This window comes from Platalea leucorodia (assembly GCF_965183815.1).
Source record: "Platalea leucorodia genome assembly, chromosome: Z".
Lineage (NCBI taxonomy): Eukaryota > Metazoa > Chordata > Aves > Pelecaniformes > Threskiornithidae > Platalea > Platalea leucorodia.
This window is the reverse complement of record NC_138858.1, coordinates 14,500,629-15,077,344: the sequence shown is the minus strand read 5'-3', so window position 1 is coordinate 15,077,344 and position 576,716 is coordinate 14,500,629. Positions and strand designations below refer to the sequence as shown.

General features: G+C 38.8%; 5 protein-coding genes and 2 long non-coding RNA genes across 20 annotated transcripts; 5 read left to right on the top strand and 2 right to left on the bottom strand.

The window, feature by feature from the left end:
• Window positions 1-112,360: 112,360 nt before the first annotated feature.
• On the top strand, window positions 112,361-129,193 carry GDNF (glial cell derived neurotrophic factor; the record flags this gene model as incomplete). Of its 2 annotated transcripts, none has more annotated exons than XM_082335577.1 (2): window positions 112,361-112,433; window positions 128,709-129,193. In XM_082335577.1, 2 exons carry the CDS (start codon window positions 112,361-112,363, stop codon window positions 129,191-129,193), a joined length of 558 nt encoding a protein of 185 aa, XP_082191703.1. The 2 variants fall into 2 exon arrangements, with proteins under 2 accessions (XP_082191703.1, XP_082191702.1); XM_082335576.1 differs by having other exon boundaries at window positions 112,361-112,532.
• Window positions 129,194-154,495: 25,302 nt separating this feature from the next.
• WDR70 (WD repeat domain 70) lies at window positions 154,496-293,934 on the bottom strand. Its single transcript, XM_082336772.1, has 18 exons — window positions 293,859-293,934; window positions 293,705-293,767; window positions 293,403-293,486; window positions 291,630-291,744; window positions 287,290-287,491; window positions 255,451-255,510; window positions 250,012-250,145; window positions 244,722-244,875; window positions 242,852-242,928; window positions 214,111-214,285; window positions 192,913-193,012; window positions 187,303-187,387; window positions 186,079-186,217; window positions 169,499-169,599; window positions 167,930-168,009; window positions 164,047-164,163; window positions 163,497-163,659; window positions 154,496-155,481 (listed from the first exon to the last, which is right to left on the bottom strand). Exons 1-18 carry the CDS (start codon window positions 293,878-293,880, stop codon window positions 155,397-155,399), a joined length of 1,956 nt encoding a protein of 651 aa, XP_082192898.1. The 5' UTR covers window positions 293,881-293,934; the 3' UTR covers window positions 154,496-155,396.
• Window positions 293,935-294,048: 114 nt separating this feature from the next.
• On the top strand, window positions 294,049-335,441 carry NUP155 (nucleoporin 155). Of its 8 annotated transcripts, none has more exons than XM_082337221.1 (36): window positions 294,049-294,755; window positions 295,757-295,918; window positions 299,605-299,764; window positions 300,714-300,851; window positions 301,192-301,288; window positions 302,471-302,541; window positions 303,119-303,211; window positions 304,036-304,202; window positions 304,652-304,757; window positions 305,087-305,160; window positions 305,477-305,568; window positions 305,701-305,798; window positions 305,893-306,045; window positions 307,861-307,961; window positions 309,425-309,595; window positions 310,957-311,067; window positions 311,977-312,071; window positions 313,634-313,722; window positions 316,244-316,394; window positions 317,266-317,332; window positions 318,250-318,368; window positions 318,575-318,678; window positions 320,538-320,671; window positions 325,574-325,765; window positions 326,429-326,567; window positions 327,226-327,361; window positions 327,790-327,943; window positions 328,216-328,320; window positions 328,440-328,594; window positions 329,098-329,227; window positions 329,496-329,609; window positions 330,067-330,187; window positions 331,186-331,296; window positions 332,607-332,743; window positions 333,498-333,598; window positions 334,871-335,441. In XM_082337221.1, exons 2-36 carry the CDS (start codon window positions 295,868-295,870, stop codon window positions 335,007-335,009), a joined length of 4,176 nt encoding a protein of 1,391 aa, XP_082193347.1. In that variant the 5' UTR covers window positions 294,049-294,755; window positions 295,757-295,867; the 3' UTR covers window positions 335,010-335,441. The 8 variants fall into 8 exon arrangements, with proteins under 8 accessions (XP_082193347.1, XP_082193350.1, XP_082193353.1 ...); XM_082337227.1 differs by lacking the exons at window positions 294,049-294,755; window positions 295,757-295,918; window positions 299,605-299,764 and adding exons at window positions 296,995-297,228; window positions 314,915-314,977; window positions 316,079-316,141; XM_082337224.1 differs by lacking the exon at window positions 299,605-299,764.
• Window positions 335,442-341,686: 6,245 nt separating this feature from the next.
• CPLANE1 (ciliogenesis and planar polarity effector complex subunit 1) lies at window positions 341,687-404,500 on the top strand. Its single transcript, XM_082336494.1, has 53 exons — window positions 341,687-342,396; window positions 342,537-342,677; window positions 343,544-343,679; window positions 343,849-343,968; window positions 344,846-345,072; window positions 345,439-345,545; window positions 347,224-347,380; window positions 348,182-348,285; window positions 348,441-348,623; window positions 350,106-350,355; window positions 351,414-351,566; window positions 352,479-353,239; window positions 355,941-356,125; window positions 357,714-357,794; window positions 359,238-359,402; window positions 360,153-360,326; window positions 363,330-363,558; window positions 363,796-363,929; window positions 366,593-366,810; window positions 367,120-367,284; window positions 368,440-368,578; window positions 368,972-369,081; window positions 370,321-370,482; window positions 370,644-370,752; window positions 371,112-371,418; window positions 371,907-372,840; window positions 374,077-374,240; window positions 375,296-375,432; window positions 376,083-376,165; window positions 377,435-377,517; window positions 379,057-379,125; window positions 380,690-380,882; window positions 381,488-381,733; window positions 381,927-382,676; window positions 383,548-383,714; window positions 385,004-385,133; window positions 386,109-386,163; window positions 387,279-387,383; window positions 387,876-387,959; window positions 389,062-389,174; window positions 389,436-389,634; window positions 389,917-390,161; window positions 391,853-391,946; window positions 392,923-393,084; window positions 394,527-394,557; window positions 395,980-396,111; window positions 397,940-398,105; window positions 399,799-399,860; window positions 400,293-400,457; window positions 401,479-401,591; window positions 401,933-402,016; window positions 403,420-403,589; window positions 404,000-404,500. Exons 2-53 carry the CDS (start codon window positions 342,597-342,599, stop codon window positions 404,138-404,140), a joined length of 9,534 nt encoding a protein of 3,177 aa, XP_082192620.1. The 5' UTR covers window positions 341,687-342,396; window positions 342,537-342,596; the 3' UTR covers window positions 404,141-404,500.
• Window positions 404,501-406,361: 1,861 nt separating this feature from the next.
• LOC309602440 lies at window positions 406,362-409,536 on the top strand. Its single transcript, XR_014230662.1, has 3 exons — window positions 406,362-406,461; window positions 409,056-409,131; window positions 409,461-409,536. It is a non-coding gene; the product is annotated as an uncharacterized lncRNA (long non-coding RNA).
• A 143-nt stretch (window positions 409,537-409,679) lies between these two features.
• Window positions 409,680-412,918, top strand: LOC309602439. Its single transcript, XR_014230661.1, has 5 exons — window positions 409,680-409,949; window positions 410,552-410,656; window positions 411,454-411,589; window positions 411,716-411,927; window positions 412,788-412,918. It is a non-coding gene; the product is annotated as an uncharacterized lncRNA (long non-coding RNA).
• Window positions 412,919-416,782: 3,864 nt separating this feature from the next.
• NIPBL (NIPBL cohesin loading factor) lies at window positions 416,783-575,628 on the bottom strand. 6 transcript variants are annotated; one of them, XM_082337165.1, is made up of 47 exons: window positions 574,974-575,628; window positions 521,551-521,694; window positions 518,627-518,792; window positions 517,322-517,452; window positions 510,565-510,664; window positions 508,875-509,026; window positions 507,673-507,833; window positions 503,355-503,448; window positions 493,201-493,833; window positions 478,719-480,290; window positions 464,841-465,023; window positions 460,743-460,940; window positions 460,493-460,564; window positions 460,318-460,407; window positions 458,995-459,098; window positions 457,328-457,414; window positions 454,905-455,136; window positions 454,031-454,182; window positions 453,149-453,229; window positions 451,980-452,080; window positions 450,008-450,146; window positions 449,711-449,793; window positions 448,541-448,673; window positions 447,158-447,301; window positions 442,287-442,376; window positions 441,834-442,048; window positions 441,631-441,733; window positions 440,607-440,705; window positions 440,359-440,505; window positions 439,026-439,160; window positions 437,420-437,518; window positions 436,159-436,212; window positions 434,728-434,836; window positions 434,005-434,141; window positions 432,312-432,452; window positions 431,901-431,994; window positions 431,637-431,791; window positions 431,276-431,366; window positions 427,779-427,952; window positions 427,030-427,220; window positions 426,071-426,178; window positions 424,546-424,746; window positions 423,974-424,120; window positions 422,269-422,564; window positions 421,778-421,952; window positions 420,968-421,153; window positions 416,789-420,403 (listed from the first exon to the last, which is right to left on the bottom strand). In XM_082337165.1, the coding sequence occupies exons 2-47, from the start codon at window positions 521,612-521,614 to the stop codon at window positions 420,038-420,040; spliced, it is 8,385 nt and encodes a 2,794-aa protein (XP_082193291.1). In that variant the 5' UTR covers window positions 521,615-521,694; window positions 574,974-575,628; the 3' UTR covers window positions 416,789-420,037. The 6 variants fall into 6 exon arrangements, with proteins under 6 accessions (XP_082193294.1, XP_082193293.1, XP_082193291.1 ...); XM_082337166.1 differs by having other exon boundaries at window positions 420,261-420,403; window positions 420,927-421,153; XM_082337167.1 differs by lacking the exon at window positions 493,201-493,833 and having other exon boundaries at window positions 416,787-420,403.
• Window positions 575,629-576,716: the final 1,088 nt, after the last annotated feature.

Here is a 576,716-nt window from a genome sequence, read left to right as displayed (position 1 = left end):
CAAAACTAACTACGGGAGTTTAGCCAGAACAGCAGTTGTAGTTAACTCCCTGAACAATTTCTGTAGGAATAGTGAATTCTGTGCTACCTGAAGTTTTTCACCAAGGTCCTTCAGACAGGTACACCTGAGTTGAAACAGAAGTTGCATGCCTAAGACAAAAAGGGATTGGTTAAATTCTGTGACTTGTGCTAAACAGGTGTTCTCATATGGTCATCATGAATTTATTAATGATCAGGGATCCATAATGTGCTATGATTTTTTAAGACACAAACAGTTCAGGAAAACCGCTAGAGGCTGGCTTCATCTCTCCTAACCTTGTCCTCTGAATAGGTTCATCTAACTCCAGAACAAATCCCATCTATTTCATTGCCTTCTGAATTTTTCAGGGACATATGAGACCTCACAAGACACAAAATTAAAATGAACTCAGAAAGAATCACATAGGATTTTCACCAGGGTAGCAAGAAAATAAGGCACGGATTCTCCCATCACTAGGGAACATCTCCTTCCTGGGCTGGCCCCATGAACGATGGGTACGTGCAGAGTTTTGGGGAACAGGAGTCAGAAGTTACATCACAGTCTTGCACAGTGGGAGAATAAAATACTAGAGCTTTATTCTTCCAGAACAGTTACATGTGACCGTTGAAATGTCAGCTACTTTTCTAACTCTAAACTATCTATGACATTTAAGTTAAAATAAAGTGTACTGACATCTATATCACGAAGTCACGATTAAACTTTAATGAGAGGCTTAAAATTTACCAGCAGAATGTATTTTTTGAATGGGTCACCCACATCAAAGATGACATATTCCATCACAGAGATAATATTTTAAAAATAACTTCCTAGATTCGCATCCTTCCAACAAATGATTCAGGAAGGCAGGAAAATTATACAGCGTTCAGTCTTGACAAGGGCAGAGCATTCTTCATTCTTGTGCTAATACTGCTGTTTGAAGAACAGATTAAATTGTGGAGGAGGACTGAGAAACAGAGGCCAGTCAGAAGAAAGAGAAAGCTTACCCTGAGTGAGGACACCTTTTAGATGTGCCAAAATTAACTGACTAATTAAGACAGTAATTCAAATTAGAACCAGCTGGTAGTTTAACATTCCTCAGACCCTTATTCAGCAAAATTGTTTAGTATTTGCCTGGTTTTAGTGCCACCAAAGTCAATTAACAATCAAAGAGCAGTTCAGAAAGTTTGAAACCTGAGAATCATTTCCCCTGTTTTTTTGGAGACTGCTAAATTAAAGATTTCTGGGGTTTTGGCCTGGTGTTAGCTAGCTGGGTCCCGCGCAAAGGTTTTGCACAATGAAACCAAACCACCACTACATCTTGTATAGCCTGTGTATAAACACAGCAGTGCAACACATGCGGAAAGGTTTTGCCTCTGTGAGTCATCCTGCTCGCATCTTGTTTCCAATGGTGACCAGAGCCACTGTTCGAGTGCAAGAAATCCATTCTACAGAGACTCAATCACAGGAAAAGCTTCTTCCTTATCCATTTAAGGACTGGCACTTCATTCACATCTGAAACATTATTTCCCTTTTAAAATTTCTATATAATCTCAACTAATACAGTTGTTTCAGATCATGAAGTTTATTTTGCTTCTATGACAACCTGAGGAAGTGACTTCCAGTGATTAACTACACATCCTGGACCAGGATCTTAAACTTCTGGCTTTGCCCGAACTGGCCACATCAGCATCAGTTCAGGACTCTTTTTTCACATCAGTAAATGTGGGCTTCAGACTTCATGGAGAAGGATTTGTGGTGATTTTCTGACATTGCTAACTTGCCAGAAATTTAGACACATCCTCATGTTATCTCAAGCATTTCGGGCATATCCTAAGGAACGTAGCCATTTGTGTACTGGAAAAGTTTTATTGCTGCTGTTAGGGGGAGGTATCTTGTATTTGCCACAAAGTTGGCTTTTCTGATACATTCACAAAACTGCTGTATGCAGCTCCACTGCTGTATTCCAAATAAAGGTTTATTGATGAATCTTTTTGACATGTACATGCTGCCATCATCTCAGAGTGTGAAATAATGGATGTAGCTTGCAGAATATTGTGTTATATATTCAGGAAATAAATCACACCCCAATTTCCTTAATGTGTATTTCATACTGAGGAATATGTATCTTATCTCTTCTTGTACAAACATAGGCAAGATCTGCAAATATTCTTAGCAAAAGGGGAAAAATGTTTGGGGGAGGTAAAATTCCATCTTGGCTTCCTGAAAATGTTTGTATGAATTGTCTGAGCAATGATCTGCAACCCAGCAAACACCTTGCTTTTCCATAAGATTAAGCTCCTCAGGAGCATATTCTATTCTGAGAGCAGGGAGCAAGAAAGAAAATAACCTTGCAGTATCCTTTAAGCCTTATCCAAACAAGAGTCAGGATTTTTTTACAGTGACTAATGACTGTAGGTGCCTTGTGACTCCATAAAGAGGTCTGATTTCCAGGGCTTAAGGTGTTGCTTGAAAATAGCAGCCTTGTTGGTACCTCATGTTAACCAGTCTAATACAGAGGCACTCAAACTCACTAGGGTTTTCCCTTACATCAACTTCTAGTGCAACCTACTGGTGATACTGTGTGGCAACTAACCTACAACCTTCAGAGACTCCTCCATGTTTCATTGCCTGCCCAAGACCAAAATATCTGTCCTGGTTGTTTGAATTAAAATTGCTGAAACCCGATCTGTCAGATAGGGAAATTTTGGAGACTCTCAAGACTGTGAGCTTCTCTACTTCCAAACCTCAACTGAGAAGAGGAGAAAATGAAGTGCTTTGCCCCTTTAGATGTCAAAGATAACCTCCAAGCTGTAAAACAATCAACTTGTGTGTTATAGAGACCTCAAGCAGACAGATTAAAGCAAAAACAACTAAGGTGCTAATTTCAGCAATTGATCTCCAGGCCAGTGTTCACTTCAAAGGATACTCGTGATCATTTTAGTGTTAACATTTCCAAACAACTAGTATAAAAAGAAATATCCTGTACTGGGTCAAATGACATTTTAAAGGAGTGTAATTCATTCTGACTGATATACCAGGGAACATATGTTAAAAATAAAGCTCTGTGCAGCATATGAAATGTTACAATTAAAATAATGGAAGCACACCCTCTAGGGTAAAAATGAATCTGCCTTTACCAATGATAGAAAACAGCAGTGCAGCATTTGGAACCAGAAAACTGATGTTTCTCCACCGCATTTTGAAAGGCACCCCCAGACCACCTTCAAGAGGGGATGCCTTGCCCACAAAGATTTCTCTCCCCAGTGTGCTCGTCCCCTTGTGCCTTGGAGTTTTGTTCAAAACACTAAGGCTGTAGGTGACTTAGGACAGCACTGAGTATGGGTGGTTTTACTGCAGATTTTTCCAGATTGCTTGAAAGAGCTAGGAGGACAGGGGATGGGAGACACTCAGTGTTGCAACTGGAAACATTTACAGCATGAAACTTCATGTATGTTGGCCAACATAGCATGAAATCTTGCTTCCTCTCTAACTGTAGCATTAGGATACCACATGCTGCAACTGAAACAAAGGGAAACACAACCATGTCTCCAGTCAACCAGAGTCTGCGTGTCCTGAGCAACGTTGTAGCTTTAAACATAGCAATTAGGTGTGAATTAGCCACTCATATTCTGACTATCCATATAGTTTATTTTCCTTGTGACAGATGTGTACCTGGCAGGACAGAGGAAGGAGCCTGGGAACACAGCAAGAACATTATCCACTGATAGGTCAGCTCTTGTCCGCCACTTTTACCCAGTCTACTTTTCTGCAGCTGAGCTTTTCATGATAGAGAGTCTGTGGGGTCAGACCAGAGGGCAGAGACTGGGCTGGATTCCTGTCAAACCCCACTAATAAGGGCACATTCACACTGGCCTGAGAGGAAGGCAGACATCAGACTCACTGACTATTCACCACTCAAACCTCTTGCCTTGAACCAGGTCATGTTTTCAGGCACCCCAGCAAGTTCTCACATCCCAGGGAACCAAAAGCCTGCCAAGCCTGCAAAGAGTATCTAAGCTCTCTGCTCAACTGCTATGTTAATTGTAAGGTGCTCACGCACAGTGGCAAACCACAGGCTCACTGGCAAGACAGCTCAGCTGTCTAAGTTATGTTCCAGCTGTCCATTGCTGATTCCCAGCTAAGACAAAATAACTGCCGTGTGAGCACTCAGTCCATTTCAGAAGAAAGCGGAACAGTTTCAAATCAACAGGCAACCAAAGTGACCCTGTTCTGCTCAGCCATGAATCAAAGCACTCACACGAGCCACTGTGTCTCAGCTGAGAAGGGTTAACCAAAAAGCTGGAAGATCCCAGACGAAAGTTTTAGTCACCGCAGTATTCCCTGCCTTGGGATGGAGGTGTAGGAATCAAACCTCTCCTGCTTCCACGCATTTTACATTGACTGCTACTACGTAAAAATGGCCTGTGCTCAGGCTACGCCTGGACCTGAGTGGACTCACTCACAGCTTATTTCATGTTAACTCCAGAGGGGCAACGCCTGATGATGAGATATGTGGCCCCAAGCCATCAGTCAGGCACAAAGATAACCACGGACAGAAGCGTTAAGCAAACACATGAACAACTGTGCAGTAGTCAGGACATCATTAAGGAGACAGGAAACACTGTGGACAAATGTCACTAACTGGCTTCCTTTGGCATCGCACATACAACGGCCGTGTCTCTCTGGTTCGTTTGTTCTCTGGCCTGGGCAACGCACACAGAGCGAACAGGCTTTTCCTGATTGACAATGCAAATTCTACACAACAGGCCCACCATGTAAAATTACTGCTGTCTTTATCTTTTTAAGATTGGTTAGCCAGAACTTTTTTATCTTGGTAGCCCCCAAAAACATTTTGTAACACAGCAGCATCCAGTCTGAGCTTTCCTTTCTGCCTTAGCATGCGCTTGCTCTGCCCAACGCTCTATACCAGGATTTCTGAATGTTCCTTTTAAAGGCTGCTCAGGCAGATAAATCAGCGTTGGACTTCTGGACAAGAGATTTTTTAATTCTTGGAAATGTGTTAAATTGTATCCAGGGTTCATTATATATCATACAGGACATTGCTGACTGACATCATCTGCTGACTGACAGCTCCAAGCTAGCTGGTCAGTTCAAGCTGTAATGGGCTCCAGTCCCAGGGCGGGTGGAAGAGACTGCGAAACTAAGAAACTAACGTTCTTCTTTTTGCTGAATGTCCTACCTATTAGGCTTTCCTCTGCCTGGCCACACCCTCACTGTTTTAACAGCACAGAATTAAACCTGGCTATATTAAAAACGTTCAGTTAAAAGTTACAAATGAACATATCTAAACTCAAGGTCCTTGTCCTCCTCTTCTCCACTCTCATCTTCTATCTCATCCCTTCTCTTCTCCCTTCCTCCTTCCCCTCCCACTCAGCATTTTTGCAGTTTATATCATACTCAACTCCGGCATTTCAGCAATGCACTTGGAAGTTGCTCCTAGAGGCTAAACTTTATTCTCCCATATGAGTTTTTTTGTTCCACTCTTGAACAGGCATTTCTTGGAAGGGCAAGTACTCACAGAACTATAGCACACAGCAATCATGCTACATGTCCAGATGGTATGTAAATATTAATATTCACACAGCACTGAAGATTACAAGATAATTAGAGGCTATATAGCCATGTAAGTCCGTTTATAATGAGTATGACAGATATAGGACCAAATTTTGTCATTCTTCCAAGCCTGACTCTTTGGAATCTCTGTTTTTTCCTTTGTTTATGAGGAATTAATCATTTGGAGCCTGATACAAAAAGCTCTAAAGTCAATGCATGCCTTCCATTGACTGCAGCGGATTTTGGTGGAGATCTCCGATTACGTAAACTCCCTTGAGTCCTTGGCAGGTCAGATCTCCAGCACATTACAGGCCTCCCGCTACTCCATCCCTCAGCAGCAGCATCAGAGTGAGTTATCAGAAACCTGCCACATGGATACACCCTTCGGAACAGATGAGAGAGTCAGGCAAATACTTCCATTTGGACAGAGGACATGCATGCCCTCGAGCACACTTGGTCACGTACTGACAGAGTGTCATTAGGCTTCTATGTCTAAGGGTCTGCTGCCTGGCTCTGCTACCACCCAGGAGCACCAGGCCAGCTCCTGCCAGTCAGTGACTCTCACATGGACACCAGAGGAGCAGAGGGGCTGTGGGGCTGTGCCACAGGCAACTCCCTACAAAAGGAGCATGGAGCAGGAGCTGTTAAGAGTGAAACATGAGTGCGCTCAATCCTCGGCAGGCACAGCATCAGGAAAGACTGCTTCCAGCTCCCCTCTCTCCTTCCAAGCCATCATGTTTGATGAGACTTTGCTTTTCTGGTGGTAACATCTGTTTCTCTTTCTGGCTTGCACACAGTTATGGAGCTAGTCCATTAGCCATCTGAATACAGCCCTCAGTGAATTTGGACCCTGTTGTTCTATGGGAGCTGTTTACAGGCACTCTCTGCTTTTTACAGATTCATTCCTTTGACTGTTTTTCTGCCAGCTGTGGATGGGTAGCAAACATTGTGAGGAAGAGATGCCAGTGGACAGGTTTCCTCTCAAGTGTTGTAAGAGCCCTTCACAGAACTAAACCATCAACAGACTATCCCCCTTGCTGAAAAATTGATGTGTTTTAAACTAGAAGAAAACTGACTGGTGAATAGCAAACGACAAATAATTAATACTGGCCTTTTTTGTCCTTAGCAAACTGTGGAAAGTCAGTCCTTAATGAATTACGTTCACAGAGAGGCATTCCAGAGAAGTTCACAGATAGATAATGAGCAACGACATCACTCTGTTCAAACAATGAGACCTAAAATAACATGTTATGGCATTCTCCCTAAACACAAAGAACCCACTTAGAATACCGTTTTATTGTATTTTCTGCACACATGTTCAGTAAAACACAGAAGAGTGTGAGACGTTTATGAGTCTTTTGAAGTGAAAGTGTTTCTCAGGTAGATACATGTGTTTTAGGTGTTTATTAATACAGTATGTTCTGAAGCTGTCTCCATCCTATATTGCTGGAAGACTGTACTGAAACAGGTCTTATTTAAAGCCAATATTTCACCATCAGGTTATTCCACGGTACACACAAGAAAGCAATTCATAAGGTAATATCTAAATAGTCCACATTTCACAACAATTCAGTTATCTATTGTTTCTTCCTCTGCCTATATACACTCAGTGCCCTGGGGGCTGAGGCTTCACAATACAACAGCCTACCTTGCCCCAGCAGCTTGTTCCCCACACCCTGTGCTGCTCCTCCCTGCTCATTTGTGTGCCCACCAGAACAAGCTGGCTCATGTTTTGGGCAAAATTTCTTCAGCAAATAATGCTTGAGCTGCAAATAGTTTGTAAAGTAATTGGAATTATGTTTGTAAATACATAATTTAAAAGCTTATATTGTAGTGCTAGGATATGGATAGTGAAGGCTTTCTCCTGCCCACTTAGACAACTTTGTACGTATCCATTGTAGGATGAATTCCACAACATTACCATTGACTGCAATTTAATATGTGCTTTTTGCAGTCGTTTTAAAAAGGCAAGCCAACATATCATTCATTCACATGAGTTTTCACAAATAGCAGTCTCCCATTGATCCCTGAAACTAAATACACAAAGCAGGCTGAACGGAATTTTGGCTTTGATGTTGAATGAACACAAACAAAATGGTTTGCTGTTACTGAGTTCTACTACTACATTTTTATTTACATGTAAATGGTTGTTATTCAATTTCATAATTACTGACTGTTCAAAGCTAAGGAAAGAAGTGATCTGAATTACCTCTGTGCTCCCACCAATGCCTTTTGCCTGCATCATGCAATCAGTAAGGGACAGGAGGTGGCCATGGCCTGCAAGCTCTCTGCTGCTCTCGCAGCAGTATGTGGAGCTGCAGAAACGCAGGTAACCAGACCTCTGGAGAAGCACAAGTTGGACTTCACATTTCTAAATTCAACACTATAGTGAATTTCCTCTGGAATGTCTATAGTTGCATGTTCCTCTGAACAGCAGTATGTCTACGTTAAAAAAGATCTCTATTCTTGGTCCAAAAATTAGGGTCCATCCATGGAAATGGATGCTCTGCATTCTCCCAAAAACTGTGCTGCAATAGATACCTAATGGGTCACAGCATGTTACCAGGTCATTTTTACAAACCTCTATAAATGAGTAACTGAAGCCAGTCAATGCCAACAGCTATAGAACAAACTCTTACTTCAACTGAGAGAGATTTTATGTTCAAAGCTCACTGTAGAGTGCAAGAGGGTTACAGCCTTGCATTTGGAAAAGGAGCCATATCTTTCCACCATATAAGGGCTCCCAAATGAGGCACAAGGACACATGGCAAAGAATACGGGAATGAGATCTTGGCAGAGGTATCAACGGACATTTTCACCAACTGCATACTGAAAACCAGGAAAAAATACAGTACCTGCAGAATATACATTAAAGGAATGAGCCAACCAAGCTGTTTCTTTATCTTGATTTCTTACATTTATTCATATTTATTAGGCATATTCAACTAACAGGAAAACTACTAAATTTGACCATAGATATGGACAGTGGATAGAGAAATGTCATAAATACTCCTTTTGATGATTTTCGTAATATTCAGTGCAGCTGCCTGATGGCGCCAGACAGGATGATCCAATGCCTTACCCCAAGGAGGCTGCAGCAAGTATTGCCAGCATGCCTGCATGAGTGTTCTCCAAGAGCATGAAGTTCTCTGTCCCTCCATGTCCAAGATTGTCACAGAATCACTTGGTGACACCCCAGTACAAAGGGAGAACTTTCTAATCATGTCAGCTCTCAACCCCATGCAACACGTTTTCTATAGCATTGTTTCTGTATCTTACTCAGCCTTGGACTTTCAGATGTTCATACATAAATTAATTGCAAATTAATTATCTTCAAATGGAGCCTATCATTTTTTAAAGACCTAGCCATAGACCTTGCTCGACAGAAAAAAGATTGATTTTTAATCTGAGTAAAAGTGAATGTTAGAGCATCTTTTGAGGGTTAGATTTGGCATGGTTAAGCATCTCATAACCTTTGTTTCTCCTGTCGGCTTGATTATCTCTGTGCCTAGTCTCAGTCACGAGCTAGATACCATCACCACTGATCCTGTTTATGGGTTTAGAGCAAGTACCTTTATTACTATACAAGTTGGCAGGAAATGCAAAGGCATGGTGGGTGGAAACTGTGAGCCACAGAAATATACACACTGCCAGCTCTGCCACCAAAGCAAAGCACTGAGGCCACAGCTGCCATCTGAGCAGTGTCAAACCCATGGAGGACAGCATAAAGCTGGCTCCCCTGAGGCTGAGGGGAAGACTGAGACTGAAAGGAAGTATTCACGAGAGAGCTGCTACAGAGCTGATCCCTTCACCCAGGACAGAGCTGGCCCTGAAGAGCGCTCCCTGAGCTGCAAATACAAAAGGCAGCAAAAACCCTGACAAGGGTTTTGGGGCATTGACAAGTCAGCTGAAACCCAAAAGATCCTGCTAGATATGAGTTTGCTGTGATTAGATTAAGTGTTCTCTTTCTGTAATTTCTTTGCCTACCTCTTTTATAAACATTTGTAACTGTGTTGCCTATATTGGATGCTGTAAATACTTCTTCTGGCACTCTTCCCAAAACTCTCCTTTAATTTAAACCAGGCTAAGGTAGCTGGGTAAGATCAAAGTGTTTTTCATCAAAACTATAGTGAATTAAAAAAACCCGAGCACTAAGAAACCATATCAAGTATCCAGCTCCCCAACATGATACTTCAAGAGAGCCAAAGGGTAAAAGACCTGCCCTTACAGAAGCTACATAGGCTAACTCAAGACCTGGCACTACAGGGAAGGAGAAGCAATCCTGTGACCATAGCCTTCTCTGGCATACAGTGAGATGGTGGGAAGCAGTCCTGAGCACAAGGAGCCTCCAGGCAATACAGGAGATTTTTCTAAGGGAAAAGCATTTTTATTTTCCATGCTTGCACATGGCAGACAGCATTAGACAGCCTCACAGACCTGGCAAGTTTTCTAACACTTTCAGAAGCCACACACACCTCTCTACTTGCAAAACCAACCCTGGAAAATCTAAGGGCAGCTGGAGAAAACCTGGAAAGGTTTTGAGTGTGCAAAACCTGCGGTTTCACAGCTCGGCCACAAAATCAAGCCACCGTTGTATCAGAGTAGCAAGATACCTGTTTCAGTCCCACGTTTTTTCTGTTAAGGTTTTCAAATAGAGATTTCAAGTTAAAAAAAAAAATAGCTGTTTGAAAAGTTGTGTTTAATCTGTCTGTTGGATTCATGTGGTCAGTTACTATCCTAGGGGACTTTCAGTACCAAAGGCAGCAAAATCCTTTGACCAGAGAGTTAGGTTTTGGTGTGTGTTTAAGCCAGCATGCTCCATCTAGAGTTGGATTCCCAAGACACTATCACAATGCAAAGTCCGTTGTTACTTGCAACCTTCATTTCGCCTTAAGAACCAGTGGAGAATCAGGCTTTGTGCTAGGCGCCACACCAAGAGAACAGCAGACTGGCCCCACAGAAGGAGCTTATGGTCCAAATAGAGACCTAGTGGTGGGAAACACACAAGCCCTTGGACAGCATAACATACACAAAACAGTAGTTCCTTGGCATTGGAGGAGGGGATTGGCCAGAAGGTTTAGCTGATGAAAAGGAGAAAGCTGCCGTAAAAAGAGATGGGCAAAGGGATAAGAGTGGAGTGACACTGAGCTAAAGAAGCTGAACAAAAGGGAATGGGAGGGTGGATGCAAACAGGCAATCAGCATGGGTAGCTGGAGTCCAGGCAAAACTCCCGAGAGTCCTCTGAATGCCAGAAGTCCCAGGCTGGGGCTGGCTGCAGCCTCTGGCCAGCTCCTCTGCAGGTCTCCCCGTGGGCTGTGCAGGGGAGCAGGGAGGATAAGGCATCTGGACAGGGTCCTCCCCTGCACACTTCTGGGTTCAGAAGGTTGCTGGCAAGCTCCATCTCTCTCCTTCCCCTCCGTGCAGCAGGCCCGGTTTTGGCTGCCTTCACAGCTGCAGCTGTTCCTACCAGCTGGAATCAACCGTCCTGGCCCTGCTCCAGCTGAAAAGCAATTACATTCTTGCAAGTGGATATTGCAACTTCCTGTCCTAAACAATCATGTACTGTTCATCCGCACTATTAACCAGCTGCTGCCTTCTACCCAGAGATGGCTGCAGGCACAGGGTGGGGCCCTGGAAGAAAGGTGGTGGTGTATCAAGTTAAGATCATTCCTGTGTAGGTTCGCCTGCAGTTTAGGAAGGTCAGGCCCGCGTGCCTGCAGATAGCCTTCAGCGCTCCAGCGCCGTAAGGGTGATGAAAAATAGCATCATCTGGGCTAGACACTGCAGCGGGAGAGTGCTTTTTCTTGGCGCAAATCTTCCAGGCAAAATCTTCCTGTATGCCTAAACTTCATAAAATAAAGCATCTCCAAGAGCTGATGCAAGAACTCCCTTGCCTTTGCTAAGCATTTAAAACCAGAGCCTGGCCCATAACACCTGGAAAAGACTTTTGTAAAACATCTTAGTGCAAAAGGTGCTGAAGGCATCCAAATGATTAAGTGGGATTACTGGTCCCAAGCTAACATATATAGTTTCCTGCAGTTAGTCTTCTAAAAATGTTCCCCTCAATCTCTAGCTTCTACCTTGTGTGTACGTGAGAAAATAAGCAGATACCTATGCGCCAGAGAAGAACCAGCATCTGCCCAAGCACAGCTCAAGGGATATTGTTCCCTTCTAACTCTGCTATGTGAATAGTGTGGATCTGAAGTCATCATAAGACTTTGTATTTCTGCAACTTTTTCTACATCCAAGTTCTTCAGAAGCATTGATTAGTTAAGTTATCCACCCCTATGAAGAAGGTGCACACACATTAATTAATATGAGTGCAGCACAGAGAAATGCAAAGTACCTTGAAAGACAGAGTAAACACATGGGGAAGCTGGGAACCAGGCTCCCAAGTAAGAGGCCATGACCTTGCTGTAAAAGGTCAGGAGGATTTTGCGGGTAGCAATTCCCACTCAGAGAGGCACTATCTCTTGTAACAAACAGTAGATCCACATGAACTAGTCAGGACAGTTAAACCACGCATTTCATCTAAGAGTAATTGACTACACATTTGGGGAGGGAGGGCTTTTAAATATTGCTGATACTTATCTCCTTAGTTCTTAGTGCCTAGACCACGCTGTCTATAATTACTGGCCTGGCGATGTACCTGTGAATTACTTCTACCCCCATGTCAATGAGACAACGCAGCAAAGGACGTCACCCAGAGCTGCACTGAAAATCTGCATGGGAGTCCTACTGCAGGCTTGTCACGGCTTGAGGAAACACCCCATCATCTTGCCTTCATTCTTGTATCAGGCTCTGCTTGCAAAATACAGCTGAGCACTAGGACATTTCACAGTAACAAAAAGCATGTTTTGTCTTGGTGGAAATACCAAATATTCCATTAACAGAACTGCCCATTAACATGACCAAAAAAGCCTGGTAGATATTTTCTGAAGAAATTGCAGTAACACCATTTCCCATGCACTTTAATAGCACAATATCAAGTGATGTACTGACAAAAGAAGCATTTTGCAAAAAAAAATTTTTTTTTAAACTGCAAGTCACATGATCTTTCCACCTAGTCTTTTAGATTTGTGATAGGCTCTGTCTTGGCCGACAGCCAGTCGGTCCTAAATATAGTGTAAAACCAAATATTTAAGTGTAAGTCTGAGCAGACAGATTTTTTTTTTTAACACATTCCCTTCAAGTGCTACAAATTCTGCTGCAGATGCAGCTATAGATAGATATTTCTCCTCCAAAGGAAGTATTATATCCCCTGGATTCCCAAGGTGATGCTACAGGAGAGCAAATACTAAAGTACTATTATGTATGGGTCTGAGTGCCATAATTTATAAAAATGTCTCAAAGTGTTGTACAGTACAGAAAAGCACACAGATAAATCATAGAAACATATACATTAGGTACAGTATATTTTCAGCATGTGCTGTCTGCCAGCTTATAACATATACACCTGCATAGGGGAGTGCTAGAAAGCAGTACATTCCACATGATTTATTAGCTATGGTATCACAAAACTGTCTGTATCTGCATGTATCACTTGAATACTCTGCTTTGCACAACCGTACTCCATTACAGTTATCTCGCCTGTATGACACTACCTGGGCAAAAGCAGAATGAGAATGAAACAGGGCCACTGAAAAGAAACTATACACCAAGGTGTTTTACTGAGTTTCCACAGATCCTCTCACAACACCCAGATCTCACCTGGGATTCTGATTTTCTTCTCTTTTTTGTCTCATGTAACTGCTGTCTCCAGTTTCTCCCTCTGCTAGCTTTGTGCTGGACAATCTCCAGCCTGTTTCACGCATGAGAACACCTCACTTGCCCCTTCATTAAGTAATTTTTGTCCTTCCTGCAGCTCTGCTAATACGCTCTGAAAAAAGCCATCTTGCCCCAGGAGACAAACTTACTGCACAAAAAGGAAACAATTCCTTGCACTAGTGAGGGAAAGAGTGGATCTCCAAAAGATTGCACTAACCCAGGTCCAGTAGATCTCTGGTCCTAAGTCAGAGCTGAGGAAATACTGTCATGTAAAGACTACTAATAATGGACCCAATAAAATTCAGCATCAACTCCATGCCCATCACTGAAACTCGCTTTGGTTTTTTTTTCCTCTTTTAATTAGAAAGCTTTGGGCTTTTTTAAACTTTAAGTACTGGCAAAATTAAAGCAAACCAAAGAGAATGTCCTTCACTTCCTCCTATCACTGGCTTCACACTCTTACATCACTTCCAACACTTGACAACATCACCTGTACCCTGATTACCAATCTCCTTCCAATCCTCCTCCCAACCTCCTTTCTCACATAAATCATCCTGGTCTCATTTCCATCACTTGAATAACGTTTCCGGTCTTCATCACACGTTCAACTTTTTTTTTGCCTTAATTAAAGTTTTCTCAGAGCTTGGAGTGTCGACCTATTCTACAATATGAATAAATGACAATTTAAATTTGAAGTAACCACTTCAGTAACAAAAAAATAAATATTTAGTGTGGACACATACTGTTGAACAGGGAATTCCAGAGAACTAACCCTCTTAGTTTTGCAAGTCCTATTAATCAAAGAAAAAGAATTATTATGTTATCACAAAAATTAAGACAATTGCCATAGTCATGAAAGGAATTCCTCCCTTTCTTCCTGTCACCTGCATCTTCCCTGTACCTTGTGCTCCATAGCAATGGTCATACAGACTGAAAAGCTCTTGATTTGTTTTTGCACTTGCACATCTATTGCACTAGTTTCATTGGATGCCACATGTATTACTCTCTTGGGAATTTAGACTGTCTTTATTAATTGCCCATTAGTAACAACAGATTACGTTAACAGTTGAAAGAAAACAAACAGACAATTCCCATTAGTTTTTAAAGCTTCTCTTTGAGTGTCATGTTTAAGTAGTTCCTCGGGGAGTGCTCTTCAAAGTCTGGCCCATTTTGTTGATAAGAGTCTGCTACACCATACCAAGCATCCAACTGAGCAGAAAAGGATTTAATGGGACCGTGAACATGCCTAATTCAGGCAGAGGCTCCCTTCCTGTCTGCTATTGCAGCACATTTTATTTTCTCCCCACAAAATCTGATAAGCAACAAAGAAGGTTCAGGACATGACATTTTTCAGGGTTATGCAGCTCTGTTAAATCTATTAAACAGCAGCTAGGATGCCCACCTCACCATAAATCAGTAAATACTATACAATGGGAAAGAGATTTTTATAGCCAATGCTTTTACTTTGCGCTGTGAGTTTACAGATTTTCAGCTTCGGGGAGGAGAGGTTTTGCTCCAAAGTAATTATTTTTCTGCCATTTTATGTGCCAAATATAAATGCTGGATGCTCCATTCCTATCCAAGCCACTGTCATGTACATTTTCTCTATCGCTGCAGCTGAAAAACAGGAATGCTTTTAATCCACTACCACTTACGGAGTGATGCTGAGTGAGTATGACCGGTTGACCCAATATCTTTGTTCAGATGCAGGATAATGAAGCCCCACTGTACACTCCTTTCCCCAGCAAAGCCAGCTCACTGCATTTCTTGACAGCTTTGTTCTCAGAGCTGAGACGTTCCTTTTTACCATTTCTAACCCTTCTAGATTTACCTATAAGATGTCATATGGCCACATGGTTTGCACACATACTGTAACTTTTCTCTCTTCACCTGCCAGATTTAGCATGGGAGAGGCTGATGTTCTCTGTGTGGCCCATGCATTCCAAGATTAACACGTGGCCAGATGGAGGCTTTATAGGATAACATCCCTGAATAGATCAGGGAACCTTCCACAGAACCACAGAATAATTCAGGCTGGAAGGGACCTCTGGAGGTCACCTAGTCCACCCGTCTGCTCCAAGCTGGGCCAACTTCAAATGTAGATCAGATTTCTCAGGGCGTTCCAATCTCAAAATGGGCTGGTCTCTGACAGTATGCAATACTGACACTTCCTAGAACAATAACCATATATAGCAACTTTCCAGTAAATCAGCTACGGAACAAGTAGGTTTAATTCCAGCCACTAGACTTTCACTGTTAGGTACTTCCATGACAGAGGTTACTTCCCTGTGCATGCATCTTCCCCTCCTACCTACAGAAGAGGGGCAACCAGCTCGATTGGATAGTAGTTACAGACAGTCAAAGGCTAAAAATTTTGGTGCCTTAAAGTTATAGAATAGTCACACATTACTATCCCACCTGCAACATGCCCAAGTCACCTTCAGTCTGTCCCACCCCAGACTGGGATTGGGACATCCAATTAGCCTTTCCTCTCTGCAGCCAAATAACCATATGTATCAATGTGTAATACAACATTAACTAAATAAACCCATGACATTTTCTGTTGCAGCTCTTTTGCACATATCAAAACAAAGCAAAAGCCTATTAGAAAGCAAATATGTTTTACAATGTCTGTAGCATTTGAGGCCTCAGGTACAGCTAAGTGCCTTGTTGATACAGCTGTGATTCCCTTGGGATGAGCCACTCTGGGGGCTGGCAGTAGTATGTCTTCAACAAAACCTAGAAGGTTTCCACAACCATGCAGCATTTCCAGTCGCCTTCTTATAAAAGACAATTCAAACAGCTCCCAAGCTAAGCAGCTCTTAGATTAGATAAGAAACAAACAGGAAAAATGCAGAAAAAAAAATAAAATCATCACAGAGGTAGGAGAGCGTGATATATTTAGAAAAGAGGTTCAAAGGAAAATCTTTTTCTCATAAAGTCATGCTGTCTTTTGGCGAATGGGTTGGGGTTTTTTCTATTATTGTTGTTGGACAGCAGAGTAGGTGATTTTGCATTGTCCAACCAGGAGGGAAAATGCAAAATCAAAGTTGATTTGATTTTCAGGTTTCCAGCACTGCAGGTTATAAAGATTTGTCCTGTAGTTCCAAACAGCAGATTTCACTAGGGAAAAAAACAAAACAAAACAAAACAAAAAAATCACGTAAAGAAATGTAGATATTTCTATCTCCAGTCTTCATAAAAAGCTTGGAAGATATTTTTGTGTGTGTGAAAATAAACCTGGAAGAAACTTAAGTCAGGGTGATGACTTGAAAGAAGAGAAATGCCAGATCAGGTACCACTTACATTATTAATGGAGAAATTAGGATTTGTTCCCTTTAAATCCTCCTACTAGCATTACTTTTGTTAGTTTCGCAGTACAAGGGGGTTTAGACAAAGTAGCACACAGTGTTCACTAAATCCATCCATAAAACGGAGACCAGAGACACTTGCATCCTAATTCCACTTTTATTATTCTTAATAAAATGGAGTATTAGAAAGCCATATAGGATCAGTGATGCTAACAAATACATCTTCCAGCTGTTTTAGGCATAATGACTGTATGACTAATGCACAGGTAAAGCAGTTAGAAAACTGAAAGCAGTTTAATTATATGCAGACTAGCGATGGACAATACCATGCCAACCTGTTACTTATACCAAAAAAGGCATCAAAACACCACTGAGCCTCTGGGAGGAGCAAGGCAGGAGTCTGTCCATACCCCCTCTCCCCCATGAGACCAAGATCATTTAGGGACACTACACAGTGACAGGACCTGCAGCATAAGCAGGTCTGATATTCTCCCTTGATCTCAAGGACATGCGATCACCTCAAGAAAACTTTTCCATTGCCAGGATACTCTGACCTCATAGATCTCCCCTTGCATAGCAGTTTTGCACTACAGCTTTGCTGGGCAAAGGGAGGATCTTCCTCTAGAGCGGAAGCTGGCAAGTGGGCAGGCAGGGAGGGCAGCTCAGGTGAGGCAGGGGACAGGAATGGCAGAGGATAGCACAAAGCTGGGCCATGCCAGACTACACAGGGCATCCCAAAGCAGGAGTCGAAGAGGCATCCAGGATAGTATCAGCAGCTTGTCAGTTTGATATCATTGATTGCGCATGTTATTTGGATCGCAGTACTCCAGTGGTATTGGTAGATCAGCCACTACAAAGAAACTCTCCAAGCAGCATGGAGAATTTAGACACACAGCTCCCATGAACTTCAATGAGAATGATGCATCTGTCTCCTGCGGTAGCTTTGAAGCTCTCGGCCAAAAGTATTCTTAGCCCTACTGTCATGCATGTCCCCAAAGAGACAAAAAAAGAAGGTGCGAGCATGTGAGACCGAGAGCGGACATGGTTGAGGAAGTGAGAGACCAAGAAGAGCCTGATCTGGGAACCCTGCAGAGACGGATCATGTCGCCCAGGCTTTATGTTATCAACACTTATTTGGAGGTAAAGGACAGGCTTTTTTCGCTTAGCAGATCAAGGGAGCCAGTCTGGCGCACTGGGCTGCTGACACTGAGCTGCTTTCAGTGGCATTCCCAGATCATTAAAGTCAGCTCAGGTATCTCTACCTGACCCTGCAGACACAGAAAATAGAAGAAGCAGGGCAGACAAAATGGTACAACAAAGATACAAAGGGAAGAAAGCTTTGCAAAAACTGAATTTGCAAATATTCCAAATCAAGTCTCTTCTCCATTTATGAACTGTTTGTATTTCCCCAGCAAGTGCTTGGGTGTGCAAAGGGAGAAAACCAGGTCCTAGACAGATGAAAATAAGCCCTCTGAATCAGTACAGCTCAGTATCAATGTATCCCCTTGCTTCCCATTGGTACACAAAGGTTTTTGCTCCGACTTGCTGCACAAGATTGAATTTCCTTCCCCAACTGCACCCGCATTCTTTACTTGTGTGTGGTCTCTTGCCTCACCACACCACCAATCAATATCCTCTCCTGCTTCTAGTTCAGAAGGTCTAGAAAGCAGTGGCTAGAGCACATTAATAATAAGCAGTGTGCCTCAGACTCCCCTGGAGCCTTGAATTACTTATTCTGTGGGTTAGAAAAGATCTGCATGGAAAAATGTGCCCTGCAAAGACTTGTTGGAACAATTGTGTGTGCCTGACTTTCCATCCTTGCAGAGCAAAACCAAGCAGTCAGAGCTCCCTGAGCTGAATAGGTGATACACAGGGAGCAGTACCTGCACTTTGGAACAACACCCTGTGCCTCATAAAGGCACTTCATAGAGAGGAGACAAGAATTACAGTATTTTAGATGCAGTTTATACAGACCCTAGAAATAAAAAGATGTCCGAAAGTTTGGCAAAAAGTCAAGGTCAGTAATCTTATATGCCGAGTAATTAATTAACTAACATTTTTTTGTTCTTATCTTCATTGTATCTCCAAGGGCAGAATGCCAGTCCATAGCCTCCACAGCCTGAACTCAACTGAGCATAGATGTTGCTATTGTATATCCTTTACCTGCTGCGGCACCCCTTGGAGCTTGACAGTTTGAAATTACATTTTCATGTTGGAGCTGTATTTTCACAAATCCTGGAAGATAAATAACTTTTGGAATAACAGAGGAGATATTAGATTGCCAACTAGAGTTGATATTCGCTTTCATTATTTGTTCCTATAAATAGGTATGATCTTTTTTCTGGAACATATTCTCATGTAGAGCAATACCTTTTCCTCAGATGGCATCAAGAGGCACAAAGCAAGCTTAAAATTCTCCCTACTCCACCTCCCTTCAAAGCTGCACTCACAATAGACAGGGCAGATGCAAAGACATGTAATCATGCTGCTAGATAGGAGCCCCAACAAATCTGAACTTTGCAAGTGTAAAATTGGAACCACAAAATATCCCTTCCGCTTGAGAAACCATTCCTACCTATTAGGTGTCCCTACTGTTTTACTGCCGTTCTGTTCTTTTCCAAAGTAAAGTGTAGGGTTACTAGATCCACAAAGGCTGCATGCACAGAATGGGGGGATTTCCACAGCCCCCCTCGTGCCCAAGAGACTGTCAACTTTAACAATTCTGTTAACGACAGTGGTGACGTATTGGTAACAAATTAAACTAAATTACTACTCAGGATTTCTTTTTGATGACATTTCACTCTTTAGATTTCTACCATAGCTCACTTTCAAGATAGCAGTACAAACTTTTGTTGCATATGTTTTCTTCAGCGTCACAAACCTCAAACATTCAAAAATCACAAGTTAGGTCCTAATATCACAGTTGGTGTCAATGAACTTCAGGTCCTTCTTAATTTTGAGCCATTTCCAAGACAGTCTCCCTAGTCACATGCAACAGAAACTTGCTTTTAAAACAGGCACATTTCAATTCTTCTGCAAGCCTGACTACGAAAACTTTGGTTTTATGAAAAACATATGATGCCCAGAACTAAACCTGAGGTGAATGAGCTGATAGTAACCCTCTACAAACAAAAACAGGTTTTAATAGCACAATAGACTCTGAAATAAAGGCAAGGAAAAATGAGAAGTAAATCCGGTTTGACAGGATTCTTTAGATTATACATTCTTTAGAGCAGAGACTGTGTCTTGATTTGTACAATATTTGGCAGGTCTCAGTCAGGACCATGAGGTACTACCAGAATTTACACACATTCAAATGGAGACCAAAGATGGTTGAATACAAGATTTCTGCCACTGAACTGCAAAAATCCAAACACCCATTTATGCATCAGGATTAAGGAAAGCAGACATGGAAATGAAATACTTTCCAGTCATTTGATTCAAACTGAAATGTGGTTAAATCGTTAATTTCATTAAAATATACTTAGCATAAAAAAAACTACAGGAAATACTCAGCGTGGCAGCCAGCACTGCAAAATAGAACAGAACATTTCCAGCACTATTGTAAAGGAATTGTGTGGGTGTCAGAGTATTTTCTTTTCAGGGAAAAAAAAAAAAAAAAAAAAAGAGATTCGGGTGTATAAAAATCAGAGCTTACCTAACACGCAACAGTCCTGCAATTTTTCACACCAGATCTGCACCTTTCTTTGGAAGTTGCCATCAATACAGCAGTTCCTAGATGGATCAGCTCCTGTCAGTGCACACTTCTGAAGTATCACATGTGTTTAAATAATGCCTAGCAATTTCATGGTCTCTAAAATTTAATGAACCGAACTTTGATTAATTCAGACTATTGTAAAATTTACTGCTTGTATCATCCCTGGGACACACAAAGCCAGCTGGATATTGTCACTTTTTGCTCTGTGTCCTCCAGAAGCAGGCACAACCCACCAGCTCGTGGGAAGGTTGCAAGAGCAGGATTTGCTACCACATATTTGAGGGGGACTGCACCAAAGCAACTCTCTGCTGTGCCTGTAACATCTCTTGGGATCATTCCACCAAAAAAACCCAAAACCAAACTGATTTAAATTCCTCAGTGGTTTAGAGCACCGGTCCTACTGGAGGGGAGGAAATGGTAGATAGGTTTTCCATCTCACAGAAGCCACAGTCACTGCCACTGCAGTAAACCTGGGTCAGGCAGTGGCACCCTGTGCATGAATTAAAAGGACTGGTGCCTTCCCTCCCAGACTGCCATTTGTTTAAACAGACGGAAACTGAGCTCAGGAAACAACAGGTCATCTTCAAATGGCAGCTGCCATTCCCTGGGCATGACACCTGTACAAGAGCCTTGGCACAGTCAAAACTACCGTGTCCCACCATGGTTTGGCCTCACAGGTGTTGCATTTCAGTTTTCAGAACAACAGACAGGCAAGGTAGGGCTGCGAGCCAGCTTGGTCTGATTTTTATAATTATTTTCTCCAACAGCTCAGCTCACTCACAGGTGTGACTAGATGTATACACATTTATGAAACTATGAAGATCACTTATTAGCCTTCAGGCATACATTGCCATTTTCAGAATAACCTCTGGAATGCACTACACAGACAGCCACAGTCACTGCCTCTGCGAGCTCCTTTAGCCAATGCAGGTACTCAGACATCTTTGCAAACGAAGCTAACAGTATCATTTTGATATCAGCAGATAACCATGGATTAGCTAAACTTGACAACCTGGGGTAATTTCTTCACATGCTTAAGCTTTTATTCACCCAAATGAGCTTGAAAATACCTCCTAAAACTAAGACAGTGCAAGTTATGAACTATACTGTAAAATATGAAAACAGCCTGCTCCTCTGAACCATCCTGGCCTAGAAATAGGAAAGAATTTGTTGATAGGATGCATCTCTTGAAGAGGAACATGCATCTTCCTTTGAAAGACTTCCATTGCTCCATCAGTTGTGCTTTATTCTTAAAATCTGTCTCAAGGGAAAATAAAATTTTATTTCAGGGATTTCAAGGTTGCCTGGCTGCCAGACCTGCTTAAATCATCTACACTGGCTGAGAAAAGCTCTAAATGTCCTGAGCAGTGAGCAGCCCTGTAAAAGCTGGAGCCAAGGACGGTCACACTACTCTGTGTTTGCAGTATTTAACCACTAGCATCTTTCTTTTGCAATCTGGAGCAGTGACCTCAGCTTGGCTGCAGGGCAGAGATACACCCAGGCTAGCATGCACATGCACAGAAGTTAAGCTGTAGCAGGACAGGTCTCAGTAAGGACTGTCCAAAACCCACAGTATATCTACACATGACTTTTGCTGATAGCTCAGGAACAGCCACACAAGCCAACAGACTTCTGGAGGCAGCATACACAAGTCTTACAAATTCTGCTTTGCTTGGAAAACAGCTGTACTCACAGCCTCAGTGAATACAAGCATAAGGTATGGGCAATAATGCCAAGTCCAAGTTTTATACTTAGGAGAGGCTTTTTAGTGGTGCTCTTGCCCTCCCGGCCACCTACAAGTAAGTACAAGGCCCAAAGCATCTCTATGACCTGGGCATCCTTGGTAGCTGTGACACATTAGCGAGATGCCACTGTTACACTCAAGTGAGCATGCTAGCTGCAGAAGACACGTATTTTAGACAGCCATGGAGACACTGATGGTAAGTGGGCATGAAAGGAGGGATTTTAACTGGCAGAAGCAGGGAAGAGGCTACCTTTTAGTCATGGTATCTGTACTGACAGGTTAAGGGTTCCTCAAAAAACCTGCCAGTATTTACTGTATGCACTCATGCTGAAGGACAACTATTTAAACAACTGCCTGAGAGTGCTTTTAAGAAATCAGCCAGAACTAATGTCAGTGAAAGGAGAACAATCATTAAAACATTCTCAAAGCTTTCTAATATGTCCTGAAATAGCGTTCTTGCATATAGGAATGCTAGGAGATTAAGATCCAATATCTCATGATCTACTGTGTCTAGGAACAAGTACTTTAATACTATTGGAAATGTGCCCTCGTGGATTTTTGACTGCATATTGTTTCCATCTCTAGTTGTAATGAGTGTCAAAGTCCCCTCTACTAACCCATTATTGTTTGCCATACATGGGTATGGTTTTGGCTTAGTAGGTCACATTTTGAGGAAAAACAGATTATTGGTTTGGGTTTGTGGTTTTTTGTTTCAAGATGACACATTTTAAAAGCAATTTATACAACTGGCATATTAGCACACAGCAAGCTGCTTCAAAAGTGCAATTTATCACAGGGCTCTCCAGCTCATGGGTGTGACTTACTCAGCTTTCCTAAAATGTGATAGCATGTGGCAAAAATGGTTTTGCCACTCATTTGGCCACCAACACAACTCACATGTAAGTCTACTGTTTATGATTAATGGCATCACCCCAATGCATGCCAGTAAGAATTCGTAGCATAACAGCCCATCACAGGTTCTGTTTACGACACGGTTTATCCTTTTTCCCTAAGTTCTCCCATTAAAGCACATGAGTTAGTATAAAAATGTCAGTATGTCTGCCACAATTTATTCCCAAACACTGGTTATTTTGAGAGACAAATCAGCAAACACCTAACTGCTAGATTATGCGAGTCTATTTGTCTTTGTGAAAAAAGTAATTGAGACAGCTTTTTAAATCTAGCTCACTCCACCCAAACTTTCTTTTGGATATGCAGCTAGGACTTTCTTCAGTAATGTCTCTGGATATGCTTTACCACATTCAGCCACACAGCCCATGCAACCACTTCACGACTGTAGTGACCAAAATAACACATCTCGGATATTAGCAACATGAGGACAGATGGTTTTCAACATCAGTGTGTCCATTAAGGACCACAAGACTGCAGAGATCACTAACAATGACTTAGACCATATTTTATCATTGTTTTGGTCACATCATCTCTTAAAACTCAACAATGATCTTCACCCAAACAGATGCACAAACCCAAACCCCAGCTGTGAAAATCTTCCAAGATACCATTTCAGTTCCAAACTTTTCTACTGGTTGCTAACATCAAGAAAAGCTAATCCAAACTCAAGATCCAAATGACCATCTTCTCTGATTGCACCCAGGTTTAACTAAAGCCACACAGTTTTAGTTTTACCTAACTCAAAGGGGAAAGTGCCATTAATTAGTCATCATAGCTACTTCCTTCAATTACATGCAGGCTCCCCTTCCCCTGTGTAGACAGCTGATCCCACAGCTTTGCAGTTTCTTTATCCAACTGGGAGGTGTATACACACCTAAGGACAAATGGTGCTAAACCAAGAGGGGCTGGAACACAACCTTTTGTAAGGAACAGGAAATACTTGGATGCCCGTCATCTTCAGTCACTGTAGCCATCCTGCAGCCACAGATGCAATCAATCACCTGGCTGGAGGTTTCAGGGCAGTCTGCTAATAGTTTCCATATGATCTTCTCTGCTGGCTTTGAGAGATCAACATGGGCAAAAGAAAGCCTGGATTTTGTTCTTGTCACTTTTTCTCAAACTACCCTGTGATGAATGTTATCAATGTCATTCAGGCCTTCTCTTACAATTTTTGGTGCTTAAACAGAGATAGATAGCAAAAACATCTCCCACATCTTCCACATTAACTAGAAGACGGGAGCCATGTCCATTTACCCCTAGCATAGCCATTTGGAAAACAACCTGCAAGCCAACTGTAAATCAGCAGAATAGTTAACATTGGCCCACAGCCCATTCCCTGCTCTTTCCCTTCCCAAAGTACCTATGGTACTTTCCCAGCTGCAAATGCTCAGTTTTGTAGGAATCGCTTAAAGGTGTCCCAATCATAAGTCTGTCCCCACAGTTATGGATACTTGATTGCCTTTCTGATGGCCTTGCTACAGTGGACAAATATCTCCAACAAGTTAATGCGACAGACAGCTGGGGGAATTAGCTTTGTCATTTGCCACACCTAAATTTGACAGAAATCTTAAAGATCGATACATGCACATAGTTTTCAGCGCAACTCCGAGCTAGCGGGGTTAGGTAGCATTACCTCTTATTGTGTTGGATCAGACAACTCAGAAAGCTGGAAAGGGTACCAAGTCACAAATAGCCAATATGCACATCATTTGCTACAAATTATCAAATGATCTAATTTCCCTATCTGTATGTACTCTGCCAAGAGCAATAAACATATTGACAATTTAGACCTCCTGCCACATGGATACAGAGTCACACAGAGTATGTCAGCTGTGGCTACGGCAAGGGGAGACTGCTTGCCACAGGGGAGCTGTAGCCAACTGGCCAAACTCTGAGAACGGCAGTACATTGAAGTGCTGAGAAAGGTGGGCTAACAGAGAAGGGCATATATGGCTAAGCCAGCAAACGGGTCGAGGCATCCTGACAAGAAGGAAGAGCCAGAAAGACATGGTATACTGACTGTTTAATGGGGTATGTGAGATTTTTTATGAGCAATCTATGCTTTTAACCTGATTGTTTTCAGGGAGCCCCAAAGCAATTTCTGAGAACCATTCTAATGTATGTTTATATGAATCAGGTGGAGAGGTGCCCACAGGACCAAAAGCACTTCCTTTCGGTTGCTGCTAGCATTGCCAACCAGTCTGGGACTTTCAAGACGAGGAGGGAAAAGAGGGGAAAAAGAACAGCAACTTGCAAACCATGTATTGCACAAATCCACAGCTTTACTAAGAGTACATTTCAAAGAAGAGGTAAGAATATGACTTTGTACCCGCAAGTACATCACCTAACTACACATCATGCCAAAAACCATTAAAACAGTGGGAATGTTGGCTACTGAAAACATTGGACATTCATCTGTGTTGAAGCAGTCTTGTGCTGCCCAGTTAGTGAATGTCAGAAGGATGGAAAATCAATTTTTATTGTATCCCTAAAACGAAAGCAAAACTGTGCAATTAACTTATATGCCTATTGACCACATAATGAAAAGTGCAATTAGATATATTGCTTCTAAATCCTACCATAGTCAATGGGAGCACGTGGAGTCACTGGAAGCATGTGGGTATATTTGAGTGTACGCTCTAGCTGGAAAACAGCACAGAAGAGGTAATCAAGTTAGTATTAAATGTAGTTACACCAGTTCAGTTAGACCACACAAATAATTTCTAGAACACAAATAACAACTCCCCAAGTGAATGAGATCATTAAAGCCAATATACTTTTTAAATTTATTTGCTGAAAGCATTGGACTGAAAGCTTTACTTAGAAATGAAAAATCTAGCAAACTGCAAACAAAATGTAATATAGGAAGGAAATAAAAATAAATTCAGAACAGCAAGCATGACTGCCACAGATAAGAAACAAGAAAATCTAGAAACTACTCCCCACTAACTAAAAATTTACAGCACGGCAAAAGGCAAGTGACCACCCTCAGACTATTTTTGCTTAGCAGAATACCCAAAAGCCTCTTCTGAAAACAATTATCTTTTTCAAAATTAATCACATCCATTTGAGTGTGTGTTGACTTCATAAGTGTACCTATACGCACCCACTGGTATCTATGATTTTTTTCTTGTATTTTTACAGTAGGGTTTGGAAGCTGTGTGTAAGAACAGGCTCCTCTTTTGCTGAATACAACAGTTATGTGAGTAGTCTGACGGGTATGTATTTTCACACTCAGGAGCACTTTTGTGCCAGAAAAGTAACTTCCAGAATTTGATGCACAGGAATGAACATACAAAGATAAATATTCAAAAGAAAAGAAATGAAAAAGCTAATCTTCTCAGACCCACTTTCTTTCAACTGCACAACATAGCATTCTTTATATTCACTTTTCCTTTTTAACTGTGTTCATTAATACATCTCTGCTTACATTACATACATACCATTATACACACAGGAAGTGCAAAGGTATACAGCTTTTTACTATCCAGAGTTCTGTGTATTTAAATGCATGCAGTTAACATTTCCTTAAAGGCAGTCAAAAGTAATTCATAACAATCACTTGACAGGACAGTAACAGAGGGTAAGGTAATTAGTGTGGAAACCATCACGACTCTGCAGAACCAGCCAGCTTTACTTCTACCAGCTATAGGAGCATCATCATACTAATAAAGAATCAAGGCCATCTTAGATCTCAAATTTCAGAAGAATTAAAGCTGAATAAAAATCTTGCCAGTGCCATATCTCCTGTTAACAGTCCTCATTACTTCTGTACTGCAAAATGAATGAGGCAAAGATTTATGCAGGTACAATACCACTACAGTGTAACCCCCCCGGAAGACATTAGGTCATTAGCTTTACTAGGCAGAAGCTGTCACAAGAGAGAAATACGGACTAAAACACTGATGTGTCTGCCCCATCTGGTCCTGTTTTTATTGTATATACAAATTACATTTATAGGGCAGACTAGTAGCTGGTGGTAAGGTTTAACAGGGGAAAAAAGGCCTTTTCCCTAAGGAATAATATTTACAACAAGAAATTTAAATAAGCAAACATAATTCAAACAGAAACACGGTGGATTCCCCTGTCTGGAAAGCAGGCTGAGCCCAGTACCTTCCTAATGGGGCATTTTCTTCTTAGAGGCAGAACATGGCCTGTCTCAAACACACCTGGAAGGGGACCTGGGCACAGCAGATAATTAACCCCAGGCTTCCTCCTAAGACACTTAGTCAGGGCTGAACACCAAAAAGGTGCCAGTGGTCTAGTAGAAGGGTGGGATCTTTCTGTCCCACCTCTCAAGGCTCTCCTCATCATACAGCAAGTGTGGGAAATGTTGACTATCTGGTGTCGTTCCCCTCCTGCTTCCCCAGGAAAGCAGCGCTGCATCTTGTGCAGGCTCCAAAGGCAGCAAAAATCTCCCGATTCAGTTGGCCATGCCAGAGGAGCCCTTCCCAGTGCCTTGGAGGCTGCCAGAACCAGATGGAAGTGGGAAAGCTAGCAGGGAGAAACAGGCAAAGCCAAGCCCTGCGAAGCACAAGCAAAGCAAAAAAAGAAACCTCGGAAGTCCTCAAAGCCTCAGTTTAAGGTTCAGTCTCTCCCCAGAGGGAATGAAGAAGGAGGAGGCCAGGAGATGCTCCTCCTGCACCCCAACGGCACCTGTGAGGAGATGCAGCCAGCAAGTCCGAGCCTATTCCCCAGCTCCCCTCAGTCTTTCTTGCACCCCAGGAGATGCTTTTCCTTTTGCAAGGGGGGAAGAACAACAGCGCTCTTCTTTTCACTTGCATGCATTAGCCCCTATGAGACAATCAAGGCAGGATTTTCATTTCTGCACAGTTCTGTCCGCTATGTAGAGAAACAACAGGCACGCAGCACAAACCACCTCCTTTCACCCCCCCACCCAGCAGGGCACTCATACACTGTAGTTCCTATGAGCCCGGGCATATCTCACTAGCAGATAATCAGCATGCAATTCATGATCTAAAATATGAGCATTTTGTTACAAAAATAGGGGGAATTCTGCAAAGGATATTTTCACCACATTTCATACTATTCGTTGTGATTCTGAACATTTGGGCCCCTGATTTTGTGTTTCAGAGGAGTTTTTTATTAAATTAGCATTTGAATAAATGAAAGTCATAAGAACGGATACTATGTCCAAATTTCAGCCCAGGACATGTAAATGCAGAGAGTTGAAATTAAAATATATGTCCTCTGCAAAGAACTATCACTTTGAGATCTACAAAGTAACAGGAAAGAGATTTTGATGTAATTTATGCATAAGTAGATGCAACATAAATCCAGCAAAATTTAAAAATCTTCTCCAAAACAAAGATAAGCATTTCACTTTGTCCTGAGCACAGGGATCTTGACTCAAGAGGGAGCTAGGTAGCTGGTTTTATAAGCAGAGCATTTCAATATTCTTACCCATTTTCATTTGAAAATTAAGGAATTAATTAAACCTGCTTACGTTCACAATTGATCTTGTTGACAAGACAACAGCTAAGAGTTTTATTCCCTAGGGCAAAGCTGATGACTGCATACTGATAGTGACTTTCATTGAGAGATTTCAACTGAATACTTAAATTCAGTTGAACTGCCTTTTCCTGTAAATTGCAGAAAAGTATTCAAAAAATTCTGTTTTCATCTTCTCTTTTCAGATGAGAACTCAAAGGATACTCAACTCTTTTCCCAACTACAGAAAGCGAAAGGACAAGTCATGTCACTCAGGTATTCTTTGTTTCCATTAGAAAAGTGTGATAGAATGTGATATATTTTTTCATTGTAAACATGAATTTTTAACGGACCAAAGGTAACTACTGTGACCTGATAGTTTGCTGCATAGCTGAGTCCACTGTGTCTTTTTACACAGTTTGCTAAGCTGGTGCTTTTACTAGCTAGAAAATTCCAACATATGCATTAAAAAAAAGCTCAGAATGAACCTAAAGAAGCTTCAGCAGGAGACAGGCGTTATCGCAAAGGCTGACAGAGCCAGCAAGCTGCAGCAATGACAAAATTATGAGAAGCCAGATCAAGTAAGGAATGAGTTTTCAGAGAAAGGTATTTTTATGGAATCTCCTACAGAGTTTCACTATAACTCTTCTTTTAGGGGTTGGAGTTTGTTATTAGCACTGCCAAGGAACTGGAAAACTCCTACTATAACAAAAATATCCAGAATCATAGAAAAAATGTAAAATACCAAAAATACTTACTGTGGAAAAGAGTCTGAGGAAAAAAATGAATGTGTTTGTGTTTCTGTGCTGGCTGGCAGGGATGAACCTGCCAGCTCCATTTCCTGGTGTAAACAGCTAGTCAACTGAGCCCAGCTCTCCAAGTAGGCAGATGGGGAGCCATCTATTTATTATTTCTCCAATACGAAATTCAACTTTTTAAAAACAATTTTCAACTTTCAGTTAGGACTTCTTGCAAAATTATGATGATGTTTCTCATGAGTAATCCCATTCCAGTCAAACTTGTGTTTGTGCCTTCTGGTACTCTTGAAAGTGCTGTGGGGCAGGGTCCAAAATCAGGCAAGGTGAGGGATTCGCTCTTGACTGGGGCTACCTGTGCGAGAGCCTGCGTGTCTGTAGTAACACACAAACCCTCCGATGGCATTGGGACTGCCCCAAACATTTTGACAGAAGAGTCACCCCACAGGATGACCCCATAGCTTCTGCCTATCTATATTCTCCAGTGCTAAGACTCTCCCCACAGTCAAGAAGGGAATGCAGCACACTCGCCCCTCCAGCCTGCCCAGTGTTTGTTGCTGTGCCATGACTATTTATCTCTCCAATGTATTTCATAATAGATGGAAGGAAAAACAAAGCCTATTCACAAAGTATGGCTTGCCCTTACCTGTGTTATGTAAAGCAAAGAAGAACATCTGCAGCAGGTTGCCTGGAGGACGGTGCCTCCCCCTTCTCCCTGGCTAATCAGCACAAGGGTTGGGACGAGGAAGGAGGGAGGGAGAAGCCTCTTGGCCATCTGGCCCTACCCTTTTGGCAGTTGCGTTTCTCCTTTTGTCACTGAACTGTAAAATGGGAAACAGTCACACAAGATTTGTTCCTTTCAAAAATAACGAGGGAGCTGGAACTGATCTATTTACGTAAGTTTTACAGTGAAGGCTTTGCTCTCTGAAGTGACAAGGAATGCTAGTATGAACCAGACAAATTAGTGAAACTTCATGTCTGGACTGAGTCTACAAAACCAAACACATGAGCCCAAGTCTTATCACCCCCACCCCTAAATTCAAAGCATGTGACACAAAACTACTACACCAAAGTCTACAGAAGTTATGTTTAGTTAATTGCATTAGTTTATTTACATAGACTCATTTAAAGCAGCAGAGTCTTAGCTAGCAAAAATGGGCATTGCTCCATTTCTAAATAACGCTTATACCAAAGCATGTAAAGAAAGTATCGTTTAACTAAGTCAAGGGTTAAACTTTACTACCATACTAGAAAGACATCCAAGTTCATTCTGCTGTAAATTAATCCTGCAGCTCAGTCTGCCTGTTAACAGGCAGTATTACTGTAACTCTGAGAAAAGTTCTTAAATAACCGTGTTTGCCATGACTGCATAGAACTATACCTTTTAAGATCAGTGTCTTCCTGCATCTCAGCAAATACTGATCAGGCATTTGCCAGCTTAGAGCAATATGTCAAAAATTCAGCTAGTTAGCATCAAAACTGTGAACCTCTTGGCAGCAATAAAAGCTAGAAAAGAAATAAAAGATATTTAAATTAAATTAAATTTATATATATTATAATTTATATATTTTATATATTATACTTAAATTAAATTAAATATTGCTAGAAAGCAATAAAACCTCGAAAGCTCAAATGAACGCAAGTGCACTTTAAAGTGTCATATAAAAAGCAGGAAGAAAATAATTAACAACAGAGATTCCTGCATTATATCCCCTTGTTTGATGCCTGATGACAAGCCACGTGCACTGCTAAATTCTAAATTACAAAAAACGCTACATATGTGATCCGAGCAGGGGAGAGCAAGAGGGGCCTGCCCTGAGAGGCTCCAGGTGAGCAACTGCTGCCTGTGACCCCAGGCATGATTAGAAAACCTTGGGCACTGGAGCTTGGGAGCCAGCCTAGATGGGAGGGGGAGAGGATGGGAAAAGCAGCCCTGAAGCGCTAACACAACCCACTCACCAGGGCTCTCAGTATCATAATTCTCTTGTTGGTTCTAGTGGGAGGGAGGAGGTAAAAAAGCTGGAGAATATGTCCGTCTTCCACATCAGTGGGGAAACAGGCTGCACAGGGGAGCCAAGGAGCAACCACCCTGCTCGCTCAGGAGAAACACAGCAAAAGGGCAGCAGAGGACAAGCCACTGGGAGAAGACGCTATGCCATGTGCTAGTTGGCCTCGCAAGGTCCTTTATACAGCAGCTACAGAACCGCTAACAGATTCTGCTGTGGTTAAGGTTGGTTTTGATCTCTGATTAATACCTCTGGGTTTCTCAGTGGGGACTTAGTTATTCAGCCATCCAAATTCAACCAAATTGAAACTTGGCAAAATAAGTTCCCCTTTTGGCATTCAAACATTCAAAATACTTTTTTCCTCGCTGTTCTTGAATTATGAGTGGAAAAATACACTTGTGCATTCACCAAGCTAAGCAGAAGCATACCAGGACTCCAAAGTCCATTTTTTTAAACCATGAAGTAATCATTTAATTTTGTTTAAAAGTAGCCAGTTATTAAAGCTGGAAAAAGGAGGTCAGTTAGAACTATGCATCAGAACTATCTGCTGGTTTTAGAGAAATACACAGTCATAAACATCATGGCATAATCACATTTGAGGTTGATATTGCCGATAACCAGTAGACGGCCTGGTCTCAGCTGAAGTTAGGCACATGTCCTGCAACCATTCAGGCACAGCCCTAGACATCAAGGTTCTTAAAAGTTTGTAAACATATTATATTTTTTTCATATTTACCTTTAGGCTTTGAGTTAATTTGAAACTGGCTTAAATTAAAACTTAACAAATGTGAAATGTCTAATTTAAAATGTCACAGGGGACCCAACCCACACAAAAGAAGGAAGGATATTATGTGTCTGTATTGTCTGAACTTTACAGAAGAGAGAAGAAACATCTTCCCACATTGCAGCCTTAGAGATATGATATGCAAATCCCTCCATGGAAGGAACAGGAAGAATTGCATTGCCTTCAGAAAAAAGAACCCTACAACTTAGTGAACAAAACATTTACAGCAAACATTTCCATTGTAATCTTGCTTATTTTGAGCAAGCCAGGCAATACTACTTCAATACCTACCTCTGCACCTGCAGAAGCTGATGCTCACACAAGCAGATGGGTGCAGCTTCCTCTACTCTCCCTCCCTGAAACAATTAAGCAGCTTCCAACACAAGGAGCACAAGCAGAAAAGCTCCCTACATTTAAGACTGAGCTAAGGGAGCTTAGGAGGGAGCCCACATAAGGCAGCACCTGCAGTCTTAGACAGCCCCACAGGTCCTTTCCAGCTTTCTTTTCCTACAACAGGCCCTCCAAACACCTACCTGGATACTCTGGCTTGAGGAGAGTGGTAACAGCTGCTTGGCATAAGACCCACAGAGCAAACACAAATTACGTCCTCAGCTTCCTACATGGACTGAAAAATCAGCAGCCTGCCACCAAAGCCGACTAGAGCACCACCTCCTCAGCAGCCACATCCCAATTAATCAGCCCATAGGTTTGATATCAGCCCCCAAATTTATAACCTCCTCCCTGAGCTCTGACTGGTTCCAATTTCTTCAGCTGATCTGCTCAGCTGTCAGATGGCAACTGCAAGGGACCCACTGCCTGTCCCCAGCACACCCGTCAATCCACTCATCACTGGGCGTTTGCTGGACCTTTCAGCTAAGCTGTCCTGCCCTGCAGAAATACAGGATTCAGATTCTGCTCCTGTTCTCCAGTGGCTTAAAAAATTATCCACTGCTGCAAAAGAGACAAATGCGTCCTCAGGACATATTCTAAGGCAGGTTGTTTGGAGACAGCTGCCAAAGAAGAGACAACGTGAAGGAGGCTGAGAACAAGGATCTTTTTCATGCTGCTGGTTCACAGCATTACATGTAATGGGACTGCCAAGTTATTGACTATACTTTTAAATAACCATCAGGCATCTAAGGTACTAAGTGCCTGGGATCTCCAATGGCAACTGGGCTTTTGGTTATGTTTATATTACTGATTGTCCAACACATTTGACATCCATAGGCAACATTCAGGCTTTAGGTGACCTTCGGGGCAATCTAAAAGACAGGGAAAAATAAGCCTATGCTACACCTTAGCACATGTGTACTTACGACCTTACCACCCGGTATCCTTGAAGCATGTTTTAACCTGAACAGACAAGACCCAAAGCCCAGGAGCAGGGCTCGCAAGAATGGGGGAAAAAAATGGAAATTACTGGAAATTGGGTGGCTTGGACCAAGTTGCTGAGAGCCAGAAGGCCTAAAATCAGCTGAGTACACAAACTGGGATTGGAAGCCAGCTGGGGAAACATTTGAACCCAGTACTGTTACTCAGTAGGCAATTCAAAATATACTATTTAAAATTCTTGTCTGCTCTAGCAAAACCCTTTCACTTGAATATCTATAGAAAAAAAGCTAAAGAGGCAGAAAATCATAACTGATCCCCACCAATTTTTAAATCAGAGCTCATATTTGCAGACACTATGTTCAATACTTTCGAAATTCTAGCTAGGAAATCAAACATGAGGCTATGGGGGAAGGGGATTATATGTTTTTAAAACACTCCTCATATATGCTTGAGGTGATTTATGTAAATGCTGTGTGCTGAAGTCCACATATTTACTTAGAACTATGCACCTTCCAGAAGAGCATAATTAAGTAATAGAAATTTAATTCAGGTAGATTTTTCAGTTTCCTGTAGCAACCCCTGAACAAGAATGCTTGTCTGTAGACAACAAATTGAATTAGGATGTTTACTGGAAGCAGTAGATGACCTGACGCATTAAGCCAGTTGACATTTTATTGTAATCTCTGACTGAAGGGGCTATTCATCAAATTTCACTTTCATTTCAGGTTTCTCTTACTTAATCCTCTGTGGTATACTACATTTTCTTCCTATAGGAAGGTTAAGCTACTAGGATTTCTTTGTATGAAACACAGACTGCTGGCATTGGCCATCATTTAATTTTAACATGGTCTCCTCAGCCAAACCTTGATTTAAGATGCATTTTTCTCACATAGAAACACTGGATTCTGTATGTGAGAGTCACCTAACTAAAACTGCATTTGTGAGCAGCACTCTCCAGTGGGACTGCCAAGATTTGGTCTCTTCTTCGTTACCTTCTCTATCAATATTCCTTGACATAATTAACTAGCATCTTAATCTGGCAAGTACTCTATGCTACTGAACTCCAACATGTTTTGATTTGATATAGTGTAATAGACATTTGTCATACTTCGTTCCTAGCACATTACATATAAACAGCAATTCACTTGAACTACGTCTGTAAAATAGGGCTAAATAATAGGATACAGATTGCCTTTAGACGTCATGTTGATCTACAATATATTATTTTTGATTTATATAACTCCATAATGAGTTTGGAGCTTTCTCTGCCAGACCTGTGACCACATGGTCAGTATGACTGTATCACCCAGATACCTGTAAAACACATATAGAGAAATAAAGACATGTGATTGGGTTGGCACAGTACCAGCCTGGTACAGTATTTCTTCTTTCTCTGTTGCTGCTCTTAGAAATTGTACTGCATGACAAAAATCAGAACCCTTATTGAAAAGGCAGAACATTAAAAACTTTCAGAAAATAAATTTATTGTATTCTCCCTTTATCCTATTTGTAGGGATAGCGGAATAGAGCAGTGTGATTTACTCTTTTTTTTTTTTTTTTTTTAAACTGGCGGCGTCAGTCTTCGTAAAGCAAATCTGTATCTGTCCATTATTTGCTGCTTTTCTTTTTCTTCTTTTTTTTACTGTAGTCTCTGTCTCTCTTCAAAGCAATAAAAAGTGAGTTAACCTTGTGACAACATTTCTTGGAATGTCATGGATTGTTCTTGTGAATTTGACATGTCATTTGACTTCAGGGACTGGACCCCTTGTACTGGTTGAAGGACATATGAAAAAAAAAAAAAAACAACTAAGGAATCTGTGTTATGATTTTATCCTAGTCAGTGTTCTGATAGTAATGAACATAGTGGAGTTTTATCAGTGAATTAAAACTGCTTCCTACATTAGGGATCAGCATATTTGACACATCCTATGCCTACCACTTTGGACACTTACATTGTTTCCTTCTTTCTCCTTGGCTATAAAAAAAAGAAGCCTAAACTATGAGTTTTCTTACAGATTAATTCCTTAGGCCACTTATTTTGTCTTTCCCTCTGCTATCCTGACTGCCACAAATGCAGTTCCTCCCTGGGAGAGTGCCTTTGGAGGCCCGAGTGCGTTGTGCTCTCACGATACCCTGTAGGGAGCAGGGGCCCCACTGACTCAGACGCCCATAAGTGGTATCTTGGAGGAGGCCCAACATGAGCAAAACTAAGGCCTCTGACATACTTCTCTGCTTGTTCAAAGAACAGTTGTGAGTGCTGTCAAAGGTTATTCAAGGATATTCACATCTCTGGATTGGCCAGACTACCATGTTTTAAATAAATTGATCCTACATCCATCCAATAGTTTTGTTTCAATACTTTGAAAGGATATTATGTCTCAGGAAACTAACAGATTTCTGTGCACCCTCACCATACACCCTGCCTACCTAAAATCTTTGCAAAGTTCTGACCATTCTGCATGGGCTTTGACACGAAATTTTAGTGAGCTGCTCTTAAAAACACCATTGAGAGACGTGACAGAGAAATACAAAGGGCTCTGTCTTGCAGATCCCTGATGATCCCTCCAGCAAAACATTTAAGCAAATACTTAAAGTCCATTTATGAATTTTCCAAAACCAATTGGTTTATTCACATGCCTGGGATTAAGTAAGTGCTTAAAAACAGCAGGATCAGGTGTTCGGGGCTTGGGTTTCTGATGTTTTTTTGCAAAGTAAAGCTCAAAGTGGGCACTTTTCTCCCATCACTCTGCATTGTTTTCATACTAGAAATGTGAAAACTTCTGGGTTTGCATTTCTAATTGTTGCACAAATTTGGCATGAACTGCACTCAGACACTCTGATACAATTGTTATTCATTATTCTAGGAATCCTAAATGCTGATGTAATGTAGGAATGTACAGGTTGCTTCAGGGGAGGGGATAGGAGAGGGGGAAGAGGGCTTAACCTAGCAATATTTAAAACCAAGGCTGACTTCCAGTTCTATAGGGAATTTATAGGATGTCTTGGCTAAACGCAGATGTGTATGTACATATGTGTTCACACATACATTCACACACAGTCAAGCACGCTACAGGACCTACATGAATAGGATTGAACTTGGATAAAAGTCATCCCCTAATCGATAAGCAACTGGTCACTCAGGCAGGAGGGTCAAAGGCACTGGCTGTGGTCCACGCCACATGGCTGTGTTCAGTCGGCTGTGGAAACTGAATAGATTAACCATGCTAGTCAAAAGGCTTATCAGGTCAAGGCAGATTAACCTTTTGTAAATCCTAAAAGTAGAGGACAGCATTTCCAGTTCAGTTCCTGGGGAGTGTATTATAGCTGTCGTGTCAGCTCTGTTCCTTAAACAGCAATCTCCCCTCTGCTCCCAGGTAGTCTTTGCTGAACTGATTGCATCTTATGAAATTACCTTTGAGAGCTGGACTTGAACTTACACCTCAGTTATAGCTGGCAACCAAATCTTAGTACCAAAGCTGTGTCTGGACAAATAGTCTCTGTATTTATCTAGCTCCTTGGACAGGTTTAAAGTTGAGGCAGGTGTGTCAAACACCTCAGTGTAACCAGTGCTGATGTAAACTGGAAGAGCTGGATTAGCAAGAGAACATTTTCATAACTGTTTTCGTGTAACCAGAGTTAAATATATTCTCATTCTGAAAAGGCACAAATTAGATCCCAATATTATGTTCTCAAAATACTTTAAAAGATTACAGCAATTTCTTTCAGCTTTCACAAAAATTCCATTTTAAAATATCTGCAGTTTGTACTTTATAGATATACAAGAAACTTCTCCCAGATGCTGTCAAATACTATGGCTTCTAAACAGTCAATGAAAACATTAATATTTGTATTCATCTCTGCTCTTTGTAATGCTTTCCTTCCTTGGAGATACTTGGAACCACCTCCCATACAATCCAGAAGCCAGATTTACAAGCGCAGCTACAAAAGGTGTACCTGCAAAACAACTGGTCTTCACTGAACTCTGTGGCAATTCATTTTTTACCAGCCTGGAGTGAGAAAGACAGCTCTGATTAGATACAGAGATACAGGTTTGTTCTGGAAGCCAAGGAGCCTTTATATTCAACACCTTTTGGACTTTACACAGTACATGCTGTACAAACAAGTAGTGAGTTCAGTGCAGAGGAAAATAATAATACTAACAGACTTCTGGAAATGTTTTGTTGAATGCTGTATAAATTAAGGCTTTTAGTGTGAGGCCAAAAAGAGATGCCAATGGAAGATTGAGAAGGAACAGCCACAAGTCAGAAGTGACAGAAGGAATGAATTTACTACTTATACAAGAAGAACTAACCAAAGAACAAGATCAGACCTGTTAAGGTAACCCAAAATAAAAAACCAAGGCTAAAGGCTTGACCAAGCATGCCTATAAACAGTTTGATAAATTAAGTACATGCACTTGCCGTATTTTATAGAAGGAACCTTACATTAGAGATTAGATAACAAAAGGTGATATCTTCCTATTTGATGTTCACACTTAGCTTCCCACCTGGAGATGCAACAGACCTTCCCTTCCCATCAATTTCATATTTAAAGCCCCCCGGTAGGATTTTGCTTAATTTTTAGCATCATAACGCATCCAGGAATTTCAATATTAAGACTACTTTTTCTGTTTATTTTAAGCAATTGTATTCCTTAGATATTTATTTCCTACAATATTTGCATTATGTCCATTAGAATCATTCACAGAAATCAGTAATTTCAGTAAAGGTCTGATAAAACCAGTTCCTTGAAATACTTTGTTTTTCTGAAATGAGTCCCTTGAATTCTTCCGTTGCCAGCTCATGTCTGAGGGTCTACAACCTCTGCTTCCCATTGCCGCTGCCTTCTCTGGCATATGGCACACCAGCTTGTGATGTGGTCACAGCTGCCCAGCATCTGCCTGTAGACTGGGGTGACCGTGCTACTGACCAAGAGAGCTGGAGGGAGATCGGGGCCATAACTTGACTGTTCACAAACTTGCAGTCCGACTTTAGCCAACCCACAGCTCTTCTGTGCCTGAATATCAATAATGCCACCTGGTAAATGAAAACAAACCTCAAAAAAAAAAAAAAGCTCCTTTTCAGAACTTCTTTAAGGAGTTCAGTTACAGAGGTGATGTACAACAGAGAAATGCATTTTTGCCTCCTATCCTAAAGAAGTCAAGAGGATCAAGCATCTCTGAGGATTTTGCCAGCTGTAAGTTATGGTTAATATCTTAATATTGTGTGTTTTGGAGCTACTAGAGTTAGTAGATTAAGAGTTAGATGCCTCTTTATCAGATCTATCGTAGTCATACAGGCATCTCATCTAGGTAGCTAGACAGGTACATCCAGAAGAAAATTATCTCCTTCTAAGATAAGTGTCTGATACTGACTATAGAGGGAGCCTAACTACTACCTAAGCCTGGATGCCTCACTTCTGTGTAGTCAAGTTAGGTGAGGAGATGAAACCCACTCATAGTACCAAAACACAGTTAAATGCACAGCTTGAATTGGAGGGCTTGAAAATAGAGGATAGGTCATATATAGAGAGGTCATGATGATTTTCAGCAAAATAAAATGACACAGATTAAGGGGAATGTAAGAATTTGCAGACAATGCTGCTTTAGCTGGAGTAGTGTCCAAGCAATCTGCCATACAGCTGTTGTGAATGGTCCTGAAGCCAGTAATAACCCAAAGCAAACTGAAAACTGTAGATCAAGACACACCCTGGTATTCAGGCAGAGAAAGGCTTACACATCATGAAACTCTTCCTTTTAATAAAAGGACTGGGGACATGTTCATGGCAGGTGATGGGAATCAGTGGGATTCAGCTATTAAAGTATCTCTGAATGCAGGAGCTTATGTGAGTGAGAGGATCTGGATTTTTAGCCTGATACCAAACTTCATAAACAGACTTTCTAAACCTGTAGTGAATGATGCATTTCTGATTTATGATCATCCCACAAATGATTAGGATTAGGAATTCATATAGGTTGTGCTGCAGATAAAGGTCCTGGATTATAACTTGCCAAAACATAGTTTGGGGTCTGGGTGATCTCTTCCTGACCCAAAAGAGAGATCAAACAAAATTCTCATTTGCATCATAGCAAGTATTTTACAGCAGAAGACACGCTGTCTGAGGATTCCTGGGGCAGCTCAGACAATACAGGTAAACCAGACTAAAAGGAGAGGCAAGGGATGCGTAACATTTCCGAGAGATGGATATTCTGTGTCAAATAGCTGCATCCCAACCGCTGCATCACTGCTGATCACCGGCAGCCTGTTACCATGTCCAACTGTACTGCCGCAGGGTTATGCTCCTGAGGAACTCAGCCCTACACACAAGGTCTGTGTCTGGCTGGCAATGAACTCAGCTCAGAACGGTTTGTGGTGCGAAATGGTTTTAGTCTGTCATCTTCTCTTAAAGTCAGTAAGAGAGCAGCCAATTTCTCAATAATGGGCAGAAGGGTTAAGACAAAAGAGAATTAGGTCCCCAGCCACTTGAAATTTCCAGCTTCAACGTCCCCCAGAGATCATCTATGAACCATTACCATCTTGCTGCACTGAATGTATCACACAGAGCTACCCACATTTGTGCAGCACAGCCTGCAAACCCCATGGCTGCAGCAAAGATTATTTTCTAATGTAAATAAAACAATATTCTAGGACTCCCTCCAGGGCCATTAAGCTTTCCTCTGCTCAGTTAGTTTTGGCTTTGGACAATTACAATAAAAATATATGATAACTGTGGTTCTTCCACTTTCTCAAGCATGTGAGAATTCTGGGGAATACAAATGAAAAAGGGAGAAAAAATTATTTTAAATTCTTCATAGATATATTTACATATATATGACATTTAAAGTAACTTTTAACATATTTTATATTGCATATTGGTCAGTTCGTCTATCTATCTACATATATATATTAACAAAATTCACAACAAAACAAAGATCCAGCCACTTGAAAGCTTCCTCACCGCTACATCCCAGGTATTCATAAGTCCCCTGCATGCCTGTTCCAGGCCTGAGACAACATCTCCACCAGAACTTCCTCTGACGTGCCATGGCTGGTCCAGTGGGCTACATCTGTAAGAGCAATTATATGCTTCACTCCCTAAGCTGAGACCAGCCAGCATGAAATGGCATGAGTCTGTGCTGTTAAACCCACATTGCCACCAAACTGCCCATGTTAGCCTACTCTTGTACTAACTCCCAAGCCACTCACACAGTTTGGAAGAGTTAACACAGGTAAAAGTCATGCCTGGGGCCACTCTAACAATTTCACAATATAGAAGATCAGGGTCCAGTGCCCTGTAGTAGTTTAATCTGCTACACAGACAATAGCCAGAAGATCTCCCAGGAAAGTCAGCTCTACACCACTGTCATTCTGCTAATTGAATTTCTGCAGCAAAATTAGCTCTCCAGTGCCATTACTCCGATTTGATTGTCATAATGATATCAAACTGTGAATTTCTGTACCCCTGCCACTGGTGCAGTCCCTGGCCTGAGGTCTCTTGTGCAGCCCCACTGACTTAGCGCTGTGGTTTCAGCCCAGGCGAAGTGCATACCCAAAGCAAAGTAGGACCCCCTGGACTCCAACCCTGTTCACAAAAGTAAGGCTTCTGATTTCTGTAATGGAGACTTCTGCCCTCTCCTTGTCGCCCAGGCTAAACCAGAACCCACCACCAACACACCCCCGTTCAGGTACACATCCCAAGGCCTATCTTGTACAGTTCCTTTTTCCCTTCCAGCAGTCAGATGCAGTGAGTCTCTAGCCACAGTTTTATAGTCAGAACATGGACAAATTCCAGCTGAAGCAAAAAAACCCAAGTGTGATGAACTACGAATAAGAAACAGTCCAGGTCCCATAAATGATGCTGGCAGGTGCTGGCCTTGCTTCTGTCCCACTACAAGGGAGGCCAGAAGTTCTATTCTTCGAAGCCCTCCAGTTCTTACACAACCAGTTAGAATTCCTCTGCAAGCAGAAAGGTTGCTAGAGGGATGCAGGCAGCCAAACCTGAGAGTCTTCCACTGGCTGGCCTTTCTTTGGAGAGGCATGACACTGGAAAGTGGGATCTGAACAACATCTGAGCTAACACAGATCATGGCCCACATGTGTAGCCATGTAACCAGAGCCTGATGCAGCTACCTAACCATGCACAAGAGATGCACAGCCTGGCTCAGCTACAGGGGACCTGAGAATGGGCTCTTCGTCCTGGAGTGACAGCAGTGCACCCTGATCCAACCTCATCCAGGTGAGTGAGGAAGCCGCTACTGCAAAGAAGTGCCGTAGCTCTTGCAAGGAGGTGCACACGTAAATGGTTGTCCCCATTAGCACTGGGCAATGTAATGTGCTGCCATGCACCAGGGGAAGCATCCATGGTGGCACCTATCCTTTATAGAAAACACTTCGGAGATCTGTGGTAACAGGTCCCAGATACCAGACTGTGAGCACTACAACGCAAAATTGTGCTGCCTGTTAGCAATGAGCAATAGTATTTGAATCTGTTTTCACAAGCAAACCAGAGATGCAATCAGCTGCAGGCTCTGGAGGACTGGAAGTAAGCAAAAGTTTCCCAAACACAGTCCATGAATAAAAAAGACCCCAGAAGGCAGGAGCAATCGATTCACCACAACGAAATGCATCCCAGGAACATTAACTTCCTGAGAAAATTAAATACTGTGGATTTTTTTGGCACATACTAGAAAGCTAAATATATTCCTTTAACTGCAAACAGTTATTAAACACAGTAGATTATACAAATAGATAAAAAAAACCATTTCATAACTAGGTATACCTTTGCTTTTAAAAATGTTCCAGTAAAATGAAAGAGACTTCCTTGCCAGTGCAATGGGGTTTTAAGGCACCTGCAATGCCTTTAACCACTTCAGCACCCTGACAGTACTGTGCCATGTGAACAGGAAAGGCACCCTTCCCTGCTCAGGTTGTTTAAGTGCAATTTATTTCTGTACAATGCTGAACTGTGTAGTTTCACAAAAGCACAAATGCAACACTAGCGCTGCAGAGGCAGCACTTACTACACTAAACTACATTTGACTACTGACAAAAATCCTCTTGAAATCAGAATCAAGCCCATCAACATCAACAGGAAGGATAATGCAGCTGGAGCCATTTCCATGTATTTGAAAGAGAACTAATTATAGAAATATAAAACACCAGGATCAGACCTTATATTTACTAATAATGATTGATTCACTCCTGACATATATTCTCCAAACCAGGTCTCAACCTGAGTGGGAAAAATCCTAGAGATACTATGTCAAGCCATACTCAAGCTCCACACTTCCCAGGGTATCTCTGATTTTCTGCCATTAATTGAAATCTTCTTCAGGAACTAATGCTTCCTTTTGTTGTAATCACTTGCATTACAACCAAGGCTGGTGACATCCTACTGCACCGAAGTCTCAGCACCGGTAAACTCAAGGGTTAGCAGCGTGTAATGCTTTTACTCCAATTAGCTAACTGTACCTTTGTGGATTCATCCTCCAAATGCTGCATGCATTTACCTGCTTGATTGTGCTCTCCAGACCAAAGTATGGTTGTCCCAAACCAGAGATCTAAGTTGTGACCCAAACAAGATAGAAGTACCAAGGTAGAAGTCCTAGCACTGAAGCCACTGGTGAGTGAAAGCCCCTGAATATTGCACTTTTATGGCATTTGATCCAACTTTAGTACATAGTATACAACCTCTTCAAACCTCTGGCACTCTTCAACCCTTCCGGCAAAAAGCAACAATGATGGCAATGATGGAACCTTTAGCAATCAAAAAAGAAGACTAGTATGTGGAGGGCTACAAATCACATTCACACTCTGGGACGATACATAAGGATGGAACCCAAAATGCTGTGTATTCATGTCACTCCATAGGTTTTGATGGCAGGCAGGGCTTTCCCCATCTTCTGTTCCCTATTTCACTTTTGGCAATGAGCAATAATTCTACTGCCAAAACAGTTCTCATCTCATATCTCATCTCTCATCTCATACTGTTTTGAGAAAAAAGGAGCAGCATAGTTGACAGCAGTTTTTCTCCAATTCAGTTGTTCTGCTTTTGTTTCTGAAGAGCCAGGAAAGATGGTGATTTGGGCTGGTGAGATCCCTTTCCTTCCCATGGAGATACTGACATTGATTTTAGCACGTTAGTGATTTATTCCTGAGGGTATGAACCAATGAGAAGTGCAGCTTCTGAGTATCTTGAAAAAAAACAAGAAAACCCCTACTCTTAACACACCATTCTGATCACAGAAATTCAGTCCATTGTATCCTTTCACGTGCTTTAGAAAGAAAAACTGTAAAAACTTACAAGACACCATGAGTCTGAGGAAGAGACAATGCATTAGTTGTCATAGGAAACCCACAGTGCCTCCCCTTTGTTGTTTCACCAGTTTAAATCATTTTATGGCTCTCTTCCATTCTAATATTGTTCTTTTGGAAGTTCATTCTATTCCTAATTCCATCTTCAAATGCAGCTGGCTAATGCTGTGTGGATGTTCAGCTGTCTCCTCTGGGAGGGACCCCTCTCTCTCTAACCAAGACATGCGCAAGTTTGACAGGAGGCATGAAACAAGGGATCTACTTTGTTACCATGATGGATATGTGATGTCTTTTGCAACCAGGACAACAAAGATGCAATTAGAGTATTAAATGTGGATGCTCGCATTTCAACCCATAAATAAATGAAAACAAATCACAGGAGAGAATGTGTCTTGATTTAAGAAATGGGACTCTACAAGAAAAAAAAACATTACCTGAGACTTCTACCGAGTTTCAAGATACCGTGTTGCACTGGGCATACCTGATGAATAAGGCTAATGCGCTACAAGGCACAGAGGTTTCTAAGGCACCTCGTGAATAGAAAGCTACATTCAGCTCATTGCTATCATGCAACAGAAGGGAACAATGAAGAAAGAAAACAAACAAAAAAGAAATGGTTATGTGTATTTGGACCTTTTAAATATTTGCATTTCAGTAATAGATAATTTTTAGAGCATCATGTTGAAAAATAGTATTTCAAAACAAGGGACATTTTCAAATTGAGATTCTCAGTCTTCTGTTATAATCACTGCCTAAGTCTATCTGACCAGATTTTTAAGTTACAGAAACAAAATTCCATTCAAAATTAAAAGACTAAAAATTCATGTAACTAGGATGATGCTTACAGCCACTGCTCTGCTGCTCTGCTTTTTCGCTAGTTCCTTTCCCCATCCCAGGTTTTTAGGCAGTAAGCTGTCTGTGTTTGCCACTTGCTCTGCTTAATCAGAGCATAGCACAATCTGAGTTAACAATAAACAATGGAGTTTGCTTCTCAACATTTCAGACTGTATTTGACCTATATTTCACCAGGCTGTGCTTTGCATCAGAAAATGCCTTGTGAAAGTGGACAGACATAACACCAAGTTACGCTGTACTGAACAGTATTAGAAAATGACCTTTTAATGCAGGTAGAAAGATAAGAGTCATTGCCGCTCTCTTCAAATACCAAAAAATGGTGGAAGTCTAAACCGAAACTCAATCTATCTTTTGAAATGCTTTGTGTTTGATCCTATCTACAAATTGAAATAAATTGGGATACATAGAATCAGGTTCTTGGCTTCTGTTAATCTACTACAGTCTGCTTGCGTGGGGAAGAGAGAGACAGTAAGTGGTAACAAGGTCAGTTGGATTTTACAATTTAGCCTCATGCTTCACTTGCATCCATTTCCAGAAATGTCTACATCCTTCTGGCTGTCTTAAATGCCTTCCAAATCCCTGTTGCTCTTCATGTCTGCTTAAATACCAAGATGCAGCTGCAATCAGTGAGATGGAAGACCAAAAGTAAATACAATCATGCTTCAAGATTAGAATCAAAAATCAAAATGATGTAAAGCTAATTACGGCTTGACCTCTATAGCACAGAGTTATGACCTTTTGATGGTAGACTTTGAAACTCATCACATGTGAATTTTCTCCACTGAAAAAATTACATACTATACACAAACCATTAAATTATGTGACAATGATGCAAAATAATATAATAGACACTTTTTTCCCCCAAGAGTGGAACGGACTGAAGATCTTAAAAATGTATTTAGTCAACACAGCTAATAGATGGTCAAACTAATGGTGTACATGGTGTTGGTGTAGCAGATGGAACTGTCGGACAGAAAGTGTTTCATTGACAGAGTAAACTGATAAGCCTGTTTTTATTTAAGAAAAAAATCAGTCAAATTGTGTCTAGTATGATTCACAACAGCCACAAAATACTTTGGATTTGCTTTCAGTTCCATCAGAAAACAGCTGAATATATTGCTGGACGAATTTGTGCTGTTGAAAGTCCTGAAAAACCATCTTGTTCTCAAATATCTAGATATTAGCTGTCTATTGTAAAGAGCACATAGAATCAAACTACTGCAGCATTGCAGGCTGAGGTAGAGAAGTGCATGCTCCTGAGAACAGAAACAACTTATTCATCTGAAAAGGACACTGAATGAGACAGCAACTGTTTAATAGCAGCAGATCCAGCCACGGAAGAATTTCCTCTGCACAGAAAGCAAAGAAGCAAAGTACCACAGCCTTCACATCAGCTCCCCAGCCTTGGTATGGAGACAGCAACAAAGCTCAATTACTTCTACATGCAGCTCTCTTAATTCTCATGGTTAAGGTTCCCCAAGGAGGCCTTCCAAGGACTGCCTTCTTACTAACACTCAGAAAGGTTCACTTTCACCCTCATTCCTAATTCTATAATTGCAAATGTGTGGAGAACTGCTAAATTACAAGGCTGGATGTTGTAACAGCCTTCTGTAGCAAAGTTATGTTCGAAATAGGATCCATGCTCATCAAGAAGATGAGATAAAAAAACATAACACTTATAATACTTCAGTGTTTTGCACATTCAAAGCACTGTATAAAAAAAAACATGGGATCATTCACTCAGTCTAATTGATGCTGCTGTGTTTGTACAGACTCTTTCAATAGAGAAAGTAGAAAACTTCATGATTCAAATCATGATTCAGGACATATACATAGAAGTTGCACAAACCTGAACAGAAAACAGTGAAATTAATTCTCCATTGAACGCATGTGGTAGGACATGCATATTTTCAAGCTGGCTTAATAAAAACAAACAAAAAATAAAACAAAAAAAACCCAACCCAAACCAAACCAAAACAACAAAAAACCACAGAAACTTGAGGAAGTTTCTGCTGTCAGATTCTATGTTATAATTTGGCTGCCTGTTCTGGCAGAAGAGAAAGCTTCAAATGGGATCTTTGCACTGTGGCAGTGAGTCTACGGTCTGCCTTTGTTTCGGACAGGGTGAGGATGTCAGCCCTGTCCTAAAATAATCTCCAAGACAAACAAACCATCAAAACAGAAACAAACAAACAAACCCTGCCCAGACTGTGCGCACATGGAATTCATATCCAGGATAGTGTATTAAAATCAAACCAGTGGAATGCCAACAAAGTCACTGAAATTAATGTGAAAACCAGTGCTGGTGACAGCAGCCAGACCAAAGCTGACCGACCGCAGTTCTCTGCACCAACTGCAATGACAGCGCAGGATTTCCTTCCAGCCCATGGTAACGCAGCTGATGATAACGAAGATGATTTCTCTTTAAAGAATGAAAACCTCCAGAAGTTCATGAGGCAAATATAAATTAGAAGAACAGCTATAATATGGCAGAAGACCTCTCCCCTCCCTTTAGCACCCTTTCTCAGTGACATTTTACTGCATGGATCCATGGGACATTCAGGATCATGCTCAAAGGACACTGAGGAAGCAGTACGCAGGAAAGCCAGCATGGATGTTTGAGACCTGCTTTGTACATGCTACAGACCCTACTGTATGTGAAAGAGGATCATGCCAAGCTCAGGGTCTCTAGGTTACTTGATATAGCCTCCTTTCCCTGAAAGCTCCTGCCAGTCTCACACTTTAAATCATCTTCCTACAAACATCCATCATTGACATGCCTCCTCTGTAAAAAGCCCAGGACTGTAGCTGACCCAGGAACAGGACTCTGGGCAGTGGATGGATTTCCACTTTCCAGTCCTCTGTCACTGCTTCTCCCCTCACCTTGTAACAAACAGAATTACCCAATGGAAAAACCCTCCTACCATCAGAGCAACTCACTGTAAGGGAACAGGAACTTTTGCTCCCACTGCTGATGCAGGAGATATCCCAGACAGCCTCAACCAGGACACAAGTCTGCCCTTGGAAAACAGAGCCAAGCCCTAAGCCCATAAAAGTAAGTGTACTGTGCTTTACGGTCGCTTTCAGTGGAGGTCAAGGCTTCAATTTTTACTCTAAAATAATCTGTTATCCTCTACAAATACAGATGCAGCACCAGGATTTTATCTTCAGACAATAACAGTCACTTCTTTTTTCTTGCTGTGTCCCACTCTACAAGTCTGCCATTTCAAGTATCTCTCCCATTTCCCCTATTCTTTTTCCTCCTGTGGTTTCAAGGCTCTTATTTTAGGAAATAGGAAGCTTCATATGCCACCTCTGCATTAGACAATACACTATATATTATTAACTATTGCACAATTTTTACATATATAAAATTGAGCAATATATCTGGAACCCTTCAAGAAGGTATTTTAGTAAATGCCTATTTCTGAGCACTTAAGTAGTAATGCAGTGTGATCACTCACACACTTCATTGTCCTGCTGGACAAATTTCAGTTTTATTGTTGTCCTAATTCTATTTAAAAATAAACAAAAATGTTATCTTTGATCCTAAAAAATACCATTCATCAAAAAGATCACATTTCAATGTGTGCCAGAGTCTGAAATCCAGATCAATCACCATGATGTTAACCACTAACATTTCAATGCAGTTGTCTTTATCTTACTTCAGTTGATAAGCATATGTAAGTTTAATAGCAATGCCTAAATGATGATGCCATTAGAAATATACTCATATGATATTAAGCATTCATGGTTATTAAACAGAGAGATAGATGGGGTCCACCAGTGTATTCAGACTACGGTGGAACTAGACTACCTCTCAGAAAGAGGGCCAACTCTTTGAATTCCTCATGATTTTCCTATGCCTTCCAAGCAATTGATCCCAGCCCAATGCAATCACTCTAAACAATGAGAGGATCAAATTATTAATGCTTGTCTGTATTTGTGATGAGGAAAGTGGTGTGTATGCATAACACTTTATGTATATTCCCATGCGTGCTATCAAACAATAGCAGACTTGATGGATAGCAAGCTGATATGTCAGCTGCATTTGTGTGCAAACCACAACCCAGGGATTATACTATTATTGCTGGGTGCATTTTCAGAGGATGCTTAAGCACAAGGGTGTCTTACGAATAGCAGGAATGAAAACAACTGCAAATTCTAAGCAGCATATACACACATAGAGGCTGGGCAGATCTACTTCAGTGTTACAGCCTAACTGTATTTGTCTATTAATTTAAAAGAAAAAACTGTTAGCTGATGATAGGTTCAGTTCAGAAAGAAACCTTATTTAAAAAAAAATTAATCTTAATGGCTGCAGAACCACATTTAATGCAATAGATTTGTAGAAGATAATCCCATGAGTTCAAATGATGAAAGTAAAATACAGAAAAACAAGATGCATGCAATACCCAATACACTAAGCCTCTGTATTGGTGTATGCACTGAAGTAGTTTACAAATTATGATTGTTGCTGTAAGACTTTTTCAGATCAATGCTCTTTACTTTGCATTTCTTTGACTACAAATGCACAAAATCAAAGTTAAAGTTTTGTCTTCTTAAGGACTGGATGGGGAAGGACATTGTACCAAACCATATTGCTATGAAATTACAGCAGAGCAAAATGAATCCTAGTTGAGGAGGTTGTTGTAGGAACAAGCACCATACAAATCATATCATAAATCCATGATGCAATTAGTTGAAGATGCAATTACCTAAAGACCTGCAATATGATACCAAAGTACATATTAAAAAAAAATGTAGCATTTGGAAAGAGTTTTTTTTTTTTTTAAAGTGACAACCTTTGGGCTGTACAAATGTGTTATCTGAGTGGCAAAATTAAATAATGGATTATAAGGACATTTTCTGTAAGTAATATAAAATAGCTTCTAAATCCCAGAATTTTAAAAGCAATTTTATAACCCAAAATGGAAAAGAAAACTTATTTCCAATGACCAGTTCTACCACGAGGATTTTGTTAGCTAATTCTTCAGGAATATTTATTCTGTGTATGTGTTTCTCTCCCTCTCCAGAGATACACATGATGTACAGTAAGAGTTTCCTGAATTTGTCAGAGGTAATAGTCAGGAGCCCAGGAGTCTATGCAAAATGGAGCAACTTGCCCAACCCCAGGAGCATTTTTGACTGTAATTAATTTACAATGCTTCATTTTTGTTCAGGTGACATGGAAGAAATACACAAATAGTATAGCAGCTCTTTGGCCTTCCGGGAGTGCAGCCAACAAAGCAAACAGATAACTGATATTTGTTACTCTTGCTTGCTTTTGGAGAATTTTTTAACCCTTATCTTTTCTGCGAAAGAACTCCTTAAAATCATCTTCACATGCAGAATCAGAACACATCTACAGTCCTGTGAACAGTCCCTCACACTCCCAGCTTGCTCCATAACCAGCTGCAAACCAGATGCCATGTGACTGCATTGGTGTAATGCCGAGTCTGGGCTATAAATCCTGCCTTCCCGAGAGCAGACATGCAGCTGTCTGCACCATGCATGAGCGTCCTTGATGTCTCAGGACTAGCTCATCAGTAAGCCAAGGACACTGAGGGATCCAGTGAGCGTCAGCACAGCCAGGCTTGCCAGGGAAGGGTAGGGTTAACATCTTGCAAGCAGCGCAGTGACACTGGGTACCTCCAACTGCAGACATTCCCTGGACACAGATGCCCAAGTGCACAGCCTGACCACTCCTGCTAGCCCCAGGATGAGACGCAGTGTATACACCACATGAGGTGGCAGAGGAGAGACTGCTGCTTTGCTAGCACCTCCGAGCTCTCTTTGAGCACAGGACCTGGCACTTCAGCCTCCTGCTTATTCTAGGCCTCCTTGTATACCACGGCTGGGTCGTGTCTGGGCTTACAGTTCTTTGTATCCTTTAAACAAAGAAGTTTATTTAAGTTACAAAGCCCAGACCTTCTATAATTATCCTTAAGAGTGCCAGTTCTGTATACATTAAGTCCAGAAATATTAATGGCATCACAGGCTGAACTTGAGTGTGTTTGAACACTTAGTTAATTGGAACACTTGGTCCCTCTCTGCTCTGGATCTCACAGATATGTGAGACTCACCACAGCCACATCATCTTGTTGTTCACTCCCATTATGACTTGTCCTCCAATTCCACAGGCTTAACTTCAATGGTTAAGCTTATTTCTTTAATGTTAACCTTCACACTCACTATAGTTATTTTCTGTTACTGATCAGAGAGAGAACTGACACAACTGGCTCCCTGCCTTCCTTTGGCCCATACTTGGTATGTCTCATAGCCCTGTCCCTTTCCACCAGCAAGCACTAGTGCTATTACAGAAAATCCAGAATGCTTCCAGCTTTGATAAGGCTGTAATATTAATCTGTGTGTTCTACTAGAAATGCATCTAAACATTTCATTGCCTTGTTAGCAGACATCACATAATCTCATTTATATCAGAATAGTATAAAACGTTATCAGCCTGGCTAATCTAAGACGCAGTACTTCTGCTGCGTAATGTTATGTCTAGTAAATGTACAGCTGCCTTATACCGAAGCTTACAGTTATTTAGTTTTTGAGAGCTGTTTTAGACTGACAATAATGAGTTTAGAAAGATGCTTTCAACTGTTCCCCAAAGGCATTTGACCTGCCAAGATCAAATAAAATTCTGTCGTAATATAGGCACAATAGATTAAACATGGGGTTTAGGTTTAAATCTTTTTCCAGCAGTGACATTCTAATCTGCAAGCCAGAAAGCTATATGAAGACCATACACTGAAATATTCCCAATAGCAAATCAAAGCAAAATGTGCAAAAAGCTCACTGAAGCCTATTGTGATCTCACGGTCCTGAAACAAGTATTTCCCTCAGAAGCCAAATCACTAAGCAATGGTGGCACGGTTATTCTGTTTTTCAGTTACAGCTGTGCTTCATTGCCTGTATAATTGTAGAACATAAAAAGGAAGGAAGCAGGGGAGGCATTAAAGTCACTGAATGTTTTTGATGGAGTCTTTTTCTGTCCCAAGCGTGGGAGGTGAGAAAACATCAGAACTTTGGGTGCAGTAAGGGCAGCTAATGACACTCAACTGGATGTGAAACGTCTTTTATGGGGAGGATGGAAATATGGCCAGGGCAAACTGTTTTATGGACAGATGGACAAAAATTTCTTGGAAAAAATCCATGGCAGCAGGGTCGTGCTTTAAAAATAGTGCTAGTGGGGTTCAATTTTCATTTTAGCTTCAGCTCCTTCTCCATCCAGAGTTTGCCACTGCAGCAAAATCACTGGGAATACTGACATCAGTGCACAAGAAGGTGAGAGGAGATTTTCTGTACTTTTTCAAAGCCTGCTGAGGTGACTGGGAGTTTTCTCCTGGATTCCTGAAACTTCTGTAAGTCTGCCATGAGAAGAGAGTGCTTTTCCACAGAAGTACATCATACTTCTGCTGTATCATAGACATCGATTTGTTGGACAGCACATGAATACCTCCATTTCTCTGTCAGCAGCATCACTAAGGGCTTCAAAGTTTCTCTGAGAGGTTCCTTTCTCCTATCTTTGTATGAAGGACATTGAATTTGTTAGCATGGGTGCATTTACTCCTGCCGTTTGTATTTCTACACATCCCCCTGTTATCACAAGTTCAGTAGTTTGTGGTTATTATTATTGATTCAAGTGGTTTATAACACTAATCAAGTAGGCGCCTGAATAACATAGCTCATAAAATAGTGCTTTATTTTTTGCATAGGGGAATGTTATTTATGTGGCCATGACATCTGTATGAACATGACCCTATCCATCGGTCTCCCAGGTCTCCCCTAATAGTACCTCAATCCATTTACCAATTTCAGCTGAATTTAACAGAAGGATCAGCACCTGCCATTAAGAGAGAGAGAGATTTGCTACTACTGCCTCTGCTGATGGGAAGACAAGGTGCTCTCATCCCTCATCCACTTAGTCCTACTGAGCAGGGCAGGCCGGGCAGGTAACCAGCCCACGAGCCCCCAGGCAGCGCACAAGGTCCCTGACCCGTCACTGCACACGCTGCCAGCTGCCAGGCCAGCAGGACTGAGGTAGGAGAGGGTGCTGAGGACATTGGGTTGTGATGGGGGACCTGAGGGGTTGTGGGGTCCAAAGAAGTGAAAGGCCAGACTTGTGGGTATTTAAGGAAGAGAGTGGGGAACTGAGCAGAACTGAGGGCTCACCAGTAATGCTGTACAAAAGCACACTGGGAGAGAGACAGCTGGGGCAGGGGCAGAGAGAGGGAACCAGGGGTCTTGCAGGAGGGCCTGCATTATACGGACAACAGATCAGGAATCCATAGGAATCCTTAATTCCTCTGTTCAGGGAACAACTTGTTATGAACACTCCTGATAGGGTATTTGGTGTAAAGCTGCTTACATTGGCACCACACCAAAACTGTGGTTTTGCTGGTATTCTCTGAATCCAAGGGTAGGCTGACCTTCTATTTCCCATCTTTTCCTTTGTATAAATTCAGATGTACCAACACTCCAGTTTATGGGAAAAAGCTGGTCTTCTCAGTAAAACCAGAAATTCTAGCATAAAGGTTAGAAATGGCTTCAAAACAAACCCCTTCTAATAGTTTCTGAGAAATCCTGCTTCTTTTCAGCTAGTGCTACCCTCTTTCCATTTTTCTGGACACAGAAACTGATTTTTTTTTTTTTAATTAAAGAAACATTGAGGATTTTATCTCAGTTTTTATATAGATTTTTTTTTTTTAAGTTATGATTTTGTAAGCCAAGTTCAAAGTTTTTATTTTAAAATGGTTCTTCTTGTCAATACTGGGAAGCAGCTGGGGGGGAGAGCTTCTGTTCTCAGCTCTGCCAATGATTCCTCATGGGACCTAGCCATTTAAATTTCATGCTTTCTCAGTTTAACCCATCTGTAAAATGAATGCAATAAGCAACTTCATGAAGTTGTTGGGAGGCCTCTTTAATGCCTGACAAGTATTTTGATGTCATCCCACGGTTGCTTGCATAAGCAGAGTATGGTTATTGTAAGTGCTTTTTAATTCCTATTGCCCTTTCTCAGTGCAGTCTTGTTTCTGTGTCCTTTTGCTGCAGCCTTGTCACAAAACTCTCTAATTTCATCCTGTGGAATCTGTTGAATTTGTGCTAGATAGGGACCAGAAATAGGTTTGTCTTTTAAAGCACAGATATCATATTATGTGTTTTCTAGGGATGTATCTCTTTCTCAATTAACTTTTTTCTGGCATCTTACCAGGTTTTAGTACTGTAAAATTTAAAGAATCTGGAATCCACATTGTATGTGTATACAAGGTTCATTTAATTAAATGGAAAATATGCTGCATTGACTATTTTTCTTTTAAAAACTAATGCTTCTCCACTTCAAGTTTTAAAAACTACATGAAAACCAGTCTTTAGGTAGATTGAAAACAGGTTCATGTTCCATGCAGAGTATTTCAGAGATTATATCCTCAAACATTTTCCTGTGCAACTTCAACTCTGCATTAGCTACTGCAGTTGACCCATCTTTATTAAATTAAATTTGAAATAAAACCCAGACCATACAGTATAAGTTAGCTGAACATAGTGTAATTCTGCATCCTGATACCAAGAATAAAAGTCATTTTCCTGACATATTCAACACAAAAGCTATCCCTGGCTAATCCTAAGTCTGGGACAACCGGAGAAATCCAAGAAAATATGAAGTTAATGCTGACATTTTCTCCTCGGTACTTTTCAATACATCATTCTCCTAGGAAATTATTCTTTGATTTCAACGAAAAGCAGATTTCCAGGTGTCTGGGTGAACTGAGACCTAAAACATGCAGTGAAAACAACTCCTTCGTTCTTTCCATGCAAGTCGGACTACAGGTTACATCCGTGAGTCTTATCAGAAGGACAGAGTCTTCGCCTGTTCAGAGCACATCTGATATGGATTAGATTAGAGGACTGTGATTTAAGGTATTAATAAAGTGGTGGGAAACACAGGCCCTTTCCTCCAGATCTGGGAGTTCTAATCCCTTTGGGAGCAAGTCATACAATATACTCTATGTTACAGTATTTCCTATTAGATCCTTGCACGATATGCTGCCTCTAATGAATCCTATCTTCAGTCTCAAAAGTTAATACAGTACTAAGGTAATAACTTAATATGTCTTGCACAGTCATCCTAGATAAGACACTATACAACTGATTTTATTTGTTCTGCATGGTTGAATATTGAGACAAATGGAGCAAGAACAAGGCAGACCAATACTGAAAATGCCCTTTAGTATCCTTTAGGTACCATCTCCTTCAGTATCAAGACATCAGCGTCTATCTTCAAACTGCCCAGATTATCAGACAGCGTTGCTTGTCAACATTTCTAACATCTCTGGGCTTTCCCCAATAGTACATCTCACACACACTGTAAGTACCAGCCAAATAACCCATTTTTCCTACCTCAGTTCACTGCATGTTCCACATGTTCTACCAAAACTTTGATAACAATAGGGCTTAGGTTAACTAGTGTACTAGGACCATAGTTACCAACTCTTTCTTGGTTTTCATCCTGTATTTAAATTTCAAGTTTCTTTGGTGCAGAGAGGTTTTTTCTGCTTCTGCAGCATGTAACAAGATAAGGTCCTACTGCTTGAAGCTTAATAACACCAAATCCTATGCTGACACCCTCAAAGAAATTGCTCAGAAACATCAGGACACGCTACAATACAACACATTCATGTTCACACTTGAAGGACTTAGAGACGGGTACCTCCATGCAAAATTTAAGTCTTCAGTGCTCTGCTTACCTCTATAAGTACCTTCCTTTTGCTCAAGCAGAGAGCTATGTTGCTGCAACTATACTGTTTCAGGGCACAAGCCATATCAACTACCATATCAGAGTGCGGGAGAGATGCATGTCTGTACTGGCCTATGTATGCTTAACCCTAAATTTTTCACCAGAACTTCCCCTAGGTAAATCCATTTCTGCTGCTGGTCATACACATAGCTGCAGAGATCATGACTGTACTGTGCAGCTCAGTTCCTGCATCATATTTAAGCCACGATTTAAGATTTCACACATGAGGTGCTCTCTGCATTTTAAGGAAGGAACGGTACTGTAAGCACACTTCACCACTCACAAAATGGCAGACTTGATGCCAGAACCACCTTCTTATTTTTATTTAGAAGCCTGAAGCTGTGGGGTAGACCTCAGTGCTCTATAACTAAAGTACTGGAATGTAAATGAACCAAATTCAAGGGCATGTAAGGTACAAATTGGAGCAGAGATCTGAAGACAACTTCCAAGAAAATGCTTTAACCACCAGGCTATTGAGCATTTGAAGGAATGCTGTCTCTCCTGTTGAAGCTGTTGTGATACTGAAGCAAATGAGAACTGTGTGAATAACTGATTCGAGATGGTTCGCTGAACTGAAAGACCACCAGACTAAAGCTAGATAATTACCTATTTTTGCATAGATAATTAAATATTCACTGAAGCAGGAGCTTGAACATAACCCTCCTTTATTTCAGACAGATCTCTGCTGACTGAGCTGTTTGCCAGAAGTGCAAAAGCACCACACGCTCCTTCCCCTCCTCCTATTCCAGCTGCACTTTATGTGAGAAAGGCCTGACCACCCACCTGCTTGCAGGACAGGATTCATGGCTGCGAATGCCAAGAACAGATAGAGGCACCTTCCTTCGGAGTTAGCTGTCTAAGCCTCTTTGAGGGACAGTAGGATGAAAGGCTTCTCAGCGTCTCTGATCAGCTGCTTGCTTAGTGTCCAGGGTTAACGTTCCTGTCCTTTCCTCACACACTGGGCAGATATCCCTAGCTGCCTACGTCGGGACTGTCAATTCTGCCATTCAGAACAACGGCTAAAAGATGGGCGCCACAACACGAACCCAACAAGTTTAACGTTGCCCTCAGAGGCTCCCCAGCAGAGCAAATTTCTGAACCCATTTTATTTGGGTTATAAGGATTGCAGCATATGAATGAGAAAACTTTGGCTACTTCCAGACACATTTGAGATTTACCCTGAACAAAGCTAAATTTGTAAGATTGAATAATAGTAACATGTGGCTCCAATGCTCCATTTTGGCTAAGCATTTTTAAATAACAATACTTTATTGCCAAATGGACACTGAGATTACAGAATTACTATCCACTCATAACATTAGTTTGCAACATTTGCATTTAAACCACCCCTGGCTAATTACATTCCTATTGGGGGAAAAAAAAAGAAATAAAAAACAGACTAACAAATCAAGATAGCCTGTTCTTTAACAGTCGTCTTTTTCCTATGTCAGCCAAATTCTCTGACCTATGTCATGGACCTGTTATAGAGCTTACAAACTTAATTAAAACCAAAAGGACTTGTGTGATATCAAAATGAAAATCAGGCTGAAGATAAATAATGCCCACATTGCTGTTGTTTTTAATTAAAAAAATATAACTAATTATCCAGAATTAATTGTAACAGGTGTTCCAAACAGAAAATGTGTTTACTATTGATTGATGCATTTTTGCCCTGAACCATGAAAAATGCATATTTATAATGTAATATGACATTTGCTATCCATCATTTTTATTGCACATTGTTTCACACACACTCAGCAGACCAGGCGCTGTACAAGCCATGGTCGCTGCCTCTACACCCACTTTTAAAGATCAGTTGGGGAGAATGAGGCTACTGCAGGGTCTCTGAGCCACCGACTTCCATCCACACACAGACCCACGGTCAGTCTACGGACTGCCTGCAAGCTGCCCATCTGAGGGCACCTAGCACACAGCTCACCCACAAGATCTGGCATTTTCCAGAGGACACTTCCAATTACACCTCTGCCTTACAGAGCTCGCTTTCACTTGCTCTCCGTCTGGTCTTGAAAATGGCTGCAGCTACCCTACAAAAACTAACCTAGAACAGCTTAGAGAAAGATAATCTTGGTCATGAAAACGTGATGGCATGATGCTTGCTTCTACAAGGACAAATGGCACACAGACCTCTACACACAGCTAGTGCCACGTTTCTGCAGAAGGGATCCAACACAGATGTACACAAGAGCCCATTTGCCTTCACCAGTGCAGCAGCAGGGCCTGGGACCATGACAATTTTGTGCTGGTGAGCAGATCAGAGTGAATAACTGATTTAGGAGAGCTGGGTAAAGCAAAAACGCATCACCCTGAGACAAAACCTTCTACTTTCATGCAGCAAAACAAGCAAAAATGTCTTCCACGTCATGCATTTCGTTTCCAAGGGGAGGGAAAGCTAACCTTAGGGGGGTTTCAGTAGCAGTAAATCCATGCACATTACTGAAGAGAACACAGCTGACTGCTGAAATTTTTTTCCTCAAAGACATCAGGCTGCAGCATTTCAATGCCTTCCTAAAATACTACTTTTTCTATAGGAAATAAATTGCTGAATTCTAGATAAATTTATGAATAATTTCTGGGCAACTGAAATATATTAATTTGACAAACAAATACCAGTGATGGTGGACATATCCCATGCACTAAACCAGAGGAACCTAAAGGTGTTGAGAACCTCCCAAAAGGCATTTGGTTCCGTACAGACTCAGGCCATTACAGTGGCAGCCTGAACCTTATGTCCTTGTGGATGAACTGTGTTCCAGTGCACCCAAAGAGATCAGTGATGAAAAGATCCAGTTCCCTGTCCAGTATACGTGGCAAATACCCATGTGGCCTACTGCAAAAATCAAATGAAGGATTGTTTGGGCATTAAGAATCATGACTACAGTTTCCAAAGTTATTATAACCAAGTTAACCAACACATGTATGTTTTTATCACTACATGCTAAAATGGTGTGATCATATTACTGTGATATTTAATGTTGTTGTTTTTTTAAAGGGTACAAAAACTCTAATTTTCTAGAAAAATACTGTTTTCAAATATGAAGAGATACAAAATGAGACCTTATCCCTTATTCATGAGAGACAGATGTTATTTTTGGCTGCACAGTTTAATGAATAGCATTTTATGCTCTTTTTAACCTTGCACCAGAAATAACATACTTCTAGTATTCATGAACTTCAAGCCATTATCAGTAAAAGCTTCTATTAACATCCAGAACTCTTCTCAGTTCTCACTGCAAAAGCTTTAAGCTGTCAGCTACAGTCCCTATTACGGAAGGATTTTTTTTTTTCACTCATCAAAAGATATAATCCTTAGCAGTCAGCTAGCTGAGGTTGAAAACACTGCAATACTTTCCTCTTGTCTTCTTTATGGTAGTGAATTTACACATTTGATGCCTTGCTGTATTTCTGTATTTCTGTTTTGTTTTCTGGCCTTCTAAAAAAAAAAACACTGCACCCTTTTAAAAATGCTATTTTCTGCTTATTTCTCTGCTTATTTTCATTTATTTGAAGAAATGCCTGCCAGTAAGCAAGAGCTGAAACTAATTACCATCACTACGAAATCTCCAAGCTGAACTGCGATGCTGACAAAAATGCAACCAGAAAATGAATAAAATGTTTCTTAGGAAGCAGAGATCAGTTTCGCCAGCCAGTGACTACAACGAAAAATAAAGCCCTGCATACAAACAGTTATTATTAGCATTTCATTTTTGTATGGGTAACTTTCTTCATAGAGTAAAGGTTATGGCTCATTCACACTGCTTGATTTAAGCCAGCTACAACAGATTTTATGATGCCTACATGGCAACTGTGTCAGTGTATGCAACAGGATTTTTCCCACTGCTTCTAATACGATGGCTTGAAATAAATGAGGCTGTTCGAAGAAAGATCCTTAAAATCTAAAGTCTTGGGCATCTGTCTCAGCTTCATATATGAGAATACAGCAGGATATCTCCCAAACCGGTAAGCACAAAACCATCCTGAGGTGATGGTTCCTGGGCCTGAAGTACAGATGAACAAAGCTCAGGAGTTAGGGCATGGAGAAGGTAAGATACCTTTATGGCCTACCACAAACTCAAGCTGTATAAACAGCTTCCCTTTGAAAGTAGGTGTAAAAGTGTCCAAATTACCACCTATGTCCTCATGGCCTCAAGAAGCCATTCTAGCAATTGCAGATCTCCAATACTTCTTTCAGCTACAGCAACCTGCTGCTCTAGCTTTACATAGGAACTCACCAACCAGAGTGCTGAAGTCAAAAGCTGATCCAAAAACTACTTAGGAAATATCAAGCTGATGAGAGACAACAAGGAACAAGAGCAACACAAGATTAAACCAAAACAACAGACTTATAAGCAGACCATGCCCTGTATTGCACAACTGGGCTGAGGAAAAACAGAGCAGCACTTCCATGGCAGCAAGGAAAGACAAATTTCTGGCACTCCAATTCACCTCATGATTAGCCTGGCTACAGCACCAGTCAGCAAGTCATAAAGCAAAGTGGATGTGATCAGAGCAGACGGCGTGTCATTACCGTTCCCACAGAAGCTGACACTCTCTGTTGAGATAAAAAAGTGCCCAAAACCACGCTTCTTCCCAGGGCAAACAGAGCTTCTAGCTGTGTGGAGCACACCCAGTGACACGAGCCATCTGCAAAGACCCACAGCAGTCCACGCGTGACAAATTCTGGGAACGGTAAAGAGAGCCTCAGTTTACACAGGCAGCACAAGTGCTGGACGAGCGACATTTCTCCTGGGCACCTTACTGTTCTTTCCTTTAATTTTTTTCTGAACAAAAAACCAGCCACGACTTAAGCCAAAAGTTCTTCCAGCTCTGTATCTTGTCTCTGATGGTAGCCTGACAATCTAGCAAAATAAATGATAGCAGTAATACCAGTAATTATTTGCACTTGCCATACTGTCAGCAGGAAAAGGAAGTCAAATGTGATGTCTGTCTTACCCTTAGGCAGTCCATATACTTAGCATAATTGACTGGCAAAAGAACATATCCCTGAACGCATAAGTGAAACCCAGCAAGAGAAAGTAATGTGTTACTAGCAGTAACAAACAGAGCTCACTGGTTAAAGATGTAGTAAAGTGACTTTAATGCAGCTGAACAGAAGACCATTTACAGTGTTTAGACTACACCAGTGCTGGCATTGCCAAATACTCTGAGCAGGCCAAAAAAACACTCAAAACATTTGGGTAAATTTAAATATGTCTGCACATGCACATGAATGACTGTGAATGTTTTATTATAATTCCTTCCTTTCCTTTTTAATATTTCATACATAGTATAATTCACCCTCCTGACCACTGACCTGGAAATTTAAATAATAAAATGCCTCAAAATGCTTTGAAGTTGTAGATGTCAATGAAAAGTGCCCATAAAATGCCTTCCACTTTTATTATTGTTTGTACTCTTTTATCTCAAAAAACATCAAATTGCCTTTTTCAGATGTCTTGAGACTTCCTTGTGTTTCCTGCACTCAGCTGCTGATGGCCAAGTTTTATCTGAAAAAAATCTTTTACAGTTCCATTAAAATTAGATAAAAGTCAGAAATATAGGGCTAGGGTATGCCGATACAGAAAGTTTTTAATCTTGTAAAAGGGAAAACCAACACATTTCTATGGGACAACGCTGCCAAGAAAAAGCAAGATACTGAACAGAGAACAGCAGTATTGTTCCTTCACAGTGCTGATTTGCATCAGACGAGCATTTGTCCCCCAGGTTTTGGTTTTTTTTTTCCCTATTAAATATTTTCCTTTTATCCAAGTGTTCAGAATGTTTGAGGGAAAAATGCAAGGTGTAGGAGCCAAAACACCGTCTGGAGAGCTGGCAGTTCCTTAAACCATTTCATCACGTCTCCACTTGGGAGACTTGGGATAAAATTCTTCCCTGGTTGACTGAGCTGATGCAAGGATTAATCTATCAGTATTTTAAGTACTTTCAAAAGGACAAGTTCCATACAGATTACAGTCATGCAGAAATCCAGTTCCTGGGCCTGTAGCTTTTATTCCTTGGGTTATATTATGTAAATAGTCTAATAGAGGTGCTTGGCAACCTTAGATGACTGCGTATCAGCAACACCTGCAGTGTGATGGCAATACCTTGTTATAAATGACCAGGAGCCCTATTTCACTGAGACCAGGCTGTAACAGATGGGAGAACAGCTTCAGGACAGACAGATTCTGCACCTAGTTAAGCACTTAATTCTCGGTCATTTCAGCAAAACGGGGATTATGTCTACACGGTGCAACAGAGAACGAGGTAGAGAGCTCCAAGTGAGAACCAAACATGCTAGCATGTACCCACAGAATGGGGCAACGCCATGCAGAAACCGTATCTTGGACCCTCAAACCAGACACCTCCTCAGCACGGCACGAGCCTGGTACTAATTAGACCAGCTGTGAGGCTCATAGCTAAAAGGCACTACATCAGGGCAGCCACGTTGCTTCTGATTGCGAAGTTTTCTTAGTCACTGGATAGTTCTTTCACTGCCTGAGGCACTCAAAAGCTTCTACAAATGCTTCCCAACATCTCTAAGCAGATTCACATACTCAGGTTTTAACCCAGAAGTAGTTCCAGGGCCTCCACTAATGCCATTCCTTGAACTTAAGTCAGTCAAATAGCCAAGTGTTTTGCTGATGCAAAACAGCTGGGGCTATGCCTGAGGCAGGAAGGAGAGGTAAGGATGGAAGATGCCAGACAAAAAGGGGAAAGCCAAGTCAGTTTTAGGATCTGACAGGAATTGGGGACTGTGTAACTCAGCCACCTGCATCTTTGGAGAAATATTTTTTTAGCCCCAAAGCTCTCCTTGATGGATGGACAGCTATTCTAGCTGGAAATGCATCCTGCAACAGCAGTTTCATACCCTCCCTTGGCAGCTGTCTTTTTTGTTCCACTCCTCTAACAAACCCTCCCTGCTCAAGTTATGTTTTCATTCCTGCTCCGTCCATAACTACTTCTACCATCCTCCTGGATTAACATGAACAATGATGCTGCTTCTCCTTCTAAGACTGTTTTGATGTGAGACAGTCAGGTCCCATGTTCCCATCAGTCATCTCTGCATTACGTATTCTCACTTCTTTCCACATAGGTCTTCGTTTCCAAAACATCTATCACATTAGCTGCTCTCCTCTGATCTCTCTCCAGCTCGTCTGGGTCTTTTTTAAAACATGTGGCCCAGAACGGAACACAGTACTACAAATCATCTGTTGACTACAGCAAGCTAAGAACACTTGCCTCACATATAATACCCTTGGTAGTTCAATGAAATACAATAGTAGCTATTTTTCTCATTAGTGCTGCACTGTTTACCAACTCATACTCAAATCACCATTGATAATAATCCCCAGATACTTCTCCATGGGTTAAACGCATGTCCCAAAAGATTTCCCACATTCTACATTTATTCTTTCTTATGTGAAACATCCTATATTTGCATTTGAAACTTCACTTGATTGACTTCAGCCTTTTTCTACAGTTATCACCCATTGAGTATTTTTAAGCCCTATTCTCCAAAGCATTTATGACTCTTCTCACACTACTTTTACAAAAAGTTAATAATGAAGGTTTTGAGAAACACTGAATCCCCCTCAAGTACAGGCTTCTCATACATCAGCATGTCCTGGCAATGAATAAATAGCAATTACTCATATTTGTTTACACTAACCTTAGTCAGAAAAGACTAGAGTCTCACTATGGCAGCTACACCTCCACCACATTCCTGAGCTTTTCAGAGCAAAACTTCACACAAGCAAAAAAACAGTATGGGCACTGCATTTCTTTCCTTCATTAAGATAACCACCAAACACATAATTTAGCTTGCCATGAGTCATTCATAACAAACCCACATTACCTTCTCTTCATTGTCTTATTTTCCTCTGTTAAGATTTCCCTCTGGTCTCTGTGACTATAGTATTTAAGGACATCAGTGGGTGAGAAATAACATCTATGAGATTTCTTTCTTCTGTCCAAGCCAACAAGAAGTGGGTTAATTAACCCGAAGCAGTCTTCCATCTTTTGATCTCTTTCAGTACCTAAGCTAGCATGTGTAAAGTTACCTCCATATCTGTACACTGCAGTCCAGCCTGAGATAAACGCAGAGAAGCTCTTGTTATCCCTAAGTACAGATGCAGAACACAGAATAAAGCAGATTTCTTGCAATCACTGATGGGTAACTGAGCATCCCATAACAGTAGGGGGAAAAAACAAATCCTCCTTTCCACACCAAATATCCTATGTGGGGAAAAATAAGACTACAATTAAACACACCTCCAGCTCCTCTCTCCTCCCATTATGACCACCACCAAGTTAAAAGCCTCCACAAAATGAGAAACTTTTGGAAAGCATTTACAGTGTTTCATTCTGTATCTGCCAGCAGAGGGGTCCAGCAGAAGGCAGACTTCAGAGAGCAGCAGCTTCTCAAGCACTTGTTGTGTTCATCAATTTTCATTTATTTCTGGAGAGAAGGCTATGAAACCGTACTTAAGAAATGGGAACAATTCTGCATGCCACATAAAAATAAAAGATATCAGAGATGTCCGCTTAAACACAGTGTAGAGATAAGACCAACCTATAGAAGAGTTTGTGGGTGATGTAAACCTAAAGAACAAATTTCTCATGTAGACAAATGAAGAGGAAAAAGGATAACAAGCTGGATCCATAAGACAAACCAGATTGTCACTAGGATCAAAGCAAAAAACACGAGTAGACAGATTATTGAAATCTTTGACAAACAACCCTTAACAAAGCAGTTGTGATTTGCAACGTGAATGAAACCATCCACTCTGGAATGAGGTGGACATGGCTATTGCACAGTAAACATGATGGACAATTAAAGACACTACAGCTGAACAGACTCTGCACATCAAATTAGATGGGTATGCTTGGGTTTCGCCATGATAGAAAAAAAGGTCATGGAATATCCCAAGTTGGAAGGGATCCATAAGGATCATCGAGTCCAACTCCCTGCTCCTTGCAGGACTACCTAAAACTAAACCACGTGACAAAGACCATCGGCCAGAGGGTAGTTGTGCAGCCTGGCTGCATGTGGAAAGCCTGGCTTTTAGTCTATGAAGGCCTGGATTAACTGCTGAATTGTGCTTCTGCAAAGTCCAGTAGAAAAGGGGAGCTCACCAGGGTTTCATAAGAAGCTTCAGTTCAAGTAAGAGAGCTGGTAGGATGTATCAACTCACTGACAGGCAGCCACCGATGATGTTTCTCCATCAGCTTCTTGCCATACTGGAGCCACCGGCAAGGACAACTGAAAAAGATGTGAACCTGGCTCTATACGTCCATTATGAACTGCTTATTTTTTTCAAAGGTGGACGCTCAGAGATTCAGCATTTTTCTGGTCTAGGATGTCCTCTGTGAACTATCCAGGTTATGAATATTACAGCTCTAACACTGATCAAGAGACGTGTTGGAAAGGTCTTCTCTTTCTCCGCTGTACTGCACTTTAACCCACTAGGCAAGCAGGCAAGGGTCTGTGGTAGATAAATTGACATTAATATAATGTATATTAATATATATTAATGTAACATAATAGATCTGTTCCTCATTTATTTGTAAGGAGCAAACCTCTCTGCCACCGAGAAGTGAACGACCACCAGAATTCCTCAGAAACGAAGATGGTAAGTTCAATCAAATGCCAGTTCCTGGTTCAAAGGCAAGGGCAAACAACCCCAAGAAACCACAATGTCAGTGTCCAAAGGAGCCTGAGCTGACCCTGCTGGCTGGCTCACACTGCGTGGGCGGCACAGCCCGAGCTGGAGGAAGGGCCGGGATGCCCCAAAATATAGACCGGGGTGAGGAGGGCACGTCGCTGTCCTCAGCGCCGGACAGGGAAGGCGGGAACAGGCCCCAGCGGCCAGGCTAATGCAGCTTCCCTTTCTGAGGAGAACTGGCCTCCCAGTTAGTGCTACACCAACAAGCAACACAGCCTCACCAAGGTTTATGGTTTTCCAGACCAGACAGGCATATGGCCACTAAAGATTAGGCAATATGCTGCTAACATATTCAGAGAAAGCAAGCACCAAGACTCTTGTTTTGTCCAAGATGATGCCAGACAAGCAGAACATCGGCCATTAGAAACAAGAGAGCCTCAGGATACAAAATAACTCCGACAAATTAACTCCTTGTTTTTGAAAACCAGCAGTGCGGGTAGTGCAGGCACCAGCTCCTGGCATACATGCAAACTTCAATCAGATCCCATAAGAACCTAACTAAGGCTGTTACTGGACACTTTATAAATGTCAGTAAGAGTGAGGAAGACTGAATTAATCCAGTATAATGGTCTGACAATGCCATCCAAGGGCTGCATCAAGATTAAGTTCACTGAAAAAAAAACATGAAAGTGGGACCAGAAATCAGTAAACCCAAAAGGAAGTACTGGAAGTAATCAATACTCAGCTGATGAATGAAATTAGGGACTATTCAAACCATACCTCTTTAGAAACCTCCCAAAAGAAGCGTCTTTGGGATTAAAAAGTAATTGAAACTATGCCAGAACACATAACTTCCTTAAACATGCTTTGAACAGCAGGAAGAAGGACCGCTGGGCATTACAGCTTCCATCAGTGACAGAAGAACCCCAAACCCCACCTCAGATGTGATTCTTTCCTGTTGCCACCTCTCCCCTGCCTACCCCTCTCTTGCCTACCATCTGCTTCACGTCTTGCTTCCTTTGCTGTGTCTCCTTTTTTAGCCATTTGCCTCAGAAAAGCCCAGTTTAGATAGACCACAGCGTGTCTTACAAAGCACTGGTGTGATCCAATGTCTTCAGAGGAAGCTAAAAGCAGTGTTCAGTGGATAGGCTGATGCTAGTAAGTTTGCCAAGTTTTGTAGTGACTGTAGCTTTGTTTCTCTGAGAGTCAGAAACTCAGAGTCTGTGTTTGCTATTTCTACTGCTCTTTTCTGCATCTTTGGTCTGCTGATCTTGCTTTGCTTTCAGAAACACAATCAGATTTTAATGACAGCAACATCATCAGGTCCAGGAACAGAACGCAACTCATGTCTTCTTTTTCCCCAAATGGCAAAGTATTAAGTGTTGCATCTGAAAGACTATTGAACAGGAGCTTTCCTTAGACAAATTAAACGCTCCATAGTTTAAGGGGAAAAGAATCTCATTGAAGCAAAGCTTTCTTTTACTTTCCAAATGATCTAGCTGTCTCCTTTTTCTCTTTTATCTTTTAAAGTTAAAAAAATTTTGACAGGCTCTAAGCAAATCTCTGTACTCAAAGCCTTCAGAACACTATACATATGCCAGGGCAATCACTTGGGCATCTCCAGGTCCACTGGCTCCCTCAGAACTAACACAGCATGGAACACTGCAATGACTAATTGAACGAGTTATTAACAAGTTAATTTCTTAGTTTGGTCTTAAGTATTTGCAATAGCCTTGTACTAATGCACTTACTCAGGTGTGCGCTCTATACTAAGGGATAGTATCCTCAGGCCTAGGCTTCATGGACTTTAGGCATCTCTGCCCTCAGCAATGAAATACAGAACAGCTGGAACAGCCATTGATCCACGCTGGCATGCTCTGCAGGGAAGTGTAGCACCGGTTACGCTAGCTCAGTCCAGCCACCCCAGGATGATGCTGCTCCTGAGCTAACCAGCCCCGACTCTCAGCAGCACCACACTGACATGCCAGAGCTGGTTCACATCAACCCACTGCTGTATCTCAGCAATTATGGTCCGTCTGCTTCTGTCCCAGGGTTGGCTCTTGGGTGTCTCCGCAGTATCTGCAGACCTCTGCAGGGCAGCATGGACAAGACGTATGAAGCTCTGGCATATACCTGGTATTACCCAGAGCCAGCTGAAGCCATTCTGAGAAAAAAATCTTATCCTTCGCAAACACCAAGAGAGGAGAAAACATGGGCGTTTACTGGCTGGATCATCATGATTTCTACAAATAAGGCTCAGTTCTGCTATGCCTCTTCTGTGAAGAAGGTGGAATTTTTTTGTAATCAGAGAATGATTCTCCGAGGCTATTCTCATTTTATGTTACCCTTTAGTTCTGATTCTGTATTCTTTCATGGTGGTTTTACCCCCTGTAACAAAGGACACTGCTCAGAGAGGTAGAGTACAGAATCCTTACCTCCTTTTTATTATAAAATTGTATTTCAAAGCATTCATCGACTTCTGGCTATTAGAACAACAGAAATTTTCATTTTTACTGCCCTGCCATCTTCTTTTGCCAGTATCATTACAAAAATAAAGTCAAAAGGCTTTGTTTCTACAAACTCCAAAACCATCTGGAATTAGGCCTCAGAATTAGTATCTCAAAACTACAGCAGATTTCAAAGCCCCGGCTTTCAGTGCTCTGAAATACAAGTGACTTTTTGCTGTCACGTATACTGGCTCCATCTTAAATCTCTGCACTTTCTGGTGACCCGGGCTGAAAGTTAATATACAAAACCATCTTTGTAAATGAATGTATTTCTTTATTACATATATCCTCTACAGAAATAAGGTATAAATGTTGGAGCCAAGTTATCTCCTGAATTTCCCTCCAAAATATCTCATCTACTGCCATGGATCAGTAGTCCAGAGGTTGTTACTGACGGTTTTATGTTTGTTTCTAGAGACTGGAATGGATACAGATCCTAATCAAAACCTCACTGAAGTTAATGAGGTTCTTTCCTTTTCTGCAGTATTTCTGGAGCAGTGTCATTACTGAGGCTTTTAGGCTAAGATTTCATCTTTACACAATAGGCCAACATCAAATCTGCTGCAAACGAGTATAATTCTCATGATTTTATGTTGGCAAGAAAGATTTAAAGCATTCCTTAACATCACAGTAACCACTGAATGTGTGATGCTAGGGTGTCAGCAAACATCTTTGTTGGTCAGGCTGAGTTTCCACAAACTTGTGAGATCCACGTTTTCGGAACTTGTAAATCCTACATCTTTTAAAAATAAAAAAAAAAAAATTCAAGGGAAACTACAGTTCAAGAAAAAACATCAGCAAAAGAGTTTATGCAACTGTTTCTATGATACACTTCAATCTACTGAAGCAAGGTTTAGCAACTTTAGGAAATAAATCTAAATGGCAACTCAATAAATACATTGTGTTATGAGTCGTATCATAAGCTCTAAACTATTAGAGGTTTTGTTTTTGAATGGAAAGCATTCCACTGATGCTTTACACATGAATAAGTAAGAGCATCTCTAAATAAATAATCCTCCAGATGTTACATAAAAAGTAACTGGTCTAACATGGGAGATGGATGAGTAAGTCAAGATTTCAGACGCTGCATGGAACATGACAGAGACAAGTATCCACGCTGTGCAACCTAAAAAAATAGTTACCTGATTAGTGATGCATTTTAAATAAAAAATTCAGTAAGAGTCACAGGAATTTCTGTAACATCCTTCAAAATGGCCGAAAACAAAACCACCCTTCTATTCTCTATTTCCTATCATCTATGTTACAACTGTTGGACTCACTGTTGTAGCAGAGACAAAAAGACCGACAGGAAAGATATATATACTAATTTTGGACAACAGAATTATTTCAAGTTTTAGTCACGAGTCCTTATGTGGTTACTTTGTTGGTAATGCTGACAGTGAGGAGAGCAGAAAGATGACACCACCTTCACTTCTTGACCATCTTTGTTTTATGCTGTATATTTATACCATGGCATTCATTCAGAGCTTCTGCTGGCTGCCTGAAGTGGTCAGGAAAGAACTGCTTTCCCCTTTATTATAAAATTTGACATCTGTATTCTTTTCCCTTCATTCTTCCAAATATTGGAGATCAGTCACATAAAAAAAATAATACAGACCAAGGCATTTGAATATGTTAGTGGTACTGATGTTATTCTCTTACCAGATCTAAATTTGGTATAGGGTGTGTGCTTTGTGGTCTCTGATAGATTGAGGCACATGGAGTAACAGTTCTTCTGGACTAACCACCTCAGTTGTGGTTCCCCACCCCTGCTGAAGACAGGACTCAATGACGCAACCAGTCTCTTTCGTCCATCCTGCATTCATATGCCCCTGTGTCTGAGGGTAATGAAAGACTATATTATATGCTAACTTCATTATGGTCAAACAATGTTGTTCAAGTAAACAAAATCTTTAATTTCACAATTGTACCGAACAGGGGTGGGACAGCACTGAAATGAAACTCCCAAGGACATATCCCTCAGAGCTATCGCTCCCTATGTAAAGAGCCTGTGAAGGGAGAGCATGTGAGGCTGAGCCAGTTCACTCTGTGAAGCACCTTCACTGTCTGTCCTTCACGGAGAGGCCCAGCCTCTGGAGAGAGCAAGAGTTGAGAGAACTTCAGAAGCAACCAGAGTAAGCCAGCACCGAGTCAAGCCAACAAGCTTCTGTTCAAGGTGCACAAGCTCCTCCCAGGCTTTTTCCTAATGCCTTTTTGCAGTTTTGTCAATGACTAAGGAAAACACATGGCTCCCTCTGTCAGTCCCCAACTTATTCATCAGCCTGAAGTCTGCTACAGCGCAGCATACAGGGAAGGAAAGGGGAATTATCAGAGGAGAGCAAAACCAAGGAAGATACTACTACTTTCTTCTATATTTGTTTCTTAAATGTCTTTGTTTGGAAAAGTAAAGACACAGAAGATATAAGGCAGTGAAAAAACAATCTTCACCCCATCTCCTACTTCTCCTTCTTAAAGGTTAATTACTTACTGGATGGAAAGGAATCTCTAACTTGGATTAAAAAAATGGCTTAAAGTCAGAGTACAAGGAGTGACACAGAAAAACATTACCAGTGGATACCCCATGAATTTTAACATTTACAGAGGCATAAATGGCTGCATGGGTTATTCTGAAAATGTGCTCGGAGGTCGTAACAGTGCAAGGACCAAAGAAGAGCACCACCAAGGTGGCAACACTGGAATGTGAAACAAGGTCCTTCTGGTCCACCAAGCCTGAGAAAGACTAGCAAGGCTTATAAGGAAGCTAGCAACCAAAGAAGAGAGTGCCAGCTGAAAACCAATGGTGGTAAATGCTATATAATGCAAAACGGGGGCAAGAGTTAAATGTCGTGAAAATAGTATCAAAAAAAGCCTAGTGGCTATGGTGCAAAGCAGAACCTGATGGTGCAAAACCCATTCTGAATAATTAGGCCTAGTAAATAAGCAGAGTTTGTTAGATTTATAAAAATCCAATGCTGGTGCAGCTATACAGCATCTTAGAAACCACAGTAGTCTGAGCACCCATTGCATTGCCCAGTGCAGCTATAACCTGAAAATCATTGTGCTAAGCTTCACAAATAGCATTCACCCTACTGAAGAAAATATTAGGAGGCATAAAAAGAGGGGTTGAAAATAATACCAAGTATATTCTAATGCTGTTACATTTTGGTTTGACATGTTCCCACCTGGAGTACCGTCTCACAGACTACCTCTTTGGCTCAGAAGGACACCCAAGCCTTTTATAGCCCTGGACTGCAGGTAACGAGACTCTGGTGACCTGGCTAACAAAACAAGTCAGACAGTTCATTGCCCTCAAGTGTGATGCATCCTCACATACTCCTCCCTTGTTTGGGGTCGGAAGGTCTCAGACTGAAACTCCTTTGCTATCCATTTACATCACATCTACAAGCCTTAAAATTGTTTCTAGAAAAAGTTGATCCCAGTACTGTTTCAAAACATTTTAATAAAATAGTGCTTTACACTAAGCTAAACCTGTGACTCCTTTTAGTTGTTTTATAACGTATTGCCCCGAAAAATACATGGTGCAAACTGACAGCATTTCTCAGTTTGGAAGTAGAGATGACAATAGCAGCACTTACATTTGACAAGTCAAATACCTCAGTCAGGAATTCTGTGTGTTCCTTGTTGCAACAGCAGTGAAGATCCTGTCTAGCAAGTGCTCTTGGGAACTCCAGTTCCCTCTTTCATCTCTGGACCCCCAAAAGCCTAGGAAAGAGGGTGTCCAGCCCAAGAGCACCAGCTGAACTGCCTGATCCAACCTGGGCAGCCGACTTTGCATTGAGCATGATGCGCTCAAGCAGGACATACCCTTATCAGCACCACAAGTGAGCAGGGCACAAATGGGGTAGGAGGAAAGAGGCCTGCAAGTGTCCCAAGCTGTCCATCCCTAGGACTACCCTACCGCTTCTGATGTGCTGTAGCCCAGATTAGCCCATGCCTGATCCCAAAGGGAGCCAGCTGTGCCTCGCACAGAGCCCTGCACGTAGCTGCATACCAGTACCACATCTCAGAGGCAAGCGCATGGCATCAGTGGGTTGGTTCGCATGGTTCAGCGCACTGAGGATAAGGGGAGGGTCTGCACAGGACTGTCCGCCCTCTGTGCACGCCTTCTGCGTTCAACCGAGGATACTCTGGTGCAGGCTGTGTGTACCCCGGTACCTCGGTGCAGCTCCTGCCTGCTGGCTCTGGGCAGCACAGGCACACCGACGGCAGCAGGACAACGAGGCAGCCAGCCAGCCCACCCGCCCAGCACGGAGCCGCCATTTTGGCGGTTACCAGGCAACACCGGGGTCCCAGGCCCAACATGGCGCTTGCTGCCAAACTCCACCGTGATTGGCTACAGCCACTGGGCGGGCGGGCAGGCGGTTGCTAAGCGACGTCGGGTCACCTAGCAACCGAGGCCGAGGCCGGGCCTGCGCCGGGCAGGCTGTAGGCGCCGGGGGGCGGCCCCAGGAGGGGTCTCAGGCGGTGTCCCCACACCTGACCTAGCGTCAGGCCCTGGTGAGGGACCAGGGGATTCCCGCGTGGTACACGGTCAGTGGGACATTTTTTTAACACCTCGAAGTGTGTTAAAAAGCCACGACATGACTGCGTGCCTTCCTAATGGGAACAGGACCTCGTCATCATCCTTCAGATGCATGTGGGTTGTCTGCAGCAAAACCCGGCTCTTCTCCTCCCAGCAATGGGGTGTGAATTTTGTTTCTATTGACTCTCAACCTTGGAAAAGGCCTCAGGCAACACTCTCCCTTCAGTTCAGTCAGCTCGGGATGGGCCTTACAGAAAACCCAGCATTAAAAGCTCCAGTGGCAGGTAGAAAACAACGCTGTGTCAAGTGCAGAAATTAGAGGCAATTTGACTGACTCTCATTTCTACAGTTGTTTCCACGTGTAGGTGGATGAGTGGAAAGCCACGCGGTGATGTGAAGTCTTTGCTGTTCTTTCCGCCCTATTAAAGTCACATTCTGTCAGCCCAATCCCTCAGCTCTCAGGAGAAAGTCTCATTAATTTCATTTTCAGAATATAGAGGACTAGATAATCACAACACGAAACTCATTAGCAAAGTTTAAAAAAGGAATTAATTTAAGCAGCATTTACTTCTCCGCTCTGCAAAACAGTTCTTAGTCGATTCGGAATTAGGAGCAAATGAAGAAAACATTTCCAGCCGGGAAGAGGAGGCTGCAGCATGCCGTTAAATTTGCCAGTGGCGTTCCAAAGCAGAGCCTCTCAGTCGATGCATACAGCTTGCTGAGGGCTTATCGTTGGAATCCCCACGCGTGCCTGCACAAAAGAATTGCCACAGACCTACATATATAACTATTTTAAAACATGTGCGGGAGGGGTGGGTGGTGGGGGGTGTAGGTTTTTCCATTTCCTACGATGTCTAATTGAAGGTGCGATCCTCAAGGTCAAATTCTTGCAGGTAGATTCAATAAGAGAGTTAACCCCCCCACAGATTAAGCACTGAATACCTGGCCGCTAGCATCTGGCTCCTTCTGTGAAATTCAAAACCCAGAGCTGGGTGCTAAGCCTTCCCCATTGAGCACACGCAGAGTTAGACCTCTCAGAAGGGCCATCCAAGAAAGCATATGTAGAGCGAGAGCCACTTGGAGCTGGAAATGCTAATTGCAGGAGCGTGGCCGAATTCTTGTCCCCTCTCCAGAGCCGCGGCATCCGCCCGTGTCAGAGCTCCAAATAGAGGCTGACCCCGCTCCCTCCCACCGGCAGGCAGCCCTCGACAGGCTTCTGTTTTCTTTCTAAAACCCAGCCAGGATGCTCGAGTGGTGTCGGCATTCGCGCATACATCATGCCCTGATGCCAGTAGCACCCGCCCGGGAGAGGCACCCGGGCTCCTCTGCCAGCTGGTGGACCGTCTCCTGCCTCCCAGCAGAGCTGCCTCACTGCAGACATCTTAGATGATGTGAATTGGATTTCCATAGCTTCCCCTGGAAATCCTAACCTTAATGATGACTCTAGCAGCAGGTCTCAGCACTTCGAGTGTGTGCAGTGGAAACGGATGGAGTTTTAGCGCTTCACAAGACCTGACTTCCTATGGCCACCCATCCCCTGCTATCATCCTAGACCACTATGAGCTTTCATTTGCCTCTTTCAGACGTCAGATATACCATCATTGCAAAGATCTTTCTACCTGTAACTCAGCTTTCACCCACCAGCAACCAAATGCACTCTCTCTGGATTTTGTCCTGTTGTATAAAAGGATAATATTTATTGATGATTTGGGACAATCCACCCAAACACACAGTGGCCTTTTTCAGTTGTCTCTTGCTAATTTTACCGTTTTCTCTTTTGGCTACAACACATGCACCTGTACAGTAACTGCTATTGCTTTTACATGGGAAACAGGATTTACAACACAGAACAGGGTTAAGTTAAAGCTAACCTGTCATAAGCTCTGAGTTAAAAAGAAACACACATTTAGCAGTGATGTTTGACATTAAACACATGCCCTTAAAACATATAACTTCTTGTGAAAAATACTTCGTTTAGCAATGAAATTAATTTTGGTCAATATTGTCCCTGAACCTGGAATAAATAATAAAAAGACATGGTGATCTTTTTGAAAAATGTGGATTTCATGTCTATCAGATATTAGTCGTAAAATACTGCTCTGAAATGTAACTCTAACATGTATCTATGGTGACATCATATTTCTGGTTTTTCCCTTTGCTTTGAGCACCTGCACCCGAATTCCCTATTGTAAAATCAGTTAAAGTTGGTGTAATATAACAGACAATTATATTTAGGCTCAGAAGGAAAATACCAAGGTTCAGATTACACAGCAGAAAATAAGAACTTCCATTAGACCTGAATGATTCAAAATAAAAGTTATCTTTTAAAATCCTAAGCCATGGAACTGGATTACTGAGAGACCTTTTTTGCATCTGAAAATACTACTATAAATTTGTAAGTGTTGCCTCACTGGAAAAAAATTCTGGAAAATTAATTATGATTTACACCATGCAGCATTGCTATAAACGAGTAATTCAAGAAGCTCCACAGAAACCTCAAATGCGTAATTCCAAAATAAGTTGCATGGAAATGGAATTTAGCAAAATATGTTCCCTAACATGTAGCAGGGGAGAGCAGGGCACACATCTCCCAACTCCACACTGGTTGCAAGTCAGGACTCTTACTTCCCAGAGGGGAACTGCAACCTCTGGCTATTTTAGGAAAAGAAAAAAAAAAAAAAAAAAAAAAAAGAAAACCAGTGGCAGAATGTGAAGGATTATGTCCTTGTTCAATTTGCAATACGAAGCCTAAATAGCAAATGTTGACAAATTCATGAAAACTTGGGTGCATACTAGAAAAACAGGCTGTTAGACAGCTGGGGCACGGATACAAGAAGCTTTTAGGCAGACCTGCCATCTAGAGAGTGCTCCCTGCCACTGACATGTGGCACTGTGGTTGGGGAAAGAGATGAGGAGACAAAGGTTTTGTATTTTTCCATAAAGTGGCACAAATGTGAAAGTATGTCTTTCCAAAGCAGTTGGGCAAATGAAATGGTTACAACTAAAGACCTCAGCATCTACTCTGGGGTAGAAGAACGACATTTGTCATTGTTCAACCACTATGCCATTATGAAAAAATTTCTAAGTTCCCCTTTTTAAAGCAGCTTCCTGCTAAAGTCATATCAGTTTAATGCTTTCCACTATTCATATCTGCTAGGCTTTCCTTATCTGGAGGCCCCCTCTGACTTAAATGGAATGAAAGAAGAAAGCCAAGATATGCACAGGATGTCTCTATCTGAAAAAGCAGGAGCAGGTAGATAACTTTTATCACACATACAGGCACTGAGCCAAATTTTCAGTGCGTGTAAACAAGCCTTACTTCACTGAAGCTGGTGGAGTCTTGCCAGCAGAAAACTCACTAAGACCCTATCGTTCACTTTACCGCAGTACCAAGCTGATATCCTAGGATAAAACCTGAATTCCTCCAGACAAAAAAAAAAAAAAAAAAAAAAAAGGTATTGGATGAATAAGTGTCTGAAAGAAAATCAGAACCCTGAAACTGTAAGCTCTCACAGTTACCTTGATATAATCCATTTAATAAATATTGTCTTTACCCCTAGAAGTTTTAGACAAGGTAACAGGTGATGTTCTCTGTGCACATGACTGTTATCAAAGCTGCAATACTTCTCTTACACTGGGTGAAACTAAACAACTGATTCTTCAAAAGTAGGGATGAATTTCTTGGGATGGCATGGCTAATTTATTTCTAGTAAGCTAAAATCACTCTTATACAGTTGTGGCTCACTTCAGATACATGAGGACTGATCTTGTGTCAAAGTACTTTGACACTGCATCTTATTTCCAGAAAATGTAGGCACTTGCGTGACTCAAACTTAGATATTGTATGTCAAATATTTATACATGTTGGCAAGATTACTAACTAGCAAATAGGTAAATATAAATATGCCCATAATATAAAGGAAAAACCTGTTGCATTACCATGAGCATACAAAGCTTAGAAACAAGGGGAAGAACCCATGCCAAAGTTTTGTATCTAAAACATATGAGTACCATCATTTCAAACATTTGGGACCTAAGTCCAGCAGGTCATGAACCTCAGTAAGAAATTTCTAGGTGGGAACTGATGTTATGCATTATTTAATAGTTCACTGGGAATCAGAGTGGGAAAAAATATATTTCTGGTTATATTGTTACTAATTTTTTTCTGAAATCACAGGAGCTTCCATTAAAAGAAAAGCTGTGTTGACAGAACAATGAAAACAGCACAAGAAATTAAATGTGCAGTGTCTCAGTCTGAATGGACTTGCAAAAATTGCAGCAGCTAAAATGAAATATATTTTATATTACTGTAAGGTGGGTTGTCCAGGGCCTAGCACCTCATCACCTAAGGTAACACTTAGTATAAATTGTTGCCACTATTGCAATTGTAATAACTTTACTTAGAGCAAAATTGTGTGGTAAAATACAAATCAATTCACAATGTGCTTATACTATTTTTTTTTTATCTGCCATAATACTATCCGAGGAGCATTCATTAGCATCCCTTTCATCTATCTGATATCTGCGTGTTGAAGATGCATAAATAGATGCCTGATGGTCTAGCTTACCAAGTCTCCCAATAACCTCCATTCTGGCATAGGGAAGTTTATATGAGCGAACACCTCATGTGCCTTTAGGTTTTGAACGCTTCTCCCCATAGACATGGTTGGTTGAGTCAGATTTCCAATGCATAGAAGAAGAGCTGGAGTGTGCAAGTTTGAGAAATTTGTCCTGTTTTCTAGTCCTCTTACAATAGATTATTGCTATTATTTTCTGATCAGCATGCAAGGTTAACACCCCATGATAATTTGTAGAAACATAGCCATTAAAATTTATGCTTCCCCAGTCTCTCCCATGCAAAATAATGATCAGGCTCAGGAATAAAGCACTGAACCTTTCTCACTCTCTCTCCAATTCAGTTTATACAAGATTTTTTTCTATTAACATTTTTCACAGGACAAATACTTCTCTACTGAGTAAGGATTTATATTGTGGTTTCCTAGAATAATCTTCAAGAAGGAAAAGGTATTTCCTCCCTCACAAATCCCCTCACTCCACGCACACACAACAGCGTGCTCTGAATAGGATGAAGAAAAATTAGTGAGGATATGATTACTTTACTAGAGAAAGCCTACTCTCCTCCCGCACCAACAAGATATTATAGGTCAAGTCAAGTAAGGTCAAGTGAGTTCTTGTCATGTCCAGGATCCCTGATTTATTCTGTCAGCTGTTCACTGTCATGCAGCACGATGGGGTGAGTGTCAATACTGAGATAGTGCAAAGTGAGTGGACACGTTGATTTAAACTAGGGTGGCTCATGTTCACTTGAAACACACGCTGAGCCCTGCTGGGTGATTATGGATGTCATGGGGAGTGTGGGATGAACAGTACATTAGCACACATAATTTATGTACAGGGCTTTCTTTGCCTGTAAGAATGTAGCCCCTGTGATGGGGAAGTCCTGTGGGTTCCCCTGAGCTCTGTTATCCCCCAACAGACAAGGAGATACAAAGGAAGCAAATGCAGACGAGCTGGTGCAGTGAAACCCACTCTCTTAACAAACCTACCCAAGGCCAGACAGCAAAACAGAAATACAGCTAGGACCTGAAGCCACGAGTTCCTGTTTGGCAGCTCCCTGCCAGCTCGGTGGGGTACATTACTTCCTAGCTCGTGTGAAAATACATTTCCAAGGGCTGCAGTTCAGCATTGCCATTGAAAAGGCAAAGTATGTATGCAGATTTGTAGTGGTGGTGTTATGCAAGCAAGTGATGGCATCAACCCTGGAACTTTTTTTCTTTACTTTTATTGGTAGATTTTTATTTTTGGCAGTCCTTTTATTAGGGATTAGGCGTATTTGTTTATGCTGATCTTTTTCACTCCATTTTTATAAATACACATTTTCTGTGGGCAGAATGCAAAGCCGACAGTTGCTGAAAGGGATCTGATGACTATCAGAACATCCTGCACTTTTTTTAAAGCACTATTTTTTCGTAGCCTCAGATTTTACAGGCATGGTTTTCAACAGCTCGGGTGTCAAGGGCCTTACTTCAAGTGGTAGCCGCAGTCATTCATCAGATACGGAGTAGGAGTTACTACAGTTATATGCAATTGTATCACTGTCCAAAATTTCAGTTTGTTATAGTAAGTGTATATGGGAACTAGACAGTTATGTACACGTGCATTTTTGTGCATTAGCTTATGCAAAACCAGAATTTAATACAGAATTCTTTAATAAGTCTGGTCACATGATGGTGGAAAATACCTGGAGACTAGATTACCTAGAAGTCAGGTTACCAAGAAGCCTTATATATTGTGGGCAAAACCATGGCTCAGGTGAATTCATTGGCAAAACTTCCACTCACACCAGCACACACAACATTTCTCACTGTGAATATGTTATGAAGCAGGGTTTAAAAAAAGAGTGGAATGAAACAATCAACTTCTAGCTGCAATACACATTTGTCTACATGATACTGATCTGGGCCTGTCCAAAGCCTATTATGTTTCCACTTCCCACAGAGCATGGTGGCTTTTGCACAAAACCCTTCAATGCCTAAGTCTGCATTTCTACACAGCCTTCCGTGGGAGCTGCAGCAGAGCGCAAGGCTGGGCTGACACTTTGATAAACGCATCAAACAAGCGTCTGCTCTGTGGAGTAAAGGGAAGGGAGAAGATGTCAAAATAACAGGAAACAGTGCTAAAAATTACTTTTCTTTACAGACTTTGATACTACTGGAGCCAAAAGAGCTGAATACTGTCAGGTAAAGCAGATGGGACTCCACGGCTGTGCTGTGTCTCTGAAGCCCTGCAAGTGTTTCCACTGGTTTCTCTTCACAGAACTCAATTTGATTTTGAATTTCACGTTCAGGAAAGAATTTCCAGTTTCCATTTCTATTCAGTTCCTGAAATATCCCACAATTCTTTTCTTTCAGATATCAAAACCATTAGATAACACCATTGCAACTTGGAACTTTGCCCAAGGCGGACCAAAAAGGCTGAGTCTTTGTGCCAAGTACCAGTGCTGCCAGGGCACAAAAGGTCATTGCTGTTCTAATTTTTAGCTTCGATAGAGAAAATATTTGATGATCAATATTTAGTGGCCTTCTTCATGGAAGTCGCTGTTTCCAGACCTGCTTTTATTGGTTAGGGCTCCAAACAGCAAAATACTCAGGCACACACGTAACTTCAAGCAACTGAGTAATCCCAGTGCTTTGGGCTGCACTGCTGAAGTGAGTAGGAGTCTTGCCATCGAATTTTATAGGAGCATTATCGGACCGTAAGTGCTTTGCTGGTTCAAGGCCAATATTTTCTCAGACTTTAGAGGAAGCCAGACTGGACCTGATCTCTACACAGCCTCTCCTAGAAAGACCAAAATAAAAACAAATGATACTAAGCAACAGGAGTGCACATAGCGTAGAGAAAAGGATCGTTGAACACAAGACAAGCGGAAGAAGCATTAGTCATTGAAATACCAGTATAGGAGGGAATGGCAGCAGGTTGTTTTCTTCACAATATCCTTCATGCTGAGTTTTACAGACAGACAATTTGTCCATCTAGCAAACAAGCATCTGTCTGACTGAAATCCAGACGGACAAATAAGCCTGCTGCAGAGCCAGGGCTGCAGCCTTTCTCTAGCAGAAGGGGCTTATGGTGCACTGGTTAGAGAATGGACTGTGTGAAATACTGTGTGCACTTATCATCCATTTCACACACCTGTAGCAGCAGTGAGCAGGATCAGCCCCAGCTACAGGCAGAGTGGACAACTAACTGTGGCAACGTCGAGCAGCAGCAGAACGAGCATGGCCCTTTTGCTCCTTTGGTCTGTACCTGCAGCCGGGGCAAAGGGAGAGGCAAGAACAGGAGGGGCAGCTGCTGCTGAATGCTGGGCCTCTCCCCTCGCACCAGGCACCCGCATGTCACTCACACAGCAACCCAAGCTGCAGTCCAGAAACATCCACCTTTGCCCCTGGTGGGAACAACCTTTCTGGAGCAGCAACAGCCAAGTCCTGAGCCAGCCATGCCCTAACACCTCCACAACAGCATTTCAGGGAAGTCATTGGGTCCTTATTACAGCACTATTTGGCTTAATATAGCTCTGTTCATACTGTGCTTGGTGCTATGGTACTCCCCTCACATTAAGAAACTCTCCCCATGTTAGGAATTATGTAGACACCCATTTTGTCCAATCCATGTATCATCTGTATGCACTTAAAGCTTGATATATTCTCTGGATGACCTACTGTAAGTTTTAATGCAGCATATACCACACGGAGACATAACCATGGCCAGTGATCAACATACCTCCTCTAAACCAGCTGAATCCTGCAAGAACAGTCTCTCTCATGTCCAGGACTGCTGACTGATATATCTTAAATTAGGAATAAAGCAACTTTTTTTCATTTTTTTCTAGTAAGTGTTGTTCCCCCCCCCCCCCCCCCCCCCCGTTGTGGCTGCTTATGACAATGCCTCTTCAGGTAAAAAACAGCAGGTATATACTTTGGGTCTGATTCTGTTAAGAGTAATCCAGTCACATGTGTTGCCGCTCTCACTGAAGTCAGTATGATTATTTTTCTGGGTAAGATCTATTCTTCTAAAACCGCAAAACCCAGACCCTTGGCTTTCTGCTATATTTCCTTCAGTGGGATAGCTCATGCTGGGAGAACATTTATCTGCTCCTCTCATTCCATTCAACCACACAATTAGCCAACTCTTCTAGGCATGTGTATCTTTCTATGAAACACAAACCAACTACCAAATGCTCTGTTGTTTCAAGCCAATTAAAATCAATGCTCTACAGAGCACACGAACAACTCAGCTCCATGAAAGGCACATACCTTGAATTGCTAACCAGCTCTGGATAGACCAGAGAATGCATTTTAAATGACAATGTCACATGCAGCTTGTGAGTGAGTAAGAAGCTATGCCACTATGATGTCTCTGGAAATAAGCGCTACTGTTTTCCCTAGGCACTTCATGACCTTGTGTGTTGATCTCAGTCCATTTTCCAGGACTGTAAATAAGAGCACTTGGAAAAGCTTTTCTGTTCACACATTTGTAGTTACAAGGGAGACATCCTGAATGGAAGCATGGCATCCATCAGGCAAGCACAGCAGGTGGCACAGGACAGACTGCATTAAGCAGATCCTACAAGTGGGACTTCTACAGCATTTCATTATGGCAACAACTGAATATATATTTATCAAACAACATTAAATAAAAAAAAAGTTGTTCCCAGGCACGGTAGTAAGCTGGCAAGTTTCCAGTCAGCAGTTTTACTGTTGGCAACACTTGCTGGGGTCACCAAACTGCTGGGAATCTGCAATTACTTTTATCATATTATCTAGAAGCACTTCACTGACCCAGTCAGGAACTTTGTTTGGGTACCTATATACTCCAAGCTGAACTGCTTCATTGATAGTGTTGTAAACATGTTATAAAAGTTACTTTTCCCCCTTTTTCAGTTTCACAAGTGGTGATGTTCTCTGCTTTCTCTGTTAGTTTCTATTTTTACTGTTCTGTTCAGGGCTATCCATGCTGAATGACGAAGAAGCAAATAAGATTACAAAGTGCCTTTTATCAAGTACAGATTTTTTTTTCATATTGTCCATGCTAGTGTGATAGAAAAAAGGCTGCCAGCATAGTGTCTGAGTGCTGATCTGAACTAGCTCTAATCCTAAAGGCAGAAAAGAAGCCTCAGGAAACCACAGCCACTCTTATTACTTTCACATAAGGAAAAGAAAACCCTGACATGGAAAATGACATCTGCAGGATAACATATGTGCTAAATATGCTGCCAAAATGAGGAAGCACTGAGTCCTCGACATGTATACCTATCAAAAACACTAATGCAATTATAGTGAGTGCATCACTATTTTTAAAGAAAAACCTCCATCATGCCCACTATTTCCTGGAATGACCTTTAGTAATTTCAGACACATAGAAAAGAAGAAAAAAAATAGAAGCAGAAATAAGTAAATGGCAGACAGTGTGATTGTTGGCAGAGTTTCTGCTGCTTCCTTCCTGTAATCTTTATAGATTACATCACCTGAACATTGTTCTCTATATGATCAGCTAAAACTCCATATCTGCACTTGCAAGGCCAGACACTGCCTACCCCAGCTTGCCTTGCAGCTCCCACCCAATTTTGAAAGGCCAAATGAAACACAGGAGATGGGCCCTTTCTAGTGGCCCCATTTCAAACTGCCATAATGTATTGCTAAATTTTCAAACAAGTACCTTCTTTTTTTCACCTTGTTGGTCCTTGCACTTGGGAGCAGCTCCCTGCAAGCAATCACAAAGCTGCCTCACTGTCCTCCTTCAGATTCCTCCTTAAAATTTACTTTTGTGGTGATGTCCACCAAGAGCTGACAATGGCAAAGAGCTGAAACTGTGTCTTAGCTCCCTCTTCGCTGTCCAGCTGCAGCCTGATTTTCTCTCCTGTACTTTTACGCTAAGCCCCTTTAAGATATGAGGACTTACCCTGATGGTCTTCCTTTCACAATATCCATTCCCCTTCATGCAATAATGAAGAGTTTAATTAAAACACATTATAGCTTGTCAGTGGCTTCTACAATCTCAGAAACCTCCCTGAGTACAAGAGCCTCTCCAAGCTCCACATTAGGCAGGAGACTTCTCATACAGGGATGAGGGGAATAAGACCAAAAACCCACAGCTTTTGGATATGCTAAATAGAGTACCAAAAAGTGGAGGTACTAAATCCCCAGAGCTTCATATAACAAGAAGTTAATTGGATTTAATACTAGACTACTGTTCCTTCTCATTAAAAAGGTAAGAAAAAATCAGTGGTTTCACCAGGAATTACTCACCCCCTGAAGTTGAAGAAGAGAACCTTTGCAAGGAAGAGAATGAGAAATTGCAAAGATAAGCCAGAGAAAAGTCTAAAAATAATGCAAAGGGAGTGGTAAAGAACGAGTGTTCAAGAGGATCCTTACACACTGCAAAACTAAGGATTTCTTTCTTGTAAACAACTTCCTCTTTAATAAAGTCCTTACTGGCTAGAAACAGATTCCAGCCCTGCAGTACAGAATGGAAAGATGATGGAGAATTACAAGACAGAAAAATTACACTGAAGAAAATGCAGAATTTCAAGTTGGAGTCTAAATAGAAGTGGTTTTCCTCTGAATTTCCAGTCTGATATGTTTAAATTTTTATCAGTCTGTGGCATTACTAACACTTCAGATATGTGGCATTTTATCCCATCCTCAGTAACAGGGCAGGAAGGAGGAGATTGCCAGTAACAACACCAAAGAAAGGACATGTCTTTTCTCAAATCATCCAGTGTTTGGAGTTTCTGTAGGACCTCCAGCCAAAGTCACTTGTGATACTGAGGGCTTGTCCATCAATGCCATTAGGTTTCTCCATTCTCTTTTGGAAAGAGAGACTGATAGTCATTTTTAATCCCCACCAAAGACATGTTTTCCTATACAGTCTTTTGAGCTGCCAAACCCTGAGCCAGACCTTTCTATAGCAACAAAGCACAGTAGGAGTCATCCCTTCTGGAAGCTTGGAAAGGCAGGAAGAGAGATATGCCAGTGTCTCTCTATTTATACCTTTAAAGCCTATGAGGAGACTGGCGGGGCATGAGGACCATGGCCAGCTAGGAATTCCTTGCAGAGCTAGTATTGCTAGCTACTCTGAACCTAGATTTCTGTGTCTAAGCTAACTGCTGCTCAGTGGAAATTACAATTACAACTCATGTGCTTTGCCAATATTTTGAGACAAATAAATTAAGATATAGTGGAAGCTAAGGGATCATGTGCTTTGTTGATAAATACAGACCACATGGTATTTTCAATGACTTAGGCCACACAAAATAACCCAATAATTGCGATACTTAAAAAAATCCAAATGTTCCATGCTGAAACTACCGGAAACCCATGGAAGAGGTTACCAAGACTGCCCACAGATATGGGCAACTAGAGGAGGGCCAGCTGCATGCAATAAAGGCACATATTTTATACTACCAAAATCAGTTTGCTATACAAGGAAAAAAATATTTATTTGATCAAGATCTGCATCACATCTGATAAATATTTCTTGGTACACCAAGTTTTTCCCAAATGAGTCAAACACTTACGTGCAATGTTAATAAGGCACATAAATACCAAAAAAAAAAGATTTGTTTCTGGAAGCCAGAAGGGGAAGGAACCAAAAAAAAAAAAAAAAAAGAAAAAAAAGGCAGTCTTTTCTAAAGAGAAGAGTAACCTGTTTAAAGCATGGCTGAACATACAAGTCAGTGAAAATACATTTCATGATGAGGCAAATCTGCTTGCATTTTATTGAGAAGACAAAATTGGCTTCCATACCTTCCAAATTAGGAATGTCTGTTAGGTAGATCACTAGAAACACTGAAAAGTGGTTTTAACTCTATTTTTAGAGTACTTCTTAGTTGTTCCCATGGAAAAAAATGTCCTTTCAGTACAGATTCTGAGAAACTTTCAGCAGATTATTTAATTTCTGTTTCTCTTCTGAGCGAAGTTCTTCCCCCCCCCCCCCCCAGCTTCTTTCTTTTCTGCTTGTTTTTTCTCTTTTTTTAACTGAAAGGGCCAAATCCTTCTCTGGTGTAACACTAGTCAGTAAGTATACATCAGGAATTAAATTGCTCTGTTCAGCCCTTATCAGATAAAACTGTGCAGCTTTGACTGCAGCAATGCCCTCATTGATTGATTTCAATGGTTTCAACTGTTGCACAAGCCCAGAGAATTTCCCTCACTTTAATTGCCTGACTTTACACTATCAGCTGATACAGGATTGCCTGGTCTTTTCCTGCCTTCTTTGGTGTTAACATCCCTCCATTTTTCAGGCTCACAGAAGCTGAGGTTGTTTTTTACTTGCAGTTTGGCAGCATTCTTCCAGATTCAGCTGTATGTTCCTTATTGGTGCAACTTGATAATGCAGCCCAGAGTATTCAAATCTAATTTTGCACTGCCCTGGTTCTGGGAGCTTGACTCAAAGGGCTGCCCAAGAGCTTTGCAGCACCTTGGAACCACTCTATCTCCACACCTCAAAGCAGCCCCAGGTCTGTACCCATGCCCTCGTTCTAGTCTGCCCTCTGCAAAGAGGAAAGGCGGTGAAAGGCTAGTCAAAGCTGGTTTTATGTCTTTGTATTGAGAAACTTCAGAGGACTTTGAATCAAACCCTCAGCTGAAAAATATTTCTGATCATTCATTACCAACTTACATTCTTCCTTCATGTGCTCATTTTTTAGACATTCTCTGGCAAAGACTCGATATCTCTGATCTGTTGATTCATAAAGTTCATTTTAGCATTCATATTTCAAACCTGGTTCAGGTCTGCAGAGATTTATCCAGGAACAAGACAGCACTTTTTCTAAAGGGGACCTAGAAAAGCTGCAATGGATGACTGGCTTGTCTCAGCCCCATGAACAGCCGTTATGAATAATAACACAGGAGGGAAACTGCTCTTGAAGTTTGGTCCTAATCATCCAACTGTTCCATTATCTGCCTTTAACAAGTCCAGAACTAGTTGCTGCAAATGCAAGGCAAATAACCCAGCAGTAGACAGATGGAGGCATGATCTACTCCTTATGAGAGGTCTCATTCCAGTCAATAATTGTTAGCAGAAATAATAAATAAGATGCTATTTATTACACGATGCAGCATTTTGTCAACCTACAGCTTTTTTATTTTCTTTTTTCTGCTTCTTCTTAATTAGTACCTGGCCTTTACCATCTGCTGAAGAGAGATACGATAGCAAACACCAGATTATCTTCACCAGTATCTGATACAGCTAACTGTGTCATGTCAGAATTGCCTAAAATGTTTTTCTCTGAAGGAAATGATAAATCACAGCCTTCATTTTTCAGTACATGTTCCAAGGCAATGGTTTCCAAACTGTTTTGGACCTTGCCCCACTGTCAACTCTCAGCATTACTTACACACTATCAGTCACCATTACTGTCAAACATTTTTGCTGAACTCCTAGGAAAGCCTGGCTGTGTGTGCCAGCTGTATGCCATGCCCTCACAGGCCACCATTTGGGACACTCTCCTGCTAAGAAGCAGGTTTATATGCACAGGCCACAGAACAGTCAGAACCAAGTCTCCCCTCACCACATAAGAGGGAGATCTGAGACACAAGGAAATGCCTGTCTTCCTGTAAGTCCCGTATGAAGGCCAGGGATAAGTGACAGCCCAGTGTTCAGATGAGCTCAGTGATCCTCTTTTTCTCTGCATGCTGAAAGATTAATGACAAAATGCTTTCGTTTCTGCAGAGCACGATACAAAATATCGGAAAGCATCTGGTAGAAGGAGTCCACCAAGACAGCAATACAAGGGTTGAGGTGCGTGGAAGACCTATGAAGGGTACATGTTTGTATTACCTTCATCACATCTCCCTGCGTGCATGCAGAGCCCCTGAAGGTGCTGGTTTCTCCCGGACACCCTGCCACCTTCATGAAGCATTGTCCCCACCGCAGCACTGGCCCTAACTAGCTCTGTGAGGCTGCCTCCCACTCCTGCACCCTTTCCCTTGCAGGGCTGCTCTTTCCCCACACACGGCAGTGCCAGCAGCTCCAAGCTGCTGAACAGCAAGGCTTCTGATTCACTCAATTCAGTGACCATGAGGCTCCTGGTCCTCTTCAAACACCTGGGCCAGACCCTGCTGTTGCTGAAGTATGGGGTTTTGCGTTTGAATTCTGTGAAAGCAAAACTGGAGCCTGCTGCCTGCTCGAGGGACTCAAACCCTCCTGACCGGGCTGGTGGAAAGAGGGAGGGTTTGCGATATGTGCCTGCTTCATTGCCGAAACCTCAAATTTTGATGCTTCCAAGCTTTCCCCAACAAGTCATCCTCCAAACTTGAAAATTATGCAAATACCCAAAGAGAGCAGATGAAGGAAGTTTCTTTCTAGCTGACTGGCTGAGGATTTTAACTTTCTGGCCTACAGTCAGGAGAGCATCTACCAGTTCATGTGAAGCTGTAAGTGTGTCATCAGGATACCACATGCTTTGATAATTACTCTAGTGGGTATTAAAGTTAATCCTGTGCTGTATAGATCACTTACAAAACACAATAACTGAACCAGAAATCCTTATGTGAGACAGTCATAAAATCAGCGGCTGAAAGTGCCAGCACGTCTCTGACATGTCCGGCGTAAACTGGAACCCCAAATTCCTGCCTAGTGCAGCCGGTCAGGAATCCAACTGTCCTGTGATTATGAAATCTGAGGCATGGCAGAGCAGCTTATGTCAGATCTACTGCGTATCCATGAGTCTTAAACCAAGACTTGTGAATATAACCCATGCCCTTCCTGGCTTCTGAGAAGGGTCACGAGCAACTGGTGAAATTTCAGACTGAAATAGCCAATGCATCATTCATAGGACCCAGCTCTTCTTCCTTTAAAGACCAGATGCCCATCCCAGATGCACTGGTCCTACCCAGCTATATTCCCAGCATGAAATCTCCGGTTCTGCAGAAAGCCTGGAGAAAAAACATTCTAGGCTTTCTCAACCTTAGCTCAAGGCAGGACACAGAGCTAAAGTCACCTTTACAAGCATGATGGAGAGGGAAAGATATCCATCCTCTTCACCCGACTGCTCTTCTTTGCTACCTCCCTGCAGCAGCTGACACGTTTTCACAATAAGTTTTTGTGATACTTTGACTGTACAAGTGGTGAAAGTCCTGAGAACTATGCTAAGATAGTTTCAGCCTTTCCCAATAGGAGAAATTCAGTGAGCTAAATAATAACAGCAAACAGCATGTCCTCATAACACCTCCCTTGGATCAGTATTTTCTCTTTTTTTCCTATATCTTTGTATCATACTGCATTGAATGATAAATTCGATACAGAAGCTGGACTCTTAACACTGAATAACAGTCAGCACCAAGTATCACAGCTGTCTAGTGCTTGGACAATACTGGCTTGGAAGTGAAGAATGGTTATAACCCAGTAACAACACTTGAAGGTAGTTTTATCCATCCTGTATCATTTGCAGGCATAAAATTATTATCTTTGCCTGAAGATTTCCAAGTAGCTGCTTCCACTGAGATGGATTCACTGTGTGCTCCAAAAGCAGGATTTGTGAATAATCCTTTCTGTATACCTGGTTAGGCACAAGAACCTTCCCATACTTTCAAATGGGAACTTCAGCTTTTAAGAGACAAACAGTCCAAACACCAAAGCAGCACAAGATGCTAGAAGTATATCATACCTATCCATGCTATAAATTGGCTCAAATCAATGCCAAAGTCTTGTTATCTTCGAAGCATTCTTTTTGCCTAAGTCCAGGATATATAAAAGGCTATGAGCTAAGGGCAAGTAGGAAGAATTTCCTCAAAGACCAGGGTTAAAACCCTGGGTACCTCAACACTCACTACTCTACACATAAGGCTCTTTCTCTGGTCTTGTCCTCCCCTTACTCAAACATGCAGAAATATCCACAGTTTAAAAAAAAAAAAAACACCTTGCTAAAATAAGATATTTTACACAAATCATTTATCATCAAGCAAAGAATATAGAAAACATAACAGTACATAAGAGTTCAGACACATTATGAGATTCATTGGGTATCACAAGATGGAACAGACTTCACCTTACAATAAGCTGTCCTAGAGCTGCAGGAGGCAAAGACCAAGCCCAGACAGTGGAGAAGGTGAGGAGATGGAGAGGACACAGCTGGACTGTCAGTAGCTGGGGTATCTGAAGGAAGCAGTGGCCTTTGGGAGCAGACAGAGGAGGTGCATCATCCCCCTGGTGCAGCCTGCCTTGAAGCAGGTAAAGCTAACCTTCTGACAAGCACCAGTGCTCATGTAGGAGCTAGTAAGAAATTACACTTGTAATTTCCATCCTGGATTATATACAATGGCTCCTCGTGTACATCCAGCCTTACCTAGCAAGGAAGAGAGATGTCTTTCCAGAAGAGATCCACACAATATGCTCCCAAGGAGGTAGATGTCTGTTCTTAATATCAGAAAAGGGATGCAATTCCCAATTTAATATATGGCTTTAAGAATTTAGAGGGTTTGGGTTTTTTTTCCTTCTATTTCATATGCAAAAAGGGGTTAGAACAGGGTTACAATTTTCTATCAACCTTTGTTTTTGCCTAGCAGTCTTTTTAACCGTGTACCCTACCAGCGTTATTTCCACTAGCCTTAATTATTTTAATCAGGCTTATTATCCTATTCATTAGACTTGAAGTAGAGATAATTCTCAGTGAGGTCTGAGTTACAGTGCCACTAAAACTAATAGCTATTAATATTATTAATCTAAATGAGCCCTAAAACCCAGTCAAACTGAGGTTAAAACCACAGCAAATAGACAAATTAGCAGGAACATTGAAATTAAATGGCCATTTTTGTTAGATTGTCAAACTGAAATGGCAGGGAATAAATCTTCATAAATCCTTAAACAGGAAGTTAAAAGAGGTAGTTATTTAGGTAGTTACAAATCATACGAGCAAATTTTTGCCTGCAGCAGTAAAATCAAATTTCAGCTGGGTGTATATTTTAGTGCTGGAACCAAATTATTGTTTATGTCTAGATCACAATCTCAAGGCCAGCAAAGGCTTCCTCCCTACATTTGTGTTGTATGAAGGCTAATCTGTTTCCTTCTACCTCCCCACAGAAATTATAGACTTCAGTAGGGCAATCTTTGAGGGAAATGTCTAGCAGCTTGCTCTCCCAGATGTATGTGTATATGTATAGAGATATATATACACACATATGTGTGTGTGCATATATATATATCTATATATATCTATCTGACAGCTTAGTTTCTCTGGAACCCTTCACAAAATGGGACAAGAAGATTTCAGTCTGAGATTTAGCTATAGAAATTTAAGAGATTAACGTTGGTCCCTGGGTAAGGTTTTGCAGGAATTCATAGGCACAGGGCAGCATCAAGCCAATTAGCTTTATCAACCTTCCCAAGACAATTTGCAGTCCCGAAAGATCAGGCCTTCACCCCACTCTTTGGCCCTCAGCTGGCCTCCCCACTGGAGGCTCCAGGCAGCGTGAAGCATGCCTTGGATTTGGACAAGAAGCGTACAATCCAGGCAGTTTCGTATATGCTGCTGAGCCAGAAGTTTCCTTAAAATAGTACCTGTGATTACAATAAATATAATCATAGCAATAGAAAGGAACATGTGAGGCCATTTCTGAGCCCTCCTCCCTGGAACAGGCGATCAGACCATACCTTTGGTATTACCAACATCTGGTAGATTTTCTAAAAAGCCATAAATAGCCAAAAAGACCTCTGAAGGTGAGCAGACCACACAGGTACAGCAGCAAGAATGGATCAGAACAAATCTGGGTCTTTGCAGCCTGGCACTGCCCACCTGGGCCCTCTACCTCCCTAGCACAGGGCAACTGGGAATGGACAATTGTTCCCATTCCCTGCTCCCAGGCTTCTCAGGAGGGTTTAAAATATAAGTTCGCATTCTCAGCATTTTACTGTTCTCTTGCATGGAAGGGGTCTGGAAAAGTAGCTGTATAATCATCGGGAGTCATTGTCTGTGAAGGTGTACGAAATATCATCATATCCAACCTCACATTTCATTCTTTTGCTTACTTCCTAACCTGTCTGTAAAACATGTCCCAAAAAAAAGTTAATACCCAGGAAGGAAAATGAGAAAGAATCCGTGGAGTTTTCAGTGATACCTTGATGAAGTTGTACAGAATCATAGAATGGTTTGGGTTGGAAGGGACCTTTGAAGATCATCTAGTCCAACCATGCTGCCGTGGGCAGGGAGACCTTGCACTAGACCAGGTTGCTCAAAGTCCCATCCAGTCTGACCTTGAATACTCCAGTGATGAGGCATCTACAGCCTCTCTGGGCAACCTGTTCCACTGTCTCACGACCCTCATCATAAAAAAAAATCTTCCTTATATCTAACCTAAATCTCCCCTCTTTCAGTTTAAGACTGTCGGCCCCTGTCCTGTCACTACAGGCCCTGGTAAGAAGTCTCTATCTTTCTTATAAGCACCCTGTGTTGGCTGAAGAGCCACTCAGCCACTACAGTTTTGCCCCTGCCTATACAGCCCTTAGATTATATTGAGGAAATTATTATTCCCCACCTAGCCACAACTCGTATCCTGCATAGATAGGACTACGTGTGTCCTGTCCCACACATGCACCACCCCAAAAGCCATCCAAGGCGTGATTCATATCCTTTCCCAGAGGCTCCTTTAAAAATTCCTGGCCATGCTTGCTATGGGAAGCCTGTTTGTCTTCAGGCCATGAAAAAAGTTCTGCTACCCTGTGTGTTTTTAAATGGTATCCCTGCCTGACTTTCAGAAACAATAGCAATTGTAGAAGAGGTTTTAAGGCTAAATGACATTCATTTCATTAGGGCTGCTTCATAGGAAAAATAGTTTGGCAAAAATAAGCACCAAGTGGAAAACAGATGCTAAAATCAGTTGGTCAGTTCCTCAACCATATATGGCTCCATGAAAAGGTACGCACAGCCATTATGGTCAGCCGCTTGCCTTGTAACACTGGGTTTCTGTATCAATCCCATGTAGCCAGCTGCACCAGGATTTTCTATCACTTGTCAAATCAGAGAGTAAATTTATCATTCTCAACGCAAAACAGAAAGTATCCTGAATTACTCACATGACAAATCCACCGGGGACTGAGACCTCTTTCTCCAGCTTGTTGAAAAGTTGCAAGTTGTGAAGATTCAAGGAGCTTTACTCATTTAAAATGAACCACTCTCCACACACACATTTCAACAGGCCATTATGATTTTTAGGGGGATTTTTGAGTAGGCCTAGAATTTCATTACTATCTATGCAGATTATTTCAGAAAAGTGAAACCACTCTTAAAAGGTAGTACAGCCTGCTAGCGTCCCTCTTCTCCAACTCTTGCTCCCTTCAGCTGTTCTGCGTAGAGGGAAGTGATTCAGAAAAGAATCATTTTCTGTGGTAACTGGTGCTGGAAAAGCATCAATGAAATTACTACCACATCAACCAGAACTCACTCACAACCTCCCCAAAGCAGACGCAGGCAGAGGCAAAGCATTCCCCTCTGGAGGAGTTCCTGGTATAGGACTTCACAGAAGGGCTGTAGTATTGATCCCCCAGTGTGAAACCATCTACTCTGGCCAGCTTTAGTTTTACCCTCTTTGTCTTTTGAAGGAGAAGGGGAAGCACCCAGCTGACCTGTCAGTAAGCCAGAGAGAGGTGCCTGCTTACCCAAGCAGGAAGGACTCTTTCATGAAGCCACGTAGCACGTACCTTCTTAGAAACACTGTTTTACTTACATCCTTCTGCATAAATTAAATAAAATGCTATGCAAATACTTCCTACACTACCACATGTATAACCAAAATATAACTTACTATTTGAAGATATGATTTTAGGCCTTGTACTCAGCATATATTAGAACATAGTTCTGTATATTTATATCATTTTCTTGATTCACAGATGAGTGACAAACTTCAGAAATGTTATTTTTAGTGAAAAGAGAAGCAGACAATTTCATATTGATCTGTAGAATACAACAAGACTTCCTGGACTTTTTCAAGAATTATCAAAGAATTACATTTGCCACATGCCCATAGTTAAGAGTTTAGGGGCAGAATTGCAGTTACCACTGGCTGCGGAGTGACTGAGGTGACTGCGCTGTTTATGCCAGCAGAAGATCTTGCGTTTCTTTACAGTCAGATATAAGGAAGGAATGGATGTAGACCCTGGCGGATCTTTGTAGACATCCAGCCCTAAGAAATTACACAAAGGTCAGCAGCAGCTAGGGAAGACGAGTTAATAAAATCTCCAGTAGTGCCATACTTGCAAACATAGGGTGCCCAGACTAGGGACACCACGAGAGAAGGACTTACTCAGCTCACACAGGTCTTGTCTATATCTTTGCTTCCCAAGCTATACTTGGCTGTGGTCTTAAGGAACTCGTTTATGTCACTGTAGATTTCATGGAGTTGTCTTTTGTCTCCCAGCTCAGTTCTTTCATTAGCTTTGTTCATTATCTACTATCTGTCTCTTCTCCTTTTTCTTCCTGATCTGACTAATGTTTTCTAGTTATTACTAGAAAACTTCATTCCATGATGGGAATTTGCACAATTGTCCAAATTATTTGCTTAGGGAATTCCAGTAGCCCAAAATAAAAGAATCAGACTCTGATATTGGCTAAACTTATGTAAGTCTGGAATAACTCCACTGATTTGAGGAGAATTTGCCCGGATTTACATTGGTATGAGTAAGATAAAAATCTGGCCCAGAGTTTTATTTCTTCACTCCCTTTAGACTTCACCAATCACACAACCCTGGATGCTAATAGTTTGACTAAAACTGGAGACAGGCTTTTTCACAAAGGCTGGCACTCCATGGTCTTTTCCAGCTATGGAACATCAGCTGTCTGTCCCGGGACAGACTGTTGACTGAAGCAATTTAAACCTCCAGCCTAAATTCCAATTAGTAATTTAAAGCTTCTACTAAAGCGTTGTCAGAATATTTTAACAAATTCTAAATGCGTAAGAAACTTCAAAATCAGCAAAATACTACTTGTTTGGGCTCCAATTCTCATTTGTAAACTAACACAGTGATACCCTGGCTGTAAATTATTGCAGTATCTTCCCCTTTGAGGACCATTTACACACTCTGGAGGGATATAAAATGGCTTTACTGTAAATAAGAATTGAGCACTTTGTGTTTAGCATTTCTTTTGCTGTTTATTGTCAGTAGTTCTCTGCAGTGCAGTGATTTCATCTTGTGGATAAGATGCAGATGGTTGCTGATTGGCTTCTGCTATTGAGACTTTTGTCCTCTGTTGACTCTGCCTGTCTCAGGTCATGCTACTCTGGCAGTGGCACTGGGGGTATCCACCATCAGCCTTGCATCGTGGTTCATTGTAACACACAATTTCCCCCAAGGCAGCAGCAATTTTCTTGCAGCGATGACCACAGACATCAAGCACTTTCGTGTTACAGATAACTATCCATAGCAGACTCAGTAACACTGCACAATCGAATGCCACTGAAGCCAGCGGGAGCACCATCGGGCTTTAGGTCAGCGGAGTTTGGGTAGCAGCTCATTCATCTCACTTGCATTATGTAAGGCATCGTGGCTGTGCATTACTAGTATACTGGATGATAGTCCCTGTAAGAAAATTATTTTTCTCCCTGGTGATTTATTCAAAGCACATTGAAATCAGTGGAAAACCAGTGACACCCTGCAATTTTTACTGTAGCTGACTGGCACAGCCATCTTCAGAGTTTAAATCAAGAAACTTACTGTAGCTGAAAGTATCTAAACCCAGATCCATCAACAGGGTAATATCATTTTTAGCTTGCTGCCTGAGGGCACATAACTGACATTTTGTATATATAAAGTATTGGCGTTCCTCATATGCCAAAGTTTAAACCACAGAAAGAATCTTCTGGCAGATTATAACAGAAGCTCCCCAGAGGCAGCTGAAACAGTCTATTATCTGTGCGTGCCTGTGTTGACTAAAAGTTACACATAGGCTGCACTCCACCATCCAGCAAGAGAAGGCACAATGCTGGCCTTATCCCTGCAGGGCTTCGGAGCAGGAGCTCCCACCAGCATCGGGGCCGCTTTCCCACATGCAGCAAGGGGAGAGCTGCCCTCTGCAAAACCCAGCAGGAGCTGCATGGGGAGCACCCCATATCCCTCACCACAGCTCTGGAGGGTCACCACACGGCTCCAGCCACTTGATAAAAGGAACTAGGAGTGTACAGAGATGGGAGGATACCATGCTGGGTCACCTAGGAAATTCCTTTAAAGTGTTAGGGACTAGCAAAGGGTGGAAAGTCTGTGAAGCAGCTTGCACAGAAAATACCAAGAAGTCTGGTCCTAACCTCTTACACTGGATTTTTTTTCACTCCAAGACAGCCTAAGGCCTAGGAGGAGGGGAATTTTTCATTTATACTGGTTTCTTACGGCTGCTTGAATGAGCTCTCTTCAGTCTTTAATGTTTGTCTCTCAAATCCTTACTTTACTTGTAAAGCTAGGATGCAAATAATGAAAGCTACCAGAGAGAGCAGTGTTTATCTTTGTGTTGGTTTTTATAGAAAGAGCTTGAACATGTGTTTGCAATAGTAAGTTTTGTGATTTTAATTATGAGAAGGCTGGTCAATGTAGTGGGGCATTTTGGCTCTTCCATTTAGAATCTCAGGAGATGAAAAGGAGCAGAAATTATCTGTTTAACTAAGCCTTTCTCCGCAAGTTAACATGGCAACATTTTAGAACAAATGGATTTGTGTTATTGAGACAAGAGTTTATATTAAGTTTTTTCTGTACAACTTAGTAAGTCATACCAAAGCCCTCACTACTGTTCTTGTGACATAAAAAAAAAGCAGCCTTAAATTCAGGGTAATTGTAATTTAGATCCATTGTAAGTTTTATTTGTATTTTCAGTCAGGCTTATTGTCAAGGAAGGTTTGCCACCACGTAACTCACTCTTCTGTCCCTGGCTCACAATCACAATCAGCCACTGCAGGTAAAGCAGTTAAGCATGTGCAAAGCTAAGCCATATTCAATGGGCCAAAAATAACACTTATTTATGGCTGTGTTTTGCTCCATTTCTGTAGTATTTACCAGATTCATGCTTCTTTGTAGAGATCTTGTTTCCAATTTTTTGAGAAATTGGCATGGAGAAATTCCTACCTCACCTACTAGATTTCCATATTCTGGTCAAACACTGCAGGAGAGTGAGATAACTTTTCCTATAGGTATATATACTTAAATGCAATAATATACCTAGTCAAGACAGCCAGCATTTTTCCTATTGTTCAAAGCTACGATTCTGTTTTCTGCCTGTTCCAGTATTACATAGCTGCTGCCCTTCCTCCGCAAACATTAAGTTCATCTTGAGGGTAGGCTCAAGTGGTTGACCTATAACAAAGTAAACACATGTAGCTCAATCACATGAGCTCAACGCATGCTTGTGTGAGGTTGCTTGACAGTCTGGGGTCTGTGAAAGCAAATGTGTATCTGCAGCAGTGCAGGCTGCTCCAGAGGGGAATAGTTTACACGAAGGCAAAGCAGAGTTTAGATTAATATCCTCTGGTACGGAGATGCTGCAACCTTGGCCAAGATCACTCACCTCGCAGAGCTTTATTTCACAGCCTCCAGGGTGGTGAAAACCACACTGTCTGCTCACTGGAGCACTCCCCCTGCCCGTCACCAGTCTGCCCTGACACCTCCCTCTTTAGGAACTCTCCTGGCCTGTTTTCTGCTCTAGCCAGGCTCTCAGCAGCACCAAGGTTGGGCGCTTCAGAGAAGGAAGAGAGAGAAGTTCGAGTGGCTGATCAGAGCATCACCCCCCTTCTCCCATAGTGATGGAGAGGACATTTCCCAGGGTCCAGCAGGGAGCATTCAAATGTAGTTTTACCTTTCCCTCCAAATACATTGACTCGGGAGCAAAACCACTCACAAATATCAGAAACTGCAGTAGAAAGGATCCATGAGCCCCAGTAGCATTTTGTAACTAGTGTTTTTAACTTGTGAAAGTGAAAAACTGTCTTTCCTCCCGACCATGGGAATAGTTTGAAAAGACAAAATTCAAATTGCACCTGCATTTAATTAAGAGACAAATTTTCAGGCACCAACTCCCTGTGTCATGGGGAGCAAACCAAGCACACAAGTCACTGTGCACAGGCGGCATGGTGTCCAAGCTCCCCAACCTTTGGCTGCAGATAAGGATTTACTCCAAGATAGTTACAAATGAAGGTGAAAATTCCTCACTGCAAAACTAACTCGAGATTTCTGTAGGGCAGAAATGCCATACCTGGTCAAGTCAGGCTAAAACTTTGGTCCCAGCAATTCAACATCTGCATATACTAAGTGATGACTGGACCTTTGGTAAACTTGGAAGAGGAAAAGGTTAGTCATTTATATGAAAAAATTATTCTCTGCATGCAGAAAACAGCTCTTTTCAGCATCTAGAGTCATTAATACATGTCATTTCTTGTCTGCAGAAGGGTTCTTTCTAGTATATGGAGTTGATCAAAATGCAGATGTGAACACTGCTCATATCTGAACAGAGCTTTTTACTTTTCATTTCTCCTTCTCTTCTGCTCATTTTCGCCCGAACGTAAAATGATTAATTACCATATTATGATTGCTGGTAGTGTAATATATCAAACCCACCAGAAGTTAAGATTTCTGCTCATAAAAGAATCTTAGCTAATGCATTTTTATAACAGAGTTTTTCTGGCAGAAAAACTTGGTGTGAACCAATGGTTAACCACCACAGCCAATATCAAGAACTCCAGCTTCTCCAGCACTCTTTCCAGGGCCAGCATTCAAGGTCTGACCAGTAACTCCTGAAAGCCAATGGGTTCTCTCTTAAAACACACCAAAAAAAATATTTTTATGCTAAATACATACAAGTAGACAACATCCTACCAGCAGATAGATTGTCTAGTTCATCTTCTTCCTCTGTCTTCATACAGTGCCTAGTATAAGAGACGCCTGGCCCATGATGAGATCTCCTGTGCACATCCTGCATAGACAACAGAGGTGATCCTCCCATGTAGTGGGGCATGGCAAGCCTCTCTCATGCCCTTCAGGTGGTGTTTATTCCCGCTGTCAACATCAGCAGTGGTGTGCTGACAGTGTTACTAAAACTGTTTTGATCTTGTTGCAGAATGAATAAACAAACTCACTGGATTGGGACCAGCCCTACACATCTCCTCTTAACAAAATCCATCCTGCATCTCCCATGGCATTAGCCAGGCTCCCATGAGCAATCCTGTGTATTTTTGGGGGTGGGGGACACACGCATGTGAGTGTGTGTGTTATTCTGGCACTTAAATACAGAACATCCAAAAATTCATATTGTCACTGGAAATGTAACTGTTGAATTTCTAATAGTTTGGACTCAGTTGAGAGCTAAAGGTCAGTTTGCATCAGGTTTTGTATTTAATGAGTAAAACTTAAGTGCTCAAAAATATGTCTCATCCGAATGAATGTACTTAGTCCAGTAGGTTTATTTCAGACTAGTGATGCTTTGAAGGTCTATAAGCACAATAGTTACTGGCCTATAATCAAGAAAACCGAAATCCAAGTGCTATCCTGAGAGGTTTTCAGGATTTTATCACCCACACAAAAGAAGCCAAACAGTCTTTTAGAGGAATTGCCCTTGAAAATAGAAAAGCTATTTTAATCAAGCTGCTGGACTGCTTTATCTTGTCACCTGTGTCCAGCAATGGAACACTTTTTTCCTTTAATAGACATGTTTCTTAAACCATACTGATCATAAGTGACCTTTGGTTTTTAAGCAGAACGCAACAGAACAGTTTAGTCCTGCTCCTCTTCAGGTCAGTGGGAAACCTGCCACCCCTTCCAGCACAGGGCGCCTCAGCCCACGGCACGCACGGGGCTCTACCCTGCAAAGCCATTTCACCCCCCACCAAAGTTCATGGACGAGGGGGGCTTTCAGCCCCTCTGAGGATCATGGCTAAGAGATGCTTTCCAAATGATCCACAACAGAATAGCTCAGCATGCAGTGGCCAGCTGACAGATGAGAGCACTGTGGGAAAGAAGCTTTCAGTTTTGATTTAAAGAGTGAAAGGGCAGCAGTATCTCTGGCATCTTTGGGCAGGGACTTTCATGGATGAAGTAGCAGCTGCCCAGTCTGCATAAATTTATGAACTGGTGAGACAAGCAGGCTGCTATCTGCTGGCCCTTTGGAGGGTGAAAGGTGTGACCAGATTGCACAGTGAGAGAAAGAGCTCGGGTTCAAACCCTGAAGGGCTTCATAGAGTCAGTGGAAAGCAAATTACGTCAAAGGAAATACTGAAACTGAATGTAAGAAAAGAAGTAGGATAGTATTCACTAGTGGCTGGTGGAGCCCTGGAAGCATGTGCAAAACAAATTATGGCAATTTTTTGTGTGCAGGAAACCAGCACAAGAGGCATCACAGTTAAAAGTGGCTAGAAACAAACAGTTTATTGTCAGAGAAAGGCGCACTGGCAAAATAAACAGTTTTTCGTTAACCAGTGTTAGTCTCAGGAAAATCCCCATTAAAAAGACTAAATATACTTTTTGTCATCAGCTGTGAGAACTCTTTTATTTTGTTTGAATTTTATTTTACTTGCTTTGATATTTATGTTTTATCATGATGCTTTTGCACACAAACTACTACTTAAATCTCCTAATGCAATAGCTAGGAGATCCAACGCTTACTTCACTTTCAAAAATTATCAGATACTGAATATAAAGACATGTAATCAAAGAAATTACTATTATATTGTAAGGAAGGAGCTTCAGCCAGCTCAATTTATTACAACATATCCTGATGAGACAAATCCATATTTAAGTATTTCAAATGGGAGAGCTGCACATCCAAGAGACAGAACACTGATATTTCTAAAAAGGTTAAAGTCAGAGTTCATCCCAGGAAAAAACAATAACTCAAACATTAAATCTTCCTCCTGCAACCGTGCTTCTCTGATAAAGGTCCTTAAGAAACAGCACCGATCAGACAGAACAGGAGGAAAAGGAGTGCAGATCCCCAGGCAATTGCTGGAGATGTAACCAAGGGTAAGTTTCTAGATTATCTAGTCCCTGATACAGCATAGAGAAAGAATAAGAATTTTAAAACAAAGCAACAACACAAAGGCTTATGAATAACATTAATACATTGAAACACAAAATTTTCCTTGGTGAAGCACGTACAGATCTGAGAGCAAAAGCCAAGAAGTTGACACGATAGCCTCAGGAGTGACCCCAAAGGAGACACTGAAAGCCATCAGGGGGAATAAAGGTGAGCAAGGACCATCAGCCAAGAAACTGCAAGCCTCTAGGGATCCCCACAAGCAGGGCAGCAAACAAACCACCTTCCCAACACATGGGAAGCCCTAGACCACAGGGAAATAAATAGAACCCTCACAGCAAACAGCAGCCAGCTCCTTTGAACACTGTCCCAGGCTCCTCAGGCTGTCAGTCTAAAATCAGCCCTTAAGAGACACTCCACAGCTCAGAGGCTTCATTACAGAGTTATTCCCCATGCAGAAGTTTGGGGTTAGGTCTCTTCCCAAGTAAAACACCAGGAATACAGCTGCTTACCATGTTTTACAGTAGGATTTAATATTATCATTAATGACCACAGATGACAGTAAAAATTTGCCTATTAACCAACTTTTCAGCTAATTTCCAAAAACTAATCAGCCATTTTAGACAGATCATTACCTTTGCAGTCATTCTCTCTTCACAGATTGGCAGTGACACAGAAACTCTTGCATGGATTATATTGAAGTTTGCTAAAATTGCTTGTGCCAAGTTAACTCCAAGTCTTTCAGGAAAACTGATATAGCTGTGATGAAGCCAAGGGGGCAGGCTACTCCCATGTGTTTCCCATTTCCTAGTCAGCATAAGCTGCTGCAGCAAATACACAGAGAGCAGACAGAGAAATTATGCAGAGCTTGTTTCAGCTTTGATGGTTGTACAGCCAGTTATTGGGACTGCAGCTGTTGAAAGCTGAAGGCACTTCACTTCCCATTGCCTGTCAGACAAGCGCTGACATCCCGGGGAATCTTACCTGTGAGATTGCACGCTCATAACACCGCTTTTAGCATTTGTCTTCTAAGGTATCATCAGCTTAGGAAGAACTCATTAAACTTGGTGATTCTTAAATGTTTCCTGCTGTGCTCAGTGCCTATGCCCTTGCATTTTCCCATGCACCTGTGCTGCATTTCCCCTGGTGCCAGGGAACGCGCCAAGATCCATGTTTCTCCTTAGGCTACATCTTCTTCTGTCAGAAGCTGCCTGCAAACTTTCTGCCAAGAAAACCTGGCCAAATCAAGGCCAGAAGCAGCACAACTAAGCCTCCTCTGGCCATTGTGCTCTGGGGAATTATGGAGGAAGAAATATCTCTATATTGGATATGTGTGTGCAGTGTATGCACACAGCAAGGGCTGGACAAGAGGAGCACTCACCCCAGGGCACAGGTCAGGGAGAGTGGAGGGGAAAAATTAGGCCAGAAATATCTCAGAAATTAGGAGGGCAAGCCATCCCAGCAGGGCACTGCAGGTCAAGTGTGTGTGTTTCCATACAGGTGCAAGTGTTTATATCAGCCAGCCCAGGACACAGAACAAATGCTCTGTGTGAAAAATACACCTCTGAGTGCTCCTGACAATACATATCCAAGCATTGGAAAACAGGTCCTCTCTCCCCTGCTCCCATCTTATAAACCTGTTCTCATCCAAGCTTGCTTTGCGGAGTTACCTGTTTCATGAGACTGGTCATCTCTGGTTTCCTCTAACACCAATGAAGAGACACAGAGCTGTTGCTCATCCCTTAGGTGGGCTTAATTGCCCTCTGGAGAGGCTGTACCCTCCACAAGCTACTGAAAAAGCCTGTGGCAAATTGGCTTCTCACTTTGGCACTCAAGCTGCCTGCCAAAAGTTAGGTGGAGGGGGCTAACCCACAGTAACTCTCTCTCTCCCTCTCTCTCAACCTTTCTGTGGGCTTTTCCCAAAACAAGGCAATGTCAAAGGGGCAGAAGATGGTCCAAGAGAACCAATGTCAAGGGTCTGTGTGTGTCTACTCTACTTCCATTCCCATGGTCCCTCCCTCCTCCAAAAAAAAGACAGAAAAAAACTCATTAAAAGCTCTAGCCACCTTGGTACAAAGTGGGGAATGCGATAAAGACTGTTGGAATTCCCATAAAGAGAACAGAGATGAAATGACATGTTTGGAGGATTCAGTACCAAACAGTTGTGTTGATTTGGGACTTCTTTGTTTTGTTTTTGGGGGAGGGGTTCAGGGGGTTTGTAGGGCTTTTTTGTTTGGTTTTTGGGGTTGTTTTTTTGTTGTTTTCGGTTCTATTTTTTAAATGATTGCTTCGCTCCCATGATCCGAGGAGCGGGTGTCCCCAGCCACACACCTGCTGGCTGCCAGCACCCAGGCACAAGCCCTTCCTGGCCCTGATGACAGCACCATCAAAGAATAAAGCCTGGGTGGCAGAGGAAGAGATAGCAGGTTTTAGGCACAGAAGAGAACCTATAAATGGCGGGGTGAGAAGCAATGCAAAGGTCACTAATAGCAGGCGGGAGGTGCTGCAAGCAGCACCTGGAGAGAGTGAAGTGGGGAAGGTTGCAGTATGGAAAGGCGAGAGCTGCTGTGGCCATCCGGACACAGTCAGACAAGCGTGAAGGAGCACTGAAGGAGCCAAACGTCACTGAAATTTTGCCTGAAACCAGGGCCAGAATTGGGCTTGTGTCCTGGGCTGTCAGAAAGTGAAGGCTACTTGATTTCAGGAACAGATAGTTTGATATCTTGGGAACGCCTCTAAATTAAGGAATCTGTTGATGTTTTGGCGTAACCTGACTACATGTTAAAAGCTACTTTGATTAAAGCCTCCCTGGATTTCTCCTAATGCATTCTACTGTTCTGAAATCTGTGCCCCTTCCTATAGCAAAGGACTTCTTTTTTTCCTGAACAGATAAAGGAAGTATCTTGCAATATAGATTCATCCCCCTCTAAAAATGCAAGTTTGGCTTTAAACACGCCAAGCAAAAAAATAATTGATCCCTTGAACCAACAACGTGTAACAGCTCCCACTGTGATATCACATGTTCTTCCTGAGGAGACCTGCCAGTTTTTCCCTGGCTCCTTTCTAAATGTCCCAGAAGAAAAGAGCAAAGCGAAACATAATGAAGGAAGGCTGTGGGGAAACTCCCCTTTTACCCATTTCCAGAAAAGTGAATTCCTTGGGATCTTGGCTAATAATAATATAATCTTAACTCCTGCACAAGAGTGAATTTCTCCTTACAAAAATAAAGAATGCCTTCTTGTTTCCATTTTTCATTTCCATTCCCCCAAGAAAACCAGAAGTTCTCAAAAACCTGATACAGTGGTTCAGAGAGTACAGGTAAGACATTTTATGGAAAGAGTGATGTTGGGAAAGGATCTGAAAAAAGAGGGAGTGGCATTGAGGGGGTGACTTAACCCAAGGCAACAATAATTCTCCATAGGAAACAGCTTTTGCACAAGCCTGTTGGAACTATCCCTCATCCAGCAGCACCACACTGACTCTGGAAGTGACCGGTCCTTCAGGAAATCGTCACAATGAAACTAATAGAAATATTGGTGGAGTAAGAACAGCAGCCACAGTTCCCAATATTGATTTTTTACTGATTTTCATGGACCTAACACAGCACATACTTGGAAATATTTGTAGCAAATATACCAACAGTTACCCATGAAGCCTTGTAGCATCCTACCATCCCAAGATATACAATGTGATTTTGTTCCTTTTTTTTTATTTTTTTTTTTTTTAAGAAGCTGTGTTGCAAATTATAACATTTCTGACATGTCTTTCTGGTCTAAAAATGACTGATCATATCTTTCCTGTGAATCTGGGATTCTTTCACACCTTCCCTCACTTACCCACCTCTACATTCCTATATGGCTGCACTCGATTTCCGTTTGCTGATTAATATGGTCTATTTTTTTCCACTTTGCCTGCACAAAAGCAGTGTAAATATAACTCCATGCTGAGACATTTAAAGATCCAGGAACCAATTCAGCAAGAAGCTTGCATGTGTCTAAGTATGCTAATCATCCCTGGCTCAAAGTCAATGTTTCACTGCTTTGCTGAATTGAGATGCTAAAGGAAGTTCCTCTGAAGATTACGTTTAAGATCACATACATCATTGCACTTCAGAGTCTTACTAACTATGGAGAGCTCAGAGATGTAGGCAAGAGCGTGGTACGGTACCCCACGCCTTTCCTTGCTAAAGGAGACAGAGGTCTATGCACGATCCACACAAAGACTTCACAAAAAATCAAAGCAAAAGTGACTGGCTCCTACTGAGTGACTTTAAAAGGAGCCTGGTATAAATAAAATGTGTCAATTTGCATTTTTGTCCCAGATTACAGCCTCAAGTTTTCAGAACTTTTTTCCCTAACTGCTGAAGAAGATTTTCAGATGGGTAAGTTCACAGCTCTGTTAATCATTGTTATACCTATTTTGTATGCGAGTTATTTCCTTTGAATTTGTAACAAGTCATAACTCTTCTGCTCTGTGAAAGTATGAATGCCTCTTTCTGAGCACAGAAACCAAATAAATGTTTCTAGTTTCAGTAACAGTGAAGTTCCCCCAATATAATTGAGCATTACAAGCCGATGGTCAGCACACATTATAACTGTTCTATGTAAAAAAAATTTTAGACAAACACTGCCATAATTCCACATTCACAAGGAGAGAAAAAGTATCATTTAATTGTCTCTACATGATGAAGCACACATAAGGAAGGAGCAGAAGATTTATAGCCCAGTTGGTCTCATAGCCAATCCCAATTACGATGTGTCTCTGCTCACCCTAACTGTAACATCTGCCTACCCAGCCAGGCTAGCGATAACCACTGCTATCTGACATTCCAGTGGTTTACAAGCACAACACAGTTACAGCTGCAAGTCTGCCATAAGCAAACAGCTGAAGAACCTATCACAGTCATTCACACTGCTGAGAAGCTTCTTCCTATCCTTAGTAGCAGGCTAAGAGGGATGTTCATCTGAAAGAACCAAGCTTCTGCTACGTATCCTGTAAAATTTGATGGTTTGGTTTGGTTTTTTGTTACCAACTTGGCCTGGCAGAAGTTAAGTTTAACAAGCTAATGAATACTTCTGAATAACCTTCCGTAAGTCTTATGCTGACATCTGACAGCAGAATACAAATTCAGAAATATGGAAAAAACCCTTGGGAGAGAGAATCCAAATGGAAAAGCTCACTGCTTTTGCAAAATGTTGCTGCTTGTTCCAGTTGTCCCTCTGCATGGCTTGCTCCTCTTGGCTGCTTTTGGCACAGATTAGTGACCTTCAACCCTGACAAATATGTTGCCCTCATGCTTTTATGATCTCCTAATCTCTCAGAAGGTGACACATTCTGAGATTAGAGTAAATACACCAGGATCCTAGTGGCAGCATAATACAGATGCAGCTGTGATGAATGCCAATTAAAACAGTAGCAGCATGTGACAGCTGTTTACAATTACTTTTAATTAGCAAGTTTTAAACACTGTTATCAGGCTTCTCTTTGAAGTACGCAACTAGAATAGGTGCTGAGTTCATGATTATTTAGTCCTTTGAGTAGCTTTCTTCGAGAGAACTATTGTATGAAAGGCTTTAGCAGAAAAGCTTTGCATGATCTGCTAGTTATTTCCCTGAAAAATGCCTCCTAGAGGATAAAGGAACTTCAGCTATGGGGGGAATCTGGGCACAGGACACTGCCCAGATGAACTGTTAAACACAATTTGCCTACAGCATTCCCCATCACATGTTAAACTTTACGTATAAATACACAAGTTAAACAATACAAGCAGGTATCTACAATAAAGTTCCACAAATATCTGCCCCAAGAGAAGAAAAGTTAATGTAGCTTTTAAGCCTCATTTGCCACGTTCCAGACCAATTTTAGAAACAGGGTATCTTCTCTCCTTTTCGCACCCCAGCAAGAGAAGAGCCCCAGCTTAGGACTTGTTTCGATTGTGCAGGGAGGTCTGCCTGAAGCATGTGGAGACATGCTGGCTGCACCTATCCCGGGAAAATAAACAGTGCCAGGGATGCTGCCAGGCCCAGCCATCGATACTATCGCACTGGGAGAACGGTTGCTGGCGTGCTGGGGCCCATGCTGTCCCAGGCAGTCCCATCCCCACACAGGTGCAGGAGTCCGCGGGGACCAGGAGCCACCCCGCAAGGCTACATGCGTGCAGCCACCCTCTCTGGGAGGGACCAGGAAGGATGTGGTCAAACGGCTGCAGTTGGCCCCCAGGCTAAAGAACAGACCTTGGCACTGGCTCACAATAATTCTAATAAACAGCAATTAGGGCCAGCTTTAACCAGATTGCTTGAGCAATGCAGGTAGTCTGGGCTCCAGCACAGGCTGAGAACCTGAGCAAATCCTCGTGGGCCCCAGCAGACCTGCACTGCTCAGGGGTATATCCACGCTGCCACATTTTCAGTCTGGTTCTTATATAAATTAAGGTCTCACCCCTTGCCCACCAGTTAAGGCACCATAATACACATACCACGGGATGCAGGAACAGCAGATCCAGCGTTGGATACCAGTGCAGAGCCGAATGGCCACCCATGTCCCCGAAACACATGAATTCATACAAACCTTCATCATCTTAAATCAAACAAAGGGAATGAATGCTCAAAAATGAGTTTCATGCAATGGCCCAATCCTGCAGGGACCTCCTGCAGGTCCAGGGATGACCAAGGGCATTCGACATCATGCAGGATGCCGGTGCATTTCCCTGGTACTCAGATGACTTGCAAGGAAACTCACTTCAACAACAGTGCAATCTCCTCTGTTACTAATACCAAAGAAACAGCCGCTTATTGCCTGAGCAGTCATACTGTGATTAGGAAATCATGTTTCGTATTTCAAAGGTAACTTAGAAATTACAATATGGAGCGCTTGACATCTTAAGAGATCTATACATCATGTTGACACATATAAACAAAAAATGAGACCATACTGCATAATGTCAAGCAGCTTTTTAGCTTGTTTTAAAATAGGCAACCTTTACAATGTAAAGACACACTTTATTTAGGTCTGAATGGGTCATTTTTCTCTTTCTGTTTTTTTTCCTGACAGCAGAAGTTCTTTTTTTTCTTCAGCAAAAAAAGTTCTATCTCAAGCAGCTCCTAAACACTTGTGCTTAAAACTTTATGATCTCTACAGAAAAATATAATCAATTCTTAAGTTTTTGTAGCTTTTGCTAGCTTTTAATAGAACTATGGAAATTTTCCAGCAGCTACTTAAGTTTCCACGAAGCAAGAGTGTGCAGGGCTCTCAGCAACCCTCCTTACCAAGAGACTCACAACAGCAGTGCAGAGAGAGGCAGGTATATTATTTTTGTGATTAAGAACTAGCAGGTTTACTCTCCATTTATTTCAACCACCCTATTAGTGCAGCTAAGACATCTGCATAACATTTCCTTTTGCTATGGTTCACGTGAGCTAAATAATGCATATGTTAAAAACCAGGCTTTCAGTGGCTTTTAATAGCAAGGAAAAATAAACTCCTGCAGTATTACAGATACCCAATCTCTGTCTTGGCTTCATTACCTGGTGTAACTTAAAGAAAATCAGTGGCTTTGCACTGGCAAAACCCATGTAAAGGAATAACGTATTGAGCTCATTTTATCCAATATGTGCAGTAAAGGTTTAGCTAATGGTCTTTTAGTTAAAATACTAGGAGTCCATCTCACTGCATGTTAACAGGGTAACCAAGACATTCGTTTCAACCTGTCTCAGTCCCTGACCTCTAATAGAGGCATCACGTTGTACCCATTCCTCTAACCGTTCTGCCTGCTCTGTTCAGGCTGTGAGCCAGGAATGGCTTTTTGGGCATATAGCACTTGGTGGATACAGCACCTAGTGCATACGGCACTTGCACCCATCTCACAACTACGCGTGAATAACATCGTGGCAGAGGTAGCACAATCTGAACGGTACTGCTGAGCCAAACCAACCACTGCTTCTTGTAATGTCTTCTCCTGTCCCCTTCTGGCATGCACAAATATATAAACAGATGCATTTATCAGATGCCTGTGTCTTTTTTGAACAGATACCATATACCCTGTTTCTTCTTAACAGATTGTTCTGTCACTGTTCCAACCATTTGTTGTTGTTTTCTCTAAAGAGGCTGCACTTCAGGAACTTTTATTCCAGGTGCCTATCACTGAATTGTCTGTACTGAAAAAAAGCTAAGATGACTTTTAAGTGACTACTGATGTATAATAGTTTCAAGTTTATAACAGGAGATAACTTTTGCGAAGTATTTTACTCTGCTGTTCTTATGAGAAATCTCTTTTGTGCAAATCAGTCTTTCCCCAAATGGCACAGTTACGAAAATAAATACCCTGAAATTTAAAAAAAAAAAAAATCTAATAAAGTAATTCATTCAGACATTATTTCTGAGTTGGAAATCTGTTGCTCCTGTAGAGAGGGGTACACGTTCCCGAGGAAGGCTGCCCCCTTCATCCCAAGTGCCCCATTTAGTGGAAGATAGTTGTGAAACTTCCCCTCAGCAGGCAGGTGACTGCGGCGATGGAAAAGCCATGCTGCCCAGTGGGCTTCGCAAGGAGGTTTGTGTTCATCTTTTCATCTTGTCATCTGATGGAAATTTAGAAGATGCCTCCTGCAGAAATATTTCTCCTGGCAGCCCGTCCAGATGACATTAGCAGACCCCTCCAAATTTCCAATAAACACATCTTAAAAACCTTCACTAGTCTGACTGCGGAGGCCACAGGGATTGCACCTCCCTCCCATTACACCCAGTGAGGTGACCACGACCCCCTCTACAGACCTACAGCCCCTGGCCCGAGATCTTCTCCAGAAGTGGGCGCTTGGAGGATTCTGCACGTTTCACACTGATGAAGAAGAGCAAAGAAGTGTTGTTGGCGTGCACGTGCTTCGCTCTGGAGCTCGCGCCTGAGGTCCTCATCCTACTTCCTAGCCAAGGGGTGCAGAGAGGGTGCAAAAGGTGCAGCAAGGGCTGCGCAGAGAGCCCAGCACAGGCAGCAGAGGCTGGTCCCACCTGCATCCTCTCACTGTGGGGCCTGGGCTGGCTGGGATGTACACAGGGAATGGGGCAGAGGGGAGGAGAAGAAGAAGGAGAAGGGGAAGGGGAAGGGCAAGGGAGAGGGGGAGAGGGGGAGAGAAAAAGAGAAGTAGAGGGAAAGGGAAAAGAAAAGGGGAAGGGAGAGGGAGAGAGAAAGGGGAAGGGGTATACGGCAGACGAGGTGGCCCAGGAGAGGCAGAGCCGGGGAGGGTCAGCCCACGGTGCCGCTGGCGGTGGCGGTGCCCGGGCGGGACGGGGCCCGGCGCGGCCCCCCCTCCCCTCCCCGCCCTGCCGGGCCCCCGCAGCAGCCGCGGCCACCCCCGCCGCAGCGGGCAGCCGCCCCGCGGGGGGGCCGGGACCGGGCAGCGGTCACCGGCGGGGCTGCCCGCGGGCCGCTCGCCTTCCCCGGGAGAGAGGGACGAGCCGGTGCGCACACGTGTGAACGCACAACCGTAACCACACACACCCGGAGCGGGGGGAGCATGGACACGAACCCGCAGCCAGGTTACAGCTTTCGGGGCAGCTCTGCCGCCGGCCCGGCCGGGCCGTGGGTCCCTCCGGCCCCGCAGCTCCGCTGCCCGGTGCTGCACCGGCGCGGCGCGCTGCGGCAACGCGCGGCTCTCCTGGGGGCTTCGCTGCTCCATCCCATACCCCAGCGCCTCCCCTCCCCCCCCGAAAAAAATCCCAAAGCAAAAGATGTATTTTAAAAAAAGCCTCAGCGCAGAGCGGACGGAGCGGTCTGCTGGCCGCCGCACAAGCCCTGCGCGCTCCCCCGCCGCCCGCCCGGGCTGCGCCGCGTTAATTTCATAGCACCGGCGACATGAGGACCTCATACCTCCGGACAACTGGGTGAGTCATAAATACACGGCGCAGGGCTGAAAGCCGAGACTGTTTACAGCGACTTTACAGCGGCCTCCGGCGAGTCAAACCGCCGCCCGCCGCGCAGGGGCCGGGCGGCGCGGAGGGGCCCCGCAGCGCGGGCGGCTGCCGGCGGGGGACTCGCACCGCCGGCACCTGCGGCCGTCGAGGGGCGAGGAGGGGGCGGCCTCCCCGCCGCCGTCCGTCGGTCCGCCCGCCCGCCCGCCCGTCAGTCCGTCCGTCCGCGGCGGCGGGCGGCCGGCGGCGGGAGCGCGGAGGAGCGGCGCTGGGGAGGGACGCGGTGTTGGGTTACCCCGGCCCGGCCCGGCCCGGCCCCGCCGCCGCCGCCGCGGGGGCCCGCGGGTGCCGCGGGGCTGCGCCGCCGGCCGCGCAGCCCACGGTATGTCGGGCCGGTGACTTCAGCCGGGAGATATTTGGAGGCTCCGCGGGGTCCGGTGCGGGGGGCCAGCGTGTGTTTGGGTCTGAAAGCGAATCAGCGGAGGGCGCGTCACTGCCAAAGGGCCCTATAAATCCATCTGCGGCGCCGAGTCGCCCTGGCAAAGCCCCCGCGTCCGCGCGTCCGGCTCCGCGCTCCCCTCCGCCCGCGGCCGCGGCGCCCCCCGCGCCTCCCCGGCCCCGCGCCCCCGCCCGCCGGCCCCGCCGCCCCCCGCGCAGCCGGGCGCGCCCAGGCCCAGCCGGGGCAGCCGGAGCGGGCGCTCCCCGCCACCGGCCCGGCCTCCCGCCGCTCCCGCCACGCTCCCCGCTTGGATCTAAGCTTTCGCCGCGACGGGACCCCCGATCTGGAGGAGGAAGCCTCGCTGCTGCTGCTGCTGCTGCTACCGGCTCTACAAATCCCAGCGCCGGCCTCTGATTCTCCCAGCAGGCTGAGGGGGGTGGTTTGATTTTTTTTCAGATTTTTATTTTTCGCTCCCTTCCTCAGCTGGGGAGGTCTTTTTTCGTGGTTTTTTTTTTTTTTTTCCTTCCCGCCGTTGCGTGCGTGTCCGAGCGGTGCGCGGCTCCCCGCGGTGCTGGACCAGCTGGCGTTACAGGAGCCCTGATGTCTTCATCTGACTCCCCGCAGTTGTTGATGGAGTGTCTTTCTCAGATTTCCAGGCAGGGTCCCAAGAGCAGCACCCAGAGCCAGCTCCCGCTGCCAGGCGGCGCTCCCCGCGGCTCGGGCCGCTCCCGCCGCTGCTGAGCGCGGCTCCGGTGCCGGAGCGGGCAGAGACCCCCGCGGCGCCGCTCCTGCCGCGGCCACAGCACCTGCGGCGGTGGGGGAGGCAGCCGGGGCGTCTGCCGGCGGCTCCCCTCTGCCTCCATCCAGACTTGCGACCTTGCCCCCCTCCTCCATACGTCTTCCCCCCCGCGCAAAAGAGGGTCCCGGCGGTCGGACCCCAACCTGGCCCACATGCATCGCCCGTCTGGCCGCTCGGCTCCCCGGCGTTAATGTCCATCTCGGGTCCGACGAGACCAGCTCAGAGGTGAGGGCGAGGCGGGGGCCGCGGCGGGGCGGGGGGGCCGGGGCGGGCACCCTCCCCGGGGGGCACAGGGCCGCCCCGCAGCCCCCCGGGCCCGGCGAGGTGCGAAGGCAGCGGCCGGCGGGGACAGCGCCCAGCGGGGGCCGGCGGGATCCGGGCGGCAGCCGCGCCCCGAGCCCCTCCGCGGGAGCCGGGGCCGCGCCCCCCGGGCCGGACACTGCCCTGTGCCGCCGGCCGGGCCGGGCCGAACCGGGCTGGGGGCAGCTGCCATCCCCGGGCATCGGCTGCGAGCGGTGGCTGACTGCGAGCGGGGAGCAAGGAGGAGAGGAGAAAAAGGAAAAGGGAAGGGAAAGGGACAAGAGAAGGGAAAGGGACAAGAGAAGGGAGAGGAGAGGAGAGGAGAGGAGAGGAGAGGAGAGGAGAGGAGAGGAGAGGCGACGGGAAAAGGAAGAGGAACAGGAAAAGAAAGAAAAGTAGAGGAGGAGAGGGAAACGAGGAGACGGAAACGAAGAGAAGGAGACGGAAACAAGACAGAGGGAAACGAGAAGGAAAGGCAAGGGAAAAGGAGAGGAAAATGAAAAGGAGTTGGAAGGAAAGAGGAAAGGGAAAAGAGAAAAGGGAAGGGAAAAGGAAATATCGAAACAAGGGGATAGGGAAATGGGAAGAGAAGGGGAAAGGGGAAAGGAAGGGAAAAAGGAAGAAGATAGGGAAAGTAAAGGTGACAAGTGAAAAGAGAAAAGGAGAGAAAAATGAAAGGGAAAAGAGGGAAAGAGGACTGGGAAGGGGGCAAGAAAGGGGAAAGGGGAAAAAAAAGAGGAAAAGGAAAAGGAATGAGAAAAAGAGAAAGGGAAAAGGAAAGGAGAGGGGAAGGAGAAGAGAGGGAAGGGGAAAGGAAGGTTTGCCTCTAGCACAAGTCTGCGCAGCCCCGTGCTCCAGATCAGCCCAGTCCACCCCGGCCCAGCCCGGGGACAGGTGCCCTGGCACTGCCCAGGTGCTGGAGGAGGACAAGCACAAGGTGACCTGCCCGCCAGCACAGGGGCACGGTCACACCTCCACGTCCCTGGGCGCAGTCTCCTGGGACCTGCCTGCCCACATCTCCCAAAGCAGCGTCTTTGAGTGTAGAGGGGCTGGAGGCCATCCTGCGCCTCCCTCTCCCACACCTCTCACTGGGGAGAGCTCACCGCCCTTGCTCTGGGAGGTGATAGGGGCGCGAGGCTCAGCTGGGCACAGGTTGTTTCCCCCTGCTCTGTCCCCATGCCTGGCCAGGGCGGACCTGGCTGATCTGGGGTGCGAGGCTGCCCAGCTTTGTCTCAGGGTTGGCAGGGATAGGGCAGGACCAGGGGAGCGCAGCAGCTGGGGACTAACCCTGCCTCTCCTCTCTGCCAGGGGCCCGTGTTGGAAGGAGATCTAAGATGAAGTTATGGGATGTTGTGGCTGTCTGCGTGGTGCTGCTCAACACGGTCTCCACCTCACCCCTGCCCACCGGTAAGACGCCTCCCAAGGGGCCCCCTTCAGTGGTAGAGGGGCCTGAAGACGATCTCTCCCCCATCAGCCTGCTGCCTCCCTATGCTGTGCACAGTGACTGTAAGAAACATTCCCCTTTGTAGCCACTGCTGTCTGTCTTGCTAAACCCGCTCCCTTTACCCAGGCATCAGGGTGAGGAAGGGACCCCCCTCCGTATTTTCTGCCCCAACTTCTCCCCCCAGGCAGGGTCACTGGCTCTGGTCTGGCTCCAGCAACTCCAAACCAAGTCATCCTCCAAAGTTTGGGGTTGGCAATTGCAGTGGCAATGCCCCCCCTTCCCTCCCACCTCCAGCCCTACCTTCCTGGTGGTCGTAAGATCCCTTTGGTTGAAAAACGCGGAGAAATGGGAAAGTTAGTTGTATGCAGAGAAGCCGGGAGGAGGATCATACACCTCACAGTGCAGGCACTGAAACTCCTTCCCCCCAGCTTCAGCCTCCTCTCCCTTCTCAGACCTGCCAATGCAATTATTCACTGTCTGTAGTGGGCGCAAGTCCTGATGGAGATCAGGCTCCATGGTGGGAGGCACTGTACACATCCTGGAGTGCTGCTGAGTTTCATTAAATCCTCCTTGGATCCTGATCCCGAAATTAGTGTGTCCTCATGGAAATTTACAGAAGAGTAGCGGTGGCAGGGTTAGGAGCTTGATGCAGAGCAATCCACATGAACCGGCTCACAGTAAAACAGCTTACAATCCAAATGACAGATAATAATAATGCCTCGCTAATAATAGGTCTCCTACAATAGCAGATACAGGATTTTCACAGTGGTATGCGAGTGTTACGCTAACTCTGGTGGCTTTTTAAAGTGAGAGTTAATATGACTCAGTAAGAAGTGGCGAAATACTCACATGAATTGTGGAGATGTTTGCTTAGCAAAGACACAGATGCAGCTTGGAGGTTGCTCCCCTTGCCCTTGCTCAGCATTCTCTGTTTAGCTTGTTGCAGGGTGCAGACAGTATCCAGTAATTTGGATTCATTTTTATCTCCTTATCTGGAGGCATGTCCTTTCCCTTCGCCCGCCACAGCTCCAGCCACGGGCAGCCCTGCTCTGGTTTCTCCAGGAGCAGCCAGGCTAATGCAGCGTGGAGGCACCGAGTGGGGAAACGTGTGCCATGACTCCGCTTTCATCCCCTGCCCAGCACCCATCTCCCCTTCTGCACACACATCTATGTCCTTCCCCATTTAGTCTTCTCTCTTTCCTCTTCTTGCTTGTGTTTTCCCCCTGCTGGAATCTTGCCTAGGCTGCCTCCTCCATGCGTCCCAGCTGGGGCTCCTGCCTCTCACAGACTGGCAGTCCCTGACATCCTTTCAGCCCCTCCATGCAGGGAGGTCGGCCAAAAGTGCTTCCTCCCGGGGCTCCAGCCTGCCAGGGCTGCGGGGCAGTCACAAGCAGCGGTCTTCTTCTCCACAGCAAGCTGCGTGGTGGGATAGGTACTGTCCTACAAAAGGCAGTGGTCAGCTTTTCAGGCCACTGTGCTGGTCCCCTCTGCACAGGCTTGCAGCAGTGCCAGCAGCAAGAAGAGCTCTAAGGGGAAAGCAGCCCCAGTCAGTTTGAAGCCCTGGCAGAAGCTGCAGGGTGGGAGAGCATTAATGCTCCGTCTTTCCAGGGTGATAGTATTTGTACGATGCCTGCTTTTATCTTGAAACTTACTTCTGGGAGTACGTTTCCTGGTGAGCTGGTTTCTCCGCGGCAGCTTGAGGGGACAGGTGGCAGTAGCGGTCTTGTCTATTCCTAGTGTCCAAAACTTCTCATTGTTGCCACTGTTTTTCCTGTGGATTAGGTAACCAAGAAGTGGCAAGAAAGACAACCTGTGTTTTTTCTGAGCTATGGTAGTATCAATAGACAGCCTCTTCCAGATATCTCTGTTTCCAGGGTACAGACATAGGCTTTGCCAAGCAGAGCTGGGTCGCAGGTTATTGCCCAGGACAGTAATTTGGGAAAGGGCTGATCGTTTGATCTCTATCTCTTAACCCTGCAGATCACAAATAGGCAGGCCTGGCTGCAAGGCAAAAGTAAGCAGTGCTGTTCTTCACAACAGAAATTGGGGAAAACGCAGGGATTTCCTGTGGTCTTTGCACGGCAGCGGTTTACACAGCACCCGTGCCTGAAAGTCAGAAACTCTTCTCCGCTACGTTGCCAAGTTGGATGAGTCAGGGGAGACCTGCAGAAAGGTGGCTGTAAGAGAGCAGTGAAATGATCCAGTTTTTGATCCAGTTTTACAACCTTTTTAGTTGATTTAAAAGTGTGTGGTGTCTGGAGAGCAGTCTGCAAAAATGGAGCCCACGAGCCTGATCCTGTCAGGGCACATCGCTGCCTTCCCACCGCAGCAGCACTTTGTTCGAGTCACCACCATCAGTGTCTTTGATATACTTGTTTCTCTCTGCTTACCAGTTGGTGGCATGCACCCTTCAACACATGCAAGACAAATAACAATGTACACAAGAGGAGTCATGTCTACACCACGTAGACTTGCCCCTCCTCTTCGAGGTTTCTCTTACAAGCAGAGTACAATGTGCCACGAGCACGTAGGTGTGCTTGCAGCTCCCCAGCTCGTCTGCTGGTGGACCTGGCGTCTATTAATATCTCTGTAGATACTGTTGGTCAGCTGCTTTGCTAAGTGCTTTTGCAGGAGGCAGCTCTCAAAGCGGTGGGAGCGCCGTCATCACCCACGTTGGCTCATCTGTGTAGGGCAGTGTGCAGGCGCTGAGCAGGATCGGGTGCTGTGTGCGTTCAAAGAGGGGTGCACGGCTCTCCCGTGAAGCGATCCCTGTGCAGGCTGAGTGGGGAGTAGCAGTTGCACTCCAAGGTGTGCATTGCTCTTACTCCAGAGAGGTCGGGTCTCCCATATCCCACTTGCAGCAGGGGTTAGTAGGGTTGTGAGACCAAGTCGTGCTTCCAAGGGCAGGCCAGACACTTCGCTGGAGGACAGATCTGTTTTCCCAGGCCCTTGACACCTTTTTGTGTTCTCGTTTGATGGGATTGCTTTCTCTGCAAAGTGCTCTGAGGTCACCTGATGTTACCCCATCCCTTTCAGACTGGCTTGAAACCTTCCTTTGTTCCAGCCTACAGGCAATGTCCTAACCTCCTGGGCTGATCAGGTGTAATGTGCTGACCTTTGCTGTTCAGGGCAGTAATTAGAGATGGCAGAGGGTGTTGGCAATTGCAGTCTTCTGCATTTTTCAGTGGACTGGAGGCTGGAGTGAGAGTAGCCTCCATAAATGCAGTGCATTTGAGATGAATCCAGTGTTTGTAGGTGTTTTAGGCATCAGTGTTCATGGGATAGCTTATTTCACACAAAGAAGAGTAGCGGTGGAGTTTGCAAGGTTAGAAAACCATTTCTTTGTTTCCCTCGTGCTAGAGTCTACTGGGGGAAGGACTCAGCTTAAACAGCAACTACGAACAGAACAAATATAAACCAAACTGTTATAAACTAAATACTAAGTCATTGGCTTCAGAAGCATGACAGCACAGAGGGAGCCAAACACTTGGTTTGACTCACATGCAGTTTCCAGTGAACATATTTTGTAACTGCTTGCTGCTGTATGGCCATAATCAACATGTATGTGAGGACTGGAGCAGCCTAAGATTCGGGCTATGATATATAGTCTCTTGATCAAGTGAGCATCTTTAGTAAGAACTAGTGGTAAGCATGTAGAATTAAATGAATAATCTCACCATGGGGTTTTCCCTCCCAGTAGGAGGAAAAGGTGGGGTTTTTGCATTATAATGTCTGAGTTACTCTACGGCCACTGGATGGTCATTTGCTGTTGGAGCTCCTTTGGTATGTTAGTTAGGTTATAACACACCATGGTATGTGTGCATTATACCTCTGTTAAAAATTCTTCATACCCCTGCTAAGGGGTATTTAACGTTAAGTTACTGCATTTAGCTGCAACATTATCAACTAATATGGAAAGTATGTAGAATAAACAGTGATGTTGTGGGACTCTTCAAGGGAAAACCAGTATTAAATTATACTTTAACTGAATGCATTTCCTTCCCTACAATATTTATTAGGCACATTCAGTGTTACAAACCAGAACTCTCATGTTTCTGTCCAGGCTTTCCTGCTCAACACACTTACGGTGTGGCATATGTGCTTTAGTCTAAGACACCCAGAAGCTACAGAAGTAACCTGCCCATGCACAGTAAATCCAGTGCATCGGAGAGGTATCTGCCACACCGAGCAGGTGCCACACTGCATCATTTGATCTGTGTGTATCCAGTACAGCCGGTGCATCCACCCAGTGTCAGACCGAGTGTGCCTGTGTCCCTGGGCCAGCATATATATAGTAAAGTTTGTTTGCATGGGCACGCCCAGGTTATCTAGGCATTTAGAAATCTCAAGAATTCAAGTTTGCCTGTTCAGGAGCGAAATTCTAGGAGAAGAAAGAACAGGACACATCTGGTTAAATCCAGGTGCATGTGGCCCTGGAAGCTGATTTCTCCACAGTCTCAGATATAAATACTGAATATACTGCTGTGAAGAGTATTCTGGGACTTAAGTAGGAAAGGACTGAAATGCAAGAGAATATGGTTTTATTCTCATTGTAAGAATTATCCTTTGTTTAAAGTTTTATGTCTTTGGTGCTTTTCAATTTAGGGACCTCAAAAATTTCCCAGTGGAAGTGTGGATCCTTCTAGATGTTTTGCAGGTGTGGGTTGCTAAATAACATACCTGAGCATGCTTTTCTTGGTCACCTTTCATAGGCTTCGTCAATATATTTTAGAAATCCTTGTGTTCGGGGTCTGCAGATGACAAGCTGCAAAACCCTTCTTGAAAGGCTGAAGAATTCAGCTGTGTAGTGACTATTGATGAATTGATGGAGGAGGCATTGTCTGTCCAGTAGAAGAGGATGCTCAGATTGATAGGTTGTAATGTCTTTGCAAATTATGCTGTTCCTGATTAGGACTGCATAAAGTAGGTTTAAAATGTTTAAAGTTACAGGCTGAGAGAAGCCATTGGGGTCATCGAGCCCCATCCCTCACAACTGCAGATGATCAGACCTCTAGTGCAAATATCCAGTCTTTGTCCCCAACGCACACTGTCAAGCAACTGCAACTTAAAACTTCTAGTACATAGGCCAAACCTCACATAGCTACACTTGTTGTGGATTCTCATACTCCTGAGGTAATAAGTTAATGACAAGTAATAAATGAGGAATACTATGTATTGCAGCATAACCATGTTCAGGATCATCAGACATCTAAACAGGCCACTGCCACATTAGTGCTGGTAGAGTGGTTGACACTGCAGAATGGTCATTTTTGACAAAACCAGCTGTAGTTTCTGGTCAAGTAATATTTGGTAGGGAGAACCAAAGGAAAGATTTCTATGATTCTTGGAAATCCAGTCATGATTACAAAGAGAAGAAAGAAAATAGAATCAAAAAGGTTTATTTGAGACAGGTACAAATAAAGCATTAAGACACAAAATATACACTAGAGTATGTCTGTTTTTAAGATCAAGGACAGAAAATTAGTTATGTGAGGCATTTCTAATATCAGCATTCTTTTAAAGGAATACAGCCACATTGTATGACTTAGCGGGTATTTAGGCTGTATGTATTGGTACAGCACTTAAACTGAAACCTGCAGGTAGTTTCTTTGAAGTCAGTGGGACTTGTACAAATGCTGTAATGATTATTGAACAGGAATAGTCTTCAAAAGAAGCAAACACTGAAGTCAGAATATGTTGGGGCCAGGCAGTGGTACAGCAGTATGCCAAAACTTCTCACGTGGCCACGTTTTTAGAGGCAAGCTGGTTGTATCCCGTTTAACTAACAAGCTACATACCAACATCTGGACTACCTCTGCTCCCATCCCAAGCGTGTAAGATTTCTTTGGCAAAACCAGCTATTACTCATGAAATTTCTGACAGGGAGGTGTGGATCCAGCATAGCAGCTGGGAAGGACCTTGCTCTTCTGAGCACACACCACCGCCGTCTGGCAGGCCATCGTCCACACATCCCAGCATGAGACCTTCTGCAGCAGAACACGTAGCACCTGCCCTAGAGCCAGGGACTGATTATTACAATAACCTTTTCCAAACTGCAAAATTAAAACGTTTTGTATCGTTCCTATTGTAAACACATTGGAATGCAGGTAGTGAAATGCAACAGTGGAAGAACACGTATTATTTATAGGTCAGATCAAAATCTGATAGCACCAGAGATTGCCACAGGAGGGGAATCAGCCACGGTTTTGCCTGGACAGCTCTGCTTTACTGCCTCAGGGAAGAGGCTGGGATTGGGTTCCTTCCTGCCGTTTTGCTGCCTGTGCATGTTCCTTGGGAACACCCCTAAAAACCCACAGGTTACATGCAGTGTAAGAGCACAGGCAGCCTGGGAACAGTTGCTGTTATTTATTTAGGAATGCTGTTCCCATTCAGTGAGCTGCGCTCAAGTGGGGCTGTGTGAGTGATGTGGGGTCGTACTGATGTAATGCAAGGGCTGGGCTGGATCACTTCTGCACCAGGGATGCTAAAGAGAATTCCTTTTTATTATCGACAGTATTTCCTCTATTAAAGTCTCAGTGCCATGCCTGTTAGGTGGCTGCATACATTCTTGCTAATAGAGGTTGCAGGTTTTGGGTCCCACTCATATGTACTCATTTGAGGCTCTCACAGGGTTGGGACAGAAACAAATATTAAGTGTAAACCCAGGTTTTACTGGGAAGCTGGATATTTACACAGCATGGTACGGATTTGGAGGGTTACAAGGCCTTACAAAGGAGACAACAGGCAGGTATATGCCTTGCCCAGGTTTGGCTCCTGCTCCATCACTGGCTTCAAGCAGGGCACTGCCACTTTTTCTTTTTTCCCCTTTTATACTCTTTATGCCATAACTTCTTCAGATGCAGAGACTGCTTCATGGGTGCTCGAGTACCCACACAGCCTCGTACAATAAGGCCCTAATGCAGATGGGTTCCTGGCAGCTGCTGAAGGAGCTGTCCCAAATCTCAAGAGCAACCACTGAAAAGCTCTCTGCTCCTCAGTGCCTCAGAGATGCTTTTTCAAAGCTCTGAATCAGAGGCAAGACAACATCCCCTCGCTGCTCCTTTGCTGCGACTGCCAGATGAGACACCCCTTTGCCCACCCCAGAGAGGCCAGAGGAGGGGCCCAGCCCCACGTGTCAGCCCAGAGTCGGGCAGGATCTTGTGAACAACCCCACCTGGACCGGATGAAGAACAAGAAACTGTTGTGCACAGGTCAGGTCTCAAGGCAGCTTCCTTTACTTCACCTGGTTCATCTGACCTTGCTGTCCCCCCCTGCTCTCAGGGAATTCCCCCAGCTGGCGGCAATTACGATGGTCCTGTTGTTCCTTCCCTTTTTTCTCCTGGTGGGAACCAGCGTTTCATACCTGCAAGAAACCAGGCAAAGGATGCAAGGAGAAGCACTGCCGAGCATGGCAGTGTGAAAATACAAAGTACTCTGCAGATTTGCCATTGTGACCACCACGTGGGAAGCAGCAGGGCTAGCTAGTGAGCTACAAACACAAAACTTGGCTGCTCCATTAGGAACAAGCACACCAGGTAGGTTAACCCTGTGCCTTTTTCCAGTGCTGCCTTATCGTACCTGGCTGGTGTGAGTGCCCCTGGAGTCATCCTCCAGGTTACTTAGCACTTTACCTTGATGAGAGACAAGTGACACCGGTGAGAAGCTCCATTTCTAAGGGCTCTCTGAGTTGGAGGGGAGGATGCAGCATGTCCTGGGAGCTGGCAAGGGAGGGAGGGAGGGAGTGAACCAGAACTGTATTAAACATTTAAAGTTTGACCCCAGTGTGTTTGATGCTCTGTTTCCTAATGGATGCAACTGACTGGTTTCCATTTCACTCTTAGCCCCATGCAAGGCATGAAAGCAAAGTCATGCCTCAGAGAGGTGATATTTTACTTGTTTAAATCCTGAAAACCTTTCAGCATAACTATTTTTAACACCTGCCTTTGCTTTGATGCCTGCATGATAGACTTTGCTTTTCATGAAAAATATTTCATTTTCAATAAAATAAATGGTTTATCCCCACCACAGTTGATGCTTTTTTACTTTGCAAAGCAAAATGATCATCACATTAGTAATTTTAACCTCGCTAAAGTCACACTTCCACAAACAGGTTACTCCGAGGGTCTCCTAAAGTACGTCTTTGTGGTGTGAGATGGAGGGATTCTGTGTTTGGGCAGGACATGTCCACTATAAGTACCTGAAAACACTGTTGCAAAGCAAGCTAAATACAAAAATAATTAGTGAATAAATGGTATACCAGAGTAATCTTCACAAGCAATAAAAAACTGAGGATGATTTGTTGCAGCCACTGTTAGAGGCACATTAATTGTCTGTTTCCCACTAGCAAATGGTCTAGAAGAAACATTTTTGTGAGTATAATTTTGGAGGAAACTTAAAAAATAACCAGGAAAGCAAGGAAATTAAAATATTTTAGTTATGAATACTAAATTAAAGTATACCAGATTAAAGTACCAGGACTGTTTTTGAAAAAGGGACATTCGATCCTAAAACAGATCTGGATCTGAATTTTCTAAATAACGCTTACCATTATAATGAGCTGGATTACCCCCTTGAACTTTGAAATCAAACTTCAAACTAGAGTCTGAATGCTGCTGTTTGAACTTCTGTAACTGAAAGACAGCTGTGCTTAAGTGAAATATCCTGGTAATTTTATTAAATGTTTGGCCTGACATTTTGATGTAGTAGCTATACACTGCCACAAATGCATGCATAAAAGCTACAATGTAAAACAAAAATCTAATTTTATCATTTTTAGTATACCTTATGTGACTTCCATTACATCACTTTAACTCAGTGTATGCAAAGTGCCAAATGATGCTGCAGTGATGTCATTACGTTTTCCTGAGATCAGTATGGAAAACTATTCTATAAAGTACAAACAAGTTTTTAAGTTTCAAATAACTTAAAACATCAAGTTTTATGAGATTAAAAAAAAAAAGGAATACCCACTTACATAAATTGTTATTCCACAATTAATAGTATTTAAGCTTTTCTTACAAACAGTAATAGACAGTATGGTGAGAAGAGACGGTAATTAGCCTTCTAAATCCATAACGAGGCACCAAAATGAGTAACTGGATTTTTTTCTGAAAAGCTGAAGATCCATCTGTTCCCACTGAAATCAGTTAGTGGTCAGGTACAAACTGAGGGTTTCTTGCTCTACCATGCTGGGTTACTGACACTGCAGGGGAATATTTGGCTTTAAAATAAATCTGTTGCTAGTGAAATCAAAGGAGTAGTTTTACAAAATGTAATCGTGAACATACTTGAACAGACAGAAATAAATTGTCCATTTTTCCTCAATGGAGACTGTTTTCTTGAGAATGTGATGTGTTTGGTTTGGATATTCATTTAGAGCTATTTTTTGTAGAAGTCTGTCTGAACACTGTATAATTTATTCTTCTAAAAAGTGCAGGCATCAGACCCTGGTCCTGCTGGCACGCGGTGTCTCTAATTAATTGGAAATGCAAAGGCAGGCTCTGGGGGGTTTGCAGTGGGAAGATGCCCAGAGGAAGGCACGTTTCCCTGCGTGCCCAAACCAGAGCTCCGGGGTGGCTTTCTGCAGAGGCCAGCGGGGAGCACCACGGGTGTTTGGCTGCAGGATCCCGTACCCGTATGCACTGCCAGCTCTTGCAGTGCCCAGGGGACAGGGCCTGTGCTTGGGGACAGGCAGGTCACAGCTTCAGGTTCCAGAGAGCAGCAGTGTGGTGAGAATTTCAGTTTGCATTCAAGAGGGAAATTCCTAACCTGAGAGGCTGGGTCAAAACTATAATCTGAGTGTGCCCTAAAGGTTCAGAAAGCAAGCAAACAGCTTGCAGACAGCAAGCAGAAGATGCAAATATTCTTGGGTTTTTTTAATTAGTATTCTAAATGAGTCTCATTTCTTCTTTTTTTGTTTGAGGCCTGGAGTTCTGGACATTTGGTGTTCACCAACTCTGCCCCCAGCCTGGTCCCTCTTCTAGATTCCCATGTGCACCAGTCCTGTGATGTTTCATTCTTTCCTTCTTTGCTTTTTTATTCATTTTCTGGTCATGTAAGAAACTCATGGCAGATCAAGAGCCCTGGTTCAGCTGGACATGGGAGACAGAGAAGGTGCCCAGAGGCAGACTGGCACATGGGCTGCCGTCCATACCCCCACTCTTGATGCTCCAGCGCTAGAAAGCAGACTCATGCTTTGATTGCCACCAGAGGAAAAGTCTCTGCCTATTCCTGCCTGGGTGATCAGGTCCTTGGTACAGCACTGAAAGAGGGAGTGTGGAAGGGAGCTGCAGGAGAGCAAGATGAGCAGGAGCAGGACAGACATGCTGGCCACAGCTCCCGCAGGCACTGCTGCCTGCCCCACGCTCCTGCTGGCCTGGTGCTAGGCAGAGGCGATGCAAAAATGCATGCAACATGCCCATGCGCAGACTGCCTTCAAGCAATTTCCCCAGGGAGTTGGACGGTCAGGAAACAGCTTTCAGAAACATGACATAAAACCCAAACGAAACCTCATGGCTTTGCGCCAGTCTTGTGAGTGTTCATGGCACCATAGTCAAAGTGGTGGGGCTCAGGCCATCACACTGCCCCAGTGGCATCTGTGAGCCTTTTTCCCATGCCGTGAACAAGCTACACAGAGGCCCCATGTTCCCTGAGGGCGGATTTTACATTTCCAGGACATATGGTCCTTTCTCTCAAGAAACACCTGCTTTGAGGTGCATCACATGTGTGAGCCAACCTTCCCTAACCTATATTGAGCGCATGCCGTGTGGGCTATCACATCCTGTCCTATCCTGTCCTGTCCCATCCCGTGCCGTCCCATGTCATCCTGTCCTATCCTAGGTGGCTTTGGATTTTTAAATTCTAATTCCTTCACACCCTGGAGCCTGGGGCCAGGGACTGCTGCTCAGAGATCTTTACTGCTTTTATTGCCGTAGTGTCTGAGCATTTTCTGCTGGGATTTTGTACAGTGTGACAGGCATCTGTCATGTGTTTGTTCTCTCAGCTTTTCCACCAGAAGGCAAGTGTTGTCAGTAAAGTAGTTTGTTTTGAAAAAATATGTGTGTATATAATTAGATGTATTTGTATGTGTAAATACAACGCATATATACACACATGCAAACTGTATATGTTACAGGAAGGGATAATAATATGTGCTTCTTCCAGGGGCATGAAATCCCCATGGAAAGCTCTGTCTGCTGCACAGTCAAGTCATCGCAGTCCATGCAGTATTAGAGAAGCAAAGCTGCCAGGCTGTTCATCTTTGTTCTGAGGCTATAAACATTTTCTAAACAGTGTTGGAGACAGAGAGGTAACTAGGTACCCCTCAATGGAGTGGCTTTATTCAGGATACAAACCAGCACTTGATGCCGAGGCAGCCCCTGTGAGTCCGGTGGTGTTCCCTGGCCACGCAGCTCAGCTCAGCAACCCCTTCGCCCCCAGCAGCACTTACCACAGTGCAGAGACCAAACAAGTGCTCGACATGTGGTGGCTGTGGTGCAGAGAGGTCTCAGCATCCCTGGAGCACATCTACCAAGTGCCCATCAGGATGGGGTGGTCCTGCTGTCAGTCTTCTCCACCTTCCCTTCTGTCCATTAGCCTTTTACGGTCTTTAGTCCTTGGTCAGTGGTGATTGCTTATTCATGTATGATGTCTGGAGGTAGCTTCCTTAGCACTTACCTCTAGTGCCTTGTTTCAACCTGTCACGCCTGGTGTTAATACTTTCCACTTGGTTGCACAGGGTCCTACTTCAGCATTTTTTTACAGCATTTTGTTTTGGGCTCTCAGGCTTTGCACCCATACTCATTGGACAGGTGAATATCCCTACTGAGTCATGACTGGCACCTTGGCACGGGCTGATAATTCAGCTCTCATGTCACTCCTGGCTGTCAAGGTTTCCTTCAAACCCCTGCGAGCTACTCCTAGTGACTGTTCATAGTCACGCTGATTATGCTTCGTTAAGCAGCAGAAAATTAGCACCAAGCCACATCCGATTAGTATGAGTCCATTACTTGGGTCCATGATTCAGTGGTTGCTGGATCCAGCTGCGCTTGACACAGTACTGACAGCACAGGTGCACGCCACCGAGTGCATGTTGAAACTTGGCTTTGTGGGATTGTATAATAATTCAGAGTTGTAGCAGCTAGAGGCTGGCTGATTGCTGGGCTTGGAGGCGCTCCTCAAACAGTGCTAAATTATGGAAGCAAGCTTGGGGTACATTGGCAGTCCAGTTGGAAGCTGCCAAAAAGAGCATCATTGCATTGATCGTGACTAGTTTGGGGTTCCACAGGCAGAGGGTGTTGTTGCTTACAGCAACTTGCACTGAGTAGCCAAGTAATGCAGCTGCCATTGTGTTAATGTGGTGTACCCACATAGCCCCTTAACAGCATGTGTATATAATGTAGGTGGGCAGACACTGACACGGGTCAGTAGGTCCAGCACATTTTCTCGAAGGGACCTCTGTGCCCACTCTTCCCCCCAGTTCTCTAATATCACCCACATGCCTTGTGTCTCCGCCAGTGATGTCATCTCCAAATACTGGGCGTCAGTGCAGGAGTCCTCTCGCAAGATTTGGATATCTGCTTGGGATATTTTCCAGTCCTCTGGGCTGAAGGGGAAGCCCACCCTGGAGACAGAAAATTGGCATTCATCTTACTCATAGTGCTGGCATCCCTCCCAGTGAGTCTCCCTAGTGGCCTGATGTTGCAATAGAGGATGAGCTGAGCAGGGATCCCTGGCTCCATTAGACGTACTGGCCACGCAGACCTCATCCCAGGTTACAGCTTGGAGTGCTTCTTGCATGGTTTGTGTCAGTGCCCCAGTGAGACAGTGGGAGCAGTCATGCTGCCAATTACCCCATTTCCTGGTTGCAGCAAGTCCATGTGTGTAGGTAGGGCTTCTCTAGTTGGGTACACTGTTGGCTTGATTACTTGATCTACTTTTTGCCCTACTGCTTCCACCTTCTGCAAAGTTGACACCCCATGCCTGCGTTAGCAGCGTTGCACAGGGCTCTTCTATGGTGTGTTTCCTCCACCTTAAATATCATAGGCCATCTGCAGCACGGAAGGCTCTCAGCAACATTAGCTCCCTTGGTGCAGTTGGGATAGTGATCACGCATGAACCAGGATAGATGTCAGCGTGGACTCTGAGCAGGGACAGTCCACAACATGGGCCTTTCCTCCTCTGTATCTGCCCTTCAGGGCATACTTGGATTGGCTTGGGCAGGACAGTGCTTGAACCCTGTAACTGTCTGATTAATATTTAACCGAAGTAGACTCCTGCATATAGTACTGTCACAGGGGTAGGTGATATTTTTGCACCTGAATTGCAAACAGTTTGAAAATGATGTGCCTAGTTGGGTTGTTATCTCTTCAGGTAATCCACAGTTTTGTTTCTCCCTTCTTAGGTGGGGGACAGTGACTCCCCTCGCTGCACTGGCAGCGTACCAGGCTTGGGATAAGTATGAGGCTGAAGGTTGCAGACAAGAATCTCCGCGTATAGGTTGGGTTTCCCTGTAACAATCTCCCATCCCCTTCCTCATGGTTGACCATTGCATGAATTTTGTTAAACCCTAGTGTGCTTCCCTGAGGGTTGTATTTCACTCTCCATAGCCAACGTCTCATTGCGTCATACTGTTGCTACAAGGGTTGGGCCAGGAGTATGTGACAGAGGTGTGGGCTGGGGTAGTCACAGTAGTACGAGAGGGGTAATTTGAAGGTGAGAGTGGAGAATGTCACAGCTAGAGCCATCTCCTCAGGGCCACATCCTTCCCTTATTGGGTTGTAAGCTAAGAAACCTAGTTTCTGTGCAAGAAGCCTAGAAACCACCCAGTCTCACAGCAACAAGTGCCTCCTGCCAAACTCCTCTCCATCTGTATCTGTGCCAAGGTCAAGCTTGTACTTCAGCGATGGGAGCTATGCCAGCTCCATGTGGGTCATCTTGCTTGAGTGAGGCTAGCAAGGTGTCTACCCCTTCTTGCTTTCAAGGAACGTATCCCACCTGTGGTGGTGCATCCCACCCCCAGCTTCCTCTTGACCACCTTACGACCGCAGGGACCCCTGCCAAGGCTTGGCCTCTGAGCAATGAGTCTGGCGACCAGGCACTCCTTGGTCGTACCAGGCACTCTTGCATGGTTGAGCTGGGGAACAAGAATGCCTTGATCCCATCTGACATAATCAGTTACCCCTTGACAGCTTGTCACAGGAATGTGGGGCTTAGTGCAGGGTCCTGCCTTGTTCAGGTCCCATGTAGCTGTATAGATAGCAGCCGTCCCTCCTTCATGTCTTTTGACAGTCACTGGTCTGCGCGATTGTTGCCTTTAGCATGGATATCTGTAAACGAAAGCATAATTCACTTTTCCTAGTCCCAAACTCCACAGTTTATAGGATCCTGCTTCCCATGTGCTACCCTCATTAAGTGAAGGCACAAGACTGCCTACCTTCATTACCCTTTTACCAGTCTGTACTATTTTGCTGGAGCCATCCATGAAAAACTGTATACTTCAGATCCATCACTGTTTTGTCATGGAAGGGGGCCTCTAGGATGTGGCTGCTTCAGGGAGGGGTCCATGTTCCTCCTTATGTGCAGATGCAGTGCGTTTCAGCAGGTTTTTGGACTAACAGAGTTAAGATCCTGCTGCCCCCATCTCCTCTGTATTTGATTCTTCTATTGAGGATATGAAGGTGCACCTTCACTAGGCAATGGGAGGCAGCCTCATGTCTTCCTCTCTCTGTTAAGAGTCCATGCCACCTCATGTGAGCTGGGTACATGTGCTGCCTGATCTCCCATCAGGGCTCCTGTCTGTTACAGCGCTCATTAGGGAAATGTGGTGCTGAGCCTTTGCCTAAGGAGCTGTTCCTATCTCAGCACCTGACGGGGTGAGAGCCTTCATGGCTCAGTGGAGGTACCAACCCCTGACCAGGTGCACTGCGTTGGGTATCGCCTTTCCCAGTGTTTGCAGTTCCTGGTGTATTCGTAGGGGTCCTTCTGGAGATGGAGCTCCCGTACGTGCAGGGCCGGGTGCGTGACGCTGGTCTGTTATGTGGGTGGGCACTTAGGAGTTAAGTACAGAAAGAAGCATCCTCTTAGGTCTTACTGCAAAGGAAGTGAGTCCTCAAGTCTTGATTTTTGGCACAATGAATGAGGAAAAAAAAAATCTCAATACTGCAATGTAGTTTATGTGTTTAAGAGGCAATCATTAATAATACAATATAAGGGCACCTACACACGGGCTCCTGACAGCCTGACCCTCCGTTAAATCACTGTATTCATGAAAGCAGATCACATTGAGGGATATAGTCCATGGGAAGTTTAAAGATTTCAAAATGCAATTTTTTTCCAAATCACGCTGAAAAGCTGAAACCTGAGAATATTTCAGAACACGTTCAATTTCACCCTCCTTGAAGAGGTTCATTCTGCTAGTATCAAAACATTTCATTGACTTCAACATTTAATTTACTTGAATAATTTATCACTGGTAGAGTGTATATCAAGTGAAAAATGAAAGAGGCATTTTAACTTCATAAAAAGAAAATGCATTAATAACATTTCCCTTGAAAATTAACATGATACTTCTATTCTGACCTACTTCTACTCAGCCTAATCAGCATCGTTTGATAGAAAATACTTCCATGAGAAATTTTTCAAAAGCTCTGATAATAATTATCCCCTAGAAGCAGTAAACAAACAGGCATTCAGCCAGGAATAATAGCTCAGCCTGGTACCCCAGGAAATTCCTTTCTATGTCCTGCCCAAAAAACTTATTGATAGGTGGCTTTGGCAATACTAACTGCTGCTGGTGTGAAAAGACAACAATTAACAATTATTATCACAAAATTGTTTTAAAGAAACCTCGTCCTTTTGCTGCTTTGCTAGGAAGAGCCTGTATAACCTCTCTACAGTAGCTTCATCCACCCATTAACTAATACTCGTATCATGACGTGCTTTTCCTTCCCTTGATTTTGACAGGGATTATTCAATATTGAAATATGTGCTGGAGTGCTACCGAGCATCAGCAGACACGTACAGAGATACACACCTGTCTCGTTTATTTTTCCCCAAATGAGTTTCCATGATGATGTAAACCATTCCAAATTCTCCCTGATTTCTGAGGGTCCTGGGTGTGTGCTCTGAAGTGATGGGCAGAGCAGCTTGCATGTGTCTAATGTCTTTGAGCTACAAATGGACAAACAACTTAATGACAACTGACATGTGACAAAGCCTTTTCTGTCTTTCCCAAACAGCTAATATGCCAGAGGATTATCCAGATCAGTTTGATGAGGTAGTGGACTTTATTCAAGCCACCATTAAAAGACTGAGGAGGTCACCGGATAAACAGACTCCAATTTTTTCTAGGCGGGAGAGAAACCGGCAAAACGCAGCCACAAACATAGAGAATTCCAGCAAAAAGGGAAGGAGGAATCAAAAGGGCAAAAATCGAGGATGTGTCTTAACAGAAATACATTTAAACGTGACTGACTTGGATTTGGGATACGAAACCAAAGAAGAGCTAATTTTCCGGTATTGCAGTGGATCTTGTGATGCAGCCGAGACCACCTATGACAAAATTTTAAAAAACTTAACGAGAAAGAAAAAACTGGTCACTGACAAAGTGAGGCAAGCTTGTTGCAGACCCACAGCCTTTGATGATGACCTGTCCTTCTTGGACGATAACCTGGTTTACCACATACTGAAAAAACATTCCGCAAAAAGGTGTGGATGTGTCTGACGGCTGCACGCCAGAGGCGGCGCCGGTTTTGCATTCCTGCTATGATGCAAAGAGAGGGGCCAAGGTTCCCAGGGAAGCGTCTGCTCAGAGCGGAGAAAAGAGGACCAAGAACGCAGAACAAGGGGTCGTGAGAGCCTGGGTGGGGGGGGATGGGGGGGGGGTGGGGGGTGTGCACGAGGCAGAGTAGGAGGATGGAGGCTTTTGACGTCCTATGGGAAAGTAAATAAAAGCTCAGGTGGAGGTGCCGATGGCTGGATGGCGTGCGTGCTCCCTTTCCCGTTTGACACAGTCCACCGTCAGTGAGACTCAGATCCATGAGGAACGTGCTTAAAAACACAACCCTGCCATAGCACACTGTGTTGTAGTTATATCATCCATGCCAGGAAGCTTAGCTGAGAAGTAGCTTAGGAGTACCTTACTCATCCCCCGTGCCCTCAGCTTTACTGAAAGACACATTGTGCTACTGCTCATTGAAGGGCAGTTCCTAAACACTTAGGACAACTTCTAAGCTATAATGAGATTAACCTCATAAGTAAGATGATATCAGGCAAATATCAGAATTCCCAGGCTCAAGTTCTCTAGAGCCAGTATTGATACAAAGCAAAACAGTTCCACTTACTGGTTAAGTTTGGTTATTTCCGTCTCATGTTTCCTCAAAATGAGTGTAGGATTTCATTCTTCTGCTACCTACGAAAACAAGTTGAGTTTTTAAGCACTTCTTCCTAGTATAGTAAGAGAAATGGCAAGCCCGGCCTACACAAAATGTGTTTCTTTTGGTTTACAAAGGACTAACATCATTTGCGTAACTACATTTCTATTTGGTCATTGTGAGTGAGCAGAGACTACTTGATGCAATGCATCCGTTCAGAGACATAAATATACAGAAGATATTTATTGAGATTAAGTTATTGTTATTTATTACAGTTCAGTAATGAGTCTCCTTTCCTTATTTATTAAAGTTTCTTTTCAAAGGTGCCAAAGTAGAAGGTGCTTGGAAGATACAGAGAGACAATGAGGTTGGGAACAACGGTCCATGCTTTTGATTGAAAGTGTTAACTTGAATGCAAAAAATCACTTACTTTACCTTTTTTTCTTTTAAACAAAATCCTGATTATGTTCACAAAATGTAGTGCTGAAGCCTGCAGCCCTTCCTCCTGTTCATAAATACTTTTGAAAATTACTGCAGTCATATATGTGCGGGAGCAGCAATAGCTCTGCACGAGTGAGGGTCGCAGGACTTGGCTTGACATTAGCAATTTGTTAGAAAAACTAATTCTAGTTGTATTTTAAGTGTAGCCACATTTTTTAATCACACTTTTTGCCAACTGACCTCATATTACTATTGACAAATGGAAAATAATCACATTTAGCCTTATAATTTCTTGTTATATTTATTTAAGCTTTTCCTTCCATATTTCCATATAGAAGAGGTTAAATCCCTCTTACTAGTTAGCCCTGGATTTAATATAGCCTGCAGGTAAACAATTGTGTTAAATAATCAAAGTGTTTTGTATAATTTGCTGAAACGTTACAGGATCGTACCCACACAGAGTTTCCTTAGGACGAGGGAGGTTGTACAGCAAAGGCATTCATACCTGACCGCTAATGCAAGCTCTCGTTCTGGAGACTTTTTTCCCAAAGGAGCAGTAGTGCAGGTCACTAGACATACCTGACAACCAGTGAAGCATCGACTCCCACAAAAACAACAGGAAGAAAAAAAATCCCTACTGAAAACCAAAAAATGATGGTCTGACCTTTTATTTCATGCACGCAATGGCTCTCCATACTCATTGTGCCCTGGGCCCCTCGGCGTGCCACTGAAGAAGGGTCTAGAGGTCAAAAAATTCCAGAACAGACATAGAAAGATGTACCAGGTGTATGAAATGCAATCCAGCCCCGACCTCCGCTGCTTTCCTGGGCGGAGGGCAGCCCCAGAGCCCACCCACAGGGTCTGTTCTCGCACTGCCATGGGGATACCTTACCCTCCATGCTGGGCAGGGGTGATACAGCTGATACCACCACCAGCATTGGCATGATTTGGGTAGTAAAAGCCTGCTAAGCTGAGGGCAAGCTGCACTGCTGGGCAGTTGACGAGGCACAGCACTCCGGGGTGTGCTTTCATTTTCCCCAGTTGCTGAAAATGTGCCCCAAAGCATTTTCTGTGCAGCTTGAAGAGGCTGCAACCAAAGCAAATCACTATGATGTTCAAAATACAAAAGGGTAAAGTTTGTGATTTTTTTTTTTTAATTTTTTTAGACCTTAGTGAAGACAGGAGTGTGCTTCTCTGGAGTTTTTTACTTCACCTGCGATTTATGTCTGTCATTTGTGTTAATCAACCAAAGTTCTCTACAGACTTTATTTTTGTACAATATTCATTTTATAACTTTTTACAAAATAAAACTCATTTCTATTGTTACCTGGTTGTTGCTTGTGCTTCTTCCCCATTGTACCACTTCCAAGTTACAGTCTTGCCCGGTTCCCAGCCTGCATGGGGCAATGCTGAGGAGCCAGCAAGTCGTCTACGCAGTGGAGCTTTCCTCTCCTATCTCACCAGCAACTTTAATGTGGATGAGAGATGTCTGTAGCTTCTTAGCAGAACATAACATTAACGGGCCACTGCAACAGATGACTTGAAAATGCATGGTAAGCAGCGACACAGTAATCAACCCAGTGGCAGGCTTGAAGCCTGGTGTTAACCAAGCTGTCCCTTGCCCATGCAGGGCTGCAGTGGCTTCGTGGTGGCCTTGGCTACGCATGGCCACAATTCCTGCACTTAGAGGAGATGTGCATTTTGCTTTGCTAACCCAGGCGTTACATCAGTTGGACCAAATTCCATCCACTTTGGCAGTCCTTTTCCTTTCATCTTTAAATAGGAAAATACAACTTGAGGAATTTTCTTTTCCACCACCATCATGGAAAAGATGAGGGCAGGTTTTGTGACTGTGTCCAGCAACATTTTCTCAACTGTTTTGTGTTAAGTTCTGCAGTTCCCATCACAGAGCTGATAAGCGCGTGCAGACTTACAGGCTTTGACGCCGGGCTCGATACTGCTTGAAACTGCAACAGAGAGGAAGAGGGAGCATCTGAGCAGTGAGCCAGAGAGCAGGAGATCAAACACTCTTTCTTTTAATGTACAGCATATGGATGCCTTGGTTTCATTTGTGCCAAGTGAGGCCGTGCACGCAGCTCCAGCCCAGCCACTGGAACACAAAGCAAAGCTCGCAAGCACTGCTTTTGAAGCACACGGTATTGAAGGCATTCCTCCTCACATGCCACCGTCTCCATTCCTTGCAGCAGAAGCCCATCCACAATGCACAAAGGCTGCTGATTGCAGTCTGGTTGAATATGGCACACATTAAGTGTTTGGCACAAAAATGACCTGCAGCTTCACATTCAGTAGAGATCATGCACTTTCCCAAGAGCTGGAGGGATCATCTATGTAAAACACATCTGTGAGGTGCTCTGAAGATAAATCTCTGATATTATAGCCCAAATCTTCTGTCTCCCCTTACATGGATGGGGGAGCACAAGGCCAACACTGAAGTCTTGCTTGGCCTTATCAAAGGCTTTGAGTGAGCCACGTAATAGCTGACAGGATCAGGTTTGCTTGCATGGAGCGGTTCACCCTTCTTCCCCAACCATCCTGGTGAGGATATTAGAGAGAGCAGATGGGGTTTTGCCATTGCAGTCCCAGGCTCACCACTGCTGGGCTGGCATCTTCAGCCTCATTTTCTGGTTAAAGTAAGGCTTGCAGTATTTCCCTGGCATCCTGCACGCGTTTGAAGCCTTCAGCTGGCAGGTTGTGTAAGAGATTCCAAAACGGGCTTAAACTTTCATTTGTCACTAAGTAGTGCCAGTGCTGGGACAGACATTATGTCGCTGCTTGAGTAGCAGGGACAGCACTACCCTGAGTCCCTTCTGAAAGGAGAAGACATGTCCCAAGTTAGATAAATTATTTACAAGGGAGAGGATGGATCAAACCCCATAATTATTTACATGTACTCAATACTAAAACCAGGAGGATGTTAAGTTTTAGTACTCAACATCTTGATAAGGATTTTTTTTTTTTAATTTTACATTAGGTTTTGTTACATCAGTGTGCTGTCAGACAAGAAGGGCTGATTAGAGACTTGGGACAAATTATGACCGTCTAAGGAAAAAGCAGGTATTTTGCAGGAGTGCATATTTAGTGATGCAACTTGGAAACCTTGCCCTCAGAGCATGCCCTCCAGCAGAAGGGATTGCAGCTGTGTACATCCCACAGCAGGGTATCAAGAGAGGAATTGTAATAATACCAGGTCCTTCTACAAGCCCTCCATGTGCTCCATCCCACACCTGTCTGGTGGTGCTGGTCTCAGTGCAGAGAGGATGAAGAAGGAGGCAAAACTGCTTGATTTTGGGTTGTTTCACCTCTGCCCGCAAAAGGGGAAAAAGGCCAAAGGCAGCCAGTGCCTCAGTCTGGAACAACACAGGAGGAAACCAGCAGCAGCCTCGCTCCTTGCAATCTGGATGGCTAACCAAAAATACAGAGGAAAATATCAGGATGAAGAAAACAAATGGAGCTGACACATTGTATAAATAGGTCTTCAAATGTCATGCATGGCTGGAACAAAGATGTTGTGTTCCAAAGCAAGAGACAGCTTGAAATGGCTCAGTAATACACATTGAGAAGTTTGCTTATTTGGAACAGAGCTCTTCTAATGAAAAGGTTAATTGTGTTGAAATGGAAAAGAAAAAAGGCGAAGCAGAAGCCAGGCCTGCACTCCTCACCCTAGCAAAGTTTCCCACTGGCTTGAACTGACGATTTTCTATAGCAAACATCACAGGACTGAACTACTAACATTAGAATAAATTATACAGTAGGTATATTCACGGGTCAATAAAAATAGCTAAACAAACCATATATTCTAGCAGTATTAATCCCAGTGGCTTTCGGTCAAGCTGCAGCAGCAGCCAGTGAGAGAAACATGGTGCTCAGCTCAGCTTGATGCCGGGAAGTTTCCTTCAGCAGGCACTGAGTGCCAGTACTCGAGGTCAGCACTGAGACGTCTTCACTCGCTGTTGGCTTTTGCACTTCAATACTGCAGCATTTTGTTCACTTTTCCCCAAAAGGGCCACTCACAAGTGTGGAAACCTTTCTGCTTTGCAGCTGAAGAAATGGCAAAGAACACAATGGGCTTTCGAAGGCTGCTGTAATTACGCACAGGGCAGAACTTTTGTGGGCCACTTCTCTAGCTTCTTGACAGCAATCCCAGCCCTGAGCCACAGGAGCAGGTTTCCTCCTGCTGCTCCAAACCTTTGGTTTCCTGTCTGCCAGCATATTGGATGAGGAGCGCTCCCTTCTTTGTCAGCCCAGGGAAGACACAAACACCAGTCCCTGGCCCAGAGCTGCACACCTTATCCCCAAGTGGTCCGAGAAGGTCTAAAGCCACCGATGTTCTCACCAGAGCTGCTCCATTGACTGTTGTGGAGTTACTCCAGTTTCACAGGAATGTAAATTAGTATATCAAAGCTGTTGATTTTCAACAAGTTTCAGGTTTCTCTTACTTATTTCATGTGTCCTGGGACTTCCAGAGCTTCAAGACATTTGTGCTGGTTTTGGCTGGAATAGACTTAATTTTCTTCACAGCAGCTAGTATGCAGCTATGTTTAGGATTTATGCTGGAAACAGTGTTGATAACACAGGGATGTTTTAGTTTCTGCTGAGCAGTGCTTACACAGAGTCTTTTTTACACAGAAAGGCCTTTTCTGCTTCTCACCCCACCCCACCAGCGAGTAGGCTGGGGGTGCACAAGAAGCTGGGAGGGGACACAGCTGGGACAGCTGACCCCAGCTGACCACAAGGCCATTCCACACCATGTGACGTCATGCTCAGCATATAAAGTTGGGGGAAGAAGAAGGAAGTGGGGGGATGTTCAGAGTGATGGCGTCTTGTCTTCCCAAGGAACAATTACACATGATGGAGCCCTGCTTTCCTGGAGATGGCTGAATGCCTGCCTGCCGATGGGAAGCAGTGAATGAATCCCTTGTTTCGCTTTGCTTGTGCACGCGGCTTTTGCTTTACCTATTAAACTGTCTTTGTCTCAACCCACGAGTTTTCTCACTTTTACTCTTCCGATTGTCTCCCCCATCCCAGCAGGGGGGAATGAACAAGTGGCAGTGTGGGGCTTAGTTGCCAGCTGGGCTTTAACCACAACAACATTTCACTCTGCTCTTACCATGTTCACCTTTATTTTCTCCCTCTCCATTGGTGCTCTCCCACAGCTTTCTCTTCCTTGACTGTCTCATCACTCCCACATTAATCTCTGGCATCCCAGATGCTGTAAACATGTCCAAATATTCCCTTATTTCAGGTTAAAATCATTCCCGTCCGAGATACAAACAGGGGTCAACAGGCACTCCTTGTTAGCATTTGGTATTATTTTTAACAGCACTTTTAATCTGGAGATTAAAAATTTCCTTAAAAAAACCTAACAGCTTAGAGATCAACTTTGGCTAACTCTGAATTTCAAGAGATACAAGACTTCCTGCAGGACTAGGCAGGTCCTCTGGGAGTGAGAATGGCTGCACAGCCAGGGCAAGGATAAAAATCTCCCAATACCCCGTCTCTGGTAGTGGCCCTCAGCTGGGAAAGGAAAGACTAAAATAAAAAAGCAAATTGGGAGTGATATTTTCCCTGGAAACCTCACCCCAACTCCAACAATTTGCACTTCAGGAACTTTCTGAGCCATATGTTCTATCGGTGTCCAACAGCCCTTGGCAGGTTTGTCTCCCTGGGAAAGCACCCAATATCCTCCTCTGTGAATTTATTCTTTTGGGCTCTCCTGCACTCTGGGGCAATTTAATTCTGTGCGATGTGAGCAAGCTCTTCTCCGCTGGCACTAAACTCCCATTTCATCAATTGCTCACTCATTCCTGTGTCCTGATGAGTTGCCAGTCCTCCTCCACCTTCATAGTCCACGTGCGTCTGCCCAGTCTGAGGACCCCTCATATCTCTCACCATCCATGTCTTCTCTCTCTCTTCTAATTGGACCACGTTCCTCCTGAGGGGAAGATGTTCCCATCCGGATGCTGGATGGGGGCAAACCCCAGATTTCCACAGAGGTACATTGATATTTTCTGTTCTGTTTTCTATTCTATTTCTAATAATTCCTTTCAGGTGCTGGATGGGGAATTCATCAGAGACGTGACTTCAGAGGCAACAAGTTGCATCCCTTTGGAATCCCCTTCATTTAACATTGAATTTTTTGCCAAATATCAGGTCTGAACCGAACTAACTCTAATGGTTTTGGTCTACACAAGATATCATGTGGCAGCCAAAATAAGATTTTGTTTTACTGATGTGAAACCATTGTGTGCAGTTGCTGTGGAGCCAGAAGGCATTGCCCCAGGGATGGGCCACTGTGCAGTACCAACAGATATCGACCTCCCAGAGATGTCAATGTATGGCGATCCCAAGTCTCCAGGTTTGAGGCAGCCATCTGACTTAGGAAAAAATATTGTTTCTCGTTGCTCACAGGAAGTTAATTAAAGGGATCTTGTCTTCTGGGAACTACCCAGAGGGCTGCCTTAAATCAAAAGGATCATAGACAATGAATTGGCCCTTCCTGAAAACCGTAATTATTGGAGGAAGGGATATGACAGTAGTCCAAAGACAAGCAATGGTGACCAAGTGCTGCTGGAAACAAGGGGTCCAGGGAGAACCTGAAATGTGGCACAGGCTACCCCCACCCCAAGCTGTGATGATCAGTGGAAAAGCGTTTGTCAGGTCAGGAAACAGGTGGGTAAATGCAAAAATGTATCCAGAAGAGGAAGTTTCTGTGGCTCTCACATGGACCAGGTGCCTACCATGATGATGGAATGAAGCCGACCTAAGGGGCAGATGTCTGGGAGGAGCTGAAGAAAGTCCTGCAGCAGTTTTTTCTGGTGTTTATCTAGGAGGTCAAATTCTGGTAACAGCAAATCTTTTCTCATCAAGGATATCTGGTTTCATTTCAGCTAGAAGTGGGAATCTCATTTAAAAATGCAGAGCAAGTCAATGATAACGAGGGATTTTTGCAAGGCGTACAGAAACCTCCCTTTCTGATTCTGACAGCTGGTGGAACAAAATTCGGAATAGTTAAAAAAGGTTCTCCAAAACCTTGGAATTTATTCCATTAAACTGTTACGAAAGGCTTGGTAACACCTTAGGCTGATTTCTTAGTGTCAGTACTGTGTGACTATTATAGCACAATGCAAGTTAAGTCTCAGTAGTAGACTCCGGTTTATATTTGACTGTGACTGAGTCTGTATATTATGAGCTAATATGAACCAATGAAGCACCTCTGTGTCGTCATATCTCTTTGGCTAGCTGCTCTGGGGAGATGGTTTTAAATCCCTCTAAATCTTTGTCTATTCTTTTAGAATAGATGTGATATTGGCCATATTTAGTGTATAGAAATCTCTCATAGATTTTTCCTACATGACATTGGTGACATGACATTTCCCTGTATGACATGCTTTTTTGCACAAGGTGAAATAATGCACAGCCTAAAATTGTTTCCCCATCCTCACCGTCTGAAGGATAACGGGAAAACAGGAGGGCCCAGAATCAGAGGCCACAGCAACGCTATTGTATTTAGGACAAAGAAGTTCATTAAAAGTTTCATGTATTGGTTTAATTTACCCCTCTCATGATAAACCATAAATCTCCTCTATCTTCTTCGACACTAACTACAGACTCAGAAGCGTACTTTAAAATTACACTGTGTGAAGATTTTTGAGCAAATATGGTAAAGCCTCTCTTAAAGGTAATCCCTCTGAGCCCGCATGGTCTCAGTCATGTTTATTCACCTCTTCCAGTGTTATAACTCAATAAATACTGCTATGGCTTAGCTAGGACAGCCACTAAATGTATAGTTTTATGGCTGAGTCTGCTCTCTGGTGCTCATTTAATCATGTGTTTTATTGTCAGCTCTTCTCAAACTGTCAAGCGTTGTTTCTTATGAGAGAGAGACCTGCTTTCTGTAACACATCCGCCCTAGTCACACTCATCATTTGGTACTATTGCCTTTCTTTTCTCTAGCCTGTTCATGACATTTATGGCTGTTTTTTTCCCCAGAAATAGCACATTTTTAAAACAGGGCCTCTTTTTCACTTTTTAGTGCTTTGGCTCAGTATTTTCTTACATGCTAGAAATGGCCCAGCTGATGTCTTGATTTTTATATCCATCCCCATCCAAGAGCCGTAAGCAACAGTGAAAACTCACTGTGTACTGATTTTGCCATTCTTCAAGAGGCCCCATGGAAAATCCCTTTCCTGCCCTGCTCAGTAGCACAAATGCAGAAGCTGCATGTGTCATGGTCCATGGCACCGGGCTGCTGCTCTCCACGCCCGGCCTCTGCCACCCTCCCTGAGCACAGAGACTGTGACCATGGGCAACAAGGCCGATGCAGTGGAGAAATACAGACATTCTCCCACATTCCCATGCAACAGAAGTCTACTACCAGTGGCATGACACTGCAGACTGGTGGTATGTAACTGTGTAGTGGCCTCCGTCGTGCACAGGATCTACCAACGCTGTGCGGCTGTCTGTGTCCATGTGAAGTCTCAGAACAGACTAGACCAGACTATTTCAGTTGGAAGGGACATACAGCCATCATCTGATCCAACTGCCTGACCAGTTCAGGGCTGACCAAGTTACAGCAAGTCCTCTGAGCCTCGTCCAAGGAATAGCACACAAGGATCAAGGGAGAGAAATGCCGCTTCAGCAGTTACCAGCCTCATTTAGACCTACAAGGATTCACACAGACAACTGTTTAGCAAGAGGAACCAAGCAAATAATCTGCTTCTTGGACTTTTATGCATTTCCACGTACAAATATTTTAAGAAGAACAGTAAAGATTGACTGTTTTTCCTATGCTTTTTCAAACTAACTCAGCAGTTTGTTTCTCCATCAGAAGTCAGCTCAGCAAAGCGGAAACCTTTTGTGATAACTCATCCATTCAGCCAACGCTTCCTATGGCAAGCAATAAAGGGAGCTCAGCTTACCTCTCCCGTGGGTCTCACACAGCGCGCCAGGCTATACGGCAAAGCTGAAACAAAGCACTCTGGCATTGCAGATATGAAATATCCCACCAGGTTTTGAAAGAAATCCTTAGCTACCCCCTCCTGGCACTTCACTTCCAATACTGGTCTGCAAGTAGGTAGCGTCCATCCTGACAAGTCCTGTGATCAGCCAGCTGATGGGATGTTAATCAGGGCATACATATTTACACCTTCTGGGAGATGGCAAAACAAAAAACAAAGCAGAAAAAAGCTACTCCTTTCTAATAGCTAACCACTATGGAACCATCCTGCTGAAGACAACAGAAGATAGCAACAACTTTCACATCATCAGTTTAAGAGGAGCAAAATCACTTGCAAAGAGAGTCCTAATACTGCGTTAAGTCACGCAGTTTTAATCTCATCACCCATGTGCTTTCTAGGTGTTCCCCAAAAGCCTAACTCTTGCTCTAGGCTGCCTGTGCTGCTGAGACTTGCCGAAACTGCTCAGCAAATGGGATGGATGACAGTGCAGTGAGAAACCAGAAAGGTGCTTGGAGTTGGGAGGCTGGGCTGTAATACCACTATTTCAATCCAGCTGAAGAAAACCCTCTTTTTGAAATCTTACAGAGAGCAATAAATGTGTGTTTCCTGACCTCAGCAGGGGTCTGGCTGAGAGGAGCCCATTTCAGTTGCCGAAGCTGTGCACATCAGCTTTGCAGATTTGCCAGCTCCCTCTGCAAGATGGCCTGCAACATGTGTACACATGGTATCTGGCAACAATAATTCAGAGAAAATGAAAAAGGCTTCTCATTCATTGCAAACAAATGGGTACAGTGCAATCCCAGGCAAACTTTCCCAAAGCAGGCAGCTTTCTGGATTAAAAAAGAAGGGAGTGAAAAGAGTGTGGGGGCCCAGAGGACAGGCGGGAAACGCGTGGGAACGGTTACTTCAAAGAAGGGAGTAGATATCTAGCAAAGAGCAAGTTTCCAAATGCAGCCTTTGCTTTCTGCTCTGGAATAGCAGAGCTCTGCTTGTGGCCAGCTGCACTGCCAGGGCTGCAAACTGTGGCCACCATCAACACCCTGCTCCCAGAGTGGGCTCTCATTACTCATCATCAAGTTATCCGCAAAAACAATTACTTCTGGCATTTTAAAGCCCTGTGACTCTGCAGGTCTGGGCACCTTCTGAGAAATAAACAGGCTTTCATTTACTTTCAGGTTTCTTCCTTGTAGAAGCTTTGTCTGCCAGGGCCTGTGATACCAGCACTTGAGGCCACTGGAAGACAAAACTCATGGAGAAACTTTAGAGGGCAGCCGCAAAGCTTGTTTAAACAGGGATGTTCCAGATGAAGACACCAGAGCCATGACAGCGAGTAATTGCTGACGTGGCTCAGAGTTGCTTAGCCACACAAAATTTGAGGAAACCAACCTGTCTGTCTCTGGATCTGCTCCTTTACTTGATGGTCCTCCTCAGTCTTCTCAGATATAAAACTGGCAACTATTCAGAAACAGGCTCAGCAACTATGTGGAGAAATGTATGGCATATATACGACTGCCAAGTGGGAAAAAGCTACAGCATGTAACATAGGTGAGCAAATAAACCACTTCTATGAAAAATATGATAGGACATTCAATTTGGATTTGGATTGTCTCTGGTGTGAAAGCCAAGGCATATTACTACTTGCGGATAAAATTTAATTCTCACTTTATCTTTGGCACGCATGTATTTATTTATACATGTCTACAGTGTATACAGTACAGAGTTCATAAATTGTCTTAGCAATAGAACCTCAATGTGAGCATTACCAATTTCATAGTCAACAATCAAAATTCTAAAATCAATAGCTCATCTGATCTCTCCAAACCAATTGCAAATGGATAGATTCATTGTAGCATTTCTATTATCATTGGTGTAAAAACTATAAAAGTGCTTTCCTGAAGTTTTGCAGGCAAAAACAGCTGGCAGCAACATCACCTGGAAGTCACAATGGGAGACCTTTGGTTGGGAGTTGTTTTGCTTTCCCTTGTAAAAGCTCTGTTGTGTTTACTTCACTAAAGTTTAACTTGGCTATGATTTCATGACTCCTGAATCCATGCTCCCCCCTGGCTAAGCCATAGAATAGCTGAAGACTCAATAAAGATGAGTGACATCATTAACCCAATACAGTAGCTATTCAGATGTACACTGTGGTCTCCTTACATAATCACCTAATTTTAGCTACTGAGTGAGCCACATACAGTACCACAGTGTATTATGCGCTCTGAGTAACTGTCTAACATCCAGATGCTTTTTCCAAGGTTATTTTATTTTCCTGGTTTAAAATTATTTCTTTATGCAAATCTCAAGGTGTTATTTCCCCCTAAGCAAACCCTCCCTTCAAAACATGTCCAAGGCTTCTGTTACTCCTGATTACCTTGGCACATCGTTAGCTGGTCATCGCAGTTGTATGGGTGCTCATGACACTAATATATGGCACAGGACCTCAGGATTTTATGATGACTGTCAATGAGAACAGCCCTAAGAAAACAGTAAGGTGATACAAGCCTTAATTCAAGCACCAGCCACATACATGCTCATGTAAAGGCACCTGGTTTGCTAAAAGTAGCTGTTTCTTGTAGTTTTACACAATATCTATGAAAATACTTTTTAAACCAGAAATACTTTTGGGCAAGGACTTCTTTTTGCTACGTGTTACAACAGCATCATCTGCAAGCCCTATTCCCTGCAATCAATTAACAGCAGACACATGCATATTTGATGCCATTTATAGCTACAATCTCCACATACAAATTAAATGTGGTAGCTTAGATGTGCCAGCGGTAGTGTTGGAAATCCCTCAGATGGATGTTCCACTTTTGGAAAAGAAGTAAGAAAGCGGGGCTTTCATTGCAGGAATCCCATGTGCAATTTGCACCTGGATGCTGTGCATGCCTTCCAGTAAATTGAGTATTATGCATACTGCACGTACAGGCTCCACAGATAGCACCACATACAAAACCAATCCGATGATCCTATTTGATCCAATTTACCTTTCTTCAGCTTTTTGTTTGATATTTTTCCATAACTATGCTCTAACAATGAGAATCGTAGCTTTAAAAAACTCCCTATTTTTCATCTAAATTACTTAACATGCTAAATCTCAGAAGTTCTAATTGGTAATTGCTCAGAAGTTCTTGTGCCTGTAGAAACTTATTGAAAAGAGGTTGACTGATTTCTTTGCAATTACAGGAAAGAAAAGATACAAGGCTGTCTACAGTGCTTGTACCAAGGCACTTTATTATGGAGCATGCAGATCACATGTAAAAGCTGACTCATATGTTATGATCCCCAAAATCACAGTTCTGCTAATCCCCCCATCCCCGTACTGGACATTTGACTTTCTCTCTCAGCACACTCTCCCTCACTGCTGCCCAGAGCTGTTCTCCAGCCGGGAGAGCTGGCAGCCGGTCCCCATCCCTTGTGTAATCAACTAGCTCACCTCGGAGATATGCTCACATTGTGCTGGCACAGACGCACTTCTTCCACTTTGCAGCGCTACGATCTGCAGACAGAACTCTGGCCCAGCTTTCTGTCTAGTTAAAACAAAACTAGTGTCTTTGTGACAATTTCTGGAAAAACAAACATGCTAAAACCCAAGGCAACATCCTCTGCTGGCTTAAGTAATGGCAGCTCCTTAGCACTCATTTCCATTAGCAGAGGTGCTGGCTCTTGAACTCCAGTTCGCTCTGCGCTACTGGTACAATATTTTTGATTGTGGTGTTAGTAGGAGTCAAACAAATCATGTTAATGTTGGGAGCTGAATGTTTGTGCTGCAGAGGGCAACGAGCTGTGCAGCTGTCCCCCCAAGCATCTACTCTACGTCTAATGATACCATGGTAATTAACAATAAAAGTTCTCCATGTGGTAAAAACTGACTGTAAAATTCCGTGTAAAAAAATCACATTTATTTAATCAACAGATGAAAATTAAACCAAAGCCCAGCCACGCAGAATGCTGACTGAAGCAAATGGGAATGCTGATCGTGCCTTGGGACAAGGAAGAGAGTCTAGCTGTCTCACTAGGGTCCTGTCTGTTTGTCTAGGCATTTATAAACAGCGTAAGCAAAATAGCAAGGTTTGATTCTGCCCAGGACTGCCGGATTGCAGCCCCTGCATTCATTCCTGCAGGCAGAGGGCTCTACATTTGACATTCCGATCATTTTTAATTAAAAAAACTCTGGCTCCCAAGCAGTGCAGCGTGACTCAGTAATAAACATCATCAACGCTGAGCCTGGGCTGCGGAGAGCCAGCGCAGCGCCCTTGCTTCCCAAGGGAAGTGAAACGTTCCTCGGCCCTGCGCAGAGAGCGGCGCGCCAGGAGGAGCGAGTCGCGGAGCAGAGCGAAGGCAGACAAGCCAAAAGCAGAATTAAGCGACTTGTCAGTTGGGCTATATTTCCAAAGGAGCCATTTCAACCTGAATTGCTAGTGTGATATGCCCACAACCTGAAGGATGCAGTTACACAGCGTTGTTTGTAACTCAGTTACAGGCACAAACCCGCAAATTCAGATTATAACCACAAGATAAGTGTATTTCCCTGGTTTGAAAAGATGTCTTACAGACTTCCTCGCAGCAGAGAGATGCTGGTAAAGAGAACCAAAGGGACACTGAAATAGCTGAACTATATTCCTAGATCTGCCACTAATCTGACTTTGATTAACTCTCCTCATCTTGTATTTCTGTTTCGTCAGTCCTGCACTAATAGTTGTTTTTCCGATTTAGATTCTTAGAGCAGATGATACTATCTCTGATCATAAGTTTGAGAAGCATCTAACAGAATAAAAGCCTGAACTTGAACAAGGATTCTTGTAGCACAGCAAAAAGGAAAGGTGGGAAGCAGGGATACTCTCTAGAATTTGATTAAGTTACTTTCCACACACACTCTCCCAAAGAAAAAGAAAAACATTTAACAACTTCATTACAGAACTGTTCAAGGTCTGTTGTACACCACAGTAGGACAGTATGCCGGACAGTAAAATAAGTGGTTAAAAGAAATAGAAGGAATATATACCACTGTGATACTTATCTCATTTCCAGAACTAAAGCTTACTTTCTATTTTTTTAGTGTAAACATGAGTTAAAAGCTAGTAAAAATTAACAAAAGAATCCTACAAATGGACATTTTATAGAGCCTCAACAAAAAATATTATCACCTTGTGAACAGCAAAATCTTTCACTGCATTTGGGAATGTGACTGCTGTCGTCTTCATTGAAACCTGTAATCTTTCTTGCATTACAGGATGATTTTACAATGTTTTTGGAAAACATTATGGAACCTTTGAAAGTTGACTCATTAACTTTTTTATGACCATGGGCTGTGATGCATGGGTGTGCATCATCTTCATCCCTCACCTTCATCCTACAACTGGCCTGGGGTGCCCACCTGCCAGCCCCAACACACCCAGAAAGGTTTCGTAAAAAAGTGTCAGTGCAATAGGGTCCCACAAGCCTCAACTTCAGAGCTGAGAACAACTAAAAATGGGTGCCTCAGCACTGGGGAAAATCTCACCAAGAAGATAATTTTCAGCACCATGTCAGTCTAACTCTCTCCTCTTTTTTAAAATATATTTTTCTTTTTCCATTTTGTGGCTCTCTGGGCTACAACAGTGCATTGTTCCACTCTGCAAATGGTTAATATCAGTGTTTTGCCTAAGCGTACCTGAACTGGGGTGAGAGAAACTCATATCTCTCAGATTAAAATACTGCAGCTTCTTCCACTTGTTCCTTCATTGACTATGCCTCTCATTGATTACATGGCCAGCTTCAGTTTCTCTGGTACTCTACATTTCAACCAGGATACTGCCTTAAGGCAAATATCCCCCAAGATAACTGCTCATCCACACAGATAATGCACCACTTGAGATACACAGCATGTTATTTCTTGGGAATAATTCCCTGCATAGCATGTCCCCATCAATGAAAGAAACAATATATGTGCACATATATGTGTATACAAAGGGTTGTCATACTAGAGACAAAGCTGATCTCAGTTACTTTAGCATGTGACCTGTTAATCTGCAAGAAAATTATAGTTTGAATCATCAGGTTTGTCATATATTTTTTGTCAGTGTAATACAGAACACTCCTTTCAGAATAATTTTCTAGGCAATCCTTAGCATTCAAGGATAATCTGCCTTGTGGCGGTCACCAGTATCCGTGTCCCTGCAGGAGCAGGAAGAGCCTCCTGTGAATCAGGAGCCTGCTGTGCTGGCATTGTCCAAACACCAAATTCTACAAGGATCATGGATCTGGAGGTTAAGCATGGGCTGTTTAGTAAATTAACAAACCAGGATGTATTTTCCACCTTATTACATACGGATAATTTATAATGGGCTGGCAAGTCCAATATCAGGCTTATTTTTTCATTATCCTATTTCCTTGACATGTATTTCCTTGAAATCTCTATATACTGTTTACGTGCAGGGGGAGATCAAACTCCAAAATGTTTAAAGGTTGTTTTTACAAGGGAAAAATGTCTGTCCCAACAATTCAACATTCACGAGAAACTCTAAAACAGCACCTGAAGTACATCCATATGGATAACAGCATGACTGGGAAGAGATCAGCAGAATTGCTTTCTAAAATGTGAAAATTTCCAAACTAGAGAGATAAAAAGTCTCCTATCTTCCTGCAACTTCCCATGAAAATGCTAGGATTTTAAGGATGCAAAGAGCTGCAATGACAAGCAGGAGAGAGAACGCAGATTTTTAAAGCTGATGGGAGACAAGAGTTTGCCTCTCAGAGAGCCAGCTAAATTTGCAAGACTGCAAATAGAAAGTGGCACTTTTAACTTGTAGCACACGTGGTATCAGCATCTGGTGCTCGCAAAAGGAGACCCCTCTAAGCTGTATTTACCAAGCCGATTTTCAGATGACAGCCATCCCAACCACGTTTATACTCCTCAGTGGCTGCAAGACAGAGCGTGCTGCATTCCCAGTCCGGGTGTCACTCAAGCTGCTCTGTCAGGAGCAATCCTTTTGGCAAAAGCTCCATGTGCATTTTTTGTCTGTCTTGTCAGAGGAAACACAGAAACACAAATTGCCATCCACCAACTCTGGTGTAGCTGAGAGTCATCCCGCCACAGAGGAAAAAAATCTGCATTTTGAATTATTGTTTTCCAGATGTATTATCTTGCATTTGTCAGGGTGACTCCTTGTTATTTCCTGCTTCTCTTTTTTCCATGGTGTTTGCAGTATGCGTCTGCATCATCTGTTAATTTCATTAACATCCTGTTTAATGATCTTGAAGGGGGTAGTTTAAAATGATGTTACATAAAACCGGACATAAACTCCCTATTCCTGCAGCATCCCAGCGATCACCTCCCACTCATCTCTGTGCCCTATTATTTATCATGACCTGTTTCCTCATCTTCTGCAAGAGCTCATGCCGTGTTTGCATGCCATGCCATTTGCAAGTGAAAATTCCTGAGTCACTGGGCCTTAGTTTCTTAGTCTGGGATTGCTTCTGGTTTTCCTTTGACTGCTACTTTGTGCCTTTAAGGACTGAATTACATTCCCCTGAATTGTTACACAGTTTTGCCCTAATTCTGTGATGCACTAGTAAGCTATGGGGACATGGCTATAGACACTTTATTGTTACCAATTATAGTGGTATTACTGCAAACAAACTGGAAACTTCATATTCTCCAAAAAATATTATAATAAATGTATGCTTTTACTATTAACTCAGTCACTTATTTAAAATATATATCAAGACACACTGAAATTATTCTATGAATAATCAAGAAGATCTTACTGGAAAATGCCATAAAAACTTAGAACCATTGTTGATAACACTGCTTGCAAAGGCTATTTTGAAGATGCTGACCTCTCTATTTGGAATATTCCTGATGTTTGCCTCTGCTGAGACAGGTAATTTTAAATGAAGAGCCAATTGCAAACTATACACCAACTTCATCACAGAGTGGCCCCCTTGCTGATGCCACAAGTCAGTGTTAGAAAATCTGAAGTTTGTTTGCTAAGAGATGTCTTTTATTAGAATCACATGCAGACTCCTAAGTTTCAGAGTCCTTTGCTTGCATAACCAGTGCAAACAGGTTTCACTGCACTAGAGAGATGCCACCAAGTGACAAGGGAAGTGAATAATGCAGAAAAACAATAATCCCCAACTGGCATAGAACGGCTGCACTACAACTTGGGCAGTTTATGTGCGATGAAGTAGCATGCCTATATACAATGTCAAAAAAATAAATACTGCTACTGGAGAAAAAGTCTGCATAACAATACAGATAAATTGTTACACACACAATCCATAGCAGGTACCCCTCCCCACCCATCTGCCACCCCTCTGGGTCCTAAGCTGATGGCTCTAGTCTGAGGGCCAATGGGGGAGACAGGTGTTGGTGTTGTGACAAGTTGTTAGCATCCCTAGCTCTCTGCCAGGAGATTGCTGTTGATGGCGGGGTGGAGGGGTTCTTCCTCCTCACACTAGAATCTGCATGGGATTATTTTTATACATTTTGCAAGACGTAGTAACCCTTTGCTCTTTCTTTGCTGCTCTGCAGTTCCATGTTTTGGTCAGATTTACTATATATGGCCTGCTTTGCATTTGCCAGATACTTGATTTTTTTCTGTTTTGCTATCCGTAAAAGCAGCTTATCCAGCTCCCAAAACTGTGTTCTCTGAATGACCAGTAATTACCACCGGTGAGTTCCTATTAGCCCCGGGGCTGCTGGTATAGTCCTGTGTCCACACTTTCAAAGCCTCTGCTGTCACCCCATGCCTGTATTCCTCTACGCTGCATTTCAATTCTAGGGTCATCAACAGTTCATTCAACACAGAACAACCACATGGAATTACTACTTACCATGTATGGTTACGAAGCCATTAACGGTAACATTAGTTTCCCCATCATAGTACAAAGCTAAGCAAAACCTTAAAAAAATTGAAGCAGCAGTCACCTGGTTGTTAGACAGCAGCTAAAGAATCTCAGACAAAGCTGCAGGCAGCCCAAGACAGGTCCACACCCAGGCAAGTCCTGAGGCCTCTTAGCTTAATACAAAACCTTGGCCTGTTACTAGCAAAGGCAACTCCGTATGTCCTGGTTTCAGCTGGGATAGAGTTAATTTTCTTCTTGGTAGCCGGTATGGGGCTGTGTTTTGGGTTTAGGATGAGAACAATGTCGATGATGATACACTGATGCTTTGGTTCTTGCTAAGTAGTGCTAAGCTGTCTCTAAATAGGTGCTAAGTGGCGCTCACACTGGTCAAGGACTTCTCAGCTTCCCCTGCTCTGCCGGGGGCACAAGAAGCTGGGAGGGGGCACAGCCAGGGGGAGTGCTGGCCCAGACTGGCCCAAGGGCTATTCCATACCATATGAAGTCATGCTCAGTATATAAGCTGGGGGAAGAAGGAGGAAGGGGGGGGACATTGGGCATGATGGCGTTTGTCTTCCCAAGTAACCGTTACGCGTGATGGAGCCCTGCTTTCCTGGGGATGGCTGAACACCTGCCTGCCGATGGGAAGTAGTGAATGAATTCCTTGTTTTGTTTTGTTTGTGTGCACGGTTTTTGCTTTGCCTATTTAACTGTTCTAATTTATTTTACTTCAATTATTAAACTGTTCTTATCTCAACCCACGAGTTTTCTAGCTTTTACCCTTCCGATTCTCTCCCCCATCCCACTGGGGGGGAGTGAGCGAGCGGCTGCGTGGTGCTTAGTTGCTGGCTGGGGTTAAACCACGACACCGTATTAAAGGCATCCTAGGCTACACAACAGATCCACAGAATCAGGCTAAGTAACACAGGACAGGGATGGACCAGAAACACAGGTTTCACAGTCAGGTGCATACTCGGCAGAAATCAAGGAGAAACAGCAAGAGACAACTTCCAGTCTGGGAACAACAGTGCCTCTGAGGATTCGACAGAGATACTGGGTGGTCCATGGTATGTAAGGAACAGAAGTACAGACAGTGCCTGAAGACAGGGACTACCAGAGAAAACCTCTAACAAGCTCCAAGTTTGAGCATTGTGGAAACCTGGACACTAAGTGTCACCTAACACCTGCAAGCTAAGTGTCATGTACACTCCCATGTTCTTAAATCAGCTGCAATGCAGTCCCAGTGATCTTGATAAGCGTTAGTAATGGGCTACAAAAATGCCTAAAGATGATGATTTTCAGTAAAATGTTCCTGAGGCCACTGGAAGAGCAGATGGTGAACAGGCAAGCTGTGGAACAAGAAATGTTGCTGCCTCCATCATGCTTGGAGTTTCAATGTGTGGGCAACACAATCACCACAAGCAAGGCAACCACAGATCCTCATTGCAGTATCACGGCTCTTGGCAGGTGTGAATGTAGTAATTCACTCCTAGCGCAGATCAGACCAGATGCACACCTATAGGTGTGTGGCTACCCCTACTGCTAACTCACAGATTACACAAGATTACAGCAGGTAACATTTTTTATTACAGAAGGAGAATTAAAGTGAGTGATCTAACTGGGACAGGCTGGAAACATGTTTGTAATGTGGAGTACTGAAACGCCGAACACAAGGAGTTCTTGAGGTCTCCCACATCTAACACTGTTAATGTCAGAAGGATTCCTGCTGGACACAAATGGACAGAGCCATGAAAAAAATCCTGAAACCGAAGACATGAAGGGAATCCAGCAATTTCTTGGAAAGCCAACTGTTTTTCCAAAAAATTCTGAGTACATTAACTAGAAGCTTATGAACCCATAAGAAAATTAACACTGTATGAAACATTACCCTCCCATACATACGGGAAACCTTATGGATTTGCCACTAACCACTAACTTCAATAGCGGTTTAGCTGAATGAACAAAGAACACATTTGTTACATCCGCTGACAACTAGAAGCTGTAAAAAGTTGCAGGCGCTTTGGGGCCAAGAGAAAATTCAAAATAGTCTGAGTAAAATGGTGATACATTTTGAGAAAATGCAATGAAATTCAGTACAAAGGACAAAATCCAATACTTAAAAATAACACATAACCCCTAGACAGTGAAGTGGCTGGGCAGCAGCTTTGCAGTGGAGGTTCTGGAGTTTAAGGGGGATTTGGACCCAAACACGAATCTGTAATGCCAAACTGCAGAGAAAAAAGTGACTGTAACAAGACATGCAGTTTTCCTGTTTAGTCGGTAGTGCTAAAAAAGCAGCTTCATTTGAAACATCGAATACATTGTGGGCAGTACACTTCAAGAAATTGTGGACAACCAGAACAAGGCAGAGAAAAGCAAATAAATGATGATATGCCAGAAAATATAAACCATAAAGGAAAACTAAAAGAATAAGAGGAGACAGGAGAAGACAATAAAATTCAAACATAATAAAAAGCTGCTGCAAAGGGGAACATCATAAACTGATTTCCATGGCTGCTGGGAACAGGATAGGAAATAGTGAGCTTAAATTGTTGCAAGAATGTTTTTCTTAGAGATTATGAAAAATTTTCTACTGCTAAGAAGAATGAAGCATTGGAACAGATTGTTTAGGGAGATTGTGCAGTGTCTACCATGGGGGCTTTTAAAGAGTTGATCCAATAAACATGCCAGAATTGGCTCAGGTACAGCTGTAGCTTGAGTCAAGGATGGACTACATAACTTCTCAAGGACCCATCTAGTCCAGTTTACCTACTGCAGGTATTCCTCTGTTGCATCTACTATTTCATGATACAACAAGGAAAAAGGCCAGAGCCCACAGGAATACTTCTTTGAAAGAGTACGAAAAATCGTAAGTACTAGCCCTGACATACAACAGCCCTGCATGCTAGCTAAGGTTAAAAAAAAAAAAACAAAAAAAAAAAAAACCAAAAAAAGACTTATCGGCTATGTTTTCTCAATCACCCTTCTTTTGAGTCATCTCTCAGAGAACAAGATGAACATGCTGTCTGATCACCAGCCGTTAAAAAAAAAAATCATAAACTGTTTCCAAGGCACTCAAGCAACACACAGGTTATGGAGATTCCAATAGGCTGATCTGAGTATAAGACACTGCTGCCAAGTGTGAGACTGTCAGCGTGCTCCAGTACCTTTGCATGTAGGATGGGAAGCTTTGACAACCAAAGCAAATTTCAACCAGGATGATATGCTACAGACAGAGAAATACCTTGTGTTTCAGAGCTATCCAGACTGCATGAAGCAATTAGATGCTGGAGTCCGGGAGGATGGATGGAGTGCATATTACATGCAAAATTATCTTTAAATGGGATTAGCCAAAAATCCTAGCAGATTTTAAAATTGGTGTTATAAGATGTGTCTATGCTTCAACGCCAGGAAAGCATCAGGACATCTCTGTTGGCCAGCTATCCAACTCTTCATTTACATGTATGCATGAAACAGTGCAACAGATGAGAAGAGCTCAGGGATCAACAACAGGGGACTGAACCTCATGAAATTCTAGCCTACCCATGGTAAAAAGTCAGAACGAGCCTGCTGATTTTTAATGAGGGTAACTGTAGGGCTTTCAGTAAGTTCCCATTGTTGAGAGGCAGGCCAGGAGGACATACAGGCATTTAACATGACGAGATAGAAGAGGGATTTCGCAATACTATTGTTACTAACAGGCCACATCAAAATTCAAATGATTCAGTATTAAAGGAGGATGTGAGCAACAGATGTCTCAAGCGGGACACCCCCAAGGGCATCAGAGGTCAAAGAAACTAATGGATAAAGATCTAACCAAGAGGATTGCACTTTGGCTCTGCAATGCCACTCACTGGAAAACACTCCTCAGGGTCCAGCAGATACCGATAGGATAAAGATTCATGGTTTCTCTTCCCATAGTATGTATTTTTCTATAGCCCAACAGAGAAAAGGCAGGCGTGACAAAAACTATCAAACTAGGCATGTAATTATAAGCAAGGAGCCAATGACTGGAAGCTTCTGGGCACAAATTCACAGTTCTTGCTATCAATCACAAAAACCAGAGGCAAAAGTATCATCTTCAGTAAATTACAGGTCATAGGAATTAGACCAGAGAGGAACTTAAACAATCATAAAGTAGTTGCAAACAGCCAGAGGAAAAGTGCCAGGACTCAAAGACAGCCTTAGCAATCTTCTCACCTGTTGCAGAAGACTTAAAAAATAAGATAGGACAAAGGAATAAGGAGGATAGGACAAGACAAAGGACTACAGAGTCAAATTAAGACCTCTATACCAGTGGCAGCAACACAAAGAAGGAATGGGAAATGGGGCTGACCACTAGCTGGTGGGATGCAAAGATCTGGCAGGAAAAGCCTTGGTCCTATGGACAGGCACATACTACTTAACAGCTGGTCTTAAGTAGTCATTAGTACAAAGGACAAAAGATCATAAATTGCTATAAAGAAACATCTAGAAGCTGCACAGAACATGGAGAGAAAAATCCAGAGATTTGGAGAAAGCACCATGAAAGCCATTCTGCATGCCAAAATGCTAGTGATGATTGTGGCACCTCTGTAAGCAAGTCTTCTAAGAAAGCAAGAAAACAAAAAAAGCCTACCTTGTTTCAGAAAACAGAAACAAAAGCCCATCTGGACTCTGGCCACATTAACACTAAATATGGACACATGGAGGGCCCAGATTACAACTTGGCAATAAAACCTAGGTCCTTCATGAACTTTAAGAGAAAATTAGTTTAATAAAAAATTAATACAAATATAGTTTCTAATATTCCAGTTTGCATGTAGAGTTCCATCTTTCATACCAAATATTTAATCATGTTAATATTTTTAATGTTAAGATTTTTCCTTGGACAATTCAAAGCATTGAGTCAGAGTCTGCTGTCACAAGTATGGTCAAGCAGACTGTTCATATCTCCTTCCTGACTGGATTAACTCTTACCATTGAGCTGTTCAAGATTAAAAACTGCTTTTAAAAATGCGTTAAGATTTGCCTTGTTGGTGAGCGTGCCTGAAAATCCAGTGTAAAGACTATGGCAAACAAACCAAGCCAAGAGTTAAAGTATAAGAACAATTTAAATTAGTTTTTAATCTTTCTAATACATATCTGCACAGGCACGGTTTTAAATTCTAGACTGCTAAAACAGTCATTCAAGACAATTAATCACTCTAAGTAGCAATGATGAACTCTTACAGAAATTCTAACAGAACTTTTGCAGGGTTCACTTACAGAACTCATTCTTCTAAGAACTAGGAAACAAGATCTAGCTGTATGAATAAATAACATAAATGGAGAAGCTCCCCTCAAGCTCAGAGAACAGCTGCAACATTTTTCCTCATCTGCCTTTCCCTGCAGCTCTGCTCCCTAAGCCACACTGCCTCAGTGAGCAACTAACAATAGAAATGATAAACTGTTAGTATTCAGCCTAAAACCAAGGACATATTAATCCTTTAAAAATCTTATTCAAGATTTTACAGAAATTTATTTGAAAATACTTTATTTTGTAGTGCACTATTTGGATGAAAAAAAAAGACAAAAAATAGCCTTAAATGAAACAATGCCATTTAATGTTTATTTGCTGAGGGGGACATTGCATAGGTCTTTAGCAGGTCTTGTCTGCAAGTCCTGCTCTTCATCTGCTACTTCTTTTTCTCCTCCATTTACTGTCCACCTAGGTATTAAGTCCTTCCTTCTACATATTACAGCTGCAATTGTAAATTAAGCATTAATTTTCTATTCTACGTAAGTATGTACTAAAATATTTTTACAAGGGACAAAGACAAGTTGTGGATTATTTAGTGACGTTCTACTCTTACCAAAAGATTACACTGAGTGAAAGCAGTGGAAATACTTTGTCATGGGAATGTTATGCCAATGCTCACTACACCTTTTGAAGTCAGGCTGACTTTTTCCTGAAGTATAAAAATGATAATTGAAAAAGAAAGATAAGCTTGGAAGGAAGTCTTACAATGAAACAGTGATGCAGAAAAATGCTTAAAAAAACCCCTAAGCTCTGCTGACTATCAGGACCACATGCTTGAGGTTAGGAAGGTAATTAAGCGCTTTGCTAAATATAGTCTTAAAATATGCCTTCAGAATGTATTTGTAATTAAGAAAGCTTGATTGTTTATGATGTCTATTACTCTCTACTCCTAGTGGAAATGCAGAGTGCTTGCTATATTGTATATTATTATAATCACAATACTTAGCATATTGTGTATTATTATAATCACAATATAAATGCCTAAAACTAACCTAGGTTCCTTTCTCCTTCTCTAAAGGACATTGGTTTTAAATTTGTCCTTCACTTTATGCCATTCAGAATTGCAATTTTCTGTTAAACAATGAAAACTTCCAATATTTAAGAAACCACTTTATAAAGGATAGTATCAGTCTTCAGACAGTGTAAGGTAGGATATACATAATTCAGGCATACAACAAAGTCAATAGATACAAAGACCTGGTAATAATATACAGCTCTGCCCTGTCGCAACACTTATCAATACAAACTAATAGGGATAGGAAGCCTGAACAAAATTCTGCATCAACTAGGCAATAAACACATTATTTTTATTAAACGAAAATATATAATTGTCCATTTCAATTTCACACTGTTGAAAAATAAAAGCTGTATAAAATACTACTGTGAGACGCTACACATACTTATAAGGAACATGATTCAAGTAAGGATAGACACTAGAAAATTCATTTTCTGAAATTCACACAAAAGCATGAGCTAAGTTGGAACTTGTGTGAACAAATAAATGAACTAAACTGGATTATTTCACATTAATTAATCTAAATAAAAGTGTAAACTTTGTTACACTTGTAATGAAGGGGGTAATTTGTTAGATCTTAAATAGAAAAAATAAAAATAAATGGAAAAATAAAAAGGAGTCTGAGAAATTATTGTTTTATTTATATACTTAAAATCATTGAAAACTGTCATGACACAGCATTGTAAAGTTGGCAGTAATTAAAAAAAAACATTTGGCGATATAATGAATTCACTAGAGTTCTATTTATAAAGAAATATTTTTCACTTAAATCACAAAGCTAAATAACTGACAGAGAGGAGTTCTTTGCACAATATAATTCATTCCTTATTACAAAATTCAGATGTGGGATTACAATCCAGTGTAATACAACAATCCCTTTTTACACTGCAGCAAGTTTTATGAACTGAAGTAATTTTTGCTTTCAAATTTTGATCCACTAGCCAAAATAAAGAAATAAATGCTGCACGTTTTTTTCAAATGCTCTAAAATAATTCTTTAAATCAGATTTTTCAGATTTTACGTTTTTTCCACTCTGGCTTGTCCGTTTCATCATCTTCTGGTTCCACTTCTGCAAAAACTGTTTTTGGCTGTGTTCTAGAAAACATTAAAAAGATTAAAATAATGGTCAGGCTACAATTCTTTACCAGAAACTATATCAGACCTGCACTAGACACAATGACATCTTTTCTAAACTTCAAAAAAGAGCATCCTGGACTTGCCATTTTTTCATTTTCAACATAAACCTATCAACTAACCTTCTAAGAACTGAAGAAACTTGCAGCTCTCAGGCAAAGAACAAACATAACAAACACACACTTTTGCACGTATTATTTCCTTATCAGCTCACAATCATTATCTGTGTATTCCATGAATAAAATTAAGATAGAAGAGAGGAACAAATCAATTTAATACAATGCTAGAAAAATGGAGCCACGAGTCTTCTCATTCCATGACTGTAAAAAAAGAAACCTCCATTTTGATACATTACAGTACGACAGCAGCCAGTAAGTGAAAACAGATCAGCTAAGCCAGGTTTCTGGCTTAGCCTATGCATGAAAAAAACCAGCTTCTACTCCAGAGACTTTATCCAGCACTACCGTAACATAAAAAACCTAGTGTTCTTCATATGAGAACACAGTGTATCCTACAGTCAAGCCTGATGGTATCTATTCCTCCACTGTTTACTTGTATTTTAAATAACACTTAAACTTTATAAAAATAATTATTGATTACTTTTTAAATGAACACAGTATCAAGTAGCATTTCAATAAACTGTTTGGACATTCAGTTCCCCTGTTTTACACTTTAATCACTGCATGGTCTCCTTTTCCAACCTAATTCTCAGCACAATCCTGTGGAGCTGAAACTACTAGTTTTCTGATGATGGCTATGCTCAACTTCTCATTACAACAGACACGACATAGTATAAAATGCAGCCAAGGCAGTCATCATCTTATTAATGTATTAACAAATGTTTTTACAGCAGTTTAAGGATGTGAAGCACCATTACTATAACAACTGTTGTTTGGCAGACTCTACAAAATGCATGAACCTTAACAAAATTGTGTCTGCCTTACTTAACACAATAGGCATAATTCAATGTTGCCATTGGCTTTGAAAAGTAATAGCAAGCCATCAGCTATTAAAGAGCAGGATTCTCTGCTTGTTAAATATGTGGCACAAAATAGATTTAAAGTCACCAAAACTAGTCAAAGACAACTCCCTTTATACAGGATCTTTCTATCGGCCTGCCTTCTCCCTCCGTCCTCCAAACTTGCCACGGAGGTAAGGACTATACCAAGATGTTCCAGAGATGGCCCTACTGGAGGGCTCTATTGGCACATGGTCCCTGGGTGCAGGCTGTATGCCTCATTACACCTAAGCAGACCTTGTAGCCAGATGAGGACCTACACTACTGGAAGTTAAGACTAGTCATTCTGTTCTCCATGGAAAGCAGAACTAAGATTAAAAAAAAAATTTCCGATTTAAAAAGTTCATTAGAAAATAGTTACATAAACTCTACTTAACCAATCACTGAAGGAGGATTTAAAAAGAAAAAAAAAAGAATCAACATTCAATCCAAAACAGAAACCAGGGATGAAGGCTTTACTGGCCAAAATATTGGATTTTGTGAGCTGCTGAAGAGATGGAACGTATGGAATCACCTTCTCTTTTTTCCAAAACATATTGATGGAAGTTTATTTAGCCTTTTTTAACAATGTACCTTCCTTTAATCACAACAGACAAATGGTATCTAAATACCATACAGGATCACATTAGGTCAGTATTGAGGTGCTCGTTAGTAAAGCGCAACCAATCAAGGGTAAACCTATCATTTCTGACCACAAAACCTGCCACTGTCATAATATTGGTTAGAAACTTCGAACCAGGAAGAATTATTTAATTTGTGAAACAGGCAGTGGAACCTACATATTTTCCAGGATAGGAGGGGCACAGAGAAAAGTTATAGACTTCGGCTAACATAAGTATGTTACTGAGTCCAGTAAAGCTGGCAGTGGGGTGGGGAGAGAAAAACAAAAAAAAGAAACTGTAGCACAGTCCAGCAGTAACCAGCTAAAGCAAAAACATACAGAGGAAATCAAGTCTGCTTGCTATCTCAATTTTTAAAATTAGCATGAAATGGCTGTAGCCTCAGCTCAGCTGAAATGTAAACTGTTCCACCTCCACAAGCTACACAGCAGTAACTGGGGCACCTAGGGTGATTCATATGCCTGACCATTTTAAAGACACAAGCATAGAAAACACTGCTTTTGTTATAGCATTATCAGCAGTGATCATTTAGTTTAAACAAAAATTGTTCTGCTTAGTAACTGCACTAGAGATTGCTAGTGTAGTAGGAGTTTGCTGCATGATTAATATTTATACAAAAATTATCAAAATAGGTTTACTACTTCAAAATATTTTTATTTCTGAGGGCTAAATACTACATGTGGAAAGCTGTGTTCTTTTTCCCCATCAACTTTCTCAATTTTATTTATCCTTGACTTTGGGGGTTGATTTCAGTTTGTTAGGGATCTGCCAAGCATGGGAGACTGCCATGGAGGGCAAAGGGGCCCGGGAGAGCTGGTTGACCTTTGGGGGCAACCTCCTCAAAACACATTCCATCCCATGGGCAGAAGGTGAAGTCTGGCAGAAGCCTAGTATGGATGTGCAGGGATCTCCTGACTGAGATAAACCCCAAGCCCCCAAAGGGAAGAACAGAGACAGAGGAAGCAGGGATAGCCTTAGCCAAGAGGAACAGAGGCATTACATGAACAAGTAGGAACAGAGTCAGGAAAGCCAAAGCTCAGCTGGAGTTGAAACTGAAAATAAAATGTGGAAGACAACACTATGGGCTTCTACAGCTACACTGACAGCAGCAGGAATGCTAAGGAAAATGTGCTCTATCGGGCAGGTCACCCACTAACATAGGATATGGAAAAGATCAAGATAATCAGTGCTTTTTTTTGGCTCAATTTTCCGTGAGGTCTGATCTCAGGTCTCTGAAGACCCCTACACTACCAACAGAGTCTTTGGGAGGGAGTGAGACATTACCAACAGAAGAGGAAGATAGAGATAGGGAATACGTAGCTCATTGGACATACGCAGATCCATGAGATGAGATGGGATGGATCCAAAGGTACTGATGAAGCTGGCCAGTGTCATTGCAAGGGCACTCTATCATCTTTGAGATGTCATGGTGATTGGAGGAGGTTCTCAACGACTAGAAAAGGCAGACATCATCATCTTTATGAAGAGCAAAAGGAGGATTTGGGGAACTACAAGATGGCGTACCTAACCTCAGTCCCTGGGAAGGCTATGGAACAAATCCTCATGGAAGGCATTTCCAGGCACATGAAGGACAAGACAGTGATAGGGACCAGCCAGCACGGACCGAGCAAGAGCATACTATGCCTGCCAACCAGACTGCTGGAACAGACTGCCCAGAGAGGTGCTGTGGAATCTCCATCCTTGCGGATATTCAACCTTGGCTGGGCAAGTCCCTGAACAACCTGAATCTAATTGGACCCGAGCAACCTGATCGAAGTGAACATGGTTTAAGCAGGAGGTTGGACTAGATGACCTCCAGAGGTCTCTTCCTGCCTAAACTATTTCTATGATCCTGTGTTTCCACATGACTGTCAGCTGAAACCAGTATCTCATAACACTGACAAAGGCATTCCTATTGTGGGTTACGCTAACAGCCTGCAAACAAAAATGTGAAAAAAAACCCTAACATGACTTATTCATACTGCGTGCTTCTCTTTATTTCAATGTTTTTCAGCATATTCAGATATGCAGACCCCTAAAAAATTTCCGGGGGCCATGCAGACTGCTTTAGAGTCACCATAATCCCTCTGGTTATAGGTTGTTTTTCTTAGTTACCTATCAGGGATCCAATAAAAGTAACTCATTGACATCTGCGGTTCATAGACTAGCAGCTAAAAAAATACTGCTCCAGCTAAACCAGCTGGAGATGACAATTGCATATCACAGCATGTGACTCATGTTGCAGTAACTTTTGAAATTTGTGTTTATATTGCACTGAAACAAAGAAAAAAGACTTTCAAGCATGCCTGGAAACCAGAATAATGTCATAAAGCCTACTTCCAGACTGAAAAGTGAAGGTTTTTAGCATTAGGCCCCTTTGTATTCCTTACCCCACGAACTAGCCTGACTCTTCTCTGAATCTCAGGGGCTTCCCTCTCAAACTTAATTTCCAAAGAAGATTTAGCTTACATACACAACCATGTGCCAACAAAATCACTGCTACAAAACTCTCTGTTCAGTCCTGCTTCTTCAACTAAAGACACTTGAGCCACTATATGACTAACACTTCACACACTGAGAAAAAGTTCAGTGAACACAGCACAGCTACAGGCTGTTGCTTCAGGTCATTCCCTTTTGCCTGTGACAAGCAGTAGTGACAGAGACAGCAAAACAGGGGCAGCATCACTGAACTGAAAGGTATTTTCTAAGAACTCTGGTCTATCTTGGTGGGGAGGGAAATTTCACTCTCACCTTCCCTATGGTACAGAATAGAGCTACATCTGGGCCTGATTAGGCCCTCAGCTACAATGCTTAGTAATTCCTGCTGATCCTTCAGAGGGACATCTGAAGTCACTATAGTATCTCTGTACAGCTGTGTTAAAACAAACAGCTCACAAAGAATGTAATTTTCAAACATTTACAACTGATGCCTCAAGTTCCTTTCCTGTAGTTCTTCACTTGAAATCTTCAATCTGTCCTTCCTTTTCTTTCAGTCCACTGGAATGGCTCTTGCCAAGGTCTCTAACAAGCTTCTTCCTGAAAAATCTCACGATCTTTTCTTTATCCTCATCCATTATGACTTTTCTGCTGTGTTGATCACATCTTTTTGGACACTTTATTCACATTGGGCTTCTGTGACATGTCATCTCCTGATTCACCATGTACTTCTTATCATCCCCAGTATCCTTTTTAGCAGCATCTGTTTTTTCACCCATCCTTTTGCCTCTTACATATTTCCCCCTCCTTTTCCGGCTCAAATTTTAGGAGAAACAAAAAGGTCAGGCCAGTGATAACAAGCTTGAAAAAAATTATTTCAAGTGAAAAATATTGCAAATTACTATTTGGCTTCAAGAATAAATTAGACACCTTTACCTCCAACAAAAAGGATATATTTTTACATACAATATATAAGCTAACAGCAAAAATCATGTTGCAGGTATTTCTTATAAGAACTACTGAAGTGAAAATACAATTAAAAAAACATGAAATCAGTTATCTGATTTAGAATGACCTAATCAGTATGAATCAGGACCAGTCAAACTCTAACACAGTCATCACGATCAGAGTTACGAAACTCTGATCAACCAGAAAAAGAGCATTTCTTAGTCTTCTCAGTCTAAAATTATTTAATAACCATCACTGAAGAAAATTAAGTAACTATAGTTTCCTTAGACATTGTCTTAAGAAGGAGAATGAAAAACTGTAAGTGAATAACCACCTGTTAAAAAACACAAAAACAAAAGCCTTGTCAAACAAGAGATATATCAAGTGGATAGTTTTATACCATATTTAAGTGAAAATTTACTACAAGAAATGTGGAAAAAAACTGGTGGCAGAGAAATAAAGTAGTAAAAATAATAAACACTACTTAAAAAAACCAAAACATACTGGATGTATATTTTTTAGGTCTCAAGACAGTATTTAATTTTAAGTATGTATCAGAATATCACCCTTCCTAACTCTACAGTATATCTTATGCTATAGCTAAAGCAGCCGGTTTCACTAGGTTTGTATACTGCTTGTTATTACGAACTCCTGATTTTAACAGTGCCACCAGGGACACTCTTGCAATTCAGTATTATGTGATAATTACTTCTAATTTGCGTATTTTATTAAATAAGCATCTGTAAGAACATCTGTAAGATGCTTTATACACAGGGTAAACATATATACCCTGTAAAGTCAGATATAGGATATAATTAACACAGCTTTCTACATTATCTGTGTGTGCAGGCAAGCAGCTAACGGAATCTCTGACTGCCATTGGTCTGCAACTGTTAATACAGACCTCCATTTCTGAAAATTAAGAACATAACACAATTATAAAGCAAGTTTTCGCATTTCAGTGTCTTAGCTAACAGTAATAATAACAATAATAACTCCTTGCATAGGGTACATCTTAAAGTCAAGCTTTTGAAGCAAGGATAACAGCAGTTTCACTGGCATGAGATTTATCAGCTGACAAAACCATCAAGGCAGCACGCTGTTGGCTGCAGCCCAGTTCCCCCACATACATATCACCGTCTGGTGTGTAAGTTAATAGCAGTCTGGACTTGCACCCTCCCCACTTCTCAGCCAGCTCTCTTCTTCCCCTGCAGCTACATCTTTAACAAGAAACTGTAATGAGATCTGCCCACCTGACACAGTAAGCCTTCTGTAATACAGCTATGTTTTAAAACTTTCATGTCTACTACATTGCAGGTGTCAGGGATGAAACTTAATATACAATCAATGAAGTTACTGAGCCAAAAATATACTGAGGTATCTATCCACCTGATGGAATGTGCGATTGTGTTTACTTTTGAGTATGGATAGTTGCATATCTCAAATAAAACCAGGTGCCTACACATTCAAAGTAAGCTTCATCTCTTACAAATATGAACTCGCAAACAATTAAAAACCAGTATTTAGCATATTCATTACAACAACTGTTACAGAATCAGGCTTTCAAATATTCCTTCTTTTGTACCAAGGGTGATACTGTATAATGCATTGGTTTGATGTACAACATCAAATGCCATACTTATTAATTACCAGTATACCGTACTTATTAATTACCCAGTCAAAGCCAGGCTGGGTCACTGACGTTCTCAAGCTGCTTTGGAACAGCTATTCAATTATCTTTGTGAACATGTCGGTCAAGTCAGAAAACAAGTGTCGGTACTAGAAACAGCTATGATTCTTAATATATTTTGAGTTTCTGGAAAGAGGTGGTGATTGTTTCACTAAAGAGATAAATACTGATAAAGAAAGTACAGTCAGTAAAGCACTAGCGAACATACAGCCTAGGACATAAAACACTGGGCTGCAAAAAAGAAAAAAATAGTTTGTTATCAGCAGGTTGTTCTGTGCAGACTATTTCATCTCTTCAAAACCTTTTCCTTATGCATTTTGAAAATACTACTTGTTACAAGACAGATTATTTTCTGTAACAAAAACGTCAATGATAATAACAAAATGTGAAAATTTTAGTAATTTTTAAAGTGGTAGTTTCTGTTCATTATTATGAAATGCATTTATTTAATATTTATTTTAGTACTATTGTGAATATATTTAATGGTTTTAATTGTATTTATTTTTAGAAAAAAAAATCTTTGGTAGAAAGCATTCTAGAAGCATATTGTACAATTTTCATTGTAACACATACACACAAATACCACACTCACACATACAATTTAAACTGAGTGAGTTACCATCTGTGGGATCACCGAGATTTTACTACCATAATCTTGATGAGGCTCTTTAATTTATGTAGCAACAACTGAACACTTATTTCTTTACGTTGAATTTTTGGTAGGAGATTTTATCAGTGCAATTTTTAATCTTACTGTACCTTTTACACCACGCAGGTACTCAGGTCCTTATGTAGGAAAAATTCAAATTAAAACTTACGACATTTGAGAAATCATCTAAAATATGCTGTCATAACGCCAAGTAAATATTTTGAAGGTTTGACCTAAGAATCATTAAGAACTAGAGGGCATATTGGAAAACTCATCATCCCAGTCTGTCAATGGGACAGTACCTTATTAAAAGGTATACTGCAATTTCAGACATTGATTTGGAGAAGATTCTAAATTCTAATCAACTTAGAAAGCTTTAAAATAATTTTCTAGCACTGACAGGTACAACTGAAAAATGGAAATGTCAAATTTCAACAATTTAAGCTTCTGGAAACTCGTGTCTTCATAAAAGAGTATGGCATATTCTTAGTTTACATATTCATGGCAGCAATCCAGAAAAGGCAAAGTACACCATTAAAAATGTGTATCTTCTATTTTCACCAAACTCCCACTGGCCTCCAGAAATATTACTTGTATTTTTACTTGTTTCCTTACTTAGCATATGCCGGAGCAACCCAGTATGGATTCTCCTCCGCCTCCTTTGCATGACGTAAAATAGCCTCTCGAGGGTTGCTATCATCTGTCTTATCCAGTGCAATATTCTTGACTATATATGATGACAAGGTACCTCCGTGAGTTCCAACACGCCCACCTCGACCTGTAGCAAAAAAAAAAAAAAGAAAGAGTGTTCTAGAGAAACATATTTAAGAAATAAACAGAGAAATGTTGTATTGTGTCTGTAACAGTGATCTGATACAAAGAAGTTATTTAATACTATAGAAAGAGTCTAATTTACAGCTGGATTCACCTAAGTGTTTTATTGATTATATAACTTAAAGTTAGTCATTGTGATTATTAATTTATTCCAGGCAAGCACTCCAATCAGAGCCCAATGTCTTACAGTGCTGGACATGGTACAGCACCCATACATATATAGTGGAGTTGCCACCCAAAAAAGTTTGAATGTAAATCCAAACGAGTGTAGAACCCAAGCATGATGGTCCCTTTGGCATATGACAGTCTGAAATGATTATGCCTAGATTACCTGGTCCGGCTACCGGAGGTTCAGGTTTGTGAGACTTCATGGGGTCCAACCTATCCTTCTCCAGCTGCTTCCTTGTGCTTCGCTGTCGTGGTTCACGGAACATCGGAAGCGCATGGGCTGAAGGGTCACAGTTTGGAGAAAAAGAAATGTTAGAAATTCTATTTTATTTTTATGATTTTAATTACAAAAACAAAGATCGGGATTCTTCCTTGCAATGGAAAAGGTGGCAGAAGCAGCCTCACAGTTCTTCTGTATCCAAGCAGTGGTTTACTGAGGTGTATTTTAGAGGGCTTCTTTCTGCTGAATTTTTCAAAGATGAAAGTAGCCAGATTTCCAGGGTTCCTTCAGGCAGAAGCCTTTCATCAGAAATACTGTTTACACAGTTTATGCATATTTAATTTATTTTTCTGTCATTCAGTTCTCAACATTAGTATTGTGACCAACCAGTTGCTCTTTTCTGAACTTTCCATGTTTCTACAGCTTTCTAATACTCTAAGAGTATGACAAAACCCTAGATGCATTCTTGGATCTGAAACAGAGAGGGGCGGAATCCCCTCAATGAGCCAAAATCTAATGTTTCTGCATAGGAAGTCACAATCATGTTCTTTCTTAAATCATGAGATTAATCAAGGTTGGAAGAATACCTGTAACTGAGACAATCTGGCTAAATTATCAGCATTTAAAACTTCTGTTTCCTCATAAACCTGCTAGAGTATCTTCAGTCACAGTAATGGTTTTGGTCCACTCGGACAAGAGACCCATTTGTCAGCAACAGAGAAACACCATGTTAAGGGACACGGTTTTCTTAGGGTGAGGTTTAGCTCTCACATTCAGGTGTGCTAATTCCTGCTGTTCCCCAAAATGTGGGAAATTGTGTTGGGGTCAAAAGACCCAACAAAGACAAAAAACAATGAAACAAACCTTAAATTTAGGGTTATTGGGTCTATATTGGATAAAAAACAGAAAGAAGCATTTAGGGACCTATCAGTTTGATTTTTCAGCTTATTTCTGGAAGCCTGCTCGATTTATTAGACTGGGCAAAGTCACAGCCAGGTGACACAGCAGTACATCTTTGGAAATAAATGTTTAGGCTTTATTTTTGCAGATTTCATGAAGTATGAAATGCCTGGTACAATTTGCTGGCAAGCACTAAGCTTGATCGGTTTACATAGAGCATCTGATGCACATCAACGCATCAGATGTCAATGCACAGATCCAAGCTTTTGCCATTTGTGGAGTCAAGATTGCCCAAGGGAAACCCAAACTGTGTTCTAAAAGTGTTCCTGTGTTTTAAAAGTAACACCTAATCCCTCAGAACATCATTCCTGCATTTTAAATAGCCATTACAGGCAATCCTGAGATTAAAGAGCAGGTAGAAGTCCGAAGGAAAAAAAAAAGGGGAGGGGGAAAAGGAAGGGGGGGGGGGGGGGGGGGGGGGAAGAGAAGTAGAAGGAAAAAGGGGTCGGTTCACTTTGCAAAAGAGCTTCTGAGATCTTCAGCTCTTTCCAGTTCTACCTGTAAGCTTAAAAGACAGACATCTAACCTCTGAAAAGTTTCCAAAATATGCAACAAACTTAAAAATTTGCAAAGCAAATCCTTACAACATTTTTCTGTATTGCTTTCTACTGAAGTATCCTTATTTAGTTTCAAAATCATAGAATCATAGAATCATCAAGGTTGGAAAAGATCCTTAAGATCATCGAGTCCAACCATTAACCTATCACTGCCAAGTCCACCCCTAAACCATGTCCTCAAGCACCACGTCTACCCGTCTCTTAAATACCTCCAGGGATGGAGACTCAACCACTGCCCTGGGCAGCCTCGTCCAGTGCCTGACTACCCTTTTGGTGAAGAAATTTTTCCTAATATCCAACATAAACTTCCCCTGGCGCAGCTTGAGGCCATTTCCTCTCGTCCTGTTGCTTGTTACTTGGGAGAGGAGACCGACCCCCACCTCACTACAACCTCGCATCAGGTAGTTGTAGAGAGCAAGAAGGTCTCCCCTCAGCCTCCTCTTCTCCAGGCTAAACAACCCCAGCTCCCTCAGCCGCTCCTCGTAAGACTTGTGCTCCAGACCCTTCACCAGCTTCGTTGCCCTTCTCTGGACACGGTCCAGCACCTCGATGTCCTTCTTGTAGGGAGGGGCCCAAAACTGAAGAAACAGTTAAAGAGCTAAAACTCAGTGATAAAATTCCAAAACTTTGCATAATTGGGACCTAAATCTTTGAATGACATTCGTAAATGCCATCAAATACACAAGTTCCACTGGATTTTAAGCAGAAAGTTTTTTAAAAATCACAAAAGCTCTTTACAGTATAAACACTAACAACAGCGCACACAAAGTATTTAGATAGTAGACCACGTGCTGATATAGTCAAGGCTGTGGTAAGAATGGATTGAGAAGAGCTCCCAAAGGAGATAAATATACCTGATCTTTGCCAGCTGCTACTTTAGCCACTGCCACCCAAAAACTGGAGCCAGGCATTTGCAGCAGTGAGGTAAGTAGGAGACAGCTGTGGCTGGAAAGTACCTGAGATGGGAACCCAGAACCAAAGTGCTTTGATATGGGCCTGGTTACCAAGACTGCCCAGGCTTTCTCATTCTAAACTTTCTTTTTGTTTATTATGCTGCCAAACAATTACTTTGCTCTACAGAAATGGTTTTAGCTATTTCTAAGACCAAGACTACTGGAAAACAGAGCTGAATCCAAACACGGTGGAAGTGGAAGAGGATGAAGCGAAGCAGGACAGCACAACTGTGTGACTGTTCTCATTTCACATGAGGAAACACTACACAGGGCAATGCTAACGGGTAGGGCGAAAATCTCTCAGTTGATCCCCTCATGTGACAGATGCACTTGACCCCTTGACCAGACTGGCAGTGGTTTGGTGCAGGCTCCGAAAGAGATAAAACCCTGAGCTATAGCTGGGCCATGAACTCCCATAGTTTCAATCTGTTCTCTGAAAACCCACAAAGGAGCAGAGCAATCCATTATCAAGGAACAAAAAGTCGTGGATACAAGGAGTCTCCTGCATACTTTTTCTATCATATGTAATTTGACTATAAGCCAACCACTTTATCCTATACATACAGAATCATAGAATCATTTAGGTTGGAAAAGACGTTTAAGATCATCAAGTCCAACCATTTTTGGAGCTCTCCCTGCTAGGCAGCACGGCGGTGATCTCCCCTTGAGCTAGGACACGTCTCAAGGTTGCTCCACGAGGCAGAGACACCTTTTACTAATGAGAGATCTTGTAAAATCTGCCCTTGGGAAAAGGCAGATCGCTAAGCACTTTATAGTAACAATGATAACTATTTCTTATGCATCGGTGAGCCTTAATATGAACATAAGGTCTTATACAAGTATAACCCTGAGGCTAAAGGGAGATTTAACCTATTTAAAACTCAATATAACTCTGGTTCTAAATTTTGAAAAATCACTTGGAATTTATTCAAGGCCTATCTCTAATGTCTCTGATTTTGCCACTGGTACTGTTAATGTCCCCAAGTGGCAAAACACTTCCTAAACCAATCTACACTCACCAATTTAGTTATGCAAAAGATTTAAGAAAGGTCCAAAATTTTAGGGGGGTTTTTGTTTTTTTAAGGTAGTTGCCCTTTCAGGCTTTCAGGTGCATCAGAATCTAGAAACCAACCATTATTAACAACTTTACAGAGTATACAGAATATATACCTTTCTGGTTGTGCAAGGCTACAAGAAATTCGTATGAAACACTAACATCTCACACCAATTACCAATACTTAATGAAAGACTGCAACTTTTTAGAGGGGAAAATACAAAGCTAAACTATCTGCAAATAATTTCAAACCTGAGAAAGAGATAAGGATGCTGCTATAAAGATATGTTTAAATTCCTTACGTGTTATAATGTAATCCTGTGTAAGAGTCTCTGCTTGTCTCTCTTTTCGTTTTGTTTTGACCACGCATAATTTTGCTCCCCTAGGAGGAAACACACAGCAGTTCAGCTGGTCTGTTTATATCAAACAGAAATAATTTTTTATTCAAGACATAGTCTCAACAAAATTATATAGCACTTTAAGTACTCATGAATGTGTGTATCTCTGCTTGTTGATGCACATGTGAAGGAGGACAGAGATATTAGTGTTTCTGTTACAGAGCAGTTTATATGACATGCGGAAATAAGGGTGGAAGATTCATTTCACACTTCATTTGTCCACAGTGCTTGTAGCATGCACATTGAAAGTGCTCCTCTCCAAACATGTGCAATGATTTGTTCCCAGTACTCTTCCTAAGCAGCAGAGGTGGCAGCTATCTAACCAGAGGTGTCTGTAACACTGCAGCAGTAGGGATGGCATAAGCCTGTCTGCAGCAAGACTGATTTAAACTGGTGGTATTTTCCTCCTCACGATTAAGTACCAGGCAACAAACTGGGCACAAAACTGAGCTAGAGCTCTTCTGATCTGTGCCTAGGAGACTCAGGCTGCCTTTGGAGAGGGGTCCAAACAATGATGACCAACTCTCTTGTTCTCTAAATCGACAAAGACCAGAAAAATAAAACTTATTTCTGATAATCTTGTAAACCAGAGTTTATCTTCACATCCAAGTGTCCAGGTCACAGTAAGTACCCAAAAACTGTGAACTGTAACACATTATGTTTTTGGATGCCAGTGAAACAAAAGATGAGCATATATGGTGGAAGAACATCTTATTCATATTGCTCAGTATAGATGAAGTGTACACTTCCCCCCTGCTGACAGGAAGGAAGCATGCCCCAGTTCTCCAGCCAATCCAGATGGTAAAAGCAAATTAATTGCAAAAGAAGTATTTATAGACTAGTTAAGTCCTCTTCTTTTCATTCCAGGCTGACAAGTCACCTTCTGATGAAACACTACCACCTTTCCATTAGATGTACCAGCAAAATCCACACGTGATAGGTGGGGGTGGCGGAGAAGACTAGCAGAAAGACAGGAATGTGCTTCCTTGCTTTGCTCTCTCTCAAACTGGGTCTTCCAGTATTACTCCATAGACACTGAAGTTTAAGCTAATGCTTCTCAATAAGATTTTTACTTCAGAAAAAAAAGACATCAAAAATATAACTAAATACAATAAATATCCTTTCAATAACACCACAACAGCACAACAGCATCAGCAACCTCCAAGAGATCAGATGAAAGGTTAGTCATTCTTACTGTAGATTTCATGCAATTAAAAATGAAAGTGTTTGTAAATTCAGGTAGAACAGCCAGCATACAGCACCATGAAAAGCACAGAGGACAATGCGCCACTTTTCAGAAACAAACTGGTTTTGTTATTTTTTTCTTTCTACTGTAACTAAATAAGTAAAACTCTGCAAAACAAATGTTGCTAAACCAGTTTTTCTCATTTCTTAGTATAATCATAGAACCACAGAATAACGCTACATTTGAGAAAAAAATAATCTTCTTAATCATTAATCATGATTACATACCTCTGGCTTTTGACAGGATCATAGTACACTTTGGCCAAGCCATTTCCTGTACCAACCATGATCTGGTTCAGCTTGGGATGCCAAAGGCAACGCACAACACTCTGAAATAAAGCAACATATTGACAGTTAGTTGGTCATTCAGCTAGAGCTTAGAATTAATATTCATACTGTCAAATAGTGGATCAAAGTCACACTGTAGCAGGAACAAGCTTAAGCACATGAATGAATATGTGAATATGTGAGTGAATAAAAGTTCCTCTCCAGAGCAAAATAAAATGTAAAAGGAGTGACACACATGGATGTAGGCAGACAAGGAGGTACAAATTGGTGGCAGTGTGATAACTGGTGGTTTCCACAGGCTAACTGCTCCAAGGTCTTTGTGGGCAAAATGGAAATGGAAAGTTAAAGGGGGATTTGAAGAAGAACAATGAAGTGCTTCAGATATAGCAATGCAGGCCTTCATGACTTTTGCATTTTTATTTTTAATTCTTAATTCTTCCACCCTCTTCTTTACTTTATCTTTTTTTCCCTTCTTCTCAGACAGTGCTGACCTTTCACTGGCTGACTGCAGAAACGGAGGAGTAGCTGATTTTCACTCTTGGTTCTTTCTTCCTCACAACATCCAGCAGAACTTGGTATTTGAACGCAATGTCTCACAGCTCTATCACCCTTCTGGTCAGTAGAGAAACTCATTTTCAGACATTAAAAGTATTGTTCTTTTATATACACAGCGTGGTTTTCCGTGTGACTTTGAATCTCCATGTGATTACTGTATTCGGGCTGATTCAGCAGGCCAGCACAGAAACTCTCTAAGACTCGAGCTTCTGACTCCAGAGAGCCAAAGAAGTGGGCACAATCTGCCACGAAGGACAACACATCTTAACAGAAACACAGAACCTGTAAGTGTATCTGACTAACCGGGGGGGAAAAAGTCTCTACTTTTGAGAGACAGTAACTCTTTAAAGGGATACTGCCCAAGACTGAAGACAGTGTTTGTGTTACCTATGTAATAAATGTATCCAGAGTTAGCAGGATGCATCATCCTGTTAGTATTTCACTGAACAAGGCTCTTTTTTCTAGCCCTTTTTTCTCCCCAAGCTTACTACTTCTCCTTTCTCAAAAACCAGGAATAGACTCTTCTCAAAATGAATTAATAATTCAATAGTCAACCACTATCCTCCTTCTATCATTATATCTATATATACTTTTTTTTAAACACGTAATACAGCACATGAAATTCACAAAATGGGAACCACTAATATCTTCACAAGAGAAATGCAGCAAAGCTAAGATATAATTAGGGGTGTGATATAGCCCTATAACTTGGGAGATGAGAACCATCTAATCTGGAAGAGAATGGTTATGTATCAGCTCTAGTGACTCCTGAATCATTTCCCATTCCATGTTCCATACTATTTCTGGTTTGGTCCAGATCCCATTTTTTTGAAAGTTATGAGGTACATAACATAAAAAATACTGAAAAAAATTCTGAAGCCCATTCAGCCATCATGAATCAGAACTTCATTTTACTACAAGATGATGGATGACTCTCTTCTGAGCTGTTTTTCTGCTTTGAGTTCTTATTTAAGAAGAAAAATTGAGTGAGACGAGTTTACATGAATCAACTGACCGTTCTTCACAAGGTTCCTCTGTAAAACATCCCCTGTCTACATAGATGTACATACAAAGTTATACCTTCCCATTTACTTACAGGTACAAATAAACTTTGCTTGGTTATTACGAGACAACTAAAAGGACAAGAATCTTTTTATAGGTAACTCTGAAGTACAAAGTAGAATTCTGATAATGATCCCTGCCACAAGCGACCAAAATAACCAATACAGGGCTGCTCATAAGTTGTTTGATTTCAATAAGAGATTCTTACATAACTGTTACATAATGCTCGAAATGCTACGGTAACTCTAAAACACACAACGCTAATAAGAAGTACTGAAGGTCAAAGGTGGGTGGCCTTTTCTTTTATTAATATTTATTGCATGTGTTTAGCCAGCCTTTTTAAACTTTGTAGTTAATGTGGTTCTCCACTTTCTACTGTCAAGTAAATGTATTTTATAGCATGGTACTGGATACCAGCCAACAAAAACAAAGCCTGAGACAGTGTGGCTCAGCACTGATGGGGATTGCTAAGTTTGTAACTTGTCAAACATGCACAGCACACTTAAAACCACCATGGCACGTGCTCCAGAGCAGGCAAAAGAAACTGCCGTTAAATGCAGCCCTATAAATCTTCTGAAACCGTAAAACGTCTCCAGAATATAATTTGTTAAAAACTAAACAAATACAAGCTCTGAACATGCAAGTAATTTTATTAATCCACTGGCATATAAGCCTACTTTATAAGAAATAAGAAAAACCACTCATGCAGATTTTTAGATTATTTTAGAAATGGGCAATAGACCAAAATACTGAATTCCTGAACTAAATCCTAATATTTTTTCCCAATCATATAATCCTAAAGAAGTAAAAATTCTAAACAACTATACAACAAAGGGATCATTGTAGACTAGGTCTTAACATTGGAAGTGAGGGGGAAAGGGGAATCTTTTTCATAGAAAAATAATTAATTCTTATAGAGCATTTATCCTTCAATGCCTCTAACTTTCCTACTGTTTACACTTAGAATAACTCAGGTAGATGTCTTTATCACTGGAAATGCTAAACATCAAATTCCAGCTCAAAGAAGGTCCTGTCTCCCAGCTCTCCAGGCAAATAAGTGTGTTAACAGCAGGAAAAGAAGTGTTTTCCTGGCTTGACCTACCTATGCACATAGGTAGATAACTACCTACTGATTCTGAATTTTACACAACTACAGAATGGCTGTGATTGGAAGAGAGCTCTGGAGATCATCTAATTCAACCCCCCTGCTCCAAGCATGGTAAACTACTACAGGTAGCTCAGGACATTGTCCAGTTTGGCAACATGTTTCAATGTATGACCACCCCCACCATAAAAAAAACCACAACCAAACCCCAAACCATTTTCTTATGTTTAAGTGGAATTTCTTGTAATTAGTCGTGTGCCTACTGCCTCTTGTCCTGTCACTGGGCACCACTGAGCTTTGCTTTATCTGCTTCACCCTCCTGTCCCCCTTCAAGTATTTATACATAAGATCCCCCAATAGCCTCCTCTTCTCCAGGCTGAGTGATCCTAGCTCTCTCAGCCTTTCCTTCTGTGCCAGAGACTCCAAGCCTTTAATCACCTTTGCAGTCCTTCACTGGACTCACTCTAATATGTTCATCTCTGTCTTGTACTGGGAGCTCAGAACTGGACCCAGCACTACAGATGTGTCTCACCGGGGCTGTGTAGAGGGGAATAACGGCCTCCCTCAACCTGCTGGCAACGCTCTTTTGCCTGATGCAAATGCCCATGGGCTTCTTGCTGCCACTTTCTGTTTCTCTCAGATGGAAAGGGGATTTGCCATTTCACAATCACTTTTTAAGAATAACTTATTTCATTTTAAGGTTGTGCGCTGCAATGGAACCCAACACAAACAAGGTGGTACTTCAGTTTTAATTGCCCCTGAGACAGGAGCTCAGGCTGGAAGCAATAACCTCAGCAGTGAAGAGCAAACTGCAAGCTCTTACTCTAGTTACCAAGGTGGTTTCATGCTTGGTAAGAGAAGTAAAAGAGCAAGGAATTAAACTGCCTAACATTGCTTTATGGAAAACTAGCACAAAAGACTTGACTAACCATAAGTACCAGTTGTAAGGAAATCCTGCGAATGACAGCTTCAAGACTCAGAAAATACAAACACCAGAACAACAACAAAAACCTTTGGTTAACTAATTCTAGATTCAAATACTCGGCACAGAAAGAGTTAACCTGTTTCTTATAACATTTAAAGCTGAAACAAGGTAAATCTAGGTAGATTCTGAAATCCAAAAAATTCCAGGTCATATCTCAGCTTTGCAAACAGAAAATAATGTCTCCTTATAACAAATAAAAATGATAAAATTCAGAATGTATCATCACATAAACATGTTCAACATTTGAAAAAAAGATTTCTGTAATGGTTGGATATTTTGGACAGTATATCTTTGGAGCATGAAGTCCTGGGAGCCTGTCATAAAAATCCTGAAAATAATTTTATCCATGGAATTGATGTGGCCAGCTTCGTGACCATAAGATCAGAAAATACAGCACTTACAAAAGACAATTACTGGTAATGATTTAAAAGCTGTTTAGTACTTTTGCTGTTGCAAAACCATTAAATTCTTCAAATGAAATCAATCTCAAAAGTCTTTGGCAATGTCTATTGCATATACAAACACAGTAGTCTGCATTGGGAAATACTGGGAAAAGATTGTGAAAATATTTTTGTGAAGTCAGGCAGGGAAAATATTAAAAATGTTAACAGAAAGTGGAAACAGTCCAAATTTACTTTCTTCATTGTCCCTGTGAAAGGGGTTAGAACAGATTCAGTGGGTGTTATTGATCATAGGCCTTTGTAACTATTTTCAGGTAACAGATTGTCTTGTAATGCTGACTTAAAGTCAATTAAAAAATTATCTACACAATTTTAAAGACATCTTTTTTTGCAATCTGGATGAAAATGTTTATCTGCTTAAAAACTGTCTAATAAAATAAGAATATTACTGATTGTTCTTGAAGCTAGCCATACATTTTTCTAAAGCTGCCATACTATTCTTTTAAATAGAAAATACAAATTACCTGAACAATACAGAGTTTTTACTTTATTTTTTAAACTAAGCACTATAGTCACTTCAGACTCTCAGTTCTTTTAAAATAAACTCCAGTTCTAGAAAATTTTACCTATAATAACTTAAAAGCTTAATAATATGTGGTAATCTTAAACCATAAAACTCAAATACGTAGAAAGGTGGCAGGCAAAAGCGATGATATCACTATTCCCTCGTGTGCTATTCCACCTGCATTTCTTCTGAGACATATGCGGTCGCAGCTCATGTGCAATTCTGATGTGGCTCATAAATAGTCTCACCCCTAACAGTATGTCCTCACCTGTTTCCTTCCCTTTGTATCATACAAGCAGAGCTGTTGCTGCAGGTAAACAGTAAACTACACCAAATAATTTTTCTTTTAGGTTATTCTCCATCTGGGTTAGTTCACTAGGCAATTGGTACTATGCACGTGACAGTGCTTTGATGGGATTTAACAGCAGTGCCTCTAAATGAGGAACTGAAGCCTGAAACATAATTTTCTGTAACACAGAATGGGACACTTATTCTGGCCTAGAAATATACCCCTGTGTTTAACAGGCAAAGTGAAGAACAACTGAAGCAGATTTCTCAGCAAGCAAAAGCTAATTACCTCAACTGAAACTGTCCAGAGCACTTGGGTAACACCCCGACAGGAGTAAACAATGCAGAGAGGGCATTTTACAAGGTCAGCAAGAAAAGATTAAAATGATTTGTGGCATAGGAATGGAAAATTTACCCCCAAGATGAAACCATGAAGCTGGTAAGGTCATAAAACTGCAGACTGATGTCAAGGATTGAAAGAATTCTCCTGGATCTTTGCTTATAAAGATGGTTCAAGACTGCAGCAGCGAAGACAAAATTCAGTTCCCTGGCCTATGCTTCAGGTAATAACATTCAGTTTTACAGCATGGATAGAGTGGATCCAGGATGGCAAGAGCAGTCTCGGGCAGTCAGTACAGGTTGGAGGCAGGAAGGCGAGGAAAGGTTAATAAATTCTGCAAAGAAGGACTAGGAAGGGTTAGAAATGTTTCACATTGGGAAGAGGGACTGGCAGAGATTATGGGGGTTGTTAGAAGCTTCGGAGGGGATGCACTATGGAAAACGTAGACAAAGCATATTAAGAAAAAAACCTGAGCAAGCGTTCCTAGTTCCTACATATTATGGAGTATGTATAGCCTTCACATAAAATGTTGATACTTACACCTAAAATATTTTTCTGCCACATTCCAGAGCCTGAGCAGTCACTTAATCTCACTAATACCCTTTGAATCTACCAAAATGTAAGGTTGCCCGTTACGTAACAAAATAAGGAGAATGTATATAAAGAATGGCTCTTGAAAGTATTATTCACTTCTATCCTCTTTCACTCTGTTGCAAGAGAGCTAGGGAAAATTAAGGCTTCCCTCTATCACTGTCTTCTTGTATTCCTATAATAACATTTTACGTGTCCGTGAGCTGAAGTTGTACAGAAGATTGATTTCTTCTTCTTTTGCATTTCAGTTGAAACTTTGACTGATATACAACAAAATGTAACTACATTAATATGCATATAAACCCCAAGATAATAGCCAATCTTTTGTTGTTAGCAAAATTTTATTAAACAGACACGTATGTGTGTATGCATATACCGATCTAATGGAATATGGAGGTCGTAATTTGCTGCAAGACTGGTATGATATCAAGTTTCACCATTTTCCAAAAAATTCCATGGACTTTCATATTTTTGACATAAATAGGAATCACCATATGCTTCTGCAGCACTTAGGACAATGGGGCTATATTCTTTCATTGCTACTGCAAAATGAAAAGTAAATTAGAGGGGCCATATTTTACAATGATGTTTTAATTTCTTTTCCCTCCTTCAGGAGGTCTTGCTGCTTCTCAATCAGGCATTGTTTTCTTTGGAAACAACTCCTTCTCCCTAAAGACAGTTAAGTTTTAAGGTTAAATACCATGCATTTTTCTTCGAAAATGTGCATTTCATGTGAAGTGTATTTTCAGCTTTTTCAAGTTCATTAGTAAAGCTCCTCCTGCTACGCAGGGAAGAGGAAAGAAAAACATGCTTCCCTATCAGTTATGAAAAATGTTTAAACTAAAGAACAGACAAACAAATCTGGTAAATGGAGAAGATTCATCTATCTACTTCCACACCTACAGAAAACTACCCTGAGAGGGTGGAAATCTCTACTGAATGATGCTGACATACAGCTGGTATTTGTACTATCTCTGTGGTGACTGTTCAGCCAACATCCCACTTTTACACTGGAAAAACCAAAAGTGATTTCCTTGCAAGTTACCATTGGAAAAAAATACTGCTAATTCCAGATAAATACTGAACATGGAAAAGGAACATGCTAATTCTAGGCTTTCGCACATCTCTAACTGTTGAAGCAAGAATTCATACGGTTTTGATGCTTCCTTCATGTGATGCTTCCACTGATTTAAAAAAAAAAAAAGTTTGTTAAAATTTAGATAAAGTTCTGTAATCCTAAGGTGAAGTTCCTGATGTTTTGACAGTTATGTTTGGAAATCAGGTGCAAGTAAGAGAGTGCAGACTTGACTCTCACCTAGCACAATCGCTTCATAAAGTGGCAGGCTTTTCTCCTGTAAATTGCCTACAGTCATAAATCCTTAAATCAACAGAAATGAATGCAAAAGTAACCCATTGTCTCCTACTTTGCTATTGGCAAGGTCAGAGCACAAGAGATGAAACGTCCCAGTGCTTTAGCAGGAGAGAATAAACACCAAAGGAGGGAAGTGAAGATCTTAGGTGGGACTTACCTCACCAAACTAAAGATGTCTACACCTCTAATCTTTAGAGGTCTACTCTTTAAATGCCTATAAACTTTCACCTCCCTTTATAGTTAATGGCAAGAAATAAGCATTTTACAGTGGCCTTCATCTAACCTATTTTAGATATCTATTTCGGGATAAAATAAAATCACAGTCTGGATGTGTTTATTTTTCTCTGTTGATTAGAAAAGGAGCCTAGGGTGACTGGATCAGCTGTAGACATCTATATTTGGTCAGGTGAATCCCTGCAGCCTACAATGGCCAAAATAACTACATAAGAAAAACAGAAAACTAATGAGGATCTATATTACAGTATGTTGTGTTTCTTATGTAAAACTCTCCAGTTCAAGGATAAAGGATCCTGGAAGCCAAATTAAATACTTCTAGTGCAGAAAGAATACAGCAGATACAAACTCCTAAAACTGTCTAACAAATCTTTAGAATCTTAGCTTGAAAGATCAGGTCTAGCTCTGGAGATACTTAAAAACTGAATGCGGATAAAACAGAAACAAACACAGCCTATGTTCACTCTTATTGCTTACCCTTTTCCTAACCTACAATCTAATAAATAATTCCTTCAGAATCTCTTCTGAAGCTATACAATAAAAAAGCCACAGCAAGAGCTGCTGCTCTAAGAAAATATTTTCAGTTAAGAAAAGAAAAACTTAAACAAACCTTCCTTCTTTCCTACGTGCAAGCTTTGCTTCAGTGGCCATGACGGTATGTGATGGGTTCTGTTTGAACAGCGCTGCTTGGATTTGCTGCTCTTGGCTGTCCAGACAGCCAGATAAGCGGCATGTCAGCAGGGAAGATAGTGAACGTGTAAAATGACATTCTGTCCATGGTGGTGGACTCTGTAAGGACAGGCCACCACAGCAGCGGCCAAATGGGGCTTTTCTGACTGAACTGAATATTTATCTTAATAACATTGCTGAAAACATTGAAACATTGCTGAAAAAAAAAGTCTGTCAAAATCAATGCAAATATGCATGCTACTAGTTTATTTAGCACATCTATTCTGTCTTTTGTCCTGTAAAACCCCTGCGTATTCATGGTGAAGAATTGCTTGTGCAATGCAATATCTTTTAAAAATGCAGGACCTTAAAACATAATTAAGCAATACTACTTAGGAAACCCAACTGCTTATTAGTATTTTTTTTTTAAGAAACAGTGATTACTTTTCAAATTAACATTACCCGTTACCTAAGCCTATAGTTATATTATATTATCTTTATATTTGAGAGGGGTAAGCAACTTCAAGCTTGTGCTGGAGTGAGGGATCAAATCTCTGCATTCCTTTCAGCTTAATCTTCTATAGTTCTGGAACTTGCACAACAGTAGGTCCATCTGACTTTAGTGACACGTCTTCCCAGAAGAGAAGGGAAATGTAAAAAATTATTTCAGAAAAAAATGTACTTGTTTCAAAGGATTTCTATGTCTTTAAATAAAACATTAAAATAATTGGATGCTAACATCTAAAGAGAGCTTCCCACTACCACAAAAATCTTTCAACGATTGTTCCACATCCTTGTTTGGCTACCACCGCTTTTAAACAACTTCTGTACTTAGGAAAGATACTAAAGTAGTGGCTTTCAAGCTTTTCCATTTTGTAATGAAGGTGTGGAACCATTTAGAAACTTCAGATACTTAGACTGCTGTACAGGGGATACAAATCTAGACTTCGTACAAATCTTCATGGACAGGTTTGGAGTGGCTCACAGTTTTCATGGACTGAAAACTTCTCTGCAACTGCTTATGAAATGCACCCCAGCAAGAGTGCATACACTTCTTGATAAAAGAGAGGAAAATGCCTCAGCATATACTAAAAATCTCATGACGCTGGGCTGCAGGAAAGGCCCATAAGCATTCTAATTTATAGGCAGCAGAGTGACTCCTGCCTGTTGTGAAGATCTCAAAGCTTCAAAAGGAAACACTTATTTCCTCCCTCTCATGCCCTTATAACTCTACAAAGTTTGGAAACAGGCCTAAAAGAGTTTTAAGCAAATGTACCAGCAAATTTCTCCCCAAATGTACAAAGAGATATTTTCTCTCCAATTCTGTGCAACTGGAATTTAAAGGAAAAATTAAAAAAAACACTGAACATGAATCTCAATATTCTAATCTGAAGCTAATGGCAATCTTACCTCCAGAAATGCCATTATTTCTACAAAATAATCAAGGATCATTAATAATGAGGGTTGACATGCAGAATGGAAAGTAAAATCAACCAATAAAGCTAGCACAGTAAGGAAAGGCTTTTATATAGATAGGTCTTTCCTTCTCCTACAGGCACCTTGATTTCTCTTCAGAAGATCTGCATGAAACATCAGCTACATTAACTGTCTGCTCCCCTCCAAGAACAACAGAAGTTCTGCCTTCAGAATAATAGAAAGATAATGCTGCTCAGAGACAACATTAATTCCCACTGCACTCTTTTCACCGGTGTCTTAGAGCACACTGGTGACCCAAAAGCCAAATACTTGGCTTGCCATGCTGCTGTATCTGGGAAAGGCTGGTGTGCCTCCTGGATGCACCCACCAACCAGAGGAGAGGAAAAAACGTAGACTAACTCTTACAAAACTGCTGTATTTTTAATTAAAAAAAATATTAAATAACAGATTTAGAACTATGTCGTTTCCAAATGTCTGCAACGCTGAACAACAAATGCTACCAGTTTGCTTCCACCTTGTTTCTTCTTTTGAGCAAAAAGATGGTTAACACTCACATGTTGATACTGTGCATGCCCTGATCCAAAAAAAGGCTGCTCACACAATAAAAATATACTAATATTATATTCAAAATCTACTTTAAACCCCAATTGCAAAAATCTTCAGGTTTGAGATTCCCCTAGAGCTCTTCCAAGGAAAAGAGCCAACTACAATAAATAAGCTGGGAGGTTAGAGAATATCTAGAATGGAGTGACCTGCTATCACTAGATTTAAAATACTCATGAGAATACAGTAGTAGAGGAAACAATAGTAATGTTTTTCCCTTTTGAAACATGACTTAGAAAATGTGTGGAAACTTTCAATAGAAAAGGGACCAGAAACAGATAAAATTTACAATTTTCTGTGTAGAAATCAGAAATATCCTAAAAACATTTTCAGAGGCCAACAATTTAAAGGAGGATCTCTATATAGAACATATGGATAGCAATGCTGTATCACTTACCTTTCAAGGTGCAGCTATAAAATATATTCTTAGAAGTTAATTGAGCCACTGAACACCACTTTCCTTTTTTGATGAATAAAAAAAACCAACTTAATCAAGGTGGCAAACTGTTTTCCTTGTAATTGCAAGGTAGGGCATTTTCAAGCGTCTGCTCTTTTAAAATTACAGCCACACTTTCATCACCGCATATTGCAAAACTAAAGCAGATGATCTTCACATACACCCCCCACTCCTCATTACAGGGAGGAAACCTGCAGAGTTTTTTTCTTTTGCATACCTCAAACCTCTAGTGACAGCTCCCCTAAAACAAAGTACACGCTGCTGTAGGATACACAAAGCTAAGGACCACATTGTCTTTACATCTATGAAAGCACAGAATAAAAATTGACAAGTTACCTCACTATAAAAGAAAACACATTCCTGTGATTCACCTTCTATACTACATTTTTTTAATTACTTTAATCAGCACAAACATTTACTGGACCTTAAATATTGTATTTACTTCCTTATTGTGGAAAATGTGGATTTTCCTTTCAAATAAAATAAATTACTTTAAAACAAACCCAGAAGCAGCATGATGATCTCTTCCAGAAGTTAACAGAATTTATTTTTCTTAAGTTCAAAAGCTTTAAATCTTAGTGAAATGGGCCACAGTGGAAAAGCCCTTTAATATATTACTGCACCTTATAAATAGTAAATGATATTGCTTGAGGTCAAGGAAAGAAATACTGCAATCCTATATCAACTGTGCATAAAGGAAGCTGGAAGTTTCATATTCCTTATTCCTTCTTCCCTTTTCACTCTCTAATCTAAAAAGAAGCTTTATTTATAGCTTGTCCCAGAATACCTTCCTGAAATATCCCTTAAAGGTATTTTCAGAAGTATTTAATAATTTAACTTCTGCTTATATTTGAGAAACTAAGAAAATATTGAAGAATCCTCCTAACAGAAACAAGTTTCTCAAAACAAGCATAAATCTATGTTTTTGGATTGTTGCTTATCTACAAAAAGGTGCGGGATATTTTAAAAACTTCTCATTTCATTTTCACATCTCATTTTGTAATGTACACAATCTCATAATCTTGGCTCATTTTTAAATTAAATTAGTATTTACCTTTGCATTTAAAAATAAGAATTTCTGTAATTGTACAACTTTTTTCTTTTTCAGTGCCCACTCTTGCTTGGCAGTCATGGTGTCTACTACTTCTCCTCTCTATATGGGGAAAATGACTGCTCTACTGCTGCCAAAATCAATCTTGTCTGTAATAAGGATAACTACTGGGTGATCTGCTTGAACTAGCCAAAGGAATGATAGACATGTGAGAGGGATTCAAGTGGCTATCCACAGCTCTTTTAAATTAAACTGACACTGGGGAAAATGTTGTGTACCCAACTCTGCTTCCCATACACTAAGCATTTATAACTGGTTCCCATGAAGATCGCATACATGCACAACCAAACCAAGAATTAGGAAAAAACCCTCCCTGACTTGCATCTGACAGTGAAAGGTCCCTTCCATTCCAGAAAGAGAGTGCGGTTACAGACATCCCAAAAGATGAGAGCTCATCCTAGAGCAGCTACAAGTCTTCCTTCCTCTCATACTACCTGAGGAAAGGAAAGGGAAATGGCCTCTGAGTTTCTGTGCATACGCTTTGTACCCCTCTTCGGGCAGTTATATTTCCTGACATCTCTTTAAGGCTCCTCATCCATCTACATGGAGTGAAGAAACACTCCGCATGCAATTATAAATCTTTCACATAAAATAAGCCTCAAATGCTCAAGTTGACAAAGTCTAATATAAATATTTTCTTGTGGATATTTGAGGTGAGAGCAAAAGAACCGTTCAGAGATAATACCGTCAAGATAGAAGAAACAGAGGCAGAAAGACTATGAAAAAGCTGCATGTGCATAACAGGATTTTTTAAAGTTCAGTTCTTGTTAAAAAGAGAGGACTTATGTACAGTTTAGCATACATAACTATGATCACAGTACAAAGCCCTCATAATTTCCAATCACACATGTACACACTGAGCCAGAGTAAGGCTGAAGTACTTTATGAGAAAGTAGGAGAGGCAGGAGCTCCCACCTCTGAGTTTTGATCGAATCTGCAGTAAGTAAATGACCCTGCCAGTAACCTGCAACACAGGTAATTTCACTTCTTGATAAACTCATGGAAGAAAAATCCACTGAGTGCTATTAACTGTAAAATTCCTATGTCTGCATCAAGATATCTCTAAGTCACAGATCGCTGGAGGCAGAACAGGATAGTCAGAGAAGCATCATTGTGTATTTGCCCTGTTCACACCTCCTCCTGCTGGCACACTGCTACTGGCCAGAGACGGAGCCCGTGGTCTGCACCACTTCTGACATTTATTTAGTTTTTCTTCAAAAAGTATTGCTATTTATCCAAGAAGCTCGAGTTCTACAGAAGTCCCAATTCCTACATGGTGGGATGGCATTCAACAGTGGACACAACAATACAGTCACTAGTTTAGCCAGAGATTGTGACAAAAAAAAATAAAAAAAAAGGACGACCAATACCTGAATTGAAAAGCAAACTAATATTCTGTAGCCAGCTACAACAGCAGAGACTAATCAGACTGTTAGTCCATTAGTAAAACCACAAGGTTTCACTCCAGCAGCTCTGAAACAGTAATGGGTTTTCCCATGAAAACTTGAAAGAAAAAGGTGAAAAAGGGTTTGTGTGGTATGATGGAAAGGAATGCCAGACACAGCTTTGGTCAAACATTCCCATTAAATATTTTCCCATTACCCACTAGGTTCATTCACAGGCCAATTACACTGGCTATTTACCAAGGAGGTTTAAGATAATGTTTACTGCTCTTTAGTGTTTTGCAATTTTCTAAGCTTACCAGATTTTCCTTTAAAAAATCCTTGTGAAATTAAAGAAGTAACACATTAATGGTTTATGTTGTCTCTTCACAGTAGATTTTCTGTTATTCTGATTATATACACTAAACTGGTATACAACTGCCCTCAAAAAGTCTTATTATTTTCACTTTGTACTTGAAATAAATGACTGATGATGCCCTTTTTCTTTAGCAATTTGGACTAAATCCAACTGAAATCACTGAAATTATTTTCATGAGGAATGAGAGACGATCAAGCTCTGCACAGATATTGGTATATTTGTGCTTTTACTACACATGTTGGCATAGTGTAACTTCATCTATGCAATGATTAAAAAAAAACCAAATAGAAACACTGAAATTACATATTTAAGCACTAGATCACATACAAAAGGTAAACAAGTATGATATTTAGTTACAGAAGACAAACTGAAGTCTTAGACAACATTATATTTCTCTTTCATTACACTAACTGCTGAAAAAATGCTTTGATAAACTAAAAGATATTAATCTACCAATTTATAGGCCAATGATCTTTCCACCAAACAGCATGTACTGCTTACAAAATATAAAAGCCAGCTTCTTGAAAATTCATTTGTTTTTAGCATGCCTTTATGCATTTATATTTCATCAAACACTGCAATTTGAGAAGAACAATAAAAGAACGCTAATGAGAAAGCTGAAAGATACAAACAATAGAAAGATTTTGAAAAAATATACTGCTTTTATTTTATAACACCACTTATAGTAATTTTTCTTCTAGATTCTTAACTGTGTTTTTCTTAGATGTGCTGCATTGAAGCTGGAAGCTAGACAGACTAATTGTAAAGGTATTATTAGTACTGACTCACTGAAAATTGTGTCATAAGATCAGCATTTCTAAGGCTTAATTCTTTACCTATTACTTCCATTATTTTCATTTGATAAATTATATTCAAAGCAGGAGAATGACAGTCTTAAATTTTATAACTACAAATGAAGAAAAACAGCAGCACTAAAACTCTATAGACAAAAGCAATTTACTACAGTCTTAAAAAGTACCATATAAATATCACTACCTATATAAATTTATAGTATAAAATTATGAACCTGCTGAAATTTGTACACATAACTAAAATTTTACTACGTGAGTGGCCCCAGTGAAGTCACTTACTGACCCCTAATTTTGTTGTTCCACCAGTTTCCTACTGTTGGTTCTCAGCTCCATGTCTCTTTTGCATTTTGAAGCAGAAGAACAGAAATTTACCTCTCAATTCTGAGAGAAACTGATAGCAAACCAATCTTTGCTGGAGTCTCCTGTAGCATCATCTACCTCGGCAGGTAAACAGACCCTCTATTTCAGAGAATTAAAGATCTGTTTTACTGGGAGACAAAGTTAACAAATGAAAATGATATGTCCTTTGAATGCAAAACAGGTAGGCTGGTGAGCAGTAATTCTCACCATTTAATTTCTTTTGGAGATACAGGATCCACCATTGACAAGCTTCTAATTTTTGCAGTCTTAAAGCTCAAGTGAAGTTTCTATACACTGTCACTGACTTCACCACCAGTAAATGGAGATGCCATCATGACCACATCCAGACACTTAGCTCTAAGGAGTCCAAATTCGCTGTGAATGGAATTGCTAAGCTATTTTGTTTCCTGTGCCCAAGGCCAGAAGAGCTCCTACAACAATCTACCTTGTGCACTTATCTTATGTAGTTGTTTTCCTTTTCTCTGTCATGCAGTTTCAGAGGGGATACTGAGGCATTCATGTTTTGTCTCAGAAAAAGGTTATAAATACTTGGTTATAACATTTGTATCAAAAAATAAAAATCCACTAGAAATCCTTATGAGTTAAGTTGAGGTTTGGTATGTTCCATAGGAGAAAAATTTTAAATCCAATTTGTGCTATCTTTGGAGAAATTCTTAGTACTAAATAAAACTTCCAATGTCATAAAAACTGTATTTAGAATACACGTTTAAAATAAAAACAGAGCATTTTTTTCCCCTCCAGAAAAAACACATGCTTTCTGCTTTGACATGAATTCTGCATTTTTAATTTGCAAGACTGCTGGCACAGAAATGATGGATATAACAAATTCATCCATAAGCAGATTTTGCTTTAGGATGAATTAGAAGAGAAAATGGGATTTGAAAAGAAAATACAAATGTAAATTCTGTATAAATGATCTCCAGCACAAGGGGTATTGGTCCACCGTGCCAGGAAAGACTGCTGGGCTGGGTTAAGAAAAGTGCAGAAGGAGAAAACAATACCCTGAAACAAAGCAACAAAGTTGCTATCTGACAGACTGCAACAACTAATAGGACTTAAGCCTATATTGCCATACTTAGGCAAAGGCAATTCTGTTTGAATTTCTCCCACGCCTGTTTGTTATAAACTATAAGCTTACTTGTGCACACCACAAGAGTGAAAGGACCTTGTTTCAACTATGTTATTGTTTTTTCCTTCTGTACAAGGGAATAGGTAGGCAGTTCAAGCCATACACAGACTCTTCTGTATTACAGATTCACAATTTTACATTTTTATATTACTGGTAAGAATGGTATTTTTGATGGAGGGATTCCTAATGATGCCTTCCCTTTGCCACGAAATTTTTGCATTTACACAAGCAAGAGTCCATTGAAATACATTCTATAGTAACCACAAGTCTAGTGTCAGGGACAAGTAAGAGTTTCGTGACAATATGGCATTTCATCATGATAACTGGTGGACTAAACAGCATAAATATGTAAGAATTTTAGGATTCATGCCTCACGTCAGAGATCTAGAAGAGTTCACGGAAATCCTTGAGAAACACAATGGTAACACCAAAGCAGCAATTTCCTAGTGCTTAAACACCTTGTCCCAAGATTTTCTTTTATTTTGTTTTAACTGAAAGGAGAGTAGTACCTATTCAGGCCACTCTACCTGTATCTACTAAATATGGAGCAGAAAAATTACAGTAGTGTTAGTAGGTCATCACCTGTATAAGGGTAAAAAAACATTTGAGTATGATTTCATTTATGTTTTGAACAGTTGACAAAAGAAAACTAAAATACATACCGCATCTGTAACTTCTATCTCATACAACTTCTGGAATGTCTCCCGATAAAAGAAAAAAAGCTTCCCACTGCCACCACCTTTCTTAACAGAGGTGCCTGTGACAAGTATTTTATCATCAGGGCTGAAACAGCAATCTGTCCTGTTGAAGAAAACAAATCATCATACTGGGCAAATCAGTAAATAATATATAGGGAACTTATATATAAATTGCACTCCTTAAAAATAATCCTTTCTATTTGTTAATCCTTTCAAGGCAAAGCTTTAAAAAAATCTTTTGTCAGCTGTCATCTATTACTATAGTTATCAGACAGTTCACATGTACAATTACAGCTGTGCACAGAATGTGCAAAACTGGCAGATACAATAAAAACCGTCCTCCCAACGAAATTCTCCTCTGCTCAAAAGTCTTGTAAACTTTTCAACATGAGAAGCAAACAAAAAAAGTATTTTCAAATCTGGTTATCATCATTAAGTAAAAAAATAAATCAGTCATGAAATCTGTTTTTACTGATGATACATTCTTCAATGATGCAAGGCAGGGTGTTTATACAGTGGTCAAAAATGTTTGTCTGTTTACTTTTCCTCTATGCTACAAATTGCAATCAAGTTGAGCTGTTCATGACCTGCCTTCCTAAGATCTTATTTCAAAGTATAAATTGTCCTTACAGTTGGAAATAGCTGTGCTACAGCTATAGAAATGCAGGTAATACCAATAAAATATTAAATACAATACCTAGCACTATGCAGTACTATATAGTATTTTAGTACCAAAGAACAGAGTCATCAGCACTGCTAACATCATAACCTGAATTCATACCATGCACCTTCATGTTACGTCTACTTTTCAATTCAGCTCTGTTTTTATTAATCAGAGACCAAATAAGAATGAGAATTACTTACATATCTCATTACACAAACATAAGGCAATGAACTGGCCTTCTCCTGAAAAGCTGCTAATCTAATTAGGCATAAGACATATGAGACTGAAAAATCACATAAAACAAGCAAAGCTAGCTATGAAATATCAAAAAAGATACGAGATCTTTTAAAGCAATGTGAAGTCCTAAAATAGCCAAGAATCCTCATTGCACAGTTCTCCCTGTGCAGGCCTTTCTGCACAGTTCTGGATCTAGTGAGAACTGAGGAGGAGAACTCCAGTTGACCCCCTCCCGTTCAGCACAACTACTGCTATTTCTACTAGCTGGAATAAATTACAGCACTTACATTGGAAAGAAGCTGGGCAGGTTTTCTGCTGAATTAAGAGGCTTTTTAAATTGTCTAATATCCCATATCTTCAAAGTATCATCTCCTATGAAACAAAAGGGACGAAAGTTAGCAATAAAGAATGTGTCAAGAATTTAGACATGTGCAGAAAATTCCATCCTCTAATTCAGACACAAAAAGAACAGAATGGTATGGTAGAAGCATTCAAAATGGGGATGGTTTAGAAGTTTTTTGTCCCTAAGTGACTATGAAAGTGCACGGATAAGAAGTTCCACCTGCTGCACTCCAGTAGATCAGAAACTTCTCCTCAATGGCTCAACTCCATCATGGCAATCCCTCCTACCAAGAAGCATTATCTACAGTGGAGCGGAATTCCCCAAATACTAACTTATTCTGTGTTTGCGAGTGTTGGTGCATTGCTACTAGGAGTAAATTTAACTTTTAAGATACCAAAAGAAATTAAAATATTACCATGGATGGTCTAGATCAAAAAACGAGCAAGTTTTATGTGTCTGGTCTCTACCTGCCCTGAAAAAATTATCAGAAAGAATGGAAGGCACATGAAGTGTTCCCCCTTCTTTAGCAGGCAAACAGCAAGAAACTGCAATCTCAGTACAGACAACAGGCCCTGGAGTCAGAAATCCTTGGGGAAGGGGGAGAAGGGAAGCAAGTGAACCCATACTTGCTGTAACGAAACCTTTTCAGACCCCGCCACACCACTTTTGGCCATAAAAAGCTAAAATTGAGGTTACAGCAAGACATTTATAGCAATTCTCATCTGTGTTTGATAAACATGGTGTGACTGTAGGCCAGTAAAAGTCAGGCTGTTTATTCCTTTTTGAAAAGTTATGACATATTAACAAAGTGAGAACAGAGGAAAGAAAGAGATTAGTTAGTTATTCTCGGAGAGATCTACATCTCTGCTGATCATCGCTCTGGGATACATATTTCCAGCATGAGATGAGCTACAGAATTTGAGCTTTGAAGCACCTCACTTGGGCACCTAGACATCTCCTTGGATTTGACATCAGTGCCTCAGTGCTTTCAAGGGTGAAGAGAAGGACTTTCAAACAACAATTCTCTTTAAAATATCCAGAGATTAATTTTAGACAAAAAGTTACAAAATCTTCCAGACCTAGGAGGAAAAGGAGGCAAGTGACTGGTAATCCACAGACCTGCTTCCTTCCAAAGCACAAACCTTGCAGGGAAGTACTTTTGTTGTCTAAAACTATTTTGTGGATTCACAGCCCCGGATCAAGAGCTTAAAGGAGGCCTTGGAAATAAAACTTAAAAAAAAAAAAAAAAAAAAAAGTAACATGGTGTAACAAAAGAAATCAAGGCCAGCAGTACCCTTTACAGGGAAAGCAGTAATGTGTGGCCTCGTACATCATGTATGTTTATATTAAAGACTAGGATAACTCCTTACTACAAAATATTTTTAAGAAGTGGACAACTTAAATAAATGATGTCTAGAGCAGAGTATATTTCTGTTCATTGGGAAGCTAAAAAATGACAAGAAAGAAAAATGTTGAGTCCCTATTTTGGGATTATCTGTTTTGTTATTGTGTCCCAGTAGACTCCATCCCAAGCACTTCAAAGCATTCGGTCTTGTAATATGAACCCTCCTTTTTTCCTCCCACCTCCGACAAAAAAACCACTTATCAGCGAGATGTTATATCTAAGGCACCAGCACTTTACAAATGTATGCAAAGGATACCATTTGGCCACTCTGCAGATCTCCTGGATAGGGACAGATCTAAGGTTAGCAGCCAAGGCTGTTCTGTTCCCAGTGGAATGAGCCTTGACATGGTCTTCAAGCTGCAGTTCTGCCAGGCTGATTTTTTTTCTTTTCAGGAGATACTGACCAGGAAGGCAAGTACATGGATGCAAATGGGCCCAAAAGAAGCAAAAGTGTTGCCAGAAACTCAAAAAGCCTAAAGCCAGCAACACCCTCCAAGAAGCTCCTATTTTAAGGAGTCCTGTGCTGAAAGCAAAGCTCACGGAAAGAAATTCACACAGATCATTGGGGAAAGCAAAGAAACATAGGACATGAGAATTTAAAAAAAGAAAAGGCAGCATAGGAAAGGCATAGCATAACAAGGCTTACTGTGAGGGAGTACCAAAATGCATTATGTTTATAAACTTTGAGCCTTTCTGTGAAGGCTTATACTATATATGTGAGGAGAGGCACCTTACAGAACAAGGTATATGCTTGTGCATTCTGCACTGGTTCTGCAAGAGGAACTGCAACAGCTACAGAACGACCTTCGGAGGCACCACAGGTCGGGACCGCACTCATGCCAAGCCAAAGGCCTTGGGAGGGAAGTCACAAATGGGGGATTCTGCACTTACACTTGGAACAGCTCTCACCATCACCTGCATCCATACCAGCCTGGCCAAATATTTAAGTGCATCAGCCGCTCTAAACATATGGAAGTGAAGGATACTGGAAGACTTTGATAAAGCCATTTCAGCTCCAGGTATTACAAATAGTTGACTATGCCTATTAAAGCTAATGAACACATTTTTGGCATTGTTTGAAATAAACATCAGCGTTCAGCTCCTGAGAAATATTACTTGATGTAAAACCATTTGATTTTTAAAAAGCTAATGTTTGTATTTACCATAAAGAGCAATATATTATTACTCTACACAAAATACAGGCACTATACATGCTGCTGCATAATCCTCGAGTATACAGGAAACTGTACTCAAGGTGCTTCTACTTTTTAAACCAACTTCAAAATTAAACATTTTATTTTTCCTCAAGAATATTGTGAAAAGAGAAACACAGCTAAAACTAAAAACAAATCAAAACCACCAAACCAACACATCAAAAGGAAGTACAAAAAAATAATTTTTGAGCTCAAAAGAAAGCATGTATCTGCATAGGCTATCTGACAGGCTTAGATGTGAATATTTTTTTCTTGGATTTAACTATGGTGAACTTATTTTCCTATATAAGTTTACTGATTAAGATGGCACTGGGTCTGCACACTGTTCATACCACAGAAAATAAATGAACCAAAACTTAAAATGAACCAAAATGAAATCAAACTAATAGCTATCATGAGATTCAGGGAATTAATGAAGTCATTGCTTCATATTATGACAAAAACGAACTCCATAAATTCTGCACATACCAGGAGTGAAAAAAGTTTTTTTAAATTTTTATAATAGGACCCCAAGTCCCATCCTAATGCTTACCTCTTCACTGCTAAACAAAGAAAACGTTCCCCAAATACTATCTTCACTGTATTTAGAAAAAATTATTTTCATGGTTACAAGTGTGCAAAAATATCACTTTCTTAAGTTTCTGTCAAGTTACTACCTAATACCCAACAAGAGTAAGACTGGGAACTCTCATAAGCAGCTCCTTAGCTTTTAATTTTCCCTTGTGCTTGCAGCTGAGCCCTGCATCATCTCTCTCGTATCCAACACTGAATCTACATCAGATGCAGGAAAGTCAATCAGGCTTTCAGCGAAAGTCCCCATTCCCCAAACAACTATCCTCTCTTTGATCCTCAGCATTTGGCAGATGTGTTGATCTATGAATGCTGGATCCACATCTGCTTTTGTTGGTACAGATCCAAAGAAATACTCATATTAAAGCACTAGCCAAACAAGTCAAAATAAGGTATGAATCCTCCTTATTCTCTAGCATAGTGCACACAGAGCTTTTTTTTAAAATACACTAGACAAAGGTAGCACTTTTATCCACACCGAGGGGCCAAATTTCCATACAGTCTTACATTCTGCAAACAATCAATCAACATTTTATATAGCTTAGAACAGAGCGTGGTAGATAAAACATAAGTAAGTGAAAGTCTGTTTAACACGACACAAAATCTGGAGACAGATGAAGAAGAGCAGGCAACCAGAAGTGCCACATGCAATAAAAATAAGCAAAGGTCATTTTTGTGATCTACATTCATAAATGTGAAACATAAAAGAATTTACATAAATGGAGGTTTCAAGACAGCACTAGTGAATATTCCTCATGTAAGTATAAACCTTGTTTGCTGTTAATATTTAAAAGCACGCTGAGGTTTCTCTTTAAATCTTATGAAGTATGTCTGTGTGCATTTTTCGGGGGCAGCACCACTGGCAGACAGATGCAGCATTTCACTTAGCCCAGAACAGAAAGACAGATGGTTCACCTACTTTCCAAGGAGGAGAAGGTTTTCCCATAGTAAGTGTCTGGTTCGGGAAGGACCAGCAAGGTTGAGAGTTTTTATATCAACCACTTCAAACTCATTCGTGATGAGTACAGTGGCAGTAGAACTCTGGATCCAGGAGCCTCAACAGCAATTAAGAAACAATCCAAGTACCATTAGCATGCCCTAGTAAGCGTAGGGCTGTCAAGGACAAGACTACCATCATCTTACTCTGAAAGATGTGATCTGGGGAACATAATGTTTGGAATCTTAGAAACATGGCAAGACATGCAAAGAAGTCAGAGAGGCAGCATCCAATAGCAGCTGCATATCACTGTAAAAGCCACCAATGCCACTCTACTCATCAGGGACAGGGACAGGGGAGGATGCAAAGCAACTGCAAGCTACAGCCCTTGGCTTGGAAGCACATCCCCTGCTTCAAAGCTTTTGCTGTCTATGAATACCTCTATCCTGGTATTTCATATATGTAATCTCATTCTGTCTACATACCAAACCGACCAGATGTCGTGTACATATGTTAGGCATAATGTTAGCCGACATTAACATAGACTGCCTCTCCCTAGGCCTGTTTCTTTGGCCTTGAGGCCATGCTAATGCATACACATAGCTTCTGGTTACAGCTGGTTTCCATCCAGACAGCTCAGATTGTATGCTCGCACCGGCCTGGAAAACACTGGGTAGACAAATCTCTGTATGAAAAGCTGTCTTAGGCAGACACTATCCTATCCAATACACCTAATATTGGAGTGAATGAGTCTTCAAATATATCTTTGCCTTCTTAAGACTTGTTCTGTTACCTAAGATTTTTTAATAAAAGTTTTATCTGAAGTTTAAAAAACAAGTGTTTTTTTCCTGTCCTGTAGACATCTCAATTTTTTTTGCCATTCAAATACATCTTGGCCACTCACTTCCTGTCATCACCTCTTGATGTTTGTAATATAAATTAGATAAAAATTCCAGTTAGAACAGAAAAGGACATTGCATAAGAAAGCTGCATGAGGAATTAGTAACTCCAGAACAGAAATACTGAGAGGCAACAATCTTCCCAGAAAGAACTAAGTAACAAAACTGGTCTTGTTTTATTTTTAATTAAGCTAATAATTTCCTTTTGTTGTATTATTAATGCTAGACAAGAAGACAGATTGGGAACTGTGTAATATAATCAGCAAAGGTCTCTTAAAATATTCCTCAACTGCTGTAAAATGCACTTTCAGGAACACAGTATTGCATGGTGCATCAAAATAAAAGACGTAAATTGTGAAACACTTCAGGTTTAAATCACTAGCATCTGATTTCACTATCTTACCTCCATCCTAAACAATTACATTTACTGATTATATGATTTAAATGGTTTGTTTACTGAATCATTTCACTTAGTAAAGTTAAAATTGTCTTACATTCAACACATCAAAGGTTTCTTTCAATCACCTACCTCCCCGGCTGGCAAGGACAGTACCATCATAGGAAAACGTTAGGCATGAAGTGTCGGTGCCTGGAGCATGGGCTTGCCTGCAGTGGAACTTTGTGTGTACCTGTTTGTCAAACAAATAAAACATTAGAAAATTTGCTTATTTCAAGATGGGACAAACATCTCTTTATAGCATTTTGTGTATTCTGCTGCTATTCCTAATTTTAAACAGAAACTCCTGCATTTTTAGCAGGTACGAAAGCTAAATATTTCTACTGCTTTTAAAAAATGTCATATATGTTTCAGAATAGGCTTTCATAATAAGAGCTTGAATGCAAAATTTGACTTTTTCATAGGTTTAATTATACAGTCCACATTTACATAGCATCAGCGCTCTTGGAAAACTCCCACTAGCAGGCACGGTAGTTACACCTCGTTAAGATAAAAAACACATTTTAAGACAGTTCTCAACACTCCCCTAAGCAGGCATATAGTTACAAAAAATATCAAAATACAATATATATTCTTTGGAAAGGACTCAAAAGAAGGATTGGAAGAATTAACTTTTGACAAATTTAATCCCTGACAAAATTCATGGCTTATATAATAGAACAAAGCTCAGATATTCTGAGGTTTGTGTTCCATTTTGCTGCAATAAAATTCAAGTTTGGGAATGATGTATGTTTATTTTTAATTATTTTGCCGATAATCTTAGAGAAAGGTAGAAATTACCTTCAAATTAATGTTTTGTTCTGTATAGAGCTGGCTTCTTATTTATTAAGTCACTAAAAATGCTATTAAAAAGGGAGGAACATCAAATTAAATTTTAGCACTTCTGTAAAATGAAGCTTTCCTACTTCCCAACCAAAAACAAAGGTCTCAGCTAAGATAACATGATGCCTTTTATACACAGGAAGGGAAAATGGAAGAAAGGGGAAAAGACAGAAACAGAGACGGAGGAATTTGAGACAGGCTGACTCCTTTTTTAACACCTAGGAAATTACGCTTCTCATCTGCCCTCTTTTCCTAACACAAAACTAATTCATAGAGTTGTAAAATAAAGCATTCAAGAATTAAAGGTTGCCTGTGCAACCGTATTGCAGCTTCCCATCTGTAAGATGGGGATTAAAACATGTCCTTCCTCATACAGAGGGGAAGAAGACAAATTAGTGACCTTAAATTCCTTTATTTACCATAGTGATGAGTAAGCCAGAAAAATATGCACAGAAGCATATCCTTTCAGAGGAGGGTTTGAACAGCATGCAGTAAGTCAGATCTAGAATCACAGCCTGAACAGTAAGAGGAGAAAATACTGAGCAGCTGCTTAGTGATTACTATCCCATCTAGACATTAGGAGAGACAGTTCTACAGAATAAAAAAGGAAGATGTGATCACAAAATGCAAACACATGGACTGAATTAAACTTGCACAGGAATCCTCAGTTACTGTGTCTCCTACTTTTTGACTATGCACCTTACTAAGACTCTTTTTATGGGCTATTTTGTTTAGAAAAGACCCAAGCTAGTAAAGTAATTAACATTGTTTACCCTTTCAAATATTTGTTCTAAATTTGGCCCAAAAGCTAGAGAATCTTTATGTGATGACATTAATAATGATTGCAAGCTTATTTTGGTGTGCAGATTTAGTCAAGTTTTGAGAGGAGTCACATAAGTCATTCCCTCCACAAACGACTCTTCAACAAAGGAGAACTTCAAACACCAAGTGAATGCTTCTTACAGCATTTGTAGATAGAATGTAATAGCCTACATTTAGCCACAGTACTTGTTTTGAAATTACTATCATTTCTAGCCAATTGTGCATGTGCCGGAGAAACTCTATGAACAGATTGCAGCTTACAACTGTATGTCTTTGGTGGAGGTGTTTATAAATACTAAGAAACGTATTTTATGCATCCAATTATATAAAATTTTCCAAGTATGTGGTAACATATAAACTGTGAACTGGCTATCAGAAAATAAATTTTCTATAATATTTGTTAAACATTAGCAAGTAATTAACATGATGTATTTTCTGCCTAAGAAATACCATGGACACTTTCAAAAACATCATAAATGGTTAATAATCACACCTAAAAAAATGTCAGAAAGATTACAATGTGGTATTTAGCTATTTCAAATAAATTGCAAAAACTTCATTAGGGCTCCACAACACTTGTCTACTCAACACTCCCACCCTTCCCCAGCCATATCACACTGACATACACATATTAAAATAACAGTTCTTTCATTTTGCTGCCCAACTTAATGCAAGGGTGGGGGTATTTCTTTCATTTCATCCTCAATCTATCTGAAATTCCTTCCTTTTCTTTTGTTTTGGATACAAATTAAAGAAAATGACTTGGGGTCCAACCAATGCTGTTTATTTTTTACTAGTAAAAAACCCGAACATCTATATATATATGTAGATAGATAGACAGACAGACAGATAGATGGTAAATCACATAATGTTTCAGGAGTTTTGCTATTTTTCTATGGTCAAAGATACTGATTTTTTATTTAGCATGAATTTATGAATCCATTAATCAAACCTAAACTGTATCTTCAGGAATTAAACAGTTCACCTTAAATATGTCGCCCACTATGGAGCCTTCTCAATGAAGTACCTATACTTCAACCAGTTCTTACCCTTCTTCAACTGTCCCATAGAAAAAGGAAAATGGCAACATACAGATATCCAAGACTTAGACATTATTTGCCCCTTAATCACAAAAATGAAAACAACAGAACAAATTTAGCCCAACTCTATCCAGCTTCGATGCCTTAGGATTTCATGTAAAATGAGACTTGTCTGAAAGAGACAGTAAGATTGCATCAGCAATTCTGTTTGTCTTTAAAAATAAATTTGCTCAGTTTACCAGTAAAAAGATTGTTTTCCTAACTTTGAGCTCTGCAAGCTTGCCCTCCATATATTATTCTGCAAAGGAATATAACCCTGAATTGTAATACTAAATCAAATATTCTAAAATGATTGAAGGTTGCTCTAAAAATGATAGAAGGTTAAACAAGAAGTTTTTACATATACTGGCAAATGCTTGTTGCAGTTTTCAAAGAAAATAATGTGTTTGGCCTCTGGCCTCTTAACATTTTTAACAGATGTCTAATCTTGCTAACAAATCATTAGCAAAAAATTATTATCAGAATGTTTCTTGCTGGAAAGACATGAAACAACAGAACTTATATACACAATTCTAAACTTTGATTCAGGAAGGGAAGGAGAGAGCATTGAAACACTAGATAAAGATGTAGTGATAATTAGGGCAAAGTGTATCTATATTTCTCCCTCATTACCCCTCTCTTTTTGTTGCAGATGTGCCTGCTATTATGGAGTACTAGTCATGTGCCATACAAAATCTGACAAGTTCATCAGTCCTTAAAATTTTTTTAAAGGTTTAGTTACTGCAGCAAATTCTGCAGTAACACACTCTATCTTCTGCAACTTGTTTGAAGACTTTCTAGCAAATAACTCCAGCAATGTAAGCACTTTCCTTCTAGCTTTGTATTAGCACATATATTTTTGTTAAGCAAGTACAGCTGACTGGACTTGTCGGCAACATGAAATGACAGGCAGAAAACATGAAGCACATGTGAGAAAGGACGCAGTTTCATGTATCAAAAAAAACTAGGATAACAGATAAATGTCAGGGTTTGCAATATCGCCACAGTCCTCATAGAGAGGTTGAGAACCAGAAGATAAAAGGAAGCCAGAGAACGGATTGGGAAGAAGGAAATATTTTAAAAAGAAAAGAGAGAGAGAGAGAGAGAGAAAGTCCGTGACTGGAGTGTCAGTAATGAATATCCTTTGTACAAAAATCTGGGTGAACTGAAGAGGAGCAATATGGGAAGTGAAGACGACAGTGGCCACATGAAGTGTTTATCACAAATGAATGACCTACAACAAGGCTGCATGATTAGAGTTCTGCATCACACAACGGCTCTCCTTCTCCACAATCCTGAATAAAACATGTTCTAGGAAAAGCAGAAGATAGACCTAGTCAGTTTGTTCACCTCAGAAATCCAAGCCACGTCCACTAGAAAAACAATATGCTTAACTAATGAAATTTTTGAACTTTCCACATTGTTCCTAGGATACAGTATTTCACAGTAAGCTGACACTTTCCCAAGATTATAATGCTTCCCCGCCCACCTTTTTTCTTTTAACGAAACAACAAATGTTCCAGCCAAGACATTCTTCTTCCTTCTTGTTCCTAACATCTTCAAGATTTTTTTAAAACCAGAGACAATAAATTAAGGAAGGCCTTGGGGAAAGTGAGATCTACAAAGATTGCTATATCTTTCCCTGTATTATAGACATGTAACAAAATTTTACTCATTTATTATGTGAACACAGTCAACCATGCAACCACAATCGTGTATACTGCAAAAGGAACTCTATCCAACACTGAGTGTGCCACTAGCAACGTGCAATCTACTCCAGTTTGCTCTAGCACAAGAAAGGTGTATTCTGAACAGCAAATCTCATCTCTAGAGATGCTTCCCATGCTGGCTTACCAGTTGTTCGCCCTCTTTCACATCAAGGAATGCTTCCAACACTCCTTGAAAGAGCTGGAAATCGGCATTTACTCTGGTTTCAAATGTGAGGCAGAAGGGCAGGACTAGGTGGGCGGGGATGCCAGACAGGCAAGACCTAAACGGGTGATTTCACCTGACTAAGATACTTTCAGCAAAATAAATTAGCTGACACTGACAATATTCAACTGCAAAAGTGATAATTTTAGTAAACATAAAAGCCTTCCAAGATAACATATTATCATAGGCCAGTCTCAAGGTGACAAAGGCATGAGCTATAAAGCTGCAAGAAAAAACCAAACAAACCAACCAGAAACATTAATTTTAGTCACAACTGAGCAAAGCTGTCCAGGTCTTTGTTGAAAGCGATCCCATCAGAGACAGCCAGCAATCTCAGAGCTGTGATCACAGCTGACAAGACAGACAGGTTCCCAGGACATGTTACACTCTCCAAATGGCTATTTCCCCATCCCCCCTTCAGTCATCTCTACTGAAGGAAGCATATTTGCTTTGCTTTCAGTTATAATCCAGAAAAGAAATGTAACTGTACTTTCTGGGTTTAGTATATCACTTACAAATTATCAGGTCTACACATGCCAGCTGTATTCAGGAATTTCTCAATTTTTTCCCCGAGTAGGCAGTTGCAGACTATATCAGATGCTCTCCTTAAGTCTCTGTAAACATGATCCCTGGGCTTTCAATTTAAGTGACAGCTCTTCAATACCACTTCCCGTGGTGTAGAAATGGATGCTGTTTCAGTAATGACCATACTGATGCAAAACAAGATTAACTTGTGAAATTTGAGGTTTTAGTGTTTACATGATTACACTGTTACATGATTTGCTCTTCTCCACAATTTTCTAACTCAGTGATATCTACATGTATCATTAGCAGACCTGAAACACTCCTTCCTTTCTCTCAATCCTAATTAACCAATTATGAATACAGTAACCTAACTTTATTTGCCATAACCAGGACATCTGACTGGCAATGGTATTTCACTGTCCTGTGTGTCCATTATATTCTCATCTGTTGCATCTAAGGCCTTTTTCTGGGTGGAGGGATGATATTCTAGGGGAGGCAAATCTTTGGGATTTCTTTCTCCCTCACTCTCAGCAATGGTTGCAATAATCTTTCACGTGTATTTGACAGAGAAGTTTTCTCAGTTATTTGCAATTACTGAACAGATAAGAGACTTGGCTTTTTTTTTTTTTTTTTAAATATTCTGCAGTTTTTCCTGAGAAACTGTATTGCAATGAAAAACCTACATAACAAAAAAAAAAAAACAACCAAACAAAAAAATCCAGCTCTGTAACTATTTTTAAAGTTTATAAAATCTTCAATCCCTTGCAATGAATCATGCATTATCTATGGAACTATGAACGAAAATAAGAACACAAGTGTGAAATACTTAGTTGGAAAATGTTGGGCTGTTATGGAGAACAGCATTCTTAGAAGAGAAGCCACACAGCAGTGTAGCCTCAAGGTGAAAAATGATTTAGCATTTTGTTAATTGCAATTGATACAAAAAGTTGATTTCTATTTAAAAAAAAAATCTCTAACATTTACACAGGAGGCGATGAGGCAAGGCACCCGATACATTTCACTATATGTGGTTTTAGACAAAACAAGGAAGCAAGCAGGCTGGCTTGCCTTAGAGATATCTCTGAACCACTGCAGAGTGATGAGAAAGTCCCTCCTATCTGCCCATGCTTCCTTCACCACTTAGATCATTCAATTTCTAAGAATACTGCTGACCACAGAAACAATTCCTTCTTGTTTAAGTTAATTCATCAAGAAAGATTTTAGGAAACCATTTTAGAAAGATGGCTTCTTAACACCATTGCTAAATATTTGCCTAATGGTTTGAAAATGAAATCCCAGCTGAATGTTTGGCTGCACTGTCAAACTTTGCATTTGAGAAAATAATCTATCTTGGCCACAAAACCGATAAATATTACTAATAAAAATAGCTTTTGGAAACTATTCATTTGGCTTCCTTTGGGGATTTTTTACACTGCATGAGAAAAACGTACAAGGATGTAAAAGAAGCACTGCTTTGTATCTTTTCATAACTCATGTAACCCATCCCATGCTATCCTAGCAAATTTACGATTTTCTTCCTTTTTACTATCATAAATATGGCTTCTGTAAACCAAAAAAAAAACCAACCCTCCTTTTTCCTCTTTCAAAAATAAATTAATCACTCTTAGACTTGCCCAGCTGTTGAAGGTTCCTTTGCCTTCCAGAAAAGAATGAAATCTGATCAATGTTATTTGTAAAAAATTCATTAAAAATTTCATTAAGGTATACTAGAATAACACTGAAAGTCCACAGATTGCTTCAAACTCACCTATGCCCACACTGGCCATTCCATATCAATTAAAAGTAGCCTTTTGCTTATTGGCAATAAACAAGTAAAAATATAAACAGAAAAAATACAAAGAAGCTACAAAGATGTCTTTAAAAAGCAACTACCACAAAGTTATTCCCACCATAATTCAACATAATTTTGCATATTCTTTCAGTCTTCAGTGCTCCCAAAACTTAAGATCCATTTTAGTGATCTTATAGGGGTACAGTGTGAATAGAATGAAAGATAGCTGAAAGCATACAGGAATTCACATAAGACTAATATTTCTGGTTCAGTAACACTTGAGCCAAAAAAGGTATAGTTTGCAGTGAGTTATCAAAGGTGGCTGTATAATAAATTTACTTACTTGTTGAAAAAAAGTAGCTAAAACATGTATATTCCAACAAGATGGGTGTATTTCTCTAAGAAATGAACAGTCACTTTCACTAAACTTCTTGTAACATACAGTGTGCTATTATTTCTTCTACATTATTTGATTTTTCCAATAAAAAGGTACTGCAAACCTTTATGTTGTATTTTCTCTGCTTATTAATTAAAATAGCAGAAAATTTTTAAAACATGGATTTGGTTTTATTTATTTGGGTGGAAAGGCAAAGAAGGAAGAATGCCCCAGTTAAAAAGGTAAGTGGTATTTTGCTACATGAAGTATTTCTGTGATAAAATAAGCATTCTTAACTCAGAGCCTCAGTGGTTTCTACATAATGTTGCATAAAGTGGCTGAGATTATTAGCTCAATATACTTACCACTGGATTTTCAAGGACCATACATATTTAAAATTGTTTTTAAAAGCCTCTAGAAAACAAAAAATGTCATCATCATTTAGCAGAGTAAGTTGCTGAGAGAAGTTGCTTTTGTGAAATTAAAGGGAACTCTTTTTTCATCTGTTACAGGCCAGATGGGCACTTGTGGATGGTGGGAAATACATATATTTTTAATAATCAAAGATATGTTGCTATTGATCCACAAGATGCAGAGCTGCTAAATGCCCTCAATTTCAGTTACCTTTAACTCAGAATTTTACCTGATGAATTCAGCAACTTCAGGATTAGGCCCCAGAGCTATGTATGAGTAAAATGTAAAAGTAAGAAGCTGGTTGGGAGAAAAAAAAAAAGAAAAAAAAAAAGTAACTCAAGCAGATCTTATTTTCTTTTCAAGTAATATTCCTATCTCAGTTTCATGATTACTTCTTTGACATTGCTTTTTTCCCCTCACAATAATTTTATATAATTGACTAGCTAAATAAGCAAACAAATAAAAAACCCTACACATTTGTAAGCAAAAAACTGGCAAAGTGGGAGAAATATTCAAAAATTGTTTTCTGCAAGTAGTTTATACTAACTGAACAGTGTTCCACAGGAAAAAGAAATAAATTCCTACTTAGTGTCAGAATCTGTAAACCCGAAGTTACACATAACAAATTTACTGGTTTTACCAGTAAAATATTACAGTGTTAATCACTGTTTCCATGTGTACAATATATAGTCGTTGAAAGCTCTTTTGACAAAATGTGGTTTTGTTCAAATACAACAAATTACAACTGAATAGTGCATTTGAATTCATCTGGCATTTAGGTCAGAAACAACATACTGTCTTAAATAACTCTGTCAGTTCAGATTTTGTGGTAGCATCAACTTCAACCCAAAAAAAACCTTAAAATCTTTCACGATTAAAGATACTTTGCAAAATAAGTTAAATTTAAAACCCAGATTTCATGCTTCTGCAAGATGAGGCTCTGGTATACTTGGATTTGATTTCTGACACTCAATATTGAAATAACTTGAAAATGAATGTTTCCATTTTAAAACACACTGTATATTTATCCCTCTACACTGCACAACACCCTGTCATATCAAGTTTCCAAGCTATCCTACAGAGTAGCGGTCCAGTACCTAAGCATTAGGTAGAGCAAAAAAAACTTGTAATATGCTTTAGGAAAACATGGCTTGCTGTTCTACAGTGAGATTCCTGAATATATTTCAAACACAGATCGCTTTTAAAATTAGTTTTCTTTTTTAATAGATATTAAAACCAGATTACTGTTTAAATATCAGAGGATAGAACTCCTTTGTTTGGAATTAATGCCCTTAAATCAATTAATTCCTTCTGTTTCATTTCATATAAACAATAATCTGATTCTTAAAGCTATGGTAATATAAAAATGTCCTAATCAACATCTAAGATTCCATCAAACAGGCTGCAGTACCTCCATACCAATTTGTCTCTGAGGAGTACAGAAGCGTCACAGAATTTTTTGTTCTGCAATTAGCCTTCTCCTCTACTGTTAACATTGCTTGAAAGCCCTCTTTTCTCTTCTTTTCTTATTTCCAGTTTTTATGATACTCTGTAGTACTTCTCCTCACTACAATGCTCTTTCACCACCAGAATCCCTAAAATTCTTCTCTGTTCAACAACAAGATTCTTTCCATTTTCTCATCCTAGCCTTCCAGTTTCAGTTCAGCACAGTATTTCACACTCATGCCTGGCAACTTCATATTTCTTCTCCATCAGCAGGGACATCTTCAGAGCACAGGGAGATACATGAATTGCTGTTTGTGAAAGTCATGTCTCAGAAAACTCACTTGCATCATCCACTTTTTACCAAATATCTCCGTGTTTCTTTCTCTACATTGCTCGTTTTCACACTTAGGCCTTTTCATCCAATACTGCCTTCTCCTCCATACTCATTCCTTGTCAATCCCACTTAAATTCCTTCCTGAGTCTCAACAGATTTATCCGTGACACATCCAATAATGCTACCCCATCCTTATTCTCATCAGCCTTGGAAAAAAGTGCCTATTTTCTATTCCCCTTCTTCATTGTTTCATGAGGTCCAGTATCTCCTGTACACCTTCTACATGTTGGCTCCCTTCTTCACTATTCACTACGGTGTGTGATTCTCTCTCTCTCTCTCAGTTTCACTGGCTATTCAACCATTACTCAATTCCCTTGGTCACTGAACTTCTCACTCTACAATGTATTTTTAAAAACCTTCTTCACAACCATGACTACCAATATTTTCATGTCATTAAACTACCTTCCAAGACAAGGAACATCATTCTCTGTCTGCTGAACATCGTAGTTCATCTTGACATCATTTTGTGAATGTTTAACTGGCAACGTAAATTCAACATGATGAAAGCTGTTCCTGATTTTCTTACCTGGATACCATGTCTCCTCAATGTCCCTTGAAGATCTAACCTCTTTTAACCATTCATTGTAAGAAAAATGTTGTTATATGCATCACAATGTGTCATCTCCTTTCTGTCACATATTGGAAAACACACTGTAATAAATCCAATCAATAACCCATTGCCAGTGTTACTAGTTTGACATCTTTTCCCTCTTTTGTTTCCTGGATAATGGGTCTTTACTTTTAGGGTCCACTGTCGCCTCATTTTATCTTCTTTAACAGCTGTATTTTACCAATGACTTAAATACATATTCTTGCAATAACGACAATTACAGATCATTCACTTAATCCTCAATCCTGTGTTTTTCTCAGATAAAGAAAAATAAAGTCAAAACCAACAAAACCACCTCTTCCTTTTCCATAACACATATGGACATACAGTAAACTATCATTTAAAAATGGTAAAAAAAAGGAGACAAGTAGCAATTGAGTTTGCACACTGCCTGGCTTTTGTTTGTCAGTATAAACCTCTTACCAGCTTGACACCAAAGGATTAATTTTGTGACATAACCACATTTGTTTCGGAAGGAGAACAATCAAAACTGAAGTTTGTTTTATACAGGCAGACACATAGCAGCACACATTAGCACAGCCCTGCCTTGCTCTCCCACCTCAATGCAATCGCCAAGAGACAACAGTGACCTGTCTGGAGTATACAAAACATTCCTATACCCCTGTCAACTCCTACCCAGTTTGGCACCACACCTTCACACATCAAATATCAAAATCAACCAGGCATTTGCACATTTGTGACGACTGACAAGCCAATGGCTGGCAATGCAATGTTTTCTGCTGACTAAAACAGGTGTCCCTACTGAAAAAGTCACTCAGGCTCTTGAAGGTCGTATTGAATATGAGCCAGTCCTCCCTGTTACAAGGGCAGGAACACGTGACCTGTACAAGCTGTGCTTTTGTAAGCCCTGGTGAAACAGCCTCTATAAAGGCCACAGCAGTATATTTTGGTGACCTCAACAGGATGAAGTTTGCTTACAGGTCTCAGGCTCAATCTGCTTTCCAAACTAGACCACAGACCTGCATACCGGTGAGGACAATGAAACAGGCTAGGGAGCTAGGACACAGTGCCATTTATACGCTCTTACCAGGGTATGTGCTGATCACAGCAGCTACATTCACCAGGAGCTCTTAGTGTCCGTAAAAAACATGGACCATGATTATGCAATGAATGGGATTTTTTCAGAATATTTCACTCTTTGCATGTGAACTAGCACAGTACTTTTTAATTTGGCCATCCTATCCCAACCTTGATAAAATGCACTACATGGAAAATTAAGTATCGGTTAAGTTTTGGCACTGATTGCAGGTGACTGCTTTGAGCATAGAACAGTAACAAGCCAAATCTGTAAGTGACCCATATACATAGCAAAAAGTGAAACAGCAATCATAGAGGTGTTTTTTTAAAACCGTACAAATTGCTTAATCTGAATGAAAATTACATACATTGAATTATCTAAGAGTACCTTGTTTAAATTAGTAGAGCTTAGAATGATTATACATATGCAGGAATTCTACTAAACTAGAATTTCATTCTAAGTTTGTGGGCATACTTAGAGACACAGAGACACACTGTATATGTATTTATGCATAATGTGTGAAATATATAGGTAGTCATATCCAACTCCAAATCTAGTTCCATATCTCATGAGAAATTTAGAACTCGGTTCAAGGAAGGCAGCTGTTCCACGGATGTATCTGATTTCAGTCTGTGTAGTATCACTACAGTCATACTTTAAATAAAACACAGCTGGACAATGCTCCACCTATTTCACCACCCTCTCTGCTAACTGTTTAGCATTAACATCTGTTGAAAACAAACTTTAGGAAATAGGGAGATCATTTAAAAAAAAAAACCTTTATTTTAAAATATTTTGCACTGAAAGAAGTTTTACTTATTCATAAAGAAAGCCTCACATATATTCAATTAGGTTTTAATTATGAGATTTATACCTAGAGTTGAAACACTGAAGGCCGTCTTACAAAAAATATAATATTATTACAAATACTTTTCATTTCATATGATTGGTTTAGTTCTGTACCTGCTGCCAAGAGATGGTGTAGTTATGCAGTTTATCTTCTCACTGATAATCATGGGCGCAAAAATAACTTCTTTGGTTTATAATCTTATTATGAATTTGCTACAAATGCCATGCAAAATTTTTTAATTAAAGTTAACTAGACTTATGAGATGTTCTTTAGAAACTGAGGGCAGTTTGTAGTGTATTATGGCCATTTAAGCATATTTAAAACTGTATCCTCACAGAAGTGCAACTTTCAATGGATGCAGCCATGAAACAATCGTTCTCTATGTAGAAATAGTTTGTTCTTTATCAGACTTCCTCTGAGTCAAGTGTATGTAACCTAATGTGACATATAAAAGCTATGCTTCACTAAAATTTATTGTCCTTTTTTTAGCTTCTTGATTTCTAACAGATTCATGAGGAATATTTTTGTATTAAAAATACAAGTATATTTCTTAATGTCATAAAACTGAGCACATTTCAAAATAAATCACTCTCTTATTCAATTGAGCTGAAAAAAATGAAATACTTTTCTGTCTGTTTCTCTTTGGTAAGTTTATTTTTTCTAATTTCTAAAACAGTTACGAAAAAGGTTACGCACAAGCACCACACAACATTAAACTACTGGTTTCCTAGGCCAGTATCCACTTTCTGATAGTGGTCAGTGACACAGGAATACATGAAAATCCCACAGCTCTTAAATGGGAAGAATTTGTTACCCATCTTCTACATTAGACCTCTGGAAAAGTTAGAAATTTGCTAACATTTAAAGTGAGAGCAGGAAAAATTAAGAAGTAAAAGAAAAGTTTACTCTAATATAGTAATGAGAAGAATTGAGAAGGGAAATATAAAATATATTTCAAAAGTATAAAAATTCAAAATAATTATTTTAGTTTTGAGATTTTGTTTTGTCTGAAATGACCACTTCACTAAAAACCCCCTACTTCTAATTTCCTTTTCTATTAAATAACCCCGAGCCTAAAAACCCAACCCAGTTAACTCTTAGCACACTATTTTCTAAAATTCACTTCACATTATTCTTTATGAATACCTCAAAATAGAAAGCTTCCCAAAAGTTATGAATTGATGAGAAAAGTGAAGCCTACAAGAGATACATCCAAATATAAAGCTGGAAGGGGGCAAAGGGCCCATAAATTAACCCAAGAGATAGAGCAAGCCTACGCAGACAGAAAGTACCTAATCTTCACTCAGTATGTTCCACGGATCAGAAGTCATTATTTCCTACCTTTTTTGTTCTTAAATACATCCACTTGATCAAGCTGTAACAGCTTTCCTTTCATAAGTATTTTTAAAATTTGGGAATTTTAGGCTTCTCTAATAAAACAAACTTAATGACTGAGAGTTGTACAGAACTATACTTTTCAATGCTTTTACAAAATTCACAGTATAAACCTGCTGTCCATCTTCTCACTAGCTCCAAGAAGAGTGGCATACTATGAACCACAACAAGAAACATTTGGACATAAAACTATCTTCCTAATACACACATCAAGCACAAAATTCTTCTCATAATCTACAAATCTTATCAGGCTCTAGACCAATAAAGTGTTCAGCTTGCTTGAGCAGTGCCTATGCTACAGTATCTAAAAGATGTTTTTCTGATAAGCCAGACCACTCTGGACCTCACTTCTTGTTAGAACGAAATGTAGCATCTGTACTTCTAACTTTTTGGCTCTGCATAAAAGGAAAATTTTCTCTAAAATAACAACGCTAGCTCAAGAAGGATCTTTTATTTCTGTTCCGTTATTTTTCATTATTTTATCTTTCTATTTCTGTAACATTATTCATGTTACATTAATATTAATAACAGTACAATATTAATAAAGCCAATCATGTTGTTATAATGCCTACTCTTTCCTTCTCAAATTGTCATTTTAAAATTATTTCTGTAAGCTCTACTGCTATTTTTCTAAATAGTAAATCAAAGAAACATATATAATCCTTGTGGGATAAGCCTTTTTCCTTTAACCATACATGAATCCAAAGTAAAATCCTTTATGCTATTTTCATTGGGGTGTGACAGACTTCAAGATTTAGAATTGCCTTTCATCACTATATTAGATAGTGCAAACATTTAGATAGTTCTTAACTATAAACTGTTTATTACATAAGAGAAAAATGCACTTAGAAATACAGCAGGGCACATTTTATCTTACCATATGATTGTCAGATTCTTTACTGCAGCTAGCTTCAGGGTATAGATAGTGATGTACTGGCTAAGCCAGACATATACAAAAAGGAATAATATATGAATCTGTTAATATTTGCTGCTGGCAAGCTTGTGTGTGATTTCCAGTTTCTGGAGCAGAGGTCTGGCACATATACATATGGAATGAAAGGGTGGGATATTATGGATATGGAAAACTTACCTTAAGTTTGAAAGGGGAATATAGTATATTTGGATATCTTTCATCTTGTATTTACAAAAGAAATTTCCAGATGTAGCCAGACTGCCCTCTTCAAAGCATGAAGCATGTTACATACTTGGGGGAAACTGGAAGATTTGTCTGCTGTTTAGCTGTAGTAGTGATATTTAGCAAATTTAAGAATAGTCATTGTAAATGGTTTCTATTAAATATTGACAGTTCACTGGAATAATTTTAATGCCGTGAAGATATCAGTATAAACTGCCAATTCTAGATAAGCAAAACCAAAACAAAATATCCAAATAGACAAGTGAATATTCCATGGCCAAAATAATGACTAAAATCTAGCTGGTGTGAAAAGAGCATGATACTGGAATGCTGTGATAGACCAGATGCCAAAAAACACACTATGATCTCAAAAGATCATAAAAAGGCATATGCATCTAAAAAGGCATATACACTCTAGTAAAGCTTTCTAGTACAAAGACATAAGACATACACTTCAAGAATTTATTACTGAGAGCTGTGTCTTTTGCATGTCAGCATATGCAAAAAGCACCCTGTAACTGTGCAAAGATCCAACAATCTTACTTCCCAAAGCACGGGTATAGATCCCCTCAAAGGACCTTCCAGTTAATGGGGAAAATATTTACAGCAAGTCTCAGATCTTACTATCAGTTTTTGTTACTCTGTTTTGGCAGCATCAGCTGTAAAATCCATCAAGAACAGCAAAATAAAGTTTACCAAAAAATTTCCAAATAATATCTGAGCTTGGATTCCCATTCCAAAACAAAAGGATCACCCTATTTAGGCCAAAAAAGAAAAAAAAAAAGAAAAAAAAGTATCTTACATGATCTTTTTGCATTATCTAAATGTGTGTTCTCTGTTGTACAGTATTTCTTCAAAATGGCTCCAATACTTGTAAGAAGTTTAATCTCTGAAAACTTTACCTTAAAACTTCATACTGCACACCACAAAACTAAAGCTTACAAAAACCCTTTCAAAGAAAACAATCACTAAATATAGAAATGTATTTATCTTACATCTATAAATCATGCAATTATTTGGAAAATACTTTTAACATGAGTATTTGTAATTAAAATGTACAGAGCTTAGATCTGCTTAACTTCAGTGCATACTGTGACATCCCACTTTTCTTCCCCTTATATTTTGAGGATAGGGTGGCTTAAGGGCGTGTGCAAAGCAGGTTATTGGGATTACCACTTGATCACACCACTTTTGGGCATACTGATGTGGGCAGTATATTAGTACAGTGTTGGATTTCATTATTATTGTGCATTTTAAGTTCTGTAAAATCACTTTGAGTTTTAGCTAAGTAATTTAAAACTGATCAAAATACATAAATTATTCTAGCAATTTAAAATCAAAGTAAGGTTTTAAAACCAGGAAAAAACAAAACACTAGCAAAGCAATAGTTCAGCAATACTGTAGTAGTTGCTCACTTTTGAGCAGGAAATAGCTGAAGAATGGAGTTAAACATACCACTAGGTCTTTTATGAAACAAGAAAGTAAAAAAATAGAAGTTAATCACTTGCTATAAAAATCTTTCCCTGAGCACTGAATCAATTTGTGATTAATAAGAATTAAATTATGCTGAAAAGCATATAACATTGAATCTTTCCTGTTCAGATTTACACTAGATAAAAAGACAAACCTATTACAAATATATCTGTCAAAGCTAATTCTTTACTACTTACAGTGCAGCCATTAGATAGCTAGAAGCTTATAAAAATTACTCAAGGTTTCTAAACAGAACCAATTTAATATAGCTAGGAAAAAAAAAAAACAACAGACAAGATTTTGGGTGTACAAGCTGTTTTCTTAAAGGCATTTAAAAGACATCACCACTCCTTACAAACTCTGCCTCCCCAACATCCTTATCAATATTTTTGTATCACACCTGCAATGATATACCATAAAATATGTGATGTGTGAAACTGAGAAACATGATTCAAACTGCCACATGCAGGGCTGTTTTTTATGCAGTCCTGGGCTGAATGCACCCAGGAAAAGTTGGAGGGAAAATTGACATAACAGGTAGTCTCATCAGACAGTTCGAAAGACTAAGAAATGCTAACTAAGAAGTTTAGCTTTCTCACCCTAATAAATCCTATCTGTAATCAATGAAAAACATCGCAATCCTTTCCTGTTGAGTGTGGAAAATGAGGGGAGCTTTTTTTTCATTGAAGAGATGTCTATCAATTTTAACTCACAATACATTTTTAACCCACCCACCAAGTGTACTAATGTCCTTTACAAAAATTACTTCAGTCTTTCTATATCTCTGTGAATGACATACTAAGACTTCTACACAGGAAAACTGGGCACACAGAGGTTTACTGATTGCAAGACACACTTCATTCTTGATGATAAAGGCTGGCTCCACAGATCAGTTTGTTCAACAGTATGTATTACTACTGGTCTTGCAAAAAGCTCTGAATGGGCAAGCACAAGCAAGATGAGGAGTTGAACATATTCGAAGTGCAGGTAAGCCTAGTGGTTTTACTGCACTGCCCTGTGAATCCATAATTGTCAAAGTCTTACTTTGACTACTAACGCTCTCCAACTCCCCATATTTGCCAGACACTTCTCCACGTCTCACAACGTTTAAACTGGGAGAGTTCTAATGTGTTATGTTATGATTGACTATTTCACACTATTGTTTCCACTATTCATTGGAAGTTTGAAGGAAGTTATTTTTTATGTCCTTTGAAGCTGTTATTTTAAGCCAAGTTGACAGTGTTCATAATATTTCAAACAAGCTGACAGATCGTTCTGCTAATGCGCACTGTAAATGCATATGTACGTGAACCTTAAAGAAAAACCATGCACTGACAAAATAACATACGTGAGAAAATAACGCAGATTTATGACAAAACGAAAAAATCCTCTGAGGCAGGTGATTATAATGGATCATGATCGTGCTGAGGAAGTTTGGAGAAAGGCAAGGCAGAGCCGGAATGCATTTGGCTAACTTCAGCATCAGCAAGTTACCAGTGTCAGTGTCATGAAGACAAAAAAAGTCTTCCTCTAAAAGCTCCAAAAGTGTTTTTACTCTCACCGCATACAGCTGGGGGATTTGGAATTGCACCAAAAAAACGGTGGAAGCAGAAAACTGAATGAAACTCTCATGGTGTGCATTACTACTCAGAACTAAAGAAGGGAACTGATCACACACCAAAATCCCTCCCTAGGCACAACAACGTAATTTAAAAAAAAGCAGATACTGAGGTGGCTGTAAGTGGCTTGGAAAAAACAACTAACTGATGACCCTAACTTAAAATCAACAGCTACTTTGACTTCAGCAGGGATGATAAAACATGGGATAGAAAAGATCTTGTTTCTTTCTAAATAGAAAGAAAACATTCAAGGAATTATTTAATCACACTATTCTGGACCAAGGTCCACCCTACTGAGCAGCAAACTCAAATGACACCATCACACAACAGGTTGATTTTTAATTTGTTTACACTTTGCCTACACATCAGTAGGATTCTTGTAGTCAGGTGTAAAGCTATCAAGTCATGTGTGAAGCAGAGGATAATAAACCTATAACCAGCAGTCAGACACTATGTCTGCAGTGGCAAGGAAGATTTCTGGGACCCTCGTCAGGGAGCCTCTGCCACCTTGCAAAGTGGTATGGGCTTTGTGAACCCCCAGAGGAACAGTGGCTTCCTACCAGCACTGCAGCAGTGTGCCTGCCTCTAATGAGTGCCCCTTTTGCTGTAGGAAAGGGCATTATCCCTCCTTCCTATCGGGGTATCCACTTCTGCCCTTGGTACTGCTGTTTTCATGACCCTTGTCCTGTGGGAAAGCACGGGCTTTACGTTTTCACTGAAGCAAAGAGAAACCTCCCTCTCTGAAGTAGGCTCTGTGTTTGACAGGAGTGAAAACTCCTGTCAAAAATAAACGTGTCTAAAAACCTTCACAGACACCAGGATAACAGGCACTATGGATAGTACATAGTGGGAGCCATAGCATCTGGTAGGAACATCTTCCTGGATTTAGGTGGTGCTGTTACCGTCATATCCAGTAACAGTGGTATGGGCATTCAACAGCAGGGCTGAAATGTCGTTTTTTATTTTTGTTTAAATGCAAAAATGAATTCAGACAGTCAAAACAGGCCTTTATAGGATCAGCTCTGGCATGGCAATACAGTCAACTAAGTTACAGTTAACTTTAAACACCTTCCTCAATCTGTCCTTCTTCCTGCTGCATATGTGGCAAGTCCATATTCTAAAATAATGATGCCAGAATCATTCCTAACTGATCAAGTATAAGAAATTATAGCAACTATTTTCTGCTTTCAAACACTAGTGATTTTTGTTACAGACTCAATAGAGCCTTCCCAAGTTAAACACAAATGCTGCCTTAATTCTGACTTGAAACAGAGCTGTACTGTAGTACAGCAAAATCTGTGTATACAGCTCTACACTTGTTTCATCAAAGTCAAATGATATTTGCTGTATGGGAATGAAAAAATTTCTTCTTCAAAAGTCAGAAGTTAGTATTTCTACTATATATTTCTTCAAGCAGCTTAACCCTCACATCTTGATTCTCCAGAGCTTTACCTGTTTTCCTGTGTCACCTACAGTTCATACCCCCAAAATTGCACCACTTTGTCATGACTTAACATTTTCTTGTTCGCCTTTGCAAGCATCTCTGCATCCTGTCAAGCCAGTAAGTGCTTTCATCATTCCAGTGCAGGATTCAATCCCATCCTCCTCTTTCTAAATCCTACTTTGAACACATGCTCCTTTTAATTTTTTTCTTCTTATCCCTCTTCAACCCCCAAATGTAAGATGAAGGCTTTCTCTTTTTTCTTTTAATTATTTCATCAAGATGCCTTTTGAAATGCCTGATTTTAACTATACACAGAGATTTCCAGAGGGTACCAGCAGTTTTAGATATGAATGCCACTAAAAAACAATTTACACTGCTCCTTTACACAAAAATCTTGCACATTTCTTAATGACACCAACAGAAGCAAAGACAAAAATTCTTTGGCTTTAAAAATAGAAATCCAAGGACACTACCAACTTCAGTTGCACTAGGAAACCACTTTAGTCTTGCATTGTTATACAGGGGTCACCAGTTGGAAATTGCACAAGATGTACAGGATACATCTTTAAATTATTCATAATCACCTTGAACTGCACTCAATCAGCACTGCAATATGTCATCTTATAGACACACAAAAATTCAAAAGGAAAAGCACATGAAAAAGCAGACTACTAAGAGCACTATTGTTAAAACTACACCAGAAAGCTTAATATTTCAATACTGTATATGTTAAAATAAACAACATACACAGGTGATGAAAGCCAGTCTCTGAAAAATTTATTATTCTGTTAGAACAAGTTTACACTTAGGATGAATTCTCAAGCTTCATGCCATTAGGAAGTTTTACTGGGTTTATAGTGGAAATAAAAACAGAAATAAAAATAGATGACAATCCCAAAATACAGAGTGTACTTTGAATATGATCAACGGGCTTTCTTTTCCTTTTACATCTATACATTTCCTCTTGCCTCCAGCAATCAAATTTTATTCAGTCTTCATGAAAAGTTCCCTAAATTGTCTGTTTTCCTTTTTAAAATCAAATGTTTTGAAAGATGAAGTTGAACAGACTAATGTAACTTGTATTAGTTCAGTATTATTTCCCCAAAGCCATCCTATTGGAATTGTACAGCTTTCAAAGATTTATGATGTCAGTTTGATTCAAAGGATCCTGCTCACCCCCACCCCCTGCCCTCGTCTGTAATCTTACTTTGGCTTCCCCAAAAAATTGGCCCTAATCTCATTTTCTCCTCCTATGCATGCCAGAAGTATTTATCCCATTGAAGTGAAAGGGACTAGGCATCAATTCCTTGGGTATGTTATTGACATTGCAAAATTAAACTTTTGGAACTGGACTGCTTTTTAAACTATACTACACAAAGCAAGAGGGAGCACTGATTGCTCAAAGCTTCGAATTATAAAGTAGTAGCAAGAATTGCATGTGTTCTTTGTCAGTTAAGATTCATAACTACTACAAACTCAATTTTAAGTTCAATATGAACAGAAGAAATTACAGAGTATACTTCATAATTTTAAAGAACCTGAAATTGTTCCCATTCTGACCACACTGCATTTACATAAATTGTTCAAATTTGCCTCAGTGTTAATTTTTACACATTGGACAATATAACATTTGGCATTTAATGTGCAGCATTACTCTTACCCTCACCCACTTGGATGCTATTCTCCTTTGCCTATTATCTGGATGAATAACTGATTTCAGTTTATGAGTTACTGCTTAATGTATTCAATATCTCAAATAAAATATGGAAGTATACATTTTTTAATTACATAAGAACGAAGAAGAAATTACAGCTTTTTCCACAAGCATCACATGTTATGTGGCCAATTTTTTTTTTTTTTTTTTTTTTTTTTAAAGGACTGCCAAGAGTTTCCTCAGTGTTTTGAACCGAATAGCAGTACACTGAAGTTGTAGAGAGGCAGAGGAAATATTGAATTTTGCCTATGAGTTACTTAGTTTTCAGGGAGGGGGCAGGGGGCGGAAATAAAATGTGGGTATGAAAGTATCAAAATAGATTTTATCAGCTTTAACATTCAGCATTTGATATATTAGAAGCATATATTGTTATCAAATACTTGACTTACACTCATATTCCTATCCCAGATCTGGATGGAGCCATCTTGACACCCAGCTGCAATAAGTTTACCATCTCTGCTGTACGTGCAAGTTGTAGGAATCACGCGTTTACCTTGAACTGATCGTGGTTTAAATACACTTTTGTGCTTTTTTTCATTGTTAACATCCCATGTCCTCACAGTTCTGGAAAAAGGTTTAAATAAAGAGTTGTTTTAGATAAAGTTAATACATATGAAATATTTCTTCTAACGATATAATCAAACACCTTTTTCAGCATAAATGGCATATAATATTGTTCAAATAAAGTTGTAATGGCAAAATAGCATTTAAGATATGGTACGGCAGTCATGAAACTAACACATTGACTAACACGCATGTGAATGTTAAAAAAAAAACACCAAACAACAAAAAACAACAAAAATCAGTTCTTCCCAAACTCTCATGTAAATATATAAAATTGTTTACAACTGTACAAATGACCAAAGGTTCATATGCAGGTACTACATAGTCTCCACTGTCACTGGAAATCAGGAAGGTGAAAGTACTGAGTCCTTTACAAGAATGAAGACTTCAGGAAACAGGCATGAATGCTTGTACAAATTCATTAACTAAACAGATTGTCTTATTCTCACATGACAACAACCAACAAACCTGCTTTTATCTGTCAGTATTGCAGACTGGATGGTTATTCTTCAGGCTTTTCTTTATTTTAAATAGGCATTTTAAACAATTAATTGCAATATTATTGTCATTCTTTTCCACTAATCCTGAAGGTCTTAGAGCTCTGTTGTAAAAGTGTGCTTCAAATACTTTACAAAGGCTCATTTATGTAATATTGTTTTTTCAAGTTGAGTTTTTCCCACATTATTAGCAAAATAAATACATCCTTCTTCTTTTTAATGGAGAAAGAATATCTGCCTGGATCTTCAATGTGTCTTACATACACAATAACATCCCAATGAGAGAGAACTAAAACACTGAGATACAGGTGGACTCTTTAAATTGTCTTAGATACAAATGTTTTCTGTCCATTTAACATGTTGAGTTCTTTCCAGATAAAAATTCAAAACTCTTTTGGCATCTAAAGCAGAGAAGAGTTTCAGGATTTGGCAAAGGAAGGAAAATCATTAATTTCAGAAAGGAAAAAAAAAAAAAATCACTAATTTCTCAAGACCTCATTTGTTAGCCTATACAAACATTGCCTGTGATCCAACAGCACGTAATTCACTGGTCTCTAGCAAAGCAAATACCACTTTAACAAAGGCTGCCATTTCTCCAGAACAAGACAAGACACCACAGCATAACATTAGGCACTTCCATCATAGCTACAAGAACAGACAGGCTACAGAGCTGAGATATATATAATTCTAGGATAAAACAGACAAGAAAATGAGCTGGAAATAGCTCACAGAAGTTATATTTAATCACACATTTAATGACAGTTATGAGAAATCAGTAACTGAAGTAGAATAATCTCCAGTTGACCATAATAAATTCAAGATTAGTCTCATTTTTAAAAGTCTTCAAATCTCATATCACTTCTTTGCTCTAGTTGGAGCTCTAGCATAAGACACGCTAGTGTTCTGATGGTTGGTTTGGGGTTTGGTTTGTTTTGGGTGTTTTTTTTTTTTTTTTTTTTTTTTATTTTATTTTAAATGAAACATTAGATTATGATGCATTTTCTAGGGTCACTTAAATAAATCCATGCTGATATATGGAACAGGTTGCCCAGCAAGGTTATGGAATTGCCTTTCTTGGAGTTATTCAAAACCTGTCGGGACATGGTCATATGCTAGGTGCCTACGTGATCCTTCTTTGAACAGGATGGTTGGATTAGAGGATCTTCAGAGGTCGCTTCCATCCTCAACCATTATGAGAGTTTGAGATTCCCCTTTTCCTCTCCATGTGTTGTCAAATAACCATCTCAGTCTCCTACCTTTCAACAGGAATACTGACACCTTCTCCTATTCCGATATTTACTCAAAACTTGAGTCTTTTTCCAGTCCCTTTCCCTCATAATATTCAATCCTTCCAGAATTTCATTTGAATATCCTGTACCGCCAGCTTCTCTTCCTTCTCTTGTGATGACCATCTCCTGCTGGAAAGCTACTTCCTCTCTTATAGTGCTAGTTACCCAGGACTGCCTTGATATACCCACTTCTCAGATGGTGCACCCAGTAACATGGTTATGTGCAGGGAAGTTTAAAGCCTGCCTCCCCCTATTTGCCTTTTTACCTAAGATGCCTCACAAGCATCTCAGCTGCAATTCCAAAAACAATCTCTGAGAATCCTTCACCATCCTAATTCTTTATTTCTGCTGACACAGACAGACTTTTTTAAAGCCTTCGGTCTCCTCTTTTTAGGGCTCAATGTCCTGTCAAAACCTCAATTGCTTCACAACACTACAGAGCATATTCAAACCTTCTTATTCATTTTACCTTTCAACTTTAAAGAAAGAAGTAACACTGGTCTAGTTCTATCTCTTATAACACAGATAAAAAAAATGTGAGCCCTAAATCAACTGTCATATCAGCAGATATCACATGAAAAATCCACGTTACCTGAGCTGCTGCTTCTGCTGCAGACAGTTGGCCACATTCCCTCACATATGAGTTACATGCCCTGTTAAAAATGCCCACATAGCCTACAGTACGTGTTTAATGTCCCCTCAATGTTTTCTTAATATCCCCACACTGAATGTGTGTTTACTGTTGCCTTGCTGCTATTGGATCTAACTATAAAACTTTTCTACTAAAATAAAAAAAAATATTTAATAAGAAATCATCTATATATTACTTAGAAATTGATCAATCATTCTCAGAGACCCCTTAACTCGAGCTAAGACTGAGCTCTTTAATCTCTTCTTTCATGTCAGACCTTTTAAGTTTTTTTATTCTTTATGGAAACATTTCCAATTTTTATTTAAAAAATGGACATTGTATTGCAAACACATCTTGTAATACCATGGACAAAATTTCAGCTTACCACATGAATCAACGGGCCCATGGTTTCTGACTGAATCACCACCAACAAAACATTAGAAGTCATCTACAGACTATGTATGTTTTATATTTTCCTTCACACCAGTGGCGGACTAGAAACATAGGGATTGCTGAAGGACCTGAGAGAGATATTTTCACTACCCCATTTTAAGTGCCTTCATCACACAGTCTGACAAACTAATTTGTTCTGACATTCCCCTTTTACCCTCCATGCTCCGTCAATAACTATCTGAGCATCCTGTCTCTTCTTCCAGAAGGCATTTTGATGCTTTCCCCCTGTCTACACCTGAAACTTACATGAAGCCTTTTTCCAGTCCTTTTCCCTCACAACACCAAATACTTCTTAATATTTAACTCCTCCCATTCTAGCCAGAAGGAAATGGAAACAAGAAAGGAAGCAGGGAAACCCAAACAATTTACATTCAGGGAATACGTCTTTAAACTGGCAATATGGGAAACAAATGCTAACTAAGGCTGCTTCTGTATTTTCTCTCCCCTTCTGCTACTGACCCTCAGTCATGACACAATATCACAGATAACTCCAAGAGCACAATTTGGAATTTTGCCTCTATTTTTTTACAGACTATTTTGTACCACTTTGATTTTTCCTCAGCCTCAGACATAACGAAAAAAATAACTAAGACTGCATTACAGAAGTCCAATTTTCACTTCCTAACCTACTCTGGGTCCAATGTAATGTTGTTTGTGTTGAAATGAATACAAAATTTTACCCCTGGATCTATCAGATCAGTTCCAGAAGACTCATTTTGGTCAAAAAAGCCTCTTACTAAGTGTATCTCCCTAGGCCTAAATAAGTGTGGGATGAAAGAACAACACTGTTTTATGCTTTATGTTGCAGCATTTAGCAGAATTATAATACTAACATTTATCTGTTGGTAGGTATAACCAAGATATTTTTCAACTCCACTGAAAACAAAAGGAAAACATTTCCTGAATGAGGCTTTTTTCCACCTAAAAACAAACTGTGTTTAATGAGTTTGCTCTTTAGTAAAAACAACCTATAGAGATTTTTTTTAAACTATCCCTCCAACATATAATGTTGTTCTTTCATCACATCAGTTTTTAATATACTGAATGATATGCACAGCCACGTAAATATTTTTACTTTCTCTTTCATAAATTTATTTTCAAAGAGAACTTCCATGAAGAAGGCTCCACGTATACAAGTTAAATTTAAACTTTTTAAATGGTGAATTCCACATCTGCAAAACAGATTTTGTAAAGTTCTTCTATTTGCCAAGAGCAATTCAAAGCAGCTTAGAAAAGAATGGGAATGTTCTTTTGGAAAGGTAATGTGGATATATTCCTGACCACTGAGAAGTTAAATAACCCATAATAAAAAACTAATTTAATTACTGGTGTTCAGGGTTTTTGGGGGTTTGTTTTTTTCCCCCACAAATAGTTTTTCTCTTTGTTCCTCCTTTTTTCTAATGTTCTTATCATGTTATTACTAAGTCAAAATTTCTGATAAAATTAATTGCTGACAATGCTGCTGTATTACACAAATTATTAAAGGTATTTATGTAGCTACATTTCCCAGCCTGCAATCATGGAAAATTTCTCTAAGTCCTGATTCAGCAAGTCACTGGCCATTCTAATACTATTGTAATACAATCTGCTGAAATTCAAGGAGTGAACCAATTCAAACATTAAAAGCCTCACCTGTCAAATTCCACTAAGCTTCTTTGCCTGTCCCATCTCCTCTGTCTCTACTGGACTGCAAAACTCTCTTGCACAATATTGAATGTTATTGGCATTTACTATAGTATAAATATATTAAGTCTATTCTTAATTAAGTCTATTCTTAACACACTTAAAATACAAAAAAGGCAACAGAATACATTACTACTAAAAGTTCAGATTAAGCTTAATGTTGTACACCTAGTAACTATATTATAATGCTTATCCTTGTAATCTATTATAATGTCTACCTTTGTACTATAAGGTTGCCCAAAAAGGCTACTTTGGAAAGCTACAACGTACTTTAAAATCATCACACAAATACCGCTGCAATGGAATTTGTCGGCAGAGCACAGAATTGCAAGTCATCTTATCAGTGATAAAAAAATACATTTTACAAGTGTTAAATTAAGCCCCTTTATAAAAAAGAAACTCATCTTAAACTAAGACTTTTTTCATCTTTTTTATGACATAAAACAACCTTACCTAGACAGGAATGAAATTAAGATGGTTATATAATATGGTGAAAAATTATCTAAAACAGAATATGTAAAAACAATAGATAGATAAGAAATAGCTGAAAAGTTCTGTTAAGATGCACTTCATGCATATGGTGGTACAACATTATGTGAGCAACAAACTTTCATTATTGTATTCTCTTTGCCCTCTTTCAGTAGAAGTTATAGTCATCTTCTGTTAGTACACAGGACCCCATGAAGGTTGAATCACCTGCCAGATACTGAAAAAATTTGTACACACAAACAGATTGAGAAATCCAGAGAAACTTTCCATACTTGTCTGGCAGAAAAACTCTAAATAAGCTACCTACTCCCAGCATCTGAACAGAGTTAAAATAATTTAAACCAGAATACAAGAAAAGTCACATCCAACATAAGTAAAATCAAAACAATGGAAGGAACTGCCAAAAAATTTGACATGACTTAATAATTTATAACATTTCTTCAGCTTCTCTGTTACTTAAATAATCCCTAAATGTAGAAAACAAACAGAAACTTTAACGGATAAAACACTTTACCAGAGTAAGAAACAAACAAAAACATCAAAATTCATTTTTATGTGATATGCAGCAAATGGGTTGAAGATATTATGAAACCATATTTTTCCATATTTCCAAATAAAATTGGTAGCCCTTTTTTGATAGGAGAAATTACCTCCATTTGGGTAATGACAGTTGAATTATAATTACTATTTTTAGGGGGAAAAATAGGTTAAAATCTAGTAACAACGAATGGGAACTACTCCCATTGTCCAGTCTGAATGAATTAAAAAGCAACCAACTTAAAATTGAAATGACACATAAGCATGTCTGAGAGAGCATAGAGAGTAGGCGTTCTGAATTACTAAGCAAAAATCATGCTGCTGGCCAACATACACAAGATTTGAAGAAAACTAAATTAGAAAAGGAGACACAGAAGAACTGACTATGAATGGGTATTAACCAGGCAAAGGAACCAGAACTCCTAAAGGAAGTCAGGGAGTAGAGATGTAAAGAGACACACTGGATAAGGAGAATAAAAGCAAGCAACACACTACAACAGTTACAATGTCATGCCAGTTTTGGCATAACTGCTTTCAAGTCAGCTGTGCAGCATGTTAATGAGAGGAAAACAGCAGCAGCAAACACTACCAAGTTATGAAATACAATCACTTCTGACTGAGGAACTGGCCAACAGATGCATTCAGATACAAAGAGTTACCCACCGATACGTCTATATAACCCCTTTCAGGTTATAATGAACATACAGCTGTAAAGACACAGTAGAATACTTGACAACAGAACCTTTTACTTATGGTATAAGAAGTCTTTTTTTATTGAAATGCAAAGCTCACAAGCTTTCCAGACCGAGTAATTTTTGTGTTTTCCCAGATTAAACCACTGGTCAGGCTAACAATACAAAAAGGCATTCTTCAAAAGGGTAGAAATTTAAGAGTAGCAACAAACTTCCTCGAAATAAGCTAGTATTTAACATACTCCAAATCTTACCAATTTAGTATTGACACATATCATCCAAGCAGAACTCAGACTTAGAAATTATTTGCTTAAGTCTTTCAGCCATCAAGTCCCTTCCTTCCTCAAGATTATCAATAGGAGAAAAGAATTTCTTCAGCCCATACAGTTAATTAGGCCTTTGACCACGCAGCGATGAACAAAGGGACATCATCTATGCATCTCCTCCTTGCTTCACATTTTGCATTACAAAAAGAGTACCCACAGAGAACATAAGCAGAGCTGGAGACACAACTAATGTACAAAGCAAGCCAATGTGAAAAGACTATGTTTTCTCAATAATTTTTTTAATCAGCAGATCCTGTAAATAAAGTTGTATTTTATTTGCATATGAATTACGTATCTATTTCAGTTCATCCCTTCTAAGGGTCTGTTCAAAGCGATGGGAAAAAACACCCCATGGAAGTTGGCACAAATTTTTTTTTAATACATTGTTACTTCTTTCAGAATCTGAAAATTCCCTCAAAGTATTTGCAGATCAGCTCATCGAAATGATGAACTCCAAAATTCCATCATTCTCAAAGTCAAACATTATAGCAGACATATTTTGCACATCACATTGGCAGAGAGAAGGAATGACAAACTACAACACAGAAAAAAAAAAAATCCTACATTATAAGTGTTGACATTTATCGACTACTAACAGCAGCTGTTAACTCAAAGCACAAGAAAGAGCATCCAGTCACACAAACGGGAAGATTTCAGAATGGATCATAAAAAAAATTCCAAGATTCTGCTCTAGATGTTTTTTTTTCCCCTTGTGAATTCCCGCTGAACTATATTGCACAATGCAAAATTCAGATAAGTATCTTGCTATGTCCAGTCTTTAACTTCAAAGATTCTGAATGCTTTAATTCAAGCCAGTAAGTTTTACAAGACATTTTTGCATTTCTAAAAAGATTTTTGTCTATACCTTCTTCACAGATTTTCAAAATACCCTCAAACTTTAAACTACACTTGCTCTTAACATATCTAAAGAAGAATACATTTGTTTTCTTATATCTGATTTGTTTTGCTAAATGTACAGACCTTGAAATAGTTATTTGTTAATCTGCTCAGAATGTAATTGCTATCCTGGAAGACAGTATAACATTAAAATACAAGTCACATACAGAAAGGTAGGAGATCAAGAGGAAAGTAAATTATAGAAAATTCCAATAAAAATCAAAATAATAACATTACTATATGTCTTTTCCATTAACAGTTATTGGAAAGATAGGCTAGTTCCAATGTAGTTACTAATGCTCGGCAGAATTTTCCTTACATCAAAACAAATAGTCTGAACATAAGTAAAACAAAAGGCTTGGTGGGAGAAACTTTCCAACCTCAGAAGAAGAGATATGAAAAGAAATATGGGAATGAACATACAAGTCAGAAAAAAAACCTAGGGAGGAATATGGAAGTGAAAAACAGATCAATTGTGGAAAAACAAAAAATGTTAACTAAGCTAACTGCTGGACAGAAAGCAGTAGTAGAGGGTATGCAGGCATGCAATTATTATGCCAGTAAGAGTCCATACGTCTAAGGAAGGAGGATTAAGATTCCACATACATGTTATATTCAGTGCTGCTTAGAATAGAGAAAAATAGAAGAAATCCAAAACCAGTGATTACCTTCTGAAGACAGAGTAAATGTCAGGGGAGAGGGGGCGAGGGGGGGAGTGGGTGTGGGACACAGGGACCAACTAAATCCCCACCAAACCAAACAAACAGCTTCACGAACCAATGCACAAAAATAAATTACATAAAAGGAAAATTCTCTTAAGTCAAGCTTTAGATACTAGTGAGAGGAGAATGCACTGCACTGAGCACTATCTTAAATACATTCAAATTCTGTAGAAGATAAATTGAAGGCAAATCACTGAGGCATTTAGGAAAAAAACAAACAAACAAAAAAAAAGCACAAACAAGCTCTGTAACACTGTATAGATTCCCAAAAGTGTGATACAGAAAAAGGCCTCTTCAGACAAAGAAAATGGTCTTCAAATTAAAGGCATATACAGTACTGAAAACAGCAGCTGGGCTTACAGGGTAATGAAAAATAATTCAGTTAGGTGTTCCAAACTGTATGGTTGTGATGGTTTCTTCCTCAAAGAATTTTTTCTCAAGTTTAACTCAAGGTAGTTATAATGGATTCAGCCCATCTGAGAAAACCCCTTCCACAGGCTAACGTACAGGCAAAAACTGAACATGCCCATCATGCCCGAATTCCTAAAAGCCTTTCTCCCTTAGTATCTCCTTAAATATTAAAGTATATCCTTTTGTATTTCCCTAAAGCAGTGAATATATTTGATTGCATTAGTGATAAGCATCTGGGCAACTAGAATGCACTTAGAGAAAACAAGCTTAATTTTGAATGACTTTCTGGCTGGCACTGACAGCTAATTTGCTTTGTTTCTTGTTGATGAAGTCTTCACATACAAAACTCACCAAACAGAGAGGTTGGTTTTTTTTGCATCAGCCAGTAGGCTGGCAATCATGGATGTCTTCATCAAAGCATATCACTTCTCCAGTTAAATATCAGCGGAGTATCTAAGCAAGTCTTCAGAAAACCATCCATAGAGTAGGTTAGAGAACCATCCCCCTAAGATCTTTTCATCCAATGAGTAACAGGTTCAGTAATTTTAATGAAATATATTGAGCTCTGTAGAGTCAATATGCTTTTGAATTAATAATAATTCAAAGCCTATGCTAAGGTTGTGCTATTTAAAAAAACTGAGCAGTGGTATTTTCCTGAGTCTATGTAGCACTTTGCACACAGGAAGTCCTTCGTTTACTATTCCAGCAACTTCAATATTATTATTTCTATACAGAACATTAAATGAATTACAGATATTATGTGATTGACTGCTGAAAGCTGTGACAGTAAAAAGAGTAAAAAAAAAAATTCTGTGTCATTTTCCAAGTGGTGCAAGAAGGCAACAAACTGAGATCTCATCTCCCACTTAGTAAAGATAAGAGTGAGATGTAATCAATCTCCCTATGGGGTACATCTGATTAAGATCAAAGGGGAAGACTTCTGGTAAAGAACATCTCCACAGTTCAAGTTACTGTCACCTGCATGAACTGAAATGACTCAAGAGCAGTCTTGCATGATACTGCAAAAGCAGGAAGAGTAAATCACTATGAAAACAGGATGCTTTCTAAAAAGCTGATTAGTCATGCCTATAAAATAGTTAAGGCTCATTTGGATCTCAAGTTCTTCACTCCAATAAATAACTTCGATTGGAACTAACACTCAGCAGAACTCTCCATTAAACCAGTGAAAAATCAACTGAAATTAAATTAAAGCAGTAAAGCAATTAAAAGCCCTCTGAAGCAACACCTCAGATGATCCTATATGCATGAGGATTACTTTTAACCATTTTTGCTGCTGTCTTAGATCTCACCCTCAGCCTCTTTTCCGCAGTTCCATTAGCAATGAACTGCAATCTAACAGAGGTAAGTAACAAAAGAGAGCAAATTGTAAGTCTTAAATGTATTTTGATTTTTAAAGTTACAGAATCCATTCTAAACAATGCAAAGTTTGACTCAGCTGTACAGATTAACTATGCACTTTGAGCTACAGAAAATGTTAAATGTGAGTTTTACTTTGTATTTATGTATGAAGTAACAAACTTTGTATGTTGTAGTACAATCTCCATAAAAACTTATGAAAGGCTTATAAAGACCAGGCCAAACTGCAGCCCATAAAGTGTAAGTAAATACAAATCTATGTATTTATCATATTTTCTGGAATACACACTAAAGTGTAAGACACTTCCCTCCTCCCCTCAGAAATTCAGAAAGGAACACAGCATCTTTTGTAGAGAAGAAACAGGGTTCTTAGCCCCAGGTCTTTAAAGAGTCATGATACAGTCCCGTTATCTGTCTAGATAACCACACAGAACATCATTTTTTCATGTACTTGTCACCATGGTCTGCTCACATCATAATATTGCTGCTACTGAAAAAGCCCCTGTATTCCTTTCTGACCTTTGCATAAGGTTAAAAGTCTAAAGCAAAAGGTTAGTGGACAAAGTGGTATTAAATTTTATTATTTCTGAAGATGAAAACCAAGGGACTTATGCTCCCTTATCATTTATATTCTCCACATGGGAGAAAATGTTACTGTTTTGCTGGAGCTGAAAATGTGTAGATTTAAAAATAGTAAATGCAGGACATAAACAACTAAGAAAATATTTTTAACAATCTGGTTTTCCTTTTAAATAAAAAAGACCAGAAAAGTGACTTGTTTCATAGCCCAATGTGATTAAAAAAAAAAAAAATCAAGTATCTCTAGAGTTTGAACACGTTACTTTGTAGTGCTCTAGTCTTCTGTTTGCCTTAAGCCCCGAAATCTCAGTCTGTTCAGAAATTCACCTTTTAGTTCACTGCACAGCCTGCTGCTACCTGAGCAACCTGATCTAAGTTGGCCTTGTGCTAAGCAGAGGATTGAAACGGATGACCTCCAGATGTCCTCTTCAACCTGAATTATGCTGTGACTCCAGACAACTTGAAAGGGTGTTTTACAATGCATTTAGAGCATATGAATAATCTTGGCAGGGACCGCACGTCTTATATCTAAAAAATTCCATGAACCAATATAAATCTGTTCGAAATCTAGTACGACTAGAACTAAGTCCAAAATCACAACAAAGACATACAAACAGCATCAATATCACTGACTTTAAGAGCTACTGGGAGATAGATATTGGGTAAACTGCAGAAGCTTCAGTTGGCAACTCATGTCCGTTGCTCCTACATGTTGTAAACAACATGTCTTATTTCTCCACTCCCTTCTGCACTCATGAGTAGTTAACAAGCACCTAACCCCACACCTGTTTGGATACTCCACAGCAATCAAGGTTTAACTTGCAGCTGAAAGCACTCCTACACAGGTCTATTAAGTTGTAGAAAAATTCTCAACTCATTTTTTTTCCAGCTAGAACTCATGGATGCCTCCTCAGGTATCCTTTAAATGAGTGTAAATGCCCAACTTCACCCTTCCTTTTTACCTGGGGAACTGGCAAAATTCGCAATTCTTTTTTTCTTAGAATCACAGAATATCTCAAGTTGGAGGGGACCCATCAGGATCATCAAGTCCAACTGCCTGCTCCTTGCAGGGCTACCTAAAACTAAACCATACGACTAAAAGCGTCATCCAGATGCTCCTTGAGCTCTGACAGGCTTGGTGCCATGACCACTTCCCTGGGGAGTCTGTTCCAGGGACCGACCACCCTCTCAGTGAAGAACCTTTCCTAATGTCCAACCCGACCTTCCCCTCATGCAGCGTCATTCCCTCTCCTCGTGTCCTGTCGCTGTTCACTTTCTAAGTCTTGCCCTCGAGGCCTTTCACCATCTTGGTCGCCCTCCTCTGGACGCACTCGAGTAGTTTGATGTCCTCCTTACGCTGAGGCGCCCAGAACCGCACACAGCACTTGAGGTGGGGCCACACCAGTGAAGGGTGGAGTGGGACAATCACCTCCCTCGTCCAGCTAGCTGTGCTGTTCTTGGTGCACCCCAGGACACGGTTGCCCCTTTTGGCTGCCAGGGCACACTGTTGATTCATATTCAACTTGCCATCAACCCAAACCTCTGGATCTCTTTCTGGATCTGGCTGCTCTCCAGCCTCTCGTCCCTCGATCTGTACGTATAACCAGGATGACCCTGTCCCTGGTGGAGAATTCTGAACTTGCTCTTGTTAAATTTCATGCAGTTGGTGATTGCCCAGATCTCCTGTCTATCCAGATCTCTCTGTAAGGCCTCTCTACCCTCAAGGGAGTCCACAGCTCCTCCTCGTTTAGTATCATCGGCAAACTTACTTCATGTACATGCAATTCCTGCATCCAGATCATTTATAAAAACATTCAAGAGCACTGGCCCTAAAATCAAGCCCTGGGGAACTCCACTGGTGATTGGCCACCAGCCTGATGTAACCCCATTTACTATAACTCTTTGAGCCCGACCCATGAGCCAACTGCTCACCCAATGTATCATGGACTTGTCTAGCCGTGTGCTGGACATTTTGTTCAGAAGGATACTGTGACAGACAATATCCAAAGCTTTGCTAAAATCCAAAAAAACCCATGTCTACTGGCTTCCCTTGGTCAACTAGATGGGTGACCTTGTCATAGAAGGAAATTAAGTTAGCTAAGCAGGACTTTTCCCTCATGAACCTGTGTTGGCTATGATCAATGACTACGCTGTCTCTCAAGTGTTTTCCAGTAACTCCCAGAATAACTTTCTCCATAACTTTATGAGGAACCAAAGTGAGACTGACAGACCTGTAATTACCAGGGTCTTCCTTCTTCCGTTCTTGAAAATTGGGACGTTTGCCAGCTTCCACTCGACTGGAAGCTATCAGTGGAAAGCACGTTCAGCACGCTTTGTATGTTTAGTTCCTTCCTACTATTGCAAAACGCAGCTAAGGAAGCTCTTAAAAAAGAAGCCATTTCTGAAATTTTTCATTTTTTTATACTTTTATGTGTAAAATCCAAATATGTTTTCTCTTGAAGCAACAGAGCCATCAATAATAGATGCAGCAGGCCAGACTGGTGATCTCAGGCTGAATTTGGCCCCTTTCACAACTTCATCACTCCTGGCACCCTCAATTTTGTGGAAAGATAACACAGCTTTTAGAAGTGCATGAGATGGCAAAACCTCCTCTTGCACATACCTATGACTGGTTGTTTAGACCCAGAATCTGCTGCTGATTTTACACAGCCCAGGATAGACATTCCGAAGCTGCCATTCAGTTCCTACAACTGAAAAAGTTGAACCATGTTGTTTGAAAGTATGTACAGTAGCTGCAGAGAAGTCAGTGTTAGAAGTTTAAGTTTACCAGATACTTTCACTCTTTGGTGAAACCATGTTAAGTTGTAAACTAAGCTTACAAAACCAGTTCCATTTCCAAATTGAAGGAAAAAAGTGTATTTTCATTTCACATCTGCAGTCCGGACATCAACAACATGAAAAACTTCACATGCTTACTAAAGTAACTGCATTTATATGCACACCAGATTTATGTGCATATATGTGTATTTCAAACTACTGTGAAGGAAGTACAAATTCTTAATTTATGATCCATCACTACTGGGTGGATTCCCTAGCTTTTCCTGTGTGAGTTTCTCTGTCTTACATTTACAAACAGAATGAGCCTCCCCTCTTTCATATACGATAAACTTGGAAGCTGTGGATAATACAAAATTCTAAACTTATCATTTCATAAAAAACAAACAGATCTAGTCTTAAAATCAATATATGAGACATGGGGCAGAATCTCAGAAAGAAATTGGAAGATCAAAGCACAATGCTTAACTGAAAACCTAGTCTTCGGCAAAAGTGTGTGTTTACACGAGCTGCAATGTAAAAACCACTTGATTAATCAATTTCATTTCAGCCATGCTGTGTGGAAAGTAAAGTTTTGTTCCTGTCTATGTGCATAAACGCATCTGGATTTTAAAATTAAAACCATCCATAGGGTCTAGGAACAAAGGACAAGCCATACTTCCACAGAGCCACGGACAATACAATAGCAAGACTTGCTTAAATGAGGAAAAAAAATTGGCACAATTTAGCATGCTTTGGTTCCCCATTTTCTCTGCATTGCAGCAAGTTTTTCTTTTGTTTTAAATTTTTAGTTCTTAAGATAATCTACCTGAAACTGTATGAACCCTTTAAAAATGTAGTTATGCGTTAAAAATATAAGTTGAAAAACGCTCAGATGCAAGCTCTTAAAAATGACTGCATTTTTTACTGCAGCAGTAACATTTTAATCAAGAAAAACGTCAGAAAAATATTAATACAAATGTACATAGTTTATAAAGATGAAAATAGCTTTACTAACCCTTTTGTAAACATACAGCTTTCAGCAAGGGCCAGCACAGTCATTATTCAAACTCCTCTTAACCAGGCCTGCTCATTTGCTGTGCTCTCAATCAGCTCTGCGCTGCATATATATCTATAAATAGATAGGTTAGTCTAGGAAAAGCCATCCTCGCATATCTTCAGTGGACTTCACACCTTTAGACATGTCAAGACAAAAAGCAAAGTACTATGCCAGTGCAGTACAAATTACTACACACATGGGAGACAGCAGCAATTTCTTGATGAAGGCACTTTTGTATTATGGACAAGTCTCCAGAGTTGATTTTTCCAAAGACTTATCATTTTGACTAATCAAGGGAGATTTTTCACAAGAGCAACAGAACTTTACCCCTACACAACCACAACGCTCTCTCTTCCTGCAAAATACCATGCTCCTTTGCCAAAGGATGAGAACTCATGCTGTTCCAGAGACAGGAGAAAGGAAAAACGTCACCAGACCTTAACGTAACTGACACATGCAATTCCTAAGCCTCATTATTGGAAACAGCTGAATTGCTATGGCTAAAATAAAAAATGAAACATCAACTACCTGAGGGTAGATAAGGTGGATATACGAATCCTCCGCATTTTGATCTTCATAAATGCTAATTTTGCTCTGTTTTTACCTCATGGAATTGTTGAGAACAACTTTTTAGATTATCTGCATGCTATTTCAATGTAGGTCTTTAAGCAATATCTCTATAGTACACAGAGTGTATAAAATACTGGCAAAACCACATTTGTGTGGAAGCAAAAAGTATTGTATTTTACACAGGTAAAAACTGAAAGAGACACCTAAAATCTCTGTAACTGACAGAGCAACAAAAAAAAATTATTTAAAAAAAAATTATCTTGGGACCAGCTACCTGACTATCAGTTCCTCACTCTCTGTGTTTACTTGCGTGCATGCGCACAAACATCTGGATCTTTGAAGGCATAAAATTTTGTTACTTCACACCCCTCTAATTTTCCTCCTGCTTTGAATTTTATGAATGTAGCACTAGTCACATACATTTGATATTTAATTCTAAGTAATATTAATTATCATCTGCAATAGTTTGAGAGTGCCTTATTTAAGTTAACTTCCTATTCACAAATAGTCATTACAAGAAATAAAGCTTGTAAGGCTCACTACCTTAAAGTCTTCCTGTATTGTGGCACTGAATGTGCATGGAATACTTTTAAGTTATATTCTATATAATTATATGCATTTCCAAACAAAGTGGGCAGATCTACGACATCTCTACTACCTTTGGAAGCCTTGCACTATTTTTTACTTTCCCAAGACCTTACACTCTTGAAACTGGTAGACTGCATGAGTACTTCAGCTTTCACTTGAAAGAACCACAACGAGCTTGAAATATTAATATTAAGCAAGTTCAGGTTAAAGGCTCAGAAGCAAGGAAACAAATAATCAACCTGTTAAATATTTAATTTATTTATAATTTGACTAAATGGATGTTATTATATACCCACTTGAAAATCTACTTGGCATTGTCCAAGATGTTATCATCTCGCTCTTTCATTGCTAAATCATTCATTTGAATGTAACCTGATGAGGAGGCTTTTTAAACCAAGCCACTAACTTCCTACCACAGCAGATGAGCAATGTTCACATCACTCATTCCACTGATTCTGTTATAAGGGTGCTAAACCTTCAGCAGAGGATAAAAAAAAAAATGGAAGACTGCATGTGGAACAGCTACTTTACAACTGCATGGACTGCTCCCCAAAATATCAGAACTTGTGGAACTAAACTGTAATATTGTTATTTTTCATGAACAGCTCTCAGAAGACTATTAATGCCATCTAGATCCTTGTAAACATGGGTCCTGGGTTTAAAAATTAGCCATTCTAGAATCACTGAGAGAGCTGTTACTCTATGGCTAAACTTCATGTAAATAAACACGGGCTATGTAAAATATACTAGACATCCTTTGTCTACTTGGAAAAGTTTCTAGTGCAAACAAGCCCTGGCCATGGACTGTATGAGTCCACTCTGATCCTCTGAGGTAGTCTCTCTCCGTGAAAGAACTGGAAACATATATTCCACACTGTATTTCAATGGCATTTTTGATTTAATGGTCCGAAAAGACAACTACAAAAACGTATTTTCATATTAGCACTATACTCACTCAGTGTCCTTAAAAAATTAACAAAAAAATTCCAAAGGAAAAGCAGTTCATGCTGCAGACAGGTACATGTTGGGATGAAACATCAACTTATAGACAAGTAATTAAATCTATTTTCAGAATTATTACAACTTGGATGAAAAAATAAAGTTGTTTTTTTTAAAAAAAAAAAAAACACTCCCTGAAAAAGTTCTAAAGCCAAATTTTAACTCAAAAGAACTCTGTTTAAAATTAAATTATTTGCTAGGATTTACCATAAACATGCTGATAGAATAATTAATTTTTAAAGCTTAAGTGTGTACCACCAAAAAAGGGAAGATACCTTTTTTCTTCTCTGAAACTCTTCAGTACCTGTTATTCTGCTATCTATTTAATTCACTGTGAATCACACAACAGAAGGAAGCTATAAATGAGTGTAAGTAAATTATTTATTTTGAAGGGAGGAATGTATATGGTCTAGCAAGTTTATGATCACAAAAGAAGATCTGCATCTTATCTCACCAGAAGTTCAACCTCAGGAGACTGAAATGTTTGCCAGCAGGTTCTAAATCACACAGACACCACTGAATGTAGATTTTAATTGTTGAGATTAGCTGACCAGAAGTTTCCAGTACCATTAATGAGCTAAACTGTAGAATATCGATCAGATGTTTTCTGTCCTAGCAAACAGCAGATTTCACAAATCACAGGTCTGGAAACATTCCAAGGAGGAGATGAAAGGTTTTCAAAACCAAACTAATCCCTTACAAGAGAAATGCATTTAATATAAGGCTTTATTAACAAATACTTGAATGATAAAATTAGCTTAAAAAGTTAACATTATTGCCATAACGGGACTGGAAAACAATCTACTGCAGAATGATTTGGAGACAAGCAAGGGAGCAGGGGGCGGGAATCAGTTAAAACATCAACAAGGAATTGGTTGATAACACTGTGAAGGCAGATTGATTTTGAAGATATAACATGCAACTAAAAAAGAAAAAAAAAAATCTTGTAATTAATGTGCTATAGAAAGAACTATTAGATCCATTTCTCACCGGAAGTTCACATGGACAGTTCTGCCATCCTCAGAAGAACTATGTATGGACTTCTTCCTAGCCTCAAAAAGTTGAATAACTAACAGACATTCACAGCTCAAGCCCCAAACCCCTATCCATAAGTAACTAACTCACATGTATGAGTTGATCAGAGCTTTTATCACCAAGAAATCTACATGCCCATTCCAATCTCAGGCTTATTAACTGGTGCTTTTTGAGCTCACTGGTTTGGTTGATGATTAAAAGAGAAATTTCATCCACCAATTGCTATGTGAAGGCTACAAATGGTAAAGAATTTACCGCAGTCTGTCCCTAATAATCAGTTCCACAGTCACACAATCCCTCTGTTGACAAAGAAATACTTCTCTCCTCTTCAAACCTCAATAACTTCCAATCACTGGATCTGTCTTTAACAATCTAAAGAAATTTCAACTGGCAGACATGTTACCTCTATTTCAATATTTCTTTACTATGGCCAAGGTTCTTAATATCCTGTTCAATAAATTGAAGCGTATTCAGCTCCTTGAGTCTCTATTAAGAGAAGTTTCAGGATTCTTCTCTGACATTTTTCCTTTTCACTGTCTTTCTACATCCTTTCTGGGCTGCCGTCATTGGAACTAGACACAGAACTCAACTTCAGTCTCAATGGTAATTGCTGAAACAAAACATTAACATCATATCCTTTACCAATGTTATTAGTAGAAGTTAATTCTCTGTGTGTGTATAGATTTTTAAAAGATGTGTATCTGCTCTTCCATAGCTTCATATAAGAACTCATATACAATTAATCCTATATAACTTTCAGGAAACCGGTCTAATTTTGAAAATATTCTTCTCCACGTATGACCTCACACTATGTTGTCTTCACACAGTTCACTAACCAATCTGCTTTCACTATCAGTGACTAGTTCAGGTTTGACTAGAAATAGATTCACACTTTCTTTTATAAAATATGCTTTAATAAAAATAATTTATAAAAATACAAAAGTTTTGAGGCAATAGTCCAATCTTATGAAACTGCATTAGAAACATGTTTTGATTACTTCAGATTACCAGTTTGAAGATCTCTTTCTATTAGCCAGTCCAGCTCATATATGACAAACGTCTCACATTTATTTGCAAGATTAATCCTTTAAAAGTCGTAAACAAAACTCACTGGAATTAACAGAAGAAATTTCAACAGATTTTGGATTGTAATTTACTGCTTGTAACTCACTAATGGCTACTATACAGAAATTTATAAAATGTTTCATTAAATAAACAAGAGAAGTTTCTCTCACAGAAACCCATACAGAATTTCCATGATAGTCTATCCCACTTGTGAAATGGGATTTATCAGCCTTAAATGGGATTTTCTGAACTGAAAGCATTTCAAGACCAACCATCATCCAGTGAAACCATACACCTTTGAAAAGACTACCAATTGAGAAATGCAACTTCAGACTGTTCCAATTCACTTCATGAAAAACAAAAACCACCCGACATACATCTCTTAGGTGCTAATCAAGTAACTTATCAGTGGGACTTTAGCTAAAACATATATTTATATAACATAAGGACACTGATAAGAGGAACAATTTTAAATTTCATTACACAAACAATGAAATTACCTGCAATTCCAAATGTTGAAAAACCCAAAGCAAATATTTTCCCAGAATTTTGATCTATAGGATATTAACTATCATTAGTCATTACTGCATAACTTTAATACAGAATCAGATTTGAACATTAATCATGGCAATTTAATTTTATTTTCTTAGACAGAATACATATTTTATCGTTGCAAGCAAATGTGCCAAAATAAATTCTTGTCTACCCTACTTTACTTTCTCATTATCAAACAAAAACATTGGAGTTTAGTTTACTAAGTCCATTGTACTTCCCATTATTATTAGAATAATCAGAGAATTCTGGTCATTCAAATAAGATGCATATCTCATGAGAAAATAGTCCTTTAAACTGAGTTATAGGTTAAAATAACCAGTGAATACTTGAGAGGAAAGGATTTCATCTTCATATAATAAAAGACATAATCAATTCTTCATGGGAGAAGACAAGAAAGGAAATTGCCAGAGAGAAAGATACTTGTGAAACAAAGTCATCACAATGGAAGTGTCTGTTCAAGAATCTGTATATGACCCAAAAACACGGCAAGTTTCCTATCAGCTTTAAAATGGCAAATTCCTGTCTTCTTCCCTATTTGATGTCAAGCTGAGCTGATGGAAATATTAAAACTTCCAGTCTCCCATTATTTCTATCCTGCCAGAAGTAAGTTACCCCTCAGATCTGCTAACGGAGCTGCTCAAAAGTATTATCTAACCCATCTCAGTCAAAGTGAGCTAACACCAGGAAAGATGTAATAATTAAAAGAGTTTTTCCAATCTGTCCCGTTTTGACAGAAAGGGGTTAGGGAACCCAAGGAAAGCTTACACATATAATCTAAGTTGTGCACAACATTGGTGAGAAGTGAAATACTAAGTGCTCTGGGAGAAGAGACGCAAATACAGTCCAGATTCTGCTCTTGCCTATGTTTTCATATGCACAGTATTATTGATACAACTCCAGGGTTGTATTCACTTAAAGTGTAATCAGCTTAGGCTGAGAGCCTATCAGCCTAGAGTGAGCAGACAGCATGTAACCTGAATACTAGATTCTATAAATCCAGGAGAAATGCCATGTAATCCCAGTTTCACAGCCAGCAGAGCTGTCCTTCACAGTGCATGACGAAGCAGGCTGGAGATACCAAATCGCATGCTTTCCTGAGACCATACTACCATGGAAAAATAATCTAAGGAGCAAGTATGTGAAGTGTAGTACGTGACTTGGCTCTAAAGCTTATGGGGCACAGACTTCATCAACTGAATGAAGACAGAATCATCTGGGCTGAAGGGAGCTTGCCAGTTCAAGACAAGCAGAATGGCATCGTGGGAGGAAGAGCAACTGACTGCTCTGTGGGCAGGAAAAATGACTGCTGGCCATCTTCAGCAGTACTATTCCAGACCTTGCTCAAATCTCTTTTCTGTCAAGCTATCAAGCCTTTATGCAGTTCTGGGCCTAACTAAAGGAACACTTGCCAGAAAACAATGGCCATGAAGGAGAAGTCATATACTGACAGCTACCACCTACACAGAAACAAGGCAGTTAATGGAAGAAGGCAAGACAGCAGCTATTCTAGATGCAAACCTGAGTAATAGAATGGAATTGATTGACATATAAAAAGTGAAAGGTAGCTGAGATAAAAGTGATCATGAAACAGCACTGTTCACTAAGATGTATCAAATCTCAAATGCCCCCCACAAGTTGTACCTAGGACATAATGGATGTCCTGAAGGAGAGAAAACTCTTCTAAACAGCAATGCTTGCAAACATTAGATGGAAGTTATGCAAAACTACTATCTATGCCACTCATCCTTCACAAATTATATTTTGCATTCTTGAAACTACAAATCATATTTGCAAATTTAATTAAGCTTATTGTCAACTGTTCCATTAAAAAAAGGTAGTTAAGCTACCATTGTCAAACAGTTAATAAACGTGAAAAGAAGGATTTTAAGAATGTATTAACTTCTCCTTTCTGAACACTCTCTATGGTCATAACTTATTCTAATTCACACCACAAGTGGCAGAAATCTGTCTCTTTCATTAAGACAGAGAACACTTACTAAGCAACAGTATATGATTAAAAAAAAAAAAAACACAAACATTTAACACCCTATCCCATGCAGCAGACTAGCTTCATATTTGAAACACACATTTGACAAAAGTCTAATGATTAAATTGTACCTTAAATGCAAAATTTTATTTCTGAAGATTTGAAGCTACTTCACTGAAATAACTCCATCTATTTAATTGGAGATAGATCTACATTGAAGCACAATTTATCTCTAAATAACTTATTAGAGAGGTCACTTGGTGATGGCAGTCAATATTCTCTAAGATACCTTTTAAAGAGTATGAACATTAACTTAGCTTACTAGGAGGTGAGAGAGGGAAGACTTGAGAGGAATTTTCTACAGTAAACCAGCTGTTAAGCAACCACAGCCCTAGGTGCAATAACAAATCACAAAGTTCAGGACTGCTAAATTTCAAGTTTGGCTGCAAAGAAACTTCTAAAAGGAAAAAATATATGAGAGTAGGGACATAGAACACCTGTTTCTGAAACATCTAGTATCACTGAGCTCTCTTGCTTATTCATACAGCACTACCTATCACATTTGTGATAAGAAAACATCCAAATAACAAAAACAATATTATCCGTTTCCTCTTCCTCCTTTGTTTTAACATGGAAGTCAACCGATATATTTTGGAATGATATAAACAAGGAGTTAGTTATGTCTTAAAACACAGGGTATTTTTTTAGGTCACTCTACTCAGGTGTATTTCCAGAGAGGAGAATAGTTTTTAGTGTCTTTCTCACTTTCAAAATTTTCTTTCACTTTTAGGCAATGTGTTAATGTTGGCATTTCTGTTACTATAAACTTTACTGCAGTTCTGTAGACATGCTCAACAAACTGCTGATAAATTGACAGATCTTAGCCTTAAGTGTATGTTCCATATAAGCCTGAAAAATGTTGTAAAGATGTTATGAAAAAGACAAAGATGATGTTGATCACGCACTGTATCTGAGCTTTATCTAGAATGGCAAGGAGTACATGCAATTAAGAGGGACTGATCCTTAAGGAATAGCTATGGGGTATTTGAAGTTCTAGGCAACATACAGCCATAAATGAAAAGATAGCCTGTGCAAGAAGAAAGTTTAAATCAAGTTAATACCAATACTGGAAAGAGCTTTGTATGTATGCTTTAAAAACAGTGAAAGGTTCGTATGAATAACAACAGCCAATCAGTGGAAACTGAAATCATCATAGCTGTAAGGCAAACTTTTAAAGACAGAATTACTGCAGTTCCATGGAGAAGACAACTGAGTTTCTATGTCAGTCTTGTCTTTTGATACTATTTTATCACTTGAAATGTTGTAAAGCTAAAAGCAACATTACACAGTTCTGAGAATATATGTGTAAGTTTTAACCTATTTTTAAAAAATACATTCAAATAAAGAACTCTTTAACTAAATCACTACATTTATTAGTGTTATTCATCCATACACTTAAGGTTAATCACCAGATTACTTACAGAACTGACAAATTTCATACTTCCTTCTGCAACTAAAAGCTAACAAACTCTGACCAATTTGTAAAAGCCAAACAAAATTATTATTAATCTCTAATTAAATAATAATGAAAATATTTGTTTGAATATAAGGGTTTTTTTTAAAACTTACTATAGCATGAAAAACAGAAACAGTATGGTATTACATGTTTTAACAAGTCATTATCTGGAATATTTTCAAGGAAAACAAAATGAAGTTGTATACATTCACTAACAATCACATAAATGGACATGAACTTATACAAGTTAACAGGAGGAGTTTTCAGACTTATTCTATAACTGCCAGGTCTAGGGTCTGGCTTATTCCAATGTGTAAGCTGACCAGTTTCTGTTTCTTTCATATAGGAGTCAGAAGGAACTGTGTCTTTTTCTTATGTAGTCTTTTCTGAGTTCAACATTGTGTCCTTGAACAGTCATACAAAACACACTGAGACTCCCTGCTGGTAATCCATATATCTGCAGTCTGAAGTAATAAATTTACAAATAGCCTAATAATTACAAATTAGAACACATTATAGTCAAAACCTACTTACAGGATTTTTTTTTTTTTTTAAATGTAGAGGAACTTTGAATGTCATGAATAAATCACAAGAAACAGACCATGTCTCAAAATACTTCTTTTACAATAGCAATTCTAAGAGCCTTCATTTGAATTACTTTTTAGTTCAGGATACTACTACAGCCTTGATCACCTGGAATCAAAAGAAACTCTCGTGTATATAAAGACTATTCCCATGTAAGAATTTGAGTTACAGCAGGTTAATATAAAAAGAAATATGTACTTAAAATATTTTAAAAGCATTTATTTAAAACATATTTTAGATGTGTTATTTTCCTTTGACTCCACAAGTCTACTTGCAAAGTTTGCTTTTTAACTTCTTTATGCATCATGAAAACTCCTGTTTTCAACATACCAACCAGAAAAAGCAATCTTCTTTCTTTACCTTACTTTTAAACTGTATGCAAGTGACAACCATTCAACTAAAGAGACAGACAATGCAAATGCTACAGTAGTCCGCAATTCGTAAATAGTTGTAACACCCAGTTTATGAATGACTGTTTTCTCTATAGGGTGCAAATGTCATCTAGAAGCACAGAATATACAGATTAGGGTTTAACAGTACATTAATGTCCCTCGGGTGCTCCCCTGTGTCCTCTTCTTCAACCTCAGACACTGCCATTCAGCATGCCTCAAGGAGCATGACACACGTGCTTCAACTGTGACTTTCAGCAGCTTTCAAACTTGTAGGTGAAAAACTGAAAACCCTTACACCTTTTCTTGCAAGCATCTTTAAAAACAGATGTTGGTTCTGGCAACCAGGTTTGGAGCACACAGAAGCCCTCCACACAGAAATACTGATCAAGTGTGTGAAGAAGTCTCTATTTAAAAGCTAATATTGTCTTGCTTTAGTGTTCCATGTGATGTCCAACAGAAACTAAAGCCAGCAAAACTGGAAGATGTCCAGTCTTCCTTCATGCCTCTTAAAGGCAACACTGGTTTCATTCTCCTACATCCATACACTCAGGACTGACTACCTGAAGGGTTCAATTTTGGTGTTCAGCGTTAGGTGTCCTTCCTCACATATGCCAGTTGTGGCAATTCATTTTCCAATGTGAGCATTAAATCTCAACATCTAGAGATACAGACAGCACCACATTCCCTATTAAAAGTTCCAGAGCAGTCACCGTAATTCAAGTAATTTGATCTTACATCAATGTCTAGTATAAATTTTAGAACAAAATTAACAGAAATCTACTGCAAAATTTCCAGAGCTCATCTCCACTGTATACAAGAGCAGCAGTGCACTGTCAGGAGAAAAGACTTTGAGATGAGTAGGTGTTTGATTTCACCTTTTCCTCTGCAATAGTAACGCTTTTAATTTCTCCTCTTATGAATACAGACCTTCTTGATAAAAAATGAGAGAGGAATATGTCGAGGACTGTGAATGCCAAATCACATCTGTGTATAATGTCAGGAATGTCAAAATTGGGTACAGGCAGATCTCCTGCCCTGTAGAAAGATGGATTCAGGACTGGGAGATTTTTCTTTTTTTTTAAACTAGATGAAACATTCTTACCTGAAATCTCTATGTACCAAAGCCATATAAAGATATATTGGGCTTTGTCTCAACATCTTCCTTGAGAGAAGACCTTACCAACAGTTAACTTATTTGGATGAAAACCACACCAACTCTAGATACAAAACCACTGCAAAAGCATTATATCTTGAGAACAATCCACACACTACATTTCCAACCATAGCATAGCATTAAATCCCATCTTAATTATTAACTGTCATTGAAGAACATAAAAATACAAGAAACATCTGACTAAATCTGACCATAGATTCATTTAACCCAGTATTCAGTGTTTGATCACAGCAATAATAATGCTGATCAACTCCATGTCCGTTATGGTTTATTCCCTTCATTCCCCCTCACTATCCACAACTGTCACATAAGACATGTTGTAATACCTATTGCATTTCCTATTTGTTCATGAGCCCTTCTAAACATGAATTTTTCTCATCCCTTTTTAAACTTGCCTTCACAACCTCCTGTGACAACACATTCCAGAATATATTTGGACAGCATACAAAAAGAAGTATTTTCTTTTATTAGTTTTAAACTTAACTCTAGCCACTTTCATCAAATGCTTCTTAGTGTAGGAGGTTTTGGTGAACAACAGTTCCACATTCAGCTCATCTACCATCTTGAATATTTTGCAAACTTTGATCACATCCTATCCCCATTTAGACCTCTTCCCTCTGGACTAAAGGCTGCCAGTTTTTTGGTCTGACCTGATAAGGCCACTGTCTCCAAAGTTCAAGTTCTGCTACAGTTGTTTTGTTTGCTTTACATGCAACCTAAACGACACAGACTCTTATACAGTTTCATATTTCTGCAAGCGTTTCATTAAGTGCAAATCTATTGACTCGAACAAAAAAAGCCAGCTTTACAAATCAATGAAATATAGCTCTTCAACATGTAAGGGTCAGGTGTAAATACTGGATTAAACGTAAAAAATTAGACAAGCAGATAGACAGACTGTTGTAACATTTAATCACATCCATAAACACATTCTATGCAGGATTTAGAATAATTAGTACAAAATACAAAATTTCTGGTTTCTGGAATGCTTGGTATAAATCAAATTTTTAAATTGCTTTTATGTGAAATTCAGAAAACCTGTTTCCTTTAACCACAAATCAATAACAGTTATCAACTATCTCTCCCTGGTATGGCCCATTTCTTTCTTTAGCTTTAAACATCTCTGCTCTGAAACCTAAGTATTCTAATGTTACTTTGCTAAGTAAAATACTCTCTGAAACTACGATAATAAAGCAATCTCACAGCAGTTATTTCTCCTTATTCAAAAATCACTGCACAGTACCTTCATTTATTTAGAGCCACATTTCCACTTCAGCATTCTCCAACATTATAAAAGCAATGGCAATACCCACCATCAAAAAGAAGTGAGAAATTCACCTGATACTGTGTAATACCAACTGCTGTCATTTACTAATGAAACACACATTTTCAAATGTGTGCTACTAACTAACCAACCTTCACACAACATAATTAATGAAAACAATACTTTTATTTATCTCTTTGAATTAATTAAGGTTTCCAAGCTCATTAGACATCGGCATAATCAGATGACCTTCTCTACTCAGACTCCTACTTTCTTAGTTCAGCAGGCTCACTGTGAGGCAGCAGCGTGCCCTGGCAGCCCAGAGGGCAAACCGCATCTGGGGTGCACCAAGCACAACACGGCCGGCCGGTCAAAAGAGGGGATCATCCCGCTGTATTCAGCGTTGGTGCGGCCTCACCTTGAGCTCTGTGCGCAGCTCTGGGCCCCACCATTTAGGAAGGATGCAAAGATCCTTGAAAGCCTCCAGAAGAGGGCAACCAAGCTGGTGAAAGGGCTGGAGGGCATGTCCTGTGAGGAGCGGCTGAGGGCTCTGGGCTTGTCTGGTTTGGAGAAAAGGAGGCTGAGGGGCGACCTCATTGCTCTCTACAGCTTCCTGAGGAGGGGAAGGGCAGAGGGAGGTGCTGAGCTCTTCTCCCTGGGATCCAGTGACCGGACGCGTGGGAATGGTTCAAAGCTGCACCAGGGGAGGTTTAGACTGGACATTAGGAAGCATTTCTTTACGGAGAGGGTGGCCAAACCCTGGAACAGGCTTCCTAGAGAGGTGGTCGATGCCCCAAGCCTGTCAGTGTTTAAGGCGCACTTGGACAATGCCCTTAATAACATTTATTTTAACTTTTGGGCAGCTCTGAATTGGTCAGGCATTCAGACTAGATGATCATTGTCGGTCCCTTCCAACTGAAAATATTCTATTCTATTCTAGTTTACAGCTCCAGTCTTAAGAGGAATTACTCATTAAGCTTTAGAGACTTTATAGTTTCTGTTATTATTAAGTTTTACAGATGGAATATTGTCCTTAACAAGTCCTGTGTTTCAAATTAAGCAATCTAAATTGCTTCTTTTCACATGATGTGTCCAAAGCATGGAAAGACCTCTCACTAGCATGAAACAAAATGAAATGGGTTTATAATACTTTTCCTATAATGTCAGCCAGTCTCTGAAAATGCAGTTATGCAGCCATTTATAGTAGTTTTTATCTGGATTTTACTTACTTGACCAGACCATTTCAATTCACAGCAATTCAAGCATCAGGGATGCACTGAATCCATAACTGCTATATTGTTAGGCACTCGTTTAGACAGGACAAAATTAGATAATATTCATAATTTATAATACCTTAATTTGTTTTTCACTATCTACAAACTATTCAACCTAATTAAGAAGCTGTACTGATGTCTAAGTACATTCAAAAAAGCAACAAACTTTTAAAAGTATCCCTTCTGCCATTTAATAAATATTTCTACTATGGAAGTAAGACCTTTGTGTCTACAAGCTGGAAAAAATAAGTAGTTGGCTGAACTTGCATGTATTTTTACAATTGAAGTTCTCCATAAAGCACATTGTAGAATTTAAGTTTTTTTTTTTCTTCTGCCACAGTCTTATCAGAAATTGTGAATTTTCCCATTAAAATAATTTTTTCATGTATCTGTGTGTTAAACCAGTAAGTCAGTCCCTTTCGGGACAAAAACCTCATATTGTTTAAAGTAATTGATAATTGGAGTCTTCTGTTTACCATGGACTGCACTACAGATATATTAGTGGGGCAATTCAGTCTTCCCACTCAGTGCCGCTCTGGAGTAAAGGAGATTGCATATTTGAAAGATCAGTTCAAAAGTCATTCATTATCTTCCTGCTGACTGCTGCAGTAACTTTATTAATTAACGCAATTGCCACAGTGACATTTTGCAGTTTGATTCTAACCATGAGGATCAAAACTGGAGCCACAAAATAATTTCTAACAGTCTCTGACAACTTCCATCAATACTCAATTACACGTAACATAAAACTTGCAACTTCCAATTGAAATACTCTATCTTCCCAGCAAATTAAGTTACATTTCAGTCTCCACACAGGAATTATTCTACTCGGAAGATGTACTGGGTAAAGTTAAATTTTGTCCAAGAATTTTTGTAAAAACATATTTAACCAACAACTTTCAAGAAACATCATTAAAAGTAATTTTAAATTACATAACTAAAATCATACAGACAAAATACATTAATTACCTAGAGCCAAACAAATAATAAAATTTTTGCTTCCAGATCTCACCTAACATTGTCCTGAGCACTTGTTCAAGACTTAAAAGGATGGTATTTAAAGCAAATTAGGGCACACTATTAAAACACAAAAGCCAAACAAGCCTCTCAAAAAACCCTCACAAAGATAGACCTCAATACTCACCCATCATTAGAACATGTCAAAAATTCTTCCTTTATTTTTGGATGCCAACAGCCTGAATTGAGCATTGCTGTGTGACCCTAAGGAAATAAACACAAAGAGGTCTTACAAGGTTTTGTAAGATGTCTTACAAGGTTTCATAAATTTTACTTCAAATCCTTCAAGTGGAATCACATGAGAGCTGTGGGCTGAATCAGACCCTTCTGACCACAGCAATGGCTGACTGACATCACAATGATTTAACAGATTTTATGTACTCTAATCCATTTCATGCTTGCTTGTTTTCGTTTCCAAATTATAAAAACCCTGCCATTCTTCATTTTTTCTTTCAGAAAATGGCATGGAATCATACTTCCCATTTTTCTCTTAGGAGAACTGTAATGCAGAGAAAGGATGAAACAATAGGCATCAATATGGTGTCATGCAAATTGTTCCAAGCTACACAAAAATAATAGGAATAACAAGAGTTATCAGGGTGACACAATATACATACTCAGCGCCAAACTACACTATCCAAAGATCTTGTTGGAGAAAACTGAGGAAACAGAATTCAAGAGTCCACATGATTTAACCTCAGGTGAGTTTTTCATAAAAGATTAGAAGTCGCAAATTGAGTAGTCAGCCCTGTTTCTTTAGGATGCAAAAAAGAGAGGGTACTGATTTTATCCAGAGTAAGCAATTGCCAATATGGTGACTATGAATATAAAATGTCTTTGTCCAGCTGGCTTTACTTCTCTGAAGTACAGGCACATGCTCATTGACTATATTCAAAGAGAAATTTGGAAACTACTGCTGCAACGCTGGAATTGCTTCAGTTTGCTTTAAGCACAAATATGGAGAAAAATACTGAAAAGTTAATGGGGTGATATAACAAATATTTTAGCATTTTGACTGTTGGACCACAATACACTGTAATTCTAGAAGTTTACAAGAGAAAGAAAATCTGAATTATTTTTAAGTAAACAAGAACTAAAGCAGATGTTACTATTTGATGGTTTTATATACACATCACTAGCCAAAAGAAATAGTCAGCTGACAAAAACAGCCTTAAGCAAAACAGCATTTAGCCTAGTTATTTGGCAATATACTTTACAAGCAATAAATAAATCAACTTTATCATCAGTTTGAGCAGTAGATTTTATCATTACTTTTTAGGTTTAAGCTATTTAAAAAACTGACCTGAATTTAAATCATCTGGGTAAACAGAATCCTTGTCTCGTATAGTTTGTAGAAATATGAAAGCAAAGTGGTCAAAATGAAATCAACTGTTGTTAAAATACTTCAAAACTGTCAATCAGCCCTCCTCCATTTGCATTTTTAACTACCATTAAAAATGTACACATTGCTGCTTATTAGTCTCACACTCATGGCATGCAAGTAACAATAATAATAACCTCCAACCCCTGCCTTGAAAGAAGTAAATTGCATCAGCAAAAGAATGGAGGGCAGAAGAAAGCAAGAAACTAGAACAGATCAATAGTTTCTAATTTTTTTTTTGGTTGGTCGGTCAAGGGAATGGGGGAAGCCGACAATTTTTTTTACAAGATACACTTTTAAATAGAGGAACTTGTTGCAGCATCATAGAAACATTAGTCGGAAGAGACCTCTTGAGTTCACCTAGGTCAACCTCCAGCTCAAAGCCAGATGATAGCCAACACCAGATCAGGTAAGCCATGGCTTTGTCTAGCTGGGTCTTGAAAACCTCCATGGATGAAGGTCCCACAACTTCCAGCATGTATCAATACACAGGACTATCGCATCCCAGAGACAGGGCTTGGCATTCTTCCTTACTGAACTTCATGAGGTTTCTTGTTAAGAGCCAAAATACACTATACTGTCAGTCTTCTGGCATTCAACTAATTTCTGACTTTACCTTTGTGTTTGTCATATCCACAATGTATTGGTCTCCTTTTATGCATTCCATCACTGGGAAGCCATCTCTGTCAAGAACTTTTGCCTGAGAGTTACCAGAGACAACGAGAATGACATCTCCTGTGCTGCTATACTGTAAAGATTTGATTTGGTGACTGAAAAAAAAAAAAAGAAAAAGAAAGGAAATGTTTCAATTAATTTCAGTTCCTGTAAGCCTACCCTAAAACAAAAGCGTCAATGGTGAGAAAACATATTGCAGAAATAGACCCATACACACTCCTATACCAAAAAAGTGGGGGAAAAAAAAATCTGACATTAATGGATTAAAGCTTTTTATTCCTCTGTGTGTGTGTCTGTCCATGTCACATTTCCTTCTTCAACCACACAGCACATCAAACAATATTATTTACAAAGCTGGCACCTAAAATGTCATTTCTGGCAAACATTTAACTTTAAGAATATTCTTAGAACTCAAAGAGAAAAATAGTTTGTGTCAGATTCAGCTCTTCAGGGCCGAAAACTCTTTTTCATCTTCTCAAAAGCAACATGTGGATTTACAGTAATCTATAAATTACTATAAAAGGATGTTGTAGTGCTACGCAAAATTCCACTGTACATTGTACACCAGGAAATTAGTCATATGTCAGCATTATTGCAAATTTTATTATGTTCAGGGCTACAGTTTCGTCAGAATCTTAGATAAAGTTAAATATACCATTAACCCTGGAAACATGACAGTAGATAACTATCTGCCTATTCTACTATGTCTTAGATGATTGCTCATTTGCTGTAAAGATTTTCTTACATGTGTCTTCTATTGATTGAGAAAACCTGGGACAGAAATCATGTAATAATACCAAGACAACAAAAATTATTAACTGAAAGTGGGAAGATGGTTGATTAGTGAGAAGTCCATTTCCAGCTTCAGCATCTTCGCTCAGCATTCTGCTTTATGAACAAAGTTCACTGCAGTTGCTATATCTGAAGCAGATATCCCTTTGATCCTCTACCCGGCAAAGAATGCAAAGCAGTCTATCCACTCCACGCCTGCCAGAATTTATATCCTGGTACATTAACAGAAGGTGCACAGCAACATTACTTTATATTAATGCTTCAACTCTGCAGCTAAATTAACCCCAAATTAAGGACTGGAATGCATTTGCCAGCTAGATTTGGATTCCCATGGCATCCAAACTGTCCTCAAAGTAGTATCCTCCTTTTGGTGAAGAACATAATCACATGCATTCAAATCCTAGTAACTTTAAGGAAACTACTTTTTAACACAATTTCACATCAGTAAAATTAATACTCAGATGATCAACAAAACTGACTATGCAACTTATAATTTAATGATTTAACGTAGTAATGACAGTGCCTTCACAACTGACTCAGCAGTAGCTATTATCTGTTAAATTTGTCCTCAAACTGTGACCTACTACACAAAACACATAAAACATTGTAATACATATTTTTAAAGTTCTGCACTGATCATAGTAATGTGAACTAAGCATAAGTTTCTCGTTCAAAAAGTGTTTGGCAAAACTGATTACATTATGATTCAAACGACAAAAATTGCTTCAAGCATCCTATTATGTAATACAAACTGGCAGCCAAATTGCCGAAGTATTATAAACTCTGATTCTTAGTAGAAAGGAGACACTCAGATCTGGGAATTTCTGAAACAGATCACAGACGATGTCTGAAAAAAGCATCCTGAGCCACAAGAGCAAAAATGGATAGCTGCTCAGAAGAGGGGGAAAAAGGCCAGCCACATTAAGCTCAGAGGAAACACTGAAAAAATTAAAAAGAAACCCACAAGAGAAACAATATCTAGAGTCTAGAATATTCTCTGCAGACAGCTGATAAACCTAGACTAAAGAATCCATCAGATTCAGCTTTAGAGCAGCATGCATACCTTAGGAATTAAAAAAAAAATTCCCCAGTTGTACTTCCGAGTGCTCTTGCCGTATCATGATTCATACAAAGCTCAAAATATCCCTGAGCCCCACCTGAGTACCGCATGTAGAATGAAGTACTTATCTATATTTCTCACACTCTAATGCTGAAATTGTCAAAAGAAAATACCCAGCACATCTCCAAAGCACAGATTCACATTTTGCACTTTTCATTGTTGAAATGTAAGAACCAAAAATAAACATTTAAAACCTACACTAAAAGATTTTTGCTTGATGCATGCCTCACGCATGAAGAGGATTTGGCCACTAGATACGATCAAACAGCTTGTCCAGAAGTAGAATCTGATTTCTGAGAGAATCCACAATATGTAAAGGCCCACAGAGTCTTTCTGAGAAAACTGTTTTCATGCACTGAAGTACTGAAATTAAAACTATAGACATTAATACTGTTAACATGGCACTGTTCGTAATTTGACCAATATTGTCTCATTGCTTCTTTGTAGTTCTATATCAGCATGTTTGAACAAACTTGGTTTTCACCTTAGATTTAGATTTGAAGTTTCTTCTAACAAGGAAGAACAGCTGATTTTACAGTGCCTGGCACAATTGGAACATAAGTAATAATTCATTGAATCAGTCACATGAAAAAATTAATCTGAGAGAAAAGATTTCCACAACCTTTATCTAAAGGAAAAATAAACACAAACCTTTGTGACTGTGCAATACGACTTTTAAAATCATGTTCAAAAATTGATTCTGTAAGCAGGGTATTTGCAAAGCCCCAGAAATTAGGCCTTTTCAGATGTTTATTGGAGTATGACCAAGAGTGAGGCTCTGCAGAGGCAGTTCTTAAAGAAAACATTTTTGGTTCTTATTAATGTTAAAGCAAAAGTCTTGGGAAACTTACAAAAACAGTTCCCTTTAATAGCATTAATCCAAGTCATTTTGGTTTAAAGCTGCCAAATGTGCATAGTACTTTCTGCCAAGACCTGCAGAACAGAGCTACATACATGGAGAGAAATTATTTGTGTGTCATGATTCCACACACATAACACAGCTTTGCCTTACCTTGCCTTCGCCTTTAACACCAAGGTGTGGTTGGAAAGCACTAGTTTTCTGTCAGGCTCTTTTTTTTTTTTTTCCCCTTACATCCCAAATCCAAGGAGAAATTAACAGAGTAACCTGATATTATGCTACAAAATGGAGCCTGGACAATATCAAGTTGTTCTCCTGCTTTTTTATTCTTGAAATTAAATTTATGGCTTCAGAACTGGATGTCTGCTGGCACCTAAACCTTCCATACCAGAACTCCTCACAATTCTTTGAAATTAAGGTCTGTGAATGCTAATAATCCTTGCGACAAATTCCATAGTGAAAAAAATAATATAAGAATATATATACACCTGGGCATAAGTTATATAATATTCCACATAGTGCTCACCAGCATGCCTCAATGTCAGCATGAAAGAACTTTTTCTTGAGTTTGGATCTTTTTACCAGACAGAGCTATAGTTCCAGTTTTATGTTTACAAAAAGATACAGAAGAGGTATTTAAATCATGTATTTTTAAAAACCCAAAATCAGTACATGAGACTTGCAACTTAAGTGAAATTCCTAAACTTTTCAGCAGTCAATTCTATTTTTAATATTATTTTATATTTATATTTTTGTGTTTCATTTATACTTCAACATACTCAAACCACAAGAATGTACACTTCACCAAGAACATTCGTATGAAATACTTGAGATACTTATAACACACTAAATGAACAGTGTCAGGGACAACAAGCACTTTAAGCTCATATTTTACCAACAGTTTTTGCCAAAAGGAGGTTACAAATATATTGGCAAGTTGTTTTCCTTGAAACGGGACACTAATGTACACTGTACTTGTGGTTTGTATAGTATATTTATGTCTTATACCATTATTACCAAGTACTACTAAACTTGAATGCACTCTTCTGCTCAATTTGGAAATGCTTTATTTAAAATAATTTTCTACTGTGGGAGTAAAGACTGTCACCTCTTTCCTACCGCTCAGTTATGACAGAGAGGAAAATACCATTTGTATCCTGCTAACTAATCATGTAAATGAAACTCATGCCAGAAAAGTCTGAATGTGACTTCATGTTTGGAGAATTTTATTTATTCATTTATTTATTTCAAAGCAGCATGTTTCTTATGTTTTCAAAGTAAATGTGCCATTCATTGGTTTATTATAACAACATAACTCTGTCAAAGATATTAGAATTGCATAACGAGTCAAAGCAACTTTTTATTTTCCTGTTTTTTCACAGTTTAGAATATCAGTAGAATCCTTTTCTATTTTGCTCCTTTTCAGGCTAACAGCCCCTACTTTTTCTTGTCTTTCATTATCTAGAGTCTTGGTACATCTATAATTAGTCGTACACATTCTAACCTTCCAAACTGACCAAAATTCAGCTGTAGCTTTTTAAGACAATAATGATTAAAAATAGACATTCTAAGGACTACTTACTGCACATAATAAATTTCAATCCCTTTTTTAAGTGTATCAAAGTATCTTATAAAGTGCACCCCATCAGTCAGACATTAGAAAGTACCTTGCTAGAACAACTGTGTTATTAATCTATGAATGTGTTTATCTGAAAGTTCACTGTGCATGAGACATGCACGCCTTTTGAAGGAGCTCCACATTCCATTTCTCTGGAATAATTCTCTTGCTGAATTACCAGTGAACAGCATGGATTGTATGGAAATCACTCTCTAAAAAATGCTTCCTGTATTTTTTTCTTTTTAATTTACATATATATAAATATATAGATAAATGTAAAGAAATATATAGCCTTTTTAATGCTTTTTTAATATATAGCTTTTTTTAATGCACACTAGGTAGCTATTCCATTATCAGTGCAATGCAAAGGACCAGTGCTTCCAGAAACAGAGGATTTAGTGAAAATTAGATATGCCCCCACTCAGAAATACTGGCAGCAACTACAGAGGCTCTCCACAAAGGGGTCAACTGTTTTAACTTTCTTCTCTTCTTCACTAATTTTATATAAACAGAGTACACATAGAAAGTGTATTCTATTAATTTTGATTACAACTATGAAAGTCAACTTGTCTCTTTGAGAGGTTCATAATCTATTTGCTGATATGCTATTAACAATTTCATCTGCAAATTCACCTGTAGCTTTCTAAAAGGGGAAAATATGTAAGTCACTGGAAAAAGCATGAAAAGACATAAGCAGACAAGTTCTTAGTTCCATTTACCACAAAAAGTACAATGGGATACAAAAGCCTTTTAAACAAGCTATCTTACAAGGCTTTTCTGCATTCTATTAGGAGCTTAACATAGGCACAGTCTTAGGTGAAAAAGGCAGTCTTCATGCCTACCATTCACAAGGCTGGAGTGACCGAAAAGCTTGGAGAGAGGCATCCATTCCAGCAAAATCCCAAAATTTAACATCATAGTCATATCCACCAGTTATCAAACGGGCACCTGAAGGATCCAACCCCAAAGCAGAAACCTATAAAAAAAAAAAAATTAAACAATTAAGATCACTCAAGCTTTTTATTTTTTTTCCTACAGTTTTTCAGGTGTCACCAAAATATAAAATACTATCAAAGTAAAAAAAAATAATTCAATGTGCTAGTTTCTTCCTAAAATACATCAGCTATATTTTGGTTTTGACTTTTCACTACTTTGTATAATGTCTGAGTACTTTGGAAGGGGTAGGAAGAATGGAAATGGAAATGACATAATCTGAATAAACCACTGAAGACAGCTGAGCAAAGTTAGTTTAGTGTTTGCTTTCTAGTCATTTTATTGCAGAATTTGGATATGTTTCATTTCTATGAAGAAAACTGTACTCTAGACTTTTCTCAAAAGGACTAATATTTCTAGGAAGATACTGAAATGGCATTTAACATCTATCAGTTTAAGATTTTGCGCTAGTTTATTCAGGACAGTTCATGTGCATATATACATTGTTTGTTTAAATTTCTCTTCCGAAAAAAAGAAAAGAAAAAATAAACTTGATTAAATCACAAAAATCACAAATTTAAAATAACAAAAAGATACTATTTTAACTAAAATAAGTTCAAAAAAAAAAAAAAAAACCACCAAAACTTACCAAAACCCATTTGTTTTAGATATAAAACTAGCTGCTTAAAGCTACTCAGAACTTACGGGAAAGAATGCTTAATGATCATTACTCTCATTTGTTGTCCTCAAATCAAAGTTTGAGTAAAATGGGGTTTTTAGAGAAAATCCTATTTTAATTCTCTGTTTGAAGAACTTTACTGTAGTAGTGTTCAAATCACCATATGGAGAAGTGAGAGTAATAGAAAGCATCTCATTGATTAAACATCCTTTCATTTACCTTCAAAATGATGTCTTCTCTTTTCTCATTTGTGAAAATACTACCTACTACCATGATTTCAAGTATTAGTACAAGATAAGCTAGACAATGTGCTAAATTAATTTGTAAGTCAAGTAAAGAGATTAACTCTCCAAAATTAAGTAGTCTACATAAGATAATGTTGAAAAGTGATATTAAAAAACTGTAAAACAAGAGTATTTTTAGAATGACTCAAAATTACACCCAACCTGAAATGTTAAAATGACTGAAAAAGTTTTCATGAGAGGATAAAACTCATAAGGAATTCATGCTTAGGTTTTAAGACCTGGAACAGAATTTAACCTCTACTAGGCATTTCAAGTTAGGCAGACCACGGGTAAAACCTAGACTCTAACCACAGAATGACTTTTAACCATTGGACCAAAACCTGGGTCATCCCATATATATAAGATACGTAATCATCAGATTCAGAAACCCTTTCACAACAAGGAAGACAGTCTTCAACACAAGACAATAAAGTGATAATAATTAAAAAAAAAAAAGGTTCTAGAAAATGCCTGGAAAGGGATTCAAAGAGATGAGACAGAAAATTCTGCAGGAACAAGAATAATCTTATACTCCACCAAGAACATTCAGACTTATAGAAAATGGTGGAGGGAAAAAACAAACAAACAAACCCTGTATACACAATAAAAGAAGCAAAAGCCTTAATTTCTGAGTGAAAGATAACACCTGAAAATAGCATCATAGCTATAGGCTAGCAACGCTGAGTATCTTTGGGGCGGGGGGTGGGAGAGATCAGGCCAAACATTTTCAGATGCCTAAACCTGTATTAAAAATTCCAGATATTGATGTATAAAAATTGCAATAATTTGCATATAAGGATGCTTGTCTGTATGTATCTTCTGTATATGTGTACATGAAAAGTACTGACAGTCACTATGATTTAATGCAGATACATAGAAGTACCACCAAAAAAACCTTGTCTCAAAGATATATCAGCCTACTACTGTGCTTTTTTTTAAAGCTTTAGTATATACACTGTGTTATGGAGACTTTTACAACTTATGTAAACTGTTGAATAGTTCCCACACAAAACACTGTTTAAAAAATTGAATTTAGCATGAGATATTCCCTTTTCCATGCCCAGTTGAAAAAATAACCTACAGAAAATAAATGTTTCAATCAAAACACCAGTTATGAATGGAATTTATTCTTTAGGATGGACAATTTGTTTTGGTAAAATTAAGGTTTTCTTATATGAAAGAGTACGGGCTTCTTTTGAGTTTTCTTTTTGCAGTTTCATGTAGAAAAGGTTCACTTAGGTATTCCTTATTTTATCAAAGACTTATTTCTAGTCATCTTCTCCTTAAGGCTCACGCTGCTCCTCATGCTGGTACCTCACTGTATTTCAAACATACAGTGCCATCATATAGTCAACAGCTTGAAAAAAGTACTTTCAAGAAAACCAAGATGTTGCAGAAATGATGCTGCTGTTCACCAAGCAACTGACTCCTCCTTAATCTAATTGTCCTGCTTTATTTTATTTTTTTATTTATTTATTTTATTTTTTTTATCTGCTCACTTGCAGAAATCTTATCTTATCTTTTCTAAAAGGTCTAAAATCTCATTCTTCTAAACAATGCAAAGGATCATCAGATATCCTAACCTAGTGCCCCCCAAAAAATGTAATTTACAGAGTTACTAACAGATTCAACGTTTTTCTTTTTACTTCCCCGAATCAAATGTTTAAATGTACTGCTTTTGTGCTATCCCCAAGAACGAATTAAACTCCACTTAGTTATTATGTCAATGTGACATATTTGATTTTCAAATGAAACAGATGCAACCTCTTACGTGTTTCCAAAAAAGAAAAATGCCCCTTTTACCATTTAAATGCAAATTTTGAACCCCATTCATTTCATTCATGATTTCTAACATGCAGAAAAACTGGTCATCTCCAGATTCATCATGCATTCGATTAATAGACTCAAGTGTTCTATTCTACAATAACTACTATAGGAAGGAGCAGCTGTGATACGAGACATTAGAAAACACACTGTTCAGAATACCTCTGATTATGTATTCTCTCTCATAGGCACCTATATATCAAAAGTGTCAGGAGAAAAAAATATATAGATCCCTGAAGTTTCATTGGGAACAGTAACTCCTATTACATTGTACAAGCAAGGCAACCGGGAAATTAATCAGGTTTCTGGAAAGACTCTCCAGCTTGGGAAATCTTTCCTGAGACTTTTCAGCTGCACAGGAATAGAGTCATCATCAAACCCACGTTCATTAGATTGAAGAGGTACAGATGGGATACATAAGTTTAGCTGAAATACAGTACTCTGTATGAACATGAGAAGACTGTATTTTAAAACATTGGGGTGAAACACTGTTATCAAGATATGAAGTTGCTCCCATCCTTACATTTGTGTAATGACATGGGTAAGTAGTTTCATTATTCTAAAACAAAAAGATAGTCCTACTGAAGAGCTGTTCTTTTCAGTGATATGTTTCATTCACTGCATCCAGTCTAATTCAACTGCACTATATATACCCACATTATAATTCACCTCTGCTCTAGGTGATGACAGCTGCATTCTCATTCAGTGGAAATACCTCAGAAGTCTTCCAAAACTGTAACTTCCACTTTACAAAACCTTTTGGTTAGAAATAACATGACTTCATGCTTTAAGAAGCCATCAAAATATTTACTGGTTAATATACAAAAAAATAATTCAAAAAATTTCACATAATAAAGTTTGGTAGGGAATGTATTCAAGAAACATGCTGCAGAAGCAATTACTGTCACATGTAAAATAGGAAACTGGTTTGCACTAGTACACTAGTATGCAAAAACTAGCATGCATAGAAATTAGTATGCAAGGAAGTTACATGCACTGCGTGCATAAAAATCCACTCTACTTTTGTTTAGTGTAATACATTGCATCTTTTACAGGTCTTACAAGGGAGTATTTTTCTATTTTCATTTATAACACACTTGTTACTTCTTTCCTCTCCTCCCTCTATGCCTGTATGTCTAGGCCTATGATAAAGCAAATGGGTAAGCCTTATCACCTCTCCACACTCCAAGACAGACCACAAAGTTTGATGCCTGATTAATGAATAGACACTTCTGAAAATAACTATTTCTGAAAGCTTATAAAAAAAAATTATCATCTTTACTGTTAAGTTTAAACCTGCAGAAAATTCCTTTAAAATGTCCAATAAATATTAAGAAATTAATTATTAAAAACTCAAATCTTAAAATATTAAACATAAATAATATGAGTTTAATTTGAGATATATGTTAATAAGTTTATTATTTAAAATAGTTTTTAATATTGTTGAATGTTAAATTATGACATGTATTAGTATATTAATTACATAAACAGAAAATGAACGCACGAATTTTCTTAAAAATCCAATAAAGGAAAATTACACATTTCCATAGTTTTGTTTTTGTTTGTTTTTTTTTTTTAAAAAAACTCATGAAAAAGCATTTTTCTCCAATAATTTTTTATTTTATTTTTCTTTACTTTCTTTTTTCCCCCCCTCTCCAAAGAAATTCTTAGGAATGCCATGAGTAAGGATTCTATTAACTAGCTGACAGTGCTTTCACAGGGATATAAAAACAATAAAAGAAACTCTAGCATTATTTGCTCATTGAAGCCTAAGTCATGGCCCAAACCGAAGAGGATAAACAGCAGCAGCATCTTTTTTTATGATGAAAAAAGAATATGGGGAAAGGATTTGGGAATAGATTCAGGGCTATTCATGGCCAGAAAATAAATTCCATTCTATAAAAATAGATCTTCAATCAATCAGCACATAAAAGCAGTTGGATTTGTGCTGGAAAATGAGATTACCCAGAGATAAAAATATTGAGAACAAAGAAATGATAGTTAAAAGTCAGACAGTAGTTCTTTAAAAGAAAGTGAAGGAGCAACATTGGAGGTGAAACCCAGAAAAGACGCAGTAAAAGATAAGGAAGAACAAGGTTTCAAGAAATTGAGAATGGTGTATAAAAGGCACTTAAAGATTCAAGGAGAATGAAGGAGACTTCTATTCAGCTACAAATATATCTTAGAAAAGTCAGCAATAATGTTCTCATTGAAATCCATGACCAGTCAAAGAAAGGTCTAGGTTAGACCTATGTCTAGATAAGGAAGGTCTAGCCTAGAAGAGGAACTCTAACAGTTGCAGAGAGCATATTTGACAAAAAGAAAGAAGAAAATGAGACTACAAATGAGTCAAATGGAGGCACGTTTGGGTTATTACAAGAAAGCAAAGAGGCACTCCTAAAACAGACCTTCAACTGCAATAAGAAAAGAGCTAGACTAAAGTAACAAATTAAGAATTAGCTTCTTGAACTTTAGCTGACAATAAGTATTTGCTTAACTTATTTCATAGACTGGCTCAGTTATAGAAAAACAAGAAGTATTGAAAATGTCTTATTACTTACTGTTTTTGTCCCATGTTGGAGTGTAATTTCATGAGAATCTGGAATTTTCTTGACAGGGTTCTGGAAAAAAAAAAGAAAATCCACCTCTGTGAAAATAGTGCTATAACAAAAAAAAAAATGAAACAAAACAAAAAACAAAAAAACAAACAAAATCCTGATACTGCAATATATATATACACACAAATAAGAAGGGTTTCCTTTACACCAGCTGTAACCTGAGGAGGAGAAAGCAGGTGGAAATCAGAAACAAGAGACTGATTCCAGATTTTTATTTTCATGGATATACCCCTAAAAATGAGGGATAATTGTTAAAAAAATATGAGACTACCTTAATAAAGAACAAAAACAGGAAAAGATTTCCTGCTTGTTCTCTTTAGAAAACATCAAAATTCTCTTTGGTTCTTAATCACCAATATCTAACAATCTTGAATTGTGATTTAGTCAATCTATCATTATTACACAATGTCTTTTCAAATAAAAGGACTCTATGAAGTTAAGAAAATTAATGAAAAAATGTAGAAATTCATTACAGGAGCTAAGTTATCTATGCGGACTGGCTTCCCACTTCCACTTGTGCCATTATCCCGAACTCTCATGGGTCTTCACAACTGCCACTTCGATGGCAGCCATAACGTAGTCAATGTAATTCAGGGAATTTCATTTAATAGCAACATACAGATTGAAGGTAATTACAGTTTAAAACATCTAACACATCACACTAACATCTGTAACACAAATACAAAAATAGTTAATTTACACAGAAAGAAATGTACTGAAAGTACTCAAGTGACTGCAAGGTTCTACAAAGGTCATTTGAATCATTATTCTCAAAATGCTCATTTGTCTGGTACCACTTAAAGTTTCCTAAAACAGACACAATCTATCATTCTGATGCCCAACATCTTTGTTATAATTTTCTGTTGCCGAAGTCTGATTTTAAAATAATTTTTAAGCGCACTTTATATTATATATCTCTTTCCTTATCCATCTCTGCCAATTCCTTCCCTTTTTTTCATGCTTGCTAACAGAAAGTCTCTATAGCATCAGGCTGATTTCCTTTATACTCATTTTATCTTGCAGTTCTATCAGTTTTATTTCTCCAATAAAACTGAAACTTTCATTATCTTTGGTTTAGCCAAACCTACCCTTCTTCTAACTTTACTTCTTGCCACTAACTGCAGCTCTGATTCCCAAAGCAACTGTGTAATTTCTGTCCCTTTTCACACATACATCTACAGAGATAAGCTGGCAGAAGACTCATGCCCTCTGTTTTCACATTCACAGCATATGCACATCTTTGATAGTCACAGATGTTTGACGGGGAACTCGAGTATTAGCATGGAAATCATATATGCACCTGAGCAAAAAAATATTTATGGGACTGTGGTCCATGCTAAGTCTGAAAAGGTAACAGTAAAGGTTTACAAATAGCTACACATGACATTGTGAATGGTATAGCCCACATGGTATTAAGAGACACTTCCACAGACTCAGTGGCATATAAGTTCAGAAGCAGGTGTAACTCGAAATTCCCAACTGAAGCTGTGATTATGAAAATGAGTTTATTGTTCAATTGACACTATAAAGCACCCAGACAAAGGTATAACTGTAATACAAATTAAGTTTTCTGCGCCTCATCATTCCCTGCACTATAAATTGGTACTTGCTGTTCTTAGGATGCAAAAATACTCCTCAACGGCCACTGCCTATACTTGTCATGTAAGTACACTGCATAAAAACGGAAGTGTGAAAAGGAAACCAACAGCTTCCAAGATTCATACTACCATCACCCACAACAGATGTACAACTTTCGTGAATTAAAGGCTTTCACAGAAACTTAAAGGCTTTCACAGAAACCATCCATTGCTGGAAGGAGAAACAGCATTTTGGTCATTCTCATCTTAATCACTGCAAGGTTGCTTGTTTTGTATTCCGGTCCACTTACGGGAATATTGTAAGGTTGCTCGTTTCATATACCACACAACAAAGGTAGGTATTGTATGTCTGTATTGTATCAGCACTGAATTTAATTTTGAGAGGGTAACTTAACGACTTTAAGAGTTCTTTCAGCAATTCAAACAAAAAAATTAGCTTACTAATAAACAAAAAGTGCTAGAACAAACGTATTTGATTTTAATTGTTATCTCCTCCAGGTGACAATAATCAAATCCCTCTTTTAATGAGAAGAGTGAACCACTCACATAAAAACATTTTTGCTTTACAGTGCACTCATGGTGAACACTGTTCTGGCTACTTGTCTTTAAAAGAGAACAACAGATAGGAATACATTCTGCCACCTGATAAATCAAACAGCCTGAGCCTGAAAGTTGGACGTTTGGCGAGTGCTAGTGGTGCTACGCGCTGCAGTGTCCAAGGGATGCCTGACAGTTAAAGTAACTGTTTAGACTATTCAAAACAAAAAATTAAGATAACAACGTCCAGGAATGGATCTTGGCATAACATATTCAAATCAGCCAAACATGTACAAAAAAACCAAAGTGGTTTATTCTATTTTAGTAACTATGAACTTCCTAAATGACTGAGAATGCTATAAATATCTCTAACCCGCTACAACAAATGCCTATATGCACACATAAAAATCAGATGCAACTACCACTTTTCCAGTTATTACATTCCAAAGACTAAAGAATGCCACAAAATTCTTTTTTCACACTCTCAAAGGAAAATATAGTTAATACATTTTATGCTGATTTGAACGTGAGGATCCCATGTATACAGGAATATTACTGCAAGTCTGAAAAATCAAAAAGGTAGGGTTTGCCCAAAGTGTACCTGCACTTCCAGGTCTTCCAGTTGTGGCTTGGATTTCAGCTGTTAAGTTTACACAAATTGATTTTAAAATTTCAATAACGCTGTTCTGGAAAATTTGTATTGTAATTAAAAATACAAGAGATGAAATCTTTACAGGTTTTTTGTTGGTTTTCTTTTTTTTTTTTTTCTTTTTAAACCATATCAGGAAGATACAATATGTTAAATTTCTTTCTCTTTCAGCAGAAACAAAGAAAACAGTTTTGGTGTTGACATATCTCCTAATATTTTTACAAAAATTCTCAATTTCCTGGCTTACATAAGACTAATATATATTAAACTTGTGAAATAGTATATTCTAGGAGTTCACAATTTTTCTCAAAAATGAAAAGGCTTACCTTTTAAATAATTGCTGCAAGGGGACACTGCAAGTCAGGCACCACATCTGCAGTTTGCAGTTACATGTTTTCAGAGAATTCAGCCCTAGCTGACTGCTAAGCTCCTGTGGCTGACAACACTCTTCTATGGACTGTGCCATTGTCCCTAAATACTGTGGATTTTTTTTTTTTTTTTGTTCCTTTTGGGAGCTTCCTTATCCTCAAGCAATACTCAGAAAATCTGCCACTAGAAACCACAGGTTGAAACTAGGTCAGAGACTCCAAGATCTCTTGAGAAAAATCAAAGACAAAAACAAAAAATCAAATAAACCAATAATGCGGGTAAAATCAGACAAGTGAGAGAATAGAAACAAAAAGAAAAATTAGTTAAGATCAAGGTTTCATAGAATCACAGAATCATTAAGATTGGAAAAGACCTCTGAGATCATCGAGCCCAACCGTTAACCTAACTGCCTGGTCCACCTCTAAACCATGTCCTCAAGCACCACATCCACAGGTGTTCTGAACACTTCCAGGGACTGTGATCACACCACTTCCCTGGGCAGTCTGCTCCAATGCCTAACCACTCTCTCCGTGAAGAAATTTCTCCTAGTATCTAATCTAAACCTCCTCTGGCACAACTTGAGGCCGTTTCCTCTCGTCCTGTCACTTGCTACCTGGGAGAAGAGACCAACCCCCACCTCACTACACCCTCCTTTCAGGTAGTTGTAGACAGCAAGAAGGTCTCCCCTCAGCCTCCTCTTCTCCAGGCTAAACAACCCCAGCTCCCTCAGCCGCTCCTCATAACACTTGTGCTCCAGACCCTTCACCAGCTTCACTGCCCTTCTCTGGGCACGCTCCAGCACCTCCATGTCCTTCTTGTAGGGAGGGGCCCAAAACTGAACACAGGATTCGAGGTGCGGCCTCACCAGTGCCAAGCACAGGGGCACTCTCACCTCCCTGGTCCTGCTGGCCACACTATTCCTGATAGAAGCCAGGATGCCATTGGCCCTCTTGGCCATCTGAGCACACTGCTGGCTCATGTTCAGGCGGCTGTCAACCAACACCCCCAGGTCCTTTTCTGCCAGGCAGCTCTCCAGCCACTCCTCCCCACGCCTGTAGCGTTGCATGGGGTTGTTGTGACCCAAGTGCAGGACCCGGCACTGAGCCTTGTTGAACCTCACACAGTTGGCCCCAGCCCATCGATCCAGCCTGTCCAGGTCCCTCTGCAGGGCCTTCCTACCCTCCTGATGGAAAGTGGCCTGGTGAGCTCCTCTGTCAGCTCCCTCAGTATCCTCAGGTGGATCCCATCTGGCCCCATAGACTTGTGGGCAATCAGGTGGAGTAGCAGATTGCTAACTGTTACCTCTTGGATTATTGGGGCTTTATTCTGCTTCCCATCTCCATCTCCCAGGTCAGGGGGCTGAATACCCTGAGGATAACTAGTCTGACTATTAAAGACCAAGGCAAAGCAGATTTCTACATCCTTCAATATCCTCAGGATTGTGAATATGGGCAATAATAATCATTGGGACTTGGCAGAAGACAGAGGGATACAGGAGATGGGAAAAGAATGGGTTGGTATCTTTATGATAAACTAAACATTTGGCTTCCTTCGGCTGGGGCTGCACGGCTAGAAGGCACGTCCCCTGGGTGGTGGATAGGGGATCCCTCTCCGGAGGGTGCACCGGATAAAATTGAAGAAGGTGCCGCGAACCAACACAGCCTAAGGGAAGGCCACCCTGACAGAAAAACCACTGGCCCTCCAAGTCATGGGGGTTGGGCAGGAGGCCAACTACCTCCTCCCGGAAAAAAAAAGTTGCAGAAACGACGAGCATCAACTCGGAGATGGAGAAAACCAGTAATGAAGTGAGGAGGAGGAGATGGAACTGGATCGGTCATGTCTTGAGGAAAAAACCAACAGAAGACTGTGCTGTGGCCCTTGGGACTCCAGAGCACGCAGCCGCAGACCGATGGAAGTGGAAGAACGATGTTCGCGCCTTGTGTGCCTCCTGGCACTGAGAGAATTCAGATCAGATCAGAAACATTTGGCTTGGGGAGAAAATTAGGTCCTACAGAAGTAATAAAAAATCCACTAAACAGTATCAGAGAGAAGAATTTATAATTAAAAAATACCTCAGCCCTTACCATCTGTTAGCCTTTCTAATAGATTGACCATCCAAAAGTCATTTTAGAATGACTTTAAAATAACCATTTTATTATGTTCACAGGCCTAAATGGATAAAAGCAAAGACTATGAAAAACAAAATGTAAATTCCACAATGACATATTCTGCTCATCTCATATACACAGGAACTGCAAACAGCACTTAGGGAAAAATAAATTAATCCACTAGAATCTGACCTCTCCCCCTGCTAAAAACACCCCTACAAGTTAGAATATAAGTCCTCAAATGACTGACCTTTTCATGGCCCAACCAGAGAAGGGCAGAATGATGCCTTTACACCTAAAAGTACCTCTACTGCTCTGTTTGTAGAGGTCTGTATTTCACTAAATGGAAACTATCCTGTGTGAAAGAGACTTGCAAGCTATAGGTAATCTTTCACACACCAGGCCCTGAAATGGGAACTTTTCCGGGTACCCACAAGACTACAATTTAACAGAGGAAACAATACAATTTTTTTCTCTGTGTTTGCAATTGTCCTTAGATTCCAGTATAGAGGGACCTTGCCTTCCTTGAGGATTTCAAGATCATATGTTGCCCTGGAAGAAAATATGACTTTCCTTTTCTGGAAAGCTCCCATGTTGTTAGAGCTCTCCTGAAACGCTGCCTTGGTGGAGACTTGAAGAGACTTCTCATTTGTGGGAGAAGAGCTATGGTACAGCATGGAGAAAAATTATGCAAAACTACGACTGGTTAACCTACAGGTGAGCACTCTCCCTGTCTTGAGCAGGAGAAAAGGTTAAAGTTAGCTTGGCTACTACTTGTTTTAAGTACTATACTCAAAAAACCCCTTCTGCTGGAAGTGTAAACACTCACATCCTGCTCTTTTCCATCTCTGGTTTGGTACAGTCCACATGGAAAATGCTGTTTGTTCATGGGCAGGAGTGAAGAGGAGGCGGCAAGAGCTACACTTCACAGAGATTTCTGGTGAAACTGTTGGTTTTGCAGAACAAATTTAACACAGGTGGTCTGACACAGATGACTGCTGCCTCACTAGAAGACAGATGGAATAACTGGGTATCCTAACGGACAGCAGAAATAGCTGGTGGAAGCGAGAGGGGGGCAAAAAACCCTAGCATCAAATGGTGATGGAATTACCTTCATCTACTTAAGAAATTGTAGTAATTCAAACTCTCAAACAAAGAACTCCCTGTAGAAAACCATGTTTTAATTATCCAAATCCCAAGCCTTCTGGCAATTAAGAAAAAAGAACTTTCTGTTTTCAAGCATTTTGTTTAAATAGATCATGTTCATGTTTTCTTTTACGTTTTTTTAAAGCCTCCTCCTTTCCCTTCCAAAATGACTGTACTGCATGGAAAAGCAAGTGCTACACTGCTGGGGGGCAAGGTGGGGGTACCAGGAAAGTTTGACAGTCTTTGAAAGGCTTTTATTTTAGACTCTAGCATACAGACTGACAGTGCCAAAATAATGTTTCTTGTGACCAGACAGTAACAATTTTCTGAATCTTACATTGTTCTCCAACAAAGAGTTCAAAGTAATAAGCGTGCTTATAAAAAAGTAATCAAGAGTGACAGGAGTAGTTAAAAAGAGAAATGTAATGTCTCCTAATAAAAATGATCATGCTGTAAATTATGTAACATATTGAAAGAAAATGCTCTTAAGAGATTTTAAGAATAAAACAAATGGGCAGACAACTCATCAACAATCACAACAGAAAGTATGGGATTTCTGACACGGTAAAAAAGCAGAGAGGTACCACACCACAAGTTCTTCAGTTTAGACAGATAAAATACCACAGAAAACCACTGAATAGTGCAGATAAACTGTTAGAACAGCATCACAGAAATCCAGTCCAACTGCTGCAGTATCTAGGCACAACAATATGCTAATACCAATAGCAGAAGGCTTTAAACTACTTTTATTTTAAAAGTTACAACAAAAAAAGCAACTCATCCTTCTTGTTGCATGGTAATTTCCATATCAAATGTGTTCCCTTTACAGGTCCAAGTATTCTCTCTCAAACATCACCTAAAATACAACCCAAATGCTTCTCTTTTCAGGGGAAAGAAGTTACAGAAGTCCACCAAACTGCACAGGGGGACACTTGCACAACCTCCCTGTATTACAGAGAAGTTCACAGCCACACGTGCAGTTCTTCCTTTCTACCTCACATCTAACTTTGATAGAAACTACATCCATGTAAGTGAATGAAATCAAGAGACTATACTAGTGATTATGAACAGAGAACAGAATCTTGTTCCATCCTTCGGTGTTGACTCTGAAACACTATTGGAAGAAAGATAAAAGGGTGTAGAGGGGAGTATTTCACAGATCTATCTGGAAGAAAACATGCTTCATTCTCTTTTCAGACTAGAAAAACGTTTTAAGTTTTTAGGCACCCAGCTGAATTTTCCATGAGAGCAATGAATGCTGAGGACAGTAATAAGAGTTTAGATTTATTTTTTCTGTTCTTTTTTAAACTCGTTTTGCAAACACACACACACTGATATTCATGTTTTATTCCACAAGTTACTCCTCATGCACTGATTAAAACCATATTACTTGTAAAATGGTCAGGTTTTCTGAGTCACAATTTTTTGTTATTTTCCTCCATAACTTAAATTGAAAATAAATGTCTAAGATATACACTAAGGTTGCAGAAGTGTACACTCAAGAGAAAGATGGACTATGAAAAACCACAATGTGAGAGATGGGTAAGATGGTGTTTTACAGCAACAGAAAAATAGAAACATTTTTGGGTTTATAGGAGTGCATTATCCAGAAACTTGCATGCAGAAGGAAGCATCCAGATTTGAAAGGACATTTCAACAACTTTTAATTTCCTCTCTTTTAGGTGTTAGAGTTGACAGATGTATTCTGATGCAAACTTGCATGTTATTAAAACTCAGTTTGGCCCAGATTCATATAATTTGAGTTTCTGAATGTGATGCATCTAAATATGGAAAACACTTACTTCAGACATCCTATACAGCCTTCAAAAAAAGACAGATAACTCTAGAAGAAGAATCAGTGTATCAAAAAACTGAATCATCTGGAGACCTCTCATCTTCATGAATTATTCAGGGAGTGCAAGGCAACTAAATTCCTAACATAGGTGCCTTGATTAGGTTGGATGAATCAGGGCCTATGTGTGTGTATTATCTAAAATTTTGGCCAAAAAAAGATAAAGGAAAATATTATGGGAAGCGGGAGGATACATGCAAACACTGGTATGAATCATCTTGGCTGATAGTCCCATGAAACACCCACAATATCTGTTACTCATGGAAAAACATAGATAACTCGTAACTCCATGACAAAGACAGAAAGTGTTCAAAATTAATAGAAATATTGGAAGGGCCCTACAAAATGCTATCTCTCCCAGTTATCCTTTAATTTGCGTAACACTCAAAACAGCACAGAACTTATGTCTTGAATTTTAAGTACGGGAAGACTAAGGAGAGGTTATTCTTTTCTTTAGTCAGCTAAAATGCATTACTCCAGGGTGCATTCAAGAACTAAGGAGGTGCTTAAGTAGATGAACTTCCTTGCGAATGGCTACAGGAAGTAAATTTGTTTATTCAATATGGAAACGGTACCGTGGCTAGCTTCTCTCAACATCATCTAATTCACAGCCTCATGAAATTTTTTCTTATGAGCTGAACTACAGCGTTTTGTCAGGTTTAACCAGCAAGGGAAAAGACCTTAGATTAAATCTTCATTCCAACACGACTGCCTAAAAATAATAAATTTGTAATGTTATTATAGGTCAGATACAACATATTTTATTAGATGATGGGTCAAACAGTAATTCAGAGACTGTTCCCAGACACAACAAGTAACATGAATTAAATCTCCTCTTCCTTTTCATGCCACTTACTGGCATTTCACCTTCTGAAAAGACTCTAATGGCTTAACAATTTAGAAAAGATATTGCAATTAGAGTCTCAGCACAGTTTGTAAATATCTTTTTTTAGATATAAACATACTTCTAAAATACAGCAAAACGCCTGCCTGATCAGTCTCCTGGGAGACAGTTTTAGTAAGATTTCACGAGGTTACTATTTTTCACCTAGATTCCAAAATCTCATTCAGATAACTTCGAAATTTATAACAAGTCCTTGATTTATGAAGTCATAGTTTATATAAATATTTATGACCTGGGAATTGTTCTCACAATGTATACCAGAGAAATTCTCTTGAGCTTCTTCTAAAGCAAGTTGTAAGCACTGATAAAACTGATTTAAATCTAAAATTGCCTGCGGCCGTTCAAGTTTCCTTTGCAGTTTCTGGGAGACCGATTTACTTAAGCTGAGCGGTCTGGTGATATTTCAGATATGTTACATTCTGCTCACATAACCACCTACCTATTTCATCTTTATCATCTCAGTTTCAAATGTGTATTAAATATAAATACTTCATATTTGCTAAAACAGTATGCACAACTGCCATGTACCACCAAAAAGCACACATGTTCAGAAAAGACAGTTTTACTACAGCAATAAGGTGCACAAAATTACTACTACCTACCATGTTAAGAATGAAAAAAAATCACTAACATTTTCAGACAGACATATCCTTTATAAAGATTATTCTTTAGAGCTGAATAGAGTATTTCATTTTGACATAAAGGAATACTTCTGTTTACTCTGAAACAGTAAAATAGCACACACAATCATAGATCAGCTGACAACGAGGAGAAACAAAACAAACATGCAACCAACATCTTTGCTCTGAAACCTCTGCTCAGCCTGGCAGGTAACCAAAGAATAGCTTAATTCTGAAATCAGAAAGGACAAATAATTGTGAACTTTCAACTCTTCGGAGTTTAAGTGCCAAATGCTTAGTTCAGATGCAAACAGGCCTCACTTACACATTCACGTATTTCACATCCAGCTTGATAAGAATTTTTGTACCACACATATTCCATGACATGAAAGAATACATGAAAGAATCCAAGAACACAACATATTATGCAGGACCAGACTGAACCTAACCTTCATTAATGCACAACATTTTTCAGCTTGCTAGCCAGTTCACTTAATTATTTACGTTAAACTCATTCTAAAACATCTTTAATCTAAACTATACAGACACTTTACCATTATCACTTTTTGGCAAACTTTAGGAAAAAAACCGGGAAGTTCTTTCACTTGACTCACCAAGAGAAGCCATGGAAACCAACGTTACACTAAAAATTCCAGAAGCAGTATCCTGCCATTTAATAACTGTAACACTTTTACATGTTTTTCAGTTATTAAAATAGCTTTACTGCTCTCCAAATTTACCTTCTGTCTTAAAATAAAATTATTTATGAAGTATTTTAGAATACAGAAACCATACATGTGCAAAGTTTAACATTTTTTGCAAAAAAAAGGCCTCCCCTCTATATATTTTAAAAGTCAGTAATACTATTAAGCCTTTGTAATTCATGCAGCAGAAGGCAATTTTAGTTACACGCACTTCTATGGAAGTATATTAAAATAATATATGCGGTAGAAAAAGTATTACTGTTTCTTTTGCAAGTTTCGTAAGCAGTGGAATTAAGTCCATCAGCAGCACTACACTCTTAATTTTAACTTTGGACTCATCAAAACTTAAAAAGCCAACGCAAACAATAGATGTTCAATATTTGGCACTGCTATCTAAAACAGAGATGGAGATTACTACAATTGAAATAAAATGCATTTTTCCTCTCGTCAAAAAAAGAGCCTACTGTTCACGTTAAGACATCTGGTGACCATGTTAGCACAGAATTTCATAAGCAGCAAGGCGATACTGGTATAGAGGTTCTTATTTGTATAATAGCAATCTCCTTAGTGAGCCATGTCTTTTAAATTATACATGTTTTAATGACCAAAATTAAAACAATACACCACGGGTGTAGAGCAATCCTTGACCTGTGACTTTGTGCAATTTATTTCATTCCTGCACACCCCAGTTTCCTCATCTGAAACATTTGAATAAATAGCACCTATCATAAGGAATCTGCTACAAGATTTTATTCAGCAATGTTGGTGAAGTTCTTCAAATTCCTCAGGGATCCTGTTATTCTTAGCAAACACACTACAGTCAGCAAAACTAAACAATCACATCTCTAGACAGAGTTGTCCACAGACTATACTTTTCAACAGTTCTCCAATTGTGATTGTAAAAAGGTGTTCACTCAAATGTTTACTCCAGGATCTTGAGACACAAACTTATGCATACCATCCCACTTAGTGACAAATATTCCAGTTGTCTACAAACTTACTAATCAATTAGGATAAGGAATTAAAACGGGGCGGGGGCCGGGCCTAGTCATGCAAATAAGATGTACAACCACAGGGTGAAGGTAGGGGTGTGGGGGTTAAAAATTACAGCATGTCTAAGTTACTGCAGGAAGGAAGGACAATTTCCTACCTAGCTCCCACAGCTGGTTCCAATTCTATTACTGTTTCGATTACTAATTCTCCCATGCCACCCATAAATTACCTTCAAAACATTAACATTTAAGCTGTCTTATAGCAGCACAATTTTATGTAATGTGACATGAGAATAAATTGCTAAGTGACTTTAACTATGCATCTGGAAAGAGGAAAAGATACATTTATATTGCAGACATGTGAGGTCCATGCTTGGAAGAAACACACCCTTCTCCACACTTCACTCAGGTATATTCCTTTAACTAAAGCTTATGTCAGAAGAAGGTAGTGCATTATGGTCAGATGACGTACCTAATATCGTTAAAACTGTTGTAATACCCAACGACACTGCAAGTAACTTCCAAAATGTTCAGGGCAAATACTAAGCACTAGGTTAAAAATCACAGCCAGTGTGAATATCTTGATTTTATTTTTAATCATAAACCCCATCATTTTTAAAGGTTGTGCCCAAGAACTATAAAACATGCCTACCTTCTATGCATTTATATCTCTTACTATAGTATCTGTAAATATTGAGACTCCTCCAGCGTACCATATCAAAAATACTGATTTCTATACATGTAATGTAGTCTGAAAATTCCAAATTATTACAATTAAACCCGACAAGACACACAACTAAACAGAAAGCCATTGATTTCTACATAGCAATTAAACCACTATTATTCAGTATTCCTCAGTTGTGGATTATACAGGAACAGAGTAAAGACCCCAACACATTTTCAAGTGGAATGATGCCCACATGTCAAATCCAACACTTACTATAGTCATACCTCAAGGAGCCTGAGGCATAAAAGCATACAGCAGCAATGCTTTCACTTTTTAACCAGACTAAGATAAATATCCATTGCCTAGACAATATGCAATATTTTAGCTGTGTGCATGGATAAAGAAGGCAAAAATTCAAGAACATCATACCTTACTGAAATGCCTCATTTCACAGACTTTTACTGACATTATGTTAACATGTCGTATATTTTTCTTACTCCTTAACTGTTAGAAAATGTAGAATATCAGACACATCCTGTGAGATCTTTCTTTAAATTATTCAACAGGCTTCTTGATCTTCTCCACAAGGAGCTGCTGCAGATACTCCATACTATACAAAGACTACATGAGTTACCAGAAAAGTCTTCTTCCTTTTACATTCTAAAAATCTAAGTTTGGATTATATGATTCAAATTAAGTCACTATTAATTGTGTACATAATAACCTCATTAATCTAGCTGAGATGGATTAATAGCAACATGCATGTTCAACTTGGTCATAATAGACAGTTAACAACATGTTTTTAACTCACACTTATACAGGGCAAAGGTGACCATTTTGGATGTTCAGATGATGCTCTACAATTACTTCCTTTTGGAGTCAGGAAAGAAAAACATAGTCTATAGATAACAAGGAACTCCAGATTTCAGACCACATATCTACTACATATCTGCTGTGAGACTTTCAATAAGAAAATTGCTTGTGTCTGTAAGTATCATGACTTAAACGGGATAAAAAGTCCCATCCTGCAAGTGTGCTATAATGACACATTAATAAGTATGGTAGGTTCATTCATACATATGAGGCGCTCAGATTCTACCAAGCCAGAACCCATTATTAATGCCTATTATTAATATAGAACCATAGAATAGTTTGGGTTGGAAGGGACCTTTAAAGGTCATCTCGTCCAACCCCCCTGCAAGGAGCAGAGGAATCTTGAAGTAGATCAGGGTGCTCAGAGCTCCATCCAACCTGACCTTGAATGTTTCCAAGGATGGGGCATCTACCACCTCTCTGGGCAACCTGTGCCAGTGTTTCACCACCCTCATCATAAAAAATTTCTTCCTTATCTCTAGTCTGAATCTACCCTCTTTTAGTTTATAACCATTACTCCTTGTCCTATTGCTACAGGCCCTATTAAAAAGTCTGTCCCCATCTCTCTTGTAGGCCCCCTTTAAGTACTGAAAGCCCTCAATATGATCTCCCCGCAGCTTTCTCTTCTCCAGGCTGAACAACCCCAGCTCTCTCAGCCTTTCCTCATAGCAGAGGTGCTCCATCCCTCTGATCATTTTTGTGGCCCTTCTCTGGACTCGCTCCAACAGGCCCATGTCCTTCCTGTGCTGAGGGCCCCAGAGCTGGATGCAGCACTGCAGGTGGGGTCTCACCAGAGCAGAGGAGAGGGGCAGAATCCCCTCCCTCGACCTGCTGGCCACGCTGCTTTGAATGCGGCCCAGAATATGGTTGGCTTTCCAGGCTGTGAGAGCACATTGCTGGGTCATGTCCAGCTTTTGGTCTATCAGTACCCCCAAGCCCTTCTCAGCAGGGCTGCTCTCAATCCCTTCATCCACCAGCCTGTATTGATCCACGAAGTGATATGGTTTAGTTCTGAAACTAATGCTATCTCACATAACACTACTGCTGTCCTGAGTTTGACTGTTTCCCAGGCCTTTTAACAATTTACATTTCACCTCTTGGGAGCCACACAAAATGGACAGTTGATAAGCTTACAAAACAAATTGTTTTGCCTTGAGTTTTTCAATGCCATTATTCTATTTACAGATAAAGTGCAAAATACAGATTACTCAAAGGCACTTTTCTTTACATGCTCGCTTTTTAAGTTTACCTTGCCTTCTGTGTCATACATTCAGATACTCTGGATCCTCATTTCATCTGGCTACCACAGGTAATATCCAGACTGAGACGGCAAAAATGGACCTCCGAGTAGAGAATAACGGCATCTTCTTGTCTTCAGGTTCCTCTCATGAGACCCTGATGAACCTCTACAGACAGGGAGAAACTCTGCCTGGGACACTTTATTTAGGTGAAGTCTCCCCTCATAAACCAAATATTTCAAAAACCACTGTATAAGGCAATCTATCATAACAGGAAAACCCTGACACTGATGGTAACCTGTTCCTACCTGTGAACCACTTGCTCTTGGAATTTCAGTGTAAGACAGAAATAAGAAAACCGAAAAAGCAAAAGAATCCTGCTTTTAAAACACAATCATCAGTTTGACACAAACATGTACAAAAATTATTAAAACCTACCATAAGCTATTCACGCATTCTCAAATCCTCACAGTCATTATGACACTGAACAACTCCAGTAGTGTGGAACATAGGTGAGGGAACAAGCTAGCGAGAGTGAGCAAATGCATATAAATAGATTTTTGCAGTTGGTTGTGGGTATCAAGATCTTAGACATATCTATTAATACTGACAGGCACAGGGTAGATACACATTGCACTGTCAAAATTTTGCACAATAAAGGGAGTGGGGGAGTACTGGCTAAGACACTGGAATTTTTCATAGATATTTGCTCTGAGATGATAATTGCTGTTCAAGTGATAGGCTTGTTCACAAACTTGCACTTAAAGAACTCAAATAACCCATAAGCCATATTGTGAAATGCATGCAATTTAACCTATCTACCCCAATGGATGAAAGACCTGAGATGACCTCCTTAGAACTTGTAATTACAACAAGGTGTGGCATGTTAAGCCTAACGTTTACACAGTAAACCCTTCTCATTGTAAAAGTGCCAAACTGAGAGATTATTGTCAGTGTGCCTCAGAGCTTCTCCTCCACGCCTTTTCAACAAGAACAACGGCACAGAGGGAAGTCAGGCAGTGTATTATCGCGGGCTGCCACACAGTGTTTTCAGAAAACCTATGAGATCTAAAGCTGGGTTGTTTTCTTTGATGAGAGATGAGTGGTTACAGATTAAAGATAAATTAAATATAATTTATTAATCTTATTTCAAATACAAACATTCTGCACATATAAGTGTTTGGATTCTCATATCAGCTCCTGGCCTGCAAGACGTATTTCCTAAAAAAGAAAGCCTAAACCCACCAATAATCTTTCTTTTAGACTATATGTGCCTCCATCACTCCTGATTTAATTCTTTTATCTGCAAAAACTGCAATACATGCAAAGAGCTTTGAACCAAAGCCAGTTATTAGGAAGTTCTCCTGCTCAATTTAGTTCTGAAAGTGAGCCAATTACATTAGTGGTTATGCAGCCATCAGAGAAAACATAGCTTAAAGATACTTTCTTGCCTACGTATAAATTAGGTTTGAAGTGCTCCAAAGAAAAATTATATCAGTAACTACTATTCCAAAAAGGTGAAGAAACAGGAAGTGCCAAGGTTGGCTCCAGAAAGAAAATCTTCTTACTATACTTAGAAAGCAAGTAGGTTTGATACATACATAACCGCCAGAAGGAAACATGAATCTCTGCAATCCCACGTTTTCATTATTTTTTTCTCTCCATACTTTTCAGAGTAATACTTAGACTAACTCTTCTTCTGACACTTCCCTCCCTCACAAACAGCAGAGGATCCACACTCTGTTCTTACCTCAGTGATTTACTGTAAAGTGTTTTCTCATATTACTGGTTCTTATTTGTCTAATTCACCTCCGTATCATTTAACAGCTTTGTATGATTCATACTATAAAAGGTCTGCTATCATAAATCTGTATACAGTACTTCAAGACTGTATGCAGTACTTCAAGATGCAGCAAGACACAAAATTTTCTCCTAATCAGCCCGAAAAGTTGGGTAATTTCTGTGATATTCTGCCACTCACTCAAACTTGGTTGCAGAGTCCATCATGAGATTACCCCCTAAAAGTATCAGACAGGGTTGCAGCTTCTATTAGTTCCTATGCTATGAGACAACTCCCAAGAGGTAAATTAATGCAAATTGCATTAAACTACATAAACTACAGCTGACAACTATTATTTTTTGACAGGATAGAACTAGTTTTCATAACTATCATGTGATTTGGGCAGATGCTCATTTAAAATAGCATTATAAATAGCATAGTTATAACTAATCTAGATTTAGCGACATTCATCTTACTCTAGGGAGTTAATATTTTTGCTGAAAATGCAGTGAATTAGTTGACTACTGCTCATTCTGCATTCAAACACTGATTGCAGTTTCTTATTTGGACTATAAGACTTTGGGAAATCACAGAAAACTACCATTAGGCCTTCTCATAAATTCACTGTCTATTCAATGTATCATAATTGCCTTCCCCAAGAAAAATATTTTACGGACAGCAACTGGACTAAGCCTTGTACTATTTATACTATTAATTTAGATATAATTGAAAGGATCTGCCCTTAAAAGTGCAGCTGTTAAATGCAGACACTTCCTTTCTTACTCTATTACTTACAGGCTTGCATAATCACAATACAAATACAAATATTTATTTAATATTTTAAAAACCTATTTTTCCAAGATTCCTCTTCAGAACGGAGAAAAATATGACATGGAGTCATCAGAGATAGGGATATAAGCAGGAAGGGGACACAGAGGATCAACAGGATGCCTGATCCCTGCAAAGCACATTAGGAAGAAATATCAATTACAATATAGTACAGGTCTGTTGCAGAGAAAAAACAAAACCAAAGCCTCAAAACAACTGGCTGCCCTCACCTAAGAAACTGGTGAGACAGCATTTAATCACAGAACAGAGGAAAAACTCTGGAGGACTCTGTGAAAAGAAAGGTAATAAATTCCAAGTTAAAACAAATGAAGTCATTAAAACAAGTTACGATGTCACTGGCAGAAGAGAGATCCATGTCAGAATTTTTAAAACATTTTCTATTGAGTTATACTGTGAGGTTTACTCTGGCATCATTATTTCTAGAATTTAATTTTGGATGACATGCATATTTCTATCCACTGAAGTCAGTCACAAAATTATCACACACTTCCACGTGACCCAACATTTCACTTTGTGTGCCCACACACCCATGTATGTCATCTAAACGAGGCAGGGAAAACCTGAGGAAAAGTAAACGTATGAAGAATACACAAGTGATATAAAAAGAAGCAACTAGCCATAGGAGTTTATATCTTCTGCAGAATTTTTATATTTTCGACAGGAAAAATTAATGGAGTTAAAAACCAATTTATTTTTTAGACGGTCTTAAGACACAGAATGCTTACTAAGACCAAGACTTAATACTGTAGGACAAGAAGGGGTTGTCTTTACAATGATTCAGCACTCTGTGTCACAGTGGTCTTGTAAAATAGGCATGTGCAATCTGTAGACACAATAGATGATTAAGCTAGGTATTTTTTCTTTTGAGTTTCCCTTCCTGATATTTTTGGTACTCAGCAGAAAAGGCAATAATACAATTAATGTATGTAAAGAAAGAATGTCACTGAGAAATACGTTTATTCTTATATTTAAGACAACAAGAGCAGTTATGTCATGACATGTGCTTTGCAAGACATGTACACTGACTACTTGTACTGAAAAAGGTTATAAATCTGGTAGCACTGAAAGCCAGCTGATCCCTATAGATGTGGTTATAGCCTGATATGTAAGTTTACTTTCTTTGCAGAAAACAGCATGTTCCAAGACACCCTAAGTAACAGGTTGGTCAGAAAAAGGCAGATAAAGCTCTATAAATCCAGATGATGCATGAAACTTGGAAGATTACCACCTTGAGAAAGAAAGTTCTCACCCCAATTTATACTTTAAGTGAAGCCTAGCATGTTCTTGATATATACAGATCTATGTTACATTACATCTTAACAAAAATGTTGAAAAATTATAGTTTGAAAATTGTGCCCTAAAATTCTGAAAGGCCGAAGAGTTGTTTCAAGTGCCATAATTGTTGCCATTCAGATGTACTTCAAAAGTTTAAGAACTAATTACTGTTTTCGCCTTCTGCTTAGAATATTCCCAATATGAAGAATGAGAGTTCACCTCTTCGAAAGAATTGCAAATTCATCCTGAAACCTAACACTGACATGGTTTTCCTTTCCAATTGAACTGCCTGCATCAGCCATCACATTTATGGACAGTTTATTTTTTGAATGAAATCTAATCATTTACTCCTAATTCAGCTTTTTCAGTCCTGTCAACCCAGCATTTTCATAAAATTTGCTTTGTACCTGCACATGTGTAGCCAAACTGCAATATTTGTAAGCAAGACATTTACTCAACCTGCAGTAACTATAAAGGCAGACTTCAAAGTAGGCCCAGAGATGAAGGCTCAATAACACACAGAAAATCTGTCACCCATTTTTGGTAGTTGTCTTTTGGAGACAACGACTAACAGCAAAATAAGCAGGCAATCTCTGTGTATTCTAAGAAAACTAAGTCTTCTATTACTTTCATTTCTGCTATTTCAAAACAAGCATGAACTAGCACAGTTGTATACTGAGGGGTCAAGGAGGCTTTAAGTCCCTTTAATTAACTTTGACTAATGAGAAAATGCTGAGTCACAGGACACAGCAGCAGAAGTGTACTACTTACAGACCCTTTTTACTGTGCTTGCATTTGTTCCGCCACAAGATTTTGTTTTGATCTGAAACTCCCAAGATTTAGCATCATCATTGTTTTCACAAGACCAAACAGGTAAACAGTGAACATGGTGAGTAAGACTTAGTCACCTGGTTAAACTTGGAAAAGAAGGGTGTCCTGTTCTGGCCTGCATGCCTCTTGTTTGTTTTCCAATATAGCACTGGATAAGATACAGTCTGGGCCTGATCCCACTATGTGATCAATACAAAGTCACACACACCACATTATATACATACTTGGTATTACAGAGACTGAATACATTTCGGCCCCAGTACAGATTTTTCTTCCTATACAAGAAAAGGTCTAAAGAATGAAGTACTTCAATATGCAAAAGCTATATGGTCAAACTTAGTCGAAAGATCTTTCATACTTTTAATAAATTGAAATAAAAGAAAATTAAATCGGACATGGGATGTGTCTGTTAAAAATTCAGCTCTATTTTCCTACTCTTTTTAAAGATGCAAGCTGCTGCATAAATCCCAAGTAACTTCTCCATCCTCCAACTCATCTTCCGAAGTTGACAATTCCACTTTTTACCAGGAGGGAAAAAAGAAAAGAGCCATAAGTGTAACCTAAGGAAATATTTTAATGTTTTTTTGTCTTTAAATTTGAAGAGGGAAACAAAGTATTAAGTACTATGGTTTACATGCACTACATGGTAGCAAGAGAGCGGATAATTCACATAAGCTAGTAGAGGCAGACATTAATATAAAAATTGTCATAATTCATAGGATATTGCAATGCTAATAAAGGTTCTCAGCTCCTTCTGACATCTGAAGTAATCTACAAATACACATCATACAGTAACTGACAAGAAACTATCACCTATACTGTGGTATTTGTGAAACACTTGACTTACAAAAAACAAGTCAAGCTTTCTAGCATTTCCATGCAACCAACTCACGTATTGGTGAGAACTCTAGCTTTTGCTTTCATTCCAGATATGATTTGAATTAATTAATTGAATAGTTTACTCTTCAAAACCATTTTTTCCACGACAAAAGGTTTGGTCATGCATAGAAAAATAAGTTCTATTCCTGATTTCTACAGCTCTTCCAGGATTTATTTCCTGCATTCATACTCATTATTACATGAAAGATCACCTACGGAGCCTCTATACTGTAAAAGGGACACCGTGACTCAGTCCAGCCCTTAATTTAAGACCTTGTGTTTCACCACATGAGAATGTACACATGCTCACTGCAATGAATTCCACACATCTAAACAATCCCAATCAAAATCTTTACATAGTACTATTTACTCCGAGAACTGGTTCCAAGCTAGCTGCTAAAGAGGGCTGCAGAAACTATGCGAGACAAATAGAAGTTCCATGAAGGCTGGTATACATCTAAGATGTTTTCACTGCCCTCTAGTGAAATTTTAGGAAAGGAGGAAAAAAAATATTGTTAGCTGGCAATATTTGGGTTAAGGTGTATCAAAGAAATAGGACATTTTTTACGTCGAACATTGACTGCATCTCATGTAGACAAACTCAAACTTGTGTATCAGCTAGGTAACTCGTATATAAATTGCAATGGAGACACAACAGCAGAGAATGAACAACCTGCTCATGCCTCTGCAGCGTGCTCCCTTCGTAGCTACCCTGTGAGGAGCTCAGCGCTGTCCCAAGCTGCCCAGAATGCAGAGTGATTTTTTTGGGAGTCCATTACTGCTCTCACACAGACACACAGAAGACTGCTCAGTTCTATGAGCTCCTATTTGCATCTTGAGAGCACACTTTGCTGCAAAATACCATACATTTTTATTTACTAAACACTGGTAAATTAATTAAACCCGGAAAGAAAAATGGAAGTCACAAATCACCTTCTTTCTGTTACTAGCAAACTACAATTTGTCTGTATCTTCTGTCTCATCAATAGTGTAAAAGCAAAGGTACCATGCTGGTAGTTCCACTGATGATGCATACTCAGTCCCATTTACAAAATCGGAAGTCTGTGTCTGTAGTACCACTGAAGTCAACACAAGTATTTAGCTGGAAAAGGATCTCCAACCTTAAATAATCATAGAATCATAGAATAATTAAGGTTGGAAAAGACCCTTAAGATCATCAAGTCCAACTGTTAACCAAGCACTGCCAAGTCCACCACTAAACCATGTCCTCAAGCACCACGTCTACCTTTCTTTTAAATACCTCTGGGATGGAGACTCAACCACTTCCCTGGGCAGCCTCTTCCAGTGCCTGACTACCCTTTTGGTGAAGAAGTTTTTCCTAATATCCAACCTAAACCTCCCCTGGCACAGCTTGAGGCCATTTCCTCTCGTCCTGTCGCTTGTTACTTGGGAGAAGAGACCGACCCCCACCTCACTAGAACCTCCTGTCAGGCAGTTGTAGAGAGCAATAAGGTCTCCCCTCAGCCTCCTCTTCTCCAGGCTAAACAACCCCAGCTCCCTCAGCTGCTCCTCATAACACTTGTGCTCCAGACCTTTCACCAACTTCGTTGCCCTTCTCTGGACACGCTCCAGCACCTCCATGTCCTTCTTGCAGTGAGGGGCCCAAAACTGAACACAGAATTCGAGGTGCGGCCTCACCAGTGCCAAGCACAGGGGCACTCTCACCTCCCTGGTCCTGCTGGCCACACTATTCCTGATAGAAGCCAGGATGCCATTGGCCCTCTTGGCCACCTGAGCACACTGCTGGCTCATGTTCAGGCGGCTTTCAACCAACACCCCCAGGTCCTTTTTAGGAACCTGACCTGCATGAGATAGGTATTTGTTAGCTATTTGCATTAAGCTCTATTTTAGGAAACTGAACAGAAAGCTCCCTTATCCCTACTGCATAAAGGTCCTGTCTGAACTATTTTTTTTTATATTGGGATGTAAAGGTTATATAATTTATCACCTTTTCTTGCACATGATGCTTATGATGTGAAAGTAACTTTTGCTTTACCAAGTAATGTTTTACTTGAAAACCAAATGCTACATCTAACTCACCTGACTTTTCAAACTACATTAGGGTCCTCATATAAATAGATGTAAAAAGCCTTCTTTTTCAGTTTTCTTCTATCTTATCTCTCGTTAAGTAGGTATTCTTTGAGACATTTCAAAAAGTTTTTCTACAAAAACAACAGATATAAAATGGATAATTTTCAAAATTAAAATAAAATACTTCTAGTAGAGTAAAGGAATAAACAGTTTACAAAAATGCAACAAGTGCACTCACTGGAATCCAACTAAGAGCTTTAAACTCATTTCGAAAGCCTCAGGACTGGACCATGAAAAAAATCTATATGAATGATTCTTTATGATTCTTCAGTTCCTTTGGAGAAAGTTATTCTTCTGGTTTATGAAAGGAAATCAGAAAACATTTGTAACACACTCCCATAAGATTTGGTTATATGAACATTTATCAATCCTCAGTTACAATGATGCATCGAATAAATGTTTATAAATAGTAGACAAGGTAACTCAGCAAAACACTATTCAAGATCCTAATAATTCGAAAATAATTGTATTAGGTATTAAAATACAAAAAGAGATAAGCGGGAGTAAAGGAAGGAAGTTCAGTATGACTGTTGTACGATCTGGATAGTGTTAGCATCAAGTATATATAGTCCCTTTATACTGCTAAGTGCCCACCTGCAAATAAGAGATGCCATTACAGCAGTTGTAAAACATTACATGTGGTAGTCTCACATTCATAAAAATCCAAAGCCATCTTTTAAACAAACAGCAGACATTCCAAGAGTCAACAAAATTGCTCTCCAAGGATACCACTGGAGCAGTCTGCAGTTCCAACAGTTTAACATAAATCATTTGTTAATCGAAAATCCTGTGAAGACTTGTTTTGGAAAGGAAATGTAACTGCATGTCACTTACACTCTTCTTTCAAATACAGCCCTTCTAAATTATTTAATCATCCCCACCATAAATATTTCAAATACTTGTTATCATTCACTTCATGTTCCTCTTCATTCAAGCTAGAGTTCTCTATACCTGTATTTCTCATTATTCTGTTTAGAGCATAAACAACTTTTTCTAAAAGATAACACTCACGCCAGATACAAAGAAAACCTGCTGTCTTCCATTTATGTATTCCACAGTGATGCCAACAGTGTTGAATACAGTGTTAGTATCACTGCTAGCTCCCTTTCCAAATTTAGAAATGTTTTATATATTCTAACACTGATAGAAACAATATGCTATTTGTGCTTCTTTATGTAAGTACATTGGAAATTTGTTGAAATTGCCAACAAAAGCATCATGTAAGAGGGTAGTCACCACTTTCTTTTCACTGTGTAAGCATTCTCAATAATTTCATTTCAGTCTCTTCATCTGCAAAGATCCCAACTTCTACTGGAAGTAATGGAATATTTCAGATCAGATGTTCATATACCATTGCATGAATAGAATTTCCTGACATTTCCAACTATGTATTCTTGTTAAATAATACCATATTGAAAGTATGGTCTTGTGACTGAGATACGCATTTAGAATATGTGCTTAGAAAAACTTAGAAATTTTTTTCTTAAGAGGTAGGTCACAGAATTGTACAGCCTCAAGGTTACCCATGACTTAAACATACCTGACAGGGAAAAAAAAAAAAAAAAAAAACAATTTCTACTCTCCCTCTAACAACAGCAGAAGACATTAGCTTCCACAAAATCTTCTGTCTATACAGAAACCAAGGGTCTCAGGGGAGATGAGCATGAGGTTCCCATGTTTCAAGCATGGGAGATTCTACAGCCACTGTGTATCTGGCCCAGAGACGAAGAACACTTTGCATCACTGTTAGCAGTTCCCTTTCCACATACAAAATGGTACCAGCAGCTCCTAAATAAGCTTTCTACAAGCTCCATCAGGTCAGGCTGACCTAGTAACGGGTCTCTAAAGGAGCTGGTGAAGAGTAAAAACAGGACATAAGAAGATCTCTGAACTTTGTTAAAAAGGACAGTAGTAACAATAATTACGTTCTATATCACATTTTATTTAATACTATTAAAGTCACCTCTCTCTAATTTTTAAGTACCTTGAAGTCAACAAATATATACCTATTAATTTTCTCATATAATATTTCTAGAAACAAACTCATAAGAGCAAGTATCTATCTGTAGAGGTAACATTCTAAAACTTCTCATATTCAGTCATATTACTGACTAATTAAAACAAATACCATGCCACCAAAAAGGCATGGCATGACATACAGCAGAGAAGTCTCAGCCTTACTATGCTCTGCAGAATTGATAAATACAGATCTTGTAAATACATTTGTTTTCTCTGGGGACAACTGGTAATCACAAACTCTGGGGCATTGGGTTGGAGAGGAGAGGAGCAAATACCCCACGCTTTTTTATGAAAGGTAAACATTCCCTAAGGGAATTACCCTGTTAGCTTCCTCTTGTACATTGTCCATATGATGCTCTCAGTTTCTTATGTTAAGTATTCCTTCCCTTCCAGCTTCTGACTGAATCTCTCACATTCTTACACTGCGCTTTGTTATACAAAATTTAGGCATTTGATTTTGTTTTCTTTTAATTTTTGTGAAGCTTGCAAATCCTTTCTAACTCACTTCTGATATAATCTTTCTGATTCTTTGCAACACCAGTAACTACATCAATGATCATTAACAAAAATTCCATGACTTGTTCCAAGTTTAATATAAAGAAAATATGTTTTCCTGATTTTTACAGCAGAAATACTGTCAAGACCAAAGCACATATTATGCATATACATGACAAAAGTATTTTCCTCGTGATTATATAGGAAGGTAACACAAAAGGGAATTGAAAGCAACAGTAATTGCTACCAATTTTTCATCAATGCATCAATGACTAGAAGTAGTTAAAAAATAATGCCTCTCATCCTCAAACCCACACTTTTCTGTCTCTGTTGCACACACAAAAATTGCTTTGTTCAGCTTACTTCACTTTTTCTTCTTTAGACAAGATGAAACATGACTGGGTAAATAAGATTCAGCAGTTACCAGGACAGACAATCCTCAGCCTAAATGTTATAACTCTTTAGGACGACTAAAAATTCCCATAACATTTATTTATTTTTACAACACCATGATTTTTAGCCTGGTACCATAGCCAAATTCTAATTGGAGCAATTACAGTCTACTTAAATTCTCCATCTAAATCAGCAGGAAATGGCTTTCTTCCATTCCGAACAAATGAGTATTACTGGTATGTCCTGTTAAACCTCTGCAAAAAATTTAAAAGTGTCTCAAAACAACTCTAAAACTTGGAATACGGCTATGTTATCATTTTGGAAATACGCCGAAATCAGAGTACAGCCTTGGAGAGGCTCAAGGCTGTACTTGTTTCAGGGACATAATTACAACATGATTAGTATCCCTTTGGTACTGCAGGGAGAAATAGTTCTCCATTCCAAAGGAGAATCAACTGTAACTAAGCTCCAGACAGAAGATAAAGCCTTGTAAATCCATCTGGCAAATTCTTCCAACAACCACCTCTATACTTGTTACGTCTAGTGAGGAAAAGTGTCACAAGATGCTAGCACTCCATTAAGTTCTGTTAAAGATCTCAGCACATTTCCTAATGACACGTAGAAGAGAACATTAATAAATACACACTCTCTCACTAATGTCTTTTAATAGGTGTCATCCACTACCTTGAAAAATGCTTACGTCCTAGATTTAAAGCTGTCCACCTACCAACCCTGACATGACTGCTTTGGCTGGTCTCCTGTCGCACTCCAGCCAGATTTTATTTTGATTGCAGAAACACTGGATACGCTCCCAGTGCATCTTCCTAGGGCAAAAAAGTTGGCAAAGACTGTACCGTATCTCCCAACCTCAAAATTTACATGAAGTATTGCCCTTGTTAAGAATCTGCCCTCTGAAAAACAAGCTATTTTCTCTTTTAGAACATCCCTACTTGGAAGCAAAAATATTTTCTTCAAGTTTTCCAGAAAGGTGTACTTTTGGGGATAGAAACCAAACCTGAAAAGCTTCAGACTACAGGAGATGCCCTGCTTCCTCCCTCCCCTTCTCAGCTTACAACCATGTGAAAAACTGGCACTGGCGATCCAACCAGGTTTTTACACCGGTAGGAGAAAAAGCACTACAGAAAAGCACTGATCACAATTCAACAGACAATAGACAACAGTTCACACAATAGACATAATTCAATAGATCACAACAGACAACTCTTCTTCTCATTTTACTCACTTCCCGAATTAATGCAAGCCTTTCATATAAAAAGGAAAACTATAACAAGAGGAAAATACCAGAGGGAATTGATACCAAGTGTACATATTGTCCTTAAAATATACTTGATACAGCAGTATTCCTTACACCACTACAAAACAAGCACAGTAAAATATTTGTGTAAGTACTTATAAGCATATTGTGCCTTGTTAGGAATCATCACTTCTGGCACAAATGGAGGTGAATAAGTATGAATAAGTAATGAAATTAAAAAAAAATAAAATTAAAATTAAAAAAGTATTTTTATTTATTTAAAAAAGTATTTTTATTTATTAAATAAATTAAAATTAAAAAGTAAATAAATTAAATGAATAAGTAATTAAATAAATGAATAAGTAATTAAATCTAAATATTTATTTGTTAACTATAACTACCATCAGTACTAACACAGAATTTAATCAAACACAGAAAAATGCTTTATAACAGCTACCACAACGACTTGAGTATATAAAATGAACTTACATAAATTCAGAGGAAAAAGTAACTCAAGTCAGAATTCACAGATGTAATACAGTATCTATGTCTCTCCTCAAAAATTTATGCTCAGTTTGTATGACATGTAAATGTAAATTACAGAAATGTGTAATACTCCAACACTAACAGTGCTGATTCAAAACATTCAGCAATTAACTACCGTTATTCATTTTCCTATAAAAACACCAATAAGGTACGAAAAATTCCCATGAAGGATAATAATCACCAGCTACTCCTCCCACCTGATGATTATTCAGTAAAATACCCAATGTGAGCTGGGCAGTCCTGGGCCAACCCCAGACTCAAAAGATGCTGACCTCACAGCAAGCAATTTTGACAAATGTCTCTATCGACAGTCTCTCATAAGAAAGCAAAAACAACTGAACAAGCAATGAGGGAAAAACACTGTTCCTATAACAAAAACCATATCTAAAGTCAGGCTTGAGAGACAGTGGCAAGCTACCAGGGCAAAGCCAGTATTTTGATGCATTTTATATATTATACAAAGTTCAGAAGACTTCAGATTACAGAACTGCAACTCATATAACTATTAAAAAAAAATTTGTTTCCTTCAGGGTCAAAAATATAGATACTTGTGTTTTAAAGAAATTACTTCAGCAGCAAAATATGATAACAAACGAGAGACAGTCTCACAGCACATCTGGAAACAAAACAAAAGAATTATTCAATGGAGCTTTCCATTTCTCCTCTCCCAGTTCTGCCCCCATGTGTACCAACCACAGCCTGATGTACAAGCAAGAAAAAGGAATCACAGAGTTCTCATAACAGTAACACCTGCCTTCCTTGGGGCTCACAGGATCATACTGTGATCACCAATCGATCAACAGGAAATCAGGAAAGCACAGCTGCTTCCTGATTCCCTTCACAGGAAAGAAAATAACTGAGTTCATGAGCAGCAGTAAGGGGAGGCTCTAGACCCCAAAGGCCTCTGGCATCCACGCTGACACAAAATCTTCCCAGATATAAATTAACTGTTTAGACTGAAAACCCACAAGTCTCATATTTCTGTTGCTCTGCTTATTCTCAACCAAATCTATTCTAGACTGTTTTGTAACTATTGTCTTAAGTTCAGACGAACTTAAATCACACCAGTCTGCAAGTTACCTTTCTGTCTGAAACTTTTCATCAGGGTCTTTTAACTCTGGTTTCCAGTAACTCCATTTTTTCAAGCCAGTTGTAGCATTATTCGAATACATATAAATAAAAAATTAATACCACTATCTTGCTAGAAATTAAAACAGTCAACTAGCAGACAAAGCAACTACTGAGAAAGACAGGTTGAAATAAAATCAGCTGTTTCTACACATTGTTTTCCCTTTGGCATTCTAGAGAAGTTTACAGAACTAAAGCAAGAGTTTCGCTAAACAAGATGCGCTCTGCCGTTTGGAGAGAGATAATGAAAATAAATTATATTCAGTACTCAGAATCCATAAATCTGATAGGCATACAAGCACTTATATAAAATTTTTTTAAAAATCCATCTCTCATTGGCACACGACAGTCATCAAGTTAAAGTAACAATTCAGTTACTTTTTCCAAAGTTATTTACATGTATAATAGACTGCATTTTAGAGATTTCAGTGCACAAATCCCTACTAAGGTGCAGCCATCTTTGATGGAGGACAACAGAAATTAGGTACACAGCACACTATAGCACAGAGGGATTAAGAAGAAATAGATATTTTCTATTATGTTACTGATAACTCCGTCTTCTCTTCAGAAGCTACCTCTACTACTAAAAGCCTTACCCTGTTCTGTGGAACATATGTATTGCTTCCAAAAATATATAGTCTTAGCACTTAAGAGATGTTATGCATCTTCCTGCAATTTGTCAATTATTAAGTAATACTTTTCTCTCACACTGCTATGCCACGTAAATAAGTGTTCAGCATTTAATTATTTTCTCCTACAAGACCTCATTTCTTCCATAAACATGAACATATGAAGGAGTCTGCTACAGCTTTGTACTAATCTGTAGTTCAAACATAATTACATTTAGGAATCTATATAGCACTCACTACTGAGACAAAAGAGATGATTATACCATAAACTGGAAGAGTAGTATGTATAGGACTCTTGATTCATGTGAACCTAATAAAATTACTCAACCAAAATTACTCAACAAAAAAGATGTCAAAGGATGCCAGCCTTCCACTGATGATGCAATAAACCAGATGTTGAATATTTAGTGTATTTCCATTATAGCTTATTTGACCAATGTGGTGAAACTTTCTTAGACACAACTGAATAATTTTGCTAATTTGGGATAAGTACGCAAGACGATTGCCAACACACTTAATTGAAAGGAGTATATATATAACTACAGAATGGAATTACAGCAGGCTAAATATATAATGCTTTTTACTAACCACAGAAAGTGACACCTCTAACGGACCATGGAACCATGGGAAAAGTTTTCCCGAATTTTAATCCAGCCCTACAACAAAATTATGGTCCAACCACAAGCTACTTGTATCAATTCTCATTTGCAAAAGAAAACCCAAGTAATTTCTGGCATGAGTTACAAGAAAAATTTAGGTATAAGAAGTGAACCACCGTTATTTAGCTGATCTGGTAAGTGTGGGTTTTAATCAAAATTCTCTATGATTTTGCAACACATGCAAAATTCTCTTAATTATTAGGAAGAACAATCTAGAGATACTCAGTTTAGAAATGAACTTAATTCCTTAAGACCCTGACAAGAAGGCAATCCACAGAAACATAACTTCCTTTTTTTTTTTCCCCTAAGACAACTGCTGCCTATAGTTCTGGTGTTTTCACGTTGTTTAAGAAAATAAGTAAGGACATAACATAGGAACAAAGCAATGAACAATAAAGTCTGTGTAGAAAAGATCAGGATGAATAGCTACAAGAGATTTCTGATGCAAAGTTTTGTGCAATAGTTCAATGAAATATTAGCAGACATGAGGCGTAACCTGGGGTTGCCAGGATATAACATGATTTCAAGTTTACACTGTTTTATCTTAGTGTCATATACACTGACATCCTTTGAGCACCTTGGAGAACTTTTACTCTCCCAAATGTTAAAGATACCTGGCAGGACTTGATTCCCAAGCCTGGTTGTTTCTCCCTGTGTGACTTCAATTATTCAGTGCTATAAGGCAGTTACAAGCTTCAGAAGTGCTGAGAGCAGAGCAAAAGATTGTTTTTTTTTCTCCGGGAAGAGAAATGGGGACAGCTAGGGAGAGCTGTGATTTATAAGGGCATTCTGATGAGACCCCAAAGAAAGAACAAAACACCTGTGTGAACAAGCATGCATTTTGAGATTTACCACTTCCTAGTACATACATGCACAAAGTTAGCAGCTTTTAAAAGGCACTTTCAGAAGTTGTTGTTCTTTGTGTAACATATTGTGGGTTTTTTCCAAAATGACAAGCATCTGGGTTCACCACAATCTGTGTACATGCTAACACTCTGGATGATACTGAAATAGGTTGAAAAGTATTTAGAGACAAAACTCAGCAATACTAAAGATTTCCTTCAGCATCAATAAATGTAAGTACTTTTCAAGACAGGAATTATTCTTCTGATTATCTGTTGGAGACATTCATGTTTGATAAAATTTTTTGATAAACCACTGTATTTTAAGATTACTATGAGTTGAAGATGTATGAACCAGCACACCTGAGATGGAAGAACAGATGAAAACTGGCAGAAAAGCAGTAGTGACTTCAATACAACTGATCCACAGCAACTGAAATCTGCTCAATTTATGATGCCCTCAGGAATATGGACTCACTCCACAGTGCCATAACAGCTAAAAGTTAAGAGAATTCCCGATACAGATCAATAGTAAGTCGTAAGTTAACTTAAGCCTTACAACGTTCTCAAGGAAAATTTGGAATTTATCCGCAGATGGTTTCCTAAGATAGAACAAGTCAAGCGCGGGGTACAGATGAGATCACAGGAGATATGGTGCTAAAATGTACAATTTGATAATTAAAGAAATCCATATGCAACAGTAAGTCAAGCAGATCAGACAAAGTAATAAAAAACTCTAAGGCATCAGAATTTCCTAACACTTATCCCCAGGCAGTGGGGGGGGACAACAAACAAAAAACACCACAAAATTGTGATCATACAAGGTTAGGCTTACTCTAAAAAATCAGTTATGTCATTGCTTAAGAAGTTCCTCTCATTCATTTTGAGTAGTCTAAACCTATGTTTTAAAGTTCACAAGACGCAAGGTAAGAGATTTTATAGGAAAAGAACAAGCTGAACACCTAGTCAAAACTGAAGAGGAATTGACAAGTAACCCTTAAGACACCTGGGAATTTGTTTTTTAGGATTAGGTTTATATTTGTGTAACAGGACATAGAGTTTTTTTCTGCTACAGAACAGTTCAAAACAGCATAAGGCTGTTTTTACAGGACTCCTACCATTGTTGCTACAAAACAACATGGAAACTATCATACAAAATCCACTGCCACACAATACTAAATCCAGGAAGTTTTGGAGAATGAACATCATGCCATTAAACTTTTAACTAAATAGAGAGAGATTCGTCCACTGAGTATCTGCGATACCCAAGTTAGGCTATTAGGGGTTTTCTTGATTTTAACATAGATAGAAAAGACAATCTATATTCAGTCTAACAAACTGGTCTGGCATTTATTTAGATTTAGAAAAAAAACAAACCAAAACAAACAAAATGGAAAAAAAAAGCCCTCAGTTACCACAGTTCATTTTCTCAGAACAGTTTTGGCACAATTGTTCTCCCTAAATGCAAGTCCATTTCTACCTCCTCTTCCTTGTAAAAAAATCTACACATGCACTGGGAAACAAACCATATAAAATACTTACATACAATATTTATTTATATAGTTCTTTTGTAATGTGAAAACAAAAGAGAGTAAACAATATATAATAATTGATTATTAATTTCCCTTGAGATTCACATGCATATATCCTGGTATTTTTAAATGAAAACAATCATTTGCATTTTTTGAATACTCATTAGAAAAAACACAAAACAACTGCCTTTCAAACAACAGTCATACTTCACCTGCAAATTCAATTATAAAGGAAAGAGCCCACTTACAAATTAGGGTCCACTCAAAGCATCAAAACATTAAAGAGGAACAAAATACTTACATTATCTTCCTCCTCTGTATCATCATTGTCATTATCATCATCACTATCCTTGAACCCAGGTGGAAGTGGTGGCCCAATGAATTCATCATCTTCATCATCATCAGTATCCTCAGCTGGACCTTGAGCAGAAGTCTGGGATTGCATGGAAGGACCAGTTAACTCTTCATCTGAGCTGCCTTCACTTTCACTACAGGCTGTCTCTCTGCATGGAAAAATTTTGAAAGTCACTATTTCAAGAACATCAGCACTACCATAGGAATTTTCGGATAAAAAATGTTGAGCATTGTTGTAAATTTGTAAACACTGAAATTAGCAGCAAAACATAAACTATTTTTTACTAACACAATGTAGGCCCACCATCATCTCGAAAGCATAAGCAAAGCTTTAAAAAAAGGAATACCACAGTGACAGTTCAAAAAACTGGACAAAATAAAGAAAAAGTTAGACAGATTGCAAAAACAGCAGTACCACATCATTAGTATGGATTTCAATATTGCTTAGAAGCCAACAGAATATATTGTTACAGAGCATTTTCAAGATTCTGCTTCAAGTTGCAGTTTGTGCAGATTCCCTGCACCTCTGTTGGCTGGGTGGAACTCAAAACAGTAATTGCCCAGGCTCACAATGAGAGTGAGAACAAAAGCATGGCACTTACTTTATAATGCTGGTAAAGAATAACAGGGAATCAGTATTGAATATTTAGTCGAAAATGACTGTCACAAATCTAGATTCTAAAAGTTACACTAAATTATCATTTTGCTGTTGTCCAAATCAGTTGTGTGAATACATTATTTTTGGCATTGGCAAATTTTGGAAAAGTAAGTAGAGCTATTTAGTCCACGTTCATTCAGTTTATTAAAAATAAATGTGCTCCCTCTGCTGGTAGTTATCAAGCAGGCGGTATTCAAACTGGCAGAAGGCCTAGAAGTGATAAGCAGAAATCTCTGCCCTTTGTCTAGATACAGTGTATCATTACAGTGATACCTTGCAGTGGAAATCAGATGTTCCTTTCAGATCCAGTGAGATAAGCTCAAATTGCAAGACTTTGTTTGGGAGCTTATATTTTAAGAGCATGAGTTTTTAAGTGGGCAGACTGCAAAAGGTAGTTTAACAAAGAAAAAAGAGTACAGAGGCATTGGCGTTTTTTTTTAAAGTTCAGGTTATCACTTAGAAACTATAATAAAAACACATAAATTTAAGAATATAATAAAGGATTAAGAAAATATTTTCTAAAGTATGTGACAGAGAATGCAGCCCAACTGCACCCCCCAAACCAGCTGTACAGCAAGCAGGTAGTAGGTTACAGAGCAAGTACTTGTGTTGGACAAGCAACTGAAGTTCTATTTTAGGAAGAAATCAAAACAAACTAAAACCAACATGAATTAGGTCCTCAGATGTTACAGTGATGAGAAGGGTTTGCATGCTTGAAAGCTTGTCTAATTTTTCCAACTCTATTTACTAGCCTAATAAAAGATATTACCTCTACATACAAACTTTGTTTTGCATAGTGATGAGAAACATTTAAAGACCTAGACCAGGATACAATTATCTAATAAATTTAACTCAAATAAAAAGAGCTTCTCCTACCCTACAACAATGGGGCAGTCAACATTCTTCTACCAAAAGGAAGCTTTTCCAGCATGTGAGGAACAGATTGGGACGTTCCAAGTTCTTCAAGTCAGGTATCCCCAAAACTAACAACTTTATAATACTATGTGCAAAAGTTGTGTTTTGAGAGTCGATATGCATTCCCAGACCAGCAAACCATGTATCTTGTCCCCAAAAGCCAAACTATTTAATTAGTTTTGGAACGGAAAAAAACAGACACTGTAGCTGCCACTAAGAAAAATGTATACAACATAATGATTCAATGAGGCCTTTCCAATCCTGGAGTCCCAGATTTTCAGATCTTTCTATATACACCCAAGAACAATACCTAGCTTCCTTCCTAATTACCTATCCTTATCATTCCCTCATTTGCTAGGAAGGACACATTGATCAAATCAAACATTTCAGTATTGTGAGGGGCAGTGTAATCACTCTGCATGTGAAATGGCTAGAGCTGCAGTGCTATTTTTCACCACACTCTAAGCTTGGCAGGGACAGCCAAGTACTCCAGCTACAGCTGCTGGCATCCTCTGTCCTGACTGGAAGAAAGTCAAACGTAAGAACATCCCAAAGTAGCCAGACCAAAAGCCCATCTACCCTTCTGACAGCAACCAGGAGCGGTGCTGACAGAACGGACAAAACAAGTGGCGTTTCCTTAAACTTTCAGCCTTACAGTCTTACTCTACCAGGGGCTGTAAAGAAAGAAAAACCAGTTTGCCAGACCCTTTCCCAGGATTCAGAGAAGTGTAAGGAATTGGTTTTTGCTTTCCCCCATTACCTCCTCAGTAAGTGAAACAAGCTGTAAGAGGAAAAAGAAAGCTGCATTAGAGCACAGATGGCACACAGGCAGGGGAAATAACAAAAAACATTCTGAGAGTTGTGCAAGTATGTGCACGTATCCCCCCCATGTGTTCACTCTCCTCACATCATCCACCCTGTTTTCTTAGTTCTTTTCTCTTTATATACAAGCAGATGCTTTCATTTCACAAAGCATTATTATTATACTTATGTGTAAATATTTAAGTACCATAACTCTGGTAAACATTTCTCTACAGTAGAGTAGCTCAAAAGCAAAAAGAATCAGTAGCTGTTCCTCACATCTTTTTGGACTGACTAACCCCTTTTTAACAATTAAGAAATTAGTATGAGGGCTACTGTGATAGCTAAAAGTACTTGGGATTTCAAAAAAAGTTATATTCAGGAAAGTGTTGCCATTCTCAGAGAACAGAACAAGCTACATATATAAGTTCATACTAACTAAAATCTACATTATAAAAAGAACTACTGAGAGTCCTATATTTCAGCCTTAAATTGAAGGTTGTAGGATTGTTCCTCTGAATTAAGGCTGAGTCACAATGGCATGTCTCCTTCACTAGCTTCCTGTTTTTAGCACTAAGTACTAAGCTACATATCATATTTTACAAGGAAATATAAAACTTCCAGGAGAGCTTTTCATGTCACGCCCTCCCTTCTCAACACTTGGTAAAAACAAAAAAAGAAAAATAAAACTTAATATCAGCAGAGCGCTGGTGAGTTACCAGAGCCTACCTAATAACTCAGAATACTGAAAGGTATTTGTTACCTTCCTTTATACAAAGTCCCTGGAGTTCTCTTCTGACAAGTTTGCCAGCGAAATGATATGACTAGAGAAAGGCTCTATATCACCTGACCGCGTTTCACCTTAGCATTTGTTTTAATTGGTTCTTTATATTGAAGTCACCCATACACAGTACACAATCACATTACATTTAAATTCTTGTGATCCTTCATTATTTCACCAGATAGGTATCTAAGATCATCAAAAGCAAATGGGAGCACGGAACTTTTTTCCCTCATGCACAAGACATAACACAGGATCTATAGGGTAGCATACTGTGCGATCAGTTATTTCAGTGAGAGTGCATGGCTCATTTGAGTTTTCCATAGAGCAACAGTCAAAAAGTAAATTTTGTAACAGAAATTTCTTCACGGTCTGAAACACTATGAGTTTGTTTATAATAACCTACCACACAGAGACTCTATCAGCCCATAAGATACATATATAGGTCTACTAGAGTCTTGTACAGGTTATTAGACTTCCATAGATACAGAAACCTAAAAATTTACAGTGCACTGATCTCTGCAATCCCTGCCACGCAATGGAGTTGTATGCCCCCCCATTACCTTCAGCTACTTTTGATTTCCCAGCATTTCAGAATTCAAACTGTCAAAGCAGTAGCATTTATTGTTTGTCAATAACAAGCGAACATTGGCAAGTTTGAGAATAAATTTTAGACTGAAGTCAAAACAAAATACTTTCTCAACCCCATCACTACTCTATAGAATGTGCATACAGAGGCTCTCCACTTTGCTTTCTTTTTCAGCAGGCCTGAACAAGTACATTCTATCTACAGGTGAGAACAATAGCTGCTCATTAAGTCAGCACAAAAAATCCACAGAAAACACTGTTCTTATTTTTTAAAAAAGTATACCCAACAGGATTAGAGAGGAGACTGCAAAACTGACTATTAAATATACATAATGTCAATATTTACAAATATTGACACAACATTAAGAAAGCATAGCTAAAAAAATTTAAAAATCAGTATTTCCACTGAAATACTTCAGATAACATAGACACATTCACAAAACTTAAATGACACTCATACTCTCGAAAAATAAAAAAAAAACCACCAAAACCCCTCTTCAGATAAGAAAGCTGTTACATGGAATCTCCCACCACATCTAAGTACCTTTGGGTTAATGTGGACCCAGCTCCTGTTGCACTGGATGCTGAAGCTGATGAATCAGCGCATAGACTTCTAAACTCTTTTTCAGCCTGGTCTTCCTTCTCTCTTTCACGAGCCTCTGAATATGCAGAGCACATAAATGACAAATAATCAAGACTCTTAGAAAATAATAAAATTAGAGGCTTGCTGAGGACAGAAAGACAATTTTCCTCATTTTCAGTGCTATATGAAATATTTGAAAAGGCAATAGCAAATAAAGGATTTCATCTGAAAATAGATTATTTTTCCATATAAATTAAATTTCCATTGCTACTGCAATGATCACTCAGAAAAACAAAACATCACAAGACAAATGCAAACACCTTCCAGTTGTTAGTTTGTACATGCTATCAAATATAAGTTGATCGTATCAGGATGCTGATATTTCAATATTTTCAACACTGCACTAAAACAGTACGATTACTTCAGAGAGTTCTTGAAGTTTTCATAGCACAGGGAACTGTATTAGTATGTAAGTATACAAAGGTGTAAGTGAACTCTAAATACAGTTTATGGAAAATAAATACAGAGAGCTGTTTGTATTAAGGGTTTATTCCCACTTCACTTACTGAAAAAGAATTCCCGTGGAACACTGCAACAAAATCAAAGTAAAGAGAACCTTCCATTTCAAAGTATAAACAAGAATGGTGGGATTATGACAGGGTAACAGGTACAGCTACTGGATTTCTAAAAGTGCTTGAAGAACTTCAATTCAGCAGAGAAAAGTTACTTTCTCTCTATACAAGAAACATCACTTTCTTTTTTTGCTCACTACTTGTTAACTAAACTAAAAAGAAAAACATGTTTTGCAGCAAAGCTAGGAAACATTTTCTTCTGTAGAGAAACACAAACACCTGCAAGATACAGGACCAGGAAACATATTTTGATCTCAGTTCTTTTTATCCACAGTTCAGGTAGCAGAGGAGACATTTCCAAAAGTTACCACAGGTATTCCAAAAAGCTAAAAGTCAACAGTGTATCTTAAGAAATCAGAAAATAGAATGCTCACATTACTTCACCCCCACAAAAAGCTGTAAAACATACACCTTTTTGATTACTATATTCTGAATTCCAAAATTTGTTTCTAAGTTAAACAGCTGAATTACATACAAAGCTTTGTCATTTTTTGTAAAATAATCAATCTTACAAACAACAAAATGCATTGTGCTTCCTTTATGGGTAAGAGCCTAGAAACCTTTGGGGGAGGGGGGCAGGGAGGGGACACACTCAAGATGCAGTTCAAGATGTCTTGACTTATGTCAAGAACTTATGTTTTCTTAATTGCCACTTAGCCACTCCCAGCATGGCACAAGACAGAGACAAATTTGTGGGCTGCTATATAACCTGCTGTTTGGTATAAGACACACATTTCTCCTTTGTTATTCTATTCTCTCTAGATTAAAGCTGACTGTACCAACTTCTCTTCCAAAATAAATGCACAGCTAAGTAAAAGAAAAAAAGTCTTGTGTTCAAATTCACCTTTTTCCTGTATCTCTAAGCTATGTCTCACACCAGGGACCTTGCACATGCACACTGCTCTTACACACTCAGACAACATATGTAAATTAATAACTTTACTATTTACCAAGCTCCAAGCTGTTTAGGACTGTCTCCCTTGAACAAAACTGCATTCGTTGCTCTAGAAGGCCAGTATGAGACACTTATAAACGTCACCCCAAGACAGAAAAACAACACGCGTTTTAAAATGCATTAGCTGACAACAGTCGCCTTTCTTACCCAAGACCTTCCTGCTCCTCTCCACTGCAGTTCTTCTCGTTTGCTCAAACATGGCTTCGAGGTCGAAAGTCCGAGCTTTTTTCCCTGAAAATGAAGAAAAAGGGGACTGGAACACAGGCTCACCCTGGCCACGGGCACTCCGGCAGCTCCAGACCGGGGGGGGACAGGCACGATCGCTTGCTTTCCACCTCCAACCGCCAGCCTCCCCCGCGGCTCCCCACCAAGGGACGCCGGCCCCAAGCAGCCGCCCCCCGCGCCCCTCAGCCGGCCGCCCGGCAGCCCCGGCCCGCATCGCAACGCACCGAAGCCGGAGAAGCCCATGGTGGCCGCCAGCTCCGGGTCGGGTCCCCCCAGCATCTCAGCGTCTGCAAGGAGAGGGGAAAGAAGACCACGGGGGTCAGCCGGGGGCACGGGGCGGGCTCGGCTGGGCCCGGCCCGCGCCGCCCCGCCGCTCACCGCCCTCCGCCGCCGGCTCCATGCTGCGGCTGCCCCGGAACCACAACAGGCGCCGGCAGGAAGCGGCCGGGCGCGGCCCGAGGCGCCGGGGAAGCGCCGTCCGCCAGCGCCGCCCCCCGGCCCGGCCCCGGCCCCGCGGCCTGTGCAGCCTCCCGGCTGCGGGCGCCGGCCGTCGGCCCTGTGCCGCCCTCCGTCGCTGCTCGGGGGGCCTCGACCAAAGCTCGGCAGAGTCCCGGCACGTCTCGAGCTGGAGGGGACCCATGAGGGTCACCGAGGCCAACGGCCTGCTCCTCGCAGGGCCGCCTGGACATAAGCCACATGACAAACGCGTCGTCCAGACGCTCCTGGAGCTCTGGCAGGCTTGGTGCCATGACCGCTTCCCTGGGAGCCTGTCCCAGGGACCGACCGCCCTCTCGGTGAAAAACCTAATGTCCAACCTGACCTTCCCCTCATGCAGCTTCATTCCGTCTCCTCGTGTCCTGTCGCTGGTCGCCAGAGAGGGGAGATCAGCACCGCCCCTCCGCTGCCTCACCCTTCTCTTTTCCAGGCTGAGCAAGCCAAGCGACCTCAGCCGCTCCTCCTGACTCTTGCCCTCGAGGCCTTTCACCATCTTGGTCACCCTCCTCTGGACGCACTCGAGTAGTTTGATGTCCTCCTTACGCTGAGGAGCCCAGAACCGCACACAGCACTTGAGGTGGGGCCACACCAGTGAAGGGTGGAGTGGGACAATCGCCTCCCTCGTCCAGCTAGCTGTGCTGTGCTTGGTGCACCCGAGGACACGGTTGCCCCTTCTGGCTGCCAGGGCACACTGTTGACTCATATTCAACTTGCCATCAGCCCAAACCTCTGGATCTCTTTCTGGATCTGGCTGCTCTCCAGCCTCTCGTCCCTCGATCTGTACGTATAACCAGGATGACCCTGTCCCTGGTGGAGAATCCTGAACTTGCTCTTGTTAAATTTCATGCGGTTGGTGATTGCCCAGATCTCCTGTCTATCCAGATCTCTCTGTAAGGCCTCTCTACCCTCAAGGGAGTCCACAGCTCTTCCTAGTTTAGTATCATCGGCAAACTTACTTCATGTACATGCAATTCCTGCATCCAGATCATTTATAAAAACATTCAAGAGCACTGGCCCTAAAATCAAGCCCTGGGGAACCCCACGGGTGACTGGCCACCAGCTTCTCAACCTTGAGAAGATGCAGGGAGAATTTCCCACTTTGCCATGTAAACCCTGCGGGGTTTGGGACTTAACTTCAGGTTTTCCATTTGGAAAGCAGGGTGGGGGGCAGTGTCCTGTCTCATGCCAAGTGCCTCTCCCATAGATGAAGCTTTCCAGAATGGGCACTAGACCGATCCAGGAGCAGAGAGTCAGTGCAGTCAGAACAGCAAACATGATTTACAAAGCAGAGCCATTCCTTGAAATCCAAGTGTATTGGGTCTGGCTGAGATGGAGTTAATTTTCCCCACAGCAGCCGTCACAGTGCTGTGCTTTGTATTGGTAGCTGGAAGGGTGTTGATAACACACCAATGTTTTGGCTGCTGCTGAGTGGTGCATCAAGGCTGTCTCTTGGGAGGGGACATAGCCAGGACAGCTGACCCAGACTGACCAAAGGGATATCCCATCCCATGTGACGTCCACTCAGTAATAAAAGCTAAGAGAAAGGAGGCGGGGGACGGCATTCATTGTTTTTACAGCGTTGGTCCTCCAGAGCAACTGCTACACATGCTGGAGCCCTGCTTCCCGGGGGGTGGCTGGACGTCGCTGCTGATGGGAAGTAGAGAATAAAATCTTTTTGTTTTCCTCTTGCTTTTCCGCACGTGGCCTTTGCTCCTGCTTTCACTAAACTGTCCTTATCTCGACCCACAAGCCTTTTCTTATATTTCTTCTCCCCTGTCCAGCTGAGGTTGGGGAGTGATAGAGCGGCTTTCGTGGGCACCTGGCATCCAGACAGGGTCAACCCACCACAGCAAGTTTCACCCAGCCCTGGGACTTCCTACAATCGTTTGGGAATGCCTACGCTGTCCGGAGAAGACACATCACTTAACAGAGGCCCAACCTTGGTAAGTTAACAATCCGCTAGTCACATTGATGTGTCATGCCAAATGGCGGCAGAACAGCAGCCATGCCGGGTCAGTGCGGTGTAAAGGTGATTTAGTCTGTTCCACACCGAGGCTGCAAACAGAGGCGCTGTGCACGCCTTTGATGGGGAGTCCCCTCACTGTTTTTGACTTGCGTCACTACACACAAAATCTGTGTATGTTTAAATAGCTCTGATGTATACAGTCCCGCCACAGTATCACGTCAGGCTGGCAGTATGAAGCAGAGCAGCTGAGGGAGCTGGGGTGGTTTAGTTTGGAGGACGCTGAGGGGAGGCCTTGTAACTCTCTACAACTACCTGAAAGGAGGTTGTAGTGAGGTGAGGGTCGGTCTCTTCTCCCTTGTAAAAAGCGATAGGATGAGAGGCAACGGCCTCAAGCTGCGCCAGGGGAGGTTTAGGTTGGATATTAGGAAAAACTCCTTCACCGAAAGGGCAGTCAGGCACTGGACCAGGCTGCCCAGGGAAGTGCTTGAGTCCCCATCTCTGGAGGGATTTAAAAGCAGGGTAGACGTCGTGCTCAACAACATGGTTTAGTGGTGGACTTGGCAGTGCTGGGTTAACAGTTGGACTTGATGATCTTAAGGGTCTTTTCCAACCTTAACGATTCTATGATCCTATCTTTGACTGAGCTGTCTCAGGGGGCCCCACAACAGCTACAGCGACCACCGAGCAGACAAGCAGACGGGGAACCCCCCAGGCCCACAGAGCGCTGACAGGAACCGCTTCCCGCCGCCCTCCTCCAGGCCGCCCTGTGCCTTTGAGGGCCGTCACAACAGACCACGCCTGGCCCTCGGCTGGCCACAGGGACGGCGCGGCGGCCCACCGGGCGCCTCGGGGAGGCACTGCGGCCCCGACGCCCGGCTTCGGCAGCTCCTCCCCAGCCACCCTCGACCCCCGGCGCCCGCCTTTCTGAGGGGCCGGGCGGGCCCCACCGCTTCCCGCCGCCCTGCCCTTCCCCCTCTTTCCCGCCGGCGGAAGCGGCAAGCTGCGCGGCGGAAGCGCGTCACGCGCGCAAGGCCTGCCGGGATTTGGCGGGTGGCGGAGCGGCGGGTGGCGAGCTCGCGCCTTCCGGCCGTGCGCGGACTTCGAACCGGCCCGGTCCCGGCCCCGCCATCGGCATCGCCGTCGGCATCGCCATGCCCGCCGCCATGAGCCCCGCGGCGCCCACCGCCCAGGAGGCGCTGGAGATCGCGGGCCGCATCATCGACCGGCAGATCCAGGATGATCGCTGCTACCCGGACCTGTCCGAGCTGCTGGCGGTGCCGGCGCCTGGTGAGGAGCGCTTGGTGACCCCTCTGTCTCCGGCCCTCGTCGCCTCAGCCGCGCCGGTGCCCCCCGCCGCGCCGCGACCCCCGCAGGGCCTTGGTGGGCCCTGCCCGGCCGGCCGCGGGTGGGCGCCCTCAGCGGGCAGCCAGCCGGGCACCACCCCGCCCCCGTGGCGGCTGCCTCCCTGGCAGGGCCCCGGGGACAGCGGCTGCTGGCCCTGCCTTCTCGGGGACGGCGACAGGGCTGAGTCTGAAGGCTCACAGGCTTGGGGGGGAGGGGGAGGGGGCGTGTCGTGGACGCTTTGGTGCATGGGTGAAAGTTGTGGATGTGGGGTCTCTCCAGGACAGGGGGGAGCACTGTGGGAGGAACGAGCTTGGGTTGGCTCCTCAGCCCCATCTCATAGAATCATAGAATCGTCAAGGTTGGAATAGACCCTTAAGATCATCAAGTCCAACCGTTAACCTACAACTGCCAAGTCCATCTACATCATGTCTTCAAGGACTGTATCTATCTGTTCTTTAAATACCTCTGGGATGGAGACTCAACCACTGCCCTGGGCAGCCTCTTCCAGTACCTGACTGCCCTTTTGGTGAAGAAGTTTTTCCTAATATCCAACCCAAACCTCCTCTGGCACAACTTGAGGCTGTTTCCTCTTGTCCTAGCACTTGCTACCTGGGAGAAGAGACCAATCCCCACCTCACTACAGCCTCGTGTCAGGAAGCTGTAGAGAGCAAGAAGGTCTCCCCTCAGCCTCCTCTTCTCCAGGCTAAACAACCCCAGCTCCCTCAGCCGCTCCTCATAACACTTGTGCTCCAGACCTTTAACCAATTTCGTTGCCCTTCTCTGGACACGCTCCAGCACCTCCATGTCCTTCTTGTAGGGAGGGGCCCAAAACTGAACACAGGATTCGAGGTGTGGCCTCACCAGTGCTGACTACAGGGGCACTCTCACCTCCCTGGTCCTGCTGGCCACACTATTCCTGATAGAAGCCAGGATGCCATTGGCCCTCTTGGCCACCTGAGCACACTGCTGGCTCATGTTCAGGCAGCTGTCAACCAACACCCCCAGGTCCTTTTCCATCAGGCAGCTCTCCAGCCACTCCTCCCCCAGCCTGTAGCATTGCATGGGGTTGTTGTGACCCAAGTGCAGGACCAGGCACTGAGCCTTGTTGAACCTCATACAGTTGGCCCCTGCCCATCGATCCAGCCTGTCCAGGTCCCTCTGCAGGGCCTTCCTACCCTCCAGCAGATCAACACTCCCACCCAGCTTGGTGTCATCTGCAAACTTACTGAGGGTGCACTCAATCCCCTCATCCAGATCATTGATAAAGATATTAAACAGAACTGGCCCCAGTACTGAGCCCCGGGGAACACCACTTGTGACCAGTCGCCAGCTGGATTTGACTCCATTCACCACCACTTTCTGGGCTCGGCTGTCCAGCCAGTTTTTAACCCAGCACAGAGTGCACTTATCTAAACCATGAGCAGCCAGCTTCTCCAGGAGAATGCTGTGGGAGACAGTGTCAAAGGCCTTACTAAAGTCCAAGTAGACAACATCCACAGCCTTCCCCTCATCCACTAAGCGGGTCACCTTGTCATAGAAGGAGACCAGGTTAGTGAAGCAGGACCTCCCTTTCATAAACCCACGCTGGCTGAGCCTGATCCCCTGGTTGTCCCGCACTTGCTGCATAATGGCACTCAAGATGATCTTCTCCATGACCTTCCCCAGCACCGAGGTCAGGCTGACAGGCCCGTAGTTCCCCAGATCTCCTTCCGACCCTTTTTGTAGATGGGTGTCACATTTGCTAACTTTGAGTCATCTGGGACCTCCCCGGTTGACCAGGACTGTTGATAAATGATGGAGAATGGCTTGGCCAGCTCCTCTGCCAGCTCCCTCAGTATCCTCGGGTGGATCCCGTCTGGCTCCATGGACTTGTGAGCATCCAGGTGGAGGAGCAGGTCGGTGACTGCCACCTCTTCAGCAACTGGGACTTCATTCTGCATCCTATCTCCATCTCCCAGCTCAGGGGCCTGAAAACCCCGAGGATGACCAGTGTGACTATTGAAGGCTGAGGCAAAGAAGGCATTAAGTACCTCTGCCTTCTCCTCATCCTTCGTGGCAAGGTTGCCTTCTGTATCCAACAAAGGAGGGAGATTCTCCCTGGCCCTCCTTTTGTCACTAACATATTTATAAAAACTTTTTTTGTTGTCTTTAACGCCGGTGGCCAGTTTAAGTTCCAGCTGGGCCTTTGCCTTTCTAATCTTCTCCCTGCATAACCTCACAACATCCTTGTAGTCCCTCTGAGTTGCCTGCCCCTTCTTCCAAAGGTGGTAGGCTCTCCTTTTTTTCCTGAGTTCTAGCCAAAGCTCTCTGTTCAGCCAGACCGGTCTTCTCCCCCGCCTGCTTGAGTTGCGGCACATGGGGACAGCCTGCTCCTGCGCCTTTGAGATTTCCTTCTTGAATAACGTCCAGCCTTCCTGGACTCCTTTGCCGTTCAGGACTGCCTCCCAAGGGACTCTCTCAACCAGACTGCCTCCAGAAGGTGAAGAAAATGGCACTTGTTTTCCATTCTGTCTATTGGGAAGTCTGTTGCAGAATGCTCTTAGGGTCACTAAGTGCCCAGCACCATCCCTAAGTTACAAGCAGCCTGAAAATCTCTCTTAAGCCTCTGAGTGCCTTCCCTTTTTCTATAGCTGTATGCCACGTGTAGTTATGATGTAAGGCATGCCTCCTCTCAGACATTTGTTCTTAAAACATCGAGACAGCCTACTTCATTGGTGCCAGCTGTTTGGCAAAGTGGTCTGTGAAGAGGCACTGTAGAGCTATAGATGACCTAATTAATATATATCCAGTAGGTATCAGGATACAAGCAAAGAGTCTGTTTTCTGTTATGATACGATGTGACGTGCATGGCCAAAGTGTAACTGCTCTAGCAGCATCATGGATACATGTCACATAAAATAATGGGTATATATGGCTATTTTAACTTGATACTGGGAGCACAGATCAGCTTTTCTAGGTGAAGGAATGTGCTCCTGGCTTGTTCACATGACATATCTAATGTCTGGCCATACAATGAAAAAAGAGCTGGAGAGTATCACAGTAAAAATGGGGTAAAGAATAGGCTGGGGTCCAAATGAGTTATTGTGTTTATTTGCAAATTCATTTGCTTGTGTCTGATTTGAGGTTTAGATTTATTGTTTATGGTCCTGCTCCTGCAGAAAACTTTGTTCACACATCGTGTGAGTAGCGGTATTTAAATGCTTGAAGTCTGTGCAGCATCAAGGCATTTTTTCTGCGTAGTCTGAAGGCCTGTATTATTCATCTAAAGTAAAATGGGAAATGCTATTAATCTAATTCAGATTTCACAAATTAGGAAACAATCAGGTAAAGACACAGAACGAGAATATAAACCTTTTTTGTAAATTTTTCATTCTTTGTAAGAAATCTAATCGTTTTGGCTTTTTTTTTTTTTTTCCTCTTAATTGCAGGTAGCCCTACTGTTTCTGGTATGTCAGATATGGATTATCCTTTGCAAGGACCAGGTTTGCTGTCAATACCTAATCTTCCAGAGATCAGCTCAGTTCGCAGAGTCCCACTTCCTCCAGAGCTAGTGGAGCAGTTTGGACGTATCCTGATGAAAAATAATGTGTTAGGTTGTGTAAGTCATTACATTAGAACTGAACTTTTTTCTTCCATAATCTTCTTCCCTGATCTTTCTGTCAGACTCCTAGTAATGAACTTTGATATTGTTCACATTCCCTTTATAAGGCTTCAAGTGGTAACAAGGTCCATTTGTGTAGAGTTGCTGGTGGAATTAGTTTCTATATGAAGAACTTTGAATGTTTAGGGTACATCGTTTGTGTACTACTGTATATAAAATAATATTAATTTTTTTTAAATGCCCCCAAAGGGATTTTGCCTTTGCTAGCCAAAATACATTTAGTCCTTACATCAGCAGTGCTTCAGATATGCAGTGCAATTGTATGATGGGAGTATTTCCAGAAATCAGCAGAGCTTGGCTGACTATCGACAGTGACATTTTTATGTGGAACTATGAAGACGGGTATGTAGAGAACACATTCCTGATGATATTTCGTTGGTATTATACCAGAATTAAGCGATTGCAGTAGTGGGAGATGGTTTACTGATAGCACAGAGGTATGCTGTTCAGTTTAACTTATTTTGATTCCTTTTAGGTTTTACTAAAAGATTTGAATAATAAGTGTGTAAGGATTTTTAAGAGCTAGTAATATTGCTGCCAAATCATCTAGGGATGAAGGAAAGGAAAATGTAGTTACTTAGGGTTAGACATAGCTAATATCCTAAAGTTATTGCTGTATTTATGCCAGGGCTTTGCTTATGCCAAAAAAGTAGAAAAAAGTTATACTAATTGCCTAACTTTTATAAGTAGATTTAGTAAGTACTCTGATGCATGTACAGTGGCCAGTCATTCCCACAATGGTAAGTAATACAGCATTAGTACTTTGACGTATTGTGATTGAAGCTCTCCTGCCTAGCTTATTTTAAGGATGCATGAAACTGAAAATAATTTCATTATATTTTCAAATGGCAGTGATATGTTTACAATTTGCAGGTTTGCTCTTTATTCGCCTCTATAGTAGGAATTCTTTTACTAAGAATTGCTTTATACATATAGTTACATTTCACAAGAAGATTAAAGTTCAGGTTGTGGCTCACATAGCTCCTATCCATATGATTATATTGTGTCACAGTGTATTAAATACGTTCCCCAAATAAAACAACACTACATGATGTTAATCATAAGGTGCTGGGGAGGAGGTTGGGAATTCTTGCTTTAGATTATTTTCATGGGAAAAAAAACATCATGTAAGTTCCTCACTCTTGATGTTTAATCAGCATTACAGATGCTGCATTATGCAATTCAGAGTAGACTCTATTAATTAATAAAATCCAAAAATATGAAACACTGCAGTTGGGTTTCAGGTTGGAAGCTCAGCTATAGGGGCTCCAAGCAGCTCAAATGATTGCCTATATAGTTTTGCTGTGACACTTCTCTGTCGTTCCATTCTGCTGGACCTGCTTTCATCCAGAGCAAAAGACGTAGATGGCTTCAGAGTGTTACAATAAGTATTAATGTACGTGTATGTACATGTACTATGTATTTAAATGTACAGAATCTGATTTTATATACTTTGTTATTATGTGATACTATGTGACAAGTTTTATGCAGGGTTTGGGGTTTTTTTTTCTTCTTTGTTGACAGGGGAGATCTTGCTTATTTCGATGGCCTTAGTGAAACTATTCTTGCAGTGGGTCTTGTAAAGCCAAAGGGAGGTAAGGAATACATGACAGTGACTAGAATTAGGCAGTTACTGAACCTTCTATACATGATTTTTTTATGCATATGTGAAAATCTGTGGTTTGTGTGTGTATATGTATACACGATGTATGGATTTGTTTCATTTTTAGAAACATTATGAAATTAATTACAAGCCAAAAATAATGTATTGTTTAACAGCCATTTGCACTGATAAGCTTGCATTTTTTTGCCACATCGTACTCTAACATTTGTACTGTTTATAAATTTACACATTCAAGTGATAACTTTCATGAGATCCTGGTTTATAGCCCTCCCAGTTCTTTTGGTAGGTACTGCTTAGATAACATTGAAGTCAAACTTGAATTGGCAATAAGAAAAATGTCATTTTAAAGATGCTATATTTCATGAACTGGAAGCTGAAATGCTGATTGATACCCCTTTCTAATTCTAGAGTTTCACAGATCATTAGGTCTTAAATATGAATATTCCCTCTAATCACTCAATGTGCCTTTACAATGGATACATTGGATACGTTATTGTGGTCTGAGAGGTTGGCTACAAACTAAAATTTTATTTTCTCACCTTCTTTAGGTATCTTCCAGCCTCATGTACGACACTTACTTGTTCTGGCTACCCCCGTGGATATTGTGATTTTAGGGCTCAGCTGTGCTAATATACAAGGAGGTAATTCTCGCTTCTCCTCTCCTTCTCAGTTGTGCATTGACAAGTACACATGGCTGCTTTATTAGTAGCTATTTAAAAAAAAAACAAAAAACAAAAAACCAAGAAAAACAAAACCATGTGCTAAGTGCTTTGCTAATTTTTAAATCATGTTACAGACAGGGGGAAATAATTTTTATGGGGTGTATGCTTGCTGGATCATGGACTCCGATAGGAACGTTGAGTTGTATTATTCACCTGTTTAACATAAAAAGAGCTATTGAAACAAGTACTCGTGTTAATTAAACAGGATGTTGGAGAGGGAGAGCAGAGATGAGCATGAATCTTGGAACTGGTCAATCCAGTTGACTAACCTGGTTGGCATTTGTATTCCAGCCACAAAAATTGAGAACCTGATACCATTTTTTTATGCCATTTATATTAAGAGAGAAAATACAGAATGGTTTGGAGAAAGTGAGAGGATTACAATCTTTTGTTCTGTTTTTATACTATCTTGATGTGAAAGAGAAAAAAAGTAGAAATCTGAGTTTTAGACTTGTCACAATTTAGCAGAGGTGACAGCGTATAGAAATGAAAAACATTGCATTTCCTTACTTGGAAACTTATACGGAGAATTCACTTTTTTTTTTTTTTTTTTAAAAAATAACAGAAGCTTTGTTACTCTGCAGTTTACTTTGGAGAATAGCTATTCCAGAATGTGTTGAGTAATTATGAAATTAGCTGTAATTTTTCCTGTTTTCCAAAATGCTTCTTATCACAGACCTGTAATATTTATTAGAACAACTTAAAAACTAAAGAGGATTTGTTTGTTTGTTTGTTTATTTAAGGTACTGGATCTCTCAATGACAGTATGTCAGGCGGAATGCAGCTGCTACCAGACCCTCTCTATTCGCTCCCTACTGACAATACTTACATTCTGGCAATAACATCCACTGATAACGGGCGTATCTTTTTGGCTGGAAAAGATGGCTGCTTATATGAAGTAGCATACCAGGTGACTATAGGTTTTACGCACAGGCATTTTTCATTGTTTCGTGGTTGTGGGATCTATGCACTGAGAGTTCTAAAACGTGAGGTTTGCCGTCTTTTTTTCTACCACGATTATGTTGCGTGGCTTGGTTGCACAACAGCTCTGATGTCTTAGTGTAGATGCATTTTCTTTCAAGTAGTCATAATTATATGAGGAATAGCAATGCAGCTTTGGTCAACTTCAAAAATTAAAATTCTGACATCCTGCACCCTTTTGTGTGTAAAATTTTCCTTTTAATGATCACATATCTCTTTCAATTGAATAGTACATACTTTTTCAATTAAGTCAATGATGTGTAGTTAGATTTTTACTTGTTTTCATACTTGTCCTGTAAACAACCTTTTTTAATGTAACTACTAGTTTGGATTTTGTTTTGGTTTTTCTTTCAATGCTGTATTTGTTTCAAATTGTAGGCTGAAGCAGGCTGGTTTAGCCAGCGCTGTAGAAAAATCAATCATTCAAAGAGCGCGCTGTCTTTCCTTATTCCTTCATTGCTACAGTTCACATTCTCAGAGGATGGTAAGTACTGATGTTAAAGACTTACCCAATAGTATAATGTAACCTTTTAAATAATATTACCAAGAAGTCAGACTCCATAGTTTCCTCATTCAGAGTATTTTGTTATTGTCAATGAAACTTGCAGTGGCTGATGATTATAAAAATCAGGTCACTTGTTTGTGTGTCTAGTTCAGGATAATTTCTTTCCAAAGCCTGGAAAGTTTGACATTTATGACTAAAGTTAGTGTTAACTCTACAATGAATTATTTTATAGATACTCTGTCTCAAACTTGTTTTCACCAAATCCAGTGTTCATTTGCTGGTTCTCCCTTTTTCCCCTGCCTCCACAGATCCTGTAGTTCAAATCGCCATTGACAACTCTCGAAATATCTTATACACCCGCTCAGAAAAAGGAGTGCTGCAAGTATGTGACCTCTTCTAATGACTGTTGGCTATGTTACTATTGTGTATATAACTTTTTATGTTTTCCTCAGTACCTGGAAATTCTCTGTAGGTATGTCAGGATATTATTCCAGGTTTTTGGTTTTTTTTTTGCAACAAAGTGTGTGCTAAAGATCTAAAATACTTTCTTCTGAGGAAAGAGTAGTATTTTGATCTTCACCTCAATTATACGGAATCATGAGGACGAAATAAAAATAGAGCTTGAGTTGCTGCTGCGTAGATGAGGCTGTATTAATTAATTCAACCATAAATCACTAAGCTGTGTTATTGAATTGCAGGTTTATGATTTGGGACAAGATGGTCAAGGAATGACCAGGGTTACTTCTCTTTCACAAAATGCGATAGTTGCTGCTGCTGGGAGCATTGCCAGGTATATTTATGACAATTATGATGTGAGAGGCTTCCTTTAAGGCCAATAGTTTCACATTATATTTTGGAGAATGTTGTTTGCTTATTTCTTTGGTTTGAGAGTGTATGGGGGTTTTTTTGTTTTGTTTTTTAGAACAATAGATCGTTCTGTATTTAAGCCTATTGTTCAAATAGCAGTGATTGAAAATTCTGAATCCATAGACTGTCAACTACTAGCAATCACACATGCAGGTAGGAAAGCAGTGCTAATTCCCCCGCTTCTAAACTGATAAATGGCATCTGCACAGTTTAGCAAAATTGTGATCTTTTTTTATCTTTTGTTCAGGTGTCCGACTGTATTTTAGTACTTCACAATTTAAGCATCCAACAGCTCGTCCCTCCATGTTAACCTTGGTGCATGTCCGTTTGCCGCCCGGATTTTCAGCTTCTTCTAACGTGGAGAAGCCCGCAAAGGTTCACAGGGCTCTTTATAGCAAAGGTAAGCAGTGGAACATGGCTCAGATGAGACTGATTTTTTTTGGTTGGTTGGTTGGTTGGTTGGTTGGGTTTTTTTTGGTGACAGCACTATCACACTGGTTTTACATTGGGGAGTTCAAAGCAGTGGGAATAACTGAGAACTAAGATGGCTTCTGTGTGTTAGTGGGACAGTTTTTGGAAGTGGAAGGTTGTCATATTTTTCGGAACTTAGTTCTTCTGCAAGGTGCAGTGTTTGTGCAGAGAACTCTGTTCATGTGTTAATCAACCTTTTTTTCTTCTGATCTCCCCATAAAATAGATTTAATGTGTTCAAATTCACCTACATGTCTCTAGCCATGTGTGATTATTTCTTCAAAGCAGGGGATAGAATATGTTTCTTGCCTATTTAGTGCCTCTCATGCTGAGCTTAGTGTGTGCTGACTGTTGTTTATTTATTGACTCGTTTAGCTACTGATACCATATAAGATACAAAACAGCTGCCAGATGGTTCCAGCTTTATGTCACTTCTGATTGTAGGCTGAATTTTTAAAAGTGCTGCAGAAACGTTTGTGTGGGGGGGAATGTCTCTATGTTGCTGGCCCTTTTAGTCATGCATACTGATTTTTATACTTGGAAGTCATTTCCAGGTGACTTTTCATCCATGATTTCTTTAAACGTCTCATTTTTGAGGCGTGTTCTATGTATTTTTGGCTCATTTTTGTTTGTACCTTTTAGAGTAGATGGCAAATGGTGTTAAAAGTGACCTTTTGAAGAAGCCTATGACATACAAACTCAGGAGATATTTGTTGTTCAAATTGTATGATTAGGACTTAAAGGGGGATTGAGTGCACCCTCAGTAAGTTTGCAGATGACACCAAGTTGGGTGGAAGTGTTGATCTGCTGGAGGGCAGGAAGGCCCTGCAGAGGGACCTGGACGGGCTGGATCGATGGGCAGGGGCCAACTGTATGAGGTTCAACAAGGCTCAGTGCCTGGTCCTGCACTTGGGTCACAACAACCCCATGCAACGCTACAGGCTGGGGGAGGAGTGGCTGGAGAGCTGCCTGGCGGAAAAGGACCTGGGGGTGTTGGTTGACAGCTGCCTGAACATGAGCCAGCAGTGTGCTCAGGTGGCCAAGAGGGCCAATGGCATCCTGGCTTCTATCAGGAATAGTGTGGCCAGCAGGACCAGGGAGGTGAGAGTGCCCCTGTAGTCAGCACTGGTGAGGCCACACCTCGAATCCTGTGTTCAGTTTTGGGCCCCTCACTGCAAGAAGGACATGGAGGTGCTGGAGCGTGTCCAGAGAAGGGCAGTGAAGCTGGTGAAGGGTCTGGAGCACAAGTCTTATGAGGAGCGGCTGAGGGAGCTGGGGTTGTTTAGCCTGGAGAAGAGGAGGCTGAGGGGAGACCTTCTTGCTCTCTACAGCTACCCGAAAGGAGGCTGTAGCGAGGTGGGGGTCGGTCTCTTCTCCCAAGTAACAAGCGACAGGACGAGAGGAAACGGCCTCAAGTTGTGCCAGAGGAGGTTTGGGTTGGATATTAGGAAAAACTTCTTCACCAAAAGGGTAGTCAGGCACTGGAAGAGGCTGCCCAGGGAAGTGGTTGAGTCCCCATCCCTGGAGGTATTTAAAAGAAGGGTACACGTGGTGCTTGAGGACATGGTTTATTGGTGGACTTGGCAGTGCTAGGTTAATGGTTGGACTCGATGATCTTAAGGGTCTTTTCCAACCTTAACGATTCTATGATTCTAAAGATTGATTTTCACTAAACAAGGAATGATTTTGTGTCTAATGCACAATTATTGCTTCTAATACAAACTTAATATTGTGGTTCTTGCTAGGAATCCTGCTGATGGCAGCTTCAGAAAATGAGGATAATGACATCCTGTGGTGTATCAATCATGATTCTTTCCCTTTTCAAAAGCCAATGATGGAAACACAGGTAGTAAAGCAAACTTTTATACAATTTTGATGGAATCTAGATACTATTTTTTCCTCTCTGATAACAGATGCTTGAATAATACTAACTGCAAGAAATGGGTAGTTCACATAACTTCCATAAGGAGTTCGGAAACACTTAAAAAGCTACTAATCAATATGCTTCAAAGCAAAAAAAATTAGTTGGCAGTTTTGTCAGTGAATGGGAACTCATCTCTTAATAGCAATTCCTAGTTCAGCCGTACTTTCTAGGTTCATCCAAGCTATGTATCAAAAGCAATTGCCTTGACTTCTAAGACTTGACTTCTAATTAACATATTTGAAAACATTGTTGTCTATAGCATGCTGCATATTGTGCACAAGCCCAGGAAGACATGGTCCACAGTCGATAGTGGTGTTTGTTGATGAGAATAAAATTTGGCAAAGATTGTTTAAAATGTAGGTGCTAGAAATTCTAGGGTTTCTTTATGTAAACTGATACTCCATGTCTTCATTAAATTTCAGAAATTATTAATCTCTTCATTATTTCACTTTTTTTTTCCGATTTTCCTAATTGTTACATAATTTGGTTTTTAAGAGGGGTTTGGAGGGGGTTCGTTGTCTTATGCATCAGTTCAGGGAGAACATTTCATGTATTCCAGCTCTGAAGGAAGTCTGAAGTCTTTTGCTGAAGTAGAGGAGTGACATGTCAAAAATAGTATTCTTGGGGGAGCAGTGGTAGAGTTGAAGTGAATGCAGAGACTGTATAAGTTAAAAGTTTCAAAGTCAGGTTTTGATTTATCTGCTGTTTTAATAACTTACAAAGGAGCTTTATAATTACTCCAGATCCCTTCCCTGCAAAAACTTACACATAAATATCCCAAGTGCTGACTTCTTTCTTTGTTCCAAGGCATTTGACAGTAACAGACATCTAGGTTTCCCAAACAAAACTGCAGCCTGTTCTTGAGCAGCAGTTCTTCCTTGTCAGCATACACAGTTTTCTGGAATGTCTTCGCTACTGTATGTCTCTTCCTACGTTATATTTGAAGTACTGCTGCCAACTGTGGAAGTCTTTATGATTCAGTTGCAGCATTTTTTGGTTCTTCAAGAAATAATTTAAATTCATGATACTTTTGGTACTTAGTTCTGATATGGTTAGCATACTGTTTCTGTTTATATTGTGGCAGTATTAAAGGATCCCACTTTGCAAGTTGTTTTATGTTTAAATGCAAAACGCTATCCTTGTCCTCCAAAAGAAGCAGTATATTATTCCCTGTCTCCCAAAAGCACCAGTGTATATGTAGATAGCTGTAAATTTGGTGGTAACCTTCTGTTAGACGATACAAGAACTTGCTTATTTGGGTTTTCTTGTGTCAAGAGTAGATTCTATTCTGTGTAACTTTAAATGGTAAATAGTAAAATATCACCATGGATGTACAAAACCCATGTCTGTTACCAAACTTTGGATAATACCTATCTGTTGTTCAGATGACCACCCGTGTTGATGGACATTCCTGGGCTCTTTCTGCTATCGATGAATTTAAAGTTCAGAAGATTGTAACACCGCTGAATAAAGATATTATTCCAATAACTGATTCACCTGTTGTTGTGCAGCAGCACATGCTGCCACCTAAGAAGTTTGTTTTGCTTTCAGCCCAGGTAAGTATTACTTTTCTTAATATAGAAAATCAGAAGAGTAAGTACAAAGTTAGAAGACTGATCTAAACCTGTAAATGTTTATTCATTTTGGATATGTTTTAAGGATTATATTCTGAACATAGAAAGGAATAAGGAAGAAGATTGCTGAAACCATCTGTATCTATTTTAAATTTACTCAAAGCTATTGGGTCAGCTTCTCTTGTACAGTGTATTAATAGTTTTTGTTGGTCTCCTGAGACCCTTGTAGATACAAATCGTCTAAGAAGTTCTTTTAACCTTAGTTATACTCATGATTATATGAAGCTGAAACAGACACTGGCTGCCCAGAAAATATAGTTTGAGTAGATATTGTTGGCGATTGAAATTTGAATAAATAATTTCTTCTTTGTCATAGAAGAAGTCCCAAAATGGTTTTTTGAAAGGGTTTTAGAAACAAAAACCCACCAAAAAAAAAGAAATTAACTTTTCTATTTCTCTTTTCTGATTACATTTAGCAATATTCTAGGGCATTTAATATCTTGACCAATAAGCAATTAAAAAAAAAATATGTTTAATTATTAATGTCTTGCAACCTCTAGACTCAACCTGCATTTGTTTAATAGCAGCTGTTTTGTTAAAGGCACTACCTCTCCAGTAGTTAGTATGGATGCAGGCAAGATCATAGAATCATTAAGGTTGGAAAAGACCTCTGAGATCATCAAGCCCAACCGTTAACCTAACTGCCAGGTCCATCTCTAAACCATATCCCTAAGCACCACATCCACAGGTTTTTTGAATACTTGAGGGACTGTGATTGCACCACTTCCCTGGGCAGTCTGTTCCAATGCCTAACCATCCTCTCCATGAAGAAATTTTTCTAATATCCAGTCTAAACCTCCCCTAGCACAACTTGAGGCCATTTCCTCTTGTTCTGTTGCTTGCTACCTGGGAGAAGAGACCAGCCCCCACCTCGCTACAACCTGATTGTAGAGTCTTACCGTGCCCTTCATCCTGAATTCTTCAAGCATTTTTCTTCCAGGCCGTTTTGAGGATTTGCAAGATACATAAAGCCTTTCTTTTCTGTGTATACTTGCTATACGTTTGTGTTGTATGCTTCATGTTAGGCTAAGAACAGCAAAATTAATTCAGTTTATGGAGAGTTTATAGCCATTGCAGTATTATTCCTGCCTTTCCTAGACTTGCTAGAGAATTTTCTGCAGGTGAGTGGGAACGGGGCTTTAGGCACCATTCACGTTATATTTTGATCCAATAGTGCAACAAAGGAAAATTCAGAACTCTAAAGAGAAGCACTGTGGGGAGGGGATGTTGGGATGGCCAGAGTAAAGACAACTTTATTCTAACTCATTTTGGGTTACTTTTAGGGGAGCTTTATGTTTCATAAACTCAGACCTGTTGATCAGCTGCGTCATCTGCTTGTTAGCAATATAGGTGGAGATGGAGAAGAGATTGAAAGATTTTTCAAGTTGCATCAGGTAAGAACTTTTGACCTTTTACGAAAAATGGAAGATTTGTAATATTTATGTAAATCTAATTACTTTCTTTAGCATCTTTTTGTTGTTGCTATAAACTTCTAGTTAACATTTCATTTATCAATTAAAGTATTAGCTTTTCCTCCTGTATTGTCTACATAAAACAAGATTGTATAATGAGAAATAACTTCTCACTTTGTGATATCTAAAAATGGAAGTGTAAATCACTTTCCCTGAAATTCTTATATGTCTTATATGTATGCAGAAGTATAATGCAGTTCTCTGGTTTAGGAAAGGAGTTCATTTAAGAGCAGGGGAGAAAGTTTCTAAAAAAAAGTTAGATTCCTACACTACAAGAGGTTTTTGCATTCTGAAGGCCAGTAGAAATGTTTACAATTGGTCTATTTTTTGTTTAAGGTAAATAACAAACAAGGAGGAAGGAAGCTATTGTGGATTACAATTTTAATTTGTAATTAAATGGAACTGATTAGTATCTGTAGTGAATGTTCACTGTAATCTACTCCCCTGTGCTTTGATATGACATACAAAGTGATATTTTAACATGCCATGAGAATATGCAAACCATTATTTGTATAGATTTTTTTCTTCAGACAGTCTTCTGTAGAAATTACATGAATCTTAGTCATAATTAGGTGACAGACATGGAGATTGTTTCCTACCAGTAATCATACTGAGTTTGCAAAAACTGTATGTAACAAAAACTTACCTGCTACAGTGGGATGCCTCACTGTGATTCACTTCCTGTCTGTAATTGGGAAGAGCTGATTTCCTTGCCTTCTAAATAAAATAACGCAAAAAGTATTTATCATTTAGTTATTGAACAATATAACTTCTGTACATTTCTTATCAACTTGATATAAGTTACCACACTAATAGTATAATATGCCTTAGGAGGATCAGGCCTGTGCCACTTGCCTTATCTTGGCCTGTTCTAATGCTGCATGTGATAGAGAAGTATCTGCCTGGGCTACTAGAGCATTCTTCAGGTAAGTTTCAATTCTGTAGGTTGTTCTGAATATTATGCTCGGGATCACTACAGCCACTAAATAATTGTACAGACTCTTGAACCTGCTGCCTGAGCGACCATTGTTTTAAAATGAGCATAGACTGTTAAACCCAGTGGAATATGCTTTTGCACTGATTTAGGGCTCATCAATAAAGGAAGCTTCCTGTAATGGTGATTTCTGGTTAGTTCCCCTCTTTGATGCTTGTATTCCACGTGTAGAGGAGGCTATTGAAAATGTTTAATCTGCTTGAAATGCACTTACCTATACTTCACGGTACCCCTGTTCATTGAAATGCAGTGTGTAGTAATATCTTTAATGAGACCAACTCAGCTGAAAAAAGAACAGACAAATTTTTTCATTTTTGTGGGATGTTTGCATTTGTAGGTTTTTTTGTTTGGGTTGGGTTGGGTTTTTTCCTAAACATATTGTAGTTATTTATGCTGTTCACCATTGCACCAAGGAAATTGATATTCAGATGGACTTACCCTGTTCAGGGTCTAATGACTCTTGGTCATAGATGTTGATGTTGGTTGGTTTTTTGTGTGTGTTTGTTTTATTGGTTGGTTGGTTTGGTTTAGGTTTTTCCACTACAAACTGAGTGAGGAAGTATGGGATTCTACTCTGGAGGATTAATTTGTCATCTATGTATCTTAAGTACTGCATATCCTTTGTATGGTGCAGAAATGTATATTGTAATTAGCTGCCTTAAACAAGTTGGTATATTGTGAGTCTCTTGGCTGTCCTCACAGGGCACATAGCATGGAGGAAAAAAGGGTTTTGGTAAGATAGACCTGGGGAGAGTGATGATAAAATGTGCAGCTTTGACTGTATGTTTGCACTAGAGTTTGGGTGTTATGTGCCCAAAAGCTTGGTTGCTCTTTTCCAAAACTTGTGCAGGTGATAGATTAAGTCAGCTACTCTCAGTAGGCTGTGAACAGTTGCTCTTTGTTAAACTCAATTACATTACAAGATCTGAGAGAAAATGTGGATAACAGCCCTGGAGAGATGGGTGTTAGCAACGGAAGACATAACGAACGGCTCATGTAGCACTATAGGAGAGAGAGAGATGGATGGAAGTTACTTGTGGACAATAGAAGGATAAGCATGGGTCATCTCAACTGCGTTCTTCTTTCCACTTTCCTGTAGAGGCAAACCTTAAAAACATAGTAAAACATAAGCCTGATTTTGAGAAGTGGTAAATTTCTCTTTAAAGCCTGATCATATCATATCGTATCATATCATATCATATATCACCACAGAACTTAAAAGATCCACACAAAAAATACTTAGCTGTTCATCTAACTTATCTTTGCAATTGCATCTGTTAATGCTTTTCACATAACATGTATTCAGTGAGTTTTCTTTTCTTCTGCCAGAAGTATCATACAGTCACAAATATTTCTGAAAAGTTATGCTGTTTTTTTTTTTTATTCCCCATTTTAAAAGAACCCCCAAGATTGCTGTTAATTCTCAAATACATGAAAATTAAATGGACTGTGTATGAAGTGTGAGGAATTTTTGGTTTTGCATGTAAACTTTAGGTATGGTGGAGAAGCACAAATGAGATTTCCGTCAGCTCTGCCTCCTCCAAGCAGCGTTGGACCTATGTTGGGTTCTCCTGTTCCTGCTGGTAAGTAGCAAGCATTTCATGGTTTTGGATAGGTTGTTTTTTCCTTAAATATGTGGTATTTTATCTTCTTACAAATACGTGTGTTCTTTTTGTCTGAAGTAGTCCATGATTTTACACTCACTGGCTAATGAATTACAGAGTTTTTTTCCATTTCTCTTGAGTGATTTTTGGGTTTAGTGAGAGGGTGATGTGATCTCAAACTATGTCTGGATGTTGCATATAATTTGTTAAGATTATGTGAAGAAGGTACACATTTGTTGCTGCCAGAGGCACTTCAGCAGCCAGAAAACAATTTATCAATACTATAGTTCAAATTTTACAAAAATTAATTGGTTGTTGTGTGGTTATAGCAGAGTATCTTCTTACAGTGTCATTGTCATACCTCTGCAGATATGAGAAGAAAATAATAATTTTGATCAAGAAATGGGCTAGTCATTTAGAGTGATTATTCCCTGTAAAAGCTCTAGCTTCAACCTTTGGTTTCTGCTTAGGTTGTCAGTGCCACCTACAAATGAGAATAGTGCCTATTCTTTCTCCTCAGAACTTGATGCTTGGAGTGGAGGCCTTTCTGTATTATTCATGTTTAGGTTGTTTTTGTTTTTTTTTTAAATCAGGAACTCGTTAATTTCCAAGATCCTTTACCCTTATCTGACATGTGGCGTTAAATTTTACACATCAGACTTGGGAAAAAACTTGGTTGCCTGGAATGCAAAAAAATTCCATTTCAGTACGGTTTTTGACATAAGGCCAAATTCATAAGTATTGGAGAAAGGTGTGCTGAACTGGTTGAAGTTTTGGAAAAACAGTTGACCCTCTTTTCCAGAATTCTTAAGTAGTATTAAAACACTAAGAAGAGTGGCTATTTTTAATGCATCAGTGGCATTACTTTCCAAGCCTGATGGTGTGGAACAATAGTAACGTGGGCAGGAGCTGAGGCAAGGCATAAGAATGTAAAACTAGATCTGAGTTAGAGAGGACAGCAGCTATGTGGAGAACAGGTGCTAGGAGCAGACTGAGAATGAAAGTAAGGTGTGGGGGAAATGACAGGAAGCTCTCTAATCAACAAGGTAATTCCTTTTAGAAGTAAATGTATTTTTTCCCAAGTCTAAATGTTTGGACGTTTTTATCATTTGCTGTCATCTAAGCCTCTTTGAAACCTACTATCAAAGCACGTGTTTCCCTTTTGCTTCAGTGACAGGTCCAAGTGGAAGATGGCACCATTCTTCTGCCACTACTTACTCCGTTTGCTCAAAGGGTAGAGAACTGTCATGTGAAATTAAGATTCTGATATTGTGGATGTCTCATGTGGTGGGTCAGACAGTGCTGACACAAAAATTGATTAAAACACCTTGAAATTCTGCATGTGAAACTACATTACAATAATGTTAGCATTAAAAGGCCAGGCATCTCTAACTTAGTTCCCTCTTTTTCTCACCAATGGAAGCCTAGTCATGCATTCGCATGCTGCTTTTCTGCAAGTTTGTGCTTTGCTTGGCACACAAGGAGAATGTGCTCTGAGAACACATTGGCACTGTTTAGTGAAGGAGTTTGTTATCCTTTGCACTGTTGTGTGTTGCCAAGTTGAGAGAACTGTAGTGAGTAAGGCAAGAAGGACTAATTCTTTGATAAAAGCCAGATTTTCAGAGTGCCAGATTGCTTGCCCTTTCCATGATATGTCATCCAACATGCTGATGGTACATGGACATTTTTGTAGATGACCACATGTGTTCCTCATGTTTTGGAGTCTTAAGTTAGGTATTCAGACTTAATTTGCAGAAGGGTTGAGTATTCACAGCTGAATCTGAGGCCATGGACAGTCTCAAACTCAGTGTTGCAAGTTAAGTGTTGATGTGGTGTTTGTCCAACTGCCCTATGTAAAAATTAAGAGTAATAATACCAGTTTCTTTCAGTTGAGTGCTTTGAAGGTAAAACTGATACTCTTTGAAAAGATCTAAATGACTGAAAACGAGTGCTTTGAGAATAGGTGCCCATATCAGGAGTGGGCAGAGTCAGAAGGTGAAGAACAAGAAAAAGTGTGTGGGCAGTATTATATTCAATGCAGGGAACAGATGGTTTGCAATAAATAACGTGAGTGCTGGGAAAAAAATGCTTAATAACTGCTCTTGAAAGAAGCGAATCCATTTGGTTCACTTATGGAGTGTTGGGTTGATAAAAAATGAGTGCAGTTTGGTATTTAACTATAAATAGAAGCTGTTGGAATGGTTCTAACTTTAAAGCATTTGATTTAACAACTTTGCTGGTTTTGCACAGGGATTTTGTGGGTTCTATTTTGTTTTGTTTTGTTTTTAATTTGTTTGTTTGTGACAAACTTACCTTTATTTCTTTTCCCTTTTAGGTTCCTCCTTGACTGTTGGTAGTCCATATCCTAATCTTACCTTTTTGACAACACCCGGGCCCGATAACGCCTTCTTTTCCTTTGCTGGAGAAATGGAGAAATTTTTTTCAACTAGGCTTTTTTATTTGCATTCAAATGAGTAATATTTACCTACTTTTACCTTAGGTTTACAACCTACTAGTATGTCAACTCCCGCATTTCCTTCTGGGAATTCCATGTCTCACCCTGGTACATCCATTAGTGGAATGATGGGTCCCGAGATAGTATTTTCTGGAAGACACAACGGCATCTGCATATACTTTGCTCGGATTATAGGGTGAGATGTTTGTGTAAAAAGAGATTCTGTCACTCAATTTGTTTCATAGTTTTTCTTTCCACTAATGCTTGTAAGTGGTGAATTCTATCTTAATAGCATTTACATTTGAAATTAGTAAAGTGCATTTTTATGTTGTGTTTATGGAGTACCCATTGATATAATATGTTCTCCTTACAGCTCTATTAATAATAATAATACATTCAGTGAATGACTAGGACAGGAAAGTTGCTTAGACATTGACCCTACAATCAAGTGTATATGCACAATTCTGAAAACTGTGGTTTTATTTTTCAAACCTATGAGCTGTATGTTTCAAACTCCTACTAAAGAATGAAACAGAAACACAGAAGGAGTTACAGGATCAAAGTCCTGCCTTGAAGTCTTTTCTGTTAAGAAGCTTTAAACAGAATGCTCAAATCAAAGCAATGACGCAAGACTAAAGAGGAGTCTGTTACTTGGATGTTGGGTCCTGTGTTACTAAACACCCCAAGCAAGAATAGAGCTCTTCATAAGTTGGTCATCTCTCTGTGTGCTGGTTGGGAAAGAAATTTTTGTGATGACACTTCTTTGCCTACGCTATATTTCAAGAGAATAATATTGCCCTATATTTAAAGTATTTGAGAGCATCAAACTCCATTTGATTAAAGTTTTAAAATTTGAAATTTTGTTAATTATCTATATCTGTACCATTCAGAAATGTATAATGGTAACTTTTATTGAATGTTTAATTTTCATCCAAATTAAATCCTTGTTTTAGATCTTGAACTAAAAAGCATTACCATTTCTTTCTTAAGAACTCATACATAGAAGACTTGCAAAAATACTTGCTTAAGTTACTTGGCTTTTAACACAGTACTGTTTTGTGTTGCAGAAATATTTGGGATGGCAGTATAGTTGTGGAGAGAGTTTTCAAAAGTGGCAATCGAGAAGTTGTTGCAGTATGTAAAAGATTATTTTGTATTTTTAAAAGTTCCTTATAGTATATGTCTTAAGACTTGTTATACTTCTGTTCCCAATTATAAACTGATATGGAAAAAACCCGTTGTTGTCATTTGAATATTTTCTAAGGTGCTGCGCTCTTAACTGAGGAGTAATTGTAGGTTTTAAATCTTTTTTAAGCTACTGTTTTGAATGTTACTTTTTAAGAAACCTAACTGTAATTTGATCCCTGTTGTTAATTGGTGATGGCCAGTTTTCTATATGTTTAGTGATTGCAGTTTCTTCATTTATTCATACCCCCTCCAGACACAGCCTAAAAATAAAATGCTTTAGTGGGTTAGGATAAACATGGCAGTTATGTAAGGACATAAAAAAATTTCCAGCATCTTCCTGACTAACATCTTGGTGTTTCACTTTTTGTCCGTGATCAAAATAACAAAATCTTTTCTGACTGTGGATAGAGTCTGAGTCTGACTGTTAATAGAGTCCTGAATTGAGTAATTCCAGCAATGCAAATTAACTGCTACATGAGCTTTCCTCCTCCAATTATAAGGTAACTGGGAGACTCTGGAAGACCTTGGCAGTTATGCTGTGTCTTAGCAATGCTCAATCATTGTTTTAGTTCAGAGCTGGAAATAGTAAAACACAGCTGATTTGGTTATCAGAGGGGCAAAGAAAGTAGCATCTTCAATACTGTATATCTTCAGAGGACTACTGCCTCTTCATATATGTGCCCCCTCCTCAGTGATTGTAGTATAATAATGTTGTGTTCTAGTGATAACATTACTGTTATGCTATTTATTTGTTGTACCCTCTTTGCGTTTGTCTTTTTAGTGGCCTTAGCTTAAAATTGTAAATTTTTGGATAAAAGTTTGGAAATTAAGCTTTCTGTAAAGAAGTCTGCTTTCTTTTGCAGGTAGAAAGCAGTGTTCCATCCCATGTGCTGGAATGTGTACTACAAGAACTAAAAGGTTTACAAGAATTTCTGGATAGAAATTCACAGTTTGCTACAGTAGGAGCCCTTGGAAACCCAAGGTATTATTCGTTCTGTTAAATTTACTAGCGGTACTTCATGTCCAGCTCTTGAAAAACTATACCATGTGTATCTGTGTTGAGTTGAAGTGTATGTATGGTCTCCAGTGCCAACTGTTCAGATGCTAAAAAGCAGTTGTTAGATTTCATCTTTAAAAGATTCAGTATTTGTAATCATATTAGGATCTCTTTTTATTTTGGAATTGCAGTTTCAGCACACCAGCCAATCTGCAACAGAGGCTCCTGGGTTTCATGCGGCCTGATGGTGGAAGTTCTCAGCAGGTCCAGCAAGAACTCCAGAGGAAATATCATGGTATGTAATTATTTTTGAATAGGAAGTTTCAGGGAATAGTGCATTTCGATGTTGCCTTTATCACTTTTCTTGTTTGTTAAAACCTCTGAATAAAAATGCCTTTTTTCCATACAAATTTGACATTAATCTATATGCCATACTCAGTAATAAGTTCTTCAGAAAAAGCACTGTAGTTTGGAAACTAACTTTGCTAGCACCTTGCTTTTGCTTCCCTACCTTATCATGCTGTTCCATCAGGACCAGTGCTTCTGCAGTGACATTGGTGTAAAAAAATTATTTACATACAACTGTACTAGAGATGAAGTATATACCCAGAATGAAAACTCAAATCTAGATAGAGAAACATTCCTGCCTTTAGGTTGACTGTGGCAAGAGGCTTCGTTTGTTACATGCTGCAGATGTTACCTTTCAGTTTGATATCGAAAGCTTTAATATTGCAAGTAATTAAAGCAGTCCACAAAGGAGAATATCTCTCTGTGAAGAGAATCTGTGTTTCAGCATGGTAACATCTAGTGGTCTTGAGCCACTGCAAAACACAAGTTGTATATCTCAATTCATTAAGCTAAAAGAAAAGTGCTTGAACTTTAAAGCACTCTTAAACTTCTGTCTCTCATACAAAGAATTCAGTTTCAATATTTTCGCTATTCAGACAATCTTGAAATATGAAACTGGAGGTTTCTTTGCACACTTACCTGTCTCCTTTTTTTTATTCTTAATGTTCTCCATATTTCATAAGATTGTTTCATCTCCTCATTACAATACGTAGTAGCTGCACGCCCATTTATGTTTGTTAAACAAGGACAGCAATTGTTAAGCAATTTGTTTATGAGAGAAGTGAGTATGTTGTCCTATTAAAAAGAAATACTGTAATGCAAGTTGCCGAGGTTCCAGTCACTGAAATGTCTACAAAACTTTGTTTAGAAATAAGAGGCCTGTCACACAGCCCGTTTGAACTCACGTCCTCCTATAGCGTAGCTTTTGCCCAGCACTTGCAGGCAAGTTGGGAAGTGTTTCTGCTGCGTATACAGAACTGAAGATGGTTGTGGTCCATGTGGGTATAATCCTGGGGTTTAGTTTCTACTTCTTTTTCTGTACTGCTCACTTTCAATAGTGCGAAAGTAAATTCTTTTAAAAAGTCATTATGTAGAATTTGGCAGGCATTTAATAACTTTATTTTACATTTTTATGCATTCCAAAGCCAAGAGACCCTTTTGTATTGCTAAATGATACAGTCTAATTATTGCTGCCTTGTTTCTGAACTGGAAGCACTCAAAAGTAAAGACATCAATTGTTGCAGTTATGTCCTGCACGTGTAATAAGTATGACCATATTCTTTCAGTGAATATAATACATCTTATCAGATTTAAATGTTACTAGTTTTCGGAGTAGTTGTTGTTCCTTTCAAGATAGTGTAGACAGTGTTGACCAAAGTTGTAATTGTAATTGTTCTTTTTAAAAAGAAATACAGGTAATCAAACAAAAAGGGAATATGTATGATTTTATATCTTTTATGTTAATCATAAACACAGTTATAACAACTACTGATGAAAAAAAAACAAGCAAAAATTGAAGACTGATATGTAAATCCCGTGCACTCACACAAAGCCATACTTCTTTTTCAGACAGTACTCTTCCTATGTTGCATGGTTTGAAATAAATGTTAACAGCTGGTATTTGTTTGGGGGAAATGCTAACATGGTACTTTCCTCCAAAGAGAGCTAGACAGCATTAATCAAGAATGGAAGAGAAAAAAAACCTCAGAAATTTAAGGAGATTTTTATTATAAAACGTGAAAAATTTACATGCTAATTTGAAACATGTAAAACAGTTACTTATTGACAATCTCTTTGCTTTTTCAGCTGAGGCACAGCTAACTGAGAAGACCTCACTTCAAGGCATCCAGCAGCTTGTTCGCAAAACCTGCCAGGCATTGGCTTTATGGAAGTTGCTGTGTGAGCACCAATTTAGTGTTGTTGTAGGTGAGCTTCAGAAGGTACGATCTGAATCATATGATTTTAATTTGTTTGTATTTAACATCTGAATTAATTCATTAAGAAACATATCATGGATTTTAAACCACATATGGATTTTTATTCAGGTTGCAAGTGTTTATTTTTAAGAGACTGACATGTAGTATTGACCTCATCACCCAATTTTAGCAAATATCAAGTGTCATTAACAATAGATTTTATTTTACTTTTATTGACTGTTAATAATGAGTCTGGTTTTATAAACTACTGTGTTTTCACCTTAAGCACATTCTGCAAAAAGTGCTGAAAAGAGCAATGTTGTCCAGCCAAGAAGAACTCCTCTTTGCCTTAGTGTTGGTAAAGGTTTAACAGTGGAGAGCAATAGGGTTATAGTGTCTAAAACCCTTGCACTTCTTTGTAAGTAGGGGCCCAGAATGTATCATAGAACAGCTGAGGTAGGAAGGGACCTCTGGAGATTATCTGCCCCCTCTGCTCAAAGCAGAGTCAACTAGAGGAGGTTGCCCAGGATGGTGTCCAGTAAGGTTTTTAGTATCTCCAAAGACGTAGACTCCACCGCCTCCCTTGGACAACCCGTTCCAGTGTTCAACCAGCTTTAGAGTAAAAAAAATTTTTACTCTGTTCACGTGTAATTTCCTTTACTTCAGCTTTTGGCCATTCTGTTGTGTCCTGTCACTGGATACCACTGAGAAAAGTCTGGGTCTGCCTTCTTTACACCTTTCCATAAATATTAGTAAGATCCCACACACTGTCCCCAGGCCTTCTCTTCTCCAGGCTAAACAATCCCAGTTCTTTCAGCCTCTCCTTGTTTGTAAAAAAGGAAACTTACAGGACTATGAGTGCTATTAGGTGTACCCTTTGCTAATGTTGAATTTGCATACAGCCCTTGAAGAAGCTATTAATTTGAATACTAGGCATTCTGTCCTAGCACTTAATAGGAAAACAGATTATTTGAGAAGTTGTATTCAGTGTCGATAAAAAGAACAATTTTTAAACTTCATAAATGTACAGAAGCTGGAGCTGTTAACACTGTTCATAGAATCATAGAATCGTTAAGGTTGGAAAAGACCCTTAAGATCATCGAGTCCAACCATTAACCAAGCACTGCCAAGTCCACCACTAAACCATGTCCCTAAGCACCACGTCTACCCATCTTTTAAATACCTCCAAGGGTGGAGACTCAACCACTTCCCTGGGCAGCCTCTTCCAGTGCCTGACTACCCTTTTGGTGAAGAAGTTTTTCCTAATATCTAACCTAAACCTCCCCTGGTGCAGCTTGAGGCCATTTCCTCTTGTCTTATCACTTGTTAAATAGGAGAAGAGACCGACCCCCACCTCACTACAACCTCCTGTCAGGTAGTTGTAGAGAGCAAGAAGGTCTCCCCTCAGCCTCCTCTTCTCCAGGCTAAACAACCCCAGCTCCCTCAGCCACTCCTCATAAGACTTGTGCTCCAGACCCTTCACCAGCTTCGTTGCCCTTCTCTGGGCACGCTCCAGCACCTCCATGTCCTTCTTGCAGTGAGGGGCCCAAAACTGAACACAGGTGCAGCCTCACCAGTGCTGACTACAGGGGCACTCTCACCTCCCTGGTCCTGCTGGCCACACTATTCCTGATACAAGTCAGGATGCCATTGGCCCTTTTGGCCACCTGGGCACACTGCTGGCTCATATTCAACTGGCTGTCAACCAACAGTCCCCAGGTCCTTTTCCGCCAGGCAGCTCTCCAGCCACTCCTCCCCAAGCCTGTAGCGTTGCATGGGGTTGTTGGGACCCAAGTGCAGGACCCGGCACTTGGCCTTGTAGAACCTCATACAAGTGGCCTCGGCCCATCGATCCAGCCTGTCCAGATCCCTCTGTAGGGCCTTCCTACCCTCCAGCAGATCAACACTCCCACCCAACTTGGTGTCATCTGCAGACTTACTGAGGGTGCACTCAATCCCCTCATCCAGATCATTGATAAAGATATTAAACAGAACTGACCCCAGTACCGAGCCCCGGGGAACACCACTTGTGACCAGTCACCAGCTGGATTTGACTCCATTCACCACCACTTTCTGGGCTCGGCCGTTCAGCCAGTTTTTAACCCAGCACAGAGTGCACTTATCTAAACCATGAGCAGCCAGCTTCTCCAGGAGAATGCTGTGGGAGACAGTGTCAAAGGCCTTACTAAAGTCCAAGTAGACAACATCCACAGCCTTCCCCTCATCCACTAAGCGGGTCACCTTGTCATAGAAGGAGATCAGGTTAGTGAAGCAGGATCTCCCTTTCATAAACCCACGCTGGCTGAGCCTGATCCCCTGGTTGTCCCGCACTTGCTGCATAATGGCACTCAAGATGATCTTCTCCATGACCTTCCCCAGCACTGAGGTCAGGCTGACAGGCCCGTAGTTCCCCAGATCTCCTTCCGACCCTTTTTGTAGATGGGTGTCACATTTGCTAACTTCGAGTCATCTAGGACCTCCCCGGTTGACCAGGACTGTTGATAAATGATGGAGAGTGGCTTGGCCAGCTCCTCTGCCAGCTCCCTCAGTATCCTCGGGTGGATCCCGTCTGGCTCCATGGACTTGTGAGCATCCAGGTGGAGGAGCAGGTCGGTGACTGCCACCTCTTCAGCAACTGGGACTTCATTCTGCATCCTATCTCCATCTCCCAGCTCAGGGGCCTGAAAACCCCGAGGATGACCAGTGTGACTATTGAAGGCTGAGGCAAAGAAGGCATTAAGTACCTCTGCCTTCTCCTCATCCTTCGTGGCAAGGTTGCCTTCTGTATCCAACAAAGGAGGGAGATTCTCCCTGGCCCTCCTTTTGTCACTAACATATTTATAAAAACTTTTTTTGTTGTCTTTAACGCCGGTGGCCAGTTTAAGTTCCAGCTGGGCCTTTGCCTTTCTAATCTTCTCCCTGCATAACCTCACAACATCCTTGTAGTCCCTCTGAGTTGCCTGCCCCTTCTTCCAAAGGTGGTAGGCTCTCCTTTTTTTCCTGAGTTCTAGCCAAAGCTCTCTGTTCAGCCAGGCCGGTCTCCTCCCCCGCCTGCTTGAGTTGCGGCACATGGGGACAGCCTGCTCCTGCGCCTTTGAGATTTCCTTCTTGAATAACGTCCAGCCTTCCTGGACTCCTTTGCCGTTCAGGACTGCCTCCCAAGGGACTCTCTCAACCAGACTCCTAAACAATCCAAAGTCTGCCCTTCTAAAGTTCAGGGTAGCGGTCTTGCTGACCCCCTTCCTTACTTCTCCAAGAATCGAAAACTCCATCATCCGTCACTGAGCCGAAGACAGCCTCCAACCACCACGTCGCCCACCAGGCCTTCTCTGTTCATAAACAGCAGGTCCAGCAGGGCACCTCCCCTGGTTTGCTCCCTCACCAGCTGCGTCAGGCAGTTATCTTCCACGCACTCCAGGAACCTCTGAGACTGCTTTCTCTCTGCTGTGTTGTATTTCCAGCAGACAGCTGGTAAGTTGAAGTCTCCCGCAAGAACAAGGGCTAGAGATTGTGAGACTTCAGCCAACCGCTTGTAGAATGCTTCATCTGTTTCTTCATCTTGGTTGGGTGGTCTATAAGAGACTCCCACCAGGATATCTGCCTTGTTGGCCTTCCACCCTGATCTTTACCCATAAGCACTCGACCTTATCATTACCGTCGTTGAGCTCTAGACAATCAAAACACTCTCTAACATAGAGAGCTACCCCACCGCCTCTCCTTCTTTGCCTGTCCCTTCTAAAGAGCTTGTAGCCATCCATTGCAGCACTCCAGTTGTGTGAGTCATCCCACCATGTTGCCGTGATGGCGACCACATCGGGGACTGGCGACCACTTCATTTTCCTGCCGCGCAATGGCTTCCAGCTCCTCCTGCTTATTGCCCATGCTGCATGCATTGGTGTAAATGCACTTCAGTTGGGCTATAGATTTCTTCTCCAACACAGGCATGCCACCCCTAGGCTCATCCGTAGCAAGCCTGGTTTTATCCCCTTCCCCCTTTGAATCTGGTTTAGAGCTCTCTCAGTGAGGCCTGCTAACTCCTGAGCCAGAATCCTTTTCCCCCTTTGCGACAGGTGAACCCCATCTGTCTCCAGTAGGCCTGGAGCCATGTAAACTGGCCCATGATTGAAAAACCCAAAATTCCACCACTGGCACCAGCCTCTGAGCCACATGTTAATGAGACGGGTAATGAGATGTTGCTTTGGGGAGCTAGCACGATTTCTAACACAGGCAGCTTTTCTCTTGCGTTGCACAAGGAGTTAACTAATCGTTTAACAAATAGAACCTTTTCCTCTGTCTTCAGTAGGTTTACTGTTTTTGTAATAGTATTTTCATGCTGTTAGTGATCATCCATAGACACTACTGGCAACTCTATGTGAGCAAATATTCCTAATAATTTAAAAAAAAAATAATAACCTTAAATGTAATTTAATATTAAACGAGCGTAAAGAGTACAGACCTCAGACTTTTTAAATTCCTGCTTTTTATGCATCTGTCATTTTTTTCATCTATGAGAGTACTTGGATGGTTCCCATTATGAAAAACTCTGACATACTCATATAAAATAGGGTGTGCATTCTGACAGTGCACTGTGAAGTAAGGGGAACTGCTAACTCCATTCTTACTCGCAGAGATCTGAAACAAAACTGACACATAGTCAAGATGGCAGAGGACGTCTGCTGAGAGGAGTCCTCACTGCCCTTTGGCATCCAAGGGTCTAGTGCATTCATTGATAGGGCTTTCTTTATTATTTCTATGTTGCTATATAATGTGTATTTTAAATAATGTATTTCTATCCTGTGCACTTCAGTCATTGGAGTTTTGTATGTTTTTATTTACTGGAAACAGTTACTTTTGCTGCTGTAACATTATAACATTTCTAAGCAGAATAAAGTAAACTTTGGTAAACTGATGAAATTATGTTTTCAGGAACTTCAAGAACACCTGAAGATTACTGCTTTCAAAGACTTGGTAATTAGAGACAGAGAGTTGACTGGAGCACTCATTGCTTCTCTCATAAACTGTTACATCAGAGATAATGCTGCTGTGGATGGCATCATTGCCCATTTGCAAGACATCTGTCCTCTTCTTTATAGCACTGATGATGCTGTGTGTTCCAAGGTAAGCAGACTTCCAGATTTTACAGCACCAAAATATAACTTCAGAACATGTTCAATGAGATAAGTTGGGCAGCTTGTAAATCATTATGCTCAACTAATTTCAGGAGTACAAGAACTAATGAAGGCAGGTTGTTTGCATATTTGTGTCTTGTAGTTGATTAATGCTGAAAATTATGCGAGCTCTTGTTTGAAGCATTTGCAGTTATTTGTAGTGTTCATAGGGTCTCTACCTCCAATGTGATGTCTAACAAAACTGCCTTCTTGATGTTGATAAAAGGTGTTCTTATTCCAGTCTTTCCTCAGCGTCGACTCTTGTTTTCTGTCTGTTGCCTAGTTTCATGGAATTTGTGGAAGGATAATTGTGATTAAGAACTTCACTCTTTGAGGCTCTTCAAATAAATTGGAAAAAAGTAACTGGTGAGGGGAGGGGAGAATGGGGAACCAGTTGGTTGTTTAAGTCTTAAGCCCTTGTCTCTACTGCTGTTGTACACTTTTTCTGCTGGAAACTTAGTGTTAAGTGACAAGAGAGTGCTTTTGAGAGGATGATGTTTCTACTGTTTCAGCTTTGAAGTTTAGAATAACTCATTAACTTACAACAATATCCACAATCTGTTCATGATGTGTTCGTGTGAATAATTTCCATTTTCCCATCATTTTTCTTTAGGCAAATGAACTGCTTCAGCGGTCTCGACAGGCTCAAAGCAAACTGGAAAAAGAGAAGATGCTAAGGGAGTCACTGAAAGAGTACCAGAAGATCAGCAATCAAGTAGACCTTGCTAATGTTTGTGCACAATATAGGCAAGGTAAGAGGCAATCAGTGATAACGTTCTGGTAACTAGTTTCTGTAGTATCCTTTTGTGCCATTGTTTTTTGTTTGTTTTGTTTACTTTCAACACATTTTATAGTGTTTTACCATAAACAGTTTCTTAATGACTCTTACAATTAATATAGGTCAACCTGTTCTTGTTTAAAGCCTTTCTATATTTCATCAACCAATCAAAAAATCCACTTCCGTATAAAAATATTCCCATCCACTTATTTCACATTGCAGCGTCCATTTGTTCCATATATGTGGTAAAAATGTTTTTAGGAAAATTGTTGGGCTGTATGTAAGGAGAGGGTAAATGACTGTACTTTTGCAGGTAAGGTTTTATACCAAATATGCTGTTTGAAATATGGTTCTGAATCCTGTTTCGTGCAGTAGAAGTTAGTACGTAATTTAAATGTATCTACAACTGTTGTAACAGTCACGATTTCAGCCTCTGTACAAATATGTAACTTCAGATTTCATATAATCCTGCAGGTTAGGTACAGGCATAACGCTTTTACGATACAGACCAGAGTGAATAAGGCGTATTTTTTCTTGCTTGCTAAAGTGAGAAGTGTTTGATGTCACTTAGCATTTTGTCATAGATTTAATACAATAATGAAGGGTGATATTTGTTGATTTTTTTTTTCTAGTGCGTTTCTATGAGGGAGTAGTAGAACTCTCTCTTACAGCTGCTGAGAAGAAAGATCCCCAAGGTCTTGGCCTTCATTTCTATAAAAATGGGGAACCAGAAGAGGATGTTGTTGGACTCCAAGCTTTTCAAGAGAGGCAAGTTTTCAGAATACCTTATTACCATTATATGGGATGCTTTATTTTAAGTGATTGGAGAAATAACTCTTTTGGGACAGGTATGCAGGGTAACAACAAACAAGCATTTTATAAGGGACACAATATAGATGTTTTTGCCCAGCATGCTCTCCTTGATTCTCATTGATATGGCACCAGCTTAATCTGGAACAGAGGGTAAACTGATAGATGCAGAGATCATTGTGATCTGAACATTACAGAAATACTTGTTAGAAAGATGATTGACAACAAACTAGATTGTGCAACTAGGTGACAATAATCTGTGACCTTTTTTAAATTTTAGTAATTGTGTTTACAAAGGCATACAGTAACAACATTTGAGAAGAGTATTTCACAGGTAGTTGCAATGAAAATTGTGAGGCTTTTATTTTCTCTTGCTCTGTTTACAGATTGAACAGCTACAAGTGTATCACTGACACCCTTCAAGAGTTAGTGAATCAAAGTAAAGCTGCTCCTCAGTCTCCCAGTGTACCCAAAAAGCCAGGTCCTCCAGTGCTGTCATCTGACCCCAACATGCTAAGCAATGAAGAAGCAGGGCATCATGTAAGAAACTCACAAAAAAATCATGAATGCTCTCCAGAAAATAGTGTGATTTGAAGGGGTATAGAATTTATTATTTTTAAAAAACTATGGAATAGTTTCGCAAAGTAGATAAAAGTCGAGATTTGTCATAAGTGGGCTTCTTTATATACAGAGTTTTCACAGAAATGATGACATGCAAATAATGTGAACCTAGGTATTGTTGCATGCATATTCAGTGCTTGATGTAGTGTAACCACTTCTGGATTAACAGCTTTGGCCTTTTCTTCCCTTAGTTTGAACAAATGCTAAAGCTGGCTCAGCGTTCAACAGATGAACTCTTCAGTATTGCACTTTACAACTGGTTGATACAAGTTGACTTGGCGGACAAACTGTTACAGGTGACCTCATCTCTCTACAATGAAATAATTTGAATTGGAAGAGTTAATTGTAATAATGCAGATGCTTTAAAAAAGCGGAGAGACCAAGAAAATCAATGTTATCTTTATGACTTCTGTAGGTTACTGCTCCCTTTTTGGAACCTTACCTTGTGCGGATGACCAAGATTGACCAAAACAAAGTCCGTTATATGGATCTACTGTGGAGATACTTTGAAAAGAACAGAAATTTTAGTAATGCAGCCAGAGTCTTGGCTAAGTTGGCTGACCTGCATAGGTATGGGTTATGTGTGATCTATGGCATATATTGAGGTAATTGGGGAAAAACCAAGCAAACTAAAATCAAAACCTTACATGTATTTTAAGAAAAGGACAAGGACAAGAAAAGGCCAATGCCCAAGGATGTTTGCTAAAAAAATTTTAAATGAATGGAATATATTAGCTTTTAATCCAGGCTGTTATTGGAAAGAAATTATATGTTTATTTTATGTATTATACATTACCTTGCAATGTATTTCCTGTTGTAAGTACCATCTATTAAGTGGTCATTTCTTACACAGAATTTTATAATGTGATAGTGTAACTGTGGAGCAGTGGATTGAGAAGTAAGCTAGAACTGAGCCTCCAACAAAGATGGGGTTACATGATTGGGTAGTGTCCTGCAGGATTTAATAAAATCAGGGGAAGTCACATACTAATTCCCAGAGTCTAGTTAGAATATAACTAACCCTCAAATAATTATATTAAGTACCAATTTTATTTTGAATATTTGTTTTGCAGCACAGAAATTTCTCTTCAGCAGCGTCTTGAATACATTGCACGTGCCATTTTGAGCGCGAAAAGTTCCACTGCCATATCCTCTATAGCTGCAGATGGTGAATTCCTACATGAACTAGAAGAGAAAATGGAAGTAAGAAAAAATATTAACCTAAGCTACACTGTAAATGCATTATTTCACTTTGTCTCATTGGCACATGACATTTTTATTACCAGTTCTGTAGAAACAGTTTTCTGTGCTTTCTTCCCAAAGTTATGCAAAGTTACGCAGTTGATAAGAGACTCCAAGGTGTAAGATAGTAACATTTCTACATCTAAATAAGTTAAAGTTAATTACTGGTGTATGAGGCTTTGATTAAATAAATCCAATCTTGAAATATTTTATTTTCTTTTTAAACAAGGTTGCAAGGATCCAGCTTCAAATACAAGAAACGTTACAACGGCAGTATTCCCATCATTCTTCAGTGCAAGACGCAATCTCCCAGCTTGATGCTGAGCTGATGGATATAACCAAGGTGATTAAAATTTCTCTGTATTAAAAGTCAATTTATCACATTTGTGGGGGAAAAAATGTTTTGCAAAGAATGATTCTATGCTGACTAGGAAATGTAATAGAGAGAGAGTTTGGCATTCCTCGTCTCAGAATGTCTGTTACTCTAGACTGTCTTTTTCTGTACTTTAATTTCTTCTATGGGTTTCTCTACTTTATTAAGTCTCTTAGATTTCTTCATTTACTGGGAAAGTTGTTAGAAAATAAATGGTATTAATTATAACTTCATATAAAATTGGGAATTGTATTTAAGAAGTGAAACTAAATGTAGTAAAAAAAAAAATCATTTAGTGTTTGACAACAGTTACTTAAGTTGCACCCTTACTAGTCTGATGTCTACCACACAAAATAAAGAAAAGCTGATTTTAAAACTTTGTTTTTTATCCTACTTGAAATGTAAAGCCTGGTAATTTTTCTTTCAGCTGTATGGAGAATTTGCTGACCCTTTTAAGCTCTCAGAGTGTAAGCTTGCAATTATACATTGTGCGGGTCATTCTGATCCTATCTTGGTGCAAACTCTCTGGCAAGAAATCATTGAGAAAGGTGAGTCTTAATGGACTAGGAGTGGTACAAGCTAGAACTATAAGAAAATGGTACACTTAAAGCTTTTAAGGCTGACTATGTGCTGCTACTGATGTGCTGTCCAAGTAAGATGCACCCTTTCTGGACTATTCTGTAATATATTTGGTAAGCGTAGTTAACTAGTAATTCATTAATGTTATTACCTTTTGGCTTGTGTGCCTAAAGGACAGAAAAGTAATATTTTTACATATATGTTGGAGCATATTGTATGTATGGCTTGAATAATCACATTCCAGATAACGTTTAAGAAGTCGTTTCATCCCTTCTTGTTCCTAGATGCCATTATATATGGCCTTCAGAATACCTGTGAAACTTTGTCTGAAGGTTTCACTATTAGGAAATTACAATAAAAATGTTAAATTTATTGTGACAAAGATTAAAGAATTTTCGGGGAGTTCAGCCTTTTTGTCATGTTGACAGGAGTGGAAGTGTAAGGGTTTTGTCTGTTTATAGAGAAGTAGAGTAGTGGGCACAGCTCTGCAAGCCTAGCCACTCCACTGGGATAATCTGCTTCACCCTTTACCATGAGTTGGTCATTCACTCTCTTTTCCTGTTTTTTTGGGGGGTTTGGGGGGCTTGTTGTTTGTTTTTTGCTTTTTTTCTTGAATTTTGTGTTGCCATTGTGCAAACAACACTGACAGTGATTTGAGGGAAAAGCTACGTGGTAGTGGGTTTTTTGTGGCTTTGTTGTTGTTGGGTTCGGTGGTGGGGTTTGGGGGCGGGTTTTAGTTTGTGTTTTTTTTAAGTAGATCTGTATGGAACTTGCAGGAAACATAAAAATCTGTGAATATATATATGCTTGCACACCAGAAAAAATTGTCCTTTTAGTTCCACGTGCTGATTTTGCACTAACAATAGCGTTAAGATTTTGATGTGTTAGTAGTACCTCAGTGTAGAGGTGTATAAATGTGGAACGTTTTTTCTGAAGTTCTCTTTAAATTATTTCTTTTCACTTTCAGAGTTGAGCGATAGTGTGTCTCTGAGCCCCACTGACAGAATGCAAGCTCTCAGTCTGAAGATGGTATTGCTTGGAAAGATATATGCTGGCACACCTCGTTACTTTCCTTTAGGCAAGTTGTTTAGCCTGCATAGTGAACAAACATACGCATTACGTGAATGGGTCTCAGCTTTCTTTTTAGCCTCTTAAAAAAAACGTTTTAACCTAAGAAATGTCTCTTTCTTTTTTTTTTATCTAAAAGGAAAGAATATTGATAATTTTGTGATACATAATTATGTACTTGTGATACATAATTACTGTAGTTATTTGTGAACTTTTTCACTGTAGCTGAAGTAACGAATTATTTCAACTGTCAGTAGTGATGGAGTTGATCTTGAGGGTAGCTGGGTAGTACTTTTTGGTTTTGTCCAGGAAATTAGGAACAAAAGCATTGTGATACTTGCTCATTATTACAGTGACTTTGCCAAGGGATTGAGGAGAGGGAGGTTAGACAAAAAGTAGAAATAGAATTCCTAATTTTGTAAACACAGTATAGTTGTATGAGTATAAAACCATTACAGTTTTTACAGGTGCAGTTTTTCCTAGAATTTATCCAGGGGTTTAACCAGAATTTACAGTTCTTCACCCTGAATGGGGAGTAAATGAAGCTTAGAAGGCAGCAACAGTTATTTTTGGATGGCTGTGAAAGAAATCTACTACTACTACTTTAGAAAGTAGTAAAGTTTGTTTGTATTAAAGTACAAAGTAAAAATGTGTATTTATACATATAACAAGATCTTCGGCAACAACATTTATCTGCTGTCTTGAAGTATCTACTGTTATCGGCAGGGGCAGGTTTTAGAAACAGTTCAGGAGATTTCTGGATCCTTTTTGGCGCTTCTTTCTGCTGTTGAGATGCTCACGTGTTTTGACAACTTGGTGTTATACAAAAACCTGGAAAATATATTGTTCAGCACTAAATGTTCTTTTACTGTACTAAAATATTGTAGAAGAACATTCAGTGCCGAACAATACGTTGTTAATTGTTACTGACACTTAAACATGATAAAAGATGCAGTAGTGTTGCTGGCTATTCTAGCAAATGAAATGATAGTATGTTCTTCTGTGCTGGAACAAAAGTTAATGATCTTTCCTTAACAGCATATTTCCACGGGAGAACTGTAATAAAGTACTTAGTATGAGTAATCCCTGTCATGCATTAATGATAGCTTAATACCATCTTTGGAGGTAGTTACATTTTGCATATCCTTCCCTCAGTGCAGACTCAGGGGGAACTGTTAATGTGTGCTTCACAGAAGAAAGGTACCAATTGTGTGGAAGACAGAAAATTAAACTTGGAGTAAATCACTTTCAAATGTCTTTCTTTGCTAGACTCCCATTAACGAGTTGGAATCTAAACATCCCGTTATTTTTGTCCTCCAGATTTTTTAGTGCAGTTTCTAGAGCAACAGGTCTGCACTTTGAACTGGGATGTAGGTTTTGTAACATACACCATGCAAGAAATTGGAGTGCCATTGCCAAGGCTGCTTGAAGTATATGACCAGTTGTTTAAAGCACGGGTAAGGAAAATAGCCACAAAATAAAAATCTTGTTTGCAACTACTATCAAGGTCTGTCTTTAGCGGGAAGCATAAAATAATGTAAGGTATAATATATCAAAATATCAACTTCATAGTTTTTGTTCTCTTTTTTTAATCAAAGGCTCTTAATGCTGCCTTTCCCCCCCCCCGTTGATTTTATTCACTTCAACCCTGAAGTATGAGGAAAATTGTTAATCCTTTTACTTCACCAAAAGCTGGTTTAGGATTAAATAGGATTAGAATTGTTATGTTGCAGAAGGAACAGCATATCTTGAATGTATTAATTTTATTTGTTTCTATTAAGGATTAAAATTTGCTATATTACTGCATCTTGTCTAATCTATTGATGCAATAGGAATAAAGAATAAGAAGTCATATTTTTAACTTCTGGTTTGCAGAACAGGCTTAAACAGAATTAAAGAGAATTGACTTGCTTCTTTTTACTCAGATTCCTTACAGTGTAAAGAATTCAGAACTTCCTAAAATCTCTTACTTTACAGACTGTTAGGTAAGGGAAAATTGAGTTAAATTCATGTCTATTTTAGTACTCAAAAGTCAAAATAGTACTTCAATATAGACTTGATATAGATTAAGATAGAATTCCCATTTCTCTTACATTTTTGTTACAATGAATAAATAATTACCACAGCTGGCAATTTGTGTGAACACACACACGTTTTATTTTTCTTGTCTCCTTAATATTTGTCTCTTTAATATTTTGGAATTTTTTTTAGGACCCATATTGGAATAGGATGAAAAAGCCTTTACACCTTTTAGAGTGTATTCATGTATTATTATCAGGATATGTACATGATCCAAGCCGAGTACTTTTGAGGTAAGAAAGGCAACTATATCCTAATAAATAATGAAAGATATAAAATATCCTAAAGCACTGCACTTCAGCAATCCCCAAAGCTCCTCTTCTTTTCTTTTGGGTGAATTTAGTATTTCTTTCCCAGCAGTGATTACTGAGACTCCTCATTCAAAGCCAGTTGGTAGAAACCTTTGGGGTCCTCCCTAAAAACTAATTCAATAATGATAATTTTCTCCACTTCACTGAAGACCCATGAGGAACCCAGAGGATTATTTTGTAAATTTTGGAAACATACTTTAAGGAGTAGTACAGACAAATTTGAGGGAATCGGGGAAAAGTGGGGAAAAATGAGAATTGGGCATTTTGTGAATGAAACAGTGAACTGTTTAATGAAGAAGCGCTAGAAGCACTGAGCTCTTATATTCTGGAAAAGAGAAGACTAAACATGGGGATAGATCTTCCCAAATTGTTTTTAAGAGGTTGGTGATGAATCACTCTCCAAGACTAAAATTCAGTTTAGTCTGCAACAGGAGAGAATTTAGGGTTAATATTAGAAAAAGTTTCTAGTTAAAACAATAGCTACGTACTTGAACAAGTTGTCTGCATATTATGGAATCTCTAGCTTTAGCAACTTTTGTGAATAGACTATACAAACTTCAGTCAGAACTATTTTGTCTCAGAAATAGTGAGCAGAACTAGGCAAAGTCTTGAAAACTCTTCTAACCATAAATTTTTCTGATTCTTTTGAAAATATACATGTAAATATCCCCTGTTCTTGTACAGAGTTTACATCTATCTATTCTCACTTTTTTGGTCTTTCATGGCTAGCTGATATACTCATTAAAATAAATACTCAACTTATTAGAACGTTAGTGAATGTTGTCTAATTTTAATACCTACTTATTGATACCTAAATGTGACTTGATACTAATTTTACCTATTTAAATTGCTATCTGAATTAATAACTTAATTGATTGTATTCGTATCTAAAGTAATATCTAAATATTAAAGTAAATATTTCATGCTGCTGTTAACTATCATGTTGTATTGTTTATATTTAATATCAGATAAATAGTAATGATTTATTTATTTTCCCATTATGCCTCAGTCACAAGCATTAGATTTCAAAAATCAGTTTTTCTAATAAATAGTTAAATACTTAAAAGTAGCAGACAGATGTCTTGCTGATATGTTATTCCATTAAAACTCAAAGAATGCTCACTTTCTATTTCAGATTAATTCTAATATACAGAACAAACAGGAGCTCATTATTATTGTATGTTTTCTTTACAGGCGAAGATTCACAAATGTTTGTTTGGATGCTGTTAGTTGCTACCTGGTTGAACTTCAGTCTATGAGCCCGACGCTAATGGTGCAGACTACTATTGGGAATTTTAAATCACTACAGGCTAAATTAGAACGGCTTCACTGATTGACTAATAAAATAACAGAATCATTAGCTCAGATAAAATGAACTATGATATAAAAGTTCAGATGTCTGCACTGAATCTCTGGAAGAACAAATCCTCAGAAAGAAATTCTGAGAAAGTTTTATCTCCTGCTGCAGTTACCAATTGTGTGGCCTGTATTCGTGCTATTCTAAAGGTATCTACAAATTGTAGAATGTAAATGTGACAAACGGAGTTTCTTTTGCTACTACCAAATTTTTTAACAATAGAAAGCTTTTTTTTATACTGTTGAAATAAAATACATTGTGTCATCTTTCCCTTGAGAATTAAAAAATATTTGGAAAATATTTTTGTTTTTCTTTACTTAACATAAAGTAATGGAGAATAGTAGGATGTAAAATCTACTTGATAGCTGTTTTACAACTATCAAAACAAGAAATGACAACTGCAGAAGGCAAGATGATGATAAAAGCGCATGTAGATTAGTCAGGTTGTAAATGTGGTCATATCACGGAGTAGTGATGCAATTATAACTCTCTGCATGAGTTTTTTGGCAGGTCTTTCAATAACAAAGATAATCATTATTTCATAACTGTCACTTTAAACACAGCCTGCCTCTGTAAATAGAATGTATGGGATGAAATTGCAGAAACTAGCAATTTAATTTGTATTGCAAGTGAAAGAACAGTATTAGAAACCCATCAAATCATTTTCCCTCTTCCATTTTAATAAATGTTGTATCTGTTAAAAATCAAATAAAGAAGTGAAGAAGTGACTTCTGTCTACTTCGTTAAATGCATGTATATTCCTTAAAAGGAGCAAAGCCTATGCATCATCCTAAGATTTTAAAATCTCATCCTACAAGGAAATTTGTTTTGTCTCTGTTTTACTGCTATGCATTGTGTACATATTCAACAACATAAACTCTGTATAACATGCACAAGAAATTACCAGTTCATGCTGGTCTTTAGCCTTTCTCAAATAACTTATTCATGTAAGTAAATAATCAAAGAGTTTGGAGAGATTTTTAATGGGGGAAAGAAGCAAATATCTTTATGCCTACAGAGTATATTAATATATTTTTTTCCCCAGGAGAATGAGTAATTGCTACACATATCACAGGTGTTCAAATAACAGAAAAAAAGAAGTATGGATTAAGACATTTATTTACATGCAAGTTATCTACTTATAGCCTTTACTACTGGATCTGATTACTATGCTCTGAAGTTTTGTTTAAAGTACAGCCATTAAATTTCATTCCCTGTGAACTGCCAGGTACATTCTGATGATTTTCACCCAGAAAATACATCCAGTGAAGTAGTATGTAAATTAAAATACATCTCTTTTTTTTATTTCTCATTGGATCAAAACAGAAGTGAAATCTTCAATATTGGCTTTTCTCTTTTGTCAATGTTGAAATTTGCCCATAGAGTATTCAAATAGAGGAATTACTTGCATCTTTCCATATAAAGTATACTATCCTTAGATGCTACAAGTTCTTTTCTGCTGATACCTATGTTTTGCACCAAAGATGTCGTGTTCATTTACCCCAGTCTTGTTATTGCAGTTCTGTTCGTACTCCATACAAGTGATATCCCAAGTCTTGCCTGATGTATTTAACTTTTATTTCTAAATTTTTTTCCACAGAAGTACACTGCCAAGTCCAACACTAAACCATGTCCCTAAGCACCACATCTACACCTCTTTTAAATACCTCCAGGGATGGAGACTCAACCACTGCCCTGGGCAGCCTGGTCCAATGCTGACAAACCGTTTGGTGAAGAAATTTTTCGTAATACCCAATCTAAACCTCCCCTGGTGCAACTTGAGGCTATTGCCTCTTGTCCTGTCACTTGCTACTTGGCAGCAGAGACCAACCCCCACCTCGTTACAACCTCCTCTCAGGTAGTTGTAGACAGCGATAAGGTCTCCCCTCAGCCTCCTCTTCTCCAGGCTAAACAACCCCAGCTCCCTCAGCTGCTCCTCATAACACTTGTGCTCCAGACCCTTCACCAGCTTCACTGCCCTCCTCTGGACACGCTCCAGCACCTCCATGTCCTTCTTGCAGTGAGGGGCCCAGAACTGAACACAGGACTCGAGGTGCGGCCTCACCAGTGCCAAGCACAGGGGCACTCTCACCTCCCTGGTCCTGCTGGCCACACTATTCCTGATAGAAGCCAGGATGCCATTGGCCCTCTTGGCCACCTGGGCACACTGATGGCTCATGTTCAGGCGGCTGTCAACCAACACCCCCAGGTCCTTTTCCGCCAGGCAGCTCTCCAGCCACTCCTCCCCCAGCCTGTAGCGTTGCCTGGGGTTGTTGTGACCCAAGTGCAGGACCCGGCACTGAGCTGTGTTGAACCTCATACAGTTGGCCCCTGCCCATCGATCCAGCCTGTCCAGGTCCCTCTGTAAGGCCTTCCTACCCTCCAGCAGATCAACACTCCCACCCAGCTTGGTGTCATCTGCAAACTTACTGAGGGCGCACTCAATCCCCTCATCCAGATCATTGATAAAGATACTAAACAGAACTGGCCCCAGTACTGAGCCCCGGGGAACACCACTTGTGACCAGTCACCAGCTGGATTTGACTCCATTCACCACCACTTTCTGGGCTCGGCCGTCCAGCCAGTCTTCTACCCAGCGAAGAGTACGCCCATCCAAGCCATGAGCAGTCAGTTTCTCCAGGAGAATGCTGTGGGAAACTGTGTCAAAAGCTTTACTAAAGTCTAGGTAGACAACATCCACAGCCTTCCCCTCATCCACCAAGTGGGTCACCTTGTCATAGAAGGAGATCAGGTTGGTCAAGCAGAACCTGCCTTTCATAAACCCATTCTGGGTGGGCCCAATCACCTGGTTGTCCTATACGTGCATGATGGCACTCAGGATGATCTGCTCCATAACCTTCCCTGGCACTGAGGTCAAGCCGATAGGCCTGTAGTTTCCCGATCCTCCTTCTGGCCCTTCTTGTAGATGGGTGTCACATTTGCTAACCTCCAGTCAACTGTGACCTCCTGGGTTGGCCAGGACTGCTGATAAATGATTGAAAGTGGCTTGGTGAGCAGCTCTGCCAGCTCCCTCAGTACCCTTGGGTGGATCCCATCCAGCCCCATTGAATCATAGAATGCTTTGGGATGGAAGGGACCTTTAAAGGCCATCTAGTCCAACCTCCTTGCAATGGGCAGGGACATCTTCAACTAGATCAGGTTGCTCAGAGCCCCATCCAGCCTGACCCTGAATGTTTCCAAGGATGGGGCATCTACCACCTCTCTGGGCAACCTGTGCCAGTGTTTCACCACCCTCATCGTGAAAAATTTTTTCTTGTGTTTAGTCAAAATCTACCCTCTTTTAGATTAAAACCATTACCCCTTGTCCTGTTGTGGCAGACCTTGCTAAAAAGTCTGTCCCCATCTTTCTTGTAGGCCCCCTTTAAGTACTGAAAGGCTGCAATAAGGTCTCCCCGCAGCCTTCTCTTCTCCAGGCTGAACAACCCCAGCTCTCTCAGCCTTTCCTCATAGCAGAGATGCTCCATCCCTCTGATCATTTTTGTGGCCTCCTCTGGCCCCGCTCCAACAGGTCCATGTCCTTCCTGTGCTGAGGACCCCAGAGCTGGATGCAGCACTGCAGGTGGGGTCTCACCAGAGCAGAGGAGGGGGGCAGAATCCCCTCCCTTGACCTGCTGGCCACGCTGCTTCTGATGCAGCCCAGGATATGGTTGGCTTTCTGGGCTGCAAGCACACATTGCCAGCTCATGTCCAGCTTTTTATCCACCAGGACCCCCAAGTCCTTCTCAGCAGGGCTGCTCTTAATCCCTTCATCCCCCAGCCTGTATTGATAGCAGGGGTTGCCCCAACCCAGGTGCAGGACCCTGCACTTGTTCTTGTTGAACCTCATGAGATTCACATGGGCCCACCTGTTCAGCCTGTCCAGGTCTTTCTGGATGCCATCCCGTCCCTCAGGTGTGTCAGCTGCACCACTCAGCTTGGTGTCATCTGCAAACTTGCTGAGGGTGCACTCAATCCTGCTGTCTGTGTCATTGATGAAGATATTTACAGCCTCAAGCTGCGCCAGGGGAGGTTTAGGTTGGATATTAGGAAAAACTTCTTCACTGAAAGGGTTGTGAAGCACTGGAAGAGGCTGCCCAGGGCAGTGGTTGAGTCTCCATCCCTGGAGGTATTTAAAAGAGGTGTAGATGTGGTGCTTAGGGACGTGGTTTAGTGGTGGACTTGGCAGTGCTAGGTGAACGGTTGGACTCGATGATCTTAAGGGTCTTTTCCGACCTTAACGATTCTATGATTCTATATTAAACAGCACTGGCCCCAGTACGGACCCCTGAGGGACACCACTCATCACTGTTCTCCATCTGGACACTGAGCCATTGACCACTACCCTCTGGATGCGACCATCCAGCCAATTCCTTATCCACCGAACAGTCCGCCCATCAAATCCACATCCTTCCAATTTAGAGAGAAGGATGTTGTGAGGGACTGTGTCAAAGGCCTCAGAGAAGGCCAGATACAAGACATACGTGGCTCTTCCCTTGTCCACTGATGTAGTCACTCCATCATAGAAGGCCACTAGGTTGGTCAGGTAGGACTTGCCCTTGGTGAAGCTGTGCTGGCTGTCTTGAATCACCTCCCTGTCCTCCATGTGCCTTAGCATAGCTTCTAGGAGGATCTGTTCCATGATCTTCCCAGGCACAGAGGTGAGGCTGACAGGTCAGTAGTTCCCAGGGTCCTCCTTTTTACCCTTTTTAAAAATGGGTGCAATGTTTCCCTTTTTCCAGTCCCCAGGGACTTCACCTGACTGCCATGACTTTTCAAATATCATGGCAAGTGGCTTGGCAACTACATCAGCCAATTCCCTCAGGACTCTGGGATGCATCTCATTGGGACCCACAGACTTCTGTATGATCAGGTTCCTCAGGTGGTTGTGAACCTGATCTTCTCTTGAAGTGGGAGCACCTCTGCCCCCCGATCCCTGTCAAATGGCCCATTGACTCAGGAGGTGTGAGGGGAGGGATTGCCAGTGAAGGCAGGCAGAAAAGCTGTTGAGTACCTCAGCCTTCTTGTCGTCTGTTGTTACCAGCTTGCTGCTTCTGCTCATCAGAGGCGGTACATGTGCTTTAACCTTCCTTTTCTGGTTGACATACCTGTAGAAGACCTTCTTATTATTCTTTGTTCCCTTGCCCAGTTCAGCTCCAGCTGAGCCTTTTGTGATCATTTTGTGATCGCTACGCCCAAGCTGGCCCCCAGGCGTCACATCACCCACCAGTCCTTCTCTGTTCGCAAACAGCAGGTCCAGCCTTCCCTAGTTGGCTCCCTCACCAGCTGTGTCAGGCAGTTACCTTCCACGCACTCCAGGAACCTCCTGGGCTGTTTTCTCTCCGCTGTATTGTATTTCCAGCAGACATCTGGTAACCTGAAGTCCCCAATGAGAACAAGGGCTAGCGATTGTGAGACTTCTCCCAGCTGCTTACAGAACATTTTGTCTGCCTGTTCATCCTGGTTGGACGGTCTATAACAGTCTCCAACCACAATGTCTGCCTTGTTGGCCTTCCCTCTGATTCTTACCCATAAACACTCAACCCTATTGTCACAATTGTCAAGCTCTAGACAGTCAAAGCACTCCCTAACACACAGGGCTACCCCACTGCTCTATCTCTTCTGAAGAGTTTATAGCCATCCATTGCAGCACTCCAGTTGTGTGAGTCATCCCACCGTGTTTCCGTGATGTCAGCTGTATCATAGTTTTCCTGCTGCACAAGGCTTCCAGCTCCTCTTGTTTGTTGCCCATGCTGCGTGCGTTGGAGTAGATGCACCTCAGTTGGGCTATTGATCCCGCCACCTTTTTGGGGGGAGACGCTCTAATTCCTATGTGACCATTCTCAGGCACTTCCGTGGTTTCTAACACATCCATAGCCCGTGTGCCTTTGCTGCTGCATGGCTCTCCATGCCCTGCCTCCACTGAGACGGCAGGCCGAAGGGCCTCGCTAGCACCCTCAAATGTTGTTGTGCCGCCCCCAGGCTTATCTCTGGCGAGCCTGGTTTGATCCCTTTCCCCCTTCCAACCTAGTTTAAAGCTCTGTCATTGAGCCCTGCTCTCTCAAGGTAGAAAAGGACTTGGTCTGAAGTGGTTCGAGGAACAAGAGCCAGTTTTAGGGAACAGCTGCTTTAAGGGAATAAAGGCATTTCTTCAAGGTGTTTAAAGAAAGTGACTGCCTGCTCACCCTACTTCTCGTATTCCACTTACATTCCTGTATTTGATAGGGAGCGGTAGTCTTCTATAGCTGTGCCTCCTACTGTCACTCGTCCCCCCATCTCCCAATACTGACGAGGACGCGGATTCTCCCACAGGGAACCTCGGCAGCTGCCGTATTGCCCCTGGGCTGCCGCCACAGGCGACACGCGGTGCCCGGCTTTCCCGGCTGAGGAGAGGTGCTCATCAGGTCCCGTCGTCAGTTTTCTCCAAAGGCGTGAGGCGCCCGCCCAGCTTGCCGCGCCGGCGGGTTCAGAGGCGAAGGGGCGGAGGGAAGCCGCAGCCCGGCCGAGGCGGCGGGCGGCTCGCCGCGGCGCGGAGGGACGCTGCCGCCGGGGAGGGCCGCGGGGCGGGGCGGAGGCCACCCGTGGGGCGGGGCTCGCCCCCGCGCCTGCGCACCGCTCTGCCCCTGCCCCGCCTCCGGCCCCCGCCGCGCAGCCGTTGGCGGCGCCGCGTGTGGCGAGGGGTGAGTGCGGCCTGGGCGGCGGGGCCGGGGCTCCCGGGGGCGCGGCGGCGCCCTGGCTGCGTGCCGTCGATCTGGGCACGCACCTTCTCCCTCTCCCCGTGTCCTGAGGGCCGGAGTGAGCCTGAGGGAACGCCTCTGCCCTGACGCGGGCGAAAGCGGCGGTGGCGTTCTTGTGGATGGCGCCCGGAGGAGGGAGGGGAAGTCTGTTCCCACCCTTGCTCCCCACCCAGGGGGAAGCGGCTTGCCCGTGCTCCGCTTCGCCTCGGCGGCCGCGCCGCCCCCCGAGTGAGTCCCCCGGGGCGTGAGGCAGCAGCCTGGCGGCCGTCGCCGACCCCCTGGGCGGTGGGGCGTGCCGCCGCCTGTCACCCCGCGCCCGAGGCGGCTCCGCGGCGGGGCTGCCCTCCTCCCGCCCTCCCTCTGCGGCCGCTCGTGTCTGGAGCGCAGCCGGCCCTCTGTGCCCGCGGCGCCCCGCTGGTGTTCCGCTCGAGTTTCTGATCGCTTGCGCTGAGGAGGCTGCGGTCTGTTTTCCTCGCTTTCCGCGTTCTTATTAGAGCTTTTAGCAAGGCAGTTTGTCTTGTGGCTCCCTTCTCTCAGCTTCTGGAACAAGCATGTAATCTGCACGGCTGAGCTGCAAATAGCCTGTGAGCTACGCGAATGAAAATAGCTGTTTTAGTTTGGAAGTACAGGTAAGCATCGGTTCTGTTTGTGTTCAGCAGGAGGCTGCTAGGGTTAGGAGTCTGTGTCCGTAGATTCCCATCTTATACTCCCACCCCCAAAATAATAAAAACTTTTTGTCTTTTTTTGTCTTTCTTCAAATTCTCTGTAGATATGTGAAAAAGCCACTATTTGGTTTTTTTTATAATGGTTACCTAGAGGTTTAGTAAGAATGGAGATTAAGCTAGATGTTCTCATCTCTACATGTATCAAGCAAAGAAAGCCGTGGCCTCGCATCTCATGGATTGGACAGGTAAGTGTAATGAACCTATATTTAAATAAAATTCTGTAAAGAGTAGGTTTTTTAATTATATAATACTTTGCACTCCCCTTCCAGGGAGGGGGGGTAAAAAAAGTCTCAGGAAGGGATTTGAATGTGCCCCACTTAAGAGTTATTGAAATAAATGGCTTGTTTTTCTGTCTTATTGACTTGAGGCTGGAGATTCAAAATTTCTTAGCTAACCAAGGGGGAGTCTTTTTTTTTGTCCTTTTTTTTTTTTTTTTTCATTCCGCCCAAAGACCTGTCCCTTATGCAAGATTGTTGTTTTGACGGTTTTAGTTTTTCATAACCTTTTTTACAGTATGTTGTTGGATATCATGAACAAAAATTTTTTTCCCATTCCATCCTGCATTTGTTGAAAGACATGCTTTCTTATGCTTTTTTGATAAAATGAGACTAGATTTTTTTTTTTCCTCTTCTAATACATGATTTGAGTTTAAGTTAAGGCCATTTAAGGCCAATTCCTTCTTCTATTGAAATCACTGGCAAAAATCTCACTAAATTAAACACTACAAGATGAGATAACTAGTGTGTTGTCATTTGTTGCCAGGTAGTTCAGTTGAGGTACTTCGAAGAACTTTTTAATAATGATTGTAAAATTAGTTTGATAGTTTGAAACCTGTGAACCAAATTCATCATCATTGTAGGTTGATGCTAGATATGATGTTATACTGTAAAGCAAATGTGCCAAAGAATGAATATGGTAATTGCAGCTGTGACATCTTTAGTTTTTTTTTAATTATTTTTCCCTAGCATTTTCTATATCTGCATTATTTTGCAGGCTTACATAGAAAATCATGTTTCAAAAAAAATGAAATACTCTTTTTTTCTTTCAACAGGAAAAAGAGGCTATTTTTCTTTTAGATGATAAACATATAAATGAAATTAACCTGGCATCAGGGAAGACAAAGAAGAAGATCCCTCGGCTGCAGTCATTGTTGAAAAATGTGGTTGTTTTAACAACATCAGTAAATGGTTAAGTATAATATCTTATGTATTATAAACTAAAAAATATATAAACTAACTATCTAAAGGATCTGTTAGTTCACTGTCAGCTTTAGAACTGTGGCTAAGATGGCAGGGAAGTAATTTTAAGTACTTCACAATAATATCCTTCAAAACATCTCTCCCCCGATGAACGCAGGTGCTTGGTTGGCAGGAATACTTAAAACAGGAGAGCTGTTTCTTTGGAATAAAGATCAGGACTGCTTGAAAATTGTGCCAGCAATTGAAGAGTCTAGGAAAGTAGTTGCAGCAGCACAAGGTAGGTTTCTTTCAATCAGTCTTGAAAAATGGAATAGAGAAAAAGTGGTTTTCCTTTTGTTAAGTGTTATTGCACAAGTAAAACTATATTCCCACGTTGTTTGCTTTTGTATAATTTGTGTGGTAGCTAAGCTTTGTCAAATGTCTTTTTTGTCACTTGAATGGTACAATTTTTTTGCATTTAGTAATCTCCTGTAAATAGTAATTAATTTTTAAATACAGTAAATATTTTATTTTGTAATGGTTAGTTTTTAACTGTAGAAAACCTTCCTTACTAGGTTATCAATACCTTAGAGCAGACATACATCCGATGTACATCTGATTACCCTATATGCATAATTTGAAGTTTATTCTGTAGATAGGTTTTTATGACAAATGCTAACTGGAGAGAACAATGCAAAGGCATGTATTTGCAAACTTAAGTATCAAATATTGTCATTTATTGAATAATCTCACTGATACCAGGTTGTAAAGTGAAATATTGTACAAACAATTCTGTCATTGCAGGGAAGATCAGTAGTACATTTAGGAGCTGAAGGTAATAGAAAGTAGAGCACTTACGCATTTGTTAATAGTTTTCATGAAACGTGGATTTAAAGAAAGACGATCTCAGGAAACAACTCTAATGGTTGAGTCTTCTGGGAAAGACAATTCATAAAATGCATAAAAACGGGCATCCCAACTGACATTACTGCTGCCCAAGGTCTATCATCAGTGACAAAGCTGGAAATGAAAGATACTTAAGGTGGCAGCTTGGATTTCTTGTGATAGAGAAGAAAACAAATTTCCTTTCTCTTTTCTTTTTAAATCTAAGTGTGACAGAGGAGCAGAAACTATTCTGGCACATTGTTGTGTGTGTTGGTTTTTTTTTTCCACAGAGTGTTTAATGAGATTATACTTGATTGTATCTGGAGATGGCAGAAGGGCACTATTAACTACTCCTACAGCATGTGTCTTTTTGTGGGAGAGCACAGAACATGAAAATACATCATCTTGTAAAAGTTCTTCTGGGCGTTGGACACAAATTTTGCCTGATAAGTCAGTCATGTTGCCTTCTACGGAAGAAAAAGAAATTGGAGTGCATGCTGCTTTTATACAAAATGAGGTAAAAATAAGCCCTAAAGCAATCATTTCATCTCTTAAGTAAATTAGAGCCACAGAAGCTACAGTAAATTTTGAGAGCGATGTCTGCCTCTTTGGTGTTGTGTGTAGGCTTAATTGTTCAGTTCATACTAGATTTAATGACAACATAAGAACAGCCATACTGGATCAGATCAAAGTTCATCTCGCCCAGTAATATTCTTGCCAGCCTTTATATTTCTGAATGAAAACATTATGTTATTTAATCTGAATCGTAATAGCTATTGATCTAAATATCTAAATAATTAAAGAGAAAATTGTGTGTAATCTGGTATTTGGTTTGTTCTGCTTTTGGCTGTGTGGTTTGTTTGTTTTTTCCCCTCCCCCACAGATACTGGGTGATTGCTGCCTGTGCTCTTTTGTGTTTTACTCTGGTGAATATTTGGTGCTCACATTTTTGATTCTTCGATGGCATGAAAGTAGCTTTAAATATGTTAGGTAAGTTCAAAGATATTTGAATTTACATTAGCTTAAGAGGAAGACTTTTATTATGAAGTGCTTTAGAGCTGGGATTCAGAGCTGCCATTGAACATGTTTACATTGATGTCCAATTAGCCTATGGTTACAGGCACCTACTTATGTTTGCATATGTATGTTCATAGCGTGCCACATTGTATGTGCATATATGGACATATATGGTCATTTTCAAGTATTTAAATGTGGTTAATGTAAGAGCATTTATGTATGTATTCCATAATTCATTAGTAATTTACACCTAAATAAAACTGAGTGTATTTATCACTGTATGTAGGAGGCTATGTATACATACACGTGCCTGCACACACGTGTGTGTTTGCGTCAGAGAGTTTTTTGCATCATGCTAATAGAATTGCCTTTTCTTGTTTTTCTTATATTACTAGTGCATACTGTGCAGTCATGAAGGCCCTGAATACCTTTTTCTCTTCTTCATTATGCATATTTCTATATTTTATTTGTTTTCCATCTCTTATGCCTAGGCTATGTGAGAGTGTGTGTGTGCATTTCTTTTTCTGGTCTGGTACCATGTACTGCAGTAGTTACACTGATACAATCACTTAAAAATGCAATTGAATAATGCAATTGAATAATAATCCTGAGTACATTCCCCTTCCTAAGTGAGATACACATATGTATGAGTTTAAATGGATATGTCGTCTGCAGGTATGACTTGAGTAACTTGCTAAAATTTTGCCCTACACTTGACGTGGTACAACTGCTTTTGTTAAATGATGCCCTTTTGGTACTAACTTAGTAGTGATGTCCCCCTTGCCCTACTAAGTGGCATCACTCTTCACTCGGTTTGTCAGTAGCATGGTAATGCCTTTCTGGTAATACAAAAAATGAAATAGAGCATAACATTCCCAGTATAGAAGTACATATATATACTGTAGTACTTGCAGCCTGAAATTGTAACCACATTTCTCAGCCATGTTATTCATAATTTCTTTATGCCAACTGTTGCTCAGTTTCATTGCTTACTATTGTTTAATTCATTTTTTCATGTTAATGCTTTATTTTTTATCAGTTAGGTGGCATGCTTCCTTTCAAGTGGAACCTGTCTTGTGCTTTCTATCATGTCTTGAATCTCTCTAGGATCATGGAATGCTTTGGGTTGGAAGGGACCTTTACAGACTGTCTAGCCCCACTCCCCTGCCATGGGCAGGAACAACTTTCACTAGGTCAGGTTGTTGGAAGCCCAACCCAACCCAACTTTGAACACTTCCAGTGATGGGGCATCTGCAACTTCTTGGTTCAGAGCAGTATACTGTTGATTTTCATTTTTGAATTCTGAGTATTCCTGTGTTGGATGACGTTGCAATGTCTGAGGAAGCTGTTCCTGGCTAGAATGCAAGTACCTTAATTATATGGCATACATCTATGTTTGCATGTTCTATACATATAGCCCAAATTCCTGTCCCGTAAAAATAATTCTCCATGCTCAGACATAATTGTGAAACTCATGTAAATACAAAATATTTTTCATTTGTAAGGTTTTTGAAGAAAAACAGTTGGGTTTTTTTTTGTTGTTCATGCTTTACATGTTTTTTTCTTGCATGGGTTTTTACTATATATGAATCATCCCGTTCAGCTTAACTGAGTAATCTCTTGGTTTTGTTGTCTTTTTTTTGGTATTCAGTCCTTTGCCATACCAGATCCATTGGGTGCAGCAGACTTGTTCTCTTGTTAATTTGGTTCCTCGGTGTGCATCTGTAAAGTCAAGAGGAGCTTTGCTATGCGCATTTGCAAGAGATGGACTCCTACTTGCAGTAGCTGTTAATCAAACTGATCCAAAGGTATGAATGATAGACAGTATGTCATTTAAGCTAATAGTTCAGCTTTAATGAAGTGGTAATGAGGATTTAATAACACATTTTTAGGAATGATTTTTCAGCATTTTTATTGATATATATGATTATATTCACATTGATATCCATAGCTAAAAAGTTCTGCCACAACTTGTAATTTTTTGAATGCTGTTGTTCAGCTAAGAGATGCATGTAAGCACCTCTGTCATTTCTAATGTCCAAGAAATACAATAATAAATAAATTAATTTCAGTTACTGCATTGTATCTGCAAAGATTGTTGGATTATTCTCCATCAGGCCTCGGCCTAACATGTATTGGATGTTATGTTCCCACTTCATAATGTTATTCCTTCTAACAACTCGGAGGCCAAACCTTAATGTAGTTTTTAGCACTAATGATGACAGGGAATATGGGCCAGCTTATTTAGTGTACCAGGATGGGATGATGCAGTCCGTCAAGACTCCAGTTTTTATTCACCAGCAAGACTGGAGAAGAGTGATCTTATATTATTTTGAGGGTTTTAGAAAAAGTTATGTTAAAGAGAATATTGACTTGTATGTTGAGTATATAAAAATCTTTAATTATTTTTGAAATGTAGAAATAGGTATAGAAATCAATAAATACTCTAAATACTAACAAATATTGAAGTGCAATGTCACTTTCATGTATAATAATGTTTCCAGTACATCAGGTGTAATGCATAACTTCCTAATAGAAATTGTTTTTTACAGTAATGACATTTTGATACAAACATTTGTGTTCTCTTTACGTTTACTTTTTCTTTTTAGGCAACTCAGATTTTGTTTTTAAACACATTGAATTTTGTAACTGTTTCGGCTAGCCTTAAAGGTTGTAGTAGCAAGAATAGCATGGTCCCATCCAAGTTTATCAGGTCAGTAATTGATGTTGTTTCTGCTGCTGTTGTGGAGTTTTTGATTTTGTGTTGTGGGGGGTTTTTTTGCTGTTTTTTTTTTTTTTTTTTAACTATCCTAAACTTTTGATGCAGAAATCTGACAGAGAAAGTTATTTTTTTTCTGCTCAATTTAGATCTTACTGGGTTGGCGATATGAGTTGGACTCCTAATAGCCTTTTCTTGGCTTGCATGTTAAAACGTGGATCTTTGATTTTATTGACATGTATGGGTGAATTGCTGACTTTGATTACTTCTGGCTGCTCTGTAGAATTTGGACCAGCAGAGTTTATTCCATTTCATCCACTAATAACATGCAGGTAAAAGAGTTTGAAAATGTTTATATGTTTTTGTCACATGGTCACATCTTACTTTCTAACATACTTTTTTACAATTTTACCTAAACTTCATCTTTCAAATTCACTCTTTTGCTTTTTATGTGTCTTCTCAATATCTATTTCTCATTCATAGTTCTCTTCTATTTCTTATAATGCGTTTGTCGTGATGAAAATTGGCATTGTGACAATGTAAGTATGCATTGTGATTTGTTTGTTTTCAAAAGTGTATTAATTTAGTAGTAATTAAAAATAGCATGTTTTTACGATGTAGGAAAAAATTAAACTTACAGAAGTACTAACACTGCAGACTTATTTTAATCCAGTGGTTTTTCTCGGCTCACTATTTAATTTTACCTATAGAACTTCATGTCACATTTCAGATCTTGTAAATAACATGTTAGCATGGACAAAAACTAGTTAGCTTTTAAAATGTTTTTTTTTTTGGGTACTCCAGATCTAAATTTTGAAATTATGCTGCTGGGTGCTTGGGGGAATAGCAGGCTCTGTGGTAACACTGTTTAGCATAAATTGAAAGTTACAAAAAGTATCACAGCTGAATAACTAGAGGAAACAAAATAGAATCTAAACTTTTAATTTTCTTTTTTTTTTTTTTTTAAATCCTATTAATTCCGAGTGACTAAAGCCAGATAGTGTGTAAATGTAACATCTCATGAAAACATTCAAAGCATTATAATACCTTCTTACACTGTCTGGGTGAAAAATCAGATACTAAACCATATGAAAATACCTTAATTACAGTTATTTATTGAATGTATGCAACTACTTTGTTTTAAAATAATCTACTAACTTTTGGACTATTAAGAAACAAAAAAACCCCAGTAATTTTACGTATTATTTCAAAGTATTATGGGGCTAATATTAGAATGCATGCACAACACAGCTTTCTGGAACTCAGTAAGGAGTGATTTCTTTATAAGAAAAGATTTTGTAAGACCTCTTTTGTAACAGAAGATCTGTGTGTTGATAAATGTTTCTTTTAAATGTCTGAACTGATTCTGAAATACTAAGATTCAGATCTTGAGGGATTTTTTGCTTTTCATACATGACTTTATTTGAAGCTACTTAGAATTTAATTTTCAAGCACTTCTCATGCACAATAAAAGCTGGATAAGAAACCGTGATGTAGAAATGTAAAGTAAAATTGTCAAACAATACATATAGTACTTATTAATGAAAAAAAAAAAAGAACACCAAAAGCTGTTTTCATTTTTCTTTAAACTTAAAAAGTTGCAACTGCAGCAAAATGCTGGCATCTTGCAAACATAAATAGTGTTATCCAGAGTGCTCAGCCTGCAAAAACTTAGATACTTCCTCAGAATTCTGAACGGACTTGTTGAGACAGTAGTGTGAGTGGTATTAAATGTTTATAAGTTATTTCTTCTGTATTCTATTAATGACTATTACATATTGTAGTTGCTTCTTACTTTTTGATGTTTATTTTAGACAGCAGCAGTCTTTTTGTCAAGACTCTAGTCAGTCTCTTGGTTCTTCAGCTTCTGAAAGTGACCTTATGAGACAGAGATTCTCTGTTGCTTCCCATTCAAGATTACCCTACCTCATTGTCTCTGATGGATACATGATAACAGTGCTTAGATTTCCAAACAATCTTGCGCCATCAGGATTTATAAGATCCCTTTTGCTTGATTCAACCCAACGGCTTGAAAATATCCGTGAGAATTTGCTGAACTCCAAGGTAGAGTTATGAATTATTTTGTAGGCTTTAAGTAAAAAACTTCATGCGTATAACAATGCGTAATTTTTAAACTGAGTACCTCAGTTTAGTTTACTGTGATATTTGTATAAATTCCTTTGAATTATAAAGTTGTTTTGAGAATAGCGTTGATCGGGAAAACAATGAATACAGAGTTTTCTCTGAAATTTTATTATTTTGATGTCTGGGTGACATTTCAGTAAAATGTAGTAAAAGGAACAGTCTTAACTGTCACTATATATTCTCTCTGGAACTGTAAAAGAAATTGGGATTTCTGTATCTATAGAGTTGTTTCAGAGCATTGACGAGCATTATGCTACTCTGACCAACTCATCCTTCCAGAATGATACAGAAAGGATTGTGTAAAACCTCTCTATCTTAGGCTGCTGTTGTATTAGAGCAGTCATCAACAGTCCTAATAGTGCTGTGTGCATATGTCCACTGTGTCGTCAATGGAGGTTGTCCATTAATGCTTGCTTAAAGCATTTTTATTTATTTTTCTGTCACTTCTAAATTGAGCTGAGTCTGGGAGAAGGGAAACCTTTGAAGAAAGAGGTCCTGCACCTGTTGCCAACCACATAAGATGTAATAGATACTAAGTTCAGAATTTTTGTGTTTGCTGAAGGAATACAACTTCTCTTCGAATTCAGTTTGTATTTTGGATAAGTGAGTTGTGATGGTATTCTTGCATAAACTAGAAGAGGATTTAAAGAGATATGTTACTAGTAAGAATGCAAGAAAGCACTACATACTGGCAAACTTGTAGGATCATTTCAGGGATGAAGAAAGCCGATTCTTTCAGCATGAAGCAAAGTAAAGTTGCCTGGTGGTGAGAAAATTCTGCATTCCTTAAGCATGGTTAAATGGTAGTTTGTTTCTGTGCAGCAAATGCCTGCTGACCTGTTCTCCCTTTCTGTCTGGAACTTTTAAACTGAAGCTTTTTACAGAAATGGCCAATTTCCTTGTTTTGTTTAGAAAGTGTCTGGTTTGATCTTGCTAGATATAGATTATGTGTTTTGTGTTATTGTTATTTCTTTTAGCCTAAAGGGAGACCTCTGTGTTTACGATCACTGTTGTCATTAAAAGCTAGTCTTTTAAAACACGCTCAAAACCAAAGTTCCATCTTTTCTACCATTCCGAAATTCCTGGAAGAGGACACAACAGAAATGAGTGAGAAACCCATGGATTTACTGGTACTTACTGGCATTTTTCCACTTATAATTACGCAAATTATTTAATTTTAAGGTATTCTAAATATAAAGAATAATTTTTTCAAATAATTTAGGTATATTTGCTATTGCAATGTACATTTAAAGTAATTCAATATTGGTTAAATTCTTATTTTCTTTATAGGTGCGAGGAATATGGTTATTTTTCTCAACTGACACTTGATTTTTATTTTCAAACATCTTATTTCTTTCAGCAGTGCATTAACTTTTTGAAAAATGGGTACTAATTACATATACATCAGTTTATTGTAGTTTAATACTTTAGCTTCACTTTATAATAAAATGTAACATTACATTACTAGATATACTGGGGCTCTAAAGTATATTAATAAGAAGTACAATATTATTATCCTTAGTAAATAAGATATTTACCCTCAATTTTAGAGGATTCTTCCATCAATTCCAAAATTTGTACATGTCTTTTGAAAGAATGACTCTGTGATCAAAGTTACTGCGCAGCCTTTCCCAACTCCGTTTCATGCTTTTGCGTTTTGATTTGTTCTTTCAAGTTTTTGAGCTTTTGTTGAGTGGCTTTTATATCTCACAGGTATCTTGCAAAAACTCTTCCTCATACTCTGGGCTTAATAAAGGACAGGGTTTCACTTTCTGGTATAAAAACTACTGCTGTGTTTACAGTGTAATTTTTTTTTTGTTGTTAGGTAATTTAATTTCTGTCTGCACAGCTATTCCAAATAGCCACGTTTAGTTTGAGATCTAGATGAAACTGCTGTGAGTTAAACTTATTAGCAATTAAGCAAGTAAATTAAGCATAAAAAATTTATTTGTGAGATTGACTAAATGGTGATTTCTTGCAGGCTATGTTCTCTCTCAATAGACTTGAATTAAACTGTTGATTTGGTTTTTTGTCTGATTTAGGATTATGAAGAAGAATCAGATGATGAAAAGCAGTTTTGCAATAGCCCTTCCAGCTTCTATAGCCAAAGAATCCATTCATTTCTTGGTAAAGCTGATCAAGGCCACCTAGAATTTGCATCAATGTTTGACACTATCCATGCAAAAGACAATACTGAAGAGAAGGATAAATTATCAGTGGAACTATATTCAGTTCAGAAAAACCTCCTTGCTGCATGGCAGATAGGGATTTCAAAAAACATGGAAGAGAAAGATACGTTGCTGAATTACACAGTGAACTGCATTACCCATTCTTTCAACATTCTTCAGTTTGTGAAATGTTCTTTGCTAAACCAGGATGCATCTTTAAACAAGTCTGTGAAGAATACTCACTGGATGCATTGTGTCCTAAAATATTTTCAGCAGTGTTTAACTGTCTTGTACTGGCATTCAAGAGCCGGTCTGACTGGGCACGTGGCAAAGCTGACATTACAAACTTTGAAACTGATGCTTACACAGCAACAAGATCAGTTGTTCTCAAAAAACCTTTTGGCATGCTTCTGTCTTTTGAAAATGGTTTCTCACACTCTGAGTAGCGTGTGCATACTACAGCGTGAGAATTTTTTTGCATCTCCTCGTGGTAATAGTCTCGTGGAACTTGACTCCCTCATTGTGCCTATTTTCCTAGCTCTTGATGACAGTAATACTCAGCAATTCAGCTCACTGAAATCATTGCTTAGAGACCCTCCTCGAGCAGTAAATCATGATGCAAAAACAGAAAAAAGGTATGAATGATCTTTGCGTGGGGAAAAAAAAAAAAAACAAAACAGGATAACCAGGCAATCGGGCCCAGTCAGCATGGGTTTATGAAAGGCAGGTCCTGCTTGACCAACCTGATCTCCTATGACAAGGTGACCCACTTGGTGGATGAGGGGAAGGCTGTGGATGTTGTCTACCTAGACTTTAGTAAAGCTTTTGACACCGTTTCCCACAGCATTCTCCTGGAGAAACTGGCTGCTCATGGCTTGGATGGGCGTACTCTTTGCTGCGTAGAAAACTGGCTGGATGGCCAGGCCCGAAGAGCTGTGGCGAATGGAGTCAAATCCAGCTGGTGACTGGTCACAAGTGGTGTTCCCCGGGGCTCAGTACTGGGGCCAGTTCTGTTTAATATCTTTATCAATGATCTGGATGAAGGGATTGAGTGCGCCTTCAGTAAGTTTGCAGGCGACACCAAGCTGGGTGGGAGTGTTGATCTGCTGGAGGGTAGGAAGGCCCTACAGAGGGACCTGGACAGGCTGGATCGATGGGCAGGGGCCAACTGTATGAGGTTCAACAAGGCCAAGTGTTGAGTCCTGCAGTTGGGTCACAACAACCCCATGCAATGCTACAGGCTGGGGGAGGAGTGGCTGGAGAGCTGCCTGGCGGAAAAGGACCTGGGGGTGTTGGTCAACAGCCAGCTGAATCTCATCTGACAATGTGCTCAGGTGGCCAAGAAGGCCAATAGCATCCTAGGTTGTATCAGAAATAGTGTGGTCAGCGGGACTAGGGAAGTGATTGTCCCCCTGTACACAAGTGAGGTACCTCACCTGCACTGGTGAGGCCGCACGTCGAAGGCACAAGAAGGACATCGAGGTGCTGGAGTGTTTCCAGAGAAGGGCAAGGAAGCTGGTGAAGGGTCTAGAGCACAAGTCTTATGAGGAGCGGCTGAGGGAGCTGGAGTTGTTTAGTCTGGAGAAGAGGAGGCTGAGGGGAGACCTTACCGCTCTCTACAGCTATCTGATAGGTTGTAGTGAGGTGGGGGTTGGTCTCTTCTCTTAAGTAACAAGGGATAGGGCAAAAGGAAACTGCCTCAAGTTGCACCAGGGGAGGTTTAGATTGGATATTAGGAAAAATTTTTTCACTGAAAGGTTTGTCAGCATTGGCTGCTGAAGGAAGTGGTTGAGTCTCCATCCCTGGAGGTATCTAAGAGAGGTGTAGATGTGGTGCTTAGGGACCTGGTTTAGTGGTGGATTTGGCAGTGATAGGTTAATGGTTGGACTCAATGGTCTTAATGGTCTTTTCCAACCTAAATGATTCTATGATTCTATATGTTGGAACAACAATATTATTTTTCAGTTATACAGTAATTACAACATCCTTTTGTTTCTTTTCTGTGCCATACTCTATGGCGAAGCTTGATAATCTATTAAAGCTTGCAGATTAGGGCTCAGACCTTTATTTGAATATAGTTCAGTTATGGTGACTTAACTAATTACTGCCAGTCAGTTCAGAGATAATTCATGGGTTAACAGCTCACAGCAAGTCTGGTAGTGCAGCATCAATCCAGGTATTGCAGCTTAAGAAGCTTTTACTGCCTCTTGTTCATTCCACTCCTTCCCATGCAAAAGTTCCGAACTTGGGGCCAAGAGGCTGCTCATATGCAGTATATCTACAATGTCAATTTAGTCAGCAACGTTTGCACTTGATTATGGATATGGTGTCCCGGAGCAACAAGAAAAACCTCTGTGTGTGGAAACTTATTAAACTATCAGAGCTATTCTTTGAAGATACACGCATGAACTTAAAAGAAGCTTAAGCTGAGGTGTGCTATCTATTGGGAAAGCATATTATTGTCACTGGAGTATTTTTCTACTACAGAACTCAAATCCAAGTGTGTTAATCATACAGACAAGCTGTTCTTTTCCAGAGATTTAGAACCGAAGAAGGATTATAACTCACAAATTTAATCTTACTACAGTAAAATGTATTTCTTCAATAAACTTAAAATATAATACTTTGTTCATTGGAAATTTGATAGGCAAATTTCAGTTGTCTCTGAGAAGATAAGCCACGTTTTTGATTAATTGTGCTCCAGGTACTGAGCACTGTGCATATGACTGACTCTCTATGTATTAATAATGGAAGCAGTAGCGCTAGAGAAGAAGATGCAGATGTGTTGCAGTTCTGTACAAGCTTTTTCAAGTCCCTGGCCATGTGTATTTGCTTGTATCGGCAAGCTTGTTACATATCTGAGCTGGTACATCTAATAGTACTGCGTAGCACAGCGGGGACTTGACAGCCTTAAAAACATGTTCTGCAGTCTTTTGTTTCCCTGTCTTTGCTTTTCTGTGTTATGCTTTCTTTGTATTTTTAATTGGTCTTGTTTATAAAGACACTGATACATGTTTTGAGGTTTATCTAGGTTATTTCATTTCCCCATTGTTTAGATAGCAAGGGATTCATTTTGGGTGTGTTTGGGTGTTTGAAGTAGATTGCTGTGTTTAGGCAACTTCAGAAGAATCAGTGTTTGTTGGTCAAAAAAACAAAAACCAAGGCAAAAGGTGTTTAATTTTTTTCCCCTTATTGAAGTCAAGGAAGTAGTTGTTAACAGAGGATAAAATTTTGTTTTCAGATACATAATGCAAAATCTAAGAAAATAAGAAATCAATGTAAGTAGCTTTGCTAACTTGTGATGATTGTCATAATATTATACTTCTTGAACTACAGGTTGATTGTACTGTGGCGATTATTGTATAAGAAAGTGGTTTGGTATCAGGTGCAGTTGAACAGGAAAGTGAACAAGAATGCAGAAGAAGAGTCTGTTGTCTCGTCACTTTTAGGTCACATACAAGCCACCCTTCAGTCTTCAGGAGTGACCTTAGAGCAACATTTGAAGATTAATTCTGTATCTGGTTAGTACTTTGAAAAGAACTACAAATGTTAGGTAGTTGAATGGTTGCATGGAATACTAGGAAAATTAGGTCCAACTAGGCAATAACTGACCGCCAGATTTTAAAAAAAGCTAATAATGGGGCTTAAAATTCTGATCAGAACTCTGTCTTAAATACATCATGTCCCGGTACACCTGTAGATTGTAGTATGATCTTTAGAGCTTGTTGAGCTAAATAAAAAGACTGTATAGACTTTAGTTTGCTTTGAATCATGTCCTAGAGAATCTGAAGGCAGGATCTGAATTCTGATCTCATTTGTAGTGTATTATTTCCTCTGAAGCAGATGGGCATCACAATATGTCTCTTACTGGATTTCCATGTAGAAATCCTGTTCACTCCATGTGATCACTGTGGGCATGAGCATGTCGTGTACATGAATGTAGTCAGCCTCAATTAAGCATCTAATTTAGTGTAACCTAATGTAATAGACTTAATCTAGCATGTTTATTTTGCAAACAGTATATGATTGTAGCCTAATTTCCTACACATTACTGTCCTATGCTGTATATTCCTTTCTCCCTTACACTAATAAGCCCAGCTTCCATATGTGTCTCCCTCCACAATTCTGTTTTGTGTCCATATTCTTGATCTCTCTCACTTAAATACTTCTAGCTTCTCTTCCTACATGACTCCATACAATGCATTAGCTCCTTCATATCTCTTTCACTCATCCTAATGATACATGCAACTTCCTGCCCTTCCTTTCGACCCATTCCTTATGTTCTTTTTTTACACTCTGTTGGCCAAATACATACAGCATGGTTTATGGATGAGCTAGAGTAACATACATGCTGATGGGCCAGCCAGTACCTGAACTGGCTAGCTGCTGATAAGCAGCATAGAGTGGCAAATTTGTCCTTGTCTTTTCTTCTATGGTAGCACTATTTTTTTTTTTTTCCTCCTTCTCCTTTGTCCAGGAGCTGTGCTCTTTTACAGTCACCTTTCTGTCAAAGTATTAAGGAATGGATTAAAAATTGGAATGGGAATAGAGGTGGAGACATGACGTCTAGAAAGATGAAATGTGTAACAGTCCATAGACCTGTTGTTTGAAAGTGCGTTTACACTGAAAAAGAAAGTATATGTTCAACTTGCTAAATAATTTTACAGCTACTTTTTACAATGAAAAAACATCTTCCACATTATAGAAAATAGGAAAATAGATAAGAGAAAATGCTTTTCCCCATTAATAAACTATTGTGGGTTTTGAAGACTGAAGTTTCTAACTATAGTTAATGTTTATAACTTTGTGTAATCTAAAAAAATAACCTAATTACTGAAAACCTTGTAGGATTGATTATAACCTGAATTGTTCTTTTCATTTAATAGTGATTTAGCAATTAAAAAAAAGATGGGAAGGGGTATTCAAAATCATCTTGTCTCAGATGCACAAAACTTAAGAGTTAGCTCTGAGAATAGAAATTTGCTGGAGACCCACATATTTGACTCTGCTTTTCATAAATCTGTAATACTTAAGTCAGTGCATGTGTGTTTGCACATGTAAAACTAACTATGTACAGCTTTTAATTTGTTACATATGTGACTTTTATAGGTGAGGAGAAGTTCCTTTTAGGCTCATACAGGGAATCTGTGGACATTTGGAAAAGATCTCTTTGTGAAGTCAAGGCAAAAGGTAAGGGATAAAATCATTTTTGGGGGTGGAGGGGGTAAGTTGTATAATCACTTTACGTAGTTATTTGTGACTTTGTTTGCCCTTCAAAAAAAGGGGGCAAGACACATAAAGGATGCGTATTTGAAATTAAGCTGGGATTTGAATAGAGACCAGTCAAAACTTAAGTCTGATTACTCCCTGAGAAAATTCCATATATTTCTATTTTAATATCAGAGTTTTCTTGTGTAGTACTTCTTATGAAGTACTTGGTACAGAAAAGCTCAAGGTATATTTCTGAGCAAGAAAGAGACAATGAAAAACAGATGAACAAAAATCAATTCATTTAGTAGCTGTAAAATCAAAAGACTTAGTGTTTGAGGAGTAACAAAAGAAAATAATTTGTGGCAGGAGTTTATTTCGGAGTTGATTTGAAACAGATATTCCAGAATCTCTTCCCAGGCATCACGAGAAAAATTTTTGGCTGGTTATTATGATGGGGAATACTTCGTGCAGAAAGAATTCAGGATATTGGAAGCTTGGTGGATATCTAAGGAATTTCATTGTGGTTTAGGCATCCCTTCTTTGAAGGCTAGGCTCCCTTGAGAACTCCTGTCTTTGTGTCTTCACAATTATACACTTGTCCTGGTTTTGGCTGGGATAGAGTTAATTTTCTTCCCCGTAGCTGGTATAGTGCTGTGTTTTGGATTTAGGATGAGAATAATGTTGATAACACACTGATGTTTCAGTTGTTGCTGAGCAGTGCTTATACTAAGTCAAGGACTTTTCAGCTTGTCATACTGCCCTGCCAGCGAGGAGGCTGGAGGTGCACAGGAAGCTGAGGGGACACAGCCAGGACAGCTGACCTAAACCGACCAAAGGGATGTTCTGTACCATATGATGTCACGCTGAGCAAAAAAACTGGGGGGGGTTCTCTGGGGTGGGGCGGGACCGGTGCTCAGGAACTGGCTGGGCATCAGTCAGTGGGTGGTGAGTAATTGCATTGTGCATCACTTGTTTTGTATATTCTTTTATCATTATTATTATTATTATTTTCCCTTCTTTTTCTGTCCTATTAAATTGTCTTTATCTCAACCCATGAGTCTCACCTTTTTTCCAGTTCTCTCCCCCATCCCACTGGTGGGGGCAGTGAGCGAATGGCTGTGTGGTGTTTAGCTGCCTGCTGGGTTAAACCATGACAACACTGTATTGTTTTGAAAGCTGCCAGATCTCTAGAAGTAAACCTGTTGTGGATGAGCATTAACTCACTAGTAACTTGGAGGTTGTAGGAGGATTGTATCTCCTAAAATAGCTGCTCCTGAGTTCTACTCCTTCTCAGAATATATGTTTACATAGATATGTTTCTGGAGAGGGAGGAACTAGTACTTTCAAACCTGCTGTGTCTGGTTTTGTCTTTATTGTTTCTTTTCCAAATGGACTTCTGCCCTTTTTTCTCGTTTAATGCAGGAGGAAAAAGAACATGTTTTCTTCAGAGTAGATATTATCTTGCAATATTATTTTGCCACCTGTATCATTATAACTTGTGTGAGGCCCAAGGTCTTTGTGATCATCTGGTAGGAGAGATTCTAAGACGATCACAGCTCTCAGGGAGTCAGATGGAAAAATTTTCTGGTATGTTTATATTGCATGAAAGTGTGATAAGGTATGTTGATACTGTTTGAATAATGTAGTCTCATTTCTGTGCCATCACATGCACACTTGACAGCATGCTTTTCTCTTTACACTGGACTGAAGTCTATTTTCAATAACTTTAAAGATCTTTTTCTGATCTTCAGTTGTTCTTTCAGCTGCACTTCTTGGAGTAAGTGCTTAGACAAGTTTCATTGTATAATTAATAGTGAAAGCATGGCCTGTTGAATGTTCTTAGCTTCAAATCTGCTCAAGGAAAGACTTTGGATAAGAAAAATAAGGGGGAAATGATGTGATTTCATTTTATTTTAATGTAACATATTTTTATGATACAACATGATAAAATAGTGGATTTAGATTGGTCACCAGTCCTAAATTGACAATAGGAGTTTTTTGTAGATGCTTGTAACTTTTTTTCTATTAAGTGAGAGTATGAAATCTAAATTTCCAAATTTAAAGTTTTTTTTTGAATCGCAGTGATCTAAATTTAGCTACTAGAGATCCATCTCCAGTCATTAAAAACCTAGTATAAAAATCTTTTAATATTAAATATAATCTGTAATTAGTGTAAAAGGTTAAGCTCTGCAAGTCCTGAAAGCTTGTCAAGAAATTAATACCATAGTTTGCTTGTTTTAAAAAAAATGTTTTATAAGCTGTGATTAAACAATTTTAGAAATCAAATTTAAAATAATTTTCCTCATAGTTTTATTAATTTGATACCTGTTTTTTTAGATACCAGGTATTTTCAGCATGAACTATGGATGGTAACAGATGTTCATACTGAAACTGCTATGGCTGTGATTCGATCCATGGCACGATTCATGGCTGCTTATTTCACAAATCAGCTACTCTATATCTTCCCCCCACACAATGTTGACATCCTGCATCCGCTTCACATCAAACAAGGTATTTTCTCTAAAAGCAGTTTAATTTGCTGTGCTTAATTCTTATTATTTTTTTACATGTATATCAATGCTGTCTGTTATGCTTTAACTTGGTGATTTATGATTTCAGCACCATTAACTGTAGAGATAAAATAACTTAGTTTTTCTGGATATTTTTTGTTGAGGGGCTGTGTGTGTCTGTGTGTGGGATTAATGTTTTGCATCTCTTGACTGTTGAAAATATTTTTCATATTTGAAGTTAATAGTTGGATGTGTGCAATTGAATTATGTCATGCATAGCATAGAATCACAGAATCATTTATGTTGGAAAGGACCTTTAAGATTGTCAAGTCCAGCCGTTAACCCAGCACTGCCAAGTCCACCACTAAACCATGTCCCTAAGCACCACATCTACACCTCTTTTAAATACCTCCAGGGATGGAGACTCAACCACTTCCCTGGGCAGTGAAGAAATATTTCCTAATATCCAATCTAAACCTCCTCTGGTGCAACTTGAGGCTGTTGCCTCTTGTTCTATCGCTTGTTATTTGGGAGAAGAGACTGACGCCCACCTCACTACAGCCTTCTTTCAGGTAGTTGTAGAGAGCGATAAGGTCTCCCCTCAGCCTCCTCTTCTCCAGGCTAAACAACCCCAGCTCCCTCAGCCGCTCCTCATAAGACTTGTGCTCCAGACCCTTCACCAGCTTCCTTGCCCTTCTCTGGACGTGCTCCAGCACCTCCATGTCCTTCTTGCAGTGAGGGGCCCAAAACTGAACACAGTATTTGAGGTGCAGCCTCACCCGTGCCCAATACAGGGGGACGATCACTTCCCTGACTACTGCTGACCTCGCTATTTCTCGTACAAATTTGCTAATCTTCAGTCAACTGGAACTCCCTGGTTAGCCAGGACTGCTGATAGGTGATGGAAAGTGGCTTGGTGAGCACCTCCACCAGCTCCCTCTGTACCCTTGGGTGGATCCCATCTGGCCCCATAGACTTTTGTGTGTGTCTACGTGGTGTAGCAGGTCACTAACCATTTCCCCTTGGATTATGGGGGCTTCACTCTGCTCCCCTTCCCTGCCTTCCAGCTCAGGGGGCTGGGTACCCCAAGAACAACTGGTCTGACTATTAAAGACTGAGGCAAAGAAGGCATTAAGTACCTCAGCCTTTTCCTTAGCCTTTGTCACTATGTTTCCTCCCGCATCTAGTAAAGGATGGAGATTCTCCTTAGCCCTCCTTTTGTTGCTAATGTTTTTGTAGAAACACTTTTTATTGTGTTTTTATGGCAGTGACCAGATTAATTCTAGTTGGGCTTTGGCTCTTCTAATTTTCTCCCTGCATAACCTCACGAGATCCTTGTAGTCCTCCTGAGTGGCCTGCCCCTTCTTCCAAAGGTCATAAACTCTCCTTTTTTTCCTGAGCTCCAGCCAAAGCTCTCTGTTCAGCCAGGCCAGTGGTCTTCTCCTCCGGCTTGTCTTTCGGCATATGGGGATGGCCTGCTCCTGCACCTGTAAGATTTCCTTCTTGAAGAATGTCCAGCCTTCCTGGACTGCTTTGCCCTTCAGAACTGCCTCCCAATATATTGATTCTTTTTTTTCCTCAAGGTTTTGTTTGTTTGTTTTTTTTTTTATTTTTCCCATGCTTTGAGGTTAGCGATCTAAATCTGATATTCAGGTAAAAGAATGCTGTGGTTTTTTTCACCTAAACTAAGCGACGTTAGAATTTTATGGTTCTTGCACTGCTTTTGCCTAAAGATGTGGCTCTGACTGATGCTCCCAAAAGTTAGAGAAAAGCAGTGCTTAACAAAGAGTTGAACTGGATCTGTGATGTGGTGTGGCCCAAACTGAAAAGCCAGAGGAAAGCATTTTTTGGTTATTTGACAGTCAAGCTCTTGGAAGCCAAAATGCTTCAGACTCTGTATCATCAGAGCAAGTGGGAATGTCAGGTTAGTTTGTTGTTGAACCCAAGTAGTACTTGTTAGTTTAAGCCCTGCTTTTAACATTTTTCTGAGAATTAGTATTTATTACAGTGGACGGTTTGTTTATTTTCTGCAAGAGATTCTGTTTAAAGATTTCCCATGTTAGGAAATCTTTGGTTTGAGAGTTGATTTTTCAAAGTGATTTAATGTCTACAGGAATGAAGAGTTATTTGGAAGTATTCTAAGTATTGTAATTGTAAGATATTATAATGCCAGATATTTCTCTACAATATTAACTTATTTTGATTTATTAGATTTTCTGCCGTGTATTTGAATATATGGACTATTGACTATAAAACCTACAAAATAGACCTTAATTTTAATACTTGCATTAGTCAGATCCATGTACATGGTGAGACAATCTTGGAAAAATTGCGTTGCACAAGCTGGATTAGTGTGAATATTTCCTTAGATAATGTCATTGCCTCAACCATAAACAGAAACTGTGAGAAAAGCAAATAACTCCTTAGAGTTAATGCTGATCAGCACCTCTCGAGGAAAACCAGGAAGTAAAATCTTGCAAAACAAATCTAAACCTCAAGAAACAAGGAGATACTAAATTTGTCTTCAGTTTGTCTCGATACACTCTCTTAAAATAATGTAATATTCTTTCTTGAAAATGCATTGTAGCTTTCAGTCTTCTGTAATAAGCAGCAGAGTGAGTACAAACAACTTGGGTACACTAGGAAAACTCTCCGAATTTCCATTTATCTCAGGTATACCCTCTGGAATATCCTAAGCATATGTAGCATACTTGCAAATGTTCCATCAGTGTGATTAAATCTTTCAAGTAAGAATAACCCACAAGTTTTGTACATGCTTGCATATGCCACGTTATTAAGCAGAAAAATAGCCTACTTTGACCTCACTATTATATCATAGCATGATCTGCATCTGCCTGCTGCAGATAAACCCCGTAGTGTGCCTCTAATAAAGAGTAATGGTACACTGAAATAATCCAAAAGCAATATGAACATGAATTCTAGATTATTCACCTGATAGCATGCAGATTTATTTAAACTTTAAAATGTGTTTTTTGTGTCACAGACTTATCTCCTCGTATTATTCCACTACAACACTGTTTGGTTACCAGAGCTGTCAGGGACCAGAACCTTTCATCTGTGTGGACAGCTGAATATGCTCTTGATTTGTTCTTTGTTGGAGGACTCATTCCAGAGGCTGTGTGGTTAACACACAGACTTGGGAACTGGAAACTGTCTGTTTCAATTGGTGTGGCCTACCAGCTGTATTGTCAGAACTCTGATGAATTCTCAAGGTAAATTTGAGCTTGGAATTAGTATATTATATTTAGTTAATGTTATTTTCATGAAGTTTATTGTAACAAGGCAGATCCTTTGCTGCAGAAATTCATATTCCCAGACTGCTAGTAAGTGTAGGACCTAACATGTTAAGATTAGTTATTTTGTCTTAGATATTCCTTTAACAGAGCTTCATTAGATTATCTGTGGGCTTTACTTTGTTATTAATGAATAGCTTCTTGTTATACTTGCAGACTGAAAAACAGAGACTGTCACCTGCCATTAAGCTTATCACCAATGCAGACTTTTCAGGAAAAGTTACAATCTTTATTAGGACAGCCAGTTACTTCTGAAACATCAGGATGTATTAAATACAAGCAGTTTACAGGTACATAGAAGTGTAAATAATTGTGTTTATTTTTCATGTTATTTCACTGCATATTCTGTGTTATACGCTATCTTAGAAAGAAACAATTACCTCATCTTCTCCAATGTGTGCATTACTGTTATAAAGTGTTCAAATACTTTAATTTTATAGGCGTTGGGTTTTGGCTTTTATTGTTCTAAAAATGGGCCATATTATCAATCTTGTCTTCTTCATGTGTAATAGCCAAAACCTTATTTGACTATATTCGATATTAGTTTCAGTTTGGAAGAAAACTGAAGCTTCATTAAAACAACAACAACAACAAAAAGGGGCCCTGAAGCAAATGTGAATTTATTAACAGTATGGAAAATATCATACTTAAAATTAGTTATATGATGGTGTTTAATTTTTGCCTTTCCTTTCTGTTAAGGGGGGAAGGGGTGGTATCTCATAGCCTGACAGCTCCATGCCCCCAGGTCCAACAGCTAGCAAGGCTGAGAACGTATTCCCAGTAGGCACATACACGACACCTGTATACAGCTGGCCACACAGATCAACACCTACAGCCATGCTCAGCACTTGCACAAACAGCACCAACAATCCCATCCCGTTTCCCACTCGCTGGTTAGAATGAAGGTCTGCCTACACAGACCTATATGTACAGTGCAGATTCCTGCAGTAGCTGGGCTTAGACCCAGTGGCTGAGTCTTCCAAGTTGCTGGTGTCTGCATATATGAGCCCCCAAAAGCCCCAGCCCCACTCTGTTTTCTGGTACAGACCCTCTTCCCCCTCTGTACAGACTGTCTACGCACCCCCACAGCAACTGGCCTTGAATATACAGTCCATCCAGTAGCTAGCTGGTCTGGGATCCTCAGTCTTTCCAGGTGCCTCACCCTTAGAGACACACATACCTGTGCGCACACTGTCTTTCTGGCAGGTGGTCACGACTCCCTTGGTCCCTCCAGTATCCAAATCCCCTTGTCATGCCTTTAGAGACATGCGGACACACAAGCAGGTCCCCCAGTGTCTTTCTGGCAGTTGGCCAAGTCTTCACCGGTACTTCCAGTCACTGCCATCTCCTGTGGTCTCTTGCAAGAGAGAGATGCACATACCCCTAGCTCCCAGGGCACTTCACTTACTCGTTGATTAGTCTGACTTGATACTTGCTAGCACTCACGCATTCACTTACATAGCCTCACTTGCTCCAGTTGCTGGCACTGTGGTTACGTGGGCACGCTGACCCATGGTTCCTCTCCAGTTGCTGGCCCTTGCTTTGACTTAACTCCAGCCTCTGCAGTTGCTGGCATCCCAGACACACAGGCTTTCTGACCCGTGGCCCCATTCCAGTTGCTGGCACTGAAAATACTATACACAGACTAGAGAGTCGCTCACCTGGGAAGAGACTTGTGCTGACAGGGCCCAACAGAGGTGAGGCTGCCACAACTCTGTGCCATACCTTTGGTTTGTTTCCTAAAGATCCTCTAATGAGCCTTGTGCAATCCCCAAAAGCTCTTCCCCTGCATCCTGTAGTATGTCCTATCCTTCTTGACAGTAACACTTCCTCAGCCAAAAGGTACTGAAGAGAGCCACTCCCATTGGCTCATCTTCATAGGTTTGATACTGGGACACTGAGGCTGATGGCTCTCCTGGGAAGCGACTGGACAGGGTGTCCATTTCTCTGAGTACATAAGTTGCTGTTGTGCATCTCTGGGCTTGTGGAGCTGAGCCTTTCATGGGTTGTTTTTTCTCCTGTGAGTAGATGCGTCTAGGTACTATTGAGCTTCCCTCACCCTCTATTGTCTCTGTGCTCCTTTGTGTGTGTGCATGTATATGAGCTTTTTATCACATAACCTAACTTAATACTTTACTGCTGAAATTCCTCCAATTATCTAGATCAACCTGTCCTTGTTTACATTTTATAGAAAGTTTGCTGGCACGATCTCTATTCCTTATTCTCTTTTTATGTGTCTGGAAACCACATTTCAAGTTCCTGTCAGCAGGTGGATGTTAATTAATCTTTAAGCTGTATCCCAAACACTGTGTAGATTCTTTAGTACTCATTTCCAGCGATTTTATTTCAAACAGACACACACACACATATACGAGCTGTGTGTAACAATCTGTAAGTATGATAGGCAGTGGAAAGATTCAGCAGCATGTGTCTCAAGATGAGGAAGAGTAGAAATGGAAGCAGAGCAGTATAATACTGTGTGAATTTCAGGAACCAGTTAATGATGTATGTTAAAGGTCCTGCTACTTCTAGGAGATCAGGAAAAAATGTAATAATATGTGAAAGATATCAAACAAATGCATTTCCCTTTCCTTGATCATCATGCTCACTGATTAAAGAGTCGTTATAGTCATTATTAATAGTGTACCTAGCTTATGCCTGCTTGGTGAGAATGATTTGCGAGAACTTTATGCCAAGCAAATGCATGGCTGAAAACTTCAGTTCTCTATCTGGAAAGGCAGTAGCTTCCCCCTTAATGTGGCAAAAACTAAAATTAATAATCGAATGCTATTTTCAAATGTGAGAGATCTTATCTTAAAGCAAGTAGATGCAATGTATGCATTGTAATAGTTGAATGCAAATTCTGAGAACATAGCCTCATAATTTCAGAATGAAGGCCATGTATTAATTGAGTCAATTAATTTATTGGTTTCTGTGCTTTAATATTTTATAGATCCCATTGAAGAAGAAGATGCAAATGTTCTTTATAGTTCAATACAGGAAGTACTGAAAGCAGCTGTTATGGCAGATGCTGATATCCTCTCAGAGACATTTCAGCTTTTGATGGATTCTGCCAAGGATCTTAGCAGAAAATTGTATGGTTTAGTTCCAGATGGGCTTTATCTTCCAGCACCACCATTGTACTGTCCTCAGCCAGCTTCTCTCAGTGAAGTAAGCATGAATGATAGAAGTTTCTTGGGTCTTTTGTTGAATGTATTTATGAAATAATCATGATCTTTATTCTGGTTCCTTTCAGCTCATTTTTCTGTCTGTTTTTTCCATGTCCATTCATTTACTTAAGTAGCACCATAGTGATAAGAAAGTACGTGTGCTTCTGTGTTTTTACCATAAAGCATCTGTGCTCTAAAGAAGAAGGGAGATGTTCTTAGGAGCAGAAACAATGTTTAGGTCAGATTCCTTACTGTACATGTCCTTTCTAATTTTGGGGTTTGTTTTTGTCTTTGAATTTGCATTTTTCAGGAAGACTGTAATGACATTCTTTTAAAAATTGAGAGAGAAAGTCGTCAGAAAGTGTCAGGAGTCCTTCAGCGAATTATCTTGCTCCTCCGGGCTGCTCATTGTTCCTGCCCTGCAGCGCAGTGGTATATTGCACAACTGAAGTGGGCAAGAAAAGTTATGCAAAAAGTAAGCATTCAACTCGTTTTCTTGTAACTTGGTTATCAGTAGTAAATATTACTGGCAAGCTTGCAATTGCATTGCAGAAGCTTTCAGTCTTATCTAGCCTTTGATGATGTCATATTTTTTTACATGTTGTCTGCTAGTTTTTACACTCCATGTTCAGTTCTTTTCGGAAACCAAAACTTAAAGATATAGACCATCTGCTTCATAGATGTCTCTCCTTCTATGCGTCTTTGTGTATCTACTTGGTAAAGTACAAACTTACTTCTGTCTCCATTTGAAAGAAACAAGCTGATTTTAATTGGGATTTATAGCTGCTAACTGGAAGTGTGTTCCAGATCACTTATGGTTGAATATGTAACAGAGAACGTGATACTTGCTTCAGGTAGAGTGGTCATCTTAGTGCACAGAGCATGGGGCTTATAAGATCTCATTCTACTCATGTGCATTTTGTTCGCACAGAACAAACTCAGAATATATTGATAAAAAATTTTTGTGTAACCTCAGGCTTTTCTTAAGTCATTGTTACACAGCCGCCGACAGAAGGTTGACTTGCTACAGAAGGATGTGTGTGTGACTGTCTGCCTTCCCTCAACCCCTCTGCACCAGCATTCATGCAATGATCTAGATCTGGAACTGGTCTGACTGACAAATAAATATTTCCTTCTTTTTGCTCGTTGCATGGTCACACTTAATGCTTAATGCTGGCACGGGGAGGTGATCAGAAGTAGCAACTGAAATGGGAGAGAAAACTAGTCTGCTTTGGTTGGCAGCAGCCTGGACTGTGCTGGATTAAACTGGTTTCTGAATTGTGATCTTAGTTCTTGTTACACTTTGTTGCTCTTGCATTTCATGGTAACCATGAGTATCACGAGTACCATGCAAACAAAAGCATTTTTTGTGCCGTAGCTTATACTAAACATATTCCTTGAAATGAATTTTCAGAATACTGATTTGAAGAAAATGGGACGCAAGCTTAAGGGAGTTTTACTTATCTTGTCAGTATTCTGCTAATAACTGAGAGGCTGTACACACAGTGATACATACAAAACTGTAACTGATTTTTATTTCCATTTTGACATGCAAATAAAATTTGTTGATACATCTATAAATTGGCAAATTATATTTAAATAATTGATTATTTATTTTTACTATCTATAGATTCGAATGAAAGGATCTCTTCCTTCACTGAGTCCATTCCCAGAGACTTTGCTTCGTTACTCCAATTTCCGCACTGTTTTCTATAGATCTACATCTTCTGGAGACCATCAGTTTGATGATATTACATGTAAAATTTTAGGTCTGTATGCAATAAAATAGACTAATTTAGGGCTGGAAAAAAGAACACAAGTGAGAATCCACAGGTGCAAAGAAACTCTTATTAGCTTGAAATAGTGCAATATGTGCAGAAACATGTTCACTGTCCAGCTTTTATGTTGGTTATCAAAACTCTTAACCTGAAAGTTGCTGTTCTGGATTGTTGTCTGTGTGTTACAGATCTGACAGAAGAAAATGAACATGAAGTGGCACTACACAGGTCTAGCTGCAAAGCACTATTGAAAACAAGTTTTTGAGTAATTTTTTTCTTTACTGCTAAGATGCTGTTAATTCCTTTCTTCTATCTAAAAATCTCAAACTGTTTTATTTCATTCATTTAAATAGAATCTCACCATATTGCATGTTTGTGTTATAGGTTGGTTCAGAGAGCTATGTGCATTGTGTTGGATGTTTCACGTTCGTGAAAGATTATCTGACAGCTGTAGGCGGTACCAAACTGCAAGGGAAAATATTAACAATCAGAAGGTAATTATATTCCTGATACAGTAAAGATACATTTTAATTGCATAAAGCTGTAAGAAGAATTGTAAAGATCTCTATATTTCTGTGAGAACTCTCACTTGTTTAGTAGGACAAAATTAGCATAGTGCTATAATGTGCAGTAAGTATTCGATGCTACAGAATAGTGCTGTCCATGTGAACTACATCTTTCTAATAGTATTTCTGTTGGGCTTTTGCTTGTTATTTAGCTCAGAGAATTGCTCTTCTGGCAGTATCTCTTCAATAGTTTCTAGACTTGTTGTCTAGATAAAGTATTTACTACTTTTTTTTATTAGGTTAAATTATTTTGGGTGTTTCCTGACCAATGTATATTTGGTGCATTAAATATACACTGGTTTTCAAAAAGAATAATGAAAAGTATGAACATTTAATCACATTTTCTCTACCTATACCCTCATCAATATGTCAGAGGTCAAGGAAGAAAAAGGAGGAAACTACTGGCATTATATTATGCCAGTATATAATATATATTATAATTATACATACTATATAATATATATAGTATATAATGCCACATGTATTCTGTAACAGTACAGATGTTGATTTTTGTCCTATCTAGTCTAGCAACTCAGCTGTTCTTATCAAAGGTTGTGCCCTTTTTAAAACAAATCCAAATTTCTCTTCGCCAGAAAAATCAAGCTTCAAATGCTCAGGATGGTTCTGTTTCAAATAGTAGAATATTCTGATTTTTCTGTGCTTTGTGTGACAGTGACAAATGAGATAGAAACCACTGACTATTTCAAAATAAACTGATCCATCTTAAAAGCCTCTTGGCTGGCTTAAGTATCTTGCTCCCAAGAAGGAATTTATGATCACCTTAAGTCACAGTAAAATCAGTTACTTCATCTGGCAATTCAGTATATTTAATCAGTTACAGCTAGTTTAATCAAATCCTGAAGTTTTACTCTAAATGACTGCAAACAGACTCTTCAGCAGTGTGTTAATGGAATTATTTCCTAAGCTGGTTTAAAAAAAGCTCTTTTTTTTCTTTTTTCTTTCTTTTTTTTTGATATAAATAATGGTCCATTACAACCTTGATCTGTCTCCTAGCATCGTATACTTCTCTGCTTGGCTGTTAAGTTAGCTGGTTTTATTTTTTATTGGCTAAGGAAGAATCATTACAATTTGCAATGTAGGAATAATTCAGCTGAAATATATTGTTCATATGAATTAATGTTTCTATAGCAAGGTGGGTTTTTTTAGGATCTGAAGAAGAATGAATATGATGCCTCCACAGTTGAGCATTGTCTGAATGCAGTGGAGTGGGCTTGTCGAATGCTTCCTTTCTGCAGATTCATGAATGTTGAAGAATTAATTCAAGATGTAATTTTAAGTCTGCTTGGAGAATTGCCACCAGTGAAAAAGGTAAAAGACATTAAAGCTAGAACAAAAGCAATAGAGATCATCACGAATGTTTCTTCTCCTTGTAAATGCTGCTGGTTAGACTTTCTGGTGGTGTAAGTTCTCTTGTAAATTATACTTTACTTGTGTGTTAGCTGCTTGAAAAGATACTTTATTTTGTGCAGGTGGCAGAGATTTTTGTAAAAGCATTTCCTAATCCTGAAGATATAAGGGTTCCACTAAGAGATAAATATCATGGTCTTCAGCAGCGACTCAGACACAGTATTGTTAAAGGTAGCGTGCATCCTTCTTCAGGAAATATTAAGTGAACTTTCTTTTTTACCTTAACTAATTAACTTGTGACAATACCTTCTTTCATACCCCATGTAAAATAATTATTACAGTTTTTGGTTAGACAACTTTGAGAGAGTTTTGTGGCAAATTCTTTGTTTTCTTTCTGATATGCCGGTACCAATAACAGAATATAATGACTTTTAAGTTGGTGTTTCTTCACTTTATCACAGTTTCTGTCTGTATTTCTAAATGGCTATAATTTATGATGATTCAAAGTTCATTGATGTCTCAATTCAAGAGAGTAAGTGGAAAGCAAGAAGTTTGCATTTAAAATCTCTTGGTTTTCTTTCTTTGGGTAGGTTCTGAAAGTGAAGAAACGATGTCAATTATTATACAAGCTACTGAAAAAGTGAGAATGAAGGCCTTGAGACGTGTAATAAGGAACATAGGCCCCATAGAAACTAACATTTGGGAGCCAGCAGAAGAGGGAGCAGCAGATGATGAGGAGCACTGTTATGACAGATTCTCATTAGGCACTAGTTTAAGCAGAAGCACACTTACTGATCTTGGGAATCCTCAGGTATATAGTGATGCTGACACAGCAGATACACTTTCTGATACTTTGCTTACTGAAGGAACGAGTGCTCCAACACCTTCACTCCAAAGGTATGGAAAAAATGGCAGCAGAAAGCTTTCTATTTAAAAAAAAAGAAAAAAAAGAAAAAAGTTGTCTTTGTTACTGTTCAAGTAATCTTTACACCAAACAGGATAATTGTCACTTTGGGTAATTTACCAAATGAAGAATTGCAAATCCACCAAATCTTAGAACTACCAATGTTGTATCAGTTACTATGTGACTTATTAGTTTTTGAAGTGTCAGTTATTATCAGCTATGACCAAGTTCATGTATGATACTGCTGAGTTGCTGTCTATGTAAAAACTATGGATTTTGTGTTTCATTAATTTGCCACCTTAACGTTGTATTAATGTAAATCTGATTTTGTTGGGTTCCTGTTTTTAACAATAGAGGAAGAAAAGGCATTAACATTGCATTTACTTATTTTTTCATGTAATTCTTCTTAAAATGGATTTTACATTCTTAATTCTTGTCAAAATGGATTTAACAGTACTTATGTTTGTTTGTTGTCTTACAGGGATAGCGAACATCAGAGACAAGGAGAAATAGGTAGCAAAAATGCCACATGCAAGATAAAAGTTCTTAACTGGAAAACAGAACATAAAGACAAAGTATATGGAAAAGACATGCATAATCAGTGTAATTTGCCTATAGTTGGTGCATGGGAATTTGAACGTGATGATGAAGAATATGTTATTTTTTTAGAACTCTTTTTGAGTTATGTTCTTGAGAGAGACCTGATAAAGTACAGTGACCTTGGAATTCCGTTTCTTACTAGCTTTTCTGGACTTCTTCGAGAGCATGAATTAAACTCTCTCTTTTTTGATGTTCATACAACACTGAAACGTCGACAAGGCAAAACTAGAAGCCAAAGTGTGTTTAGAGCAGGGTCTTTCTATACTGTCACCCTGGCATCTTGCAATCCTGAAACAGTGTCTGTCTATAATGAAAAACAAAATATTTTGGAAAATCCAACCATTGTACGATCAATTGTACAGACAACAGAACCTTCTGTGCATAACCTAATGAAAGGACTTAATGAAGGATTATTTGGTTTAAAACACAAGTCAATTTACCGAGCTCAGAGTGACAATCAAGGAGTCACTTTTGCACCAGCAAGCCAGACCTTTTCTAACCATACTTTCTCTAGCCTGCAAGCCCAGGCAACTTCTAAATACGTTTACAAAACTGTTGATATAGTTGATATTGTACCAGGAGAAGAACTAGCTATAGAATTGATGGGTAAATTGAGCAATATTGCAAAATTGCTTGAGTGGATGATCAGATGGTCTGATAAAAGACTGCTCTGTGGTTCCAATAAACAAGATTCCTTAGAGGAGATTCTGCCAATGATACATGTGAAAACATCAGCAGCTGCTGTCCTTACTTCTTTATGGCTGTTAGAACAGTTATACAGAGATGGATCTCAAGCAAAGAGCATAAAATTTAAGGTAAGAAAACGGATGGGATAAATGTCAATGAAATGTGTGAGTTCATTACGCCAGTAAAGAAAATCACACGCATCTTTTACCTTTTAGTTCTGTTCTCAGTAAAACCTGGGATATTGATTAATAGCCTATCTTTTAAGGGTTGCTAGGAAAAGAGAAACATTCCAGGAATACTAGAATTCTGTCCGTAGGCAGACTTTAGTGGAGATTAAAGTTCTCTTTGGAAGTCCTGTTTAAAATCCAACTCATTTATCTAGATACCACATTATTTGAGCAAATTCCTACAAGTTAGGCCATTGTGTTTAGTTTTAGACATCATCTTTGAAGAAACCTAATATTGGAGATAGAGTATGGAAAAACAAGACAAAGAATAAAGAAATAGTTTATCTGGGGAGACTTGAATTTAGATTTGTCTTTGAGGACAGTGCAGATACAGGCTGAATGAAGTATTTAAACTAGTTAAAGATTGGTGAAAAGTGAATTTTGAATTTCTATCTAGCACTGTTACACAGAGTTGGAGAATGTGTGTTAATATAAAAGAAGAGCTTTGCCAGAACAACCTGGTGTGTATTGCTTTATTTTATATTTAGGGACAGCTGGATCACTCAACTGCTTTAATTAAGTCTACATGAAAGCCTTTGAGGGGAGAAGGTTTGGGGTTTTTTTTTTTGAGAAGGCTTTTCTCCCACATGAAAAGATATTTTGTCTTGGTTTTGGTTTGTATTTTCTGTCTTCTGACAAGTGCTACCTGTATTTTACTTACAACTTACTGCAAAATTCTGTGCATGCATCTAACTGCATGATTATCTATGGCTTTTTGCCTCTTATACTGTCTTCAGTGATAATAACTTAGAGTAGTTTAATACCAGTTTTTTATTACAGGTGATGAAGGCCAAATCTTACTGTATGTCTTTGTATAGAGTATATTTAATTGTCACATTGGATCCATGACAATTGACACTCAGTTGACACTGACAAATCTCTCTTACATTTTCTTTGGGTAATTCAGAGGACCATTGCTTCACTTAATGCAAAAAGGGGCAAAACTCAGGTTCCACAGGCAACTGTAAATCCAGTATTTCTCAGATCTATAATAGAGAAAAGGAAATGAAGTTAAGCATAAATATACTATGTGATATCCTTGGGGTCATAAACATACTATATGAAAGCATTGGGTTTTTTTAAAGTATCATATCTTTTTTTCTAACTAATGAATTTTATTATTATTATTATTATTAGGGTATGGATAATCAATATCTGAAAGAATTTGCACCCCTACCAGAAGCCCAGTCTAGGACAGAGAAAGAAAATAGTATGGATGAAGAGTCTTCCGTGGTGGCCAGTCCTCCACTTGATGTCCAGAGCGCACAAGCCTATGACAATCTTTGTGAAACTGATTTTGGGTAGGTTTTTTTTTTTTAACCTAAGAACTCTAGTTGATCATAATTCCTCAGCTAAGCAGCATGTCAGTATGAAGAGTTCTACTGTTGTTATATGTTATATACATGTTTAATTTTGAGTACAAAGTCAAACTCATGCATATTGTTTACAGCTGCTTGAAGCAGATTAAATATTCTCCATCAGCAGATGTACTTCTAGGTAGAAAACAATGTAGCTGTTGCATATGAAGTGAATTGTACATGGTTGTTCATAAACTGAATGATGTGGAAATGGAATCTAGATTTCTGATATAGTTGATATCATGGTTTTCTCAAAGAATTCAGGTAAATTCCACTCTCTTTAGTGTCATTTTCCTTATGTTGACATGAGAGTTCTTAACATTAGTTTATTTTGTCCTGGATCTGTAATCTAGCTATGTTCATATGTGTGCGTGTCAGAAGAATAGATGGAAAAGGCAGTAAATATTTTATTTGTTAATGTCTTACACAGTTCTGGAGATAGAGATTCCTTAACCTGAAGTCCTTTGTGACATTTCTCTTCATCTGCTGCTGCACTAAAGAAACAAAAGATCTTTGGTATTAATATTCTGAGACGTTATTGTGGGTCTTCTGTGACAATATATTTTTTTTTTAATGAAGGAAATTTCTGTGGGGGAGCTAAATGTAACCTTAACCAAATGATTTTTGGCATAAGTCCATAAGTGGTGGTGGACTTATGCACCATTTGGTGCGTAAGTCCACCACATAAGTCATGGTGCAGATTGTCTTCAATTTTTGGTAGATCATATGTGTTGGTTACATTTTTCTGGAAACAGCCTATCTGAAAGACTGTACCATTAATGTCACTAAAAAAATCACAGCTATACCAAAAAATAGTATTAATCCTGGTTTAAGTGAAATTCAGAGAGAAAATTTACATCAACATTGATTATATCACGGCAGTGTTTATTTTACAATTATGCACTAGCCTGCAATCTCAGAGGAACAGCATACTTAAACTAAGTCAGATACTTACATTATTTCTATTGTTAATTACCGTTTGTAATTTCAATTACCAGAATGTCTACAAAGTCAAAATATTTTGATAAGAAGGAAATGAATCATGGGAATGATTCTGTATCTTGTATGACTGAAGATCTTAATGAAGTGGGACCGTTTGTTCAGGAGGAGTTAGATGTAACATCAGAAAGTGGAGGTTCGTTTTTATGGTATATCCTTTTACTATGGTCTGACATATAAAATAGTAGGAGTTGTGACTGAATAGGATTATATCTCCCCCTGTTTATTTAAGTAAAAAATGGAAATAAGTTTTCATTGTTCTATTGAAATTATTACTGTGTCCATTTTATATTATAACTACATTTTATATAATTGCTTTCTCAAGACCTGTTGATCAGTTTTCACTTATGTAACTTCTTTTTGCTGTAGAGATAGGACAATGTATATTAACATATTTAATTCTATCATTTACTTTCATTCCTAAAATATTCATGTGACCGTGTAAAATATGATTTGAAAAATTGTAAGAGCTTAGTATGCATAGGCTAATTTTACCATATTCCTACCATGAAAATAACAAGAAAAATAAGTTGTGTGGTGGGTTTGTTTTTTGGTTTTTGTTGGGTTTTTTTGTTTTGTTTTTGTTTGTTTTTTAAACTTCTGGTGCATGTATCATCACTAGTGATAACACAGATAACACAGAGCTTGAATTTGCTGAGAGATATATCAACTCCTTTCTCCTTGCTAGGGAAAAAGTGGACTAATGTGACCACTTGACAGAAATCACATAACAGTGCTGTATGTCATTTAGTTTTATGATGTAGAGTAATTGTGTTTATTTTATAGAGTTCTTTGAGGAGCCGTACGAAACTCCGAAGAGCTCAAATAGCTCTGTCAAGGTCAAACCTGTAGAATACCAAAGAGGAAAGGCAAGTTACCATCTTGCATAGAAGCATCAAATTATTATGAATACTGTTTTCAAAATATCCTGAATTCCTCAGTATACTTCAGAAATTGAGGACTTAAAGTGTTTAGGATTGGTGCATTTTTTCCCCTGCTTAAATCAATAATAAAAGTCACAAGTAATTAAACAGCAGTAAAGTGAGATCTGCTGTGAGCACTTTTGAAACTTGATTCATTGTTTGTAAAACTAAATGTGTCTATGCCTATATATATATATATAATTATATATATAGAAGTTACATTAAATCTATATAATGTACAACAATACATAACATGTATAAGTTTATGTATGCACACGTATATACAAAATCATGTAAATTAAAACAAACAAACAAGCAAACAACAAACAACAACAGATGGTCTTCTGGTTAATAGACCAGATTCTTATGTGTATTTTGTTATACTAGGAAGCTGTATTAACAATTTTTTTTTTCTTTAAAAACGTGTGCTGTCTCTGAAGTTGTCACAGGGTGGTTAAGTAAAGATTCTACCACTTGTTCACATGCTTGCTTGTTTTTAAATTAAATGTATAAAGACGTTTATTTTGCTCCTGTTTGAAAACTCAGTCTGGATCTGTAAAAAAGCCTTGTTTTTTCATGCATCATCTTTTTTTCATGCATCGTCTTCCTTTCAAAGAAAGTCTCCTTTCTGCATCGTCTTCCTTTCAAAGAAAGTCTCCTTTCTTTGAAATTGGTAAAGTCTATTATACTGAAATGTGAATTGCAGTACCATTGGTTTACTTGCCTGTAGTACTCTAGATTCAATGCTGTTAATGGGATTAGAAACAATAAATGTATTGTGGTCTTCAATTCTATAGTGCGTTTTACTACAGTGAATCTGTGGCACGTGTAAAATCCTTCATTTGTTTTAATTCCTTAGTTTGTAAATAATTTATGTATCACAGGGTTGTTTCCACATTTTCGTCCTCACCTAGGAGGTGTGAGATTAGTAGGGTATATTTCCAGGGTATAAAATGGATATGAATTTGTAAATAAAAACTCATAATAATGACTTAAAAAGAAAGATGCTCAGATGAATCTAATATCTTGTATTTGTGATCTGTAGCTGTCCTCTGATAAGTATGTCATTTTGATTATCTTTCAGTCAGATTTTTTCAAGTGGCTGATTAATCAGAAATATGTTTGCCTTAGCCTAATAAAATAAAACAAAACTTTATTGAAGCAGAATGGTGGCATAAAAATTTGCAAGTTCACATGCATCTTTTTGTATTCCAGCACGTCTCCATTTCAGATGTATATAGTCCTCAGGAGGACCAAAAAGTGGAAAAAGCAAAGGAAGGAAAGGGTGAACAGAATGCGTGAGAGACTTTTTTTTTTGTTTTATTTTCTCCTTTAATTTTGTTTAAAAAATCTGAAGTAGTTTTGTTATTTATGGTACCCAGTGAAGTCTCGAGGGGCTCTTGCTGTTGTTTATTGCAACAAACTCATAGTTTGAAGCAAAATTTCACTCATCTCCTATTTCACATATACAGGCATTTCACGTGTACAAAGTGTGGGGTGAATGAGTGGTTATTTTAGTAATGATCAAATGAAAGAGGCGTGGTTTGTGGGAGGGTGTATTTTGTATTTGGGTAAAGGATAGAGAATAACTGGGAAAGCTCTCAGATACACAATTACTTCCCCAGACTTGAAATAGGAGCAGCATCTTCAGGCTAAATGCAGGTGGAGAGCTGTGATTCTAGGAAACTTAACAGTTAATTTGTTATACAACATAGAAGAAAGAGAGGTTGGTGTCTAGGAAGCAGAAGGTGAGATAAAAATGGACATGGGCAATAAGCTTGTTAGCTCCTAAAAGACGGAGGGAGGTATTTTACACAACTTAAGAAATTTACTTCGTTAAGATCTTTTAAAAATTTTATGTTTTAAAATTTCTCTGCATTTATAATATAATGCATATAAAATTATAGAAACAGTCCATAAACCTGATTGTCAAATCATCTGTTTGCATAGATTACTGCTCAGTTTGATTTCTCTGAAGTTTTTCAAGGGAAGAATCTCTATATTTTGTAAACACAGGGTTTGTTATGTTTACCATGAGGAATCTTGGTCTTTTGAGATTTTTTCATTTGTTTTAATGATAGAAAAATACCAACCTATTTTTATTATTTCAATTAGCTTCTTGAATCCACCAAATTTGTTTGTAGTGATGAAGCCTTTTCCTCTGATATACGATGCCTGAAAGTCTTATTTTTTTAGAAAGTCTTATTAATTGTGATGGCATATAAATAAATATTCCTGTGTATATATAATGTTTGTGGAAAACTTTTAAATGGCTTACTTTTAGAAAGACTTAGAATCCTCTGCTATTTTAAACTGATATATTTTTGTTTTGAAAGAAACAAAAATAACTGCATATAAAATGCCCCTCAAGGATTTCTTATGATACTGGCTTTTCTTTATTAGGAATGCAGATTGTAATGATATAAACAGTATTGCTTAAATTGAATTTTCTCTTCTTTTGTCAACTCAAATCAACCTCTTTTTTTGCCTGCTGTTTGTGTTGAATAGCCACAACCGTTTCAGTGCTTTTGTTTGAGTCAGTTTCTGATTGCTAGGGAGACAAAGCATGAATGTCAATATTTGCCAGCTCAAATTGCAGTGTAATGCAGTAATTGAAGAAATGCAGATCAGTATAGCTCTGATCCAGGTGGCTTTCAGGTATTTTATCTCATATTAATTAAAACACTTTTTCAGGGTTTTTATATATATATGTGTGTGTGTGTGTGTATATATAGATGCACACACACATTTATGTATATAAATGTATATAAAATGAAAATAAACAGTGTAAAAAATTATTGTAGTATTTACATTACTAATTTTTTCTTTCTTTATAGCATGACTGAGGTTGTTACTAGCACCATTTCTCACTCATTCTCTTTTGAACAAGGTGCAGAATTTCCCAGGTAAGATAAACATCTAATGTTTCATATAATAAAAAATGGACTACCCCTACTAAATTTTCAGTCTGAAATAAATGATGTGTAGACTTGATTATAAAATATTTGCAGGTATAGTATATTGTACCTGCAAACTGTTGTACTAAGTAGCCTGTCCTGAAACCTTTTTGTACTATAATCCTTGAGGATCATGTACTCATGCATGTTGTCCAGAATATCACATGAGTCAAACACGTTAATTCAGAGCTACCAGATTTCAAGAGAAGTCAAACTTTTGTTTTCTGGTTCCAGACAGAATCATTATAATTATATAATATTACTATAGAAGATATATTGTTACATAAAACACCTAAAAATAACATTATAAACTTATATTCACATTTTTATAAAATTATTAAGATGTATATGTCCTACAGCAACTGCTAGATACCCATAAACATATACATAATATTTCTATAAACAGGGAGAAGACTGTAATTGGGAAAAGGGGTCAGGAGTCAATCTCTGACTGTCACTTCTAGAACAGTCCTCTATGAGTTTTTTTCAGTTTAGAGGAAGATCTGAAGTACAAATCCCTTTGGATTCCATTTTTGTGTGTCTCTTGTCTCATTTCATTCTTGAGTTTTTCATGCCAGCTTTTTAAAAAAAAATAAACAAAAAACCTTCAACTTCTAGGGTTTTGTGCCATGCTTACACATTCTCACTGTCTTCCAGAAGGTTTCCTGTGCCCCTTCATGCCTATTATATATCCAAAACCTTTCAGTATTACTCATTAGCCATTGCTTTATGCTTCTATTTCTTTACATGCTTGGAGACCATCCTGTTCAGTTGTCAAAAATCCTCCAAAGGTTGCCTGTACCCATAGCGATGTCAGCATTTTTCTTAAATAGAGAAATGTCTCTTGGGTAAATTTCTGTTGATGTAGGTAAAGTCCTTCAGTTTGTTTATAACATAATGGAAATTCTAACCCTCTCTTCTTCATTTGAGGACTTCATCTACTTAATAGTCTTTACCTACTAGAAGATCTAATTATGTCTGTGACAAAATTCAGTATATTGTATTATCTGGTACATGTTATTTTAATTTTAATTGTTTTCTGATCTGAAATGTTGTTGATTTTTATTTCCAAATATATAAAGGTACATCTAATTATTTAAATGAATGTTATCTGCCATCTCTCTTATTTCAGCTAATAATGTCCTTCTCCATTTTCCATCAGCTGTTTGATTTTATGACTAATCGGGCCCTCTTTCTGTCAAATCATTGGTTTCTACCAGTATCTCTAGTGAAGATAACATTTCAGATACCCTTGTGACGAAAAAATCAGATAACTCTTATGTCTTTACTACTGTTTTTCATTCAGTATACTAGGAAGCATTAGGAAAAAGATGTTATACATGCTCTCCAATGAAGATTGTGCAGTGTTAATTATTAAATTGTTCATACAAATTAATTACGCTTTAGAAAAACGAGGATATCTTTAAAATTTTCTGGATTTATTTAAGACAACCTAGTATAAGTGTTCTGAACTATGATTGTTTTTAATAGTTTTGTTCTTTTCCTTCTCAAGTAATGTAGAGATTTCTCTAAGTGATGGTCAGCCTTCTCAGACTGTTGGGTCAACTATGTCAAGTGTTGCCCCCGATACTTCCATTTGTGCAAAGAAGCAAGAAGTCAAGAAAGAAGTCCCTGCAGAAGAGAAGCTAAACACATCAGAAACTGTCAGGCAGATGCTCCAAGATGAAATGTTTAAGTTAGTTCAGGTGAGAGCATCTCATTATTGAAAATAGCTTTCACAGTATAACTGTGTTATTTAAAGCAGTGGGGATGATTGCTGTTTTAAAGGTATTCTGTGTGTGGTTGTTTTTGAAAGAGATTTCAAGTTCCACATAAACAACTGTGAAAACTTATTTTCGAATTAACTCGTGCTTTTCACTCAAGAAAATGAGTAATAATAAAAGTTTGAGTATGTTCTAGTTCAAATAATGTAGTGTGCTCTAATAGTATAGATCAGGAAAAATTCTGAAACTGTAATAACTTCGCAGCTGTACTACAATTTAATTTTTCTTAGTACATTGAGACAATTCTATGTGTCCTTACATTTACTCAAACTTCACAAAAGAAGTGAAGGAATTTGTCTTGCTTTAGCATAACCTATCTGTGGCAGGTATTTAATGCATCTTAAAAGAAAGTTCAGTACAATAAACAATCATACAAATGAATCGTTATTGAAACTTCGGAATGTTGTTTATTTTGTCACCCGTATTAACAGGATAAAGAACAGTTATAACACAGCCTAGACATAGAATTTTTGCTAAGATTCCTGTTAAAGCTGTTTACAGCATTAACTTTGTGTGTCTGTATCCAGCTACAGCAAATCAACTTCATGAGTTTAATGCAAATAGTGCAGTCATCCTTTGCCAACCTGCCAAATGTGCAACAGTATCAGTCGGATCACCTGGACAGAAGCCAGCCCGCACACACTGCGGTAGGCAGTGGCTCTCTGAAAACACAGCTGCCCACTCAAGAAGATAAAGGAAAACCTGGTCAAAAGAGCTTTGATTTTCAACCAAGAAATGGTTTAAGAGATGAAAGCAACAGTGGCCATGTAAAAGTAGGTATATCAAAGTGTTGTTTATGAAGACTGTTCTGTATATCTGATATATTATCTGTCCTATTAAATCAGGAAATGTTTTTGTAGTAATTGCTGTAGACAAAAAAAATTATACCATTTTTGTGCATATTTAGTGCATGGTTGCTATTTCAAGGTACTTGTAAATGCTGTTTTGTTTGCTTTTCTGATTTAGAATCATGTGGATGTGAATGTTTCTTTAAGCCTATTAGAAAGCCACAGCAGAGAAACAGGGCTTACGCCACCGTCTCAAGAATTGCATTCTTCAGCACCTGCTAAACCACTTCATCTTCTAGCTCCTTCCTCAAACATCCAGAAAACACCCAAGCTTATTCCTATTGAAAAAAAACTGAATTACTCAAATGGATTTCCTTTGCTTAAGCTTGAATCAGGCTATGTTTTCAAAACGGCTTTTTTACATCCAGTAGAAATGTCATCAGCTTTTGCTATGCCACCCCCAGTACCACGAGTAGCTTGGAGTTCATCAGATTCGTTATGGAACCATCAGTCATCATACATACCAAGAAAGAGTAAGTCAACAGCAGATTTGAGTGGGCGTAGATATGACCCTGAGATCCCAAGGCAAATGCATGAGGAAGAGAAAAGATGGGCAGAAACTGTGCATAAGGGACCTCCCAAACACCTGAATCTAGACCAGTATGAAGGACAGCAAGAAGTTTCACCTCAGCAGCAGTTCTCTGCAAATGTGAATATGGGCAAAGCACTGATCACTCAGAACCTGGCTGGTATTCCACTGTTGCACTTGCAACTTGACCCGGTACCTAGACTTCCATCAGTTCTAAGACAGCCAATCCCTACTACTTTAATACCTGTTAAACCGGCAACAAAGGAGACTGACTGCAGAGAAACACTACAGCACACAGGAATATCACTACTCCATGCTAATTTACGTCAAAAAAAGAAGGTACTGGATTTTAATAATATATTTTTCTAAGTTGTAAGTTTTTTTCAATATCATGATTTCTTATTCATCAAAAATAAGTTAATGTTTCCAGAGTATGGAATTTGGAAGTGTTCAGCACAGCTACCAGAGGGGATCTGGAACTAAGGCACCTCCTTATTGGCATGTCAATATGAGACAAGCTGCAAGCCTGGAAATGTTTTTAACAACCTTAGGTTGATTCCACATTCCATAGTTCATCAACATTCGGTCCGTTAATAATTAATGTAAGGAATTTACTATCTAAAATACTGGATAATATTTATATGGTAAAAAATAGTTCTGTTTTAACATAAATTTAAGTAGAATTATTTACAGAAATACAAAAAATGCGGTAAGGAATCCTCTTCTGTAAGGGCAGAAATGGAATGTTAAAAGGCTTGGTAAGAAGACCTTGTCTTCTGGATGTTGAGAATTTGATGTTTGGAAAGTGGTGTTCTGGTAGACTCTCATATGCTTGCCCATTCCAGTTGAAAAGAATGGAAATGTTTTTCCTTGAAAGCTGCTTCTTCACTCCGTGTCAACATTGCGCAGTTCCTACCTTCATTCTCAAATACGTACATTAGAAATGCAAATATTAGTGAAATACATTCTGTGGAGAAAATTAGTATCTTTTAGTTTACTTTCAGAAAATAGTTTACAGATGTACACATTAGCTGACATTCTGGTCTGATGCTGTTAATACTACATTTTCACTTTCTCCACAAATTGCTACAGGAGTTGTGTAACTGAGATCCAAACTGAACCTGCTCTGTTCATCCAGTCTGGGGTTCCTCTCTCCGTTTCCTTTATCATTGTTTCATTTTTGCTTCTTTCTCTCTCTGAACACTTTCAGGCACCAAAACTCATTCCACTTCAAGATCTCATTGCATTTGAGCAACGCCATCAGCATCATACTGTGCCCAGTACTTCCTTTGGACAAGACCAAACTGAACCTATCCAGTTACTAAAAACTGATGTTGAACCATTTGAACTAAGAGATGTGCGGAGTAATAGAAAAAGGCAAGCCAAACTTTTAAAGTGGGTCTTCATTTTGAAAGACTTACTGGTAACCTGTACCTTCTAGCTTTGAAATCAGTGGGAGTCTTTACAACAGCTTCAAATAAAGTGGGATTGGATGTAATTCTATTGGAGGAGAATGAAATAGCAAATATTAGTAAAGACACAGCAGAAGTGTAGCATTAGGGCATGAAGGGGTTGTTGCTGTTACCAGGCTGATACGAAGAAGATTCAACAGGAAATGTTTTTCATACTGGTATCTGTGGTTTAAAGTCTTGTTATCTGGCTGTTTGCTGTATGCTGTTTATGAAATGCTTTGCTGCTTATGTAGTGAATCTTAATAGGCTACTGTCTGCACTGCTTATCGTTACTGTTAGTAGTAATCTTCAAGAAGGAAAGGGTTATGTCCTCTGTTTCTGAATCCAGATGGTGATTAGCAAAATTCCTGCTGAAGGGATATTTTATTTTGTTTTGCTAGGCATGTTATTCATGACTTTGGAAATTTGGTGTATTCTTTGTTAATTGATTGCCCAGGTAATTAAAACAGTTCGTTTAAGCTGCATGCATATCTTTGTTCAGTTCTTATATAATGTCAATAGATTCCTGACATTTCACAGGCCTGTGTTTTCCATGGAAGAGTTAATGACATCATTGCATCTAGAACAGAACACTTGCTTCTGGTTGTGATGCTTCTAACTCTGGCAGTTGGAAACACAGACTCTAAGATGAGTTTTTCGCTCTTAACGTGAAAAACAATTGATATATAAGTAACTGCAGCTGGAGTTTAGATTACCTGTTTTGATATTATCAGCTGAAATTCTTGAAGCTACAATTGTTGTCTTATACTCTACTTATCAGATATTAAGGAAAATTTGCAACTCTTAGTAAAATAGTTAATGAGAAAGTTTCAACAGTAACACAAGTTGGTTTCTTGCTGGAGTATTTCTTAGATTTTTACAGGCATTTTGTGTAGTAGTGATTATTTTATTATACACAAACTATAGATATAGAATGTTATGCAGTTTGTAATATTTGATATAAATAGCTTATTAGACAACAGATTTTGGTGTGATTGTTAAGTATTTTTATGAGTTCCTACAACGGTTTTATGTAGATTTCTGGTAGGCAAAAGTAGTGCTTTGAACTGATCTGTATGCATCAGTTGTGTTTGTCTTTTCCACATTTATTTCAGTGTGTAGTTCTTAACAGTAATATTTCTTAGAAAATAATGACAGTATTTTTATTATTTCAGTGCAGTTCTTATTTTTTATTTGTAATTAATATGTTGACAGACAAAAGAGGCGTGATAACAAACAAATGAAAGAGAAGGAAGAAAAGAAGAAACCAAGTGTGTCCTTCTGCCCAGATGACTCCATCATCAGTATTAGTGATACAGTGATGATGGTTGAATCAGGAACTGGGGTATAAAGAAATGTTTTTTTCTTTGCCTTTTTCCATTCAAGTATTAACAGGAAAGAAAGAAACAGGAAACTGTAAACCAAAACAATCACATAAATCTCTTCCAGGCTCTAGCCTAGAAACAATATATGTCTTTTGTTCATATACTTGCATTTCCTGTAATCAAGAGATCTATTTTTATGAAGTATTCCAAGGTTGCTTTTGTTTTTTCTGGGACAGGAACTTGTCTATTTTGGTAGGGTATTTGTCAGTATGTACATTTAAAGTAAATATATACACAAATGCTAATTGCTTAAAAAAAAAAAAAAAAAAAGGTTTAGCCTAGCAGTAATGTTAGGACAAATGACCCAGGCATTAATGAGTCTTTTCACATGAGGCTAGATGATGACAATATAAGAGTAAGGATGGGAAGCACGAGGTCTCAGTTCTGTCTCAGCCAAGAAACTGAGAAGAGAAAGTCTTTGTCAAGCTGGGTTTTGATTTATGCACTTCTACTGTTTGTTTGCCTATGCCTTTTTGATATCTTTTAACATATTTGGGGGTTACCCTTGCAAGTACCAGATTTAAAGCTACGTCGCTACCCAGAGCAGCACAATCTATTTCGGGTCTATACCGTACCTTCTTTGAGACTTCCCTGTCCAGCGCAGCAGCTGGAGAGCCTCACCAGACCTGGGAGATATTAATTATGGTACAGCAGAGATAGCATATACTTGAAGAAGAAAGAGGAATTTGTGTTACTGCAGATCACCTCAAGGAACGTATGGGAAACAATGTTACGTAGTCAGTAATTCCACTAGTTGGAATGGATCAGAAGAATTAAAAAAGGGGGTAATAAAAGTACATTACAATGATTCTTTTTTTTCCTTTTTTTAAAATCATTACTTAAAGGAGTTATATTTGAAAGTTAATAGCATCAAGAAAGCCTTTAATTGGCATTGAAACTATTTTTTAAGATAATTCTTTTTCTCCTTATGTTAGGATCAACAAGCAAAATCTACATCTTTCCTTCAGGATGGTGTTTCCATTTCAGTGGGCAAGTACAAGTCTTTTTAATACTTTGAGTGCTTAAATAAAATAAATCAAGAAACAGCAGTTTGTTAGATTTCAAAGGACAGCTCTGTAGTCATCAATATGTTAAAAACTCAAATTGTGTAGTCTGTGGGCAATACAGCATAATGGTTTATGGGATCTTTCCCCAGAAAATTAGGAAAACCTTTCAGGATATACAACAGATAATCAGTCTTTTTTTGGATAGTCAGTTTTCAAGGGATTGGTGTGGAGAGAGATGCAGGCAAATTTAAGGTCTCATATCAATTATCTGTAACCTCAGAGTAATTCTCCTGAAAATTATAGAAGTATTTTAAGTTTTCTTAAAAATAAGCGATAATCTTCTATTAATGTTACAATAGACTTCATAAAATAACAACAGTATGTTGAGTGAATTTCAGTAACTGGTTCACAGTGATTTGTGTTCATGTGATTAATCAGAAAAATGCTGTAAACAATGCTTTCAAATTCTGAATCAGTTTATTTGTTTTTAAAATACATTATTCCAATTTTATTTGCCTGCATATTCTAGTTACACAAAATTTAAGGCTCTTCTAAAAGAAACTGAATGTTTACAATATTTCTAGCTTGCAAAATGAAGACCATGACTATAGAAAGATTTGCTTCTTTCTAGTACTTTAATTCAGCACAATATTTAGTCCTATCAGAGGACATTCTCTGAAATTTGGCCTTAGAGGAGTACTGGCTTTTAAAGCTGTGTAGAAACATCAATAAAGAAATAAAGGTATACGTGTCAAAAATACTTGCCCCCTTGTAAAAGATGAAAAAATATGTTATTGTATGGCATAAAATATTCATAAAATATTGAATTTAAAACTTAACACGTCCAAACTGAGCCTTGATTTTAATTCATTGTAACATTGTGAGTTTCAGTACAATTGCATATTCACATAAGGCAGGTAGTACAAACTTTTCTTGAAATCATTCATGAAGGATGTTTAGAGAAAGGTTAAAATTATCTGTCAGAAATGCAAAGAAAAATCTGTCGGAGCCCTTAGTTTTGAGTTCATATCATTGCTTTCATAGATATCTAATTCTTGCATTATTTGTAGACACCTATTGTGTATTATCACATTTTAGACACAATGGGGGAAGCAGTTACTACTTCAGCAGACCTACATTACATGGCTTCTACAGGAAAAAAACTAGCAGAAACTCAAGATGCAAGTACAAATACTCACCCAGGTAAGTGCTACCTGCGGGACCTACAGCAACCAACTATTTCTGGTAATGCTTCTTGTTAATTGTGATGTTTGGTCAGATTCCAAAATGGAGTAAGTTTTTAAAGGGAAAAACAGTTTTTCGTGCTGTAACTTCTTTGTTTCAAAAACTATTAAACCAGAAGATACTGGAATATAACTGACAAAATATTAGTTAAAATAATTATAAATAAAAATATTACTAATGCAGTTATGTAGGAGTCTCCACATGCTTTCTGTAAGTCAGTTCTGCTGTGACTTTTCCTGAAAGCTTTCAACTTAGCTTGACTTTATCTGAATGCATTTTAGACAATGTTTCACGTGTGGCTGAAATTGTTTCCCTGCCTCTTCTCCCGCAACCTTGCTTTGCTTGTGAGCTGGGAAATCAGAAATGTACATTCAGATAATGCCATAAGTGTCTTTACTTTCCTTAAATTAATGTGTTTTGTTTTTGTTTTGTTTTGTTTTCCCCACCAAGTGCTCATATCATATCAGGATGTTGGAAACAGTACTGGGAATGAGGTTCAAAAAAATGAGTCCGTCATGTCTGTTCCTGTGTCAGGTGTGACTTCAGTCTTGCTCTACTTCATTTGCTGTTTTGGAAGTTTATAAAATATTACAATTTTAACATGGTTTTTGTACATGAGGTAGCTTAATGTAGGATATAGATAAGAAGATGCTAATTTATCTGACTTCTTGAAACCAAATGTGAAATAATTATAATACTGTTTATGAAAAGTTTGGCTGGAATTTTTCATGGTGCTCTGTACCTATGCTTTTGTATTTCTATATGCGGAGGTACATTTGTGGATTTTACCTTGATTTTAGTGCCGCTTAATCTTGTGGAGTTAGGGTAATGTAGACCAAATGGATTGACCAGTGGGATGTTAAGACAGATCATAAATCCACCTGAAATTGAGCTGTAGTAGCTCAGGTAAATATACAGTTGTTCCATGCATGTGTTAAGTTGTGTGATAGCTGTATGCCAAGTAACAATGTTCTAATCTCAAGTAGGAATTTTATTCCCAATCTTTTGGGTCAGGTTGTAGAACAAAAAATAGAAGGTAACTTGGATTTTGGGCTAAAGAAGGTTTATTTTGGTTTGGGTTTTCTCCCGCCATTTTATAAATACTTGATAAATTGTACTACATAGGATTCAGTACCTAAGTGTTTTCCCTATGGTACCAAGTGAGCATATTAATTCTTCCTTTCTTTTAAAATTCAACAGTGTTGTTCCATTTGGAAGATTATTTTACTGCATCACATTACTTCTTTGCAGATAGTTTATTAGAGGTCTTTCTAGCTGAGTAGTGTCATTTATTTGGATCAAGTAAAGATGCAGATTTTTATTTTTTTTTAACTTATTCAGGAGGGAATTGGAAATGAATAGCAATTTAGACTTCAGCATGTTGCTTTGATTTTAATATTTTGAGTATTTTCCAGCTAATTTGTCACCAAAATGAAAAATAATTTAGTAATTTATTGTTAGAAGCAAACATTAAAGAAACCTATTAAGCTACATTGTCTATCTTAACTTCTTAAAAGAAATGCTAATCAAAGCTTTCTTATCATTTAGAGAGTGCAGACCTGTTTCCACATGGTTTGTCTGAAGTTCCATGGCTTTTACTGTAAATATAATACTGACTATTACTCTTTCCTCATAGAATCATCTAGTGCCTCTGAGATACTACCACCAGACATGTATTTAAACCTGAGATTCCCCACTGAATTGAATGAGAGACCTTTACCACCCTTTGTGTCAGATGCACCTGATTTGGTTAGTGGTCCAATGTACATATGGTTAAAATACATTTTAAGAGTACTGTTTGTCTTACCTCATGAATTTGGGTTCTTTATATCTGGATGAGTCAGTTGTATAATACTATAGGGAAGATTGTAGTTATTTTGTCTCCAAAACAAAAAGCCTTTCAACTTACAAGTGCTAAGAGGTAAACACAGGAAATGGTTAACAATGTACTGTAAACAATGTATGCAAAACACATACTATGTAATTCTTCATTATCTTGTTCTTGTTTAGAGTGAACATGAATATATCAGTGTGATTGACATTGAAGACAGTGACATCCTTAACAATTTACCCACGATACCCGAGTCTGCAGAAGAGATAGCTACTACACAGCAAAACGAGAAGTTTGAAATTCCATCTACTGCAAAACTTCATCACATGACAGCTTCTGTTACTAATGCAATTCCACCCAAGGCGCCTCAGAAGAAAGGTAAACCATTTTGTTTTTAAATCAGAATAAACAGGTGTGCACTTTTATACTCTCATCTCCCACAGAAAACCTGCAGCCTTTCCCCAGCTGACCTTCTGCTTTTTTAGTCTCATATATCAAAACATTTATACATTTGACTTCTTTTGTGATGATTCCTGCCTCCTAAACCATATTATTAGGTATAGCACAGCTATGCCTAATGACTTGCAGTACTTATATGTTTGCAGTTTATTCAGTGATGTTGGTGTACTTTTACTTTTTTTTTTTTTTTTTTATTTCAAGACTATCATCTGAAAAATGCATCAAGCCAAGTGCGAAAGGAAGATAAGAAGTCAGATTCTGCTAGAGACAGCGTAACTTGGAACATAGTACTTGAAGATGACAGAACTTTTCCTTCTTCAGGGCTTCCATCCAAAGTAATTGGCAAAGAATACTTTTCCACAAAGCAGCAGCAAATGGATATGCAATTAGAGACACTACAGAACATAACAGAAAATATGGAGGAGGATTTCAGAAATACCAAACTGGTGAGTTCTGACTGCTAACTGTTGTGTCTGAAACAGTTTATTTTTTAACTTCTTTCAGCTAAAGACAAAATTTACATTTTGGAATGATGTATTTTCAAATCTGCTTAGTATATGTTGAGAGAGATCGAGAGTAATATACAGTTCTTTCACATTTAGTGCTGCATCTGTTGGCTGACATGGTTACTTACAATGGACCAAATGCTGGCCAGAATGATGATGTTCTTAGTGAATGGGCAGAATAAATTTAGTTTTTCTGTTACTGAGAAAACAGAATAGCACCGAAGTTCAGGCTGAGCAGGAGACCTTTTTGGCAAAGACTTCTTGCAGTTGTGCCTCTTCAGAATATTATGTGACTATTTCTGGAACCTGTTCCTATTTATTTTATAAAATATTTGCATTTTTAACGTCTTTATAAGTCTAAATATAGAAGTAAAACAAATGCATTTTGGACATAGTGCATTCAGATGATCCTATGTATGATTCAGGAATGACTATTTTATAGGTCATGACAGATAATGATAAAAAGTTAAAAATTTTCAGCAGAGTGACCTCTTAACACTATATCTAGTTTAATTTGCTTACAGCTTCAGGTGTGACTGACTTTAGGTGTATGTGAAATGGGGAATGCTGGCAATTACTTCTTCACATTACTTTGACTTTTTTATTAAGTTTAGAGCAAACTGGGAGTTGACTAATCTAAGAATGAGCCAGTAGGTTCTGATTTTACGTAGCTGGTGGAAAAAAAAATTTCTTTTTCTTTGCATATCAAGAAAACTAAGTAAATTTCCAGTTCTTGTAGACCTGGCTTAATACAGAATGAGTTCAGTAGCATTGTGTAATTCCACAGCACCTACGTTTTCTATAATCATTCAAACTAATAGTGTCCATTGCCTCTTCTTTCATATATTCACAGAAATGTAAGGACCTCATTGTGTCACCTACACACAGTTATTACACCAACGTGGATTATTTAATTACTTATATCTATTGTCACTGTGATTATCTAGCCAGATTTTTAAAAGCCTGTATTGAAAAAAAACTTCACGTATCCTTTCTTTGTTTCAGCATTTCACTGTGTTTGGACTTTAAAACTTCTGGATATCTAGCCAAATCCTGAAGTTAAACCCATTTTCTTTTCTGCCCTTATTTCAGTGCACACCTGTTGGTCATTCCTTCTATAACAAAATTTCTTACGTATTAGAAACCAGTTTCAAGGCCTGTTCTTTGTAAGAATAATATTCAGTAAAAAGTCTCAATCTAGGTTAGTCAGTTTTAGTTTTCACTTTCTGGTTTTAAGCTTCAGGAAACTCCTGACCTATGAAGAATATGGAAATATTTTTATTTCTGTAGCTTTTATATAAGATATACTAGAAAACTTCAGCTATTTTTAAAATAAAAATAATGTGATCAATAGCAGTAAAACTTCTCACAAGAATAATACAGGTCATCTGTATTTTTCTCAGAGGAAAGGTCCTGAAGATTAACTCTTGAGATGAAATGAATCTACTTGAGCTACTTTGATTCCTCAACTATTTTCTTTGTTTTGAATCAGGATACTCCATTAAAATGTTCATAGGATTCTGAGAAGAAAAATGTATTTAAAGCAAACTTTGCATGAATATCTGTGGTTTAAGTCTCAGAAATACCTTGAAGAATGTATCGTTACTTAGGTTTTTGGGTTTCATTTATAGCTAGTGAAAATAATAGAAGATTTTGAAATGGCTGCCAATTCAGACCCTGGTGCTCACCCTTCATTCTCTGAAGATGCTAGAATCATTGATGATGGTATGTGTTCAGTTAACAGAAGGATAGTAAACTTGCAATTAAATATTGAACTTGACTAACTTTTAATTAATGCTGAAGCTTAATGCAATCCCAAAAGGTGTTATTGAAATATGCACCAAAAATCAAAAACATGAGAGAGAGAAATAAAATCAAAGGTAGAAAATCTGAATATTATGGGTACTGCTTCAACAAAAATGCATTTGAAAATATCTGTATACTTCAGTCTTTTCCAAAACCATAATGTGGGACTTGAGTATAAGATTTTAAAGATGATAGTATGTATTTCTGTTGTATCATAAAATCAAAACATGGTGTTTACGAATGCTTTGCTCACTAATATAAAAGGATATGAAATTTGTCCTCAGTTTTCTCTGTGTGTATAAAGAAACTTTTTTCAGGCATCTTTGGTGGCTATTTAGTTGTGATATCTGCTGATTTTAATAAAAGCTTACATCAGCTTAACTGTTTGCTAGAGCTGATGTATTGAATAATTTATTGTTTATATAATGATTAACTAATTAGTACCTGTTTACTTATAGCTACTGTACTGTGCCAAGAAGGAGCATGCTAGGGGTACATACTTCAGGTCCATTTTACATTCATACCAAAACATAGTCTAATCTACTTATCAAGTTAGTACAAAGCCAAGTGGTAGAACCAAATCATGGCTGTATCTGTATTTACACATAAGACAATATTTAAGATGTCCCTTAGCTTCACACAGAGCAGCTCATAATTTAGTCTTTTTGTTCACATATACAAGACTGGTACATACATCACATCTCTGGTAGTGCCCTTTCACAGGGAGGCACAGCTGATCTAGGTTCAGGATGTTCTAGGTTCAGGTTGTTCTTGGTTTGACAGATAAACTAAATATGCCACTAACAAATATGTATGAGTGATAGTTTTTGCATTGTGGGTTTTTTTCCATCGGTCTACACTAATTACTATATTTATTATTTTTTCACGGAATCAGAACATGATTTGAGGGGCATGATTTTTGAAGATGTTACAGATGATGAAAAGGAGGGCTTAAACTTGGAATATCCTGCACCCAATTATGCGACGTTGGAAGTAAACTCGCCTGCCTCTGCAGCATCTGCTTCTAACTTCACTAGTGACATAAAGCCTTCCTCTGGTATAATCTTTAATGTTAATTTTTCCCTTTTTCTGCTTTTAAAAATAAGTAAACCTTTTCTTCCTGGTGTAATACTTTCTCATTGCTGTTATACAGAATGTTATGTAATGCCAGTGAGCTCATAAAAGTCAGTTGTCAGTTTTTCCAGATTGCATTATTTAGAATTGCTTCATGGATGTGCATTGATAATGAGCTTGTATGCTACATGATGGAACAGTATCACTAAGCTGTGAAAACAGTTCAGCAGTGTATAAAACTTGCACTCAATTCCATGATTATTGAAAGAAAATGAATAACTTTGGGTCTAACCCATCACTGTGCTGATTTGTAATTATTTAGTGAAGTGTACATGAATATAAATAGGCACAGTGCCACAGAACACTCATAGCTTCCTCGCAAAGCTGTCTTTTTCTCTGTCATTCTCCTATGTTCTAGATAGGTGAGAGCTCAATTAAATCTAATCCACATCAGCAAAGTAAATTGTTTTGTATCACTATACAGTAACTGCTGGCTGTGTCCTAAAACATTATTTTATGTGGTCTCATTTCCTTTTGCAATCTGACCGTAAATTGATCTTTGTGATTATGAAGACTGCAGTAGCATTAAAAGGAGGAGGAAAAATCAACCTATTGCCTGTGTTTAAAAACGTAGAGTGTCTTTTTTGTCTGCATATTGCCTTCATTGCTTACATTCAAGCTTCTAAATATGAGATATACTTTGTACAGGTGAACATGCATTTGATATTCACATCTGCCACAATCTATCTTAAAAGGTGTTAAAACATGGTTCCTATACCTGCACGCAGCAGAAGTGAATCTCAAAGGCATGCGCACCCAGATACATTTTATAAACAGTAATATACTTAAAGTTTGCTCTTTAAGTATAAACTTGTTACTTGCAAGCTAAGAAAACTGTAGGTGATACTAAGTTACAACTATAATTTTTTGAGAGTACAGTTTAGCTTAGGAAGGATAATAGTGCTCTTCCTTCCAAGACATCCATACTGCTCTTCAGCCGCATTTCCTGAATTCCAGGAGTTTGTAGCCTGGCTTCTTCAAGGAAGTGGCAACTGTTAATTTTCCATAAAATGCTGTATAGTTAATTGGAACAGATAATTTCCAGTCAGTTGGAACTAATAAGCTTAGTCTGATCATGGCAGAAAACTGACAACAGTGATCTCATCTTCCTGGCAAGACTATCCATGTTGGTCAGCTGACTGTGCATCAGCTGTTAATTAACGTTCTCCTTTGTATTAACCTGGCAGTCGATGACATGCTCTCTCACAGGTCATTAAGCCTATGTACAAAATCCATTTATTTTTAATGTCAACATATTCAGATTGATATATTTCTGTATTTTATCCCACAGGCTGTTTAACATATGTATTCTTAGTTTGTGTACAGGTGCAAGGTTTTTATTAACAGAGGCTGTTTCTGTTCCAGGGTTTCACGCATGCAGAGATCTATGTGATAGGTATGTATTTTGCGATTGTTTTTGTTGAAAATTTGTTCACTTTAAACTCCTATCAAAAAGAGGACTGACAAGGTGCAACTATCACTTACATAAAAATCGAGGCATTCATTTTCAAACTGAATGAAAGCCTTTTTATTAATTTCAGCCATTTACTCTGATTTTGGTAGTGCCTCTTAGATTTACTTTAGGCAAAAGTGGCAGAAGCATTCAAAGTTGCTTTCTAGTTACAAGTAGCAGAGCTGTTAATGTAGATGCTGCTATTGTCTATGTGTTGTTACTTCTCCTATTTGCAAAACACTGGTTTTGAACAAGTACATGTAATTGCTGCTTGTAGTCATCTACTGAGGCCAGCTATCACCAGAAAGTTTTTGAAGCGTTACCATATGAACAGTGTACAGCAGCAGACTGAAGATTTCAAAACTGGAATGATATTAGGCATTAAATAAAATGGTCTGACATACATATTTTTTTACTGTTAACTGCTGTTAATCTTCTGGATCCAGTTGTGCAGTAGAAAACAGTAGCTGGGTTCCCTTTCTTCCTTGTCATTCTGCTCAGTTACCCACCTTTATTGTTTTGCTTGAAGCATAGCAGTAAACCATTTAGTTTATTTTTAAAGTATTTTAAGTGAAACTGCTTGTTGTGGCTGAAGTAGATTAGGGAGCGATCACATAACCTTGAGGATGGGTGTGAGGCAATAAACTTTAGCAGATGGTGATTTTTACCCAAAGGTGTAACTTGAAGCAACTGTAGCTTGTAATCATAAACTACATGAGATTTGGGTTTTATTGAGAGCAACTGATTAAAAGAGAGGAAAGAAATGGGCAGAATTTAGGTAAAACTGTTCACTCACTCGCACTGATTCTTGCTTAGGAGGTCACTGAGAGTTGGGGTTCCTGAAACTGGTAGCATCCCACAGACTTATCTCTGCATGGGCAGCAGTAGAAACCCTGTAGGTGCTCCTGGCCTTCTGGGCTGCCAGGCTCAGCCTCCTCTGGGCCAGCCATGTTCCTGCACCCCACTGGAGCTCAGGCAGTTCAGCTCTGGATGGGGCCATATTTCTGGATGGTTTAGTCAAAGGCCTCTTTGCTGCAGTACCCCTGATGTTAGTCAGGTCTTGCTCATTCTGTCCCATTCACACTGAGGAGCTACAAAGTTGAGTAAAGTGTACATGGTGACAGTGAAGCTAAGGTGATGGCTGGCAACTTTTTCTAGACAGTGCATCTACATACATTATCCAGGTATTGCTTGTGTGCACTAACATGGTGAGATGTAGGGGAAAGAAAATGCAGTCCAAAGGCTTCTGGTAAAACAACCTGAATGTTCTCATTTTAAGCATAAGAGGAAGGATTTTACCTTGTTCTTACCGGCATGTTCTACTTTAAATTAGTAACTTTTTTTTCCCCCCTGCCTAACTTTAAGCTCTTTGGAAGATCCCCTGCAAATTACTGGTCTGAGCGGTGTTACTGACATCATTAGTGATCTTGTAGTAGAAGGTGACATCTCTCCGTCAGAGCTGGGCTTTACAAAAATACAAGCTAAGAAAATCTCTAGGTAATAACCATGGCTGTTTTTTATGTGTTAGTTAAATCATTTTAACCCTGGTTGTTGTTCTCATAGCTCACACCCTGTAAACAATGGAAGCAAGCATGTGATTTCAGTTGATGTTAATGGGACTAGTGTTAGAACTGTTTAATAGCCACTATTTTACTGGCCATTATTGTCAAATGTGCTAATTGTTTTTTATTATTTTGTTTCTAAAATTCTTTCCTTCCTGCTTGCTTGTTCTTTCTTCTGCCAGGTATAGGCTGGAGCACAGCTCTATATATACAGCAGATACAGCAGACTGAGTTCAGCCCAGGGGACTGGAGCCTTCTAGAGCAGTTCTGAAAGACAGAAATTTCTTGTCAGTGGCAAAGCAGCTTCAGAAGCTTCCAGTCCCAGACTCCAGCTTGTCATGCTCTCCTCCCTGCTGGAGATTTCTACACCTTCCTGCTGTCAGTTATAAAATCAGCTGTGTTCTTTCCTGGGATAGGTTGAAATTACAGCTGTTTCCTGCTCCTGTTTGTGATAATCAGTTGCTTACAAGGCAAAAATACAGCTGTTCAGGATGCCAAGCAATCTGTTGCATGGTGCAATGGTTCACAGCAGTTTAAGATACCTGTTTCAGCATGTTGTAGTGACTCATTTAAGTAGTGTGTAGTGCTCTGGTTTACTTGGTCTGACATTTATTCGAATTGTAAAAGGAGCTCAAGAGCTTCAAATCTAAATCTGTGCACAAATCATAACATCCTTGCGATCCTTTGAGAATTCCAAACACATTAATAATGACTACATCAACATATAAATGTTGATAGCTGGACTGTTTTGTGCAATTATGTGAATATATTAAAAATTACTGAAAATTTCAGAAATGTATTCAAGTAGTATTTCATCAAACCTGACCAAAGACAACTCAGTTTCACGTACGACTGTGAATACTTCTGTTAATGACACTTCCCTTTGCCACAAAGTAAATCACTTTCAAATGTATCAAAGTTCTCCTAATCCCTTCAGGGCTTTAGTGCTTCAATCCATAAGCTTTCAGTTGAACTGCAGCTACTAGAGATATCTTATTTTGCTATACTCATATCTTCTGTTGATTCTGGAATTATTAGTGCCTGCCAGTCTTGAAAATGAGAGAAGTTTCAAAGTGGGCTGCAAAAAATGAGGCATTTAAAGTTGAAATATTTGATTTTTCATACTTAAGTTTTAGGTCATTGCTTTTAGTTTTACAGTGAAGAAAATATTTGTTGCCTAGCTGCTTACAGTAAAGACTATTGCAAGGTGAATTAGTAAATATTTCTGAAGAACTCTGAGGATGAAGTTATGTTAGCATTTCTTATTGGCTGTGTTTTTCTGTTGTTGGTATTCTGAGTTCTTAAAATTACTTTGTACAGATAGACTTGTGAAGGAGCTCATATGTTGAGGGGAGGGAACAAAAAGGATGATAGAATCTCATTGGTCTTTTTTTCTTTTTATATACTTATACCATACACACTTAAAAATGAAAGATCAAAGCAAAATGACTTGCAGTTTTTTTCTGTGCCAGTTATCCTTTAAAGACAGTAACAGATGGTCCACATTTAAAGCTCTGGTCCTATTATCTGAATGTAGTTGACGAATAGAAAAAAAATTATAGGAAATGTCTTGGAAATTGTGTGCCGGGATTTTATGATGTAAAATTTTGTAGAAGAGAATTTCCCTGTTGTTCATTACTTATGCTTTCAGCTGAGTCAGAATTTTAAAAGGATTGCAATATTTTTATTACATCATGTGTAGCTGCCATTGTTTGCAATTTAAAGGATGTGCTAGATTATCTCCCATTTACATGTGCTCTCAGGGTTCATGATTCTGCTGCTGCACGTTCTGAAAAAACAGAAAAGGAGAAGAAAGAGATACAAGCATGGATGAAAAGAAAGCAAAAGGAAAGAATGAGAGAATATGTGAAGAAACTGGATGAACAAAGACAGAAAGAGCATAATCCATTCAGTCTAAGAAAGAATGTGGTAAGAATAATGAGTACCTTGAAGAGTAGCTGTTACGTATTGTGCAAGTGTTGATTGTTCAGGTTAGATAATATAAAGGCTGTCTGATTTTTTCCTATTTTAATGTTGGTTTTTTATATGTGTAATTTTATTTTACTGGAACTGGCCATAGTTGTGTCAGAAGTGATCAGTACGCAAATATACCAGTGTTCTTCACAGGCTGCAGTAATGACAGTTGGCTGCAGGTGGCAATTGCGACCTGTCCCCCAGGTCTAGATCCGCGAAGTATAGTCCTCTGACTGTAATGGATATAGCTGTAATGTTCGCTGATAAAAGCTGTATTTTGTCAGGGAGTGATAACTACAGGAGTTGTAAAGGTGTGTTTACATCTTGTTTCATCTTCCCCTGCACCTCCCCAAAACCCCCAATGAATTTAAAAAGCAGAGTTCAGATGCCAACATTCTTTACGAATGCTGTAGGATACTGAGGGCAGCCATCCTTGTCATTCACACACACAGAAGTGTACGCAATTACAGAGGGTCAGCAGAGGTGTTAGAATATGGCATATATATCAAGTATCTGGTGAATTTTTTTGTGGAAGGCTGGTTTCAATACAGGCTCAGCAAACAATCACTTCCCTCCCAGAATTTTTTAAATTTTAAGTTTAATTAGTAAAACCGTGTTTATGGCCTGGTATACCTCTTCTGATCTGCACTGTGCTGGAAATAACTGAAGGGAAAAAAAAAAGGTACAAAAGTAGCTCAGAAGTAATTTCCCAGTCAGTATTAAGTCTTCAAATATGCATTTGTCACCTGGATACCTTCGGGACCTGAAAAGACACAGCTGAGTCAGGGGAAGCTCCAGGGTTACAGGAGGTGAGACCTAGCAACAGTAACTATATCCTTATACTTTTTACTCATCAATTGAATGCAGGGTATGCTGTTAAATTCTTTCATGCTGAAGCTTTACTAGTTTTAACTCCCAAGCAGCAAACATGTAACACACAAAAGTTTCCTGTTACTAAATAATTCAACTGTATTCATTTTTAGAAAGAGTAACAGATCTCATCTATTAAATGCAGTATTTCCCCTGGTTTTAAACAGTCTTTCAGAGTTGAACCCGGCTGCTCTTTTGTACATGTATAGAGAGAAGTGATTCAGGAAAAATGGGTCCTGCTTCTCTCCCTCTCCTGTGTTGCCAACCCATAAATATATACTTGATGTTTTTGTTATAGGCTTTTCTCCTGAAATAGTTAGATGGAGGGATTCTCAGCTTTTGGTAGTTTGTTGTTGTGTGTTGGGTTTGGGTTTTTTTGTGTGGTGTTTTTTTGTTTTTGTTTTTGTTTTTTTTTTAGAAGAAAGCATTAAAAAATGCAAATTGTAGTCTGGAAAACACAGGTCAAAGTGCAAACCTGTTTTTTAAATTAGTTATTGTTAAGAACATCAGTGTTTTTTGGGAAACTGAAGGCAAGGCCGTTTGAAACTTTGAGCTTGGCAGTGAAGGCATCTCCTTAGGAATGTTAATATTTTAAGCATATGAGCTTTGGAAGGTGTAACTGCCAGCTTAGGGCCATATGTTTTCATATTGTTTTTCATTCTGGAGAGTGTCTTAAACAGTAACTTTTAAGTCAAATAGGTCTACATTTTGAGAGTGAGAAATTGGAATGAGACCACAATACAGAATAAGTTAATGATTGTTATACTTTCTTGCACAGCATTGTAGTCTTACTTCAAAGGATATTAAATTCTTCCAGAAGAAGAAAGAAGAAAAAGACAAGTAAGTTGCCATACATGTAAGTTTTGTCATTCTTATTTATATAAAAGGTCTTAAGGAACAGGTAGTTTCAACTATCTTGTCTATGAAACCTAAGATACGAATGGCATTTCAGCCAAAAGCGTAAATAATTCATGTTTGCTTTACCATTTAGGAAAACTCTGAACATGTTTCATCCTTTGACTGTATTTTTCACTTTCCAAATATCATTTTTTCTTTTTTTTTTTTTCTCCCCCAACATTGACTCATTCATTCGGTCAAACCCATTGTTAATAAACGTTTTAGCTTTTTGCTAATGATCTTAAAAAGGTTAATATATCTTCTGAACTTGCAAAAATATGCTCTTCTATTCCATGTAGCCTTACAAGACTCACAAGCCAGCTGCAATTAAATGAGTGATAGCATGAATTAATATATAATATTATTTCTCCATAGAGCCCTGTTATCTGAACATCACAGTATGAGAATATCACAAGCACTTTCCCTGATGAATGAAATGTTGTCTGAAACAGTGGTGTTACCTGCAGATGAACACAGACCATTGTCCAGGACAAGATCACCTCAAGAGGACAGAAAAAGGCGTATGGCATCTACTAGAGGGTAACTGCTTTAAGCATTAACCCTGCTCTGATGTATTGGTGTTTTTAGCACACTTCAAGTTTGTCTACAATTTGTAGCTGGTTGGTATAGGATTAGCTTGAGAGAAGCTTATATTGTGGCAGAATCAAAGATACACTTTGTTTGGATCAGAGGAGTCTTAAGCTCCTGTACCGGTCTTCCTACAACCACTAGTGCAGATCTTGGAGAGCGCCTTAAAAATGCCTTTCAGAGCACAGAATAAACCAGCCTCTGGAGTCAAGAGCTGTAATCAATGTCCTAAACCTTTCCACTCAACAACAATTCCACTGGACTACAGACGGCAACATAGTTAATGATGTGAAGAGCATCTAGTAACAAGCAAGAAGCAAATAAAAGTACTGCTGTGCATGCATATAGACTACTTTAATTAGAGTTCAGCAAACTCTAGATTGACTCTCTTCCTTTCTAATTTTTTTCATTACCTAGGACTTTACTTGTTCTTTGTTGTGCGCTTTGGTGCTTATTGCCTTTTGAGGAGATGGAACTGTGTACTTCAGATAAACCTGTAACTTCCAGACTTAAATATTTCTGCATCTCTTTTTAATAGGTAGAGTTCCAGGATAGAGCATTAAACTGAATATAGTCAGTGCTGTACAAAGCCTGCTGGTGATGTCCAAGGGCTGTTTAAGTGGATCAGCCCTGCCAGAACTGGAACCACTAAGGAATGTCATGCAGAAAGTCACCTTAGTTAGGAGTTACTGCCACTCCTAATAAGTTTTGTTGGACCTAAACTAGCTCTTTGTGAAGCCAATTTGATATGTCTTCACTGTGATTGACGGCAATTCTGATTCTGGTGAGGCTTATTGGCCCCACAAGCAGCATGTGATGCTGATCCTCAGCTAAGTAGGCTGAAGGTGATTTCTGTAGCCTTTTTGCCTTGTCTGAATAAGCCCTGTTAGAACTAAGTTGTGTGGAGGAATGGTATGTGTTAGACAGCGGTAAGTATTTTGGCTTTGTTGTTGTTTTTTTTTTCTTTTTGTAGAGGGCATCTGAACAGTCCTGTTCTGTCAGAAAGGAGCAGAATTGCTGCCAAACCCAGCTTTGGTCAAAAAGTACACCGTTTCACCCCAACTCCTGGTTTAACACAGTCTAGGGGTAAGAACATAACTTTCTTAATGAAGGCACATACTGAAGATGATCTTCATGTTACTACTGGATTTTGGGAGGGAGGATCTTTAACACCTATGTAGAAAGTCAGACTTATAGTCCTGGAGGTTTCCTGTCCTGAGGCTTTCACAACTGTGCTGTCCTTGGCCTGTTAAATGATGAGAGTTACCTTTCCTTATCTCTTTCTAAATCCAAAGTAGCTTAATTTGCCATAGCAAGAGTACTGTGTAATCTAGGAAGGAAGCTTATAGATGAAAATTTTGAAGCATCTTTTGAGTAGTTTTGATCTGCTGCACGTCACAGAGAAAATGCTTTCTTTGTGTTTCCAGGAAATACCCGTATGCTGCTGCAGAAAAGTACTTCCAGAGGAAGAATGAGAAATGCTGCAAACAGTCCTGTTAATTCTAGACACTGTAAGTTACAAAGAGCAATGATATAGTGCTGTTCAGCTACATAATACAGGGGAGAAATAAGACACAGAGAACACATTTCAGAATACATCCTGGGTAGAATTTATGCAAGACAGGCCTCAGATACGGCATTAGTTTAGGAGAATAAAAATCATCATTTTCCCCCCACATGAAAATCCTTTTCATTAGAAACTTATGAAATGTTTTAATCAATCACCTCTGTTTACCTCCTGAATTGTTTTAGCCAGATGGTAGTTCCAAGATTACTGAAGCAAATGTGCTAGATTTCAGTGATTTCCTGAAACAGGCATTATGAAGTCATGAGGGACAGAGGACTTGAGTCTTTCTTTCAGCTGAAACCCACAGAGAGTTAGTTACCAGTACCGTACACAAGTATTGTGCCTCTCCCTTACCTTTCTATTCTGCTTACTTTCTGAGCTCTTTGAAGTGGGAATTGTCTTTGTTATCCCTCTGTACAGCATCTATTTAAGATATTATTTTTTCATAATGTTAGAGTGGAAAAATTTATGACTGAACTTTTTTAAAAAAAAATTGTGGATTTTAGTGATCTTTTTTCCCTATGCCTATCTGTGTAGGTCTGGATCAGCAAAAGTTTCTTCACATAAATGTTTCCTCCTAATCAAATTCTTTAACAGATGCAGGACTTGGTTACAAGACCAGAATTTCTGATCAGACACAGAAACATTGAGGAGAAAATGAGTCTGAAACTTAGGAAATACTGTGGGTTGATTCCATTCTCCCTTACATCAGAATTATACTGGTGGCATAATAGAGATCCTATTTGGCTAGTCAAATAGTTTATTTGCATTGACAATGCAGGAAAGGGAGAGAAGCAATAGTAAGCAGATAGGCATTTTTCCTGAATCACTTACCTCTGCACATGCGGAAAGTCATTTTCCTCCTCCTTTCCATATATTCTCTTTTTAAACTCTAAATACCAGCTGATCTTTCTCTGATTTCACATCACCTTCTTTTATCTGTTTCTCCAGTATATCCCATCAGTGCTAAGGGTTTCACTAAGGTTTCATGTCTTCCAAGAGGCACAAATCCAGGATTTATACAGTTTTATTCCTCTATCAAATAATGTAGCAATGTCTCTTTTTGGGGACTGCACTACAGGACCCAGGTGCTGTAGGCACCGTGCATAGTCCTGTTCCACTTCGTCTTCTGCTCTGGGAAGACAATTCGGAACGTGAGGCTGGAAGGGACCAGCAGCATTTTCTTGCCATAATCCCACATCAGTTCAAGATAACAGGGCATGCTCTTTTTACACACAGCTTCAGTTCTTAGAACTTGGAGCTTCTTTTCTTGGAGAAGTGTCAAGATATTCAGAAGAAAAGAGCAAGAAATGTTACAGTGCTATGGTTGGCTTGTTTTCTCCTTAGCTGCTGAGAACAGAGTCAGCAGAACATCAAAACAAAAGCCTCCACATGTTGCCGCTGCAGTTCAGACCGAAGGTGTTGATCAAGAGACTGATCGAGACATAGTAAGTCCTTGGACTGTGCCTGATGATATCCAAAGAATACTTCAAGATACTCATGATTCCTTGTTTCAGGTAGGATGTCTACTATTCTAGGAATGATTTGATACCTGCCATTTAACCCTTTGTTTACTTCTGCTTTATTTAAAACGTGGTTCTCTATTCAGAACTTGTGGGTGCAATAGATGCAGAGGGACATAAATGATGGTGATTCAACAGAACTACATTTTGTCTTTACAAGCAAAGTCATTCTTGTGAGCCTTGAAAATGAATGTTTTTTATAGCAACTGTATAGGCATGTTGTCTGTCCAGGCAACAGACACTAGTGGGAGTACAGAAACAGGAAAATAAATTACATTTGTATCAGATACATAACTTGATTAGGACATGTTTGAAAAAGAGTGGGATCATTTCTACTGGCTGCACAGAAGTCTTGTCCATGAATGATATGCAATGATTCAGCTCATCTTCTTTTCCTCCAATAGTCCTCTGCACTGCATCCTGTGAGTTTCTCTCCTCTCGGCATTATCGACACCGATGGTGTTTCTGAAAGCACGGGAAGTATCCTCAGCAAACTGGACTGGAATGCAATTGAGGCTATGGTAGCAGATGTGGAAGACAAGTGAACAAAATTTCTCTGCTGCTGTGCACTTCCAAACAGTTGCTGGTGTTTGGTTTCATTTTTTAAAATAATCATTGTTCTACTTAAAAAGGATTGAGGCTTGCGTTGGTTTTTTTCTTAAGCAGCACAGAAACTCACTGCTTTCACTCTTGCCTAGATGAGATTAAATTCCTTAATACGTAGTTTGCTTTCCATATGTCTTCAGGTCAAGAAGAACTAAATATAGTTGATCAATGCAGACCGACAGTCTTAAACAAGAACTTCTGGGTCAGCTACTTTGCCCCTCTCAAATACATAAAAAGTTTTATTCTATTTTAAAAGCTCTGCACAACTGTTTTACCTTTGTATTTAATACTTAACGTCATTATGGATGAAGTTATTTTTGTAACGTAACAATTGTGATAAACTGATTTAATAAAAGTGAGTTTATTAGTTTCTGCTGTAAAGTGATTTCACACACAGAGCGCTATTATTGCTGTGTACCACTATGACTGTACATGTGCACGTGCACTACCCTAGTATTTTAAACCCAGTTTACGTGTACAATAGTTTAGAGAAATCTTAAAAGTTTGAATGATTGATAGAAAGAGGTGCAAATAGTCAGGCAGCAATAAATGAAATACAGACTTTCCTTCAGAAAATTGGACATTAGTATAAGACACGAAGGACAAGTACTAACTGAGGTAAAGAAAAATACGGCTGTTCATCTGTCTCTATAATGCTGTTGTGTTAGAGGTCTTCTAGCAGCCCCCAGATGTTTGTAGAAAAATGGCTTATATGTTCAGTGGCCATCAACTAGTTGTGGTGCCTAAACAGATGCAGCTGTGGTGACTCTTTTCCAACAGCAGTAGTTTTTATTTTTGTATTGGAGAAATTTGAATTTTTTGTGGAAGTCAAGTGTGTTAAGTTCCAGTGGTTAATTACTGTCATCGAATACTGTAATAGTTTAAAAAAAAAAAAAAAAAAATGAACTGCACGTTTCCAAGTGAAGCTGCATCTTGGCAAACATCAAGAAATAGGTTCAAAGAAAGCCTGTTACAGGATTACACACGTATCAGGATAGACTTGACAGTTTCTGTAGGCTCAGAGATCAAAAATGGCTGTGTATTTTTCGCAGTCCTCAGAATCTGTATCAGCCCACAGAAGGGGCCAGAGTGCAAAACTCGGTACTGGGAGTGATCATCTCCAAATGAAAAGGGCAAGTACCTTCAAAGAGCCAGTCCAAAGCGTGAAACTGTGACTTCACTCGAAGTCTCAAACTGTCTCTCTCCAGAGGAGCAGGAAAGAAATAATGAATAAGTACCTTGTGTTCCTGGTGGAAAAAAATCTGAAAAATCCTGTTTTAGCCAAGTATGAAAGTCTACTTATGTTCACAGCCAGTTGTGAGAGGGAAGAGAAAGCAGTCAGGGACAAGAGAGCGACTCACTGATAAACCTTGTCCTAAAAGGCTTGGGAAAACTCTGTCATACTCAGCTTTTGTTTTGGATGATTATGGCATCACAGTCATTAAATGTTAATGCATATGCTGCGGTGCACAAACATGGTAAAAATAATAATTTAAAAAAACCACTCTCCAGACAAGATCGGAGATAACAAAGGTGGTAGTTTTCTGGCAGTTGAGTTTACAGGTTACCAAGACAGTGTGCCTGCTCCCCTAAAGGGCCTTTACTTGTTTGTAAACAAAACTTGTTTGTAAACAAAACTGGTTTGTAAAGAATTCAGACCTTGACAGTAGATGTCTGGAGATGAAAATGTTCAGATAATTTTGGGGGGGAGAAAATGCAGAAAAAAAGTCATGAGAACGCTGTTTAAAAAAAAAAAAAAAAAGGATGTTTGAAGGACCTTTACAGTCTTTGATCACACATCTTATCTTATTCCTTAATACTGTTTGGGGTGGTGCAGCACTTGGATGTAAATGGGAGTAAGGATCATTCCTTACTGAGGGTTTGCAGGAGTGAGATGGCTCATCCACTTTCTTCAAGCAATGTATCTCTTGGTGCTAAAGGAAGAAATAACCGCAAATGAGCCGTTCATTTCATTTTAGCAGTGGCAAAGGAAATCCTTTCTTTAAAGAAACAAATTCAAAAATATTTTTTCTGTAATGTCTTAGTAAAGATTTCTAGTCAAAATGCAACTGTATATGTATTTAGAAATCCAACCTGCTTTACAATTCAGTTGCTGTATTATTTTCTTAAATTTTCAGGGTCAAAGTTTCTCTTGGAGAGTTGAAATAGAAGTTAATGCTCATGTTCATGTTTGAAGTCTTAAGATTCTCCACAAACACCAAACTCCAGAAGCTGAAGCTTTGGAAAAAGGAGGAAGTTGGTAAATACCATTTTCCTTCTTTATCCAGCTCACTTAATTTTGCTGTTTTTGTTTTGAAGTCTGCCTCATATTTGCCATCTCTTTTTTTTTGTCATAGCTTCTTACCTCTTTAGGTCACAGAATAGAATCAGAACGGTTTGGGTTGGAAGGGACCTTTAAAGGCCATCTCGTCCAACCCCTGTGCAATAAGCAGGGACATCTTCAACGAGATCAGGTTGCTCAGAGCCCCATCCAGCCTGGCCTTGAATGTTTCCAAGGATGGGGCATCTACCACCTCTCTGGGCAACCTGTGCCAGTGTTTCACCACCCTCATTGTAAAAAAAAAGTCTTCCTTATCTCTAGTCTGAATCTCCCCTCTTTTAGTTTATAACCATTACCCCTTGTCCTATCGCAACAGGCCCTGATAAAAAGTCTGTCCCCATCTTTCTTATAAGCCCCCTTTAAGTACTGAAAGGCCGCAGTAAGGTCTCCCCGCAGCCTTCTCTTCTCCAGGCTGAACAACCCCAGCTCTCTCAGCCTTTCCTCATAGCAGAGATGCTCCATCCCTCTGATCATTTTTGTGGCCTCCTCTGGCCCCGCTCCCACAGGTCCATGTCCTTCCTGTGCTGAGGACCCCAGAGCTGGATGCAGCACTGCAGGTGGAGTCTCACCAGAGCAGAGGAGGGGGGCAGAATCCCTTCCCTTGACCTGCTGGCCACGCTGCTTCTGATGCAGCCCAGGATATGGTTGGCTTTCTGGGCTGCGAGAGCACATTGCCAGCTCATGTCCAGCTTTTCGTCTATCAGTACCCCCAAGTCCTTCTCAGCAGGGCTGCTCTCAATCCTTTCATCACCCAGACTGTATTGATAGTGGGGGTTGCCCCAACCCAGGTGCAGGACCTTGCACTTGTCCTTGTTGAATCTCCTGAGTTCACACAGGCTCATTTCTCCAGCTTGTCCAGGTCCCTCTGGATGGCATCCCATCCCTCAGGTGTGTCAACTGCACCACTCAGCTTGGCGTCATCTGCAAACTTGCTGAGGGTGCACTCGATCCCACTGTCTATGTCATTGATGAAGAAATTGAACAGCACTGGCCCCAGTACGGACCCCTGAGGGACACCACTCATCACTGTTCTCCATCTGGACACTGAGCCATTGACCACTACCCTCTGGATGCGACCATCCAGCCAATTCCTTATCCACTGAACAGTCTGCCCATCAAATCCACAGCCTTCCAATTTAGAGAGAAGGATGTTGTGAGGGACTGTGTCAAAGGCCTCAGAGAAGGCCAGATACAAGACATACGTGGCTCTTCCCTTGTCCACTGATGTAGTCACTCCATCATAGAAGGCCACTAGGTTGGTCAGGCAGGACTTGCCCTTGGTGAAGCTGTGCTGGCTGTCTTGAATCACCTCCCTGTCCTCCATGTGCCTTAGCATAGCTTCTAGGAGGATCTGTTCCATGATCTTCCCAGGCACAGAGGGGAGGCTGCCAGGACAGTGGATCCCAGGTGGTTCCCTTTTTACCTTTTTTAAAAATGGGTGCAATGTTTCCCTTTTTCCAGTCCCCAGGGACTTCACCTGACTGCCATGACTTTTCAAATATCATGGCAAGTGGCTTGGCAACTACATGAGCCAGTTCCCTCAGGACTCTGGGATGCATCTCATCAGGTTCCTCAGGTGGTCATGAACCCGATCATGTCTTCCACTGGGAGGGCCTTTGCTCCCCCAGTCCCTGCCTTGAGGTCCATCCACTCGAGAGGTGCGGTAAGAGAGGTTGCCAGTGAAGACTGAGGAAAAACGCTGTTGAGTACCTCAGCCTTCTTGTCCAGTGTTACCAGTTTGCCAGTCATTTTCATCGGCGCAGTACGCTTTCCTTGACCTTCCTTTTCTGGCTGTCATGCCTCTAGAAGCCCTTCTTATTACTCATTGCACCCCTTGCCCAGTTCAGCTCCAGCTGCGCCTTGGCCTTCCTGACCCCGTCCCTTCACAACTGGGCAGCGTCCCCATACTCCTCCCAGGATACCTGTCTCTGCTTCCACTGCCTGTGCGTTTCCTTCTTGCCCTTTAGTTTGATCGGCAGGTGTGTTCTCCCTTTCACCTGCACTCTGATATTCCTTTGACAGGCTTCCTCTAGCCTCAGGTTCCTCTGTAATTTTCATGTCTGCTACTGTCCTCCAGTGAATTCTATCATTGCATATCCTGACTCATAAAATACCTCTCCCTTCTCCTGACAGCCAAGAAGACAGCAATTTTCTTTCTTCATCAGATTGTTATGCAACTGTGCCCTCTATGTGGTAGTTTTCCAAGCATCTGATGATTCTTTGGGGCCAGTGATTCTCTGGACCCATAACGATACCAGCAAGACTGAGTTCTAAGGGCAGGAAATAAAAAGAAGCAAAAGCAGGAGATCAAAAACCAGTAAAATGCAATTTATCAGAGGAAACAAGAGCAAATGACAAGCAATTCCAGTAAATCATATATTGTATTTGTTCATGTAATGGTCATGTTCTTCGTCACCTCCCTCCGGACTTTTGCTAAAAACTTGGCAACAGCAGTATATGTGCCTATTATAAAATTTAGAAGTAAGCTACCTGTTTCATCCTTTTGTTTACAGGTTTGTCTCTGTTGCATATCAAATATAGAAATGCTCTTTCAACACAGGAAGAACAGACAGAGACTCAAAATATAAAGTAAGTTTCCTCGTAACAGCAATTTCCTCATTTGCTAGTGCTCCTGGGAAGCAGAAAGTAAACATTTCTCACCTTCCCTATGTTAAATGTCATCACCATGATCAGCAATAACTAATAATTTGGAAATGCCTGCACAGAAATACTGCATTTAATAACCTATATCTGACAAGCTTTAGATGAACACCGGTGAATCCAGTTAGGAGTGGGAGAAGCACAGCCTGGCACATACACTCGCTCTCATATAATTTCTAAGCACTGCAGAACCAAAGTGGATGGAAGAAAGAAACTCAAATTAATCCATTATGCTAACATCCACCTTTCATAAGCAGGTGGAGAGCATTGCATTCTCTTGAAAAGCATCACATCCCTCTTCATCCAAGAGAAATCCACAATAAAGTCCAGGTGAGCCCTGTGCTAAAATTTGCTATTACGTCACCAGGAAAGCAATACTTTAGAAATTGTGTGGCCATGTCATTGTATGTTGCACCAAATAAAAGTGATATTTTTTTTGTTGTTTTTTCAAGCTGGAAGGAAGCAGAGCTGTTTCTTCCAAGTAGTGAAGAGTTGTATTGTAGCAAGAAAATAAACAGCCTGTCTTTCATTAGCTCCAACCTAAAGTAAAAAGTTTTGCTTGTGCAACAGCTGATGATCACAACAATTTCAGGACCACTTTATTAGGATGAAGGGCTGCAAATGGGAAGTGAAGCTGAAAGCAGTGTCAAACACAACCCCCCTTGAACAAAGACTTCTCTACACGTGGTGCTGTAACATGCCACAACGTCCATGGCCAGACTTCTGCTCACCAGGTAGACTCTGAGGTGAGGTGGTTTCCTACAACTCAGGCTTTGGATTGTCGTTTCTGTTATTTTTTTCACTTTCTTCGAAGTGATCTTACAATTGGAAAAAAGTCAATAAATTGTCAAATTGGTGGCTTGTTTCTCTAGGAAATAACAAGAAGACATTAGTCCCTTCCCCATAAATTACTCTGAAGATAAAAACAAAAGCTTTAATGCCCACGAGATGATAGCAATATCTCTTTCACACCAGTTCTTCAGATAACAATGTGTTGGTTCATAGCCCATACCTCAAAAAAGCTGTAGAGGAAAGACTATGATAATTTTTCAGCCTCCCAAAGTTCTGTTATTAACGGTAAACTGCCAGCAAAGGAGTTGATTCGCTCTCCCAGTTGAGGGACAAAACTGGCCAGTATTTTACCTTCTGCAGCAAAAGGCCCTTTCATGACTGGGCTTTGATGAAAAAAGATATATGAATTTCCCTCTTGTGCCATGAGGAACATACCTCTTTCCTATAAAATACCTTAAGAGCATAGCCTTGTTTTTGTTGTTTTGTTTTCATAGTAGTGACTTGTCATTTCTATTTTATTGAATGTAAAACAATCCAATGTTGTGCTGCTGTGAAGAGAAGCTCTTTTCTGCAAGATGCGGCTCATACAATCTTCCCCAGCCATGAATTTCCACAGGTCACCGAGGAACTTGGAGAGAAGAAAAGCATGTCCCAGTGATAAGTGGACAGAGAGGGATGTAAATCACCATCTCTGTGATTCTCTAACTAGACTACAGCAGGTTTCTGTAAAGCCGGAGTCTTGAAAAGCACGGAAAGCTTCCTTCCATTGTCCAGGCTGTTGACAGAAAAGGTTGCTTGTTTTAAAACACTTTATGTGCTGGCTGATTTTGGCTCTTGGCATAAGGAAACTGGTATTTATTCTAACAGTATTGGCATTCTCAATTTCCAGACATTCAGTGAAGACTTCAATGTCTGAAGAACTGCATCAGCAGCAAATAATAGTGTGATGGAGATGGGATATTTTTACTTAGAAAAGCAAGACGCAGCCACCTCAGCAATGCTCTGCTAACAAAAAAGTTTAGAATTGCCCTAAAATCCTTACCTCAGGGTAGTTAACCTTTAACTACACTGATGATTGATTGAGATGAACTCTCATGATAGACAGGGGTTAAATCAACATGGACACAGCAGAGTGATGCAAGTCCAAGGCATTCTTTTGAGTCCAAAAGGAGCAGTTTTAACAGATACAAAGAGATTGGATACTGTATTAGTTGGAGTATTTTGATGTTCTGTTGATCATTCTCCTCTGAGAATGTAACAGTTGGGAGGGAGCAGTAGGTGATGATTTCACAGGAGGCAGGTAAAAAAAATTACCTTCAAAAAAATATTCTAGTGTCTTAGGAGCAAACAATGCTTTTCTGTATGAAAAAATCCTTATCTATAGAAATATTCTCTTGTGAACCAGTTAAAGCAATTCCTTTTTTTTTTTTTTTTTTTTTTTTTTTTTTTTTTTTTGAGCAATGCTGATGTAAATGGATTTCCCTCTGGTACCCCATGAGCAAAGGGAGGTCCAGAATTAGTAGGAACATAGTGGCATGCTGAGATGAATGGGAACAGCTCTTCCTCTTCTGACTTACAGCAGGAAACCTAGCAAGTAAGTTTTGGGAGATCTCTGAAAGGCTTGGCAGAGGTAGGGGTACTGGCTCTGACTGCAAGATGAAAGCAAAATAGGAGCACTTACCACTGGCAAAGCCACTAACAGCAACAGTACAATCCTCAGGGCGAGCAAGTATCCCATGGATCCTACCAGAAAAATTAACAGAGGCATCGTCCATCTGAGAAAGGAAGAGCAGAGAGCACCGCGTGGCAGCTTGCAGTTGGCTGAGCCTTGGACCAAAGGGCTGACTCCAAGTCCAGTTTTACTGTACCCCGTGAAGGTGGCATCCATCTGTTTTCCAAGTGTCTGCTGGAGAGAGATGCAGGGAGAGGGAGGTAGGGAAAAATTAATACTAGCACACGGTCCTGTTTGCATGAGAGAACTGCTGATTTATCTATGTGCTTGTTACCCACAAGGCTCTGCACAGAAACCAAATACAGTATGTTATGAAACAGATCAGCTGCAGAAAGATGGACATACCAATTAGTGAAGAAAATACAAATGGAAATACAGAGGAGGAAAATGTGGGAAATATAGAATATATATATATAAAAAAATATAATATACATATACATATACTATACTATACTATACTATACTATACTATACTATACTATACTATTATATTATATTATATTATATTATATTATATTATATTATATTATATTATATTTGGAAATACAGAGGAGGAAAATGTGGGAAATAGAATATATATATAAAATATACTATATTATATTATATTATATTATATTATACTAATATATATATATATATATATATATAATCTCCTGCATACTAAGTTAGAACAACCTAATAGAAAAATGAGAAATGGAGGAAAAGTATTTTAAAGACAAGTGTTGAATTTTTAGAACAGCTGAAGTGGGACAAGCTACAGAATTTTCATTTTCCTAAAGTACAATTAACACTTTTTTGGAGTCCCACCCAAAAAACCCCAAATTTCCTTTAGCAGTCTAGTAGTGACACATTTCCATCTCACTGAAAGATACTGGAGTTTCACACCTTTAAGCATAAGATTATTTTATTGGGTTAAATAATATAGAGAGACTTCAAAACTTGAATTTAGATATGCTTTTTATAAGAATGACTGTTTGAAACTTTTTTTCCTATGTTATGTACCTCATTTTCATGCATTTTACATCTTACTATATGTTTTCGTCCTTGGTTTCTTCGGTAGCTTCAGTCAGAAAGCTTCAAAAAAACAAAACTAACTTCTTCCAGAAAAAAAACTTTCTTCCAGGAAGTTTGAAAATAGAAAAAAAAAAAAAAAAAAACCAAAAACAAAAACAAAAGCAAAACAAAAAACCCCCCACAGACTAAAAATCAAGAGATATCGAAAACAACACCCACCACCAACCAAAAACCCCAAGGAAATAAAAGAACTAAAATAGGAAGAGGAAAAAGACAAAGCTACAAAAATCAGAAGATACTGCTTTGACAATCTTTATTCTTTAATATGAAATCTTGATTATTAAGGGACTCAGAGAGTAATAAAGAAAATGGTACTTACCATTGGCTGCTTTTATATTTACATCTTCAGCAGAAGTCTGTCTCTTTGTCAGAGCTCTGGCTGAGATATTTACACTAAGGGACTACTAAAGAGATGTCAATTTATGTGAAAAGACAGCTTAAGATACACAGGGCTGGCATCCATGTTTTATTTCCCAAAATACTGCCTCAGTAAAGAAAGAGAAATAGTTGTATTTCATGGGGAACACAGAAGGAAAGGTAAGTGCATTTTGGGCTTCCTAGCTCCTCAAAGTCACGCTCACACCTTCTGAAGGTGGAAGAGACCGCGTCAGCTGTGGAACGAGCTACTTTAAAGGTCCTACACAGGCTTCAAGAAATTGTGTGTGACATTGGAACGTGTACATAAGCTAAGTCTGCACTACAATTTATTAAATTTTGTAAGAAAAAGGAACAAATCTTCATTAATACCTACTACCCACACAATAAATACCACCCTGAAACTTGCTTTTGAAATCACATTGCACAGCTTTACGTAAGGCAGAAGACGTTAAGGCATCAGTAGACTACTCTGATCCTCAACTGGAATATTTTTGAATGAACTAAAATAATGGAAGGCCTTTTCTTTTTCTGATGTATAAAGACACAACAAATAGAAGGAAGGCAAACTCAGAAAGTATGCAAAGTTTAAAAGGGCCTAAGAGAAACACACGTCCTGTGATGAACAACTATGTGCACCCTCCTAAAAATACTTAATGTGTCATTTAAGGAAGTGGCCTGTGTGAGAGGGTTTCTCAGCCACAATTTAAAATTGAAGGTAGGAGAAAATTCCACTGACCATGGAGGATCCAGTGCCAATCAGAGTTGCTCAAAGAGAAGAAGTAAGCGTGCAGAAGGCTGTACATGGTTGGTCTGGGAAGCTTGGTCTGGATGACTTGAAGGCTGAACACAGACTTAGTGACAACTTCTCCCCAGTTATTTCACATGGATTTCAATATGAAGGGAAGGAAAGGAATCCTCTCTCTCTCAAGTAGAGCAATACCTTCAAAATAAATTTACTTTCTAGTTTAGAACATAATCCTCCCCCTTCCTTGCGGTGTTTCAGTTTTAAAATACCACTGATCCTTTGAGAACATAGCAGATAGACTGGCTGGAGGAATAAATTATTTAAGGAATAAATCTCTGCCTTTCCAGAAATCTCTGACAACTGGGCAGAAGTTTAATCAAATCATCACAGATGCTGATTTTGACAAACTGAGTTCTAAAATAATTTTTTGCTAAAATTCTGAGTTTTCCAACCTGCTACTGAGCCGGTCAGAACTGAGAATTTCATGCAATGTGTAACAGCTGTTGGACTTTTTTAGACAACCCCACTATGTGCATCATCATTTTTTTCCAACCAGTACTTTTGGACAGCAAATAAAAAGAATTGATGAGGAGTGATCCAAATCACACAGAACTTGGTATTAGATGAACCTGACCTGCAGGTTTGTATGTGGAGATGAAGCAGTACCATTCAGAACTGCAGGGATGCATCAGGCAGGAGGTGTTCAAGGCTGACCTTGAATTTGAAAATCCACCTCCACACGGGACTGCTCAGAATCAAAAAAGCTCTTGTGAATCGGAAACAAATGGATTTTGTCAAGGAATCATTACACTTTGCTTGCCTGTGCTCACAGAGCACATTTAGCCTAAGCAGGAAGCACAAACCCATTAAATTTCTCCTCTACACTTATTTCTGGCTTACAGGAATTTAAGTGCAGTGCAGGTTCTGTATTATTTCTGTACAAGCATAAACCCTAACGAGAGAACTAAACATGTAAAATAAGAGACAGAAAGAAGGCCGTTGCCCCAGAAAAGTGTAAATCTTCAGTCTGTGCTTGTGAAGACAAAATGAGAAGCAGATGATCCCCTATATGGTTTCTCAAAAATAAATTAACTGTAATGACAGACTTGGGCTGTTTCCAACAAATTTCGTAGCCCTCTGTGGTTGGGAAGAGAATTGCAAATAAGGGATAGGTAAAACAAGTTCAGAAGCTATTTTGGGAGAAGGGAAGGGAAGAAGTGCATTGAAAATGAGCTGATTGACAAAAAATGGTGTTGGGGGAGAGAGGTTTACAGCCAAAGCTAGCAGCTGAAGCGGTTGTTACCCCATGCAGCATGGTTTAGTGCTTGTAACTGCGGCGTCCAAACGACAGAGGCTACATTACAAACACAGTAGTAGTATCCTGTTTAATAATCAATCCCCTGGGGAGGTGGGGGTGAAAATCAGCTAAATCACCATTCTAGCTTTTAGGAAGCAGGATACTTGTTTTCAAAACAGAAATACGAGCCTTTCAACACAGCTGCACTAAGTGCAGTGATGGAGAAAAGCTCTTTTGAAGTCAAAACGAATTTCTTTAAGTAGTCACTGAAATAGCGAGAAACACTTGCCACTCTGTGACACAAACCGTAACTTGGGCAGTCAGTTTTTTGGTGATGTACTCCTGCAACGCCAGCGTTGTAGCCTCCCTTGCCCGGAGGGACGATTGCTAGAACACCCGCCACACACTGGCACCACCGCCGCGATGGTGTTGGGTCGCCTGCGGTAGCGGGGTTCTGCGCGGGGTCAACTCTCCCCTCCCACCCCTCGGCTCCCCCCCGCCAGCCCCCAGGCTCACGAGTTTTTTGGGTAGCTGCAAGCAGCGCGTGCAGTTGCATGCATGCCAATGAAAACTATTCCTTCCTAACACAGGGAATGCCAAAATTAGGTGGGAAACCGCATCTGAATCATGTAGAAACTAGAAATGATGTAGTTATGTCTGATGGGTTGAACATGGCCTGGCAAGAATTCTCTCAGAATAATCCAAAAATGGATTCCCTGGATGCCTTACAGGTGCCCCAGGATTAATTTGAGCATTGTGAGCACAATGAGAAAGAGATCGACGAAGTCTATGCACATTCTAGGATAAAAACTTGCAAGTTTCATTTCGGAAGGGTCCAAACTGAACTCTTAAAACATTTATTTTAAATAAATGAAATATGAAAATACTATAAATTTATTTGTATATAACAATAACACTTTAATATTTAGTCAAGGAACCATGAAATCTAAAAACTCACTACTTACATTAAGAACTCACCCATTACAACTCAGTACTTTAATGATAAGATGACAAATTCTCTGAGGGATATGGAGACGCTTGTATGATGATGGTGTGGCTCTTCGGTGAGTGGAAGCAAACGAGGATATAGGACTTGTGCCTTGGGCTCTGGCTATTTCTAACGTAACAAAAGCATTCGGTGTTTGTTTGAGTTCAACTCCGTTAGTATCTGTGGGGGCTGGGAGTTCAAACGTGTTTGCTTTACAGCAAGGATCAGCTGAACCGATCATTGGTTACCTGGGAACATTGCCAACACCGGCACCTGGGCTGTTTAACTAGCGCCAGTTGAGTCAGCCTCGATCACAAACTTTTTCGTCATGAGCCACGAACACATTTAAGAACTATTTCAGTGCTACAAGGTATTTCATGTTAGAGCTAATATTTAGCACAACCTAATTATTCCACAGTAACAATATTCTCACTAGTGACACCACAACAGCAAAAGTAAGGCTAAAGTTTGACTCAATTTTAAAATTTTAAATAGCTTTTTAATGGCCACACCTCACTAAAATACTTATGCTGAATATTGCCCATGCCTACCTTTATACATGTTAGAGTCGTTAATATAAGCAATAAAGAACCTCAAAAAAATACAAAAGGGCATTACTGAATCATTTAAAAAAATACTTATTTATAATTAAAGTTTTGTCAAAAACTATTGTGATCTTTTATAGCTGCAGATAATGAAAATACTCAAGAACTATTCTGCAATTTTACAGTACTGAAGTGGAAGATTAAAAATAATCATTTCACTCTTACTTATTTAGATTGTGGAAGTGTCCGTGTTTTCTTAAAAAGTACAATATGGCTAGTGTTAATTCTAAAAGCTTCACGATACCCCTTCGTTAGGTAAGCTACCACAAGTTTCCATGTACAGAACCTGTACTCAAAGGGAGAAAGCAGTAAGAATAAAAAAATCCAGTAATCATTACAGATATGTATGTAAAAATCTATAGCCATACAGTGAAAAAATACTACAAAGCTATGTCAACACAAAGGAGTAAAATAATGTCACTGTATCAATTACTGCACTGCAGCACTTTTTTTTAAAATAAAAACCAACTTTTATTTTAATGTAGAAAAATTCTTATCTTGGTATGTGCTGTTGCCAATAACGCGGTTCACGTTGGTAAAGCTGCGACTGCCACGCAGAGGCTGAGCACTGCACTGGTTACGGCTGCAGCCTTGGGCTTTCTACTTCACACCACTGAAAATCACCAGCCCATGTCATACACAGCTAACAGAACCTGTTTCCCAAAAATGAACACGACTACCTTTTGCTTTTGCAGCAAGTAATGTGAATGTTTGCAATAGGCAAAACAAAACCAGATATTACTCTGGGTGGTAGAGAACGGGAAAATTCAACTCTTAACTAGTGATAACATTATGCAATTTATTCAATAATCTATAATTAATTTTATAAGTGTGTATTATATTATAGCCAACAGATCCCATAAAGGAGCATGTATGCCCTTTGGCATATCACACAATACAGTAATGGTCCAAATCCTCTCAACTAAGACCACTTTATACTTCAGGTTTCTATTGTTTAATTATTTCTTTCTGATAATTTTATTTATTTTTATTTATTTATTTTTATCAAGCAAATTGAAATAAAAAAACCTTCTTTGCTATTGGGAAAGCCACATGACTGGGAAACAATTTGTTTCTGAACAAGGAAGTATTTGTATTACCTATTAAAAATAAGATGCTTAAATATAAATAGCATCAGAAATGGCTAACAGACAACTTTATTTTAGACTGCATCTGTACGAAATTCTTGTTTTTATCATTCAGGAGTTTCCTTGTGAAGTATTTTCAACTCTTTCTAGTAGTAACATGTGACATGTCATACAACCCCTCTATTCTCAAGTTATGAATTTCCCACTATAAAAGCTGCTCCTGGCCCTGAGAAATACAGTATTTCATTGTTTGCTACAAAAATGTCCTGCTTCCAGAGCTGCAGGGGTGACTTCCGCTTTTTCTACTTCTCCCTACTTGAACAATACCTATCTTAGCACAAGATGTGGCTTTTTGTACAGAGAAGAAAACACCATAAACAGTGAAAACAAAAAAGTCCTAAAATATTCTGTGCAGAGAAATTCCAGTGGTGAAACAGCAAAAAGGCATTTCCCATAGGAACAATTACTAACTAGATTCTGAGGAGTTATTAATCATTTCAGTTTAATTTTTTTTTTTTTTTTTTTTTTGGTACATGAGAATATTTTGGAATACTGTTACTATTCCTCACAAATCGAGTAACGTATTAGAATTCTGCAAGCTAGTTTCATAAAAACAGCCTCCTGCCATAAATTAAATTGTAAAAGAAAAGAAACATAATAGAAAGAAATATTTACTTATTGAGGAACACCTGTTTTAGATAAATACATTTGAAAACACAGCAGGGTTTAATGGTCCCCTAAAAAGTTTAGCTGTTTTAGATTTTTTCTGTTTGCAAATATGCTGCTTTTCTTACTCTCTAGGAAGGCGGACTGCTTATGAAAGGCTGTGGCAACGCAGTTGAAGCAAATGCTTCTGAAAGCTTTCAATAGCATTTTTTCAATTTACAAAATGTGAAAACATCTTTCAATTAGTAAAAAAAATAGTCTAATATACAAACATTTTTTTTTTAAATTCATTTGTGAAGGAATGTAGCATAATTGCCCAGACTCATACCCATTCACTCCTCAGATACTGGTAGCTACCTCCTCTTGACACAAACCTCTCTATATTAACCCAGAGAAATGCATACATGGCCAGTTAGCCCAAGCAGAATAGTCATTCAGCTTCCCCCAAATTTAAACTATCATAAATTACCATTTGGACAGCATTAGAAAGAAATTGAAGCATACAAGGAATAAACTATAGTTTCTTTTTATATCAAAATGTACTCTTGAAAATGTGTTTGGCACAGTGCTAAATCATATAGTTAATACTAAATATTGCAGGATACAATAAAACCCTGGAGTTAACTTGTGTTTACACCCTTTAAGGGATAAAAATAAAAAGATACCAATTAATTCAGAAGTCAGCCTATACAAACTGTATAAACAATATTTTATGTCTTGTTTTGAAAACCACTGATATAGTAAATTTTACATAAAAGACTGCAAAATAATATAAATGGATTTAAACAGATCTTTACAATAAGAAATTCAAATGGAAACAGACAAGTAACAAAGAGAAGTAAAAAAATTTATTGCAGTATTCATTCCACCAGATTTGCTGGGGATCCCTTTTCTTGTATTATTTCAGGGTGACCTAATACATCAAAATCTACATTTACAAAAACTTCTCCTGCAGATAGGTCATAGATACTGCATGCTTTTTTTTTCTTTTTTTTTTTTTTTCTTTTTTTCTTTTTTTCTTCAACAGAATAAATTATATATCCAGGAGATTCTGCCATTTTACAGCCTGGAAAAACAATGCTTCCCTGGAAACTGGGCTAAGCTAAAGAAAGCCATCCGCTGCTAGGTTAAACTCCAAGAACACTTTATTAAGAACATTAACAGACTAATTTCCAACATTCACTTGTTTATTTTTTTTAAACAGAAAGTTTTTTTTCAAGATATAAACAATTTTTTTGTTAAACTATAATACAGTGGGAGTAAAAATGAACTGAGAAGTTTCTGCTGCACAACAGCGAAGGAAGCTCCCACAAAAATGTTTACCAAACATTTCCTTCTTTTTTCCCGCGTCCCAGGTTCCATTCTTACTCTTCATTTAACTGATTTTTTTTTTTTTTTTGCCAGAAAGTTGGTATTTCAAGTTTTTCTGTTATTTCAATTCTGTAAATTTGGCTGCATGTACAAATTCATTAGCTGGAAGTTCCATCCTTGGCGGCATACAGCGATCGTAAAGTCTGCACAACTTTATTAGTCAGCTTATTAGCACTCGTTAGAGCAATTTTTTTGTAAATAATGTCTGACTCTTTAATAGTGTCTACCCAAGGCACCAGTTTGCGGCCATCACGGCGCTTAGCCTCAGTCCAGGAGCCACTGTAGGAGCCTGCCATCCACTGAACACTGAAGCCATTGCTGGTTTTCTGTACTACTCTTGCAATTTGTGGTCGGTCTTTGTACTTTGGACAGCAAATAGCGATGACATCCATGACATCAACACTTTCATTCATCTGTGCTGCCAACTCCGTAGAGTCTGAATTTCGTTTTGACCTTCTCAATGACTAAAACATTGGGGGGAAAAAAGACCAAGTGTTACACAAAAGAACTTTAGTGAAATTATTGCTTTTATTGCTTTTAATCCCTTGACGCCGGGAGTTGGGATTTCCCGGCACACATTCCATTGCCGGCAATGAGACGCACCGCGACCGCCAGCGCCAAGGGGTTAACATATCCTTGTAAAACCACATACTCTTAATTTGTACCCGTGTCTTTATCTCTTATTGATATATAAAATTATATATACACATGAATCATAAAGCTACATAAAAACTTGGCAACAATAAAAAGGATAACACACAGTACATTCCAAAGGAAAATTAATAACTTTTTATACGGGATAAATCTCATTTTCTAGTTTGGTTTTTTTTTTTATTGTCTTTTCTGTTAAACTTTCTACAAAAGTTGTATAAACGGTTAAGTAGAGAATCTCTATCTACAAAATGCTTTCTTTCATGTGGATTACATTACTTGGTGTACATTTAATATAATAGACTGACATTTATAAGCACATAAAAATCATTTTACGTAATACGCTGCGAAATACGTTGACTCCTCCTCCGCCTCACCCCTGAAGTGCCTCCTCCTCTATCCTCCCCATCACTTTCATCGTCCTCTGTCTCAGCTGCATTGTTTTTAGGGCTGCCTCCTCCAAGCAGCGAGGTAATTGCTTTGTTCCGAGCATTTGTGCTAGCTGACACCTCTCCATCTTCTTCCTCTTCATCGGGATCCAAATGTTCCATAAGGAGTTTGAACTATCAAAAGAAACCAGATTAGTCTACATTGTAACCTTAAAAATAGACATTTATATTACACTATATTAAATAAAAAACAAATGGCAAGGTAAAGAAACAGGGTAAAACAAATAGCAGACAACTTCAAACTTGAACAGCTTATGTTTTGTTCTACAAACTTTTTACTTTCCTCTCTTTTTTTTGTAGATATGTAAAAGCTTTCTTCCTGTGTCTCCAAAATTGCAAGTTTTCTCCAACTGATATTTAAAGATTGGCTGGGAGGGGGAGTAAATACACTAGACCTAGTCTCTGTTCCTATGATGGAAACAGTCAGGGATAAAGTGAATAAGTTATATGAGAGAGGTATACGAGATGGATACCAGAAATTAGAAAATACTCCATAAAGATGCATATCCTTTAGTTGAAATTATTTTTCATTGTGTTTAAACTTATTAGAAGCCTTTGAAAGATAGTCCTCCTAAATATCCTGAAAGGAAGTGGTGAGTTACCAGTATATCGTGTAAGATTACCAGGAACTTAACATTTTGAAATGTTCATCCAATATATTAGCATCTACTTTCAAGTTTATATTGTGTTACCTAGTTTGAAAGGATTTCAGGTTTTCTGCAAAGCAACTTTACTTACATCTAAGTACTGTTTTACTATACTCCTCTTCACTTCTTCAGTGATCTTGGAATTAGCCATATCACTCCGCAGAAAATCCAGAGTTTGTTTTGGATGGAAATGCACTCCTGTCTTCCTGTTTATCGCTTTATCATAAACTTTTGCAGATTCAGATGGAGAGTATTTCTGAATTTTACTGTTTAAAGAAAACAAAAGGGAAGAGCTTTTAAGGGAAGTCTGAAGTAGTGTCAAGGAAAAGCTTTTAAAATTTTCCATATAAGTAGTTATATTTCAATCATTCCATATACAATAGACATCCCGGTAAGAAATGGAATAATTCCTTTTTCTAAGCAGAAGTTGCATTACATTCAACTTACCACATTGGTGTTTTTTCTTTTACACAAATCTATTGCCTAAACAATTAGTTACAATCATCTTCTAAAAAAAGCTTCCAAACTTAATCCTTACAAAGAACTCAATAGCAAGATAGCCTATTGCCTAAATATCCTTACCTATCGGAGAATCCACAGAGGTTCTTTAAATGCTGTTTCAGCATCAAGAGTAATAATATGCCTTGGGAGACATTTGCAAATTCAATTAAAGGAGCTGAATTTTCTGGCAAACATTTCATCACAGCATTTATATCATTTTCTTCATCAGAATCTGAATCAGAGTCTACTCGTTTCCGTAACCTCCGAGGCTTAGAAGCTTCCTCCTCACTTTCGCTCCCACTACCACTGTTACTGTCACTCTCAGTCTCCTCATCTGATGAAGGTTTTCTTTCCTTTTTTTTGTCTTTCACCATAGACTGCAAGACACAGAAGTTAACATGCATTCCAAAATTAGAGTAAGTAGCACCATGTACGTTTCTAAAAAATCTTTCCAAAATCACTACGAGCTTAAATTAGCAAGAATTCCCTGAACAATGTTATGAATTTATAACTCGATATTCAAAATTAAAATTATTTATGGCAAAAAGATGCTGATTTTTTGCAATATGGGTACAGAAGCAATTGAAGCAACAATTACTCCACTGGCACGTTATTCTTAAAAGACTGCTCAAGTTCATTAGCAGTGACAGTAAAATGCAGAAGGCCAAATACAATAAATCAGGAAGAAAATTCCGTTTTTCTTTCACCTGGATATCACTTCTGTGTGTCACATAGATTTCCATATGTACTTTGGTACAAACTAGTCCAAGCTGGTTTTAATCCTTGTCTCTTAAATTCTATGACAATAATTACGCTGCTGACCAGGGAAACCCTCAAGTGATCATACACAGTATTAATAATAATCAGGTTCTACTACTCGTAGAGCTACAGAATTTCATATGTGCATTATTACCACACATAGTATGATTTTTCATAACACAGAACTTAAGATGTCCTAAGCAGGGTCTCATCCTTTCTGTGCTGGGTGCTACACGCTGGTCCCCAATCTGAAGAATGGACTGCTTCTTTCTAGTGAATTAAAAATTTACTTTGGTAGGGTGAGAATTCAAAGCGGTGTACTTTCCAGGCATCAACTCTGACTTGTACTTACTAGTCAGATCGGACATTCTAGAAACAGGTTTGCTTCCTGACAGTTTGCACCTTCCATGGTTAAAATTGTCCAGGGAATGAAGACACTGAAGTCTTTAAGAAGCAGAGGCCTTTTTCTTACAGGATTGTGTATTGCCATAACAACAGATACTATGCCATGATTCAGGTTCTTATATGCTACTTTAAGAAAAGACATATTGCGCACTCTTTTCTTGCCATAAACAATGTATTTAAAGTCTCTTGGGTGACACATATGCAACTGCCGTCAGCTACTTGACAACAAAATAAACACCCAACTAGATTTTATTATTAAAATTATACAAACAACCACAATAAACCAATATTTCATGATGATTCTGGGTTCATATGCTTCCAGATGCATGCAATTAATTATTAGTCAGCCATATCAGGGAACGATATAGATTTGATATTAAGATCTCAAAATTCGTCATTCTTTTGTAATAACGTAAGCAGCAATCTACGGAAAGTTTTTAACTAGTGTCAACCAGATGCAGGCCAGAACAGAAAGGGTTGCTTGTTTTTAATGACTGGTTACAAAGTAATGGTACTGGTCCATATCGTAATAATGGTACAGTATTCACTGAAAAATCGACCAAATTACAGAGAAGCTTATGTTGCCACCATAATAAATATACTAAAATATAAATGCACATACCTCTTTAAATGACTGTAGTAGGTTGCTACCAGAAACTGATAGTGTAATGTCTATATGATGCATTATAAACAGTGGCTCTTCCTGTGTTTGATAAGGAAAACAGGCTAGATTGTCTGCTATGTACAAGAGCATATTCACCTCTGTTTTCTGAAAGTTAAAAAAAAAAAGTACAAATAAATACACATACAAATATCTTGGATTTATACACGTATCCTGTGTTCCTAACAGTCTAGAGCAAAAACGTGATCACAAATTTTATTCTCTGTACCCCCCCAAACCCACTCTAAACAACATGTATATATGCAAAATTTAGTCATACCTGAAGATACATTATTTCTGATCAGTCCAAACTGGGTATAGAAAGGTACAGAATGATGCAAAACTAACAAATGCATTCTACTACATAGTTAATATTATATAGGTAAATACCTTATATTACAAACCAAAACAAAGTACATTAGGGAAATAAAGTTATCAATAATTATGTCATAAAAATACATTGTAAAAGGAGAATTTAAGCTTGTAATGCTGTATTTTAATTTCTTTTTAAGTGAAGGAAATGTGATGCTTACTGCGGTATCATCAAAGAGGTTGAGTAAAGAAATTAGAAACGCTCGTCTGTGTTGACGGTTCCCTCGGATCATGGAGTATAGGTGTGAACACAATGCACTGGATGATTCATCGTGTCTAAAACCTCTTACAGGATCTTTTGGGCAGGTATTAATTGCCTGTTGTACCTGGTAAGACATCTTCATACCAGCCACAGCTTTCATCTGAAATGGAAATGTATTTATTTGTATTTAAACCATTGCTTTCAAAGCAGTAAAACTTATTCCTTATAAGTGGATGCTCATCTGAAGTTTATCTTTCAAACATGCACTAAGGCGATACTACCTTTTGAGTTGGCAAACAGATTAAAACAGAACTTGTGGCAGAGATCAGAAAGTCTTGTGAACTGCTTTAACTAAATTCTGTTAGAAACATACAGCTAATCTGTTTATCCACTACAGCCAGGTATTCCAATTTAAACAATTTTCAAGAATACTGAAATGTTTTCATATATGAACAGAATATTTTACCAAATGTGTATGCTTGATGTGACTTGTAGTGAAACCAACAACTGCGTCCATATTAGTACACCAGGACTAAGAAAATGAGGGTTTTTTTGCATATATCCTGTAATTTCCAGCTGATTTTACTTAGTCCAAGGTTCCTCCTCTAGTTTCAGAACAAACTGAATCTCTGGTTAGGCTGCACATCCAACTGTCCTCATACCACCTCTTCTGCTGTTCAGCAAAGTTGTCTCTTCATCTATATATAGTCTTAAATCCCAGCTGCCTACATAGCAAATTTCATCTGCTAGCCTTCACCTACTGGATTAGGTATTTGTTTGGATGCCATCAACAGTGCAACGCTCCAATTGCAGTGGAATACAGGCATATATGAGAAGTCCCACAATGTAGTACACACACTGAACCTAGACCGGGGCCTTCTGAAATAAGGAGAGGGTGCTGCAGCTCAATTTCAGATCTTAAGCAGGGTTACTGGCACTATGCCACAACTCCACAAGTCCTCACTTAGCCCTCGGATTTGCCTTTCAGCAAGATCCCTCAGATCTAAACAGCTTCCTGTGCTCCCTCCGCTTAGATTACAATTTATAAAGCCTTGATGCCTTAACGTTCTAACGCATACACACTAAGGACTTCTACTTTTACAAGGTGTTCTCTTCCCTAGTCCACTGATACAGGAAAATCATTGCATTATGAAACATCGTTGCAATGAAAATCACTGCATTATGGAACAGCTGTCCTTACCTCTTATCAAATAAATGCTCTTGAATAGGATTCAGTGAGGAAGATATTACTGTGAATTATAGGAAATTTTGGACTGGAAGAGACACTTCAAATTATTATATCCTTTCTATTTCTAAGAATAGAAATCTCCAAACGGGAAAAAGTTGAGATCATCTTTACAACTGCTTATAGTTATTGTTTCTTTGTTACTTTATATTCTTTCCTGCAGCTGAGCCATATTCAGGTGTTAAACCACTAAAGAACATAACAGTATTTTGTAAAATGTTAAATTAGAATTACTTACGTGAATGAACCCAGCATATTTTTTGTCTATTTCCACCAACTGCTGGTCAGCTTTATTTCGCATAGAGGGCTCTGGATCTGTGCCCATAGCAATTAAGTATGGCACACACTTGAAAAACAAATGAAATGATTATTCAGAGTCATTGTACCTCCTCTTTTCTCAGTCTCTGTTCTCTTACTACACTATTTTTCTTGTTATATTCTGATTACTGCAGAAACTAGAACAGAAAGCGCTATGCAACTTACTACCTGAATACTTTTTGCAAGCAAATGGTACAAAATACATTTGTATTTTGAGAGACCAGCATTATAAACGACAGAAGTTGTGTGAGGTTTCAGGTAGTATTTCCCTTTTGTCTCAAACTCTAAAGTCAATTTACACTACAAAAAATGCCATTAAAAAACCCAAAGACACCACTTATGACGGAACACGCACAATGGCTGCAGTATAAAAAAAAGATTACAAAAATGTTATGTAAGCAAAGAATAATGGAGATAACTAAAGTTCTGACATTGACTGTGGAATTCCATAGTGTTTGGAGGACATGGGAATTGAGGCAAGCTGACACATTTTCCAGGATAAAGAATCAAATGAAGAAAACAACTTGGCATACGCCTGAAATTTAGATCAGAAATACACTCTAATGTACATTTGTCCATGCTCTTTAGGCACTGGCTGCGCTTTTACATCTTGATTCAGAAACAGCAAATACAGCATTTGGAATCTCACTGGCTAAACAACATAAAACAGATTTCAAAATATGCCTTCTGTAAAGACCCCTTGAAATTTATAAGAAATAAATTTCAATAAGAAATTACTGTAACATAGCTGGAAGAGAAATTACAATAAGAAATTACTGTAACATAGCTGGAAGAGAAAAACTGGAAATTTATGTAGCAAGTGTGAAAACCTCTGAAAACCTGCATAACAAAAACTCCCATCATAAAAGCCTACCATACCTGAACAGGATGGATGAGACCCTGGTTTAACGTCAGTGCAATGACATTTAGAGCAAAGTGGCGTACACTGGACTGGGTATGAAAGAAAGCCTCAAGGACCTGTTTGAGATATAGCTGCATGATGGAACTACTCATCCCTGAGGAAATATCACCCATTTCTTTCAGGTCTTCCTGTTTTGCTACTTTTTTCCCTGTAAAAAGGACAAAAGCAATCGCACACTCACCACAGTATAATCATTTACTTTGCCATTACTTAATGCATGCTGATCTTTAGGCTTTACAATACATACACATTTCAGCTGTCTTAAAATGGGTTTATGATCTCATGAAACGTAGAACAGTCTGATGGTAAATGTACATCAAAAAACTAAAGAGACATGGCTTTAATTAAAGTCTTGTTCCTTAATAAAGGTTTTTAATTTTAAAAATGCCTTATGTTCTATTTATTATTTTCTATCTGCAAATTAACCTTAGAGGAGATTTTGATAAAAAGTACTACTACCATCATTACGGCAATTACGCATTCTGGGTTGCTTCCAGCATTTATACATCTTGAAAGTAAATAATATACCTATTATGTGTATATACGTATGCACGCAATGAATTTTTGAAAATTATTCTAAGATATTTTGGGTACAATGTCACTGATCTGACAATCTTAAGGGACTCAGTTCACATATACAGTAATTGTATGCAAAAAAGTTAGGTCTTGCATGCCTCATTAGCACAGAAGAACTCTAAACACTTACAGTCTCTGTCTGCCTGCTGCATACGTGTATCCTCCTCCTGCAAGTAGGTCTGGAGGTTTTTTAACACCTGGATTTTTAAGTTTACCGAACAGTTCTTATCTGAAAGAATGCTGTTGTACAGAGTCTTCACTTCCTGTTCGAACATTAAGCTTGGGTGTTGTATAAATGCAAATCCTAAGGGTGGAAAAAAAGAGGAAACGTTCCACATTATTATCATCTAGAAATTGTATTTCTGCTTTTTAAGTCTTTCTTCAAAATAGAGGTATGAAATTTATCTCCTCCCAACAACATAGCTTTTCCTAGTCCAAACAGTATTGCTTTTCTATATGGACACCATTCACAGCTTATAAAGAGTTCTGTTAGCCGTGACAGTTCTATTAGCCATGACTCTGTTTGATGGATGAAGATCGGGTGTCAACCCAGGGCAGCTGCACTAAGAAGAGTTATACAGGTCTGGAAGCATGTCCAGTGTATTGGCCTGCATCTGAATGACTAGGAGCTCTCACAGGAACAAGGGAGGAACATTACTAAAAATTACCCATTGTTTTTCTAATACATTTGGAGAAAAACATTCTGCTGAAACTGTGAAGAGTTATTCATACACAGGCAGAGCAAACGTGGAAAAATTGATAAATATCACAAGTATTTAAAAATAAAATCTTAGAAGAAAAAAAAAAAAACCAAAACAGTCAACACAGTAAAATTTATACCTCTTGCTGTCATTATTCATATACCTATTAAGGTCTTCTCTTGAAAACTAGCTGAAGCGTTCCAAAGACTACATCTGTTGGAAGATACATCCTAAAGAACTGTTTTTAGCTGCAGCCTTACCCTTGTCAAGGAACTGATTATTCTTAGTCTATATTTCATAAACACTTTTCTAAATTAGTGACAGTATATACCATTTTAGATCGCTTATGTAGATTTAGAAGTGCTGCTGAAAACCTCATAGAGTATCATAAAAAAAAAAATAATGGGAATAGAAAATCCCGATTTAAATTATGTTTAACTACTCGATTTTTTTTTTTTAAAGACTGTTCAAGAAAAGCAGACATTAAATGTATTTTTATGACCACAGGAAACTAAGATTCTGAATGAACACATAGAAAACATACGAACATAAAAGAAGAATGGGGGTGAAAAATGAAAGCAAATAAAATTATGCAAAAGCAATGTATAAAAACAGCTGTAACAAAGGGAAGACTGAGTCAAGTTTTTAAAACTGGCTCCATACACACAAAGAAGACAGTGTAGGTAGAGGCTAAGTCCAGGGCAAGAGCTCAATGTGTTTAAGATCTCATTTCAGTCTCAAAACAAGAAGCAGAAAGAAGCAGGTGAGGTGTAGGGGAAAGAGGAGAAAAAGAAAAAGGAATGATGATGGTCTTTGGAGTATGTGGTATAATTGTGCACTCCATACAGGTGTATATTGATGTTCATAACTTGACCACTTCTGAGCAAGTCCAACCCATATCTTAAGGTTAATTTTAAAAATGAAAAGCATGCGCATGTATGTGTAAAAACCCGTAACACTTTTTTTTCTTCATTCACTTAAAGAAGTCTGAAACACCAGTATTCTCAGGGAAATTCTTATTTTTCCATCACCTGTAAGCAGGGAAGAAGAATTTTGCTGTAATAATTTGTCACAGGAGGTGAAAAAAGGCACCTCCTGTGTTCTTTTAAGGACTGACCACATCTCGGGGCTGCCCTCACACCACTTCTCTTCAAACTTTGTCTTCACTTGGTTGGGAGTCTTAAGACTAAGCTCTGAGCTTGGCTGATTAGGATATTACCTGTTAAGATACTTACAGGTTTAGCTAAATTTACTAACAAAATTTTATATCCTCAACCTGCCTTGCAAGTACATATCTGGAAGAGAAGCATAACCATAATCATTAAGCTTATGGTTAAAGCTTAATCCCTCAACAGCACTGACACATCCCAAAGCAAAGGCTAAAACCATTGAGTGTCCTTACTGAAATGACACACTAATAATTGCTGATAGGAAAGTACACACTCTTCACATGATGTCTTCGTTGCGTATGAACACTGATTTAGCTTGCTAGTCCTTTTCACCTTATTGCTGCATACAAACGTCGAATGGCTTTGACAGCTTTGCTCAATTACTAGCCTGTAAGGTGGAACTTTGCACTACCTACCACATCTCTGTACATCCAACAGCTACCCTCAAAATGGAACCAGTACTTAGATGGGGTCAATATATCAATGAAAACAGTTGTCCGAGGTTTAATTAAAGACCGACATGCTTACAGGAAGAGAAAAAAAAAAAAATCTGAAGAATGCCTACTGACAGCTACCCCCATTTTCTTCCATTCCCCCAAACTGATCACAGTTTGGTCTATAATTTAGAAACATTTTTGGACACTGCAACATTCTCCACATCCATGAGCAAAGCAATCATGTCTACAGGTAGGAAGACAGCCCCTATCCCACGCGTAATATTCTGCAGAGGACAATTAAAGTGGACTGGAGTTGTTGGCAGTGCACCTTGATGTAATGCCTAGAAAAACTCCAACTAGTCCAGAAAACTGCAACACTGCTCTGGCAACAGAGGCAACTCTAAAGCCATTAATACCGCTCAGCTGCCTGAAATGGTTTCTTATAGCATATGAAATCAAGATTCAGTCTTGGTCCTTATCCTTGGAGCCCTCCCTAGCCTGAATTGAAGCAGGATATCTAAAAAGCCACCCAAACAGCAACATAAAGAGGCAAATTCTTGTCTACAGTTAAACTATACAATGCAAGCTCACATGCCTGGCAGACAACTTTCTTTACACTAAGCCATAACAAACTCTTCCAGAAATCAAGGCTTATCTGCCCAGACAAGATTCTCTCACATGTACAGTTTTTGTCCTTAAGGATGAACATGATACAAACCACTTAATGGCAGTTCACGTACTACTGCAAGTCACTGAAATACCATACTAATGCCTTCAGATAAAGAATCTATTTAAAAGTGAAATACAGCTAAAATCCTGAAGCAAACTGTAATATCTAGACTATGACATCACCTCAATGCCTTGTGAAACCTCACAGAGCACCCCCAGTTGGTATAAACTGCCAAAGCTCCCTTGACTCCTGCAGAATATCTGCTCTTACACTTAAAATGTTCAAAGTTTTCCCAGCACTTTTTCTAGTTGTTCTTTAACCATACCTTGTGGACTGAAAAACAAGATTTGAAGTTACAACATACTTGCATGTGGAGAAAAAAGAACATCTCCATTACTTTGGAAATCTGCTGCACTTTAAGACTTGGTCACAAATCAAAAGGCATTCGCTGTCAAAAGTATCCACTCTGCTGCAGAAGTACGCAACCAGCAACCCCTTGACAACTTTTCTATAGCCAGTTTTCAAATAAAACACGCAATAAATTTTTATTTTAAACAAACTCCCTTGCCACTACACAAATACATGAATTCCTACTGATATGCATGGATTTTTACTATAGTAGAATAATAAAAACTATTAATATTTCTTACCAAGGCCAATAATGGCTTTTGTCTGTACTTCTTCATCTGAATGCTTTGTAAAATACATCAGCAGTTCAAGTACTTTATCCTTAATGTTAACCTGAGCAAATTAAAACAAAAATAATAGCTATTTGAAGATTAAACAGATGTTTTTAATCTCTTATAAAAAGCATAAATATCAAAAAGGAAAGGAGAAACACAATGTTACTGCATGGCCTTTGCAAACCCATGTATTTAAAAACCAAAAAGCTGTATTGTATGAATTATGAAAAGATACATAGCTTTGAGGGACTATGAATAATGTGCTTTCAAATTAAAGTGGAGCATTCAATATATCTAAAACATGGAGAGTAAATACAAGTTATTTTACCTTACTGTTGCCCTTAAAATCTTCCTGATCAAAATCAAAATGCCGGCACAGTGCTCCAACAGTGAAAAGTGATCTAAGGAGTGCTGGTTTATTGGCAGTAAGTATTGTACTGTTGGGGTCTTCTTGGTGTTGACTTTTTAATTTCGAAAGTGCACCTACAGGAGATAAAAGTTTTGATCACAATGTTTAATCGTGGTGTATCCCTAAGATAAGACTTGTAGCCAAAACTGAAAAGTGACAATTACATGTTGTGATTTTACTTACCATAGTATCTATTAAAACAGGCCCACACAAATTTATAGTTCTGTGTGACCTTGTTCACAACAGCCCCAAGACAGCTCACACAATGCTGAACAACCTAGGAGCAAGAAAGAACAAATGAATTACATATTTAGACATTAAAATTGAAATTTTAGTAAAGTTATGTAGGAAAAAGCTATGCTGAACTAAAACGAATGATCTAATGGATGTAATATCCATCTCCCTGACTGCTCTGAAAACCTGCTCCAACTCGTTATAATATACCAACACAAACAAACTCCAGTAAAACGAGTACACTGATTTTTCATGGCTCAAAAGTTATCTTCATAATGAAGACAGACTTTCTTTAAATCAAAACCATATATTTCACAATGTGAAATGGAATCAACTGAATAGTAACAATTAAAAGCTTACTGTCATGCCATATTTGATGATGAGTTTCATGAGGTCTTCCTCAATAGTGGCAAGAAAGGTCTCACTGGGGTGCTCCATTAGCGGCACTACAAGCTCTAAGATTTTTGCAACATTGCAGATCACCATGAAATCATTCTGGGTCTGAAACAACAGTATTTATAGTGTTTAACATTTCTGGCCCTGTTACCTGTAGGCAAAGTATTATTAATATGCACTGATAGTCAAAAATCCCAACTCATGTTAGATACTTGGTATAGATCTAAAAGAATACTTATATAGTTTACATCTGTTATTAAATTACATATTATTATGAAAGCTGTTATTATTTATTTATTATTTATTAATAATTACATATTATTATGAAAGTTCTGTTTTCTACAGAACTTCTGAAAAAAAAAATCTGCACAAGCAGAACTTCACCTCTCATCACAGCTGTGACAGACCTGAAAACTCAACAAAAGGAAGTTGTGCTATGACTCAATGTGCCTTATGCAAAATAGGTAATAATGTGCACAAACGTATAAATTACAATTAAAACTATTACCGGTTTGCATTATCATGTCTGTGTATGTATTTTAAGTGAGGAACCTATGGAAAACATTTATCTATTAAAGATACATCCTGCTAGAAATTGACTTTTTATGACAAATCAAGCTTACTGATCAGGATAGGATAACTCCCAAATGCTACTGTCAAGCCATTTAACATATTCAAACTGACAGTGGTAATTCTACAATTCATCTCAACCTGTATAAGTACAAAACTGATGTAACCCACTAAATGGGTTGCAGCAAGTAAATAATGAGATAACCCTTTTCTATACTGTTTGATCAGAAGCAGCTCTAAAAGCTTGTTGTAAATGTGCCTAGAGAACGCTCCAGGGCTGGACCTGGAAAATGCTAGGCTATATCTACAGTCTAAGCTAATAACAATTACTCTCAAGCCTGCCCTGGGCAGCTGACCTAATGTAATGGATTGCTGCCACCCACCCACGCTCCTCCTTGAGCCATGGCTGCATGATCCTGTCCTGCTCTTTCTGTCAGATCAGGGGTCATCACAACTTTCACTAAGCCAACTGTGCTAATCAAAATGGCAGGGAGCGCTGCAATATTTCAGAGGAGGGGAGCCATTTTACCGGATTGGAGGGGTTCAGCGTTATAGCTCTCTACCACTTTTGTGAGCTAAACTGTCTTACAGGGGAATAAGAAACCACTAGAGCTAGGGAAACGAGAGATGAAGTATGGAAGAGGATGGAGCAGGACGTTTTCCTTCTGATATATTTGCTATATGTTAGATCACTCTATCTTATGGAACCATACCTTTAGTCTTAAGATTCATGTGTTAAATATTAACTACTTTCAAGACTGTGACTATAAAACAAAACAATTTTTTAGAAATTATTTCATAACAGGTGAAAAACTGGGTCTTAGTCCTCAAGGGAAAGAGGCAGTACAGGTTTCAGCTTCATTTAGTTGAAAAATGTGGAGGTAGAGGGTGAGGGATAGCGTCTTAGAAGCTACAGAGATCATCAAAAGGATCTAGTATCTTCAGAAGCTATGATGCCCATGAAATAAAAACAAAATTTTAATTTTTCTTTTCCTACCTTCAATTTCATCAAGTATACAAGACAGCCATTCATTTCCATGCTTAATTATCTGGGGGAAAAAAAAAAAGACTGATTTTCTCTACTTACACTACATTTAGTGGTCAGGTATGGCTGCATGGTCATGGCATGTTTGACCATTAGCTGGGGCCTGATTTTGCTGAATAAGAACAAAGTGGTTATGCAAGCAACCAAGCGACCAGAATTCACACCTTTGTTGTCAGAATCTGCAAAAGATTAGAAAATACATAAAGGATATTAAGTCCAAGTAATCTTTGAGCAATGAAAAACATATATCTTAAACATCATTCGAATATCTCTTTCATTACATCTCTTTCAAGATCAATACAGAATATTCTTATTAGAGATGAGAATGTAATGTGTTAACATTTGTATGCGATCACAAAATATGTGAAAAAAGAAGCAAAGATGCTTCAAAGATATCACTGGTTTTTAAACTACTTACTGTACACACAACACCGACCCAACCAATGATTCCTATTACAACTGTGGAATATACTAATGTGAATAAAACTTGCCACATTTGTTTTGGTTTTAGTGATCCAAAAGTCTGAACAAGTTATTTTAAAAGTAGTTCTGTTATTGTGGTTAGCTAGTGAAAATTAGGGAAGCTTTATTACAATACAGTGCTCAAAAGTTCATAATGAACTTAAAAGCAACAATTCATTACCATCAGTTTTGTAACAGGAATTCTGTAACAGTGTCTTTGCATGACAGTAATTTGAACAACCACTGTTACAGTATCATATAAAATTCACAGGAGTTTAGCTACTGGGTTGTAAATAATATTACCTGATAAAGATTCCTCATATTTAAGAATGTGCTCAACCAAATTGTCAACAAGTTGAGTACAGGCTTTCTTCACAGGTTTATATGAAGCATCCTCTTCTGACTTCAACAGCTGTAGCAGATGAAACAGAAAATTATTTAGTATTAAGGGTGCATTCATTTACATTGCATACATGCTGGTTTTATAACAATTACTACAGATACAGAATGATTTTACACTACAAAAGTATTTATTTAACTTCTCCATAGAAGTTACATAGTGAAGAAAAAATTAAGGGAAGTAAAAAATCAAACCAAAATGCAAGAGAAGTAAAGAAAAATTAACCACAATAAAAAACCAGAAAAGTTCTACTGATTTTTGCATTGGGATGAAAGGTAACTTTGTGCTTAATGAAATAATGTAGAAAACAATAATGCAGTCATACTTGCCAGCAGTAACTAATAGGAGTTAGAAGGCTTTTAAAATGCTTAGGAAAAAAAAGAGCACATTCAAAAGGAATGTTTTTTTTGACCCTAAGCAAAAATATCAAATGAAGATAAAACATAGTTTTATGAACATTTTAATCAGTTAGCCTTCTTCCATATGACTTTGAGCACTGAAATGATGTCCATGAAGATCCTTTAACATCTAAGAAGGACTGAGACTGTACTATAGCCTTATCTTCAGTGCAGGCATTAAAAGGTTCTGGTTTACTTGGCTACCTATTTTCATGGCACTCCAGGCTAAAGTAAAATCAAAAGGTTTTTTTTGCTTGAAAATTAACCAGTGCATACAAGATGTAGAGGAGAATGATAACACAGGTTAAGAAACATAAACAAACAAGCTCAATTCTTAGAAAAATCAGAGCAAAATACAATGTAGAAGTAACCTATACTCTGAAGATTCACTGCTTCTATAAACCGTGTAACAAATATATTGGACGTGAACGCTTATCTACCATTTCAAAAAAAAAAAATCTACATTACACTAGATGCCTCATTTCAGAATCAAGTATCTTAGCTGTGGACTTCATGTTATGTCACTCATTACTGAAGACACTATGAAATTAAAAACAAACAAAACAAAACCCCTCCCAAAACCAAGTGAAGTAATTTTAAAACAGATCATATGGAAAGACAAAAACTAATGTCAGAGACAAAGAAAATTGCACTAATGAAGATTAAAAAAAAGTCAGATGTTTAAAGGGCATGAATTGAATTTGTCTACTGTAAAAGGATTGCTCTTGTAGTCCCCCTTCTATGTGTTTTAGAATCATAGAATCATAGAATTGTTAAGGTTGGAAAAGACCTTTAAGATCATCGAGTCCAACTGTTAACCTATCACTACCAAGTCCACCACTATACCATGTCCTTGTATAGTACCTCCTTTTAGTACCAAAAAAATGTTAAAATTCTACCAATGATTGTACCATACATTTGAAATTCATTACTTACATTTTGAAGAAGCTGTTCAAACCAGTCATACCCTGTATCTCTACAAGCCGCAACCTGAAAGTATTTTTGAGAATAAACTAGTTAATAAAAAAGGCATCCGAAGAAAAATTACTTCAAGACAGATGTCATCTTAAAAGACCACTAAACATGCATAGATATATTTTCATATGCAGTCAGTACAATGATTTTATATCTTTGGAGATTAGAAACTGTCTTCTGCATTTGAAAAATAGTTCTCACCATTTAAGTGACTCCAGAATTTGTATTCGATACAACACAAAGCCTACACATTTTACTAGAGATTGCTGGCTCTAATGTAAACCAAGTTTTGGTTTTGTAGAACATTTTGCACAGATTAAAGCACAAATACAAGCCTGACCTATTAAAAATGAACATGTGTGTATATATATATGCGTATACATATTTTTATATAAGCAAACCAAGCCTTCACTGGTATCATGTAAGGAACAGCTCACAGGTGCTCCAAAGCAGAATTGGCAGGAGAACTGAGAGTTAAGCTGAAGTCAAATTGACTGACTTCTCAGTCTGGAAAAATGCACACTAGACCACCATTTTGTAAAAATATTGAAAAGCAGGATGCAGTTTAAACCCATAATTGTAAGTAATGAAACGAGTATTTTTATTTTATATTAACTTCTTGGTGTAATTGATATTAAAACACCTTCTCAGCACAGTGGTTTTACACAACACATTCTCACTACAAATTAAAGCATTTTATTTGAAACAGATTTTGTTATTTTGGAGACATGCCATTTAATTTGCTGCTCCTACAAAGAAGATACAATTATGCAGATACTAGTTTACCCTGAGCAAGAACATGACCCTGTATTTGTCAAAATGGCTTATTAACCTTTCAAAATAAATGTTATCAATTGTTTGAGGAAAATTTTCTTTTAAGGGACAACTTCTTAGTTAGGCTTAACTATGTGCTGCTACTAGCAATTCTTGGAAAATGTTAAATATAATAGAAATTTGTTGTGTTTTAACTGAACAAGTACTTTATTCAGCCTGAATATAATGTGGTCCCAGTTATCATTGTCAGCAGATTAGTGAGCATTTAAAGTTTCCTACAGCCTGTTCCATGAGATGAATGATTTTGGAATATATTCAATGCTGTGAGATATAAAAAGAAAACCACCTGACAATTAAATTACTGTATTCTAAAAAACTACAGACAATATTTCAAAGATATTAAAACATAATCAAATTTTGCACACAACTCAAATTTGTTTTAACATACCACATCAGTGATGTTTAGTATTTTCCTTGTCATTGCTTCTTTGTCATGGTGTGGAGTTGGAGTAAACCAGAGCTTCTGGAATGTCTCATTTACTAATTTCTGAAGGCAAAAAAAATATCAGCAGAAATAAACAAACTTATCTTGGCACACAGGCATTACTTCTAATATATCCATACCAGACATTTGTTGATGATGCACGCCACTTCATAAGCAATTATTCAGCCTAAGTGAGACCCTTGCAGGAAATGTTATCTGACACAGACCCAGATCTACTACCACAGGACTCATACTGACCTCAAAGCAAGCCTCAGCAAAATGATCATTGGGAACTGATGGTACAGAAGATGGAATTACCACCTTCCTGCATTAATTTGCATTCCTCAGGAAAACACAGTACCCTGAGAAGCTGACAACGGAACACATGATTATGATTTCTACAGCAGAACTAGCACCAATGGTAGGTTACTTTCAAAAGTAACCTTTTTATTTTGAGTTTTCAAAACAGCTGTGACAATGTGGGAAAGAGAGAGAAGCCAAGTCTCTCTACTAAACACAGGAGGTGTGTTCCCTTACAATGTTTTTGGATGGAGGAAAAAATGGAATAGAATGGAAGTGAACAAAATTATTCCCAAATTACTTATAAGGCATATGGTTCTAAGAAGCTCTCCTCATTCATGGAAACATAAAAAATACATTGAAAATAATGCCTCATTTTTTCTGATGATGATAGAAAGGCAAGGGGAAGGAGGAGAGAGAACAAAGTTGTCCTCCTTTCCCAGCAGCACCTTGGATTCAGCTGTTCATCTACTTCTTGATTAATGGTCTCCTCAGAAAACCACTTGGCATTAACATATCTCAAGCGGTAAAAATACAAGCTGCAGCTTTAAAGTTGCAGATTTCAAATCCTACTGAACACATGATACAAAATTATTACAGGTATATTCGTAATTACCCAACAATTTTAAAATTATTTTGCCAAATCAGACAAAACCATCATTGCCACATTAATGACTTAAGACATAATCTTAGTTTTGTGCCCTTCTGCATATGCATTGCACAGAGTAGAGTTAGATCACATAAGTAACATTTTAGGGGGAATAACCAATTCATTGAACATTCAGAATTAATGCAAAATTGGCACAGATTATTACTTTATAGTTTTTATATGCAGAATTTACAAATCTGGCATGTATTAATGTCAAGTACTTAATTTTGACTTAAAGTTTATTTTGTTTGCAGAAAGAAGGTTTATATGCCAATTTTACTTCTTAGAAAAGAGAAGTACCAGAGACAATACTTGAAAGAAGAAAAAAAAACTCTAGAAAATAACTTTTTAAAGTCTTCTGATTGTCAGCAAGAACTGAAAGAAAATAGAAGATAGACAAGAAAGAAAAACAAGTCAGAGAGCATTTTAGAAAGCTATTTGCTCTCAAAAATTCGAAGTGAATAAAAGTTCACTTTTAATATAATAAGTTTTTAATAATAAAAATTATTTTAAATAATAAATATTACAAAGGAGCAGCGCAACGCTTTTTTTACTTTTGTCAAAATACAGAAACACTAAAATGATGATAATTAAAATCCTGAAGTATGTGTTTCATTCTACCTTAATGCCTTCTTCATCATTGACTCTCCGAATCATTTTCACACACATCTCTGTAATTTTGGGAAATGTCGGTTGTTCAATGCAGATATCCCTAAGTATCTTTATGACTCTTTTTCTGACACTGATACCAGTATCCTGTAAGAGAAAAGCATTACATTCTTGAAAACTAACCAGAAATACTAATTAATTTATGTATTATATGAATTATTATTTGAAGATCATCAAATCTGACTTGCAAAATTTATTTAGAAAAGGCAGCTAAAATATCCTGGAGTGCATTTATACAAAAGGTCAGCATAGCTTGCACAACTTCATTTGCAACAATTCTAAAGGTTCTGGCTGAGTCCGCAGAATGCTGAAATGCTTCCTCCATCTATACCCTCCCATCTAAGAGCTCATGATGTTGCAAATGTATAATTCCACTTCTTAATTCAAGAGCTTACAAGCTAGGTGTGATGATGCTTTAGCTACTTTGATGGAACACACAAGATTCTTTGTAGATCTGGACTGTAGTACTTCAAGTCTTAGATAAAGCTTATGGATAAGATACATGCAACAATCTTTTCCATTTTCCTAGGCTTCGTCTAAGGAGATGGATGAGGAGCTTCACTTCGTATTACCTTATTCAAAACATGTTGAATCTGAACATCAGGATGAACTGCTTTATGCATGCTCATATGCACATGAAGCTACTTATCTCCAAAACCCTTCACAAACACATTTTATCATGTAACTATAGCAAATGAGTACTATTTGACTAAAAACCTGACATGGATGCTAAGAGCTAGTGTTATCTTACAGCTAGACTAACATTGTATTTTACCTGAATGCCCAGACAAAAAACATTTTTTGTACAAAAATTCTAATAAGAAGCCTTTTAAAACACTAAAAATAGCATAGAAAAGTAAAGTAGTTTTATCTTTTTTTTTCTTTTGGATTACAAATGACTTCTTCAGATTACTGTGTTGTAGATCCTTCTTCATCACCCACACTACTCAACTGCCCTCAATGACCCATATCTCAGCCTTCAGAAATGTGGCAAAATTCCTCATTTCACCTAATTTGTGCCTTAATAATGGAATAAAAAGGAATATAATCCTGGTTCTGATGCAGTACAACTTTCTATATATGTTTACCTTTATGTCAAAAAGCATCACTGGAAACAAGTGATGCATTTCACAAGGTTGGTCTTAAAAGCATGATAAAACAGTAAAACAATAAGATATAATTTACTCTCAGTATCATCGTTCCATATTATTAAACATATAAACTCAGTTACAAACAAATTTTCCAATGACACTTATTTTATCGTAAATATCACTAGTCACCGTACCAATATTCTTTCAATCAGCATGTCATAGTACTGCTCAGCAAGCTGAGGACGACAGAGCACAAATCGGCCAAGCAGCTCCACAGCTGCTTCTCGTACACTAGTGGAGTTATCCATTAACCGTCCATGAACACCTCGTTGCATATCCAGCTAAAAAGAACAAATGAAACACAGATTCAAAATAAGAAATGAAGACTTATTTTAAGCACGACAGAAGAACATATGTGCATAATGGATATTTCCTTTCTTACCCTGGCTAGAATACTGGGGTCTACAGCAACAACCTCAGACAAACACTTCATGGCTTTTGTTCGAACAGCAATTGCATTTTCACCAAGTACACGCAGAATCTAGTAAGAGAACAAAAAATAAGATTCAGTTGTTTTGGGAAGGTAAAAAACAATCTTTAACAGGCAAAAATGCAGCAGAGTAACATGCAAACAATTTAACTAAAGTAAGAATATCTGTCTACTAAAAATTGAATATATCTTCTCAGACAGTAAAAGGGGCATGCAAGTGATGTTCCATGGCACTGATAACTGAGCATGGATTTTACTAGGATTTGCTACCTCTCTAAGACTGGTCCAAACAGGATTTACACAGGGTTTGTATGTTCACTTTAAGTCCCTTCATTTTAAACTCTCCTTTTCTCATTCAGTTGAGGCTTTCACCATTGTTCTTTTAACAGGAGAGTTGGATTTGGGCACTATAATTTTAAGAATGGCTCTGTAGGCAGATCAATATAAGTAACGCAAACCAAACTAGTACTGGAGTTCAAACATGTCACCATGCCAACATATTACTGCTCTTCTCCCAGAAAAGGCAAAGAAACGACACCGGTCAAACAACAGCTTCTAAAGTGACAGTAACATGAACTGCAAGCAACTGACCAAGCTGGCTTGTATTTTCAAATCAAATTAAGCTCAATTTCATGAGTTAACATTACCAAATGAGCATGCATCTTACAGAAACCGTGAAAATTATTTCAGCATTTTGTAATTATCCTCTTACAGTGTACACCTAATTATAGTGATTTTGTTATACACATACATGGACAAATGAAATAATGTATGTAAAATATGACATACAAAATACATGCAAGAAAAAAACATAATCACTTATGTCATCAATACAGAATATGAAAGCACATGGTGTTATCATGGCCTGTTAAATACCTGTGCTCAACAATGAACAGATATGACACACTACCACAAAAGTGTTTGGAATCAGAAACCAACTGTGTTTCACTGTACTAAGGCTTCCGGCACAGTTTACCTGTGTCAAATAAATATCGAAGCTCTGGGCAAACGGCCTCATAGAGGCCAAGTAGCGAACAATCAAACACGCATCTTCGTAGTCCACAGTATCAGAATTCATCCTGCAACAAATTCCATGTGTTAATTAGGACATGTTTATCAAAAATTATTTAAAACATCAAATGCATGTCTAATAAAGAAATAAGTGGTACCAAAACATACTTTAATGTACTGAACTGAGATGGAGCAGTTTTAATGATGCTGCGAAGAAACTTTTTGCGACTTTCTGCTCTATGCATGATTTGTCCTGTGGTCTCAACATCTTTTGCATGATGAGTTCCTTCAGATGAATCCTCATCCTTCTGAGACTTAATTGCTTTCTCTGTCTCCATAGTAGTATCACGGAACCACTGAGCAATATAAAACTTCCGAGAAAACTGGAGAAATATAGCAGGATGCACAGAAAACAGAAGCAATAGATACAGAAAAGGAAAATTAACAGATTTATAATGAGATTAAGTGAATCTAATGCATCAACAATATTTGGGAAAATACAGTCCACAGTATATGTTAGGGTGACAATTTAATTGAAGTACTAATATGCATAACAAAAAATCAGTACATGTTATTGAAATTATTTTTATATACACTTGACACCAGAAAGCTGAAATTTACCACTAATGATGCATCAGTTTCTGTGTTCTCATCCAGATAATCTAGCAAAGCCTTTTGCAGCTGCTGGATTTCATCTTCTCCTCCTGAAACCTGTCAGAAGGAGAAATATAGTTATAAACCAGAATATTCTACAGTGGTAATTATCATCTGAAAAATCTGCATGTCCACATATAAAATACATGGAAGTCACTTGTTTTGATAATTGCAGAATATTAACAATTTGTTAACCAATTACTTATAAACTGCACAGAGACTGAAACAAATTAGACTGTGGCTCTAAAGTCTAAGAAAGATTAGGAGCAGAGTAAGACTGGTTTTAAAACAGACTGATTGATTTGATTAATTTTGGTTCTATGATCTTTTTTGAAGACTCCCTGTCACGGAGGAAAAAAGGGCTGAAATCACACAGCAGACAGACAGAAGGTTTAACCTATAAAAGTCACCATTAGCTGTCTTACCAATATTAAATACTCAAACAGTGACTTCTCAGGTGAACAAGGGATAAAAGGCAAAAAAGTAAAATAAAAAGAAATATGAAACAGACAACAGTAAAAAGGTATGGGAAACATCAAAGAAATAAAAATAACTTCTCCCTTTGTAAAAATATTTAGTATAACTGTTTTCAGGAATAAAGCATCCATACAGAGAAAGTACAGCAAGTGTACTCAATCTAGGAAAGAACTTAGAGAGGTTGTTCCCAAACACCTCTGAGCTCCAGCACTGAAGAATCATGCTCTCTGAGATTCAACTATGTTTCTATCCGTCAAAAAGCTTGAGAAAAAACACACATTTTATAAAAAATGTCACCTAATGCATAAAGCCTATCTACAGAACAGGGTAACATTAATTTTCCTGTGAAGCACTTTTAAGATGCATTAAAAGCATTACATATGAAGTATTCACCTGAAAACTAGTGCTGGAAACTATGTATCAGATTTGTAATATCTCAACTGTATGAATGTTAAAAACAAAATACATTTTTTCCAAGAGACTTTAATAGGAAATACTTCTATTTCCTACATGTATATAAGGCACATGGAAGACAGGGACATGATTCGAGACAGCCAGCACGGCTTCACCAAGGGCAAGCCCTGCCTGACCAACCGAGTGGCCTACTACACACTGATGGAGTGACCACATCAGTGGACGAGTGAAGAGCTATGGATATCATCTATCTGGACCTCTGTAGGGCCTTTGACACGGTGCCCCACAACATCCTTCTCTCTAAATTCGAGAGATACGGATTTGATGGATGGACTGTTCCGTGGATAGGGAATTGGTTGGATGGTGGCATCCAGAGGGTAGTGTTCAGTGGCTCAGTGTCCAAATGGAGATCAGTGACAAGTGATGTCCCTCAGGGGTCTGTACTGGGACCAGTGCTGTTTAATATCTTCATCAATGACATAAACAGTGTGATTGAGTGCACCCTCAGCAAGTCTGCAGATGACACCAAGCTGAGGCGTGTGATTGACACCCCTGAGGGATGGGATGGCATCCAGAAAGACCTGGACAGGCTGGACAGGTGGGCCCATGTGCACCTCAGCAGGTTCAACAAGAACAAGTGCAGGGTCCTGCACCTGGGTTGGGGCAACCCTTGGTATCAATACAGGCTGGGGGATGAAGGGATTGAGAGCAGCCCTGCTGAGAAGGACTTGGGGGTTACTGGTTGACAAAAAGCTGGACATGAGCTGGCAACGTGCTCTCGCAGCCCAGAAAGCCAACCATATCCTGGGCTGCATCAGAAGCAGCGTAGCCAGCAGGTTGAGGGAGGTGATTCTGACCCTGTCCTCTGCTCTGGTGAGACCCCACCTGCAGTGCTGCGTCCAGCTCTGGGGTCCTCAGCACAGGAAGGACATGGACCTGTTGGAGCAGGGCCAGAGGAGGCCACAAAAATGATCAGAGGGATGGAGCATCTCCCCTGTAAGGACAGGCTGAGAGAGCTGGGGTTGTTCAGCCTGGAGAAGAGAAGGCTGCGGGGAGACCTTATTGCAGCCTTTCAGTACTTAAAGGGGGCCTACAAGAGAGATGGGGACAGACTTTTTATCAGGGCCTGTTGTGATAGGACAAGGGGTAATGGTTATAAACTAAAAGAGGGGAGATTCAGACTAGAGATAAGGAAGACATTTTTTTTATGATGAGGGTGGTGAAACACTGGCACAGGTTGCCCAGAGAGGTGGTAGATGCCCCATCCCTGGAAACATTCACGGCCAGGCTGAATGGGGCTCTGAGCAACCTGATCTAGTTGAAGGTGTCCCCGCTTATTGCACAGGGGTTGGACTAGATGGCCTTTAAAGGTCCCTTCCAACCCAAACCGTTCTATGATTCCATGTATATCCTGACATCTTAAACAGTTCTAGCCTATGTAAATAACTATTGAATAACGATCTTGTACATGATGATGAGACAATGTACTTCTCCCCATGTACGGGTTATAGAGAATAAATCAGTATCAATGCATGAGTCAGAAACTAACGTGCTCAACATCCACAAGGCAGCATAAAACCATACATATAAACCACCCTTTTTTCCTTAGTATTATACTGAAATACCCAGGTCTTTGCTGTTGCTGATAGTACGGCAGGCAAAAGGATGTATTTTTTTTCAAAATGAATAAGTTCAAGAGTTCAAAACATGTCTACAATGCACATAATACTGACACAGGTTTATATATGCATTTGGTACCCTAATATACGTTTAAATTGTGATTCGAAATTCTAGCCTTCAACCAATGATAAATTCTGTGGATAACTGGCTGAATAAAAGGGTTGCTTGATGAACCTTAACTGCCTAACTATTTTCAAACAAGTAAAAAACCCAGAACAAACAAAGAGAAACTATGAAGACTACAACAAATCATATTCAATATTGATAATAAAAGTAGAAGAATAATTTCTGGCTTAAAATTCTTCAGCTACAAAACATTTTTCTTCTTCAGTGCTAAAACTTGTAACTTATAACCATCTTAACTTCTGTACGAACAGCACAGATTGAGAATCTTGTCACAAATACACCACATAATATAGCTTGCAAACATCAGCAAGTGGAGAAAGGTATAGTTACAAGTCCAGAATATCAGTGGATCAAGAGAAACTCATGAAAAGCATGCACAAGTGTTCAAATCAACTTGACAATCCATGACAGATTTCTATGAAATAAATCTACTGCTTAAAAATGTCAAAACAGAATCGATTTTCTCCTAAATCTAATTCTATGGGTCACGAGTCCAAACCACAGTAGAGAGAGTTATAACCATTCATCAGTCATTGGGGAATATATCAGAATGATATCAGAGTGTAGAAGGAAACATCCAACAGAGTCTAAGTATTCAATTTAGCAAGAAAGAAAAAATCTGTAGAGGTATAATTTCATTTCCAAATGGAAATAATCATTTAAGTTTCTGATGATGACAGCTGAGTATGTCTACCAATGGATCATCTTATTTTCTTGCCATGTGAACAGCAAAGTGAAGCGTAGCTGTCACGTACACATTTCCAATTATTTATTTGTTCTTATGTTACAAATAATTTAAAAACAACACTGACTACCCTGACTGATGGTACTCTACCTTCCACAATGCACAGATGGTACTGTCTACCATCACTGATGTTAAGCTTCCTGAGCAACTGAAAAAACATGCTTTTAGCACTCAATTGCCCACAGCAATTTTATTTTCTGCAGATGCCAAAGTCTAGTTACTGCCTGATCCTGTAAAAAACCCAAAATAAATAGAAATATTCATGTAGGTCACCGTTCAGGTAGGTATCCTCCTAGAATATCTTTCAATACTGTTATAACTTCTGGAGATAAGGAAAGAGAAAAGAATTCTTCTAAAGTATTTCCCTATGAAGTCTAATGTAGAATTGTCAGAATCACTGCCAACAGGGGAGAACTATAAACCCTTAGCACACAGAAGTATAAATTATATTAAGCCATGGACATAAAGACTTGACACCATAAGTTGTAGAATATTCTAATTGACAAATGTTATGGGAAGTATCAGCCTCATAAAGGAGTAGATGAATTTTGATTGTTTATCTGAATGCCTGTAAAGTGCAGAAGTTTTTCCTTCAACATAAATCTGTAACAGTCATTATAAAGTACATGTAATAGATCTGTAGTCTTTTCAGGTAACTGAAAGGGAAAGAAACTTGGTATGACTACTCAACTTTAGCTCACGCTGAGAACAATTAGTAGTTCAGAAAGAAATGTATAGCGTCCATAAGAAATGTGCAAGTCCACATTTTTAAAAGGACACATAAGATCTAAGATTTTCTCATCATACTATGTACAGTATAGAGCCCAAATGCATACATTGCTTTGATAATTGTTGCCACCCTTGCAGATTTGTAACAGCATTAGCAGAAATGCAAATATGCACTCTCTAATGAAAGATATATGCAAGTCCAGTTTAAAAAACAAAACAAATAAACAAGAAAACCCTCCAAACCCTGATGACCAATACCAGCTACATCACATAAAAATGAACCTTACAGGCCTAACAGTTTAACTCTCTAAAGCCTGTATATGAGTGCCAGCAGCTCAGTTACCACTTTGCAATAGCAACTGCACGTACATCCGTATTTAAGGCCTCTAAAGATAGAATCCAACTATTGCTCCATTATTTCCTCTGTATTGTTACAAGAAAACTGGCTTAATCACTGTAATTAACCACTTCATATGATCACTACAGAGATGGTGCAAGGAAGACATGAGCTAACAAATGTAATACTTATAAACTGAGTATATTTGATTAAAAAACCTGAACAATGAAGACTGATTCTCCACAACGCCGGTTTTTCAAACATCTTTAAAATTTTCAAGTATTTGAATGGATACATGTCAATGCAGCTGGCATGGGATCTCTCACACACCTGTTTGAGGATTCTGGCTATAGATCCTTGATCCATTTTGCTAGTGACTGCATCTTTCCTGAGTCTTGCAGCTACAGTTCCAAGATAGTCAAGTGATGCAACCCTCAATGCCATTTCTGTAGATTTGTTACTGAACTGGTGAACCTAAGAAAAACAGAACAAACTGTTAAAAACAAGTATTTATTTATGCAACTGAGATTCTTCTCACAAGAGACTGCTTGACCTTACTAAAAATTCCACCTAACTTCCATGCTGCATAAAATTATGTAATTTACTATTACATCACAGATACACTACTTATTTACATTAATGTTTCTTCCTTTATTGGGTCTCTCTCTCTCTACAAATATGCCTGTTAGAGCTTTTTAAAATATTTATTGTCATAAAATAAATTGGACAACTAGTACAGCAGATACCCTTTGCAATAGCGTAGATCTTAAGGACCATAATGGAACTTCCTCATTATTCACACAAGTATAAAGAAAGCTACTTTTTACCAGAAATAGGACCATAAAATATTTTTCCCAGAAGCAGCTCAAATTGCTGTGTTAATTACATTGTAACACTGAAGAACAACTCTCAAAACACATGTCAACAAAAATATTTACATTCTGTAAAATATCATAAGTAAATGCTATTATCGGTAAAAAAAGAAAGCACTTATTTGTTTTCAGGTTCTTTGCTAAAGGAATAGTCCAGAGAAGATATTTAACATTAATAACTGCAGCTATTAGTTTGACTTTACTCCAAGTGAACATCTACATTTATTAGATGGTATGCAATGGCATTTTTTCATGTTGAAAATGTCATGGAATAGTGGAAGTGAACTTCCATGAGAAACTGTATACATATGATCTTTAACAAGTTCCAGATCAATGATCCTCTAACCCAAATTTTATTATCTATGTACTACACAGTAGCCATACATGTCAGAAAATCCTTAAATGCTGCATGTGTGCCAAGCATTCCTGTAGTACTTTCTGCTGAAATCTCTACAACTACCTGAAAGGAGGTTGTAGCGAGGTGGGGGTTGGTCTCTTCTCCCAAGTAACAAGTGATGGGACAAGAGGAAATGGCCTCAAGTTGTGCCAGGGGAGGTTTAGATTAGATATTAGGAAAAATTTCTTCACGGAGAGAGTGGTTAGGCATTGGAACAGACTGCCCAGGGAAGTGGTGCAATCACAGTCCCTAGAAGTATTGAAAAAAATGTGTGGATGTGGTGCTTAGGTTTAGAGGTGGACCAGGCAGTTAGGTTAACAGTTGGACTCGGCGATCTCAGAGGTCCTTTCCAACCTTAATGATTCTATGATTCTATGAAATAAACAAGTCTTCATTTTAGTAACAAAGAAATTAATATAATAGTTAAAAACAAGAATCCCTTACCAATAGCCTTCCTAATAAGCTAAGTAGCAACTCTGCAGCTGGCCATTCTGGTTTATTGACTGTGGAAAGAAGATCTTGAATGAAGTTCTCAAACAGTGGCCTGTAATCTTCTTCCCCTTGTTTACTGCCACACCTGTTTAAGAGAAAATGCATTTTGTAAGCAAATTTAAGAGCCATTTAAGCTTTTCTTCTGACATAAACAGAAGTAATCCTATGTTTAATCAGAAAAGCAGTTTTATGCAATTCTAAAAAAAAATCTGAAATATTAGCAGAAAATTTGTTTTATTCATTTACAGAGAAATAGTTTAAACAGTTACCACCCCAAGTTGCACTGCAAGTAAAGCAGCTAATCCACAATAGTAGAATTTTGTTCCTAAAATTTTTTTATTTATTGCTTTGAGTTCAAGTCTGCATTAACTTAGATGGACAAAGTAGGTAAAATTGTAAAGCTCAAGCTGGACTGGTGTATTTAGGTGTTGTGTCTATATCCTTAAGCTTGGTCTGATTTATCTAACAGTGATAAGATGCCTCAGTACTATGCTCCACAAAGGTTAAAATCAGAATGTAAAAAAACCCAAAAGATAACATACCTGCTAGCGTTTCACTTATATGTGGCATCCCTTATTTTAATGATACCAGAAGTATGCAGACAGATTGCTAGATGGCTATTAAATAGCCTTTTGGCTTAAGAGTAGAAATTAACACAGTAAAAACCTCAGAAATTATTCTTAGAAATCCTGCGGTTATTCAGGTATATATATATTTTTTTTTCCCTATTGAGCTATTGACATTTCTAACTTTATCTAAATGAAAGTAATTTTTAGTTTTTTTGTGTCTTTTCAATTCTGATGACTGAATTAATATGGTTTTACCACTTACATATTTACTCAGCCTTCTCTTCCAGGATACAGGTGAGTAAGAGACTCCTAATAAAAGGATCCTACATGATCAAACAGATTCTTAAATGTATAAAGAACTCTCTGCAGAATTTCTGTTCCACAAAAACTTTTGCCCAGACAAGTACTCTTAGGGATCTATAAAGTATATTGTTACAAATAACTTTATGAGTAGGTATTTAGCATTGCAAAGTGGTTAGGTTTGTCTTAAGGTATGACAGACTTTATTTGGAGTTTGTTTCATCAATACACTAAAGAATGCAACAGTACTTACTTCTTAAGGAAAATAGAAAGGAAGTTTTGTGCTGTTCTCATGGCTGTTTCATATGAGTTAGTAATAAGGACATCCTGATCCACCTAAAAATAACAAGATATATTTGTTTATTATTTTAGCATACATAAAAATCTGATTTCCAGATCAGCATTTGTCATGCATCAAATAATTACAGCAGACACAAAATTACAATGTTTGATTACTAGAGCACCCTAACAAAATACTATACCTATAAACACACAGAGTCATTCCTGCACAGAAAAAAAAAAAGATTATGGCTTTTTAAAAATATCTTACTTTCTTGTTTGATTCCTCCTCTGAATTAGAATCTTTTTCTGCTGATGGTAAGTGCACCACACACTGAATAAGTTGCAGAACTAGTGCCGTTACCATCTGAATATACATAGGCTCTCCATCAGTGTCACTGCTGTTTAATCTGTTAATAAGAAAAGATAGCATTAACACAAAAAACTAAACAAAAAATTTTTGGTCCTAAATAATACCTTTCTAAAATTATTACCACAGCTAGAAATTGGTGTTCTAGACATTTATCTATTCATTTGCTTCTCTCTTGTGCAGTGTAAGATTTGGTCTAACACAAACAGTAAGTATTATTCTCAGGCAGAAGACATGAACTGAAGAGCCCACAGATGGGCTAACAAGAGTATCTGTGAAGTTCAGCAACTGAAAAATCTACAGGAATATTTAATAAATCAAACACCTACAGCTAAGACACTAATAGGCTTATTATGTACAATGTCATATCCGTTTTCAACACAAGACAAAAAAAATACACTGAACTGTTGCCCTAATAAATTATTACTTATATATTATTTAATATCTGAAATTCGCAGGACTTTTAAACAACAGAGAATAGTGACCATGACCTGGCCTGACTTCTACAAGAGTTACACCTATGGTAACTGAGATAGTGTAACAGACCATTAACTTTAGCATGCAAGTGTCTTTAAGCGTGTCTTTAAGTTGGTAGGACCAGTATGAATACACTCCGCATTTCTCCCATGATATAACCTGAGAAATAGTATGGTGTTTACTACCCATACATACATCAACAACACCTATTGCTACCTTTACAAATATGAAAAGGTGATAATCCCTGACATCATTCTCCTCAAATTATTAAAATACTAACTGGGCACAAAATAGATTGTAATTATTGTCTTTATTAAGTTATCTTTTGACTACTTTTAGAGAGAAAAACTTTCCATATAAAATTTTGTGTAAGCTGTACCCTTCATGACTGTAGCCACAGTTAGGGAATGCCCTTTAACAGACCAGGGTTAGGATTCTACAGATAAAAAATGCAGTCATTGTGGCCTTGAGATAGAGACTTCCTTCTGGTACAGGTCCTAATTCAAAGAGCTTACCTACCATTTATGCTCCTGTTCCTACCACCTTTCTATTTGCTAGACCTCTCTGATGTCTATAACCAAAACAAAAGGAAATACTAGGAACGAGCACTTATGTTAACATTAGGGTCACTGAATTCAACTTCAAAGTTTCAGTGTATTTCTTTTCCTGGATGTTTCCTGTTCATCCACACTGGATCAGATAAAATATTTAACAATTTGTCTGTCTCTGGGGGCAAGATGAATGCAAGCAAGGAACAAAATCAACACCAACAACAAATGTTTTAGCATCATTTAAAGTGTCCCAATCTCACTTTTATCTGAAATCCAGTTCAGGTCAGATTCTCTCTCAGATTGAATCTGAACCTATAGTATTATTCTGAAGATGCACTGAAACCCAGCTGAAGTGCTTAAAAGACAGTTAAAGTGAACAGAGTAGTTCCTAAATGAAACTCATTCAAAGGGATATTAGACCGATTTCCTTCCTGGAAAGAGTGCTCTGAGTATGTCCTCAAAGAAATTCAGGCAGAATTTTCCTATTAAGCTTTAGCAATTAAGAAATTATGTAACTCCACACAAACAGAACCGAAGAATTTTCCAACAAAAAACCTCTGTATGCACACTAACATTGCACTCATTTACATCCTTAGTGAGATGAAGTATAAGACATTTCAATTATTTTCATAAGCAGGCACAAATATGATGGCATAAGAAACAGTGATTATTACAAGACATTTGGCAGGCAATTTTCTGCTCTCATTGTTTTGAAATATCAACCTCTAAAAAAAGCACAGCTTGTGGAGTTGCAGATTTTTAAAGAAGTAGTTAATACTGAAGCCTAAAATCCTACATCTACAAAACTGTAAATGCTACTGTTATTAATCTATATCAGAAATTACCTGAAGTTTCTCAGACTCCTCTTGCTAGTTGGTAGTCTTGCAAGGGAAGTGAAAATTTCTTCTAGTATTAACTGTCTATGTTTTTCATACCTGGAGAACACCTATTTAACAGTTACAGAATTGTTAGAAAATTATCTGTTGTTACAGAAAATATCGCTTGTTAAATATATTGTTACAAATTATATATAGAAACATACACTCCACATGACACTTAAACAAATTATAATTAATGCATACCATGTTTTTAATGCATTACTTTGTTTTTTCAAAGCAAGCATTTCTTTATAAAATACATAAAAACTTTTTCAAATATAGATTTTTTTTTTTAAAATCTTCAAATAACATAAATGTGTAATAGCCCTTAAAAATACCTTAGGTTTTAAAAATTTCTGTCAATGGTAGAATACACTGTATAGGAAATTCAAACAGTGTAATGCTAAGATTTCAGACTCCAGTACAGAGCTAAACTCTGTGGTAATATAAACTATGTGAACACATGTATGGCTGTAGAGCACATTTGAGAAATCAGTTTTACTTCATACTCTAAGCTTTAATGTCTGCCTCCCATGACATATTCTTTCAATTTACAGAGTCAGGATTGTAGAATTTGCCTCTCCTTTTGCTGAGGCAGAATACTGGAGTATATCATCCTTACAAAGATGGAAAACTCCCACTTGAACAAGCACATCTCTGTTGCGCTGCATTTTTCCTGAAACAATATTTTATCTGCTCTGTGAATTTTTCACATAGCCACCTCTTTTGAGGAAAAGAATTTATTCTATTACATAGAAGTATCCTACTAGTTCTATACCTTATTCGATTGCATAATTTCAAATCTTAACATAGGAAATAAGGAAAACCACATTGCTAAGATTTCTTAAGACAAGAAAGGACAGGTAAGAGGAAAGGGTTTGTGTTTACACTTTAAACAACATAATGAAAACTAAGAAATTCCTTGATTAAGTAGGATATTTCTTCCTGTAGAGTACTCTGCAGATAGGGGCAGCTCAGGTGGATTTAATACTGTTCCTAGACTATGATACCAAACTGTAAAAACATGTAAGAATAAAATGAGTTCTAAACTCCAGTTCTCTACCAGAGCCTATGTAAATGCCCTAATAACTTTCGGAAGTACAGGAACATGAAACTGCAAATTAAAAAGTACTTACTGCAGTCACTAATTTGATGGCACATAACTGTAGTTCACTGACATTTTCTACAAAGAAAGGTGTTATTCCCATAGACGATACCTATCAATGGCAAGAAATTATTATAAGTATATTTTACTAACAAACTGATATTTATGCAGTTTCACAAGTACATTATTCATTCAGCAGGTAAGGTATTCAACAAGATGTATTACTTGGTATTATTTGCAAATAAAGTTATTAAAGGATATTAGAGCACAAGTCTTATGAGGAGCGGCTGAGGGAGCTGGGGTTGTTTAGCCTGGAGAAGAGGAGGCTGAGGGGAGACCTTATCGCTCTCTACAACTACCTGACAGGAGGTTGTAGCGAGGTGGGGGTCGGCCTCTTCTCCCAAGTAACAAGCGATAGGACAAGAGGAAACGGCCTCAGGTTGTGCCAGGGCAGGTTTGGGTTGGATATTAGGAAAAACTTCTTCACTGAAAGGGTTGTGAAGCACTGCAACAGGCTGCCCATGGTTGAGTCCCCATCCCTGGAGGTATTTTAAAGAAGTGTAGAAGTGGCACTTGGGGACATGGTTTAGTGGTGGACTTGGCAGTGTTAGGTTAACAGTCAGACTCAATGATCTTAAGGGTCTTTTCCAACCTAAGTGATTCTATGACTATTTTTTAGTAAAATCAGGTTAAACTTTTCTTAAGTGTACAAGAAAAGCCGTTAAAGATTTGAACATTAGATGCTCTTCTCCTGAAGATCACTTGCTACACAACAAACTAGTCACTGATGTCAATAATTCAAAAGTTTGTACTGGTTCCATACTTCATCTCACTGAGACAATCATACTTTACATTCTCTCTGGGAAAAGAAAAACAAACATTCTCAGGCAGAAATTCTTCTGATAAAACTTACCTGAAGAATAGTTGTATCAGTAAGAAGCTGTATTTCTAGCAATTCTGACAAGCTGCTGACAATGTCACAAACTTTGTTATACAACATCACTATAACTCTTTGCTTGTGGGTGGAACACTTGGCACGTTTTGCTTTTGAACTTAGAACACCACCTAGAAAATAAAAAAACATCTTCATTAATTTTTTCAATGTTTCACATAAAATATTAGAAATACAATCTTCCTCAAAAAGTGTCCCCAAAACAACTGCATGACTACACCTTTGTAAAAGCAATTGCTAACAGAAGAAAAACTACTTAGTAGCAGCTGGAAAGCAAGAATTTCACATGATATTAATTTTTCAGAATTGCTCTAAATTCTGGATCCAAGATTTCTAAAAACGTTATTGAAGTTGGACGCCCCCATCTAAAGGTATGCATGTGACAACAAAATGCCAAATACTAAATAGTTTTAATTGAAATAAATCATTATATACACAGAGATTATGACTATAAGATAACTTATTCCTACATATTATAACTATACACAGAAGCTGAAGTTCAGATGAACTTCTAAATACTTTTGTCTAAATACTTTGGTTACACTGACATTATTGCAGTAAACCAAGATGTTGTATGACTAAGTTATTCAGAGGACACTTTTCATTCTTTTTTTTTTTTTTTTTTTTTTTTTTTTACTCTGCATTTCATCATCCTCAAAGTAACATAAAGTATTAATTCCGGAAGCTGTATGTGATATGGAAGAACTATCAGCATAAGAGTTGCATATAAAAATCTTATCCCAGAAAGTCCAATCACTTGCATCACCATATAGTAGATTGTGTTTTGATATTTTTTAATGTGGAAAGATTTTTAAAAATTTCTTAGCATACTAACCACCATGAGGATCCACCCTATACACAGGATCATACTGAGGATAGAGAGTGTTCTGCAAATGAAATTTTGTGTATTGAATAACTCTTTCTATTACGTCCTCAATATATACAGCTTTAGGCATGTTTGGTGATGTCATAATATTGATAGCAGTAAGACAAGCATCAGCAGATTTTGTCACTCGTTCCATAATAAGATCTCTCCATAATCTCTCCTCATCTTCAGTGTCATTGTTCTGCAACAGGCAAAAAAACAGGATAGTGTGAACAAGAACTCAAATTTTTATCCTTACCAAGTAAAAGATAATAACATTACCTTAATATACTTACATACACGTGTGTATAAAATGTTGTATTTCCTTTTTGATACAAAAATAGTTTGTTTTAGAAATTAACTAATGTTTGTTTTACTAGCAATGTTTGTAATATGTCTCCCTAGGTTACAAATCTTCAAAGTCTCACTGTATTCTTCTGATAGAACACAAAGAAGCTTTCTGTGTATCATTGGGAAGCACTATGAGGGAAGATTGCCACATACTCAAAACTGGCGTACTTTAAGCAACATCTAAACTGATTCATCTAGTGTTTTCTTCAGTGGCCTATGCACACCAGTTGTTGTTTTGATCAATCTAATTTTTGCCACTAGAGGGAATTCTTACACAAAAAGATTGTTACAAGTCACATGAAACTCGTAGTACACGACTTTCTCTGCTTCACTTTCTCTGCTTATCAATGAGTTTAAAACATGTCTTATCAAATATATCTATTTAGAATTAGCACAGGGTGCAGAATCTCTGTATTTCTGTGTTTGTACAAGTTACAAAAACAAACATACATGAGGTTAATTACGACCACCCAGCACTACTTAAATATTATAATAACATTATTCATAGCAAAACCTAGTAAAATTTTTCATTGCTTCTCTGGTACAGATATAGCCTACAGAGAAAAAGAATCTTTCCTGCCTATATGACACCATAGTTCAACACTGTTGGCTTGCCCTGTAAAAATAAGGCGTTCGTGAAACCATATCAACTTATGCCCTTTGGGGTAAGGGAATCTAAAACAATTTCACAGTGCATTATATATATGATATATGTATTTGTAAAATCAACAGAAATCTGCAAATCAGGAGATCCCTGTAAATTTCTTGCACAGAATGGCTTTAAGTCATTTGTTCCTTATGCAAATGAGGCTTAAAAAACTCTAGTAGTTTTAAATATTTTCTATTTTTTTTGCTGATTGATCTTGGAAATAAAAAGAATATGCAAGTGCACTCTGCCTCTGACAAACATCCTGACATAGAGGTAGGGTACCTTCACAGCACTGCAAAACGAAGTAAGCTTACTCCTTAGCAAGGGCTTTCTTTGCCATAATGATTTCAATCATGTTTAATAGGTTTTAATAAAAAATCCAAAACTTGTGTGGCTAAAGATTGCTTCTTTTTTCAATTGAAGCTTTGTCTCTGAGTTGCAAGCATTGGACAATTTCATTAACTGCTTAATAATCTTGAGTTTTACTACAGAAAGCTAAAAGAAAAATATCACTTTAAAAGCATTAGCACAAAGAGTTAATCACAGTAAAGTAGAGCAGGTAAACCAGCACCTTCTGTTCACTTATTTTTCATTTTGCTGAAGACATTCCAAACCACATACTGAAACTTAAAAAACCCTACAAACTATCTAGATGAAGGTATTTAGGTACAAATGATATGTCTCTGATTTTCATTTGTAAGTTCAAATTCTTCCTTTCCAATATAAATAATTACTCTCTAATTCTGCAGATCAAGGAATTTTTTTTTCCCTAAAACTCAAGAACTCTATTCTTACTAGAATATTTCTTTGATTAGAAAGTGCAGAAATAAAGAAATACATGAAATGTAAAATATCACACATCAACCTCATAAAAACTCCAAATCCCCACATCGTTTTAGGTATATCAGGAAAAAAAACCTAAAATCTTAAACTTCCTGTTAATTTTGTTTACGTTGACAACTTTAACTTTGCAGTGTAAGACCAGACCTAAACAAAGTGCTTCCTCCTTTCTTAATGCTCAGGAGAAGAATATGCTCTACATGAAAGCTGTAGTACTTCTTTCATTGTGTAAAGGATGTTTTTTGGACATGTAGCAAAGAAATGTCTAATGGTGCAAATTACACCAGTTACCATGAGTATTTCAGGATGAAATTATAATATTTAAAATTGAAACAAAAGTTATTAGTACTATAGTAAAACATGTTTAGTACTTAAAAAATATAACCAATTGTATTTTACTTCAAAGCTTAAAATTTGGCTATCTCAATCACATACACATCAGAAATTCCTTTCACACACACACACAGAGTATTTAAAACCATCACTAAATAGGATGCAAGCAAAGAAACTCTATTCTACACAATGTTGTGAAATTATGTAATTTGAAACTCACATGGTTAAGTAACGTAGAAAGCTTTGATCCATCTTGAATATTCTTCTCCAATATATTCAGGACTTTTACGGTTTTATCTGTTGAGAGCTAAAACAAGAAAAGAAACACATCAAACAACTACAGGAACATAAAGACTTCCAAATTGTTGAAATGGATGAAGGATAGAACTTGTTATATAATCTGAAACACTTAAATTGTAAGCAATTCGAGATAAGGAAGGGATCTTGACTTCCATGGTTTCTGACACAGCACAATTGAGAATGCTGACAATACAACTAAACTAGGTGAAATATATTCTATGATTGCAATCAAACTGCATTTTCAACCAGCAAGATCCACAAAAATGGATTTAAAATTGCATATCTGTCACTAATGTTGTATAGTTACACACTTTGGCTTCTAGAAACAGAAATTTACCAAATCCAACTATCAATCACAAATTCTAACTGACCATATAGAGCTTTATTAGGAGAAAATCCAGATTCCATGAACAAGCAGAAATAAAATTCCCTGGTACCTGGGTGCAAATAAAAAGGAAATGTATTCTTAATATTAGTGTTAACTTTGAAGAACTAGCATGTTGAAAAAAGTAACTCAAACTTACTGATCTTCTACAGAATTATGATTAAATAATTTGTAGAATATGCTAAACTTGAGGAGAGACAGTTTCACTCATCCAGATACTATTGGCACTCACCTTTAGAAACAACAAAATTCTGATTTTACATATACATATATGTATGTATGTACGTATGTGTGAAAAATAGGGACCAGAGGTTAAGGGTGAGAACTATCAGGAAAGAGAAACACTCAGGCTGACAGCACGCTACAACGGAAGGTAGAGAGAGAGAAGAAAAGTCCAGGAAGAATATCTAAGTTTTGGATTAAAGAAAACCATTCAGAGTGGCTTATAATAAGTAGCTTCACAAACACTTTACAAACACAGTAAATGGTCATGAGCAGGCAGAGTAAGACTTTAACATAAGACCGCCCAAAGTCAAGAGTTCCAGGAAGATAAGGAAAGCAAGAACATTGTTTCTAGAGGTGTGATATCAACAGTTCGCACCAACAAAAGTTCCCTTGAACTGAAGTCAGGAAGAGTATGGCAAAGAAACCACAGTATGCAGTCTACAGAAAACGAATCGTATTGTCACCTGGGGTGTTAAATCTTCTAACTCTGAAAGGCCTTTTTGGAGAGGCGGAGGAAGCAGGCAATTCAGCGTGATGCCAGCTGGACAGCATACATTTACATTGCACTGATGGCATGTATCAGAAAGGGTGGATTTTTTTACTTTGCCATCAGGTTCTGATTTACTGTGGTTGCTCAACATCAGCTGCAAGGAGCAAAGCCTATAGGATGACGTGCTTTTGTGGAAGTGGATTAATTATTTTACATTTTACTACTCAGGCATGGGTATTACATATTGGCATATAGTCAGCACTGACACAGAGAAGGACCATTCAAAAAAACGTCTCAGCTTCAGAGACAGCAACAATTAAGATGTGGTAACTTTTACAGCACTTCAGCTGTCAGCAGAAGTGCAAGTGTTCACAGCATCTGTAACATGCACACCTAAAGAGGGTGGAACATTATTACAGGGGACATAAGTTTTTGTAGTTTATCAAAGTTATAGGTTCAAAAAGAGTTAAAGACTATGAAGATGTACCTTGTCCATAATGCCCATTGCCTTGATTTTTGCAGATTCACTACCCAACTCACTAAGCTGATGTTTTCCCAGTAGCAATTCCTGTGGAATCTCATCATCATCACCTTTAAAAAAAAATCAAAAAGTTAACAATCATATTTCTAATTAGACTTCAAGAAAAATCAGTATTTTACAGCCAATATGAAAAGGCAACTGAAGAATAAGAGCTGATTTTCCAAATACCTAGCATCTAATAGTTCCAAATAGTTAGCATCTAATAGTTCCATCTAATGAAGACTAATGATGACAACTTTTGGTCATGTTAAAACAATGACTACTTGTTAAATATGACTGAAATACCATTTAACAGCCTACCATGAGGCATCCATTTCTGAAAGTCATAAACTAAAAATTTTTAGTATAGCAAAACCCATTTATTGCAGCTCTTGTGCCATCACTCTCATTTCAGTAAAACAAATCTTAAATGATTGTAGTCCCAATTCTAAAGTTCAAATCTGGGGGAGGGCAATAGATGAAAAACACATATGAATTCAAGTACCTTGGGATACACTGTGTCTTAATCATAGTTGCCCTTACAAAAAACCCCATGATGTTACCGGACACAGAAAGAACTTCACTTTTAAGTCCAAGGTTGTATATGCTATTGCTTTAAAAACTGTAGTGATTTGTTTAGTATGCTCCTCCCCTTGTTCTAATCCTGTGACGAAGATGGTAGGAAAAAAATTAATGAATACTCTATTATTCATTTCAATAGAATGTCATCTTGGTCAACTTGAACCGCTTCCTCAGACAGTTATGCTAAGCTGGCTGGTTTTCCACTGAAATGGATAAGAAGCACACAGCGATTCAGTGCCTCAGCCATAAATGCCTAAGGACTATGCTGCTTGAACTGAATAATCAAGCTATGCTGGTTCAAAGGCCACAACAGATGCAAAATTATGTGGCTCAGACATTACTAGCAAGAGAACCATCTTATGGTAGTGTTGTTTACAGACATGTTTGACAGAAGACAACACCCTAATGACATCCCAAAGAGGTATCGTTTCCACTCCAGGGGAATACTATTTGTCTCATATGATTTATGCCCCTTTTGGATTCTGGAGGGAGGAGGAAGGAGGATCTTCTTCCTCCAGCAGTAAGTGAAATTGGAAAAGTAAAGGCCACCACTCAAGGTGGAAGCTATATACATGCAGTATGCCCTAGCATGTATCACAGGCAATTAAATCACCAATAAGTAAGTTCAAAAATACTGAGATACAAAGTTTTGGGTGTTTCTTGTGTTTCTAATTGGTGAAAGCATTTTGAAAATTTCTGATGTATTACCAAAAGCTGTAAAATCCATGTCTTCCAAATTTTCCAGAATATTCTCTATTGAAGCAGTAAACCTTTTGAAAGTCGAAGAATCCATCATTTCTGGTGAAAAAAGAAGTTTATAAATAATTATTTTATGTACAAAACAGAAAATACAAACTGTGGAAAATGTATTTTCTAAAATTACCTTCAGGTGTTAGTTTAGGTTCATAAGCTTTCCTCTTCTTTTGTTTTTCTTTTTTCTTCATTTTTCTAGCCACTAATTAAGACAATAAAGAGTGAAACAAATACTCTCTCAAAAATGAAATTATTATTTACATTTCTTACACTTGTATTCAATACTGCATGTAAAGATGTTTATTTTAAAATGTTTAACATATCCATTAAAAATGCACTAATATTATGGAATAAAATTAAATTTTTAAAATGATCAGTACCCTCGCTGAGGCTAGGGGGAGGAGAATAATCATCCATATCAGAGTCCTCAGGACTGCGATTACGGTAACGGCCACTACCAGAAGTCCTCCTTCCTTCATGATAATGACCACTTCTCCTATGGTCACCAGAACTTCTTCTGTCATGTTCTTCATATTCCCAAGCTTCATCTCGATCCTTTTTATGTCTTTTACGAGAAGCTAGAAATGAAATACATTTTCATTAGAAGTACAAAAATTCTATTTTTAATAGCTTAAAATCAAACATTTTTAAACATTTAAAAGAAGTGTAGATGCGGCACTTAGGGACACGGTTTAGTGGTGGACTTGGCAGTGTTACGTTTACGGTTGCACTTGATGATCTTAAAGGTCTTTTCCAACCTAAATGATTCTGTGATTCTATAATTTGTAAGTTAAACACTGTTGTATAGCTGTTCTGTAAAACAAGTGAACACTCTAAAACTGTTATATAAATTTCTATTATGGCATTATTCTAACGATTTCTTTTGCATTACATGAAAACTATGCCTGAAACTGGCAAAGACACCAGCAAACAATTCACAGGGCAGTTGTCCTTTTAAGCAAAGTAAGAGAAGTGGAACAAATCAAAATAAGTTTCATCCTTTCATAAGAGAACATTGAGATAATTTCTTCAGTTATCTGAATTGTGACTATTACTGGGTGTCCATTTTCCAATTCAGCGATTGCTTTGCACATCTAAAACAGCAAGTTCCAATGAGACTTGGCAATCTAGTTGCTTAAAGATATTCTGCTTTGCCATAGACAACTAAAATTTTGTCTTGATATATATTGCAGGAAATTCAGTGTAAAGGAGAAAGCTGGAGTCACAATTCTGGGCTAGACAGCAAGTACCACAGAAGGTTATTATAACAGTTTTTAGTCTGGACCAAAAAGCCCAGCAGAAGTGGATGTTAAAGAAACAGGGATAAACGTTCTATACAGAAACAGAAATTTGGTGGAAATAAAGTAGGAGAGCAGAATGGAGAGTTCTCGGTTATTTTCAAATAAAGTCTTGTGTGTCTTAAAGGGGAGAGGGTGCTAAGATGCAATAGAAAAAGGATAGAGAAGAGGAGGTAGCTTCATCCGTGACATCAGCCAACACTCCATTATCTAATATAACAGGATAACTGGGCTAGCACAGAGACTGTGCTGTGAAGACCCGAAGCTCCAAAACATCATATTCTAGACTAGCAGAATTTATTCTTGTGAACCTGCATGTAACAGCCCTGACATCTGTGTATCTCTACCAAAGTCTCCTGAAGTTTAGAAAGGTATGACTGTATGTAGGGTTGTTTCTGAGCAAAATTGCTCCAAGCATTCATACAGAACTGGAACTGAACTGACAAGTTCCTCCCACAACCCCAGTTTATTAAGAAGCATAGGGAGCATACCAGGATATAGTCACACCTGGTATACGTGCCAGGATATAGTCAATAGTCAGCCCAGGCTCAGAATTAATAAAAAAAATATGAAACCTGAGGTGATACTAATGCTCTGCACTGCACCCTAGGAGCTCCCACTTCTGAAAATGTAGTACCAAACTTCTGCACAGAGGTGGTCCAAGTCTTTAAGGTAATAACTCAGTTCAGGCTTTGAGCTGTACTGCTTCTGGATCAGTCTTGCTTCTGGAGGCAGTACAGTCATGTTCATGATGCCTGAGCTACTAACACTGTCTAAAGTGTTTGAGAGTTAACTGTGACTGAAGAAATGGAGGGCCATCTTGGATACCTGGAGTGAGCATATTGGAGAAGAAAGTAAGTGTTTTATGGGAAAAGACTTTACACATCTTAACTGATTCTTTTTCCCCCATGAGATGGTATTTTGTGGAAGCAGATGACATCTGTCTCCACAGTTTACAAAACATCAGTATCAATTTAAACTCTCTAGGATGAATTCTGACCCCAGCAACATCTCCATGAGAAAAGTAACTTCCAATATTGCCTTTCAGCAGAACTTTAAATTGACCAGTTTATCAATGGTGCATGACAAAACAGAATGCGTTACAGTTGTGCTGGCTCTGCAAGGCAGATAAGATGAACATGGGAACAGCTATTCACAACCACTGCTCTACAAAATTTATTTTGAAGTAGATAAAATCGACTAAAGATTTAACTATTAGTAACATTTCAAGAGTTATTATTGGTTTTATACATAAAGAACATTCGGAATATAAATACCCAGTTTCTTTCTGAATTCTGCCAAACATTTATGCAATAACACATTTAGCACTTATTGTATGAGAACAATTTCATCAATTTTTAATTTCTCATAATTTAATTTACTGGAATGTCCCTTCTTCATGAGATACTCAAAGACATTTCTCTTCTTCTATAACAATCACTATTCCATTTTATTTAAAGTTCAATTTTAGACATCCAAAAGAATTCTGAAATACATATCTGTTACAATACAAATCTATTCAGTGTACTTGTCACAAATCTTTCATTCTCTTGATCATTTTGTCTCATTTCAATTAAATTCAGTTCTACAGTATCCTTTGAGAAATATTATAATTTATTTTTAAACCACATGTCCTCACTGAATTGTTTAGAATGATGGCGAGATCTCGAGTGGACGTAATGAACATAGAACCCCTTAAAGTGTACAATTACTGTGAAAGTTTTCCTTAATGTGCTTTACCTTGTATTTAAGAATTTCAACAGGCACTGTGGTTAATAGGTAAAGTATCTGAAATTCTTGACAATTCTCTCCATTCCCAACCAACCTAAATAATTTTGCTTTACTTATTTTTTTAATTCACTGTTCCAGATCATTAACATCATAAACAGGTGATATGATACAGTAAACAGAGACTATAGAATTCTGAATGAAGCGAATCATCAGTAATCCTTTGCCATAATCAAGACTGATTACAAATAACCTCAAGATTTCATAGTCACGCTGAAAGCAGCATTATTCAGTTGTAATTAAAAGGAAAAACAAACAAACAAAAGGACATTGTTTTCTGCTTCTTTGATAAAGATTAGAGGTATTGCTATTATAATTTTCATGTGTATGTGTGCATAAGCACTGCACATCTATTGGACGAGAACTTGAAACACATTAAAAAGCAGAACAAACAAATCTTTCTCTTTTGGACCCTAAGAAAGACTAAAAAGCAAAACATTGTGTTTTACAAAAGTTCAGTAAGATGTTTATATAAGCGAAGGTGGAAAGAGTCTAAACTTGGGAAAAAATCATTATAAGCAAGGTGCCTTCTCACATTACCAGCAATAGGCACTTCTCCTGTAGCCCTGCATGTGTAACACAGTGAGAATATTAACTCAGACTGAACTGACTCACTCTGTTTTAATAGAGTTTCTTTTTAGTGACGGCTAACTGACCTACCATATTGACAAACTAACCATTGTCTCATTAGCAAGTAGGAAATCCCTTCCTAACTTAGAAGCATATAACAATTTTTTGACAATTAGGAACTTTATTCGATTGCACAGCAAAATTCTAACTACAAGCTTCCTCTCTTCCTTTGAAAACAGTTAATTCATGAATATCATCAGCAAATGGTATTTTGAGAACTTGTCAAAAGCAACTCCAGTTTTTCCAGCAATATGCCAGAGAAACAATAAAAGAAGAAATATTTTAAGAAACTTCTGGGCAGTAAGATTCTCGATTTATCATGACATAAAAATGCAAGAGGGGATCCTTCAATTTTCTTATCAATAAAACTAAGAATAATTTAAAATTTATTTACTGAAATTTTTCTTTGCATACCTTTGTATGCAAGCTTTCTGTGCTGCTTTAGAGGATATTTTCCTTAATCTGATTGACTAAAAATGTTTCATAGTACAACCGAAAAAAAAAAATGTAGGCAGCTTCTTCCCATAAGTAATTAGGAAAAGAAATTTAAAAACTAGCTGCTTTTCATCTTGACTGACAAATTGAAATCAAGTAATTTTTCTATCAAAAGAAAAAAAAGGGTCTTGGCCAAGTAGTTGTCAGGCCAACAAACTTGTTTTTGTATGTTTTAGGGTAGCCAACTTAAAAAACAAAGCGTATCTTTTTGTAAAAGCAAAATATTAACTTTCTTTAGCAGTAGGAACAGAACAATGTATTACTTACATTCAAAAGCTTCTTCACTGTCATTGTCTTCATCAGAACTGATTTCAGCATATTTTGGTTTCTCATTAACTGTGCTACGTTTGCGCTTGTTCATTTTCACACGTTCACAAAGTGGCATGGTGGATTCAATTTCTGCCAGGAGCTCAGGAGGCAACTCCTTTAACACTGACTGATCTATGCTACCTATTAATGGAGAGTAAGAAGAGCAAATGTGAACCTGAAGATAAAAATAAGGGCCCAAAACTACAGACCTTTCTCAGAAACTGCTTACAGTATATCCACAAATAATACCACAGTTAGATATACCTGGATGTATTTGACGGTCCTTTTTAAAGTTGCATTTATTGTTCACACTACAATTAGAAAGTAACATAATAAATTGCATACACATCTCCTTCAATAAAATATTTTGTCAGGCATAAACAAATTCAAATTGGTGAATTTCCTTTGTAAAAAGATATGCCTGCTCTACTTTCACAAAATTTAGTCTTATTTCAGTTCATCCTCTGAATTTAACAGGTTTTCTAACAGAGTAGGTAAATTAAGGATTCTCTGTGCCTCATTAACAGTTCTATTTATTCTCATTCATATTTATGTCTATTTCATATTTAGTATACGCAAGACAGTAATCCTCCCTTTTCCAGTAAGTAGGGACAATCTGTGGCAGAACCTCTGGGGTCTTACCCCTAAATACAGGCCAAATCATTGAAAACCCAACCTCTGCATCAGATTTTTTCCTTACCTCCTACTAGTAGTTTTACAACGCACCCAAATTTTTGCTTGATTTTGTTATAAAGCAAAGTTGAAAGATTTTCATTTAATACAAACAGCTAGCTGGACCACATCAGGTTTCTTTTCCACAGAGGTAAACAGACCATTCACATCACATTTTGAAACTACAATTAGACCCATATGCAGTCAGAATGAAGAAGATTTGCAGTCAACATTTTTACAATTGACACAAGGACACCAAATTAATTCAAAAGTATTTCTTGGGGTTTTGTTTATTTGATGCCTTATCTTTATTTATCAAAGAAGCTATTGCAGATTTGAAAATTAACAGACTAAACTGTTAACCTTTTTCCAACAACAGAACAAACATCTTTCTCGTAAGTGCCTCTCTCTCCTTCCCAAGGCATACTATAGTGTTTAGAGAGGAAATCACCTACCAATTGCTATATACACACCCAGAGTCCTCAAAAAAATGCATTTTCTGCATTATAATTCACTTTTTAATTGCATTCACTATATCACTAACATAACTTTCTAAAATTTATTTCCATTTTTACACTTATATCCTATCTTCTAATCTAAGATTAGTCTTTTTCTTTTTTTCTTTCCCTCCTTAAACATCTTTAACTGGAATCAGAAGAGCCTTAATATGAGAAAATAGTTTCCAGCAATAAAATTTTAAAAAAGTCTCATATATTACTGATTTTACATATATCTACATCCATAAAAATTTTTATTGTATCAGTTTTTCTACAAGCAACAAAACTAGTGATCAGGAAATTATTTTTCTGTAATTCTCAAGTATGTTCAGCAAGTCATCTCATTTAAGTACATTTTTTAAAAACATTTAACTTAAAATATTGGGGTTTTTGAACTGAGGCAGGGAAATACCTATAAAGTAAAACTGATAGCTAAAGTTGTCCCTGCTTCTCCCATGCTATAGTCACTCTTATTTATTTGTGTTAAGTTGTCATCCTTAGATAATCACCACCTGCCAAAGTTACCTAAATTCTCAATATTGTGTTCAAAAATGCTAGAAAACCTTTCACAGTGTGGCTGACCATGTTGCTGTGACATGGTTATTCTTTGCGTGCTGGGCGCTTGATTGAAGATAGGCAGAAGTACGCCAGCACAGACACATCAGTTCCTCTGTTTGTACCACCAGCTGACTGGATGACTGCCAGGTCTAATCTGGATGCTGCACAGCTGTGCAGCTGAGTTGTGGTGTCCTCACACTAATACATCATGTCTTTTTGTATGCCTATACAGTGCCTGAAGAGACTTTGTTACATCCAGCCCCAGACTGCAGGAAAATTCACATACACAAGTTTTAAGACAATTTCCACAGGTGAAATTGCTAGAGGGCCTCAGATCCTGGATCTCTAACACATATTCTCAATTTTATGCGGTGTTGGTAATTTCATTGAAGTCAGCAGGACTACACATAGGGCATAAAGCCTACGGGCAAAAGCCAGTTACAAGTAAAGGAAAAAAAGTTGCATTAAATCCCCAAACAACAAAAAAAAATCACAGGCCGCTACTCTCCTACCTCCTAGGAATATCTGTTCTTGTTTTCCTTATTGATTTTGTTGCTGGGGTAGAACACTACTCAGTCTTTAAAAACAAATCAATTACCACAGTATTAATTAGACATCAATGAAAAAATAACAATGCAACTACTTTAAATATTTGGAAAAATAACTTTATTTCCTTCTCAAAAGTTCTAAGTTTTCTATGTTCTCAAGTGCTAAATTCAACTCATGCTTGAATTGCACTCTCGTTACAGCTGTTTCAGATGACAGTATAAGCTTACTCTTTTTTCTTTTATTAGGTAATATGTAAAGCTTTATTTATTCAGGTAGGGAACAGCAGAAAATAGAACAAATAGAATTATTGTAAAGTTCTCTATAAGCTATCTTTAAAGTTATTGTTTTTGTCAGTGTTCCCCCGAGCAAGTCTGCCACATGCCCAGTTTCTTTAGCTGCTGAGGACTGCAAATAACCAAATCTAAAGAGAGTTTTACTCATGCAGTACAAAGGAGTTAATATACGTGGAAAAGGACTCCCCATCATTTCTGAAAAAATCCAGGGATATTATATAATGTGGGACTCCAGTCAAGAGTTAATATTTATTTTACTCTATTATGTTGAGCCAGGGCAACCCAATCTTCACTAGAAACATCTTAGTAAATTCCTTCTTTTATACCTCCGTATTTTATAACGAAGGTACTGTTCAGGGTAGTTGAAATACTTAAGAGAATCCAGTTCACCATGAGAATTCAGTCACATGGCAACAAACATTAGGTTATAAAACTCATGCTAATGCCTTTTCGGTTTATGGGATACTTTTCAAAAAGAATGAAAAGAATATACAACACAAACATCTTTGAAAGTATCTACAAAAACATGTATGATCACCTTCAGTTTTTCCATTTCTATGGTAAGTTTGCTAAGACCTCGTACCTACTTTCGTGTTTCCACTTTAATCACTTACATTCAGCTCTGGTTTGCATGGCTTTTTAAATACCTTAGAAGAAAGTAACTTTACTAAAAAGTTACTCCACAAGTTAATAAGAATGCCCTGATAAATTAGCTTTCTGAAGAACTGTCCTCATCAACAGAGTAACTCCATTTTTTGCAATGTGTGTGATCAGTGTAAACAATATGCCTGAAATGGGCTACAGGCAACAGTGTTCTTCAGACATCACTTATACATATTCTCAAAGCTGCTGCAACTATTAAAACAAACAAAAAAAACCCACAAGGACCATCATAACAAAATCTTTGTCTCACTGTAAAGAACAGCATGCTAACAAACTCCACATTAATGAAACTGAAAGGCAAGTCACAGAATAGCTGTAAGAACAACTGATCTCAAACAACTGCATCCATGAACAGCCACTTCTTCAGTGCTTCTCCAAATGTATGCAATGCTGTCCATGACTTACTTACTAGTTGCTTGCTGAAGGAAGAACAAGTTCTTGGTTTTGTTTAATTGCTCTTATCAAAAGGTTACTTAGAGAATGTATTCAATAATCTTCAGCTGTTACTGAATATCCACTGACCATCAAGATATTTGTTTTCTCACCAAGCAATTCTTGACAAAATATAATACAGTTAAAGACCAGCCAGAGAATCTTAGCTAAAAATGAATTAGTCTGTAAGCCTCCTCCCATATTCTGTTTTAATCTGGGAAGCTTTTCAAAGGGTTTTACCATGTATAGTAGAAAGAGTTCTACAAATATCTAGTGGATGTATTATTTCCCTTCATGTATGGCTTAAAAAAGAAAGGAAAGGCACAGATCTGATTCAAAGTTCAGCATTGCTTTTTGTTCATAACTTGATGGGTAATTTCAAGTTTGTACAACAGCCTTTAACTTTAGCTAATATTTGTGCATATCTGATTTTTAGAAGGATCCAAAATCGTTTTGCCTTTAATTTGCAAGTCAAATAGATCTCCCTGATCCAGGCAGATGAATGCCTTCAAGAGAGACTGAACATTAAAAAAAAAAAGGTAACATCATTATGGACCCATTCAATATGGACAGCACAATTATTTTTTTGAGACAACTATCCGCGTGTTCATATTAGTTTCACCTGGCTTGATATAACAACTTCAAACAAGCAGCTATGGAAAAGGGGATGATGCTTGCTGATGCTTAGGTCAGCTTTCCAGGATCAGAGAGGCCATTCCTGCCACAAAATCAAAACGAACAGTAATAAACTCTGTTATCTTCTCAGTAATGACTTATCTTTGCTTTCCAAACTATGGAAAACAGATGTATAGTTTACATTTTGGTGCAATTGCCTGTGAACTAACAAGCCATCAAGATTCAAATACATTTAGAAACCTAAACTCTGAATTGCTACGTCCATAAGAGACAGTTAATGCAGTGGAAACAATCCATATCAGTTTGCTTATATGGTTACTTGTAAAATACCTGTGACATCAGAATGGCCTGTTTGCACATACATCTATTGTGGCAAATGAAAAAATGCTTGAAGAAAAACTGCCCCTAAAGTTCATTTCAAAACTGAGGTTTATGTTAATGAAGTCTTTTGCATAAATTAGCCTCCCATAAATATTGTCTGTGTGCTAATAGTTTGTAATAAGCAAAACTTCAGTTAATGCAGTTTCATATTTGTAATCTCTATTCTTGTATTTTAAAACGCAACTTTTTCCAACTATCAAGACATGTAAAAGAACACACAAGGGTCTAAGAGGGAACAGTGCCACTTGGTTGGGCTAAGGATATGAATCTTAACTTTGCATTTCTCAGCGTTTAGAAATTTAAGTTTAACCACTCCCCACATTCTCAAACTTCTACACTAATGAACTGCCACACATCTTCATTTGGGCATTAAACATAAAAACCTACAGATTGCAACTCAGTTTTGCCCTCCTCTTGCTCCTTTTTTGCCACAGAAGACATTGCCTGCTACAGGACTCTTCTTAATTTTGCTGATGACTAGTATATCCAGTCTTGCTATTATTCCACAGAGGCCAAGCTCGCCTTCCTTACATGTTCTCTCTGGGCATTTGATAGAGGATGTTCCTCCCTTATACATCACCAGCTTACTGTCTAACTTTCTCAAGTAATTTTGGGTCACTGTTATAACTACACTGATAAAACCTCCTATGTCAGACATATATGCAGGAAGGAAAGCAATTTATTTCTGAATTATCTCAACCAACCTTTAAACTCTGTGCTAAACCAAATATAATACACTCTTACTCCATAACAAGAGTGTTGCCTTCTTGTTGGATAGCCATATCATTGTAACTAGAACAGCCCAGACTCACAGCTTAATTCTACTGCAACCACTCATGCAGATACGGTTCTATTTTAAAGGAATAAAAGAAAAAAGGGGATGAAAGTACCTCCCTGCTTTATAAGATGTTTGGAAAATAAACACCCTTTTAAAATAGTTAAGTACTGTTACAGTGTAGCACTCAGGCACTACCGTGCAAAGGGCCATATGACTACCTGTGATTGATGAACAGCTTATTGGTTAAAGCTGAACATTTTTGGCTTTCTCTCAGTGTGCAAATTTAATGATATCCTTTCCACCAGGCTCTCCCTTAAAATGCTCCAGTATGTTCTTTATATGATGCACTGAGTCTTGGTGATCAGAGTCCCTTGCCCACCAGCTTCACACTCCTCCAAATAATTCTGTACCCTGGAGAGTTTCAAGAACAGAAGGGGAAACACAGGGAAATCGCAATCCTTTTCTCAGAGAGGAATTTAAGGTATGAGGAAGGCACATCTGCTCATAAGACAGAAGTTCCACTTTTATCTCAATACCATATAATCAGCTGAAAAACACATCATCAAATGAATACTGGTGAAAATAATCTGAGAAGTAGTGCATTTACTCCAGCGTCTTTCCTCTTTCCTCTCCCATTCTCTGCCTTAAAGTTTATGGAAGCATATAGAGCTATTTCCTATAAACAGGATATTAAGCCCCTTACCCTCACCTTTTGACTACATCCATGAAGGGATAACTCCTGAGCTCGCTCACACTCACACCCCGCTGCCCTCACCCCCCCAGAAAGAGTGTGGGACACTTGAAATGCCTCACCACCACCCAAGGGACTGCACCCACAGGATTCTCTGCTGCAACAAATTTGGCAGGAGGGAGAGAAGCAGTGTTAGGAAGAAGTATGTCCTATATTATTACATAGAACCTGCTTGAACACATCTTTCAAAATCCTTTTTCCTCATCTGCCCTAATATTGGCACAAAGGGAAGGCTTCCAGCCTTGGAGTAAACAAAAGAGGTTCAGACTCCCTGCTTATACTCTAGTCCTTAGTTCTGGCCTTAAAAAGTGGGACCCAGCCACGTTGGTGGGTCAGAGAAGAATCTGGACACGGCAATAGAATAATTTCATGATACAGCAGAGGCCTTCATTGCCCACAGCTAAGCAGCACGGATTCAAAAAGGATTTTACAATAGTACAAAATACTCTCAGAAGCAAGAAACATTTTTTGATGGAAGGAAGAGATTTCCAAAGAGCACCCAGAAAGATCCAGACAGAGAGCAGAGAATATACCCAATATGCACTCTGTGAAGATACCAAGGGAACTCACATTTAGATTGGTATCAATGATTTCCTCAAGCTATCCAATTGCTGTGGCAACTAAAGCCACAAGTTATTGTATTCCTTACTGCTATTACTGGCTTTTTGTCTTTAAAAAAATTGATAAAAGGAGGCGAGAGTAGCCTAGTTTTGGAAGATACTTCCCAAAAAATACAGCAGTACTCAGAGTAAAATGGAGCAAGATTGGCAATTGAAATAAATGCAGTGCTGCCCAAACCCACTCACTTTTATGAATCAGTGTTGGGGATTGCTTTTGGATTTTACTGTCATTGCTTTTGGATTTTACTGTCATTGCTTTTGGATTTTACTGTCATTGCTTTTGAACATATGCACTGAAATTTAAGCCAACTTAATTTATTGTATTAAAAAGTTAAGACATTTTGTACAGTTGCAAAACACAGCATGTAGCTTTCTGTTACTATTAATGTTTGAAATCTGAAATTTATGATTGATGCATTTTCCCAGCCATGTATTCTGTTTAATTTAAAAACTGAGCCATGGGGCCTCACCTAAGAAAAAAGACCTTAATTAAATAAAATCAAATTACACCTCATGATTTTTCTTCTCATAAAAGAAAAACTCCTATATAAGGAATATAATATAACCAAGATCTTTGTAGAGAATAAGCACAACAAATGCCATGATTTACTTCTGATCTGTGACTATAGGCACATCAAGATGATCTGCTCTTTCCTCACTTTATCATGGAAACATTCTCAGCCTTTATCATTAAAAAGATCACATGAAGCTACTCTTGTTTCACTTCTTCAAAGTAACTTAATTACATAAGCAACAAGAACAAAAGATGGCTGATGTTCTAGCTTTTAATATAACATACTGCAGGAAAGTGGCTCAGAAGATAGTTAAACAGTACATATATTTAAGGAACCTTTATTTGATGCAAACAACAGTTTGGGAAGTTGAAAAACAAAAAAGGTCTCTTCCTTTTCTGTTCATTGGTAATATTCCTGTGGAACAAAAATAAATTCCAAATTTCAAGTAAATGGTTTAAATTTTCTTGCATAAAAACAGTCAACTAAAAACAGCTGAAAATGTTGAGCAGGAGAAAAGTTGATTCACCAGAAGCAAATGTGAGGCTTTCCGCTATTTGTATTTTGCCAAATTTACCCTTTGTTTAGAAGAAAATTCAAACCAAAAATTTTGAGCACATAAGCGAAGAAATAACGTCTATATTTAGATACTTAGACACGAACAGGTCAGCATTGCATATTGTAATTGATGTCAGACAAATTGCTGGCCCAGATTTCTACATATTGCAATGCATTGTTGCAAAAATCATTTATGCAAAATAGCCTTAGCTGTTCCCAAGAAGTAAGAGGAACCTGATCAAGCATCCACATCCACGAACCAAAGGCAGTTTCAGACTTTCAACAAATTGCTCTGACAAATTAGGTAATAAATTTCTATCACTTATATGTGTCAAAGTAATTTTTCAAAAATGAACTAATTAAGCAGTGCACTCCCAAATCTGCAAACAGACAAACCATTGTATCTCAGATGAACCAAAGTACAATGAAACTAGTGGGTTTGGTGAAGTTTGTTGGTGCTGCTAACAACTAGATGCGCAACATGCAAAGTTCACTCTTACTACCCAGTGAAATCTTAAGAACTATGACAGCAAGAACCGGAATATTTACTTTAGTGGCAAAGACTAAAGTAGGTAACTAAAGCAACCTCCAGGCAAAGCAGTGTGCTGAAAATGTCTGCTATTGTAAGAGATCAACACAAGAAAGGACTCCAGTGTGCAACGGCTGAATTCCTGCTGTCTACCGATACCAGTTTATCCAACATCTACTTCTGAAAGACTAGCACCAAAAATGAAGGCCCCAGGGAGTACGTACAATGTCCATACAAATCCCAACATACTTTCTGGGATAGGATGGACACATCATACCTAAAATTCCCTGCAAGTAGGAATGATCCATTCCGGTGCAAAGCATGCTAGAGAAATGAGATCTTCCTAGACTATTGGATTTAATCAGTTATATATAGTGTGGTTTTGGCTTTTGACTAAATGACATCTGGAATATTTTTCAAACTGTGAACCTGTTCAATCCAGAAAGGAGAAAAAAAATTAATTGGGGCTAAATGGAGAAAGTGTATATTAAAATGGATCCTCTGCAAACCCAACATATCTTTAAATACTTCTAATGCCATGAGGGACAGCCAGCTCCTCTTCTAGTCTAGTTAAGTTGAAAAGAGGTAGTCACTAATATCTCAGAAAAGAGGAAAAACAGGAAGACTGTGGAATTCTTATGGAAGTGATGGGTTTTTTCTAAATTCCAGTTAAATTTAGAGTTTAAGAGAAGCTTTAAAGACTTCAGCTGAGAAGACTCATTATAAACTTCTTGCTGTAAACCATGAAATATATCCTTTTTTTCTCTGAAATTTGGCATAATTTTCTGTAGAACTTCAGAGGAAGTTATGACATGCTTGATCCACCTGGTGGTGCATGCACATGTGAGATGCTTAGCGGGTTATTACTCTGGCCTTGCCACATGCAATTGCAGTTGCTACCAGGAACTCCAAGACAGTGATTTCAAATTTCAGATTTGTGGTATTACGGACTTTCACAATGGTAATCTTTACAAAAGCACAATCTGCAGTACGCAAGCTGACTTGCAGCCTTTTCCTTTCCAAAGGAAATATGTTTTTACTCCAGTTATTTCCTTGCAGCACAGCTGCTTGTCCCACTGATTTCAGTGAGTACAATAGTGTGTCTGTTTCAGCATCAAGAGATTGTTATTTTGGAAATAAATCTGAGTGAACTCTAAAATTTCCTTGATGTGTTAATATCCATAAGCTATTTTTCTCAAAGGTTTGCCAATTTTGCCCTTATAGAAGTCCTATACATGAGGGATTTAAACAAATGTTTAAAATTGATACTCCCTTTTTGTCCACAGTTTTCAGCTGTACCAGAAAGTATTTGTGAGTGGCTCTGCTGTGCTAACTAGAAGTCTGTGAGGGGCATCACGAGTTGGCTCACTGAGCCAACACAATCTGGATACAGCTTTTCATCCTGGAATGCTCCCTTTCTTGTCATTCCTACCTAGATGGTAAGCACCTAAGCAATTACTCTGCTTCACAAGTGAGACTATTTCCAGCAGTGCTAGAACTCAAAGATGGACCATCATGTTACACAAAGACCAAGTTATAGTTACTATGGGCTCTGAAAAAGTCACCTGGAACAAAACGGAAACAAACCAACCAACCAAACCCCAAAACCGCTGCCCGAACAAACCACACAGGCACAGAACACAGAAAAATCTAGAAGCATTGTTTTAACTCTATGACATGAAGATGATTAAGCAGTAAATTTTTTAGTTGATCCTGTAAGAAGAGAATACAGTATATTCAAGAAGACTTGTAGTGCAATGAAAACCTGTGTTTAAAGTTCTGTGTTGTACAGATAATGAAATCCTAAAACAATCTACACAATGAAGCAGTAGCATTCAGATTAATTTTTTTTTTTTTTTGTAAACAACAAACTCTTTTTATGTGATACTGGACGACCCAAAAGGTGTTTCTGCCCAAGTCTTAAAAAACATGTCCTAGAACTAAAACTTGTATTACATACATGGTGCTTATTTTGAAAAGGCAATCCTTCAAACATATTACAAACCAACTCAGACATCTCCTGACACAGACAGTTACAGTTTCTCTCATTACTCATATCTGTTCAATATTTCAATAAAGGAAAACTTTTCTTGTTCAGAATGCAGTAACTGTAAAACTGTTAACAGCTCCCATCCCCACATAGCTGATCAGTATAGCTCTAAGAAGCAGCAGAGAAGGTATTCGCTGAAGCTCTGAAAAGAAAGGATGGCAAACATGACCTCCTCATTGCAGGCACAAACTTGAAGGGAAAAGTTTCATGGATCCCCCAACAACATACATTTGCATTAAAACCAGGATAAAAGGCATTCATAGATGTTAAAACCAGAAGAAAAAAAGTGTTGCAATTCATTCTGACCCAGACAAAACTGCCCACAAAATTTCACCATAAGACCCCTTAACGAAAATACTATGAAAAAAATTTCTATAGCTTTCCTCTGAGCTAGAGTGAATCTTTCAGAAAAATGCTCAAAGATCAGGAGAGAGAGAAGAAAGTCACTTCTTCCTTGTAAACGCCAAAAGGGACTGTTGGGACGATTCAATATTAACAGTCGTGTACTATGGCTATCCCTCCCATTCATATAATAACTTAACAAACTTTCATACCTGTTTATAAAATTTGATTAAAATGTTACTTTGTCTTTTTGCAGTAACAATGCAAGGTTTTATTCACATGCGCAATAAAGGTATGATTTTCAAATTTAAAATTTACTGAAACAAGGTAAAAAGTTGTATAGCCTTTCAGTTTGCAAAGAAGTAAATTTAGCTTAATACGGGTCAATTTTACCGAGTTTTATAATGAATGGGCATTAGTCCCTTAAGACAGAATGACTGTCTAAATGGTGTTTTGAACTAGCTGAACCAATCCTATTTTAAACTGCATTTCAGATAAATCACAGCAACAATGTTGCACATGACAAAGCCAGGAGAAGACATTTTCTTCAGGGACGGATGGATGAGAAAGCAAAAACAAAGGACAAGAAATACAACGAAGTAAAATAAAGAAAGATAAAGCAAAATATACTAAGCTACATGGAATAAGAGGGATGTGAGAAGTGGAATAATGATGCTAAAAGGCAACACTAGAAAAGATTTGCTACAATCTATTAAGAAATATAGGATGAACTAAATAAAGAATGTTTATGAAAATTACATTTCCTAGAGCATGAAAATATTTATAACTAAAAATGGCACAGAGTAAAACAGTGAACACTATTTCTCTCAATTGGAGTGAGGACATTGTGGCAATGGCATCAGTATTTTCTATATCAGGCCGTTGTTGACAAATAGACTTTGGCTTATGAAGAGGTACCTTTATAAATTATGAACCTTTTCAAACACTGGAGTTCACCTAGTTATTTAGCATAATATATCCTAGGAAGTAAGTTACCAGGAAGTTGGGCAAAAAAAATGTAAAACTAAAAATGCATATGAAAAATCTGAAGTTCAAAGACACTTTCTCAAAAATCTGCCTGGCTGAACACTCAAAACTAGATTTGTAAGAGAAACATAGTTACAACATTTTCTTACCACGAAACCTATTCCTAGTATCGTTCTAAGAACGTTACTCTGAATACAATAGCAAAAAGACTGATATCAGATTCAAACATTTTCTTTCCCAGTGAAATATGTCCCAATTTATTTGAGAGTATGTTAAGAAATATCTGACTTCAGAAAACAAAAAATACACAAAAAAACCTGCAGAAAAGTTATAAACCTGACTTTAAAATTAATGCGTTACTCCTGTGTGACACAGCTACTAGAGTCATGCCAATCAGATGAGAGTCATTAAAACCTTTACACATTACTAAAACATTCTATATAAATAAGCACATACAATACAGACTACCAAAAAAAGTACTTTAGAAGCATTTTAGAAAGCATACATGCACTGCATATGGGCTCTAAAAATTACTGATTTTCTGCACATAGAATTGTATGAATTCAAAATCTACCCTTCTGAGACTAGAGCTGAGTTTCATCAGCAAGTTTGCAGTATTCCCTGTCAAGAACCTAAAGGTTTAATCTGAAATCTTTAGACTAAACTGATAACAAAGATGTCATAATTTTATGTCTAACTCTAGACACCTATTATTAGAAATGGAAATTTTGCCTGTTCTGAACCTCCAAAAGGGATGGGAAATGTTCATATTTCCAGGATAAAGAGAAAATATTTTACAAGGAGGCTAATATTTTACAAATAAGTAATATACATCCTGAATTATTAAGTCTTTAAGAGTTAATACAAACAGGTTAGTAGATAGAGAACAGACATAGCACAATAAATTCATTATACAGATATCACCTCTGTACACATGCACATAAACATAGTTATACGTTCACAAAGATGATTTCTACTTAATTTCTTATCAGATCAACTACATAAGAAAATATTCTAATCTCGAATTCATGATATACCTGGAACTGCATTCATAAATCATCCTGCATACAGCTGAAATCCTGTCCCCCGCCACTTGATTTGTCTGAGACATGACAGCTCTATAAACATAACTATGTAAGAAATTTAAATGCTTTAAAAGCTAAATATTAAAAAAGAAAGGAACCCTGACCAGTTAGTAACATCAATTTCACAATGTGAAATTATCTACTTCAGTCTGAAACCAAAGAAGCCAAAATGAGAGCACCAAGAAGAAAAGCAATTTTATTAAAAATAGTGTTAAATCTACAAACTATTCTGAATTATTTCCTGTCCATATTACTAATTTGAAAATGTCAGCCAATTGTTTACCAGCTCCTTTCTTCTATCTGCATACAATGGACACCAGAGACAATGATGTCTGAATTCTCCTAAAGACAGAACCTTTTTGTAAGCCTACTGTCACACAGCCTCAAGTGTGGAGGCTCCCCAACAGAGTTGTATTTAGAGTGTAGAAGAGTCAGATGGGACTTTGTAACTGTGTTCTTATTGCATCATGTCAAAACATGCCTTGGAAAACCACATTTCAGTTCCAATTAAAAATATAAAAATATCTTAAGACTTGTATACATAGTATTTCCCATCACTCCGGCTACACTGATTTAGTTACAGTAGTACCAGTATCTTATACAGACATGCTATAATCAGTTTAAATCATACATACAGCAGTTATATTTCACTGGATAAATTATCAGGTTAAACTAATGTAGCTGAAGTACAACTTAAGACCATTTAAGTGTTCCCACATTAGGTACTTGCATTGGAACAAATAAAACATTTCAGGTACATCGTAGCAAGATTTTTAATAACAACAAGCCCGTAGACGATTTTCACTTTGTTCCCCAAGATCACCATATAAGTGAGCATATAAACTATCAAATGTTTGCATTTAATTTCTAACCACAGAAGTAGCAAATCTAGAAGAACAGGAGTGCAAAAAATATAATGCAATTAATATTAAAAAAATCTTACCTTTATTAGATTTGGATGACTTGTTCTTGTTAGGTTTAAAACAAGAGCCCCTTGATTTATCTTCTCTATCCTTAATAAATTTCTGCACATCATCCAAAGAAAGCTTTTGAAGGACAACTACAGGCTTAGCTCCTTTATTTAGATCTTCAACTAGCCCAATCTTCTCTACTTTGTCCTTCTGTTCACCTCTAAATTCAGTTTTCCTTGACTCCTGAGTAACATTGCCATCTTTATCACGCTTGATTTTTGGAATGACAAAATGTTTCAATGCACCAGATCTTGCCCCCAACAAGTAACTGGGAAACTCTGCTTTATTGTCAGCATGTGCTTTATTACTATCTACTTTACTTTTATTAACATCTGTCCTTCGTTCATCCTTGCTGTTGGGTGATTTAAAACCAGGTTTATCAGGTCTTGATTTACTAGAATCTCCTTTACCTTCCTGTTTAATACGAGGGCTGTCAGGTCTTGATTTCTGATCCCCAGAAGAAAACCTTTCCCTTGATTCACCAGACTCATGCCTATGTTTCCTTTCAAATTTCTCAGGTTTTGAACCATCAGATTTAATACCATGCTTAGAATCATGTTCATTTTTGTTTGAGGATCTCAAATATTCAGGCCTTCTGATCTTAGATGGATCTCCTCTGTATCTCTCTGCCTCCCCCCTGTCCTCAGATCTTTGTTTAAGGCTATCATGGTCACGCCTTGGTGTATCAGAAACTGAACGCCCATCAGGCCTTTGTTTTGTTGGATCAGATCTACTTTCAGGTTTTACCCTTGAAGGATCAGATTTCACATCTAGTTTATGCCTAGATATTTCAATTTTCTTATCTGACAATGGTTTACTGGAGTCCCTCCTATTATCATGTCTATGTTTTGGCGTTTCGGGCCTGCCTTCACTCTTCTGTTTTGGCGTTTCGGGCCTGCCTTCACTCTTCTGTTTTGGCGTTTCGGGCCTGCCTTCACTCTTCTGTTTTGGCGTTTCTGGCCTCTGCCTTATTTCCTGTTTGCCATTATTTTGTTTTCCCTCATTTTGTTTCATCTCCATATGCCTGCTCTCGTTCTGTTTTGATTCTGTCTGTCTGTTCTCATTTTGTTTCACTTCCATTTGTCTGCTTTCATGCTTGCTTTCATGTTTAGCTTCTAACTGTTTGTTCTCGTTGTGTTTACTTTCCAACCGTCTGCTCTCATTTTGCTGAAATTCCATTTGTCTGTTTTCATTTTGCTGGATATCCGTCTTTTGACCCTCAAAGTCTGACTTTTTCCTAAAAATCTCAGGATGGTTTTCAGGTTTAAATTTAAGAACTCCAACAGTGTCTTCTTGGGGAACACACACAAACCCGTCATTATACTGCTTAATTTCTTCAGGTTTTTTGATGGTGTCCAAATCCTGAGTTACTGTTGCCTGAGAGTCCGCTCTTCCTGCTTGCTGCAGATCAATACTAACCATCAATGCTGGCCTCGCCCCATTTCCTGCAGAACCTGTCTCCTGAGAAGCTGCTCTATTTCCTCCAGTAGCACCTCCAGCCTCCTGTGGTTTGTTTTCTTGTTTTCGCTTCTTCAGAGGCTTATCTGCAAGTTAAAAGAGAAAAATCACAAATTATATATATAGACTGGTAAATGTCCAAGCAAGAATGTCCATTCCCCTCCGCTCCCACCAATTAATCCTCCTCAGCATGTATGTGCATACACAACAAAATCCACTGAATTTAAAAGCAAGAATAGAACCTCTCTAGCTTTTTAATGTATTCAGTCTACTATTCATTGTCCATCTATCACATGTGCCAATTAATCATTAAAAAAACCCACCCTCAAAACATATGAAATCAAAGTCCCTGTATAATTCCCAAAAGAACCACCTGATAAAGCAGCTGCAATACATAAAGACCAAAAAGAAACCATTAAAAAAACCCCAAACTAAACGCTTGAAGCAAAAGTCTGCAAAGACAAAGTTAAGGTGCACCTCCACAACTAATTTTTGAGGAATACTACTATAAAAGACTGTCTTCTGCAGATACAGCCTGCTTCATTATACATGAACTAAGCAAGGATCTGCAATGATTAAGACAAAGGTTCTCCCTACTTGGTTCAGCACATCAGTTGGACTTCACACATATTTTAGCCAGGGAACACACGAACAATGAACAAAAATGATTAGAATAACTCCAACACTCCATGCTTCTGTTTGAAACTAAGGAGTATACCAAGAGTTGGAGTCTATACCATAACACATACATAATAGGTGGAGGGCCACTACACAATTAAAAGTTTACTATTTTCCCTTTGTAACGATAACGCTTTTCATGAATGAAATAAAAAGTTCAGTGATAATTTTATGTAGTGTCAAGAGCTTGACTCTGCAATAAGCCTTTCAGTTTATACTAAAAAAAAAAAAAAAAAAAATCATTAGGAGTACAATACAGAAAAATAAAGTGAGCCAACACACACCCTGTAATTTGGGAGAATTCATAGAAATGAGAAGCATATGGAAATATCCAAGAGTATGTTCTGTTCACTTAAACTACAACCTATTTATATTACCAACATCGTACCCTAAACTAAAATTAATTTCTGCCATGAAAACCAAAAGCACTACCTGCACTAAGGCTTATATTCTCGTTTCTCAGTTATCATTGTGTAATTTGTCAAAAAAACCAATTAACTTTCTCTGTAATGAGGGAATATGACTTTAAGTCTAAGGAATGACTAAACATAGGTTGGAAATTCTGTTGTTGATCTATTGTCAAAATGTCTAGACCACAAATGCAATATGAGAAAAATAACTTATTTTGTGCCTAGATTTGTGGTGCCTTATCACCAGATGTAATGAGCCACCTCTCTTTTTGGGAGCAGGACAATAAATGGTAAGAACGATGCAAGCAAGGAATAGGGAAATAAACTCCAAGGAAAAAAAAAACACCACCACCCTCTCAAATCGTAAACTAGAATTCTAACATATGACTTCTGATTTCTTCTATATTTGTAGAAGATTCTTATTTAGAATAATTAAAACTTTGAAGGATCATCTCCAATATTAACATTAGAACACAATAACAAGTAGTAACAAGGTCAATTCCAGTGATGTGAACAGGCTTTTTTCCCCATCATTTTCATTCTCAAATCTATTTGTACCTCTCTAACTTCCTAAAACTCCAAAATTACGTACAACATTTAATGGCTGGAAGACAGTAAAGACAGATACAATAAACTCCATGCAGAAACCGGTCAACTGCAAATAAGGAACTTTTCAAAGTTCAACAAAAACCTGTAGGAATGCCTGCCAACTTTATGATACACATGTGAAGCAAAATAAATTTGCCAAATCAAAGGTGCAGCTTTTTAGCATGGAGATTTTTGCTTTTTCTGTACTACAGCATGTCGGATTCAAATGAGAACTTATATAGATTAATTTCCCTACACTACTGATTAAAATGAATCTATTTTTTTGAAACCTTCATGCAGTGACAAAAAATCTTTTTCTCCCTGTGACTAAGAGGGCTTTGACCTCACTGAGCTTCACGGCAGGTCTTAGGAACGGTCCTGAAGTAGAAGCTTCCACACTAATAGGTTTCAAATTTGATTTTTTTTTTTTTTTAAACATATACGTTAATAAACATACATCCACACACATCATTAACTTATTTCACAATTAAAACCCTTCAAATTTTGAAACACAAATTGAGAAACTTGTGTTCTTAGGAAAAAGTCAGTCAGCTTTTTCATTTTAACCCAGAAATGTCAGCCACACTGAAAAAGTCCTGTACAGCTCTGATGGTGGATCTAACAGTAGCCTTTAAGACATTACTGTTACCAGTTATCTGCCCCATTCCTTTAACTGAGGTTATCATCTGAAGCAGAAGGGAACACGCATTCATATTTCCACAAGTGCATTTCACTGGCCAATGCATCACTTTAAGGCACTAGTGAAGATGGTTTGCATTAACCTACCAGGCTGAATGATTCAGTTAAGAGCCAAGCAAATGTTTCCCTCTGCTTTCCCTACTATAGGAGCGAGGCAGATGGCCAGGAGCTGTGACGCCTTAAACAACTGTAGCTGGATCAACCAAAACTCACCTTTCAGAGCCCTCATGGTGAAGGCTCCAAGATTAAACAACCAAAACAATTCAAGTAGGACCAATTTTCTCGCTTGAACTTCTGTAACTGACCAGGCTCAAAATGCTGCTGCTCTTCATCATCCAAAATGTCAAATTTTAAGTTGAGAACATATAAGTAGATGTTCACATCACAAACTTGGTATACATATTCCCTCTAAATACAGAACTCTTCTGATGCACCTTCTTCATCTCGCTTGACAACTGAATACTGATGTTTTAGAAAGTTATTATAACCACAACCTGTTGACGTCTTATCTGAGAAGAAAGGGACACCCTCAAAGTTTTCTTTTCCTAAATGGCAAGGTGATTGCAGATGAGTTACAGATTACTCACAGATTTCTTCATATTTCCAGTGCATCTTCATGGCGATCCTCAGAACTAGCCTTGATCATTACTGTTTTGCCTCTATGAGATTTCTGGATCTAGGACAAAAAAGCTGGCCCAAGTATATGAAAACATCAGGTTGAACTACGGCATAAAAGGTAGGATGAGTACCTAGTGCCACTATCTTCATCGAGCAGAATGAAAAAACTCCACTGAACGAGCACAAAAACTTTTTAAGTTGCCGTGATAGCTGCAGAAATCTGAAAGCTGAAATACACCATTGGGCTTCAAGGGCTTTATAGAATCTTGAACTCACTTTGAACTGTATGAGAATAATCAATAGAGAATCAAGAAGGTGAGGAGAGAGTAATTACCCTCTGAAAACATATGTCTTCATATCTTCTCTTTTACAAGTTTGCATACATGTACTTTGTTAAGGCATGAGTCCCAAGACCCCTTAGGGTTTTGACGAACAGATGAACTTAGGAACCTTTACAATATCCATTCAAATATTCTTCGTATCCTTCAAGGCATCAGTATCCAAGTTTCATCTACTTCATTCCATAGATAGTAGAATTTCTTTTTATTATCAGGATCTTTGCCAAAATATCAGACTAATGTTTTTCTTTCAAATCCTGCAGACCTAGATTCAAAGCTTGCCACAGCTCTGAACGTGTAGGCTCACAAGCTCTTGAGACCAATGAAGTGTGATCAGGATCTTTTTGCTTCACTTGTAACAGTTTTTGTAATAAAAGGAATACATAGTAAGCCACAGAAGAGCTTACTGACTTATTAGAGATCAGGTATCCAAGTTTGCTGTTTTCAGATTCTTTCCTTTTTAGAAATATTATTCACTTCTCCCACCCCACCCAAGAATGTAGAGACATCCAAAATACATCTACGTTTTGTTCAATTCCTTGAACAAATTTATGACAGTTCAGAGCACAGTCTGATCCCAGTTATTCTCTTATGTATACATCCTTTTGGCTTGGCAAATCTGCATGGATGTTCTCCTTACATTGCAATGTGCTCACCAAAAGGCAGTACCTTGGTACACAAAGCAAGATCATAAGCTACCTTATTCTAAAACACAGCAGAGATGTTCTGTCAAATTAAATGGGTCACTGTGATGGAAGAAACAAAACATTACAGGAACCAAAAGTTTGAAATGGAAAAAAGATCAGTTGGATTTCCAAGAGGTTCTCTCTCACCTGTCCTTTTATGAACAGTTATTCCTGGAGACAGGTTGTGGCCTTCATTTTTGGAAATATGTGTGTGTCAAAATGACGAGTACTTTCAGATTTAAAAATTAATTAATTACTGTGGAACCTTTGTGCAAAAAAACATTGCACTGGAATAACCACAGATACCTTCAAATACATTTCTGCTGAAACTGCGAGTCCATCATGAGTTGAAGAATATCCATCCTGAAAACAGATATGCTTGGAAGCTGAGCAAGTGTTAGGGACAGCAGCTGGATGAGCAGAGCTGTATTAAAGAAGTATCTCCATTCTTCCGTTTAACCTGAAACCTTTCCAAAGCAGCAGCCAGAACACCATTAGTGCTGAAGTCTCCGATGTTACTATGTTCTTGCAAACCTGATGATTGCCTTAAGTCCCAGATTATACTCGTTCAACAAATTAGTATAATAGGATGATAGCCTAAAAACTTTTAGAACTGCTTGCCCTAGCAAACTGAAATGGGCCTTTTGTAAATATCTAAGGTAATGAGTCTAAATAATAACCATGTGCGTGGTTGCTAAGCTTCATTTTAGCAGAATGGTAACACTCCACTCTGTTAATACTGTTTGGTAGACTCTAAAACAGAGATTTCTGAGTGATCTTGAATGATCACAAAGACACAACAGATAAATTATCACTTCCCTATTTACACCTTTTAAGGCATTCAATTGGAGACTTCATATCCGAGATGGTTAAATGTGAAGGTACTCCTCTTCAGAACCACAAAGAAGACTGATCCTCTAATGCTGAACTCTGGATGAACCATTTTGATGACTCCAGTACAAACTTTCTTTTTTTAAAGCATAACAATTAAGAGTTTTGTATTTTAAAGCTCTAACACTCTTCAGAGATTACTGGGATATGCCTCCACTCATTTGAAATACGACTTATTTGAATTACTTAAATCAGCAATAAACAAATTTAAACCAAATATACCAGTCCAAAGCAATTATTACTTATTGTTAAACATTCCATTTTTTAACAATATCAGAGACAAATCAGCCAGAAGCCAGGTACAAGATTATCTTATTTAAGCTAACAGTCAAGATTAGGAATTTTCAATAGGTAACACATAACTACATGTCTAAATAACAAATCTATGTTTACTGACAACTGTTTTCTTTTCTTAATTATTTTTCACAGAACTCTTCAAAGTTGTCCAAGCGTCCTGTCCCCCCAGCCAACAGGGTTCTGCAGACCACAAGAATCTAAACCAATCAATCTAATCTGGGTACAAGGAAGGTTTAAAATTACTTTAATGGTACTGATGGATGACCTATCAATGGAGTGAGGGCAAATACCCATTCTTATCTTTCTGCTCCTTCATGAACATTCAGTATTACTCACCATGAGAGTTTGCTCTCACCTGACCTCTCTCTAAAGCCATATTCCAATAAACAAAGAATTGAACAACCAAAGAGAACTCTTCCCATCAGCAGAAGAGATTCCCACAGCACTAGCTCCTCCCCTTGAAGGAGAGACTCAGCAAACACAGGTCAAAAATTTCATTCTCACTGCTTGCTCCCTTACAGAAGAAAATAAGAAAGTACAGTCATGAACCTGGTATAGGAAGCTTTATAGAACAGAGCGTAATTCCAAAGTCTCCAAAGTTAAGACCAGAGGGCTTCCAGCTGCTGCAGTTCAGAGGAAGGGATTTCTGAGCATTTCAACAGGAGCAGCCGCTAATTTTTAGCAACCCATTAAAAGACTTCATCAAACTTCTGGTCACTGTGCAAAGAGGAAAGCCCATCAGGAGGGAAGTCCACACTCATTCAGGACAAAACACAAAAAGACTACAGGAATCTCTGACATGCCTTAGGGTATAGCAGACTTCAGAATTTTCATTTTGGTAAACTCTTCCTTGTTTTCTTAAATATAACAATAATGTAATCAGCATAACTGGAAAATGAAATATGATCTTATAAAGTTTTCTACTTAAGGATGTCTGGTAATTCACTATTCCCTGTCAACTATAGAAATATGACACTAGAAAATAACAAGAACTGAACTACAGAAAAGTATAATCAAGCATCTACACTTGTGTAGAGACTGGAAGCTGTAACTTAACTTCCCTGAATTAATATTGCTTTTACAAACAATATGATTTTGATTTATTTATGAGACAGATTTTTCTGACACAAATGCTGGGTTTTACCCATGCGATTGCTTTGTGAAGAATTATAGTTCTGTAAACTCAACAGTTAAAATATCTGAGCAAAACCTGAAGTGCAATTACTTTGAAACAAACAATGCAGCACCTAATTTCACAAGATAAATGCAACACACTAACAGTAGACTTAATGAAAACTACTTACTTTATATATCACTTACAGATTAACACATCCAATTAGTTTTTAATTCATTTGTATGAACAGCTTAGAAATAAGCAATGACTATGAAATCTCCCTTCCAAATGTTGATTTTATTCTGACATCATACCTTGAACTCAAAAATATCTTCAATTAACTAGATCCAGTAACATTTCTACTGCATGATAATGAAAAAAACACTGTGTCTTCTTAGGTTGATGTCAGAGTGAACTTGATGACTACGAACTATAGAAATGCTGGGCTTAAACTCCTAGTAAGGTTTATTAATTATACATGATGTTTCTTTAACAAGATATAAATCCATTATAGAGAAGTGGCTGTCCCAGAACAAAATAAAGTCATTACTGGTTAAGTAATATTAAAAATCCTCCCATCCATCTAATAGGTACAAGCAAGGGCATACACTACATGCAAGTTATATTTAATTTTCTAATCTTAGTTTACACTGCAGATAAAAAAAAAAAAAAAAAACCACAGACTTTTTACCAAACTGCTACGTTTTAGTTATTTTCTACACCTGCTTACAAGAGCAGGTTTGTGTGCTGCCCTACGTAAAGCACAACCTGGGATAAAGAGGGGAATTTGATTTCATGTTACACAAGAGCACCAAAATAAAGTAAATGGCATTAAAAAAAGTCTCTACTTTTTTAAAAATATGTTTTTCATTCAATCAGTATTTCATTTTTTATAAAAAATATAAAAGAAAGTAGTTTTTGCTAGATAGAAGGAAACATTGCAACACTGAATTGCAATTTCTCTAGATAGAAGAGGAATTTCTTCCCCTTGATTTTCTTAAAACATGTCTGAACTCTCTCTCTCCCCGCCCCCCCTCTCTCCCCTATAGGAACTGGAGGTTGCAAAGCTGCTTTTTCTTGGGAAAGCTATATAAGGGGCCAGTTTCATCCATTACGTCACACTACAAAATGTAGACCTAATGAAAGCTTGTATACACAAAATCCATGATACCTAATTCTCACATTGTCCTACTACATAGAGACACAATAATTTATATTTTACACTGTCTCATTTCAACTTCTGGTATTAGTGACTGTAATCTTCTATTCTTCTAATTACGGTGATCTAGTAATCTTGTACAAGATCACTATGCAAATGACTACACTTAAAGCTTGTTTTTAAGGAAATAAAACCCCTATAACATATTTTCGGAAATGAATGCTAATATACTGGTTACAATTACACATTCTGTCATTTCATTAATTGGCTACATAAAATTAGATGTATACAAACTATTCATTCTTAATAGTGTTCTTCTATTAGTTTCCTCTTTGGGGAACTTTTGCGGGGAGATGGGTAATGGGGAGAAAGGGAGAGGCACTGGATAAGAACTTAAAAGGTAAGAGAAAAAGGTTACTTACCTATAACTGTAGTTTTGAGAGTTTTGCTCCGGCAGATTCACACTCTTGGGATGTGTGTCTCTGCTGCTATGGGCTTGGAACGAACTAAAAAAAGAAGGGCCCACAGCAGGCATCCAAATGCCCCCTAACTGATCCAATTATTGGAAATAAAGTTATTACAGCTTCACTTCTTCCTAATTCAAAGAATCCACAGTAAGATTCCAAAGAAGTGGGTAAAATAGATCCTCAGAGGTAAAATATATAGGGAAAAAAACACAGATACGAGCAGGTTTGTCTCATTTAAAAAGTGCTTCTAATGCTTTTAAGTTAAAAAAAAAAAAAAAATAGCCTCCCAATGAAATGGTTAGTGATTAATGATTTCATTACTCTTCTCACAAACTCCAGAGAACAGTGACTTTTACAAATAAAAGTAGAACTCCTTAATTTGTTAAGACAAATGCATTATATAAGTGTCTTTGAAGTAGCTTAAAAATCTACCCATGAACACTATGTATAGCAAAGCTCAAATTAAAATTTAGCAAATCTGAATAAAATAAAAAGCTAAAGCAATTTGAAAAAGAATCTCTGAAAAAAAGATGGGTTACTTTCTGGTTTTTTTAGAGTAATTTTCAAGGTTATCTTCCCTTTTCCCTTTCCTAGAAGACTCCGAGCTCCTTTTAACATTAATATCTTAAATATTTTTGATTCACAGTATTTAGGGTTTTTAGAAAAGCATGAAATAACTTGAGGTATAAACCTTGAACCTGAAAATTAATTCAGTAGCAGGTCTAAATCTTGAAGAACAAGAAGAACTTAATGCAATGTTCTAGGAAAGGCTTAGATGGAAAGTGACTGACTAGCTTTGAACTACCTGACTATACACAAAAATAACCCACTTGGATCTGAACAGTAGCAAAGCACGATTTAATGCAAAGAACTGAGGTTACCAAAATGAAATTTCTCCCTCAACACTGCCCCCCCGCGGCCACCCCCAGCCAAGGAAGAAAAGATTCCTGAGAAGAACAGAAATTCCTGGGACAATTTTCTAAAAATCAACAGGATTTCCTGTACTTTCTTGGAGTAGTCAACTTCAGAATGCGAACGAAGCACAACTCCAGTTAAAAGAACAAGATAGGTTTAGAATATGGACCTCTACTTGTTTCAACCAAGCAGTACAGGAAATGTGACTACTGACAGTGATTAGAAGAGAAGAACGTGTGCGTGAAGCTTCATTACCTTTCTAAAGAAATTATATCATCAAAATATCACAATGCACCTAAGCAGAGGATGGTTTACTTGTTGATTGTTGTGGAAAAAGATAATCCCTTTCTGTATTAGCCCTCCCGAATCACTTTTTTTTCCAATTCAGATAATCTGAGTCTTGATAAATAATAGCTGGATCTATCTGTAATACCACACATCCTTTCAAAAGAGAAGATATGATCTAATATTGATTGACAACTTGTGTCTGATGAGCGTATAGAGCCCATTGTGAGGGGGGCAATGGGAACTGAAGACCTGAGGTATGTCATGTTCCATGGATTGATTTATTTATTCTGAGGCTATTAAACCTCATAGATGTATTAGAATGTAACTTCTGGTGCCAAGTGCCTTGATGTCCAAAACCTCCAACTATTCTTTTCATTAACAGATACAGACAAATTACTTGCAAAATTAATCAATACAGAGAGACTTCCCTGATGGAAAAAGAAGGAAGAAGAGATGGACTCTTGTCCTTCCACACAGAGGACGAGGATGAAACCAACTTTTTCAAATTTCACACATCTCTATCATGATGAAAAGACCGTATAATCCACTTAATCCAAGATCCAAATAGACCAAAAAGATAGAATTACAAAAATAGAGCTCTGAAAAGCACTCAGATACGAGGCAAAAGATCTATATTATAAAATCACTCCTTATGCCTATCTGACACACATTAGGTCAAACCTGCCAGATTTTGCATTAGTGATTTTTGCACTAAGAATTCCTTTTTCAGAAAGCAAAAGCATGACAATCAGGTTCCAGAAAGATACATTGCTTTTCAAAGAAGAAGGCACTTCTGGGAAACCCTGCGTTAGTTCCACCTCTGAAACAGAGACTGCCTCCCACTTTGTTTGGTGGAAGCTAAATATTTTAAAAGTTTTGTTAGAATTAACAATTTATTACAGAAAGTACTATAATTACCGAAGGGCTCCTATCCCCATTTCCCATTTCCCACCTGTACCAAACATTATAAAAGAACCTCAGCATAAAAAAAAAAAAAAAAAAAAAAGACTTCAGCATTGTCTGAGGCAAGTGTAGCAGTTGCATGATTTTTAGCAAGAACCCCCCCCAAAAAATCTCTGCCTCTCCTCTGGAATAAACAGTTCCACTACACTATTGGTTCCAAGCCTCAGAAAGCACATCTCATATCCAACCCAAGCCTTACTGTTAAAAAGGAAGCATCTTGAAACCTTTGATGAAGCATAGTACTATAGAGATTTCATATCTAAAAAGAAGAACAGAAGAAACCACTAGTCTTCTATCAAAACTTGCAAGTACAATTCTACTCAAAGTGATTTATGGAAGACAACAACATGTACCTACACAGGAAGTATAGTGTCACTGTAATATGTATTCCCATGCCTTGATTACAAAAGCAGCAAGGATGCTTTCATGCAGATTTCAGCATGTGCTAGCATCTTGAGTAAGTCCTCTAGAGGGATGCTTGCTATTGTAAAGCATCAGCTAGCACTGTGCAGTCTTGTTCTAATTAGGCCGAGTATATGCTACAATCACACTATTTTCTTGACATAATGTGATCTGAAGTTACAGTATATGTACAAATGTCAGGTTTTTGCATAAAAACAGTAAGCAGCTTCGCAAAAATGAATGACATATTTAGAAATCATTGGATATATTTCTAACAGACGCATTCCCATAGGAACAATAGAGGAATCTTCCTCCTGCAGTCACACCAAACCAAACAGCTATAACTAGAACAATCCCAGAGTGTATCAACTTGCAGACATAGTACAAACTTACAAGCAACAGCAAAAGCATTACCAAAAAAATAAGAACCATATTTCTCCAAGGTAACAGCTTTTCAGGAAATCTGTCCCAAGACTGCTAAAAATCCTTCTACTCAATACTATTCATTCATGGCTGAAACCTCAGCAGCCCAAATGAAAAGAGCTGCTGTCTAGCATAGGGGCAACTTACCACCAGTGAATAAATGGTGATCATTTGGCCCAATATAAGGCAGCAACTCTTGCACCTGATTGATAGCAATTGCAGGAACTCAGGAAGAACTGAGACCTGCCAGAAGATGCAGGTAGAAGGTAAACATAAGGTTGGAATCCTTATTTGGTAAGTTGCTTATTGAGCAGTAGTGAAGGGGAGAGATCACATTCTATGAAAATCACTCCTTTCCCTAAAAGAAAGAAATCAGAGTCTGCCCGTGGCTATGTAATTATGGTAAACAAACTTTACAACTAATGCTCAACATTTCCTGAAAGCTAGAACAAAAGAGAAAGTGTGTTTTAGTCTTGCTCTAAGTGTTTGAAGGCTGCTGTGCACCATCAAATCTACAGTGCATTTTTCCAGATGCTTCTCAGCTAAAATGTGCTGGAGATTCAACTTGAAGTGTGTGGATATAAAAGCAGCTTTTAAAGTATTAAGAGACAAACAACAAGCTCTCCATCAATAAATTTAAAATTAGTAGATAAGATTTAAGAAAAGTAACAAATTTGCCATTTCATTAAATCAAAATTAAAGACAGTAGAGATCTCTTTTGAGGTGAGCACATATTTTCTCCATATATTCACAAACAACGTTTCCTAAAAAGACTTGATTTAGTTACCAAATAAGAAATAACTAAAATGTTAAACTTTTTTAGTAATTGCAACAACCACATTTACAAACACACACACATAAACTCTCTCTCTCCTCCTGCCCCTGGCCCCAGCATCTTTCAAAACAGGAAAAAAAAAAAAAAAAAAAATTTTTGAATAGGGAGAAAATGTGTGCTCTCTCTGCTAGTTAAAGACCCAAACTGCATGTAAATTCAGTTGTGTCCATGCAAGTATGTCCAAAATGGACCATTTTCACCTATGAACTTCCAAAATCGGAATTTGTGCCGTTTTCCACTCTGCAGGATTTTTCTTGTGAGTATCTAACAAATTAGCATTATACTATAAAAGACTTTTTTCTCAGAAGTTAAGCACAGTGCAGAGGAAGCTTCTGAAAAATACTTATGTTAACCTATCACTATTTAATTTATAAAGTACATCTTATCTTCAAGATTTACATGTGGGCTTTGCATCTACTTTTAAGACTTTTGAAGCCTAAGACCTTCAAACCAGTTAACAGCAGAAAAAACCCAAAACAAAACAAAAAACCCCAAAGAGGACAGATTCATTGACATCAGCTAAGACAACCAGTACAGCTACTGAAGTGAACAGAAAACATTTCAGAGGCTCATCTGGTTCTGTGCTAGAGACCATATAGATATATAGTAGTTCTCTAAAGCTTGCAATGCCTACATAATAATGAATATCCAGTTGAACAAACATTGGAGACAACATAGTAGTATAGATTACCCAGTCATTACACTGCCTTTAAAAGTATAGCGTGATTTTAATCTAACACTTCCTTCACATTATGTTCAAAGGGGGATATGTATAGAAATGGGATAAAAGAGTTTTCCTGTGTTTTCTTAAATTAGGCAACATACATAGTTAATTAATAATTCAACTAGCAAAACATGACAAATTTTGACTTATGGTACTGCTGGGATTTTAGAAACTATAAACAATGTCAATTGTACTTCATTCAGTCTCATGGTTCAAAGTAAGAGTAGCTTAAAAAGAATTTTGAAACACAAGAACTTCACTTTCCATCCATTAAGACCCCAAATAAAGAATACCAGATATTAAAAATATGCATATATGAGAGATTACAGTTCATTGTTGGAGGGGAATGGAGATGAATGTCGCAGAAGTACCTACACTGAGTAAACAGAATTGAACTATGTGACGATGACAGGAAGTTTTTATATATATATATGGGTTTTATATGCATATATATATATTTATATAATATATATAGTGTATACACACACACAATCCTTTTACCTTTATCTTGCACTTCTTTTGAAAATCGCTCCCTTTCAATAGCTGATTCACGTTCTATCCGCTCAATTTCAGCCAATGCATCCAATTCTACTTCATCATATGACGTTATAGTTCCTTGTTGCGAAACCTGTTGCTGTGTCTGTACCACAGGAGTTTGAGGTTGTTTTGCAGCAACTGAAGTGTTCTGTTGTAAAACAGGCACTTGTTGTGCCTGAAGGAAAGCTGTCTGTTCATGCTGCGGCAAACACTGAGCAGCGTTTAGTGGGCGGTTAACATCCTGTGGAGTAACGGGTGTTTTAGAAGTCTGTCCTGGGTACTGCACATTAAAAGGAATATCACCCTCTGACACACTGCTGTTTTCCAAACCAGAAAGCATATCATCCTGCTGGTCCATATCCGAAGATCTTACACGAGAGAGTCTTAATGTAAGCTTAGTGGAGTCCTTGGAAGGAGAACTAATGATATCATACATTGCAGCTTTTTCAGTCTGGTCTTTTTCATCCTTGCCTAACTTCATTTTCTTTTGTTTCTTTTGCTTTCTTTCTGGAGAATCTAACAATATGTCTGGGGGAACATCTCTAGGTGATGAATAAGGTGGAGGCTGAGATTGTTGGATTAAAGGTTGTCTTGATCCTAGAATAATAATTCAGAAAAACTGAACAGTTATGTTGTTTCATGTTTATATAAAAACACACTAAATATAACCTACATAATTTTAATGTGTATTTCTACATATATCTGTGTTCACAAAAGGTCTAAATAAGATTGGTAGGAAGCACATCATTCCTAGATCAAGATGTAATCCAGACAATTGCAGTGTATTTCCTAGGAATTTTAGCAGTCCACTGCAGGTAGAGAAGGGATCATTTCAGAGAAGATGGAACAAAAAAAACCCACCACCAAAAAAGAATAAATAAAAATAGTACCTACATTTTCAGAATATTAACTATTAGAAAATAGACAATGAAAGCAAGTTGACTACAGAAAAAGGAAAGATCAGAAAGATTCTTAATAAGGTCCAGTGATAAAGACTTAATGATCAGTGTATAGGCATTAGCCATTTCAGCCACATATTTTTAATTAAAAAAAAAATAAATCAAAACATATACAACCTTCTTAACTTTGATTCTGACAGTTCATTTTCAACTTTTTTTTTTTTTTTAGACTTTATTTTAGGTAAACTCATTCCAGCCTCCCCCACTCATTACTATCTAGAAAACAGTAATTGTCTTAAGGCATTTTTCTACCATTCCCTGCCTTATCTGCCCCCTCCCCTTTTTTTTAAATGTATGAATTTTTACTTCCACATGCACTCATTCCAGGCTTTGAGTGTTATCTAGAGAAATTTTTAGAAGAGGACATTTTTAATTAAAAACATTCTCCAATTCATCACGTTTAAATTTTTTGTTCCTCAAATTAAACCAGCTCCCCACAACTGTTAGCCCAGAAAAAAGCTTTGAAAAATAGAGTAGCTTTTTAACCTGTTCCAATTATAATTTTGAGCTATAATTTTTGGCTTAAAAAGGAATACTAGTGTGGGGGAAAAGAAAAAAAAAAGACAAGCCTATTGGCTGAACCAATAGGGCCAGCTTCCTCTTGTGAAACCAAACATTTATCAGATTTCATTCATCTGTTGGGGAATGTTGATCTTCAGAAAGCAGTGACTGAGATTATTATTAGTCATTCTGGTTCAGGTCATCATAGGTCAGTACTTCTATCAAAAATCAAAAAAGAATTGGAATACAGGTCCCCATGTGCTTCATTCAAGACACACCACTAAACAAGAAAGAAGCTTTATTCTGCAGCTTAAATTTCTACCAGATATTTTAAGAAATATTAAGAATCATCAACCAATGTACTGACCTGCAGATGAAAAAAAGAATGGATACCTCTAGCAAAGCTTCAATTCACATGAAAGGTGTGCCTTTACTGATGACTTCTTTGCACAGACTGCTATATTTATTTTCTCTCCCTAGCACATTCTGTGAGAAGTCCTATAAGTTCTGTGTGTGGAGAGCAGGCTATAAAATGGGTTTATCTCACCTCTTCTTGACCATCAGCAACAACTCCATGTTCTGCCAATAACATCCACAATGTTAGCAAGCCCTGTTTTGACTCATCTTGATTCTGAAGATCTTTCCACTACTCCACTTCCCCTCCTCAAATTAGATACCACACTCAACCACCAGTACTGAAGTCCTGGCTACACCCTATGAAGATCTCTCACTTGCCTTTCACCACAGATTCCTGTTCTTGTGATGCTCCCTCCCCCCCCAGTTACTGTCTGTTTTGGTAATTTACAAAATTGTCTTAATGTACAGCAGAAATTGTTAGCTACCAATTTCTTTCATGGTAATGACTACCACTCAGGAAATACAAGCTGCATTTTCATTTCTACAAATATTACAGGCAGCTCAAAACTTTTCAAAGAGATCTTACTGACATGTCATTCTTGAATTATCTCATAAATGAATACTTCCGAAGTTGAAACAATGGAACACTTACTGGTTTTCACAGTTACACTTCAAATAGAGGACACAGATTTGATTCTCCCTTGTCCTAAACTTTTAAGTAAATATGACAAGATTGTTCTGATTTGGTATTTGTCATGCTGAAAAATAACACTGCAGCAACAGACAAGGTGACTCTTTTCATCTTTGGGTCATCTTTGACACGAGGAGGTCAGAAGGATTTCAGTGCATTCCATTGAACATACTTAGAATCCAGTAAATGAAGAAATGAAAGTAAAGTTTTCCCTCTCCTAGGCAGCACTACGAATACATATTTGAAAGCATCTTCCTCCTGAAGGAAATTCCTGAAAGGTGGTGATAGTAAGGCCTATAAGCTGCATTTTAAGAGTACATGTTCTGGCAATAACTTCACATATTTCTGAAATGTCTAACAATGGTTAAGCCTCCGGCAACAAGGAGGCTTAGAAGCTACAACACCTATGCATTGAGTTGAAAAGAAATTGAAAAAGACGAAGCATTCTTGAACAGTTTCACTCTACCACAGACATTAGCAGTTTTGAACAGGTATCAGACATTGAACATGTACCACATTGTGTTGGATGCTCAGACTTCAGACAAAACATCACCCATTATACAGAGAGAGTTGTGCCTTACTGCTGAAGTGAGTCTGGAATATTTCCTATTGGAGAAGGCTTAAGCCATTATATGTCTGAGAACAAAGCTCTTATCAGACTTGTTGATAACAGAAGAAATGTTTTCGTGGAAAGAATACACAGACAGACAGGTATGATCTGTTTGCTGAACCATTCGAGATTCCAAGGTTGAGAAGGTTTGCTCTACAAAATGCTGTCAATGTAGTAAATCATATGATGATCTTCAGAAATGATCTTTGGAAGTGAACCAAATTTCAGAATATTCTTTTAGAACAGAGAAATATGTAGGCAGCTTTTGAGACTAAATTAGGGCTCTGCGGTAATTCAGGAGAAAAAGATCTGACTTCCTGTAGTTGATCGTTCATAGTATGAGTAAAAGAATTTTGTGCAATCTCTTTTTATATGGCAGGAATATGTAAAACTTGTGAGATAAAAAGATTCTTCATTGATTAGGGAAGGTCATTGTGTCATTACTGAACAGCAAATACTGATGGTCAACCAGATAACACCAAATGTAACTGAGAAGCAGTTACCATCAACAGGAAAAAAGGCTTCTACAGAGAACAAATACACCCATCAACAATACCTCCGTAGTCTTTCAGTAACAGTCACCCTGACCACTCATGATAACTCTGGGACTGGTTCTCTAAATTAACTAGTTTTCCTACTGATTCCTATTGGTAGATGGCACCGAGTATGGAATAAGTTTTGTCAACTGCTGTAGCAATTTGTAAACACCTTTTTTCTGTGACTCTTGACTGATTTCTTATCAAATCCTTTATAATGCAAGCTACTATAAAATGCATTGCATCGACAGTGACTTCTTAAAAATGTAAAGTTTCAAAATCACTTCTTGTTTGTTTACCCCTGGGATGGCTTCCCTTGCTTACTGTGCATCAGTAACTTAGGTAGCAAACAAATAAGCTTCTGTCCAGGAGACTGCACACATCACTGACATCTCCATCTTATGGTTTTTGTCTGCACACTTTCTAATCACACCACAGTACTCGCATCTTATTTAAGCATTCATGATGCTTTCTCTGATCACCTCTGAGCCTCTTCACAGTAAAGACCACTTGCCTTTCAAAGCTGATCCACCAAAGTCACACCACTGATCACAGTCTTTGTTGTGATCCACACGGTTAAACAACAACTATTAAGGTTACCAGGAACTTAGGAGTCACATATTTTACAGAATTTTAAAGAATTATTAGCTTTCCACCTGTGCAACAACAACTTCCAAAAGGTCACTCAAAACAGTATCTTCATATTCCTTTAACTCCCTTGCAGGTATAGGTTCCCAGATGTTGACAGAAAGTCTTCCACTCATCCTACATCCTCTTTTGCGAGAAGTATCGTTCCCTATGCGTGAAAGCTGGAAATAACTACTAGTGAACAAATGAAGACTAATGTCTAATACTTGGTTCATGGCACATTGGAGAGAAATTTCAGGAACATTCAAGTGCTACACCTTTCCAAATCCATAGCAAAGTGATTCTTGAGACTCCAGGAATGTTATTTAAGTGGGTACCAAATTGTTGTACAAACCTGGACACAGCATTCCAGACTTTTTACTGGAAAGGTCTTTGGAAAGAGAGGCTCTAAGGAATGCATATGTGCTACATGTGGATTGTTAGACTTCACATCTGAGTAATTATACCTTAAGTTCCTAAAGGCAGAAGCCAGAGAAGGAGGAAAGAACCAGGGCATCCATATTGCATTCACAGTGTTGTCTGTTGGAAAAGCTAAGAACCTGGTGATGACAGAATCTGAGGAACACACTACTGACTAAAGATTTTAAGAGACTGCAGTTACAATGTGTAAATGGAAGTGTCTCATTTTTTTAATTTAATACAATCCTATTTACCACTTTCACATAAATGGAATGTTTTCATGAAAATGGAATCAGATAAATTCACCCTGGAGCGCTGGCTAAACCAATCTCAGAAGTGGTAATAATAATCTTGAGAATTTGTGCCTCCAGCAGACTCAAAAGGGAAAAAAAGTCCTTCAAAAGGATGGTAAAGGACTACGCAGAGTATTATACATAGTCTGTATGATTTAAGTACATACTAGAACCAAGAATTTCTCTGTAAAGATTGAGATAATAATAAAGAGGTAGTATTCCAAAGTAAATGTGTTAAGAATAAGTATAATCAAATCAAAATAATTTTTCTTACATAAAGCAGTAGGTCTTGTGGATTAAAGAGAACTGAGTGCCATATCTGGGCGTTAGCATGGATTCCTATATAGCTTCTCATAACAATTTCACTAACAAGCTGAAGAAGTCTGATCTAGACAAAAACATTGTAAGATTGCAGTATACCCTACAGCAAAACTGTGTTCATAGATTATCAATTTTTCTTGGTAAAAATGGATGAAGGGTATATAGGTGAACTAGTGCAGCTTGCCAGAGCACTGTCTTAAGAACAGTAATTTAAAACACTTGTCATTAATAACTTCTCATGTAACAGAATTAGACAGTATTTTCGTAATCTAAAGATGATAACAGCTTTTGGTGTTGAGTCTTTGAGGAAGAGGCCCACAACTGCTTTTAAAAACAGAATTAAAATATGACAATTTTCTTGACTAATTTGAATAACCTTTTCAAACAAAAGAAGTTCAGTGAGAAGAAGCATAAACTTTTTATTCATCTGAGAAAGAGCAGCTGTAACAACATGAAAGGAAGATAGACAAGCTCTACAGAAAGACAGCAATATGTTTAGAACAACTTGCAATAAGAATCTAAGTTATCACCAAAGAGCAGCTATACTCTCATATACAATAGTAGTATCATACAAAGTCTTCTGTGGTATTTTTCTGACTACTCATCCTTCTAAGTCTTCAAATAGAGTTGTATTTACTACTTAGGACAGTACAACATCAAGACAAATGGAGACCAATTAGAATTCAGATAAAAACATCAAAGACAATTAGAAGCTCAGAAATGATGACTTATGTAAAAATGATAGAAAGAAACCATGCTGCTCAGTCTGTAGAAGATTAGATCAGTGCAAGACGTGATAACATTCTTTGATATGCAAATGACTGCTATATAAAAGGACGTGAATTTTTTTCCTTGCCCACTGGAAAGAAGTCAGGCGGTGCCATGCCTAACTGCAATGAAACTGATTCAGGCTAATCATTAGGAGAAAAGCTTTGTAGCACCAAGAATTTGAACAGGTTGCATTGCAAGAGTAAGGAAACTCCATTACTGACACTTTAATAAAAAAAAAAAAACAAATGGAAGTTATTGAGAGTGATACTGGTACAGCTCATTCAACATGAGAGTGAGAAGATCAGAAGCCTCCAAGTCCTTTCCTGTTGTATTTTCTAAAATCACAGAATCTTCTTCTGGAAATCTTCCCAAGTTTTGTACTAAATATAAAGAAATTATTACTTATTTTGATTAACAGACAATGTTGACATTCATTTCCAAAGAGCATAACTTAATTTAAAATTCAAACTTAAAGGGATAGCATATGAGATGGACAAAGAAGAACACACATTTGGGAGGTTTTTAGGGACAGATTGTATTCACTTTCCACATACTCTTCCAATAGTTTTCAGGGAAGAGTTCCACCACTTTCTCCAGAGATTCAAATGCCTCATGAAAAACTCAGCTTTGACTATTCTAGCTTGGAACTGCTGTATTCAGAAGCATCCTTGCATATAAAATTAAGACTTGATGAAAGAAACAATTTATTTGAAACAAACAGTTTATTTTGGCCCTCTCTGAAGAAAATCTTTGAATAAATTTCTTCCACCTTTCTTTTGAAGAAGAGAGGGTGAAATGATAATTTTTCTTAACAAGTACCTTTGAGAGCACTGAAGTTTGTACTACAGATTTGAGGAGATTCCTAATTCTTCTTGCCACCCACTATAAATTCAGAGACCAAGTGTAGAGGAATCTCTCTGGAGAAATCCTATAAATCCCTAAGAAAATAAAAGTAATCTTTCCAAATTATTCAGAAAATAATCAAATATCCATTAACAATTTCTGGAGGGAAATACAACTTATTTCTGGAAAAGAGTGCAAAATTATACATTTTAATAATGGTTGTTGCTAGTCCTTACAGATGTTTTCCCAGGAGTTCAGGAAACTGTATGGAAACAGGATTGTAAATGATATAAACACTTTTCTTTGAAAAGCAATGGACTATAACCATTGTGGACAGCTTTCCTTTATACAGATCTTTAGAAGCTGTCCTGAAAAAAAAAAAAAAAAAAAATTAAAAAACCCCAAAAAACATCTTTTCTGACGTTCTAGAGCAGTGGGAAAGTAGAACAAATAAATAAAGGATTTTGATGAGTAATCGATCTTGGGTAATTGAATGCACAGAATATTTTATGAGATCAATAAAAGTAAAGTACTCCATGTTAATTCTTCATAGATGAATTCATAGAAATGAATTTCCTAAGGAAGTAGATGTGGTAACAGATGAACGCAGATGACATGAAAGCAGAGCCATTGTTCCGTTTGCATAGCTAAAAATATAACATTTACATAAAAAAGAAAGGATAAAGACCAGCCTAGAACTTCTGGATAAAACTTCAGCTGCTCTCAGCAACTTCAGCTTACTGGAGCAGAAGTGAAACAAAGGTTTCTTTAACAGAGAAATTTTACTCCACTAAGTGACTAACCAACCTAAATAATAAATATAACTTCTGCCATCTCTCAAATATTTGCCTGAGTTGCAAACCAAACTTCTTCCTCATTCAGATTCTGTCAGACAGCTACGTTCAGTCTTAAAGTAACTCAAGACTGTGCAATCACACTCTCCAAGACTCCAGAAGCCCTTTCTACTTCCATGCCAAAAGTACAGAAATGCAATCTGTACACATACCTTTGGTAATTGCCTCAAGTTTCTATGGTATATAAGAAAGCTTATATATTATAACATCCTTCCTGAGATCTCTCTCTGGACTGATGATGCCTAGTGCCATTCTTTTTGGCCTCCCAAACAAACAATTAAGTATTTTGCTAATTTTTTTTTTAATCAAAGTTTGCAACCTGTCAACCAAACTTTTAAGGGCTAATGAGAGTAGCAACAAAAAGCTCAGCATAGATATTTGCTGTTTGTTCGTCACTGGAAAATTCATCAGTGCAACTTTCACTCCAAATCATAGGCCAAAAACTCACTGTCAGGGATCCCATGTTCTAAATACCACTGTAATTATCCACACCTCTTTCACACGTTTCTAAAATACGACAATAGAGGAAATAAATCTCTGGCAAGATTCTTGCAGCATCAAGAATTGATTCTCTCATCAGGGTTCACTAATCTCTTTAAGAAGGCAAAATGGTAGCACCATTAATAACAGTTATTTCAGTTGTGTGCTTTATCAACGGGAAAAGTAAAGCCAACATACAGATAAATAAATAAAAAAAAATCCTCTTGCACTTTTTCTGTCCCTCTAATGCTGAAATATTACAATCTGAACTGCACAATAAGATTGTTTTCAGAAACAGTCTGAAAAGATATCCCTTCAAAATGGGGTTCTGAGGCAGCCAATTGAAATATCAGCAACTTTAACCAAAAATAATTCAAATATTCTTCTGGCTGAGTGGTAATCATGTATCTGAGTAGAAGTAGCTTAGATTCACAATGTTGTTAAACTGATAAGCTTGACAAAGAGAGAAAACCAACCACATTTAGTCTTCACCATTTAGAGAAGTCTTACAAGTCCTTTAGCACAAGACCTCCTGAAATACTGATGCTGCTGGCATGCTATTCACGTACTTCTCACTTGCCACTTGAGCCACATTTCTTCTACCACTGTTTAACACAGTACATGCCTACAGAAGATGAACCACAGAGATCATTTAGCAGTCACAGGATCATAGGATAATTCAGTTAAGAAGGGACCTCAGGAGGTCCTTAGTCCATCCTCATGCTCAAAGCAGGGTGAGCAAGGCCACATTATGCAGGGCTTTACCCAGCCTGATCTTGAAAACCTCCAAGGACAGAAAATGCACAGATTCTCTGGGCAACCTTTTCCAATGCTTGACTGTCCTGATAGTGAAAAAGTTTTTCCTTAGACCTAGTTAGAACCTCCCGTTCAAATTTAAGTACATTGTATCTCACCCTTCCTCCACAACACTGAAAAGCCTAATTCAAATCTTCCTATAATCACCTCACAGGTACAGGAAGGCTGCTCTAAGGTCCATCCCTGCCGAAGAGACATCTCTTATCCAGGCTGCATAAGGCCAATACTTTCACCTTCTCTGGAATCTCCCCCATCTACTTTTCTCCCTCTCCACCTAACCTGACCATCCAGAAAGACTTAGATTTTGTTTGAGGGCTAAAGAGAAGAAAGCACTGTTGGATCTTTCTACTATTGCCATGTAAATATATAAGCACTGGAAAAGTAAATTAGCAAGAATATGCCCAAATCCCTACCTTGCTAAGTCTCATGTATCTCAGTCATTGCTTCTTAGGGATAATACTAAAAACAGCAGTATGCATTCCAGATTTTAGCATAAAGAATTATTCTGAGCAGATTTTTTTCTGTTCCCTCTCAACTGACTGACAGTTCACCCTATTCCTTTTCCATAGCTAAGGCTTTCAGGCTTCATTTATGCTGTATGTATTGAGTTCACTGAACTACTTTTAATTTCATGTTCTTAAAATTTCATGATTGCAATTAAAGACAAGTGTTGCATGTTACAACACTTTTGAGCTGGTTAAGAGTTCAATACTCGTAATGCTGCCTTTAAACCATTTCTTATGTAGAGCAACTGAAACCATTCTTATAAAGAATTTAATCCTCATATTGAAAAGGATTTTAAATCCTTCTGTCCTCCATGAATTTAAGCTTTGTTTTGATGGATGATTAGTCAATTTTCAGACCTTCAGAAATTTCTTCTGGATCAGGGCTCAAAATAATTTTGTATCCAGAACTTAATGACATACTTGCTAGTGCTATTTGAATACAGAAGTCAGGAGGAATAACTAAATACCTCTTTAAACTCTGTGTTTTTTAAAATTGGGAAAAAATACATTGATATATATGACTGCTAGACTACCTTTAAGGGTTCCATCACTTCCAGCTGGAGAGCAGACTGACTGTGGTGACCTCAAGGAAAAAGATGCAGCATTCCTTATTGAAGGATCGCCATCCTAAAAATGACAATGGTAAAAAATTAACATTATGAACACGAACACTTGATAAAGACTGAAATTAGCACATATACTGATAAAATGGATTGGACAAAAAAGTATACAAGAAGTATTAGAAAAATATTTATTTACATAAAAATCTTTTAACTTAGACTGCTATTAGACTACTATATAGGCAATATTCCAAAGCACAATCAACCCTAAGAAGAGTCTATAACCAGAACATGCACACGAAAAATAAATCTATATACGTCTTCTAGCTAAACAAGCACTTTTGGTTTACACCAAGATTCCATTTAGAACTTTTTTGTTACAAGCACTCATAGTAAAGAGACGAAAAGCAGATACACGACCTCTGTACAATACCAAATGAAAGAAATTGGGCATAAAGTGTAGATTTTTAAAACAAACTCACCATTTTTTCACTTACTCTACCCTTAAAGATGATTTAGAATGCCATGTTACTTTTACAGTTAAACAAATTAACGCTTTGTGTTTATATCCTCCAGCCTACACACACCAGGACTCAACAAAATCTCTAGCACTCCCATTGCAGCAGCCGAGACAGTCTCGTGTAAAACACAACTGGAGTGACTTTAGCTTGTTATTTGCCTGGCTTGACAGTTAGACAGGCAACAACTCAATGGCAATATAAAGCACTTCCCCAACACGGCAAACAAGTTCTACTGTCTTCTCAGTATTGCACAGAAGAACCTGGTTCAATGGAATTAATAATTTATGACAAACTTCTTCATAATATAATACTAATTACAATGTAATGATGCCCACGCTCTATCTTGAACAATGTAAATGTGCCTTTTTTACCCCCACACTACCTTAAAATTAAATATGAAACCCACTATTCAAATTCCCATTTAATGTTCCACGGTTTTTTTATTGCTTTCATGGAGCCCTCTGCTGGTCATGAGTATACTCATTCACTCAATGCCCTAACTAGATTTAAACTTCTGTAGAATAGTATTTCCCATTTTTAGCAGTGTTTTTTACACATCTATGGGAATGTTTTGGGAAAGAACAAACTAACAACCCCTACATCCATGAAGAGACAATTTCTGTAATTATGAACAAATCACAAAAAGTCCATTCTCTTAAAAAGTAAAGTCATACAAAGGAAGTCTCCAAAGAAGTTCTAAGGTTATTTAATCTGTTTCCAATTTAATTGGTTATTTCAGTAGCTAATATTCTAACGTGGCTTCTACTGAGGTATCTGAATACACGCAGTTCTTTCATGTAACTTTTTTTTCCACACCTGAATTAACTGTCTGATAAATACCTTTTATCCTTTTGACCAATTTCAACCAGATTAACAGAATGTTAGAAGGCTCAACTGCAATTACATTTTTACATGTCTGTATGAAAAAAATCAGCAGCCGGTAGCAAGTTAGAAAGCTAAACTGGCATTTCAAGGAGATAGAATCCTGCATAGATAGGCAAAGACACACTCCCTCTGACAGTGGCCAAACAGCCAGTTTCCACACACGTAGCCATAGACAAGACAGTGTACTTGTTACACATTGTGAAAGCATAGTTGACACTGTTTAGGGAAAAGGAAAGAGTTTCGAAATTTATGGACTGAAGGTGCTTACAAGTCAAAGAATATAAATCCATACAAAACCAGATTTCATGAGTTTCACCATCTATGAGCACTTAAAAACCAATTCTATTAGATATTTTTTTTCCTCCCACAGCACAATGAATCTAGAACTCATGCTGTGCTATTAATTACTTATTTTTGCAACAGTGCTTGCAAAAAGAGTTGTTGCCTCATGTGAGGAAGGCCTCATGTGCAAAGAAATCGAATATTCAGATTCAACCCAGCAAAAAGAACTGTATCTTAAACTTATATGTTGTTATTGTAAGTCAATTAATTTCCTGATGAGTTACTAATTTATCTACTACATTGAAATTATGGAGCTGATTTTTTTCAAACCTGACTTATCTTTGACTTATAACAAATCTCCCCAAAAAAACAAAATATGGGCGGGGGGGGTGGTGGTGGGGTGGATCTTAGTAACTTTTTAGCATATATGTTTTCTCAGGACAGGAGAAGTCCTCTACCCATGATTGCCGCAGACATAGGCAAAGGCAACTTCTATTAAATTAACTAAACAGACTAACTAGGTAGATGACCTTTCTGGTACACATGCCATTCCTACAATAGCTTACAAATTTTCAGAAGTGCTCATTTACAGTTTCCTAGTTCAGACCTTCATCAAATGGTGATATGTAAGCACAAACTTATATCCTAGGAAGGCTCTCAAGTTTACCGAAAAATTGTCCTTAAATGGAGCGTATGTGTAGTGAGCCTTCAGGTGTGTACGTGCTGATTTTGTAGAATCATATATCACAAATACACAATATACTGTAACTATTCACATTTTTTAAAGCAATAAGATCCTAAAACTAAGAAAAAGAATACAGAATAATTAAACTTTTAAAATGTTATGCTTTAATAATCCTCATTCATAACTATGTTTGCCAAAGGCCACATTGCTTCTGAAAAGGCTGCAACATTATGATTAAGCTTATTATTCATACACAGATGCAGAACTTTAATTAATCCAAGTTCTTCAAACTGTGTTCTGCATGATAGCTACTAAAATCAGCTTTTAAAGATATAATTACAAATAAATGTAACACCTATGCTCCATTAAGAAAATGCACAAAGGGATAAAAGTGCAAGTTTACAGCGTTTACTACTTTTTACGTTTAGTATTTCTCCAATTAAACCAACCAATGCAGGTATGCTTTATGTTTTTATAGTCTGTTGTTTTGAAAGAGTTTAATTTCTAAGTTTTCATGAACTATGATGTAGTTGCATTGCTTGGATCACAGAACTAGGGATGAATATTTTTAAATACTTCCTCTTTAAAAATTATGAAATAAATTACCCTAATAATAAAGTTTTCAAAAAATCCTGTCTTAACAAAACCAAGATCCTCTTGATAGTGTACCTCTAACATGGTTGGGGGATATACGTACATTTAGTGCCAAGAACAGCTTCCTGTTTTGAAGAATTTGCATTGCTGACCAGCAAGAGACTGAGAAAAACATCTGATGATTGTGTATTATGATAGATTCCTTCCTTACAACACTCTCTTTGTTCAAGATACTACTTTTTAGCTAATATTTTTTAAGCAGCATAATTCTTGCACTTAAAAAAACCAAGATGACTAATAAAACTATTAACTCTCTCAGAGTTTTACTGTATTAATCCTGGCAAAGCATTTAGGGAGCCTGGTATTAACAGTACATTTGTTGAACACAGCACTTTTTTGCTCCTACAAGCTAGTTTAGGAAGACAAGAGTTGCCCACAGTTTTTGTAAGCTAAATAAAACACACATACAATCACACAAAAAAAACCCAAAACCCCTAAACCAAAAAACCAAACAAACAGAGGCCTGCTTGCCACCAGGTTTTGATGAAAAAATAAAATTGAAACTAAGGGTTCTCCCCTTAAGAGCAGTTAAGAGATTGTATGCCAAACTTGTAAACAAGAATTCCAACAAGATTCATCCACAGGTTGAGGTGCTCATTAAGAAGAAAATTAATCAGTAGTTCAAAAAAAAATGTGGGAGAATGTTAGTTTGTTTTGGTTTTTTTTCTTTCTTTAGATTCAAGATTTCAGAAGGCATTTCTCCCACGTGAAATAAAGTCATTACAGGAAAACTTCTTACAAAGAAACCAGGCCATAAAAGCATGTAATAGACCAGAAAGAAAAAATGTCCATAGGAATTCTTGACTTTGACAACACTACTACATTACCCAATAGGTTATTGAAATATGTCAAGTCTAATTGACAGTTGTGTGGACCTTCAGAGAGACAAGTTAACTATATACCTACTTAGAATCTAGTATTGTTTGCATCAACATATTGCTACACTAATATTAGAGACACTCTATCATTTCTTTAAAATAAACTCACATACGAGATTATGTGAAGATTTTTTACTTTTCCTAATTTCATCAGAATGAGTGTTACAAATGGTTCCAAAGGAAAGAGAGATCTAGAAAAAAATCAATCTCACACATCAAAGTTGCATGGTTAAGTGTACACATCTGAAATTGAAATATGCTTTCAGTGATTTTACACATCAACAACAACAGAGCAAAATGTCTGAATTCTAAGCCAGTTGAACTCATACTTGCTTTATCACAGTCAATATTTGCTTTACCATAACAAACTGATTTAGGTAACATACATCACTACTTAGTCTGTGCACCATCTGTAGGTAGTCTTCATTTGAGCCATGTCTAGAATTATCAGCATGATGATTAGCTGAATTTCCCGACAACTGACTTGAAACTTTATTTTCATGGAGATTCCTGATCCCACCTGTGACAATGGGACTGGATACTGAAGCTGAAATACAAAAAATATGAGTAACTATACTGATATATTCGCACACGTGTTAACTCTTAAAAAGTTTCAGAGAAAACACCATAATAGTGGATATTAATGAATTGGATGCAAGAGGTCTGGAATCTGAACTAGAATCCAACTTTTTGATTGAATCCTTTTCCACAAATACCTTGAATAAAATTAGATATCTAAGATTTTAATTTTCAAGAGGATTTAAAACATAAATTCCAAGTACAGATTAGCCAAGTTTCTCTCCACGTCTATCCTAATTACAGTCAGTATCATATTCTTACTGGTTACAGAAAACTTTGGTTTCCTCTATATAATTTGTATTCACTGCCTTTAGTAACTTCCAAGGTGTTCATGAGACATACAACATTAAATACAGAACAGCTATATATATTCTAAGCACAATGCTAAACTTTAAGAACAAATTATTTAAAAGAATCCAATGAGAATTCTACTTACCAACAAAAAAATGCCAAGATATTTAAGAGTGTTCATGTTGTTCAAGATTGTTTTTAGAAAAGGGAAGAACAAAGAAATCCATTCATTCTGAAGGTCATCTTTGCCAGTTACTGCATACATTGAGCACAATTCTAGCCAATTTGGAATTAGTCTAGTTAACACTACAAAGGTTTGGTAAGGCTAAATAAGCTGGCAGCAAAACTTATGCTACATTGGCAAAAACAAGGTTTTCACTGGTACAGATAAATGATGGTCATAGCTAACAAATAAAAGTTTTTGGTTTCTTTTGATTTTTTCTATTGTCTTGTATATATGACAACTATGCAAAATGGGTGTACATAGGGGAGCAATGCAACAGCAACATGTGCTTTACCTTTTCTTCTTCCCTTTTAGTTTTTTTAAATAAAGTATATACTCTGTATAGTCAAGAAAGCAAAGCTTAATCATACCTTCCAACTCAAAGATTTGCATTAAGTGTGTGACTCCTTCAAAGAAATTGGAGAGCCGTGAAGTAGGCATAGGAAGGTAAAGCTGACGTGAGATAGCAGAATAAAACAAACATCAAAGACTTACCTTGCTGCATCTGAGGATGTGGTGTATAACTTGGAGGATGTGAATATGGCATGTATCCTGCAGGGCTTTGAGGAGCATATGGACTAGGCACTGGACTGTTTTGTTGTGCCAAAAATCTGTTAGCAGAGCTTGTCTGTGGTGGCACAAACCGGCTAAAAAGAAAATAAAGTTTTTAGAAGTTGGGAAAACAAATTTAGACAAATTTATTATTTTGTTTGGAATATTATATATTCAGAAAATTACAACTTTTTTAAGATACAAAATTCTTTTGAGGGAGACAAGAGTCTCCCTCAAAAGCAGTGTTTTAAGCTGTCAATACGTTCCTGACTTCAATTATTACTTAAGAGTCACAGCTTAGGTACTGCATTAGTAAAAGTAAAGAATAGAATAAAAACCATTCATAAGACCCCCACCTAGGGAAAGCAAACAATGACACAAATAAACTAAATCAAATAAACTAAACTAAGATCTGCAATTTCCGAAAGCTAGTCCTAGAAGTTTGAATGAAAGTGACAGCTAAGTTTTAATTAACAACTAGGTCACTAGGATTAACAAGGAGCCATCTACTCTAAATATGATTTTTCCAGCAAGACTTCAAAGAACTTCATCCAATAGAACTATAGTGCCAAAATATAGGAATGTGACAGGCATTTAGGTAGGGTCTGACCCAAGTCCACTGAATACAACTTATTCTTTCACTGACTTTATCTTACACTGATCCTACAGATAAGAAGCTGTAAAAATAACATAGACTTGTGACAATAATACATGCACATTATAACTTACATTCTTATATGAGCTTTTCAAAATAAAAATAAACCAAATAAATACTTCAGAAAGTACATTACACGCTTTCACAACCCCCAGTTCCAGACAGCAACTCTATGAAGGTAAGCTTTCATAGAAAGAAATAGCAAAGTATTTAACACAAGGATTTTGCAAGGATTTCAAGAAGACTTTGTAATATTCATTGTAATATTCACAATTCAAAAAAAACCTTCTTCAATATCCTTTTTATATATAAAAGTAAAGAAGTGTACTGGTTTTTGTACAGATACAGAGCATTTCATTTGCCAAAACAATTACAGTAACTTGAAGTGAAATGTGAAATAAATTTATTTTAATAATGATATCTAATAACTGAAGATTAAACCTGTTAAAGCCCAGCAACTGGGTTGAAACTACGTGCAGAACTCTTTCCCCTAGTCCAGAGTACTTTATTATACTAATAAAGGCGTGGATTATAGGTACATGCTACTTGCCAGCACTCAAACATTTAAAAAAAGAACCAGAAAGTTGACGAGGATGCTGGTGGAAGACTGGCCTAACTACTGGGCCTATCCTCCTCTGAGCAGCCTTTTGTATAACTGTTACAGCAGTACTCCGTTAACTACTAGAGGGGTGGCAGGAGGCAGGGAGACTCCTTAAGGAGGGAAAAAGTTTGCCAAAATTATGGGAGGGAGAGAGAGCGGAGAATCATGACTAATCCTTAGAATACAAGGATTAATTCACTGACAGAAAGATTTTTTTTTTGCCAGCTGAAGAAACTCACCTTGCTGTCAGACAAATGCAAAATTTGTCATGACATCGATCACCTTCCACTCACATACTTGCAACAAGAATTGACTGTCATTGTAGGAAGAATTTGCAGTTTACTGCCCCTCCCACCCCATTCAAAAGAAAGTGTTACCTGGAAGGGCTATGTGAGATAGTGGTTTGTTGATAATTGGAAGATGCAGGACTACCACGCATGGAATTCTGAGAAATATTAAACTGCGACATCATCATCCCTATTAAAAAGAAGATAGCAGCATTACTTTACACGTTTCCTTTTTAAGCAATGAAGTCTATCATTTCAGAAATTATTATATACAAAGAGATTATAAACTTCACAGACATTAACATCATCTACCCACAACTGTTAGAAAACATTAGAACTGCATGATTCCATGCATGATGTCCATTTTACATCATGACATAAGTGTTCCCTAAAGCAGTGTTAATTCAGTTATAAATATTAACAGTAGTTCCTTCCTCTGTTCCTTAGAGCTCCCCAAGCCAAAATCTAGTAAATAGAAACATTTTGTAACAGGACATATATTCCACACCCCAGGCTGGTGTGTACAGTACTCATTGTGCGAATAAGTAAAAGATTTGGAAATTTCACAAGTCAGAAGAACACAGAAAACTTATCTCCCATTTTTAGAGCAAGTACAGCAAATAATCACCTTGGGCTGAGTGCTGTAAGACATTCTCACAACTCCCATAATGCCTTACTGGTTCCTTTCCACCCAGGGACAAACGCTTTCTATTCCACCTCCCCTACACTTATAAGGAATGTTATCAAAGAAGGTGCTGAAATATTTCAACTGCAAAGCAGAACCAATGTGCCAACTGTGGGCTCCCACAGCCTGTAGATCCCCATAGTCATGCTTTGGAGATTGAGGAGTTGTACTAGCTGGCAAGCCACAAGTACCAATATGCTTGAAACTAACCAATTTAAGAGGCATTTGTACAATGGCATTAATAATTTGCTTGAACTTTTGGTTACCCCTGAAGTGGTCAGGCATTTGGACTAGATGATTATTGTAGGTCCCCTACAAATGAAATATTCTATTCTATTCTATTCTATCTCGCATCTTATTAAGGAGAATTTAAAGGAATCTTTTCTTTCCTCTCTTCTATATAGGTATAAAGAATTTCGTAACAACAGCACGCCACTGAAAGGTGAAGTGATGCAGAAGCACAGAAACTTAAGTGAATTTTAAGTTATTTTAATGACAGAATTGAATGTCTTGCGGCTAGAACAGTGTCAGAATTCACATGCACACTGCAGCTTCGGAAGCCACAGCAAGTGATCCACAGCCATGGGTAAAAGCACATCAGTAGTACAAATATATTAAACCAAAGGTTAGACAGAAAGCTGACAGAAGTCCCCAATCCAGAGTGTTTGGGAGCAGTCAATCCTTCAATTGCTATCACTGATTTTAATTACTGCAATATTCACACAAGCAAAACTTGTTTCAGAAATCCTCTCTGTCGCCCTCTTTTCTCTTCCCCTCTCCCCAGCAGAGAAGAGATGTGATAATCCCCCAGGAATGCAGCCGTTACTACCTCCCGGTAGGTGTGAAGTGCTGCATTCCAAGTACATTAGCACATGAGAACTAGCCCACAGCAGGAGTGAAAGTCCCGTATTCTGCTGAGGGGAAAAAAAAAAAAAAAAATCAGAGTCCTCCATACTACAATACAGAGGACATATCATAGTTCCGAGTAACAGAACGGAACTCCTCAACTCCTGCAAAATTTGTTTAAATGGACACTGGTTGCCTTGCATAGAGGTAAGTGAGGGTTTTGTGCTGGAGGCAGGCCCGGCCTGCCTCTTGCCTGCTCACCTCTCACTGCCACTCTCGACGCAGCTAGGTACAGTATTTTAGTCAGACTACTAACCCTTAACATTCATGTACAGAAAGCTGACAGAATGTGCCCATGTGAGCATGAACTATACAGACGAAGTTTCATTTTATGCTTAAAGCACAGACTGCACTTTTACAATACTTCAAAAATACATCTATTTATTTTCTCCTCCCTAAATTTACAACATGTTTTGAACCACAGATGTGGTGGGTTTTGGTTTAAAAGAATGACAGGAAACACACAAATGAACCCATTTTTAACGCTTTTTAAAAAAACCCTAAAAGTATTCTTTGATGGACAGCTTTCACTTCTCTCTTGTTGAAGCAGGGGTGGGACATGGGAGGCACAATTTAGGTAACTTAAAAGAAAAAAGAAAAAAAAAAACACAAACAAAAAACAAAACCAACAAAAACAAAACAAAAAACAACCAAACAACAACAACAAAAAAACCCAGTGCCTCCAAAGTTTCCAGGCAGATAACAGCCTGATAATGATGTAATGAGAAAGAAGTAAAAATAAGTTCCAAACGTTTAGTCTAAAATGGAGTTGAAATTAGTCTCAGGCCATTAGCACTAAAATATCTTCTTGTACATTTTTTACATTGTTGTCATATCACTAGGCAGCAGATTTATGGCCCCACTGTGCATTTCCATACCTTAAATACTTAAGAATTTCTTTTAAATGCAACCTTAATTTTGAATGTTGGTAGTGTTCAGGCTTGAGAAAACATCATCCTAGTAGTAACATTGCTAGAATGTGTTTCCTTAACACATACCCCAGCCTTGATTATAATTTTTTTTTTTTTGAAAAAAGTGATACGCATGAATCCATTTTAGCATTCCTACTAAATGCCAAAGAATGCACTACATAAAAATGCAGCTCATGGTCACAGAAAAAGTCTTGTATGATTAAACTGTATGACAGCATCATGTATGCTTAAGCTAGGACTGCTCACCAACAGGTGATTTTTCAGTTAAATATACACGCTTATTGAACACGTACATCTGCAAAGTTCTTCCCTTTTACAGGCACATGTGCAATTGAATTCTTGTATAAATGAAAAAAAATTCAAATGGAAAGACAAATAAGATTTTAATCCCCCAAAATTCACAAGTTCTGATAAATAGCTTAAAGTGAATATTAAGTCATAGAATCATTAAGGTTGGAAAAGACTTCTGAGATCATCGAGCCCAACTGTTAACCTAACCGCCAGGCCCACCTCTAAACCATGTCCCTGAGCACCACATCCACAGGTTTTTTGAACACTTCTAGGGACTGTGATCACACCACTTCCCTGGGCAGTCTGCTCCAATGCCTAACCACTCTCTCCATGAAGAAATTTTTCCTGATATCCAATCTAACCCTCTGCTGGCACAACTTGAGGCCATTTCCTCTCATCCTATCACTTGTTACTAGGGAGAAGAGACCGACCCCCACCTCGCTACAACCTCCTGTCAGGCAGTTGTAGAGAGCAATAAGGTCTCCCCTCAGCCTCCTCCAGGCTAAACAACCCCAGCTCCCTCAGCTGCTCCTCATAACACTTGTGCTCCAGACCCTTCACCAGCTTCACTGCCCTTCTCTGGACACGCTCCAGCACCTCCATGTCCTTCTTGTAGGGAGGGGCCCAGAACTGAACACAGTACTCGAGGTGCGGCCTCACCAGTGCCAAGTACAGGGGCACTCTCACCTCCCTGGTCCTGCTGGCCACGCTATTCCTGATACAAGCCAGGATGCCATTGGCCCTCTTGGCCACCTGGGCACACTGCTGGCTCATGTTCAGGCGGCTGTCAACCAACACCCCCAGGTCCTTTTCTGCCAGGCAGCTCTGCAGCCACTCCTCCCCCAGCCTGTAGCGTTGCCTGGGGTTGTTGTGACCCAAGTGCAGGACCCGGCACTGAGCCTTGCTGAACCTCATACAGTTGGCCCCGGCCCAACGATCCAGCCTGTCCAAAAGTCCTTTCTGAACCCTAAGTGATGCTATGAATACTAACCTATTGCAATATACTATTTTAGCTGATCTTCCAACACTCATCTGCTGAAAAACAAAGCCAAAGCATTGAGGGAGAGAGAAAAAATTACTATGAAAATTTAATCTAAATAATATCTTTATTTTAAATAAATAATTATAAAGAAATCCACTTCACTCATACACTGTAAGATGCAAGACAGATGTAGTTGCACAATGGCACCCAGAACTTTCTATGTCATCTGATTAAAAAGGTCTAAAATAAAATTAACATTTTGCCCTCGTACAAAGTTAGGCTGGATGCCACATGGTGATGTGACTCTGTCTGTTCAGGCAACCTGGTAATAGAAAACAGTCTGAAAAATCTAACTAAAAAAGTAATCTAAAAATCTAAGCTCTATGAAGACTGTTTCAACAATGTGACTGTTATCTAAAGACAGGGAATAAGAGTTTGAGCATTGCTGCTACGTTACCTGAAACGAAATATGGCAGCAATGGGAAAAATGGGGGGTGCCCACACAGGACACAAAGGAAAAGAAGTGTCCACATAATACACCCTTCTTTCACTATTTGTTTGTCATAACTAAAACCAATTCTTGCTCTAAACTTAGTGTTGAACTACAGATCAATATGAAATTGGGAAAACACATCAGCACAGAATTCTGCTTGTGCTTTACCTTACATTCACAAGAATTCAAAACATAGTGTTTAGCTTTCTGAAGATGCCTTTATTTCCTGACAAACTGTACTGAACCAAGAATTTTATTCCATGTTTAATGTAATTCTTTAGCCAAGTGATCCTCCTGTTCTTGCATCAGAAATGAAGGCTAGGAGAAATGAATTTGAGTTCCCTCTGTCTATGCTAATGCTGGAACTGACACTCAAGGGATCATGGTGCACAGACCCATCCCAGGCTGAGTAAATAGACAGGGGGACCTGCTGCCTTCGTTCCTTCTCAATTGTGAGTATTACAAATACTGGGTCACAGTACCCAGTGCTGACTTTACCGCATGCTGGCCTCAACAGATGGCAGGAGGACAATATTCAGAAGGAAGACAGTAGGAAAAGCAGAAGAGATAAATTTGAAGTACTAGAAAAGAGCTTAAATTTCAGTCTTATAGCTGGCAAAACGCATTATGTAAGATCTCTACCAAACCCACAACCGTTCTACAAATCATGACTTTACAGAGATTACAATATCTGTTCAGAAAGCAGACGAAAACCCAACCTTTGCTGCCCCAACACATCAGTATAGCCTCCTTTGGCCTTGGAAATCTGAATGGGACATAGTAACAGGTAATAAGGCTACCACAATTTGCTAGCATCTAGCTTAAAGATCCATGTATTTCCAGGTAAGAGTGTAGCCTTTTTCCATTGAAAATAAAGTCATGCTTCACCTAGTTTTTCCAAACATTCATTCCAGGGCCTTCTTCCTCTAAAAATACTTTGCCTACAGCTATGCTTTTCCCCTCTTCCCCCTTTCTTACCAGTTTTCAGATTTTACACTTATATTGCAATGCTTGCATTCATACAAGTATTCAGAATTATATAAAACAAAATCAAATATTCAAGGTTGTTTTAAAGTCTGATCTCTTCTGGTTCTCTGAAACCACTTTATTAACTTTACTTAAATAACATCTACTATTCTTTTCAGTTTCATATGGAATTATTTTTTATTCTGTACTAATACCTTCCTTCAAGTATAGGCCAAAGCACATTTACTAAAGATAGAGGTGTTTTTATTTCATTAAGGATTATTCTTAACCTATTGAATCAAGCTGCTAAAGTGTTTCTCCCTGTGAAGCACAGAACTAGTGAAAATTAGAAATTAACTAGCTTTGTCTTCTTTCTTTCAAAAGCTTCTGCTGGAACAGATAATTTCAAAAATGATGTCTCCCTTTTGCACTGGCAAAAGATTATTTTACTGTACAAAACTGGTGGAAAACTCTAATTCAAGGGTATGTTCTTTATGCGACCACCCTGCAAACTGGCAGGACAGTCACAGCTCTTCCCACAGCTGGTGAAATCATACCTTGCCACAGCTACCACTAAACACAGGATCTGGAGACTGTTCAGAGCTTAAATTTCAGGATATAAGTATCAATGAACTTACAGGTATTTAGCACTGCTTTTCACATTTTCATTCCAGGAAATTTCTGCCTTCTTTCAAGGAACATTACTTGTTCTGTCCTTAGCAAGTTCTTTTCAAATATTGTATGGCTTTTTACTCACTAGCCTAGGTGAACAAGCCTAATAATATCATTTTATTATTTTTTTCCCTCCAAAAACACCCTACACCTCCTATCCCCTGTGGACTCCAGAAACACTTCCATCTATATCTCTACAGGGCTAGCAAAGCTTTATCCTCACACTGCAGAAACTCTGGAAATGCTTCTACTCATTTCTTAGTTTGGTATTGAGAGAACATACTTCAGGTGCAAGTCTCCAGATCTACAACTAGAATCTGTCCAATTAATCCTTTGCTTGGTCTCTCTCCTTCTTCACCTTTGCTATCCAGCAGCATATCCCACTACACCTCAGAAGAGAATTAGCTGTCAAAAGAGTAAAATCTGTAGGGCATCACAAATTGCTGAGACAAGGAATGGCAGGGAGGATCTGTTAAGTATGGTTCATTCAACCTTATTGCTTACCCTAGAACTATTAAGAACTACCACTGCAATGATACGCTGTAATTGTACAGATTTTCAGTAAGATCACAGCATATTTTTCCAACTTCAGTTATTTACTAAGACAAATAGATGAACCTAGCCATAAGAAAATTAAACCAAAATATTTTCAAAATAAAATCCAATCACTCATCCTTGAGATTAAACTTTGTAGTGAAATTAAACATTTTTCACAAAAATACCTGGTAGAGTTTATTTCCATGCTTATTCTAATACTGGCTCTTAGCCAATGTAAAGGTACATAGCTTTATCTCACCATCAAATACAAGGTAAAGCATAAATACCACAGTTGTGCTCTATAGATATTTGTGGTTAGTATCAGCCCCCTAAACTTACAGAACAATATAAAATACAATCAATAAATAATCAAAAATCCTTACCGCTTTGTACCCCGTATCTGTTTTGCATGCTTTTCTCCCTGAAAACATTAGGATTCCTTGCCAGGATAGCCTGCAGCAAGACTGGTATATCTCCCTCTGGATCATCACTGCCAAGGTTATCTTTCAACTCTCTGGAATTGTGGAAGTAAGCAAATAAAGAGGCAAATGCATTTTCAAATTATAAGAAACTATGAGTCAAGTAAAATAAAAAACAAAAAAACAAAAAAACAAAACCAAAATGAAAGAAGACAGTTTACTGTTAAAATATAGAAAAAAACAAGTCTGCAAAGCACTGTTCCCTGCCTCTATTATTTTTTCCTCTCTTCTTTAAGGAATGGCAGAAGAGGTATTCCCACTAGTCTTCAAAATTATTTTCTGTTACTAAGCACTTATATATACATGGCTGTCAGTTTCAGACTATTATAAAAAGTTTCTTATGCCCACTTTTATATTGTGATCTTCTTCATAAAAGAACTCTTTGGCATAATATCAAGAAACTATTATTGTAGGAGTGAAAATAACATATGCATGAATGTATGACATTCAGGTTGCAGCCCAATGCTTTGAGAATCTTTTAGTTTAAAAATGGAAACTGGCGTGTCTTTGACATCACACGATTCCCTCTGAACCATAAAAAAAAAAATGTAATGGATTTTCTATAAATGCATCCATGCTTTCACTTACTGTCTGCTTTGAGGACTTTTAAAACCTACCTCCATTTGATCAAAACAATTGATTGGAACATGTAGAAAAAAGACAGCCTTGTCAACATAAGACAATTCAAAGGGCACCAGCAGAAAATTGAAAAAAGAAAAAAAAAAGGGGGAAAAAAATTAATAAAAAGAGAATATATTAGCATACTTGCTGGTTCAGGTCTTAGAATTCTAAGTTCAATACCTAATCAGAATTGACATGGGTCTTACATAGATGTCTCAAAAAATTTTCTTTTTGTGTAATGCTGGGTATATAATTTGTGTATGTGCATTATTAACCAAAGTGGAACACAAATGAGTATTGCACAATCAACACCACGAAGTCTGCACTCCTAACTAGCAAGAATGGAATAAGCAGCAAATCTATAATATAACCCCCACAGTTATGCATAAGGGCTGCCGGACAATTATTAACATTCCGACTGACTGAAACATTTGACTCTTTTATAGCAGTCATCTGCTAAGCAAGCCTAATAAAAAACCTGCATGTTCTAATTTTCAGATTCTCACAAACAACCTTCTCAATCCAGTTAATTTTGATTTCAAGGAACAAGGATAGCGATCTGATATAGTTGAAGTTCAATATACATACATGTGATCTGTTGACACCTGATTGAGACTATGGACGAGCTGTGAAACCAGATTTTCATCCCTGCAAGCCAGAAGGCAGTTCACTTCTTCAGCTATCCGTCCATTGAAAAGCAAGCTTTTTGTTGTTGTAGCAGGTAAAGGTGATGGAAGAGGCAGCTGGTTCAAAACTGTTACCAGAAAACAGAAAGGAGTTCAGAACTATTTCATGAAACACAAGCATACAAATATGGACACATTCTTACTCCCTCAACTAATTAAGACAGAAAACTTGACAACTTTTAAAATATAGGGAAGATTTCTGGATTTTTTTTTTTAATCATGAACACACACACACACGCACAAAGGCTGGACTCTGTTTTAAACAAAGTAATGCAGTCAAATTCGCAAGTTATATTACTGTATTATTGTAAATATTTAACTGTGCTAAGGCAAGTATTATGAATAAAATCATACTTTTAAACATCCCAGAATATTAAGTTATTAAATACATTATGGCAGCTTTCTCTTGGAGCCAAAAGCATTGATAAAGGAAGGAAATGCAAAATGCGTGCAGTACTGTAAGTGCATTGAGCATATACTTCAAGTTTTCTACTCTGATCTTCGTATTTAATTAGTGTTCCCACTTTGTATCATCAAGGCAGATTAAAAAACAAACAAACAAAATAACCCAACCCACCAAAAAAGCAAAAAACCCAACAACCAATTTAAGCCACTAATTAAATTCTCCATTTATTCTTCTCCTGTTATATTTATTTCTACATAAGTCATCTTCTCAAGAAAAGGCTAGTATTGTTGGTTGATATGATCACTAAAATGTCAATTCAGTCAATATACCTATTCACAAATCTTGGTAAAAAGATCTAATGAAAACACCCATCACAGTATTTCAATCAGATTATAAACGAGCACACTATACTTTCAGAGGACATTCTTAGGTCTACAGGCATAACAAGGAAGCGTACCATATAAGAAGCCTTGACCAGATGATTGGCAGAGCTACACAGACAAGAGAGGAGTAAGCCAGAGAGGCCAAAAAGCTAGCTACGTAGAAACGTCACTTTCATGGGTCCACGAAAACAAGCTGACTCTAACTTCAAGTTCCCAGGCTGATTACAGCTCTGAGATAAAAGTTTTAACTGAACCACTAGGAACAGTTTCAGAAAAAACAGCTTCAGTGAAATATACTCTTTCAGCTCTTTTATACTTTGAAATTCTTTATTTTGAAAAAGGAGAGAGGGAATTCCAGTATTTTTCCCGATATATAATGTATATCATTACTGCATTTAGAAATAAGTTGCAATTCAAATAGAAGTGTATAATATAATAAAATAGCTAGCTTTCATTACTTGCATCAGATTACCGTGAATGTGCCAGAAATTTGGAAAAATTAGCAAGATCAGCAAAACATATTTATTAAAACAGTATAATTTCAACTAGTTAACTAGCCTACTCTACTGCCTCTAGTCATCCTGTCCTCCCTGTTTTTAGGGCAGCAGGTCTTGCCCATTCCAGTTCCTTATTTTCACACAGAGAAAAGTAAGGTGAAACAGTTAAAAGCATCTCTCTTTCAGCTGCCCCTGAGTTTCTAAACATCAGATAAATAAGACAGATAAAGAAGCAAATGCACCTAACACAAGGGCTTATCCCACCAAAGGTAGTTCAGTGATTCAAGAAAGTCTTGCACCAAGCGTCTGGCCAGTGACTTCTACCAGTTAAGTATTCTGACTTTCTTTAGAACCTTACCTGCAAATACTTAATGCTGGAAAATTGCCCATAGCCCAGAAATGTATTATTTGCATCCTGATGGTCCATTACTAGACATAGATAATGATACATATATACACATCTAAATACATAAGCAGCATCTTCCAATTTGATATTTCAGAATATCAGAAAGAAATGAAGTGGGTTTTTTTCTTCCAATACATCTGCTTTTTTTACTGTAGGCAATTAAATTCAATTGCTGGGTATATACTTTCAGTGTCTCTTGGAAAGTCTCCAAATTTCAACAGTATGATAATAAAAACACGAGCTCAGAAGAAGCACGCTGGTCACTGAGTCCAATTATCCTCACAGACAACTGTGCTACACACTCTTTCTTACACTTTATAAACAAGATGCATTTTTGTCCCAACTGCTCTTATTGCAGTGGTTGTTCTAGGACACCATTACAGGAATAATAAATCTCCTCTTGGTTTTCACTAGAAATTTATTTTTGGTCACATTGTAACTATTTGGTTTTGTGCCAGTATCAGCTTTTAATGGAAATAGCTCTTTTCCTTTCCTTGCATTTTGTCTTCCTGACATATTTAAAGACAATACACATACCTCATCTGCTCCTTTTGTAGGCTGAACCGCTAAGAAGACTCATAGGTTCAGTTGCTTATTTCCATTCTAGCAACCATTCTTTGCACCTATTAGAGCAACTTTTTTTGTACCTTGTCCAAAACTAAAGAACTAGGTTTCAAGTATATTCTGCATATTCCACAACTCGCTTTAGTTAGTTGAGCATCAGTCTAATTCTCTCTGTCCCTCTCTCGCTCTTTTTAGTGAAGACGATGAGATGTATGTTTTAGAGAAGTATTTTATCATTTATATGTTTTCCCTTACTTGTGGGGTACCCAGATACGCTACTGAATGATATTCCAAACAATGAATTCCTATATTTTGTTCCAGGTTTCCTTAAGGGTTTTTTTAACCTACATTTAATTTCATTCCATGTTTAAATTAGCATGTCTTATTTGAACAGATTCTTAAAATTCAAGCAATGACAAAATTAACATTTTTTATACCAAATCTGATTTTGAACAGATTTACCTTTAAGAACTTTTAAAATAAAACTATTTTTAGTATTTCAAAAATGCAGGTATTTACCAAAGAGGTAGAAAACAGCATAGCAAAGACAAGAAAAAGAAGAATACTTACGGTCTGTAAGACTAGCAATCCCTGCAAGAGTAGTGATGGGAACATGAGGCATATCCCCATTCATCCTGAAGTTCTGGGATAGTAGTGCCTATACAGATATTTTAGTTCAGGTGCCAGCTATCATTACTTCCCATCTCCCAAGCACTAAAAAAAAAAAAAAAAAAAGAAAAGAAAAGAAAAGAAAAAAAAAAGAAAAAAAGAACAAAACCAAATGAAAATTTTCAGTTTACTTTTTTAGAATTTTAAATTCAGTAACATAAATGAAACACAGATCATATCCTCAGCTGCATACTAAGTAAATTTTGTCACAAGTGGGTAGAACAATGTAGATTTAAAACATCAAATAGTATTAAGCAACCAAAAGGCAAGCTTCTGGTCTCAGAAGCAGAGCCCTTCACCAAAAAAGATGAAAGATAAGGCAATCCAAAGAAAATTTGCTCAGGTTATACAGTACCAACTCAAAAATAGGTAACAAAACTTCTGTTAGTTCATACTGCAGTGGACAGCACTTAATGAATAACCAGTTTAAATAATCAGCTGCTATATTTGCTTCCCAGTTTTGCAGAAGGAGATATTTTTTATAAAAGAAGAGGCTAGCAAAACCAGGAGGAGTGTCTACAGATGCAAAAATCAAGGAGTAAACAAAGTGACAAATACAAGATCATAGTATATTTTAAAAGTAGTAGTTATTTCGAAATTGATCTAAAAATAACTCTTTAACATTAAACACTGTGTGGTCAAGCTACTACCAGAAACTGTATCACCCCCTCCATAAAAAGAAGAGGTTTAGCCACCACTGAACTAGCTCATTTCCTGTAAAATAGCACAGTTTATATTCAACTACTGAAAAAGGAATTTGTTCACTCAGTTTTCACTAACTATAAAGATCCTAACTGTAATGAAGTCCACACTGCTAAAAAAAAAAGAAACCCAAACAAAAAAAAGGTCATCGCAATAATTTCAACTGCAGTTCCAAAACAACAAAAATTTACAAAGATCACATATTACAATCTACTATTAAACTAATGAAATGACAGAAATTGAACATGGTATTTTCTGAAGACAAGCCAAATAAATTAATGGAAAGGAATTTGATATATATGTGGTTACGTATTATAGACAGGCACCTTTGTTAACAGTTAGGGAAATAGTAAAATTACTTCTTCTGTATGCATTTATGTTATCTACTGAAGATGCTGAAATCATGATTTTCTTACACTTACTTTACAAGTCAACATTTTTGAGAATTACATACACAATACATACAACCCAAAAGATCACTATCATCTCCTTAGTAATTTTTATCTCATTCTTTCTTATGCCACACCAATGGCAATATGTAGGACACCACTGTTAATAAATACATGCAGATTCCAAGCAAGACAAGGAAACCAAATGTTATAAGTCTTCTTCCTGCTCAAAGTCTTCAGGAACCATTGAAGTCAACTTTTCAAAGTTTCCCTGTCTATACACAAATGAATTATTTGAAAAAAAATACCAACATTGAGGTTAAACAGAACTGACAATACATCGACTTCCTTTGCTGCACCTGCCACAGCCTCATTGCCACCACTAAATTACATTTGTTTATTAAAAATATAGTACATTACAGGTACAGAAATCTAGTTAAGGAAACTGCTACAGATAGATATTCTGTGTGCGTTGTTGTGTTCGTTTTTTTTTTAATCCAGAAGAAAACAGACTTCAAACACCCAGAGCAGTTTCAAACACTACTCGATACAGAATTTCAGTGGTTTCTTAGTTCCATAAATAAGCAATTTAAAAAAAAAAAAAAAAGAAAAAAAAAAAAAGGAGAGAGGATCTAACTTTTCCCACAATGAGTTTGCAACAGCAAACCCACAGGATCCAACACTTTTAGAATGTAAGTTTTCACTGAAAGGTTAGTAATTAAAGAAACTGAAGAACACCTTTCACACATAAATTATATGTACAAGAGAAAGGTCCTGTCTTCTCTCCTGAATGAAACTGCATCAAAGCTGACTAAGGCCATGTCACTATTCAGTATTATTGCAAATCCTGTACATAACAGAGAAACAACGAAAAACCAAGGAAAAACAAAACAAAACAAAACAAAAACTGTTCACTTTCCCCTCCTGATCACCTGGGAAAGTTGTAAGCATCAGAGGCTGTCACTACTAATTCAAGTTCTTTCTTGGTATTTTACTGCCACAATAATTAAATTATACAGATATTCAATAGGAAAAATTCCTCCATCCCAGCCACTTAAATTAGAAACCTTCTCCACAGACACACGATAAGAAACCTGAACTGGCAAGATCCAGACCCGAGAGTCGAGCAAGTGCAGTGAGCTAGGATGGTCAGCGGAAGAGTAAACTTTCTTTGTAAGAGGAGAGTAAAGAGGGTTGGTTTGTTTAGCTAACAAAACGAAAGTTAAGAGGGGATGTGGTTGCTCTCTCTAAAGCAGTCAAAGAAGGTTACAAAGGAAGAATGCTACAGGGCAATGCTAACACAAAAACAAACGGCGGCATGAATGCAAGCAGGAAGAAAATCAGAACAGAGCTTCTCACTGTCAGAGTTGCCACTTTCTGGAACAGCCTTCCATTAGGACTGGTAGAGATAAGCAACACCATTACTATAAAGATGGATCATACAGATGTTACAGAAAGGACAGGATGCGGTTGCCTGCACTGGCTGGGAACTAAGCACTGCAATTCAAGAAGTCTGTTTCTTACACTAGGAAGTTTTTGTAAGTATGACGATGTGAGTAAACAGATGAGAGTAAACAAAAGACAGAAAGACTGATGGGATTAAGTGATGGGATTAGTTTATACAACAAACACAATGTGAAGAAACCAAGAATATCTGGGTCCAAATGTTACATCTGTTGTGTTGAGAGCAAAATTGTGTCTGCTATAAAACTGGCAAACAAGGTGGGATTCAATTCCAGAACTAGAGACTGAGATCCGGTGAAACCAGAACTCAAATTTGATGTTGCTGAGAACACTAGAAAACTCACTCATTTAAGGAACTAAAATACCAAGCAGCTAGGGGACAAAAATTGACAGCTCAAGATGAGATAGATTCTTTCATAGAAAACATCAGAACAGCATGCAACAATTAATGGCTGGATAGACAGACATGTTTTGTTGTGGTTTTGTTTTTTTTTTCCATTCCCCAACTGTAACAAGAGTTAAAAGTACTACATTGTAGCAGCTCACAATTAGTCAAGAAGAATCCACATTTTTCAATATTTAGAAAATTTTACATTATCAGCTTTGTACAGTAGCCATTACCAGTAGTACAGCATTTCTACCTCTAGACTGAAAAAATGAAACTGTTAGTTATATTTGCTGAATTCAGGAAATCAAAGAACTGCTGCATAGAAAAACTTTTAAACAATGCATCAGAGTATAGTGTAGCAGTTCAAACAGAAAAGTAGAAATTCAGTTTACATATATGCAAATGAGGTCTTGCATATTCCATATATATGTATTTAGGCTCTTGATTCTTTGTAAGAAACAACGGATATTGTAAAAGACATTTCACAGAGGAAGAAGCTACAGTGCACAAAGGAAGTGATGCAAAGAATCCCTCAGTGAAAGGAAGACAGTGAAATGGCAGCATATATTGAGAATAATATATGAAAAAGCTATCATCATAACACACAATAATAAAGTGAAGCCAAGCCAAGCCAGTAAGGAAAGTAATATTTTAAAAGTTTATGCTATGGATAATAAGTACATATTTAAAGTGCTACTGCCGTATGTTATCTTCTTCCCATTTTTTTGTCAATTATGTACGTTCTCCTTTACTGCAAATTAATATTCCAAAGAAAATTTGTATCAAAATGTTAAATCTAAAACGTTGTGGGTTGTTGCATTTTTTTTTTTTTTTTTTTTTTTTTTAAGTAGAAAGTAAGTATGTCGTTGGTAAAATAGTTCATAACACAGACATGAAAAATACTGACTCCCTTCAGTGGCACAAGCTTTGGGCTGTGTCATGTGGATCCTCTCTACAACTCTTATCTCTATATATTCTGCATTTCTCACCAAAGTACCTGATTAATGGCAGAGTAGAAAACTAACAGAAAGAAAAAAAAAAATCTCTTTAGAAAGAATGGACAGGCATGGGTAAAATTAAGGGAAGAAGAGAGTATGAAAGTAAGTTGTGAACAATTTAGGTAAAGAGACAATTATTGTCCAGTGAAGATAGACTACAAGCAGGGAAGGGAAAAAAACCCCTAACCCAAGCAAACAAAGAAACAAAAAATTACCCCTCAAAAAAATCGAAGAAAAAAGAAAAAAACTGCAGTTGTATTTTTTCAGATATTGCAGCATCTGACTATCAATGAAATGACAAGAGGACTCTGACCACTGGTTACCATACAAAGGTTCAAGCTCTGCATTTATGAAACATTCCTCTTGGTTGAAAAACATTCTTGTCTCCTTAACAAAAATATCAGTTCTTCCACAGTTGAGCTATGTGCATGCATGAGAACAGTGGAAAACAAAATAAAGGGAAAAATCTGTTTACGTGCATGTGCTGGTTTTGGGTAGGACAGAGTTAATTTTCTTTATAGTAGCTAGCATGGGGCTCTGTTTTGGATTTGTGCTGGAAACAGTGTTGATAACACAGGGATGTTTTTGTTATTGCTGAATGGTGCTTACACAGAGTCAAGGCCTTTTCTGCTTCTCACCCCACCCCACCAGCGAGCAGGCTGGGGGTGCACAAGAAGCTGGGAGGGGACACAGCTGGGACAGCTGACCCCAACTGACCACAAGGCCATTCCACACCATGTGACGTCATGCTCAGCATATAAAGTTGGGGGAAGAAGAAGGAAGTGGGGGGATGTTCAGAGTGATGGCGTCTTGTCTTCCCAAGGAACAATTACACGTGATGGAGCCCTGCTTTCCTGGAGATGGCTGAACACCTGCCTGCCGATGGGAAGCAGTGAATGAATCCCTTGTTTCGCTTTGCTTGTGCATGCAGCTTTTGCTTTACCTATTAAACTGTCTTTGTCTCAACCCACGAGTTTTCTCACTTTTACCCTTCTGATTCTCTCCCCCACCCCACTGGGGGGAGTGAGCGAGCGGCTGGGTGGTGCTTACATTGCCAGCTGGGGTTAAATCACAACAGTGCAGTTGAATACACAGGCTCCATAGTAATGCAAAGATAAGTAACTAATCTCAAGCTTCAGAAATTTCCTATGTACGTTTAAATGTTTCACTCCGCATACTCCAGGGTATTCTTTAACTTATTATATCTCTGGATTTAAAAAATAACATCTATATGACTGACCTAATATATTTCTGAGAAGAAGATTAAAGACAAAATTAGGTGGATTAAAATTAAATTTTAAAGAAGGGCTATGGTATCAGGTCTCTATTCTTCTTTTTTAAAAGCATTCTATTAAATAGAATACTTTAAATACAGTTAAGTATTATTTATTTTAGATTATGAAATCTTTATTTAGAATCAAAATACTTTAAAAAGTGGTTTTCATTTCTTATACGTTGAGTAGCATCGTACTGATGTAACTGCAGCACCATGATCAAAGTTTACTTCTGCAGCTGCATACTCGGAGTAAACCAGTACAACTCACGTATTAGCTATTTTATAATTTAGGTGAGCAGTGGACTTGACTTTTCTTTTAAATCAGCAAACATGCTATTAGAAATTTAAGAAGCCTTACCTCATAGCCAGTTTTAAACTTCCACATATTGCAATAAACTACTTCTTGTTAGTTACTACATGAATCTCTCCTAGTTATCAGCCCATAAACTGTCCTTAAAAAAAAAAAAACAAAACAAACCATCACTCAAAGAATGAGGGAGAGAGGCAGAAAGATAATGAATGAATATCCTCTACTTCTCATTCAAATAAGATACCGTGACTGAGGTACATCATACAGATTTACCCACAAGAGGGCAGATTTCTGGTTTCCATACCAGAGCTACAGTTTGATACAATGACAGTAAGTTTCCAGAACTAAATGCTTTCAAAAATACTGCAAAAAATACTAGGGAAGGAAATACGCCTGCCAAAATATAGTCTAAAACTTAAATACCTGGGGGGTGGGGGAAGCATACACATTCACAATATAAAGCACCTTAACACTAATTCAGTCTCAGAAGTAGTCAGTATTGGAAGTGAATAGTAATTAATCACTGATGCAGCTATCTAAGGTTAAAATAGTAATACAAGAAACTATGAAGCCACCTGATAGGAATCTAACCTGAACAACCAAAGGGTGGGGGTGGCTGCAGCATGTGGGGGGCGGTGACAAGAAAGGGGGGTAGGGGGTGGGGGTGTCAGAAACCCAGAATACTTATTATTAACAACAAAAGCCCATGAAAACACATCAGCATTTATAAAACCAGGAAGTTCACAGTATGTACAGAATAGTTTCACCTTCCACAATACTGGCTACAAAAAAATGAAGTTTGAAAATACAGATACAGAAATCCCAGAAGCATGTACTAGTGAAACCTGTATGTTTGTTTCATAAAGCGATAAGCCACCAGAATCAGGGATGCTGACAAAGCAAGTGAAAAATTAAAAAGTTTGAGATAACAATTACCTAGTACAATTTCTAAACCAATATCAGTATAATGTGTTTTTCTAAAACTATTCCAATAGCAGGTGCTCAAATCATTACAAACTACAACCACTGTAAGAAAGAAACCATAGTGAAAAGTAGTGTACTGGGCCAATTGTAAGTTATTTCTGAATATAAAGCAACCTTTAGAAAAAAATTTTAGAGCAACCAGCTTCTTCCTCTGTGGCTACTGCCACATTCCTTTGGTCTCAGCTGTTCTGTTCGATAACAATGACACTGATGCCTCTGCTGCCCATGTGATAGCAGTGACAGTGACACCGCAGTAAATGGCAAGAGAAACCCCAGTAAAGGTGGTGGAAGCATACATGGTATGAGAGGTCTGTGGATTCAAGGAAAGATGCCCCCTAATGCAGAGGCCCACACATTTCTACCAGGTTAAACTAACATACAGCATTCAAATTTTCCAAAGTTACCAATGTCACAGCATAAACAAACATTCCATCAATAACCATCATGTGGAATCTCAAAATTACGATGGCCATGCATAAAAAAGCTTGGGGATTTTTAATGTTTCACCTGTCCATGTTAAACATTCTCAGCTCACCTCCACTGGGTACTGCAGCAATACAAAGAAACACAGAATAGCTGTCAACAGTGAAAGTATACTTACAGAAGTAATAATCTGGAGCGAAACAAAAGGTAAATATTTGTGTGAATAGGACTACCATGACCCAGTTAGTATAAAACAAGTACAATGAAGAACACTACTTTGAAGAAAATCTCCTTATGCATAGAAATTTCCTACAACACACGTCTGATTTTTTTTTTCTTTAACAGGCTTAACTACCTCAAACCAGTTTGGAAATTTTCTTCATACTTTCTAGAGTTCACTCAATGCAACTTAATTTTACAGTAAAATAAAAACAACTGAATTCAATCCACTAATTCTGAAAGAGAATATAAACTCAAATGTTTAATGTAGCTCAACTAAACCACTTTAATTCCTCCTGTTAATTTACGTTAAAAGCCTTAAGTGTCGTTATGTAGACAAGGTTTGAGTAATCCCTTTGTTTCTAATTATTTGGACAAAGTCAGGCATACATCTTGAAATAGTTCAGCTGAACACAAATAATACATCTGTGAACTAGCTTCAATTTTGTTTTTCCAAGAAATAGGGAAAATTCTAAGTTTCACATTGTAATTTTCTGTCATAACTTCTGGTACAAACTTGCCCATCAGAACAAAAGTGGGTAGAACAAATAAAAGAAAACAGAAGATTCACTATGTCATTTCAAGATGTCAATCTAGAGGGAGAACAATGTCAAAACCAAGGCATACCACTGGAGACCAAGTGAAAGCACTCCCAGTCACATAGAGAGATTAGACTGTGGGCGATCAATAGTAGATTTTACTTTGAGTTTAAAGAGCAAAGCAGTATCATAATCCATGCCACAAAAAGCTGAGAAACTTTCCCACTGAGGAACTGTGCTAAAAATTTCACTTCATTTGCAGACTATTTTGAAAAACACAGAACACAGCCCTTCTATAATGGGTACCTCCTCCTTCCACAGCAATTCCAGAAGGCACAAGGCTAGAGGAGACAAAGAAAGCCAAAGAGCTTACAGAACAGTCTATGAAACTAATGTGATTACCAACCAAACAAGTTATCCTTTGCTGACCTTTTTCCCACATCCAAGATTTGTTTTTTTAAATTTCATGTCTTTGTATTCTAGTCTGGTTTTTTTCTGCTCCTTCAGGTCTATGTTTCACCAGCTGTCTTTCACAATTCCCAAGGATGAGGCTGAGTCACAGAGTTAGAAAGCTACAGCTTTCAGTTCCTCAAACAGGTGGGCATGCATACATGCGTGTGCACGTATAGAGACTGAGGAAGATGACAGAATGAGTTTAGATACATGCAATCAGAAACTACAACTGGGATTCCTGTCCTCTTATGGAATAGGGCTTCTGCTGACTCAGTGGACAGCACAAAGACAAATGAGTAGAAAGGAAGACAGTTACACTTCCCAAAACTTTTACGAACACAGCTTTTAGCTGAGTAAAGGCACAACACACAAACTTACTGTTTCCTGACCTGCCTTTCTCCTACCCCAACTGCTTATCATTTTCCTCGTGTCCATGATTTATGTATTAATCCCATTCCTCCATAAAATGTAGCCTGCCCATGCAGATATTTCTGCAGAGCTCTCCTTTTCAGTATGCAACACACACAACAGCAGAAAACAAGTCACTTTAAATTTGACAGAACTAAAAATTACCATCAAGCTAACACTGCAACTACCCTACACTGCACTTAACAATGCCTTTTAGTACCAATGAGGTAAAGAGACCATGGCAACAAATACCAAAGACATTGCATATACTCATTTTCCCTTCTCCCTTCCCCCTCCACGCCACCCTTTGAGGGGGAGGAAGGAATAGAGGACTACTACTGTGCTCATGCATCCATGATTTTGTATATCTCACTATTTTTCTCCCAAAAATCACAGAATGGTTGAGGTGGAAAGTGACCTCTGGGGGTTATCTTGTCCAACCTCCTGCTCAAGCAGGGACACCGAGATCAGGTTGCCCAGAAACTAGTGGGGGGGGGGGGGGGGTGTGTGTGTAATAATTTTTTTTTTTTTTTAAATAGATATACTCAAACTGACTACATATTTTATTTTCTTTAACAGTAATCTTTATTATACCTGGCATATAACTACCTGACTTGCCCTCCAACAAAATAAATCCAAGACAATTCAACCATTTAGACAACATATTTTATTAAACTGAGGAAGAAAGTATCTCCCAAAATCTGAGGCTCCCTATTCCAAAAAGAAAAGTGTAAACAATCCATTATATTAACAAAATTAGTATTTTCAACAGGTGCAGAATATTCTGTTTTTTCAACTCCTCCTCTAAAAGTAGGCATTTTCTCCATTTTCATTTGAAGGAAAAAGTAGTGACACTTTTAGATTACAAAGGCCCCAAGGAAAGTTGCATCTAACATTTCTAATCTTGACATTGACAGTAACAAAGCAAAAAATTTCCCTGAAGTTCACCACATTAACCTCTTTAGACCAACTAAGTTACAATTAACACATAACCACACACCAAGAGTACACACAGCTAAAAAAAAGTCATCACAAGGTAAAAGAGCATCAGTAATCCAGAAATTGCACTAAATTCTGCAAAGAATTAAGTCTACACTTAAGTTTGCTTGTTTCCAAAAGCTATTCCATGTTGTAGGTTTTACTTTTGGCTTTTAATCCTATTAATGTATTACTTTGACAGAAGGCAGAAACTAAGTTACTTGCTTGAAGAGACTTGACATGTACACTGAATAGTTGTATTTAAAAAAAAAAAAAAAATCCCTTTTACTGTAAGAAGAATAACAAACAAAAACTGAAACCCAACACAAACCACCAGAGACTTTTTAAACGCATCTTGCAAAAAGAGACGGATATCCCAACATCTCCAACTGGAATGGTCTTTTTAAACAAAATTAGAAATATCCATAATGACAGAGGCATTTTTTCCTATGTGATTAGTGGATGCAACAAAGTCTTCACTATTCTATTCACAGATTCATGGAACTGGAAAAGATTCAGCTTCCAGTTTTAAGTGCCAGTACTTGATATGAGCCACAGGCTTCCTATTCTTGCTTTGACAAATATGAAGACCTTTGGTTAAATAACCTCCAATTAGACTATAGCTATAGTTTAGTACAACCACTACAGTTATTCAACCAGGATGAAAAATAGGTATGTTCATCCCCAAAGAATACATCTCCAACCAGCAAAGCCATGCCCTTTCTAATCGGGGGGGGGGCGGGGGGAAGTAAAATAGTTGTGTACTATCCTAAATTGCCAGTCTGCATTACAATAGTTTAGATATAAACTTTCTATTTGATTTTGTTGAACTTTCATTTAATATACCTGCAGAGATTTACTGATGATAAACTACTCTGAATAGTACATGATGCACTACAAAGCTGAGCCTTAACCTTAAACATAACATGACATTACCATTACAAGATGTTATCAATCACTATCTAATCAAAGCTAACTACTTCATCTCCCACTTCTGTTGTACTTGCCTCCCATTACTCTTCTTTTGGAGAATATGCAATACAGTTGGCAAATATGAAATTATAATAAAAAGGGTAAAATCTTAACTACAGTGCCTGCAACTTTGCTACAATTGGTAAGAGAAATGAAGAGCTCCCGTAAGATCGAACCATTTCTCATAAGGTGCACTGTTGGATAAAGATGAAAATCTACCTGTTCCCAAGATTTCTCCTTTTCCAATAACCCTTCTCTTAGATCACTAAATACAATGCCTTTGATTTGCTGAAGTAACCATTATTAACACTCATCATACAGATTCCCAAGCAAAAGGTTTGCTTCCCAAGCCTTGAAGTAACCAAACATTTTGGCCAATTGCTCAATTCTTCCAAAGTAACTTTTACTGCATGTGACATGCCTGAAACTTTTTTGCTGGTTTCAAAGCAATGACCACAGCCTTTGCAACTGTCGTAGAAATGTATATGGCTGCTTGTAATGACTGACTTCCCTTTACTGACTTCCCTCAATTCAATTCAGTCTTCCAGCAGGGCTTTGCAAGTGAGTACCTTCTTCCAAGGGGAATTATTGTTATCTGTCAAACAAAACTTGACAATACATCATCCAAAGCTTGAATGATGCTGAAAATGGCATTCTAGATTAAAAAAAAAACAACAAAAAACCCCACCAAACCCAGCAACCTCCCTCCCTCAGAAAAAACAAAACAAAACAAAAAAACCCACAAAAGCAACATGTTAAGATATTCGTTCTTAGAAATGCCTTTACTAGACCTCAGTTCCTCTTGGAAAAATGAAAGTCCTTCAGAATCACTCCTCACCAAAAGTTTTAGAACTACATGGAAAAAGGACTGGAATTGCCATAGCTCTTGAGTTGATTCCAAGTTCTTAGTTCAGAAGGCAATTTTGGTATCTAGCCTTCAGAAACCATGTAAAACCTCTAATACAAGTGCTATTTCAATATCCAGGATATTATGTGAGATAGGCAATCTTTGAAAGCTGTAAGCAGTCAATCACTCCCATAAAATCTCCGTTATGTTTGTCTGCCTCTTTTGAAGCAAATTTAGTAAGACCGACCTCACTGCTTATTAATACATAATGGACAAAAAGGGGTTCTAATATTAAAGGGAAGTTGAATTCCACTGCATATCACACAAGAATAAATTCTAGCTGGAAATGAATTTAAGATAATAATTTGAGGAAACTGGAAAGGTTCACGCTACCAGTCTCTAAAGTGACAATTCCCTCTGTAGTCATTTAAGGCATAGTTCTACTTTGAAAAGCATTTAGGAGACCTAGCTTATCTTTTTTCCCCAAATCAAGAATGACTATGCTTAGTATATCAGTAAGTACAAAAATCAGGGAGTATAGCCACTTATAAAGCGGAATTTTTATCAAATGTTAAGCTCCAATGGAATATAACAAAACCCAAGATAAGTTTCAACAGTTCAATAGCAATGGTTTTTTCAGCATTGTTCATGAGAAACATTTAGGAACTTTCCTCAGTTTTCATGAGTTATCAGTACCATCTTTTATAACTATGTGCTTTCCTTTTAGAATTAATACATCTGTTACAGTGAAATCAGGCATAAATCTAAATCCAGTTTCTTGTTACCATATTTATTCCTTAGAATGAAGTATCAATGCAGACTGCATATGTAAGGACTATAAGACATGGCCTTTAAGTTCAAAGCACTGTTTTTCCTCTGTAGCAGAAAGCTGTCATCACAATTTCCACTAACACACCTAAGAACTTTAAAGCTGCCGCCAGTAACTTACTCAATACTTAATGGCTTTCCAAGGAAAAACAAGAGGAGTGAAAAAGGTATTTTTAATTAGTAAAATTAGCACACGTGAAAGGACATATTTTTTAAAAATCACCACATCCCATAAAGCTTCCTATATATGCTAATGCAAGAGTCTTAAAACTAAAAAGGTGATAAAATATCTAGGCAATAAATTGCCACTTCTGAAATATATGTGGGACAAGAAGCAGATTTTGCATTTCCTGGCAGTAAAATATATGTGAAAGATAAGTTACTCAAGTCAGGAAGTAATGCTATAAAAGAATTTTCTAATAGATAGCTAGCACTTACCAGCTGTGATGATTTGCACAACACAAGTACGTTTTTCTGTCTTAAAGGAATTAGGTATGAAAAAAAATAATAGAATCCTATAATGTTTAAGGTTGGAAGGGACCTCTGGAGGCAATCTAGCTCAATGCCCCTGCTCAGAGCAGGGTCAGCTACAGGAGGTTTCTCAGGGCTATGTCCTGTCGGGTTTTGAGTAACTCCAAGGACAGAGACTCCATAACCCCCCATATTCCAATGTTTGATCACCCTTAAGTCAAACAAGTTCTCCTCTAACACCACTGAGAAGAGTCTGGCTCCATCACATATCTTAGCAAGATATTGATAACATCCCCCTGAACCTTCTTTGCCTGAGCTGAACAGTCCCAACTCCCTCAGATTCTCCTCAAATACCAGATGCTCCATTCTGTGATAGTTTACTATCTTCTTGGCCCTTCGCTAGACTCACTTCAGTATGTCCATGTCTTTCTTGTGCTAGGGAGCCCAGAACTGAACCTGGCACTCCAGATGTGTCTCACCACTGATGAGCAGAGTGGAAGAATCTCCTCCCTTGACCTTCTGGCAACACTGTTCTTAATGAAGCACAGGATGCTGTTTGCCCTGATTTGCCACAGGGAACATCACACTGGCTTATGTTCAACTCTATCCACCAAGACCCTCAGGCCCTTTTCTGCCAACCTGCTTCTCAGCTGGCTGGCCCTCAGCCTGTACTGTTGCATGGGGTTGTTCACTCCCAGGTGCAGACCTTGGCACCTCCCTTTGGTGAACTGATTGATATTTTTGCCTGCCCAGTTCTCCAGTATGTTGAGGTCCCTCTGAATAGCAGCACACTGATTTGGTGTATGAACCACTCCTCCCTATTTTGTCTGCAAACCAGCTGAGTGCACTGTGTCCCATCACCCAGGTCATTAATGAAGATGCAGAATAGTACTTGCCCCAGTGTCAACCCCTGGAGTACACCACTGATGACTGGCTTCCAGCTGCACTTTATGCCACCGTTCACAATGCCCAGCGGCGCAGCCGGTTTTTGCTCTACCTCACGGCCCACTTACCTAGTCTGTACTTCATTCACTTGTCTACCAAGGCCATTATGGAACACAGTGTTGAAAGCCTTACTAAAGTAAAAAATGAACATGCCCTCATCCACACTGCTAGTCATGTCATCACAGGAGATAATTGGACTTATTAAGCATGATCTCCCCTCCAAAAATCTATGATGACTACTCCTGATCACCGTCCTGTCCTTCATGCATTTGGAAGTAGTTTGCAGTGTTAGTTGCTGCACCACCTTCTCAGGGACCAAGGTAAGGCTGTCAGGCCTTTAATTTTCCATATTCCTCCCTCTTGCCCTTCTTGAAGATACAGGTGACATTTGCTTCCTTTCGGTACTCTGGTGCTTCCTCCGATCACCGTGACCATTCAAAGATTATTGAGAGTGGTCTCACAATGACATTGGCCAGCTCCCTCAGCACTCATGGATGCATGCCACCAGGTCCCATGGACTTGTGCATGTCCAGTTTGTTTAAACATTCCCTAGCACGATCCTCCTCTACCGAGGGTAAATCTTCATTGCTTTGGACTTTCCCACTGGCCTCAGTGCCTGGGATTCCTGCAGGCCAGTCTTACCAGTTAAGACCAAGGTGAAGAAAATATTCACCCTTTTTCATGTCCTTTGTCACCAGGTCCCTATTCCCAATCAGCAGTGCGTCCTCATTTTCCCTAGTCTTCCTTTTGCTTCCGAGGTACCCGAAGAAACCCTTCCTGTTGCCCATCACATTTTCACAGCACACAGCTCCAGATGGGGTGTGGCTTCTCCAACCCCATCCTTGCATGCTCCTGGGTCACCTGATCCTGCTTACACTTCTGCATTTCCTTTTTACATTTGAGTTTTGTCAAGAGCTCCTTGGTTCTCCATGCAGACCTCCTGCTACCTTTGCTTGACTTCCTGCATGTCAGGATGGACCATTTTTGAGCTGGGAGAAGGTGATCCTTGAAAAATTAATCAGCTTTCGAGGATCCTTCTTCTCTCCAGAGCTGTATCCCAAGAGATTCTTCCAAGCAGATCCCTGAACAGGCTAAAGCCTGCTCTCCTTAAGCCCATGGTTATGATCCTGCTATTTGCCTTGCTTGCTCCTCTCAGGATCCCGAACTCCACCACATTACACTGCTGCAGCCAAGGCTGCCATAGCCTGCATCCCCAAACAGTTCTTCCTTGTTTGCAAGGATGAGGTCCAGCACAGCATCTCCTTTGTCAGCCAGTCAGTCACTGGTGTCAGGAAGTCATCAATGAACTCCAGAAACCTCCTGAATTACTTGCACCCTACTATGGTGTCTCTCCAGCAGATACGATGGTGGTTAAAGTCCTCTGTGAGGACCAGGGCCTGTGAATGTGAGGATTCCTCCAGTTGCCTGAAGAAGGCCTCAGCTGATACTTCTTCCTGTCTTTTTAAATCCAAGAATTTTGTAAACACGGAAAGTACTACTACAGATGGTGCTTTTGAGTGTATAACTTAAACAGATTTCAAACTGTATCTAGAATGACCTGTAAGAGACTTTGTAACAGAAATTGGCAATGAAGGAGAGGTAGGCAGTTAAGTTAAATCCTCAATTCTATGAATAATACAAAACATCTGAATACACAGCCTTCGGATAACAGCAGCACTTCTAAGTCCTATACAGAAATATCAGGAAACCAAAAACACCTCCAGGTACAGAAGAATTGACTATCAGATGACTATCTGAATTTCACACCATTATTAGAGTTTTGACAAGAACGGTAAGACAGTTTCCCACTTCTTAGCACATTTTATTTTCAATTACAGGAGTCTATCCAAAATACAGGAGCTGCTTCAAGCAGTGTGATTAATGACAAGGATTTGGTGGCATTCATCTGACAGTTTTGAATGGACTGAAACTGCATAGCTTTCAAAGGGCACTGAATGACCTTGTGATTTTTATACCGAGTCCTACTTTCAGTATCTGAAGAAGTAAACGCCCATGAAAACATAAAACTAATAAACATGCAACTACGATACTCAGCAACCAAGCTCTACAACAACTCATGAAGATCCCAAGTTATGGCATTTTAACTGCAAGAATTAGGGAAGCATGAGGAGTATGGCTACAGATGGTTTTTGTGAATATATAAATTACATACAACTGATTTCAAATGATTTCTAGAACAACTTGTAAGATACTTTCTAACAGAAACTGGTGACCAAGCAGAGGGAGGCAAATAAATTAAGAGCTGATTAAGGCACAAAAAAACTGAAGAAAGAGGAGTAAATGATCAGAGCTTAGCATAGGTATTTATCAGGAACTCGGCAATATCTCAAAGGCATAATCAAAATCTGCCACACATCGTTTCCTCATCTTGCTTTAACCACATCATTCAATATTACATGTCTTTCCAAAACTAGAAAACTAGCAGAATGAGCACAGGAGATCAATACAAGAGAATAATAAAAAAATAAAATCAGAAGGACTTTAAGTTATTTCTATAAACTAATGATTAGGGAGTTAAAATGAGGGAGAAATGGCCTACCCTTCATTGCTAAAATCTGACAAAATTTCCCTCTCTCACAGTCCACTGCTAAGGAGCGCAGAACTTCCTAGTCTGTCTTTAACTAGTACAAATAAATACAAACTAGGGAAGAGAGATACATCATTACAAAGTGTTCAAAAAAAGAAAAAGAGCAGGCAGTCAGAAAGTAATCAGTTTTCCTCTGATTACTGCTTCAGTCTGCATTTAAGCTTTTGGCTATAAAAAACCCCAGAATTCCCTAGTTCAACATCTTCTGTTAGGAGCACATTTTTTACATATTCTGTATCAATTCACTGACAGAACTTACCCATCAGCAAAAGCTGCACCTTTACTAGGACCACCAAGAAAACATCACAAACATACAAATTCATAACAAATTTGTCTGCAAAAGTTTCTAGTACATAGCCCATCTTAGTAAACTATATGATGCATTGCCTCCGTATCTGAAATACTGCTTTCCATTAGGAAATCTAATTTTACAAAGCAAAGAAAGAAAAAGGCCAAAAAATAAATGAAGTTTAAACCAAGAGGAGAAATTTAGTATATGCAGAGGGAGTGTCTGTAGATAAGCCTTTGCAGAGGTAACCACTTAAGTAAAAAGTGAAATGCAGCTGGGAACTGCAATATGTTTATTCCATAACAAGTAAGATGATCAATTAAAAGGGTTAAAAGCTAATAGTGCTGCTTTAATTCATCATTAAGCTGGAAAAGCAGATGTTACACATTACTGAAATAAAGGAGCTAAGAATGAAAAGGTCATATAGTTGCATTTAAATCTGCAATTTTTTAGTGTTCTTTTACATACTTTAAGAATTATCAGATCATAAATGCATGATTAAATGACTGTTAGGGTACAGCAATGTACTACAACAGATACTTAAAACTTGAAGGATAAATACATACTGAAATATTCCACCCCCAAAATAGAAACTTACACACCCCCCCCCCCCCCCCCCCCGAAAATTAGTAATGAAAGTCTCTCTTGAACAATCAGCTGCAATAGGAACAGTTTTCACTTTCAGCTCACCAATGGCACGTACATGAATTACAAAACACCAACACGGACTTACTGGTCCACAGAACAGTTTGGTGTAGCTACTGGAACTACTAACCACCAAACACAGCACGCTTCATAGCTGTCTAACACAATTCAGCAGCAAAGAAGTAGCAAGGACAGTGCTCTTACAGAGAAGAGCTGGAATATAGGTTAAAAAACTGCAACCTCCCCAGCCCCCCCAGGAATACGCTGCCATCTATCACCTCTCTATCCACTGTTTTACACTTGCATTCCTAATTGTTTAATATCTTGCTCTACTAATCATTCTCTGTTTTGCAGCTGAAATGGCTAGGTTTGACAGAAAGTGAGGAATTTTTCCTGTGAAAGTTAATATAATAGGAGGAGGAAGTGGTAGAGAGAAATGTGCAGGAACTTCAAAAATGAACAGTTTAAATAGAGAGGGAGATATGTATGAAATGGAGATGCACGAGCAGCAGGACCATCAGACTTCTCAGAGATGTTTGCTTTTGAGAATGTACCATTGTTCCAGATCTCAGCTGCTTCACCTTTGAAACGAAACATTTGCATATCTTTACCCTTAGCAACCTTCTTGCCTCCTACTGAACTGGTATTTTAACACTGTCATCATCAATGGCAAGATATGTATAACATGATCTGATAAATCACATCAGTAAGAGGTGAAGACTGAAAAAATGGGTAATGGTCAGTCATTCTGTAATGCATAAGTCTACATATCTCTTCTCTCTTACACTAATTCTTACTGGAAAAAATATTTCACTCTCTGTTATATGACAAATTTTTTCAGTTTTCCAAAACATCCTCAATAGGTAGAAGGATATGTCTGCAGTGGAGAAAATACAGCATAGCCACCACACAAAAACCCATCCTTAGTTCAATTAATAATGCATATTACTAACCTTACAGTCAAGAGTTTAGCAAGAGAAAGAACACAAAGAGGTCAATTTGTTTCCTCTTAGATTTTTGTCAAAATCATGTCTGGCATTATGTCTCCTGCTTAACACTACAACATACAAACAATCCTCCAGTTTCTTTAAAGTAAACAGTATTTTAAAAATGCAAACTTTGTATGACTGTGCTTTCTAGAAAGCATCAAAGTGCTTTAAAACTGACTTTTAAAAGCAGCAGTTCTTGCTAATTCACCACCCATGTTTTACAAGTTGTCTCCAAGAGGAATAAAAGCATGAACATAACACTGCATACTTTCAAGCAATTAAAACAATTTCTTTCTTTATCTCTCAAACAAAGTACCTTGGTTTAAAAGCATTAATTAATAAAAGACTTCCCTCTTCCCCACCAAAATAAGGTAGGTTTTTGTTGGGATTTGGGGGTGTGGTTTGGGGCTTTTTTTGTTGTTGTTGTTTTTTCTTTTTGTTTCATTTTTGTCTTGTATGGGGTTGGTTTGTTTGTTTGTTTTTTAAGAAATAAGGTCTCTCTGATGTCTTCCTTCCAAGCCTTCATGCGCTGTGCTGATTTTTCATTTAAAACTTCACACTGAAGTATCACTCGTTTGAGAAATTTACTACTCACTTTGCAAGAAAAATGTCATCATCCGTTCCTGCAACCAGAAATTCTGTGTACCCAGTCCCACTGAAATAATCATATGGTACATGTATTGCACAAGGTGTTATTTCACACAGGAAAGCAAGAAGGAAGAAAAGGACAGGAAGGACAGACTGATTAGAAGAAGGTAAAGAGGCATCAAATCTACAAGTCTCAGACTCCTTCAGTAACAGAAACTACTACTTTCTGTTCTTCCATCTACTCCTCTCTTACAAGTGTCACACTTCTTCCTGATGAGTTCCTACCACTGATACCCCCTCAGCCTTGGAGAGAAGAAAAAAAGGAAAAAAAAAAAGGGAAAAAACAAAGATAATACCGTCTGTATGTTAATGCTGTCAGAATAAAATTATGAGGCAAATTGAAATATTACATGGAGAGAGTTTTACATGGCTTCTTCTGGGGTAGACATCCATTGTATCATTATAGCTATTGCAGGAGCTAAGCTTGATGACCTCAGTGGCCCCCACCAATCCCATGTCACCCTAATATCTTGGATAAATTAAAGGGAGTGAAAAATATTTTTCCTTGACTATCAAACCAAAATACACTGTCATTATACAACTGAACATTTAAAATGTAACTTTAAGGTTGTCTCTCTATCCTCCACCTCTGCTGAGGCACCGTAAACTTCAAGCATGAAATTTCCTTGTGTACTGTATAATAAGGATTTTCCAAACATCCATGGGGGATAGGGAAAGGATTGTGAATGATGACAGCAGTCTGGCAAGACTATGTAATGCAAAAGACTATGGGGCACACTGGTGCACCAGGGATTAGGGTATATTCGGAAAAGCACAGGATGCTGTGGGGCTGTGGTGCACACTACAGGACAGCAGTAATAAATTAAGCATTTCTACGTTGCATGCTAAAAATTCATGAAAATCATATTCACACTTCCCCCCCCAAAATAAAAGGTTTTCAACCTCGCATTTAAATGGACTGAAATACAAAACTAAACAAATACATCTGAAATAAATTAAATCACTACCATCTATTTGCAGGTGTAGATGTTGGGAGTTTTAGACGTTCTCTCCCTTCCAGCACAAGATGATTTTTGATAGAGAGGTGAAAGGCTTTATCCACACAGTAACATTCTAGAGCAGCATTTAAACTGGAATACGTAGCCCATTGTATCTGTGTACAGACTACTGGAGAATACAAGCTTATACTACCACCTTGAGGTTTTATTTGCACATATTTTCCACAATTGAAAGGTTTTAACTTTGCAGGAAAAGAAATTAAAACTAAAATTAAAAAAAGACTCAGTTCCTTCCTAGTGACCTGACAGTGCTACGGCTCTTCACACTAAGCAATTCACTCAGTATCACCTGAATAGATGTTTACATGACTAACCTCCAACTAAAGGGTTAGGTATCTCATTTAAATTGCAAAAGAAGTTTTGTTTCTTCTGTGGATTTAAGGGAAAAAAAAAATCTAAAATAAAACTAAAAATCTAAACTGTTAGAATAGGTAATATTTTAAACAGTCAAAACAAATCCATAGCAGAAAAAGAGTGTGAACAACATCTGGAATAAAGAACGTCTCTGCAACTAAATGACTGTTTCTTAGGAAATGCTTGAAAGGTACAGTTTCAAATACTGTTATGAGGTGAGCTTATGCCTTCTAAACCAGCATCTAATGAAGAGCCTCAAATTGCCTCATCTTCACTGCCAAAGAAGATGGGTTTGCTTTTTCGAAAAATGGGAAACGATATAAGGAGACAGTGATGGAAGACATGCATCCACTACGTATATACATTTTCATTTCAATTATTTTTTATTTAGCTTCTGAAGTTAATAGGAAGGAAGTAGCATGGTTTCACTGTTCTTCTCTCAAAGGTGTTGAAACCCTTTGTTAGATAAAACTGCATGAGAATAAACTCTAAGTGTAGGCCATGACAAAACACGCATTACCTAAGCTATATTCAACTGAAGCTTTTTCTGGACAACAGGTACAGAGGAAAAACAAGGAGCTCCTTTCCAGAAGTGCCTACCATGTCACCACAAACACACTTGCATAGGTTCATGTAAGCCTATTAAAAATGTCTCTACACATGTACAGCATAACACTCTCCAGCAGCTATCTTTCCTTCCTTGTGCCTGTACTGCACATCGCAGCTCTTCAAAACGTCAGCATGAGACTGAGTGAAAATATTCACATATATCTTCTACAGTGCTGATTCAGAAAGCTTGCTGACTGCAAACAATTTTTTAAAGTAAGACTTTATGCAAAGAGACAAGCAAAAAACTTGCAGTATGTATTATGCTAGAAAGAAATTGCTCTCCTGAATAGAGTCTAAGGTGTCTCCAAATGCACATGGCAAGTTCTCACAATTTCCTGTTTTGTTAAAGAATAACATCACAATTACTGGCCAGAATCCAGAGGCACCCAGGCTCAGTATGCTTCCTTTGCTCTACACAGGGAAGCAACAATGCAAACTTCATCAAGACAGTGAAGCCACATATAAAAAGAACATACAGTGAGCAGAAAACCTCTCTACAAAGGCTTGCCGTAAAGAGGAGAGAGGGAGGAATGTGTAAAGTGAGAAAGAAATCAAATCCACTATTTTCAATTTTAATGTCCCTACTTACTCCATCTAAAACAGGGGCTTTGGCTTAAACATAGTAGATATTTGGTTAGTGAAGTACTTAAGTTTCATAACTGTTTAACAAATCTAATTGGTAATTTGAAAGGAAAGAGGTAACAGTAACCTTTTAAAGATCATTTTGGGGAAAAACCAAACAAACCCAACCCTCAGAAATCCACTACAATATTTTCCCACAATAAGCTGTACTTTGAGGAAAACACTGATCACCAATTGTTTAGAAAACAGAATTGCTCACTTTAACAGAGCATTGGTTATACTGGCAAACAACAAAATCAAAGATCAAAAACACTGTAGAAAAAGGTAAACATCTCTCTTATGCAACATGCATGAGATTTCAGGCTTTAATACACCAAAGACCAAACAAAACCAGAAAGCGCTGTGAAACCAATGCAAAATTCTAATACCAGAAACACTGGTAAAGATAAAGAATCTCACTGAAGTGTTTGACTAATGATATTGACTCAGTTATAATAATGTGCTTTTCAAAAAGAAGGATCTCTCAGAAGTTATTTAATTTTACAAATTACAATACAAAATTATTTTGTCTCATGCTTCATGTCAGCTGTTATGTAATATATACACAATTTCTAATTGCAGATAAGTGCAACTTCTCCAGTAATTCTGGTTGGACATACAAAGCATTTAAAAGTTTCAGGGTAATATGACTATCCTTCTGAACACTGGAACAGAATCAGTAACAATCATGAACAGACAGGATCTTGGTGTAAGATTTGTTCTGAGATGCTGAACCTTTTATCATAGCTTTTCTGTGTAACTAAAATCTTGTCTTTGAAAACCTCTATGAACTGGATGATAGATCCTTTAATTTTTTATTATCTACTTGAGTTCAATTTCCCACCAAAGCACCGATCGATTCAGTATCTCACCTGACAAAGAATGTATATAAAGGGAAATTGTCTCCTCAGGTTTGATGCTGATTGACTTATAATAAGCTTCATTCTACATCTTTCAGGTATCATTTATCTACAGATTAACAAAACGTTAAATTCTTCCATCTTCTGATGAAATAATCCTCAGGACTCTTGTTTTAATAAATGCCTATCCTAAAAATCACAGCACTGGCTCCTTCTCTGAGTATGGGTAAAGCCATCAGATATAGTTTAAATGGCTAAATTCAGATAACCACTTATGACAACATTAAAAAAAATGAGAAGTCTGTATGTATTGAATGGTCAAGATAAAAACTATGCATGACCCTCTGACACCTATTTTACACACTTCCTGCTCATTTCAGTCGGAGTTCTACCTCAGAAAGCTAAATAAATACTGGCCCTTGCAAAACTGAAGCATATGATAGTTCTGTGGTTGTATAGTTTTGTTTTGGCTTTGTTTGTTTGTGTTTGTTTGTTTTTAATCTAACTACTCAGTAATCCAAGATTCAGTTTTAAATATTAGCTGCAGAGTTTCTGGATGCAAAGAATTACACTGTCAACTGCTGGACTGCTGCTTTGTACTACCAGTACAGATACTGAGATACATTACCATTTTCTTTTAACTGTGGAGACAACTGCATATTTTACAAATTATTCTGTATTTTTGACATTGTTCAGCAATACTCTGCACAATTTATAAGAAACTACACAACTGACCAGTAACCAGCACAGACCAATAATTTTATGGTTTTCCTCTTTATTGGATTACTGAGGACCAAACAAAAAACAGTTGAACTTTTAGACCCTATAATACTGGTTTTCTCATTTGTCCCTCTTAGTTCTTGTGGTTGTTGCAGCAACTCCTAATGGTCTGTCCTTCACCTCAGTCTGTGTGGACTGACTTTTGTTTCCATGTAGAACCTCCCTCAAGAAATGGCTCAGTCGATCATTACCTTGAGAATGTTTAGTTTGCACACACTTCTTTCTTTGTATAACATTTTAGTAACTGTAAATTAACTTTAAGTAAAGCAGTAACATAGTTACTGTTAAAAACAGTAACTAACGTAGCATTTAAAAACAACAATTCAAGTAAATTAGATGTAATCTCCTCACCACCTAAACTTATACGTACTACATGCAAAAGGTATACCATCACAAATGACGACAGCCTGTATTTTTCATTTCGATAATTTTAAAAATAAAACTTTCAGTTTGTTTGCTTACTGCTTTAAGACCATAACGCACAGGCTACGTATTTTACACATCACAAAGTTTACACTAATGCTAACTCACACAGTTCTAGCTGCCTGATCACAAGTCAAAACCAAGGGAACTAATGCAGCTCAAGATTTTAGAAGATAGGAGGAATTTATGGGGAAAAAACCCAAAGACTAAACTTGCATACTTTGACCATAAAATTGAAAGTCACTGGCAATAGAAATCCTGAGTGGGTATCCCAGACAGATTAATGAAAGTTATACATATGACCAAAACAGTTTAGAATATCAGTAAAACATACAACCTACACAAATTAATGTGCTATTTAAAAATAAAATGGTAACATTGTTGCAATTTAAATATTCTAAGATAACAAAAGGAAGATGTCAAGAATATAGTGAATCTTTATCATGCTGGAATGGAAACACAATCCTGCTTTTCCAATTCTACCTTACGTGACAGCTAAATCACATTTAAACCACAGATGGCACAGATGATAATGACGCGATGAGTGTCTACCAATGATTCCCGAAGATTTTGTATGTGAGGGGAACCACTGTTGAAGAATACACAGTTTTTTAAGTCATCTGCACCTCCTCGAAGTCAGCTATTGCACTTCTCCATTGCACAGTCAATACATCTCTCAATCTTCACCTTAAAAATGCCACAAAATTCATTCTTGCTCAAGCTGCATGCTGGGAAGTATTTTCAACATTATGAGAACCTGAAGCACTTGATTTTTGCAACAAACACTACACGCAGAGTAGGACAAAAAGACAGGCAAGTCAAGGCAGTTTACCTTATAAACTACCCTTTGCTACCAATAAAAACTGATAGCAGTCACTTCCACAGATGTAAAGGAGAATGGAATTTTTATCATTCTAACATGCATTGAAGAATTTAATGTAAAAAAAACAAGCAAACAAAAAACCTTATCAAGTTGAGCAGAACTCTGTATGTAAAAAAGTAACAAGAATAATGGAAATTAATGTCTTCATAATTTGTGTCAGAAATGTTTCTTCATTATAAGCTCAATTTTATCACAGACTGGAAAGGATTTTTTAGGTTTTAGTGGGAAAGCATGTGGGAATTTAAAAACTGTATTTCGGCTCTGCAAAACTGCTTTCAGGTTAGGGGGGTGGAGAATTCTTTAATTCTTTTGGTTTTTAAGTGTACCTCCTGGTAACAAAGTAGCCTAAAATTGCAAGGTTTGCCCTCTCAAAGTGGTGTCTCAGTATCGCCAGAACAGTTTAAAACAAGTAATATTTAAACCTCTAATCTGAGAATTCTGGCACACTTCATACAGTCTAAATATTTTGCCAGGGATATAAAGCAGTAAGGCAATATCATCAGAAGCTCTAGATATGACCCATAAACACTTTCTCTGTTTTTCTCCCTGTCTCCATACAGGAAGACAGAAAGAGCAAAACAAGCTGTTCCACATGGAGCAGAACTACGGAGAACTTGTCTCATGCAGCTTTGTATCCTACATTCATACTAACTTGAACTTCACCCTTTAACCCTTATCTATCATGTTATAGATATACTATATATGTAGACACACAACATCCTACTCCTAATTCAGTGCTGCATAGATGCTGGTCAATGCTATAAAGTGAAGTTAGGCCTGATTTTATTCTGAGATAAGATGGCAGGGGAAGACTAATTAGAGCTTATACCGCATTCAGCCAAGACAGTCTTCATGAAGCCTGCAATAACAAATTGTCTTAAAACTTAAGACTTGCACTCCTCTTCCAGATACAACTGATACTGTCAGAGAAGGTTCAGAATTTGGTACAACTGTGTTTCTTTCTGTAAGAAATCAAGCTAAGGAATTGCACAGCACTCACAATCTTAAGAAACATTTATTGATAGATAGGGAAGTACTACAGAAGGTACATATGATAGTCATCAAGTTGAACATACCAGCAATTTAACTCAGAGTTAGAGGTGTGTTGTGGTTTAACCCCAGCCAGCAACTAAGCACCACACAGCCGCTCGCTCACTCCCCCCCGGTGGGATGGGGGAGAGAATCAGAAGAGTAAAAGTGAGAAAACTCATGGGTTGAGACAAAGACAGTTTAATAGGTAAAGCAAAAGCCGCTTGTGCAAGCAAAGCAAAGCAAGGAATTCATTCACTACTTCCCATGGGCAGGCAGGTGTTCAGCCATCCCCAGGAAAGCAGGGCTCCATCATGCGTAATGGTCACTTGGGAAGGCAAACGCCATCACTCCGAACGTCCCCCCCTTCCGTCTTCTTCCCCCAGCTTATATACTGAGCATGATGTCATATGGTATGGAATAGCCCTTTGGCCAGTCTGGGTCAGCTGTCCTGGCTGTGCCCCCTCCCAGCTTCTTATGCACCTGGCAGAGCACAAGAAGCTAAAAAGTCCTTGACCAGTGTAAACTCTGCTCAGCAAGAACCAAAACATCAGTGTGTTATCAACATTATTCTCATCCTAAATCCAAAACACAGCACTCTACCAGTTACTAAGAAGAAAACTAACTCTATCCCAGCTGAAACCAGGACAAGGTGACTTATCAAATCTCTGATTCAAAAGAACAGGGCTCATGATGAAGTGCTGTTGCAATTTAGCAAGTCAAGAAATGACTACTCATTTGTCACTTTACTTCACTGATACAATTGAATCTGCTTGTATGAACTTCCAAATTTTGCAAACCTAGAAATTTTGCCTAGTTTCACATGAATTTTATAAAGTTCAAGAACTTTAAATATTTATCTTTCTGTAACTGCCAAACTTAAAAGTTTTTCTTCCAAAGCAGTTTCAAATGATTTCCAACTAATCAAAAAACCTAAGAGAAAAAAAGCACGACAGAATCAGTTAGTACTCTGAAAGTTTTCATGCTTTTTCTACTGCTAGGGACAGAAATTGTGTACTGCTGACTGCAAGTGGTTCAGACAAAATGAGTTATACTATCTGAAACTTTCATTATACTAAGACCAAGTAAAGACTTATGATACAGCCAAGCATCATGATGCCATTCGCTCTATTTACTAAGTTCTTAGGATAGGGGAATTGGAGAAGTGTCTTCCACTCCTCAGCTGAGGAGCTCTGATCTTGCTGGGGAAAAAAGGGAAGATTCATCACCAAGCCCTTCACCTTTGTTATAGGGCTGCAGTCCAAGGTGGTAATAAAACTCTTGTGTTCTCTGATTTTCGATTAATACAGGTTTCTCTATCATAACCAATCCATTCTTTAGCTCTCAGCATTTGGACTGAAATCATAGCAAAAGAATGGGGCTCCAAATTGGTCTACAAAGGCCATGGTTCCTTTTTTTGGCTATCACTTCATTTGCTGCATGATTTTGATCTAGACAAATTCACCTCTTGGTGCTTCAGTTTTTCTTCAAATGTCAACAGAAACGGAATGGTACACCTGCTGAAGGCTCTAGGCACTTATGCCATAAGATACACAGGAAACAGAACACAAAATTCCTCAGCCTCCCTCATCCCTTCCACACACATTTCTAAAACCCATCAAACATGGTAATTCACAAAAGCATTCACAAACAAATTTCCTCTCTGAAAAGTCATGAAGACAGACTAAAACTATTTTGGACTAGAAAAGAAACTTTGTTTCCTTTGAAACAAAGAAACACACCGTAGCAACAGACATGATTTTGGTAAAGAGAATAAGTAAGATAATATACATTTAAAAAGTAAGCTTTCGAAAACAGAGTATTAATTACATTTTTGTGAATCACATAGCACAATGTTATTCTCCTGTCTCAAACAAATAGCTCCTATAGCAGTATGACTACAAATCAACACCACCATATTGTATTCATTGCATAGAAAAAGCAACATGCAAAGCAAGAAGGTTTGTTTTTTCAAGTGTCCACCAACTGCAGCATCAAATCAGGTTCTTCCTTTCAAACCCACTGCTTCTTTAGGTTCTGCATTAAACTCACACAAATCCTTCAATGAAAACAGTTCAACACTATGAATGTTTGTTTCATTTCCACCTTAAGATACGCGGAAACCTTAATCCTATTAGCACCAATGGATTTACATATGAATAGTAAGTTCCAGCTCAGCAAAGGGGGGGGGGGGGGGGCGGCACAAATTCACCTCACCTGCTACTACTAGGAATGACTCTACATTCCCAACGGGGGGGGGGGGTCAACAACAAAACAAAAAAACAACCTTTAGCTATCAATGTAAAAATATAATGTTCAGAATACACTTTAGAAAGCCATCTGAATAAATTAGATAAAAAGTTCCTTTTCAAAGAGAGGTACAGTCTAAAACTACCAGGAGCTGAAGGTGTAATAGTAATTCCATGACATTGAATATGGCTAAATATAGTAGTCCTGTAATGTAATTTCGGGTTCTTGTAACTTTATTTATAGATTTTCTCTTTTCACATTAAATACATCAGAAATCATTAAACAACTTATCACACTGCTTGCTTAAGAAATAAGGATTTCCCTGATCATGACGTCCAGACCCTTATTATTTCTATCACATAATGTACTTCAAGTATTTAATGATTTCATCAACTTTTCTTCCTCAATTAGTTGAACATTTTGCCTTCATCATTCTTATTAGAAGGTAATTCCAGTATCTTATTCTTTTGTATTTTAGAGCTTTATATCAATTTCCAAACTGGAATTATTCAGAGTCAGCTTATACTCCCTTTTTCTTGCATCATCTTTCCCTGTAGCTCCTCTCCTTTCCAGATGTGAACCCTTCCAGAATACTTAGAGAGTTCATTTGTACCATCCCTCAGCAATCCCCTAAAGATGGAGCTGTAGAACACAAGCAGTTTACAGATTTGACAAATTTAACAGCAGGAGCATCACTTCCCAAAAAGCATGGTCACAAGCTCGGAAATGGAACAGAGAGAAGAAAAGCTTGGGAATTGTGGCATGAATAGCTGAAATATTAAGAGTATCGCTCAGTAAACACTCTGAGCTAGTCGGACATGAGCCAGCTGTAGCACAGAAGCCATGTAAACGAATTAGTTCAGACTGCTGCACTGTAAGTTATGCTCAGAGTCTCCTCTTACAAAATAAGTTTTCACGTAAAATAAATTTTCCCAATCTTCTTAATAACCTCTACATTTGATACCATCTGATTATTTTTTTCCTGAGCACAAAGGAACCGTGCACCAATGCAATCTCAATGCTTACACTCTGATACTTTAATGTCTCTACACAGACATACATCTCCTGATAGATTCAAAAACTGCATATGCTTTTTAATAGTCTCATTTTACTGATGACTGACGAAGTATTTTGTAATAATATACATGCATCTTACGCTTCCTCTGTCATACCCAGCTGAAAAGCTGTCTGCTTAGAGCAGAAATTCTAGTAATGAATCTCTAAATGTATCAACATGTGGCACTTAAATTTCATCCTACCTCCACTTCTGCAGCTCTCAAGGTCATCAGATTTTTCCTGACAGGTATTCCCATCCTTCCTTGTACTGACAATAGCTAGCAACTTTAAATCCACAAGTGATACAATTAACTTACTTTTTTATTCATGGCTTTTTAACAAATCCGCTATTTTAAACAGCTTGTAGATCCATCTTCAGAACTTGTATTTACTATTAACAGCCTTTTAATATTTAACACTAAAAGTGCGTTCCTTCTTGCACTTACCTACAAAATGAAATCCTGTACCAGCATATAACTTTTCAGTAGCTAAAGAATAAAATATGTTCTTTGGAAAAGATCAAATTATATTCTTTAAATATCACTACTGTGAAAGAACACTGAGTTAAAGCTATACAACAGCCTCTATCTACAAAAAACATCCATCCATAGGAACAGGAGACAAAGAATAAAAATATTAGGAAGAAACTGAACTTGTAATTATGATTGCTTTGACTAACACCCTGTAGGAAACACCTCTCTGCAAGATACTTTAGTACAACTATTCCCACTCTTTCTTTCATAATTTAAGCATAGACTTTCAAAAAACGGATATGCAAATGCAGTAAATTAAATACAGAAATTTGAAAATACATTTTAAAAGTTACCTTTTAGATAAACATCTTAATCTAACCAAAATACTTAATTTCATCAAATCCATGAGAGGTACCATGTAACTCATCTTAGACAGGAGAATAATTTCCAAATATTGTGCTTAAATGAACCTCTACATTAACGCTTGGATTATACTGAATACATCATCCAAGTAAGATTTAACTGGTCTGGTATTTTTACAATGCTTTCTCTCAATATTTCCTGTTGCTACAAGTATAGATAATGATTCTAAACAGAAGTTGCCACAAAATCATAGATCTCTTTAGGCTTAGAGGGACCTCTGGACCATGCCTCTGCTCAAAGTAGGAGCAACTCCAAAGTTACATCAGGCTACTACGGGCCTTCCCAGTCAAGTTCTGAATACTTCCAAGGATGGAGACTCACGGTGAACTCCCCCCCACCCCAGTTAAATCTAATCAGTATTTCCCTTATGGCAACAGCAGCTGTTTCTTCTTCAGTTGTGCACCTCAGAGGAGCTTGTCTTGTCTTCTATGTAAATGCTCATTAGTTAGTTAGAGACAGCATGTCAGTCCCTCTTATCTTTCTCTTTCTCTTCACCAGGGTAAACAAACGCAGCTACCTCAGATTCTCCTTCTACATTTCATGCTCCAGCCCCCTAACCATCTCAGTGGCCCTCTGTCACACTCGCTCCAGTTTGTCAGCATCTTTTTTTCAACTGATCGTGCCATTTACATTCTGGTTTCAGACTGATTTTGTCTTTATGGCCCACAGCATAATTCGTTGTTACAACTGTCTCCAGGGCATTCTGAGTCCACATTTTCATCTTGCATCTTCAACCAGCTTCCATCTCTACCCCACAATGTTACAGCTGCAAGACTTTGCACAGTTTTTCCCACTTGATGTTATGTATCACTTACACAATTTGTCTCACATCGCACTTCATTCCACCTCCTCCACACTGTCAACAAGGCCAGCTCCCTCCACCATTTGCCCCCTTCTCCCTAACAGTCAAATGTATTGTTCTGTCTTCTGTATCCAAAGTACAATTCCTAGATGCACCACAAGTCCTTTGCCTTCTCCACTCTGAAATTTCTTTTGAACAATATTCTCCTTGAAAAGCACGGAACACTTGCTGACTTGTATACCCTATTTATATAAACTTGTAAACATAACTGTATTTACCTACTTTATGTACCCACAAATTATCCCATCTTTCCTGAGACTGAAAGGTTACTGCAACTTTTGGTTTAGAAGGCAGTCACACAGCTGAGGTAATGTGCTACTCTTTCACCACTTTTGACAACTGCTTATTTCAGGAATGGATTTTATTATTTTCCTGATGAATCACTGAATGAGTTTTAATTTCATTCAGTACAAGAACTGTGGTCATCAAGACTTCCTCTATCCATATATTGTCAATATTCTGGCTTAGGGCTCTTCTTCAGGCTACCGTGCATCAGCTGAGCTATGGTAACTGCACGTAACTTCCTGCAGCTTCACAACCGATATATAATAAAAGTGCAAATAAGCCTCTGTCAATATACAAAAACATCATGCTATCATACTTTGACAATGGAAGTTTCGCCCTATAAAACATATGCTTTATACATCAGGAACCTTTCAGTTTCATTTACTTTTGCATTAGCATGGTAACTTTATCAAAATATGTTTCATATTGTAAGTTTGGATTAAAGACACAGAAGCAGGAGTCTGAGTCACCCCACTGTTGTTCATATATTTTTAATTTAGACCATTCACAATATAAATGAATTTAAATGGCTTACTGTATTGTGTACATAAGCAGAAAAACTGGAGCAAGAATTAGCATGATCAGTTGACAAAAGTTAGTCACATGACTTTCTCTAAATCAACACATCAGGAAACAGGAATAGTAAATAGAAATTAATATACAAAACAATAAATGCAGGACAACCTGAGAATCGGAGATGCTGAGTAAAAGTAGTAGCACTAAAGGTGCTGACAAAGTGCAGAATAAAGTTCCGTGTAACAGCTGAACTGTTTCAGTGGCTTACCGCCACTGAAAGCTACTGCTCTCACACCACTGTCTCTGATTCATTATTCATTTCAACAAGAAAGGACAATATAGTACACAAATAGGAGCGTAAGAATGAGATGACCTAATCTTATCCCAAAAGGGGGTACTCAAGAAGAAAACTATATTTTCAATTTCTAATGCAATTAAGAGCTGGATTGAGAAACAGGAGAAAGGTACTAATCGTCTCTCTCCTTTTGCCTCCTTCTGTGTGTTTTCAACAGCTAAAGGAAAACCAAATATGCCTCCTTTCCTACTACTGTTGCTACTGGCAACTCTTCAAAAATACTATTTTGCAAAAATCTTTCCTCAATTTCAATTATTCTATGTCTTACTCTTTCCTTTTCTCTCAGTTCTACTCATTAGCCAGGTTTCCTTCCACACTGTCCCCACTGCTTCACACAACGATCAAGGGAAACTATTATTACAGAAACGCCAAGAAAAACGAGGATTAATCCTGCTCCTTTTGCTCCCTCAGGACAGGAGACCAACACTGTAGTGTATCAATACAAGTATCAGTAGAAACAGTGGTGAGAAAGTGATGTAATCCTTCAGAGCACAGGTCTTCTGACAAGTCTACCAATATTTCCAAATTCTTAAATATTATACAGTAATAATTTAAACCTGAGATGTGTACCTGATCCCACATATATATGGCAAAAAGCGACAAAGAAAAAAAAAAAAACGAAAACCAACAAAAACCAAAACAGAGAAAGGTCATCGGAACTTGACCATCAATGATGAAAATTACTCTCTAATGGAAGGCCTCTCATCTCCAAGTACTACAGAGACTACCTGGTGATCTAAAGCAGGTAACTTTTTGTTTCACTTTTTGCTACCATCTTATCAAGAGTTGGTCTACATGGGGAAATTGGTCACTTCAAACACTCACGTCCCAATGTTCGGTCCATTGTCAAACACCTTACTTGGTCCCACACACCTGACAAAAGCCTTCAGCTATTCTAGCACAACCTGTACCTCTGGCAGGATAATTATATGATGATAAGCATCAGTATGTCAAAAATCATGTGCAAGAACAACGTCGAATAAGCTGGATTTAAAATAACAACATATACTATAGCCACATCAAAATAAAGACATACAATCACTGTAACATCCACTATGCAAATAGACTTAGGTCATTGAAGAATTTGTATCATGCTGTTCTGCAGAATCCACGAAACTTTACCTTACACTGTCCTGCAGCACAGCAGCATAACAACACTGGCAAGCTCTGGCCATTTTCACTGGTGCTACTCCAGAGAAAAACATCTAAGACTTAACCAAGTTACTACTACTGCAGACTGGGAAGTCAGCAAAATTATCACCATTTCTGTTTTTATACTGTACAAGAATTACCTGTGCCGGTCTCTGGAGAACCAAACAAACTCAAACTCCACCTGATGTTTGACTTGTCAACAAACCCCTACCAGTTCATTGGAAGGAGGTTTTGGTTCACTGAATAGATGGACTGAAAACAACTCACAGCTGAGGTCTGAAACATCTGTATATGTGTAGATAGTTAACCTATTACGTAACATTGTGTAGACAGCACTCAGGAATATATAGCATACTTCAAATTTAATCCTCACTGTCCACTACAAGTGGCTCATATTGTGCAGATTCCTATTTCAGATATTAAGGGCAAGCTCTTCTCCAACTTGAATTCTATTCATTGGACAGACTGACTTCCAACTCCAAATTATGCATACATGCCTTCAAAGCAGTTACAGCTTCTGAGTGAAACTTCAGGAATATTTTGGCAACACCTCCAACACTGTCAAGTAATCCTCTTCAAAAAGCGTAATGACCCAAGATGATTTATGATTCAAAAATAACAGCACTAGTGAATACTAGAAAATAAGTCGCACTTTTATGAAGAGGCACGTAAAGCCTGGACTTGAGTAGCAATATTTCTGAGAAATATTTATGGGTCCTGCAGACTCATTCACTGGCCTGTCAAGGAGCAGAAAGTTGTCTGAGTTTCAGAAGGTGGTAGGCAAAGATGGCTGATCAATATAAGATGTGGTGGACAGGCAAAGGCACTTATCCATTCAACTGCAGGTAGTTATTTCCAGCCTTTAGCAAAAAGAGTCTTAAGCTTGAGTTCTGTGAACAAGGAATAAGGCTTGTACAATGACATCATCCTTATATCTCTCTCTCCTTTCCATCTTTTTGGAAATTGACAACACAAAATTAAATGTATGATCAAATTTACTGAGAACAAGCACTTTCAAAGTCCGCAACTTCTGATCTGGTTTGGTTTTGTTGCTTTTCTTCCCCTTGATTACAAAGGGATAATTTTGAACACAACATGTGCAATCTGAAAGTGGTAATATCAAAATATGAAAAAAATTTGCAGTTGGAGGTCAGGCTGTCCACTGAATAGAGAGGAAAGCTAAAGAAAATAGCTGGTCTCAGTGTGATGCACTTATATACTTCATGCTAATGAAGGCATTCATGGTATTTCTGCTGTACTGTTAAGACACACCATAGGGAAAAGAGAGGTTGTTCAAAAAAAGGTGACCACCAGTGTACCACTGGCATTTCATCACTCTCGTATGATGGGGGAAGCATACTTCAGCCTTCTGTATGGGACGGAAGCTGCTGAGATATTAACTGACCTGTAGAAACTTGCTTAGGTCACTGGAAGTTTTGCAATAGCTGTGCAAGAGAATGGTTTCTGCAATTCCTTGGTCACATGGACATCTTTGCAGGAGTAAACTTGAAAAGGATTTAAAAAACAAGGATAGTAGAAATCGGAGAAGCAAAAAAATTGGCTCAGTAGAACATTGCTTTAAGAACTTCTTCCACTATTTTGCTGTTATTGAATGTACTTTGAACTTTTAATGCTATGACATTTTCAGGTGCAGTATTTTTCTCTCCTTTTTTTTCTTTCCTGTACAGTAATAATCATAGGCCATGCCAGTTTTTATATTATTCACAATCAGATACAGCTCCACTAGCAACAGAGTTCAATTAAGAACAGATCCCACATTAGGCAATGCCCAACACAAAGGAAAACACCCTTCTTATCCAAGAGCTTCCATTAGATTTTTTTTTTTTTCAGTTAATTCTTAAACTTCTCACACTTGTTTATGGTTTTAATCCCTCTGAAAAGCAACTTCATTGCCTAGGTCAGCTAAGAAAGATTTCCCTCAATTTTACCAGTTCCAGCCTGCATGTTCTAGCATCTGGTGCTTCTGAGAAATTATGAACAAGCATTATAAGTCAGTCTTTGGCTGTAGAAACCGAGAGAATCTTTGAGACTGCCTCAATCAAGTACCACCAACTGTTTGGAGATCAAAGTATAATTTGTCTAAGGTATAACCTTACACAGGAATTCAGTGAGACCTACTAAGCAAATGGCAAATCCAAAGTTAAATTCAAAATATATGCTTAAGGCAAAGCTTAACCAACAGACCGTAAGAACACATTCTTTAAAAATATCAGTTTGTATGTCATTTCCCAAAACCAGCATATTGCAATTCTAGTGGTTAACTTAAAAAAAAAATTGCTATCTAATTCTCAGGATTTCTGCGACCAAGATCTCTCAAGCAGTAGGTGGAAAAAGGCATTTCTCAACAATTTCATATCAGTCATCCAATTTCAAGTGTCATAAAGCACAAGCTGGGTAAGATACCCGACTAGACAAAAGTGCAGAAATGCTCTCTGCTGATAAGGTGCTGGAAACTTTCAAAGTTGCAAAGCTTTTGGATTTTCCCTTTTATAATAATACCACCTTCTGCATCATCTTACCATGTTTCACTCAATTGCTCAAGCTAGGAACTCGAAAAGCTAAGAAATTCTACTACAGAGGTAACCTGAAGTACAGAGAAGAGTAACGTGATTACTGTTAATACTACGGTCTGGTCTTGTATTATCTGTCTCAGTGGTTTAATATATTCAGTTGCATAGACAAATCCTCATGAGAAAAAAAAAAAAGTCATTTCCAACACACTGAGACACGTCCTCCATAGTTTCAGAAAACAGACTGAAAGGCAACTGACATCATACTGAAATAACCGAATATTCTGAAAGGCTATATTTTAGGAATTGGAAGGGACATCTTTTGTTAAGAGTCACAGCTCAACTGCCTGCCAGTTGGGTTTTTTTCCTGCCTGATACAAATGTATAATTTGAAAAACAATTTGAGTAAGTTCTCTTTGTATTATACATAGACACACACTCAGACAGATAACACAAGCAGGATTAATAGTATTAAGTCCATCATAAAAATTTCTGACCAATAACACTTCCCCAGTAACCATACCTAAATTAAAAACTATTTTAGTTTAGGCAAATTAAAGCTGTATTTACAGGCATGGCTGGATGAGCAATATCAAAATGAGGTTTAAGAGAAGAAACACTGTAAAACTAGAAAATTATTAAGAGAGTTTCAGTTAAACTCTTGCATATGACAATCTATCTGATAACATGATTTAAAATAAACAAACACAAACCCCTACATTTTCCACCTCAAACACAAAACAGGGGAATGGGGAAATATATAATCCAGAATGGACTCTTCAATCAAAATGTAATGACTGCATGCAACAGCACTATCATAGATTTTTAATCTGCTTTTTAGAGACTGTCCTTTTCACAGGTGTAAATTAAACTGCAGTGTTAAGGAGGGTTCTTATCACAAAAAGTAAATAAAACTTGATAGAGAGGTTTTATTAACCAATTTTGAACAAAACCATTTTTTCTTACTTTTCCAGTTCTATAGAGTGAGAACATCATGGCCCTGTATATCAACTATTTCTCACTACACCTCAACAGTTCTGAAAGAAATAGTTTAATAAACTAGTTTAATTTAAATAACTTTCAAAACTCCTGCCCTACCTATTGTGGAGAAAGTATTACTGTTCAGGTACACAAACCAACTAAACAAAGTAACTATTAAAAAATTTAGGATAGGGTGTGCACTGACTAAGCATAGTCACTCCTAATAAGGTCTAATACTCTGAAGAGAGGTACTAACTTCATTTCACATTATCCACAAAAGCTTGTATTAATGGTCTTTATGGTCCCCAAGTACTCTATTGTCAAACTTGTATAACTAAACTGCCAATTTTATAGTACAAGAAATTAGAAAATTCAGCTATGAAGTTATACTTCATTGACTACCATAATTTCCCTAGCTGGCCTTGATATAATCGCTACACATGCAGTATTGTTTTAAGCTTAAGGAAATTTAGATGTAGCAGTCTTGAAGATGGGAAGCTGTACAACCATGTGACCACTGTCCTGTCATATGAACCTGACAAAAAAAAAGCACAGTAGATAGGGTTATGGATGACAGGTGACAAACTGAACGATAGACACCTTAACCCTCTGTGTCTTGTATTCTCTAAATTCACATCCGGTAAACAGAGAATTTTTGTTTGCTAAAGGAATATCAAAAAAATCCACATTAGTGCCGAGACAACTGAACCTCTTCCAAAAGTCCTACCCATCTCCTATAACCTCTTACTAAACCTGCCTATTTAGCAAAATTTAAAATAATCCATGAGATCAAAGTTGTCTAAGGCTCTCTGAAGTGGACTGTGATAGGATCTAGAAAATAACAGGAAAAGCAAGAAGCACATGCAAGATCTGGAAGAGACTGTACAGCTACTATCTTACGTGTACAAAAAGAGAAATCATTTGATAGCCAGAAATTTAAGAACACTATTCAGATTACATTACAGCATATAAGACCCCTTAACAGTACAGGGGAGAGACACTGGTGAAAATCTCACTTCCCTCACCATTAGTGGCTAGGAAAAAGGATTTATGCAGATCCTCTCTCCCAGGGAGCTGTCCATTAAACTGAATGAGAATTTTTAAAATTAGAATGTTTCACTGAAAACTGTCATTTGTGAAAGTGGACATAGCTTAGAAAATGCTTCCATTTAAACAGACTTTATTTTACAATAACAGAACTAAGGTGTTTCAGCTTTATATCATTACAATATTTCTAAAATAAAACACTTCAGTTACATTCTAATTGCAGGCCTAGTACACTTTGATTTTTTTTTTCCGACAAATATCACTATGTTGCTTTCAAAGGTCAATCTAAGTCTTTTTACTGACATAACTTTTTCAGAAATTTGATCAGGGCTGCCATACATTGTTTTTATTTTGCTTTGGAGTAGAGTATCATTGAAAACCGTACAGCATAGCATACAGAGAGAAAGTTCACATTAGTTCACATTATTGCTAAAACTAATATACAAGTAAGCAAACAAATCAACATATTCATATATGCTAATCCGTATTTCCCCATAAGCCAAGGAAATAAGAAGTGTATTGAAAAAAGATCCATGCAGAGTTATCTGTACTATTATACTGAAATTTCTAAGTTCTTAACATCTTCCAATCAGCCAAAACATTTCTCAGGATCTATTTTAGTAACACACTTTGAAAGTCAGTATTCCTAAATCATTTATAAATACTTTTAATCAAACAATGCAATACTGTAAAACAAATTATGAAATTATTGCAAATTAACAAACATGCCCCCTCAGAAATCAAGTTTTCTCCCACAAACCTACCCAATTCACCCAAGCCAAAATATGTTCATTCATATTTTGTAAGGTGAGAAAGGGACTAAAGCCTTTCCATCTTGTTCACATCACACACTTGCAAAGCTCTCATTTGCTAATCTGTTATAACATATGAACCAGAAAAAGACAGCCTCATTCATACTCCACCCAACCAACCTCTTCTGTCAATGCTCCAAAGTAAAACAGGACAAGAAAGATTTTTATTTTCCCCCACCCCCAGAGCGGTCTTTCATTATGTGGCTTCTTCATTGGCTTACAAGAATTTAGTGATTAAACAGCCAATTTCAAAACTGGGGGGAGAGTGGGAAGGGGAGAGATGAGCAAGCCTTTACTAATGAAAAAGGATTACACTTTTTAAAAAAGTAGGATATTTAAACTAACATCAAAGAAATACAGAAATCTAAGTCTCAGTATAAGAGCGGCTTGTTTTGGTTTAGTTCAGCCTGTTTCCAACTTCAGTTACTGAAGTATTCATGCAGCCTTTCCAGAAAGTATATTCTAATTATGTCACATATACAGGTTCTCAATTACAAAAGCAAGGAGATAATGAGGTTGACAAAGAAAAAACATGGCAAAAAAACTACGCAGTAAAAGAAAAAAGTGCTCTTAAAATTACTTCTTCAAAGAAGTGACTGGTAAAATCTCAGAGAGGGTAAATGCACTGCTACTACTTCTCTATTCATTAATATACGACAAATATTTTTTCATTATTTATATAAGTAAGTCACACCTTTCAACATGAGAAAATTGGTCATCAATTAATACTGAAACAGCAAAAACTGCATTTTCCCATTTGTGAACTTTATTTCTATGAGTTGCAGATATCATTTTGTTGATTAAACAAAAATCCATGTGCATCCTATAAATATGTCTCTGAATTCTAAACTGATATGCTAAAATAAAAGAGAAGCACGTCTTAGGCCAAGGACACAGCACCAAGTTACTGACTGAACTGCCAAGTTGACTATGTTACGGGCACATGGAGAAGGCCCAAAAACTGCTCCGTGAAGGTTAGATTAGTCTTCACAGGATCATCCCAAGACAATCAACACAGAATCCTTCCATCCCTGCCTGTATCCAACCCACAAATGTTCTGCTTATCTTCTATGTACTTTATTCTCCAGGCACTTCAGTCCAAATGATGACCATCTTCTTAAGGATCTAAAACCCACTACTGTAAAAGAGAGGGCTAATTATAGCCCTCAATTTCTCTGAGGCTCTAATACAAAGCTTTCTACTACAGAGTTCAGTCAGCGCTATTGTCCCAGCTGTTCCTAAGGCAAAGGTGAACTGTGGCCCACATGCTACAGATACATGAACAACTACAATTGACTATGCAGATAAACCAAATTAATAAACTGAAGACTACATTACTCAGTCATGCTTAATTTTTTAATAGAATTTACACAATTGTATGCTGAGCACTTTATTTTCGTAACTTGTTGAACTGCAACAATTTGCAATGACAGCAAGGAAATGGATTTTAAAATGTGGGTAAGTTACATTTTAAGTGTCACAAAGAGTTTTACCTGTGTTGAAAAAACATAAAAACCCCAATGAAATTGGATATCATGACTATATCATTTAATTACTTAAAACTAAACATTTAAAAGTATCCTGAAGTAAGTGTTCTACCTATTTCAGGTCACCCTGTTATGAGAAACATACAGGTATAGCTGTTTGCCTAACATAATTCACTGATGAATGAAAATGAGTATGTACAAAGTAAGATGTAAACCACAGCACTGGTATAAATATATATTTGTAGGGCAGTACCTTTGAGGGAAAACTAAAGCTGATCTTTGCAGTCTTCCCTGAGAGGCAGGTGATAACATCCACCTTTTAGAGAGGTAGCTCAATCTTTCTAGTGTGAAACATTAACATTATTTCACAAGTCACAGGCTCATTTTGGAGAAGACTGTCAGTTCTCTGCAGCTTTGCTATTGTAGGAATAGAATCAATTTCCTTTTTTCCCAAACTGGAAATTACTTTAGCACAAAGGAGCCAGAGGCTACACATCTTTATAGGAATATTCTGGCAATAGAGAAGCATTAAAAATGAAGCATGATATCCTTCTAGTTTCATTCACACGCCATTTGAACAGAAACCAGAAGCAGCTGAAATGGATTAGGCCTCAACTGCCTTAAACTGTCACCGAGACTGACATACACACTCAAGTAGCAATAAGGAGTAGCTAGTTCTCAGTCTTTCCTTTTTACATTGGATGCTGAGGCACCTATACAAGTAGGGCCACTCTCCTTTGCTAGCTATTCATCCAGGCTGTCAAACTACTGAGTTTCTGTCCTGTTTTCCAGTAGTGTAATCGCTAACTTACCACCAACGTCCGCGATGAAACATACAACTGAGAGAAGAGCAGCTAAGTAGCAGCAACAAGGAAAAGATCTGTTCCTGTGGCAACAGGCTGTTTACCTCTGCAAAAAAAATGACTTAAACTCTTCACATTAAACTCACAGGACATGATCCAGGGACACATTTCAATTCATAATCCTTTTTTCTCTTTAACAGTTGCCATGGGAGACCATAAATTAGAGCTTTCAGAACCACAAGTGGCCTTCCCAGGCCACATGTTTGACATTATTGTCTGCATGCTTTGGCACACATGATAATATTTATGTCCAAGACACAAATTTATACTGACAGCAGTATTCTATACAGTACTAAACTGCTATCTCACATAATCCAATATTCATTTACACTTGTGTTTTCCAGGTTTGTATTACAAGGAACTTGAGCTCCCCCCACTGCTAATTATTCCTACTGTTTACTCACAGCAAACATCTTCTTCCAGGTCATCTAAGACACTGGCTGACAAGTAGGTATTTCTTATTTCTAAAAGATTTTAAGGCAAATTTTCAAACATGACTCTGTGCTTTTCAGTGGACAGGTATCTGAGTTATTAACCAATCATATATATGTCTTTTACACGGGTGATTATAAAAAAAATTTTTCAAGTCATCTGAAGCTAATTAACATCTACATTAACATGCCACTGATGAGTATGTTAGTAAGCTACATGAGTGTTGAATTTATTAAACTATGTTCAGAGTTCAGAAAGTTACTGCAAAGAAATCACAAGTGGGAGCCTACCACCACATCTTAGCAAATAGCACTCCAGGCCACAACACACCCTCACCCCATCCCCCCAAAATACAAACATCTTTAACTTACAAAGATTCATAAAATGCTTAACAATTATTATGACAAAACCCAAATTAACCACAGAACAATACTATGTAACTACGAAAGAATCATTAAAGCTACTGTTGGTCTTAGTGGGGTAAATCTAATCTACAAAATGATTACATTATCTAAAGAAAAACAAAAATGCTTCTTAAATAGTGTGCACCAAGACCATTTCCTACTATAATAATTGAGTTCAGTGCATGAATATTTTAGTGTATTTGAATACCCTGATGGTTAGGGACTCAGCTATTTAAAGTCCAACTGAAATTCTAACTTATTTCAGGAAGCAAATATGTTGATATCTATCCATTTCAAGTAATTATACCTGTGTAAACTCACTGAAGGCAATCCATTTGCAGAAGTATAAGTTTAAAGCCTTATTTGACACACAACCCCATTAATGAACCTGTATGTAACTTGATTTACAGAATACTTATTCAATATAATCATGCACACGAAACTAAACTGAATTCCTTCTATCAAGGTGAATGTCATTTTACTAATAAAACCCCTAAGTTCTGTACAGCAAATATAATGTCTTTGGTAACTGATGCTATTTCTATAAGGTCACTTTTAAAACTAAAGTATATCTACCTTCTAATTTTTATTTGATTTTCATTACAAAATAGCATAAGCATGTAAGCTTCATCATAAAACTTATGAGGTTTTTCTGTTCTTGTTTAAAATAGTTATCTGCTTACATCTATAACAAGCTTTATGGTATCTGCTAAGAGGATTTCAAAATTAGTGTATTTTACAATGAGATATTTCACCCATTTTCACTGTCCTTCCCAAAACTCTTGTTCAAATTTACACCTGTATCAGTAATTAGGTGCAGGTAAGAGACCTTCAGCAGTTTTGCTTCAGACGAATACTGTTCTCTCCCAAAATTCACATAGGGTTACATGGAGTGTCAGCCACATTTGGGCAAGTCAATTAGCCCAGATTCTCAAGCTACTGTACATTAGGTGACTTTCAATAATTGTGCATATACACTCAGCCCATGAAAAATGCAAACTAATTCAAGCTTCATTAGCCAGCAAAGAAAGATGGTTAAATTAAATCAAGTTATGTGCAGTCACCACAGGCTACATATACACCATTGAACATTCACTGTAGCTGGGCATGCAATAACTTCAAATTATCAGGACTTAAAAAGTATGTTGAATCCTCAGAAGTCCATCTACAGGGCTTTTTGTAAGACTTCATTGGCTAGCTGTTTATCAAGATGTGATTAAGAATTTGCTTAATCTCATGACATCATATGCCTTCTTTGAGCCTAGAAAAAGGATTTTTCAGGAATAAACACAAACATTTACAGAAAAAGAGAGAATTCCTATTCTGAAGACTACTAATTCAATATAATCATTTAACATGGGACTAAATTAAATAAGTAGCTTTCATTATTCTTCCTCCAGGTTGCAGGCTAAGATTACAGTGTGATGTGAAAACTGAGAATGTTTACCTTCCAGTATTATGATGGCTTGTTCATGTAATGATATATAGAGAATTACAGACAAAACAGTTTTTAAACCATATCATCTTTTTATTGCAATTCCTCAAATATTTTCATGATATTTTCCATGGTAAAAATAAATGATATATTTCTGTAAATAACATGACTAAGCTTTACATCATGCTAGATAGAACCAGAGGGAATTACTCCAGTGAGTAAATATGCAGAGCCATAACTCTAAATAATCTTTTATAATAGTGACCCTAGAGTGCACAGTGTGTTCCTACAACTCTCTAAGCCATTAGTCACCTAAATTATCACCAGGAAAGTTCACCTACAGCTTTGCTTCAGTGTATGCCAGAACTGCCACTATTTTTGCAGAATGCAGCAGCTCAACACCTGTTTCACACCTAAGCCTGCGTAAGAACTTCAGAGTAGGAAAGTCCAGTCATACACATGCTTTGAACATGCCTAACACACAAAACTGATTACTTTGCACTGCATACTAGCCACTGCCTCCAAACCCTCAGTCAAAATCTCAGCAGGACAGAGGAAGGGCACTTGCTCAGGATATCAGACACTCGGATTCTAAAATCCTCCTCACTAGCAGGAGGTTCAAACATGCATTTGTCATTATCCATTACACTGGCTCTAAGATTTTATGGGGTAGCGATCATTCCCTTCTCCTCTTGTCGAAGGAGTACTATATCACACTGCAAAGAAAATTAATTAGAACAGGGAAAAAGCCTGAAAAAGAGAATATGATTCTCAAATAAATTGATTTAAACTCTCTTTCAGGGGGAAAGAATCTCTCCAATGTTTTCTATTGACTAATCAATATGGATCCCTTACTCAGCACCACAGGAGTTGTGAGCTCTATTTTGCATGCTCACACATCTCAAACTTTTGATTGACATTCAAGGGCTGACCTGTTCAACAGCAGTATTAAAACAATGAAGTCCCTTTTCCACCTCACTCCAATTCCTTTTTATGATGTAGAAATCAAGATTAAAAATTTTACTTACTGCACTGGGACAGCTGGTTTACAAGGCAACGCGTAAAAATATATTATACTGAATGCATTTCCATATGTTAAAATTCATATAATTAAAAATGTTGAAGATCTGACTTAAAAAAAAAAGTCTAAACCAGAACACTCAACACAGAAAAGTTGACATCAACAAATAGTCAAACATTACTTTTTCTGTGTATCAGCTGAAAGCCTTCTAGACTTCTACCAGGAAATCCCACACCCTCAGGCTGAAAGATCACATTTGCAAAGTCAATCAAAAGTTAATAAATGCCCCTTGCACTCAAGAATTCTGACACAGTCCTTGGATTATATAATTGTGTAACATTCCCCTCCCACCCCCGGGCCCAATCCTCATTCAGTTTACAGCAGGGATCTGCTCTGGAAATGAATCAGAGGCTATTCATAAGGCTGTAAGGCCTGTTGTATACATGACTCTCCAACTTGAAGCAAAAATGAAAGAGAAATATGAAGGGAAAGAGGCTGCAGATCAGATAGCAGGAAACAGAAAAATGCCACTCTTGGGAATCTCATTCTGTTTCTATTGCTCATGGTAAACATTTCTGTGTTCCTTTTTTCCTGCATGCTCCAAAGCCTAATTTGAAAAAGCACTGATTAGTCATATTTGTAACCAAAATTAACAAAATCTGTTCTAATATTATCACACACGTTATGATGCAAAAAAATTCAAGTTAATTTAAAAGTCACGTCCGAACAGTTGCTCCAGTTAGACTTCCAAAGTTATGAAGACCAACTTTTGCATCTCAGTTCCCAGCTTGCATGATTACATACTCTCCTCAAAAAAATTAAAAAAATAAGCATTTGTGAAGCATTCCAATATTACAATACATGTTACAGAAAAGTCCGTGAGGAAATTAAGAACTCCACCTCTGGAGCAGGGCTTAATGATGTGAAGTGATTAAGGCAAAAGACTACACACTGAACACCAAAGAAAAATCAAAATACTTAATCATAAAAGACAGGACTGGAAGCAATCTCAAGAGTCTATCCCTTTCCCCAAGGCAGACTCAACAATACCTAAGGCCAATCCTAGGAGACATTAATATAACCTGTTGTGAGTTGGTTTTTTTTTGTTGTTTTTTTTGTTTGTTTGTTTGGGTTTTTGTTGTTGTTGTTTTTAAAAAAACAACAACAAAAAAACAACAAAAACCCCAACGTCCATTAAGGAGACTACATTCATTCCACACAGTCTGTGAAATAGGCATCCTGTTGTAAGAAAAAAAAGTGATGACAGACTCAAGGACTACCACAATGCATTCACAAAGATGTCAAATGCAGACTACACAGGTAATCTGAACTACAGAATTCCCTATCGTTTGCTCATACAAGAAGTACTCCACATTTCTGAGCTTTTTTTTTTTTTTTTTACTATGTGATTTCCTTAGTTATTAAAAAAAAAAAAAAAAAGACAATTCAAACAGTGAATTCCTGTGTGTGAAATAACACTTCTTTGCCCAGCCAATCCTAGTTTTGTACTTCTGGCTTCTCAGGCAATTTGTTCTTCTTCCCTTCTCTGGCCTCTCTCAGTACGTAATTCCCACCCATTCCCATCCCTGAACTGCCTCCCTTGACTGTACACCCAATTCCAAATTACCCTTCTGTCTCGGCTTCTTGCTAAGGCTGTCTCACAGCTCTTCCTGTATCTTTACCATGGACACTTGTGTCTGTCCCACCAGCTCCTCTATCCAGTCCTCACAGTTCAGTCATTACTTCCTTAGGAACTCCAAGCTCCTACTCTCCTCCCAATTACTGCCTTTCAAACTCCCATTCTCTTCCCTTCTGTGTAAGTCTGGTTCCAGTCCACCACTCTTCTCCTCTATGTGTTCACCCTTCCAGCCACCTGCAACCTCAGTTCTTGTCTTTTCCACATTCAAATGAATCAGCACTGTGGATAAGCAGGGAGTGGACAGCAGAAAACTGAGTCTATACCACATCTCATAGCTTAGAATTGTACTTATTAGGAAAGTCCTGTTGTGTACACAAAATTTTTCAACATTAATGCCTACCACCAAAGAAGTCAGCTAATTTTTCAGACACTAATAACTTGACTAATTTTTGGACAAGTTTTTGAATGGCAACAAAATGCCCATCCTTAATGCAAAAAGTCACCTCACTCTCAAATTTTAAATTCCTTTCCCAAAGAATGGTGTTGTTCTAGTTACTTGAAGAAAAGGTGAGAAATAATTTTTAAACATTTTTTTCTCTAGCATGACCCTTAGGAGCCAGTGAACTATTTTGGCTTTAAGCTTTATTAAAAGAATCAGTCAATAAACAGCAGTCACCCAGCATGGAAGATTTCAGCCCAAATGACTGAAGTTTAGCAAAGTCAGAAGTAAAATCAGTGCCTTTAAATAGTGTCAGGACACTGAGGAGTCACTACCAGTCCTACCTATACAAAACAAGCAGTGAGCAGCATGCATTCTTCAAGCTGACTAGTAACTCTGTTAAGCAATGTTTCAATTCCTTGTAACTGCCAAATCCTAATAGGATACACTGAAGTTTTTCTATGTTACAGGTTATGCCTCAACATGAGCTTTTAAGGAAACTGCCAGGAATAACCAATCATCACTGAGCACACTAGTAGAAGAAAATCCATTTCCCATTATTTAAAAAAGAAAAAAGAAAAAAAAGAAAGCCTAGCATCCACATAGTAAAAAGCAATCATATCTCCTTAGTTTGAACTAGACATTTAACAATCAAATCATCAAGCCGATTTTTAATTTTCCCTTCAGAAAAAAAAAAAAAAATATTGAAGTGGAACCGATTGTTGATCCACACAAAGCACTCCCCATGAGTTCTCACCACAGTCTTATCATTATTACAAAGAGCAGGTTCCAGATTATTTTTTCAACAGGCACTAAGGTGGCTGCTGTACATAGCATCTGATGAGGGCTCTCTGAATTTTTCCCCCCATCCTTAATAGCCAGCAAGCATATCTGAAGAAAAAGAGAAAGTAACATATCTGAATGGAATATAGCATGCAAGAAAGGGTGATAGTCTCTATTAAAACCTAAGACTTGAAAACAAAATTTCAGAGACAAAGTATTTGTAACCTCATCCTTTCCAAGTACTTGGTCAACACAGAGGAGAGATTGTTAGCTCAAACATGAGAGATAGGGGTTGCACTATCACAGACACGTGTTTATGTTCAAGGAGTTTGATAAATTACATTATTTTTAAAAAAAAAAAAAGAAGAGAAAAAAGGTTAGTACTATAAAACCAAGCATTAAAGTATCAAGAAATGTCAGAATTATGGTTGCTTACACCTTCAATTTAGTCCCTTGTGCACTATGATAGTCATTCATTAAATAATCATATACTGGGTTTTGTTATTCACAGGATCTCTGCCTCATATATGGTACATGACAGATATGTCACAAAACAGATCAGAGTTACAGAGTAAAAGGAGGTGCCTTTTATGGGACATTACACTATTTTACTCAGGAATTTGAATAAAACATAGTTAATAAATCCAATTGATTAAAAACAGTTTCCCACCCAAGAGATCTTTTGCTGGAAACTGCCATTTATAAAAATCAACTCTTCCTAAAAAAAAACAAAAAAACCCAAACAACTAAAAAAATAAAACAAACAAACCCAACAAACTTATTTTCACAGAAAACTTCCATCACAAGTAAAGATAGAAAGAAAAAAGAAAAGACTAAGCACTACTTACTCTACCTGTTCTATAATATACTCACAGCCTCTGGGCCATGCCTAGAGCATATGACATAAAAAGCCATATGGGGAGAAAAAAGCTCAAGAATTTCTCTGCCTGATACAGATCAGGCATTTGAACCTGGGCTTCCTACATCCCAAAAGCAATGTTCTGGCTAGGAATGCTCTTACTACACCTCAGAACGGTCTTGCTTTCCTAACAGAGCCATATAGCAGCTGGACAACAGACTGAGATCGCAATGAAATGGTCTGACCACTAGGCTGAAGAGTTTCTGTTCAACCAGATTACATCAACTGCAACAATTACCAGTTTAAGAGGCAGAGTTTTACCCCTAACAGCCAATAACCAATGCTTAGGATACTCTGCAGGGTTGCTACTTCCTGCTGGAAGTTAACAGAGTAACATTTTGAATCTCTGTCACCAAAATTGCAGGCAAGCCATTTAATTACTTGTGGGATTTGGGTTATGATCTAGTTGTTGGCTCTGTTCTTCCTGATAAACTTTAAGAGATTTTTATTTCTTCACAATATGGAGGGTGATTATTTTTAATTTTTCAGGACAAGAAATGTATTCTTTTCCAGCTGTTGGCATGATCAGACAGTTGAAACTTAACAGATGTTGAAGGCCATCAGCAAAAAGCCGTTCCATATTAGGGATCCAGCATGAGAAACAAGCCTGACATGCTGAAATGCAGTGCACTCACAACCACAAATAAAGTCAAAGAAAACAATGTTATGAACTTACTAAGTGCTGTAAAGTAACTCTAAAATTCTGAAGAATAAAGCATGTCAAATTACACAAGATTTATAAGCACTTCTAAAACTATTTTGACTCAGTTTCAGTCTTCCACCTGTAAAATGGAAATAATATTTTACAGATGTGCAAAAAAAAAAAAGTTCTCTAATGTTTGTGAAATGCAGATATTTATTTTGAGATAATTCCTGGAAATTAACAGACGAAAACACTTCAGCATTCATGAAAGGTTTGGATGTATCCAGCAGGTAATAAGGCAGTAGGCTGCACACTGAATGACAAAGAAAAACAAATACATAAACTAGGTTATAACAGTATACCAGTCAGCTGGCATTTCCCATGCACTATATAAGGCACTGAATTGGGGCTGCAAGGGAAAGGGGGAATACAATAACGTAGTTAAAGGCCCAGCATATGGCAAAGGGGGCTGGATTATGTTCTTCTGTAATCTGCTGTTTCCTTATCTGAGTCCCTTACTCAGCCTTACAGCCTACCCCTTACAGCCTAGCATTTTTTGACACTGTTCCTCTAAAATGCATTGCATATACACACTGCTACAAAAACCAAAGTGCTTCAAATCAAACCACAGAAATAATCTGAAAAATTAAAATATCTATCCATATAAAGAATTTTGAGATCTCTGATGGGAAAACCACTTAAAACTAATTGATACCAATACAAAAGGCCATAAAAATGAACTTTTCTAGATTTTTTTCTGACTTTAACATGAAAAATGGTCTTCAATGTTTATGGGTTTTTTAAAAGTTATTTGTGTAAACCAAGTAGTCACCTTCAAGTACAGTGTCAACAAACACGTTCAATTTGACTGGAACTCCTTTTAGGATTTTGGCCCCACTGTATGTAGAAACTTTCTCCCCTCCCTTTTGCTAGTGAGATTTTCCATAGTGAACAGTAAGGACAGGAAGTGAGACACAAATTACAGGTCCTGCACAACCTCCCCAAACACAATTTCCTCACACCTGGGGTGCAGCAGATGTCAATATAAAGCACTTCTCTCACATGTACTTTCGGGGTCAGGATCAGCTACTAAGAAGTATGCTTGTAACACTAAGAAAATAAAAACACAAATATAGATGAATTATATTAAAGCTTTCTGGAATACAAGCCTTTAACAACTGTAATTTCAAAGGGACTTCCTTTTTTGATTATTCAAAGGGATTACTATTGTACCGGGTTATTAGCAATAAAACAGAGGTATCACCAATTTCAAGCATTTCCTTGTAGGTATCTCTCTGCAACTGAGTGTTCGTCACTGTTGCTGAATCAAAATCAGAAGCTAACATAACCTGTACTACTTCTAATAAAGGCATATGAAAAGATTGAAAATAAGCAGTATCATATTGAAACGGCCATTTTTTTCAAATGTTAAATATTTCTAGAGATGTATTTTGTGACACTAAATAGTTACCCTAACACTGGATGACCCACCTCATACCTACCAGACACCAAATTCTAAAGCTATCACTACTCAGATTTTTCCAATTAAGTATGCCTGCAATTGTTGTCAAAGTGTCCACACATTCATGAATATTATACACTCCTCTAGAATAACTTATAGAAAGCATAAATTTCTGAATTTGAAAACTTGATTTCTTTCCTAGGTCTAGTTATTCAGAATAGAAGTACTTTTTTTCTTTCCAGTTACAGCAATTATCCACTAACTTCATATTTCTTGTGCAATATTTACGAAATGTTAATATAAATTCAATATAATGACTTTAACACTTTGTAATATAATATACACATAGAAGTATCACACTTGCCACTGAACACACAGGAATTTGCAATAGGAAATTTGTTATACCAATCCCTGGCTGAAATCAATTCACACTTTCAGTATTTTTCATCTAGTATCCTTCAAAATGTAGTTTAATTATATTGTAGAGGAATAGATATATGAAATATTTAGGATTAAGGCTACATTACCTTAATCATCATACAAACACAACAAAAAAGCCCCCTGTGGTTCCATCCCAAGGAAATGACTATCTATTGCCTTGATTCTGCAAGAAGAGTCATATGAACATTAATGTACTTGGAGTCTCAAACATACAATAAGGTTGCACAGAGCACCTGGACTCTTACGTAGAACAGGGATCTGCAATGCATTTTAGTGATAGAATTTTGCTTCTCTTATCCTGTTCTGTTTCTCCTAAATCAAAATTTAAACATTTCAAATGTAAAAAGTAAATTATTTTACTGGTACACCTGTTTCTATGTCTTTATTTTTAAAAAGCATAGAAACGGCTTTAAAAGACAGCAAAAGGCTTCAGGGAAAGATTTTTTGTTGGAATAACTTCAGGTAGAACATGTAAGAAGTTGAGAGGACAATAAAGAAATAAAACCTGCACACAGGAAACAAATTCAAAATGTACAAGGTAGTCAAAAGTACACAATAAAAGATAACAAGAAGAAAGTATTTTTCTCTTTCAGTTGAAATAATTGTTACAGCTAACATCTTGAGAATAATTAATTTTGTGTTTCTACAACACAAATAAAATAACTACATCCTCCTTAAGCAGCTAGCTCTTGTGATAAACAGTGGACCAGTACAAACTCCTAACATTAGGGAAAAAGTAGTATGAAAGTGACAGTCCTGCTTCACACACACACTTAAAATGTGCGAAAAAATACAACCTAAACCAAAAATAAGTCACCTTATAAACATTTCCACATTAAATATTTTTGTATGCTAAATATATTTTTCTGAGATAAAGAAATTTACAACTATGTAAACTGTAATAAAGCAACTAATTCAGGATTAATCACATATGGCTCAGAAGAACAAAACCAAAAAACTCATTATACATCACAAACAGACAGCATCTTAAATTGCCCTCAATAAATACGCTTATTTTTCGTATCAGAAAAGTGCATGCTTTCTGATGGGGGGGGGGGGGGGGGAAGCCATAAACACAACCCTGGCAAGATAAACTTGACAGGAACTACATAACTACAGTAGCTTATTTCCTGCTCATATCTGGTATAATTAAAGCAAACCTGCTTAAATGAAAAATAAGTCAGAGAAGTTCACTACTGTTAGCTTAACAAACCCATTTTTGTTAAAACAAGAGCTGTTTGAAATAGACGACGAAGGAAACGCTAGAGCTAATGTCGCTTCCTGATGATGAAAACTACCCAAGAACTACAACTACTTCTGCACAGTCCTTTCTTTCCTGTAAAGCAGAGTTACATTCGGCCTCTACGCAGGCTACGGACCAAAAGAAAACAGCAATTCTGCTGCTACACACAGAGACAGGGACAGTTAGAGACAACTAGTGGCTCCCTCTGCAATTCACAAAGTTTAAAAATAAAAAGCTGCTTTTTCGAAGTGTAAATGGTTCCTCTCCACGCACGTAGGCCTGAGGCCCTGTTGCAAACAGTGTCTAACAGGACCAGGCAGCACAAAGACAGGAATGGGAGATTAGTGGGAGGGAGGGAGGCCGGGATTGGGGCTCAGCAGGATCTTCAGGCTTTTTAAAATTCAAACTGCTCCCTGACCAATACAAATCACGGACACGCTACTGACTACTACACGGATTTACAGCATTAAAAACACGCCTTCTACGTGACAGCTATATTAACTTCACCCTTTTAAACATGTATCGGGGCACTTGAAGACACGATAGCACAGTTTTATTATGAGACTCTAAACACAATACACCAGAAAGTTACCCTATTAGATACATTAACCACTTATTATTACAACAGATCTGCCTGAACAACTAAAAAACCTGCTGAAAAATAGACAAATTATGTAATGTTGATACTCGTTTGCCATTTACAAATTTCCTTTCTCTATGAAAGACGAAACTTTGTACCTTAAAATTTCCCTCAGTTATGTAATTTCTGTAGGAATATTTTTATTAATTCACAGGGTGTGTTTTAAATCCACCTCAATTTTTAGTAACACTCTCAACTCTACCACACCTGAGTCCAAGATTTACTTTACTGTAAATTAGCTACCATTTATTTATAAAGACCTTACACTTAATCAACAGTCATTTACAAAACACATTTGACCTGTTAAAATGACACCTAATTACATATTCAAACATCATGGACACAAACAGCCAATAACAACCTCAGGATCTCAGAGCGATATGGCCGGACAAGAAAAGATGATACTTTTTAAGCATTCCTCACTTTTCACTTAATTAAATTTATGTTTGATTCTCAAGTACTTTGGGTAAGATCTCATCTTCATCTTGGTCCCTTAAATGTCACAAACACAGCGCTTTACACACGATCCCTCTCCCATTTTCTGTTTGTTAGAAGCATAAAATAGTATTTCTTCTGAATTTAGTACATATTCCTGTAACGTATACAGCACATAGACACTGCAATTGTGTGGAGTACCTGACACAATATGTTTGCCCATCTGTATTTCCTGGGTCTGCAGGTGTCCGTGTTGTGTCAATCATCCCACAAGCCCTAATTTTATGCTATAAATACAGTAAGTGATTAACACACTGATCAATCGGTGTATTATTTGGAGATTAAGCCTCTGCACATTATAAATCCATGTGTACTCGAACTTTTGAATGTTCAGAACCCAGTTGGTTAGATGGAGAAGGTAACAGCGAAGAGAGGTGATATTTTTGTTGCTGGGTATTTACATTGTCTCTCTTCCCCTATTCCTCCACTTACTCCTTCCCCGCTTCAGAAGGCTGTCTGAGGTGGGACCTTCCTTCCTTGCCCTAGTGAAGTTGTAAATATGGCAAAGGATCAGTGCACATTTGCGGCTAATTGTATTGTTTCCTCCTCCTCCTGCTCCTCTCCGGGTTGAGGCCTGTCACTGAGAAGCCGCTTCGCCTTTCTAATCCCCGAGCTGGAGTAAAGGCGCTGGCCGGCGGGCCTGCGCTCTCCACCGGGCCTGGGCCTCCCGGCAGCCCGGGAGGAACCAATATCCTCCGCGAAACCCGAGCGAGCAGGAAGGGGGGCTGCGAAATAAACACCTCCGGTTGCCACTTACTCCCCTCTACCCCGGATAACAGCTAATCCCCTCTGCTCCCGGCAGCGCTGGGCCGCCTGGGCTGGGAGGCCCGGGCCGCTGCTGGAGAGGGCAGGGAGGGGAAGGGGAGACAAGGAGGGGGGATTACCTGAGCAAATCGGCGTCTGAATCCAACGAGAATCCGAGAGAGAGGGAAAGAAATCCGCCCCCCTCCCTCCTCAGAGGAGCCGCCGCCGCCGCCGCTGGGCCGCCGCCGCCGCCGCGGAGCAGGAGGAGGAGGGGAGATAATATAACAACAATAATCCGGGCCGGGAGGGGGGCTGGCTCCTCTTCCGTCTCCTCCTCGGTGCAGCGAACATGTAGAGCCGGGGGGTGAGCGGCCGAGACAAATCCCTTCCCCCTGAGCCTGCTTCACAACATCAACACGGGCCGGGCCAGGCCGGGCGGCGCCGAACCGGTTCCGAGACACACTCCGAGCCGCGGGGGAGCAGGGGGGTGCCCGGGGGGGCAGCGCTGCCAAGGGCCCGCCGCCGCCGCCGCTCCCTCCGTGTGTGCGAGTGCAGGAGGGCGGGGGAGGGGGCAGCCTGGGCACGGTGAGTCGGTACCGAGCGGGGGGGTAGGGGGAGGAGGAGGAGGAGGAGGGGGAAGGATCCTGTGTGTGTCTCTCTCGCTCCCTCTCAGAACAAAATGCCGACCGGAAGTGCAGCTGCAGGAATGACTCCCTCCACCGGCGCCAAACACCAACAGCCTCCCCCTTCCCTCCGCTGCCTCCTCCTCGCCCGCTCGCTCCCTGCCTCCACCAGCGCCGCTTCCGCCGCCGCCGCTGCGCTGCTCGGCGCCGCGCCGCTCCCCGCCCAGCGCCGCCGCAGCTGGAGCGGCTGCCTCCGCCTCGCCGCGCCGCGCCGCGCCTCGCCTCGCCTGGCGGCGGCGGGCACAGCTGAGCCTCCGCTGCCTGGCTGCCTCTCCCCTTCCCCACCCCTTCGGCTGCCGCCCGAGTTTCTCTTTCCTTTTTTTCCCCTTCTGGGGTGCGGAGCGAGACCGGAGTTTACGCTTAGGCCTGCGCTGAGAGGAAGGCAGCCAGCGATTTGCGAAGAAGGGACGGTTGAAAAAAAACCCACCCGTTTCGGGTTTTATTTTTGCCTTCCCTGCGGATGGTGGGGAGGACCGCAAAATGCCGCCTCGCAGGAGGCAGACCTAAAAAGGCGCCTTAACGTGAACCCGCGAAGGCGGCAGCCCCCCGCCGCGGCGGGTGGGATGTGTCAGGCCTGGGACGGCGGCCGGAGTTACTGTTGCCGCTCATGTCCGTCTGCGGGGTGCGCGGCGGCCGTGTCGCAGGAACTGAAACACCCGGTGCGGAAAGCGTTGCCGGGGCGAGGGACTTCCAGGTGGACGTACCGAACTGGAGTGGCTTTTAAAAACAACCTTTTCGGACGAGGACGGGGGAAAATGCTGATATTCAGGTGAAGGGTCCTTCGCTGGAGGCTGACGCTCCCCACCGCCACCAGATTTACTGGAAATATTTTAATTGTGGGTTGTGAAGGAGTGTTTGGAGAAAGAGAATGTCCTAGTCTGAAAGATTTTCTGGTGTTCCTCTGTACAGGTAAAACTGTGAATAATCACAGCACAGGATAACAGTGAAGAAGGATTTATATCTGATGAATTATGTCTTTTTGTACTCACTTATGTCGTTTTGCTCCTCAGTACTTGGACAAAAACCCCTTGATTTCTAGAGGAAGCCTTGTTTGCCCGTCGACTTCAGGATTCGGCCATACAGTTGGACACAGCTGTAAATACCCTGTGACATACAAACACACCCCTTCAGCTCTGGATGGATATTATTTGCACAAAGGGATAATCTCTTACGCCAATGCGCTTGAATCTTTCCAAGTCT

Excerpts from the sequence above, each read along its gene's own strand:
- WDR70 (XM_082336772.1), bottom strand. The coding sequence starts at position 293,880 with ATGGAGCCGGCGGCGGAGGGCG. Across the intron at positions 255,511-287,289 it reads ATACAGAGGAGGAAGATAAT|AACCCTGTCAAGAAAATTCC; the intron begins GTAAGTATTTTG and ends TTTTTTTTCCAG. Across the intron at positions 214,286-242,851 it reads TTGACATGTTCTAATGATGG|AACTGTGAGGACATGGGATG; the intron begins GTGAGTATTGAG and ends ACCTTTTTCCAG.
- NUP155 (XM_082337227.1), top strand. The coding sequence starts at position 297,093 with ATGCCCGCCGCCATGAGCCCCGCGGCGCCCACCGCCCAGGAGGCGCTG. Across the intron at positions 304,203-304,651 it reads TATATGAAGTAGCATACCAG|GCTGAAGCAGGCTGGTTTAG; the intron begins GTGACTATAGGT and ends TTCAAATTGTAG. Across the intron at positions 325,766-326,428 it reads ATGATGCTGTGTGTTCCAAG|GCAAATGAACTGCTTCAGCG; the intron begins GTAAGCAGACTT and ends ATTTTTCTTTAG.
- CPLANE1 (XM_082336494.1), top strand. The coding sequence starts at position 342,597 with ATGGAGATTAAGCTAGATGTTCTCATCTCTACATGTATCAAGCAAAGA. Across the intron at positions 376,166-377,434 it reads TAGAATACCAAAGAGGAAAG|CACGTCTCCATTTCAGATGT; the intron begins GCAAGTTACCAT and ends TTTGTATTCCAG. Across the intron at positions 399,861-400,292 it reads AAGAAAGAAGAAAAAGACAA|AGCCCTGTTATCTGAACATC; the intron begins GTAAGTTGCCAT and ends ATTTCTCCATAG.
- NIPBL (XM_082337165.1), bottom strand. The coding sequence starts at position 521,614 with ATGAATGGGGATATGCCTCATGTTCCCATCACTACTCTTGCAGGGATT. Across the intron at positions 455,137-457,327 it reads TTTCTACGTTACTTAACCAT|AACAATGACACTGAAGATGA; the intron begins GTGAGTTTCAAA and ends TGCCTGTTGCAG. Across the intron at positions 434,142-434,727 it reads ATATGAGGAATCTTTATCAG|ATTCTGACAACAAAGGTGTG; the intron begins GTAATATTATTT and ends AATCTTTTGCAG.